This window comes from Rhinoraja longicauda, chromosome 23 (assembly GCF_053455715.1).
Source record: "Rhinoraja longicauda isolate Sanriku21f chromosome 23, sRhiLon1.1, whole genome shotgun sequence".
NCBI lineage: Eukaryota > Metazoa > Chordata > Chondrichthyes > Rajiformes > Arhynchobatidae > Rhinoraja > Rhinoraja longicauda.
In genome coordinates, this window is record NC_135975.1 from 14,920,783 (window position 1) to 15,497,498 (window position 576,716).

General features: G+C 41.0%; 2 protein-coding genes across 15 annotated transcripts; one reads left to right on the top strand and one right to left on the bottom strand.

The window, feature by feature from the left end:
* Positions 1–8,639: 8,639 nt before the first annotated feature.
* On the bottom strand, positions 8,640–364,650 carry magi2a (membrane associated guanylate kinase, WW and PDZ domain containing 2a). 14 transcript variants are annotated; one of them, XM_078419742.1, is made up of 26 exons: positions 363,633–364,650; positions 301,202–301,318; positions 174,962–175,081; positions 127,904–128,125; positions 112,928–113,138; positions 112,625–112,704; positions 112,301–112,339; positions 93,093–93,150; positions 92,510–92,631; positions 92,040–92,165; positions 91,448–91,630; positions 88,301–88,933; positions 72,786–72,817; positions 65,751–65,940; positions 65,116–65,157; positions 62,960–63,051; positions 59,894–60,086; positions 57,776–58,021; positions 42,740–42,928; positions 42,465–42,612; positions 37,971–38,169; positions 31,758–31,901; positions 25,437–25,575; positions 24,612–24,700; positions 11,136–11,186; positions 10,469–10,662 (listed from the first exon to the last, which is right to left on the bottom strand). In XM_078419742.1, the coding sequence occupies exons 1-26, from the start codon at positions 363,928–363,930 to the stop codon at positions 10,606–10,608; spliced, it is 4,020 nt and encodes a 1,339-aa protein (XP_078275868.1). In that variant the 5' UTR covers positions 363,931–364,650; the 3' UTR covers positions 10,469–10,605. The 14 variants fall into 14 exon arrangements, 13 of the variants coding, with proteins under 13 accessions (XP_078275862.1, XP_078275861.1, XP_078275865.1 ...); XM_078419741.1 differs by having other exon boundaries at positions 10,469–10,665; XR_013548786.1 differs by having other exon boundaries at positions 10,583–10,665; positions 24,612–24,722.
* Positions 364,651–523,259: 158,609 nt separating this feature from the next.
* On the top strand, positions 523,260–556,983 carry gnai1 (guanine nucleotide binding protein (G protein), alpha inhibiting activity polypeptide 1). The gene is made up of 9 exons (XM_078419749.1): positions 523,260–523,667; positions 545,535–545,577; positions 545,708–545,849; positions 546,521–546,678; positions 547,196–547,324; positions 548,434–548,563; positions 549,284–549,437; positions 552,126–552,333; positions 554,957–556,983. Exons 1-8 carry the CDS (start codon positions 523,550–523,552, stop codon positions 552,314–552,316), a joined length of 1,065 nt encoding a protein of 354 aa, XP_078275875.1. The 5' UTR covers positions 523,260–523,549; the 3' UTR covers positions 552,317–552,333; positions 554,957–556,983.
* Positions 556,984–576,716: the final 19,733 nt, after the last annotated feature.

The window sequence follows — 576,716 nt, forward strand, 5'->3', positions numbered from 1 at the left end:
GTCACGGGGAGAACGTACAAACTGCTTACAGTGCAGCACCCGTAGTCAGGATCGAACCTGAGTCTCCGGCGCTGCATTCGCTGTAAAGCAGCAACTCTACCGCTGCGCTACCGTGCCGCCAGTCGTTATATAAATTTTAATAATAATCTGCAAAAGCTTCCGCTATCTGATGGCTTTACCATAATTTGTTTGGAAGTAGGGTGTCTTATTTTTGAAATTATCCTATTTCTTTGGGCCTTTCGAAGTTGGAATACTAATAAACGACTTGCTTTATTACCCATCTCATAATATCTTTGGCTTGTAAAACATAGAGCTCCTTCTGCTTTATATGTTAGAAGTTCTTCTAATCTTTGCCTAATTTTTTTCAGTTCAAGGAGTATGGAGTTGTCTGATGTTCTCTTATGTTCTAACTCCAATTTTCTAATTTTACTCTCTAGCCCTCTCTGCTGTTCTAGACAAGCTTTTCTCAACCTAGAAGTTATTTCTATTATTTTCCCTCTTATGACTGCTTCTCCCCCTCCCCATAAAATCGATGGTGACATCTCGCCATTGTCATTTATTTGAATGTATTCCCTTAAATTTTGTTTTAGTTCCTTTACTACCCTCTCGTCTGATAGGATTGATACATTAAGTCTCCAATATTTGAAAAGAAATTCTTTGTCCAAATCCACAGTTAGTGTAATAGGGGCGTGGTCGCTTACAGTTATGGACTCTATGCCACATTTCGAAACTTTGTGTATATGTTGTTGTGAAACACAAAAAAAATCAATCCTTGAATAACTACCCTGTGGATTAGAATAAAAAGTAAAATCCTTCCCTCGAGGATTATTGTTTCTCCATGGATCAATGACCTAACTCTTTAATAACATTATTTAATACTCCAGATTTTTTTGTGATTGGCCCCTGTTCTGGTGGTAACTTGTCTAATTTGGCTACTTTAACTGAGCAACGGTTTTGCTCAATATAACCGACATTTCTATTAGTTTGCATAGGTAGTATATTCTGTACTGTATTAAAATCCCCACCCATTAATATCATCCCTTTTCCATTATTGGTAATTACGTTAGCTATGTTTTTAAAGAATGTCTCTTTCTCCTCATTAGGGGCATAGATATTTAGTATAGAGATAATCATGTCTCCTATGGAGCCAATTACCATAACATATCTTCCCATATTATCTTTTATCACTTTCTCTGCAGAGAATGGCAGCGATTTATCAATTAATATGGCAACTCCCCTTCTCTTGCCATATGAAGCATGAAATACTTGGTTTACCCATTCCCTTTTCATTTTTTTTATATTCCCCCTCAACCAAATGTGTTCAAAGCAATTGAACATTGTAGTTTCTTCAGTTGGCTCAGTATCTTCTTCCTCTTGATGGGATGATTTAAACCATGGACATTATAAGATACAAAATTTAACCTATTCATATTAGTTTACGTTGAAATTCCTCTGCACCTCTTATAGACCAACACAAAAAACACACAAAATAACTGCGCAAAACATCACACAGTAAAAAAGGCAAACAGTAAACATCTCCTTCAGAACTAATATACAATAAGAAAAGAACATGACTCCCAAAAGTCCTATGACCAGAGAGGTGTGGCGAATTCTCTCTGGGGAAATAGCACTATGTGCACCTGCAACTTACCCGCTGTTATGTAAAGTTGCTACTTTAACTGAGCAACGGTTTTGCTCAATATAACCGACATTTCTATTAGTTTGCATAGGTAGTATATTACCTTTAACAAGCTCTGCTTATAATTCATATGTTTTATATTAGGCAGATATTCTAATTGTCTAAGTATGTTTCAGGACCTCCACTTATTTATGCATTTATTTATTCAAGTACCTTCTCTGGTCCTACCATAATGATCAAGTTCGTGAGTTCACTCATTGAAGGCCTGTAAGTCTGCCGCTGTGATGTGTGGCTGCCTCCTCTTCTCCTTCCGTCTTGTCACCATAGTTCAGCTGCCTTGCACCGTCACCCTCTATAGTCTCTCTATCTCATCCTCCTCGACGTGAATCCCCATGTCCTTCAGGGTAGACGCAGCTTCCGTTAGTGTAGTGAACGTCTTAGTCCCCGAGTCCAGAAACATTTTCAGCCGTGCAGGATATGGGGATTGTGCCTTCACGTTCTTCTTTAGTTTTTTTATTACGTCCCTTACCTTCTTCCTCTTTTTTTGTATCTCAGTCGTGTAGTCTTGATTGAAGTAAATGGTCCGTCCCTCAAATGTAGTCTTTTGTTTCCATGCTTGCTGTATTATATGCTCTTTCACTCGGTAGTCTAGGAAGTGGACATTGATCGCTCTCGGGAGGGCAGTCATCTCTTTCGGTTTGGCAACCAGCGAGCGGTGTGCTCTTTCAATGCGTATGTCCATGTCGTTTGGAATTTGCAGTAATGAACGAATAAAATCCGTCACAAATCCTATTGTGTCATTTTTCTCAGAGCCCTCCGGGATGCCACGTATCCGTATATTATTACGTCTCGACCGTGATTCCAAATCGTCACACTTTGCAGATAACTTTGCCTCTTGGTGAAGTAGGAAGGCAACCGGTCTTTCCAGCCGCGATGTCTTGTCTTCTGTGCCTCCCAGACTTTTTTCCATATTTACTGTTTGTTGCTCCAAAGAGGCTGTTCTTTCCACAAGTTCCTTCATGTTAATCTCTAGTCTTGTCAAAGCATTTTTGTTGTCATTAACCGCTTCTGTGTGCTCTTGCCTTAGCCTGTGTATCTCCGCCAATATTACCGAGTCCTGTTCGCCTCCGACCTGCACGGTCTCCAGTTTCGTTCCCTTCGTCGCGTCGGCACCTCCATCATTTACATTCTCCCTCTTTCCAGGCCTGCCTTTTTTCTCCATCTCCTTTTATTAATTGTCTTCATCACGTTCCATTAGTTTGACTCACTTTCTGCTGCACATGTTGTTTTTAAAGAGCTTGTTTTAGTCGGTTTTTGGAAGAGCTAATTTTCAACCCGTGTCCTACAACATGTCGCCACCGGAAGTCCCGATTAGCCCATGGAGTTTAAACCCAAATATATATTTTTTACTTGATCCAAGAACCTGCACTGATGTATGTTTTGTATGAGCTGGTTGCAATGCATCTTATGAAGGATTCTGCTCTTAAACACCTGGCAGATATGCCAGATTTCTTTCCAATCCCATTCTGCTTTAATGCTGCAGCAGTCAAAGCTGTATAATATCTCTACTTGTGGGATCTTGCACATCCTTATTTTTAATTGTTTCATCATTAGCAGCTCTGCTTTTAACTTCTTACTCACTACATGGAACTGCTGAATTAGGATGCTTTTTAAAACCTATCTCTTTGATTAAACTATTGCCTATAGCTTGTTAGTTGACTTGTTAGTTGTTAGTTGACTTTTCATTTTGTTTAATAACATTTCTGTTACGTATCATAGTACATTTAACCATATTAAAGACAATGTATAAATGTAAGATATTACAAAAAGCAAGGATAGCTGCAAGCCCAAGGAAACCTGGATTAAACAGGGCCAATAAAAACTTGAGGAGCCTCATTAATGAATTTCATGAGCAGCATGAAGCCATCTGTATCTCGTCAAACAAGCAATGAGTGCAGTCAGATGGTGAATTCGCCTCTCCAAATATGGTAGCTTTGTAAAATGCCCTGACTGAAGATCTCTAGGCATTGAAGCCCAAAAGAAGCTTAGAAAAGCTTGTCCCAGCAGAAGAGAGAATCTGGATATTGGCTGAAGGACGGCAATAGGTAAGGAGCGATGGCATTAAAAGTTCCGTTTCAAATTCTTTGTATTATCTGTCATTGATTAGCCACAACACATCTTCAAGTGATGTAGCTCTATATCTATATATTGGTGTCCAATCTCTATACTGCCGTACATGTGAATCACTGTGGATAACCAATACAAGACTATGGCAGTGTCTCATCTGAAGTCTGCTGCATGCTGTTATTTTTGGCTTGTGAAAAGATATGGTAAAATATTTATTTTAATTCATGCATCAGGCAGCACATGGAGTATGGTGTTCAGTTTTGGTCACTCAGCTGTAGAAATATGCCATTAAACTGGAAGGAGTGTAGAGATTTATGAGGAGGTTGCCAGTTCTCGAGAGAGGTTGGGCAGGGAACTTGGAACACAGGAGGCTGAGAGATGATCTTATCAAGGTGTATAAAATCATGAGAGAAATAGATGGGGTGACTTAGTCTTGTCGCTCGGATAGGGGAATCAAGAATTAGAGGGCATAGGTTTAAGGTGAGAGGGGAAATGGGGTGGTATGGAATAACCTCCCAGAGGAAGTAATTAAGGCAGCTACAATGACAAAATTTAAAAGACAGTTGGACATGTAGGTGGATAACAAAGGTTTAGTGGGATATGGGGCAGGCAAGGGCAAATGGGAGTAGTTAGAATAGGGCATCTTGGCGGGCACAGACAGGTTGTGTCAAAGGATATCTCTCTGTGCAGTTTGACCCTATGTACAGGATGTGGCGAGTGCAGCTAATGCCAGCATTATGTCCTTGATTGCCCAGAAATTGACGTGAGCTATTGTCTACAAACTGCAGTCGTAGTGAAATGAAGTCGTATAAGGCAGTATTTAGAGTTTGGGCAATGAGGCAGGAATGATAAAAATCAGTGTGCTGTATGACCTGGACCAACAAGCGCTGTTCATGCTTGTCAAGTTTCTTCAGTAGCTTGTACTTGCTGTAGCTGAGGAGCTTGTAGAAAGAAAATGTTTTGAGGAGGTTCTTGATCATCTGAGAAAGCGGGCTGAGGACTGCCTAATAGAATTTAATGCAGATAAGTATGAGGTGTTGCATTTTGGGAGCAGGACCGGTGAATGGTCCTGAGCATTCATAGTGAATGGTAGGGCCCTGGGGAGTGTTGTAGAGTAAATGGATCTTGGAGTAGAGGTATGTAGATCCCTGAAAGTGGTGTCACAGATAAATTGGATGGTCTAGAAGGGTTTTGGTACATTGGCTTTCATCAGTCTGGGTATCAAGTGGAGTAGTTACGTTGCATTGTAAAGATGTTGGTGAGGTCACACTTGGCTGAACTCTGTTCAGTTTTGGTCACCCTGCTATAGGACAGATGTCATAAAGCTGTAAAGAGTACAGAGAAAATTTAGAGTTTTTGAGGGGCTGAGCTACTGGGAGAGGTTTGGCAGGCTTGGACTATATTCCTTGGAACGCGGGAGGCTGAGGGGTAATGTTATAGAGGTGTATAAAATCATGAGGAGAATAAATCGGGAGATACAGAGTCTTTTACTCAGAGTTGGGAAATCAAAAACAAGAGGAATGTAGGAAAATAACTGCAGATGCTGGTACAAATCGAAGGTATCACAAAATGCTGGAGTAACTCAGTGGGTCAGGCAGCATCTCAGGAGAGAAGGAATGGTTGACGTTTTGGGTCGTGAAACGTCACCCATTCCTTCTCTCCTGAGATGCTGCCTGACCCGCTGAGGTACTCCAGCATTTTGTGATGAAAACAAGAGGACATATGTTTAAGATGAGAACAAGATTTAATATGAACCTGAGGGGCAATCTTTTCACTCATAGGGTGGTGAGTGTGTGGAACGAGCTGCCAGAGGAGGTCGGTGAGGCAAATACATTAACAGGATTTAAGATACTTGGACAGGTAACCGGATAGGGATGGGTTAGAGGGATATGGGCCAAACACAGACAACTGGGACTAATTAGATGGGGCATCTTGGTTGGCATGGACGAGTCGGGCCAAGGAGCCTGTTTCCGCGCTGTATGACTACAACTACATAATGTATGGCCTGAATGCCTGTCAATAGGCAGCTTGCTCCGAGATAATGTTGATGTTGAGTACATTGGATTTCAGGTGGTTGGTGCAGGAGAGTGATTGGTGCAGCTGAATTTGTGGTGAAAGCTCTTTTTCATGTGACCAATAAGTTGAATCTATATATTACTAAAACTCTCATCTGGTATGTTCCCGAAATACAGTAAAAACGGTACATGATAGTGCAACAATTTTAGGCCCTTCTTACTCGCCATTCGCCTGTGGTGTGCAGTATCAAGTTTTGTTATATTTTAAAAGTTATTCACTTTATAAACTTTGATAAACTTGAATGGGATGTCATTTTGATCTAACACTTCCGTGTTTGGTGTCTCAATGGGAGCTAACGGGTCATATATGAGATCGTCATTTTGATCTAATACGGCGTCACAACGGGGAGGGTTGCCTTGCCTAGTGGCAGAGCGCCTGCGCAACAGCGCCGTGAGGACCAGCGCCCGTCCCAGCATGCCCCCCATCTGACCTTCCTCCTGTGATGCAGTGCGGCGGAAGAGATAAGGTGAAAGAAGATGGCTGCCGGCAGGCCGAACATAGCGCAGCGCCTTGCGACTGCTCTCCTGCTGCTGGCTGCCCGGGTCTGGGGTGAGTGGCTCCCTCTCCCCTTTCCTCTCCCCCCTCGCCCTCCCCCATCCCTGGGGGAGTTTCAACAGCCCGGCAGCCGCGCCCATGCAGTGCGCTTCCACTTGCCGGGCCAGGCAGCTGTGCCAGCGCAGTTGGGGGAGGGTTGCTGGGTCCGGTGGCGGCGCGCCCAGAGAGCCTTTAGTAACTACGGGTCCACGGGTCGTCTAGTGTATAATAAAAATGAGTCGGCACCCATCAAGGCCTCAAACATGCATTCTACCAATCAAACTATCAATATGGTAACCATTTTCATGTAATTAAATTGTTTTAATATGTATTGGAGAAATGGAGAGGGACTGGTGTTTACAATTCAAAAAAATCTGGGATCCATAATAAAGACACTTGAAGAAATGGTATGGACATTGATATTCCTACAAGCGATGTAGGCAAGGGCAACAGCTAGGTCTGTGGTAATGTGACTGGCTCTGAGGCTTAGAAGGGAAGGATAGATTTAGACAGAGTGAAAGTGGCAGGAGACTCGATAGTTTGAGGAGAAGACATCCTGTGGCTGCCTCCTGAAACATTTGGGTAAAGGATGTCTGAGCAGTTACAGCTAGAGGATGTGGTGCACATTGGTACCAAGACATAGATAGAAGAAGATCCTGCAGAGTGAATGTAGGAAGTTAACATTAAAAATCAAGTCCTCAAGGGTAATGATCTTGGATTAACTCCTGTGTCATGTGTTAGTGAGGGCAGATGTAAAAGGATACACCAGATCCTCATGAGGAATGGTGCAGGGAACACGAACAGTTCTTGGGAGAGTTGTTAAGATCTAAACATTTGAAGGTGGAATAATATCTTTCTTCCTGTGTCTCCCCCTACCTCAATATACCAGGACCTTGCATGCTGTGTTGATCCCTATTATGCTGGTTGATTTCTCTTTTCAGTAATGTGTTGAAGGTAAGCCAATACAGGTAGTTCTGCTATAATGCAATAGCTGCATTCCTGAGGAATGTTATTGAAAATTACATTATAAAAACAATTATGTTAATGGATAAAGGACTCACAATAACAATACTTAACCTCCACAGGATTTTCATGGCATTTTTTAAAATAACTATACGTTTACTAAAGACCACGTGTTGCAAGATTTTAGAGAGTAATATTTCCTTTGTCTATCTCTATACTGAACTGCCAATCCTGCTCTTCTCTCAACTATGTTTCTGTTATGCTACAATTTCCCAAACCCCAAGCCAATCCATGTCCCAGGTTCATTTGCTCTACCTGTTCAGCCTCCTGAATTGAAATAAACGTAGTTTTAAACAACTGGTCTATCTTCTCTCTACATCCAATTTCCTAGCTGTCCTTTCTACCAAACTTGCTCTTTTTGACAACAGCATGTTCCCCCAAATTTTCATCTGCCTCATTTCTGCTCTGGAGAAGGGTCTCGACCCAAAACGTCACCCATTCCTTCTCTCCCGAGATGCTATCTTGCAATAAAATTATTTTGTAACCACATAACCTATTCCCAAAAGCAACTTTGCATTCTCCAACATAAGTGCGAAATGATTTATACACGAGATGATATTGATTCCCAACGTACTCATCTAATTTTGAAATATTCTGATGAAGATACTTTTTGGATATCTTAACACCCTACCTTTATTGTATTTAATAGGTAATTTGCTCCTTTGAATTCTGTACATTTTGGAGCCAAATGTTGGTGAAATTGCTGATAGTAATTGTGCTTTATCTATTTTTGATATTCTCCTCACTATTCCAATAACACTGACAGAAAAATATAAATCAAGGACAGAGACTAATTTCTTGGCTTGTGTGATACTCAACAATGATTATTCGTGATACTATCCTGCCTCACCAGAATGTATTTAATGGGAAAAGAAGCAAGCACTGCAGCATGCGTATTATAAACTGACTATCAAAATGTCTCCTTTAACGTAAAGTTTCAGTAAATTTTTCAAAAAACTTTTGGCTACATTTGCTCTGATTCTGTCTTCATAAAACCTTTGAAGCTACAAAAGCAGTTGAGCCATTTTTCTGATGGTTTTATAAATCTAACAAATCTGAGACACCAACAGCAGAATCTTGAACAAAAGGGGCTGGTAGAATACAAGATGATGAGAATATTGAAAACTAAAGATAGCTTAAATAACATGGGTAAAAACATGCTTAATATTATGAACATGATATTTTCAGAGCTGGTAGGAGTTGTAGTCCCCAAGAAATCACTCATTTTAGAGTATGCATTTTATTTAACAGTGTTTCAGATAGAATATCATAAACAAGATTTCTGTAAAAGTTAATTTATCCATTGTGGTGCATTTCATAAAAATAGTTGCTCACTTACAGTCTTTGTGACTAATAATACATGGAATCATATTTATAGATACTGTACAAGGTAAATTCACAGCTAACACTACACAGCAATATTGATTCAAAGGATAAGTGATGTGCCATGTTCACAGATCATTTTGATTACAGAGAGCATACAGCAATTACTGCACAAGTAACAGCTGTGAGTTGTGCAAAATAAAGTTTGCTTATGCAGTCGTAATCCCAGTTTTTCATGTATCTAAAATCAGAGTAATACAGGTACGTGCATTACAATACTGAAGCATTGTCCAAAACCTGATAATACTGTACCTTTTATGGCAGAAATCATATTGTGGCTGGACCAGAGGATAAAGGAGCAGAACCTTGCGCAAGCTCGCCTTGGATGAAAAACAATTCCATAATTGTTTTTCTGTTATACTATTTTTGTGCTTGGTTCACTGATATGAATGCAAGGGTAGACTGCTTTGAGCTATGATGCAATTTAAATTAAATATGTTAGCTTGTGTTACTCTTAGTGATAAGGCCCTGGCAATATTTAGAACAACTTTAACCTCTGGGCTAGGCAATTGTTTTGAAAATTGAATATTTACAAAAATTCAGCTTCATACATGACTTCCATTTTTCTTCAGTGTCTCTTTCCTCAGTGCAGTTTTACTTAAGGCCAGACTCTTATGTCCCCTGATGTCCCCACTATACAAAGATTATTGATACCACACATGTGACTACAGCACACAGATGAAGCAAATCCATCATACATTACTTTTTTTAAACTAAAGCACCAATATTGTTCTTGCTCTCTGAGGTTAAGTACCAGCATAATCACACTGCACTGATCCACAGAGTTCACACATTTACCAGTGGTTCTATTGCCAATGGTCCTAATAGCAAGTTGGCAGCATGAAAACTTCTGTTTATTGAAGCCTCACAATACTGCTGGTTGCTTTTATTTAAAAAAATCTCATGCCCATACACTTCATTGCCCCACTGAACATTATTCCTATTGTTAATGCAAATGCTTCCAGTTTATAAGGCTGGGTTACAGTTCAAATTAAGTTTAAAAATACAAGATAAATAATCTGATTAGAGGAAGTGGTGAGATAACATCTTGTATCTATTCTACAGTAGGGAGAATAACGTCATAACAGTTTATCTGCCTGTGGTGGCAGCACCAGACTTTAGCGTACTAGGATATCCATTGGAACCAGGGATTTTCCATGGCCCAGGTGAGACAGTTGATTTCCGAGATACAGTGTTATTACCTTGAATAGTAAGATTTGAACGTGGATGTTCCTCACTGGAGATCTTTTGAGGTTCTCCGTCAAGGTCCTTGTTGACCTCTTCTAAGGCATTTTCGTGGAAATTAACAACTTCTCCAGTGTTAGTCTGTAAGCCAAAATCTGCTTCTTTCATCTTGTTTTTATGTGTTACCAGCAATCTTTTCTCAGTGGTGTTGGCAACTTTTTGATCCTCTTTGAAGCCAAGAGACCTTTCCCTCCTGGAAGCTGGTGACATGGATCTACCATGTTTATATGTCTCATTGCTTTTCTTGTCCTCCCCCAGTTTTGTCTCTGTAAAACATTTTGTTTCAGTAGCCTTGTTCTCAGAGGTGGTCCTGCCACCATCTTTCTTTTTAATGTTTTCCTTTGGGAACCTTGTAAGGCTCTTTTTAGAAGTTCGTTGCTGCTTCAACTCATCTACTTTTTGAGGGCTCTCTGATCTATTTCTTCGCTCATTGTGATCTGCAAAGTGCTTCCTTCTCACAATGCCACATTCGTTCTTGGTGTCCCACAATATCTCTGGGGGCAGCTGGTGAATGGAATCACAGGTTGGAGCAGAATGCAATGATGATGATGGTGCTATCAGATCATCGGGGATCATGTTTATTTCCGACAGACCAGGGGAGCCTGCAGTGGAGGCATTCCAGGAGCTGTAGTTGTCTGCTGAAATGATAATTTTAAAAGGATCAATCTGGGCTTGTATTCAAAAAGTAATCCAGCTATGGAGAAGAATTTGTCAAATGTCAAATATCACTAATTAAGTTCTAATTTTCCTGCAATATGCAATGAATTTATAATCCCTCATTTGTAATACTCAATTTTAAATTGTCTTAATTTACACTAAAGATTCCATAATTCAAGATAAGTACTGTATATACAAACAAGACAATCAAATAAAAGTTAAAGCAATCATATTATGGACTATTAACAACTAATTCTTTTGACATTAAGTGCAGATTAGTCTTGAGTTCTGAGATGATTCTTCTAATGATATTAAGAAGTGATATTGAAACATATTTAAGGACAAGAACTACCTTTTTTAGTTAATGCAAACAAAATAGGAATTTTATATATAAATGTGACAGGGTACAGTATTCCAAACATGACTTGCTTTAATAAAATATTTTCCTCACCATCTTTTTATTTTCTTGGCTCCCACTATCCATTTTGGAGGTGGGAGGAACCTGTAAAAAGTAGATTTCATTGGTTCTAGTTTCTTGCCAACAATAAATCAAGAAGAAAAAAAAATGGGCCTGCATGCATCATCAGCTTGGGAAGGTCAACCAAGATGTCTAAATAATGGTTAAACAAAACCCCCAATAAAATAAGGACACATTGCTGGAGTAACGTGGCTGTCAGGCGCAGCATCTCTGAAGAACATAAATAGGTGACGTTTCGAGAGTTACTCCAGTACTTTGACTTTTTTTTTAAAACCAGCAGCTCCTTGTGTCTCCAATAAAATGAAGATATTCATCTATGTTCACCAGAAGGAAGCATATCTGGATGCATGAAAAATAAAGGGCTATTTAGTTCAAAATCGCATTACAAAAGTTGGGAATTTCTTCACAGCTGCTTCCACTGACATCATGCCATCTTTTGCAATATTATACTTGCATGCTAATCAAAGGCGAGTGCAATTTTGACAACATTACAGTGACAGAGAGAGGATATTCCTGGCAGGTATTTGCTGTGGAAACCTAAAACTGTTCTTGTTCTTTCAATTTAATGGGTACACAGCTGACTTTTCATTAGGTGTGTAATGTGAAGAGAATTTCGAGATCAGATTACACTTGAGCATTTAAAAGGAAGTTAGGTGCAGATCCTGTGAACTATACTGTACATTACGGGTTAACATTTGAATCTTCTACTGGTGGGGAGCTTTGCCAGATGGTATCACAAATTAGATTAGTGCTGTGCATTATTTTTTTGAAGCCGATGTTTTATGGTTTCTGTGCTGGTAGCACAAGTTCAGTTAATTAACTTAAAGTATCATTAACAGATATATGTCAAAGAATATAGAAAACAATAAAGAAATCTGCAATAGCCAATCTACAATTAACCCAACAATATTTACATAATATTTGGACACAAGGCAAAAGTTCAAATTCAAATGCACTTGATCATCGTTTTTTAGTTCCTTTAGTTTAATTTTGGCTTTGTTGTTGCACATCATCTTTTTCCAATTGGTCAAATAACACCCTTAATATCATAACATGAATGCAAAATAATGGAGTTACTGGGAAACAGGGGCAGCAAGTGTCTCGAGGGCCACAATCAGAGTGAATAAGCAGAGGATAGGCCTGTTCCACTCAACAGAATTAAAAATGAGCAACAAAGAACCATTGTGAATTAAACATGGTTGTTAACCTTTTTCAGAACAGCAATCTATTCTTAAGTAGACTTATAATTTGTTTTTCAAGCACACTTTTAATTGCATTTCTTAAGTAACAGCAATGGCATCAATATTTGCAGTCATACATCAAAAGGATTTGATGGGATTTTTACAGTTGCTGTTGCATCAATTTGGTAATATATTAAGGAAGGAACTATTTAAAAACGAAATAATTCCATCTACTTTTTAATTGTTTGCCATCAGTATGTTTCTTCCAAGTGCACTAAAAATGCTGGTATATTATGGATAAATCCAGATTGTAACAGCACCTGAAATTATTTCCCCTCCTGTGTCCATAGGACAGAGTATAATCTGTGACTGCTTGCATACTGCTGACTAATATAAAATTCTGTTTTATAAATGTCATTCAAATTTTCACATTTTCTCAGGCAGAAGTTGTGGTATGACCAGAATTTTGTGCCTTTCCTCCTTCCCCCCGCACCACCCCACGTCACTCTCACAGATCAATTTCCTTTTTAGTGACCTTGTGTGGGGCATGAAGCTTTTCTGAACTCAGACAGAATCATTGGGAGCTACAATGGGCAACTTGAGAACCTGAATTCTCTGGGCCCATTACTGTTTGTCATCTACATTAATGATTTGATGAGAACATACATGGCAAGAAAAGCAAGTTTAGCAAGTTTGCTGATGATACAAAAGTGTGTGAAAAATTGCAGCAGGATCTTAATCGATTGGTGGGCTGAGGAATGTATAAGAAAATAATTGCAGATGCTGGTACAAATCGAAGGTATTTAGTCCCAAAATGCTGGAGTAGCTCAGCAGGTCAGGCAGCATCTCTGGAGAGAAGGAATGGGTGACGTTTCGGGTCGAGACCCTTCTTCAGACTGATGGGCTGAGGAATGGTTGATGGAATTTAATACAGAGAAATGTGAGGTGTTGCAAATTGGGAAGTCTAACATGGGCACCTACACAGTGAATGGTAGGGCTTCGGGGAGTGCTGTAGAGCAGAGGGGTCTAGTAGTGCAGGTGCATGGTTCCTTGAAGGTTGAGTCACAGGTAGATAAGATGATCAAAGTAGTTTTTGGTACATTGGCCTTCATCAGAATATTGAATATAGAAGTTGGGAGTTCATGTTGCAGTTGTATAAGATGTTGCTGAGACCGCATTTAGAGTATTGTGTTCAATTCTGGGCACTATGTTATAGAAAAAATGTTGTCAAGCTGAAAAGGGTACAGAGAAGATTTACAAGGATGTTGCCAAGACTAGAGGGTCTGAGCTGCAGGGCAAGGTTGAGTAGGCTGGGACACTATTCCCTGGAGCACAGGAGGATGAGAGGTGATCTTATAGATATGTATAAAATCATGAGAGGTATAGATCGAGTAGATGCACAAAGTCTTTTGGCTAAAGTAGGTGAATCAATGACAAAAGGGTTTAAGGTGAAGGGGAAAAAGATTAACAGGAATCTGAGGGGTAGCTTTTTCACACAAAGGGTGGTAGGTGGTTGGAACAAGCTGCCAGAGGAGGTAGTTGAGGCTGGGACTATCCCAACATTTAAGAAAGTTAGACAGGTACAATGGATAGGACAGGTTTGGAGGGATATGAACTAAACGCAGGCAGGTGAGACTAGTGTAGCTGGGACATGTTGGCCGGTGTGGGCAAGTTGGGCCGAAGGGCCTGTTTCCACACTGTATCACTCTATTGTGGCGCGTCGAAAAAGCTCGAAATAAAGGCGAGGAGCCGGGTATTTTGGGAGCGATGTGTTTAATGGGTTCTCTAGACCAGTCGAGTCTGCCAGAGAGCGATCGCGCCTAAAACCCTGTCCTTTATACCCGTAGCTAAGGGCCGTCCCCCTGGACCGGTCCATTCCCATGCTGAGGGGTCGGTAGTGGTATGGCCCGACCCATGGGAGCCGCCACACTATGACTCTTCTATATGTATCTCTAAGAGGTTGTATAGTTCCAAAAACATAAGCTATGAAAGGCTGTAGAGATACAGGATACCAGTAGAAAGCAAAATTCCTGTTTTGGGAGACTTCAAGTACACAAAATGAATCTGGCAACTTTGTCCTTATCATAACTATTTTAAAACCTATGGATAGGAAGGAATTTCAGATGCTAGTTTATACCATAGATAGACACAAAATGCTGGAGTAACTCTGGGTCAGACTGGGTTCAGTATGGAGACGGGGTCTGACCCAAAACGTCACCTATTCCTTTTCTCCAGAGATGCTGCCTGACCTGTTGAGTTACTCTAGCATTGTGTGTCTGTGGTCAAAACCTATGTAGTTAAGTTCACTGTTACCCAAATGCTCTTCCTCTGAAATTCACCTGGGCAGGTGAGTACAAGATTCTGTACAGTACAAGAGTACAAGTACAAGATTCTGTATGGTCCATCCTTGAATTCAACTATTCACATACTGTTTCAGGAAACCCCCTTGGATACTTCTAACAAATTCTGGCCATCCGAAGCCTTTAGCACTTTAAGTCCTAGTCAACATTGGGAAAGTTAAGTTTGCCCACTATCACAACCTTGTTGCTTTTGCAATTTTCTGTAATATGTCTATATTTTTTTCTCTATCACCCGCTGGCATATCTTGTCCAAACCATTGATATAGATTATGAACAACTGAAGCCCAGCACCAATCCATGTGGGGTCCCGCTAAATCTCCTAAAATTAAAACAACCCATTATTCTATTCTCTGATTTTTGCCTATTCATTAATCATCAATCTACACCAGTATATTATCTCCTTTAATATACATTCTAAAGTTATGCTCTTGTGGGCAGCTCTCACGGAAGTTCAAATGTACCACATCAACTGGGTTTTCCTTTCTGCTGGTTAAGAACTCAAAAAATCAAGGTCTGTATAGAAGTTGTTTCCTTTTTATAAATCTATGCTGATTCTTCCAATACGATCATTATTTTCCAAATACTCCATTGCCACTTCCTTAATACCGAACTCCAGGATTTTCCTGACTGCTGATGACAATCTATTGTTCCTCCTTTTCTCTCCTTCCTTTCTAAAATTCTGGGGTTACATGTCAATTAATAGAGTGGTGGCTCAATTACTCCACTATTTCAAAAGTTTGGACTATTATTCAGAAGACATTTCAATAACTACCATTAAACAAATCTGGATTTTTAATGAAAAGAACATTGTAATAATGGATCCATTCGGTTCTCTGTTGTCCTTCAAGAAATCTGTCAGCCTTACTTAGGGTCTTAACAAGCCACTCAGTTCTACAGCAATCGGGATTAACAACAAATGCAGTGTAGCCCTGATGCCCACATCTCTATGATTCAGCTGTTAGGTTGCTATGTGAGTATCTCTAAGTAACTCATTAAAATGCCAATAGGTGAATGATTTCAATTGGGACATAAGCATGGATTTAAATTTGACTTTTGGTCAGCCCTATAAAAATTACAGGAGAAATATTTTGTGAGGCATAGTTATAATGATGGATGCCAAACAATATTTCATGACCAACTTGATACTGTAACATAAATAACAAGACACAGAAGAAAAAGCAACTAGAGATGTGGAAATAAATAACGTAAGCTGATAACATGGTCTCGTATTTAACTGCTGTCTAAATGTGCTGCTAAATTATTTATTTACTCTACCTTTGGCAAGTATTCAGAAGCAAATTGAAATCTGATAATGACATTTTCACAATGTTTTAAAATATTTTACCGAAGCTAGTTTGACTATAAACGCAAAATGCTATTTAAAATATCAAAGGAGTGATATTAAAGTCTGCATAGGAGGAATAGGGTGGTGGTGTTTCCAAAAGAGCAAGAATCATATTTGATCGTTTCCATCACTGTCACTTTCCTCAGAGCTGTCTAATGGTTGTATCAGGTTCCTGACTGTGATTTGCAGATCGTTGTTTTGTGACGTGCAATTTTGAGGTAAGAGTGGGTGTGGGAGCAACAGTGCTGCAGAGGAATGTGCCCATGCTCTGCCTACTGGTTCCTAATGTCCCGCACTCGTACCTGGTCTGGAACTGAACCGTAATGTATTATCCCTGACACAAAGCATGACATTAGGGTTAGGGGTTCTGCGTCATTCCCTCCTATTTTTTGCCAGTTCCTATTGAAAGGATAGGTTTGCCTTCAGGAAAGCAAGGTTCCAGAGCTACCTTTGGCACAGCAATATCTTTGATTTGATGCTTCCCTTTGTCTCCCACTTAACTTTTAAGGCTGCAATTTCTGCTTTGCCTCTTGTTTTGCCATTTGCCAAAATTGTGTTTTCATCCCCACTCACACTTACCTAGATCAGCAAGTGTTTTGAGCACTAGAACAATGAGTAGGGACATCTATGCCACATAGGCCGTTGGAATACCTTGACACACTATTATCAAACGCAAGGGCTTGACAACAGAAACATGAGTTATCCTGACATTGCCTAGAAGCAGATAATGGTGACCAAGGAAACCACTGATTAATTTTGATATTTTCTGGAGGAGACCAGCAGTCTATGTGCAGCATAAGCACAGAGCTGCCAAAGTAACAACTACATTCTAATGTTTTATAACAAGGCCTTTTCAGGTCACAGAAGAATGCCTTCTAAATCTGCCTGTTGAGGCAATGGTTTTGAAGGGTTGGGTTGTGCTCTGCCTGAACCTGCCTCCCCTACACGTTTCCTGGGGGGGCTTTGTGATACCACCCAAGCTCAATGCCTAGTGCTGCTGGTTTCCGTTAACGTGGAGCAGATCACAAGTACCAACTGGTTCTGATGTTGGATCCAACGATCTGTGCCCTGGATTACTCTGATGGCCTTTTGACATGTTGGGTGTCAACAGAGATATTTAAAACAGTTCAAATAGTTTAAAGTAAGTAACATTACCTTAAATTACTAGAAATTAATTAAAAACAAAGTTGAAAAATCAACAAACCAGTCGCCAACACTTTTCCTGATAATTAGGAAGAGTTGAGCCATTTATAACAGCCTTGGCAAGACTATGTCTCACACATCTCCATCCATGACATAAATGGCATCATGTGAAGGGTTTGGAACAAGCCCTAGGCATAGCTGCCAAAGCCAACAATCATTAACATTCAAACATCATTCAAGTTATTAAAAATTCAAATGCCCCTTTGCAACCACTCACTTCCAGGGAATCAATGGAGGAGTCTGTGCTGGAACAATGTGGCACAAATTATTCAAGTGAATTCATTACCACATATATTTCTTTTATTGGTTCCAATACCATCAGCTTCAGAAACTACAATGGAGCCGTTTCCTTTGTATAGCAGAGATCTTAGCTCAGATGATGAGATTTGGTTGGAAACAATGACAGTTAGGACTCACTTACCAGCGAGTTGCCAGCAACAGTCTCAGAAAACGATTCACTTATTTCAGTGGACCATACGGTAGAGCAGGAATGTTGGGAACCAGCTCAGTGAGACCTGATCCTTGGGCCAAAGTGTATGAATTGTATCAATTGAAGACTGCCAGCAATGTCTTCCTCATCGTCAACTCATCTCCAACTTCCATACCTGCACACTTAAGTGCACAGGCCTCTGGGCAAGGGAAGGCCCAACTTTCTTTGGATGTTAGCGGAAAGCACAGGTGGTTTGCTGCTAAATACAAGTTAGTCCCATTGATTTATTGCCATCCAATTTAACTCTTGTTGGAAATTAGTTCTATTAATGTTTTAATTTCAGTCATGAATAATTCTATTTAGTTTCATTCCTTCATTCATAATTATGTTATTCAAACAATTAAAAATTATGTTTGGAGCTTGGTGATGCAAAGATATATCCAATACCATTTGCAAATGATGAACACATCATGTGAATGATGTCACGTGACTGTATGTCATCTGTCTGAAAGTGATCAGATGTGACAATCACATTTTCAGGAATCTGTCAAGCCAGGCTGGCATCCATATTACAGTATATTCTGGAAATAAACATAGCACAAAAAGTAAGGACATTTGTGTTTGGTAGATTATTTCTTTGTTGTAACAATGCTTCTTGGCAATAAATCTTAAACCGTTGGAAAGCCTGTTTATTTCCCTTTTAAATGGTGTCTCATTTGTAAGGAACATGCATTTGTAGGATGAGCAGCAGAGCTGAGTATATGGGTTGCGCCCATGAAAAATTTGCCAAATCTTCTCTGCCAATGCCAAACAACTTATTCTGCTGTTGCTATTGACTCTTGTTTTGAGCTTCTGGTACCCTCAGGTGCTGACACAGGTGCCAGATTGGCACCTGATTGGCAGCATCTGTGAGCATGGGCCCTGCTACAGTGGTCAGTAGGTGTCTGCTCCAAGAATCGGCATGCCACGTTTGACCGATCTGGATAGGGCCCGTGCGATAGGGCAACTTCAAGCTGGTGTTCCGCAAAACCAAGTTGTGGCATTATTTGGAGTGAGCCCTAGTACCATCTCCAAAGTGAAGGCCAAGTTCCATATAACGGGGGATGTCAGAGACAGGCCGCGAAGTGGGCGTCCCAAGAAGACGACACCCGAAGAAGACCGTTTCCTCACCCTGTCAGCACTTAGGAACCGTAGGCTGTCTTCTACAGATTTGCAGTCAAGGTTTGCAGGACGATATGGCCGACGGCTCTATCATCATATCATATATATACAGCCGGAAACAGGCCTTTTCGGCCCACCAAGTCCGTGCCGCCCAGCGATCCCCGTACATTAACACTATCCTACACCCACTAGGGACAATTTTTACATTTACCCAGCCAATTAACCTACATACCTGTACGTCTTTGGAGTGTGGGAGGAAACCGAAGATCTCGGAGAAAACCCACGCAGGTCACGGGGAGAACGTACAAACTCCTTACAGTGCAGCACCCGTAGTCAGGATCGAACCTGAGTCTCCGGCGCTGCATTCGCTGTAAAGCAGCAACTCTACCGCTGCGCTACCGTGCCGCCCAGACAATTCGGAACAGACTGCACGCAGCCGATCTCCGGTCTCATAGGGCTGCCAGGAGGCCTGCCATGACTGCCCTTCACCGTCAGGCCCATTTGCGCTGGTGTCGGCAACACGTGCACTGGAACCTGAACATGTGGAGGAACGTTATGTTCAGCGATGAGTCCAGATTCTGCCTACAGCAGTTGGATCATAGGGTCAAAGTGTGGAGAAGACGCGGAGAACGCTATGCTGATTGCTGCACCGATAGAGTAACATCTTTTGGTGGAGGCAGTGTGATGGTGTGGGGCGGCATCTCCCTCACTGGAAAAACGAGGCTTGTCATCATTGGAGGCAATCTCAATGCAGAGAGATATCGAGATGAGATTCTGCAACCAGTGGCAATCCCATATCTTCACAGTCTGGGACCGAACTCTATCCTCCAAGATGACAATGCTCGCCCCCACAGAGCAGGGTTTCTCAGAGACTACCTCCAGAATTTGGGAGTGGAGAGGATGGAATGGCCTGCCAGCAGTCCTGACCTCAACCCCATTGAACACTTGTGGGATCAGCTTGGGCGTGCTGTTCGTGCCAGAGTGACCAACACAACCACGTTGGCTGACTTGCGACAAATGCTTGTTGAAGAATGGGATGCCATCCCACAACAGTGTGTGACCAGGCTGGTGACCAGCATGAGGAGGAGGTGCCAGGCTGTTGTGGCTGTGTATGGTTCTTCCACACGCTACTGAGGCTCCTGTTTATTAAATGAATAAATTGTTAAATTGCCAATATGTCTTGTTTCTTCAGACTTCAATCATCCAATCCACCAAACAACACCGAACAAGAGTCAATGGCAGAATAAGCTGTTTGGCATTGGCAGAGATTTGGCAGATTTTTCATGGGCGCAACCCATATACTCAGCTCTGCTGCTCATCCCACAAATGCATGTTCCTTACAAATGTGGCACCATTTAAAAGGGAAATAAACAGGCTTTCCAACGGTATAAGATTTATTGCCAAGAAGCATTGTTACAACAAAGAAATAATCTACCAAACACAAATTTCCTTACTTTTTGTGCTATGTTTATATTTGGCAGGAGAATAACATTGAACTGGTAGCATTGGACATAGAAAGTTGCATCAGTGTGCCAGTGGTTAAAAAAACGTAATCAACCTTTGCAGGAGTAGGAAAGGATAAGGCAGGAATAGGATTGGCTGCATTTTGATATTGATACAGTCACATATATCTAACCAGCTATGTTGTGGAGGTTGGGGATATTATAGGGCAGTGATTTCCTGATGATTCCTCCTCTCTCCATCCCCCAGATTAATCATGAGTTCATGCTATGACTATTCTATTATTGGTTACCTAAAAAATATAAAGTGTCTTTTTAAAAAAAATCATCGTTGGAGAATCGTGTGTTGCTGTTTTGATGTGCTGTTATTTTAGTGATGTGCTGATGGACTGTGATACTTTAACTTCTGTATCCCTACATCTATGTTCAAGGAGCAGAAAGTTGGTGATTTTCAGAGTAGGCTGCTGAGGATCTGCTTCTGAAGGAGCTGCTTGAGTGCAAGAAATGGACGACCTAGTTAAAGAAGCCAAGTAACAAAGAAACTTGCAAAATGTTGCATTTACAGCACAATGTGATGGAGATTCAACAGGAAAGTGAATGACTGATGAAACATTCATCATTTAACACATGATTATGTTAGAGTTGGAACATGACATGAACATGCAGAACATTGGGTTCAAATGACAATGCTAAATTAGTACAATATTACAAAGTTTCAGGAAAATAATAGAATACCACACAGGATTTCTGAAAATACTGAATTAGTAACACAGTATGTCACAAGACTTCACAAAATGGCATTGTGATAGTCAAGCGAAATGCCATCGCTATCAAGTTGCAGATGGGAGTCGAGGTTCATTCTAAAAAAACTTTAAAAATACAGTATAATTAATGTCGGACCAAACCAGAGTAATCACTTCTTGATTAATACGGGTGTCAGAGGTTATGGGGAGAAGGCAGGAGAATGGAGTTAGGAGGGAGAAGTCGATCAGCCATGATAGAATGGCGGAATAGACGATGGACCGAATGGCCTAATTCTACTCCGATTCCTTATGACAAAACAAAACCTGATCGATGTCTGATTCTCTAAGGACCCATTGAGAAATGTGACCCTTATTTTTCCTTTAGCAATTGACATGAAAAATATTATGATGCCTAAATTTTCACCAATACACAATTATCTGAAAAATGAAGTGTTTTTTTCACTCCTGAACAACCAGCTTTTACTGATCCTATTTCCCCTGAAAAATGCTACTTAAGGGGCTGACAATTAACAGGCTCCCCAGCATCCTGAAGAGTCGCTGTTTACTTCAATCACCACTCAGGCTTAACAATGAACCTTCATCTTCAATGACTTGTCTGCTCTCACAACTGGCTTCCAGTAGGTGTTTGTCTCCAACTAATATTTCTCCTCTTGGGTGGCCTGGAGATGCATCATCGGCAACAGGCAGTCATGGGATATTTGTTTGTAGAGGCTGAGAAGGTTTATCACCCAGGATTTTTATTTGGGGAGACACATGCTCCTGGTTAAAATTCTCAGAGGAGCAACATTTACACGATCTATATTTCAGCAAGACAGTCCCTCACTCTGTGACCTAAAAGACAGGGTCACACATATACATGGATTGCTCTCATAGTCAATGATCATTCCAAGCTATTGCAGCTAGTTTATGACACCTTTAAGTTTGCTACTCACTGCTGCATTAAGGATGGCAACCTGGCTTCATATTTGTCTACTTTTCCTTCAGTCAACAGAAACAGGCATTGGATTTTGCTAACATTGCAACATTACTCCTTGCAGAGACCTCTAGCAGACTCCTGTTGGGTACAGTGTCTTTTGACAGACCAGGGGTGTCAAACTGCTGGCCCGCGGGGCCGTATCTGGCCTGCGAAGAGGTCCAATCTGGCCCGCGGGATGATTTGTGGGGGAAAAAAAGTATATCTGCGACTATTTATTATGTATCTGTACGGCAGCCGCTCTCTCTCTCTCTCTCTCGCCGCTCTCTCGCTGCTCTCTCTCTCTCTCTCTCTCTCGCCGCTCTCTCTCTCTCTCTCTCTCTCTCTCTCTCTCTCTCTCTCTCTCTCTCTCTCTCGCCGCTCTCTCTCCCGGGACGGGCCATGCGGTGACGCAGGCGGGAAGGGGCCGGCGCTGGGGAAGGTGGGGAATCTCAGTGTTGTTGTGGACACTGGGAAGTGTCTGGGCTGCCGCCACAGAGACCGCCATGTACCTGAGACCCAGGTGAGTGCGTGGATAGAGGCTGGTGGGAAGTCGCCGCACTGTGAATGGGGCTGCAGCCAGCGATCCAAAATCTGAGCTGCTCTCCAGGGTGGGGCTCTGGGTTTGGGTTAAGGTTAGGTGGGATGTGAAGACGTGCTGGTAGTTATGGGGGAATAGGGAAGAGAGGGGGGAAGGTGGTGGTAAAGGAAGGGGAGGAGGAGCAGGTGAGGGAAGGGATGGTTTCTAGGGATGAGGAAGGAAAGAGAGGGTTTTGAGGGAGGGGAGTGGGGGAATAGGTGGCAAAGAAAGGAGGGAGGGAGGGGGTGAGGAAGCGCAGATGAGAGAAGGAATGTTTAGGGATGAGGGAAGGGAGGGGATTTAGGGACGAGGTAAGGAAAGAGAGAGGATGAAATAAGGGAGGGGAGTGGGTGAGTAGTTGGAAGGAAGTGGGGATGAGTGAAGGGATAGGTTGAGGATAGGGAGAGGGCAGGTGAGGGTAGAGAAGGACATGAGAGGTGAAGGGAGAGGATGTGAGGGGAAAGAAGAAAGACATGATAAGGATGGGGAGCAGGGCCTTCAGGTGAGATGATGGACAGACCATCTTTCACCATGCCAGGTAGCTGCTGTTTGGCTGTTCACCACCCAGCCAGCCCGCCCATTGTGGGCAAAACATAAACATTGTAGGAAGACTATAAGACAGGGGAACAGAATTTAGCCATTTAGCCCATCAAGTCTACTTTGCCATTCAACCATGGCTGATCTACTTTCTCTCTCAACCACATTCTATTGTCTTCTTTCTCCCTGTAAGCTAATCAAGACCTATCAATCTCTGCCTCAAAAATACCCAATGTCTTGGCCTTCACCGCATGAATTCCACAGATTCACCACCCATTCCTCCTCGTCTCCATTTTGAATGTATGACCTTTTATTCTGATGCTGTGACCTCTGGTCCGAGATTCTCCTATTACTGGAAACATTATTTCCACATCCACTCTATCTAAGGCCCAGATACCAATCTTAAAAGTAATGCTTGCTAGGCAATCTTCTTCATAAGAAACAAAATTGGTAAAGTGAAACACTTTGTAGTTATAGCAGAGACTGAGACACATGAGAGCATGTTGAAAAAACAAAGGCAACGAAAGCTGTGGGAGCACTCGCGTGCACAACTGATTTTGCCCATTCCGGCCCGTGACCTAAAATGAGTTTGACACCCCTGACTTAGACGGTCTTCAAGGACCAGAGAAAATATTTATTGCAGATAATGCTCTCCACCTGCCTGCCTAGCTCCCTCAATGCAACTCTGGAAATATTTTCTCTCCTCTTTTCCATTAATGTAGTGGGCAGCACACTCGAGCAGGAAGAATGTTGCTTGTTTTATCTATGTGTCCTTTTAAGGTAAGTGCTGGCAGCTGCATGACCTTGAATGTCTCTGGTGTAGGAGAAGAATTTCCCTCTAATCTCTCCAAGCCCTGGTATGCTTCTAAGAGCAGATTCTCAAAATTGCTGACAATATTCCAACTGAGACATAACCAGTGATTTATAAAGGTTGTATAACCTTGTTTTTAATACTCTCCACTTACAAAGCCAGGAAGCTTGTGGACTTTTGCAACCTGCCCAACCACCTTCCAGGATGTGTGTAAATACACACCGAGGGTTTTCTGCTTTTCCCTCCCCTTTAAAATTATTCAATTTTTGTTATACTATCTATCATTGTTCTACCCAAATGAATCAGTCCACATTTCTATGCCATCCATCTATCCACTTCACCTTTGCATTGATATTCACATTGATTATTCCACTCAGAGACTCTGGCTAGGACCAATCATTGGTCCTAGGCTGATTATTCCACTTAGGTACAGTGAATAATTTTTAAAAAACTAAGATGTTAAATATATACATTATTGTAAATTAACAAACGATCTAATTTTTGTTATGAGTTTTGAATAAATTCAGCTATTATATTGAGGTTGATTATTTGTTTTAGTAAATTGTTTCACAGAATAAAACATAATTAGCTCAGCCATAAAACACGTTAAATGCAATCAGTGTAAGGTTTTAAGAATGATATAATACACATGCAGATTTACAAACCGTGTCTTTAGGGTGGCCCAATAGGAAGAAATATGGGGACCCATGCTTGTCACTTTTCATGCACATGGAGAGACTGGAAGGAGCCGTTCCTAAAGGAAGGGGAGGAACAGCCTAGGACCAATCATTAGAGTTGACAGTAGCAGTGACAGAGATATTACTACTGTTAGCATAAAGATATAGATAAGGTTGTCCAGTATAGAAAATTTAAAAATGGACAGATTTAAGTTAAAATGAGCTCCAAGATAAAAGGCATGCAGAAAGCTAAAACAGTGAGAAACTGAAATGTATATTGCTTAAATATAATAACTATATGTATTTTTGGCGTACAATTGTAATTTCTTGTGCTCTTAATTGAACACAATTGACAACAAGCTATCAACTACCTTTAAAATGTTATTGATCTTTTTCATATTTATTTTCTTACAGTAGCAAAACCTCTCAGTATTTCAATAGCTGTAAAATGCATTGGGATGTCGTGAAGTCATTTAGGACCATATAATTACAAGTCTGTCCTTTTAATTTTATTGTGAGAGTGTTTTGGAACATGGGGATCTATGCTAGTGGAAAAGTAAAGCCAGTTTATCAGCAGAATCTAATTTGATTGACACAGAAAGCGCATTATCAATTGTGCTATCTCAGCACAAATTAATAATGCTGCTGTTTTATGCCAAAATGCAATCAGCTACATAGCATGTGTTCTGCATGACTCCACAGTTGATGGATAGTTAGTTGCCAATCCAGCATACAATACTAGTGCTTAAAGTAACGTTAAGCTACTGTTTTTCCTTAATCAGTGATAATGATGCTCTATAATATGAAACCCACCATATTCTGGAACTTGACCAGTTCCTCGTTTCAGCAGAAGCCGCACTCTCCTCCCTCCAGACTTGATCAGCTCTATTGCTCTAGCATGGGTCATTTCTCTTGTGTTTTCTCCGTTGATTTCGATGATTTGATCCCCAACCTATTGAAAAAAAAAAAAGAGCAACAATTCATAGCTATCAGTAAACTGGTGACAACATTTTTGTTTCCAAAGTTGTTTACAAAAATCTTTATTCTGTGATATTTAGTTTGGTTGCATTTGTAGGAAAAGCAGCATCAAGAACGTATAAAGAGCAAGGTGATAATAATCAGATACATTGATTTAATGAGGTTGACAGAGATAAATATTGTCCACAATGCCAAGAATGCAAAGGTGATCGATTAGGGTAAGGCGGTGGATGTTCTCTACATGGATTTTAGTAAGGCATTTGATAATGTACCCTGATCCAGGAGATTGAGATGCACGGGATTAACAGTGAATTTTAATTACTCCTTATAATAGACTAGTCCACTAAAAATCAATATGATTGAATATCAGGGACTTTATGCAATCTGCACAGGTTGTGACTTTGGTCAGATGCAGTGGATTCCTGACATCTGCACTGACAGCCAACTCCCCTAACGTTCAGATACATAGGGTTCAAATTGCGAATCTGTGTTCACAGTGAGTGGGACACAAGCATGTGGTACATGTGGGTGCAGCTCCACTTTCCCATTATATGGCTGAGGGAACCTTTCTGTTATTTAAGACTGACTGCCTTGCAGAAGGTATGAAGAAGTTACTGACATCAAAGAGTTGTTTGTGCCTTGACTGTCATCAGCTTGCAAATCCTTTCAACATTTCAAACTGTCATTATTTGTCCATTGTTACTACCTTTGGTTTACATTCTTCTTCCCATTAATATTACTAATGAGGAATATTATAATAACCACATACTGAGGAACCAGGAATAATTTTCTTTTCACCTCACCAAAAATTCTAACCTCCAAATGGAAGTACGAACATCTCCATTAAACGTTCCCCCTCTCACTTTATTGCTATGTCCTCTAGAGTTGGACGTTTCCACCCAGGGAAAACAATTCTGACTGTCTGCCCTTTCTATGCCTCTCATAATTTTGTATACTTCTATTGAGTCTCCCCTCAATGTTCGATTTTGCAGAGTACAAATTTATGTTTGCGAGGAACCAAATAACAAATTAGTAGTTTTCATCTCAAGCATTGTGCAAGAGAAGCCAATTATTGCACATTCAGAAACTGAATGTATTGCACTTTTCACTGGATTCTATACATTCCATCTGTCACCTGGTTCATCAGTATTTGGTTATTATAATACATGTTGGCTGTATTTTCAATTTTTGACATTATTAAATCAAGTCCAATTCAGACTTCGTACCACCTTTACAGGACCATTCCAAAGATAGTTTTTGGGCTTTCATCAGACAAGACATTTTTGGGTGATTTTGCCCTTCCAATTGTCAGCAGTGAACTGTAATCTCTTTAAGATAAGATAGTTCAACATAAACTTCTGATTCAAAATTGAGTGTCTTTGCTTTACCTAGCTATTTGATAATGGATCATTAAGGAAGCCGTGGAGGCAGAGTCTGACTATCTACCCAATATATATGCTTCTCGTAATTATGTAAAATTCCATCAGGTGAACCCTCAGCCTCCAAGGCTTCAAAAAAAAATCAAAGTTTGTCCAATGTCTCTTTATTGTTACTGTAATTCAGGCTACATCCTGGTGATTCTCTCCTCCACCCTCTTCAAAGCCTCCAGCCATCCTGGACTGGGTATTGTGTAATGAGGAAGGATTAGATAGCAATCTTGTTGTGCAAAGCCCCTTGGGCAACAGACCTTAATATGGTGGAATTCTGCATTAGGATGGAGAGTGACATGGTTAATTCAGAGACTAGGGTCCTGAACTTAAAGAAAGGAGACTTTGAAGGTATGAGACGGGAATTGGCTAGGATAGACTGGCAAATTATACTTAAAGGGTTGACGGTGGAGATACAATGGCAAAGATTTAAACGCTGCGTGGATGAACTCCAAAAATTATTCATCCCTGTCTGGCGAAAAAATAAAACGAGGAAGGCGGCTCAACCGTGGCTAACAAGGGAAATCAAGGATAGTGTTAAATCCAAGGAAGAGGCATATAAATTGGTCAGAGGATGCAGCAAACCAGAGGACTGGGAGAAATTTAGAACTCAACAGAGGAGGACAGAGGGGTTAGTTAAGAGGGAGAAAAAAGAGGAGTTGGCTGCGCCTAACGGCTGCGGCTCTCTGGCAGTCTGTTGTCTTTTTTTCTTTTTTTTTTGTTTGTGTCGGTGTTGGGATGGTTTTTGTTTCTGTTTTTGGCTGTGTATGTGTGGTGGTGGGGTGGGGGCGGGGGCGGGGGGGAAACCTTTCTTTTATTGGGTCTCTTCCCCGGAGCGCGGCTCGGCTGCGGGCCTTAACATCGCCCGGCGCGGCTCGACTGTGGGCCTTAACATCGCAGGCGCGGCTCGGCTGCGGGACGTTTCAGTGCACGGTGCGGCTCGGCCGCTGGACTTAACATCCCCCGGTGCGGCCGCGGGACGTTTCAGTGCCCGGTGCGGCTCGGCCGCTGGACTTAACATCCCCCGGTGCGGCCGCGGGACGTTTCAGTGCCCGGTGCGGCTCGGCCGCTGGACTTAACATCGCCCGGTGCGGCCGCGGGACGTTTCAGTGCCCGGTGCGGCTCGGCTGCGGGACGTTTCAGTGCCCGGTGCGGCTCGGCTGCGGGACGTTCAGTGCCCGGTGCGGCTCGGCCGCGGGACGTTTCAGTGCCCGGTGCGGCTTGGCCGCTGGACTTAACATCGCCCGGTGTGGCCGCGGGACGTTTCAGTGCCCGGTGCGGCTCGGCCGCGGGACGTTTCAGTGCCCGGTGCGGCTCGGCCGCTGGACTTAACATCGCCCGGTGTGGCTGCGGGACGTTTCGGTGCCCGGGGCGGCTCGGCCGCTGGACTTAACATCGCCCGGTGCGGCTGCGGGACGTTTCGGTGCCCGGTGCGGCTCGGCCGGGGGGCCTTCCATCCCCTTGCGGGGGCTGTGCGTGTCGTTTGCCTCGGTAGGGGTCGAGCTGCCTGTCCGTGGGTGCGGGGGGAGGAGAGGGGAAGGAGAGGGGAAGTTTTGTTGCCTCCATCACAGTGAGGGGGTGTTTGGAGTCACTGTGATGGATGTTTGTGTTGGGGTCGGGTGTCCTGTGTTCTTTTCTTTTTTGCTGTGTTTTGTGTGACTGCTGAAATTTCGCTCGGTGTTGTGCCGAGTGACAATAAAGTGTTGTTATGTTATGTTGTGGGGAATATAGAAAATGATTGTAAAAGCTTTTTTAGATATGTAAAAAGGAAAAGATTAGTGAAGACAAATTTATAATGGGGAAACAAAGAAATGGCAGAACAGTTAAACAAGTACTTTTTTTGTCTCTTCCTTAGTGAAGACAGAACCAATCTCCCAGAAGTACTAGGGGACCGAGGATTTAGTGGGAGGGTGGAACTGAAGGGAATCTACATTAGTCAGGAAAAGGTGTTAAGTAAACTGTTGGGACTGAAGGCAGATAAATCCCCAAGGCCTGATGGTCTACATCCCAGAGTACTCGAGGTGGCCCTAGAAATCGTGGATGCATTTTTCAATGTTCTCTCGACTCTGGATCAGTTCCTGTGGACTGGAGGGTAGCCAATGTAACTCCACTTTTTAAGAAAGGAGGGAGAGAGAAAACGGGGAATTATAGACCAGTTAGCCTTACATTGGTAGTGGGGAAGATGCTTGAGTCGATTATTAAAGATGTTATAGCAGCACATTTGGAAAGCAGTTACAGGATCAGTCAAAGTCAGTCAAAATGGATTTATGAAGGGGAAATCATGCTTGACTAATCTTCTGGAATTTTTTGAGGATGTAACAAGTAGAATGGATAAGGGAGAGCCAGTGGATGTGGTGTATCTGGACTTTCAAAAAGCCTTTGACAATGTCCCACACAAGAGATTAGTGTGCAAAATTAGAGCACATGGTATTGGGGGTAGGGTATTGACATGGATAGAGGACTGGTTGGCAGACAGGAAGCAAAGAGTAGGAATTAACGGGTCCTTTTCAGAATGGCAGGCAGTGACTATTGGGGTTCCGCAAAGCTCGGTGCTGGGACCCCAGGTATTTACAATATATATGAACAATTTAGACGAGGGAATTAAATGTGACATTTCCAAGTTTGCGGATGACACAAAGCTGGGTGGCAGTGTGAGCTGCGAGGAGGATGCTATGAGGCTGCAGGGTGACTTGGATAGGTTGGGTGAGTGGGCAGATGCATGGCAGATGCAGTATAATGTGGACAAATGTGAGATTATCCACTTTGGTGGCAAAAACAGGAAGGCAGATTATTATCTGAATTATTAGAAAAAGGGGAGGTGCAACGAGACCTGGGTGTCCTTGTACATCAGTCATTGAAAGTAAGCATGCAGGTACAGCAGGCAGTGAAGAAAGCCAATGGTATGTTGGCCTTCATTGCGAGAGGATTTGAGTTGAGGAGTAAGGAGGTCCTACTGCAGTAGTACAGGGCCCTGATGAGACCGCACCTGGTGTATTGTGTGCAATTTTGGTCTCCTAATTTGAGGAAGAACATTATTGCTATTTAGGGAGTGCAGCGTAGGTTCACCAGGTTAAGTCCCGGGATGGCAGGACTGGCATATGATGAAAGAATGGGTCGACTGTGCTTGTATTCACTGGAATTTAGAAGGATGGGAGGAGCTCTCATAGAAACATAAGATTCTTAAAGGTTTGGACAGTCGAGATGCAGGAAAAATGTTCCCGATGTTGGGGTTCAGAACCAGGGGTCACAGTTTAAGAATAAGGGGTAGGCCATTTAGGACTGAGACAAGGAAAAACCCTTTTGACCTAGAGAGTTATGAATCTGTGGAATTCTCTGCCACAGAAGGCAGTGCAGGCCAATTCACTGGATGTTTTCAAGAGAGAGTTAGATTGAGGTCGTAAGGCGAAAGAAATCGAGGGAAATGGGGAAAAAGCAGGAACTGGATACTGATTTTACATGATCAGCCATGATCATATTGAATGGCTCGAAGGGCTCCTGCACCTATTTTTCTATGTTCTATGTTTTCATATCCTTCCTATAATGTTGTCACCAAAACTGCACACAATACTCTAAATGTGGCCTAATGAACTTTTTATACAGCTTTTACATGACCTCTCATTTTTTTTTATAATCAGTGCTCCGATTGATGATGGCAAGCATGCCATACCCAACTTTTAGATCATCATGTCAAGTTTATTATCATTTCATGTATTGATAATATATCAATATATATTACAATGAAAGTCTTGCTTGCAACAGCATCACAGGCACAGAGACTCAGGCCACAAAAAAAAACTATACATGCATACCACAAATGAAAAGGAAAAGATTGTGCAAAATTATGTGTGAAGCACAGTTAGAAAACACACCCATGGTAGTGCAAGTGGTGGTGAACAAATTTCTATTGCTGAGGTAGGATTCGTGTTGTGCAGTTTGGTTCAAGAACTTGTGGGAAAGTAGCTGTTCCTGAACCTAGTGGTGTAAGACGTCAGGCTTCCTTTAAAGCCGATGGTAGCAGTGAGAGGAGGGAATGGCCAGATGGTGGTTGTAAAATCATTGCAATCATTTACCTCCCAGGATGGATCCAGGATCTTAAATTTAGCAACAGAAATGGTCTTAATATTTCCCTCAGCATTCACAAGGAAGTGAAGCTATGGAATGTGAGAATCTATCATGCTTGACAGCACCATTGGTAGTGATTTCAAACTAAAAGCTCTAGCATTGTAAAATGGGAAATTGTATGCCTTTTATTTGCATAACAGTCCTGTTACTGGATGTGACAACCAAACATGTCACCCTGCAATGGTAGCATCTTGGTTGCTTTTCTATTTTCTGAAAGCTTCTTGCATAGTATTTGGTAAAGCCTAGAATATAGTCACAGATCAAAGAATCATGTCATTTGGCCACAATGTTAACAACGACCGTGACATTTCCATCTTTACTAATCCCATTTACTAGCTCTAGGTCCATGGCCTTCTCTGCATTGGTGATTCAAATGCTTGTATAGACTCTTCTTAAGTGTCTGCCTGCACCAGCCTTTCAGGCAGCACATTGCATATTCCCTCTGGGTGACAAGGTTCTTCTTCAGATCCCTTCTAAATCTCTTATTGCTTACAGTAAACCAAAGTCCACTTGTTTCAGATACTAATTTCAGTCACTCAAATGTTTTGATTGCTATTGCAGTTACTGATTGTGGTGCATTTAATTCAAAAGTAAATTTTTGGCTTACCCTCAATCTCCCATTTTTGATGGCTGGTCCATCCTCTGCCAACCGCAACACATATAGATCCATTTTATACTCCCGTCCTCCACGGATACTAAAGCCAAATCCTTTGGCACCTTTCTCCAGATCAACCGTAAAGTAATCAAAATCCTATATGTAAATGTAAAGAAGGACAAAATACACACATATTAAGTCCAGTGCGTGTGGAGATCAACCTTAGGGCAATTCAATATTAGTGGCAGAATTCAAATGAACTATCGCCCTAAAGCAACTTTTACTTCAAATTTACATGGTTCGTATCTTGCCATCCCAATCCATGGACATGGACAAAGGTGCGAGGAACAAAAATGACATCTCCTTTCCTCATACTGCCAGAGGAAAGGTTAGCTGAGAGAACAATTAAGTGAATGCAGGTGTTCCAATGATGTATTGTACACTGCACACCGATGATTCATGAAGTAAATTTATGGCAAATTTAATTTTTGAAGCCCTTTACAAATCATAAATACAATTTAAAATATTCCAGCACAAATTTTCTCCTTGACTCATTGAAATGTAGGCGTTGAACAGCTCTTGATATTTAACATCTTATGCTGATTATTCAAGCAAGTAATATAGCCTAATGACCATCATAGGGAGACACGAGCTCATATTAAATGTCATAAATAAATGATTAATTAAAGAGTAAAATCCATGGAGGGTAGAGTAGAGCAGTAATATTTCAAAGAATGTTACCGCCTGCCATCCGCTTTAAAAAAAAAAGTTTATTAAAATTGTGATTAGTGCTAATGGGCAACGTGCTCAAGGTTCAGCTTGGTCCCTGGTGCCACAGCTTCGGCTGGTCTATGGTGTCCAAGGCTGGTCCCTAGAACATACGTCCAACAGCAGGTAGGACCCAGTCTAGGCATTGGATAGGCTCCATAACTGCATAATCAGAATTTGTAGCCACAACCTCAACAGCGTTTCTCTATTTCATCAAGATAAACTGAACAATGGCACTAACAATGCCCTTTAAAGGAGTTGTGGACATCTTGGGAATTCCTGGCATTATTTTGGCTGCTTCTATGGGCTTTTGGGGAAAATGAACATCCTATATCAGATACGACAGACTTATTTTCATTCAGATACTGGAAATCCAGTTCCATGTGGACTGTTTGCAATCATAAAACATAGAACAAACAGTACAGCACAAGAATGACCCCTTCATCCTGCAATGTTTGTGCCCAACCTTAATGTCTAGCTGAACCGATATTATCTGTCTGCACATGATCAGTATCCCTCAATTCCTTGCACCTCCATGTGCTTATCTGAAACACTTCTAAGACAGCACTATTGTATCTGTCTAGCATTGGGCATTTCCACCCTGGGAAACAGGCTCTGATAATCTACCCTATCTATGCCTCTCATAATTTTATATACTTGTATCGTCTCCCCGTAACCTCCGATGTTCTTGAGAAAACAATCCAAGTCTATCCAACCTCTCCCTGTAGCTGAAACCCTCTATTCTAGGCAGCATTCTGCTAACCTCCTCTGCATCCTATCAAAAGCCCCTACAACCTTTCTGTAATGGGATGACCAGAACTACTGCAATACTCCACGTAAATCAAGTCAAATAATGGAAACCCGAAAGAAAGAAAAATGTTCCTTTTCTTGGTTTTCATTGTATCGCACACTTTCACTTTTAATCTCTCTTTCCCCATCTCTTCAATGATACTTGCTGCATTTCTAACTTTCCACAGTTCTAAATGATTGGGGTAGCACAGTGGCGCAGTGGTAGGTTAATTGGCTTCTGTAAATTGCCCCTAGTATGTAGGATGTGAAACTGGGATAACATACAACTGGTGTACAGGTGATCGTTGGTCAGTGAAGATTCGATGGGCTGAAGGGCCTTATTTCACACTGTATCTCTAAACTAAATTGAATGTTCATCAACCTGAAATGCTCACTCCGTTTCTTTCTTCATAGATGCTGCCTGCCCTACAAAGTATTTCCAGATTACTGTTTTTATATCAAATATTTCTTTCCAACACATGAATGGATGACTATACACGGATTATGTTTCCATTATTTTGCAATTTACATTTCTATACAATGTTCTGAAGGAAGCAGCAAACATGACTCCAGGACAGTGTGTTGCCTCCCTGGTGCCAGGGTACAGGAGTATGCACGACATACTGAAGGGAGAGGGTGTGAAGCCAGAAGTTGTTGTGCATGTTGACAAAAATGACATGGGTAGGAAAGGGATGAGGTCCCACTCTTCACTGACATTTTTAGCAGCTAGTTCTGTGATGTTTTGATTTAATAATAACAATATTGATATTGATACTTCTAGTATATTGAAGAGCATTTGATTATGGTTTGTGGTAGTGATATTATCACTGATTTTATAAATCCTACTAATAATTCTCTGTTTTTATTGCAATCTTTTATTTGTTTTCTATCCTGTGCGCGTTCTTTTATTTGGCCTCATTTCAACAATATTCTGGCAGATCTAGGCAAGACCTCTGGCAAAACTGACATGATTCAAGACATGCTACAGCTCATCTTCATTGTGCCTGAACTATTGGTACACAGACGTGTGTCCACAATTTCTCTCCATTTCACTAATTACTGGTTTAATGTAAGTAGCTCTTATGATTCAGAATTATGCAGAAGAGGTCATTTTTTAGTGAAACAACTTCTGGTCTCACTTTATAGGTTAAACACAATATTAAATAGTCAACGGGAACCGATTTTGTGGTCAGTGGTTAGTAATTATTTATTTAAACATCTATTTTTTAAAAAGTCTTTACTTTTAATAATCCTCTGAGGGAGAACTTGAAGAGGCATTCTCCACAGGGTTCTTCAGAGCAATGCTATCACAAAGTGCACCTTGTGAAGCAGTGCACAAAATGATGAATTATTTAATGATCATCTTGGTCACATTGCCAACTTGGTCAGAATATGAAATGCATTTTATCTTTTAAATCAGACCATTTTTGAATATTTCAGAAACATGCTTAAAAGTTTAAAGAACTCTCAAAATGTTAAAATGTTAAAAAAAATCTAAAATGTTTTAAAAGGCTGTAAGCCACTTGCAAGCACTTTCAAAGACTTTTAAAGATGGTAAAGAAACAAATTAATAGGCTATTAAAAATCTCAAAAAATTCTTGTAAAGATTAACATAGTATCATAAAATTAATCATCTAGCTAAAGCTGTATTAAATTCTTTACAAAATGTTCTTGTAATCACTCTCATTGGTGAATTTGTAACTGATGTGAGGGACAATTAGCCCAATTTTCATCCCTTTGTCAAACTCCACAAGGTGTAGAATGCAGCCTGCTGCCTTGTTGAATTACCAAGGCCATTTTTCCAATTTCCACATTTATAAAAGCACAGGTCGATATCCCAAAGTCCTGAGATTTTATGGAGCAACTAGACCAAGTGGACTTGTTGGGCCCAAACCTCTCCTGCATTGGTGCAGCACCCTCCTCCCCCTTTCCCTCCCACCTCCCCTCCCCCTCCCTCCTCTCCGCTCTCTTCCCCATCCCCCCTCCCCCCACTCCATCCCCCACAACCCCCCTTATATCCTCCCTCCCTCCCCCCTCCTTCCTTAGGAGATAGATTTAAACTTAAAAATGTGAATAACTTAAAAAATATAACACCGATTTCAATTAAACTTCTTCCATTAGCACCAAAGGGATGACAGTGAGTAAGGTGGGCCTAAAATTGTTGCGCTATTGTGTACTGTTTTGGCTGCAGTTCAAGAACAAATAAACAAGAGTTTTTGTATATAAATAGTGCAGCGTGAACCCATTGGGTCCAAACCTCTCCGGCAACCCTCCCCCAACTGACGGCCCTTGGACCCATTGCGGTCAGGGAGTCTCCCCCGGGGCTGCAGGCGGGTGAGGGGGGAGAGAAAAGGGGAGAGGGAGCCACTCACCCTGGCCCCGGGCGGCCATAGCGAGCCATGGACCCATTGGGTGCAAACCTCTTCTGCAGTGGCAGCTCGACAGCGACAGCCATCTTCTTTGACCCTCTGCCGCCGTGCTGCACCACGGGAGGGTCAGGCACGGGGCACGCGGGATGGGCGCTGGTCCTCCCGGGGGGTGGCGGGGGGGGGGGGGGGGGCGAAGCACATTTATTAAAGTTTATGAAGTTAATTCCTTTTAAAATGTAAGAAAACGTGATCCATCGAGAATGGTGAGTAGGGTGATATGGTAATAGCAAAAGCAGATGATTACAATATCATCACTTCACAAAATTCAAATCATTGTGTTTGATCTTTGGTTTGGGTCATCTTAGTTTTCAAAACTGCTACCCTCTCTGTTAAAGACTTGCCACTTGAAGGGAAAGAATAGATCCAATTCCCTGATCTATTCCCGCATGATCAATTTACCAATGTGATTCCAGTAGCTCAGGAAATTATTAATTTAAAGACAATTATAAGTTTATAAGTGGACCACGTTTTTTTTAATATGAATCAAGATAATATTTTGTACAATCCCCTAAATCCATCAGTTCATTTTACATCTCTAGGATTGTTTGCTGACATTAGGGGATTGTTGAGTGCAAGGATCAAATAAATGTGTGAAATGTAGAAAAATTACAAATCTGCAAATGTGAAATGAAAATAGGAATTCTTGCAAAAAGGGAATGTCAGCATCTGAAATGAGTTAATATGGGATAATGTACTGACTAGATTTGCCTCATAACTTTAAAACGAGATGGGCAAAAGCTAAGTTAATCCATATTTTTATTTCTACAATTGATACACCTGCTGCATTTTAGGTTTACATTTCACAAACCTATTTTTCTTCAGTCTTCAAGCAAATACAGGAGAAATGATTTTAACTTTAAACAGTTGTGCAAAATGAAAGCTTTGCAGTAGTTGTTTATTAAAACCTTAATTAATTTACTCATTGAAGTCAGTTGCAAAAAAAGTGCTCAATTTCATTTCAATGACTTTATGCTGCTACCAGAACTTGAGACACAACCCCAGCCTTCTTAGTATTTGACCTACTGAGCATGAATTTCTGGATGATTGTATTGAACACAGAGAATTTTACACAATAGTCACTGTAATTTATAGTTATTAATTTATAAATGGTCAGTGTTTTTATGACATTTTTTATCAAATTCTCAATTGCAAAGCTAAGGATTCCATGTAATTTTAAAATACATTTATTAATTTGTTCTGCAGATATAATTTTGCTGATGTGTATGAGAATACACTCACATTTCGGAGGATCTCAATTGGTCCACTAACACCGCTGCACTGGTCAAGAAGGAGCAGCAACGACTGTTCTACCTGAGAACACTGAAAAAGTCTGGTCTGCACCAACAGCTGCTGACGACCTTCTACCGCTGCACCATAGAGAGCATCCTAACGCACACCCTGTGTGGTATCTCAGCTGCACGGAGGCAGAGAGGAGAGCTCTTCAGCGGGTAGTCATTAGAGCTCAGAAGACTATTGGAACACAGCTACCAGCCTTGGAGGGCATCTACAACACATGACGCCTCAGAAAAGCCACCAGCATTCACAAAGATTCCTCACACCCCTGCAATAGTCTGTTCGAAATTCTACCATCGGGCAGACGCTACAAGGCCTACTACGCCCGCACCTCCAGACTCAGGAACAGCTTCATCCCCAGGGCCATAGCTGCTGTGAACCGGTCCTGTTGAGCCGGATGGTCACATCGCACAGCCAACTGGCACAGACCTACTTGAACTTTATTCTGTTTTAAAACTGTTTCTAATTTTGTTTCACTGGGTTGTCTAAATTTATACTGATTAGCTAATTAATTTATTGCATCATATGGAAGGCGCATTCCCAATCTCGTTGTACCCCTGTACAATGACAATAAAGATATATTGTATTGTATAATTTTCTGAAATGAGTTATTTAACCAATGTTGCAACACAAAGGTTATTTTCAGAAAATGACTGCATTTGGTTGGTGCTCTCCTGATTTCATCTTCTGTTGTATGCCATGATTCTATACATTTTGAATTATACTTCAGCCCATGTGATCAAAATACATAATCGACAACAGCATTATATTAATTTCTTACAACAATTGAGAGATTCTGCATGGAAACAGGTCCTTCTCGCCATTTATCAATCATCCATTGTGCTGTACTATGGTGTCCACATATACCAAAGGTGTTCATGAACATCATTAAGATAATAACATGGAAAATTATGGTCACCAGATTGGGATATTTGAAATCTCATACCTGTGGTTGTCTGTATTCAGACACTGCAAACTGTCTATTGTCAGGAGGCTGCTGCCTGTAGTCTAATAATGGTGGCTGTCTGTAATCCAGAGATGGTGGCTGTCGATAATCCGATGTTGGAGGTTGTCTATAGTCTGAAAATGGTGGTTGTCTAATATCTGGTTTGACATCCTGTCTTGCTTTCACTTCTGACCTGTAACTAGATTACAAATACTCTTCATATCAGAATTTCAAGAGACTCTTAATAGAAAATGAAATTCAAATAGTTACATTAATATTTTTAAGTCGGGAAATAAAACATAATTAAAAAGCATAATGAATTACAGCGTGATTAACACAGGTCTATAGGCATGACATGCATTTGGAATTACAAGGCAATTTAATAGGTGCTACAGTACATTGTTAGGTGCCATTTCTTCCAAAAATATATTATGTACACGTAAAATTGTAAGTTTAGATATGGATTTTTTTCTTTTGAAATTCTTTTATATATTACTAAAGGTTAGATAAATGTTTAACTTTACAGTTAATAACTTCTTATAATTCTGTTCGTGAGACTTGGATATCATACATACAATTTCCACCAGATGGCAGTATGGTAGCAGTCCTGATTAAACACTTTTCCAGTCAAAATGAAGGTCATTCAGTAGAAACAAAGAACTGCAGATGTTGGTTAATACACAAAAGGACACAAAGTGCTGGAGTAACTCAGCAGGTCACGCAGCATCACTGCAGAACATGCAAAGGTGATATTTTGGGTCGAGACCACTTCTTCTGACTGATTGTATGGGGGAGAAGAAAGTTGGAAAAGGGGAGAGGCAGGACAAAGCGTGGCAGGTAATGGGTGAACAGGCGAAGAGGGTTTTAGAGTATTCATGAGGGACTTTTTCATAGAGTAATGGGGGACTTTAATCTGCAAATAGACCAGACAAATCATATTAGCAGCAGGAAGGTAGAGGACAAATTCATGGAATGCATACAGTATAGTTAGTGACATCACGTGGCGGCGCCTAACGGCAGCGGCTGACTAGCAGTCTGTCCGTCTTTTTTTTCCCTTTTTTTGTTGTGTGTCGGTGTTGGGATGGTTTTTATATATATTTTTTGGTTGTGTATGTGTGGGAGGGGGTGGTGGTGTGGGTGGGGTGGTGGTGTGGGTGGGTGGGGGGAACTTTTCTCTTCCTCACGGCGCGGGGTGCGGCTCGGCTGCGGGGCCTAACATCGCCCGCTGCGGCTCGGCCGCTGGACTTTACATCACCCGGTGCGGCTTGGCCGCTGGACTTTACATCCCGGTGCGGCTTGGCCGCTGGACTTTACATCCCGGTGCGGCTTGGCCGCTGGACTTAACAGTGCCCGGTGCAGCTCGGCTGCGGGGCTTAACATCGCCCGGTGCAGCTCGGCTGCGGGGCTTAACATCGCCCGGTGCAGCTCGGCTGCGGGGCTTAACACCGCCCGGTGCAACTCGGCTGCGGACTTGACATCGCCCGGTGCGGCTCGGCTGCGGGGCTTTTCATCGCTGGTGCGGCTCGGCTGCGGACTTGACATCGCCCGGTGCGGCTCGACCACGGGACTTAGCTGCGCAAGGCTTGGTCGCGGGCCTTTCATCGCCCGGTTCGGCCGCGGGACGTTTCAGCGCCCGGTGCGGGGACTGTGCGGGTCGGTCGGGGACGAGCTGTCTGTCCGTGGGCGTGGGGAAGAGAGTGGAAGTTTTGTTGCCTCCATCACAGTGAGGGGGTGTTTGGAGTCACTGTGATGGACGTTTGTGTTGGGGTTATGTGTCTTGTGTTCTTTTTTTTTTCTATGACTGCTATGTAGTTTCGTTCGGTACTTCGGTACCGAACGACAAATAAAGCTCTGTTATACCTGTTATATACCTGTTATATAGTGAGGAACCAAAAAAATAGGCTATTTTGGATAATGGAATCTTTAGAGAAGATTGATCATTAATGATAGTAGGATTTTACACTGAGCTTTAAAAATGTCTTAAGCCCATCAAAATACTAGATTATTAAATCTGAAAGAAGCACCAAGTGTGAGAGACAAATTAGCTATGGTTGATTGGGAGATATTGGAACATTTTGAAAATATGACAATATTCAGATAATGGGTATCTTCTAAAAAATATAACATTTTAAAAAAACTTGAAGGCACCTAAACCTATAAGAAAAGTGGTTCATCTGTGCCTGACAGGATAAATTAAGATAGTATTAAATCAAAGAGGCTTAAAAGGTTGCCAGAAATAGCAGAGAGTGTGAAGATTTCAGAACTCAACAAGAGGAGGACCATGAAATCGATGAAGAGCTGGAAATTGAGAGTAACAGGTGAGAAACATGACAGTGGACTGCAAAAGTTTCTGTGGGTATGTAAAATTAAAAAGAGTAATGAGGGCACATCTGGGTCCCATGCAGAGACTGGAAAATTTAGAATGGGAAATTAAGGAAATGTTAGAAAACATTAACAAAAGCTTCATGTGTTTGTCTTCATGGAACAGACACAACAACCCTGCAAAAATATTTGGTCATCACTCGGGTGAGAGTTTGGGAAGAAATTAATGTGAAAATGCACTGCTAGAGAAGTTGGTGAAGCTAAAAGTTGCTATAAAGTCATGAGGAGAACAGATAACGTAAATGCAGTCTTTTACCCAGAATAGGGGAATCAAGAACCAGAGGACCCAGGTTTAAGATGAGAGGGGAAAGATTTAATAGGAACCTGAGGCTGGTGGGTGTATGCAACAAGCTGCCAGAGGAGGTAGTTGAGGCAGAGACTATAACAACATTTAAAAGACATTTGGACAGGTCCATGAATAGGAAAGGTTCAGAGGGATATGGGCCCAACATGGGCAGGTGGGATTAATGTAAATGATGGCATATTTGTCAGCATGAGAAAGTTGGGCTGAAGAGCTTGTTTCTGTGCTATATGACTATGGCTAGATGATATACATCCCAGAATTTTAATACAGTATCCCTCTTGCTATGGTTAACCAAATTCTGTAGATTTTGGCATGGTCCCTACAGATTTTGAGGTTTGAAAATGTGACAACCCTATTCATGAAAGGAGGAAATGACTTACGTGTTACCCCTGATATCCAGAGCAGGAAAATTACTGGATTCTATAATTAGGGGGAAATATTTTCTCCAATTTTTCAGAAGGCTTTCCATAAAGTTCCACACAGTTGATTGGTCAAAATGTTTGAAGCACATGAAATGGCAGTAACATCAGGGCACGGATTGAGAACTGGGTAACAGACAGATAGTAAAGAGTGGGAATAAACAGATCAACTACATTCTATCTCTGTACACCCACTCCCCTGACATCAGTCTGAAGAAGGGTCTCGACCCGAAACGTCACCCATTCCTTCTCTTCAGAGATGCTGCTTGTCCCGCTGAGTTCCTGCAGCATTTTGTGTCTACTTTCCTCACAGTGGCAGGCCCTGAGTAGCGTGGTACTCAGTGTTTGCACCCCATCAACTCATAGTCTACCATTAACCTTTTGGCTGAAAGAATCAATATTTCCAACTTTACTGATGGCATAAGATCAGATGGGATAGTACATGGGGTGGATACAGGATATAAAGAAGCTTCAGGGGGATTGAAGGCATGCTGTATAAGTACATGGCAGATAGAATGAGGTTATCCACTTTTGTAGACTGCGACCTAAAGCTAACATGCATTTTCACCAAGCAGGTAGGAAGGCAAATTGTATGTTAGCATTCATCATAAAAGGATTTGAGCACAGGATCAAGATGTATTAATTAAATTATATAGGTCTTGGTGAAATGTCACAAAGTATTGTGTACAGTTTTGGTCTCCTTTTCTAACAATGGACACTGCAATTGTGGTGAAAAAGCACCAGCCTGATTCCTGGAATGGTCGCTTTGCCGCATGGGAAGTGATTGACTAGACCTGGCTTGCATGCTGCAGAATGCAGAAGAATGAGAAGACAGATCAGCTGTAATCCTGTTGAATGACAAAGTAGGCTTCAAAGACCAGATGGCCTAGTCTTGTTCTTAATCCTTAATTTCCAATAACAGAGATGTTCATTAACTAAATATAAGACCAAGTTTGTTAATTATAATCCCCTTTTTATTGCTGAGACAGTCTCCCAGTGGAAGAGAGAAAACTTGCAAGCATATTTATCCCTTTACTTTTTAAACCTTAGCCTTTTTGTAAACTCATAACACCTTTGAAAATTTGATCTCTAATGCCTTAGCAAAGGTCATCTGTAAGCCAAGGCATTAATATTAAGAAAATGAAAGTTCATTCTGTATTTAAAGGGTTAAATACGTGAGGAAACTGGAAGATTCGTAAGCCTTGTAAGTCTGCTAAATTTTACTGTGGAGGTTAAAATTTTTTATCTACTTTATTACAAAGCACCCTCTTGTTGCTGTTCATGTTTCAGGTTGACAACACGCTGTTCTTAGCTGTCACTAGGAGAATGAAAAAAAAGTATCTCTGACAGATAATCACTCATTAAATTAAAAGGGACAGTTCTCCATACCTGCCATTATGTCCTTGTGATTGAAGAGGAGGTGGTTGTGCTAACGGGCTTTGCTGTGCTGTTGGGCTCTGTTGTGCCATTGGACTGTGTTGCTGTGCCATTGGACTTTGTTTTTCCGAGCCCTGTGCAGAAGCAGGACTGCTCATGTCTGTGACAGTTACAAACAATCAAAGAAGGTTTCAGATGGTTGCACAAGACAAATATATCAGGGTTTTTTGCTCATTTTGCTTCCCAAAATGTACATTGTAAAGTTCCTTGTCATGACATTGACATACCTTCGTGAGGAACAATGTGTAGCGTGACACTCAGACCTGCATCTTTGATCAGCTTCACTATTTCTGCATGAGGCATGTTAATGATGGATTGTCCATTCACTGCCAGGATGCGGTCGCCCACCTTCAGCTTTGCACAGCGATCCGCGGGGCTACCCTCAATGATACGTCCAATTTTGTGGGGCACTGCCACTATTTGGAGTTTTTATTTAGCAGCAGAAAGGTGCAAGGGAAATGCAAAAGAAAATAATGGACAAATATTAGTGAAATATAAAAACGATGCTTCAGTTACAAAATATGCAAAAATGGTGAGCAAGAGTACTGAATCTATGGTCAAGGAATACTGCGTGTGCCTTTCATATAAGCAATCACCCTCTAGGATAGTGCACCAATAACAACTTTTTAATATCTTTAATCTGCACCAATGTCATAAGTAACTCCACTGGGGGCATTATGAGATGAAATGTTATACTGAGCAACATTAGGATCAAAATGTTATGTTTTCAGAAGCGCCCCAAAGATGGAAAGAGAAGTAGAGACAGAGAGATTATGGGAGAGAGTTACCAAGCTTAAGCTCTTGGCGGCTGAAGGCAGAGTCATCAATAGAGTCAAAGTAGTTTGATCCATTTGGTATGGGTAAGCTTGTTTTTGTCAAAATCCTTTACACTTCAAACGATTGAAGATGAACCTTGCTATGTCTATAGTGTATAGAGAGCCCAGTTTTCATGGGCCAACATCTCAAGTCTTCCAAAACACAGGTACATAATTCAAAGGCTGAAAGCTACAGGCCAACTAGCTGCGCTTGACTATGGGTGTCTGGGGTTGGTGTTGGATCTGCTTTCTTCAGGGCACTTTGATGGTTTCTGGGGTTTCAATACAGATTACAGATTCATAATAGCTAGTTCTGGGGTATACAGTTTGTATTGGGCTTAATAGACTAACAAATGGGGCAAATCTGCTGCAGAAATGCTGGTCATCTGAAGTCTTTACCATACCATTCCTCCAGCATGGTGTTAGTCTTGGTCTTCTGTTAGTAGGTAGATACAAAATGCTGGAGTAGCTCAGCGGGTCAGGCAGCATCTCAGGAGAGAAGGAATGGGTGACGTTTCGGGTCGAGACCCTTCTTCAGACTGAGGTCTTCTGTTAGTAGGTTGGCTCCCAATTCACCAGCTTGGCCTAAGGCAATGCAGGTCTCCCCCACACCTGCATAACCCAGGACAATGTAAAGGAATGCAGGACCTCTCCCACTACACCCAAGTTGGGCCTAAAGGCCTTGTCCCAGTTAGGCGTTTTTTAAGGCGACTGTCATAGTCATAGCAGGTCGCCGAAAAACCGACGACTGGACCCCCCCTACGACAATGTCTACGACAAGCTACAACAACCTACCACCTAGTCAACGTCAAGCTACTGACAACCGGCCCAATCGTCACAAGCAGAGAGTCCACCTACGACCGCACCTATGACAACCTACGACGACACCTACGACAAGCTATCACCACAGAGGCGTCAACCCATGACAACCGAAGTCAACCTACGTCCACCTGCGAAAGCTACGACAAGCTACGACCCTGAAGACTGAAGACAACTGAAGACAATTTACGTTTCACCCACTTTCCCTATAAAAGGGGGTATACGGTAGGGTTTCAAATCATTTTACATTATGACTATTTAAAGTGATGCCATGAGAAACTACTCTGAAATACAATAACTTCATACATCAATTTTCCGTCAAAATGTCAAGAATTTCCTTTATTGATATTCAAACAAAATTTTTTTAAAGGTTGATAAGAACATACAACAGTGCATACAAAAATATTGTAATAAACTTCAATAAATCTCAAACTTCAAACTTTAAAATTCAAAATTTAAACAGAATACAAGTACAAAAACGTACAAAACCTAATATCATTTATGGACACATTACACTGATGGATGATCAGATCAAGTCCACACTTGGAATTCGCTGAAGTCAGAACCTGTGACAACCTACGTTACCTGGCGACAACCTACGTCACCTGGTGACAACCTACGACAGCGCCTACGTCAGGAGACGTCAAGCTACGCTCATTGGCGTCAAAATAACAGTTGCCGAAAATTTTTCAACATTTTCAAAATCCAGCGGCGACCAGTAAAACGCTACGACTCTTTGGAGTCTACTCACGACTGTGTGGCGACAGCCTAGTCGCCTAATAAATCGCCGAAGTGGAACAGAGGCTTAAGGCAGTGCAGTGCATCACACGGTCTCCCAATATATGCCTGTATGGCCCAGGGATGTACAGTACAGGGCTTCTCCAAGCACAAGTAGCCCAATGCACTGACAGAACAACTGTGACTGCTGGCGAATTCCAGGCCCCTGGTCAGCTTTCAATATGCATCGCTGAGTCAGAAGAGCGCGTTCAAACGTGTAGATTTCTCACTGGACTGAAATGAGGCCTGGGGGCAGGACCTCACCAGCTGTCAAAGCTGTCACTGTTACTGAATATTTATGGAAGCCTTTGACATTTGTATATGACCAAGATCATCCAGGACTTGATAAAAATAAAATAATGTCCATTAAATTTCTTTTTAATAAAAAAATTGGGGTCGGCACAGGGTAGAGTTGCTGTCTTACAGCACCAGCTACTGGGTTTGATCCTGGCTACGGGAGCTTGCTGTACGGAGTTTGTACGTTCTCCCTATGACCTGCGTGGGTTTTCTCCAAGAGCTTCGGTTTCCTCCTACGCTCCAAAGACGTACAGTTTTTTCTAGGTTAGTAAATGTAAAAATTGGTGTAAATGTTAAAATTGTCCCAGCGTAAGATAGCGTTAACATGCAGGGATCACTGGTCGGTGTGACTCGATGAGCCGACAGGCCTGTTTGCTCGCTGTATCTATAAATTAAACTCTAAAAAGACAAAAAAGGACTGAAAGACATCTGCGCACACACACCCACAGAAATACATTTTGTCCAACTCAATGACATCACGTAAAACTCCATTTTGCACCCTTCAGTTATTCCAAACAGCAAAGGATCAAGAATCAGGATCTTTCCGCATACCATCAGGCATGCAAACAAGCAAATATGTTAACAACTTTAGAAATATTAACACAGCTGCAAAAAGCTGACATACAAAGGCACATGGGCTTTGCAGATCGAACAACAAATAACCAAGAAATCCTTTACTAACTAAAAAGCAAAAGAAATAAAATGCATGGATGTTTGAAGAAGAAATCGAATGAAGCCAGCAAATCTATTGTGCAATGCAACTGTGAGATTCTATAATTAAAAGGCATCTCTTACACAACATATTAAAATGTTGCATCTAATATAATGCATTCTGGTTAACATCTTGCATTATTTAGTTACATAAAAAGACAATTCATCTTAGTAAAAGGAAAAAATTAAATCACAATGTGATTTCCATCTGGTCAACCAGTTCAATCGTTATCTAACAGCTAATTCAGCAGTCATTCACCACACAATTGGCTTTCATTCTGTTGCTTACGATCAGTTGAATGAGATTACATTCATTCCCCAAGCCAAGGCATTTCTCCCTTTGAAATCTAATTTATCTAGTATTTTTTTCACTCCCTAGTTCACGATAGTACTTTTTCCATTTCTTTGAATTGATGCAGACACATTTCTTCAAGCCCACGTCTGACCCAGTTACATCTCAATCCCTCTCAGTTACTCACGCTCAGTTACTCACCTCACGCTTTGCTTCCCAACATTTGTCCATTCATTCTAACATCCATCTTCCCTGTTTGCCATCCATTCCTCTTCTTTATTACTGCCTCCTTCCCCCTTTTGCTAATTGCCAAATGTATTCTTCCATTCTCTACATTCCTTAAAACCGATTTATTCATAAACACCTTCATTTCTATTTTGCCCTTTCATTAATATAAGTTCTTCTGACATCTATTCAAACTCACCGCTGAGCCCATGTGGCTCATATATTGGATTAAATCCTGCCATATTGCCATCATTTGTTCTTATGACAAACACTGTGGCCTCTGTTTATGTTCTGCAGACCACAAGGCTCCACAAATTCGCTTCAGCTATCAAAAACATCCTGGCCATGCATCTCAACATCTTCCTGCAAAATCTCTCTGAGTCTTGTATCCAGTAGGTTCTAAAGATCTACCACAAGAATATTTAAATATTCTTCTCACCCCAAAAGAGGAACATATGGAGTGGGCTTTGCCATCAAACATGAGCTCCCCTTGCATCCCAGTGACAGAACTTGTGGGATAAATGATTGCCTTATAATCCTCCAGCTCACTCTAACAAGGAACCAACAAGCTATAGCACATAGGATGCATCCCCAGAAGCTATACAAGAGGCCAAAGAGAATTTCTATTTCAATCTTGAAAACTGCTGGTCCATATCCTAGAGAGAGACAAATTGATCCTCCTGGAACACTGCAATACCAGATGGAAAAATAATTACAACTTCAACAACTTGCTTACATCCGTAGCAGTCTGGATTTTCAAAGCTATAAAGACCATCTACAACCCTAAAGTCCAAGACCCCACTTCACTGATAGTCAAGACTGGAAGTGAACTAATCAAGGACAGAGAATTGCCAGCATTCCAGCTGTAAAAGCACACGAAAGAAGTATGAAAAGGAAGGAAGATGAAAAGAACACATCCCAGGCATGCCTAAGGAGCGGATGATATCCATGCTGAGGTTATAGATCTTGGCAGATTGCATCAATGTCTGAGTGAGTGACTGCATGACTGGTACCGATGACTACTGCACTAATCGTCACAGTCAAAACGACACTAATTGGGATGGGGAGGATATGCCAAGGAACCTTAGAGATACTACAATCATAACCATGTTCAAGAATGGATAAGAATCTGAGTGATAACTACAGAAGGGTCTCGTGCTGGCTGCCACAGGGAAAGTCATCACCAAGATCTTCCTCAACTGCCACCTAAAGTCCTGCTCTCTAAATCAGCGTGCCTTTGTTCATCTGGAGGCAAACCAAAAGGACATGGTTTTCAGTGCACAATTCTACAATGAAATAAAGGGAGAAGCATAGCCTTTTTTTACTTTACTAAAGTCCTTAACGCCAAGGCTGCAGTGTTTTCAATCTTTGTCGCTGATTTACAACAACTCACCATCAATACACTTCCCAGTGGATTGGAGTTAATTTACAGGACTAATGGAAACTGTTCAACTCACAACTCACTATTCACGTATAAAGCCCTAAATGGACACTCCCCCCCTACATCAAAAATCTTCTAACCCCCCTCTCTAATTCCAGGTCCCTCAGGTCGGCCGACTTGGGGCTACTCACTATCCCGCGGTCTAGGCTTAAGCTCAGGGGTGACCGCGCTTTTGCGGTTGCAGCTCCTAGACTGTGGAACAGCATCCCTCTCCCCATCAGAACTGCCCCCTCCATCGACTCCTTTAAGTCCAGGCTCAAAACCTATTTCTACTCCCTAGCGTTTGAGGCTCATTGAGGAGGCGCTGTGAACTGTTTGCGTGCTACTGTATGTTTCTTTTTTTTCCCATTGGAACCTAATCAGATGTACAGCACTTTGGTCAACGTGGGTTGTTTTTAAATGTGCTATACAAATAAAATTGACTTGACTTGACATTACCTTCACCTCAGAACCAAGGTCATCGCAACCTCAGTAGTCAAGTTGCATTTTGCAGACAATACTTACACGTGTGTGTGTGTTTACTGAGGCCAAGATTCAGGTTATCGTTTCTTTGTCCATTAGAGCATATGAGAGAATGGGCTTTAACATGTGCAAAACAAAGATCCTCTACTAAACTGACTTTCATGTACAACATCAACTCAAAATAATAAAAATCCACATTGTGATCTTTCCCATATCTCCTCCCACATCTCTCAGAGAAAGCACATGCTAATGTTAGGATTCACCATTTTCTTCATTGGGTCAGTGCAGTTTTGGGCCATCTGAGGAAAAGGGATTTTGAAGATCAAGACCTCAAAGCCAGCAAAGCACGCGTGGTCCAAGAGCAGTCATGGCTATTGCCTTGTAAATATTTGTGAAAATTCAGAAACATACAGCTGGCACTTCAAGGTAGTGGAAAGATAGCCAATGGATCCTCAGCAAGGATTTCTACATCACCTTCATAAGTAAACCAATTTCAGTGTCGTCACACAAACCAAATTTTGCCATCAATGAGGCCATAATTACTCTCTGGTGGCTCTGCTGGACAGGGCAAATCATTTGCAAGTCTGACATGAGCCCCTCTAAATATTCTATTTCGAGTTCTGTTCTGCGAGGAATTATCAGGCAATTAGAGGAAAAGATTCAAGGATGTCCTCAAAACTTCCTGGAAATTATGTAACATCCCAACTCCTGAGAATCCTAGGCCAATGGCTACTCAAAGTAGACAAGGAACATTTAGGATGACTCTGATAACTTTGAGTTCATGCGCTCGGAATCACACAAAAGCTCAGTATAAACTATGGAAGTGCACATCTCACAAGTTACTCAGCTGACTTCCTGCATTGCAACGCCTGCCCATTGTGGGTTCTACATTAACTTCACCAGCTACCTCAGAAACCTGGGAATTGGGGTGGAAGCATTTCATTCTTGATGAAGACACATGAACACATGTCATTCTTGATGCTTTGGTACTGCCATAGACACTCTGAGTGAAGATTTATTTTCCTCTTCTCAGTCCTAAATGGTTGACTCCTATCATGAGAGTATGGTCCTTCATTCTAGACTATGTACTCAGGAGAACAGCTGGTAAGGTTATTACTCCAATGACTAATCTTTCACTGAGATAATTCGTCAGCTAAAAGCAGATTCCGTAAACCCTTGTGCCTCAGAGCTGTCAACAGCAGTTGATTTTTGTGCTGGAGGAACATGAAGCTACACATCAAAATCAATAAATCAGGGACTGAAAATGACTTGTTAGATTCTTGTGGGCAGATTAAAATCTATTCATTATTTTTGCACAGGAGCAGCCAACAAAAATAACATCTTAAAGACTATGCATAATGAGAAACTCTTAATAGATTCAATGGAGTCTCAATTAGAATTTAATAGTAATGTAATTCTATCTAGAAATTTTGTCCGTTATGAGCTGAAACTATTCCCAAATATCATCCTCTTCACTTTGCCTAAAAATCACACTTCATCAAACAAGTGGAGATTTAATAACCATCCAGATCCATGTGCAATCTAGGGATTGCAGACATTTTTTGAAACATTCAATTATTGGGTTAGTAGATGTAGGAGAAAAAAAATCAGGAATATAACAATTTCTCACACTGAACATCAATTATTGTGATATTAAAAGTACAATAAAAAAAAAACTAATATAGTTTTTAAACAATAGAATATTTAATGTGTTTTTAAGTTGGCCATCTTCTGTTATGTATCTGATTTAGTCTCAGGCTTAATATTAATTGATAACAAAATATTTGTGGATTTTATCCAGTTCTGCCTTTTAGCTTTTCAGTTACTTTTAGTTTAGTTTGGTACAATTTACTTGTACAATTTGTGTATGAAAGAAGTAGTAAACTGAGATTTCAATCTCCACTTTCTCTCACACATCATGGACAATTTGGAGCAGCATTACAATAACTGTTTAATGTAGAAAAATGTTCAGAAACAGATCTGATTTTTACTTAAAAGATACAAGGTACCAATGGGTCAGCAGATTTCACAGAGGTCATGTATAATTTGAACATGTCAACAAGATAGTGATACTCTATGGTATGCATTCAGGCATGGCAGTTGTACCAAAATAGATGTTTTCCTTTAGGTTAGCTACTTGTGAGGTAAGATAATATCAGCAACTCACTCAAATATGAGAATAGGTTTCATGAAACATCAGGCATGTCAATTTGGGATCATGCTGAAATTTGCTCACTTATCACACAGATCCATCCTATGTAGTGACACATCAGAGTCCAAATCTAGAGCTAAGGACAAACATATCTCTATTGTATATAATTTTAAGATGTCAACCTGTTGTTAAACACAATGATTTAGCGGTGAGAAGGACTCCACCCAATCTGCATAGGTACTGCCAAATTTGGGGTGGGTTTTATGGTCCTGTGCACATTAAATAAATTCAGAACCAATTGCTTGACATAAAAATATTCTGTAATGAGTGTGTCAAACTTCAGCTCCATGTTGTGAACTTCACAGGTTCATAAACCAAACAAATAAATAACATAGTCATGGACTAATTGCAGTGTGAGTTTCTTTCAACTCTCAAATAATTTACAATAAGTTCTTTGCTGAAGATCCATGATTAATGATGTTTATCGATGAGCTACTTGATGATCTCCATATCTAAAAAGTCAAAGGGATTTGAAAATAAAAATGATCCGACCTGATGCTAAATCTTAACTTTGATCATAAGTTATAGGAGCAGAATTAGGCCATTCAGCCCATCGTCTACTCCACCGTTCAATCATGGCTGATCTATCTTTCCCTCTCAACCCCATTCTCCTGCCTTCACCCCATAACCCCTAACATCCTTACTCATCAATTTGAGGAGTAAAGCAAGTTAATATAGATTTAGGAATGTAAGCCTCATTTGTTAACGACAAATACTACAATATGGTCTCCAGTGGAATCAGACTGGGAAATTCACAGGAATTATTGAAATATCCCTGGATCTGCTAAATGTATACTTTGATGCTTAGGATTATCAGGTTTAGGTAAAAGGTAGAGTACCCACAGAAAGACAAAAAGATAAACCTACTCCATACTGATAAAAATATTGTAAATTGGTTTGTTTAAAGCTAGATAAATTCTGACTTAACTAATTACTAATGAATAACAACGGATATGTTCCAGAAATATTGCAAATTTGAAGAGAGAAATAAGTAGTAGTAAATTTTGAAAATAGACACAAAGAACAGTGATTGATGATGGCCTGTAAAATTTTATCTTATGAAGATAACAAGCAGAAATCTTTGCAATTGAAGGTCTGTAAATGGTGAAGGTAAGAGCTTCCATTTAGCAAGTCAACGTTTATGCATTTAATGGCACTGTTGAATTGCTTTTATTCTGCTATTGCTTTCTTTTAAGTTCCATACCTCTTACTATCTATGCACAATTATTAACCCATCAGGGGCAAGAACCTACCCCATTACCATCCCTTTCACTTTCAAGCAAAATCAAGCTCTTTTTGAAAGTTATATTATGCATTCTGTAGCAGCTACAATACTTCGAAAGACTCTGGCTGTTTAATATTGCAGGGGTACATCATTAACATTTCATGAAGTCTAAAGTCTACTTGAATGCTTCCAGAAGTCCCACAGGCCCCATTATAATTTTTGCTCGTTTCTCTAGAGACCTCACAGAACTTAAGCTGTGACCGAAAGTTTGATTACCATTCAACCTTGTCAATTCAAGGCAGGGTAGTATCACTGATTGTCACATGCTATAAGTACCTCAAAATGAAACCATCAGCAAACAAAACAGCATCCTCTTTGTTGTCCCTGTCTGAGGGACACCGCAAGACCATTTTTTCACCAAATAATGGCTATTTTCAATGTGTCAGTGTGAGGCACAAAGTTAGAGGAATTGAGCAGGACTGTTGACCATTCCCATTGGTATACATTAAGATGCATGAATTCTAGGCTAATATTAGTTGAGAAAGATGCTTTTTTTCAGAGGATAAACTGCATCATATGTTTTGCTGAACATTTCTGCGCTAATTCACAATTTTAATTACCCACCAATTTCCCTGAATATAGGTAAGGATCTAAAGGAAAATTCTTTACGTTCATGCTGACAATTCAACCTGACACTAGTCCCCCTCTGTCGGTGTAGAAGTGCTATCTCCCTTCTTCAATGTAAACAAATCTTTTCACACCTCCAATTTCCCATCTTACCTGACTTCAGGCTGTCATCTTTTCTTCAATATAAACCAATCTTGTTTTACCCCCTCCAATATCCCATCTTCTTTTATCTCAGTTTATCCTTAATTCCTATCATCTCCAATTAATATTTTGACTCTGCCCCCATTACTTACTTGATGCTGTTGTTCTCTTCCCTTTTCTTCTGCTAGCATTGATCGTACACTCTGAATTCCACTTCCAAATCCCTTGTGTTCTCTCGGCCCCAAGGCCTTGTTCCTGCCTTTTTGTTTTCACAGTATTTGGTTTACATGGTCTAGAAATGGTCTGCTTTAAAAGACCCTGCGGTGGCCAATTAATGCTGTGCTTGTGGGAGCAGCTGCTCACGTCTCAAGAAAGATTTTCTTTGTGTGCCATGGAGAGATGAAGCAAATTATGACACCCAGGAAAAGGGCTAGGATGATCTTTGGTGAAAGACAACTGATGGTCATAGATCCAATTGGGTCCCTGGAAGGAGGGGATAGGGATAGGTTGCTGTACTGTGGTGGCCGGCAGGAGATTGATGCTTGGGTGTCAGGAGTAGGGTGGGTGGGTGGGTGAGGGGTCTGAGGGTGTGATTATGTAGATTTGTAACCTTCATTGCGAATTTGAGACAACTGGGAATTTCAATATCAAGGAGTCAGGATGATCAGGGATTGGTGGGGAGGTATCAGGACGTGGGCAAATGAGGCGATGAGATTGGAGGGTGAAGGCAGGTCGGTACTGTGGAGGGTTATAGCTGACGGAAATAAGGCAAGTGATGGGACTTCAGTGGAAAACAACTTAGGTTTAGCAATTCAGATGCATAACACTTTCTTTTCCCAGTGTGTGTCTGAAAGTGTCTAAAAAATAACTTTTTTTCTCCCAGAGTAGAAAATTATTGCAATAATTTCTGAATCAAATTGAACCTCTCTGAAAATGTAATCAGGCACTTATGGTCACAAATCATTCTTTTGGCTATAAATTACATCTTTCAATAGCGCTGGGTATATTGTGAATTTTGTTCCAAGTAGTTCCCATTAATGTGCTTTCTCAGAACAACCTGGTTTAAAAAATGCTATTCTGGGAGGCTTGACTGATTTCTTCTTCCCCAAAAAGTATTAAGAGCTCAGAGAAAGACTTGGAGGAGCCTGGTTTATGATCTTTTTAATATATTTGAATAGTGTGGGTAATATCCTCAATTAGTGGCTACAAATACAGATAGCTGACACACAGATTGCATCGGAGGCCTACATCTGTAGGTTTACGTTCAAAACATTTAAAACCTAAATTGACCTATCACTGATTTGCAATAATTAAATGCTGTCTGAAGAAGGGTCTCGACCCGAAACGTCACCCATTCCTTCTCTCCCGAGATGCTGCCTGACCTGCTGAGTTACTCCAGCATTTTGTGAATAATTAAATGCTGTTCCTTGGCAGACAGCTGTGTGGTCTGACTCAATTATTTTAAATCACTGTAAGTGGCAACACAGATAGATTTGTTGAGAAAGATGTATGGAATGCTCATCTTCAGCAACCAAGGCATAGGATTTGTGGCATCACATTACAGTTGTACAAATTGTTGGTTGGGCCGCATTTGGAGTATTGTGTGCAGTTCTGGTCGCCATCATAGGACGGATGTGATTATGTTAGAGAGGGGGCAGAACGGATTCACAGGAATGGTGCCTGACCGTAGGGCATGAGATAGGCCAGGATTGTTTATCCTGGAGTAAGGGGAACCAAGGGATGATCTCAGAGATGTATAGAAAATTATGTGGAACACTGACAGGGTAGATGGTCAGTCTTTTGCCCTGGGTAGGGGAGCGAGAGGACAGAAGTTTACTTAAGAGGATAAGAAAAGTTCAGAGAGAAATGATCCAAATGCAGGCAAATGGGATGGATTGACATTTAAAGGTTGGGCCAAATGGTCTGTTTCTGAGCTGTAGAATTCAATTAATCTATAAAGTGCATTCCATGCAATTGATTCTGCAATACATACTAGTTAGACAATAAAAAAAAGGGAAATAAAATTAAGCAGACAACATGATGGCAAACCATGTCTTCTCTGAGATGCAAGCTCCACATAGTTTGGATCATTGTGCAAAAGGGCAATGTCTCATGAATGAGAATTTTTGATACCTTGAAGCAGAGACACTGATAATGACTGTGGGGTCATTGAATGTGCATCTTCCACTGACTAATACTGCCTGTAATGTATCACAAGGACAGGGGCCACATTCTCCTGTCCAACAGAAGCAATGTGCAGGCCAGAGATTAGAGAAAAATGAAACAGGAAAAGAATAAATCAAAAAAAAAAATCCAAAGCTGAATACACAAACATTTACTGAATGAAACTGGACTAGCTCAAATATATTCAGTCATGACGGGTGAAATATGAGTAGGTCTCCAGAGGCCCAGTAAGCTTAAGGCTGCTATATGTCAATACATTATTCATTAAACAAATCTACATTAAGCATTCTTATCGCAGAAAGATAGCCAAAAGTGTTTCAGTGTCACCAGGGTAGATCCCTTGATTTATAGTTTCTGGTCCATCAACGAGTTCAAAGGGCTAGGATGGTTGCATTTTCCATCTTATGGGATGGTTGCTCAGCCTCCAACCTAAATGAGTATGCCACTGTCACCATTGACTTCATCAATGTGTGTCGAGGAATGCATGCCAAAGAAGACAAGATGAGTGTTCTTCAATTGGAAACAATGGTTGAACCATTAGGTCCATTCCAAAGTGAAGTCCAAGATTGCCCCGTTCAAGTCAAATGATCCCGGGTGGTACAAGAAAACAGTTTCTGACCTTCGCAAAGCCATTAAGGATGCCAAGGGGGAATTAAAGACCAAGCTAGATTCCCGTGATAACCAAAAGGGCACAAGCCGACTGTGGGAAAGCTTGCCTGTTACAACGGGCTATAAAGTCATATCATATCCCTCCCTAAAGGGCTTAATATATTCTACGCTTTCAACTGAAGGACTTTGGAATGACGTAATCTGCCCAGACAGCCTTGGGTTCCCCTCTACCCACGGTTACTGTTGCAGGTGTCAAATTGGCCTTCCTGAGAGTGAATCCGCGCAAAGCAACTGGCCTGGATGGAGCTTCCAGTCACATCCTCAGGACATGCATGGACCAGCTGGCAGGACATCTTTAAACTCTCCTTACTTTATTCTGAGATTCCCACCTGCTTTAAAAGACCACTTGCATCCCGCTGCCAAGGAAAAGCAAAGCTGGGTCCCTTAATGACTACCATCCAGCGGCTCACACATCCACCCTCATGAAGTCGTTCAATATGCTGGTCATGGAACACATTAACTCCAACCTCCTAGACAACCTTGATCTACTGCAGTTTACCTACATGACAGTGCCATCTCCCTAGCCCTACACTCATCCCTGGAATATTTGGATAAAAATGGACACCTACTCCTATTTATTCACTATAGCTCCACGTTCAACACCATAATCCCTACCAAACTGCTCTCCAAATTCTTGTTCCAAGGAGTCAGCACCCACCTCTGCAGCTGGATCTTTAACCACCAGACCCATCAACTACAATGAGTAGAGGCAACAAAACCATAGCTCTCAACATCAGTGCCTTGCAAGGATGTCTCCATTCAACATCTCCATTAAACTTTCCACCCTGGGAAAAGCGTTCTGACTGTCTACTCTATCTATGCCTCTCATAATTTTTATATACTTCTATCAAGTCTCCCCTCGTCCTCTGACATTCCAGAGAAAACAATCCAAGTCTATCCAACCTCTCCCTGTAGCTAAAACCCTCTAACCCCGGCAACATTCTGGTAAACCTCCTCTGCACCTTCTCCAAAGCTTCCACCTCTTTCCTATAATGGGCCGACCGGAATTGCATGCAATAGTCCAAATGTGGCCTAACCAAAGTCCTCTCGAGCTGCATCTTGACTTTCTGACTCTTATAAACAATACCCCTAGTAATGAACCCAAGCATACCATATGCCTTCTTTACCACCCTATCTACTTGTGCTGCCACCGTTAGTGAGCTGCTGGACCAAGTGGACCCATTGGGCCCAAACCTCTCCTGCATTGGTGCAGCACCCTCTCCTCCCCCTCCCTCCCCTCCACCCCCTCCCCCCTCTCCCATTCCCCTTCTCCCCCCCCCACTCCATCCCCCTCAACCCCTCTTATCCTCCCTCCCTAGGAGATAGATTTAAACTTTAAAATGTGAATAACTTTAAAAATATAACACCGATTTCAATGAAACTTCTCCCATTAGCACATGGTTAGTAAGGTGGGCCTAAAATTGTTGCGCTATCGTGTACTGTTTTGGCTGTAGTTCAGGAACAAACAAATAACCAAACAAGAGTTTTAATATATAGATAAATTTGGACTCCAAGATCCCTCTGCACATCAATGCTGTTATTTTGCAATTAAATATATACTCTCTCCTTACATTCAACCTCCCAAACTGCAATATCTCGCACTTGCTCGGATTAAACTCCATCTCCCATTTCTCCATCCATTTCTGCAGCTGATCTATATCCCGCTGTATCTTATGACAACCTTCCTCACTGTCTGAAACTCCTCCAAATTTTGTGTAGTCTGCAAACCTACTCACCAACCCATCTACATTTATGTCTAGGTCATTTATATATATCACAAACTGCAGAGGTCCCAGCACAGATCCCTGCAGAACTACACTGTTCACAGACTTTCATCCAGAATATCTACCTTCCACCAAAACCCTCTGTCTTCTGCTGAATCCATATGACCAAGTCATCGTGAATCCCATAAATCTTAACCTTCTGGATCAGCCTACTGGTATGACAAGTAAACACTCCTGAAACTTCTGCTCGAGTGTCTTTTAAGGAAGGACATCCATTATCTTTACCTGCCTTAGCTTGATTGTGACTCCAGATGGAATCTGGTTGGTTCTTAGCTGCCCTTTGAAATGGTTGCCTCAGCTACTCAGTAGCCTGAAAGCTCATGTTTCAACAAAAAGAAAAGTGTATTCAATAAAACTAATTTTGTTAAGTGTAAGTAATTATTTTTACAGTTATCATTATAAATTTATGTTGTTTGCCTTAATTTTTAATCCAAACTTAAATTTAGACTAGATGACTAAATTTGCTGATTAAATTGCATTGCTATACTTCTTGGTGGAGATCTTGATTATATGGAAAAAAAAGAAATGTCAATGAAGAAATGAGGAAAACATCACCTAAGATTTTTCCTTTAAAGTGCTTACCCATTGTTGCGCCTGTTTCCGGCCTATTTAATGAACTGATGATCACAAAGCCAAAGCCTTCACTTTCTTTCCGATGTATAATGACATCACTTGCTTGAACAGCATGACTGACCACACTCTCTGCTGGTGAGGAACCAGAGGGAGGGGCTTGTGTGCTGTTTGGGTGACCAGCAAAATCACTTCTAGGAGAACTATGATGCGTGGATACTGATCCTGGACTTCGCCCATTCTCTGAACATGGCCCACCTGAAAAACAAAATACATATATTGTACATTCAAACCTTCAGTTAATAACAAGGAAAGGCAAATTAAAAAAATGCAAACTTAGTAATGTTCAGGCACAAGAATTAACTTCACAATGATCACCTAGAAGATAGTCCCCTCTCCTGTAGTTCTTTTAGAAACAGTATCTATAACACTAAGCCAAATATTGTTGTACCTTCATTCAGGGCCAGAAATTGAGATGATTTCAATCAATATTAGAAATATCTGGTGATTCAAATTGACAATGGGGTTCTTGATTAAGAAAAACATATAATGAGGGATAACATCCTTAAAAATGCCTTACCTTCACATAAGCTGACTGGTTCTGCCCAATTATTTACTGAAGCATTGATAGCAAAGTACAGACACAAGTTGGTCATATGCCACATCACTTAAAGGTGTACACAACAAATATTGCACCAACCCTTTATTTTATGACTTGCATAACACTGCTGCAAGTGATAGAAACTGCCTTAATGCCTGGACGATATGCATGACAATTCTTCACACATACAATAATTTGCTGGGAAATCACAAACCTTGCTGCAATTTCAGTCACACTTAAAGTTTTGTTTGTTTGAAATCATGGAGACATTTTTTAATCAATTCCACAAATAAATTTTTGTTTCATCTGTTTGCGATAGTTAATTTGCTGATGGCATATTGGCAGATATAATGCTGTCACAGCAATCAATGTTGTAATATAGGCGTCAAGAAAAGGAGGGTCATTTCCTGTAGCAACTGTTTTTTTGACTTTATGTCCCCATGCTTGCTGGCAGCAATGAGTTGCAATGCTCAAACTGACACCAGCCACAGATATCTATTTCAAATCCATTAATGCTGATCTGCTGTTAGGTGCCATCTCAATCAAAACATGGCCTGAAAGATAGAACGCAGCATGAGGTAATGACATCATCTAAATGAGCCAGAAGTAACTCAACTAACATAGCTGCTGAAAGAAATTTTTAAAGCCAGCAAAGTTACTTTCTGAGGCTTTACTGGCTAAACAAAGGGTTTGAAGAATTTTGAATACTTCTAAATTTCCCTTACATCCAGAATCTTTAAAAGAGTAATGATAATCAAGTAAACAATTGCAAATATAAAAGTAATGAATAATTTAAAAAATGCAAACAAGTAAGATTTTAAATCAAACTCATTTAATGCAAAGCATGGAAATTATCTTACACCTTCACAGCAATTCCTCTCCATTGAAATTATTACAATAGATGTTTTGTGCCAAGTATATCCTTGTGCACATACAGCTGGCAGATTCCTCAGATTAAAGGCTGGAGAACTCCGGAGCAGGATCATGCTCTGATACTTAATCCTGGAACACAATCACGAACCTGATTAGAACTTGGCCAACAAGATCTGGTCTCTCACTTTCACATGGGATTCCTGAATGTCCTGACCCTTATTATACAGGGAGGAATGGTGAGTAAATGTCGATAGTTTGAAGTGGAACTAGTGGTATTTCCCAGCAAGTTTCCGCCATTCATGATAGAGACAAAGAAAATCAATTTTGTGTCTTTGCATGGATGAAATCTTTTATTTTTTTTAACTTTGTTCTGTGAAACAATGGATTCATAAGACCAATACTGAGGATTTTCTGATCAAAAGTAAACTATGTGAAATTAATTAAAAATCATTTCAATTGACTTTTTGAATCAACAGGCAGCCTCTGTTCAGAGCATTAGTAATTTACATGTTTTGATACCTATGGGAAATCCCACACAGCTTACGCGGACTAAGCATATGCCTATGATGGTGACTAAATTTTAAGGTTATTGGAAACCGGAATACTTTGAGAAAGCATGTGAACCTTTCCCAGCAGCATGTTTATCTAGTACATACCTATACACAGAACCTTCCTTCGTACAGTCAGACTGACGTGGCCATTTCGGGCTGCATTATGCATCAGATCTATTACATAACGGTGAGACTTCCCAGTAACTAAGATTCCATCCACGTAAACTAACTCATCTCCTGGCCGAAGACGACCATCTCTGTCAGCAGCACCCATTGTGATTATTGCACCGATAAGAATCTTCAGTGAAGAAAAAATACAGAGAAGCAGTTAGTTTTTAAGAAAGTGTATTTTGCTACATGGTATCATAAGCTAGGTGCTAACGATCATTCATGGAAGTGACTGAAGATAAGCAACTGTTACAACTTCTCATTTTTGCCAATGCTGCTCAGATACAACTGATGGTAATCACATATTTTATAACAAAGATTTTACCAAACCATTTTATATTCAAACACACCAAACCCTGCGATTTTTGAGATCTGTTAGATCTGCAACTGATGTGTTCAATTCATAAAAAATCTGCATACCTTTTATATTCAGGAGACATAATTTGGTAAGAATAAAAAATCTAAATGAGTGACACCATGGAGAAGTTTTGATACAGCAAGGTTTCAACTTTCCATTTTTTCTGACAGTTGTTCCTTCAGAACCCCTTTGGAACAAATTATTATAAAAATTGTGAAGGAGGGCTTCAATTGCATCTTAATGTATTACAACTAAGCCTCACAGCTTCTCTACCATTGGCAAATCACAGACTGAAGACAGCTTTGTCTCTTGTGGATTGGACGTTGATGAGTTCATGAATATATTAGTTATCTCTGAACTCAGTTTGTCTCTGAAGCTGTTGCTTGGCAATGAAAAAAAAATGAATGCTCTTTTCTCTGTGAAGATTTTTAAATTTATTTTTGCATGACAAGAATTGAAAATAGCATTGCAAACGGAGATTGTTGAAGTGGCATTCTTCCTTGAGGCAGTTGAATAATGTGAAAATGTCAAGTTGAACACTTTCACATTATGAGTGATTTTGTGTCTGCAATTCTGCTAATGAAACTCGTCTAATCCAAACCACAGCAGGATCCAAATGGCACTGCCAGAAATCAGCAAGCATGTCAGCTGCCTAGAGTTCCATCTGCAAACAACTTGTTGCACCCAAAAGAGGAACTGTTACTTGCACTCTAATTAATCAAGACCTAGCTTTCCATATAGTTAACTTTTATAACTCATTTTGTTGAGAAAAGCATGTGAACCAAAACTTTCAATCATCCACTTTTGGTGGAATTCTGCTGCAGGTTAATATGCGCCGTATTATAATTTCAACCCTAATATTGAGAATGGCAGCAACAAATGAGGAGAATAATAAATGGAAGATCACACATAATCTTTTAAGTTTTGAATCATGACATAAGCCCAGAATTTGCAGATATCAGCAATGGTATACAGTGGTAACCTTGAGGACATTGTCACTTGAATGAGATCCCTACTGTCCAGCAATTATATCAGCCTGCTGGTTGAACGCCCATTCATGATAACCTCAGAAACGTTTAGCACGGAAACAGGGTGTTTTGATCTTCCTTGTCTATGTCGACTGTGATGCCTATCTATGCTAATCCCATTTTCCCCTATATTCTTCCTCTCCTTTCCGCTGCATCTGTCCAAATGCCTTGCAAGCATTGTGATTGTCATAGAGTTGTACAGCATGGAAACAGGTCCTGCAGCCCGATTTATCCATGCTGATCAAGATGTCATTCTATGCTGATCCCATTTTCCTGCAGTGCCCATACCTCTCCATTCCTTTCCTACCCATGTACCTCTCCAGATGCTTTTTAAATGCTACTAGTCCAAGTGGACCCGTTGGGCCCAAACCACTCCTGCATTGGTGCAGCACCCTGTCCTCCCTCACTCCCCCCTCACTACCCCCCTCTCCCTCCCCCCATTCCCCTCCCATCCCTCCCTCTCTCCCCCCGTCCCCCCTAGGGCTGCCTCTCCTGCATTGGTGCAGCATCCTCTCCCCCTCCCTTCTCCCCTTCTCCCTCCACCCCCCTCCCTCCCTCCCGGGAGCAACCCGTGGCAACCCCACTCCCGGCGGCCGCCTTTTGTGGAGCGGGGGTGGGGGGGATTGTCCTGTCCTGTCCTGGTGCTGGGATGTTCAGTGGTAGATGGTGGCGGCTCTCCCACTGTTGCTGAGCCGTTGGACGGCGTGGGGAAGGCGCTGAGCCGGCCGGGGGGAGGAGGGGGGATGGGGTAGCCGAGGGCAAGCCCAGCGCCAGGCCTCGGCCTCCACCTCCACCAACGCCCGGCCTCACCGCCACTGCTGCAGCTTCTGCCGCCTTTCCCCTTGGTCCACCTCAGGCTCGCAGTTACCCGGTCACGTCCAAGCCAGGCCCAGGCTCCGGCTGCTTCCCCCGGCACGAGGCCTGGCTCTCCCACCCCCAAGAGACAGCGGCCGAGCCCTGCTCAATGGGCCCCAACTGCGCAGGCAGGGACGCGTTTGTTCTGCTTACGTGCGGATGCAGCGGCCATCTTACGTACGTAACAGATCAACGGAGCCCCAACTGCACATGCGTTTTTTTAAACTTTAAAATGTGAATAACTTTATAAATATAACACCAATTTCAATGAAACTTCTTTCATAGGACCACGGGACGACGGCGATTAAGGTGGGCCTAAAATTGTCGCTCTATCGAATACTGTTTTGGCTGTAGTTCAGGAACAAGTGAACAAACGAGAGTTTTGTCTATAGGTGATGATGATTGCAACTGCCTCTACCAGCTCACCTGGCAGCTTGTCCCATAGTCCCAGAACCCTCTGTGAAAAACTTTCCCCCTCATATTCTTTCTAAATTTGTTTAAGAACAGGGTATTAGGAAGTAAAATGGGGCAATAAAAGTAACTACACATTGAAATATTTATGCAGATTGTAATATAAAGATTATAATACATATTCAGAAATTTGAAATTGAACTAGAAATGCACAGTGATCAGTCAACATCTGAAAAACTGCTGAGTGAGCTGCTACGTATTTTAAGGATTTTTATTAATATTGTAAAAATAAAGGTTTTTTCTTTAGCTTTTATTTTGGAAACTTTTAATGAGATATTGTAATTTACTCACTGGTTGACCAGGTTCATCTCCACCCAGGATTCTGAAACCAAATCCAGATTCTTGTCTGCGTAAATAGACATCTAACTCACGGTAATCTGGACCTAATTCAAACGGGAACAAGGTCAAGTACAATCAAGATAGGGAAAATACATGGTAAAAATAATCTACTTATGAGTTCTCTGAGAGTGATTTCAAAGTAATAGAAGTAGATGCGCTTTTCATTAGCTTCCACTACACTGAGTACATAGATACATCAAAAAAGATTTATACAGGTGAAACAAGTGTAAGTTCCGATGAAAAGTTACCAGAAAATCTGAAAGAGCCAAATTAGGATCCTGCTCGCTGTCGTCTATTGCATTTACTTATGCAAGATTTCTGAATTATTAAACAGTAATAGAACTTCTTGATTCAGACCTGTGATCCAGAACTATCAGCAACTGGCAACAAACAGAAGCTCAATATCCAAAATTAAGCAGTAATATGTTGTGCCTCCGACTATACCATCAGCTCCTCTAAATTTAGAAATGGTTAGCAATTTCTCCCGATGGAAAGAAGGTTTTGATTTCAATTGGTTCGAAGGCAGCTTACAATTTTCAGCACATCAGAGCTAGCATTTTAACAATGCAGATTGTTTATGATCTGAACAGCTTACAGATAACATCTGCCCATGTTTCTCCTAGAAAATTCTAAGTAATACCAATGTCTGATCTTTATAAGTTCTGATGCACAGCAATTTTATTATAAAAGTTATTTAGCAGGCTAAAAATTGTCAGTTTCAGAATCCCTGTTTGTTGGGAAAGAGTTCAGTGAGAAGAATACCATTTGGGAAATAGATGATTTGTAACTGAGGTAGATGACGTGTGATTGACCAATCAGCTTATACACATTTGGCCGCTGCTCAACAGAGCCTTTTCCAATCACGTTTGCTGATGTTCATTGAAAACGTTTTGCCTGGTCCCTAATTATGTGAATGTACTAGTGGGTACAGGTATTAAAAATGGCACTTGTTTTCAAATGGTGTGCAAAGGGAGAAAACTCAAATAGTTCACCGACACAAGGATTGGCTGTGCAAACATGTTAAATTTGACTTGGGGATGACATAATAAATCAGAAAGTGCTCATTCTCTGTAGATTATGCACGTGAACCCATGGCACTATTATGATGGATGCATTTACACTACACTGCCTCACATACACACTGGCTATTTGAGACAAACCAAAATTAAAAGTGCTATAATTTCTTCTAAAAATTGACTGCCACTGTAGTTTGGAGGCCCAAATGTATAACATGTGATGCTGCTTACAAAATCGACGTGCAGTATGTGACGTCTGATTTGAGTCTAGTAGTTGTAAGAAGTAAACTGGCTCATAAAATGGGGGGAATAAATTTAAATATAGGCAAGTTTTATTGATGTCAGATTCTTACAACACTTGGAATACTTGGTTCTGGAAGATTTCACTGAGCTGTTAAATCTGGGCCTGTTCCAAGTAAAGCAATCTAGTGGGACCTGAAACTTGTGGATGTGTAAATTTTCATTATGGATGTTGTGCTCCATTCAGCATTACATAAAGATTGCAGCCAATCTTCTAAATTCCAGGATCATGGATTTTGGCATCTTCATTTACCTCAAACAAAACTGCACTTGTGATAATCTGCTAAATATAGATATCACAAGAAATGCTGTGTGTTATACAGTGTTCCCAACAGTGAAACCTTGTCTGCTGTGGCAGATCTCAGCCTAGGGGAAAGCTTTTGGCTGTCCCACTATATAACAATTGTGAACTGGCAAAATTCCCACACATTTCATTACTGTTTGAAGGTGGTGTCTGCCAGACATTGGATTTGTGATTCTAGTGTATTGTGTGCATAGGCAGCAATTTTATACCGCCTCATTAAGTCATTGTGGAAAACTCAAGCTTTTCATCAAATAGGAATGAAATCTGAGCCAGTAAACCAAAGGATTAGTTAAGGCCTCTCTGTTTCTAGCTGCTGTTATTTACAATGCTTCAGACCTGTCATTGTTAGAATAAAGGACAACAGGAGAAAGTAAATGATCGCGCAGAAAGAGTTGGCTGCAACCGGATGACTGATTAGACAAACACAATATCTAAATGAATGGGGAACTAGATATAAGCCATAGAATGTTGAATGCTAAAGTACTTGCCAGAAGAATCAGCCCGATGTGCAGTCCTTGGTGGCATTTGCTCTGTACAGGAAAATGTGGAATTCAATAAAACTATGTATTCATTTAGACATTTCATGTTGCCAATAGTTAATCAAGATTCCTCTTTAACCAAAAGCCCATTTAGGAATTGTTCAATAAAAGTACTAAATTTATCAAGTTTGAGGTTGAATTAAAAATATTCCACACTCCGCCTAAACAGTGATTATGAAATTGATTCAATATATCTACATGTGGGCCTGATAAAATGATTCTGAATTTACTGATATTTTTAACAAAGGCAACATAATATATTTAAAGCAAATGCCAAACTTTTACCCTCTGTGTTCGAAGGCCAAAGTGTATTCATTAGGAATTGTACAAATGTTGCAAATTCTGCACATTTATATAAACTGAGATATTTTAAAATTAATCTTATAAATAAATAAAAGGAATCATGCATCTGATGTATACATATGTGTTGAATGTCAATCTGAAAAGCAAGTGAACTCAAAGGGTGTTGTATATCTATTTCATTTATAAAAGATGTGGCAACAGTAAATGTTATCAACTGCTGGTGGGCAGTCATTAACCTGTTCATTTTCTTCACAGAAAACAAAGACAGAGACTTTACTTACGCCTGCTCTCATATATAGCTCTCGATTTCTCATATACTTCATATGGGTCAGGTTTTCTTTGATCAAATCCATCAGTAGAATCAGGGAAAGAAGCCCTGTGGATATTTTGTTGATAGGGGAGAGTCTGTGGAAGGGGTTGTGTTGGGAAGTTTGCCCGAGGACTGCCCTGATTTTCCCATCTGTCTAACGTCTGAAATAAACAACCAAGAAAAGTGTTAAAAAATAGTAACTTATGTTTTCAATACACTCTGTCTATTTTCACATAGACTGGATATGAATTCTTGCTGACACATGGTTTGATGGTGTCAACAATCCAATCAAGTCTCATTTAGGTGCTGTATTTTACATTAACATACACAGAATTTTACAATATTGAACATGCTATTAAGACCAACAAGCCTTTGCACTCCATTCAAGAATTACTTCATCTCATCTTGTCAACGTATTTTCCTACATGCATGTATACACAAATACGCATGTATTTTCCTACATCCATTTCAGAGGGGAGGAGAATAGGAAATAAGAACAGTAAAGAGAGAGAATTAAAAAAATATTCTATAGGCATGTGAACAGGAAATAGTCTGTTAAAGGAGAGATTAGGACAGGTCAGAGCCCAAAAAGGACATTTTAGTCATAGAGGCAAAAGATATGGCTGAGGTATCAAATAATATCTTGCATCACCTGCACCAAGGAAGGTATTGCTACTGGAGCCAAGGAAAATGGAATTGAGAATTTGGATGTGCTAAAAATTGATCAAAGTAGGAAATTAGTGCTGAATATAATCATCCAAATATAAACTAATTCAAGGATGATACCTAAGGTCTGGAAAATTACATATATAACACACTTTTTTTCAAATAAGGGTGCATAGTTAAACCTAACAACTACAATCAGTTTAACTTTGGCGGTGTGGAAAGACCTAGAAGTAATAATCGGAACAGAATGACCTAAGAGAAAGTTTAATTAGATTTGTTAAAACAAACTATGCATAACTAACTGGCAAGAAATTTTACTGAATGGATTTATCAGTGAGTATCTGGTGTTTATGGTACTTAGTTTTAGACATGCCAAACATATGGAAACCACAACTGCCAGCTTTTCAGACTTCTTTAAAGTTGTTAAAGACTGCAGAGAGCAATGTGAAAAGCAGAAAATAAGTTTTACTTCAAGATTTTGCAGTAATCAGCAAGGTGGCACTGTCTGATTTCCTTCTCTTCTCATTTCCTGTGGGAATGAGCATGACCTTTGAAGGGTGTCGCCATGTGTTGCACAATGCATAAATGATCAAAACATTTAATCTAACTATTTGCTGGTGCAATGCTTTGAAGCCTGTAATTGAATCAATCAGCATTGTGCCTTTGAGCAATCTGAACAATTTAAAACTTCCTGTTTTTTTAATATAAACATGAAATTTTATTCTGTTTGGTCCAGGTCCACCTGACTGACACTTAATTGAGCTTCAAAAATTGTAGATAGTCCTGGACCTCGATGTGTATGTCTGCATTCCATTATACTATTTGCAATTAGAAGGAAATAAACATATCCAATCTAAAGAAGTAACAACTCTGAACAAATTTTCAAATTTATATATCAAATTATAAAAAAACATGATATAAATTTAAATTATATCTGGTGGCACAAAAAATTACTTTTTAAGTATATGTCATAGAGTAGAAAACATATAACTATATACAAACCATTCATACGGTGAATAATCAAGAGAAAATGTATTTGATCATCCGCTGTCCACGCACTTTAATAGGATACAGTTGTACAATACGACTTCCATATTTTAAAAATTCACAGGAAATGGAATTCCAGAAATTACACTCAGTTATAATTCATATGTAATAACAGGATATATGTGCACTGACTGATAAAAGCTGTTTTTATGTAGTAGTAAGATTACGATTTTGCATCTATATGCACCATATTAGTCAGCAATGACGTTTAAATTCTTGGATCATGCAGGTTCAAGTCACTGTAACAGTGAAGCTGTTTAGGAGGGGTCAGCGGCAGGGAAGGGGAAAGCGGAGGGGTCTGGAAATGAAAGTGTGTGCCAGTTCAAGTGACTACAGATTCTTCACCAGCTTACAAATGCCCGCCTGATGTACAGCCCATGCATATGGATGAGCTTTTGAGAGACCAGAGGATGGATTTTCTGGCTGCTGCAGGGCTACAAGCATTAAACAATTCTTAGGACTGGGACCCAGCCATAACCTGGGAGGGCCTGTATTCTCTATTTTTCTTTCTTCTTAAAAGTATGAAGTGATTTGTTAACCAGTTTTTGGTGCAGTATTTTCTTAATACACAGCTAAAAGAAATATAAATGGTCACTCACTGCTAATAATTAAGCTACTTTCAAAATGTTAAATAATATGCATCTGGATTAAATTTCTTGATTTTTTTTCAATGCTATTACTGGAATTCAAATATCCATCAGTTCTTGGATGTTTCCAGCTCTTCAAGTTTTTTGGTAAACCATTTCAATTCCAAAGAGTAGGGTTGCCTCTGCGCCATTATTACTAAATAAATCAGAAAGGTAAAGGCAATGTACATTGAAGTAAAGTCAGGAGGTTGCAGCACTTTGGAGATGGAGGGAAGATTTATACTGAAAATTAACACATTTGCAGAAAGACACAAATAGGTGACAAATGTTCATAGATATGAACTGAAACTTTCTGTTTTTCTGTTTTGCAAAAACATAGCAGAACTGTAGAGAGTATTTTTTAAAGACAATGGGAATGTGATCTTCTTATGAATGCAGACAGTATGTCTGAAGGGACTAAGTTACAGCTTTACACCAATCTTTATTACTGTGGAGGATGCTAGAAGAGAAGCCTGTGGCAATATTGGATGGGATAAAAGGAGATTCTCAAAAAGGCTAGGTAGTCCTCAAAGAAGAAAAATTACCTGGTCCAGTTGAGACGCATTCCTGGTTACTGAGGAAAGTAAGGGTGGAAAGTGAAGTCAATGGCACTGAATTTCAGAAGTGAACTACAATGCTGTTATATATGTGTGGTCAGTGCCTAAAACTGAAATATTATCCCTTGCAGTCAATGTCCAGGACAAATTTAGCTAGCATTTTGAAAAATACGGGCCAATAAATGAATGTCAGCACAGATTTGTTAACGGCTATTGCATTTGATTATCTTGGTCGAATTCTTTGATGAATTCACATCAAGGGCTGATTAAGGTTGATGTGTACATGCATTTATATTCGGCATTTAACAATGTACCACGTAATAAATTAGCAAAAAATTTGAAATGTAATTTTTCTAAATTAACTGCATTTGAATTTAATGCTTAATGAGTTTATTTGAACTTAACAAAACTTATGTGTAGGAAGGAACTGCAGATGCTGGTTTACAACAAAGAGACACATAAAATATTGGACTAGCTCAGCGGATCAGGTAGCATCTCTGGAGAAAAGGAATAGACGTTTTGGGTCAAGACCCTTTTTCAGCCTTTTTCAGGTGTAAGTAATTAGTAAAAGCAAAAATATGTGTTTTTTCTGTACGGTGAATCAGCGGACAGATAAAATGGGTTCTACGTTTTTAAGATTTCATATTCACTGTGGATAAAGGGGTACAAGAGGATGTACTAAGATTTCCATGAGGCAAATGACCAAGTTCTGGGGTTTGGTGCTGGATCCTCAACTTTTCCACAATTAATATAAATGACTTGGATGAAGGTAAAGTTGTGAAGATATAATATAGCTTCAAAAGGATATTAATTGATTAAGTGAGTGGGCAAAGAACTGGCAAATGAAATACAAGTTGGAAAGTTGAAAAAAGGAGCACATTATCTGAATGACGATAGACCATAGAGCTGGTAGATGAAGTGGATTCTGGCTGTTTTAGTGCATGATTTGCTAAAAGATGCAGGTAAATCAAGTAATCAGCAGAGCTGAGCAGCTTGTGATTATTGCTGCGATATTTTGGTATACACAGCCCAGACCGTCATACAAACCAACTTCCCTCCCATTGACTCCATTTTATCTCATGCTGCCTTGGCCAGCAGCATAATCAAGGACAAATTGCACCTGGCTACTCTCTCTTCTCCCATCTCCCATCGGGTAAAAGGTATAGAAGTGTGAAAGCGCAGACCTCCAGATTCTGGGGCAGTTTCTCCCCAGCTGTTATCAGACAACTGAACCATCCTACCACAACTAGATCCACCTCATTGGGAGACCCTCAGACTATCTTTGATCAGACTTTATCTTGCACTAAACTATATTCCCTTTATCATGTATTTGTACACTGTGAATGGCTCGATTGTAACCATGTATTGTCTTCCCACTGACTGGTTAGCACGTAACAAAAGCTTTTCACTGTATCTCAGTGCACGTGTCAATAAGCAAAACTAAAATAAACTAGTGGAGAAGGTTCAGGGGTTTTGGAGAAGTGATTTTGCAGGCTTTTTTAAAATCAGAATCATCACTTTATCCCACTTATATCCCATGCAAATTAAGCCTATCCCTCTGCACAGTTGGCAGTTAAGGCTTTGGATGCTGAAATGGATTATTCCCTGTTAGTTTTCTTCCTCCTGCTGCTGAGTCGTCTCTGCCTCATACTCCTTGGGGTTTCAGGTCTGCTTGCTGCACTCCCTCTGACATTAATTGCCCTCTGACTGGCTGGATTGTACAGCACACAATATTACAGTGACTGGGACTGATGCAGGCAACAGAATGTCAACTTTAGAAGACCATAGGCATTTTGAGCAACATGCTTGGCTCTCTTTGTGTTCAGCTATTGGGCTAAGAGTGCACATTGGTGTGAAGGGCTGGAGAGTAGAAGGTAATTCAAATATAAATATCCATGGAATCCGAAAAAGCTTTGTATCAGTAATGAAAAACAAGAAATTATTAATTGTAATGAAAATCAACTTGGTTCACTAACAACCTGGGTTCAGGGTGGTGAATCTGAGAAATTATTTGCCACAGAAGGCTGTGGAGGCCAAGTCTATGGATATTTTTAAGGCAGAGATAGATTTTTGATTAGTACGGGTGTCAGGGGTTATGAGGAGAAGGCAGGAGAATGGGGTTAGGAGGGAGAGATAGATAGATCAGCCATGATTGAATGGCGGAGTAGACTTGATGGGTTGAATGGCGGAGTAGACTTGATGGGCTGAACGGTCTAATTCTGCTCCTATCACTTATGACCTTATGATCGTTAACAAAATAACATCTGCCATTCTTACTTAGTCTAAGAACAGGCCTCTTGGCGCATCATGTCTGCGCCAATCACGATGCCAATCTAACCAATCCCAAGGTCTTGTCAGTGACACCTAAAACCTGAGAATAAATTAATCGCAGAAGCATACAGTACAGTAACAGATTGTACTGAAGCATACAGTACAGTAACAGACTGTACGGAAGCAGACAGTACAGTAACAGACTGTACTGAAGCATACTGTACAGACCCTTTGGGATACCTTGTCCAGGCCCAGTGTAATGCCTATTCATGCTAATCCCACATCTGCCCACATCAGGCACATATCCCTATATGCATTTTCTAGCCAAGTATCTATCCAAATATCTTTTAAAACACATTAGTTATATCTAACTCCACCTTCTCCTCTGGTAGCTCATTTCACATATCATTCCAGATGTGTGAAAAATCTACCCCTCAGACCTCCTTAAAATTTCTCCCCAACATTAAATCTGTGCTCTCCAGATTATTTATACTATCTATGCTCAACTTAATTTTATAATTCTCTATAAGGTCACCTCTCAGCCTCTTGTTCAATGAGAATAAGCCCCGCCTTTCCAATGTTTCTCTGTACCTACAGCCTTCCGTGCCAGGTCCACCTGGTGAATTGCTTCTGCGCTCTCTGTTGTAACTACGTCCTATCTGCAGTGCGGAGACCAGAACAGCATACAATACACTTAGGTGCAGTCTAAATAATGTGTTGTATCACTGCAACATAATATCCCAACTCTGATACTCAATGCCTTGGCTTATGAAGGCAAGCGTACCAAACATTTATTTTAATATTCTCTGTGCATGTATGCTGCACAAGCTTGCAATCTCAAAACATCATCTTCCAGTGATGGAAGAAGAGCAACATGTAGACCTGGAGCTGGATAGATATGGTGAGCAGGCTGAAGAACCTGGAAAAAGTCTTTGCAGAACACCGCCAGCCTTATCTTCGAGCGGAGCTGAGCAGAAAGGCTTTGAATGCATGAATAATTGATGACTCCCAGATAAAGAGATTATTTTCTCAAGGTGCCTTATAAATCATTGTCCCCAGTCAAGCAAAGTGACCCTTTCCTCATTCAAATTCTTAACATCAATATAATACACCGAAAATCAACCAACCCAGATGACAAAATAATCCCTCACATCCTCCTTTGCAGCGCTGCCCACTTTGACTATTGCACATCGACAAATAAACCCCCGATTAATTTACTGAAATGACTCCTCACAGCTATTTTCTGCAGTATGCAGTTCATTCTGACATGACTTGTGGTCCCAAGTAAATTTTCATTGTTTGACCAAGAGAGGGTTTTCATACCTAGGGATTAGAGCTGTAACAACTTCCTACCAGGATCTTCAAATGATGCCCCATACAGATCTCCTGGCCTTCCAGACATCCCAAACATCTGCCTTGGCATTTATCGCACTGATAAGAATACTCTTTTATTAGAGCTGGGGGCTCTCTCTTTTTCTGCAACTCTCCTCTTCCAAGGCAGAAACATGCTTTTTTGCTGGTGTCTGTCATGCTTTTCTGTCTGATCTGTGGCAAACTGTTAGAAGCTGCATTAAATTGAGCTTGATTCCTCCGGAATTGCATAGGTCTCACTTTAGCGTATGATTCTGGTTGCTAACCGCAATGGCACTGTTTCTAATGTTTTTGGTGTGCTTAATTTTGTTTTGCAGGGGATCTATCTGGGATAATAGTGCTTAATGCAGCAATGAAAAAGGATGACATCCAACTTCCAAGTAATCAATACTTATCGTCAACCAGCTTCAGTTGACAATGAGAAATTGAAGCATCAGTAAGTAAACCGGAACCAAAGGTCACACTTACCTGTTTTGAACTCTTCCAGGGTGAAAAAAAGCCTGCAGTAGAACAAAAAAAAGAAATAATAATAAGGTTGAAAGGATTTCTGCAATGAAGGTACCACAGGTCAGACATTAACATTAAATCCCGATAACAGTTCTCATAGCTGCATGATTGATACAAATAACTGTAGTAATCCAATATGTGGATAAGAAGGTACATGATCATCCGGCATTCCCACGAGTTTGTACTTTTGGTATGGTCTATCAGTAGCATTGTGCCCCACTTGTATTGTCGAAGTCCTGGGAAATTATTGCACAAGTAAGTTATTTTAAATTGTGTTAGAACTTCCTAAAATTTCAGTGCGGCTTCAATTGTGACACAGAAACTCTTTCAATAACTGAAAAGAACTGCTCCCAAACATCTTAAGTCTTTTCTTGAAAAACAGACAAATTTGTATATTGGCTGTTTTTCAGAGAAGTTTGAAACCTTAAAACATATTTAGTTAAAAATGCCACAATATATTTTGTGTTTCACAGGTAACAGAAAATATTGAATTTGAAGATAGACACAAAAAGCTGGAGTAAACTCAGCGGGTCAGACAGCATCTCTGAAGAAAAGGGATAGATGATGTTTCGGGTCGAGACACTTCTTCAGACTGAGAGTCAGGGGGAAGGGAAACGAGAGATATAAGAAAATAACTGCAGATGCTGGTACAAATCGAAGGTATTTATTCACAAAATGCTGGAGTAACTCAGCAGGTCAGGCAGCATCTCGGGAGAGAAGGAATGGGTGACGTTTCGGGTTGAGACCCTTCTTCAGAGATATAGACGGTGATGTAGAGAGATCTAGAACAAATGAATAAAAGATATGCAAAAAAGTAACAATGATAAAGGAAACAGGCCATTGTTAGCTGTGTGCAAGCGAAAATTAGTAGACAATGAGACTCAACCAGATGACTTTGAAGTTGGTACGATTTGGGTGGGGGAGGGATAGAGAGCAGGGGTTACTTGAAGTTAGAGAAATCAATATTCATACCACTGGGTTGTAAGTTGCCCAAGTAAAATATGAGATGCTGTTCCTACAATTTGCGTTTGGCCTCACTGACAATGACAGAAAGGTCAGTGTGGGAAAGGGAGAGGAATTAAAGTGTTTGGCAACCGGGAGATCAGGTAGGTCCAGGCGGACTGAGCTTTGTCACCTTCACCGCCTTACAACCATGTAAATGAATATTGATTTCTCTAACTTCAAATAACCCCTGCATCCCCTCTTTCTCCATCCCTCCCCACCCAAGTCGTACCAGCTTCAAAGTCATCTGGTTGAGTCCATTGGCTGTACTCGTTTTCACCTAGCACACAGCTAACAATGGCCTGTTTCCTTTATCATCATTACTTTTTTGCAGATCTTTCATTCAGATGCTGTCTGACCCGCTGAGTTACTCCAGCTTTTTGTGACTATCTTCAGTTTAAACCAGCAACTACAGTTCCTTCCTACACATATTGAATTTGAAATGGATTACTGCAGGAATATGATATTCTCATAATAACAGTGTAGCTGTGTGATGGAACTGACTTGCAAATAACTAACATAATCTATTATCAGATTTAGAAGTAGATGACCAATACAGAATTTTAGTATGTCCCATGATAACAGGATAACGTATTTATGCAACCATTTGAAGGAGTTTTATAATACATAACAGACCATTCACAATGTACAAGATGATCAATCTCGATTACCTCTTGAGATTCCTAACATCTGAGAAAAGTTTTTTTAACCAGTTTAATATCTCAGCTCTAATACTGAAGATTGACTTCAGAATAGGTTCTAGCCACACATTTTAACACACATACAATACTGATATCTACCTGACAATGTGCAAACTGTCCAGAAATATTCTGTTCACAAGAAACAGGGCAAATTCAATCTTGTTAATTAGTCTATTTCCAATCTTTACCAATGTGATGGCTGGTGTCATGTTCCAAACATTGACCAAAGGGCAGCATTTGATTGAGCGTGGTAACAAGAAGGTATCACAAAGTAGCAAGAAGTACTGGTAAAACTGAAGCCAATGAGTATTATAAGGAAAACACTCTATTGGTCCAAGTTATATCTCTCCCAGGACATAACTGCAGCAGTTTTCAGGGTGGGCTCCAGGTCCCTACCATCTTCAGCTACATCATTAACAACTTTCCTTCCATCATAAGATCAGAAATTTGGATTGCAGATAACTTTGCAATGCTTTATTCCATTTACAATTCTTCAGCAAATGTCTGTACGCAGCAAGACCAAGGAAATATCCAGGCATTGGGCAGATGGTAGCAGGTAGCTTGTGCCAGGCAAGGACCTTCTCCATGAGGAGAGTCTTAGCACTTACCCGACATTTAATCGCATTACCATCTCCATATCCCCTACGTTCAACCGAACCTGCCACATTAATACCTTGAGTAAAAAAGCCGATTAGAGGCTGTGTAGTCTGCTGTAAGTGACCTGACACTCCACAGCCTTTCTATCATCTAAAAGGCATAACTTAGTGGTGCGATGGAATACTCTCCACTTGTCGAAATGAGTGTAGCAAAAGTCAATCTGCTTGACCGGCACTCCAGCAATCATTCTAAACATGTTCCCCCCCACCACAGGTGTACAGTAGCAACAGTACAAAATGCTTTGCAGTTACTTGCCAAAGTTTACTTGGAGAGCATCTCCCAAACCAACAATCTTTAACATGAGGAAGGACTAGGGCAACAGGTGCATGGGAACAACACAATGTTCAAGGTTCCCCTCCTGCTCATATATTGACCTGGCAACATTATTGTTGAGTCTAAATACTGGAATTTTATTCTTAATAGCATTGCGGGAGTGCTTTCACCGGGAGAACTACACTGGGCTCTAAAGGTCAATTAGGGTTGGGCAATGAATGCGTCCAGTCAGAGATGTCCTCCAAGTAAAAAACATATAAATAACAACAAAGGCTGTATAAATTAATTGCACTCCTGCTGATATTGGGTGTGTGCTGTAGGGTGAAACCTTCTGTTGGACAGAAACAAAGTAGCTCACGAAAGCAATCATTTTTAACTTCTTGCCCAACTGATTTCTAAAGGAGTTAAAAATTATGCCTCCACTGTGTTGCTTTTGTTCCTTATGGTATGTTGTTTCACAATGCTCCTAAATGATCTAATTCTCACCCAGTAAAAGAAAATTACAATCATTTAATATCAATGCCTGATTGATAGGGAAAGACTAGTTGCTTGCCTATTAGCCATCTGCTGATGCCATTAACTTTACAAAGAAATTAGATTCAGAATGCACTGAATAGTAATCAAGTAAAAACAAAGCTGTTACCTTTTCCTTCACCAAGCATGTCTTGGGAACAAATAATTAAAAAATAAATATATTTACTTTTTTTCCCAATTTTGTCATGTTATTTTATCCCATTTACTTCTGCACTCAAGGATCTGCCAGTCTAGACCTCTGCCAATTACTTAATATTTCAGTAACTAGTGAGTACAAATGTGTAGCATCGTTTGATAATGCACCAGTTCTTTCTTTTGTCTCTGCATGAATCATCAAGATGTTTTGCAAGACAGCCTGATGAGATCACAAATGTGGTTTTACAAGCAAAAAGAGGCTGCAGGCAGCAAGCACAATGCCTGGTGTGTTAAAAATAATCTCAAAATAATCAAAATAATGAATAGAAACGGAATGGTGTTTTCCTGTCAAAGCAACAAATCTACAAAAATAGCAGTTTAAAGGAGATAGCAGGCCTATTAGCAGGTGCCCAGAAAAAAAGACATGTTAGGAATAGTTCCTTCATTGGATCGCTTCTGTTATTTTGTAGCGACCATAAAGAGTGGTCCCGGTCGTCGAACCCTCAGATTGGCCGGAAAGGTCACGTGTAGGCGCGACCGTGGGGATTGGTCCAGAGAGCGACATCGCTGATTGGACAGCGATGTCATGTGCGCTTTTGGCGCCCAAAAAGAGTAGTTCAGAGAAGTCTTCGAAGAAGACAGTGAGTTTTTGATGGTTGTCCTTTACCTTGTTGTTTAACCTTTGTATTCGAATATTGCTGTCGCAATAAACTTCTTCTACAACCAACAAGTTTCCGGACTCGCCATATTGCTGACCCCGACGTGATCTGGACGATCACCGACTATGCAGGAACACGACGCCCCGTTGTTGGATGCTGCGCCTGGCACACCGGAGTTAAGCGCAGTAAGCGTTCACCTTCCGTCGTTTTGGACACATCAACCGCAATCTTGGTTTGTCCACACCGAAGCCCAATTTCATTTAAGGAACATATCGGCCGACGCGACGAAGTATTACTATCTCGTCAGCGCTCTATCACCGGAGACGACCACACGCATGATGCGGTTCATCGTTAATCCGCCTGCGGAAAGCAAGTACGAGGCAATGAAGACATTGTTACTGCGAACCTTCGGGTTTCATAGGCACGATCGCGCTAAAAAACTTCTGCACCTACCGGACCTCGGAGATCGACTGCCGTCCGTTCTCATGGCCGAGATGATGATGCTAGCCGGTGAGCATACGGATTGCCTCATGTTCGAACAGGCATTCCGAGAGAAGCTTCCCGAAGATGTCAGACTTCTGCTCACGGATTGTTCTTTTAAGGACCCCGAAGCATATGCAGAGAAAGTGGACGCGCTCATAGCGGCTAAATCAAAGGCAAGCGGTTCGATCAACAAGGTCTCGACATCAGTGACCACGACACAGCGACATCAAGATGGCGCCGCGTCTCCCGCTAGTTCTCCAAAAGCCCGCCAAAAAGATCCGCACAAGCGCGGCTAGTGCTATTATCACCTACGATGGGGTAGAGAATCCCGCAACTGCCGCTCACCTTGTACTTTCGCGGGAATGCCTCGGCCGATCGTACATAGGGGCAGTTGCGATTGGCCAGAACCGACGCCTCTACGTCCGAGATCGATTCACGGACACAGAATTTTTGGTGGACACGGGAGCCATCGTCAGTATAGTGCCGCCGACCGACCTCGAGACCAGATCGGGTAAGACAGGTCCCACCCTCATCGCGGTTAATGGCAGCCCCATATGCACTTTCGGTACACGGAAGATGTCCCTTGTGTTAGGCCTCCGCACGTACGAATGGCCATTCATCGTAGCAGACGTCAGACAAGCGATCCTAGGCGCAGATTTTCTCTGGGCCTTTTCACTGGTCCCTGATGTCCGCGGTAACGGCCTCCGACCCTCCGCCAGCGAGGAGCCCGTCGCTCCGACAATCGCCTCCCCGCTCAGCCCTACTGTCCAGGCCGTTGTCGCGGCCCCTGACTCGTATGCTGAGGTCCTGGCGGAGTTTCCAGAGCTGCTCATCCAGCGTTTTGACGCTCTTTCGGCCAAGCATGGCGTGGTACACCACATTCGCACCGAGGGGCCTCCCGTTTTCGCTCGGGCCAGGAGACTACCGCCGGACAAACTGGTGGTGGCGCGGGCGGAATTCAGGAAAATGGAAGAAATGGGCATTGTCCGTCAGTCCGACAGCCCGTGGGCCTCGCCTTTGCATATGGTCTCCAAAGCATCTGGGGGGTGGAGACCATGTGGCGATTATCGGCGTCTCAATGCTGTCACCACGGCTGATCGCTACCCCATACCGCACCTGCAGGACTTTTCGTCTGGGCTGGAAGGGGCGGTGGTTTTCTCCAAGATCGATTTGGTGCGAGGATACCACCAAATTCCTGTGCGGCCGGAGGACATACAAAAACTGCCACGATCACTCGTTCGGGTTGTTCGAATGGTTGCGCATGCCTTTCGGTTTAAAGAACGCGGCACAGGCTTTCCAGCGACTGATGGACCGTGTGGGTCGGGGTTTACCCTTTGTGTTTATTTATTTGGACGACATCCTGGTCGCCAGCCCCTCAGTGCAGGAACACCAGGTCCACTTGCGGACTGTGTTCCAGAGGCTCCAAGACCACGGGCTCATTATCCAACCCTCCAAGTGTCAATTCGGCCTCCCTTCTCTTGATTTTCTAGGGCACAGAATCACCCCTGCCGGCGCCACCCCTTTGCCCGAGAAGGTGGAGGCTATCCGGGCATTTCCCAGGCCCACCACAGTAAAAGGGCTGCAGGAGTTCGTAGGTATGGTTAACTTCAACGTAGGTTCGTTCCGGCAGCTGCGCGGGTTATACGCCCGCTCTTCCAGTGCCTTGCGGGAAAACCGGTAGAGTTGATATGGTCCCCGGCCGCAGAGTCGGCTTTTACAGCAGCTAAGGCAGCCTTGGCAGACGCCACCATGTTGGTCCACCCGAGCCCCTCCGCCCCCACGGCCCTGACGGTTGACGCCTCTGACGTGGCGGTGGGTGGGGTCTTGGAGCAGCAGGTCGGTGGCCGTTGGCAGCCCTTGGCGTTTTTCAGCCGGCAACTAAATTCGGCTGAGCTGAAGTATAGCGCATTTGACCGAGAGCTTCTGGCCCTCTATTTAGCTGTTCGTCATTTCAGGTATTTCCTTGAGGGCCGCCCATTTGTGGCCTTTACGGACCATAAACCATTAACATTTGCATTTTTCAAATTGTCTGACCCATGGTCGGCCCGTCAGCAGCGGCACCTGACTGCCATCTCCGAATTTACCACCGATGTCCGTCATGTCGCGGGTAAGCTTAATGCCGTTGCTGACGCCCTGTCTAGACCTGCGGACTCGCCATAATTTGATCTTTTCCTAACGGATGCACACGGACACATTGCAGATTTCTAATATTTTTGTTATGTTTTATTAGATTTTAGTTTAATTTTTGGCATAATTTCACATTAAAAAACTGGTCTGCAAATTTGGAAGTCAAGGAAGTAAGGAAGAAAAACCTTCAGAAGGGATTGAAAAACTATCTGGATCATACAATGCAAGTTATAGAAAAACAACAATAAAACTGCAGATTATGCAAATTTGAAACAAAAAACAGAAAAATCAACAGGTCACTGAGATCTGATGAAGGATACCTGGATTTATCATATCATATCATATATATACAGCCGGAAACAGGCCTTTTCGGCCCTCCAAGTCCGTGCCGCCCAGTGATCCCCGTACATTAACACTATCCTACACCCACTAGGGACAATTTTTTACATTTACCCAGCCAATTAACCTACATACCTGTACGTATTTGGAATGGTAATTGTTTCTTTTTCCATAGATATTGCCTGATCTGCTAATTGATTCCAGCAATTACTGCTTTTATTAAAGCAAAGTTAGTTGTACCTGCAACTGAATTAATTTGAAAGCAGACAAATAGTGGGGACTATTAAGGGACTCAAGGTTCTGGTAATACCACATTGGCTATGTAATTGCAAATACACTGAAGAGGTTGGACAGATAAATAACAGGTATGATTTAAGGCACATAATTGAAAATTGATGAAGTTAAGAAGAGGACCATAAATTGAACTTTGAAGAACTCTCATTACAAAATAGTTTGAATTTGAAAAAGTTAAAAATATTCAGTGCACTACATACATCAAACCTAAGAATATGGCAATTTAGTTAAAATTAGTTTAGGAATTTTTTGAGGATGTAACTAGGAAAATTGACAGGGGAGAGCTGGTGGATGTGGTGTACCTCGACTTTCAGAAATCCTTCGACAAGGTCCCACATAGGAGATTGGTGGGCAAAATTAGAGCGCATGGTATTGGAGGTAGGGTATTGACATGGATAGAAAATTGGTTGACTGGCAGAAAGCAAAGAGTGGAGATAAATGGGTCCCTTTCAGAATGGCAGGCAGTGACTAGTGGGGTACCGCAAGGCTCGGTGCTGGGACCGCAGCTATTTACAATGTACATCAATGACTTGGATGAAGGGATTAAAAGTACCATTAGCAAATTTGCAGATGATACAAAGCTGGGTGGCAGTGTGAACTGTGAGGAAGATGCTATGAAGTTGCAGGGTGACTTGGACAGGTTGTGTGAGTGGGCGGATGCATGACAGATGCAGTTTAATGTGGATAAGTGTGAGGTTATCCACTTTGGTGGTAAGAATAGGAAGGCAGATTATTATCTGAATGGTGTCAAGTTAGGAAAAGGGGACGTACAACGAGATCTGGGTGTCCGAGTGCATTAGTCACTGAAAGTAAGCCTGCAGGTACAGCAAGCAGTGAAGAAAGCCAATGGAATGTTGGCCTTCATAACAAGAGGAGTTGAGTATAGGAGCAAAGATGTCCTTCTGCAGTTGTACAGGGCCCTAGTGAGACCGCACCTGGAGTACTATGTGCAGTTTTGGTCTCCAAGTTTGAGGATGTATATTCTTGCTATTGAGGGCGTGCAGCGTAGGTTTACTAGGTTAATTCCCGGAATGGCGGGATTGTCATATTTTGAAAGACTGGAGCGACTAGCCTTGTATACACTGGAATTTAGAAGGATGAGAAGGGATCTTATCGAAACGTATATGATTATTAAGGGGTTGGACACGTTAGAGGCAGGAAACATGTTCCCAATGTTGGGGGAGTCCAGAACCAGGGACCACAGTTTAAGAATAAGGGGTAAGCCATTTAGAACGGAGATGAGGAAAAGCTTTTTCAGTCAGAGAGTTGTGAATGTGTGGAATTCTCTGCCTCAGAAGGCAGTGGAGGCCAATTCTCTGAATGCATTCAAGAGAGAGCTAGATAGAGCTCTTAAGGATAGCAGAGTCAGTGGGTATGGGGAGAAGGCAGGAACGGGGTACTGATTGAGAATGATCAGTTGTGATCACATTGAATGGCGGTGCTGGCTCGAAGGGCCGAATGGCCTACTCCTGCACCTATTGTCTATTGTCTATAAAACACTAACAGCTGCACAGTGTGAATATTTTAATGCTGCTGCAACAGATTGACTTTGGAAACATAGAAAATATGTGCAAGAGTAGGTCATATGGCCCTTCGAGCCAGCACCGCCATTCAATATGATCATGGCTGATCATCCAAAATCTGTACCCCGTTCTGGCTTTCCCCCCATATCCCTTGATTCCCTTAGCCCTAAGAGGTAAATCTAACTCTCTCTTGAACATATCCAGTGAATTGGCCTGCACTGCCTTCTATGGCAGAGAATTCCACAGATTCACAACTCTCTGGGTGAAAGTTTTTCCTCATCTCAGTCCTAAATGGCTTACCCCTTATTCTTAAACTGTGACCCCTGGTTCTTGATTCCCCTAACATCGGGAACATTTTTCCTGCATCTACCCTGTCCAATCCTCTAAGATTTTTTTTGTTTCTATTAGATCCCCTCTCATCCTTCTAATTTCCAGCAAATACAAGCCCTGGTGACCCATCCTTTCATCATGCATCAGTCCCGCCATCCCGGGAATTAACCTGGTGAACCTATGTTGCACTCCCTCAATAGCAATAATGTCCTTTCTCAAATGAGGCAACCAAAATTGCACACAATACTCCATGTGCGGTCTCACCAGAGCCCTGTACAACTGCAATAGGACCTCCTTGCTCATCAACTCAAATCCTCTCGCAATGAAGGCCAACATGACAATTGGCTTTCTTCACTGCCTGCTGTACCTGCATGCTTACTTTCAGTGACTGATGTACAAGCACACCCAGGTCTCGTTGCACCTCCCCTTCTCCTAATCTGACACCATTCAGATAATAAACTGCCTTCCTATTCTTGCCACCAAAGTGGATAACCTCGTATTGATCCACGTTACACTGCATCTGCCATGCTTCTGCCCACTCGCCCAACCTATCCAAATCACCCTGCAGCCTCATAACATCCTGCTCACAGCTCACACTGCCACCCAGCTTTGTGTCATCCACAAACTTAGAGAAGCCAATTCAACATTAAAATGAATAGTAAAAAATATATTCTGGTGAACTGATGAAGTGACTCAATTATAGAGGAATGAAGTGCAATTATCCCATAAAGGCTAAAAGGTTGTCAAATCGTATTAGAATTCTTAACAGCTATATAATTGAAAGCATTTTGAAATTTCATGGAGGACAATTTATTTAAAATTCTATGTAAAAACATATGTAGATATGTATTTAGAAGAAGTTGATTATTTTGGGGCAATAACTATGATTATTGTGGAATTCTTTCGCATTAGGTACTCAAGAAAAACAATAAACTGCTTGCATCAAACTTTGAATATGCCTGCTGACATCCATGAGAAATGATTGACAACAATATGATGGAATATGCCTAAATAATGAAATGCTGCCCACATGGGGCTAAAGCAATGGACTGCACCAGGCTATCTGGCGCCATTGATTGCTCTGTTCCTTCACTAGATTCCACTTGTAGTCCACCAGCAGAAGCTAGATGCACTGGTATTCCCCAGCAATATCATCCTATGGCAGCCAGACCCAGCAATGGATCAGATTTCCCATTCATTTAAATGGAAATTACCAACCAAAAATTAGGTGGAAGAGAATAACAGAGATACCAAAAAATGATTAAAGATCTTGTTTGGATGGGAAAGGTCTACATTCATCTTTGTCTCCTGCCAAATGCTGCCAGTGCATTGCAAGGCTGAGCCCAAGAACAATGCCGATTGAGGTCTAGTCAATTTTGAGGCCTTAGTAAGCCTCACCAGGAGTGGATACACAGCATCAAGATTCGCAATACCATCATGAATGCACTTTCTAAATGATTATGGGCACTGATCTCCAGAAATTGGTGCGAATGCTTAATTTCTTCAAGGACGCTTTGGGAACATCCTTGAAATTCTGTCCACCTGAATCATTTCGTCTCAAAATGGAAGTTCAGGAAAGAGTATCCGCTTTGGGAATCTTTTTTTTCTCTTGTGAATGACAGCTTTAATTAGGACCTCACTTTAAGGGAAGATAGTTGTTGGTTTGCTTATTCTTCCAACAAATTTGGAAGATTTTGCAGAGACAGTGTCGCTTTTTATGAGTATTGTGTTGTGCTTTATGTCTTGATCTCTAAATATCCTTTCTGTCTTCAGACCAAAGGCTGTGCTGACACAATGAAAAAGTGGTCAAATTCATCATCAATGTTTGCCTTCAACTAGAGGGAGCGCTGAGTTTTCAAGGGTCTGGTCTTGGATCTTTATTGTCAAAGGCAGTGTGGTGCAACAGGGTCTTAGCATTGGGTTTCATCTGCTTTAATGGTTCAATGAAAGCGTCAGCAATGGATTACTTTGGCTCCTGGTTCGCTGAAGCGCTGATTTAAAACATTTTTGGCTTCAGGTTCAAATTTCTCCAACAAATCTTTTTGAACTCTGATTCCTCCACTGTGCATCTTCCAAGTTCTTCACCATTATTGATTATAAGATAAAAACGGAAAGCAGGAAAGGCAACATCCAAGGGAAGAAAGACACAGCCAATGTTTGAAGGCAAGGACTTTTCAACAGAATAAGTCGCTGGATGAAGGATCTTTGATCTGAAACTTTGACTATTTTTCTCTCCAGAGATTTAGCTTGACATGTTTTCAAACATCTACCACCTTTTGATTCAACTGGCTCTAAGATTTTACCTAAAGCTTATTCCTGGAGACACAGATGATGGAACAGGCTGTCAGAAGAAGTAGTTGAGACAGGACAAATAACAACATTTAAAAGACATTTTGACAGGTACATCGACAGAAACGGTTTAGAAGAATATGGGTCAAACGCAAGCAAATGGGCCTGGCTTAGATAGGTATCTTGGTGGGCTGAAAGGCCTGTTTCTGTGCTGTATGACTCTATAACTATATAGAACTATAAAAAATGGCATTTACACCCAACGCAGCAAACATCAGGACTCATGTGGGAATGTGAAATCCTTATTCTTGCTAGCTGGGCTCAACAGGCAAAATTTCAGCTCTGCTCCAGTGCTGAACTCTGCATGGATTGTAGTGGCAGAACACAAACTTGTTGCAGTTCATCAGATCAACCATATTTATCTCTGTCTATATAACCTTCACCACATATCCTATGCATGGTACACATTCCACTTTGTAATCCAGTCCAGGATTTAGGTACGACTGGAGTCACTGATATAGTTAGTTTGTTGCTTGTTTGGTTAGTTGTTAGTCTGTTAGCTGAAGCGAGGAACGCACAGGTGTGCTGCTCACTCGGCACAGGTGTGGTGCTCACTCGGCATGGGTTTAATAAATGTTTTATGGTTCACCGAATACTTCGTAATGGATTGACTACAAAACATGGTGTCAGAAGTGGGATTCAAACCTACGCCCCCAAGTTCCTCAGCTCTTCCTCTGAGAAATCTGCTTGCTGAATTTGCGCCAGGTTACACTTGGCACAGGATCGGCGTTCCTGTTCATTTGATTGGACAGGCAAGATTGCAAAGAGAAAAGAATATGCAAAAGGTAATACACATTTTAAAAAAATATTTGAATTGGGTTTTATGTTTTAAACTAATTTTTAAATATTTATAAATAATTAAAATTTATTAACTTTTTAACATTTATTAGATAATTCTTAAAATAATTTAAATTGGTTCTTTGCTTTAAATTTGTTTTTTAAACATTTCTGTCAAGGCCGTTGAAAGCATTCAAACCCTTAATATCTTTAAAGGTGGTCTAAACCTGGGGCCTGGTTTTAAAGCGGGTCAGAGGTTCTTCACTTATTTTGTGGGCAGGGCTTGCTTCAGCCATTTCATGTGGCAGCCTTCCACCGAACGGAGCCCTGCTGCTGCAGAAGACCTCACCATCTGGATGATGTGTGCACATGATGATATTTTCCAAAGTTACATTAACAACTGGCACATATATTACCAGGGCGGCACAGTGGCGTAGTTTGACAAGAGCTACTGTCTTACAGCACCAGAGACCCGAATTTGATCCTAACTACAGGTGCTTGTCTGTACGGAGTTTCTACGTTCTCCCCGTGACCTGTGTGGGTTTTCTCCAATATCTTCGGTTTCCTCCCACACTCCAAAGACATAGGTTAATTGGTGGTATAAATGTATAAATCTAAAATCGTCACTAGTGTGTGTAGGGTAGTGTTAATGTGCGGGGATCGCTGGTCGTTGCGGATTCAGTGGTCCTAAATGCCTGTTCCGTGCTGTATCTCTAAACTAAACTACACTACTGTGGAATAAGTTGCAACCAGCAAGTTCATGTTCATATTTTATTCTTGGAGAACATAAGCTGCATAAGACAAGGTGTTACATATTTGTGGTAAAATATATAATTTAGAGTTTAAATGTTAGTTTAAGTGGGGTGAACTAAAATGATAAAAGGGTTTGATAGAATCAATATCAGCAATTTATTTCAAGCAAAACACAAAGTACTGGAGGAACTCAGCGGGTCAGGCAACGACTGTGGAGGGAATGGATAGATTATGTTTTGGGTCCAGACCCTTTTTTCAGATTGGAGGAGAACTTCTTCAAAGTAGTCCTATTTTGAGGAGATTTTGCAACAGAGCAGTGAAATGAGGCACAACATTCTGGATTATTGAGTAAAACACAAAGTGCTGGAGGAACTCAGTGGGATAGGCAGCATCTGTGGTAAGAATGGACAGATGACATTTTGGGTCTGGGCCCTACTTTAGACTTCTTTTGCTCAAGGTATGAGCTAATTCATCAGGTGGCTAATAATTGCAGATTTAAGAGGAAAATACATGACTAATAAGAAAAAATAAGAGTAATATTCATAGCTAATCTGAACCAACTCTATCTAAACCATAATTCTTTTGAGTCTGATTTAATTCCTGAAAATTTGTGATTTCATCCCCAGCAATTGGATAATTCCAAAGCTAGGAAATTAATCTGACCTCTGAAAACGTTTTGTAACTTTACAGAAACTCAGCAAGGTCTTGAAAGCTCACTTGAGTCTGATAATGCTGCAACAGCAGTCTCAGTAGTGTATTTTCTCCAATTTCTTCACAAACAAGCATCACTATGTATGCCCGGCAACATTTATGTGGATTTATGCCATGCTTGGAGGACACAGAGTAAAGTATTCTAAAAGTATAACAGGTGCACTGAATATTTGACCTTAATTTAATATTTGCTTGTTCAGTTGCATAATGCACAAGCATAATACAATGTATTATACAATAGATTTTCTAATGCATAGCTGGTGCTTTGTAAGTAGCATACCCATTTTAGACAGTGCATTAAAAGCAAGAAACAGTATACTGAAAGACACAAACTGCATTTGCAAATGATATCACATTTCAAATGAAATGCTATTATATTTATATGTGGCAGTCAAGAATGGATATTGTTTTGAAACTACAGTCTAACTAATTATTTATTCTGTAGGGTTCAATGTATGGTATTTCTACAATCCCCATGCGACTTCTATTTCGTATCCCAACAACTTTAATGGAGGTCTGGATGGCCTTGAGTACACAAAACTATAATTGCTAAAATATGACATAATAATGTTCCATAATTATTTATAAAGTGGCACAGCCACAAACATTTTACCTTGTCAAGCTTGATATAATTATGATGACCACTATGCACTGAACCATTAATCAGTAGGTTGTCCGAAACATATATTGTGACTAATTTAAGTAGTTATGTAATTTAAGGCTGGATTTGTGGCTGATGGTGAAAGCGTGGTGCTTGCTGTTCACTTCTTGGAGAGGTGCAGCATTACTATGGGTTTTGAGCAGAGGCTTGCTGCTGGGTGTCTGATCCAAGACGCTGCCCCTCATAGGGGATTAGCAGTGTAATAGCAGAAAAACCAAACTGAAGAATCGTCATTGTGCCAAGTATAAACAAAGAAGTGCTCAGAGGAATTATAAATACAGAATGGGGTGAAGATCTCAAATTTGTTGAATAAAGTAGTAGACGGGAACAGTAAAATTATATTTTACTATTCTAGAAATGTATTCATGATTATCCAAAATAAATTCTCAGAGCAATGGCGATTGTTTAGCAAACGTTAGAATTGATCTAATCACTACAAATTCAACTCTATCCAAGTGCATCAACTTTTTCAGACACGATCAGAGATTAACTAGTGGTGCAGTACCACAACTTTAAAGTGTTAGTTTGATTTCAATGCTGAGTCTGCTGGGTGTGGTATTGCCAAACTGTTATATGACTTTCAGACTTCGATATTTAAATGTATATGTTCTTAATTCAGATGGTGCTGTGCAATTTACTCAACCATAATGATGGGTGTTGTGAGCGTATCCATTGCTCTTTATACAAAGTCCAAGCCAATAGATATATTCAGAATGACAATGTTATGCAGCTCAAATATTTTAATTTACTTAAATCATCATCAGAAATGGGCCAGATTAAAACCAATTCAGCATGATACATAAAATAGCTAAAATTGGAAATACTTAGTAGGTAAGGTATCATCTGTGGTAAAGGAACAGAATTAACATTGTAGGTCATTAAGCTTGGAAATCTGATAAAAAGCCATTGACCTGAAGCAATTAATAATTTCCCCTTTCCAAAGGTATTTCAAAACTACTTAGTATCTCTAATATTTTCTATTTTTATTTCATATTTCCAGCAAATTATGGTATTTTACTCAGAATTATGAATTTCATCATTCAAGGTATAGCATTTAATTAAGTATATAACCAATGAAAGCTATTAAATAAAGAACTTTAAAAAGAAGTTTTCTGGAGTCTGTTGACACAGTTTTTTTGCTGCTTTAAATTTGAAAATTTGGACTTACCACTTCTCTGGATGACCAATGTGGTTTCCACTCCAACTGGACACTCCTTTAGAATCTCCACAACTTGAACATGTCCAAAACTCTGTACATTCTGCTGATTAATCTCCACAATTAGATCACCTTCACTAAGGCCACCACATCCTTGAACATCTAAGATTTGTTTTACTCGCTGTCCTATAGAACTGTCTGCAATGGTGAAGCCAAAGCCTTGTGCTCCTTTCACGATAGCAATTGTCATGAATTCAGACTGCGTGACACCTGATGAGGCCATTGAAATACTATCCTCTTGAACTGCCGGCAAGGTTACATCCATCTGGCCTTCGGTGGATAATGGATTAAAAGAATGTAAATGTCGGTCAGAAATGTCTGGTGCTGATCGAGAAGTCCGGGAACCAAACTCCACGTATGTGTCAGAATTATTGCGCCCATTAATTTGGACTGGTTGTCGATCCACTATTGTTATAGGCGGCACCATACTGTTCCTTGGATCATCCGGGTCAAAGGGTAAAAGATAGCCACGACACAGTACAAGATTGACACATTGACCAATCGGGACAGATTGGAAAATTTTGACTACTTCAGCATGAGTATGTCCAAGGACACAAATGTCATTGATGTAGACAATCACATCACCTGGGAGGAGAAAGAAACAAGGAAAATAAAACAAACGTGTAATACAACACATTAGGTGAAAGAAGTGTTTTCATTTCTTCATTGTCCCACTTGGTGTGAAGTAAATCAATCTGTCTTATTAATGCCTTAATAGACGCTACAGACAAACTGTACATTTCAGAACCATTTCTGAGCAGATGAACTAAATGAGGCTGCATAGCCTTAATTCACAATTTTCCAGTGATTTGTAAAGAGTCCAGGTGCAATGGACTCCAAGTGCACCAATCAAATACGGTAGGAGATAGCAGGAGATATTATTATGCGCTGCATAATATTGTCAAGACTTGAAAAGTTGAATATTGTCATTCACTTGCATCTCCGCCAACCTCATCTACTGTATCCGCTGTTCCACGTGTCAACTTCTGTACATTGGCGAGACCAAGCACAGGCTCGGCGATTGTTTCGCTGAACACCTCCGCTCAGTCCGCTTTAACCTACCTGATCTCCCTGTTGCTCAGCACTTTAACTCTCCCTCCCATTCCCAATCTGACCTTTCAGTCCTGGGCCTCCTGCATTGTCAGAGTGAGGCCCAGCACAAATTAGAGGAACAGCACCTCATATTTCGATTAATGAAATCTCCATGTTATTTTAATTAACATAGCTTGAGGAATATAATTGATAAGAGATGTTTACATATTTAACTTCATACACAACTATTTTCATTATATATTACTTTCATGATATCAGTATTATTCAATAAACTCTTCAACGATTTCCAAAATGAGGAGATACAACAGACTGCTAATGCTGGAATTGAGAGCAAAATCAAACCACTGATCTCAGTGGGTCAAGCAGCATCTGTGGAGGCAAAGGTATGTTTTCAGGTCAAGATTGTGCATCAGGCATGAGAATGTAGAGGGAAGATAGCCAGTATGAAGAAGAGAGAGGGAGGGTAAGAGACAGGAGCTGGCAGGTGATAGGCGAAAGCAGATGTGGAGAGGGATGATGGGCAGATGGAGCCAGATATGGGGAGAGACTTGTGCGTGAGGGTGATAAATCTAGCTACTGAGGTGGGGCCGTGGAAAAGGTGAACAAAGGTAGAGAGCATCTAGGTGGACTGGTTGGATTGGGAAAGCAACACCGGGGGTGTGAAAATTGGCAGAAATTGTAATTTTTCTAAGTGACATTTCCTGAATTTTCTTCTCTTGCTAGGAGGCTTTTTGTGGACTACCTTAAGATCTCTGTAATCATTCTGTGCTCGTATGTGTGACGGTCATGCTGACAGTGGTGGCTGTCCACCCTCCAACAACTTCCTAAACCTCAGTCTGAAGAAGGGCCTCGACCCGAAATGTCACCCATTCCTTCTCTCCTGAGATGCTGCCTGACCTGCTGAGTTACTCCAGCATTTTGTGAAATAAAACTTCCTAAACAACGTATCTGTAGATGCCAAAACTGGTTTATCCAGTTCTAGGGTCCTGAGACCAACTGTAACATTCCAATTGATTGCCTCAGTGCAATGAGCTAACAATAGCAATGTGCAAGCATAAAGTGTGGGACATTTTGGCATGTATAACCTTTCGAAATCGAAAATGTAACTGATTTGCTTATATGACTTGGACGGCTGGTTACTAAACTCAATAACTAGATGGGCGTCAAATGTTTACCTTTGCAATGACATTCACATGCCATGGGACAATGAAAAATCTACCCATCCTCGAAAGGCACATTACAGTCAATGAAGCACTTAAGTTTGATCAATGTAGTGAAAACTAGAGGAACAAAGTATATTTAAAGGTGAATGAAATCTGATTTCAGGATATTGAATCACAGAATGTTACTGTATTTCTACTTTCTGAGGGACCACATGGGTAAAGAATCCCATTGGATGCTAGCTAACCTGTTGCAGCAGTTTAATTCTGCTTTCCGGCTTGTTTCCCGCCTTTAAGTTTCCTTTTGTCTAAGATTTCATCTAAAATCATTTCATCTAAGAGGGAATAAAGCTAGAGAGCAAGTCCAAAATGACGCAGAGAGTTACCAGCGATGGGAAAGGTCATTTAACTTTATGTATAAAAATTAAAAGTACAGATACAGAGATTAACTTTACTCCACAGGATGGAAGGAGCTCCTTGCTGTTCATGCAGCTATGGGTTAAGTTACAAAAATAATCTCTTTTACTTTATTTTAGAGGTATATCGCGGAAACTGGTCCTTTAGCCCACCGAGTCTATGCTGACCAGCGATCCCCGCACATTAGCACTATCCTACACACACTAGGAACAATTTACATTTATACCAAGCCAATTAACCTACAAACCTGCATGTCTTTGGAGTGTGGGAGGAAACCAAAGATCTCGGAGAAAACCCATACAGGTCATGGAGAGAAAGTACAAACTCCATACAGACAAGCACCCGTAGTCAGGATCGAACCCGGATCTCTGGTGCTGTAAGGCAGCACCTCTACCGCTGCACCTCCGCGCCAACTGTCTAATCTCTGTAACCAAAGTTGATAACATCTGTACATTTGTGACTCACTCACCCATTTCCATTTTGCTATCCACTGCAGCCGGCCCTTCTGGTATCACACTTTTCACTTGCAGAAACTCATCAGGCTCATCACCACCAATGATGGTGAATCCAAATCCCATGCTGCTCTTTTTTAGTGAAGTTGTAAGAAATGTTCCCTTCAGTTGTGAAACATCTCGAGTGAATAGTGGCTTCTCTATGTTCATAATGCAAACAAAAACAATCACATTATAAAAAAAACCTTACAAGTCTTGTGCCATCACAGTGCTAAAGGCTCTGAGAGTGTATGGTTTTTGTTTTTAACCCTTTTAAAAACCAAAATCTGTAAAATTAAAATGGGGTTATTAATTTTATAATAATTGATACAAAAGGATGCCTGATTAAATTTCTCTTCATCTTTGATTAGAAAATCTGCTCTTAAAATAATATGAAAAGGAAAGAGTTAAAAACAAATACTGTAAGCATACTGTAAGCAGGCTACAGAAAACCACATTTCACTTCCAGTTCCTTTGACAACAAATAATGAGCTGTGATGTAGAATTCCCCACTACAAATGTCTGCTTTACAACAGTGCAGCTTGACTGTGAAGTTGCACTTTGACATACCATACAGCCTGTACATTCCAGCACGGTCACTCCGATACTGAGACAGGTCATTCGTACTGCGCGACCGCTGAGGCAGAGAGCCTGGGCAGGTATGTTTGGGTCTAGGTAATGTTGATGATGAGCCTTCTACAGTTATAAAGGAGAAAAACCCTCATTCTTAGGCCTTGATCTTATGAATAATGATTATACTCTATAGAATATTGATAGTTCCATGCTACTTAATTCAAAAGAACATTAATTTTCAGCAATTCCAATGTCCCAGTTTGTAGCTACAGCTTCAATTCTGCTATCATTGTTGCTTTAATAATATTATATTTGCTTTATGCATTAGTCCCAAAATATTGAAACACCTTTAAATATTTTTAAAGGTACAATAACAATAATATACTTTAACATGTAAGAAATGCCACACATAGAATAACAAAGATTATAACATTCTATATTTTATTGCATTTACATAACAATATTACCTCGAAAACCTGGAGCTGGCATAAGGTAGGGCATTAGATCCTGATGCATTGGATGTTGCTGCTGCAACCTCTTCTTTGCCTCGAGCACAGGATTTTCAAACTGGGTTTTTCGATTTATGTGACTAAAGCGTCATATGGAAAAAAGAAAATAGCAAGAGCAGAAGAATGGCGCAAAAAAAAGCATTGAAATAAGAGTAATCAAAAATAGAAAGTATGCAAGAAGAAAAAAATCCAAGGGACAGTGAGAGGTGACAAAAAACAAAGGCATTCTTATTATATTGTCTTCACGTCATAAAAGGTGCCAATAAGTATGTATGTCATATAGTCTTAGCTCAAAAAGAGAACACATTATTTATTCCGCAAAGCTCATCATTTCATAATAACTATTTACAATTACAAAAGTCTCAAAATGAAACAATTCACATGACAATTCACTTCATTGAAAAAAAAACAAAAGCAAAATGAGAAGCTGAACATTGAATGAGTAATCATTGACACGTACATGCAGTCACTTTGGGAGCAATATGAAAAGTTCTTACAGAGATTTATCAATTAAAAAAAACTATTAATTCAGCAAACTTACTCAACATAATAGGTGCCATATATTGGATCATCTATTTTCTCCCAACCATATGGTAATTCTGAAATAGGAAAATAATTACTTATCAAAACATGCATTGACAAGAAACACTGATTTACGTGTAGATTATTATCTGTCATCTTTCATTGAAACCAAGTTATCTGATTTAATATATAAATTTTAGAATTTTTAGATGCAGTGTCAAGGTTCCTAATAGAGGATCTAATCAAGGTTGGGAATAGATTACTCAGGAAAAGCAAGAAGCAATTCTGAGGGATACAAACTTGTAGATTGTCCAAACTTTTAAGAACTTGTAGATTGTCAATGGAAGGAAAGACTGAAAGGAATTCAGGCATTCTGCTGTTTTAAGATCTTGAGGAAGAACTTGAGCAGGTACTCGGTTTAGAGGGATATGGACCAAAAGCAGGCAGGTGGGACTAGTGTAGTTGGAACATGTTGGTCGGTGTGGACAAATTGGGCCAAAGGGCCTGTCTTCATGCTTCATCAGTATAGAATATTGTGTGGAAGAAGGAACTGCAGAAGCTGGTTTAAACTGAAGATAGACACAAAAAGCTGGAGTAACTCAGCGGGAGAGGCAGCATCTCTGGAGAGAAGGAGTGGGTGACGTTTTGGGTCGAGACCCTTCTTTATACTCAGAATATTGTGTGTTGAATCTGGATTTCACAATTGGGAGGCTATATAGTCAAGAATGAGCATGTGGAATAGTTTATTTGGGATTTAATGATTATAAAGAAGGTACAGAGGAAAACTGATGTTAAGGTGATAGAATAAAAAGAACCATTTCATAATGATTTATTAAAGATTGGATGCTGGAAATGTTCAGGAATCCGCTATCAAATTACTTCTTGTATATTGTCCTGGATTATGAGAAAAATGCAAGATGAGGAAACACATCTAAGTATTTGTGTTTTTGATGATCTGTGACTTCTTAAAGAATCAGTAAGAACCTCAGCTGGGTGGGTTCACAGGTGGGTTGGGTGTTCAAGGCAGAGCAATCTTGCTTCCCAAATTTACATGATTTTGCAAATACATCATCTTATTTAGGTGATAAGCTTTGTGAAACATTGTTTACATGTAAAATCACTAACATTTTAAAATATCCGTAGTTTCTCAATAGTGCAAAATAATTGCCTTTTAATGCACGGTCCAGGAGACTTAAGATGACAGCAATCAGTTTGATATGAAATCTGTTAACTACAAAATTTAATTTTACTTTCTTTCATATTGCGGGGATTTCTAAATCCTTGTGTAAATGAAATGTATTAAATGAAGTGCATATCAGAATAAATATCTGCCCAACTTTAAACACAGTAGAGTCAGTGCGGAAACAGGTCTTTGGCCCAACTTGCCAACATGTCCCAGCTCCACGAGTCCCACTAGCCTGCGCTTGGTCCATATCCTTCCAAACCTGTCCTATTCATGTACCTGTCTGTTTCTTAAATGATAGGATAGTCCCAGCCTCAACTACCTCCTCTGACAACTCATTCCATACACCCACCACCCTTTGTGTGAAAAAGTTACCCCTCGGATTCCTATTAAATCGTTTCCCCTTCGCCTTGAACCTATGTCCTCTGGTCCTCGATTCCGCTACTCTGGGCAAGAGACTCTGTGCATCTTCCCGATCTATTCCTCTCATGATTTTGTACACCTCTATAAGATCACCCCTCATCCACCGGGCTCCAAGGAATAGAGACCCAGCCTACTCAACCCCTCCCTATAGCTCACACACACTAGTCCTGGCAACATCCTTGTAAATCTTTTCTGAACCCTTTCAAGCTTGACAATATCTTTCCTATAACATAGTGCCCAGAACTGAACACAATAGCTTAAATGCGGTCTCAGTTGTCTTATACAACTGCACCATGACCTCCCACCTTCTATACTCAATTCTCTGACTGATGAAGGCATATTTGTATAGTATGCATAGAATGTATTTTTCAGTGGTATGTAACTGGAAAGAGAAAACTATGCCCCTCAATACATTCATTTTGACAATGTCTCTCTACAGTAAATTTCCTGCCAATCTCAAATGCTTCAGGTGAATATATTGTGTAAATAAGATGACAGCAATAGAAATTACTGGTAACTGAGAGAAATGTCAGATTCGCCCATACATTCTTTCCTTACTATTAAAGCCGAAGTATCAAGTTTTAAATGTTTAATGTAACAGTTCTCTGTGTGGGTAAATTAAATATTTAAATATCACATCAATTGGGACAGAGCGACAAAGCAGCAAGGTACATTAGTGCAAAGGGATGAATAGACTCGTATGAAAACAACTAGCTACGTCATACTTTTGCCAAGTTAATTCTACCTTTTATTCTTGATGTTTCCTTTACAAATGTAAATATCTCAAGGACCACAGAGAAAATTCTACCTTGTTACTTAATTTTTAATTTTAATACATTGCTTGAATTCTTAAATATAATTTCATATTTCTCATGACTTAAGCCCATTGAATTAATGTCACTTCTCAGAGTAACCATTCAATTCAATTTCCCTAATTATTTCATGCTTATCTGTTCTCTCCCATATAATCTTCATGTCTATTACAACTTCTGACATTCACTTCATTTAAACAATATTATTGCAGTTCATTATTCATCACTTAGAACAATTCAATAATATAAGTGTCCCAAAGAAATAAAATAATACAAGTTATTATAATCTTGGAAAGTTCCATTGCGACATCAGTGTGCTGGTCTAATTGCAAACTTGCCTGTTTTTGTTTCACTTATTATATTTCAAATCTTACATTACCTCCATTATCCTTTGCAGCACGAAACAGACCTATTCCATTCTATTCCAAATTCTCTACTTTTACAAAATTTAATAATTTAAATTTATTTAAATGATCATTCAGATGTCATTCAACAGAATACCCCTCACAAAGTGTATCATGTTAGGAGCAAATTCACTTTATGAAGATAGGTGCACTTTTAAACAGTTTTTAATTAATATGCTGATACCATCTACAGTCATTTGGCGTGTACCTTTCACAGTTAGTGAAAACTGAGAAGTTCAATTCCAGATCCAGAAATTTTAGATCTGTATTCTATGACAAACTTTGTATTAAATTTTAATTTAGACATCTTAGAGCTGCAGCAATATTCTAATTTTACATTATTTCAGCACCAATTAGGGTTCAGTCATACACATTTTAAATAGTCATTGAATGATGTTTCTTGTACTTATTGACCAGAATGAAATTCTATCGTTAACACTCATTTTTTGTAGAGATGCTGAAACAAAAGAAAGTGGTTCAACAAAATATTTCAACCCATTGAAGAAGGGTCTCGACCCGAAATGTCACCCATTCCTTCTCTCCTGAGATGCTGCCTGACCCGCTGAGTTACTCCAGCATTTTGTGTCTACCTTCAACCCATTACAATATCAGTTCTAAAATACTTCTTTTAGACAGTCAGTCCATTGAATTAAAACATCAACATGCCTTAAATTATAAACTTTGATTTTGGTACTCATTTTTTTTCTCCAGGATCTGAACATCAGTGGCATATCAGCATTTATTGACCATCCCTAACTATTCTTGAACTGGTCGTCTTATAGACCATTTGAGATGGCATGCAAGAGTCAACCACATTCATGGGTCTGAAATCACCTGCAAACCAGGGAAGCAAGGGGCATTAGTGAATCAATTGGCGTTGATAGTTTCATTACTATTGATTCTTAAACAAAAATACACATCATTATCTGCAATGGTGAGGATCGATGTAAGGCCCCCAGATTGTGCAAGATAGAAGCTACCAGAACACCATGGCATACAGGTAGTCGCCACTGAGCCGGTATCCCGCGGCCGAATGCAAAGCCCGGTGGATGCGGCCTGCAGGGAGTAGCCACCGAGCCGACCCCTGCTTGTAGGATCCAGCGGATCGCAGCCTGGAAGGGGAAGCCCATCGAGTCAGCCCCTGCTCGTAGAACACAGTAACCACGGGCTGCGTAGGAAGCTGCCAAGCCGGTCCCTGCTCATCCCCCGAAGACCAGAGACGGGAAAGATGGAGCGGCAACGATGACGGATGCGACCGGCGAGAACCAAGGCTGGTTGGAAAAGAGGAGGAGCCAGTGTCTGTCCACTACGTCTTCAAAGTCGGTTGCGGGAGGCGACCCTAGGGAACAAGGGTCGTTCACTGATCAATCCACACATCGAAGGGATGGCTGCCTGCAACAGCCTGGGGATTGGAATGGGCACCGCTCATAATACTTAGTGCGTGGACTGGACATTAAAAATGGTGTCGAAACATGGCACCTCTTGCATGAGGAATCAGTATTTCTGTCCAATTTATTAATCAGGAAGGTAGACACAAAATGCTGGAGTAACTCAGTGGGACAGGCAGCATCTCTGGAGAGAAGGAATTGGTGACGTTTTGGGTCGAGACCGTTCTTCAGACTCTTGTTAATCAGGAATGTGCTTAGGTATGGCAATACTCTACTGGACTGTTTGTAAAAGAATTTCACCGCACGTTTGCACTTTGCACATGTTTTAAAGCACCACTGAACCATTGTTAGCCCAGGACTCTGAATTACTAGTCCAGTAATTGAGCTGTGGCACCATTACCATGCCCTGTGTGTCAGTGAGGGGGCAGAAGTCTTACGTTCCTTTGGTATTTATATTTTAGAACACCACTTGGCATAAAATAACTTTAAATTTTCGAGTGCAACCATGAGTACAAAGTGACTCAAAGGAGGTAAGCAGATGGATTACATTTTCAACAATTCATAAATAAATTTCACTATTAATTGCAGAGAATTAGATTATTTTGTAAACATTTACTTTTGGTACATGTTCTGTAAACTTATTAACAAATATAGATTTTCCTCTCTCTTAACTCGAATTGTGAATTTGATAACAGAAAAATATATTTCATTATTTTGATTAAACCCATACACATTGAAAGAAATCATTACCCTGGGATCAATATTTGTATGTCTAGAAAATATATATTATTTTTTCTCACCAAAGGCTCGCTAAACATAGCCACAATATATTTCATGGCAATCTGGAAGCACTACTTGACATTGCCAGGAGTAGGTAAGCATTTGCTAAGAGAATTGTGTGTTGAGCAATTTCATAAATGCTGGGCAGGTGTTGATAAACAATGCTCAGCAGCCAAATCTCCAAATATTTTAAATTACTTTTCAAATCATAACTTGCAATAATTGCACGAACATTCTTCACATTAAAATTTCCAGTAAAATATTATTTAAAATAGCTTGGAAATGAATGATAGACCTTGGATAATGATGTCATGAAGATATGAATATAACAAACACAAGATCAGAAATATTCAAAATTTATATTGGAAGTCTATACTAATCCCAGTGAACCCTGAACTGTCAATGAAAATACAACGTATATTTTGTCATTAATTCTGCATTTAATATTTATCAATCTAAATGCATATATCTTATCCCTCAGAATCCTCTCCAATAACTTGCCTATCACAGATTGGTCTATAGTTCACAGGCTTTTCCTTGTTGTGCTTTTCAAATAGAGGCACAACATTAGCCATCCTCCATCTTCCAGCACCTCACCCTTGTCTAATGATGATTCATATATTTCAGCCAGGGCTCCTACAATTTCTTCTCTGGAGTCCTTCAGTGTCCACAAATATATCTGATCAGGCCTAGGAAATTTATCTACCATCTTACTCTTTCGGATGTCCAGCACCTCCTTGACCATAGTACGGACTGTTCTCAAGAAACCTCCATTAACTGTCCCAAGTTCCCCAGTCTTCATGTCTTTCTCCACAGTAAAAATAAAGCAGAAATACTCATTGAGGACCTTGCCCATCTTCTGTAACTCCACAGAGATGACCATTTTGGTTTCTGAGGAGCACTATTCTCTCTTTAGTTATCATCTGTCCGTTAATGTACTTAATGTATCTTTGGATTTTCCTTAATATTATCTGCCAGAGCTATTTCCTGTCCCTTTTATGGCCCTCCCTATTTTGTTAATTGAACCAGTAATATAAATACCAGGGCTACACATGCAGGGCAAAGGATAGGTATTCTATGGCATCTTAATTTCTGACTTCCTAATGTCTTTCCACCGTCTATAAGTTACATGTCAGGAGTGCAGTGGGGCAATCTCTACCTGGTTGGATAAGAGGAACTGCAACAGCACTCAAGAATCTCATCACCGTCTCGATCAAAGCAGCCCTAATCACCACCCTAAAGGTACACACTCTCTATTACAGGTGCCCACTGTCTCTAGATAACTCATCGGTTTACTCCAGCACTTTGTGTCTTTTTTTGTAAACCAGCATCTGCAGCTCCTTGTGTCTATGTTTCATCATGACTTGAAAAGATAACACTTCTTTCATCATCGCTGGGTCAATGTTGTGAAATGTGCTGCTTAAAACCAAAAAATGCTGCTCTGTTCAACAAAGCTGTTTGAAGTCTTCTTGTCAAGTGGAATTAAGGATGGGAATTAATGCTTGCCTCGCCAGTGATATCCACATTCTATCATCATGCTATTTGAAATAGTTGGTAATTTCTCAGAGTTGGACCATGCATGATCAAGTTGTTAATAGATTACTACTTGAACATTGTACTAAACCATAGTTCCAATGTGTAGGTCTCAGTCACTAGAACAAAATTATTTATCTGGGCAAATCCAATCCTTGAATTAAAGTTTGATGGCAAGAACATAAAATAAAGAGAAAATTAATTAGAAAATAGCAATGCTATCCAATGAAATAAGACATTTAATACACTACACTTTTTTCTGTCCTGAAATTCGTTTGACAATATACAAATGTATTGTTTGTTATCTACAAAACATTTCTAACCGGTTCTGTTCTTTTTGTATGTTACCCTCTTGAAAAATGATGTAGGCAACAGAGATACATACAACTACTTAGACATAGAAAGACAGCATACTGAATACACAAAGAAAAGCTACCAGAGCAGAATAGTTGGAGAATTATTCCCACATAATAAAAAGATTTAAAATTTTATAGGAATCTGCCCTTCATGTGTGGTGCCACTTACAATCCAATATATGTAATTTTGTTCATTTAAGAATTTTCTTTTCAGTTACAGGACTTTAAGGATTTGATTTGTAAAAGCTTTTGCAACTGTCAAATTAAACAAAAATTATTAACAGGGGACACTTATTTGCTGATTTAATCCTTTTAAAATAAAATGCACATGGATATTTCTGCTTCAATTGTTATCTTCATTTGCATATTTAGAAGTAAAAGTGCTAACTAGTTATCAATAAACATAAACAAAATGGATAAAGAGAAACACAGTGAATCAAACTTAGAGCTATAATAGAAGGGTTTGTTCAGATTGAAACAGAGGCACACAAATATGTGCTGTGAGCAAGAATTCAAAATTAATCTACTTTCCATTTTCTCTCCATAATCCTATACTTCCAACTGCTTAAACTTTCCTCAATGCCTGCACAGGCTCTGTTCTATGTTGGAAGATCAGAGCTCCGAAATCCTGATAAATAACACAGAATGTTATCCAAAGTAATATTTTAGTGAGGCAATGCTATGTTGAATTTGCAAATATATCTATATTATGTTTCAGGTGGATACAAAAGATAACACTGCAACTATTATAATTCACATAGAACACATTGATAACATTTACCTATAAACCAATTATATAAAGGTCGCGAGTATGGTAATTATTTTCATGGGCCTGTGATTTTCCCTATCAGAATAGAGGAAAGGTAGCTGTCTTCCTGCATACGTTTAGATGTAGAGCCTCCTATGATTAATGTCATGCTCGTGGCAAATACCTCCAGGAAATAAATAACTAGTAGGTTAGTTACTTTTCAGCTCTTTCTCGGTTTCAAGCTGTTGTCAGGAAGAAGAGCGTGGGACATTATTACTTCCAGCAGGTCAGCTAGCTAGTTACTAAAACAAGGTTAAAATGTGATTTGTTTGGAGACCACATGGCAAGCCCAAAAACCTAAAAGTGCCGAAACTGACCCAAACTTCAACATCAATTTATTCTTCTTCAAGACTGGACTAGAGGGGATACAACTATTGTGACCAACTCCACCTTTCTCTCCCTATCGGATTCATCTGCCTATCAAATCTTTCCTACCTGGATCCATCTATCATTTGCCAACTCTTTCCCCATCCCTTCCCCTTGACTCTTTCTACGAGTTATTTGCCGTCTCCTTCAGCCTTGAAGAAGGGTGCTGACCGGAAAAACCATCTGTTCATTTTTCTCCACAGATGGAGTTCCTCCATAATCAGTTTTTTGCTCAAGATTCCAACATATGCAGTCTCTTGTGAATTCAATTTATCCAGTTTTCATTTAAATGCTCTTGCAATAATTACTACTTTCAATGCTTCCAAATCCTGGAAAAAAGACTGACCATCTCTGTGTCCCTCTTAATTTTATAAACCTCTGTAAGATCACCTCAGTTTCCTTCCCTCCAGGGAATACAGCCTCTCTTTGTAACTCCAGACCGGGAACATACTTGTGAATCTTTTCTGTACCCTCTCTAACTAAATCACATCCTTCCTACGGTATCACATCCTTCCTACGGTATCACATCCTTCCTATAGTAAAAGAAAATGAAGGAAAATAATTTGGCAAGGTCAAAGGCATATATTTTAGATGCTGCTGCTCCTTGAATTTTTCTTGGCATGTGATCATGCCCACCATTCCTCTAGATGTGAATCTGGGAGCAGCTCTTTGACCACTGAGAGAAGCTGGTTCAGAAAGACCCAGGCAGTAACATTCTCTGTGCCAACCAGCAGGGAGACTTGTTGTCAGTGGCCTCAATTGGACTTGACTCCTGTCTTGATGGTATAATAACAACTACAAGATCTCTGAGGTCCCCGATGGGAAACGATAGTGCAGATTTTGTCTGAAGCTCATCACCGCAAAGCTTTGAAAATTTCAATGGAAATACCGTCTACCCCCCCCCCCCGAGGCCTTGTTTATTTTGGTTGGGATATGGTGTTTTGAACTTGTCAGTCAGTATGGTGCCAAGGCTAGCTCAAATAGGTTTCTGAGATATGGAATCAAGAGCATTCATGTCAAGAACAGTCACAGTTGAGATCTTTGATGCTGACTGTCTGTCTCTACTTCTCTGATGAATTAAACCCCTCTTTCTTGACTGTAATGGAGTGGGGTCTTGAATGCAGGCTGCAAATGGCTGAAGCACTGAAGAAGCCATGCATATCCTGGATGTCAGCAAGTCACTGATCCTCCTGTGCTTTCTGTGTCCACAGTCAATTCTTTAGGTCTGGGTTCTCTGCTGGACATCGGCCTTCAGGTGGCATATGAAATAACCGTTGTCAGAAATAACTCTTTGAGCAGGACACCACAAGAATATAGCAATCATATTCAATTGTTGAGACCAAAGTGAGACATGATCCTTCTATTACTGAGAATTCATCACCTTTTCTCAGTGTGTATCTGCCTGGTTAAATTAGTTCAATAGCTTTAAAGTGGAATTCTATGAGGGTTTTTTCACCTCTTTCTGTAAGAGCTTCATATCTTGAATGATAGCTCTTCAATGTATCTTTCTGTTCACCACATGCCAATCTGATCAATATATCTTAAGTGCCTAACAATTGAATCGGTTACATCAATATTCTTCAGCTGGTCAAAGCACAAAGTCTTCCCGGTGAGCAGCAAACTATCAAATGTTGCAGAGATCAGTGGCTTTGATGTTGCAAGTCTGACTTTCACAGAGGATTTCATAATAATACAGCACAAGAGCACGGCTGAATGTCATCTCATGAAATGCTAGAAACTGCCTTTGAAGCCCTGAGCCTTGTTGGCAATGCCCATCAGAGATCCAGGTACAATCTGTGCATCTTCATTGATGGACATTTGGCTCACATCCTTATTGAGTTATCTGCAACACCTATTCTGAAAGCCACAGTACTGATGTATTGGCACTTCCTGAATTAGTAGCTTAGCAGCTAAATGCTGTCAAATTAATTCACTTGTAGTTTAAGTGTATTCTATGGACTTTGATAGCAGTTTGTAATCAAATCTGGATATGTCCTGATATCAACAGAATGTAAATTATAAGTAAACAAAGAAAATACCTCGCTAATTCCTCTACATGTGTTCCATAATGGTGGTTGTGTCAGAACAGGCTTGAATGTGCATAAAAGATCATATCAAACACTAGGAAAATGCACTAGCACATGAGACTGGATTGCAATCAGAAGTGCCCAGTCTAATTTTATAACTGATGCAATTTCAACCAGAATTGATTGTTAATGCAATTTACTCATGGAAAAAAAGGGGACTGGAGAGTAAGGCTTTTTACAGTGAAGAAATCCAATTCCAAGGTGATTGTACTTAGAGCCATTTGATCAATGCAGAATCCCAGTTGTAAACCAATTGAAAAGATATAGTATTGCTTTAAAAATAACAAAATAAACATTGTGTTTACAGTCAAAATTATGTTTGTCTTAAGGAATTTATCAAATATTGGTTCTAATGAATAAAAACTGCTAAAATAAAGATAGCATTTGCCTGGCACATGAGGATCTTTTTACATATGAGCCTGCAGCTTCTACCTCTCTTTCATCACTAAATTTCTCAAGCCATGAGAATACTAAATCACAGCTGTTAAAATTAAATCAGGTTCCTAATTGGATTCAAGCAGCTAGATTTAAGCATGTGAATGAAGCAGGCCTTGGGGGTTGGGGATGTGTTTTCTCCATTAAATATGTATTGACCCCATTCCCTGATCCCTTCTCACATGGCATGGGGGTGGGGGGAAGGTGAGGGATGTGGATAATTGGTTTACACCTTTTATCATGACTGCAGCCCCTATCACAGGGGATGAGAAGGTGATCATTAATATGTGCATTATATATTAGTGCAGTTTTGTTACATCTGTTTAATATTATTACAGAGGTAATGGATTTGATATATGGAATACGTTAATGTAATAATAATCAAATTTCTACTGTCACACTTTACAAGCCAAGTATAGAATTGTTTTGTGTAAGAAGGAACTGCAGATGCTGGTTTAAGCCGAAGATAGACACAAAAAGCTGGAGTAACTCAGCGGGACAGGCAGCATCTCTGGACAGAAGGAATGGGTGACGTTTCGGGTCGAGACCCTTCTTCAGACTGGTTAGGGATAAGGGAAACAAGAAGTATAGAAGGTGATGTAGAGATAAAGAACAATGAATGAAAGATATGCAAAAAAAGTAACGATGATAAAGGAAAAAGGCCATTGTAAGCTGTTTGTAGGGTGAAAATGAGAAGCTAGTGCGACTTGGGTGGGGGAGGGATAGAGAGAGAGGGAATGCCGGGGCTACCTGAAGTGAGAGAAATCAATATTCATACCACTGGGCTGTAAGCTGCCCAAGCGAAATATGAGATGCTGTTCCTCCAATTTGCATTTATCCTCACTCTGACAATGGAGGAGACCGAAGACAGAAAGGTCTGTGTAGGAATGGGAAGGAGAATTAAAGTGTCCAGAAACCGGGAGATCAGGTTGGTTCATGCGGGTTGAGCAAAGGTGTTCCACAAAACGATTGCCCAGTCTGCGTTTGGTCTCGCTGATGTATTAGAGTCCACATCTTGAACAACGGATACAGTAGATGAGGTTGGAGGTGGCGCAAGTGAACCTCTGCCTAACCTGAAAGGATTGTCGCGGTCCTTGGACAGAGTCGAGGGAGGAGGTATAGCGACAGGTGTTGCATCTTCTGCAGTTGCAGGGGAAGGTACCTGGGGAGGGGGTGATTTGGGTGGGATGAGTGAACCAGGGAGTTGCGGAGGGAACGGTCTCTGCGGAAGGTGGAAAGGGTGGAGATGGGAAAATGTGGCTAGTGGTGGGATCCCGTTGGAGGTGGCGGAAATTTCGGAGGATTATGTGTTATTATTTTGTTATATGTATTATATGTTGTATTGAATTGATTTAATTGATTGATGCCTACATTTTATAATTGAATCAACTGTGATTTTGCAGTACAGGAACCATCTATTATATATCATTATCTCTTGAAAACTCTTAAGTTCAAGTTTGAACAAGCTTTGGAGAGAACACTTGAAAACAGTCCACTATCTCCAGCTCTGTGCTAACCAAAGCCACATTCCATATTACCAACAAGATGTTTATATTACTTCAGTAGAAAGAGAGCAGCAAATGCATGGAAAGATTTCACCTTTCAAATTCTATTCCAAATCACACAACATTCTGATTTGGATGTCTATTTTCTTTCTTTCATCAACACAAATCCAAAATCTTGTCCCCCCCATATCTATCAGTATTGCAAAAATAGACAAAGCATAGATTGTTTATTTCATTTGATTCTCTCTCTCTTCTTACGCCTTCATAATGTCCTCTCAATTTTCACTCCCCATTGCAAAATGTAGAAACAACGAACTGCAGATACTGGTTTATATCAAAAATAGACACAAAGCATTGGCATAAAGTGCTCTTCCTACTGCCCCACCCCTACTTTGTCTGAAGAAGGGTCTCAACCCAAAATATCACCTACCCTTTTTCTGCAGAGATGCTGCCTGATCCACTGTTAATCCAGCACTTTATGTTTATCCCCATTGGAAAACGCATGGCTCGACTCATTGCAAAAAATAGATTTTAATATCTGTCTATTTTGTTTCTTTTGTGGAGTCATTGTTTAATGCTCCAAAGCATTAATCAGGTAAATCTGCATGGATGCATGTTATTTTTACACAGAACACATAGTTTTGCCATGCTAGATATATTCAGTTACTCTTTGAAGAGACTATGCTGGTCACAAGCTGGTATACCTATTGAGAAATGTAATAGCCAGCAACCCATAGTCAACTTTATCATGACTTCTGTCCTTGAACAATTCAACATGAAAGTGAGGAATGAACTGGAGATCTGATGCCAGCTGAAATATTAAAAATATTTATTAGAGATTGTGTTCTGAATTGCTGTGATGTAACTGGCTGCTCGAGGGCTTATTAACACGACTCAATATCAGAGAATCACTTAGCAACAAATGTCTTTGGGAAAGGGGAATCCATGTCAGTAGGATTGTTATTTTAGGGCTGTTTTCTTTACTATTGACTGCAAAATTTAAGCCATTATGTTGGCAAAACTACTTCTGTGATATTTTATAAATTCAAAATGATTCAACGATAATTTAGTGTCACATGTACCTTGGTACAGTGAAATTCTTTGTTTTTGCATACAATCTGATAAAATCATGCACAGACCTCACCTAGGCACAACACAAAGATCCATCACGTTTCTGGCTACAAAATACAAAAGTTCAAGCAGAATTAGGCCGTTCGGTCTATTGAGTCTGCTCCATCATTCTATCTATATTTCCCTCAACATTCTTCTGCCTTCTTCGCCTAACCTTTGATGCCCTTACTAATCACGACCCTATCAATCTCTGATTGATAGAATTCCACAGATTCACTATACTCTGGCTGAAGAACTTCCTCCTCCATTCTAAAGGTACGTCCTTTTATTCCAACGCTGTGCCCTCTGGTTCTAGACTCTCCCACAACTGAAAACATTTGCCACTAATAAATCACATGCAACTCGCACAACAAACAGGACAATTTTCAGTGAATTTTCTGTCAGGCTTAACATTGGAAATGTTCATAATGGCATCAATTTTATTTGATTATAGTGGAGAAAATAGTGCAGCTTTTGTTGGAGGATGAATCCTGACACAAACTGCAGGACTTCCACATCAAAAGTTGTGCACCTGTTTTGTGTGACCCATTCATACCCGACATACTGCTTGGCCTACATGCTCTCTCCCTCAATCATAATTTTATTTATACTACTAGTTTCTGAAGAAACTATTTAAGGAATGGTCTGATCATATTTGCAACTTATTGTACAAATAAATCCAGATTTAAAAAAACGAATTTGTTTTTCCAGTACTACACATGTCAAGTAACTTTAATAGTTAGAAGTCAATCTGCCTATAAAGGTACCCAGAAAGTATAAAATGAGCAAGGTGCCATTTTCACTGAACAAATATTGCTAATAGAAGGATAAAGAAATATTTTCCTGGAGATTAGTTCAATGGAGCTGAACTAAAAAAAACATTTTCTACAATAATGAAACTTTTGACACAATGTACTCTGCAGCTTCACATGAGGCATTAGTATGAAAAAGGTTATGCATGTCTAATGCCAATGTTTTATTTTATTGATGCTATTCCACTGAACTGTATAATTTTGAATTCAAAGAGCACCTCTAAATAGTCTGGAAAATAATAATTACATCCAAAAACAGGTTTCAAAAATAGCAAGCACTTTAGCTTCAAGGAAGCTAGACCTTTTGTAGTTGTAGATGTAATATAAATAATCAAGGAAATCCTACATGCATTCAGAATATTGCAACAATGGCGCATGCCATTCAGATTAACAGATCTATGTCAATATGCATATTGCACATTCACGTCTTCCTACATTACCTAAACTTATGTTGTCAACATTCTCTGATATATCTGAACGAGTTCCTATAACCTTCCCCTTACATTCGGCATCCCAGAATGCAACACCTTACACTTACTTGGATTAAACTCCATCGGCCATTGCTCTGCCATAGCTGTAACGAATCTATATCCCGTTGATTCCATTGACAGCCTTTCTCACTGTCCGCACCCTACCACTTTTGGTGTCATCTGCAAACTTACTCACAACCCAATCCATCTACATTTACATCCAAGTCCTTTATATTTATCACAAACAACAGAGGTCCCAGCAAAGTCCCTGCAGAACACCACAGGTCACAAACCTACAGATAGAAAAACACCCTTCCCCCACGCTGTCTTCCATGTGAAAGCCAGTTTTGAATCCAAACTAAATGAATAAAAACATTAAATGAATAAAAGGAAGCTGCAACCTTTATTAACCCTGGCAAAGAACACCTGTCAATGCTCTCATTTGACACACTTCATAATATAAACAGTCCACTTGCCAAATAAGATGCAGGGTCCACATTTGATGGTGCAGTGACTGTCAAGCAGAGGTTCTTTTGAAGGAGTGTTACCATGGACCAAACTTGGAGAACAGCCACAGTAATCTCTTAGCATGCTGAACTTGAGCTTCTGTAGCTTCTCAGGGGAACTTAAATAAATGTTTTTGTCATACCTTTCTCACGTAAGTACTAACCATATTACTACATATTTGGTGTAATATATCACAGCAATCTGGAAGTAGCTTCTGCCAAGTGAGTAAATGTTCATTAAGCACAGCTTGAGCAAAATAAATCTTCCAATTATGTACACTGTCCTATAATTGTTTTCAAGGTTTTTTTAAACACACAAATTTAACTTTCTTTTGAAGCAAAGCTTTCTCTAGTAAAAAAGATACTCCTTAATCATTAATTGAAAGCAATAATGTGCTTTAGTATCAGATTGAACAAACATAATCTGTGCACCCATGAGGCCGACACCAGGAATGATCGCAGCACTCTCCTATACTGCTATACTTCCAAGATACCAGCCTGTAGCACTTGGGTCACAGATTATTTGTGATAATGTAGATTAGTACAACAAGTGGGCAATCTGAATGTTAATTATCAAATGACAAGGATTCATGATTTTTAAAACCATAGGACATTGGAGTGGAATTAAGACAGGAAGCTCATCGATTCTGCTCCACCATTCGATTGTGGCTGATCTATTTTTCCCTCGCAATCACATTCTCCTGCCTTCTCCGCATAAACCTTGACGTTCTTACTAATCAAGAACTTGCAATCTCCACCTTAAAAATGCACAATGACGGCCCTAACAACTACCTGTGGCAATAAATTCCATAGATTCATCATGCTCTGGCCAAAGAAATTCCTCCTTATCTCCATTCTATAGGTATGTCCTTTTATTCTGGGGCTGTAACCTCTTGTCCTGGAACTCTCCAACTAGTGGAAACATTCTCTCCACTTTTACTCTATCTAGGCCTTTTATTATTCAGATATGGGTCCCAAATGTATTCCAAACAGAGTTCCAAATGTGGCCTGACCAGCACCTTATAAAGCCTCAGCATTATATCCTTCCTTTTATATTCTAGTCCTCTCAAAATGAGCGATAACATTGCATTTGCCTTCTTTGCTACTACCTGCAAATTAATCTTTTGGGAATCCTGCACCAGCATTCCCAAGTCCTTTTGCACCTCTGATTACTGAATTCTCTCCCCATTTGGAAAATGGTCTATGTCTTTATTCCTTACACCAAAGTGCATAACCGTACACTTTGTTACACTATATTCCATTTACCACTTCTTTGACCACTCTCCCAACCTGTCCAAGTCAACACTACTTACAGACCCAAGATCAACCCTCACTGGGAACATCACTGGTCACTGGCAGCCAACCCAAAAATGCACCCTTTATTTCAAATCTTTGCCTTCAGCCAGTCATCCAGTCTTCTGTGCATGCTAGTACCTCGCCTCTAATACCATTGGTTTCTCTCTTGTTTAGCAGTCTCACATGTGGCACCTTAATGCAAGCCTTCAGAAAATCCAAGTAAACAACATTCACTGACTCTCCTTTGTTTCTCCTGCTTGTTACTTCATCAAATAACTCCAACAGAATTGTCAGGCAATAACTCCCCTGAACAAAACCATGCTGACTTCATTGAGAACTAAGAATCGGCAAATTCAAAATCAAATTCTTCTGAGTTAGATTTAAGTTTATTCAAAGAACATGACAATGAAACTAGATGTAGTAATGTTGTTGTGAGGGAATGTTCCATGGCTTCATACATTCAATGATGAATAATAGGTGGCACTCTGTCACTCTGTTTTTCGCCATGAAGAATCGCATATTATTGCCACTGGATAATCTGTTAATATTACAATTAAAGTATTATGATCTGAAGCTGATTTAACTGAACAAAGGAAACAATATGCATTCAAATCAAGGAAGATTCCAACTGCAGTTTTACAATTATGTTTGCACAAAATCTCACGACTACGAAAGGAAGTGCCTCCTGTCAAATTCAAACTTTGGATAAATTAAAGATGAAACCCCCATCCAATTTCTAAAATATATCTATCGGCACTACTGATCTTTAAGTATGCATAATAAAGCTTGCAAAGGCAAATATTAATTCACCTTTTTTCTGCCAAGAAAAAAAGGTAGGCTCAAAAAGTTAGATAATGGATAATCAATCCAAATTATTACCTCCCAGATAAATACTGGCAGCTATGTCAATCTGCCAATTCTGTTGTGTATGTTATTTAGACACTTATTCATACATAACAGTCAAAAAAGCAATTTGAAGTACTGTAGATTAGGGTCTGCCTGCAATGAAAGTTCAGTCACATGTACAGCCTATGCTCATAATATATGAAATTAAGTCCCACAATTCATTGCTGGAATGCAAACCTGTCAAGTGCTATTTCGGGTCTCGACCCGAAATGTCACCCATTCCTTGTCTCCAGGGATGCTGCCTGTCCCGCTGAGTCACTCCAGCTATTTAATTCCTTTCCTGATGTAAATAATCCTCAAAGATTATGAAATATATCACAATACTTTACAGATATTTAAAGACTTCCCATTGAGATCTATGTATTTTTATGTAAATTCAAAAAAACAAAAATGAATCCTTTTCTGCAGTGTCCGTAATCAGAAGTCCGTAATCTTCACAGTTTGAATGATGCAGAAGTATAAATTGATGTTTGTTTAACATTGAAGTAATCTCAATGTCAGGTATCTATATATTTATTTAGTAGCTGAGATAGGGGATTTTTATTGTTCATCGTATTTGGCATAAACTTTGTTTTCTGTGCACTAACGGCTCCTGTTATGTGAGAGATTAACTCCACTTAGGAACACCACGTATGAATGGGTCTTTTTTCAGTAACTAAAAATGCTAAATTTTATCGTTGGCAAAAGATACACATCAGGGACTCTTTAGGATCAAGAGACAAACAGGCAGCAGGTCAATCAAATATAAAGCACTGCAAATGCTGGAAACCTGAAATAGAAAAACATGCTGGAGATACTCAGCGGGCCAGGTAGCATCGTTGCAGATAGAAACAGAATTGTCCCGTCCAGTTGAAGGTCCTTCATCTGAATTGATGAAAGATTTAAATATTAACTCTATTTCTCTCTCCACAGAGGCTTCGCCTATATGCAAAACATGCTTTTTCCCTGTGCATAGGGTACAAACTAAAAAGAATGATATATGGTAATGGTTTAGAACAAATCATAATAATAAAGATAAAACTAGATGGTCAGAAAATAGCTTTAAGCGACGAGACATCTTAATAAAGCCATAACAACAAATTACCATTTCTGCCGTTGGATGTAGCTGTAGAAACCATTTTAATTGATAACTTTGTGTCTCCTGCTCATTGTGGCAGTGCTGTTGCTAAGGCAACGTTTGTTTCAGTGCAGCGGGCAGATGAAGAGGATAAGATGCTGGATTTCAAACAGTTGCTGTGTTCTGTTACACACATATTGAAACTGCAACATTTTGAAAAAAATGCTTTCAATTCCATAAAGATTTGGAAATATAACTTCTAAAATAAATCTGTGAGACGGCAGAGAGTTATTACAAAAGCCCTTTCTTTAAAATTGGTTAAAATAGGATAAAATAAGATTTTTCGACAGTGGAATAGCAAAAGTAAATTAACAGTCTCCGTTAGCACTGTGCATGGCAATTTAATTACACAATATTGAGAACCCATCTTAGATTTACCGGTTAATAAACAATATACCTTTTTTATACATGTTGAATTATATTGTAACGATTTCTAATTTCCAGCAAAAGTGCTTGAATTTTGAAAATGAAAAGCAATCTGTTTAAGGTTTTTTTAAAATTTAAATCTGCATTATGCCTTTAATTACTGCTCTCATATCCATGATAAAATAAAAAAAACCTTTTACTAGAATTATTAGATTTTCTGTAAAGATTATTGAAACTCAGATTTTTTTTGACATTGCACCTAGAAGTCTATCAGTTGCCTCAGAGGTTGCTTGTTGCATATTTGTGTAACAATTATGTAAATATATTTTAGATTAAATAAGGCAAAAAAAGGTTGCAAATGTTATAGAGTATAATGCAACATTGAAATTCTTTTCCTCATAGTAATCCAAAATAGCTTTGCGAATGTTTTCATGAAATAAAAACAAATTGTGCCAGTGGAAATGCAGATGGTATAAAACTCTCAATGAAGTGAAACAAAATGGCTATATCAAAAGAGCTATATCTTGAAAATAAAATTAAAAAAAATACTTAAAGTTACAGTACCTAGCTTCAGTCCAATGTTTCCAGATTGCAGCTTGTCTCCTTCAATTTTAAATCAGAAATATAAAATTAACATAGAAACATTCTCCAAGGCACAGAAAAAGATAGCCTCAGTTTCTACACTGCTGCAGCTGATATCATTGGGTTGGAGAAGAACAAACAATATGCAGCGAGCAGTGAAGGTCACCTGTGTCCCAGTGTTAGCTGCTCTCATTAACTATTATTCAGCAGCAAGATGCACTCTCCAGTTAACAAATCTAAACAAAAACAATTGAATTAAAAAAGGTTATATACACATGCAGAGCAAAGGAATGTGGAATTACTTACCGTTATCTTTACATTCTTCTGCAGGCTTTGTCTTTTTTGCTAACCGAGGATCAAGCCAGGATGTTGTTTTGGTGTTATGGCTAACAAAGAAATAAAACAGTTTTAGGCATATTCTTAAAAATTGCTTGTTCAAGTCAAATTAAAATCAAGGCATCCAATTTGCTAGCACAATCTAATTAGCTGCAGAACAATCTAATGCACATTTATTTGGCTATATTCAAGTTAACCTATGTTTAAAATCATTTAACTGGTCAACTAAAAATGTTTATCTTGAAATCACAGATATTTGAATAAATGCCTTACTCAATAAAGTAGACTTCTCCTTTTTCAGTATATGCCATTTCCCAGTTCTCAGGCAGTGGACCCAAATTGTCTCCATCCTCTGGTTTGGTTTGCTTCTCTGAAACTGAATCTTCTTTTGTTCCCTTTGTAAGGCCATAGACTGGTGCAGCACAAGGATGTGAAAAAAATTCACCTGAGGCATCAGTGCTTTTGTCTTCATGTTCACTAGATTCTGTTGGACGACACAGATAATCACCCTCAGCAAAATACAACTAATGCACAAACAAAATAATCATTTTGTTCTGGTGACAGATATAATTGGACAGAATCACAATTTTGGTATATACAAGCTTATTAACTGATCTCAATTTAAAATAAAACAAAACAAAACAATTTATGTTTCAATGGACCAAGATCCTAAAACACTAGTTATATCCAGAATCCACTAAACAAAATGCTTGTAATGATGAACAACACATTTTAAAAACTAAATGAATTCAATTGAAAAAACCCCATAGAAATATAAATAAAACCACAGTGTATTTTTAGGGCCAAATGTAGCTGGAAAAATATCCAGCAGATCTCATACTGGGCAACAAAGCGCAAACATACTTCGAAATAAACCAAATTAAAGAACCTAAAAATAAAAATCATCGTAGTAAACCAAAACTTACGTAGGTTTAGCCAAAAGTTCACTGCCAACAATAGAGTCTCTGACAAGGAATTCAGAAATGAAACTGAGCAGGACATAGATTAACATAATATAACCATGGTCGCATTGAATGGCGGTGCTGGCTCGAAGGGCTGAATGGCCTACTCCTGCACCTATTGTCTATTGTCTATTGTCTATTAACCCACAGGTAAGTTCAATAACTAATAAGTTTAAACATAGGTGGAAATGTTAGAATGTGGAAATGTAACTAACGGCAGGCAGGAGCTGATGATTTGAGGTTTTTTTACTCTGTGATGATATGAAAATGCCATTCACCATACACTGAAAATATACATCTTAGAAAATGTTGTGAAAATCTGATGTATTATCAAATTCTATCTAAAGTTACAATATTTTTTTCTTGAGGGGCGACACACATTAATCCAGAGAATAAATATAAAATTGTTCTGATTTTAACGTATTATTGAATATCGATTCTGTCACAGAGTAGCTAATGGCTAGATACGTCATTTATGTTTGTACATTGAAACTATTGATATCTTCATCATTTCCAATGTAGAATTTATGTTATATGCAAAGGACAGATCTGAGTTTCTAATCCATTTGTCTTTTTCCAGAAACCTGTAATGATCAGCCTGAGGCATTTGGCTATCTTCATTCTGAGCATTGAAAATATTTCAAATAAACATGTTTAATTTTATTTATCTTCAGGCAGATTAAGAATGAGCCAATAATAAACTCAATAAAAGTATCAGACTACACCCCACTTCCATTTTGGCTCAATGGCCAAGGGGATCAAGGCCCACTCTGTAGATTAAAGCACACAACGTAGGCTAATTCTTCACAACAGTTCTGGGGGAGTGCTGTACAGTCAAAAGTTCCTTAAATAGACAAGATTATATGGGAAGCATGCTGGCCTTATTAGACCAAAAAAGGATATGAGAATTAGAAGCAAGGAGTAAGGCATTTAATCCCTGACATCTCCTTTGTCATAGAATAAAATAACCCTTTACTGTTCCCTTGGGTTGAGAATTCCAAATATTCACTGCCCTTTAAGTGCAAAAATCTCTTCCCACCTTTTGATGGGAATAAGGACAGGCATTATTTAATCGAAACAAAACAATAAACAAGTGCCAGCCGCCATAAAGGGAATCTAACGGTTAATGCAAAGAATCACTTTACACAAATGAAGCTTTATTGCATATTATTTCTTCAGAGACAGGTATATTTTGGCCTATATATTTCCATTGAAGATCTTATTCAAAAGAGCCAGATCCACTATAATCCCACTGAGGGAGAAAGACCGAGTTATTTTCCAATATTGATTGAATCTGAATATTGGAAAGAAAATAAGTTAAGATTGCAGCGACCAAAAAAGAAAAGCACACTAACTTCAGAATTTCATTGCTTTAATCTACTGTAACCACTTTAATCGAGGTATATATTTTTCTCTAAATTAAATGAAATGAATATGCTTTAGATAAATTAAGTCAAAATTATTTCAATCATAATTTTAGGAACTGCAATGCACATGCCACCTAATCAGTATAGTGCAAGCCATACGTTAACTATATTTGAAAATACTATATGACAAACCAATATTTTATATTTTGTTCTATATTTCCCATACAAATCATTAAAACAATAAGATGCTTTTATGCAATGATAATACTGGCACTAAACAAGACAATAAACTCATTTTATGCCATTTGAGAATTAGACAGCATCTGCCAAAACATCTTTTATTTCATCATTTACCACTGTCAGTGAAAGGAAGCTTTACATCCTGTAAATGAAGTAGACATGAAGACTGGTCTCTGGGGTGGTGTACAAGAAAAATGTTAACACATATTCCAAGCAAACAAGTCATTTCAATATGGATTATTTCATGTAGAACTGAAGCAGATGGAAATTTTCATCACATTTATTCAATGTATGTTTTCCCACTATAAATAGAGGCTGTGCCTTCAGCAAAGAGTTCATTAACCTGTTAATCTGCAAACCAATCTAATTTGCATACATCATTTTTATCTATACATTAGGTTATATAAATATGTCAAGACAGCATTGGGGCCTAATCCACATATTGAATTATCTTTTCATTGATTCAGACCTAGAAATATGAAATATGAATATTCCGTGGATAAATAATCCAATTTCACATAGGGGAATTCCTTCTGTATTCTATCCATGCATATATAAAGGGGGAATGCTAATACTGATGTCAGAACCAATAAAAAACAGCAATTATAAAGAACATAAAGCAACACAATCAAATACTTGTCCCAACTTGCAAGTGCACACCACAGGCCTCAGGAATATCTTCTTCCCTTCTATTATCAGGTTTCTGAATGGTCCTTCCATAAGTCTAACCCATTGCGGATATTGGACTTTGTCTCTGGAACTGATACGCTACAATGCGCTACAATATTGCTGCAAACAATATTCCGCACTGCGTATCTTCCCCATTACTCTATCTATTGTATTTGAGTTTGACCTGGTTGTATTTATGTATACTATTATCTTATCTGTTTTGGATAGCATTCAAAAGCTTTTCATTGTACCTTAGTACACATGGCAATAACAAACCTGAACCTGGAATAAACTTGAGCATGTATTTTGTTCATTTATGAAAATATTTCTGATAATATCAATTATGGCTTATATTCTTCAATGAATTAAGAGAAAAAGAAAGTAACCACGTTAAATAAAAAGTGTTTTTTTTCTAAAATGTTAGAAACCACGTTATTAAAAAAAAGGTATTGACTGAGAAACGTCACATAATTATCATCAGCAAAGATACAATTCTGGAGAAATCAAAGGGATTAAATCCTGATAAATCTCGGACCTGATACCCTGCATCTGAGACTTTAAAAAGTTTTGGTTACAATCTGATGACAGGGTTCATATACTTGGAACAGCAAACAATTCAAGGACTTTCAAGGTCCAAAAATCCCATTTTCAAGGACCAAAATCCAGCAAACATTGATGGTTTTTTCCAGTTTTTCTCCGTATAGGTAAGTCAAGTCAAGTCAAGTCAATTTTATTTGTATAGCACATTTAAAAACAACCCACGTTGACCAAAGTGCTGTACATCTGTTTAGGTGCTAAGGAAAAACAAATACTGTTTTATAGGTAAATAGGTAAGAAAATACTGTTGTCAAAACTGTTAATTTGATGTATACATGGTTAATTAGTAAAAACTATGATGGTTTTGGAGGTTTTTTTGTTTTATGCAGCGAGTTCCCATCAACTCTCCCCGACTCTAACTTGTCCCGAAGCCGTGGAACCGCGGCTGCGGCGGCGGGGACTGGAGGCAGAAGCTACCGGCAAAGGTTCACCGGAGAGCGGATCGCCACCGACCCAGAGCCGGGACAAGGAGAGAGATTGCAGCGCACCCTTGCAAAAACAAACCCAGGGAAACCTCCCTCCGCGCCGCCACCACTGTCGCTCACCCCGGGGATGTGGGGCTTCTGAACAACAACTACAACACTTGGGTTTATTCTTATTTCGCTGCGCTAGAGGGAGTCGGGGCCAGGGAAGATAGTGGAGAAGCGGCGGAGATCTCGCTGGCATGGGAGAGAGAGAGAGAGGAGTGAGAGGGGAGACAGAGAGGGGAGAGAGGGAGGGGAGGGAGAGAGGGGAGGGAGAGAGGGGAGGGAGAGAGGGGAGGGAGAGAGGGGAGGGAGAGAGGGAAGAGAGAGAGAGTGGAGAGAGAGGGGGGAGAGAGAGAGGGGGGGAGAGTGTTGGATGTTAAACCAAAACTATTTAACTGTGCTCTTATACTGACGTCACTACCGGTGTACCAGATATAAAATGCATATGAAAACAAAATAAAAGTCTTCTCTTCCAGTTAAAGCAACACCGACGTATGAGAGCATGTGTGTTTATTCCTCCGAAGAATAAAAGCATAATACTGACTATCCTGCCCTTGAGATGCAAACGCCAACAGGTTATGGGCCCAGGAGGGATGGTGGAAGCCGATGGAACAGATTATGCTTCGACGGAGATGAAAAGAATTACGAATTATGGGAAACAAAGTTTTTAGGCCACCTGCGGCTACAAGGCTTAAAGTCAACAATTCTGAACGAGCCGGCTACCGACGAAGAAGACGACGGGGAAGCCGAGAAAAACGAAAAAGCCTACGCCGAGCTGATACAAGTGCTAGACGACAAAAGTTTGTTGCTCATTATGAGAGAAGCGGCGGACGACGGGAGAAAAGCGTTGCAGCTACTGAGGAGCCATTACGCGGACACAGGAAAGCCGCGAGTGATCGGCCTCTACACCGAGCTGACGTCGCTGAAAAAGGCCATAAACAAAAGTGTAACAGAATACATTATTCGTGCAGAAACGGCGATTACAGCACTAAGAAAAGCAGGAGAGACTCTTAGTGACAGGCTGCTGATTGCCATGATTCTGAAAGGCTTGCCAGAGACATTTAAGCCATTTGCCATCCACATAACACAGGGTGATGAGAAGACAACTTTTGGTGAGTTTAAGACCAAGTTGAGAAGCTACGAGAGCACTGAAAGATTTAGCGGCCATATGAGTGACGACAACGTAATGAAAGCAAGAGGCTGGGTGAAAGAAAGGACTAAAGGCTCAGAGAAGACATTCACCTGCTACAACTGCGGTCAGACGGGACACAAAGCGTGGGAATGCAGCAGAGAGCGCAGCGGTAAAGAACAGAGACAGTGGTGCAGTTTTTGCAAGAGCCCCACTCATAAGGAGGCAAACTGCAGAAAGAAAAAGTGAGACAACGTGAAACAAGCATCCGACTCCAACGACCACACATTTGCATTCAAAATAAATGACTGCCAGGCAAGTGAAGAGACTCGTAAAGGGCTTATGGTCGACACGGGCGCAACGTCACACATAATCACAGACATTGAAAAGTTTAAGAACTTTGATGAGATTTTCCAGCCCGCCAAACACTTCATCGAGTTGGCTGACGGGACAAGGACGAGCGGTGTCGCACAGAGGAAAGGCGAAGCAGAGGTGTACCTGAGAGACAGCGAGGGCCGTCGTGTGAGGACAACGCTGAGAAAGGCGTTGTACATCCCATCATTCCCACAGGACATCTTCTCTGTCAAGGCAGCAACGACCACCGGAGCTTCAGTGATCTTTGGCCAAGGCAGCAACGAGCTCATCCACAAGAACGGTACCAAGTTCGACATTAAGGAGTACGACAGACTATACTATCTAAACACTGTAAGTCATAAAACTAATGACGGATGTTACGGGTGTTATGATATTCAAACATGGCACGAGATACTTGGTCACTGTAACTATGATGATGTATCACACAGTTAGAGAGGGTAACAGAGGGCATGAAAATCAAAGGTAAAGTTGATAAGTCCAAACTCAACTGTGAGGTCTGTATAAAAGGCAAATTTGCACAGAGCAGGAACAGAGAGCCAGATGTAAGGGCTAAAGAAGCACTTGAGTTAGTGCATACTGATTTGGCTGGCCCTCTAGAGCCAGAAGCAAAAGATGGATACAAATACATACAAACTTTCACAGATGACTACTCAGGAGAAGTGTTTGTTTACTTCTTGAAAACAAAACGTGACACTATAAAAGCTACAGAAAAGTTCATAGCGGACGCGGAAAATTAAGTGCATAAGATCTGATAATGGCACAGAGTTCACAGCAGCAGATTTCCAATCATTGCTCAGTAGAAATGCCATAAGGCATGAAACCTCCGCACCTTACTCCCCCCATCAAAATGGGACAGCTGAGAGAAACTGGAGAACGCTATTTGAAATGGCAAGGTGCATGCTACTCGAGAGTAACCTACCGAAAGAATTGTGGACATATGCTGTAATGACTGCTGCAGTAATCCGCAACAGATGCTACAACAAACGTGTTGGTCAGACTCCACACTACATGGTGACAGGCAGAAAGCCTAATCTCTCAAAAATGAAGAAGTTTGGATCAGTCTGTTTCTCATACAAACAAGTCAAAAAGAAGTTAGACTCAAGATGTGAAAAAGGGATTTTTGTAGGTTATGACAAAAACAGCCCTGCATACTTAGTCTACTACCCAGAGACAGGGCGAGTTCTCAAAAACAGACTAGTGAAGTTCATAACAAAAAGTGTAACTGAATGCCAAACTCAGACAGATATGGAGATGAGTGATGATGACCATCCTGGGAAGAGATTAACATCCCCCAGACTGAACGCAGAGGTGACTGATCAGAGTCCAGAAGTGACACTGAAGTCACACACGGATACTACTGAGAGTGATAGCAACACTCAAACTGGACAGGGTGAAAATAGTCAGAGCACACGCTATCCTAAGAGAGAAAGGAAAAGCCCACAGTACTTACGAGACTATGAGTGTAAAGTAGAAGAGGATGACCAGATAAATATAAATGTAGACTACTGCTACAGAGTGATATATAATGTTCCACAAACCTTCAAAGAAGCTATGAGCTCATCAAAATCTGACATTTGGGCTAAAGCTATGAAGGAGGAAATCAAATCTCCCAAAGAAAATGACACATACACTCTAACCACAATACCACAGGGCAAAAATGCAGTGGGGGGGAAGTGGGTGTTTGCAGTAAAAGAATCTTCAGATAAGACTGAGACATACAAAGCCAGGTATGTTGCAAAGGGGTATAGTCAAGTAGTAGGAATAGATTACAAGGAGACGTTTTCCCCAACAGCTAACATGACATCAGTGCGCAGTCTGATGCAGCTAGCAGCTCAGTACGATTTGGAATTACACCAGATGGATGTGAAAACAGCTTATCTACATGCTCCAATTGATTGTGAGCTGTATATTGAACAACCTGAAGGATTTGAAGTGAAAACAGACACAGGTAAAAAGCTGGTCTGCAAACTTAACAAATCACTGTATGGACTGAAACAGTCAGGACGGAACTGGAACAAGATGCTGCATGATCATCTCAGTAAAAATGGTTTTGCACAAAATCCAGCAGATCACTGCGTGTACAGTAAAGAGACTGAAAATGAGAGAATAATTCTGATCATGTAGGTTGACGACCTAATTATTGCTGCCAGTGATAAAGAATCTCTCAATGGTGTGAAAGAAATGCTAAGTGCAAAGTTTAAGATGAAAGATCTTGGGAAACTTAGACATTTTCTACGCATTGATTTTTCACAGACAGAGGGAGAAATAAAAATGAACCAAAAGAGGTACATAGCAAAAATACTGGAGAAGTTTGGAATGTCTGACTGTAAAACAAGGTCAACTCCATGTGAACAGAAACAAAACTTTTATGATGATGATGAGCCTGTTAATCCAACACAATACAGGGAAGTGGTAGGCAGCTTGATATATGTGATGACATGTACAAGGCCTGATTTAAGCTGGATTGTCAGTAAACTGTCACAATATCTAGCAGAGCCTAAAGAACAACATAGGATAACTACCAAACATGTGTTGAGGTACTTAAAGGGTACTATAAACCAGGAGCTGTGTTACAAGAAAAGAGAGGAAAAACTCAAACTTGTTGCATACAGTGGCAACTGTGTACAGTGGCATACTGGGCGGCAGATCAAAATGACAGGCGAAGCACAACAGGATATTGTTTTAGTTTGTCTGAAAATGGGCCTGTTATTTCATGGAAATCCAAGAAACAGCAGACAGTAGCCTTATCCACATGTGAAGCCGAATATATGGCAATGGCGGCTACTACACAAGAGAGCTTGTATCTTGTGCAGCTATTGAAAGGAATGGACAAAGATTGCCAGTACGAGCCAGTGAAAATCTTTGAGGACAATCAAGGTGCGATTGCATTATCAAAGAACCCAGTGAACCGACAAAGATGCAAACATATCGACATTAGGTATCATTTCATTCGGTCTGCACTCAGTGATAAGAAAGTAATCATTGAGTATTGTCCAACAGCAGACATGGTTGCAGATATCTTAACTAAGCCTGCAACAAAGTTTAAAACTGGGAAATTCAGGGATTATATGTTTGGAGTGTAAAATCATAACAACAAAATTTTTTTTTGAAAGGTTGAACACTGTAAATGTGTAAAATGTGGTGATACAGAGAATGTAATCAGATTAAGTTATGTTGTATATGTTGTTAAATGTAATGCACAGCATAAGAGCAAGTGGGGGTGTTGGATGTTAAACCGAAACTGTTTAACTGTGCTCTTATACTGACGTCACTACCGGTGTACCAGATATAAAATGCATATGAAAACAAAATAAAAGTCTTCTCTTCCGGTTAAAGCAACACCGACGTATGAGAGCATGTGTGTTTATTCCTCCGAAGAATAAAAGCATAATACCGACTATCCTGCCCTTGAGATGCAAACGCCAACAGAGAGAGAGGGGGGTGTCTCCCTCTAGCGCAGCGAAATAAGAACAAACACAAGTGTTGTAGTTGTTGTTCAGAAGCCAACGGGTGAGCAGCGGCGGCGAGGAGGGAAAAATAGGCGACAAAGACAAACATGTCTAACAATGTTTCCTGACTTTGAATGAAAATACGCTTTATAAATGATGAAAAAACGCCACATTACTGCATGAATTAATACTTTTATCATAAAAAAGTGAATTTTCAAGGACTTTCAAGAAAAATGATAAATCCAAGGACTTTCAAGGCCTTGAAAAACAGAGTTTCAAATTCCAAGACAAGGACTCAATTGATTGTGAGCCCTGGATGATCTTCTAACATTCCTTAGATTCTGGAACAGCCACAGTAGATTGGAAAATGGCAAACATATCAATACTGAGACAAAACAAGGAAAATGCCTAACATTAGTTGTCAGTAACATGATTCAGCACAGCATTAAGGGTGCAGTAATCAGGCACTGAAAAAATTATATGATTTGAAATGGTAGGCATAGTTTTATGAACGGATGAACACTTGGTGGATTTACTTTTTTTAAGACGCAAGGGGCATTTAGTATCTCTGAAGGACTTTTTAGAAAGGTTGTTGCGTACAATGTTCACAGAGTCAAGGGCATCACATTAGCCCAGATGTTGCATTGGATAAAAAACATACAATGGATAATAGGAATAAGATGATGTTTTTTTCAGGTTGGCAGGCTGTCACATGAGTTACCATTGGAATCTATTTTGGGGCTTCTCTTGTTTATCAATATAGTTATGATGTGAGAATAATGGTAAAATAAATTTGAGAAGAACACGGTCTACAAAAAGATTGGGACACATGAAATGAGTGGGCAAACGGGTGGAAGGTGAAATATAAGATGGAAAAATATCAGGCTGTGAAAAGAAAAATCAAAATATGTTTTTACATGGTGAGAATTTGTTTCTGTTACGAAAAGTTACAGGGGGTAGCACGGTGGTAGAGTTGCTGCCTCACAACGCAAGAGACCCGGTTTCGATCCTGACTACGGGTGCTGTCTGTTTGGAGATTGTATGTTTTCCTTGTGGGTGGGTTTTCTCCAGGTGCTCCAGTTTCCTCCCACTCCAAAGATGTACAGGTATGTAGGTTAAAATTGTAAATTGTCCCTAGTGTATAGGAGAGTGCTAGTGTACAGAGTGATCTCTGATCGTTGTGGTCTCGGTGGGCCTAAGGGTTTGTTTCTGCACTGAATCTCCAAAGAAACCGGTAAACATTTCTATCGAGGGATCTGGATGTATTGGTTCAGGACATGCAAAAAGTGACCCTGTAAATACACCAAAGAGTTTAGAAGCTAAGTGGTGAGTTGGTCATTATCACTTGGAGTTCAAAGACACCGAGCTTTTAAGCTCCTGTGTTTTCTCCCAAAAGATAGAACAGAAAAAAAGGTAATGGCCAGGATAGCAGGCATCTATGACAGGACTTCCAGCTTTCCTGATACAAGTCATTGTGAAGAAGGACGACGGAAGGCAGTGATGGATTGGAACGTCTTCACCACTCCCTGCGGATTCAGGCTGTCATGAGTGGAGCAATTATGCTAGTGTTTTAGGGAGTGAACTCCAAAACTTTGGACATGGCCATCAATAGTGCACCAATGAATAAATTAGGATTGTGCAAAAGACAGAATTGTAGCAATGAAAGCTTTTAGGATTAAAAAATATTGCAGGAAAGGAGGGGACTGTTGGCTGGTAGTGGGTGGGAGGGCAGAGTTGGGGTGAATGCAATGAAGCACTTGAAATCCTGAATTAAGATTTTAAAAGGGGGCCATGGTCAGAGTAGCAGTGAAAATTAGTTAGTTAATTATAGCAGTTTAAGTATGTGCAAGAACATTTTGAGTGAGTACAAGGTTAGCTATGATATAAAAAAACAGGAGGTTCACTAGGAAATCGTTGAAACTGTGAAATCTACAAGTAACAAAGATAGGGACCAGAGCTGTATCATGTTATAAAAGTGGAAATAGACAGTTTGTCTTTGAGTATCCCTATTTGTTCCCCTCTTAACTTTATCTGATCTCAGATGAACAAGGTTTGCAAACTAAACTTATTCTACCTATTAGCACCCGCACACTGCTTAAAATCCAATTTACCAATGTATTTAAGTGAAAAAATACATCAATTTAAACTGTGACACGTGGTCAGATGAACTTTATATTCAAGTTGATCACCTTATAGGATAATGATGCTCGTTGTTACCATTGTTGCGTTCTGGAACCTGGCATTTCAAGTAGCAAACTGTCATGCAGTTAATGTCTTTCTAGCACATCAATTCTAAATGAACTAAAATATTTCAAGTGACAATCAAATTCTGCTCTTTGCACAAGGTAACTAACGTCTCTCTGAAGCAGCAAGTAACAAGGGAAGCAGTAAATAACAAGGACTTTGTCAGATAAAAATAAAATCCTGAAAATAAGATATTTGTTCACAAACTATAGCTCGTGGACTCAGAATGCCCATAAACACTCTGCAAAACATGAGGCCAACACCATTTATTGTATTTACAATTTCTCATCCTTTCTGCATATCCACTGTATTTCAGAATTACATTGTAAAATCTGTTAAGGGGTATGTAAATGCTTCTTAAGAAGAGCCAAACTACCAGCCCTCTTTCCATTAATTCAAGAAATTTGTTTTGCATGATATCTACTTAAACCATACTTCATTCGGCTTTTCTATTAATGAAATGTTGCATACCATAAACGAAAGGAAAAAACCCATGGATTTAAACCGAAACATCCTGCAGGAGGCAAACATTACCGCAGACTGGCTTGGTGCCAACTAAAATCACGCCTTGTCTTTGCACAGATGCCAAAATATGGATCAGCTGTTCCTGAGCCAATCAACTCACAATGAGCAATATGATTTCCCTATAGTTATGATGTAACTAAGTTATTGTGAGAAGCAGATTTGATCATTATTTAATATTAGTCTAAATAAAATGGCTTTTTATAGACCATTGCAAAATAAAACTGAAACCTTTCTGAAACCAATTGGAGAAAAAATAGCATGCTATCTTTGCAGCTGCACCGTTTCTGAACCACTAGCCTGGGGGTATTTGGGAGAACTGTCAGTTTGTTTATTCTTCTGCTTCTTTTCATCTTCTCCCATACTTGCTTTTTTTCTCTGGTCAGTACAGTTGGGAGAGCTCAATACCATTGAAATTTGGGGCATGACCATGCACCAAAATGTAGCTTACCAATGTATGCACTGAGTCATAGAGTTATAGTAATAGACCCTTTGGGCCACCATGTCAATGTCGATTCGTTCATCTACACTAATTCCATTTGCCTACATTAGATTTGTATCTTTCTATGCCTTGCCTATTCAAGCACCTGCCTAAATGCCTCTTAAATAAAGTGATTGTATCTGCCTTCGCCACTGCCTCCGGCAACGTTTCAGATGTCAACCACTCTCTATATGAAAAACTCTTCCCACAGATCTCCTTTAAATCTCTTCCCCCTCATGTTAAACCTATGCCTTCTTGTTTATAATATCCTGCCGTGAGAAAAACTTTAATCTACCTACTCTTTCCGTGTCTCTCTTAAAATCATATACCACTGTCATGTTACCCTCAGTTTCCAGAGAAAACAACCGAGCTTAATCAACCTTTCCTTATGACTAAAGTCATCTCATCCAACCAATGTCTTGATGAATATCCTCTTCACCATGTCCAGTGCAATCATATCCTTTTTGTAGTGTGGCGGCTAGAACTGCACAAGCTACTCCAAATGTGGTTTAACCAATGTTTTGTTAGTTGCAACATAATTTCATAACTTTTATATTCTATGAAGGCCAGTATACTATATACCTTTTTCACCATCTCTACATGCGTCGCCACTTACAAGGAATGATGGACTCTTACCCCAAGGTCTTTCTGTTTATTGATATTCCTCAGGGCTCTATCAAATAATGTAAATGTCCTACAACTTAAAACTTACAAAATGCATCACCTCACACTTCATGTCATTTATAAACCTACTAATCATACATACTGCATTTACATCCAACTCAATAATATATCACAAACAGATCCCTGCAACACACCACTGATCATGGGCACCCAATCGGAAAGGCAACCATTCTCCACTACTGTTTGCCTCCTATCACCAGGCCGACTTGGATCCAATGCTGGTTTGCCTCATTTCAATTTTTTTCATGATGATTGCTACGTTTCTCAAAAGAAAACAAGCAATCCTTCACTTGATAATAATTCAGTTCAGATAATGCAGCACATGAACAGATACTTTCCTACAATTATCATTTCAATTACACCGTTGAGAAAGCAGATTCTCACCGTAGATTGCATAGCTGGAACATTAATTCTTGTTGACAAGGACAGATAGGCAAAGCAGAAAAATTGGACCAGGATATATTAATGAAAGTGTGCGTGGTTCTATGCTAAATATACATTCAGTATATTTTATTGAAGTTTGTTCAATCCATCTTCACTATGTCTATGCAAGTAAAATGTCACACAGTATGTAATTCACGATTTGAGGTAGAATATGTTATGTGCAACACTTGGCTGGAAACACTGCTGCACTCATTGTTCAAACAAAATACCCCACTTAGGAACAATTTTATTGGTAAACATATAACATAAATGTCAGCAAGTAAACAGAAGAAGAAAACGTTAGCATGTGATTGTAAGGTGAATTTCTTTTCACACAACTGATGATGGACTGAAGATTTGACGAACAGTTGTCTAATACGTGCTAAATCTAACATTAGTTTTGCATTCTTTTATAGATCCAGAAAGAAATACTTTTAAAAAATGTTGTAATACTTCTTTAAATACTATTTGATTTTAGGAAAACCTTTATAATCCATCTCGATAAATATCAAATTCACTAGAGGGATATCATTGCCAATATATAAATGATTATTTAAAGAAAACCTAACCACAAAAGCCAATAAATGTTCCACAAGAAATCCATGTGTCTGCTTCAGCCCTGATCACTGATGATATTCAGACATCAACTTGACCAAAGCTAATAAAAATCCTTGAAATTTCTGCAAACTTTTGGAAGAATATTTACGTTATTAAAGAAATTATTGTTAATTGCTGAAAAAGTGGCACAGAGAACATTCACTGTTTAATTGTGAAATTACCTTGTATAAAACAATATACTTGGCAAAAAATCAATCAAATTGTTTCTAACTCATAGAATTATTTAAATATGAGGCTGGATTTCATTGCAAAAATAAATGTGAAGCTATCAGTGCTACTCATTTTTATGCAGAAATCATTCAGCAACTTTTAGTGATGACACGTGCATAATTTAAAGCAAAAATCTAGGAGTTGCTCCTTTGTAAGACTGAGGAAAGAGTATTTCACCATATGATACTCTGTTCAAATTTATGGAGTAGTATTACAGTAATGGTACTAGATACAAAGCTAACAATGCAAAAAGTTGAATTAATTAATCTACCCATGTATACATAACATCTTGATAAATTTTCATTGCCAATCAACTGAATGGGCATTGAAAATTAACATCACAAATGTGGACTCTTAGACCTTCAAATTCTATTCACCATTAATGATTTATGAAAAAAGCTTTTAAGTCTTATTTTTCTTTCTGTTCTTTCATCTCTATTCTAGATATCCTCCTTGCTCTATCTTTGTTACTCTCCTCTACCTGCCTTACCGATGAATACACTATTTCAGTTTACTCATTATTATTTAGTCTTTACACTGCTCATGAACTTGATTGATGAAGGAGATTCATAATGCCTTTCCCAGTTCACATAGTCTAAGGACTCTACATTTCACTTTGTATGCCACATTGACAACAGCATTCCTGGTTATACTTATTGGAATGTATATGAACAAATGTAAGGAGAATAATCAACGCTCACTGCAAATTCATTCCCAATATTTCAAAAATACATGCCACTACAAAAGTTTGACAGAAATGTTAACATCCACTCCAGTCCTATTCTATGCTCCCACTGCACTGAAGTACTGACCTGGTGTTATTGTGTCTCCATTTCCATTGACAACAGGCGTTTCTTCTTCTTCTTCCTCTGCCTCAGGAGGGGCAATTTCAGCTTTTTCCATGTTACTTACTGACTTGTTTCTTTTCCTTTTGCCCTCTGAACTCGGTCTGGCACCTGGCAGAATCTGATCCGTTACATTTAACAACAGTGGAATTGGCTCTGCTGGGGGTTTTGGCGTGCCATAGTAATTGTCTGCAATAAAAGAACGGAAAATTCTTGTCAAGTTCCAAGCATCACATTTCAAAGATGCACGATAAAAGTCAAACATAAAGCACTCTAAGCAATTAAGTGTTTTCCTAGTTACTGTTGTAATGTAGAAGACACGGCAGCTGATTTCTGCATCGTAAGCTTCTATTTTCAACAATGTAATGTAATGACCACAAGAGATGGTAGATGCTGGATCCATATGCAAAAGACAAGCTTCTGGAGGAACTCAGTAGGCCAGGCAGCATCAGTGGAGTGAAATGGACAGACAATGTTTTTGTGTCGGGATCCTTCTTCAGACAAGAAAGGTCCCAAATTGAAATGTCATCTACCATTTCTGTACAGTTTTGTACCACAATGACAGAAGGCAGTTAACAGAATCTCCTCAGGGAGGTAAAGGCTTCTGAGGCAGGGAATGCAAATGATACCAGTGAAGTACATTGCCATGGGGTGATTGGAAGAGAATGAGCAACCTTTGTGAATGCCTCCAAATTTTTGAAACTTTGAACTGAAATCAAGTGCCCCTTCTAGGAATAAAGGCAAAGGAGAAATTTATTGAATGGTCTCCTTTTATGATGGTGGACATTTTTTAAAATTTCTTCCATTTAACAGAAAGCTGCAATGTCCTATTACATAATAAGTCTCTCAGCAAAGGTAGCCTGGAAAGGTTACATTTCTGAGGGCAATGGTAAGTGCAGGTGCTTATTTTGTTTGCTTGAGGGTTTTCTAGCAAAGAAATAAAACGTAGAACTTACAAAATTAGTTTTTATAGAGGGTACGATGTTCTTACAGACAGGTACCCTTGGCATATTTCTTCCATGAACAATAAATCTGTGAATGTTAGAAATCTGAAATCATAACAGAAAATGCTGGAAACACTCAGCAGATGGGACAACATCTGTGTAAAAAGAAAGAGTTTTGGGTCGAAGATATGTTGTTAGAATGAGTCTTTGACCTGAAAAGTTTAAGTGATGCTGCTTCTGTGCAAAACTCTATTGTCTGATGTATTTCTGACAGATGTCTAATGTATTCCCTATTTCTGATCTGCTGAACCATTTTCTTCTTTAAGAAATTTATTCAGAAGGTTCTGACTACTTAATTTTGAGAAGATCCTGTAATAATTCCCTGGAGGCGTGGGTTACCCATTTCCAGTCTGGGTCAGTCCACTTGAGGTTTGTTTGTCAGAGATTATGAGTGTAGGGGAGCTGTGTCCATCTTTTACTGAACATTTTGCTTTAGCCTTAATATTATTAAAAGTTGGCTCCTCTATAAGTAAACAGAACTACTTGTGATTCAGGCCATAGCAATAGAAAACATTCCCAGAAGCTAATTTTAGATATTACACTACTCTTAGTAAACTGAAAAACAGTACAATGGTGCACAAAATTCTCACATCAAAACAACAGTTGGTTATTCACATTGAACATGTACAGAATTGGTTAATGCGCTTTTTAACTCTACAAAGCCTTTGTCATGGCACAAGACAAGTGAACTGTTCAGCCAGCAACTTGATTTCATCAAGCTCGATTGGAGTGTCAGTTTGGATTTTTGCTGTCAGGTTTCTAGAAAGGAATTCAAAGCTGGAACCTTCCGCCTCAGAATGTTTCACTGCAGAAGTAAAGCTATCTTACTGTAATTAGAGAGAATCTTGATGAGAACATACTTTGAAAATTAAGTTGGTCTCCTAACCTTTAAAACAGGATTTACTTGCTGTAGAGAGAGTGCACCAATTTGTTTCTGGAATAACAGCTCTGACATATGAGAGATGTAGGCTAGCCTCTATTCTCTGCTAGTGAAAACAATGAGAGGTGACCTCTATATAAAAAAAAAGAAAGATAACCTTTCAGGAACATACAATAGGATAGGTACTGGAAGACGTTTATCCTAGCTGATGAGTCTAGAACTTGGAATCATAGTCTCTAAATGTCCGCCATTCCGTTTATCACTAAAATAAATAGCCATTTGTTTGCTCAGAGTAGTAAATCTTTTGAAATTTCTACACTGGATGGCATTGAATGCCTAATCGTTGATTGTGTTTGAAGGAAAGATTGACAGATTTCAAGAAAATTGTGTTCGAACAGAGCAGACTTGATTTGCTCAACCGTGGAGCAGACTTGAAGAGGCAATGGCTGACTGCTCCCATTTCTTATCTTCTTTTTCTAATTGACATTTCTACCCTTTGAGCTACAGCCCATATTTAAGCTTAGACACATATTCAAGGAGGAAATAATGCAGTTTGCTTTATTGCTCTATTTATGATTTCTGAGGTTTTAGCCATGAGACACCAAAATGCTAAACAAATGAAACAAGGAACAAACAAAAACAAAGGATATCTTGTACTCAATTTCTACCTTAAACCCTTCATGGCTCATCGATCATTAAAAGCTTCTGTGGTTTACACCAAACTCACAGCAGGGTTTCTCTCTTTGTTAGCAATGGTGTATGAAAACACAGAATGGCCCAAATTGTTAAACTTGCATCATGGCATATGATGATTGTTAAAAAACCAAGTCAGCATGATATAAATATTTAGTGTAAATAAAGACAATCTGGCAAGATCTATCGAATAATGTTTGTGTTTGCAGTTTTAATGCAATTTGCCAAGGACAAAGTAATCCTGAAGCAAAATGGTGCACATGTTGGAATTCAAAATGTTAAAAAAGAGGTTGGAAATACTCAGGTGACATGTATAGAGAGAAAAACAGGGTTAATGTTTCATATCAATTATCTTTAAGCAATCTGTTAACACCAAATTTAAAACCCACTTTAAAGTATGATGCCAGTTTATTGGAGAGTTAAATTCACAGTAATGGCCATCTCCAGCTGGCGTTGACTACTTTCAACTCCCAAAACACACACTTTATTCTAAGCTCTGTCGTAGGTGTAGATTACCACATGCACAGAGAAAATTATTTAAGGATATGCTCAAAGCTTTCTTGTACTATATACCCAAGTCCTGAAAATCTCTGGCCTATAATCAAGATAGAGAAAGTGTTTGGGTTAGCATTGAGAACCCTGTGACCATTCATCGGGAGTGCACAGAATTCCTGTGTAAGCAATGGAAGGAGTGCCCCACCTCACAAACTACCCACTCATCCTCACAGCCACCAACTGCCCTATGAACAAGTCTGCCTTCCCAGATTGGCCTCATTCGCCATCTCAGAACTGAAAAAAACTTGAACAGAAGTGAATCATTCCTGATCCTGAGAGAGTGCCAAAGAAGAGATGAAGTTATCTTTATCAATCTCGTATGTCTCCCAGTTTATGCTATTTAAGGCTAGATCATGATGGATACACCCTACTTCCCAAAAGTGCAGACCCCGGATGTCCGCATGTACCTGGCTCAAATGTGGGTTTGCACATTCAAATTGTCAAAGTTGGAATGACACCAGCCCTCAGGTGCTTCAGCAGTGACCCCGGAACAGCCCATACAAGATTCGACAGATGCCAAAGTTGGGGACAGAGTTTTGTCTTCTTCAAAAGCTGCCATTATATTTTAAAGTTTTTAAAGGTCTCTGACATTCAAAGCATATGAAAATTATTAAATAATGTTAAACAAAATTGTTTGACATTATTTTATATAAAAAATAAGGTTAAACACATACAGCACAAACATAATTAAAGCTTGAACTGACCAGCACAACCGTAATCTGACCTCAGCAAGGGAACACCTCAGACAACCTCCTCCGCTACCCTGACCTCAGCAAGGGACGACTTCAGACAACCTCCTCCACTACCCAAATCTCAGCAAGGGACGACTTTAGACAACGTCCTACGCTACCCAGATCTCAGCAAGGGATGACTTCAGACAACCTCCTACGCTACCCAGATCTCAGGAAAGGAACACTTCAGACAACCTCCTCCGCTACCCTGGAATTGTTTTCTAATTCTGCTTTTCACTATTGTTTTGTATAGTTGTTTTGCTTTCGCTGTCATGTAGAATTTGTGTAAATTCTGCATAATTTAGGTATAATTTATGATTTTGTGTGTAGTCTGACCGCGTGCGATGCTGCAGGCAAGATTTTTATTGTATCTCTACCTGATCGTACTTGTGCATATGATAGTAAACTAGATTTGACAAAATAATTAACATGCCTTGCCCACTGCTTCCTGACCAACTGATCTGAATCCCCCTCCTTTTTGAAATTAATGGGATCTAATTCTTCTGACTGGCGAAGGATTTAAAAAACGTTTCTTCAGGGGAATGCTTGGAAGTCCCAGTGAGACCAGGCCCTGGTGTTGGATGCCACATGGTGTGCAGTGATGGAGCATAGTGTCAGATTCTGTCTCTTGAATCTCTCAGTAAGTCCTGGACTCATAGCACATATGTAGAGGTTCATACGCTTGCTACCAATTCTGAACTTGTATCAAGTTGGATAGCTAAATGTTGGCATGATTCAACCCACTATTTTGAACTATATTACTTAAATAATGCTGTAGTACTATATTCTGCACTGATATTTTTCTCTTTGTACTACCTGTTGTACTTGTGTTTGGCTTGATTGTACTCCTATGTAATATGATTGCATGCAAACAAAGCTTGGCACTGTATTTAGGTACATGTGACAATAATAAACCAAGGTCAACTCATTCCAAATTTGTAAAACACCAGAAAAGCATAAAAATAATAAAGTGATTGATATCACCATAGCTTAATCGATAGTTCTTCAGTTAACAAAGTGATGGTTGTAAGATCCATCATTTTCCTTTAACAGCAGGATGGATGCCATAAGTCTTTTATTCATTCATGGAATGAAGGCATCTGGAAAAAACAGCATTTATTTCACACCCCAATCACGTATGAACTCTTCTGTAACCACTGTGGTTCATATATTGGAACAGTCAGAACTATATAACCTGGAGATAAACTTAAAGGTGGTGTTGTTTCCCTGTGTCTGTTCCTTGTCCTGCTAGCTGGTGCAGGGTTAGAAGATGCTGTCAATGAAGTCCTGATAAATTGTCACAAGACATCATCAGTGAAGCAATGTTTTAAGCTCGTGGATAGGGTGCTACTCAAGAAGCCCCTTGACCCTGGATGACTCTCTTAGAAATAAGCTCTTTGAGATGTAAAAGAGCTTGAACATTTCTAAAGGTGACATTTGCATAATTGGTGACTGTTGTGATACTAAGTAAACCATATATGGTGGTAAAAATAGGAAGGCAGAGTATTATCTGAATGGTGTCAAGTTAGGCAAAGGGGACATACAATGAGATCTGGGTGTCCTAGTGCATCAGTCACTGAAAGGAAGCATGCAGGTACAGCAGGCAGTGAAGAAAGCCAATGGAATGTTGGCCTTCATAACAAGGGGAGTTGAGTATAGGAGCAAAGAGGTCCTTCTGCAGTTGTACAGGGCCCTAGTGAGACCGCACCTGGAGTACTGTGTGCAGTTTTGGTCTCCAAATTTGAGGAAGGATATTCTTGCTATTGAGGGCATGCAGCGTAGGTTTACTAGGTTAATTCCCGGAATGGCGGGACTGTCATATGTTGAAAGACTGGAGCGACTAGGCTTGTATACACTGGAATTTAGAAGGATGAGAGGAGATCTTATCGAAACGTATAAGACTATTAAGGGGTTGGACACGTTAGAGGCAGGAAACATGTTCCCAATGTTGGGGGAGTCCAGAACAAGGGGCCACAGTTTCAGAATAAGGGGTAGGCCATTTAGAACTGAGATGAGGAAAAACTTTTTCAGTCAGAGAGTTGTGAATCTGTGGAATTCTCTGCCTCAGAAGGCAGTGGAGGCCAATTCTCTGAATGCATTCAAGAGAGAGCTAGATAGAACTCTTAAGGATAGCGGAGTCAGGGGGTATGGGGAGAAGGCAAGAACGGGGTACTGATTGAGAATGATCAGCCATGATCACATTGAATGACGGTGCTGGCTCGAAGGGCCGAATGGCCTCCTCCTGCACCTATTGTCTATTGTCTTATGTCTATATATGTTCTTAAAAAGTGTATGTAATTCCACAAATAAGCCTAATATAATCACCTATAAGGAATTCCTAGGTGATTAGATTAAGTTTATTTGTGGAATTACATACATTTTTTAAGAACTGGGCAGCTGTTACAAATATCAAACTGTGAGTACCAATGTCTTATAAAATCAAGGGTGCGGGCATAAGCAGGAGCTACAGTTATTTGGGCCTATTGCCATCCAATTGAGCCTTATTTGACCAGGGATGTTTGATGTTCAGGACTGTATCACATGACTAAAAGATCGGAAACTGAAAGCACTGTTTGGGGATTGCATGTATATCTTGGTGTTTTCTATGAGATTGATATGTGCCAGAGGATTACATACATCTGTTCTTGGTTTTGGCCCATTGGTTACTTGCCCATTCTACATTCCCTAATGTTAATTCAATGCCAGATGTTCCATACCGATGCAGGTTCTTGATCCAAAACGCCAACAATTCCTTCCTCTCCACAAATGCTGGCAGAACCGTTAAGTTCCTCAAGTAGTTTGTTTTTTGGTCCAGGTTACAGAGATCTTTCAATCTCTTCTCTCTACTGTGTGAATATGTTTAAATCCTATCAAGGATTTCAGAGTCATCCTCATTTACAAGATACATGAATATAATTTCCAATTAACTCCATTAAATAATTGAATGAGCTTATTGTACGGGTGCAAAGTGGTGCCAGCTCATGGAAAAGTCAACAAGCATTAAAATCAAATTTGCCGGTCTCTTGGTAGTCACTTTGGCACCCCGGGAAGAAGGAAATCACTTGTAACGCATGCTGACAGTCCGATTGTGCTGATGCTATACAGTGACACAATTAAGAATCACTGAATTAAATTATTTTAATTCATCTTCAAAGCAAGTGCAATAATGGGCTGTAATAGAAAATCCAAAATTGTGTGAACACTGGATGCTTTCCAAATTTTATTACATATGATTTTAAGAAGATATAGATTAAATATAATTTGAAACATTTTATCAAGTTGTTTCTCTGGTTCCTTGTTTTGTGGCAGTGAACAAACTACAATAAACAGATGAGACCGAATGAGCAAAATTCATTTTGTGTATCTGTCAGGGATTAGGTCAGAAAGTGGTGGTTGGAACAATTTAAATGGAGTGTTAATGGAATTGACAAGAGTGACAGACTGCTGGAGTTGAGCCATGTTTCCTGGATTTGAACCATTAGCAAAATCTATTGAAAGCGTGAAATTCCATCCACAGCAAATGTAATTTAGACATAGCAACGTTAATCCCTCTTCTAAAAGGCAGAGAACTGTCAATCTTCCAGTCTTTGATGTTCTGGAAATAACTGATGTTTGTGATTCTGTAGGTTAACTTTTTGAGGAAATCATCTGCGGAAATGAAAAACTAGAACTTCACTCCATCCCATATTTATGTTGAAAATACTAATAATTTCTGTTGCTCCAATTTAGGCTAAAAATGCATTAAATCTTTGAATCTATATTGTAACTGACACCATTTTTTTTCTTTGATCTGGCAGTTATTATCAAAATTAGATACACAAAATGATGATCTGATGATTGAAGTTTTCCTTCAAAATGGAACAATTGATTTTTGATGAGCAGAAGTCAATAATTAGCACTTTAACCACACTGTGGTTCTTTCAGATAAGGATAATCTCAATGCTGATTTAATACTAGGATTGTTTGTGCAGGAAGGAACTGCAGATGCTGGTTTAAACCGTAAGTAGACACAAAATGCTGGAGTAAGGACAGGCAGCATCTCTGGAGCGAAGGACCGGGTGACGTTTCGGGTTGAGACCCTTCTTCAGACTGACAGTCAGGGGTGGGGAGATACAGAGATAAGGAAGTGAAAGGTGTGAGAACATCAAAGGGGATGGAGATCAAGGAAAATGTAGAATAGATCATTGTTAGTTAGGAGAAGGTAACAACAATGCAAACAGAGATAAAATGTAACCAGGGACAGTCAGCCAGGTCGGAGAACTTGGAAGGGGAGAGATGGAGAAAGCAAGGGTTACTTGAAGTTAGAAAAATCAATATTCATACCGCTGGGGTGTAAGCTGCCCAAGCGAAATATGACATGCTGTTCCTCCAATTGCGTCGGGCCTCACTCTGGCAATGGAGGAGGCTCAGGACAGAAAGGTCAGTGTGGGAATGGGCGGGGGAGTTAAATTGTCCAGAAACCGGAAGATCACGTAGGTTTAGGCAGACTGAGCAGAGGTGTTCAGCGAAATGATCGCCGAGCCTTGGCCTCACTGATATATAGGAGTCCACACCTGGAACAGTGGATACAATAGATGAGGTTGGAGAAGGTGCAAGTGAAAAGACTGACTGCCTCATCTGAAAAGACTGTCAGGGTCCTTGGATGGAGTCGAGGGAGATGATATAGGGACAGGTGTTGCATCTTCTGTGGTTGTAGGGGAGTACCTGGGGAGGGGGTGGTTTAGGTGGGAAGGTTGAGTTAACCAGGGAGTTGCAGAGAGAACGGTTTCTGCAGAAAGCAGAGGAAATGGGAAGATGTGGCTAGTGTTGGGATCCCGTTGGAGGTGACAAAAATGTCAGAGGATTATGTGCTGTATGCAACGGCTGATGGGGTGAAAGGTGATGACTAGGGTGACTGTCCCTGTTGCGACTGGGGAGAGGGAGAGTGGAGTTGCGGGATATTGAGGAGACCCTAGTGAGGGCCTCATCTATGATGGAAGAAGTGAACTCACATTCCCAAAAGAATGAGGACATATTAGAGGGCCTGGTATGGAACACCTCATCTTGGGCGCAGATGCGGCGTAGAAGGAGGAATTGGGATTAGGGGATAGAGTCTTTGCAGGAGGCAGGGTGGGAAGAAGTGTAGTCTAGATAGCTGTGGGAGTCAGTAGATTTCTAATAAATGTCAGTCAATAGTCTTGTGTCGATCTAGAATTGTTTGTGGTTATTTATCTCTGCTATTTCTAAATGGTAATTTCTATTTCATATTTTTGATTTCCTGGACACCTATGAAATGTTTACATCTGGGATTCTGTCAGCCTAAGTCAAATGTTTAGCCCTAGTAAATAGAAGCAGAGGAAAATGTTGCAATTATGGACTTCGTAATGGCACCTTATGATGAAGCAGTGGTTGAGCAGCGGGGTGTTTGGCAGCATGATTGGAGATTGTTTGGTAGATTGGATGATGCAACTATTGATCACGTTATTTAATAAAATTGCATTTGTTCATGAGGCACTGTTTGTGTGATTCATAAGCACCATATTTATTTATGTGGTCTTTGCTCATATTGCAAATGTTACCACGTGTAGAGTCATAGAGCCATACAACACGGGAACAGACCCTTCGGTCCAACTTACCCATGCTGAACAAGATGTCCCATCCATGCTCGTCTCACCTGCCTGTGTTTACCCCATATCCCTCTAAACCTTTCCTATCCATATTGCCTTCCAAATATCTTTTAGATGTTGTTATAGTACCTTAGTACTTCCATTGATATTTTACCATCAAACTTTGAATAGGTACGTTTATAAATGAAGGAATAAACAACATAGAATTAAAAGATTTAAGATTAAAATAGGAACTACATCTGTGATGTTTCTACAGTAATGTAATATTTCTACAGTATCAGGTGCAAAGGGAAACAATGAGAAATAGAACAATTCAAATGAAGCATTACCTATGTATGCTAACTAAAGCTTTCATGAAAGCTAATTACTTTAACATTAAAAACATAAAAAAAATAATAAAACAAAAACAAAAACCTTTCCCCTCACTATCCCTGAAGGGAGATGCGATACCGTCCTTATGAAGAAGCACAAAAATTACATGACCCACTTGCTCTGCTTGGAACTGCTGACACTTGTGAGATCAGTCTTTGGACTCGGTGAGGGAAGTGTGGAACATTGATGGCACATACAGGCTCAGTCAGGAATATCTGGCCCATTGTACAATGATGCCTGGCACAAGCTAACGTGACTCAGTATTTTTCGTTTTATGTAGTAAATATTTACTATAACGGACTATGGGGGGGGATGGTGATATTGTCGATTGTCCATTATAACTGAGATTACCAAGTAATAGAGTATCATTGCACAAGTAGCAGAAACAAAGAACTGCAGATGCTGGTTAATACATAAAAGGACACAAAGTGCTGGAGTAACTCAGCAGGTCAGCTGGATGGGTTACATTTCAGACTGTCGGTCTGGAACTGGGCTTTTTTCCACACCAATATTTGAGAAACATGCTTAAATCTTTGATCTTATTAACTCGAAGCTAGTATGCATGGTGGCAATCCAGACACCATTGTCTTTGTGCTACAGTTTTCTAATTTAGTTTCAAGATGCTCAAATCACCCTCCTTCCTAATCCTGCCTATGTTGGTAAGGCCTGCACAGATGACCACAAATAGATCACCCCCTCTCACTCCAAGTACCTTTCAGGTCTCAAGGAGATATTCTTAACTTGATCTGAGTAGTCAGCGCAGCCTTTGAGGCTCACGTTTGTGCCTGCTGAGCATCTCTCCTATAAATATCCTGTCCCCTTTTATTTCTTTTTATTTCCCAACTGTTATTAATATTTCCACTAATTTACCATAGTTCATAGTTAGAGACACACAGAAGCAATTAGTATGTGAAGTACATCAAACCTAGAAGTGGCAAAGATATTTATATACTAAGACTCTCGTTTGTTCGTTTGTTCCTGAACTACAGGCACAACGGTACACGATAGTGTGACAATTTTAGGCCCACATTACTCACTGTCATCCTGTGGTCCCATGGCAGAAGTTTCATTGAAATCGGTAATATATTTTTAAAGTTATTCACATTTTAAAGTTTTTAAAAACGCGCATGCGCAGTTGGGGCTCCGTTAATCTGGTACTTACACAAGATGGCCGCCGCATTCGCACGTGCACAGAACAAATGTGTCCACGCCTGCGCAGTTGGGGTCCGTTGATCTCGGGTCAGAGCAGGCCTCGGCCGCCTGTCTCTTGGGGGCGGGTTTGCTGGCTCTGAAGTGGTTGGAGGGCCAGGCCTGGTGCTGGGGGAAGCAGCCGGAGCCTGGAGGTGACTGGGTAACCACGAGCCAGAGTCCAGTGGGAGGCAAGGGGGGGGAAAGAGTCCAGCGGCATCGACCCGAGGGCCGTCAGTGGGAGAGGCGGAAGGGAGAGGGAGAAGGGAGGGGGGGAGTGGGAGAGGTGAGGTGGAGGGGGAGTGGGAGAGAGAGAGGGGATGGGGGGCAGGAGAGGTTTGGGCCCAACGCGTCCACTTGGTCTGGTTGCGTTTTACATTTCCATGCCAGCTCGATAATTAAAGCTGTGTAATTTTGAATAAGCTAATATAATAATATGAATACAATTGAAAACTGTACTTACCAAAAACGTGAGGTGGCTATTTATTATTAATTCTTACATCAAAATTAAGTTCTTTGATTAAAACTGATCTTTGTGTACATTTATCTTATATAATTAAAAATACACTTACTGATTTATTGAGTAATCGAGATTTATCAAGAATCAGTGAGACCGTTTGGTTTTGTGACTAAAAATGGCGAGCTCGTTATTTATAATACTCTCCTTGATACTGACATTCCGTCATCAGAATCTTATAGACGAGCATGGGAGGACGAATTGAATCAACTTATAATGCAAGATATATGGGATGAAAGTTTACAACATATACATCAATGTTCATTGAATACTAGACATTCCTTAATACAATTTAAAATAATACATAGATTACATTATTCGAAGACGAAATTAAATAGGATTTTTCCTAGCATCTCTCCTATTTGTGATAAATGTCAATTTCAAGAAGCTAATTTAACTCATATTTTCGTAACTTGTATAAAAATGCAAAACTTCTGGTTGGAGATTTTTTAAATAGTTTCTAAAGTTATTAATAAAAAATTAGATATGGATCCAAAATTAATTATATTAGGATTATCAGAACATACTACAAATTTTACAGCAAGTCAGGTACATTTTCTTGATTACAGTCTAATAACTGCGAAAAAATTAATACTTAAATTTTGGAAAAAACCAATAACCCCCACAATTAAAATGTGGACCACGGAAATGACAGAGACCCTGCATTTGGAAAAAATAAGATTTGCCTTAATCGACAAACCTGAGTTATTTTTAAAAATATGGTCTCCATTTATTGAATTTTTAGAAAAGTAAATGGGTTTGGCACAGGACTAAAATTAAAAATTTAAATTAAAAGTTGAAACTTGAGTTAGGGGTTGGATGTACAACTGTGGTTATTGTCTCCCGGATCTACTCCCTTTATTTTTTATTGTTAGATCCTTTTTTTAACCCTCTTATTCTCTCTCCCCAAGTTTATAGGTTTTTTTTAATTTTTACTCTCTCTCTTGAAAAATTTAAAAATTGAAGCTATGTAAGAACTTTGTAACAAATGTGTTTTTTTTATTTCTATTTGTACATATGCTTTTCAAAAATAAAAAATATAAAAATGGCGAGCTCGTGTGGTGTCATGTAGTACTTGACATATTCCTGTGTCTGAGGTCCAGTGTAAACATTTGCTTTCATAATCCTTGGGTAAGCCTATTATTTATTGAGATGTGCCACAAATTATTGGGAGAGTAATGATCAGTTTATTAAATCAAGTGTTAAGACATTGATTTGGATATATTTATCAAAAGAAAAGTTTAAAAACATATCACACATTTATCTCAACATGGTCTACATTTTGAAATCAGCCTCAGCATCAAAGTTCCAGTGCTTGCTGATGACCTTGAACAAAAATGTCCACAACAACCTTGTGATCATTATGGTGTTTACTCTCCCGGTGTTGATGTCAGTTCGGTGGTAGCAACAAAGGAAGAGTAAACACCACAGATATCGCACAATCATTATGGGGAGCTTTCTTCAAGGTCAGCAGCAAGCACTGGCAACAATAATATTGTCAAGCGACCAATATTGCTAAATAATTCTCAAAGGAAGAAAATAAGGAATAAATGTCTTTAAAAAATTTTAGAAGTCAAAATAAAGATTGGAATAATATGACTGTGATGGAAACAGCAAAGTCTTCAATAAACCTTATTAAAAGCTCTATTATAATTATGGGCATCGCAATTTACCATTTATATGCATAAAATGTGACTTTTTCAAGGCAGAAAGGTTTGTGAAATCTACATAGAGAAGAAGAACTTATAAAAGTTGCAAAGTATGCCATTAAAAAGTTACAGCTCATGCAACTAATATATTTAGATTATTTGTACAAGATTATTTTATTAATATCTTAAATTCACACTGATTGGAGAAGGATAGAAAACAGGCCAGCCTGCAGAGCACTGCTGAATTACTGACAGCAGCTTCTACATTCCTGTGTTAAACCACAAATGTTCAGAAAACATGTTGATTTAACTGTGCAATGGCACTAAATTCCAATAGTTTGGGTGCCATTTCAAATATAAAATCTATTGCATGATTACAGGGAGGAAAAGGGAACTAATAAAACACTACAAATGGTAAGTTTTTAAGATTAAAGGGTAGATCATAAAATATTCATCAAGTACAACACTGATAAAATGTGAAGCAAACTTTGCAACATTTTCCGATTCCAAAATGTAAAACAGGTCAAACAAGAATTAAGCTTTTAAGGTTAAAAAAATCACCATGATGTTAGCAAGTCAATAACTATTATGTATGGTATTGCAGTCAAACATCTTTCTTTGACTTAACTTTATACTGCCTACTTACGGTCTATTTAGAAATTTATGCCTTTATAAAATAATGAACATGGTACATGGCTTTTATTCATTTTTTGATCTATTTAATTATTCATCAAATTAGAAAAATTCTCCCAATTTTTACATTATCTTAAAATACATTGCCTTAAAGTACATAAAATCAAATTACCTAGTTGCTGTTATTCCCATTGCATCCTCCTGATGAAGCAATTAAGCTTTTCTGAATCAATCACATCTAATAGTGGCACATCTAAACTGAGCTTAACTACTTTTTTTATGAGATTGTCAAGAGATGCAATATGTTCAAATTTAGCATTCAAGTTTCCATTTGTGTTTTGTACCTCCACCAGAAATGTCTGTTAGCTTAAATCCTCCCCCCACCCCCCCCCCCCCCCATAGGTACAATGATTTTATGCAGTACAACATTTGGTCTCCACTTCCCTTCTACTTGTGCTAAATGCATTTCATAATGGCAATCCCATTCCTTATAATTTTTGAAAGAGGACAATATGTGCGATTAAAAAATCATTGCTGGTAATCTGTGCTCAACTGCCAGGAGTCTCCTGCAGTCCACATTCACAAGAACTGAAAATGCCTGGCGACGAGCTTTATGTGAAACTAACTATAGGACTCCCAAGTCAGCAAATGTAGAGTAGCAATCTGTTGTAAGAATGCAGTTAATCTGCATCATAGGAAAGACACAATCACAAGAAAAAAACTGTTAACATTACACTCATGTCCTCATTCAAGCCATCTCTAGAAATGCTACAATTCTGTGGTGGGAAAAATATCTTGGAGTGGCATTGGGATGCAGCTTCTGTCCCATAAATTCTGTGTGCCTCCACTTTTCCAGCTATCAGTGTTGATACACAGACGTACTAGTTGCTCCACAACGGCAGCGGCTGACTAGCAGTCTGTCCGTCTTTTTTTGTTGAGTGTCGGTGTTGGGATGATTTTTATATATATTTTTTTGGTTGTGTATGTGTGGGAGGGGGTGGTGGTGTGTGGGGGGTGGGTGTGGGGAACTTTTCTCTTCCTCACGGCGCGAGGTGCGGCTCGGCTGCGGGGCCTAACATCCCCCGGTGCGGCTCGGCCGCTGGACTTTACATCCCGGTGCGGCTTGGCCGCTGGACTTTACATCCCGGTGCGGCTTGGCTGCTGGACTTACATCGCCCGGTGCAGCTCGGCTGCGGGGCTTAACACCGCCCGGTGCAACTCGGCTGCGGGACTTTACATCGCCCGGTGCAGCTCGGCTGCGGGGCTTAACACCGCCCGATGCAGCTCGGCTGCGGGGCTTAACACCGCCCGGTGCAACTCGGCTGCGGGACTTAACACCGCCCGGTGCGGCTCGGCTGCGGGACTTTTCACCGCTGGTGCGGCTCGGCTGCGGGACTTAGCTGCGCAAGGCTTGGTCGCGGGCCTTTCATCGCCCGGTTCGGCCGCGAGACGTTTCAGCGCCCGGTGCGGGGACTGTGCGGGTCGGTCGGGGACGAGCTGTCTGTCCGTGGGCGTGGGGAAGAGAGGGGAAGTTTTGTTGCCTCCATCACAGTGAGGGGGTGTTTGGAGTCACTGTGATGGACGTTTGTGTTGGGGTTATGTGTCTTGTGTTCTTTTTTTTTTTTCTATGACTGCTATGTAGTTTCGTTCGGTACTTCGGTACCGAACGACAAATAAAGCTCTGTTATACCTGTTATACCTGTTATTTTGGAATGTAAACAGGGCCATCCGAGAGCTCTTTACGAAGGATGCGGATGTTGTCAGTATATACCCAAGAGGTCATAGAGTAATACTGTGTGGAAGCAGGTCCTTCGGCCCAACTTGCCCACACCGGCCGACAACATAGTCCGACTTGCCTGTGTTTGGTCCATATCCCTCCAAACCAGTCCTATCCGTACCTGTCTAACTGTTTCTTAAATGTTGGGATAAACCCTGCCTCAACTACCTTCTCTGGCAGCTCATTCCATACACCCACCACCCTTTGTGTGCAAAAGTTACCCCTCAGATTCCTATTAAACCTTTTCCCCTTCATCTTAAACCTATGTCCTACAAGAGGTGCAAAGATTGCAGCCAGGTCTTACAATGCAAGCAATATTCCTCTCGTTACAGGGAAATGCTGCATTTGAATGACTGGATAATTCAGGGAAACCTGCAATGCCACAGGTTTGCTGTACCTGCTTTAATTGGACTAATGAGTGAAGGAAAAGTAGATGAAGACTTCTCTGATTATGGAATTTAGGTGACTTCAATAATGTAGCATTTAACAGCAGATAGTGAGAAATGCCAAATGCAAAAGCATTGGAATTGGAGCATTGTTGTAATAGCAACAGCAACTTGGAATGACCTTGAATCTAGGATGCTCAGACTGATCATCATCCTGATCTCCAACAAAAGCCATCAACCTCATGCACGAGGTTGTGTTTGAGTACCCAGATGATCAATGAACTCAGAAAGGACAAGGAACGCAATTTGAATGCTGGGGCTTTAAATGGCATGAGTTTAGGATAAAATGAATTAGTAAAGCCTTTGTTCTGTGCAGAAATAAGATTGAATTTTTCAGACCAGTGAAGTTAAAGATTTCATTATAGTCAAATTTTGTGGGTTGTATCACTGCTTATATCAGGGTATATGCTGAAACAAGGTATGGGGTAAATGAAAATCCTGCCAAAATATGAGGAGGCAAATTTCCTGATGTACACCCACATACCCAGAAATGTGCGCAAAGTCCCACAATCGTGATTTTCATCTGGTTATTGTGCTTTTTTTCCCTGAAGTAACATGAATTAATTTCTAGTTTGCAGTGTTAAACGGGAAAGAGTTGCATTTATATGGGTGTCTCTCAACCAGCAGGAACTCCAAAGCAGTTATCAGCTAATGAAGGACATAAAGTGTAAGAAAATAACTGCAGATGCTGGTACAAATCGAAGGTATTTATTCACAATATACTGGAGTAACTCAGCAGGTCAGGCAGCATCTCAGGAGAGAAGGAATGGGTGACGTCTTCTTGTCTGAAGAAGGGTCTCAACCCGAAACGTCACCCATTCCTTCTCTCCTGAGATGCTGCCTGACCTGCTGAGTTACTCCATCATTTTGTGACTTATAAAGTGTAGTACTTTAAATAGGAGAAACCAAACATGGACTGATTAATTGATTGCTTTTCTAATGCCTCCTTGCCAAAGCCTCACAAGCCAAAGCCTCTAATGCAGGAACACGGCAGCCGATTTACACTTAGTAATGACGCACAAACAGTAATGTGATCATAGATATTCTAGTTTCTGTACCATTTCAGCTACAATCTCATCCCCTACATTTATTGCTCTAAACACTGAGTTAGCCAGTTTTGTTACTCAAAATACCTTACATTGGCTGAATAATATTAGAAACATTAATAACCTTTGATAACACATTTAATATTTTTAACCTCATTATTACATGTATAAAGGATATTTATAGCCACCTAGTGGTCATTTCTCTTCATCTCTCATCCTTCTAAATTCCAGTGAATACAAGCCCAGTTGACACATTCTTTCATCATATGTCAGTCCGCCATCCTGGGAATTAACCTGGTGAACCTACGCTGCACTCCCTCAATAGCAATAATGTCCTTCCTCAAATTAGGAGACCAAAATTGTACACAATACTCCAGGTGCGGTCTCACCAGGGCCCTGTACAGCTGCAGTAGCGACCTCTAACGGAACCCTAGTATTCATTATAAGTCTATACATCGTGGGGGGTTTTTCGATCCGATTTCTCCGTTTATTTGGCAAAGTGAAAAACACGGAAATCATGCAAAAAGCGCGGAAATTGACGCAGAAATTGGCGGAAACTGAAAATTCACTGCCTGAGCCATGGAATGTAGGGCTGGTGAGGTGGAAATTGAGGACTAGATAACATGATCTTTGCTCTGGCCAGGAAAAAAGGGAAAGAGAGAATAAGTGCAGGAAAGTTGGGATGTGGATCAAGGGTTCTGTCAACTATATTGGAGTGGAAACCACAGTTTAGGAACATTAGTAACAAGGAGTATTGGACTCCATTCTGGGCAAAGACTGGATACACAATGTTGTTATTATTTGTTGGATATGCCATTCTGAGATGGAATCTGTAAGGGGTTTCTGCGCCAAGCTTTCGCCCGACCTAAGGTCCCTATGCCTTGCTCTGGTCCCTCGACCAGGCCGCGCACACTGGTTCCCCGTGAGTGGTTCGACCCACTCACCCCCTACGGTTCTAGACACTGGACTTAGATGCAGGAGCGTTGATAGTGCAGAAAAATTCCACCAGACCAGATTTGAAGACCAGGGTTTAAACGGAAAAAGGCTTTTATTGAGCGCTTGGGACTATGGTACATGAATGCTTTGACACAGTTCTATAAGACATATGCATAACTACACGAATACTTTGACACAGTTCTATTACACAGTTCTATTAGACATATGCATAACTACACGAATACTTTGTCTCTGAATCTTAAACGCAATGTTCTATAAGACATATACTTGACTGTAAGATGGGGAACGTACGACACATCGTAAAATTGGCCAACACATATACACTTACACCCACGTTAATTAAAACCACCCTCCCCTCTACACTAAACTATGTCCAGGATGTGCAGGATTGGGGTACATGCTCACCATGGGGCTATTACTGGGGTTACTGGCTGTTCGTGCTGCTTCCTCTGATGTTTTCCGTTTCTTGCGGGCCCGTGCTTGTCCCGTGAGTTTCCTGCCGTTCGTTGCGTCCTCTGACTTCTGCCGTGAGACTTCTTCTTCTTCCTTCTGACTGCCGTCCCCTTCTTGCGTTCCGTTTTCCGTTTTTTAAAACCCAAAAATCGTGGCCAGTTATACTAATCCTGACCCGTCCTATCTCCCGCCAGATCTCGGGATCTCTTTGTTTCAAAGATAGGTTTCGAGTTTTCTCTTTGTTCTGCGTTATGTCCGGGGGTACCGGTGATGGCTAGACGGTCTGTTAATTTGTTTCTCGTTGAGAGGTGATGGGTTTAACTGGTTTCCCATCACCTGCCAGGTAGGTTTCTATGGGCTATTGTGCCCCCTTAACGGGATTAACTGTGTAGGTCGGCTTGGAGCATTGTGAAGCATGCTGATGTCAGCGCCCCAGTGTCTGGACTTCGACCTGGTTTCGCGGGTTTCTGCACGGCCAATATCCATCCATTGTTCTGGCCGTGGCTTTGCAGAAACCAAGAGACTGGGCTGTGGGGTTTTTGCTTTTGTGGCTGGTCACGAGGTCCCGCGGCCATCTTGGGACCCACGGATTGTGACATCCCTAAAAAAACTGACCGCAGCCTTTCTCCGCTTTCAGCCCCAGTCCCGTATAAAATGTCCAAACTGCAGCTCTTTGGTTTTGTTGTTTGCAGAATGAGGGAAAACTTCTCAAATCTTACAAATCTCACTGAAGTGCAGCCTCAAGAAGGGTCCTGACCCGAATCATCGCATGTCCATGTTCTTCAGAGATGCTGCCCGACTTATTGAGTTATTCCAGCAATTTGAGTCTTTTGTTAATGAACCACCGTATGTAGTTCCTCGTGTCTCCTGAACATGATTGCGTTTCCTGATCAGGGCACATTTCCCTCAATCCTCCTCTAACTCCCACCACCCCCTCTTCTGCATACCCACTCATTTCCCCAAAATACTGAACTCCTAACAGGATACTTAGCAAAGTGTGCAAGTTTGAGAGAACTAGCTTCTGTTGAAGCAGGATGCTGGACCCTCAAATCTCGCAGACTTCCTGCAGACTGCAAAATCTGCCATGAGATCTAACAAAAATGTCTTAATTGTATCTCATTCTAACCAATGATTGACAGATCAATCACAGCAAATCAATGCAGTAATCAATTATCCTTGTTAATTGTGCAGGCGATGCACTACTAAGTGCTTGACAACATCATACAGCCTGGAAACAGACCCTTCAGCCCAACTCGTCCATTCTGACCATGATGCTCCATTTAGGATGAGGAAAAACTTTTTCAGTCAGAGAGTTGTGAATCTGTGGAATTCTCTGCCTCAGAGGGCAGTGGAGGCCAATTCTCTGAATACATTCAAGAGAGAGCTAGATAGAGCTCTTAAGGATAGCGGAGTCAGTGGGTATGGGGAAAAAGCAGGAACGGGGTACTGATTGAGAATGATCAGCCATGATCACATTGAATGGCGGTGCTGGCTCGAAGGGCCGAATGGCCTACTCCTACACCTATTGCCTATTGTCTATTTAAACTGGTCCATTTGCCTGCATTTGGTCCATATCCCTTTAATAATTTCCTATCCATGTACCTGTTTGAGTGTCTTTTAAATGTTGCTATTGTACTTGCCTCAACTACCTCCTCTGGCTACTCATCACATATACCCTCCATCCCGAGAGAAATACTTGATCTCACAGTCTCCATCATAAGAAATAAACTATTGACTGATGTCTATTACAAACCCACTCACTCCCACAACTATCTCGACTACACTTCTTCCCACCCTACTTCCTGCAAAGACTCTATCCCCATCTCTCAATTCCTCCGTCTGCGCCGCATCTGCGCCCAAGATGAGGTGTTCCATACTAGAACATCCTAGATGCCCTCATTCTTTAGGGAATGGGGGTTTCCCTCTCCCATCATAGATGAGGCCATCATTCGTGTCTCCTCGGTACTCCGCAGCTTCGCCCTTGCTCCCCCTCCCCCTAGTTGCAACAGAGACAGAGTCCCCCTAGTCCTTACCTTCCACCCCATCAGCCATCGCATACAACACATAATCCTCCGAAATTTCCGCCACCTCCAATGGGATCCCACCACTACCCACATTTTCCCATCTCCACCCCTTTCCGCCTTCCGCAGAGATCGTTCCCTCTGCAACTCCCTGCTAATTCATCCCTTCCCACCCAAACCACCCTCTCCCCAGATACCTTCCCCTGCAATCACAGAAGATGCAACACCTGACGCTATACCTCCTCCCTTGACTCTGTCCAGGGACCCCGACAGTCCTTTCAGGTTAGGCCAAGGTTCACTTGCACTTCCTCCAACCTCATCTACTGTATCCATTGTTCAAGATGTGGACTCTAATACATCGGCGACACCACAAGCAGACTCGGCGATCGTTTCGCGGAGCATCTTCGTTCGACCCGCCTGAACCAACTTGATCTCCCAGTTGCTGGACACTTTAATTCTCCTTCCAATTCCTACATAGACCTGTCCTCGGTCTCCTCTATTGTCAGAGTGAGGCTAAACGTAATTTGGGGGAACAGCATCTCATATTTCGCTTGGGCAGCTTGCAGCTCAGGGGTATGAATATAGATTTCACTCACTTCAGGTAGCCCCAGCATTCCCTCTCTCTATCCCTCCCCCACCCAAGTCGGACTAGCTTTTCATTTTCATCCTACAGTTTACAATGGCCTGTTTCCTTTATCATCGTTACTTTTTTGCATTTCTTTCATTCATTGTTCTTTATCTCTCCACATCACCGTCTCAATCTCTCGTTTCCCTTATCCCTAACCTGTCTGAAGAAGGGTCTCGACCCAAAGCGTAGCGGAGAGCGGAGTCAGGGGGTATGGGGAGAAGGCAGGAACGGGATACTGATTGAGAATGATCAGCCATGATCACATTGAATGGCAGTGCTGACTCGAAGGGCTGAATGGCCTCCTCCTGCACCTATTGTCTATTGTCAATAAAACGTCATCCCTAACCAGTCTGAAGAAGGGTGTCGACCCAAAACGTCATCCTGTTCTCTCCAGAGATGCTGCCTGTCCCGCTGAGTTACTCCAGCTTTTTGTATCAATCAGCAAAGTAGTTTTCCCTCAGGTTTCTTTAAAATCTTTCCCCTCTCATCTTAAACCTATGTCTTCTGGTTCTTGATTCCCCTACTCTGGGTAACAGACTCGGTACATTTAACCTATCTATTCCCCTCATGATTTTATCCACCACTATAAGATCATCCCTCAGCCACTTATGCTCCAAGGAATAAATGCCAAGCCTGCCCAATCTATCCCTGTAGCTCAGGCCCTCGTCCAGGCAACATTCTCGTCAAATTTCTCTGCACTCTTTCCAGTTTAATGATACTCCTATTGCAGTTTAAATAGGCATTATCTGTATCACTATGGTACAATTTAGCAGCACTGAGATCAAATTGTCATTGTGCAATAATTGGCATCATATTCTTCCTACGCTACACATTTCCAGCATGTATCGCAAGCATAGCACTTACTTCAATATAGATACTGGTTATATCATGCCAGCGCAAACATGCAATACTCAGTAGAATTAATACATCCACATAATTGTGGGACTATAGTTTTTAACACTTTTCTTCATAGTAGACTAATTATGAGGATTTGATGTCATAATATATTCAGACAGTTGAGTTTTTTTCTTATCAAACAAAGTGATTTGCAAGAAACATTCCCTAAAAATGATTTGCCTCAGCAAAAAAATTGAAATATTAAAAAATTGTTTAAGTTTTTATGCATTTATAGAGCAGAGGCAAACTCAGGAGCAACATTGGAAACTGGACTCATTGTTGATGAAATAAGCCAAAAAAGAGAAGCGCCTTCTAAAGTGCTGCAGGTTTTCAGCATTATCCAAATAATCTAACAAGTGTTTCAGTCATGATATTGAAATTACTTAATTACATGGTGTAATTATATCAACTCATGCACAGAACTTCTGGATTTTATCAGGAATCCGCTGAGAATTATTCATCACATATATTTGCAATGATCAATATTTACTTTAAAACAAATTGCTGGAGGAACTCAGTGGGTGGGGCAGCATCTGCGGAAGGAAATGGATCGGTTTCGGGCGGAACCCTTCTTCAACGTCTGGAAAAGGGTTCCGACCCAAAACGTCTGTCCATTTCCTTAAAGGTAATGCTGCCTGACCTGCTAAGTTCCTCAAGCAGTTTACTTTTTCTTCAAACTTCCAGCATCTGCAGTCTTTTGTGAATCCAAGATATTGTGTTACTTGTGAGTAACTGCCCATTTAGTAACAATTTTGTACAAAACATATTTGTTTTACGTTTAAATTTGCTTTCCTTGCTTCTTTTAATATTAATGCATCTGTTGATAATCATGTACACAAACAAAGTCTTACCCGAGGCAGCTTTGCAGGTACTAAACAGTGACTGCAGAGAAATGAATCAGAGTAAAAATAAACAATTTGCATCGAAAGTAAAAACATATATTTGGGAGCAAAGTCATGCTTCAGAGTAACAGCTTTTGAAATACTTATGAAAGAATATTTGTCACGTGTCATGCATGTCATTTCAGCTGCTTATACAAATTCCAAATAATTTTAAGTTCCAGTCCTACTGAAACTACATTCCATCTATTTCCTACACACCTACTCTCATCCCTTCACCTCTGAACAAAGCAATAACAGAGCTCTCTGGTTCTCACCTCCATTTCCAGCAGCTATTCAACAGATCTTTGCAATTTCTGCTAGCTCCACCACATCTTCCTCTCTTTTCCCCTTTTAGCATTTTGAAAAGGCAATGACCTTTGTGATTTCTTGATTTGCTCTTCCTTCCCCTCCAACTGTAGCCCGTCCCATGGCACTTTCCCTTGCAGGAGATGTGAACACTTGTTCTTTCATCTCTCCCTTTCCCTTAATTCAGGCACCCTAACAATCATCCCATGTAAGGCAATGATTCATTTGCAAGTCTTTCAGACTATTGTACTGCATTCAATGTTCATAATGTGGCCTTCTCTACACTGAAGACAGATAGTGGAGGACCTGGGTTCAGTGTGCAGGAATAACCTCGAGCTACCGGTTGCTTGTCGCTTCTACTCTCGGTGCCAAGCCCACTCTGACACCTGTCTGTGGCCTTCTCCATTGTTAAAATGAGGCCCAGTACAAGCTTCAACACAGCAATTCATATTCTGTTTGGGCATATTGCAGCTTTCTGGACTAGATAACAAATTCTCTAACTTCAGATAACACACATAGTGTTTTTAATGTCAGAACTGCCTATTTTTGCTGTAAGTTACCTGCCTGCAACATTAGCTCCAGTATTTTTCCCTCTACATTATCACCCAGACTTGCTGTTTGCAATGCATCACACTTCTTTGTGCCTTTAACTGCCTCATCAATAACCCATCCTCACAACAACTTATCACAGATAACTCCTTTGTCTTATCTGTACCTGTTCATTCTACCTGTACGTGTATATAACAATAAACTTGACATGCCTCACTGAAGTCTTTGACCTAACTCTGTTAACTCTGTTTCTCTTTCCAATGATGCTGCCTGACTGCTGAGTGTATCCAGTATTTTTTCAGTTTTTATTACTGATTTTCATGGACCTGTGTTCGAAAGACATTCTCAAAGAGTTGTTCCCTATCTTTTACTGCAGCAAAGAAAACCTCTGCTAGAGGGCAATTTACATTGAATAGAGCCCTTTGATGTAGTGAAGATTTGTTAAGTAAATGTTTGCTAATGGGAAGGGGGGGAAGAGATGACAGATTTCTCCTATTAAAGCTTCTTCTTAGGCAGTCCTTTGATGTAATGCATGTGCTGCAGCTCACTAAGAAAAATATCAGAGGCAATGAAACAAACATCCCTTGAAGAAGGCAGTAAACTCCCAACTAACAGAACTGGTTGTATCACAATGCTTTGAAGGTTACACCATGTGGTACACACAAAGCTTAAAGATGCACTTGGATTCCAGAATGAATTACCTCGATAATAGTTTTGTTGGTTTTGATATGCTTAAGCAATTCTCTGTAAACTTGTGATTCTACCCCAGCACCGGTTGAATATGTTGCTGGGTTGTTTATAAGCACTTTAACAACCTGTCACCACAAGTTTAAAAAGGTGATTCAAGGTATGGCAAAGTAATTTATTTCTCTACTGGCAGACCTGCCCTCAAGGTCAAGATTCAGCATATAAAATGCAGATATGCACTACAGGGAATGGCCATTATGAGCAGGGCTATTTTTGAGGTCAAAGTGCTGTGCTTGAAATCTAAATGCAGAGGCTTTGACAAGTAAGGCTTCGGTGAGGAGGCTAAGCAGTGACAAGGTGAGTAAAGGTAAGGTCTTTCTTTTTCCTTTTTTTAGTTTTAAGCCACTTGTAACTTGATCTGGAGAGGCTGTTTGCACATAAAGGGCACTTAGCAAGGGGGAGGCTTTCAAAAGTAAGACAGTAGGAGTTCATGGCTAGCATGTTCCTGTTAAGAATGAAGCACAAAGCCAACAAGATTAGGGAACCTTAGTTAATGAGGGATATTAGGGGCTGAGTCTGGAAAAATGAGCCATATGTCAGGTATGAGCAGTTGGGGTCAAACAAGTCCCTTGAGGATTATAAGAGATGTAGGAATACATTAAATAAATTAGTTTGGCAAATAAATGTGGTGAGATATCCCTGGTAGACAAGATTAAGGAAAATCTGGAAAGATTCAATAAATATATTAAGAGCTAAGAAGAGCTTAAGGATCAGTGTGGTGATGTTTGTGTGGAAGTACAAGAAATGGGCGGTCCCAAATAAATACTTATCTGTATTACCATGGACAAGGATGTGGAAGCTATTGAGTTCAGGGAAAGGATCAGCGATGCCATGGAGCGTATCAAAGGAGGAGGTATCGAAATGCTTGCACATTCTTCAGCCCCCTACTACCAAACCAATTTTATATCCAGTTTGCTAACTCATCATGGAGCCCATGTTATGGGAAGCAAGGGGGGAGATTCTATACATAATTGTAGCCGTTACAGAAATGGTTGAGAAGTTTGACAACAGTTCTGCACAAAAGTATAAGACATTGCAGGGAGTTGTGCGTGTAGCCCAGTACATAACCAGCCTCTCTCCATACCCTCTGCCAGAGAACTTGGGCAAGTATTCCGCATCAATATTCACCTAGGAAAAGGATATGGATGATGGCGAGATCAAGGAGGGGCATTGTTGATCTTTTTAGGCTTGTTGATATTAAGAAGGAGGAGGTGTTAGGTGTCTGGAAAAACATTAAAGTGGATAAATAACAAGGGCCTGAGGGGATCTATTAATGATACTAAGGGAAGCAAAAGTGGAGATTACTGGCGCTTGACAGAAATCTTTCTGTCCTCTTTCACCACAAACAAGGTGCTAGAGACTGGAGAATATTGTGTACAGTTTTGGTCTCCTAATTTGAGGAAGGACATCCTTGTAATTGAGGCAGTGCAGCGTAGGTTCACGAGATTGATCCCTGGGGGACTTTCATATGAGAAAAGATTGACAAGACCAGGCTTGTATTCACTGGAGTTTAGAAGGATGAGAGGGGATATTATAGAAACATATAAAATTATAAAAGGACTGGACAAGCTAGATGCAGGAAAAATGTTCCCAATGTTGGGCGAGTCCAGAACCAGGGGCCACAGTCTAAGAATAAAGGGGAGGCCATTTAAAACTGAGGTGAGAAAAAACTTTTTCACCCAGAGTTGTGAATTTGTGGAATTCTCTGCCACAGAGAGCAGTGGAAGCCAAATCACTGGATGGATTTAAGAGAGCGTTAGATAGAGCTCTAGGAGCTAGTGGAATCAAGGGATATGGGGAGAAGGCAGGCACGGGTTATTGATTGGGGACGATCAGCCATGATCACAATGAATGGCGGTGCTGGCTCGAAGGGCCGAATGGCCTCCTCCTACACCTATTTTCTATGTTTCTAATAGCCAATGTTGTTCCTTCATTTAAAGGCAATTACAGGTTAACATCAGTGATGTAGAACTTATGGGAGAAGCTTCTTTGGCACAAGATTTACTCACATTTGGAAAAGCATTGACTTATTGGGGATAAGCAGCATCGCTTTGTACGGTGAAGGTCCTGTCTCACAAATTTGACTGAGTTCTTGTGGAAGTGGCAAAGATGATTGATGAAGGTAGAGCAATAGCCATTGTCAATATGGATTTTTGCCAAGGTCCCTCATGGTTAAAAGATTAAAGTCACATTGTGAGTCAGTAAATTGGAACAAAATTGGCTTAGACATAGAATTCAATGAGTAATAGTAGGGAAGTGCTTTTCCTGTGGTGTTCTGCAAGGATTAGTAGTGAGACCTCTGTTGTTTGTAATATACATTAATGATATAGATGAAAATGTAAGTGATCTGATAGTAAGTTTTCAGATGACACAAAAATTGGAGTTGTGGATGGCAAGGAAGTTTGTCAAAGGTTTCACAAGGATAAACACAAAAAGCTGGCGTAACTCCGGGAGCAGAGCAAGGACGCCCGTTGGCTGAGCAGTAAAGTAAGTGCTAATCACAGTTGAACAGGCAGTTTAAGTGAGAAGTCAGGTAAATTGGACAATCAGGCAATTTAAATTGGTGATATAAGCAAGGCTTACAAAAGGGTGCAGCCCTGTTCAGGTGCAGCCCAGTGAGAAAAGTGCGAGTCTTTGGCTGCGAGTCTTCGGCGAGGAGGCTGAGGTGAGGAGGATACGATTGTTTTAAGCCAGAGCTGGTTATAGGCACAAGGTGATGGCGGAAAAGTTGGTGCGGTGTGTTTCCTGCAGGATGTGGGAAGACGGGGACGTCGCTGGAGCTTCTGGGAGCTACACCTGCAAGAACTGTGTCCAGGTGCAGCTCCTGAAGGGACGTGTGGTGGAGTTGGAGAGGCAGTTGGATGACCTCAGGGCCATCCGGGAATGCGAGAGTTTCCTGGACAGGACCTATTGTGAGGCTGTCACGCCAAGGGTCCAGGTCGAGCGAAGGTGGGAGACTGTTTCAGGGGGGAGTGGACGTGGACGTGGACTACAGGAGACCCCAGTGGCTGTGCCTATTGCAAATAGGTATACCCTCTTGGGAACTGTCGGGGCAGAAGACGTTTCCAGTCCGAGTGGCGGAAGTCCGAGTGGCGGACCTGTTGGCAAGGATACTCGACAGGGGAGACCGAAGTCTGGAAGAGCCGTAGTGGTCGGTGACTCCATAGTCCGAGGGACGGACAGAAGATTCTGTGGCAGCAGGAGGGACTTGAGGATGGTCTGTTGCCTCCCTGGTGCCAGGGTTCAACACATCACAGACCGGCTTCAGAAAATCCTAGCGAGGGAAGGCGATCAACCTGAAGTCGTTGTGCACGTGGGCACGAATGACGTCGGGCGGAAGAGGAAGGAGGTGCTACAGCGGGAGTTTAGAGAGTTGGGAAAAACGCTGAGAAGTAGGACGTCGAAGGTAGTTATCTCTGGACTGCTACCGGTACCTCGTGCTGGTGAGGCCAGGAACAGAGAGATAGAGTGTATGAATTTATGGCTGAGGGACTGGTGCAGAGAGCAGGGATTTAGATTTCTGGACCACTGGGATCTCTTCTGGGCTAGGGGTGACTTGTACAAAAGGGACGGGTTGCATCTTAACAGCAGGGGGACAAACATTCTGGCAGGCAGGTTTGCTAGTGTGACACCTGTGGCTTTAAACTAAGTAGTGGGGGGGAGGGGTTAACAAATTGTGAATATGAAGATGAGGTAAAAGGGAATACAGGAGATATTGCAAAAGACTCTCGGAAGAATGGGAACAGAAGTTCTAGAGCGGAAAAGAAATTAAGGGCAGGGCCAATTGTGAACGATGTGAGAGGGGAGGTAAATACAGAAGTTAAAGTGTTGTACTTAAATGCGCGTAGTATAAAAAATAAAGTGGATGAGCTTGAGGCTCAGTTAGTCATGGGCAAGTATGATGTTGTAGGGATCACTGAGACATGGCTACAAGAGGACCAGGGCTGGGAACTGAATATTCAGGGGTACACAACGTATAGAAAAGACAGACAGGTGGGCAGAGGGGGTGGGGTTGCTCTGATGGTAAGGAATGATATTCATTCCCTTGCAAGGGGTGACATAGAATCAGGAGATGTTGAATCAGTATGGATAGAAATGAGAAATTGTAAGGGTAAAAAGACCCTAATGGGAGTTATCTATAGGCCCCCAAACAGTAGCCTCGACTTAGGGTGCAAGTTAAATCAGGAGATAAAATTGGCGTGTCAAAAATGTAATGCTACGGTGGTTATGGGAGATTTCAACATGCAGGTAGACTGGGAAAATCAGGTTGGAAATGGACCCCAGGAAAGAGAGTTTGTAGAGTGCCTTCGAGATGGATTCTTAGAACAGCTTGTACTGGAGCCTACCAGGGAGAAGGCAATTCTGGATTTAGTGTTGTGTAATGATCCTGATCTGATAAGGGGACTAGAGGTAAAAGAGCCATTAGGAGGCAGTGATCACAACATGATAAGTTTTACTCTGCAAATGGAAAGGCAGAAGGGAAAATCGGAAGTGTCGGTATTACAGTATAGCAAAGGGGATTACAGAGGCATGAGGTGGGAGCTGGCCAAAATTGATTGGAAGGAGGCCCTAGCAGGGAAGACGGTAGAACAGCAATGGCAGGTATTCCTGGGAATAATGCAGAGGTTGCAGGATCAATTTATTCCAAAGAGGTGGAAAGACTCTAAGGGGAGTAAGAGACACCTGTGGCTGACAAGGGAAGTCAGGGACAGCATAAAAATTAAGGAGAGGAAGTATAACATAGCAAAGAAGAGTGGGAAGACAGAGGATTGGGACTCTTTTAAAGAGCAACAAAAGTTAACTAAAAAGGCAATACGAGGAGAAAAGATGAGGTACGAGGGTAAACTAGCCAATAATATAAAGGAGGATAGCAAAAGTTTTTTTAGGTACGTGAAGAGGAAAAAAATAGTCAAGGCAAATGTGGGTCCCTTGAAGACAGAAGCAGGGGAATTTATTATGGGGAACAAAGAAATGGCAGACGAGTTAAACCGTTACTTTGGATCTGTCTTCACTGAGGAAGATACACACAATCTCCCAAATGTTCTAGGGGCTGGAGAACCTAGGGTGATGGAGGAACTGAAGGAAATCCACGTTAGGCAGGAAATGGTTTTGGGTAGACTGATGGGACTGAAGGCTGATAAATCCCCAGGGCCTGATGGTCTGCATCCCAGAGTACTTAAGGAGGTGGCTCTAGAAATAGTGGAAGCATTGGAGATCATTTTTCAATGTTCTATAGATTCAGGATCAGTTCCTGTGGATTGGAGAATAGCAAATGTTATCCCACTTTTTAAGAAAGGAGGGAGAGAGAAAACGGGTAATTATAGACCAGTTAGTCTGACATCAGTGGTGGGGAAAATGCTGGAGTCAATTATAAAAGACGAAATTGCTGAGCATTTGGATAGCAGTAACGGGATCGTTCCGAGTCAGCATGGATTTACGAAGGGGAAATCATGCTTGACAAATCTACTGGAATTTTTTGAGGATGTAACTAGGAAAATTGACAAGGGAGAGTCAGTGGATGTGGTGTACCTCGACTTTCAGAAAGCCTTCGACAAGGTCCCACATAGGAGATTAGTGGGCAAAATTAGGGCACATGGTATTGGGGGTAGGGTACTGACATGGATAGAAAATTGGTTAACAGACAGAAAGCAAAGAGTGGGGATAAATGGGTCCCTTTCGGAATGGCAGGCAGTGACCAGTGGGGTACCGCAAGGTTCGGTGCTGGGACCCCAGCTATTTACGATATACATTAATGACTTAGACGAAGGGATTAAAAGTGCCATTAGCAAATTTGCAGATGATACTAAGTTGGGGGGTAGTGTGAATTGTGAGGAAGATGCAATAAGGCTGCAGGGTGACCTGGACAGGTTGTGTGAGTGGGCGGATACATGGCAGATGCAGTTTAATGTAGATAAGTGTGAGGTTATTCACTTTGGAAGTAAGAATAGAAAGGCAGATTATTATCTGAATGGTGTCAAGTTAGGAGGAGGGGGAGTTCAACGAGATCTGGGTGTCCTAGTGCATCAGTCAATGAAAGGAAGCATGCAGGTTCAGCAGGCAGTGAAGAAAGCCAATGGAATGTTGGCCTTCGTAACAAGAGGAGTTGAGTATAGGAGCAAAGAGGTCCTTCTACAGTTGTACCGGGCCCTGGTGAGACCGCACCTGGAGTACTGTGTGCAGTTTTGGTCTCCAAATTTGAGGAAGGATATTCTTGCTATGGAGGGCGTGCAGCGTAGGTTCACTAGATTAATTCCCGGAATGGCGGGACTGTCGTATGTTGAAAGGCTGGAGCGATTGGGCTTGTATACACTGGAATTTAGAAGGATGAGGGGGGATCTTATTGAAACATATAAGATAATTAGGGGATTGGACACATTAGAGGCAGATAACATGTTCCCAATGTTGGGGGAGTCCAGAACAAGGGGCCACAGTTTGAGAATAAGGGGTAGGCCATTTAGAACGGAGATGAGGAAGAACTTTTTCAGTCAGAGGGTGGTGAAGGTGTGGAATTCTCTGCCTCAGAAGGCAGTGGAGGCCAGTTCGTTGGATGCTTTCAAGAGAGAGCTGGATAGAGTTCTTAAGGATAGCGGAGTGAGGGGGTATGGGGAGAAGGCAGGAACGGGGTACTGATTGATAGTGATCAGCCATGATCGCATTGAATGGCGGTGCTGGCTCGAAGGGCTGAATGGCCTACTCCTGCACCTATTGTCTATTGTCTATTGAGACAGGCAGCTTCTCTGGCGAGAAGGAATGGGTGACGTTTCAGGTCGAGACCCTTCTTCAGACGAGTCTCAACCCGAAACATCACCCATTCCTTCTCTCCAGAGATGCTGCCTATCCCGCTGAGTTACTCCAGCTTTATGTGACTATCTTCAGTATAAACCAGCATCTAGTTCCTTCTTTCACAAGGATAAACATCTGTTGGAAATTTGGGTGAAGAAATGTTACACGGAGTTTAATCCCGACAAGTGTTAAGTGTTGCATTTTAGAAGATACAGTAAATGGCAGGACCCTTAGAAACACTGATCTATAGAGGAATATTTGGGTGGAGGTCCTAAGTTCCCTGAAAGCAGCCACATACACTGGCTAAGGTGGTAAAGATGGTGTACAGCACACTTGACTTCATCAGTCCAGGCATTGAGTATAATTGTTGGAAAGTTATGATGCAGCTTTACAAAACTTTAGTTAAGGCATTTTTGGAGTACTGTGGGCAGTTCCAGTTGCCACACTAAGGAAAGATGTAGAGTCTTTGGAGAGAGTGCAAAAACGCCCCTCTAACACCATTCTCTGAACTACGCAATGTTACATAGAAAATGTCTGTGCTTCTGAAGTTGTCTGTTTATAATAATACTACTTTGCTCAAAGTCATAGTGCATAGATTTGTTTCGTGCTTTTGAATATAAACACTCAATCTGCATATTCAAGAAGACTGCCGAATAAACACATTTAAAAATAGTTCACATAATCAGCCAACCGGTAAAAATTGCACAAGGTGAATAATAACATAGCTTTACAAATGTAATATTTAAATGTATTTAAATATTGAAAAAAATTATCATCTACAACTGAATTGGGTACTTAAACTAAGCTAAAATATGCAAAAGTACCTTTGTTCTAAAATTCAATTTTGACCATTTTTCACACACTCAGCAGGATTTTAAAAAACCAATTGTTAATAAAAATAAACTGGGCACTAAAATTCAGGCTTAAAAATTGCTAAGGGTGAGGTAGCACACATTAGACAGATAACAATTTCCACTCGGGGATCTGAGGGGCATCTTTGGGAATGTTAAGATCAAATTATCAGGAACAGTAAAGATGAATGCCATTTGGGGAAGGCGAGCGAGTCGCATTTTTTGTTGGAATCAAACGTTGAACACACATTAAGATTAAAACAAATTAGTAATCTCATGATATAATTGTACACTAAAGAAATAAATAAACATTGCCAAGGAGCAAGAGATATAATAATTGGCGACCCTATATATTCTGGAACTGAGGGGATATTTGCAAGGCACAGAAGGAGACCCACATGGAGGTCATATCACCTGGTTATTCTGATGGCAACAGATAGTATGGGGCACAATATCACAAAAAAAAGTGTGGAACAGCCTTTATGGGCAGTAACATTGTGTACAAAATTTTGGGACTGTTCATATGCAAGGGAAATGGTTTTATTGTGAGGCTGAGACAAAACATGTTGGGCAAGCAGAATGTTGTTTGGATTAGATCAGCTAGTTAGTTTGCAGCAATGTCTGAATGTAACATAAGCATGGGTACAGGTTTCAGCAACAGATGGCTGCAATAGTGACCTTAGATGGACAACATTAAGGAAATAGAACTAGGTGGTCTTGGTGATAGAAAGGATATCTGAGGGAATAAAATGTGCAATGTTGTTAACAGTCTGGTTCAGCTTAAGACAGCTGTGTTGCAGCTTCGGGCTGCTATCCTGCATTCCAAGAATAGCAATCAGAAAGCTTTTTGTCTTTACTGTGCTTCAAAAGAAAGTTGTCAACCATTAAGGCCTTCTCTATTTCTCCTCCTGCAGATATCTAAAGTTCTGTTTGAATCTGAATGCTGGTGCATATAATACTGGGCTGCAATAATATTATTTCTATGTTTCACTCTTGGATCAGAAAAAATTCTGAAGCATATACATATTTTGTACGTCAACACGTGAATATTTTATATTTGGGATTCAGCAATAAGAGTCAATGTTAACAATAAAGAATTATGTAAAGAAGAAAATATATCAAATCACTAGTGGTTTATAAATCAAAATCCTTTCTAGCAAACTCTGTAAGCATTTAAATAAAGTAGTCCACAAAAATTACCATGTCTAAAAATATCCAGGTGCAGGTGCAAAATACCCTAATGAAATATTGTTCATTCCTTTTGCGTCAATGTTTTCCTGTGAAGTTTGCATATTATGAGCTTTCATTATTCTGCAGTATGCCCACTAAGTAAACAAGGCAGTAGTAATTAGCTTTTTGAGCATTTGTTGGGTTACTGACTCCACTTTAAGAATAGTGTAAGAAAATAATTGCAGATGCTGGTACAAATCGAAGGTATTTATTCACAAAATGCTGGAGTAACTCAGCAGGTCAGGCAGCATCTCAGGAGAGAAGGAATGGGCGACGTTTAGGCTCGAGACCCTTCTTCAGACTTATGTCAGGGGGGCGGGACAAAGGAAGGATATAGGTGGAGATAGGAAGACAGTGGGAGATCTGGGAAGGGGAGGGGAAGAGAGGGACAGAGGAACTATCCAAAGTTGGAGAAGTCAATGTTCATACCACTGGGCTGCAAGCTGCCCCGGCGAAATATGAGGTGCTGTTCCTCCAATTTCCGGTGGGACTCACTGTGGCACTGGAGGAGGCCCATGACAGAAAGGTCAGACTGGGAATGGGAGGGGGAGTTGAAGTGCTCAGCCACCGGGATTTGCATCTGTGATTGACTCTTAAATGCCCCTCCCCCCTTCCCTCAATATTGGGGTAGTAAGCCATTGGGTTCAAGAACAATCAGGCATGGGCAATAAATGCTGGCCTTGATTTTAAAATGAATTTTAAAAATCTCGTCATCGTGCTTTGTCATTTTAGTCTAATCTGTTATCTTTTACTGCAAATCTTTTTGTTTATTGCCAACAGTATCTTGGGAATCATTTAATGAACGTGTGTAATTTTCTCAATTTGGTTCTTTTTGTTGATTCATGTTCTCACATCTTTCAGACACAAATGTGGGAAAATCATTGTGAAATACTTTGGACGTTCATTATACTGAGGCCATTATATAAATGCAAATTGTTTTTTTCTACAGCTCGATATGTTAGATATTGTACTAGTCCTATAAATGTGCTAGTCCACAAACGTATTGAGCCAGGTACTCCTATCTGTTTCATCTAGGCCACGGTGGTGTGATTTATAAATACCAATAACACACAAGGCATTGCATATACACTGTACAAGCAGCACAATTCCAGGATCACTTGGAATCCAGTTATAAATCCATAATTGTGGAATGCTTGTGTGAATTGCAAAGGTACCTACATAATGTACCATTATGGTGAGAGCCCTTTACACAGTGGTTTTCAATGGAAACCGGTAACTGTAAACTATGAGATGGATTCAGCTGACAGATGTGAGAAAGACAGATGTGAGAAAGATCGGAACAGTCAAATCCCTTTCTCCAAAGAAAAATTGTAGAAAGCTCCTGTTGCAAAATACTAAGTGATCTACTGTTTTGGCACATCAATGTTGAATCCACTGTTGTTTTCCACAGTCGACATCTCTCGACAAGTCTTAAGGACGTTTAAATGAGCCTAATTCCTTCTAACAGTTTGGATTTTGCATTCATTACTGAACAAATGGCACATGCTATTCATTAGGCTTACATATGCCCATCTTTTCATGCCCACTAAGTAAACAAGGCAGTAGTAATTAGCTTTTTGAGCATTTGTTGGGTTACTGACTCCACTTTAAGAATAGTGTAAGAAAATAACTGCAGATGCTGGTACAAATCAAAGGTATTTATTCACAAAATGCTGGAGTAACTCAGCAGGACAGGCAGCATCTCAGGAGAGAAGGAATGGGCGACGTTTAGGCTCGAGACCCTTCTTCAGACTTATGTCAGGGGGGCGGGACAAAGGAAGGATATAGGTGGAGACAGGAAGACAGTGGGAGATCTGGGAAGGGGAGGGGAAGAGAGGGACAGAGGAACTATCTAAAGTTGGAGAAGTCAATGTTCATACCACTGGGCTGCAAGCTGCTCCGGCGAAATATGAGGTGCTGTTCCTCCAATTTCCGGTGGGACTCACTGTGGCACTGGAGGAGGCCCATGACAGAAAGGTCAGACTGGGAATGGGAGGGGGAGTTGAAGTGCTCAGCCACCGGGATTTGCATCTGTGATTGACTCTTAAATGCCCCTCCTCCCTTCCCTCAATATTGGGGTAGTAAGCCATTGGGCAGTCATTGAGAGCTGATATAGCATGATACATATGGATTATTTGAGGTGTCAACAGAGAAAGCAACATTAAGAAATAAAACCAGAAATTGCTCAAGATTTTTAGATTTTTTTTAGAGATACAGCGTGGAAACAGGCCCTTCGGCCCACCGAGTCCGCACCGCCCAGCAATCCCTGCACATTAACACTATCCTACACACTCTAGGGACAATTTTTACATTTACCCAGTCAATTAACCTACATACCTGCACGTCTTTGGAGTGTGGGAGGAAACCGAAGATCTCGGAGAAAACCCACGCAGGTCACGGGGAGAACGTACAAACTCCGTACAGACGGCGCTGGTAGTCAGGATTGAACCTGAGTCTCCGGTGCTGCATTCGCTGTAAGGCAGCAACTCTACCGCTGCGCCACCGTGCCGCCCAGGCTTCAGCAGGCATTTGTCACATATCCTACTGAATACGTCCAATATTTTCTATTGGTATTTCATATGTCAAGCATCAGCAATATTTTTGCTTTTCATCCATGGAGGAAATATTTGTCACTGATTGCTAGTGCCAAAATTATGCACAAGTACCAGCCGCTAGTTTCACCCACTAGTTTCACCCACTTTGGCACATTTGATTTCATTGAAATCAATGTAACTATATGTATTGGAGATGAATGCAACTAGGTAGCTAATACTTCTGTATTTATTTAGCATGAGACCAAAGATGAATTTAGTCATTACTTAAACTGATTAGGTGAAAGACTTATTGTTGAAGCAAGCAGAATCTAAACCAGTAGGTGCAAGTTAGAATATTTCATTCTGTTTAACAAAAGGAAGCAAAATAAAGAGAGGGCATGGAGCAAATAGATGGAATTAAGATAATAGAAAAAATATTTGAAAAAAATGGTGTAAAACCTCCAAAAGTAACTTAAAACTGAAAGAATGAGATTCCACATTTTTCAAGGGCACAGAGAATGCCTGTCATTAAAACTTATCGCGTTGTTAAAAAATTCATTTACACGTGAATGGACGTACACTAACTTACTCTGTTGTGCATGGTGGGGTAGAAGGGAGCGAGTATTCAAACTTCACTTTGAATGCTAAATCTCCTGGTGATGGACTAGTGAGGCAAGCTTTTAGAGGAAAGGAATTAATTGGATAGCAACCTCTTGATTCCCACATTTAATTATGCAGATGTGGTCTAATTTGCTCGATATTAAATGTGAAAGCTAAAAGCCTTCACGATATCTTTACTGCAAAATCCAGAAGTAAGACAACAATCTACACAGGATAGACCCTTAATGTTATTTTTGCAGTCACACCAGTGAAGATATATAATGCGTATCTTTTGAAGAAATATGGCAAAAATATTTATTCCAGTGCTCTTACACAAATCTCTTGCAGTCCAACATTGCTAGAATCATTTTCAATTCCGTCAAATCAGCATTGTGCTTCTTTCAGGGCTATACTGAGTTGTGCATTTTAGTGCAAATGCATTCTGTTAGCAGGGCAAGGAAAGGTGGGAACATGGCTGTAAAGACCTAACTCACCAGTGCTTGTGTTTATCTTGTTACTAGTATACACTTTCTTGAGAGATTGTATATTTGTATTCTGCTGCACATACACATGTGACCTATTCATCATGTCTAAATAATGTTTCTTTGCACTGTTGAAAGTAGAAACTGCTATATTGGAGCAAACATGAGAATAGAAAATGTAATGCATATTAACTAGTAGAAAAAGTGCTTGCTAATTTGTTGACTTATACAAATTTTTTACACAAATGTCATTATATTTTAACTGAGCTGTGGATAACAATTAGGTGATGAGATCACTTTACTTACTGAATGGTTAAATCTCCATGACTACCAAAGGTTGCTGTCAGTGTGGCTCCATGTTCAACCAACAGGAAGCGAACTCTGACAGCTAGGAATGGGGTCATCACTATTTCATTCTCAGGAGACAATGCATTCTGTTATTCAAAGTGATTAATCCAATGATCCAAAGATTTACAGAGCACATACTGTGAATGAGGAATCTGCATTCACAAATCCTTGTTGTCAATGATTTTGACTTTAAAACTCTGGCATGGCATGTACTTTGTGTCTCTCCTGAATTTGACACTGTTGTCTTGACTATTAGTGTACTTCTTGGGATAAATGAAGTTCTATCGTATCGTAATTAATCTTGCTCCTCCTTATAAATCCAGTTAGTTGGATAAGAAATTTATTGCAACTTCTGGTAAAATGCATTAGCAGTAGTTTCCATCAGTCATTTTACTCAGCAATACAATAAATAATTCAATTTGTGGGTTTTTGACTGCATTTTAATAACCCTGACGTAAAAGATAAACGTACACAGATCAGAGATGTCATTTACCTATAAAAAAACTAAGAATTGAGTGCGACAAAAAATCTCGAACTTTAAGAACTTGAGAGCCGAAGTAGCAAATAAACATACTCCTTAAAACTGTTGAATGATGCTATAGAAAAGACCATATTCGGCCCCCCCTATGTATGAAATAATATATCCCATGATATTACTTGGTTCCCTGCATTAACTCTGTTATTCATCTGTTACTCTTTGAATTTGTTACAATTTGTCTCTACTAGTCACCCATTTACTTTCCTCTATGTAAAGATGTAGAATTAACATTATTTTATTAACATTACTTCACTTTTCTATCTTTTAAGATAAATTTGTTGTAGTACTTTATTTAGTCTCATCTATGCCTTTAAAACATGTGAATCTTTCAGTAGAATCATCCTTGAACATTCCTTTCTCCAATGTAGATATCTCTCGATTGTCCATTCTATTCTCAGAACTATCATAATCGCTGTTTTCGATGCACCTTTTGAAAGACCTGGTTATTATTGTCATAACCCAGTGGCCAGAATTGTATGTAGACCTTGACTGGTGTCAGACCAGCACCGTTTAAAACTTAGAATGATTCAGCTAATTGCCCCATTTCTGTGGTTTTTAAAATCCTACTTGTTTTTTTTTCTCACTGCCACACCTTTTGATGATGATTCTACAATGCTCAATAATACATTAATATTGCTGCACTGTATCACATATGCTATTGCTAATTCTTAGATTTTTTTTCAGGTGATTGATATCCCATTTACCACCCACATATTTGGTCCCCACAGCATTGAGACATGGTAGCTGCACTGCATACCAATTATAAGAGGCATTATAGTTACGTACCATGACTACATTAACAGCACCTCTCAAATTTGCAACCTCTATCTCTGGAAAGGACAAGGACAACAGGGACTTGGGAACTACTACCCACCAAAGATTGTGGGAGTACATTTACTAAATGGTTGAAGATAGGTTACTACCATCTTCAGGAGGACAGCTGAGCAATAAATGTTGGCTTCCAAGCAACATTCACATTGCCGATATGAATAAAAACAAATCAAGATTGTCTTTTTCACATTGAAATATATATATTACTAGTCAGCACAATCTCAACCGATCAAATTCATGAAATATCTGATCAGCTTCTTCATTCTCCTTGCCAGGTCGCTTACATTTGGAACTTAGAAGATCTTTGTTCATGTCTTACCCTTAATTATATTTGTGTAGAACTGATTACAATGATATCTCACACATCTTAAATATATTTCACACCCTAGACAATAACCCAATGCAGCAGTAGAGTTCAATGTTTCCTAACATTGGAACTGATAAATAACATCTTCACCCTTTCCTTAGCTGAGATCAAGTGAGTTTTATAAATTATGCAACTCAATATCTCGCAATTATAAAACTAATTTGCTGCAGTGTTTAACTATAGCGCATACAGCCAATTATTCAGAACTCAGAGTTAATTAAGTTAATTAATTTGTCATTAAAAACATTTATACACTGGTTTTGTAAAATAGCCAAAACAAGACCATATAATTATTTTACATCTTCAAAATCTGAATGAAGTAAACTACAATAAATATCTAAATTTTCATCTTTTTTTTTGTCCAGACTCTCTCCATTTAAAAATATTAAAACAGAAGTATTTTTGCCATCGAAGGTAGACACAAAATACTGGAGCAACTAAGCGGGACAGGCAGCATCTCTGGAGAGAAGGAATGGGTGACATTTCGGGTAGAAACCCTTTTTCAGACTGATGGCAGGGGAGTGGGCGGGACAAAGATAGAATTTGTCGGAGTAGGTAAGATTAGTGGGAGAACTGGGAAGGGGAGGGGATAGAGAGGGAAAGCAAGGGCTATTTGAAGTTAGATATTTTTAAAGAGTGTCAGTGGAGGGACTGGTCTAATTTTTAAAGAGTGTCAGTGGAGGGACCGGTCTAGTTTTTTTGCCATGGGTGGAACAAAGCAATATAATGCTCAACAGAAATATTTTACAGTGATAAGATTTTGTATCTTGACACCAATAGGAAAACAAGGTTCAACAGGCATCTCACTTCCAAAAAGAGACATCTCTTTAAATCTTATAATGCTTGGACATCAGTCGTCAGTAATACAGATGTGCAATAGCATCACCGGGTGGCGCCAGCAATGGCTGCCTCGCCAACAGACTGTCTGTCCCTTCCTTCTTTGTTGTTTATATGTGTTAAATGTATGTTTTTAGTGTTCTTTAGCTTGTTTTATGTGGTGGGGGGGGGATTTGGGGGAAACTTTTTCTAATCTCTTACTTCGACGGAGATGCGATTTTTTTCCATGTTGTTTCTCCGTCCGCACTGCGGCCCAACATTGAGGAGATGGCGGCCTTTTACTGGAGACCAACTTTGAGAGCTGCGGGGCCTGCAGACTTAAGATCACGAAGCTCATGATCCCTTTGCCAGGGATCCACCTCTGAGCTTCAACCGCGGGTGCCTGCGTACTTTAACATCGTGGAGCTCGTGGTTGAGTGAGGGATGTAGTCTCCTCCAACTAAATATAAATCCTGCAACAAAATCCCAAAACGAGGCTGAAAAAAAGCAGTGGCTAATATAACTAAGTCTGCTGATATTGAACAGTTATAAATAGATTAACATACCATAGACTAGTGAACCAGAATTAATATCTGCACAGCATGCCTGCAATTTTACAGGCTCTTAGGACGTAATCTGACAGCCATATTCCAGAATCCTACTATTAAATGTGATGGAAATTAGGTCTAATAATTTCATCAATGAGTATCATTAACATGCTAAAATGCAAAGTATTCATGTTGTGTTGAAATTGTAGTTTTCTAATTCATATCTGGATTTTTTGTTTTAATTTATTGCTGGATTTTGAAAATACATGACCATCTTTCAGTGCAACTTTCAGTAAATTTTCCAATCAAATTTTGAACTTGGGTATATTATTTATTTCTACACTGTTGTTTACAACTCAAGAGATCACAGGTAAAAATATATTTTCTTCAATCAAATGTAGCGTCTTGGTTGTAAAAATTCAGTTCTGAAGATATCGACTGATAAAATGTCAGTCAGAGAAGAATGATCATGGATCTGCATTGTCGTACCTTCAGGCTACCAATACAAGAAACTGCTAATAACTTCCCAAGTATCATCAAACTGGCAAATTGTTATTGAATGAATATATTTGTCATGACATTAGATTACTTTCACTTGCTAATAAAGACCGTGAAAGAATATGTTTACAATAAGATAGTTTTTATATGAATACAAAAAACATGTAAATTTGAAAGGAGGATCACAAATGTCTTCATGTAACTAAGGCCACAGATGTCCTTTGTGGCTTTACTGATAAAAGCAATTGATAAAAGAAAATTCAAAATGTAAATTTCTTAAATATTCTGTCCACGATGGAATAAATGCAGCAGCTGAAATGTCACCGAGTGACATGCAAATTAAAATGATTTATTTCTACAAAAATAGCTTCTTCTAAACCACAAAATGGTTCTGTGCCTGCATTTCTGGCACCAAGTGTTTTTATGGTCTATTGTCTGTTAAATAAAGACTCCTTGGGCTTTTTCTACATCTCTCAATTCTACATCTATGATACAGAAAATAAAATTGACCCATTGCATTATTGATAGCTCCAATTAAATTCATCAGGCTGATTGGTGTGATGACATCAAAACATGTTTATGACTACCCAGATATTTCAAGTGTCATAGTGTCAGCTGTTCCAACGTTATGAATTCTATGATCATACTTAAATATAGCAAGTTATTTGTCCCTACAGACAGCATAATTATGTGGATTTTGACCTGCATGGAGAAAGGCTATACCATAGCAGAATGAGTTTTGACACACATAAGTGGCTCTCCTGAGACATGGATATATTCTCTTTGTACAGACAATACTTATTGATGTTGAGAGTGATTTTTTTTAATTTGCTCTAATGCATTAGTTAATTATGCCAAAATTGCTCTAGATTCTTCTGTATACTGAATATATATCACATTGTGTGCGTGAACAATTATATTTCATTGTCCATTATATTTCAACAATGAAAATAATCTCTGGTATCCTAATACTGATGTACACACAACTTGATATAGATATATGCCATTGATATCTTCTCCAGACATACCTTTTGCATCCCCACTTACCCATCTTCAGTCACCTTATCTTGTAACATTTTGATTTTACAGAAACTGACTGAACTAATGCTGTATTCTTCAATAGTGTGCAATTTAAACTTGACCTAACCCAAAGTAAATCATATTTGTCATAATTTCTGCACAAATCAAGCAAGTTATGAAATTCAAACATGCAACTGCAGTCAAGGGTCACTCCAGAGCATCACAACATTTTCTCATGCATCTAATTGTTATAAAATACTGCCTTCCCACATTCCAAAATAAACTGGAGCTTCCAGATTCACAAAATAATTGTAATCTGACAATAATGGAAAAGCAGTTCAGCAATCTGCCTTGTTCTCCATTCGTCATTTAAAGGTCTGATCAATTAACAACGGGAGACCTCTGAAAGCCTCACTGATGATCGTTCCTGTACTTTCCACAGTGCTCTGGCTTTGTTCAATCTAATATCTGGAGCTCTTCTACAAAATAAATTCCCAATTAATAAACTGAAAGTCTTTTGAATGAGTGCTTCAGACTAGATGTTCCAGTAAGAGTATCCATTGCAAAGTCACAACCAGGTACAACCTCCACTGTGTAGTGTGGTGCTAGACAGAAATGACAAAAAAGTCTTCACAAGACTTCTTCGGTCTTCTTCTGTGTGATAACTGTCAGCTCAATATGTGCAATACTATGCCATGATGGAGAAGTTTTGAAGCTAGGAGGCATCTCCTAGCTTCTGGAAAAGATGGTGATAAGTGCAATATTTCTGTTTCTATTTGGCAGATATCAGCCATCTCTATGCACCCAGAGAATAGAGGACATAGATTGCATTTTTTATGTTCTTATGTTCATGGGCAGCATATTTCTCTCCACAGTAAGCTCAAGAATGGAATCTGCTCGTAGTACGGTTCTATTCAGTGATGCAGCTGATGCAGCAGGGGCCAGAGACCTATGTGGATCTGCTTGACATTTCTTTGCAGCAATAAGTGGAGTATCTTCTGCTTATGCCTCCATCTGGCAGCAACTGCGTGAGGAGAATGTTATCCTTTGCAAAGAAGTGCATTATCACTTCCAATTCGGAGGTGACTTCTGGTTCTGTGAGAGGCAAGAGATGGTCTCTTCTGCTTCCTTGGTTTCTTCAATTTTTGATCAGATAAGTACGCAATGCAGAAACCTCTTTTGTCTGCACTTACAGCAGTCTTCCTATGAATATTATCTGATCTAGTGGTTTAGAACAAAATGGTTGTGTGAATTCTACCCTGCTTCTAGTGAACCTCTCTCCTGCACACAACTTCCAATCATCCTGCCTGACCACAGCTCAATAGTGCCAAGTGTCTTTCACCATTTCATAAGAACTTCTAACCTATCTTAGTCATCCTTTGCAGTGTCAGTATCTGAGGTGGTGCTGAGTAATCTCAGGTGCAATGATGCACTGATATTTCTGAAAACATCATCATCCCTCTATACCTTTCTGCTCCTTCACTCACTCCAGCTTAATTTCTGGTGGAGGTGGAGGTGGATGCGACATTGGGGATGGAAGGAGGGAGGAAATTGGACCTTTCCTCATACTCGACAAAGACAAAACACAAGAAAGCTCACTGAATCTACAACCGAGCTACGTTTAAGGGAATAAAGCAGAACATGCTGATAAAGATGTGTGCATTTGAGCAATAAAGCGGGTATCAATTCATGATGCAGCTATATGCCGAATATGCATACCAGGCAGATTTCTTGTAGCCCTCACACTTGGCCTTGCCTGGGTCTCATCAGCCCATTTACCATAAAGGGTAGAATACTCTCCTCCTGTCTGTTGGGGCACTGAGCCCACGTGGATCCACTCCACTCTTTGTTGCCCCCTCAAGTTACTAATGCTCTGCCTTAGTTATAATATGTTAGATTTAAAAGTGTAAATCAATGCGTGCATGTCCATGTATGTACATGCACAGTCATGACCACAGGATTAGGGATATGTGTGTTTGGGATGGGTTTTTTAGTGGAGGAGAGTGATTCGAAGGTTGACAGTGGGCAGAGAATGAACTGGGGGTGAGGGGACAGGTGTGTCGAGACATGGTGTGGGTGCATCTCAGTTATTGGAATAAAACAGGGGAGGTCAGAATATTTCCTTCTAGATTGTTTCATTGTCCTTGGAGTACCACTCCCAGAAAAAAAGATGTCTGCAATTTCCTGTCCTGCTCTTCTTACAGTCACACTGGAGGCATCCTGATCTCCTTGTGGAGAGGATATCCCTCGGCATTTATTTCTTCCACCTTCCTCTCTCAGAAATCCTCTGTACTGCCTCCCTTTCCCCTGTATCCTCTCCTTGCTTAATAGCACTCATCAACTGTGTTGCTGATAGCTAGCCGCCATGGGAAGGCTTCTGAAAGCTCAGGCTCTGCCCTGTTTGCTGCAAAGTAAACTGCTGGCAACTGAATCAGATTCAGTGACAAGGAAAAGTTAAAAACAAATATGTGATATAGCTATTGCAAATTTAACAAAAATGCTAATGGGGAATGATGGGCATGTGTGAGGAATAGGTTCAGGATTAGGGAGGGGTTGGGAGTAAAGGGGACTGATGTGGTTCCTATGCTGGGATTAGACATGGACCCAATAGGCTGAATAGTCTCCTTGTAGGAAGGTACAATGGCACAGCTGGTAGAGTTGCAACCTCACAGTTCCAGCAACCTGCATTCAATCTTGACTTCTGGTGCTGTTTTGGTAGGGGGGATTATTAACGTAGAGAATAAAGTAAGAAGAGTGCAAATGGGTGCTTGATAGTTAGCAATGACTCAGTGGGCTGAAGGGCTTGTTTCTCAGCTGTAAAATTCCACATTTCATAGGTCCCCAATTTAGTTAAGATGCAACATGCAATACGTTAGTGTTCCAGAAACAGAGTTAAACAACCTTGTTAGTAATCACTTTCAACTTTCACACCAACAATCACAGTATTATTATTTCCCACCCTTTCTTGGAAACCTGTCAGATTTCCAGATTGGAACATTAACATTTTCTCATCTTTGATGCCAGTGGTCTGCTGAATATTTCCGGTTTTCTCTCTTCTTATTACAAATTTTGGTGGAATCTCTGCTGATTTTGTTAATGTAAAACTCTGCTGTGAGATGCAGAGCAGATAATTGAATAGGCATAGGAATATTCTTGAATAGGAATATTTGGATTTTAGGATAGTAATAATTTTCCTATTACAATCAATTTATGAAATTAAAATTTTCTCAATTATTACTCTGGAACATTGGTGTGGTGCACTTCGAGCTTTATGGGCACTTCCCAGATCTCTAGCTCAAAATGACTTGGTCATTTATTGTAAGTGCAAGCCTATAGTAGCTCAGTGAGGATATCTAGGACATTAGTAAATGAGGGAAGCAATAAATTATCTCCTTAAATAATGAGATTAAAGAAGTAGGCATGGAACTGAGGAATGACTGAAAAGGAGGGTGAATTAGAGTGAGTGAATTGGTGTTAAATCATTTACCAAAGGAGAAATAAAGATGGAAAGAAATACTGAATTAAGGGGGGGTGGGGGGAGAATGCCTGTACAAAGAAAAAAATATTGTCAGTTGAGTTTTAGAGGTTTTGAAAAACAATTTATCAACTTTGAGAATGAGCCGCCACAGCTTAAATTACTAAAATTATTTTTCTGTGATGAATTTAATAGGCAATCAATCTGAAAATATAGCAAGTTCTTCAAAATAATAGTTAACCATCTGTTATATGTTGCTTCTCGAGGGCATGGATAGAGTTATAAGCAATGACGAACATTCTTAAGATTTACAGTTCGTTGTGTAATTCTTAATCCCCTCCAAATGTGCAGCTTGACTTGCATATAAATCATGGCAAGCATTACAAATATGCCTACTTGTTCAGCAAAATCCAAACTATTGTGATGTCATTGTTTTCCCTACTTTCAAAACTTGGCTTTGAGTATTTAGTTCTGGAAATATAGTCCATAATACACCAAAGAATAATTTTAGCATTAGTGCTAATGCTGGAATTACAAATATTGAGCAGGGCTAATTCCTGCTGCTCTTATAAGCGGCACAAATGCATTAAAATCAAAGCTGTTAGTGTTCCATTCATTTGAATATCCAATGTATTTGATTATTCTGTATTCCTCTAATTTTGATTGGCTCCCTCTCCCCTTCCCAGTCCCCCCTCTACGAGGAATGGGCCCAGCGGATGCACGGTCTAGTATATATATTACTAAAACACTCATCTTGTTTGTTTGTTTGTCACTTTGTTAGTTTGATTGTATGTAGCCGAAATACAACCAAAACAGTACACGATAGTGCAACAATTTTAGGCCCATCTTATTCACCATTGGCCTGCAGTTCAAATGGTTGTTATATTTTTAAAGTTATTCACTTTTTAAACTTTAATAAATCCCTTTTCCACTTGCCCTGTCAACCGCACCTGCGCAGTAATACCTCCGTGTTCAACGTCACAATGTGAACCCAACGGGGGTGCGCCTGCGCAATTGGGACCCGTTGATCTAATACTTACGTAAGATGGCCGCTCAAAGCAATGGCTGTTGCTGTCCAGCTGCCGCTGCAGGAGAGGTTTGCACCCAACGGGTCCACGGGTCGCTCTGGATGCCGCCCCGAGGCCGGGGTGAGTGGCTCCCTCTCTCCTTTCCTCTTTCCCCTTGCCAGCCCCCGGTCCCAGGGGAGTTTTAAGGGGGATGGAGTGGGTGAGTGTCGTCAGTTGGGGGATAGTTGCCGGGCCCACAGGAGAGGTTTGGACGGAAGGTTGCCGGGCCCACAGGAGAGGTTTGGACCCAAAAGGTTCATTAATAAAATTAGTGGAACGCTATCCAAAAATATTTGATATCAATACAAAGTATGCAATAAACTGTCACTGAGAATATAATCAGAATCACAAACCTGACTGCAAGGTTGAAATACTGAATCCTTGGTGTTACAATCTGACATTTATAGGAGAAATGATGAGTGGAATATATAGCTTCTATCTGTGAATCCAGCATTGCAAAGGCGTATATCTGTCAGGAGTATCTAGGACAATTTTAATTACCTTCATATGTTCCACTTTCTAATAGTGTACCACTTTTCTCAAGTTCCGTAAATTCTTCCACAGTCACAAAATTGTAGTCAACACCAGGGACCTCTCCCTCTTTAGGTGGCCTTGTTGTGCCTAAGAGTAAAAACAAGGCAAATGTTTATTACAGGTACAGTCAGAGGCACAATGTTTCAGTTTTCAAAATAAATGAGCAAGAGTTGTGATTATAAAAACTAGAAAACAAATAATTTAACAGTAAATCTAACATAACATTGTAGTAATTCGTTGTTTAACAAAATAGCTTAAAAATAATGAGAAAAATTGTTCTTGTTACATATATCCTCTCGGATATACATTCTTGGTGCAGGTTTTTTATGCATGTGGTCAAATCTATGATTATATTTCCAATTATTCTAAATATCACTTTCAATAATGATTTTTTTAACTGTTTTCAAAGATTCATGCTGTACAAAGATCAGAGTGTTTCATAACAATGATAATTAAACATCAATGCTCTGGATATTAATGCATGAGTCATTAATACGACTCAACCATTGTAATGCCGTTATTATATTTTTCTGAGCAAGTTCATCTACGCAGCTTGAAGGTAATGATTTTGTGGGTCCAGCGAGAAGTTTTCCTGGAGAGACGCGCGCAGCGAGGTCTCCCAGCGAGCCGTGGCCACATCCCAACAGCAGGCGTGGTTCACCCGCCGCGGAACCGGGAACCCGCTCAGAGAGGGAAGCCGCAGAACCTAGCCCCTGCTTGCCCCTGGTGACCAGGAACTGGAGAGTAAATGGAGGGAGAAGGTGGCGGACGCTGTACAAAAGGTCTGGTAAGGAGAACCAGGGAGTCTCACGTTTTGCATCCTCAAGGTCGGCTGGAGGAGCCAGCCCCCCCCCCCCCCCCCCCCGGAGAACAAGTGCTGAAGAGGGCCGTGCAAGGAAAGGGACGGTGGGTTGCGGGACGATCAGCATGGAGGAAATGGATGCAATAGGCCTTTGTGGCCCGCTGCAGCTGGGACTGTAAAATGATGCTAATATGGCAACTCTTGCATATAAACTCAGTGGGCTGTTTTAGACTTTAGAGATACAATGCTGAAACAGGCCTTTCGGCACATCAAGTCTGCGCCGATCAGTGATCACTTAGTACACTAACACTATCCCACACACTAGGGACAATTTATAATTTTATCAAAGCCAATTAACCTACAAACCTGTACGTCTTTGAAGTGTGGGAGGAAACCGGGGCACCCGGAGAAAACAATGCAGTTACAGGGAGAATGTACAAACTCCATACAGACAGCACCCATGGTCAGGACCAAACCCTGGTCTCTGGTGCCGCAAGGCAGCAACTCTACAATTGTGCCACTGTGCCGCCCCATTCTATACTAACTAGGGGATTGTGCTTATGTGTGGTGATAGTCTTGCTGATCTGTTTGCAAAAAAAGTATTTCACTGTACACGTGATAAAAAAGAAACCATTGAAAGCAAACGCTATAATCCCGACATTACTGAAAAAATTCTGAAAGTTCTAAATTAGAACCACATATATCAGAACTGACTATGTGTCATTAAGAAACTCTCATATTAATAAGTGAAATGTAACTAAACTTTCTTGATGAACACTGCTTTAATATTTAGAAGTATAGGTTATTAAAAAATAAATAAAATAATTATTACATATATATACATACTACACACACAAAAAGAACAGCTTTGAGATAACAACTGGACCACCAGGTAGCGCCAGCAATGGCTCCCTCGCCAATAGTACATCTGTCCTTTCCTTCTTTGTGTTTAAATAGTATGTTAAATGTATGTTTTTAGTGTTCTTTAGCTTGTTTTAAGTGGGGGGGATTGGGGGAAACTTTTTCTAATCTCGACGGAGATGTGATTTTTTTCCGTATCGTATCTCCATCCACACTGCACCGTAACATCGTGGAGTTAGCGGCCTTTGCTGGAGACCGACTTTTGAGAGCTCCACCGCGGGTGCCTACGGGATATTTAACATCGCAGAGTTCGCAATCCCTTTGCCATGGATCAACCTCGGAGCTTCAACCGTGGGTGCTTGCGGACTTACATCACGGAGCCAGCGGTCTCTGGTCAGAGACCGACATCTTGAACTCCAAGCCGCGGGAGTTTCATCCGCTCCGCGCGGGAGTTTCGATCGCCCCGACGCGGGAGCTTCGACCGCCGGCTGCGGGAGCTTTGATTGCCCCGACCGCGGGAGAAATAACGAGGAAGAAGCTTGGACTTTTTTGCCTTCCATCACAGTGAGGAATGTGGGGAATCTGCTGTGGTGGATGTTTATGTTAACTTGTATCTATTTGGGTGTCTTGTTGGGGCTTTTTCGTATGGCTGTATGGTAATTTGCATATCACTGTACCTTAATTGGTACATGTGACAATAAAAGACCTTTGAAACCCCTTTGAAAATAAATCACATTTTGAACAGAAACTTCTGTGATTTGAAATAAACCAGAGTTCACCAAGTCTAGGGCGGCACGGTGGCGCTGCAGTAGAGTTGCTGCCTACAATCAGCGTCCGATCCCGACTACGGGTGAGGTCTGTACAGAGTTTGTGCGTTCTCCCTGTGACCTTCCACACTCCAAAGACATACAGGTTTGTAGGTTTATTGGCTTCTGTAAATTGTAAATTATCCCTAACGTGTAGGATAGTGCTAGTGTACGGGGTGATCGCTGGTTGGCGCAGACTCAGTGGGACGTGCCTATAAAGTCTAAAGGTCAATTGACAAAGATATATAAATATATATTTAAAAGTAAAAATGCTATTTTTGCAAGGTATTTCACTTAATCCTATATAATTTGAGAAAATTTACTGGTCAATACTAATGGTAAATCAAAGGTTTATTTATTCTATCAAAAAGCATCCAAGAGAAATTGTAAAAAAATCTGTTAATAATGATTTGGAATTCAGAAATGAACCAAGTGTGCAGGAAATATGTCATAGTACAGTAATCAGGTCTAATGTGATCTGCATCGTGCTAAAAAAATCATGCTATAAAACCGTAAATGCTTATAAATTTAAAAGATATAAATTCAATGAGATTAGAAAAGAGTTAAACATTCAAAGTGGATTACTGATAATATTAAATAAAATACGTAAAATAACTGGGCAATATGAAAATAAATACAAATTACAGGTGAAATTGAAAGGCATCTTTCGATCCTACAGGATGAAATATGGAGATCACCATAAGATTATTACTATATGAACTCACGGAGTTCACTGTAAGATTCATGAAAAATAAGTTGGAAATCTGTCTGAAATATCAAAAAATACCCTTACAAGTCACTGTGAACACCATTAATACTATGTAGATTTTTTCAATACAAAAGCTGTAAGAGACAAGGTGTGAACATTAAAGAGGTGTGAACAAGGTGATAAATGTTCTGAATTATTTTCCTTTTAAGTAATAATGAAAATTGCTTCAATTATGTCGTAGCTTTCACAGTAGTATGGCAATGTTGTTTTGCAATGAAATATTTTTCCACTGCAATACTGTGGAAAATATGGCAACAAATTGTGTGCACTTTCCAACAAACACCAATGTATAACTGAAAAGATAATCTGATTTTAGGACATTTCTATCTTACAATTATTGCCAGAGTTCTTTTAAATAAATCCCAACCTAAACATCATCACTCCTTCAACCAAATCCTCCTTCCTTGCATGTGGCTTGGGGAAGTTTTGGGCAACTTTAAGACTGATAGCAGAATACGTCTTCATATGGCGTTAATATATAAAACTGGAATTGAATTCTGGGCAGAATGACAGAACTGGAATTAACTAAGAAACAACAAAATAAAGCAAAGGGTTGTTTTGCATGAATTAATTAAGACAGATCAAATGACCTTCCTCATTTGTATGCATTCTGTGTGCAAGATCTAATAAGACCACAAAACCTCAAAAAGAATATTGGTGTATTAGGAAGTCAGATAACAGTCACTGGGTTTTTTTTAGGTCTTAAGGGACAAAGCTATGAAGAAAGCTCAACCAATAATTTATTTCACACATGGAAATATGACAAAGATGTAACATAATGTAGTACTCTAAAATAAAAAATATACATAAGATTAAAATACACGTGTTATTTATTTAGGAAAATAAGAACAGTAATCAAATGCACAATTTACAGCTTTGGACCCCCATTTCCATTCAACGGTGTCCTGGTTCCTGCACACCCTTTTCCACTCCAGTGATTTCTAATTTCTGCCCACCCTTCCCACTCAACAGGGCCCTGGTTCCCACTTTCCTTTCCCACTGATTGGGATCCTTGTTCCTTAAGCTCCCCATCCATTCCCCAGGGCCCAGATTCTCATGCTCCATTTCCACTCATCAGGGCTCCAGTTCTTACACTCTATCTCCATTCACATGGGCCCTGGTTCCTGAGATTCCTTCCCACTCCAATGTTCCTTTAACCCTCCACTTCCCCTGATACTTTTACCAGGGCTCTTGGTCCTCAAATTCCTTCTGATTCCATTTTGCATTAGTTGTTGTATTTATTGTTGTGTTTGTCATTACTGCGTGTATACTATTACGCTGTGAGCTGCATGTCAAGATTGCACCCTGGTGAAAATGACAACAAACTAATCTGAATCTGACTCACTGATGCCCAGTTTCTGAAATTCATTCCGATCCTGAACTCTATGATAAGAAAATATTATCAGGGGAAAACAAGATTCAAGGATGTAATTTAACTTCCTTGAAGAATGCTTCATCCAGTCTGCCCTAAGGAATCAGTGACTGCTCAATGTGGAGATGAAGCATTTAGGGTGGCACCAAGAACCTGGAATGCACTGAGTGCAAACGGAAGGCCAGTGTACATGGTGGAAAGAGCATGTGGCCTTACAAGCTGCACGCCCACCTTCCCATGTGCAAAAGAATTTGCAGCTCCTAAATTGATCTTACCTGCCATTCAGAGGTCACTGAACTCTATGGAAGTTAGTCATCCTGGATTCAGAGGTACAGCCTGAGAAAATAAGTTATTTTGGGGGTCCTTCAGAGTTACAATAAATTATTTTCTTGCAGTTTTTGTTGTCGCTGATGTTTTGGAGCTAAGATCCAATGGTGATTGGTCCAACAGTCTGCAGTAACTGTAGACCATGCAAAGATTCTTGCGCTTTCTTCCTTGGACATTTCGTGTTGGTTTATTATTGTCACGTGAATCGAGACACAGTGAAAAATGACAAACTAACAGATGCCCATGCTGCCATAAGGTTTTGTGCTTGTGTCTCTGGGGAATTGAATGTTGGTTATGATGAAATTGTGCCTGAGTATTTTATCACAAGGAGGAGGCCCTATTGTAGTTGGCTTTACTTTATCCCACGTTGCTAATTACACCTTTGATTGCAGCTCCTTCCAACCTTAAGTTGACTTCCTCTGGGGTATGGCACTGGGATTTTTCTAGATCCGAGCACAAGTACTCCTTGGTCTCTTCTATATCTTCCAGAGTTGGGTTTTATGTGTTGAGGATCTTAGTATGCTGGTTTCCTGGGAGAGTATGCGAGAAATTCAGGAAGTATTATTCCATGATGGAGTCACTGAGATCTTTCTTGGTTTCTTATCTGGTTTGCTCTTCCAGAAGGTGTACCACTACCTTGTTCGATGAGCCGGCCACCTGCTGCCTATGTGAATCACTAAGTGCAATGTCAAAATGTTTCAGTTCTTGAGCTATGGCAACTTGCTATTGACATGAAGGTCCTTATATTCCTCCAGTGTTCGCACTATTACTGCAACCTGCTTCAAATATATCAGCCAGGATTCATCTTCTGATAATCAAAATCAGATTTACAACTGTGCACTTCCTTGTGGCTTGTTCACCATTCATGCCAAGCTTCTGCATCTTAAAATTACGTTCTTAACAGTTGTGTCCACAACTTTGAGGAGCGCCTTAAAATCTAGCTCTTGAAGCCAATTACTTTTAGGAGTTTCCCTGATCCTCTATCTACTTTGATTTTTTTAATTGTTTAATAAACATTTTGGAAAATGTAGTTATAAGAAATCTGCTTTTAAACCGTGTCAGTGAATTTTACAGAAATGGTAAAAATTACTTAACAAAACTAAATACTGTATCAATTAAAGATTGATTAGTTGACTTGCATTTGAATTGTTAGGGGTTTGTTTCAGGAACGGCCTGGTTTGATAAGTGCATGTCATCACTATTGAGAGGCTTGCTGGGTTACAATTTGATTACATACTTTACCCCACAAAGCCAAGTGCTTCCCAGAACCTGGTCATAACCACACAGTACATCTCTTTCATTCTTTTGAAGATCATGAGTGTACTGGTGTTCTATTTTTAAACAGGCAGCACTCTTACTGTTTTGAAATACGGGCACCAGGGCAATGGTTAGAACTGGATGAACGGAGTTATTGATCCTGTTACTCAGTCCAGAATTTTAATAAGCATAAGACATCAAATGGAAAAAAACATTAAATACCACTTGTTAAACAAAATTTTCCAGCAGCAGACATTATTTAGGATTATGACACAATACTTGTTTACAAACACAAAAAATGGAATTCTGATTCTGAACTTAACACAACTTTGAAGATTACACTAATTTGAATCCTGAGATGAGCCGTTTTATTGAGCCAAGAAAGGCTCTAAAGCTCTAATTAGTATACAAAATGTGATGTAGAGAATGAACTAAGCCACTGTTCTGGAACACCCTGCATCCTGCCACTATTGTTTTATGAATTAGTTACGACGAGTTCCTGCCTGAAAATAACAGTGGATACTATAGAACTGAGTTTTTTCTCCTTTCTGGTTGAAGGAAAAATATAATATTTCAGAAAAAAACACTGGTAAATGAATAAACGTTCTCTATTAATGTAAATATTCATGAGGCATATTTTGAAACCGGTAGATCTATTGCAAAAAAAAATCCAAATTAAAATCTTCAAGATTTATTATGTAAGATAATTGATGTTCCATCAAGGTATTGAACATCAATTGAGTTGCAAGGCACATAAATATAAAAATATTATTTTCGTGTGTTTGCTGTTGTCAGTTTGATTTTCCCTTCATTGCATACAACACTGTCCTTAAAACTGTCACTGGAGAGTTATGAGAAAAATGACAGTCAGATGACAACAAATAATTCAAGAAAATTGACTAAATCTCTAAAAGTAATGCTTTTTAGTGCTCAGATTACAAACACATTGGCATTGTAAACATCACAAAAGAAACAGAACGAAAATGCATGCTCAAAAAGCCTAAAAATATGTGGCTAGCAGATGTCTTCATTTTTAGACAGGCTCAATCTCTTCAACAGTCTGCTCTGAAAATCTTGCAGGGATGTCATGTTCCCTGCTAATTCTGAAGAGGCACCAATGTTTGCAGTTTGGAAACATGGGTCTGATTAAATGTGCGATGTTACAAAGGTACTGTGAATCACAGCAGCAACTTGTGGTTCAATGGACTGATGGAGCGTAAATTCAACCTTCCTCTTTTGAAGGTTTTAATGAGATGTTTCTCTTTCTTGTTGCCTGACATGCTGAGTTTTTTCAATATTTCCTATTTTTATTTCAGATTTCCAGTGTCTGCAGTTTAAAAAAAAAATCTTCTTCTAAAATTGTTCCTCCGCTGCACTTAGCACATTGGTAATACCCCACATTTGAACCAATTTTCTGGACCATCTACATCCGCTGAAATTTGCATTCAGGATACATAGGACTACAGAGACAGGACTCTCTCTTGCACATTCAGCCCTGGATCACCATGACAATAAGAATACCTTGGTCACACTGCTATTCATTGACTACAGCTGAGATTTTAACACCATAATATTGAATACGCTTGCCCTTAAACTTCTGGACCTTGGTCTAGAGACCTCCATTTGCAACAGGCTTCTGGATTTCTTAATTGGCAGATCTCAGTCACCTAACATTTCCTCCACCTTGAATCTCAGCAGTAATGCCCTTTAGTGTTTTATGCTCCAATCTCTGTACACCCATGACTGTGTGGCAAAGTACAATGCCAACTTGATTTTTAAGATCACCAATGGTACCACTGTTGTCAGCCGGATCTACATCAATAATGAGATGGACTACAGGAAAGAGATCGAAAACCTCATGTCATGGCATCTGAACAACAACCTTGGTTTTAATGTCAGCAAGACAAAGGTGTTTGTTGTTGACTCCAAGGAAGCAAGGGATGAACATAACCCGATCCTCATCAATGGAGCTGCTGTAGAGATGGTTGACAGTTAAGTTCCTCGGTATCCATATCAGCAGCAATCTAACCTGGTCCCTTCACACTAAAATGGTGATCAAGAAAGCTCATCAGCATATTTATTTTTCTTAAATGACTGAGAAGATTTGGCAAGCCCACGACGTTTCTCTCAAATCTCTACAGATATGCTACAGAAAGGATTATGACAGGATGCAACTCGGCCTGTTGAAGGCCACTGCTCTGCTCTTGAATGCCTGAGCTGGCAGAGAATGGTGAACACAACCCTCTCCATCACAGGCTTGTCACTTCATTCCATCTTTATGGTGTTTTGCATCAGGAAGGCTGGAAGTATCGTTAAGGATGCCTGTCACCTTGGCCATTCCCTTGCCTCTCTACCATCTTCTGGGAGAGGTATATAGGAGCTTGAAAGCTGGAACATCCAGACACAAGAACTGCTTTACCAGTGCTATCTGATTCCTGATCCAATCACCTCTTTCACACCGCAGTCTCAGTCTACCTCATTCAGTTTTCTATTATGTCTTAACTCTACCTCATTCAGTTTTCCATTATGTCTTAACTCTACCTCATTCAGTTTTCCATTATGATACTTAAACATTTTTTTCTACAACGTGGATTTTGGTGTTTTACACTCATCGTTTTTATTGTTGTATTTATCATTACTGTTAACTCTATGAGCTTCATGTGAATAAGGAATTTCATTGTACCTTGATTTATATGACAATAAAGTAATCTAAGCTAACATCATGTGCTGAGGACAAGCGCACCACAGACTTGGAGGGAAAAGTGAAACCAAAGTTGTCACTGGGTAATTTTTCTATTAGATCCATCCATCTGTCCTTCCATCTAGGGACCCCAGCAGTCTTTCCAGGTGAGACAGAGGTTCACATGCAAGACCCCTAACCTCATCTAGCACATTTGGTGCTCCCGATGTGACCTCCTTAACATCTGCGAGACCAAGTGCAGACTCGGCGACTGTTTCGCTGAATACTTATACTTGGTCCGCCAAGCCAAGGCCTACCCGATTTCCTCGCTAACCATTTTAAATCCCTTCCCATCTCCATACTGATCTTTCTGTCCTGGGCTTCCTCCATTGCCAGAGACTACATGCAAACCGTAGGAACAGCACTTAATATTCCACTTGGGAAGCTTACAACCTAATGGTATGAACACTGAATTATCCAATTTTAGATAATTAACGTACAAACTCAACCCCCTATTTATATATTTTCGTTTCCCCTCTCTTCACCTAGATTTGCAACCATTTCTCCTCTTACCTGTGACCATTTCCATCTAGATTCCTTCCTCTGACTACAATTCACACCTCTTCTATTCTTATCTCACAATTTTTGTCTTTTCATTTCTGGCCTTTGTCCACTATCTGCCTGTCAAAAACCTCCCTCACCTGTATCCAACTACCACTCGCCAGGCTTTCTCCTTCCCCCACCTCTCTTTCAGCTTTCTTCCACTTACCCAACCACGATCAGGCTGAAGAAGGTTCTCAACCTGAAACGTCACTTCTCCACCGATGCTGCCTGACCCGCCGAGTTACTCCAGTATATTGTGCCTTTTTCCCCTTGCAAACTAACACCTGCAGTTCCTTATATCAAATGATGTTTAATCAACCAGAAAGACCAGAAAGAAGAAAAATAGAATGAACAAACCAGAAAGTGAACAGTTGAGAGTTTATTTTGAATGTCGGATTAGTGATAAAACAAGTCGATAGAGGCCCGAAATAAAGGCAAGGAGCCAGGTATTTCGGGGACGTTATATTTTATTATACCTCGGTTATCAGACGGGTCGAGTCTGCCGGAATGGCTTCGCGCCAAAACCTTGTCCTTATATACATGGTACCGGACCGCCTCCCTGGACTGGTCCATTCCCGTGCCGAGGGGTCGGTAGTAGTATGGCCCGACCCTTGGGAGCCGCCACAGGACCCCCCCCCCCCAGAACCGGAGGCACGAAACGCACTGGTGGTCGCACAACCCGACCGGACCGCGTACGGTAATCGGTCGACAGAGGGGCCGGCGGAGGCACAGTTGGAGGGACAGGTGGTGGGTTCCGGAAGGGTGGGCGACCTCGTGGCCGGTCGATGTCTAAGTGGGCCGGCTTCAGGCGGTCAATTGACACGGCCTCCGGCCGGCCCCCCATGTCCAAGACAAAGGTTGTCTGTCCGTGCTCCAGCCCCGGTACGGGCCCTCATACGGCCTCTGGAGTGGCATCCGGTGGGCGTCACGGCGCAGGAACACAAAGGCGCAGTCCCGGAGGGCCGATGGCACGTAAGGGCGGAATGTCCCATGGCGGGACGTCGGCACGGGTGCGAGCTTGCCAACTCGCTCTCGGATGCGCTGTAGGGTGGATGAGGGCGGTTCCTCTCGCCCCAGCAACGAGGGCACGAACTCCCCGGGCACCGTGAGCGAGGACCCGTAGACGAGCTCCGCTGAGGATGAAGCCAGGTCTTCCTTGGGCGCAGTCCGGATGCCCAGCAAGACCCATGGTAGCTCGTCCATCCAGTCGGGGCCGGAGAGTCACGCCTTCAGCGCTGTCTTCAGCTGCCGGTGGAACCTCTCCACCAGGCCGTTTGCCTGCGGGTGATAGGCCGTGGTGTGGTGCAGCCGCACGCCCAACAGGTGGGCCATGGCCGACCACAGCTCGGAGGTGAACTGTGGCCCCCGGTCCGATGAGATGACCACCGGCACCCCAAAGCGAGCAATCCAGTGCACGGCCAACGCACGAGCGCATGTGGCTGTAGATGTATCGGCCAGTGGTATGGCCTCCGGCCACCGCGTGAAGCGATCCACCACCGTGAGGAGGTGGGTGATGCCCTGGGACGGCGGGAGCGGGCCCACAATGTCCACATGCAGGTGGTCGAAACGGCGGCAGGGTAGACCGATCCCTTGGAGTGGCGCCCGGACGTGGCGTTGCATTTTTGCCGTCTGGCACGGAATGCAGGTGCGGGCGCAGTGGCCAACCTGCTTGCGCAGACCATGCCACATGAACCGCGCAGCTACCAATGCGATCATCGCCTGGATGGATGGGTGAGCCAGCCCGTGGACCACGTCGAACACCTCCTGCGCCACGCGGCCGGGACGATGGGGCGCGGCTGACCTGCCGACACATCGCATAGTATCGTCGCTGCTCCGGGGCCGAGGGGAACATCCTCGAGGCGGAGGCCAGAGATGGCAGTCCGGTAGGCGGGCATCTCCCCGTCCGTTAGTTGGGCCTCCGCCAGGGCAGAATAATCAATGCCGGGTGCCACTTCTAAAACGGCATTGATGGCGGGGCGAGACAACGCGTCGGCCACTCGGTTTTCCTTCCCCTCGATGAAGCGGATGGAGGTGGTGAATTCCGAGATGTAGGCTAACTGGCGCTGCTGTCGGGCGGACCATGGGTCGGAGACCTTTGCCAGGGCGAACGTGAGCGGCTTGTGGTCCGTGTAAGCGGTGAACGGGCGGCCCTCCAGAAAATAGCGGAAGTGACGAACGGCCAGGTACAGGGCGAGGAGCTCGCGGTCGTAGGCGCTGTACTTCCTCTGGGCGTTGTTGAGGTGCCGGCTGAAGAAGGCCAGGGGGCGCCAACCCCCGTCCGTGAGTTGCTCCAGTACGGCACCAACCGCCAACTCTGAGGCGTCCACCGTAAGGGCTGTCGGGGCATCCTCCCGTGGGTGAACCAGCAGCACAGCCCGAGCCAGGGCCTCCTTCGCGCCGTCAAAGGCTGTTACCGCCTCGTCGGTCCACATGACGTTCTTACGCTTGCCCGCCAGCAGCTCGTATAGCAGCCGCATGATGTGGGCCGTGGATGGCAGGAACCGGTGATAAAAGGCCACCATGCCGACGAACTCCTGCAGGCCACGCACCGAGGACGGACGGGGAAACCGGCGGGTGGCGTCTACTTTGTCCGGCAGCCGCTCCTTGCGAGGACACACGGTGGCCGAGAAAGTCGATTGTGGCCACTCCAAAGCGGCACTTGGCGAGGTTTATAGCCAACCTGTGCTCGCTGAGCCGCTGGAAATGCTGCCGGAGGTGGGCACAGTGCTCCTGCCGCGAGCGACTGGCTACCAACATGTTGTCAAGGTAGACAAATAGGAAATCCAGCCCGCGACACACGCCGTTCATTAACCGCTGAAATGACTGCGCGCCGTTCTTGAGGCCGAACGGCATCCGTACGAACTCGTAGAGTCCGAACGGCGTGATGATTGCCGTCTTGGGCACATCCTCCGGGTGGACCGGGATCTGGTTGTAACCTCGCACCAGATCCACCTTCGAAAATATCGTGGCCCCAGCCAAATGGGCGTTGAAGTCCTGGATGTGGGGCACGGGGTATCGGTCCTCGGCGGTAGCGACGTTCAGCCGCCGATAATCCCCGCAATGTCTCCAGCCCCCGTTTGCCTTGGGGACCATGTGGAGTGGGGATGCCCATGGGCTGTTGGAAGGGCAGACGATCCCCAAGGACTCCATCGCGCGGAACTCCTGTCGTGCCAGGCGTAGCTTCTCAGGCGGCAGTCGGCGTGCTCGTGCGTGGAGGGGTGGGCCGGTAGTCGTTATATAATGGAACACCCCATGCGACCGGAATTGCGTGGCCATAATATCGGGAAACTCCACCAGAACCCGAGAGAAATGGGAGTCCACGGACGACAGCGGGCGTATAATGGGCTCATTCAGCCGCAGCGCAATGGGCTCCATCTTGGCGGAGTGGACCAAGCGCTGCTGCCTGACGTCCACGAGGAGAGAATGAGCCCGCAGAAAGTCAGCCCCGAGCAACGGCTGGGAGACGTCGGCGATCGTGAACTGCCACGTGAAATGACTGGCGCCAAAAACGATGTGGACCGTGCGGACGCCATAAGTCTGAATGTGGCTCCCGTTTGCCGCGGTGAGGATTGGCCCCCGCTTCCCAGAACGAATGTCCAGCGGCGAAGGGGGCAGGACGCTCAGCTCCGCCCCGGTATCCACGAGGAAGCGGCCCACGGAGCGCCGATCCCAGGCGAAGAGGCGGTGAATCTGGCCAGCCGCCTGCGGGGACTATTGGCAACCGGCCCCGGCGTTTCCCGGAAACGTGCACGGCTGGCGGCATTGTCGGGCTGCCGCACCCCAGCGCTGGTGGTAATAACACCAGTACCTCCTGCTGGTGCTGGCTGGAGCCTGCTGGTGTGGGACTGCAGGTGCATGTGCGGGTGCAGGACCCGCAATTGCCACAGGGGGCGATCTCGCAGGCCTCCGGGGCATAGCTGTCACTCCTTCCACAGCTCCCCCGCCCGACCGGAGAAAATCGGGCGCTTCTCGAGTGACGTTTAGCACGCTGATGTCATCACGGCGCGCCGCCCACAGCGCGTCCGCGCGCCAGCCGAGGGCCCGGGTGTCTGCAAAGGAGGCGTCGGTGAGCTGCAGGCGAATGTCGGCAGGCAGCAGGTGCAGGTAAGTGTATTCAAACATTAGGCACAGTCTGTGTCCGTCGAGCAGCGCGACCATCTCCTTCAGGAGGCTAGATGGGCGCTGGTCACCGAGGCCTGGCATGTGGAGGAGCCTTTCGGCCCGCTCCATTCGGGTTAGCCCGTAGGTTTGGAGCAGCAGCTCCTTAAGGGCTTCATATTTATCGTGGGCCGGGGGGTCCTGGAGGAACTCCGTTACCTCTTCGGCCGTGTCCTGGTCAAGGGCTCCCACCAGGTGGAAGAAACGGGTGTTATCAGATGTGATGCCCTGCAGCTGGAACTGGGCCTCCGCTTGGTAAAACCAAACGCGAGCCCGGGTGGTCCAGAAGGTCGGGAGCTTGATGGCTACCGCGTCGACAGCTGGGGCCTGGTCGGCCTGCGAGCCGGACGGGCGGTTGGCTTTTGATCTTGTGCCCATCATAATATGAATGGACCGTCGAGGTCACCAATGTGGCGCGTCGATAGAGGCCCGAAATAAAGGCAAGGAGCCAGGTATTTCGGGGACGTTATATTTTATTATACCTCGGTTATCAGACGGGTCGAGTCTGCCGGAATGGCTTCGCGCCCAAAACCTTGTCCTTATATACATGGTACCGGACCGCCTCCCTGGACTGGTCCATTCCCGTGCCGAGGGGTCGGTAGTAGTATGGCCCGACCCTTGGGAGCCGCCACAATGGTATATCACCGTTGTATGGAACTCAGCTTAAATGCTTGGTTATATGTCCTTCAGGTATTTCAGCAAAGCACGGTACTCCATTAAATATTTAGTTAGATCCCACATGACAATTAGTCAACTGTTCAACCTTGGCTGCCTATCGTCTATAAATACTGACTATTAAATCACAGCAAAATGCTGTTGCTTCAGCGCCAGCAATCACAGTTGAAAAGATGTAATTTGAATGATTTTCTCCATCATGTGGATTAATCCCTAGTTTGTAATTGATTTTCGAGTACTCGTAGTTGTTCCTCTTCTCAGATTAATGGGTGAAACCTTAATATTAACTTTACTTACAAAAATATTTGCTTTAGGACACTGACTTCAATAGAAGGTAAAAATGGGCATCATGTAAAACATGAAGCCCATTAATCTTACAGTTTCATGCTAGGTTGGATTAAAAATATACCCAAGATGTTGCTAAAGTAATGTCCCATTCAAAATGGCCGATTGTAAAGCTAAAATTAAAATAGAAATTGCCATTTAATCCTGCCTCTATTTTAAATAAATAACGAGGGCTGTATGCTAAATATAGAATTGTGCAATTGAAACTGCATGTTTACAGTACAGCCCACATCTGAGAAAGGTATTTTCTAGATGTTTCCTGAAATGTATTTCAATTTCAATTCTAACTTATTACCAATGAGTTATTACCAATATAAAATAGCATACAATCCCAATGAAATAGCAGAGAAAAGGTCAAGAATTAGTAAACATCCACATCTCCTGCTTTCTTACACTGTTATGACAGCCATGCTGATAAGAGAAACCAAGATTCTTCCCCCAACCCATCACTTGCTGGCCCCTGGGTCAATGACCAATTTCCACCACTGTTCTGATGGTTATTGAGGAGGACATGTTGCTGCCAATTCGTACAGATTGTGGTCTGTTGATGAGGAAGTCAATGATCCAGTTGCAGAGATGCCCGTCTTAAACTAGCAAGAGAAAGAAAATATACAGGAATGATGAAGTACCCAAACAGCGATATAATTGAGCCAATATAGTTCACCTTTACTTGTGGGGTCTAGTCTGAAATTCAGACCAGATTATTTGCTTAAAATTTCTTCATGTTACTGACTAAAAAATCAATGTGATGAGTTTAGGCAATCTCAATCCAATTCAATTTTTGAAAGATTATTAAGAATTATCCATCTATCTGATGCTACGAACATATGTATCCCTGTGCCAATTTCAGATGGTATACCACATAATTTGTAACTGGAGATGATTCACCACCTTAATTGGTACATGTGACAATAAAAGACCTTTGGACATTTTGACCACAGGCTTGTTTGTATGTGCAGCACAAAAATAATGATTATTAAGCTCTTATTAAGCTTTGAAGGATGACAATGCATACAAATGCATCAAATATATTTAGTTAAAGAAGATTCTCCATCGTAAATGAAGGGGTTCTTTGAGTTTGGATATAAGGCTTATGAAAAAAGGACAAAGAAAAGCAAAACAAAGATATTATTATTTTTATATTATAAAGGAAGAACTGCAGTATTTAGTCCAGAAAATGAACCGTATGATTGATTAAAAGTGCAGCACAATGGTAACATCCTTCACTTTGCAAATTAGTTGATCATACCTATCGTCATTGATTAAACTGAAAAATCATGCAAAATCACTGTAATGAGTTATATTAAATAGCTGCTGACAATAGAGCAATTTCACAGAAAGTGATTCCCTGTGCTACTCACCATCTTAATATCGCAATTTATATGAAAACCTCATCAGAAAAAAAACACAACTGTGTATATTTAATTTGGAATAACAATATTATTGGTAATATAACCCACAACGGTATACATATTTTAATATATAATAACTAGGCAACCCGTGGACCCGTTGGGTTCCCGATGTGACGCAAAATAGTTCAAATTCCGTCTCTTCATTGTTTCTGGGCGCGCCGCCGCCGGGCCCGGCAACCCACCCCCAACTGCGCATGCGCGGATACAGGGCCTGGCAACCCTCCCCCAACTGCACAGGCGCGGCTGACGGGCCTGGCAAGTGGGAGCGCACTGCACAGGCGCGGCTGCCGGGCCGTTGAAACTTGTCCCCTTCACGGTATAACGTTTATTAAAGTTTACAAAGTGAATTACTTTAAAAATATAACAAAACTTGCTACTGCACACAGCAGGCGAATGGCGAGTAAGGTGCCCCTAAAATTGTTGCGCTATTGTGTACCGTTTTACCTGTTTTTGGGAACATAGATACAAGATGAGAGTTTTAGTAATACATACTAGACCGAGTGGACCTGTTGTGCCCAAACCTCTCCTGCATTGGTCCAGCACCCTCTCCTCCCTCACTCCCCCCTCCACCTCCACTCTCCCTCCCCCCCGCTCACCCACTCCATCCCCCTGAACCCCCCTCCTCCCTTCCCCCCACTCAACCCCTCCCCCCACTCACCCACTCACCCACTCCATCGCCCCTTATCCCCCCTACTCCCCCCTCCGCCACTCCATCCCTCCTCAACCCCTCAAACCTCTCCTGCATTGGTCTTGCACCCTCCCCTCCCCCACTCCCCCTTCCCACTCACCCACTCCATCCCCCCTCAACCCCCCTTATCTCCCCCTCCTCCCTCCCACTCACCCACTCCACCCCCTCCTCTCTTCCCCCCTCACCCACTCAATCCCCCTCCCCTCACCCCCCCTCCCTCACCCACTCAACCCCCCAAACCTCTCCTGCATTGGTCTAGCACCCTCCCCTCCCCCATTCCCCCCCTCCCCCTCCACTCACCCACTCCATCCCCCCTCAACTCCCCTTATCCCCCCTACGCTCCCCCCACTCACCCACTCCATCCCCCTGAACCCCCCTCCTCCCTTCCCCCCACTCAACCCCTCCCCCCACTCACCCACTCCATCCCCCCTTATCCCTCCTACTCCCCTCTCCCCCACTCAATCCCCCTCAACCACTTTCCTCCCCTCCCCGCGAGCCCCCCACCTCCCCTCCCCCCCCCCACACCCACCCACTCCATCCCCCCTCAACCCCACTCCTCCCCTCCCTCACCCACTCCGTCCCCTCTCCTCCCCCCACACACCCATTACATTGGGGTTCATCTGTAATAATAATATTCATTTACTGTCGTTGCAACAAGTGCAACGAAATTAAAAAATAGCAATCCTGACGGTGCGTAAAAAACATATATGCAATAAATGCAAAACAAATAAATACCAATATATTAAATTTGCGTGATTAAAATTGACTAACAGACATAACACACATAACACACATAAAGAGCACCGAAAGGGAGAGCTGTGAGCCGCTGCGTCTGTGCGCGCCGCCATTTTCGACTGGCCCCAACTGCGCACGAGCCGACTGACGTCAAAAACGCAGCTCGTCCTCCCGGCTGGGAGGAGGGGTGAGTGGATGAGGGGCGGACGTCACAGCTTGGTTTAAGACCGCAAGAAATTGCAGCACATTGTGGACGCAGCCCAGACCATCAAACAAACCAACCTCTCTTCCATTGACTCAATTTATACCTCACACGGACTCTGCAAGCTAGCAGCATAATCCAGGGCAAGTCACACCCTGGCCACTCCCTCTTTGCCCCTTTCCCATCGGGGAAAAGTTATAGGAGCGTGAAAACGCACACCTCCAGATTCAGGACCAGTTTCTTCCCAGCTGCTATCAGGCAACTGAACCATCCTACCGCAACCAGAGAGCAGTCCTGAGCCACTATCTATCTCATCAGGGACCTCAGGCTATCTTTGATTGCAGTTTACTGGCTTTACCTTGCACTAAATGTTATTCCCTTATCATGTATCTACACTGTGAATGGCTCGATTGCAATCATGTATTGTCTTTCCGCTGGCGAGTTAGCACACAACTAAAGCTTTTCACTGAACCTGACAATAAACTAAAGTGAACTGAACCAAGAAAATACCTGGAAATTAAAGGCTTTGAATTCTAAGTCAGAGCAAGTTCACTCAGGCCACTGTTCTGAGACTATTACCAAATGGCAAATAATTTAAATTAAATGTAACGTGCATTTGCAGTTCTCACATTTTAAGAGAAAATATTGGAGTTCAAATCCCAAAGCATCAGAATGTTTTTCGGAAACACATTAAATGATTTTGTTTTTCCTAATTAAATCATTCCAAATCAATGAAACAGGTTTTAACCCACATGGTATTTATTTCATACAACAGTTTATCCTGTGACTCACAGCAAGCAACAACACGGAAATTTGTCAGTAATAAAACTAAATAAAAGCGCAAATAAACAAAAATAGGGGGAAAAATAAAATTAATGTTGTTTAAAGTAATATTACAAATAGAAAACTAGGTATAACACTGGGGTGGCTACTTGAAATGTTATTTGTTCCATTTCAGAATCAGATTAGATATATTTGGACATCAAATATGTCACTTTCTAAGTGTGGGAAGTTCTTCCCACTAAAATCATAGAATCATGGATAAACCCCACATTTTTCAAGAAGGCCAACATAATCATCTGATTCATTGTTTACAGAAATACTGCTGGTTAAGCAGGCATCATGGAAGCAGTGACAGCTATTGAGACCCAGCAAAAAAAAGGGACATTATTACAAGGCTAATGAAGCCTAGTAAGTTTATTTGCTGTAGTCAAATAATAATAGGAATTTATGACAATACTATAAAACTTCCTAAAGCATAGGCAAAATTATCAATATATTTTTCTTTTCCACCAAATGGAAGCATATAAATGGTCATGGCAAAAGCATCAGATATATTATGCCATATTATTTTATGAAAAAACGGTCACAATTTTTACCTGATAGTATTTTGTTGAATTCTCAGACTCACATTTAGTTAGGAAAAGTAGATTTTATTTGCCCAATGCTACATGAAATTCTGATGCCTGCATATGATCTTGTATTTAGAAAGAGTGAAAAAGAGATGCACCGGGATATTACCTGGGCTTGTTGACTTGAGGTAGGGAGGTTGGGATTTTTCACTTTGAAGTACTGAGGGGTGACTTCACTGAATGTACAAGATCATGAGAGCATGATAGAGTGAGCATTCACTGTCTATTTCCCAGGGTAAAGGACTAGAAGCCAGAGGCTCAAGTGAGAGGGGAGAGATTTAAGAGGGACCTTAGGGGCAACATTTTCACTCGGAAGGTAGTCCGTATATGGAATGAGCAGACACAGGAAGCTATTGAAGCGGATACAATACAACTTTTAAAAGACATTTGTACAGACAGATGAATTGGAAGTGTTTATAGGGCTATGGGCCAAATGGGAATTGCCCAGTATGCCATCTTGGTTGGCATGGACAATGTGGGCTGAAGATCCGTGCTACTACTCTCTATGAATGAATTAAAGCTAATGTCATGATTCATCTGAGATTAGCAATGAAACTCATTGATGCAAAGAATAAAGCATAGAATCTATGTATCTAAAAATAGATTCACACGTGTTCTGGTCCCATGCCTGTCACAACTGCAAAGGGAAATGCAAGCCCAGCTCAAGGCAAATCATTCTCCTCCACTTTGTACACTGTGCATCTCCAAATGCATGAACATGATTTTCGTCTTATTAATTCACATATCTAACACCCAGAAAGTGCGCAGTATTTTGCCTGAGTGCCTTAAACTGAAATTTATGTTCACCAATTATTACCCTTTCAATCTGATTGCTGCGTTGCTCCTCAAATGTTTCTTCATGTACTATTTGGCCAATATCTAAATGAACCTAACATACACTGTCACAATCTGATAGCAGTGGCACCCGGCAAAAGATTTAAAAATAACAAAGGAAAATTACCTCTTTTGCTATTGGGGCATTCTGACACTTGGAAACATAAATCGCCAAGACGGAGACTCACACAACTGCAGATGCTATAAACTGGAGCCAAATACCAAACATAAAAAATAGGTGCAGGAGGAGGCCATTTGGCCCTTCGAGCCAGCACCGCCATTGATTGTGATGATGGCTGATCATTCACCTGTGCCTGCCTTCTCCCCATATCCCTTGATTCCGCTAGCCCCTGGAGCTCTATCTAACTTTCTTTTAAATTAATCCAATGAATTGGCCTCCACTGCCTTCTGTGGCAGACAATTCCACAAATTCACAACTCTCTGGGTGAAAAGGTTTCTTCTCACCTCAGTTTTAAATGGCCTCCCCTTTATTCTTAGACTGTGGGCCCTGGTTCTGGACTCCCCCAACATTGGGAACATTTTTCCTGCATCTCACTTGTCCAGTCCTTTTATAATTTTATACGTTTCTATAAGTTCCCCGCTCATCCTTCTAGATTCCAGTGAATACAAGCCCAATCTTTCCTCCTATGACAGTCCCGCCATCCCGGGGATTAACCTCGTGAACCTACGCTGCACTGCCTCAATAGCAAGGATGTCCTTCCTCAAATTAGGAGACCAAAACTGCATACAATACTCCAGATGTGGTCTCACCAGGGCCCTATACAACTGCAGAATGATCTCTTTACTCCTATACTCAAATCCTCTCGTTACGAAGGCCAAACATGCTTTCAGCTTTCAAACTGCTGGAGATACTCAGTCGGTAAGCCAGCATCTGTGGGGACAGATGGATAGTCGACGATTCACAATGAGTCCTGATTCAGGATCTCAACCCAAAACATTTACCATCTCTCTGCCTCCACAGATGTTGCCTGACCCACTGTGTTCCTCCAGCACCCACAAGACTTGAACTGAACCGAATCATCTAAATTTTCAATTTCAAATCAAATCTTCTATTGACTATACTCCACTTTATATTATTTTGTCCAGTATTATAATCAGAAGGCTAATTCAGATACCAGTAATGTAAAGCTTTAATATTAGTTCCATACATAGTTCTTTCTTGTTGGTTTAAATCTCAGGTCAATTATCAATTCAGACAGAAAATTAATCTTAATAATACCTGTTGAGAAGGGTTTTTTTTCTTTCCGTTCACGGAAAATATTGTATTATTATTTTCCATTTTTAAAATTAGAAATATCAGCCTCTGTGGGCAACAGATAAAACAGACAGGGATTTTTAATTATTTACATTTATTTTTGTGATCCCTAACACTGGCTTAAGATTCAATTTGCCTATAGCAACAATGTGACATGCTATCATTTGTGCTGGTTAAGGCTGGCACTTTAAACTGGTTTCAATTTCTTAAATGCACGAACATAATTTGTCATGGCTCAAAGCCTTTTGTATACTAAACTTTTGAATTTCCTGATAATTTACCTCTTTGCAGTTTAACTACTAAGAACTACTAGAAATATCAGTTATGATAAATTAGCATCAATGAATCAAACGTTTGGGCGTAGTTACCAGTTACAGACATCATAAAATCAATAAAACAATGATTAATCAATAGCAACAATGCGTGTTTACTCACTTAAACGTTCAGGTGCTTCTTTTCCTTTGTACTCTATAAGGAACATTGATTGCACTCAATACTGTTCTAGCACGAGTGCAAAGCAGTAACAACTTGATTGAAATGGAGTGGCAACTAATCAAAAAGGTATTGTTGATCACGTTGTTAGTAGAAGCTGCCATCATCTTCCTTTGCTTTGGTGAAATCAAAACCTTGATGAGCCTGACAGTGTAGTAAACAGACCATTTATTGCACAGATGTGCATCACCATCCAAAACAGCTGAACCCACCAACTGTGATCGAGTCTAGTAAAGAGAGGTGTTGTGGATCTAACTCAGACTCCATAATAAACAGCTTAATGCTCATCCTGTTATCATTCTCCTCAAATTAGAAGAATATATTCACAGACAACAATGTGATTTTCACATAATAATGGAAATTTAATTAACAATTAATCAACCAAAAGTAATTTTAAAATAATAATTTTCTGATAAAGTTCTCACAAGTGCTATTTTATCCAGTCTCACTCACTCTTGCCATCTGGAACGTGAAACTGAGTTAACACTTCAAGCCCAAGAGACTTTGTCAGAAGTGGAGAAGAGAGATAACTTTATGTTGCAAAGAATGTGGCAAATATTAGGGAGGGGAGCTCATACTGATCCTTAACATAAGATAGAAAGTCAGTTGAAGGGAAAGGTAGTGTCTAGGTGTTAATGAGAATGTTTGAAATTTTGGTAATTTAGTAGGATGCAAATGCAAAAATGTGCTGGATAACCACGTTTTAACATCAAGTGATAATAGGAATTTCTGCTATTTTACTCAGGCTTTCTGGTTGTTTGTTAGTTAGAAATAGGTAGCAGAGGAACAAACCCCCGAAGAGAATTAATTTAGATCGGTTTGAGGTATTGCAATAAATACCTGTGCAATGGTGATATTTTTCTTTAATCTGTGGTGGCTCATCCAGAAAACATTCATTCCTGGTGCTCTCCCCTTGTCAGAACAGGCCACATACAAATGGCATCCATTTCTATACTATTATTCAACTATATTACTTTGGGGATGTTAGGCTGCTTATCAAATATCCAGCCTTCAATGAACCCTTATTTCCTTCAGCAACATGCTGGGAAAATAAAAAAGCATTTTATTTGGAATCCATCAAAAATGCTATACCTTTACCACTGGCTGAACCAAACTATTCACAATATCCGCATCCTGTATGATGCACACTGAATTTTCAATCCAGATTCTCTCTATCGCAAAGATGTAAATTTTAATAGTATCTGTGGTCTCAGTTCCAACGCAGCCCATGAACTGCAATCCTTATCTGTGCCTTTGTAATTTCTGTCTCAAATATTTCAGACCTGGCCAAGATGTTCATCCTTCCTTTCCACAATCTTAACCATCCAAAACTATGCTGCCTCTTTTCTTTACCTCATCGCCATCATCCCTATTCTTATTGACATACATTGTTCCTGGGTTTCAATCTCTTGAAACTAATAAATTCTTATCCTATATTTAAATCATTCCATGGATGCTTTCTTCCCCAATGAATATGTCAGATGGATACGTGGCAGAGGAGCTGGTGAGGGGTTCCAGTTTTTGGATCATTGGGATCTCTTCTGAGGCAGAAATGACCTGTATAAGAGGGAGACCAATCTTCTGGGAGGGAAAATTGCTAGTGCTATTTGGGAGGATTTAAATAGATTGACAGGATAGAGGGTCCCAGAACAGAAAAGAGGCAGATGAGAGGTTGGGGGCAAATACTCTAGTCAAAGAGAGCGAGATTAGCAGACAGGGCAGGCAGCTGCATGGTAAAGAGAGAGGAAAGACTGGTGGTTTAAACTGTATTTATTTAAATGCCAGGGGCCTATCAGTTAAGGTGGACCAACTGAAGATGTGGATTGGCTCAGGGGATTGGGATATTTTAGGCAGAACTGAAACATGGTTGAGAAGGGTAGGAGTGGCAACTCAATGTTCCAGAGTATTAATGCTACAGACTTTTTGATCTGGGAGGACATACATACAGTGCTTCGAGACAGCATTCTTGGGGATCATCCAGTGGGGCTATATGAGGAGAACTTAGAAATAGAAAGGGAATTATTACATTAATAGGACTGTATTACATACCTCCCAATAATCAGCAGGAATTAATAGATCAGATCTGTAGGGAGATTGCAAATAACTGAAATTGCATTTTGTGTCTACCTTAGTGGTAAATTACAACTTCCTTTATACTGACTGAATCACTCATGGTGTAAAGGGCTGGGATGGGTTGTTAAAATGTGTCCCAAGAAATTTTCCTTACTCAATAATAAAGAACCTACGAGACAGGGCTCAACACTATATCTCTTTTTGGGAACGCGGAAAGGCGAGTGACTGAATTATCGGTGGGGGAGAAATTTGGGACTGGTGAGCAGATAGACTAGACTGAATATAGGAACATGAATAACTATCATCTAAATGTTCCCATTTGGGCAAAATATGTTTTGAAAAATGAACCGTAAATGACAATCACATTATATCTGAATCCTTCAATTTATTGATCTTATGGTGCATAAGTGCCAAACAGGTTAAATGAAAATGTAATGTGCTTTTCTTCAAGATGTGTCATTGAGCAAATTTTTAGATGCATTCTGATAAAACATTCAGCAACCTAGTTTTGAATTCTAAAAGATCAATCTAGGCTGGCCTGGAGTTAAAAAAAAAGGAAATTGCAGTGCCTCATCTGTCATTCCCCTCAATGAACCGTTTTGATATACTCTTTCTTAAATTAACAAATGCTATTTTGCTTCAATGTCTCTCCCTGGGCAGTTTGACCTATACATTCAATGTTTTTTTTGTGGGAAGTGATTAAATCCTAAGTGTCTACTTGCCTTTTCTGTTCTGAGTGTCACTCAGTGTCCCAGCTTTTGTCCACAGAATTTGGCACTCTGTTAAATAATTTATTGGACAATGAATTCAATCAAGAAAAAAAAGTTTGCCACTTTCGCATTGTTAATTTAGACTGTATGTAAATAGACTTGATGATTTACCTTTCCTATACATGAACCTGTCCAGTGTCTTTTGATTATTGTTATTGCACCTGCTTCGACCATTTCCTGTGGCAGCCAATTCCATATACGTGCCACCCTTTGTGTGAAAGTTAGATGCTAAAAATCTTAAAGCAGTAGATGCTCAAAGAGACTTGAGGCTCCAGTGTATGGATCATTAAAAAGTAAAATACAGAAAATAATCATAGAGCCTTGTGGAATGCTGCATTTATGTGGAATAGAAATTTTGTTCCAGCTAAACAAACCCTAGATATATCATCTCAGAAGTAATACGAGTAGTGCTGAGCACAAGGATACACATTTTTAGAGGGGCAGCAGGTTGAAATCATGAGGAGAAATGTAACAAACCATGTTTGAATTCCTTTAAAGTTAATGTTTATAGGAGATTTGTTCAAGATTTCCAAGATACTAAAGACGACTGATCGGGTAGGTAGAGAGAAACCACTCCTGTTGCTACGGGACATAATCTAAAGAATAGATATTTAAGGATTGAAGTAAGGAAACTGTTTAAATGTATAGAAAGTAGAGGTCACAACCCTCTTCCACAAATGACAATTCATGCTCGGTCAAAGATTAATTTTAAAGCTAAGTTTAATGCATTTTTGTTAACTAAAAGTATATAAAGGAATTTTGATCTAAGGCAGAAATCTGGAGAAAACTTTAAAATCCTTTAATGAACAATCACAATCTCATTGCATGAAAGAACAATGTCAAGGTGCCATATAGTTTAACCTTGTTCTTACATTCTTAATAAAGAGACACGTGATCTTGATTTATTTGTTTTCAAATTTACCAGCTAAACTGAAATCAAGGAAAAAAACCTTTAAAGGTTCTCACACACATTATTTGTGAAGCTACTCTGAAATTATATATAATCACTCAATAAATTATTTAAAAACATTATCCAATTGTCCATTCTTTTTCATCTCCATTTCATTATATCAAGGCAGATATAAATAGTCACATATATGTACTGTTAAAAATTAAGAACAAATCCACTGTAATTTCCTATTCTGCCAGTGATATTAATTCAAAAGTAATTAATGGAATAGGAAATCATCTTCAATTATCTACTCTCGGCATACCTATTTGATAGTTCAGTTAATGCGCATTACGTTAGAATCATCCATTTTATTATAATTACCACCAAAGCAAAAAAACCTTTGTCAGAACATATAATACACATGCAAATGTAAACAATAGGAAAAAGATCCGCAGACTGCTCAAGCCTGTCTCTTCACCATAACACTCAACTTCTTTATAATGTAGAAATCTGTCAATCTCAACCTGGAATATATATGCCTGTTTCCTCAGCTTCAGAAAATTGAAAATCCCAAATTTATGACATCCCCTGAATCCTGCTGATCTCCAACCCCTTATTATGAAAAAAACGCTGCCTATTTTTTGGTTTTCCCACTAGGGAAAACATTCTATCAGCATTTAAAAACATTTAAAATGCAAGACCATTCACATTTGAGGTCTAAGACCTACCACAATCTGTTAAGCACACATTTCCCATGGAAATTTCCAAGTTAAGATTTTGTACATACTTGCAACATTTAGATTGTACGTGCCTTTGTAGTGGCAAAAAAATGACTTCCAAAATTACTCATAACCTATCTGTTATGGCTACCTGTAACATCATGGGTTATTAAAATTCATACACTGCCCTTTCGCCAGCTATGCAACTGAAAATACTGTCTGAAACTGAATCAGAACCCTTTTGTCACATCTGACCCCCAGTTGAGATTTGGCCATCAATTTCCTTGTCAGTATTAAGGTTGACTCACTCCATCTCTGCAACATTATCTAACTCCACCTCCAATGGCTCAGCTCATCTGCGGTGAAACCCTCATCCATAATTGTGTTAGTTATAGATTGGATTATTACATCCCATTTTCACCTAGTCTGCTTTTAATACTAGCCACTTGGTCTTAAAAACAACTATAATAAAAGACACTGACTTCTGCAGCTGAGTCAGAGCAGGTCACAATTCTACTGTGCTTCAGTTTATATTAAAGAATGAGCACAGTGTGAAATGCTTAGATAAATTGATCCAAATCCATAGTAAATGTACAGACATGCATTCTATAACTATTCTACACTGACCAATTTTATACAAACAATTCCACCCTTCAGTTGTTATTCCTAAGTCTATACTCAGTTTAAATATGTCAGGTTTTCTATCACGAGTTAAGAGTGTTTATTTGTCAGATCCATTGGATATGAACTGCAACAATGACATTCTTATGTGCTGCAGCTTTACAGGCATTAGACACAACAACAATAATATACAATAAATCATCAGTTATTCCATGTAGATTAGACCATAACCTTGCAAAAGACAAAGTATGTAGAGCGATCAAAGTAGTGCAAAGTTTGTAGAGGTTCATTGGTGAGATAGGGATGTGGTAGCTTTATGCAGATTGGTTCAAGAAAATTACGGTTATTGCGAAGAAGCTGTTTTTGGTGGTAACGCTTGTCAGGCTCTTGTACCTTCATAAGTTCTAGGAGCAGAATAAGGTCATTCGGCCCATCAAGTCTACCCCGCCATTCAATCATGGCTGATCTATCTTTCTTTCTCAATCCCATTCTCCTGCCTTCGCCCCATAACCCTTGACAGCCGCACTAATCGAAAATGTGTCAATGTCTGCCTTAACAATATCCATTGACTTGGGCTCCACAGCCGTCTGTGGCAATGAATTTCACAGATTCACCACCACCTTCTTCCCAAGGGTAGCACTAAGAAGAGAGTTTAGCCAGGGTGGCGAGCTCTTTGATGATATCACTTGCCTTCTTGAGGCAGTGCTTCCTGTAGATTCCTTCCATGGTGAAGTCAGTATCCTTGATGCACTATTTTTGTCAAATTTCTTAATGCCGTTTATTCCCTGATTATAATAACATTTATCTTCCTAGTTTACATGGACTTCAGCAAAGCATAAGCCCCACATGGTGGTCTGGTTTCGAAGGTTAGATCACATGGGACTCAGGGTGAGATAGCCAATTGGATAAAAAATTAGCTTGGTGTAAGGAATCAGAGGGTTGTGGTGGAGGCTTGTTTTTCAGATTAGAGGCCTGTGACAGGTGGTATGTTACAGGGATCGGTGCTGTTTCTCATATATATAATTGTTCTGGATGAAAATATAGTTGGTGTGATTGATAAGTTTTGAGAATGACATCAAAATTGGGTGGTGCGGTGGACAGTGAGAACTGTTATCTAAGGCTACAACAGGATCTAGAACAACTGGGAAAGTAAGCTAAAGAATGACAGATGGAATTTAAATACATGCGAAGTGATGTATTTGGGAAGTTAACTCAGGACATGATGTACATAGTGAATAACATGGGATGTGTTGTAGTAGAGGGACCTAGGGATACAAGTATATAATTCCCCGAAAGTGGTGGCATGGGTCAACCTGATGGTGAAGACAGATGGCACACTTCTCTTTATTGAATAAGAAATTAAGTAAAAGCTTGGGCATGTTGTGTTACAGCTCTACAAGATGTTAGTAAGACTGCACCTGGAATATTGTATGGTCGTCATTCTCTGTGATTAACCTAGAGAAGGTGAGATAAAGATACCCAAGGTTGTGGTGAGGACTGGAGGGCTTGAGTTATGAGGAGAGGATGGATAAGTTGGGATTGTTTTTCCTGAAGTGAAGAAGGCCAATGGGTGTCATTATAGTGATTTATAATACCATGTATGGCACAGATGGGATGGATTGTCACAGTTGTTTTTGAAGGGAGGCATATCAAAAAATAGAGGGCATAGGTTTAAGATGAGAAGGGAAGGATTTACAGGCTGAGGGGCAATTTTTCCCACACAGAGGGTGTGCAAACATGGAATAAGCTGCCAGAGGAGGTGGTTACGACAGATACTATTATAACATTTAACTGGCATTTAGTAGATGGATTGGAGAAGGTTGGAGGGATATGGACCAAATACAGACCAATGGGCCCAAGAAAGGCACCTATGTCGGCATGGCTGAGTTGGGACTAAGAGTCTGCTGCTATGTTGTATGACTAATTGTTAGTTCATTCCAATTGCTAAATCTTCCATGTGCCACTGAAGAAAGTTATGAACAGTTAAGTAGTTACAATTTGGAAGGCAAGTATCTTTACCGAATAAAGCAAATGCGAAAAACAATTTGGATTCTACTAAGTTATAATTAATACATTTTGTTTATTTATATAGAATGAAATGCTACTTAAGTCCATTAGTTGCTCGTGATATGAAAGTTAGTCTTCAGCCTCAAGATTCCTCTAAATATTCATGATAAAACTAAGAACACACTTCACTGAGAATCTGTGTCATTTTGATGAATTTCTATAAAACTAATTACCACTGATATTAACTTTCTCTAATGGATAATGTGATGCCTTTAAATAAGTGAACATGGTAAATAGAGAAATAGTCATAGAGTTGTACAGCACAGAATTGGGCCCTTCAGCCCAACTCATCAATGCCAATCAATATAAATCCTATTTGCTTGCATTCTTCTAAACCTTTGCTATCCAAATTTATTTTTTGTTATATTAATGTTTAATTTGCTTAAATACTAACCATGAATATTTAAGCACTACAACTATCTTGTAATTTTAATTTAATTATAGTCTGTGTAGAAGTGATTAATGAAGATGACAAACTGTTAATTATAACATTAAAATGAAGTAGGTCAAGAAATTATTTCTATATATGTCTCTCTGTGGGAAATGTGAGAAATTCATAGCATAAAAAGATTATTGCTGGATCAATCCAATGTTAAACCCATTCTTCTTTAGCTCCAATGTTTGGTTAATTTTTGGTTAAAATATTAAATAAACTATACCTTAAAAATCCCTGATGCAAAATGTTTCAATGTCTAACAATTGTTTGAAAATAAAACTTCTTCCTGGCCATTCTTCTCCCTCTCCGTGACTATTTCCTATTCAATGTCTCTTGGTCATCTGCTCCTTCCCAATTCATCATGTAAATGGCTTTTAAGATCTCTTCTCTTGTTACCTTTCTCTATGCTAGTTAGAAGATTCATAGATAATCTTCATAACAATTTGGGGTCAATTCATGCAACATGCTGGGCTGGAACCCTACCACCTCCTCCCCCAATATTTAACTCTTAGGGCTAAAGGAATTAAGGGATATGGAGAAAAAGAAGGAAAGAGGTACTGATTTTAGATGATCAGCCATGATCATATTGAATGGCCTACTCCTGCACCTATTTTTCTATGTTTCTACTTTGAGTTTGCGTAGTGCCCCAGGTGCATTTTACTTTTCCCATTGTACGGTATTGAATGTCCACATGGCGCGGCTGCCGCAACGACCTCGCAATGTGGGGCAGCCCAAGAGTGGCAACTAAACTGAAGTTTTGCCTCCAATGCGTTGCTCTAGGGCCAATTGTTATCCATGAATTCAGCCCGAATCCTGCATTCAGGATATCCTGCATAAATTTACCATTGATCCTGAAATTAAAAAATATGCCTCTGAAAGACACTGTTGATGAAGCTACAGGATCTTAAGGATCTGGATCCAGTATTATCTTACAGATGTCAAATGAAGCAGAATTTGCATGCTGTAGTTACAGAAGGGATAAAAGTCATCATTACTAGTTTTTATTACCATCCATTATCTACTACTGTCATTGGGAGTTTTGGCAGAGGCCCATATACATTTATGAGATGTACCCCAACAGAGCATCCACATTTATTGGAAACATGACAGGATGAGAGAAAATTAACAAATAAAAGAGTAAATTCAATCAGTTATTTTTATGTTTCATAGCATTCTTCATTCTGTATGTACACTATTCCCTCTAAAGTGAGACAGTCTAGAGATTCTCCAGAACTATCATCAATTGGATGTAGATCAAATGAGAGCAAGTCAGATTAATTGACTCACGTCTTCCCATCTGCAAAGAATAGCGTTCCCACAATCCATCGTACCCCTACTGTCTTTTTTGTGCGGTAGAACTCTCTGACTATGACACGTTCCCTGCAATGTTCAACAATGGTCATTCTCTGGACAAACTGAACTAATTTCCCCCTGCAAAGGTCCACAGGAAGTGTTGCCTGTGTCTGACACAGATATCAAGTCAGCTTTGAAGGGTGAATTATGACTGGAATTTTCAGCATGGCATGATTTGACCCAAAAATAGAATTGGTTCATAGATAATGGAAACCATTGATGATGGTTCAATGAATCTACACCAACCATCAAGCACCCAAAATACACTCGCCCACTTTGTTCTTTGCCTACTCTCACTCTCCCCAGATTTTTCTACTCAAGAAAAGGGCCATTCAACCTAACAGACTGTACATCTTTAGGATTCATTAAAAGCTGGAGTAACTCAGCGGGTCAGGCAGCATCTCAGGAGAGAAGGAATGGGTGACGTTTCGGGTCGAGACCCTTCTCAGCATCTGCAGTTATTTTCCTGTACATCTTTAGGATGTGTGAAGAAGTCAGAGCACAGGAAGGAAACCCACACAGTCATAGGGAGTGCGCACAAACACCACGCAGGCAATACCAAAAGTTATTATTGAACCCAGGCCACTGCAGCTGTTAGGCAGCAGCCCTACTAGCTGGTGCCATTGTGCAGCCCCTTATGGCTACAATGGTTCTACTCCAGAAGTATGTGATTTTGCACACTATTATATTTTGATGGAAGGATTCTTTTCTCTAGGGCTAGAATGATATTTAGTACACCCAGTTTATGAGATTGATGCATATAATATCATCTCAAACTCCAGCCTAATTAATAGATAATTTAATTAAACCCAATTTTTTTTTGTTTTACCTCAATAAATGTACTAGCCACAGCTATTATTGCTGTTGATATCAGTGTCCCGTATCTGACCATGCAACGTTGTCTCACATAACAATGTCAGTAGAAGCAGATAATTACATTTGTAAAACTGTCTGCGTTGTGATTCTATCAATTTGTTTTAAGGTGTTCTATTTTTCTCCGGACAGGTGTGAGCTATTATACTCTGGGAGATCAAATACAAGGGGAAAGCAAAAAGTTAATGGCAGGACCCTAAACAACATTGATGCACAGATAGATATTGGGGTTCAAGTCCATAGCTCGTTGAAAATATCAGCACAAATAGATAGAGAGCTTGCCATCATTGGTTGGGGCATTTAGTATAAGGAACTCGTGTGGCAGCTTTATAAAACAAGTTAGGCTGCATTTGAAGTATTGCGTACAATTCTGGTTGCCCCATTGCAGAAAGGATGTGGAAGCCTTGGAAAGGTGCAGAAAAGGGTTACCAGGATGCTGCCTGGGTTAGTGGGTACTAGTCTTAAGGAGAGTTTGGACAAACTCAGATTGTTTTGCCTAGAGCATCGAAGACTGAGGTGAGATCTGATAGAGGTTTATAGAATTTTGAGTTAGAATCTTCTTCCAAGGGTGAAAATGTAACAAATAAGAGGACATAGCTTTAAGCTGAGAGGGGGTAAGTTTAAAGGTGCTGTGCAAGGCAAGTGTTTTTTTTTACACAATAAGGGGTAGGTCCTGGAATACACTGTCAAAATTGGTGGTGGAAGCAAATGCAATAGTGGTGTTAAAGAGGTTTTTAGAGGGGCATATGCTAATGCAAAGAAGGAGGGATATAGATCTTGTGCAGGCACAAGGAATTAATTTAATTGAGTAACATGTTTGACAGACATTGTGGGCTAAAGGGCCTGTTCCTCTGCTGTAATATTTTATCATCTGTATTTTCCTGTAAACGATTTTGCAATGCTCATCCTCTCTCCTCACTTAATATTTGTCAGGAAATTATATGGTGTTTCAATTGTATTTGAGTAGCTGCTTCATTTTATCTGTCTTTTCCGTCCAAATATTGATCAAATATCTAGGTAATGACAGCTAAACTGGCTGGAGAAGTAGTCTTTTTTAGGTGCTGACAGATTTGCTGTGCAACTGCAGCATTTTCTGCTTCATTTCTAAGGTATTTCTTTCATGCAAATTAACCTCTACTTCTGTCTAAGGATACCAACTCAACAAAAATACCACTCAAACCATAGATGAATACAACAGTAAACGTTTTCTGAGTTTATATTTTCTAAGAATATCTTTTATGGTATATTTTCATGTTCAGTTAGATATCTGATTTGAGCAAACAGGGAAGGAATACAAGTAACCACCACTAACAAACATGATTTTAAGAAAAAGTATCTTACCATAGGACAATTGAGAAAGATGCTGGCGGACAAGAAAAAAAACTGGTGGTCTAATAGATAAAAGAACAGCCTAGAACAATCAATGACAAAATTGTTAGACTAAACGCAATGACACACAAGTACTGTGTAATGTGCTTTGCATAATCCCTGCAGTGTTACTGAATACTTGGACAAGAAACAAGTTGTTTCCAGAATTGTTGGTTGTTGAACCACTAGTATACTGCTTTTTGTAAGATTTGTTTTTATTAAGGAAGTGATCACAGAACACTTAATAAAGCATAACAATTTACCTACTAGGGTTGATAAAGTGCAACTTTATATTTCCAAACGTTGTTTAAAAAGGTGCCACATAAAAGGTTACTGCACAAAGTAATGATTTAATATGGTTACGTGGAGAGAATAGTTAAATGATATAAAAAGAATAGTCGGAGTAAACAAGTCGCTTTCAAGTTAGTAAGCTATAACTCCTGGCTGGATAATTCATGAGTTTGGAAGTGCAGTGACCATCTTCTTCCAGAATGAGATAGTTTTCTTCAACGTGGAATTTTAAGGGTTCTGCCATTACTTGCAGCTGAAGCAAAGCGAGAGGTCCTAAAGATATCTTGGTGAACTCTATGTCAAGACTAAATAGGATGTCTGTTTATTATGGTCCACAAACATGCTTCTTCCTATGACTTTGCTGCTCTGAAATAATCGAGGGCCCTGCAATCAGGACCTTAGATTAGGCATAAGGTCTTACAGTCAGAGCTGTACAGCATAGAAACATGTCCTTCGGCCCACCCACCACTATTTTGCTCATCTCGCACTAATTTGTCCATATTAGATTTGTATCATCCAGTATCCAAAGTGGCAGCCCAGCATTTAAGGGAGATTATAATTACCGTCTCCACAGTATGGTAGTCACCGCTGTAGGTGCATCGTTGTCATGTATTGCTAAATGTAAATCAGTTATATATTCGAAAGAATACAACAACAAAAAACTTGGATATATTATTTAAATCATTCACGATTTTTCTAAAAATGCCACAAAAATGCCACTTCAATAAAATAAGACAAAAAACACATTCTTCTTTTAAACAATATTTGCATTATTGCAGCCGTACCTGGAATTTTGTTTCTACAATGCATTTTTGTTAAACATACTTGATAACACCAAGCTGAACACCTGAAAATTAGGAGAGCAAGGACTAGTTCACAGCTTTGGCAGCATGCGACAGTTCGTAACACATTTTGTACTGACACATTACTCACACTGCAAGTAGCTCAGCTTGTATTTATCATTGTGCAGGGTTTAGTTCTAATTTTTATTTATTGCCCACTGCATAATTTTTCTCATTATTTTTGAAGCAGAGAACAGTACAGCACAAGAACACGTCCATCGCCCACAATGTCTGTGCCGAACATGATGTCAAGACCAACACTTATCTGCCTGGTTATAATTCATGTTTCTCCATTCTTTGCAAATCCATTTGCCTATCGAAAAGTCACTTCAATACAACTATCGTTTCTGCCTCAGCCACCATCCCTCCTGCAGTGTGTTTCAGGCTCTCACCACCCTAGGTGTAAAAAACTTGCCATACACATCTTCTTTAAACTTTGTCCCTTTCACTTTAAATCTATGCCCTCTAGTATTCGATATTTCCATCCTGCGAGAAAAAAGTTCTGTCTACCCTGTCTATGCCTCTCATAATTTTATATACTTCTATCAGGGCTCTCCACAATGTCAAGCGTTCCAGATAAAACAATCTTTGGCTGTCCAACTTCTCCCCAAAGCTAATACCCCCAAATCCAGGCATCATGCTGGTAAACCTCCTCTGCACCCTTTCCAAAGCCTCCATATCCTTCCTCAAATGGGGTGACGAGTACTGCACATAATACTCCAAATGAGGTATTCAGGGAAACTGTCATGATGGCAATCAGAGAGAACATACTGGAGGGTTTGTCCGCTGAGGCAATTATAGGTTGAGTAGGAACATACTGGACCTTGTATTGGGAATGAGCCTGGCCAGGTGACTGGTGTTACAGAGGAGGAGCATTTTGGGGATCGTGACAACAACTCCATATGTATTAAGTTTGTTTTGATAGGGAGAAGGCTAGACCATGTGGGAAAGTACTAAATCAGAACAAGGCAAACAACAACCTTATTACTCAGGAGCCCGGGAGGCACATTGGTTGCAGTTGTTATTGAGCAAGTCCACATCTGACCTGTGGAAGTTGTTAAAAGGCCCATTGATCGAAGTTCAGAACTGCCATGTTCTAGAAAGACAGATAAGGAAGGGAACCTTGGAACCAAACAGATTACAAATTTGGTGAAAAAGAAAAAGGTTTAAGAGGATGGAATCAGCCAGAGTCTTTGAAGAATATAAAGAAAGGAGCAAGGAACTCAAAGCGGGCAATTACAAGGGCCAAAAGGAGCCAGGAAGTGGCTTTGGTGAGTCAGATTAAAGAAAATTCCAAAGCTTTTTATACCTACATTAAAAAAGAGGGTAAAAATGAGAAGGTAGGACTGCTCAAAGATAAAGATGGGAATTTGTGCTTGAAGTCTGGGGATATAGGTGAAGTGCTAAACAAGTACATTGCATCTGTTTTCAAGAAGGACATGGAAGATAGTGGGATCAGTATGGAGAATACTAATATGCAAGGGCAGTTTGAGATTAAGGAGGAGGTGATGTTAGGGCTCTTGATGACCATTAAGGTGGATGAATCCTCCGGATCTATCCCAGGTTATTGAGAGAGGCAAGAGACGAGATTACAGGAGGCTTGACGAAGATCTTTGTGTGTTCTCTAGCCACAGGCAAGGTCCTGGAGGACTAGAATAGCTAATGGTGTACCTTTATTTAAGAAGGGAAGTGGAGGGAATCCAGGAAAAATAGGCCAGTGAGCTAGGTAGGGAGTCAGTGGTAGGGAAGCTACTGGAGAGGATTCTTTGGGGTATGATTTACTGCCATTAGGAAGAGTATGGGTTAATTAGGGACAGTCAGCATGGCTTGGTATATGGCAGGTCGTGTTTTACTAACTTGATCGAGTTTTTTGAAAGGTGAGAAGTGGTAAACAGCCTCTTGAGCCAAAGCCTCAGTAATGCACTCACCCTCAAACTGTACTTCACTTCATCATTGCCTCTATCCCAACATGGCCACTGCCAATAGCTGCATTTTTCTTCAGTTTCTTACTTGCTATTTTCTTCTGTTTCCACTGTTTGGGCTACCCTCATTCTTCAATTTTCTCCCCACCCTTTCCTAACCCTTTCATACTCCAACTCCATATGCTCACCATGAGTCATTGTTTACCAATTTTATTTACTGCCTATTTTTTTTAATGAATTTATCCAAAGATGTGTCAAATTCTGAATGACTGTGTATGCTTGCGAGAACAAGGATGTTGAAAGTTGAGAAATCAGGAAAACCAATCAAGGATCATATCTAAAATATTAAACATCCCTTTTAACTGCTGGTTAATGTTATCTGTTTGCCAGCTTTTGCTGTTTTTTCATGTTATCAGGACTTTTCTGTTTATTTTATTTGTTCGGGTTGTAATGTGGTTGTTATAAATAAACAACCTCTTAATTTTCTGGAACTGAGTCTACATTTCAAATGGCATCTGGTGTTTTCACCTTATGAATGCATTTTAGTTTTTGAACATCAATGATAAGGCACTATAAATCACAAAATAAATCACTCTTTAAAGTCTAATGTTTACTTTCAACATTTTGTAAACTGACTTTATCAAAAACAAAATTTATGTCACTTCATTATTAAAACTCATGTATTTTCATAATGTTTCCATATTCTGAGAATATGTGAACATAGTCCCACCATAAAAACATACTCTCCACAAATACTTGCATTGTTTAATGGGTTGTTTGATATACAGCAGACAAAAAAAAAATAAAAAATACAGGCCTTTTAAAGAGCTTTAATTTTTTTAAATCTTCGGTTGATTTACTTCCTGTAACAATTTGCCTTACAAAGCCACTATTATCCACTGTGGAAATGATCATGATGCAGTAACTCATTTGCTTCGTTCTTAGTCCTTTCCTCAGGAACAATTCATAGAATTAATTTAACAGGACTAATGCATCAAAGCTCCTGCAAATGTATAGTTTATCATCTCATTGATGAGCTAATCGCACACAATGCAATCAAATATTTTTTGAGATGAGAATATAAAATACGGAAACCTCCAGCAGATAACCTACAGAGTTAGTATTTTTAAAGTAGTTTAAAACTGTACTCGAATGATTTTATAAATATAGTTAGAACACATCCTGGCACCCAAGGCTATCAGAATGAGACAATTCAATAAATTGGCTTTACATTCTGTGATATTATGGAATAAATATTTCACACCATTTGAGTTGAAGCTAAGACATATGAGGAATTGAACTAGGAGGCTATTACTATTAACACACTATGTTGAACAGCGATAATGATATTCCAAGAAGTCATGTTGTACGTAGTCTCATGCTGAACAGTATTTGTATGGAGCCACTCAACATTTGTTTTTAGTTAAAAATTTAGCAGGTTTTTGACAGCACACCGGCATAAAACAAGACCTCATTTAGGCATTCTTGAGTTAAATATTATTGTTACAATTAAAATCACATTTTACAGTCATGTATATTTTCTGGTAAAAAATTGTAATCTTCAATTCGGAAAAGAGGTTTTCCTACCGGAATGAGATGTTCAGCTTGTCAGCCTTTCATTAGATGTAGACCACCTGCAATGCTAAAATCCAGTTTGGGCGAATAAAAAGATGATTGTGACAGCATTTGCCTCAGCTGTGCCGAGTATATGGAGCACACGCAACCTGAAATTTCTACTCAAACCAGACCCAACGTGGAAAAACTGCAGCTGAGCTTTTTGTTCCCCCCTCCCCCTTGTCAAGTGATGAAACAAGCTATTTCCAGTCAGTCACTATTTAATCAGGGTCATTTACATCTGCCAACATGATAACCCCTGAGTCCAACCATATCTATTACATCAGGATTTTCTTATAAAAGGCCAAAATTACTAGATGAGTTATGTGACTTTGCATATATACCACATACATACATACTAGGAAAGACACCTAAGGGTTTCATGGCAGAGTGACTGGATTCAAAATACTCTGCAAAAGAATTACTTGCATCACAAAGATAGTATTCTGTGAATAACAAAACTCTAATTGATCTTCAAATATGTTTAGACTTTAATGTTTAGGTTAGAATTTGAAAAGTGACAAATACACATCTAGCTAGCCAAAGAAGAACGATGACATGAAAAATATAGTCATATAATTCAGCCAACCTGTTAACAAAATAAACAGGCAGAACCCATCCTAGCCAGATCACAAAAGAGATGTTCATTAAACTGAATGGAGACTGATACACAGAATATTTGCATTTGCTTGCATTGTCTATCCTATTAAGCTTTACTAGCAAGGTAAATGTTACTTTATAATCTATCTATATTACTAAAACTCTCATTTTGTTTGTTCCCCACTTCCTGTATGTTTGTTCTCCTGTTTGTTTGTTTGTCCCGTGTTTCTTTGTGCGGTTTTCATCCGGAAAAATACGGTACACGATAGCGCAGCAATTTTAGGCCCACACTACTCACCATTCCCCCAGCTCCGAATAAATCAACTTTTAGTACTTTAAAAAAACAATTTACCTAATAAATTTTAATAAATGCGCTCTCCCACCCCCCCCCCCTTCCCTCCCAGGAGGACCAGCAGGAAGACCGGCGCCCGTCCTGGCGTGCCCCGCGCCTGACCTTCCTCCCGTGGTCATCATGATGGCCATCACCGCCGTTCACTGCAGGAGACGTTTCGGGTGCACGGCTCGCTCTGCTCGATGCGATGGACGCCTGGGGCCGTCGTGAGTGGCTCCCTCTACCCTTCCCTGTCCCCTCTTGCCCGCCCACGGCCCCGGGGGACGCTTCCCGCCCGCCAACGGGTCCACGGATCGGTAGAGTTGCTGGGCCCGGCACGGACCCGGGGGACACTCCCCGCCCGCCACCGGGTCCTGCCCACGGCCCCGCGGGACGCTCCCCGCCCGCCAACGGGTCCACGGATCGGTAGAGTCGCTGGGCCCGGCACCGAGTCCCACCCACGGCCCTGGGGGACACTCCCCGCCCGCCAACGGGTCCATGGATCGGTAGGGTTGCTGGGCCCGCAGTTCAGGTTTGCACCCAACGGGGGTTGCCGCACCCACAGGACACTGCAGGAGATGTTTCAGGTCCACGGCTCGCTCTGTCCGCAGCACTGGCCGATGGCGGTCCCCGCCGAGCTGCAGGAGACATATCGGCTCCACGGTTCGATCTGCCCACAGCACTGGGCACATGGGGCAGAGGTGAGTGGCTCCCTCTCCCCTTCCCTGTCCCCCCTCGCCAGCCCACGGTAACTAGACCAAGTGGACTCGTTGGGCCCAAACCTCTCCTACATTGCTCCAGCACGCTCTCCTCCCCCCCCCAACACCCCCCTCCTCCCCCCCCCAACACCCCCCTCCTCCCCCACTCTATCCCCCATGAAACCCCTTATCCCCCCTCCTCCCCACTCGATCCCACCTGAACCCCCCCCCCACTCACCCACTCCATCCCTCCTCAACCCCTCTTATCCCTTCCTCCCCTCACCCCCCTCCCTCAGCCGTGCCCGCAGGACCAACTGCAGCAGAGATTTGCACCCAACGGGTGCTCACCCGTCTAGTGACCTTCTAAAACTGAGAGAGCTATGGTCTGTTAAGGTAATACATGAAATTCTGTATTTCGAAAATACAGATAAGTGAAGTAGTCTCTATTTGAGGGTTTACTATGCAAAACAAATCCAAGTTGGTCTCACCATTAAAGTATCTATCAATATGTGGTGAATATAGTTGTGAGACTGTGATTCTCTGTGCAAGGATTGAACTCGCCTTTTCCCAATTTGTAAATGCTGCATATGAACTAGTAGACCTCTTGTCAAAATCTCAGTAAAACATATGGCTACTGTTTACCACACCAAATGTTTTTCCCTTTGGGACTGGTAAAACTAAGGTGAAGCATACTTAAAGAAAATGCTTAAGCATCTGGGAATTGAAACAGTCTTCCTTTCTCTCACTCCAACACTGCAATCCTCACACTTTAATTTGAATATTTTCTGAGTCGATTCTCGAACAAGGAATTCAGGCAATGGCTCTATCTTGTTTCCATCACCATGGCAGTGGTCTCCAAAAGGAATTCCTCTTAAGGCTGAATGTGGAAATGTCACGACAGCATTAATGGTCAGTGAACCTCTCAGCTTGCTGCACTTTACGGCACCAGGGGATACAAGAAGTCTCTGGAAAGTATTAAACTAATGGTCCATAATTTGTTGTCATTCGTAAACAAATGTCCCGTGCCATTCATTTTGCTGATAGGGGAACAGAGTTTTGTTCAGGCATCTAAGTTTTATAACCCCCGATCCCTTTTTTTTGTGGCACAGCTGTGGATTTGTGGCATCTTGGAGTTGGCCAAAAAAGCATTAAGACACTTTAACCAATCAGACTTAAAAACTTTTAGAAAGATGCACTGTCAAAATCAAGACGACAAAAAACAGGAATATAAATTAGAATTAAATCTGTATATAAAATATAGATATGAAAGGTATAAAGATCAACAGAAAATAGGTTAAAAAATAGCCTTAATCTTTCAACTGTGATGGTGCCAAAACATCTACATTTACTAATATCACAGCATGAAATAGACAATAGCCACCAGAAAAAGTTTTTGCTTGGTTATGCAAGGACATCCAGAAGGTGCTGTATCCCTTGACTGAAAATGAGAAATCTAAGTCCACCTCATAATACAAATGGTTTGTTATTAACACCATGCCCTCTGCGAATGAGATAGGGCTAGAGAAGGGGCTGCATTTGACTCACATAGTAAACAAAGACAATTTGTGCAGATAACAGGAAATTTAAACAGCAAAGGACACAGAACCTATAATAACTCTTCCTGAAAATAGCAGGATAATTTCTCAATAAAAATGCAGTGACGGAAATGCAAACATAAATCATGTGTGTAAAATGAATCTCAGCCATTTACTGCAATATGGTCACCCATCTTGGTTTACAGGTGGTTATCTATTCATATCCAGTCTGTCTGATTAAAGTCTTGACACTCCATGCATGCTACTCATAATTGGTGCATCATGAGCTGTGAAGTTTAAAACAGGGCCCCACATTGCAGTGTGTTGGAAATCTGGGAAACAAAATGAAATTGCAAGTTTTTTTTGCCTTTTTGCTGAATATATAAAAGCACAAAACTGATTTGAATAATCTGCTTGTTACATACCAAATTAAATCTCCTAGTGCCCTTTGAGAAATAAAACACAATAGTTACCTGCTAAGGATAAATCAAAATAACTGGATGTAAATAGTTTATGCACTGAGTTACATTTTTATTCAACGATGGAGCAGTTTCATTTTCAGGCATTGAAAGTGTTCAATGTGGATTTTGCTGCATTTACTAAGCTAATTGTTTCACAATGTAAATGGAAGAACTTTATAAAGGTATTAGATTAAATATCTACAACACATCTGGGGATCACTTTAAAATCCATTCAATTCTAGTTGTTGAATTTATTGTCATATGCACGGTATGGTGAGATTCAGGTACAATGAAAAATCTTGCTTGGCGCTGCATCACAAGCACGTAGATTCAGACACACATAAACCAAATTTTACATAAATTACATACAATATTCTAAAGGACTGTTCAAAAGAACATTAGTGCAAAAAAAAGAGAAATAAAAGTCCATGGTAATGAGGTGGACTGTAGTGTTCCCTTGTTTATGTATGATTAGGCTTTCCCAGGTTTGTTAAAGAACCTGATAGTTGTAGGAATGAAGCTGTTCCTGAACCTGGTAGTGTGAGATTTCAGGGGTTTGTACTCTTGTCCAATGGTAGCAGGAGAAGCGGATATGGCCTGGATGATAGGGATCCTTGGTGATAGATGCTACTTTCCTGAGAAGCCTCATGTGGATGCTTTCAATGGAGGGATGGGTTATGGTCTTGATGGATTCCACCACTCTCTGAAGCCTTCTGCTTTCCTGTGCTTTGGAATTGCCATACCAGGTTATGTTGCAATCAGTTAGGATGCATGCCATAGTACACTAAAGGCTTGTGAGAGTATTCAGAGACTTACAGAATCTCTATACTTTGAAGAAAGTAGAGAAACTGGTGTACCTTCTCTGTGAGTACATTCAAATGCTAGGCCTTGGGCAGATCATCTGAGATGTTAATGCCCAAGAATTTGAAGCTGCTTTCTCTTTCCACCACCAACGAAAATGGACAGGTGGTTTCCCAACCTCCCCTTTCTGAAGTCAACACTCAGTCCTTAGAGATGTAGACACCGAACAAGAGACACTGTACTACACAAGCACCTGAACTTTATCTGTCCCTATGCTGTCGGGCAATTACAATGGTGTCATTAGTGAATTTAGAGATGACATTGGAGCTGCGCTTAGACGTAGTCATGAAGAAAGCAGAGCAAAGATCTAAGCGTACAGCCTTGAGGTGCACCTGTGTTGATGGTCAATAAGGAGGAGATGTTGTTATTGATGGCCACTGATTGAGGTCTGCCAATGAGTAAGTTAAGGATTCAGTTGCAAAGGGAGGTACAGAGGCCCAGGTCTTGACTATGTCCCTGTTTGAGCTTATCTCTTGCTGATATTCTCATCTTTGCCTTTGTTACCTCTTTCTTTGGTTGCTCCAATACTGTTCCAGTCCCCTCCCTAATTCTGGAACCCATAAATCTGAGATCATCAAAAATACCGCTGCCTGTGTTCTAACAACATTGATTCTTCCATTTCCCATGTGCCTGGGTATATCCTAGATTGGCTAATGGTCAAACAACTAATTCTGGTCTCTTGATTCTTGCTGGATTTAAATGCTCTACCGTCACAACCATCTACTCAATTATCAATTCTATAATCTTTCAAACCCCTTCCTAAACATCTTAGTCTCTAATTCCTTCTTTTATGATATTCTATTTCTTTGACCCAATTTTGGCCATTTCCTCAGTACCTGTATCAAATATTGTTTGGTAACATATCTTTGAATGCCTTGTGACATTTTGCTTCATTATAGGCATGATACACAGACTTATTGCTGCGGAGTATCAGATTATGTAAAAGCATAAAAAGTTATAAAAGTATTAATTTCAGATAATTAATAGTATATAAATTTGATTAAATTCTTCAATTCATCTTTACTTTTTTATAGTATTATTTGTATTATCAAAACACCTCGCAGGGTAAATCCTGGTCAACCAATCACTTCCCTCACCTATAACGAGCTATCACTTGCAAGGCTTCGTCCTGCCTCCACCTCTCATTTCCAACTTTCTCCCTCCTACGCCAACCCATCTGAAGAAGGTTCCCATCCCGAAACATCACCTATGCATTCCCTCCACAGATGCTGCCTGATCTACTGAGTTCCTCCAGCACTCATGCAGTTCCTCGTGCCTCCTGGAATGATTTAGTCTACTTTATCAGTTAAAAATACACTTACACAATAAAAATATGTAATGCTAAATCATAATTCTAGTTCCTAAAAGATTCAAACAATTCAAACTTCATTCTATCGCCCAGTATCTATTTATTTTTATCTATTCCTTACACTTCTATATTTCTCAATTCTAAAGAATTCCCACAACCATATATTTGTTTTTTTATTTTTTATTATTGAATAACAAATTTTCTTTTGTGGATGGGAATGGAACAATTTGCTTTTCATCAAGAAAATTGTAATTGATTTTGTGCCTTATAAGGATTCCAAAGATTGGTGAATTAATACTATCAATAAATTCAGCTAACATTTGACAGCCTAATGTCTCTATTCAACCACTGCCAAAACTTATGTTCATCAGCTGTCCCACAATTTGCGAGTAACTGGCTTGTACCACTTGTACATTGTCCTCCTGAGACTCGAATTAAAGCTCTTAGGCACTGTCAAATTCATATTCTCTATGGTTAATTAAACAAATTAATAAAGACTAATTATACATCAATAAAAGTGGAACATATCGGTTTGGAGGAGATACAGCTAAAGCAAATCTCTCCCCATATTCTATTGAACTAATGGGCCAGATTATGCTGACTCAGCCCACTGCCTGGGAATACCATCTGCGGTGGCCACTCGTCTTCGCTTACCCTTCTAGTATCCCTCTCTGCTGAGAGCCTTCCCATGAGCTGAAGTGGGCTTTACAAGGTGAGTGGACATCTCTCTGAGAGATCACCCTGATGGACTATGGCAGTTGCCAGTATTAAACCTTTTGAACCAAATACCTCTCTCTGATGGTCAAAGGGATTTAAAAACTTCAAACAAATTGAAATAAATGTAAATAATACAAATAAAACTATTTCAAAAATTATATTTTTTATTGCTTAAACTTCAATTTAATCATCAACAATTTAAACACATATCTGTTCTTATTTTGCTCAGATGGTCATTCACCCGTTTCCAATGAATGAGTTTGTCTTTGGATCTCAGCCAGCCGTTGTGCCAAGCTGTACACATAGTACATCTCATCCCAGTATCGAACTCATCAGTGCTCCATTGCTGAACTCACCATTGTGACCAGTGACAAAGCAGGCGGTCAGACAAGTGTCACATTTGGAGAAGCATGCAAGCGAAGTCCGAAACAAGCTTTACCACATAAGGCTGAGAGCCCGTGGTATGGAACCGCCAGCTGTTAGTCGGTTTAATTCAGCCCATCACTTCTCACAGTAAACCCAGAATAATTAAGATTCAAACCATGTTTTATTATGAGAGAGCACAATACAATAACTCTTTAGTCTCATTCCAGCCTAGTATTAAGTTTTGGGCTTTTTGGTTATTTTAAAACTCAGTATTATTACTCCAATGATGTTTCTAATAAATAAACATTAAAAATTAATCAGCAAATATAATTAAGATGTTATTCACAATAATTATTGTTTTTAGAAAATCGAGCCACAGAATCTTTCATGGCTGAGTTCAAGTCAACCACAAATATTTTGCTAGCTGTGGTGGGGAGGTTTAAGGATTGAAAGCTACATGGAGGGTGCATGTGGGTTGCACAGCTGAGACTGACAAACCAGAGGAGGAATATACAGATGAGAACTTGAATTAAATTCAGGGCAATGGAGTAGTGATCAGTGCGTAGCAATAAGGATAAGAGAGATGACCACGTGGGACATAAAGCAACTCCACATAAAGGTATTTGAATTCTAAAGTGAGATAATGAATTGAGATTGGGAGCCCATCAAACAAAACATTAAGCAGTTGGCCTAGATGCTTATGGGGCCATTCTTAGTCACGCGTGTGACCAAAAATTGAAAAATTGTGAAATACATCTCTTCTAATTCTGAAAGCATTACAGGTATATTATTTTGTATTGTATATATGACTTATATATGTCGAAGCTTATCAAGTGAAATTTTTAAATGTTATGCTGACAATGTTCGTTTAGGGTAAGAGGGCAAATATAATTGGTCACGTGTGTGACCATGTGATATTTCAGAGCAATTTCGTTCATTGAATGGGCACAAAATTATAACGAAAGGTATATAAAGCCAATCAATGAAATAGAACAAAAATATCCTCAATGCACAGCTACTGAAAGTCCTGCAGAGATACATTGATGTACCTTTCTTGGTATCATATGAAACCCAGTCTGAATGTATGAGCAACTAAAAATCTGAAGTGAAAATGCATGATATTTATCTACTTTGAGTTATGCAGTGCAAATAAAAAAGACAAGGAGTCTGAAAATTTAAAGATGGTGTTGGGAGACGTGAAGTTGAAGCAAGGCTGGGTGCCATTAGGGCATTGCTGTGTTTTCAGATGCTGCTGGGGATTAGCATGTGAATGAGCATTACTAAGGATCTAAATATAATTTCTTGGGGGTCAATCAGTGACAAATGGGAAATCCTTTGTAGTCAGTGACAGTCTAAGATCTGGAATGCATTTGCAATGGTGGAGATGGAGTCAATCGAGGCTTTCCACATGGATATGGATAAGCATTTGAAAGGAAATAATCTGCGAGGCTTCTGGGAGAGAGGAAAAGGGAACTAGCTGGATAAGCTAGAGCAGGCATGGATGATGGACTAATTGGCCTCCTTCCTTGTAGTGGATCATTGATCCAGCAAGTTATAAATTCTGATTAATAACATGATCTTGTGACGAATAATTAAATTTAATTATTCTGATTCAAAGAAATGTATAATGTAAATACGAAGATAGACACAAAATGCTGGAGTAACTCAGTGGGACAGGCAGTATCTCTGGAGAGAAGGAGGGGTGATATTTCGGGTCTCGACCCTTCACCAGTCTGAAGAAGGGTCTCGACCCTTCACCAGTCTGAAGAAGGGTCTCGACCCGAAATATCACCTCTCCTTCTCTCCAGAGATGCTGCCTGGCCCTCTGAGTTACTCGAGCATTTTATGTCTATCTTCGGTTTAAACCAGCATCTGCAGTTCCTTCGTACATATAAAGTATACTATGATGTTGCAAACTGACCCTGCAGGACCTCATAGGTTCTGTTCTACTTTGAAACACTTTGCCCTTCTTAAATTTTAATACTACTTTTAAAACATGCAGGTGTTCAAATTGAAAACTTATTCACAAATCGAAATGATATTCTATTAAATATAATGAACATGGAAAGAAGAGTTTAATAAAGAGTCCAACAAGGGAAGGAGAGTTTAGCTATTTGCGACAAAAGATAGATGGGACTAGAAAGAAAATGGGTAAATACAAGACGGCAAAAATACAGTAAAGGCAGCATTGGAAATGATAAATAAAAGGAAATTAGGACAGTTGCATAACTACGAGCTGGCCCAATAATGGCAATTACATGCCCTGCATAAAGTGCTGTCCAGTATCTCTATTTCGTTCAATTCTGCAATTTAATGGCCCAGTAACTTTCCTTTTTCCTCTTCTTTTTCCATTGTGAAACCATTTTTACCACATCGCCCTGCCTTTTTTATTATCTTTCTAATGTCCATCAAAAATAATCTGTAGTTATTAAACACTATTTTTCATTTTGTCCATTTCTTTAAAAATACTTAAAGTTATTAATCCTAACAAACGACCCTTTATGAAGTCGCTTTTCCTTCCCTCATTATTTTGTTTTAAGATACATGCCCATTTCCATGATCAAATCTGTAAGATAATCTGCACTCAAAATTTTAACCCTTCCTTTGAAAAAATGTTATGCAACTCCTGCATTTTCCATTATCTTCTGTTTCTATTTCATATTTCCAGTGTTTTATTAACAGCATTAAAACCCAACATAAAATGTTAACAACAAATAACAAAATGAATTATTTGTTGTTGAAACATATATATAAATGAAACATTAAGAAATTCACTTCATATTTACTGAAAGCAGAATGGCGTCCAATATCCCTCATTTTAAGGTAAATATATTACACTAAACAGAAACATGAAAAAGTGGTCATTAAAAGGTGATGATAGATTGCAGAGCATGGGCCAAAAATAATATTTGAAGATTCTTAGTAAAGATAAATCAATAAATGGTGCTCTTCCAAAGCAATACCTGGTAGAACTTAGACATATAACCTGATGACAATTGAGCAATTTGCTATTAATAGTATTGAACAAGACTTTTATTTTCAAACCATTTTGCTTCCTACTGTTGGAACGGTGGCATAAATTCATAATAATTTATAATGGACTTTACTACTATGGAGACTTCCTCCCATTGTCATTTTATGAAAACAAGCCTTCAATAAAGAAAGCACATGATTAGAATTATTTAAAAAAAGCCAAATGCTGTCATTTGCAAATGTAGGAACATTTTAACAAAAACACTTTGTTGAAAACAGTCAGCGGGTCAGGCATCATTTGTTGAAGAGAAACAGTTAGTTAGCCTGATTAAAGACTATGAAATACCTCTGATAGAATCAGCTTAGGGCCACATGTGGATGAACTGTTTATGAAGTACAGGCGCTCCCCAACTTACATAACAGGTGACATAAGCACGTTCTTACTTAAGCAATTCTTTAAGTCTACTACTTTATTTCCGAGTTACGTAGTCTCCGCGTCGGAGCTCCCCAAGTAGTTTCTGTGCCGGAGCTCCCCACGTGGTTCCCGCCCCACATAAAACCAGCTGAAGAACATTAAAACATACATTTAACACATCCTATAAAACAACAGAGAAGGGACAGACAGACTGTTGGTGAGGTAGCCATTGCTGGCGCCACCTGGCACAGTAGGTTTAACAGACTGTATGGCCCATTGCTGCTGGTACCAAAGGACCCCTCTGTTCTATCCCTTGATTACGCCAACACAAGCAATGATTTTAGACAGTACAAGCAGTAAAATGTATTGAACCCAAGAGAATATCGAAGGCAAAATCTGAAATATGTATTAGGCATAACAGAACCTAGATTTTTAAAGTTTGCAATATTTTAACTGAGCAGTGCTTTATTTATTAAAAGAAATGTAAATAGGAATATCGAGGCTAAGTTCACAACCCTTTAATTTTTAAATGAATTAACGTAATTGAAATAAAATCATTGTACTCATCTCAGCTACTCCCAAAGTTGCTAAAGGCTGCCAAGCTGTAGTTGAGCACAAATCAGATCCATGAGATATAAACCTAAGAAAAAATATTTGTGAAATTCCAGCGACCACGTATTCCATGTCTACACTTGAATTTCACAAAAATACTTTTTATGCATACAAGTTTCTCTTATAAAGTTGGTTACGTTTGTTAACCCACTTCATATCAGGCACAGCCCTCCCCTCCATCAAAAGCATCTTTACGAGGCACTGGTTCAAGAAGGCAGCATCGCTCATCAAAGATCCCCACCAACTAGGTCATGCTCTCTTCTCACTGTGACCTTTGGGCAGGAGGTATAAAAGTCCCACCACACTAGACTTAGCTACTTTCTTCCAACTACCATGTCCTTGAACCAACACCAATCCCATCTCAACAATGAACACCTCTTACACTACCATGGACTTTACATGAGAGAACTAAAGCTGTAAAAGATGTAGCACTCCAAAACAGCTACATCGTCATACATATCAGCTGAGTACGGTCTGCTTTGTCACGTGTATATAATACATCTTAATAACAGGGATATTTTCTCCAGTCTTCCTGCCAATATATTTCCCTCAATTGAAATGACCCAAACAGACGATATGGTCATAATCACATTCCTGTCTGAAGAAGGGTCTCGACCCGAAATGTCACCCATTCCTTCTCTCCAGAGATGCTGCCTGTCCCGCTGAGTTACTCCAGCATTTTGTGTCTTACTCCAACACTTTGTGTCTATTTCGGTTTATGCAAACTTCCTGCTTGCAAATTGGCTGCCACATTTTCTATGTTACAGTAAAAAATTTAAAGCATTTGCAAGAATTATGAATTTGAAATTTATCTGCGCGAGTGTTTTATACATGTTTTTGAAGGGAAGCCCAAGTATCTGTTACCTTCTCTTTTTGGAACTATTTAAAAATGTTCCAGCAATTTGGAACAAATTCTAAAACACTTTTAACCATTCAAATAATTTGGAACACAATACATCTTATTAATTGACTCAACTGCTCAACAGATTAAGAAATAAAACAAACAGATTTGGGAATAAGTACATTTACTGTAAATGTAGGGCCATAAATATTGTTAAATCTTCCATCATTCTTCCCAGCAAGTAGAACTGAAATTTAAAATGAATTTTTCTCAAGGTATTTGCAATATGTTTTCCAATATTATTTCATCAATCAAATAGCAATTATAAAATTGTATATGCATTGATATGCATTAAAATTGTATATGCAAGAAATAATATTGGAAAACATATTGCAAATACCTTGAGAAAAAATCAATTTAAATTTCAGTTCTACTTGCTGGGAAGAATGATGGAAGATTTAACAATATTTATGGCCCTTCATTTACAGTAAATGTACTTATTTACTGAAAGACTAGAGATTCTGAATGACAGTTTTTATTTCAATTGTATCTTCATTACCGACATTCTGGAACTGCCATTCACACACTGGCCACCAGGCTTTGGCAAATTACATTTTTAATGGAGAGAAAATTTGGTAGTGTATGATAAAAAGCACTTTAAAGAAATGGAATTACTTCAACCATTGCATGTACTGTATCTTATCTTCTCATAATGGAACTGTTTCAACCTTCCATCCAATTGGCAGTACTTTAAGGATATTTTAGATACAGGCATTAATTTCTGAGTTATGGAAAGCTAATTCTTCTATGAATTCTTTATCATAAATTCTGAATTACCATGCTTCCTAAACAGTTAGCCGAGGAAAAAAATAAGATTACAGTTGTAATGGTTCATTTAAACCAATAGGAAAAGATTTATCTCGGAAACTGAATGCACAGGGCTTCCCTGAGCTACGGAAGGCCTGACATAATTCAAATTCTCCTATGAATTGGTGGGTCATGCTGTATGACAATGATTTTATGACAGTTGTATTTAAATCTGTACATTAGAAAATATGCAACGGTCCTAATGAGGTACAAAAACAATTAATTAGAATGGTACCAGAGAAGAGAGGTGGCAGCTATAGGAATAGACTAGAGAAACTGGGCCTGTTCTTTTTGGAGCAAAGATGACAGAAGATCAGATAACAAATGATTCAAGGATCATTCGATATAATTTTCAAATTTAGGGCAAAAGATATGGAGTGAGAAAAGTTTTTAAAAAAAAGTAATTATGATCTGTAATTCATTGCTTATAGGGAGGTAGAAACAGAATCAATCATTTTTTTCAAAAGGCAACTGAATAGGCACTTTGAGAGAAGGCTGTGAGAATAACATGCATGTGTTTGAGGCAATAAAAGCATAAAACAGGTTGAGATATAAATTCATTCTGGCATGTATGCTCTAAACTCACAATCTACTTGTGTCCTCATGTTATACTCTGCTCCCACAGTACGTTTCAATGACAGAAATGATGCAACTACCCCTGTGCCCTACCAGTTAACACCAGATACCATGGAATTACGTGGCACTGCAAAGGAAAGGGAAAGTTTTTTAGTGAGTATCACGCATGTATGGGTGATGTGCCGATCACAGTTTAACAGGTGTGTAACCAATGAGACAGAAGTGCGAGATTTGCAGCAAATTATATATGTGAAGGTTATGAAGCATGTGCTGTTCCTGATCCCCCTTTGTCTCTTTCCCTCTCTTTCTGATCTACTCTGGTACTCTCACAAACACCCTTCTTTTCAACCCATGCCAGCTCCTTATCACGCATTTTTCATCTCCCCACCTACTCCATCTGTCCATCGCCTACACATTTGTCCCTCACTTCACCATTCCCATCTGCCCACCCTACTTCCCTTGTTTAGTTCCGTGCTTTATTTAACTTTCCAATCACATTATATCATCTAACCCATTGCTGCCTCCACTTTTCACCTCCTAACCTGTCACTTTTTCCACCCTTTCCTCACCCCACCTGACTGCAGGTTCCTTCTCATGTGGATCCACCTGTCGCTTTCCAGCTGTTTTCCCTCTCCTCCTCTTGCATCTCTTTAAACTCGCCATCACCTCTCTACTCATTCAGTATAGATGAAGGATCCTGACCCAAAACATCTACTTCATTTCCCTCCACAGATACTACTTGATCCACTAAGTTCTTCCAGTAGATTGTTGGTGCATTTGAACTGTACAAATGTATTGATACGAATTGTTGCTTGATAAGAAATGAGGTGTGTTGCACAGAATTGTATTGAAGACAAATGGCATGGCTGGGAGATGTAGCATTTGAGAATATATTCACTTACCCTAACCACTAGTGTGAAGTAACTGAACCTCTTGCAGCACTGCACGAGTCCATTTTCAGAGCCCTTATAATTAAGCTGTCTGTGTTTGGATGACGTGGCAGGTAGCCTTTTAAATCGCATTCACAAGAAAGTAACTGTCTATCTCAAATGATGGGCAAGTATAGTTCTCCATCTCATGTAGAACATCGATTATTTACAAATAACACGAGATAACAGGAGATACTTAATATAGAAAGGACAATTCTGCAGTCCATTGCTCCCTGTGCATCTGCACTTGCCATGGGCATGTCCCTGATTGCTTTCCAAAGTCATAAATAATTAGGCACATAAAGCAGATCTAATTAAAAAGCCTCCTTTTCTATTGGTACAGATTCACATTTTTTAAGTAATCAAATTAACATATTTCAAATTCACTGCATGCTCAAGTTGCAGTATATAAAATTATTCCCAATAGACATTCCCAGAACAGATTCCCCAGTTTCATGAGTTTGGTAGCTAAATGGGAGCTGGATCTTTTAGCTACATGGTGGCTAAAAGAGGTTCAATAAAGAGGCAGCTGTCTGCATCAAAATCTGAAGAATGTTGTTTCAAGCCCATTCTGACAATCAGGTACACAATCAGGTTCAATTCTAGCTGACAACAATATTGTTGGAGTTATTGTCCTACAGCTGAGAAAAACATTGCAGCTCTGCTTACCCATTACAGTAGTAGAGTTGTCTAATATTCTTTAACCAATAGCATAAAAAATCTATATATTAAACAGTTTTTTTTTCATGTGGTGGCATCTTACTATACTCAAAATGGTTATCCTTTTGTTAATGTTGGCCTTGTGGTGCTTTATAGCAAGTTCCCCCTTGTGAGGAATGAACTGAATTCAATATAACTATTCCTTCATAACATTTATTCACAAAATGCTGGAGTAACTCAGCAGGTCAGGCAGCATCTCGGGAGAGAAGGAATGGGTGACGTTTCGGGTCGAGACCCTTCCCGAAACGTCACCCATTCCTTCTATCCCGAGATGCTGCCTGACCTGCTGAGTTACTCCAGCATTTTGTGAATAAATACCTTCGATTTGTACCAGCATCTGCACTTATTTTCTTATCCTTTATAACATTTAACAGTTTCCTCAGAAAAATCAGCCAAGAGGTAAAAACAAATCCTAATGTGAAGCAAATAACGTGTTCTCATTAAATTAATACTAATTTTGATTAGATATTTGGATCTAAAGAGGCACCTGGCACACTCAAGTGCATTCAATAATGAGCTGTTTTAAAACCACCATTGGGAACAATCCGATTTATGTTAATTTTATCTGTAAAAATTACCATCTCCATCTCATGTAGAACATCGATTATTTACAAATAACACGAGATAACAGGAGATACTTAACAATATAGAAATGACAATCCTGTAGTCCATTGCTCCCTGTGCATCTGCACTTGCCATGGGCATACCTCATTAATCACTGACTTGCCCGAGATACGCATCTAACGAGGTTAACTTGATAAAGTGTATAAACAATTTCCCCAAGAAAAACACTCACAGGAGGTATAGTCACTGGGTCCCAATAAAATATTGAACAGTAAGTAAACAACAAAAATCTGTTCAGGAAGTATGAAATACAAACTACTGCATTCAAGGTTCTAGCTACACGAGTTAACAAATACAATAGGCCACAAAATAGTTTGCCAAACGAATATAATTATGTTTGGGGAAGGCAGAGAAGAGAACAAAACCATTTAATCTGGAATCTATTAAATACATTATACATGCAGTTTAATAATATCTTAAAGTATAGATCATTTAAGCAATGATACATCATAAAAAATTCAAGTATATAAATAAATTAAATTCAAGTATAAAAATAATAAAATGTTATGTCTGTGATGAAAAATGTCAGACATAAAAACTGGACAATTATCTCATCAACTGCTGGAAAATAGAACAATACAGCAAACGAACAGGTCCTTCAGCCCATAATATCCTTGCTGAACATGATGCCAATCTAATCTAATCTATTCTGCCTGCACATGATCTATACCCCTCCATTCCCTGCACATCCTGTGCCAATATAAAAGCCTCTTAAACACCATTATCGTGTCTGCATCACCACACCCAGCAGTGGCTCCAGGCACCCACTACCCTGTGTGTAAAAAAATCTTCTTTAAACTTTGCCTCTCACTTTAAAGTTATGCCCTTTAGTCTTTGACTTTTGATGGGGAAATGGTTCTGACCATCTATCCTATGACTCATAATTTTATATACCTAAGGTAGACACAAAATGCTGGAGCAACTCAGCGGGACAGGCAGCATCGCTGGAGAGAAGGAATGGGTGACTTTTCGGGTCGAGACCCTTCTTTTTATATACCTATCAGGTTTCCCCTCAGCCTTTGAAGCTCCGGAAAAAACAATCCCAGTTTGTCAAACCTCTCCATATAGCAAATATCCTCTAACCAAGGCAGCATTCTGGCACCTCTTCTGCAGAAGAAGTTTACTGATGATTGGGAACATATTTTTGAAAAAGCAGACAGCCTTATTATTATTGCAGAGCAGAATTCTGAGATTGCAATGGCCTGAACGTTATAAATGAGCTTATGCATCTTCACAATTCTGAATATTTTTATGATTTTTCTTGATCGGATGATGTCGTTTATTGGAATTAGCTGTGCAATTCTGACAGTTATGATCTGTCTGCAACCTGCTACAATCCAGGACGTTTTGGACTTCAGGACGAGTAAATTTGCTGACCTGACTGCACCAGCGATTTCCCAGATTTATTCTTACAATGACATATTTCAGTTTTAATTATCCCATTCATTTGAATGGAGGAGAATGAATGCAAAGGTGCAGTGTAATAAGGAAATTATCTATTTTTGAAAATGTGAACTTGAAAATTATTTGAATATATTTAAAACAAATTCATTTTATGACATCTTAAAATTTTTGAATTATTGATTGTTAATAATCTTTGTTTTTTTTCCAAAATGTGAGAGAGAACTTAGCTTTCAAAGTCCTGCATGGTTTCAGAAGCCAGCAGAAGATTGGTAGTATTTTTTGTTGGCAGCCAAATACAGGCAGTTCTACAATAATGCTTTGGTTACATCCCTAAAAACCCTTGGATAGAAAATTGTGGTATAAAACAATTTTGTCAATGGGGAAAAGGGGGGTGTGCAAATTTTGATACATAACATTTACTCATACTCTTACAAGTTTTGAATAGTAAATTTTGAAAATGTTTATATAATATGCAAGTGAAGTCAACAAAGACTTGTTTCAGCAATGATTAATACAAAGCCATTATTTTAAAATTAATGATTAATTTAAATGTATTTAAAACAATCCAAAAATATCAAATCAAACACATTTTTAAAGAAAACAAATATTTCTTTATCAAAATAGATCCATGTACTGTCGGCAATGATGATTCAATAACACATTAGTTATGAAAAATCATCTGGAGAAAACTATAAGGAAATAAATCTGATTCCATTTGAGCTCATAGGGATACCTATGGCATTGATTCGAGAGATACAAGAGACACCAGATGCTGAAATCTTGAGCAAGGATCTGAACACCCTTCGAGTAATGCCGAGGCTACACGTGACCTACAGCCTTTTTACTGTGGTCCCCTTACTTCCTCCATATTTATCTTCAAATAATCATTAAAGGCTGATTCTATGGCACTCAAGCCTTTGGGCTGAGAGCACTATAGAATTTAGCAGTTGCAAGGCCTTCAAAAAAACATATACTGCATTGTCTAGCCAAGTAGTATAATTTTAATTAAAAACCACAAAACTGCAGATGTTGGAAGTCTACAATATAAAGAGAAAATGCTGGAAATGCTCAGCAGATCAGGCAGCATCTGTAGAGAGACAAATTGAGTGAATGGTTCAATTAATGATTGCTTTCCAACATATCCTTCATTTGATGAAAGGTAATTAACGTGAAATTTTAACTCAGTGCTTACTCTCTCAGCAGGTTCAGCCTGACCTGTTGAGTATCTCAAGCATTTACACTTTTTATTTTACATACTTTGAATGTGTGCTTCGACAATATAAAATATTTGTAGGTCAATGGATTTTTAAATGAAAAAAATAAAATGCTTTATTTCCATTATTTGAACTTTTACTTTAATCATATTTTAATCTTTACTTTGCCCTCTGGAGAAGTTGCCCCAGTTCACCAAGGCCTGAATTATGCATACCCCGTTCCTACAAACGAGTGTTTGGCAGACAGGCGGGATGGATTTGCCAGCTGCTGCAGGGCTTCAGGTGACTGTTCTTGACACTAACTGGAATTTTGCCACATCAAATCCAGGAAGAATACATGCTAGTTAATACAATGATGTCCATTTCGAGAATCCTGTCGGGAGACTCACCGTTCAGGCCAACAGAAGTGTCTTTTTTTAAACTGCCAACAGCATTTAAACTTTTGTCTACAGTAAAATCTTTTTAAATGATTTCATTAATAGGCTGATAAAAAGGTTTGGGTTGAATTTGTTAATATCAGCTTTATTGTTAAAAATGGCAAAACCAAAATTAAAATGCTTCTCTGGACTATCTATTCTAATGAGACTACCGATCTCTGCAGAAATCATCTGCTTTGCAGGAACTCATTTTGTGGCTGCATTTCTGACTTGCGAACTGTTTGGATTACAAACAGTTCCCAGGAACGGAACCCTGCCATAACCAGGGATGAACCTGTAAAATATTAAATAATCAGCTAAAGTATCATTCTCCTCCATGGGTTTTCTATGTAGACTTTAGAGATACAGTGTAGAAACAGGTCCTTCGGCCCACCAAGTATGCACTGACCACCGATCACCTCGTACACTTGCGCTATCCTACACACTAGGGATAATTTACAATTTACCGAAGCCAATTAATCTACTAACCTGTTGTCTTTGGAGTGCAAGAGGAAACTGGAGCACCCGGATAAAACCCACGTCGTCACAAGGAAAGCGTACACACTCCATACACACACCACCCATTGTCAGAAGGGTCTCGACCCGAAACGTCACCTATTCCTTCTCTCCAGAGATGTTGCCTGTTCCACTGAGTTACTCCAGCATTTTGTGTCTACCTTCCATTTAAACCAGCATCTGCAGTTCTTTCCTACCCATTGTCAGGATCGAACCCGGGTCTCTGGCAATGTAAGGCAGCAACTCTACTGTTGCGCCATTGTGCTGCCCTTTCTAAGATTTCTCTGTTATGATTTACAGCACAGCTAGTTTGGTGATTTATGTTTGCTGGACAATTGAGCTCCCTTTGAAATGATGCGTCTTGGCAACCATCAGGGATGGCAAATGCAAATCTGAGGAACTTCTAGATTTTGTATGTAAGTTTCTTCAAAGCTATTGGTGAGTGCTATTACTTCACCAGTGACTGCAAAAATCCAAAGTAAATTGATATACTAATGGAAAAGAAATCAGTAGAAGTGAATGATGTAACTCCACAGAAATAACTGAATAAAGCATGAACGTTTAAAATGCAGAAGATACAGTTCCGGTTGAGTTGTATGTGGTATGGTGGAGCCTGGGTGATCAAGACAGTGAATGTTGGTGAAACGAAGACAAAAGGAACAATGGGGATTTCAGGGGCAATGGAAATTACAGTAAAATTAGGACTCTGAAATTGCATTGGTGGAAGTGAGTGGTGGTAGTGATGGACTGAAGGTTATACAGGATGAACACCGATTTTCCGACACCCTTGTTTCCAGAACCTTTCTGGATTACCCGTTTTTGGACCAACAGAGGTCGCGTAATAATGAAATGACAATATACTCCTGGCCCGCTAATGACACCCCTCCCAAGTGTCAGAGACTTAAATAAAACAAGTAAAATGTAAATTGAATGTGAATGGATGACCTGGCAACCCATCCCTTGCTCCCACCGTCTCCCCGGTCATTTAGAGCCCCGGCTTCCGACCCCACTCACAACTCGCAAGGTAAGCCAGTGACCCCTTCTTCACCCACCATGTCCGGTGACATGGCTGTTGTTGTGGCTCATGTTGTAGCCCCTGAGGACAATGCTTTCTTCGGGTCGCCGGCTCCCTGTCCCACCGTCCCCTCCCTCCCATCAGCAGTCCCACCGTCCCCTCCTTCCCACCCCCTCAGTAAATCCTGACCAACCTGTTTTCAGGTTCCTGAATTTACTGTTTCTGAGTCTAACCTTTATTAGCTTACATGAGTGAAATTAATTGAAGTTTAACCTCTGGTAAAGGACATACCACAATTACAGTTATACATGTTGCATACCACTATTACAATTATGATTATAGCAAAACAATCACTCTCATTACATTATTAAATGGTTCGAAACTATGACATTTGTACATGCGTAAATAAATGTGGAAATCTTAAAGTGGTCACCATTACTCTTCTCTTCCGCAATGTGCACTGCCTTAATCTGAGCCCCTGCTTCTAATACTCCAAAGACGTACAGGTATGTAGGTTAATTGGCTGGGTAAATGTAAAAATTGTCCCTAGTGGGTGTAGGATAGTGTTAATGTACGGGGATCACTGGGCGGCACGGACATGGAGGGCCGAAAAGGCCTGTTTCCGGCTGTAAATATATGATGATATGATGATATGATAATACATTATTCATGTTATAAACACCAATGAACATGTTAACCATTCTTGAATGATATATTGTAGCAAACTAATTTATGCTTGTGACAGAACAACCCTTCTGGTGCAAAAAACATGAGGAATCTCATTCCCCAAAATATATTTTAAAATTCTATGACCGTTTAATATTAGTTCTTTTATTTTCTTCATATTTATGATATTTCAATTTTCACTTTAATCTCCCTTGAATGTTTTATACCCCTTGCTTTAAACTGTGAGACAATTTCTCTAGTCACTCAAGGTACGGAATAGAGGAGGTTCACCATCTGACTAGATCTTAAATCTTAGTGGCTGGATTTCTATGACGCCAGCAGTGACAAACATTCTTTCCCTGCAGATGTCAAAAAACAGGCTAACAACAATTAAGTGTTTGCTCAAAAGAGGAATCAGAATCATAGAATCATAAAATAATTGTAATAATGAAGAATGCTATTTGGCCTCCTTATCTGCGTTTTTGGAAAAGTTAACCAGCTTTATGCCTGCGCAGTGTGGGAGCGCTCAGCTCATGCAAAGAAGATTGATCCTCTGCTAAACACAAGCTGTCGCTGCATCAGTGGATGCATGAAACCTACCAAGACTGACAACATCTATCTACTCTCTGGCATTGCACCTCCTGGAATCAGAAGAGCTGTAGCCAGTCAAAAAGAACGCGTCAGACAATCAGAGGATGAAAGACAACCCCTACATGACCACCCTTTGCTACCTCAGCGTTTGAAATCATGCGGAAGTTTCTTCTCTTCTGTCCATCCCCTGGACTGCAGTGCATCGTCCAGAAGGCTCAAACTCTGGGAAGAGAGACTGGAGAAATCTCCGGAAGACATTCATATGGCAATCGATCCCTCTGAGAAACTCCCACCAGGTTACGACCATTCTGGAATAATGGATAACCTGGCGCAGTCTCAACAGACTGGCATGGGGAGGAGCAAATCGAACATGCTGAAGTGGGGATATACTGAAGATACGGCAGACTGCGAGTGCGGACAGGACCTCCAGACTATGGAACATCTCCTGAGCTGTGACATGCTGCATGACACATGCACTCTGCAAGGATCTTGCAGAGGCCAATGACGTGGCACTAACATTTGCTCGCTATTAGCAAACAGTTGTGTGATGACACGAATAAATAAATAAAACCAGCTTTAGCCCACCTTGCAGCACTAGGTTCATAAGTTACAACTCTTCAAGTACACACTAATTATGGTCGGGATTTTTGTCTCCATTATCCTTTCAGGCAGTAAGATCTCGACTACCTCCTCGGAGTATACAAATTTCATCATCTCCCATTTAATCCTTCAATTAATTACTTTAAATCTGTGCCTCCTGGTTTTTGACTACTCTAAGTAGAATTGGCCAAGGATACAGGCCAATTCTACTTAGTCTAAACTTCTTGTAACTTTATGTACTTCAATTAGCCCCCTCTGTTCCAAAGAAAACAACCTGAGCTTATCCAAGCTTTCCTCACGGCCGCCCTCCAATCCTCTGGCAACACTCCTAGTCAGGAATGATAGAAAAATGTTGCTCAGGTCTCCATTTTACTTAATGAGTTAACCTAATTTTAAAAAATCAGAACAGCACCTCTTTCCTCCAGTTCACAAAACTTCCTCAATAAGAAAAAAATTCATTGCACACTGTAAAGATGGCAGATAACTAAAGCAGTAACATTAAAAAAACTACCAACTTCAAGTTATATTTCACTTCAACATTTTCTATTTGTTTATTTCTCAAAAGATCTGAATGTTGGATGATGGTCCAATTTCTCTTGTATTGTTTCTTGTGAACTGGCCAGTACAACATTTTTGAAATGGTCATAGTTTTAAAGTGAACTTCCTATTCTCTCTAATCAGAAGGGCATACTGACATGAATCAGCAACCTCAAAGCCTGAAAAGGCACAGTGCAATACGTTTGAAATGGAAAATGTCTGCATGCTCCCAGAAATACGAGTAGTTAAGCCTTACCCCAGGTTTATCTTCTATCAATGTATCTGACATTCAAACAAAACAATGCTATTAAAACTTAAAAATGCTATTAAAATAATCACAATTCTGATGTTTTTAAACAAAATGTTTAAAAGCAACTAGGAAATATAATTTTAATTTAAGGAAATTGGATAATATCCTTTCTGTCATTTTTTTTGTTTTATTATTCAGGGCCCACTGGATTTCTACCCAAGTTACCCTGGCACAGGTTCAACTGGCAAACTTCCCAGGCCGGGTTTCGGCACTGTTTCTGCGTGTTACTTAATGTAAAGGCTCCACACAGAACTGACGAGATACGCAACACAGTCAAGCTCATTGGAGGAGCAGGTAGTTGGGGATTATTAAATCATAATCTTCTTAAATCAGCCAAACAGTAGCTAGAGGAAATTTTTGAGTTGTTCCTTCCTTTTTAAACAGAATTGTTTTTGATGAATGTTTTTCAAGTGGTAAAGATCTTCACATTAAACAAATGTTTGTTTAAGTAATTAAAAATATTGCTTGATAGGATTCCGTGCAACTTGACTTTTTCACTACTAAGACACTGGCAAAATAACGTAGGATCTAGAAAAAATGTTTTTTCCCCTCTAACATGTTGGTCTAAGACCATTATTTACATTAGGTGCTATCTCCAGAGTATTTATGGTGAAGAATTTAAACATTTCAAGACACTGATGAGCTCAGTGCTCCTCCCATCAATAACTTTTCTGTGATAAACACATATTTATTAAGACCAACATTGCAAGAATGCACTGAATGCAAAAGGTATAATCAGAAAGGTAGTCGGGTGGTGGGGGCTTAAGTCAATGAGTTGTTGGAGAAGCAATTCCTTTCCTGTTGTGAAAAAGGGATTTTGGAGTGAACTTGGGGAATTTACAAGGAAACTGAAGACATATTAACCAATATCAATTGATCTCTGGGGGGGAACTGTATTTAGAACCAGATTGATTACTTGGGAGTTGACATTACAGTCAGAAATAAGAGTTAAAACCATGTAAAATCATTAGGGTATAAAGTCGGTATCATTGCACTGAAATTTGGTGGATTATTTTGTCGTTATTCATTCTGTGTAATCTTATATCATATAATAAGTTTCAGTTTCTGGTGATATTTTTAAGTTATATTATTTGCAATCTGATATATTGTACTATAGTTGTAGGAGCCATTTGTGTTTGCCCTGGCTGTTTTAGCATATTATATTATTTTGTCTAGATATCTTGCTGTATTTATTTTGGGCACTTGGGGGCTGTCGTGAGATGATTACATATATGGGCATAATGGAGTGGAAGGAGCCAGAATTAAGGAGTGTATCTGGAGATGCAGAGACGGGAGGGGTCAGACACAGGGAGGGAGAGATACAGTTTAGACCTACGACAAGAGCTGAAGGCTTGGGGAGATACAGACCTGCGACGACGAGAGCTGAAAGCTTGGAGAGTTACAGACCTGTTTGATTTACTACTTCAATAAATGACTAATTAAACTGAAAATGCGTTTGGGAATCTCTTTGTTGGTTTGCATCAAGTTCACTCCCACTCCCTGTGAAGTAATGGCAAGCGGAAAGGACTTTATTGGAAAGGACTGAAGTTGCCATTTCAATAGTTGAAAGAGTTTAATCAGTTTTAATAGATAAACATTTTTTTAAAGTTCTAATTTGTGCTTTTCTGTTAGTCCCGTCTACTTTTCTTTCACCTGGACAGACTTCGGCTGCACACAGATCACAGATTGAAAGGAGGAATATGATTAACACCATCCAAATAACTGAAACAGAATATTGTGATCCAGCTTCTCCTGAATGAGGGCTTATGCTATTTTAAATGCCGTCTGTGCATCTAACATGTGACTTGCATTAGCAACTATTTCAGTCGGAGATGCCCAGTCAAATTTTATATCTACCCAAGAAAAGGATGTTATCGCATTTCATTCCCGAAAAATCTATTATGTGGCATTGAATTTGAAGTTTGATAAATGCAGATGCTGATGGTTAATCAGCAGGGAGCGGTCAGTTGTGCAGGATGAATCAATCAGCAAAATTCAGAGCCTACATGTCTGATGGGATTATAATGTTCGCATGATAGATTATAAATCACACTATATTAAGCTTCAAAATTTTTGGTGTAAACACTGGTCATGGAATTTTCTAATTTTTTAAAGCAATCTTCAAATATGGCTTGCATCATTTCTTGTCATTCGTGGCTTTTTTGTGATGAAATTTAGATCAAGAATTGAACACTAGATAATGTGCACACGATATGCTGGAGTAATTTAATGGGTCAGGCAGCATCCCTGGAAAAATCTGAAGAGGGGTCCCAAACCGAAACCTTACTTATCAATCTTCTCCAGGGGTGCCACCTGATCTGCTGACGTACTCCAGCATTTTGTGTGTCATTCCTTGGTAAACCAGCATCTGCAGTTCCTTGTCTCTACTTGATAATGTTCGATACAATTTAGATTAAGAATAGAACACTAGATAATGGTTCATCAAAAATTTGCAGTGACCATCGCAAAAACTGTATCAGATCAGCCAATGGTTGCAATAGAAATAAATATCAGACTATGGCGAGTCCGGAAACTTGTTCGTTGTAGAAGAAGTTTATTGCGACAGCAATATTCGAATACAAAGGTTAAACAACAAGGTAACGGACAACCATCAAAAACTCACTGTCTTCTTCGAAGACTTCTCTGAACTACTCTTTTCGGGCGCCAAAAGCGCACATGACATCGCTGTCCAATCAGCGATGTCGCTCTCTGGACCAATCCCTACGGTCGCGCCCACACGTGACCTTTCCGGCCAATCTGAGGGTTCGACGACCAGGACCACTCTCTATGGCCGCTACATGACCCCCCCCAGAACCCGAGGTACGGAACCTAGTAGGGAGCCGGATTTCGCGACCAGAACGAGTAAGGAGAGGAGCAGCCTGAACCATAGGAGCCTGGGATTCCGTGCTTGGTGGAACAGCCTGAGCGGGGGGACTGCTGGAGGCCGGCCTCTCCTAGGTGGTTGGCCGACCAGGACTGGTTGGTCCGGATCCAAGTGTGCAGGTTTCAGCCTGGACACCGAGACGAGCTCACTCCTGCCGCCCACGTCTAAGGTGAAGGTAGCCGTCCCCTTACGCAAAACCCGGAACGGCCCTTCGTAGACCTTCTGCAGCGGGGCACGATGGGAATCTTTTCGCAAAAATACAAACTCACAGTCCTTCAAGGAAGGTGGTTCGTGTACCATGGGACACCCATGACGTGAAGTCGGAACTGGGGCCAGGGAACCCACCCGTGCCCGGAGCGAAGCTAAAACTGATGGGACTGGAGGCAGCTGGTCGGGGGGGTCCGGAAGCAAATCCCCGGGTATTCTAAGTGGCGAGCCATATACTAGCTCCGCGGACGAAGTACCGAGATCTTGCTTAGGAGCAGTCCGGATGCCCAGAAGGACCCAGGGGAGTTGGTCCACCCAGTCCGGGCCTTCAAGCCTCGCACTGAGGGACGCTTTAAGTTGACGGTGGAACCTCTCTACAAGTCCATTTGCCTGGGGGTGGTATGCAGTAGTGGGTTGTAACTTGGAACCGTACAGCTCTGCTAGCGCGGCCCAGAGGAACGAAGTGAACTGCGGCCCCCTTGTCAGTGGTAATAACTGCCGGGACCCCGAAACGTGCTACCCAATGGAGGACCAAAGTCCTGGCACAAGAGGCTGCCGAGATATCAGACAATGGGAAAGCCTCTGGCCACCGGGTGAACCGATCCACCACCGTGAGGAGATGGGTGTAGCCCCGGGAGGAAGGTAAGGGCCCGACTTAATCCACGTGAATGTGGAAAAAACGAACCGCTGGGACCTCGAACTCCTGTAAGGGGGGCTGGACATGTCGCTGGACTTTAGCGGTCTGGCAGGGAACACAGGAACGGGCCCAACCAGCTACCTGTTTGCGCAGGCCATGCCAGACAAACCGAGCGGCTACCAACGCAGAGGTGGAGCGTATGGACGGGTGCGCCAGCCCGTGAATAGCATCGAAAACCCGGCGCTGAAGGGAGGGCGGCACTACCGGCCTGGGACGGGGAAGGGAAACGTCACACCAGACTTTTGTGCCTTCCGACCCGCAGGCTACTTGAGCCAACTTCAACCCCGAAGTGGTGGATGGTATGCCGAGGCGGTATCCGCCAGAAGCTGTGCTTCCGCAAGCTCCTGGGGGTCCACCTCGCAGTCCACCGCCGAAATGGGGGAAAAAGCAGGCCTAGACAGGGCGTCAGCAACGTCATTAAGCTTACCCGCGACATGACGGACATCGGTGGTAAATTCGGAGATGGCAGTCAGGTGCCGCTGCTGGCGGGCCGACCATGGGTCAGACAATTTGAAAAATGCAAATGTTAATGGTTTATGGTCCGTAAAGGCCACAAATGGGCGGCCTTCAAGGAAATACCTGAAATGATGAACAGCTAAATAGAGGGCCAGAAGCTCTCGGTCAAATGCGCTATACTTCAGCTCAGCCGAATTCAGTTGCCGGCTGAAAAACGGCAACGGCTGCCAAAGGCCACCGACCTGCTGCTCCAAAACCCCACCCACCGCCACGTCAGACGCATCAACCGTCAGGGCCGTGGGGGCGGAGGGGCTCGGGTGGACCAGCATGGTGGCGTCTGCCAAGGCTGCCTTAGCTGCTGTAAAAGCCGACTCTGCGGCCGGGGACCATATCAACTCTACCGGTTTACCCGCAAGGCACTGGAAGAGCGGGTGCATGACCTGCGCAGCTGCTGGAACGAACCTATGGTAGAAGTTAACCATACCTACGAACTCCTGCAGCCCTTTCACTGTGGTGGGCCTGGGAAATGCCCGGATAGCCTCCACCTTCGCGGGCAAAGGGGTGGCGCCGGCAGGGGTGATTCTGTGCCCTAAAAAATCGAGAGAAGGAAGGCCGAATTGACACTTGGAGGGTTGGATAATGAGCCCGTGGTCTTGGAGCCTCTGGAACACAGTCCGCAAGTGGACCTGGTGTTCCTGCACTGAGAGGCTGGCGACCAGGATGTCGTCTAAATAAATAAACACAAAGGGTAAACCACGACCCACACGGTCCATCAGTCGCTGGAAAGCCTGTGCCGCGTTCTTTAAACCGAAAGGCATGCGCAACCATTCGAACAACCCGAACGGAGTGATCGTGGCAGTTTTTTGTATGTCCTCCGGCCACACAGGAATTTGGTGGTATCCTCGCACCAAATCGATCTTGGAGAAAACCACCGCCCCTTCCAGCCCAGACGAAAAGTCCTGCAGGTGCGGTATGGGGTAGCGGTCAGCCGTGGTGACAGCATTGAGACGCCGATAATCGCCACATGGTCTCCACCCCCCAGATGCTTTGGAGACCATGTGCAACGGCGAGGCCCACGGGCTGTCGGACTGACGGACAATGCCCATTTCCTCCATTTTCCTGAATTCCGCCCACGCCACCACCAGTTTGTCTGGCGGTAGTCTCCTGGCCCGAACGAAAACGGGAGGCCCCTCGGTGCGAATGTGGTGGACCACGCCATGCTTGGCCGAAAGGGCGTCAAAATGCTGGATGAGCAGCTCTGGAAACTCCGCCAGAACCTCAGTATACGAGTCAGGGGCCGCGACAACGGCCTGGACAGTAGGGCTGAGCGGGGAGGCGATTGTCGGAGCGACGGGCTCCTCGCTGGCGGAGGGTCGGAGGCCGTTACCGCGGACATCAGGGACCAGTGAAAAGGCCCAGAGAAAATCTGCGCCTAGGATCGCTTGTCTGACGTCTGCTACGATGAATGGTCATTCGTACGTGCGGAGGCCTAACACAAGGGACATCTTCCGCGTACCGAACGTGCGAATGGGGCTGCCATTAACCGCGATGAGGGTGGGACCTGTCTTACCCGATCTGGTCTCGAGGTCGGTCGGCGGCACTATACTGACAATGGCTCCCGTGTCCACCAAAAATTCTGTGTTCGTGAATCGATCTCGGACGTAGAGGCGTCGGTTCTGGCCAATCGCAACTGCCCCTATGTATGATCGGCCGAGGCATTTCCCGCGAAAGTACAAGGTGAGCGGCAGTTGTGGGATTCTCTACCCCATCGTAGGTGATAATAGCACCAGCCGCGCTTGTGCAGATCTTTTTGGCGGGCTTTTGGAGAACTGGCGGGAGACGCGGCGCCATCTTGATGTCGCTGTGGCGTGGTCACTGATGTCGAGACCTTGTTGATCGAACCGCTCCCCTTCGATTTGGCCGCTATGAGCGCATCCGCTTTTTCTGCATATGCTTCGGGGTCCTTAAAAGAACAATCCGTGAGCAGAAGTCTGACATCTTCGGGAAGCTTCTCTCGGAATGCCTGCTCAAACATGAGGCAATCCGTATGCTCACCGGCTAGCATCATCATCTCGGCCATGAGAACGGACGGCAGTCGATCTCCGAGATCCGGTAGGTGCAGAAGTTTTTTAGCGCGATCGTGCCTATGGAACCCGAAGGTTCGTAGTAACAATGTCTTCATTGCCTCGTACTTGCTTTCCGCAGGCGGATTAACGATGAACTTCATCACGCGTGTAGTCGTCTCCGGTGATAGAGCGCTGACGAGATAGTAATACTTCGTCGCGTCGGCCGATATGTTTCTTAAATGAAACTGGGCTTCGGTGTGGACAAACCAAGATTGCGGTTGATGTGTCCAAAACGACGGAAGGTGAACGCTTACTGCGCTTAACTCCGGTGTGCCAGGCGCAGCATCCAACAACGGGGCGTCGTGTTCCTGCATGGTCGGTGATCGTCCAGATCACGTCGGGGTCACCAATATGGCGAGTCCGGAAACTTGTTCGTTGTAGAAGAAGTTTATTGCGACAGCAATATTCGAATACAAAGGTTAAACAACAAGGTAACGGACAACCATCAAAAACTCACTGTCTTCTTCGAAGACTTCTCTGAACTACTCTTTTCGGGCGCCAAAAGCGCACATGACATCGCTGTCCAATCAGCGATGTCGCTCTCTGGACCAATCCCTACGGTCGCGCCCACACGTGACCTTTCCGGCCAATCTGAGGGTTCGACGACCAGGACCACTCTCTATGGTCGCTACAAGACGTTGCATTTAATGGCCAGCCATTTTAATATTGACATAGTACTGATTCATGGACAATAATCCTATTTGCGCAAAATTTGATTAGAGAATATTTAAAGCCAATATGTACATGCACTTTTAGCTTTACAATGAGATCACAATGTATTTCCTTGCGGATGTTATCCACAATCATTTAAAATACTCAATTGTTATTAAATAGCATTTTGGGAAGTTGTCTTTTACACCATGTATAAAATCACCTGGTTTAACTGCACTGATGATTTGGGACTGGTTGGATATTGTAGAGACACAACTCAATTAGAAAGTGAAATGAAGTACAGGGTATTGAATACTGCACCTGACAACATTCTCCCACGTAATGTCATAAACGAATGTACAAACTTTCCAATCTATGGCAAAAGAGTATTCCTGACAGTAATGTTTATATGTGATATGTTATATCAAATGGTTGAGCAAGGAATTTTGAATTCAATATTTTGAAAGATTAGACTCCACAAATATAAAATTGATTTATCAGTGCCAGAGCTTGAAAGCACAGAGCACCAGATTCAAGAACACCTATTTCCCCGCTGTTATCAGACTCTTCAACCAACCTCTCTTATGCCAAGAATTAATTCCCGAGCTTCCAATCTTCCTTGTTGCGGCCTTTGCACATTTTCCCTGCACTCTTTCGCTGTTTCACTACACAGTGCCCTCCATAATGCTTGGGACAAAGACCCATCATTTATTTATTTCTGTACTCCAAAATTTGAGATTTGTAATATAAAAAATCACATGTGGTTAAAGTGCACATTGTCAGATTTTAATAAAGGCCATTTTTATACATTTTGGTTTACCATTTAGAAATCACAACAGTGTTTATACATAGTCCCCCCATTTCAGGGCACCATAATGTTTGGGACACAGCAATGTCATGTAAATGAAAGTAATCGTGTTTAGTATTTTGTTGCATATCCTTTACATGCAATGACTGCTTGAATTATGCAATTCATGGACATCACCAGTTGCTGGGTGTGTTCCCTGGTGATGCTCTGCCAGGCCTGTATTACAGCCATCTTTAGCTTATGCTTGTTTTGGGGGCTAGTCCTCTTCAGTTTTCTCTTCAGCATATAAATGGCATGCTCAATTGGGTTCAGATCGGGTGATTGACTTGTAAGAATTGACCATTTTTGAGCTTTGAAAAACTCCTTTGTTGCTTTAGCAGTATGTTTGGGTTCATTGTCCTGCTGTAGAAAGAACTGCCGGCCAATGAGTTTTGAGGCATTTGTTTGAACTTGAGCAGATAGGATGCGTCTATACACTTAAGAATTCATGATGCTACTGCCATAAGCAGTTGCATCATCAATGAAGATAAGTGAGCCAGTACCTTCAGCAGCCATACATGCCCAGGCCATAATATTCCCACCACCATGTTTCACAGATGAGGTCGTATGCTTTGGATCTTAGGCAGTTCCTTCTCTTCTCCATACTTTGCTCTTGCCATCACTCTGATTTAAGTTAATCTTCGTCTCATCTGTCCACAACCTTTTTCCAGAACTGTGGTTGCTCTTTTAAGTACTTCTTGGCAAACTGTAACCTAGCCATCCTATTTTTGCAGCTAACCAGGGGTTTGCATTTTGTAGTATAGCCTCTGTATTTCTGTTCATGAAGTCTTCTGCTGACAGTGGTCATTGACAAATTCACACCTGACTCCTGAAGTGTTTCTGATCTGTCGGACAGGTGTTTGGGGATTTTTCTTTATTATAGAGAGAATTATTCTGTCATCAGCTGTGGAGGTCTTCCTTGGCCTGACAATCCCTTTGCGATTAGTAAGCTCACCAGTGCTCTCTTTCTTCTTAATCATGTTCCAAATAGTTGATTTTGGTAAGCCTAATGTTTGCTGATGTCTCTTACAGTTTTATTCTTGTTTCTCAGTCTCATAATGGCTTCTTTGACTTTCATGGGCACAACTTTGGTCCTCATGTTGATAAACAGCAATAAATGTTTCCAAAGGTGATGGAGAGACTGGAGGAAAGACTTTGCGCTGAGAGCTCTTTTATACCTGCATTAAGGAGGCATTTAAACACATCTAAGTAATTACAAACACCTGTGAAGCCATGTGTCCCAAACATTATAGTGCCCTGAAATGGGGGGGACCATGTATAAACACAGTTGTAATTTCTACATGGTGAAACCAAAATGTATAAAAAATACCCTTTAATAAAATCTGACAATGTGCACTTTAACCACATGTGATTTTTTCTATTACAAATCTCAAATAGTGGAGTACAGAGGCAAATAAATAAATGATGGGCCTTTGTCCCAAACATTATAGAGGGCACTATATTCAGCATACTTTGTTTTCTCTTTTGCACTACCATATGTACGATTTGCCTGGAAAGCACACATAGCAAAGATTTTCACTGTTTCTTGGTACACGTGATAATAATCAGAAACGAAACCAAACCAGAGGGGTTTGTTCAGCAATAACTATAGCTTAGCATACTGTTAATAACGCAGTTACGTGTCTTTAAATAAGGCATAACATTTCCAATTATTTTTTATAGTAGGAGCAGTGTGTAAAAAGCTGGTTTACTTTAAAGTGATTCTACGTTGATTGCTTAAGTGAAGCATACAAAAGCAGCCTGTGCAGTTATGCACTACTTATGCATTTAACCAAAGATAAGATAGAGATGGTGCTGTCAGTTGCACAGTAATTGATGAGAATGTTGACAGTTCCCTGTCACTGTAACAAAAAAATTCAAAGTAAATCCTCCAAATACTAAGTGCTTAGGCTGATACACACTAGGAAATTCAAAAGGAGTTAGGATAAAACTTGTAGGTTTTTACTTGGGAGAACAAATATTGTAACCACCATGTGTCTCAACTCCTGAGGGAAGTTGGAGTCAGAGGGCAGGCCCAAAGGAGGGCAATCAAAGAACTTGCAAATGCCGCCGAACGGAGCAATCACTGGCTGTGGCTGAAAAGAAGAGATACTGTCTGGGCTGCCACGTGACCATCTAGAGGCTAACCATAAGACACACACCCAGGGCTGATCACCCTGTGGTGGGCCTGCCTCGACTGAGGGTGTCTTGTGATAAAAGGCCGAAACACCCAGTGACATTGAGGTACACAACTGAAGATGTGTCTGAATGGTAGCAACATCACCTAGTGGTCACCCCCAAGAACAACACCAGTCAATTGCAGTGCAAACCTTAGGGATTGTAACATCTAGTCCTACTAATCAATCTGAATGTTTCACTAGTGGTTAAGGACCACGATTTTTAAATTTTGGAAAAGCAGCTTACCTTGCCTGAAATCATAGTTTTCTGAAATTATGAAATGTTGCAACAAGCTAAAAAGCACTAAAATACAAGTTTCAAAAGATAACCATTTATATTCTAGAATTACTTTAAGCCATTGCATGTGTATGAAATACTGTGTAAACTCTTGCGTTAGATACCCAGGCACATTTCAAGGGATTGGGAAAAACCCAACAGGGGTATGAATAATTCCATGCAGAGAAGTGTATTAATAGCATCATAGATTTCTGCTGAATACAAGACCTTCCCCATGGAAATTGCAGGTTTACAAATAAACTTAAAACTGTATTGTCAAACTAGATGTCTTAGAAACAATTACAGGTTAATGGTCAACCAAATGTATCCAGATACATTATCAATATTGAATCCTGGGGTGAGGATCTACAGTTACAAAGTCACAAATGGGAATACTCTTCTGAAACAATTTATTCTACAAGTATATATCTTCAAATGGGAATATCCGATGCCATTTGAATGTATATATAAGAATGACATGTCTGCTCGTATCAGAGGAATTGATGAAGCTTAATATTGGTATTGATTTATGATTGTCAAGTGTACCAAGATACAGTGAAAAGCTTTGTTTGTGTGCTATCCAATCAAAACTATACTATACACGAGTACAATCAAGTCATACAAGTACAACAAGTTGTGCAGGGAAAAAAACAGCAGATTGCAGAATGTAGTGTTACAGCTTTATTAGCTCATTTCTCAAATCCCAGAACTTGAGGCATTACTGCCTGCTTTTACTTTGGCTTCAAAAGTGAGAATTTGGTTGACTATTGAGGAGCACAAAGCTTCATAAATTAAAGATGATTTTTTTTTCTGCAGTCAAATATAAAACTGCACCATCTGCCATTTGGAAGATCATTCATTTCAGTTCAGAGCAAACCATGTTTGCTTATCCATACTTGCATTGCTTTAAACACATTGTCATGTACAAGAAAGACCAACACACCATTTATCCTTGGCTTCAGTACATCCCTGTCCACTCAATGCTGCTCTGTTCCAACTGGGCTAAATGATTTCTTTAAATCAATAAAGTTTATTGTCAGCCTGACAGTTAGATCACTATATGAAGGCACAATGCGGGAAACAAAATTACTCACCTTACTTAGAAGCATATTGACAAACCAAAATGTTGTGCATAATTCCTTTCTATTTTGATCTGAAAAAACTGCTGTAATTTTTCTCTCATGCGTCCATCAGATCATGCTGATCTGCCTGCAAAATAACAGCCCACGGTGTTTAAATGTGGGCCACAATTTTTTTTAATTCATGGACAGCTTTACCAACTATAAGACACCAACAAAATTGATGCTGTAAACTCCATGTATTTTGTATGTACTGACAAGTTCAAGAATGCTTACTTCACTTCCATAACTCGCTACACAGCCCTTAAGAATGGAAAAGGGACTAAGACTGATGGGATTGCTCTCCCATGAGTCAGCACAGGCCCAAAGATCAAAATGATCTGCTTCAAAATCAAGCAATTCTCGTTCCTAAAATGCACTTTGTGAGAAGCATAGTAGACATCAACATTATTGGGAAGTTAAGCAAGAATTAGCAGGTGTACTAGCTGGTGCACTGCTATAGTGTTTCTGATAGGATACTTAGGGGGGAGGAAAATTCTGAATTTGTTAGTTGAAATTTTGATGTAACAAATCTATCTTCTATATTATTTGTAATTATTATTGTGCTTTAATCCATTATTTTCCTGATTTATTAAGAATCGTTAGTATTACTCGATTTTCTCAAGTGGCTAATTCTGTTGCACCATTTCTTACAGAGATTTGTCTCAGTGGTTTTGTATCTTTGTCTCAGTGGGATTTGAATAGTGATTTTAATCTTAAAGAAATTTCTCAACTTGTTCAGAAAACACAGCTTCTCATGTGTATTTTACAATTATTTTAATTTCTGGTAACGTGCTTCCAGACTACCCATCACCCCACCCCAAATATTGTTTACCAAATTGCAACTGGAGTTTCTTGCTTTGAGGCACCTTGCGTATTAATAAGTTGCTGCAAGTCCTAAAACTGCCCTCATTTTTTGTAGCGGTTTGGGCACAATCATTTCTCAAGCCAATTTACTCTGACACTGCTGGCTTGCTCGGTTATTTTTATCTTGGCAACATGATACCGTAATTTCTCCCATCAACTCCATTTGACACTCAGCTTAAACATAAAATAGTTTCTCACCAGGTCTCTGCAAACCAATTTCCGATAGGATTCACTGTTATGTTTTAGAGTAATAAGACATGTTGCAGTAATTTTCTAGCGCAACCTGATTTAGAATTTGCTGTGATATGTCCAGTTAAAATTAAACTTAGTTGCAAAATTTAAGGCAAATGATTTTCAGTTTGGGCTTCAGTAATGGTCTTATTTATGGTCTTATTTTGCAGTGAACAGCAACTGCAAGGGCTTTATTTTGTTGTGATAAATTTTCTCAGTAATGTACTGCTTCCTTCAATTTGTCAATTGTACCAATACAGCTTTCTTCAATTTGTGAAAACGTGTCCACAAAAATTGAGACCATTGCAAGTCAATTGCAAGTTTATATGGCTCTTGAGCTGACTGCTCTCTTCCACCACAACAAAACATGGACCAGTTACTGATGTCACATTAAGACCCTCAGGGATTCCACCAACTGTAATTGAACCAAATCCGAGGATTCCAGCATGAGGACCAACATACACTTTCCTCCATGAAGTTGCATGCACCAGAGTCAAAGCTTTGCTCATGAGAAACAAGTTCTGATGAAAAGGCTGCTACATCCCAATGCCCGAGATCCATCTTCCTTGCCAGATTCCCTTCTCCCTGTTTTCTGTTAATGAAGAAACAGTACAAAGGCGCACTAAAGATTGCCCTCATGCACAGAGGCATTAGCAACCATGATTGGGAGGAGTACACTGCAAATGTCCAGTGTGGCATCACCTGGACTATCAAGCACCCACCATTTCAAGATGCCGAAGAGGTGGTGGAGAAAGGATAACTGGCCAACTCAGTGCTGCAAATCTCACTCCCCCAAGCAACAAAATACTCCACACTGCTGAAGGGCATGTGTATCCAGAATTGGGTTCCTCAGTAATCTGAAAACCCATCAAGCCATCATCCTGGTCACGTGATCACTGCTGAGTTCAGTGCATGTCCTCTCCTGGTGTAACAGGCCAGAGGTGATCACGAAAGGTTCCACCACCAGGCTCACAGGCTATCACTTGTATTAATTTTGTTGTGACCTTCATAAACTTTAAAATCATTAAGGCCTTATTTTTATTTATTTAAATGTAAATGTTATTTAAATGTTTATTTTTTGAAGAGGCCCTTTGGTGCTAATGGAAGAAGTTTCAATGAAATCGGTGTAATATTTTTAAAGTTATTCACATTTTAACGTTTAAATCTATCTCCTAGGGAGGGAGGGGGGAGGAAAGGAGGGGGAGGATAAGGGTGGTTGAGGGGGATGCAGTGGGGGGAGGGGGAGGGGGATGGAGTGGGTGGGGGAATGGGGGGAGGAGATGGGGGAGAGTGGGGGGAGGGGAGGGGGGAGGGGAGAGGGAGTGGGAGAGGGTGCTAGACCAATGCAGGAGAGGTTTTGGGGAGTTTCAAGGGGGGTTGGGGGGGATGGAGTGGGTGGGGAGGAGGAGAGGACATTCTGGCTGCAGCACTGGTGGCACGGGGTCAAGGTGAGTGGCACCCTCTACTCTTCCCTGTACCCCCTCGCCCGCCCACGACCCCGGGGGACACACCCCACCTGGCAATGGGCTTTGTCAGTTGGAGAGGGTTGCCGGGCCCACAGGATCATCAGTTGGGGGAGGGTTGCCCTTGTACAGCTTATGTTTTTTTACAATATTTCTAATAGTTGTGTTTCTTTGGCAATTCTTTAGCCTTGTTCCAAAGGCAATTGGATTTGAGTTGCCTTGATTTTATATATTGTACAATCCTGTTTTGTTACCTCACTAATAGCATTTGATTGCACCACTATGCTTTCAGCCAATTGATATATCTCATCCTAAGTATAGGAAAGAACTGCATATGCTGGTTTAAATTGAAGGTAGACTCAAAATGCTGGAGTAACTCAGCGGGACAGGCAGCATCTCTGGAGAGAAGGAATGGGTGACATTTCAGGTCGAGACCCTTCTTCAGACTGTCAGTCTGTTTCGTACTTTGATGCGTTATATGTACCTAAAAAAACAAATCAACCTTCAGAAATTAAGATGGGGAGGGATTTGCTGCTTTAGAATGTTAAACCAGAAGAGAAGAAACATGGATAAAGGTGATCCAATTGCCTAGCTCATCCACTGATCAATGCCTCATTATTGCTCAGTAATGAATGAATGCTGGACATAATTTTAAAAGTCAGACCTGAACTTAGAAAGCTGAACGTATATTCTTTGAAGTACAGTGATCAATGGGCCAGAGATATTCGGAGAACAGGAAACACATTGATGAAAAAAACCTAGTGCAATTCTTATCCTTCAAGGCCAAAATTATGTTTAGTTTCATAAATCTGTCCTGTAGATCATACATTGAGATTGGTGCTCTTTTGTCTGATAGTTTTTGCTTTCATGAGCACTTGACCTGAGAAAGATGGGGCACCAGTACTAGTAAAATCATAAAGGTGTTATTGGAACCAGTTGCGATGAATGCATTAAAAAACAAATCCAGAGTCCTAAAGTGGATTCAGAGAATAGCAACTCTACGGTACTGAATTTTAAATGATTTAAGTTGATACAATACAGACACGAGTAGCTGAGGGAAATTTCAATGGGATTGAAGAACAGGACCAAATTTTCAAAATAATGAAGAAATGTATTCAGATTCAGAGAGGTTATGTAAATATACAGGAAGTGATAAGATCAGAAAACCACAAGATAAAGTTCAAAAAAAGTCTGTGTTTAATTTTGGGCTCTCAACATATTAAAATAAAAATTATATCAATTTATGATTCTAGATGATTAATAATAATGAGGGGAAATGATAAATGTTTCAAAGTAAGCAAGGAGAAATGAAAAATGCCTGTTCCATGCATTATATTTTTATATCTTGTCACAGGGCGGTCACGGTGGCACAGTGGTAGACCTGCTGCCTTACAGCGAATGCAGCGCCGGGGACCCGGGTTCGATCCCGACTACGGGTGCTGTCTGTACGGAGTTTGTACGTTCTCCCCGTGACCTGCATGGGTTTTCTCTGAGATCTTCGGTTTCCTCCCACACTCCAAAGACGTACAGGTATGTAGGTTCATTGGCTTGGTAAATGAAAAAAAATTGTCCCTAGTGGGTGTAGGATAGTGTTAATGTGCGGGGATCGCTGGTCAGCACGGACCCGGTGGGCCGAAGGGCCTGTTTCCACACTGTATCTCTAAACAAAGCATATAAATTGAAACCTTTGGATAACTGGCATAAATATACCAATTTGTGCACAGGAAGTACAATTGCACATTTTTCACTTGACACAGAGCTTGGTATAAATAGCGGGCAATGTAACATGATGTTTTGAAAGACAGTGAGGTAAAATAGGCAGATACGTAATGGATATAATTTTACATCGTTATGTGTGAAGTAACAGCTCGGCAGCAACAGTTTTAAAAAAAGTAAAAACTGAATAACTTTTTGAGCTGTTTCATAGTGTGGAAGAACCCAACATTACATTTTGACAAACCTTTGAAGAAGTCCGAGGATGTAGAAAATGTTTTAAACACATTTGGGATAATAGGAGTTTAAATCCCCCCATATTAACTGGGGTCACCTTCACTGGTAGTGTGCAAAGAAGACTAACCATGATGTTTGCAGGAAGGAACTGCAGATGCTGGTTTAAACCGAAGATAGATACAAAATGCTGGAGTAACTCAGGCAGCATCTCTGTAGAGAAGGTATGGGTGACATTTCAGGTTGAGAAGAAGGGTCTCGACCCGAAATGTCACCCATTCATTCTCTCCAGAGATGCTGCCTGTCCCATTAAGTTACTCCAGCATTTTGTGTCTAACCATGATGTTGCCTGGAATGAAAGGAAGAGAAACTGGATAGGCCTTTGTTTTTCCTTCAGCAGGAGGGTGTTGGGCAGAGGTAGGGGAGGAACAAACCAGGTAAGGTATACCAAATTATGAGTGACACAAATAGGTTAGATGGTACAATTTTTTTTCTGTAACAGAAATGTTCAGTCTAGACAGCAAAGGTTTAAGGTGATGAGTAAGAGGTTTAGAAGGGATCTGCATATTGGCTTGACAATGGGAAACATGGTGAAGGTTGAGAGCAATTTTGTAATTGGACACCTGTGAATTGTGATGGCCTACAGGGATTGAAGTTGGGACCCTTATTGTTTGCAAAATGGGGCATTGAATCCAGAGGTATGGAGATTATACTTTAATTTTATAAAAGCTTGATCATACCTTAGCTGGAGTACTGTGTCCAGTTGTTGTCCCCATGTTGTAAGATGGATGTGATAGTGCTAGAAAGGCGGCAGAGGAGATTCGCCAGGATGTTGCCTGGGATGAAGCAGTTCAGTTATGAGAAGAGACTAGAGAAACTAGGTCTGTATTCCCTGGAGTGGACAGGGTTAAGAGGGGACATTAGTGAGGTAATCATAATTCTTCCTGATGAATAAATGGATGGATTTAATAGCATTAGAACTTACAACGGATGGATCACAGTGACCCTGTTTGAAGATTTAGCTATACACGACAAGTCAAATAATTCTCTGCAATCTAAATAAGCTTTGCCACCAAAATCCTGAACGATCATTACATCCACAGGATGGCTGCAGCAACTCCTCAAGAATCCTTAGACAGCACTTTCCAAACCAACAACCTCTACCACATTGAAGGGCAGCAAAACCATTATAACACCACCACCTGATGTTGACCTCCAAGCCACAGGTTATCCTGACTTGGAAAAATATCGCTGTTCCTTCACCTTCACTGGGTCAAAATCCTGGAACTCCCTCCAAAATAGCATTGTGGTTATAGCTACATGTCAAGGACTGCAGTGGTTCAAGAAGACAACTCACCTTCTAAAGGGCAATTAGGGAATGGGCAATTAAATGCTGCGTCAGGCTGCTAGCCCCGTCCCTTGAATTAATATATATTTTTGAAAACGTAATAGCCAGAAAGGTTGCAAGGGATAGAATTGTTGCAGATTTTTTTTTTGTGTAGTCCCAGCATGTCATGCAATCTGTCTATGGATTTTAATTCACATATAATGACATCTTTAAATCGTTTAAAATTCCTGTTATAGTAATGGTATTAATAATTTGCATGACAGTGCAATGAGGTCTTCGGAGTGTTTCTACATAGAGAGTGGCAACTTGTATCTGTGCCTCATATGCCTACATGAACGATTGTTCTGTCGCTTGTGCCATTTAACTTCATTATCAATGGAGTAAGTCACAATATTTTACATTTATACTCAATTCTTCATGTGTAAAAAGATATTTGAAAGTATTTCTCACTGAGATAAAACAGTGGATACAATAGGGAAACACAAAGTAAAAAGATGGTTCAAAGAGATGTGATGAGAGCATACTCAAGATAGAAAGGGATTTACAAATAGTTAAATTTATTCAAGACATTTAATCAACTAGGGCCAAAATTAAAATAGGGGGGGATGCTTCAGTTATAACAGATCACTCACAAGAACAGTGAAAAGTTTGTGAAGTTTCAAATATATTGTAAATAAATTGAAAACATGTTCAATGTAAAGAAAACTGTCTCAAAAAACATTTTTTTTTTTTTATAGATAACTATTGATAAAGTCATGCATCTTATGTCTAATTCACACACATTTCAAAATGTCAAAAGTATACAAAATATCAATTCAGATATTTTCTGATCTTGAAGCAAAAAAAACAAACTGCAGACATTGGAAATCTAAAATAAAAACAGAAAATCAGAAGTGGAAATACTCAGGTAGCATTGGTGGCATGAGAAACTGTTAATGTTTCGGGTCAAAAGTCTTTCATCAAAACAAGGAAACATTGGAAAGCATGCATGTTTTAAATTGCAGAGCAGAGGGAGGTGTAAGAGGACAAAGGAAATATCTATGATAGAATGGATTCCAAAAGACACTGAATGATGCAAACAATGGTGATATTGAATGAGAGAGGACGAATGCACATTAATTGCAAATGATCAAGAGGAGGTGTAAACGGAAGGAGCTGAGCAAAGTCAGAGAAGAGAGAACAAGGAGATCAATACTGGAACTGTGAGATAAAGAACACTGCCATTATTGGATTTTTTTAAAATAAAAGAGGATGCTGGAAATATCCAATAGGTTAAGCAGCACTTGTGGGAGACAAACTCCATGTTCACATTACACACTTAAGATCTATCATCAGAATTAGCATGCTATGATACTAACAGGAAAGACAATCTATCCAAAATTGCTCACTGAATTCTTAAGACTATCACAGTCTATTCAGATAATTAAATGCTGTTCCTCAACCACATGTTGGATTTTATTGGAACAATGCAGGTGGGCAAAGACGGAAAGGTCAGAGTGTGAATGGAATGGTGAATTAAAGTGACAGATAAATTGAAGCTCCGTGGATTGAATAGGAGTATTTTACAAAGTGGTCACCTAATGTGTATTTGATTTCCCCAACATTTTCAGCAGTGATTTACATACTTATTCTGTATTCATATTTTAAAGACCCAATTACAGATGCAGTCTGCCCAACTTTTTTTATAACTCAGTCTCCAGACCTATCTCTTTATTATTTTTTATGATCTTTTTTTTCTTTCCCCACCTCCATACTCCATTTCTCTGATACATGAAATCTGAAATAACTTAAGAAGAAAGAGAAAAAAAAACACTGAACACTAGGAATGTAAGATAAAAGACGAAAGCTGATTAGCTGAAATTGCTGAATTCAATGGCTAGTCCCGAAGGCTATATTATGCCGTCAGAAAAATTAGCTACTGTTCTTCGAACCTTTATTGACCTCCCTCGGAACAGTGTGGGATGCAAAGATAGATAAATCAGAATGAGAAGCAGATCAAGAATTAAGGAGACAAGCAATTGGATACTCAATGTTACTGTTGATTGAACAGAGGTATTCTGCAAATCAGTTAATCATTCAGTGCTTGGTTTCTCCTATTGCTTTTTGTTGGAAATTAGCACACTTCTAATTTAACATTGTAAATTTAGTGCTCACAATGTGGTCTCCTTTATGCAGATTGGGAGACCACATTGCTCCCATTTCCTACCCTCCAACCAACATCCCCATCACCTGTGTAAGTCAGTCTTCCTTGGTCTCCACCTTATCAAAGACCTTTTCCTTTGTTCTTATAGCCCATTCTCTACGATGTACTTGTTTTATTACAAACTTTCCCCAGTCTGAAAGGCCATCCACATGAAATAGTAACTGTTTGCCTCTTCATTGATGCTGCTTAAAATGATGAGTATTTTCAGCATTTAAAAAAATATTATAACATTTAAACACCATGATCTCAAAATAAAGCAAGATAATGATCTGGTTTACAGAAGTGAAAATTAAAACAAAAAGCTGCAGCTGCTGAAAATCTAAATCAAAATGCTGGAAACAATCACTTTTTTTTTGGTCAAACTTCATCTGTGGGAAGGGAAACAATATTAACGTTTTGGGTGGATAACCCCTCGTCAGAACTGAAGTGGACTCTAAAGAAGTTTGGTGAAGAATGATCAGTGAAGCCCAGATGACAGCATAAAAATTTGATTTGCATAACCCATGACTGAAGGCAGCTTGTTTACAACAACCAGGTCCCAAATGTCATGAGGGATGAAAACAGATAGATGCATTTGCAAGATAATCAGTTTCAGAATGCAAATCCCTTAATTAATGTCCTATTGCTAATCTGAGCACTATTGCTCCTAAAATCACGACTTAATATAGATAAGGAGGAAATACACAACATGTGACTTATTGCTTTAGGTTTTTAAGGCACATCCAGGCAGTGGAGATAGGTTTAACAGGAAATTGTTTGCCATGTTGACATTGTTGACCCAAGAACCATTTCCTTTTTCTGTATTGTTCTATGTTAAATGGAATTAGACCATGCATATATTCATTTCTAGATAAAGTTGTTCTCAGATAGTAGCTCAGGACTGCTCTCCAGTTGTTGGTAGGATGGTTCAGTTGCAGTGAAATAAGACGTTGGCATGGCCGCATTTAGAGTACTGTGTTTAGTTTTGGGCACCATGTTATAGGAAAGATGTTATCAAGTAGGAAAGGGTACAGAGAAGATTTACGAGGATGTTGCCAGGAATCAAGAGCCTGAGCTATAGGGAGAGGTTGAGCAGGCAGGGTCTCTATTTGTTGGAATGCAGGGGATGAGCTGTGATCTTACAGATGTGCATAAAATCATGAAAGGAATAGATTGGGTGGACGCACAGAATCTCTTGCCTAGAGAAGGGAAATTGAGAACCAGAGAACATAGGTTTAAGATGAAGGGGGAACGATTTAATAGGAATCTAAGGGGTAACATTTTTACACAAAGGGTGGTGGGTGCATGGAACAAGCTGCCAGGTGAGGTTGTTGAGGCAGGGACTGTTCGGGTGCAGCCCAGTGAGGGCAGTGCCCAGTGAGAAAAGTGCGAGTCTTTGGCTGCGAGTCTTCGGCGAGGAGGCTGAGGTGAGGAGGTTACAATTGTTTTAAGCCTGAACTGTTTATAGACACAAAGTAATGGCGGAAAAGTTGGTGCAGTGTGTTTCCTGCAGGATGTGGGAAGATAGGGACGTCGCTGGAGCTTCTGGGAGCTACACCTGCAAGAACTGTGTCCAGGTGCAGCTCCTGAATGGACGTGTGGTGGAGTTGGAGAGGCAGTTGGATGACCTCAGGGCCATCCGGGAATGCGAAAGTTTCCTTGACAGGACCTATTGTGAGGCTGTCACGCCAAGGGTCCAGGTCGAGCGAAGGTGGGAGACTGTTTCAGGGGGGAGTGGACGTGGATGTGGACTACAGGAGACCCCAGTGGCTGTGCCTATTGCAAATAGGTATACCCTCTTGGGAACTGTCGGGGCAGAAGACGTTTCCAGTCCGAGTGGCGGACCTGTTGGCAAGGATACTCGACAGGGGAGACCGAAGTCAGGAAGAGCCGTAGTGGTGGGTGACTCCATCGTCCGAGGGACGGACAGAAGATTCTGTGGCAGCAGGAGGGACTTGAGGATGGTCTGTTGCCTCCCTGGTGCCAGGGATCAGCACATCACGGACCGGCTTCAGAAAATCCTAGTGAGGGAAGGCGATCAACCTGAAGTCGTTGTGCACGTGGGCACGAATGACGTCGGGCGGAAGAGGAAGGAGGTGCTACAGCGGGAGTTTAGAGAGTTAGGAAAAAGACTGAGAAGTAGGACGTCGAAGGTGGTTATCTCTGGACTGCTACCGGTACCTCGTGCTGGTGAGGCCAGGAACAGAGAGATAGAGGGTATGAATTTATGGCTGAGGGGCTGGTGCAGAGAGCAGGGATTTAGATATCTGGACCACTGGGATCTCTTCTGGGCTAGGGGTGACTTGTACAAAAGGGACGGGTTACATCTTAACAGCAGGGGGACAAACATTCTGGCAGGCAGGTTTGCTAGTGCGACACCTGTGGCTTTAAACTAAGTAGTGGGGGGGAGGGGTTAACAAATTAGGAATATGAAGATGAGGTTAAAGGGAATACAGGAGATATTGCAGAAGACTCTCGGAAGAATGGGAACAGAAGTTCTAGAGGGGAAAAGAGATTAAGGGCAGGGCCATTTGTGACCGATGTGAGAGGGGAGGTAAATACAGAAGTTAAAGTGTTGTACTTAAATGCGCGTAGTATAAAAAATAAAGTGGATGAGCTTGAGGCTCAGTTAGTCATGGGCAAGTATGATGTTGTAGGGATCACTGAGACATGGCTACAAGAGGACCAGGGCTGGGAACTGAATATTCAGGGGTACACAACGTATAGAAAAGACAGACAGGTGGGCAGAGGGGGTGGGGTTGCTCTGCTGGTAAGGAATGATATTAATTCCCTTGCAAGGGGTGACATAGAATCAGGAGATGTTGAATCAGTATAGATAGAAATGAGAAATTGTACGGGGTAAAAAGACCCTAATGGAAGTTATCTATAGGCCCCCAAACAGTAGCCTCGACATAGGGTGCAAGTTGAATCAGGAGATAAAATTGGCGTGTCACAAATGTAATGCTACGGTGGTTATGGGAGATTTCAACATGCAGGTAGACTGGGAAAATCAGGTTGGAAATGGACCCCAGGAAAGAGTTTGTAGAGTGCCTTTGAGATGGATTCTTAGAACAGCTTGTACTGGAGCCTACCAGGAAGAAGGCAATTCTGGATTTAGTGTTGTGTAATGATCCTGATCTGATAAGGGGACTAGAGGTAAAAGAGCCATTAGGAGGCAGTGATCACAACATGATAAGTTTTACTCTGCAAATGGAAAGGCAGAAGGGAAAATCGGAAGTGTCGGTATTACAGTATAGCAAAGGGGATTACAGAGGCATGAGGCAGGAGCTGGCCAAAATTGACTGGAAGGAGGCCCTAGCAGGGAAGACGGTAGAACAGCAATGGCAGGTATTCCTGGGAATAATGCAGAGGTTGCAGGATCAATTTATCCCAAAGAGGCGGAAAGACTCTAAGGGGAGTAAGAGACACCTGTGGCTGACAAGGGAAGTCAAGGACAGCATAAAAATTAAGGAGAGGAAGTATAACATAGCAAAGAAGAGTGGGAAGACAGAGGATAGGGACTCTTTTAAAGAGCAACAAAAGTTAACTAGAAAGGCAATACGGGGAGAAAAGATGAGGTACGAGGGTAAACTAGCCAATAATATAAAGGAGGATAGCAAAAGTTTTTTTAGGTACGTGAAGAGGAAAAAAATAGTCAAGGCAAATGTGGGTCCCTTGAAGACAGAAGCTGGGGAATTTATTATGGGGAACAAAGAAATGGCAGACGAGTTAAACCGTTACTTTGGATCTGTCTTCACTGAGGAAGATACACACAATCTCCCAAATGTTCTAGGGGCCGGAGAACCTAGGGTGATGGAGAAACTGAAGGAAATCCACATTAGGCAGGAAATGGTTTTGGGTAGACTGATGGGACTGAAGGCTGATGAATCCCCAGGGCCTGATGGTCTGCATCCCAGGGTACTTAAGGAGGTGGCTCTAGAAATAGTGGAAGCATTGGAGATCATTTTTCAATGTTCTATAGATTCAGGATCAGTTCCTGTGGATTGGAGGATAGCAAATGTTATCCCACTTTTTAAGAAAGGAGGGAGAGAGAAAACAGGTAATTATAGACCAGTTAGTCTGACATCAGTGGTGGGGAAGATGCTGGAGTCAATTATAAAAGACGAAATTGCTGAGCATTTGGATAGCAGTAACAGGATCATTCCGAGACAGCATGGATTTACGAAGGGGAAATCATGCTTGACAAATCTACTGCAATTTTTTGAGGATGTAACTAGGAAAATTGACAGGGGAGAGTCGGTGGATGTGGTGTACCTCGACTTTCAGAAAGCCTTCGACAAGGTCCCACATAGATTAGTGGGCAAAATTAGAGCACATGGTATTGGGGGGTAGGGTACTGACATGGATAGAAAATTGGTTGACAGACAGAAAGCAAAGAGTGGGGATAAATGGGTCCCTTTCGGAATGGCAGGCAGTGACCAGTGGGGTACCGCAAGGTTCGGTGCTGGGACCCCAGCTATTTACGATATACATTAATGACTTAGATGAAGGGATTAAAAGTACCATTAGCAAATTTGCAGATGATACTAAGCTGGGGGGTAGTGTGAATTGTGAGGAAGATGCAATAAGGCTGCAGGGTGACTTGGACAGGTTGTGTGAGTGGGCGGATACATGGCAGATGCAGTTTAATGTAGATAAGTGTGAGGTTATTCACTTTGGAAGTAAGAATAGAAAGGCAGATTATTATCTGAATGGTGTCAAGTTAGGAAGAGGGGATGTCAACGAGATCCGGGTGTCCTAGTGCATCAGTCACTGAAAGGAAGCATGCAGGTACAGCAGGCAGTGAAGAAAGCCAATGGAATGTTGGCCTTCATAACAAGAGGAGTTGAGTATAGGAGCAAAGAGGTCCTTCTACAGTTGGTGAGCCCTGGTGAGACCGCACCTGGAGTACTGTGTGCAGTTTTGGTCTCCAAATTTGAGGAAGGATATTCTTGCTATTGAGGTCGTGCAGCGTAGGTTCACTAGGTTAATTCCCGGAATGGCGGGACTGTCGTATGTTGAAAGGCTGGAGCAATTAGGCTTGTATACACTGGAATTTAGAAGGATGAGGGGGGATCTTATTGAAACATATAAGATAATTAGGGGATTGGACACATTAGAGGCAGGAAACATGTTCCCAATGTTGGGGGAGTCCAGAACAAGTAGCCACAGTTTAAGAATAAGGGGTAGGCCATTTAGAACGGAGATGAGGAAGAACTTTTTCAGTCAGAGAGTGGTGAAGGTGTGGAATTCTCTGCCTCAGAAGGCAGTGGAGGCCAGTTCGTTGGATGCTTTCAAGAGAGAGCTGGATAGAGCTCTTAAGGATAGCGGAGTGAGGGGGTATGGGGAGAAGGCAGGAACGGGGTACTGATTGAGAGTGATCAGCCATGATCGCATTGAATGGCGGTGCTGGCTCGAAGGGCTGAATGGCCTACTCCTGCACCTATTGTCTATTGTCTATTGTCTATTGACTACTGCAATTTTAAGAAACAATTAGACAGGTACATGGATAGGACAGGTGTAGAGGGATAAGGGCCAAACGCAGGCAGGTGAGACTAGTGTAGATGATATGACTTGTTGGTCGGTGTGGGCAAGTCGGGCCGAAGCGTGTGTTTCCACGGTGTATGACTATCTACTTGAGTACTTTGTATGTTTCAATAAGATCACTCCTCATTCTTCTAAGCTCCAAGGAATATGATCAAAAATCTTAAAGTCATACAGCAGAGAAACAGGCTCTTCAGGTCAGCCTCTTGTGAAAGCAATCCAAAATAATAATATTGGGACAAAATAAGAAACAGACGTGTAATTGAAATAATAAAAAATGTTAACAAAGAAAACAAAACATGAAAAATGTATTATCTGGGCATTTAGCCCTTCAAGCCTGCTCCCCGATTCATATGAGCATGGTCAATCATCTGTCTTGATACCATATTTCAATTTGCTCTCCATACCCCTCAATGCACTTGCATCTAATAATTGATCTATTTTCTTGTTAAGTACATTCAACATGATGAAAGTAACTTAATGACCTAGATACACAGATTATTAAAGGCAGAAGTGGATACAGAAAATGGCACAAAGCTGCAAAGGATGAATAATCAATAAAAGATCAAGGGGCTGGCTATAAATCTACGATGAGGCACAGGGATAAGGTATCTCAAAATTATTTCTTCTGGCTGATGAATTTGTAATAAATATCCATCTCGGTGGCACTTACAATAAAAGCTTAAAAACAAGAGATTAAGAATCTATCTATACATTACTAACACACATATTGTATATATATATGCATATATATATATATATATATATATATATTGCATTTTATGACGTGACCAAAATACAGCCAAAACGCTATTTTGATTAATAATGTAGACAGTCAGTAAACTGCAATGTACATATTTAGATTTGGGTTTTAGAGATACAGCGTGGAAACAGGTCCTTCGCTCTACTGAGTCCGCACCGACCAGTGAACCCCCGCACATTAACACTAATAATACACACGCTAGGGACAATTTTACATTTTTACCAAGCCAATTAATCTATAAAAACCTGTACGTCTTTGGAGTGTGGGAGGAAACCGAAGATCTCAGAGAAATCCCATGCTGTCACAGGGAGAATGTACAAACTCCGTACAGGCACCACACGTGGGTGGGTCGACGGCAATGTAAGCGCTGTAATGCAACAACTCTACCGTTGCACCAACAAAGAAAATATGTTGGAAACACACAGCAGGTTATGCAGCATTGGCAGAGACAGAGGCACTTAATGTTTCAGGACCCTGCCCTTTGCAATGTGGTGGTGATGCCAGCCATGGAAGGGTAGCAAAAATATGCTGATTGCAGCTGATCTGATTTAAGGATGTGTGAACAGTGGAAGAGGAATGAGAACTGAGGAAAGTGGGGGGGGGGGGGGGGGGGGGGAGAAACGTTGGATCTATGAGTTACAGGACACACTGGTTGTTAGAAATAAGAAATACAGGATGATGTTGGGAATATTTTGCAGGTCAGGCAGCAACTGTATAGAGAGGAAAACTGATTTAGTATTACAGGTGGATGGCATTGCATCAGAACTGCTCAAAATCAGAAAACCTAGTTATCAGAATTTGTTGAAGTTAATGTTGAGTCCTGATGATTGCAACATACCTAAGTGGAAAATAAAGTGTTATAGCTTTATTTTCAGATAAGCATCAGTGGAAGAGTGTAGGATGCCAAAGATGAAGTCTCTGAGTGGGAGTTGGGCAGAGAATTAAAATGACAGGTAACTGGAATGTTTAGGTCACATTTTTGGAGTGAATGGATGTGTTCTGCAAAGTGGGCACTAATCTGCATTTGGTTTCACTGATGTACAGCAGACCATGGCATGAGCTGGATGAAGATGTTGCTTCACCAGGAGGCAGAGTGTGCGTCTCTAGATGGTGGGAAAGAAGTAAGAGGGAAGTTGCTGCTTTTCTTGTGGTTTTACAAGAAGTTTCATAAGAAGGGGAACAGGCTTCGGTGAAGATGTAAGAGTGAACTTGGGAGTTGTGGAGTTAATGTTTCCTTTGGAATTCTGAGTAAGGTAATTAGGTGGTGGCATCTCATTGGAGGTGGCACAAAATCTGGAGGATGATTTTTGAAATCAAAGGCTGGTGTGGGAATGGTGTGGATAAGAAGAATCCTACCTTTGCTTTTGGTGGAAGAAGCGGAGGCGAGTGTAGAAGTGCTCGAAATACAGCAGATATGTTTGTGGGCCTTGTCGCGCATGATGGTGGGGAAGCCAGGTCTAAGTAAAAAGGAAGACATCTCAAAGCCCTTCTCAGGATATTATCATTATCAGAATAGATATAAAACAGCCAGATAATCGGGGGCCTTACAGGAGTTAGGGTGCAATAGAAATGGTTACGGTAATTATGCAAGTCTTTGGGGAATTAATTTATCCTCTGAGATGGACACAGACAAATCAGGAAACAGTAGCGCAAAGTCAGAGACTGACCAAGTGAAAGTGAGAGCAGAGTGGAAATGAAAAAGCAACTACAAGAACCAATACACTCGTAAGTGTACTGGAAACGTGTAGAATAGGGCTGTGAGGTTTTATTGTCCCACAAAGAGGCAGGCATGGGTTGGATCAGTGTAGATTTTCATATCTACACTTTTGATTTGAAGGAAATGAGTGCAGTTAGAGAAATTGTTATTCAAAGTGAGAATTCAGTCAGACCACAGAAGGTAGTGGCAAGAAAGGATTGGAATGCAGCTCTGTTCAAGGTCTCTTGTTCTCATGCATTTTCCTGTTTATGCCGCCTCCACATAGGCCAACTGCAAGTCTTCATCACCCCGTTTCTGCCAGCACCAACACCCTGCATGTAAGTGGTGAAGGCAGAGGGTGGATACGTAAGTGTGGGAATGGGAGGGGGTTAAAATAGCTTGCAACGGGGAGGTCAGGACAGAGCATAAATGCTTGGCAAAGTGGTCACCTAGGCCACATCGAAAACTCCAAATGCAATACACAAAATTGAAGGAGCGTGAATCTCCTTAGACCCTTGTATGGTGGTGTGGGAAGTGGTGTAAGGATAGATGGACCTCCAACAGTTGCAGAAGAAAGTCCCTGGGTATAAAGAGGGATGGACAAACCAGGGAGTCATCGAGAAAATGTCACTGCGAAAAACAGAACAGAATGGGGAGGGGCTAGTGGTGGGATCGTGCTGTAGCTGTTAAAAATGACAAAGAAGAACGTGCTGGATGTGGAGACAGACAGCGTGAAAGGCAAGGAGCACGGTAAATTGACCTTCTGACAGCAGGAAGGCGGCGGTGAGAGCAGAAATGCGGGAAATGGAAGAGCTGTGGGTGACCATAGTAACCACAGGAAAAGGGAAGCCATATCATTGTCTTGGGAAGCAATATGGAGGAGAAAGAGAACTGAGAGAAAAGAGGCGTGTAGTCTAGGTAGTTGTGTGCTTCAGTGGATTTATAGTGTAGAAGCCAGGGCATAGTTTTTCACCTAAGATGAAGATAGAGAGATCCAGATAATGGAAAGAAATGTTGGAAATACTCCAAGTGAATTTGAGGGGTGTGTGGATATTAGTTGCGTAGCTGATAAAAATCAACGTGTTCTGCATGGGGGCAGGGTCAGTACCAACGAAGTCATCGATACAGCAGAGAAAGATTTGGGGAGAAGTGCAAGAATAAGTTTGGGACAAGACTGTTCTGCATAGCCAACAAAAACAAAATGGCATATTTACAACCTATGTGGATTCCCATGGTTACACCGTTGATTTGTATAAAGTGAGAAGACTCATGAGAGAAGTTCATCATGGTAAGATCCAGTTCTGCAAGGTGGAACAGAGTGTTAGTGGAGAGTAGCTGGTTGAATCTATTTTCAAGGATGAAACGGTGGGCCCCAAGGCTTTCCTGATGGGAATTAGGCCTAGGCGTTCATGGTGAAGATGAGACCTTGAGGGGCAGGGAATTGTAAATTGTCAAAAGGTGGAGAGCATGCAAAGTGTCCTAGAAATAGGTTGGAAGGAACTGGACCTGCAGGATAAGAAACTTACAATTTAATTTTACTTTAAGTATGAAACTGCGCAAAACCATGCAATTACAATTATTTTTATTTTCCAACAGTCATCAACCCATGATGTATTCTAGTTTCACAGTACGAGCATGTGCCCGTTGGGTGATTAAACATTAACGGCTGAGAATGTGAAATTATATCTGTGATTAGTTAATAAACATGAAATTCTGAGGCTAATAATAAACATTTAACACATTTGAAAACAGCAACTAAAGGCTTAAAGCATTAAACATAATATTAAATATAGTATTGTCCCTCATGTGGCGGCACCCGGGGGCTAGGCCACTCCCTTGGTCATTCCACTCGGCACTCAGTGGACGGGAGGGATTAGGTCACTTCCTGGGTCAGTCCCCTTGGGTCAGGTGATCTGGGACTATAAAGGGTTTGGGTGTGTCGACTCACGTTCTTCTTGAGTGCGGTGTTTGATACCACAGGTAATAAAGTTATTAATTACTCACCTGGCGTCTGGCCTGATTACCGCGGTGACCGCACCCACTACACTGGTGACCCCGACTTTCCCTCGCAAGTCGCGATGGACCAGAACCTGCTACTACCCGACTCTTCCAGTCAACCACAACCACAACCGCTTTTGGACCTTCCCGCGGACCCTGCCGCCCGCGCCGCTATCCACGCCGTGTCGGTGTGGCTGCCTCCATTGTGGACCGAGGACCCCGACTTCTGGTTTGACCAGGCCGAGGCACAGTTCGCCCTGCGGGGCATAACTGCCGACGCCACTAAATACTTTCACGTGGTCAGCGCCCTCGACCCGGCCACCGCGCGCCTGGTCCGACCCTTCCTCCGCGACCCCCCGGCAACCGATAAATACGTGGCCCTTAAAGCCTTCCTCCGTCAGCAGTTCGGCCTCTGCGAGGCTGAGCGGGCAACCCGGATCCTCCGAATGCCGCCCCTGGGTGACCGCCGCCCGTCGGTACTACTGGCCGACATGCAGGCACTGCTAGGCGACTACGAGCCCGGGTTCCTTTTTAAGCATGTTTACCTGATGCTGCTGCCGTCCGACCTCCGCCAGCAGCTCCTCGACGCCCCGTTCCCCAACATGCAGGCGTTGGGCAGGCGCGCCGATGAGCTCATGATGGCCCGTCACCTGGCCCTCGACGCGTTGGAAGTCCATCCGATGGCCGACGACTACCCGCAGGTAGGAGCCTCGATCGCCCGCATTACTACCGCTCCCCGACAGCCTTCCCGACGGTATCCGGCTTCAGCAGCTCACCCAGCCAGCGGCGCGTCTTTTTCGCACGGCCCGCCTGCAGTTCCCCCACCCGCCACCGGAGGTCGCTGGTGGTCGGACCCAGGGGTCGCGCGCAGCCTGCCGGCAGTTCCTCCATACGCCACCGGAGGTCGCTGGTGGTCAGATCGGCCCGCACAGCCGCCCGTTTTCACGGAACCCAGCAGAGGGGGCTGGTGCTACTTCCATCGGCGGTGGGGCCCTTCGGCCCGTCAATGCCGGCAGCCCTGTTCGTTCCCGGGAAACGCAGAGGCCGGCCGTCACTGATTGCTTCGGCGGCCGGCCAGATTCATCGTGTGTTTGCGTGGGACCGCCGCTCCGGGGCCCGTTTCCTCGTAGACACCGGGGCGGAGGTGAGTGTTGTTCCCCCTTCGCAGGCTGACCTCCGTAGTGGTAACCGCGGTCCCCTCCTCGCCGCAGCCAACGGGACCACAATCCGGTCATATGGTGTGCGCACGATCTCCCTCAACTTCGGGGCGAGCAGCTTCTCGTGGCCATTTGTCATCGCGGATGTGTCCCAGCCACTGTTGGGTGCGGATTTCCTACGGGCACATTCCCTGCTCGTGGACGTTAAGCGGCAGCGTTTAGTGCACTCTGTCACTCTGCAGCCCATTTTCCTCCGCTTGGGCGACCCGGTCGTGCGTCCTGATGGGCCCCTGTCGTCCGTGGACGCTGTGTTCTCACGAATTCTGGCCGAATTCCCCGATATTCTGGGCCCCCAGTTCCACTCCGCTGCCCCGAAGCATGGGGTGGTGCACCATATAACGACTACTGGCCCGCCCTTGTACGCCCGGGCACGGCGTCTTCCACCGGACAAGCTCCGTCTCGCTCGGGAGGAGTTCCGCCTTATGGAGTCACTGGGGATCGTGCGCCGTTCAGACAGCCCGTGGGCGTCCCCGCTACATATGGTCCCCAAGGCAGACGGTGGTTGGCGTCCTTGCGGAGATTACCGCCGGCTTAACGATGCCACAATCGCCGACAGGTATCCGGTCCCTCACATCCAGGATTTTAATGCCCACCTGGCTGGGGCCACGGTATTTTCCAAGGTCGACCTGGTGCGTGGCTATAACCAAATTCCAGTCCACCCCGACGACGTCCCCAAGACGGCAATCGTGACGCCATTTGGCCTATTCGAATTCCTCCGCATGCCGTTCGGACTCAAGCCTTTCAGCGACTTATGGACTGCGTGTGCCGTGGCTTGGAATTCGTATTCGTATACCTGGACGACATATTGGTGGCGAGCCGCTCGAGACAGGAGCATATTGCCCATCTCCGCCAGCTATGCCAACGCCTTAGCGATCATGGGCTGGCCATCAACATCACCAAATGCCGTTTCGGGGTGGCATCCATCGAATTCCTGGGCCACCACGTGACCCCGCACGGTGCGCTGCCGCTCCCCAACAAGGTGGACGCGGTGCGCCAGTTTCCACGCCCGACCACCGTGAAGGGCCTCCAGGAGTTCGTGGGAATGGTGGCCTTTTACCACCGATTTGTGCCATCTGCAGCCCGGATCATGCGTCCGCTTTTCCACCTCATGGCGGGCAAGCGCAGGGAGGTCGAATGGACCGACGATGCGGTGGCGGCGTTCCAACACGCCAAGGAAGCCCTGGCTGCGGCCACGATGCTCGTGCATCCACGGGTTTATGCACCAACCAGCCTGACGGTCGACGCTTCAGAAGTAGCGGTTGGGGCGGTGCTCGAACAGCACACGGATAGGTGTTGGAAGCCTCTTGCCTTCTTCAGTAGGCACCTCAGCGGCGCACAGCGGAACTACAGTGCTTTTGACCGCGAGCTCCTTGCCCTTTACCTTGCGGTCCGCCACTTCCGCTATTTTCTCGAGGGGCGGACTTTCACCGCGTACACGGACCACAAGCCCCTTACTTTCGCTTTCGCCAAGGTGTCCGACCCGTGGTCAGCTCGCCAGCAGCGGCAGCTGGCTTACATCTCGGAATTTACTACCTCCATCCGTTTCATCGGGGGTAAAGACAACCGGGTGGCCGACGCCTCGTCTCGACCCGCGGTCCACGCCGTCCTGCAAGTGGCTGATGGAATCGACTACTCAGCCCTGGCGGCGGCCCAGCTGTCCGATAACGAGATGTCCGCCTACCGTACCGCCGTTTCGGGCCTCAGGTTGGAGGACGTTCCCTGTGGCACTGGGGGCGCGACGCTGCTTTGCGATGTGTCCACCGGGCAGCCACGCCCAATCGTGCCTGTTGCCTGGCGACGCCGGGTGTTCGAGGTGCTCCACGGGCTGTCCCACCCTTCCATTCGGGCGACGACGACCCTCGTGGCTTCCCGTTTCGTTTGGCACGGGTTACGCAAGCAGGTTGGGCATTGGGTGCGCACCTGCATCCCGTGCCAAACCTCAAAGGTACAGCGGCATGTGCGTGCGCCGCTCCAGGAGTTCCCCGTCCCTCGCCACCGTTTTGACCACATCCATGTGGACATCGTGGGGCCGCTGCCGCCTTCTCGGGGTTTCACCTACCTCCTGACAATGGTGGACCGTTTCATGCGGTGGCCGGAGGCAGTTCCACTGCCGGACACGTGTGCCTCTACTTGTGCCCGTGCCTTGGCGGCAAATTGGATTGCCAGATTTGGGGTTCCGCTCCATATTACGTCCGACAGGGGGCCACAATTCACCTCCGAGCTGTGGTCATCCATGGCCCAACTGCTGGGGGTTAACCTGCACCGCACCACAGCGTACCATCCGCAGGCGAACGGCCTGGTGGAGCGTTTCCACCGCCAGCTCAAGGCCGCTCTGAAGGCCCGGCTCGTTGGCCCGGACTGGGTTGACGCGTTGCCGTGGGTTTTACTGGGTGTCCGCACCGCCCCCAAGGAGGACTTGGCCACCTCCTCGGCGGAATTGGTTTACGGGGCTCCGTTGACGGTGCCCGGAGAGTTCGTTCCCTCCGCCCAGGGTCAGGCAGAACAGCCCTCAGCCGCCCTGCAACGCCTTCGGGAGACGGTGGGCTCGCTGGCGCCAGTGCCGACGTCTCGCCACGGTTCGGTGCGGTCACATGTCCCTTCCGCCCTGCAGGACTGTCCTTTTGTGTTCCTGCGTCGGGATGCCCACCGGCCAACCTTTCAGCGGCCTTATGAGGGACCGTTCAAAGTGCTTGAGCGGGGCCCTGCCACCTTCGTGTTGGACATGGGGGGTCGTCCTGAGACGGTCTCTCTTTCACGGCTGAAGCCGCGCATGTGGACATTAGCCAGCCGGTGCTACTGGCGCAGCCTCGCCCTCGGGGTCGTCCCACGTCCCGGCCCTTACCCCCGAAGTTCCCGCGGGTGCCTTCCCCTGGCGGGGTGGTTCTGCTTCCTGCGCCCGCCGTGGCGCGCACACGGGCTGGCCGTTTCGTCCGTCCCCCTGTCCGTTTCGTGCCTTCGGTTCTTGGGGGGGGGGTCCTGTGGCGGCACCCGGGGGCTAGGCCACTCCCTTGGTCATTCCACTCGGCACTCAGTGGACGGGAGGGATTAGGTCACTTCCTGGGTCAGTCCCCTTGGGTCAGGTGGTCTGGGACTATAAAGGGTTTGGGTGTGTCGACTCACGTTCTTCTTGAGTGCGGTGTTTGATACCACAGGTAATAAAGTTATTAATTACTCACCTGGCGTCTGGCCTGATTACCGCGGTGACCGCACCCACTACACTCACAGATTTCTTTGGAGAAAGACAATTTGTTTGAAGAATGGCTTTCACTTTTTCGTTGGATGAGGCATTACTGGCAAAGCCAACATTTAATATCTGTTTATAAATGCCCATGAGAAGTGATGCTAAGCTGCTTGTGACTATGTGATTCTCCAATAAATTGGGAATGATCACAATTTTGATACAGTGGTGAAGAAGGTAATATGTTTCTAAGTGTGCTTGCAACATTATTTGGAAGTGAATTTAGAGATGATGGTATTTCCATCTGCATGCTGCTTTTCTAAACTAAACTTTGTTCTTTTCGGTTGATGAGATTATGTCTTTGGAAGAGGTTATTAGAATAACTTGACACGGTACTCCAGTAAATTTGTAGATGGTAGACCCTGCAGCCTCTGTTGTGTTAGAAGAATAAAAGCTTGAGGTTGTTGGTGAATCACAGTGCTCAATCACAGTGCTGCTTTGGAGGACACTAGGAGATATCAAGCTGCTTGAATGGTTTTGAAGCTGCATGCACTTAGGCAAGCCGAGACTATGCTTTCACAATCCTGCCTAATGCCATATAGAGGGAAAAAAGTCTCTGTGGAGTAAGGAGACAATTCAGAATGCCCAGATACTAAAGTGCTACCGTAGTCAGTGTATATGTGGTCATCCACTTAAATTACACACAAAACAAATGGATAAAGCATTCATTCATTTGGCCCCTCATGCTTATTCTACATTCTAATATGTCACTATTGACCTTATACATCTGCATCATTTTCTTGTGCCAATTAACAACTTATGCTTTATTTATAAATGTGTATAAACATGTGAGAGAAAATGAAAATATTGCCCAAATGATTCAGTCTGAGAGATTTTGGCCCATCTGCTGTGTTACATGGCAGAGATTTAATTAATACTAGACTGAGGTGGACCCATTGGGTCCAAAACTCCCCTGCGGGCCTCTCCTGGGGCAACCCTCCTCCAACTGACCATCCTGCGGGCCTGGCAACCCTCACCAACCGACGAAGCCCGTTGCCGGGTAGGGAGTGTCCCCCGGGGCCGTGGGCGGTTTGGGGGGACAGGGAAGGGGCGAGGGAGCCACTCACCTCGGCCCTGTGCCGACAGCGCTGCAGCCAGGGCAAGCCGTGGACCCAAAGCCTCTCCTGCATTGGCATCGCACCCTTCCCTCCCCCACCACTCACCCATTCCATCCCCCCATCTCCACTCCATCCACCCTCAACCCCCCCACACCCCACCCACTCCATCCCCCCTCAACCCCCCATCACTCCATCCCCCTCAACCCCCCTTAAAACTCCCCCAAACTTCTCCTGCATTGGTCAAGCACCCCTCCCCCACACTCCCCCCACACTCCCCCTCCCCTCCCACCCCCCCGGCTTTTTAAAATTTGTTTAAATCTACTTTTTTTAAATGAAATGTAAATGAAAGTGACCATTTAAACAAAAAATGAAATAAAACTTATCTGTGACGGCTCAGTAGCAGCGGCAGGCTCAGTTTTAAATAAAGGGAAAATCTTTCTGTAAAATAAAGCGTTGCCTGTTTAAACGGCTTTAATATAAAGTGTTTCTTCTTTGAATAGAACTCTTCTTTGAATAGAGCCTGTGGGTTCCCATTGTGACGTCAAACGCGCCCCAGTCTATTTAGCGGCAGCTCTTCGGGTTTTCCCGTCACTCTGGCGGGTTCCGCCCCTGGTGGTCATGGTGCCCCCCCTCCCTCATTGGTCGTCACTCGGGTGGGTCCCATTGTGATATCACATACTAAACATGGCAAGCAATCATTTTTTTAAAAGGTAATTTTAAAACTTTAAAAAACTTTAAAATCTCTCTAACGAAAAATATAAGAGCAATTTGAATGAAACTTGGATGAATGTGTCCCCAGGACAATGATGAGTAAGGTGGGCCTAAAATTGTGCGGGTCGTGTACCTTTTTTTGTAGATAAGAAGGGCATACAGGAACAACGGGACACAGAAATAACAGGAACAAACATACGGAACATATGGAACAAACATACAAGATGAGAGTTTTAATATATAGATTAATTCATATTCTTCCTTATTTAACTATGCAGCTAAAAGTTTAGGTAAAAGAAAATCAACAGACCAATGTACAGTAACTGGCAGGAACATTTAAAATGCTAAATCCATTTTCTGATTAACTTTATAGGCTTGCATCAACTCCCATGCATTTTTGAATGATGCAACAGACTTAACAACAAAATCCACTATCCTTAAACGAAAAAATGTCCAGCCTTTATCAGTGTCAAGAAAAGTAGGGGTTCCACACGTGTTCCTTTAAACTCAGGGTAAGCAGGTTTTCAAATCATGGACGAGCTTCATGAGATAACTTTCAAAATTTGTTTGCTGTCAAGTCATTTTAGTTCTATTTTGATTTAGTTGTGATTATACAGACTACAAGGAACCAAAATAATATTGTTTTGCCAAGCACCAATGAATTTTAAAAAACCGAGAACACCAAACTGAGTTAAAAAAATGACAATTGAGAAAATCCAACCCCATCAATCCATATCCATATTTTTAAGTGGAGGTTCGTAACAACACAAAATGTGAATGAAGGTATGTGTAAGATTCATATTTGTTTCCTGATCATGGGGTTCTAGACCATTGGGGTTGATGAACACACAGTTCACACACAGCACAAACACACAGCTCCATCAATAGCACTCCAACAACCTGCATTAATTTGAAATGTCAAACACCTCAAGATGGTCTCTGGATCAAAGGTGATCTCTAAAACTTTGATGGTGGTGTTTTTTAATGGACCAACAGTTTTGTATGATCCACTGGATGTCAGATTACCTAGCCTTCCTTTAGCATTTTGATTCACCTGGGACAATGCTCTTCCTCACTCTTTGTTTAATTACTATTGGTTTCACAACTTAATGACAGTGGAATGAGGAATATACAAGGTGATGAGCTTGCACGTGTAAATCAAATATAAATCTATTTTTGCTGATGGCCCATAGTATCTCATAACTGTTGGGTTTGAATCAGCTAAATATTGTCTTAATACACCAATAAATTGCACAATTTTATACTACATAATGTAATAGAAAGGGTTTTTGGTGTAAACATAGGACTGTCTAAACTTCTAGTTGTGTAAATGTCTAAATATTGTTACTTCAATCTACCTCAACCAAATCCTCTGGCAGCTCGTTCTATATACAGTAGCTACCATGCTTGGAGTAAAAAAGGTGCCTTCGAGTCCCCACTAAATCTTTGCCCTCTCAATTTAAACATGCCTTCCAATTATTGATTCCTCAACCTTGGTAAAAGGACACCAGATGGACACCCTTCAGACTCCTACTCCCTAAGGAATAAAGCCCCAGCATATTCAATCTCTCCCTTTAACTCAATCCTTCAAGTCTTGGCAATGTCCACAAATATTTTGTCTACACTCTTTCCTAGAGCGGGGTGATCAAAAATGAACACAATACTCTATGTGCAGCCTCATCAGTGTCTTGCAATATACATCCCAACTTCTATACTCAGTGCCTTTACTGATGAAGGCCAGCCTGCCATAAGCCTTCTTCCCCACCCTATCTACCTGCAACACCACTTTCAATGGACTAAGTAATTCCACGTCTCAGTTCCTCTGTTCTATAACATGCTTGTTTTTATGTTCTTCTGATGATACAAAAAACATCCAGAGGTGGTAATGAATCTGTGGCATTGGCCGAAAGGGTTGATTCCCTGAGTACAGAAGTGTTTGTGTCTGGCTTTACTCATCCACAAGTTGTTCATAAGAAAGACTTTACAGGATTCTCCAGCTAGTGTGTGCTGTTATCCTTTAGATTTTTTTTTTGCTGTTTTCTAAACCATTTCAGAGAGAAGGTAAAGGTCAACCACATTGCTCGGGGCTGAGGTCACATAAAGGCTAGACTAAGTAAAGATGGCACGTTTTCTTTCCTACGGGACATCTGGTGGTTTTATGCTCACTATTTCTAATATCAGCTAATGCATTTCGCAACTTATTACAGAAAAAATCATAGAGAACATTTAAAAAATATTATACCCTAAAGAATCAAGTGACCTTCCCCTCACTCTGTTACATAACCTGTCTCATTAGGACACAGATTTCCCTTTTTTTCCCACTGGAGATGGCAGCCGTGAGACTCCAGGTAATAGCATATCTTAATATAATGCAATAAGACATTGTGGTTCCTCCAAGCCATACTAAGTTAGAAAGATAAACTAGACAAGACTGGTTTGGAGATTTGCAATTGGAGGCTTAACTTCATTCAAAAGACTGTATAAAATTCTATAAATGTCAGTAAATCAAAGCTTATGTATTTAGCTTCCATCTTCTTAAACCATGCGGCCTATTATGATTGCATCTCTCTTCTCCCGCACTCATGCTCGGATCAATAATGCTCAGAGTTGCAGCATGATTATTGACTAGTCAGATCATTTCAAGACTGAGGTGAACAACATTTTAGATTTTGTTTCCTTCCTATCGGACTGATATTTTAATCATTCAATATTTTATAACAGGTACATCAGGCTCATTGAATACATCTGTGTTCAACACCATCCCCTCCAAATTTATCATCAAGCTCAGAGAACTTGGTCTCTGCTCATCCCTATATAATTGGATCCCACACTTCTTCATCCCCAGACCACAATCAGTATCGAATGGCAACACTTCATCCTCAATAGCCATCAACATAGGAGCACTTCAATGTATGTGCTCAGTGCCCCGCTCTACTCTTTCTATACCCACGACTAACTAAATATAGCTCCAATGCCATCTCAAAATTTGGCAACATTATCACTGTTGTTGGCCTAATAATGGAAAATTATGAGTCAGAGTCCAGGAGGGAGAGTGAAAATCTGAATGGTGTCAGAACAACAATCTTGCTCCCAACATTAGCATGAAAAAGAGCTGATTTTTGACTTCACAAGGGGAAACCCAGGGATCCTCGAACTTGTCTTCATCAACAGAACGGTGGTGGAATGTGTCAACAAATTCAAGTTCTGGGATGTGCACATCTCTGAAGGTTTGTCCTGGGCCCAGCACATTGATATAATCACAAAGAAACCTCATCAACGTTTCTACTTACTTAGAGATTGGGATGATTTGGTATGTCAATGAATACTATCGAACTTCTATAGATTTATGGTAGAGAACATACTGATTAAATGCAACATGATCTATTTCGGAAACTCAAATGCTGAGGAATGTAGGAGAGTTTAGAGGGTGGAATCATCAAACTTACTGAACCCCTCACCATTGAAAGGATCCATAAGAGGCACTGCCGATAGGCAGCCAATACCTTCAAAGACCCACACCATCCTGGCCATGCTCTCATTTTGTAACTACTATTGGGAAGGTACATGAGCCCGAAAACCTTGACCACCAGGCTCAAGAACAGTTTCTTCCGAGCAACCATCAGGCTCGAACACAACACAACAATAACCTCGGCAACTGTGATCTCCTATGGACTATCTTTGGCTGCACTACAGACCAGTTTTTGGACTATTATGGTTACCTACTATCATGGTTATCTACTATCATGGTTATTAATTCATTGTATTTTCGATTATTATATATTATCTGTATGGCATTGCGTTAACGGGTCAGTTAAACTTCAGCAAGTAAGAATTTTATTGTTCTGTTCTCAGAACGCATGGCAATTAAACATTTAATTTGAGTTGTTTAAGATTGTAAACAAAGCATTGTAGGGACATAGGGATTGGCTGAGAGTTCGAACCCTCGGATTGGCTAACGATGTCACGAGGTGGGCCAGCGCGGGAGAGACAAGTTAGTCTAGTGTTGAACTCCGTCCGGTAAGGACGTATTCGTTGGTTATCTATAGTTGTGAGTATTGCGTTTGTTACGGGTTTTTTGCCCATGCAAATAAACTCCGTTTTGAACACTCACCCGCTTCTGGACTCGCCACATTGGTGACCCCGACGTGATCGACGATCACAAGAAGATGTCTCAAGGGGGAGCGAACAGTGGGCAGCCCAACGCGAGCGGCGTTCACCTGCCCCCGTTCTGGGCCCATCAACCGCACCTGTGGTTCATACAGGTAGAGTCCCAGCTCCACATCAAGAAAGTCGTGGAGGACCAGGAGAAGTTCCACCATCTGGTAAGCTGCCTACAGCCCGAGGTGGCTGCGCGGGTGGGACGGTACCTGACCAACCCCCCCCCCCCCAAACCTAGAAGTACGAGGGGCTGAAGAGGCTCCTCCTGAGGGTTTGTGGCTTTAGCCAGAACCAGCGGGCACTGAAGCTCCTGCATCTACCGGAGCTGGGGGATCGACTACCGTCCGCCCTAATGACGGAGATGCTTACCTTGATCGGCGACCACCAGCCGTGCATCATGTTTGAAGCGGCATTCCGAGAGAAATTGCCCCGGGATGTCAGGTTAGTTTTGGCGGACGTCTCCTTTGAAGACCCGGTGGCGTTCGCGGAGAAGGCGGACGCCCTCGTGACGGAGGACCCGACGGCAGACGAGTCGATCAACCGGGTTTCCAGGCCTAGGAACGACTGGCCGTGCGGCCAAGATGGCGGCACATCAGCCGCCATTTTACAGAAAGCCCGCCAAGACGGAGCTGCGGCGCCCACCATTTCGCAGCGGGCCCACGCAACCGAGCCGCACAGGCGCGGCTGGTATTTCTTCCACCAGCGGTGGGGCGGGGAAGCCCGAAATTGCAGGGCCCCGTGCACCTTTTCGGGAAATGCCTCGGCCGATCGAACATAGAGTCAGTCTCGCTCGGCCGCAATCGCCGCCTCTACATCAAGGATCGAGGTACCGGCACCGTGTTCCTGGTCGATACGGGAGCGGTCGTTAGCATCGTGCCTCCCTACGGCTGCGAAGTTCGAGCAGGTAGGAAGGGCCCGCCCCTCATCACGGTCAACGGCAGTCCTATGCGCACCTACGGCAAGAGGGCCATGTCCCTGTCCTTCGGGCCCGCGACTTACCATTGGGAGTTCATCGTTGCCGACGTGGGCCAGGCCATCCTGGGCACGGATTTCCTCTGGGCTTTTTCGTTGGTCGCAGACGTCCGCAGCAAGGGCCTGCAACCCTCGGCTGACAGCATGGAGCCTGCTACTCCTCCACCTGCCACCCTACCCTGCCCGTCGATCCGGGCCGTCACCGCGGCCCCCGGTCAGTTCGCTGCGGTCGCCGATTTCCCGGACCTCCTCGTACAGCGGTTCGATGCCCCTTCCGCCAAGCACAGTGTCGTCCACTTCATCCCTACCGAGGGGCCGCCTGTATTCGCCCGGGCTTGGCGTCTGCCCCCCGACAAGCTGGCCATGGCTCGGGAGGAGTTCCTGAATTTAGAACGGCTGGGGATTGTTCGGCCTTCAGACAGCCCGTGGGCCTCCCCCTTGCATATGGTCTCCAAAGCATCTGGGGGGTGGAGACCATGTGGGGATTACCGGTGTCTCAACGCTGCCACCCGTCCTGACCGCTATCCGATCCCTCACATACAGGACTTCTCAGCCAGCCTCGAGGGCGCTACGGTGTTTTCGAAGATCGATTTGGTGCAGGGATATCATCAGATCCCTGTCCACCCACCGGACATTCCGAAAACGGCTACGATTACTCCGTTTGGTTTATTTGAGTGGTTGTGCATGCCGTTCGGTCTCAAAAACGCGGATCAGGCATTCCAACGTCTCATGGATCATGTGGGTCGTGGGTTGTCTTTTGTGTTTATTTATCTCGATGACATTCTGGTCGCTAGTCGTTCGGTCCCAGAGCACCTGGTCCATCTTCGCACTGTGTTCCAAAGGCTGCAGGTCCACGGCCTGATCCTCCACCCGTCCAAATGCCAGTGCGGCCTGTCCTCGGTGGATTTCCTGGGTCACCGGGTCACACCGGCCGGTGCCACTCCATTGCCCGCCAAGGTGGACGCCGTCCGCTCTTTTCCCCGCCCTACCACCATCAAGGGCCTGCAGGAATTCGTGGGCATGGTGAATTTTTACCACCGTTTCGTGCCTGCGGCAGCTCGGATCATGCGCCCCCTTTTTCAATGCCTCGCGGGTAATCCCGCTGAGTTGGTCTGGACCACAGCTGCCGAGGCGGCCTTTGATGCGGTCAAGCTGGCCCTCGCCAACGCCACCATGCTCGTGCACCCCTCGGCCCCCACGGTGGATGCCTCAGCCGTGGCGGTGGGTGGGGTCTTAGAGCAGCAGGTCGATGGTCACTGGCAGCCTCTGGCATTCTTCAGCCGGCAGCTTACTCGGTCTGAGCTGAACTACAGTGCTTTCGACAGGGAGCTCCTGGCCCTCTATTTAGGTACCACACAGGTACCACACTTTGGTGTGACGTTTCCCTTCCCCTTCCCCGCCCGGTTGTGCCGACCGCCCTGCGGCGTAAGGTTTTTGAGGCCATTCACGACCTGGCACACCCGTCCATTCGGGCGACCTCGGCTATGGTGGCCGCCCGCTTTGTCTGGCACGGCCTGCGCAAGCAGGTGGCCGCCTGGGCCCGCGCCTGGGTCCCGTGCCAGACCTCCAAGGTCCACCGCCACGTCCAGCCACCGTGCCAGAGTTTCGTGATTCCGCCCGTCCGTTTTTTCCACATTCATGTAGACTTGGTTGGTCCGTTGCCTTCCTCTAGGGGCTACACTCATCTCCTGACCGTAGTAGACCGGTTTACTCGTTGGCCGGAGGCTTTTCTGTTGTCGGACACCTCGGCGGCCTCCTGTGCACGGGCCCTGGCGTTGCATTGGGTTGCCCGTTTCGGCGTCCCGGCCATCATCACTACCGAACGGGGCGCCCAGTTCACCTCGTCCCTGTGGGTCGCGCTTGCGCAGCTGTATGGGTCCCGCTTGCAGCAGACTACCGCCTATCATCCCCAGGCTAATGGGATGGTAGAACGCTTCCACCGACAGCTGAAGGCGTCCCTCTGTGCCCGCCTGACCGGCCCTGACTGGGCTGACCAGCTGCCTTGGGTCCTCCTCGGTATTTGCACGGCCCCCAAGTCCGATCTGGGTACTTCCTCGGCGGAACTCGTCTATGGCTCGCCCCTGCGGGTGCCGGGTGACCTTTTCCTCCATCCTCTGACCTGCCGCCTTCCGTCCCGTCGGTTCTGGCTTCTCTCCGGGCTCGGGTAGGTTCCCTGGCCCTGGTCCCGGCCTCCCGTCACGGGAGTACCGCAGCGCACGTACCGGCGGACTTGCACGACTGCAAGTTCGTTTTCCTCCGGCGGGATTCCCACCGGCCCCCTCTGCAGCCGGTCTACCAAGGCCCGTTCCAGGTGCTCAAAAGAGGAGCGGTCAACTTCACTCTGCAAGTGGGCACCCGACAAGAGCTGGTCTCTGTCTCCCGGCTCAAACCGGCCCACTTAGACCAGGACCGTCCCGTGCTGGTGGGTCAACCTCCTCGCCGGGGCCGCCCTCTGGCCGGCCCACCTGGTTTCCCAGCTGCGTCTTCTCTTCCGCCGCCCGGGCCTCTGCTGCCCCCGGTCGCGTTGCCTCTGCCCCCTCCAGCTACGCCGCCTCCTCCCGCAGGGCCATCCCTGCCTCCCCCTCCAGCGTCGCTCCCATCGCCTCCACCTGCAGGGCACTCCCCGCCTCCCTCGTCGCCGGGGGTGCCGGCCTCCCCTCCCCGTACCCGTTCAGGTCGGGCGGTCCGGCTGCCTGTTAGGTACCGTACCGAGGGTTCTGGGGGGGGTCATGTAGGGACATAGGGATTGGCTGAGAGTTCGAACCCTCGGATTGGCTAACGATGTCACGAGGTGGGCCAGCGCGGGAGAGACAAGTTAGTCTAGTGTTGAACTCCGTCCGGTAAGGACGTATTCGTTGGTTGTCTATAGTTGTGAGTATTGCGTTTGTTACGGGTTTTTTGCCCATGCAAATAAACTCTGTTTTGAACACTCACCCGCTTCTGGACTCGCCACAGCATATTAAAAAGTCCAGCTATGATTTCTATTTAAGATTGAAACTAACGTTTTTGTACTGTTATTTAATTTGCCATGCCAGATTCACAGGGGCAATTAACATAAAGTCAGCAAAATAATTGATAACACATCAACAATAATATGATTTTCATAAATTCAACTAAAGCTTTACTGCATAATACATAGCACTTCCAATATCTTGATTTCACAGAGTGTAGGCGGCACTTAATTTACACATCCAGATACATATATCAAGCAATGTTGCAAGTAAAATATTTATCCAGGTACTTGTAGGTCAGCATCTCTGCTTGTCAAATTACTTATTAGAGCACAAGCACAAAACTCTGATTAGATTTTTTGAAATTACTTGTTTACATCAATCTTCTGGATTATTAAATAATTTATCTCTACAGAATGGAGTTACGCTTGAACCATTCCATTAACCTTTCATACAAGCCACACTGAGCTTCAGGATAAAATGGATTCTGGCAGTGCAAGCAGATGAATTTTATGAAACACACTGTTTATCATTTTATGAAGCTCATTCCAGTCATGCAACACAAAAGATAGGGAAGATATATATAAAATACTGGAGTAACTCAGCGGGACAGGCAGCATCTCTGGATTTCTCTCTCACACACAGACACATACATACTGCAGCTAACGGCTACTGAACGTAGACTTCCCTCGTTACTACGGACCTCTTTATAATGGATTTTGGTTATCGCAGACCGAGGCATCAATTTGTGGTGGCGATTGGCAGACATCGCGCAGAGCAGTATTGGGCAGCGGAAAGGTGGCAACAGGGAGAGAGTGAAGAGTAAAACGCACTCAAAGAGCTTTGCATTGGGCACAGGTTTGCAGTGGTTGAAACAAAGAAGGTCCCAGGGTGCTGGATGGAGTTACCTGGTGATGGCATGAGGCTCTCATTGCATCACCCACATGGTGTGCTTCCGGCTGCGGGGTTGGAAAGAGCAAGTAGCATGAAGGCGACGTGAGTACTGGGCCCGTCCCTGGTGCACCACATGTAGGGCTGGGGGCTCTATGGCACCCTGGCCTGTGAATTCCCTCTGGTTTAACCCCACTGGCACTGTGCTTTTTCTCACCTGGTCTTGGGTTAGTTAATATTTACCCCCCCTTACAATCACCAATAAAAAGGACTATGTCCGTCTCCCCCATGGTCCGTGAGAACTAGGGTTTACTGTGTGATCAGATCAGTAAACAAGCCATACAGCACAAGTTGGTTCTGCAATCAAGTTCTGCTTTGAGTTGTTAGCAGTAGCTGGGGCACTTACATGAATACTACAAATGGCCTGGGAATTAAACATCTTTCCAGCATTGAATAGCAATGTATAACGTGGTTGGCCAATGTACCAAAAGCTGATCACCAGCTGATTTATATTTGTCCAATGTGTTAACATATTTTGGAAGAGAAGAGGAAGGGATAGAATTAGTAGAGATAAAGACAATGACGATTATTTTAATTAAAGAGGGCCATCCTCATTAGATTCTATGAGCAAATGACTAACATCCTATATAGATATTCCTCACAGAAATAAAATTACATTTTATTCACATGTACCCATGGTGCATTATCAATGACACATTCCTAACAAAGTCTAACAGAGTACGAGATTTGCTTAAACTAGACAATTCTGAAATTTTCAATTGGAATTTAATGTTTAGGGCAACAAAAAATTATGTATAGAACACAAATATGATCAAGTGGACATTGCATTCTTATATTTTTTTGCTAATAGATTATTGTTATATAATTGATTTGGAAACAAATTATTCATGATGCTTGGGAAGATAAGTACAATTAGGAGTTGAATTTATTTTCTAATTTGCCTTTATCATGAAAATTTACTTGTGACATTTTCTGCTTGCTGACAAATGATGAATTGAGTATCTGTACTTTACCTGAAGGGAATGTCGTGCAAATATAATTGAAAGCTCTAAAAAGAATTCCTAAAATATACACCTCTCCCTATACTGTGCAGAAACTGAGGTGAAGTCTTTCCTCAGAAAGCTTTTGGTGAAATTTGGGTGCAGCAGAAGACTGAAGTAAGGAAATACAAGCCCAATCATATAAATAAGAATTATCTGATTGTCTGCCTGGAAAGAGTTAAATTACAAACCTTACAGTGCCCTCCATAATGTTTGGGACAAAGACCCATCATTTATTTATTTGCCTCTGTACTCCACAATTTGAGATTTGTAGTAGAGAAAACAAAATCACATGTGGTAAAAGTACACATTGTCAGATTTTAATAAAAGCCATTTTTATACATTTTGATTTCACCATGTAGAAATTACAGCAGTGTTTGTGTACAGAGGCAAATAAATAAATGATGGGTCTTTGTCCCAAATATTATGGAGGGCACTGTATGTGCTGTTCTGCCATGCATGTATTCAAGGGGTATAAAGTAGCCTGGGGGACTTTCTGCAGTTGGCACTTCACCCCCGGACCAGGTTGCAACTGATGCCAGGGAAAACTGCAAGCCAAACCGTGGAGGAAGCTGCCTGCTCATGAAGGCATTGTTAAGTATAAATGTTTCAACTGTAATTAAGCTTGCATTGATTGTATAATCTCTCTGCTTTAGAAACCAAATAGTTGTGGTCAAAAGATGCTCAGTATTTTTCACCCCACATCAACCATTCGTGTATCTTCCAATCTTTATTCTTCCATATTGTCATCCAGACAGCCATATCATTTTGGAACTTACCTACATTAAAGGGTACTTTACAGTTAATTTCCACCTGTATTGCCGAATTGTAAATGATACTCTATTGGCATCACAGCTTGGTATGGCAATTGCTCTGCACAAGACTGCAAGAAATTGCAATGAATAGTGAACACAACCAAGTCAATCATGAAAGTAGACTCCCTCCTCCCCCTCCCCCCCCCCCCCTCCACCCCATCGTGCCCATCTACACCGCCTCAGGAAAGCAGCCAACATAATCAAGGACCGCTTACATGCTGGTGATTCTTTCTTCTCCTCTCTCTTGTCAGTCAGAAGAAATAAAACCTTGAAAGCATTTACCACCAGATTTAATAACAGCTTCCTCCCTGCTGTTATGAGATCATTAAATGGACCTCTCATATGCTAAGGATGTATTTCCGATCTTCCAAACTTCCTTGTTGCGACCATTACACATTTTTATCTGCACTTTCTCTGTAGCTATTACACTATAATTTGCAGTTTCTATTCTCATTTTGCAGTACATGTTGTACTCATGTATAGTATGACTATCCATAGATGATCTTGGTTTGATTGGAGAACATGCAAAACATTTTTTTACACTGGATCTCTTAACAATAATAAACCAATACCAAAAGGAATCATCTAATAATTGTGGATAAGATGCTGATTGTTTTTTTTGCTGTTTGGTACTTCTAGGCTTTTGAACTGGTTAAGGCTACAGAGAATGGTATTTGAAAAATTGATAGGACTTTGTTTTGCACTCAAAGATTCTGCATAACCAGTTATCGGTGCTTGGTTGCCATTCCTCAGGTATGCAGCATAAGAAGAAGAATAGTATAAGCAGAATTGAACAACTTACAAGTAGAAAGATCAACAGCAGCCCACATCCAAATACTTCAAATATTGCACGACAGCATTGACCTCGGCAAGAAATATTCCAAGATGTATCAAAGATCCATCAAGTATGTTTCACTACATTATGATGGTTGGTGCAGCAGTCTCACTCACTGCAATCCAGTAAGTTCCCATCTCTGAGGTCTATAGTGCACAGTAACTGAGTACTATAACGCAGTTACAGTAACTGAGCTGACTGTGTCAAATGTCGAGAAATCATCTTTATCTTTAGTTCCTTACGTCGGTGTTTGGCCAAGTGTAGGATTGTGGCGAGGAAAGAATTGTGGAGTGATGGATGCAAGGGATATGCCTCCAGCTTGTACCATACAAGTGTGTGAGCAAAGGGGAAAAGTAATTTGAGAAGGAGAAAACTGATGACACAATCCTCCTTCATGGTGTCAGCCCCACCATATCATTTTTCCAACATGTTCAATTTTTGCTTCAATGATGGCAAGGTGCATGGGTAACACTTGGGCAAGTGGGTATTTGAGAACAAGACAACTGATGGCACAGTCATCTTTTACGGTGTCAACATAGCACTTACCACATTTCTATCATGTTCATTCTTGGCTCCAATGATGGTAGGAGATGTATATCATACAGGGTTGGGAGGTGATGCAGTGCACCTGTCCCTTGCCAGTTTGTTGCTGCTTGCGCTGGCAAAATGGCATCTTGTTATCCGAGATAAGTAAATGTGCACTTCCTGAATGTTATGCACTTAAGTGTTGTTCCTAGCCTGATGAATTGCTGATGATGTAAGCTGTGAGAAGGTAAAGTGCGATTTGGTGCATTGGTAACTACATAAGAATGTGGTAGAACAAATGAATGTGAGGCCTGTCTTCCAATTAGTTGGAGACTATTAGAAGATGAATAATGAGAATGTGGTGCATCATGCAGCATTTGAGGTCACTGGTGCAGTTGATGGGATACAGCATTTTAAAATGCATTTATTGATTTTATCTGCATCATGCTTCTGCATTTATACTTGGGGATAATCATAGTGTTGTGTAAGCTTTTATGAATACATTGTGGAGAGTTTCTTTCTTAATTATTACAACACAGAAGGAGGTCATTCAGTCTACTGGATCTACGCCAGTTCACAGTAGAGGAATCCCTTCCCCCTTCTCCTCATTCACTGTAACCCTGCAACTGATTTTCTTTCATGTCTGTAAACTAATCTTTCTTTCTGCTAGCCGACACCGAGGGATAATTTGCAGTAGCTAATTAATCTACCAGCATGTCTTTGAGATGCGGGAGGCAACCCACCCAGTAACAGTGAGAACAACCTCACCTCACACGTCAGGACCCAAGGTCGGAGTCAAACCCTTAATCCCTGAAGCTGCGAGGCCATCCTCTGGCTGTGACATAGCCTGCAAATTATTATTTTAAATTCTTTTTCATCAATTTTCCATTAGGCTGAATCTACCCTTATCCTACCACAGTGGCTTGATCATATCTTGTTTTCCAAAGTTCAGCGTTTTCCAAACTTTCATCGTGGCCTTGCAGGATTTCTGGAAAATGTATTTTTTTGTCCTCCATCAAGCATCGATTTACACTCATCCCCATTTTATTTCTCCACCCATTCCCATTAACTAGTGAGTTTTAATGATTACCGTCCAGTGCCTCTGACATCCATGATCACAGGTGATGGTGCACATTAACTCAAGCCTCCCAGTCAGCCATGATCCACTGCAGTTTCCCTACCGAAGCAACAACTTCACAGCAGACACCATTTCCCTGGACCTAAACTCATTTCTGGAACATGGAGACAAGGACACCTTCGTTACATTCCTATTTAGCAATTATTTCTCTACTTTCAACGCAATAATCCCATCTAAACCTATTTCCAAATTCCTAGACCTCAGAATCAGTACTCCCCCAAACCCTCCCCTCCCCGCCATTGATCCTCAACTTTTTGACTCACAGACCCCATTCAGTGAGAATAGGTGACAACATGTCCTCCGCATTTTCAATATATTTGAGTACAGGAGTAAGGACCTCATATTACAGCTGTACAAGACCTGAGTAAGGCCACATTTGGAGCACTGTGCAAAATCCATTTGCCCTGCTACAACAAGGATGTCATTAAATTTGATAGGGTGCAAAAAAGATCTGCATGGATGTTACCGGGACTGAAAGCCTAGAAGGAGAGGCTGAATAGACACGCATCTTTTTACCTGGAGCACGAGAGACAGATGGGCCACTTTAGAGATTTATATAAGGAGGGACATAGATGGGGCTAATAGATGACTGATTAGACTCACAGTCTTTTTCCCACGGGAGGGGAATAAAACTAGAGGACATAGTTTAAGATGCAGAGAAAGGTTTCAAAGAGGTGCAACGTATATATAATGAGCAGCCATAGGAAATGGTAGAGACGGGTGAACTATGAATAAAAAAAAATATCTGGTCAGCTACATTAATTTCTTTCCTTCAAATGTTTGTACACAGATCAATAGATTTTTGGGTCTTGACAGAATCAAAGATTATAGAGATTGTGCTAGAAAGTTCTGCTAAAAAGATCAGCTAATATCTTCCTCAACGGTGGACCTAGCACAAGGGCATGAATGGCCTACTCGTGTTTCTATTTCTTCCAATCTTACTTTTGTATGAATAAAGCCAAGAATTTAATTTGCAGTTTAACAGGTTTATCAACTTGTAAGGCCTCCTTCAAAGACGTGGTTGGACAATGGCTCCCTATACTTACAATCTTTTTGATACAGTGCGTACATTCCTTTGCCCCCCCCCCCCCCTCCCCCCCCCCCCTTCTACTAAATTTAATGTCACTTTTATGCTAGATAATTTTCATGGGTTCAATAGTTTCTGACCATTTCTGCTGCTATGTCCATATTTCTTGAGGTTTATACTCAGATTAGTTTTTTATCATACATACCAGGATGCAATTTTTAAAAAAATTCACATGAAGCTCACTAAGTAAACAGTATACATAGAGTAAGGATAAATACAATAAATATAATGATGAATAAAAAATAAATACAAATAAATTCAGTCTGTGCCTTTACTTATTCAGCATCTAGATTAATTTGTACCCACAAAGAGTTGAATGCATACCGGGTCCGAATCTCCTGGTTTTGTTTCCTACCCTTAATTAATCTCATCTCGTTTCAGAAAATCAATGAAATAATTCACTAGACAGGGACTTATACTGCCAAACAGATTTACCAAATAATAAATAGGAATCTTAACAGGAGCTGTGACCAAATATAAATTTAATGTGACTACCTGGTTAACTATTTATCCTCCAAAGATTAAAAATCACAGGTGTTTGTAACTGGCTGTCCATATAATCTCAACATTATTTCACTCAGAGAAGATGATTAAGTCATGGAATTCTTGCAGAAATGTATGTACTTTCTTTCCTTTGAATTTGTTTGATTGGTAACACTACATCGGAGAGATGACTCAACTAAACAAATGACCCAGAGTGAGCAATACATTTCAAAATGTAATAGTGGCAACAAAAGGAAATGTAAATAAGTGTCTCAAATTTAAATAGAACTGCCAATCAAAGATACAGTCAATCAAATCATAATAAGTATTTGTTCTTAAATTCAACGATTTGGTCTCTTCCTCAAGACAGTTAACAAAGGCATATTTCTGCACCATCGTGCCTTCTAACAAGCAACATTATATTTTGTGTGCAACCTTTAATATAAAACACTTTATTTAAATATTCTCAGAATGCAATAGCAATAACACATTTATTGCCCATATCACATTGCCCTGGTATGAGAGATTGAGGTGCATCACATGCATGCTGGATTTCCATCCGTGAAGGAAATTAGTAAACTTGTTGATTACTATTATGAAGGGGTTATCCGATGGGGATAGAGTAAGTAGAGTGCGTCTATGCTCTGGAGCTTAGAAGAATGATAGATGATCCTTCCGAAACAAACATTTAAGATCCCGAAAATCATAAATGCTGAGAGGATGTTTCCTCTAGATTTATGGATCACTCTAGATTTATGGATCACCTTCTCAGGCCTGTCATTGGAGACCAAAATGGAGAGAATCTTCTTGTCTCAAGGGACTAACACTATGAGATTTTTGACATGACGTACAGGTATGTAGGTTAATTGGCTGGGTAAATGTAAATGTAAAAATTGTCCCTAGTGGGTGTAGGATAGTGTTAATGTACGGGGATCACTGGGCGGCACGGACTTGGAGGGCCGAAAAGGCCTGTTTCCGGCTGTATATATATGATATGATATGAGAAAGGTTGAAAAGCTAATCAATAAGCATATTCCTCCTTGCATCTCTGTCAGCCTGTACGACCTGCCATATATTGAAGGTTGTGAGCTTCTGGCTATTGACTATAGGAACAAGCATGATTGGTAATATATTGCCAAGCTAGCATCGTGAATAATTGGAAGAAAAGTTGCAGGTGATAATGTTCACGTGACTTCAGACTTTATTCTTCCAAGTATAATCAGCAAACTTAGAAATTGTACACTGCAGAGACAATTTACCAGTAGTATAGGGGTTGAGTGTTTAAGATAGAATACCTGGCATCTTTGTTTTAGTTTGCTTCAAACTTATTAATTGCCTAATATTGACTGAGTCTCTCCTTTGGTCCAAGGGCTTGGACAGGATGGAATTTGTTAAATGTAACAAATAGCTTCCTTAATCAATATATAGAGGGCCCTACCAGAGAATGCAATCTGGACCTCCTCTCAGGAAACGACGTAGGGCAAGTGACTGACATGCCATATTGGGAGCATTTGGGACCAGTGTCCATAATTCCATTAATTTTAAAGTAGTTGTCGAGAAAGATAGGATTGGCCCTCAGGTTAAGGTCCGAAACTGAGGCAAGGCCAATTTTGAAAGCATTAGGTGGGAACATGCAGAGGGAGAGTTTGTTTGCAACAAGGCAAAGGCTGTCAAGCGAGAGGATTCCAGAAGTGAGATAGCAAGAGTACAGGGGCAGCATGTTCGGGAGAAGTATTTAAGGACCACTGGTTATCAAGAGATGTTGAAGCTCTGGTCATGAAAAAGGACACATGTGTCAGATTTAGGCAATTGGGATCAAGCAATACCTCCGCGAGTACAGGAAAGTGCAGCGTACACGAGGCAACCAGGAGCGCAACAAGAGGACAAAAAATTGATCTGGGAGGCAAGATAAATGAAAATCCTCAGTAATTCTACAGGTATTAGGGAAAATTAGAGTAAACAGGTGATTAGGGAAATAATAGGTTTCCCTACAGATCAGCACGAGGTGTTATCATGAAATGCATTCATAAAGTGAATGTTTTCTTCTCAGGGTAGAGGATTCTAAAACTAGAGGGCATGGACTTAAGGGAGAGATTTAAGAGGTTCATCAGGGCATTTTTTTCACTCAGAATGTAGTCTGGAATGAACTGCCAGAGGAAGCTATAAAAGCAGGTACAATCATGACGCAGCAGACATTTGGACAGAGAAATGGATAGGAAATGTTTACAGGGATATTGTGCAAATGCAGGCAAATGGGACTAGCTCAGAATGCCAACTTGATCAGCATAGACAAGATGGCCCAAAGGGCCTGTTTCCGTGCTATATAGCTGTATGATTATATGAGAGTTGGTGGACCTGCATTAATCCAATCAAGTGTAGACAATTGCATCACACTTTCATTTTGTGCTCTGGAGATCATCAAACTGTTCTGAGAATTTTGGAAGAGAATCAATGCAAAGTACCGAACCTCTGACCTACACTTGCATTCATTGTATGTATGTGAAGTTAACTTTGCTGAAGTTAAGTTTTTAGTCTTTAAATTTCATTTTCCACCTTATTAACAAAGAAATGAGAAATTAGTGTACACTAAATCAAATGGGCTGTTATTGAAAAGCAAAAATAAACAAAATCAAATTAAATGAACAAAAATGTAAAAAAAAGATTTTTTATATTAGTGAACTATGATTCAATGAGAATAGATGAAAAATTAAGGCACTTAAAGAACAAAGCATGGTTTTAAATGTTCTAAATTAATTGTTAAAACAATATATCTTGGTAGGAGAATATTCTCAGTAGTAAACTTACAATATTTTATCAGTATCACAATGAACTGGAATAATTAAAAACTGATCAGTCAAGAACCTACAATTTCTGTATTAGCTGACAGCATTTGAGTTAATAAATATTTTTTCAAGTTTACTTTCTGGAATTTTTTGAGGATGTAACAAGTAAATATGTAATAAGGGAGAGCCAGTGGATGTAGTGTATCTGGACTCAGAAATCCTTTGATAAGGTCCCACACAGAATATTAGTGGGCAAAATTAGAGCACATGGTATTGGGGGTAGGGTACTGACATGGATAGAAAATTGGTTGGTAGACAGGAAACAAAGAGTAGGAATTAAGGGGTCCCTTTCAGAATGGCAGGCAGTGACTAGTGGGGTGCCGCAAGGCTCGGTGCTGGGACCGCAGCTATTTACAATATATATTAATGAAAGTAACATTAGCAAATTTGTAGATGACACAAAGCTGGGTGTCAGTGTGAACTGTGAAGAGGATGCTATGAGGATGCAGGATGACTTGGATAGGTTGGGTGAGTGGGCAGATGCAAGGCATATGCAGTATAATGTGGATAAATGTGAGGTTATCGACTTTGGTGGCAAGAACAAGAAGGCACATTATTATCTCAATGGTGTCAGGTTAGGAAAAGGGGAAGTGCAATGAGACCCGAGTGTCCTTGCACATCAGTTACTGAAAGTAAGCATGCAGGTACGGCTGGAAGCGAAGAAAGCTAATGGCATGTTGGCCGCCATAACGAGAGGATTTGAGTATAGGAGCAAAGAGGTCCTACTGCAGTTGTACAGGGCCCTGGTGAGACCACACCTGGAGTATCGTGTGCAATTTTGGTCTCCTAATTTGAGGAAAGACATTCTTGCTATTGAGGGAGTGCAGCGTAGGTTCACAAGGTTAATTCCCGGGATGGGGGACTGTCATATGATGAAAGAATGGAACAACTGGGTTTGTCTTCCCTGGAATTTAGACGGATGAGAGGGGATTTTATAGAAACATATAAAATTATTAAGGGATTGGAAAGCTAGATGCAGGAAACATGTTCCCGATGTTGGGGGAGTCCAGAACCAGGGGCCACAGTTTAAGAATAAGGGGTAGGCCATTTAGAACTGAGATGAGGAAAAACTTTTTCACCCAGAGAGTTGTGAATTCTCTGCCCCACAAGGCAGTGGAGGCCGATGCATTCAGGGGAATTCTCTGCCCCAGAAGGCAGTGGAGGCCGATGCATTCAAAAGAGAGTTAGATAGAGCTCTTAGGTCTAGTGGAATTAAAGGATATGGGGAGAAGGCAGGAACGGGTACTGATTGTGGATGATCAGCCATGATCACATTGAATGGCGGTGTTGGCTCGAAGGGCTGAATGGCCTACTCCTGCACCTATTTTCTATATTACATTTACAAGTAGATGACTCGTTGTCACGTTTGCAGTTGTTCTGTTTCTACAGTGTGATCCTTCACTGAGAATTGCAAAATGGTTCAACTACCTTTTAATGGTCATATTCTTAATGGTCACCCAGAATACTAGATAACAATGAACTTTTTTTCAGATTAATCACCTAAATTGTCAAAATAAAGTGCTTGTCCATACTGATGACAAGTACACATCTTCAGTAGTATGAGAAATACACTTTTTAGTAACCACAGAACATTAACTGAACTTTAACTGCTCAGCAGAGACAATTTAACTCAGCAGAGAGGAGAATATAGCTATTTATGCAAGCGAATTACAAGGGATGGGTACTGAGAATATGGTGCTAACACTGCAAGGAGTTTGGCCTACATGTAGTTACTAAACAGCATTACTGAGAGATATTTGAGAAGGGCAGGTAAGCACCAGATAGAAGGTGATGAAATTGCTTCCAAATAGCAAACAATGTTGAAGGTAATTTTAACCTAATCTGCCATGCAGAAAGTTGACAGAATTAAATTGGTCACTTGTTTTACACCTGTCTGATTTATTTTCCATGGAAGTGATGGGAAATAAAAATTGGTTGAGATGAAAATACGCCGCCTGAATGTGTTGAATGCGTCAGTTTTCATACTGAGCAGGTTAGATTAAATTAACCCTTGACATGTTACACATGAGATGTGAGACTGCAAATGGAAAAATCTGACGAGGAAATTATCAGACAATTAACTACATTTTACAGATATCTAGAAGTATTAAAACAAATACGGTGTACTATAAATTTACAAAAATCTAACTTGCTCTGTTCTTACTCGAAATTCTACATGCTCCTTTCAAATAAACTGTCAGACCTTCAGCACACACGTTACCGCAACACAACCTCTCTTCCAACAGGGTAGTTCCCAATGGGCCGCTCCTCTACAGCTTGCCTTCTTTTTATTAGCTGCTCAATTAGTCAATCTAGATGGTCCACTGGTTAACTTTAAACCACTGGTTAACTTTAAATTGACACACCTCTTGGGTTATCTGGCTTTAGCTGGCTCCAGTGATCCTCCGCTGACCTTTTTAAATTCTCCCACACTTTTCCGAGACTCATATGGAGCATATGTAAGGGCTCAAATTCAGCGTAGCCATGTGGGGTTTATTGCAGGGGTGTAAAAAAGGTGTAAAAGCTCCAGCTCGATTATGTTGCCAGGACATCCTGTTGTCAGCATGGAAGCGCGGTTTATGGCTAAGGGTATCCTTTGATATGGGCAACTGGCTTTAAGGCTTTGATGGTTAGCCATCCTTTGAAGTGTTAAGAAGAACTTGCCATATGGACTGCCCTTTGTTCCCAAGAAAGAAGAGGTCACGATGGACACAACGGACACGGAGGTCCCGAAAGACACATAAAGATTTATAGGACATTGTAAAACTTGCCATATAAGGTAGCAACAGGAAATGTACTGGCACATGTATTTCGGGTATAAATATGTGTAATTGTTAGCATTCGGTGAGAGAGACTACACTAGCTTCCTAAGCGTTTCTAAACGCTTCGGTTTCTAGACTCTCTCCCACCTGGGTGAGTAGAATAAAGAGGTTAAACGAATTCGGTTGTCTGCCTGTTTTTTCTAATAGGCCACAGACTACAACACATATCAACTCCTAACTTAGCAAGAAGCTGGATCCACTGCAATTTGCCTACCACCACAACAGATCAAAGAGGGATGTGATCTCTCTGGTTCTCCACAGGACCACTTGGATAATAACAACATGTACATCAGTCTGTTGTTCATCAACTAGTGTTGGTGTTTAACACATCATCCCCTCTAAATTTGCTATCAAGCTCTGGAATCTGGATCCTCAACTTCCTCATCAAAGATCATAATCAGTACAAACTGACAACAGCAATTCCTCCTTAACAACCATCAGCACAGGAGCACCTCAGGGCTGTGTGCTCAATTCCTGCTCTACTCGGTCTATACCCATGACTGTGTAGCCAGACAGTTCAAACACCATCTTTAAATTTGCCAATGACGCCACCTCTGTGGATGAATTATGGGTAATGATGAGTCAGAATATAGGAGGGAGATTGATTGTCTGATTGTTATTCTGGCACCATTTAATCTTGCTCTCATTGAAAGCAAGACCAAGGAGCTGATTGTTGACTTTAGAAGGAGGCCGAGGTTTCAAAAACCTGTTTTCATCGATGGGACCGCGGTGAAATTCTTGTCCATGCATACCTCTGAAGATCTGTCCTGCATCCAGCATAATAATGCATTCATAAAGAAATTCCATCAACACCTCTACCTCCTTTGAAGATTGAGGAGACTCAGTATGTCTAGGAATTCTCTCTTGACCTTCTGCAGGTGTATGGTAGAGATCATATTGGTTAGTTGCATTGTGGCCTGCTTTGGCACAGTGAACATCCAGGAATGAAGATTACAAAAAGAGGTGGAATGTGCCTGGTCCATCATGGGTAATGACCTCCCAACCATCAAAGGGATCTACAGGAGCCAGGATCATCAAGGACCCACGTCTACCTGGCCAAACTCTCATTTCACTCCTAACATTTGGAAGTTGGCATAGAAATCAGAAGACCATGAACTCCAGGTTGAAGAACAGCTTCTTCCCAACAACCATTAGACTCTTGAACACCACAAACACTAACTAAACTATGATCTATCTTGGTTGCGCTAAGGACTTTGGGCTTTTTGCACTAAAACTGTGGGCTTTTTTTTTGTTTATTAAGTTATCTATGTTATGTGTACTTTGTTTATAGGCCTGCTAGGCTGTTGCAAGTAGGAATTTAATTGTTCTATTTTTGGTACATAAGACAACTAAACACTCTTGACTTCAATGACCTATTCTTTATTCTCATACTGTGTTCCCTGGTCCTAGATGCAATCAGGGAAACCTCTTTCCTGCATCTGGAATTATGTAAGCTCTAAAGAATACAGCCTCCACTCATTCTCTATGCATACAGCAAACATATCTTTCCTGAAATCAATCTAGTGAATCTTTGCCTCATTTTTTCCATAGCAACCACATCCTAATTTTAAAAAATGTACACACCAATTCTCACCAAGGCAATAGACAATAGACAATAGGTGCAGGAGTAGGCCATTCAGCCCTTCGAGCCAGCACCGCCATTCAATGCGATCATGGCTGATCACTATCAATCAGTACCCCGTTCCTGCCTTCTCCCCATACCCCCTCACTCCGCTATCCTTAAGAGCTCTATCCAGCTCTCTCTTGAAAGCATCCAACGAACTGGCCTCCACTGCCTTCTGAGGCAGAGAATTCCACACCTTCACCACCCTCTGACTGAAAAAGTTCTTCCTCATCTCCGTTCTAAATGGCCTACCCCTTATTCTCAAACTGTGGCCCCTTGTTCTGGACTCCCCCAACATTGGGAACATGTTATCTGCCTCTAATGTGTCCAATCCCCTAATTATCTTATATGTTTCAATAAGATCCCCCCTCATCCTTCTAAATTCCAGTGTATACAAGCCCAATCGCTCCGGCCTTATACAATTAGCCCAAAACTCTGTTGTGCCTAAATTAAATACTCGTATAATAAAAGCCAACATACCATTTTCATACTGCATCTAAACCTTGGACTACAGGCATACCTGGGACCCTTTAAAATTCAATAACACCCAACCTCTCATCACAACCGCTTAACAATTACTCTGTTTTGTATGCCAAAGTGGCTCACCTAATATTTTTCCTCAATATATTCCAACTACTGTGTTGTCATCCACTTACTGAGCCTGTTTATATCTGCTGGTGCCTCTTCATATCCTCCTCTGTGCTCACAATCCCACAGTTTAATATATACAGCAATCTAGGAAATATGCTTTTTGTCCCTTCAATCAAGTTTGATCTGGATTATCAATAGCTAATAATACTACCTAATAATAATAAGGTATTATTATTATTAAACTGTCAGTTTGGATTATCAAATTGTGTGGGAGTCACAAACTACTGATCACTGTGTTTTAAAAACAATCAACTGTAATTTAACAAGTGACTTGCCCCGTGCACTATAGCAGTCCTTACAAAATACCAGAAAGCAATTCTACACTGATTGTGATGCATCACCGAGTACAATGCTTCAGGTCACTATCAATTCTATACATCTACATTAATTGTGCTGGTGCATATAAAGTAACCTACGGACAACGTGGCCCTAACAGGTTCAATGTTCTATGCAAAGCTCATAATCGCCGAACCTCGGAGCGATATAGGGGTGACGTGACATTCTAAGTGCAAGTCTGTTGTCAGTGAGAACCAGATGCAACAACTGAGCCATTTCATGCACACATGCTAGTGAAATTTGTCTCTGAATATTTGCTTGCCTCTTCCATATTTTGGAGGTTTCATGTACTGAAGATTGATTTTTACTTTTCAACAATGCTGCCTGCCATTTACATGTTGCTAATGTCTTGGAGCTGCTCCTCAGCTGTTTACATTTTGCTTGTCACTAAGCTAATTTTTTGACAATATGGAAGTGTTTCACTTTGCGTAATCTTCAATGCAAGGAGTAGCGCCTCAAGTATCTCAATGAGAGTAACTGCGTCTACATAGTCCAAGTGTATCGGCATCTCACTGCCTGGGATTCCTTAGCAAATAGATGCAAGGGACAAGTTCAGAGAAATGGTGCCATCTTGTCACTCTTAGTCATGAATCACAGACATGCACATGACACAGTTGAATGTAACCACTTCAACATTCTTTATGAGATTCACAAAATTTTTGTGGTAGTCCAATGCTTGAAGAGGAACCAAGGAGCTTTGCAGTCAACAGACTCGGAAAATAGCCTTGAGGTCTTCATATGCTCCTTTGTACAATTTGCTGAAGGCCAACATGCCAGATGCAGGAAGCAATTAAGGGCAAATGAGATGTTAGTCTTTAAAAGATTTTAATACAGTACAGTTTTGGCTCCCCGCACCCTCCAAGAAATAATGTATTTGTTGTGGACGGAGTGCAGTTTGGAGGAATGTAGTTCCAGGTGAGTTTGCCACATGAGGAGAGATAGAGAAAACAGAATAAATCCTCTAAAGTTAAGAAGAATCAGAGGACATCTCATTAAGCAAAAAATCCTCAAACAAAATCTCGAGTGTGGCACAGTGGCAGAGTTACTGCCTTACAGCGCCAGAGACCAGGGTTCGACCCTGACTATTGGCGTTGTCCTTACAGAGTTTGTATGTTCTCACTGTGACTGCATGGGTTTTCTCTAAGTGTTCCGGTTTCCTTCCACACTCCAAGGACGTACACGTTTGTAGACTAATTGGCTTTGGTAATTTAAAAATAGTCCTAGGGTGTAGTATTGCAGTAGTGTATGGGATGATCACTGGTCGGCAGTCTGAAGAACGGTCTCGACCCAAAACGTCACCCATTCCTTCTCTCCAGAGATGCTGCCTGTCCCGCTGAGTTACTCCAGCATTTTGTGTCTACCTTTGATTTAAACCAGCATCTGCAGTTCTTTCCTACAAGGGCCTGTTTCCGTGCTGTATATCCAAAATCCAAATGTCTGAAGTCTAAAGAAAATCAAAAGAAATTGCTAATGTTGCAAATCTAAAATAAAAACAAAAATTATCAGGCAGTTTCTGGGCGAAAAAAGATGCGGCCTAGGATCTTTTAGGCCAAAGTTCCTTTATCCTAGTTCCTTTATCAGAACTGGAAAAAGGAGAAAATAAGAATTTAAATTTAAGAATCCCCAAATTATGAAAGTGTTTATCAGGCCAGATGCAGGGAGTTTGAACATCTCACTGCCTCAGATTCCTTAGTGAACAGATGCAAAAGACAAGTTCAAAGCAAGGTGCCCCCTTGCCACTCTAATCATGAAATCAGAGAATTCTCTATCCAAATGGACATGGTTAAATACATCCACTTAAAACTTTCTTTGTTGGATTCACAAACCTTTTGTTGTAGTCCAATGCTTGACGAGTCTAGGACCAACGAATACAATTTCACAAAGAGATAGGCCAGTTAGGACCAGGATGTGGACAAATATCTTCATAGAGAATTTAAAAAGTTTGCCATTCTAATCTATAGGGCTGCAGAGGATCAGCTTGTTAAGCTTGTTTAAAAAGTGCTGGAAAACTGCTTTTGACATAAAAGATCAGCCATAATGAATGATAGAGCAGGCTCAAAGGGTTATTTCCCTATCATTCAATTATCGCCATGATGGAAAGATTCAAACAAGTTGGACAAATTATTTTTCCTACCACCACACAAGAATATAAAATAGATTATTTCTGCTGAGCACACCACTTCTAAAAATTCACACAGCTGAGAAAGATAATCAATGGATGGTAATGAATTTCAAATTTGTAACCTGCTGGTGCTCAATACTTGCTGTTCAAACGACAACTACTTAATACTGTTCAAACCACAAACATTATTTGATGTTCTTCTTTATTATCCCTTCAAGGAATATGATAGAATATTTCACTTTCGAAAAATTCATGGCCTAGAATTTGTAAATGTAATAATAGTGTCAGCATTTGCCTTCTAGCCTTTGTGAAACTGGCAGCGACTTCAGGAACATGTGAAGATGCACGTGTGAAATCTAGAAGCCATCAATTATTCTTTGCTCCTCTATAACGTCCGCGGTATTGCACCTATGTTATGGTAATCTGTAAATCTGGAAAAAAGCATGAGGTGAAAATGAGATTTTGAATGGCATAACTTGTACCTGAAAGCCTCATTTATTTTCCTCAATGTAAATGATTGTATAGCCTGCTGATGTTATCATTGCTATTTGGCACCGAAGATCCCCAAGAAACTGAAGTTCAAGAGAAAACCAAGTCAGTAAATTACACAGAAAAAATAAACTTTCCTTTCTTCCAACTGGTTGTATTTTAAGCCCTGTCCACAAGATGAAAAGCTATAATGCATCCATCCTATTTGCTGATTACTTCTTCTTTCCATTTTAAGAACTATCTAAATACTCACAAACAAATGAGGCCATTAGTAAGCCCTCCAATCCCAGACCTGCTTCATCGTTTAATAAGATGATGAATGATCTGACTAAATTCAACACATTTCAGTTCACTTCCAGTAACCTTCCATGCTCTTGTTTATCAAGTATCAGTTTACTTCTGCTTTAAGACATTCTAACATTCTACTTCCATCATTTTTGAGGTGAGTTCCAAAGTCCTATTGCCCTCTGATAGAAACGGGTCACACATCATCTGTCTGAAATGGACAATCCCTTATTTTCATCAGTAACCCCAGGTTTAAGATTCTCCCAGATATGGAAATATCCTCTCACACCCATTCTGTCAATACTGCTAAGGATATTATTTGTTTCCGTCAAACCCCCCCCCCCTCACATTCTTCTAAACTAAAGCAGATACAAGCCGATTTTTTCCAACTGTTACATGTAAGATGACTCTCCCATCCATATTAAAAAGACATTTGGACAAGTACATGGATAGGGAAGGGTTGGAGGGATATGGGCCAAACGTAACCACGTGGAACTAGCGTAGATGGGGCATTTTGGTCAGCAAAAAAGTTGGGCTAAAAGGCATGTTTCCCTGCTGTCTGACTCTATGACTCTATATCATTTGTATATTTCTTACATCCTCTTCACAACATACTTGTATACCTATCTGTGTGTCATCAGCAATTTTTTGCAATCATTCCTTCCATTCTTATCCAAGTAATTTACATACACTGTAAAAAACAACTAGCATCAGTCCCTACGGCACACCAAATGTTATATTTTATCAATCACAAAAATCCCATTCACCTAATCTCTATTCTCTGCTAGCCAACCAATCCTCTGTCCAGTGCCAATATGTTACCTCCTACACCATGAGCTTTTGTTTGAGGGATGTGGACTTTGCGGGTTGAGCCATCTTTTAATTACCCTTTCTGTAATTGCATTTGAAAAGGTGCAGGTGCACTGCCATCCTGAATTGGTGCTGTTGATGAGGTGTAGATATATCTACGACACTGTTAGGGAGGGTTTCATGATTTTGACCCAGTAAAGGTGAAGGGACTGCAGTATATTTCCAAAACAGGATGGCGTGCAGCTTGGGCAGCAACTTCCAAGTGATAGCTTGATGCCTTTGTACTTTTAACTGGTAGAGGTTGTGGGTTTGAAAGGTACTGTCTAAAGAGCATTGGTGAGTTGCTGCAGTGTATCCTGTAGATGATACAAACTGTTGCACTGTGGGTCAGCAGTGGAGTAACTGAACGGTTGTAGAACGGATGCCAATCAAGTGGGCTGCCATGTTCCATTGCAGTTGAAGCTGTATCGGTACAAAATGACAATTAAACACTCTTGAATCTCATGACTCTTGTGGACGGGCTTTGGGGAATTAAGGGATGAGTTACTCATCAAATGATACCAAGCCTCTGACCTGCTTTTGTAACCACATTGTGTGCATATATTCTCCAGTTCTGCTTCTGGTAATTAAATGCGAGTGATTTAGTTTTGGAAATGCCAATCCATATCAGTAGGTTAAAACTGAAGTTTTTCTTTGATGTCGCATCCTATAGAATGGCTTCTCAAAATCTAGCAATTGTACAGTTACTGATTTCTCTTTGTGCATACCATGTTACTTCTTCAGAAAAGTCTTACAAATTGGTCAAACACTACCCTTTCACAAAACCATATCGACTTTTTCTCATTTGCTTGAATATTAATAAGTGCCTTACATTATGTCTTGAAGAACAGCTATTTTTTTCCTATAACAAAAGTTTAGCTAACCAGAAGTACACCTAACTTAATTGTAATGTGCTGTTTAGTGTCATTAATTATATCTGCATCGAAATCTAAAACAAAATTCTTCAGAGAAGGAAATCTGCCAGCGTTACCTGATCTGGTTTATATGAGAGTCCAGACTTACCAATGTGGTTGACTCTTAACTGCCTCTTCAGTTCAGAGGCAATTAGTAGGGGACTAAAAATACCAGCCCTGCCTGTGACATCTGCACACCATGAACAAGCAAATTACATGGAGGAATAAATAGCAGACACCATCGATCACCAAGTGCAACAGTGAATCAACTCGCAAGGAAAATAAAATGCAAATTAAAAATTTGATAAAACTCCCATAGCAGAAAATGTTTATGGTTTAAATATTAATCATTACTTATTTTGTTATTACTACAAAATGAAGTATTCATGTGTTTAAAAGATATTGCTACATTATTTTTTGATTATAAAAATCACAGATCATGTATAGAAAATCATGTATAGAAATTGAGGCTATACAATGTTTTAATGTTTTATTTTTAATTGTCTACTGTACATCGTGTTGTTACTTGCGAGCAAAGCACCAAGGCAAATTTCTTGTATGTATACATACTTGCCTAATAACATTTATTCAATTCAATTAAATTATTCAAAATCGGACATTTTTCGCTGCGTTTCTGACTGAAAAAAAATCACATTCCACTTTTCCATATCAGCCCAACCAACAAAAGTTTTTTGTTGCAGGAACAGATCTACATGTTGTAATAGTGCTGTTAAGTAGCTACTGGGAGTTGTATGAAAGTAGCAATTGCAGAGGACCTTGGTGAGACTGCACCTGGACTATTGTGTGCAGTTTCAGTCCCTTTACCTAAAAAACAATGTAATTCCCACAGCGAGGGTGCAGCAAAAAATCCACTAGACTAGCTCCAGGAATAACAGGTTTGCTGTAGGAGGAAAGGTTGATTAGAGTTACATTGTATTTTCTACAGCTTAGACAAATGAGTGGAGGTCTCATTGATGTGCAAAATTGTTAAAGGGCTTTGACAGGCTCGATGCAGGGAGGATATATCCCCTGGACCAGGAGGACATTTTGAGAATAAGGGGTAGGTTCTTCAAGAGTGAAATGTGGAGAAATTAGGACTGAATGGAGGGTGGTGAACATCTAGAATTTTCTGCCTCGGGAGGAAATGACAGCTCAGTCATTGTGTTCATTCAAAACCAGATAATTGATTCTGGACAGCAAGAGAATCAAGAAACATGGGAACCGTGCAGGAAAATGGCATTGAAAGAGAAGATCAGTTGTGATCTTAAGGAGAAGTAAAGAAGGCTCAAAGAGCTGAATGACTTACTCTTTTTATTTATTTTCTTGCATGTGTTGATTCACTCTATTTGCCTTCCTTGCCTTATTTAAGGGTATACCTTCCAGCCAGTTTGCACTTCCAAGTGCTCCCAAAAACCATGCAAGCATTCACACTTTAGTGAAATTAAACATGACAAAAATATTTTTAACCTCCCGCAAATACTTTTTTGTAAATCATTTCCAAATATCATTAGCCTACCCAATATTTACACAAATGCTCAAAATTTAATTAAAGTAATTTCTTAAGAAATATACACAATTAATTTCAACAAGAATTACAAACATTGAATATTACTGAGATGTATCGCTTTGTTATTTTTCCTTCATGATATGTGAATCTATACATCTCTATTATTTTGCGTAACACGAAAACCGACATCAGGCTATCTTCTTAACATTGGTGTTAGCATCACAACAATATTTGCATGTAATCTCCTAAAACATCCCCACATTCCATGATATTTACGTTTTTGGTATCTCACGGATGTTTATTTGGAATTTGTGGTTTCTTATTCCATTTTGAATTAAGTTCAAACTCATTACAGCGACTGAGGCGTTGTTAATTTGAGTAAATGTATATTTTAATTTGACATCAAGAAGTTTTCACTTGATAACTTACTCACTCGATTCTTAATTATTATTTTTTTTAATTTAAAGTCTAAAAGAGATTTTATAAAAACTTAACATATTCGCAGTTGACTATCTAAGAAAAACGGAGCCGAGAGATAACAGCTGCGTTTGTTTGAAAATAAACGATTCCTAGAAAATGGAAGATGATGGTCTGTTTTTTTCAAATAATGCTTTCCCTCCAACCATTTTCCCCCGATATTTCAAAACAAAGAATTTAGCAAGAATAAGATACCGAAAATCGAAAACGTCGAACATAATGAAACATTGGAACCTGGCGCGCATAGATCACTGCTCTTTCCAGGGGTTCAAACCAACGTCATTTATTTTACTTTTTTTAAACCTAATATTTAAAATGTCAAAGTATTTTTTATTGACAACAAGGGAACTACTGTAGCTCTTTAGCCATTTCAACTCATCATTTCTTGCCTGAACCACAGCAAACGCTCAGTACTTACATGGCACGGTCCGCAAGTACAGGTTATCGCGGATAATCTGCTGAAGCTCGTGGTCAACCGAACCCTTTTGGAACCGTAAATTGAGATAGTGTCGAAGGTCCTTGTCAACAGTGCCTCCTGCAAAACGGAACACAAGCCACATTTAGTACCACTGGAAAGACAGCATAGCTCAGAGTGAGACGAGGAGCGACAGAGATCCCTCCGCTGTTCCGACTCCGGCGTTTGATCAGCCGCTCATCAAATCCCACCCCCGATATCCCTTTCGCACGGAATCTCAGCTGCAAATTGCCCATTCAAAGTTCAACAGTTAAAGCCACACTGATGTGTCTACTGGACGAGCCTGAGCCCAGCAGAGGCAGCAGTCGGCGATACTTTACCTCACTTGAGTCCTGCTTCTCGAGAATCACATCTGCATGGTTAGAAATGAAATTCCATTTGATTCTTTGTTATATCTAACACACTCAGTGCCTCTGTCCTTTAAGGTACATCAGCATCGCCTTTCCTTATAAATTACCGTATTTATGCTAAGTGGATTAGGCAGCTCCAGCGGGCCTTTTGCCACCAGTTTGTTAGTTCCACACCCAGAGAGCACACTACAGCCATCGATCAGGAGCTCCCGTGCTGCACACTGGCGGGAAAGCCGGGCAGAACCTCTTCTTGTCTCCGAGCCTCAGCACGGCGCTGCCACGCCTCTCACCCGTGCTGCATCGGCTGCTGTTCGCTGCCCCCGGTGCCCTGTCCGCGGCGGTGGCCACTGGAGACACACAGCGGCGGCTCCCGTGGGAGCAGCTCACAGCCACACGCCCGCTCCTATTGGATGCGGTGACGATAGGTCCTGCAGCTACCTCCGGGATGTGAAACCCGCCGATTGATGCAGATGCTCTCTGGCAGCCTGTGAAAATGCCGGGCAGACAATAACAGATGTACTCTGACTCCTGACAGAAGCTCGAATCACTCGCATTATGGAGAATGCTGTGACGTGAGGACACGGGGTAACCTATAATATAGTTGTGCGAGACATGGCATCAAAATGTACAGCAATTATATAGATATATCCGGATTTTGAACTAACCTGCCCAGCAGAAATGGGCGGATTCGGGCTGCCGGCTCTTTTCACTCTCCAGTGTTTTACTTTAAGTAAATATCCGAGTTTAAATTATTCACTTTTGCTTGCCCATTAAAAAAAACTACAATGGAGATCAAATCGTTCTTTCCCTGACTGTCACAAATATTGTGCTTTTGGGCCACGAAATTGAAATAAACAGCAGTTCATTAATGGATCCACACACAACTCTCTACATTACCGTTACTCTTGCGAGTATGTCACCACGACATCTTTGTACCCGAACACGATTAAAAAAAATAAAAATGTCTATTCAAGATGATTTGTACATAAAAGTAACGCTATTTTACCGCAGTTATACGAGACCACGCCTGGATTACTATTTGCAAGTTCGGCCTCTTTCCCGGAAAAAAAGGCATACTTGCTGTAGAGGGATGCAGAGAAGATTCACACGACTTATTCCTGGGTTGGCAGACCCACCATAAGAAGAAAGATTGAATGAAAAATGCTCTTACCAAAATGTACAATATCGCCTGTCAAAGGACAGACTTAGGGAGGTGTTTTTCCTGGCAATGCAGTTAAGAACCAAGAATCATAGTATTGAGATAAGGCGCTGATCATTTTGAACTAAATCAAAGGCAAATTTATTTTACTACCATGTATCCTTTTACTGCCAAAGTGCATAATGACTTCTGGCTGCACCTCTTCCTCCAGCAAAATGCCCCGCAGCCGATTGAAGGCGTTCACGACCCTGGTATCAGGGAGGAAACACTTTATCCTGGAGTCTCACTTGCGGTCACTGAATCCCCTGTCTGTCCGCCGACGTAATGAGTCTCTTATCACTTTCGCTCAGTCTGCCTTCACCCTTCCCCACTGTGCCTCAGAACCAGGCTTGGTACCACACACCTTACTAATGCTATTGCTCTCCCCTGACTGGTCGTTCCCCCAAACGTATTCAAAAGGGTCTACTGTACTTGTTTTGGAGGGGAATGGCCACAGGTGATTGCTGCGCTCCCTGCCGACTCCCTTTCCTGGTGGTCACCCATCTACTTTCTGCCTGAACCTTTGGTGTGAATACCTCATAATAACTCTTTTCTGTGATGCTCTGATACTCCTGGATGATCTTGAGGCTATTCAGTCTCAGCTACAGTTCCTTCAGTCGTTCAGTATGGGTTGCAGCTGGACACTCTTCCCATACTGGAAGTTTCTCTGACTTCCCACATCCTGAGAGCAGCATATCAATGCCCTAACTGCTATTTTCATACTACCACTAGAGGAACTTGTGGAAACTCCAACACTCAAGAAGCCTAACATCATCCAGAAAACAAAACATTCGGTTTAATTTTCAACTCATCAGCCACTTTCAGCATTTCTTTCCTTCATCATTAGTAATTGTGAAACATCATAATAGCTTGCCAAGTCTTCTACAAAAGCACATCAAGGACTACAAAAAGAACACCACCTCCTTCAAGTTCTTCTTCAAAGCATACATTATCATGACTTGGAAATAAACAACCATTGCCTCATCATTACTGGGTCAAAATCTAATTTGACAGTGTAACCTCTGATTACCAATGTCCACCTGCTTTAAAAAGACATCAATAATATCGGTGCCTAATAAGAGTAAGCTGACATGCCTCTATGTCAACTGACTGGTGGCACAGGGTAACGAAGAGACAGATTGCAGACTGAAAATCTGCATCTTAATATTTGGTAATGCATTGTCCAATACAAGCATCGAGCAAGAAAAATCAGTTAAGTATAATGATGATGGATCCAACATGTTAAATGCTTTCTGAGATTTTACTTTATTACACAAATGTCTGCATTAATTTCCTGATAAACATGACATACGGCAAGTAGACCTGATGTGCGGTATCATGCTAGAAACTTAGGTTAAACCAAAATACATCAGTAATCATCCTACGAAATTGCCAATACCAACTCACTTCACATAACTGTAGATGTCAAATCTTTGAAAGCAAGATTATCTGCATCATAGATATTGACTTCATGCGCTTAAAATATATTTTAAAGGTACTTGAGATGTCAGTGTATTCTCAACATACTAAATAAAATATCATGTTGCCCCAGGATGCAAGCAAACACAAATCACATTCCTATGATAAAAAAAGGTAAAAATTGGGTAAATACATGGACCTATTTTATTGATTTTAAGATATCTTCTATTTTTACTGTTTGCTAAACAAGTCTGAAATTCCAAAATAGACAAGTTCCTGTCCTGTCACCCTCACTTTAGGAAACTTTGCCTAGGGTTTATTAGGCTCTCTCTGCTGATCATGCCACATGATATCTTTCTGGCCTTAGATTGCAAAATCACCCCGGTGTAGGATTGGTGCCATTAAGATGGCAAAAGGTGCAGAGAAGATTTACAATAATGTTGCAAGGACTCAAGGCCTGTGGATTTATAGGAAGAGGTTGGGCAGACGACAACTTTATTTCTTGGAACACAGGAGATTGAAGAAGGGCCTTGACCTGAAACATCAACTATTCCTTTTCTCCAGTGATGCTGCCTGACCTGCTGAGTTACTCCACAATTTGGGTCTATCCCATGTTTGGAACAAAAATCGCTTTAATTAGCAATCATTATATTGTAAGCAACAACTGCTGTGACATTTAACTTTCAGAAAAAAGATTTTTGGAAAAAAATAACTTAAAAATCCTTTGAACACCTAAAAATAGTAGGAAAGGAAGTTTTAAAGTAAAGCTCCTCATATCATTTACTTTTTGGAAAACAGCAAGAGAATTGTGTTACAATCATATATTTTGGATCGCCAGTTAATTATATCAATAAAGTATTTTAGTTCTAACCTGCAGTGGGTATTTGCCTAAAAGTAACATTAAACCTTTCTGGATTCAGAAGACCTGGGTTAATATATATATATATATATATATCAGGTTTAATCCACAGCTAATTTAATACCAAACTTACCTATCTCAGAAAGTAGAATTAGTTGAACAAATGTTCAAAAACAGTCAAATTATTCAGTTCATATCATAACTTGATATATGCATATACCAAAGATTTGTTTATTTTAAGCTAAGACCAGGGTAAGGGGATATAAGGTTTGTTTTGGGAAGGATGAGACATTGCTCCGAGCTCCATTAATCAAGAAAAATTATTTATTTAGATAATTGATTGCTATTTGTGATGTATTTGGAGCCATACTCGTCTATGTATGATTTTTTTTTAAAATCCAGGATTACACTATCAAGTATACACTGTCAAATAGATATTACCAACCATTAAATTGTTTGATTAAAGCAAAGGTAAGATCCAAGAGCTATATTCTGGCCATGTTGACAAAAACATATAATGTTTTTTAATCATCACTTTTGGGTTAGATTGGTTAATATCTATTTCATCGTGCCTGTTTCATCATAGTCAATGCTGGGTCAGTGTTATCAGGACTTTTTCTCCATGTGAATTACTCAGGTATTCATCATGGGGCCCAATAAACGTAATGTAAAAATATGCTATTCCCATCATTGCCTCTTGTTCTCAGCCAGTCCCTTGCGATCGAAAATGATTTACTTCCACTCTGACTTTGTGGTTTCTGAGGGCTAAAAAGGCCAATGTGCAAATCATAGACTCCCTCACAGATTGGCAAGGGGGTGCTTAATGAGGCAGGCAGGTGGGCAGTTTGAGATGTAGTGCGTTCCATCCCTTGCTTACATGGGACCTCTATGTGTTCCTAAGGCAGAGCCTAAAATTTCTCAATAGAATTCCAATTGTTTTTTTTCCACTTTGAGTGGTCATGGGTGAGAAGTTGCCAGCAGAGTCTGGAAGAGTAGAATTCCACTTCAAGATTTGTTTTATCTTTTCACCTGGTTATCTCCTCGTATGACAGCGCTTGGTGTTCAGTGTGTGAATGATGTGGCCAGCCTAATGCAGCTGACTGAGAGTATGCAAGACCTTAATGCTGGGTATATTGTCCTGGGAGAGATGCTGATATTGGTTCTATTATTCCTGCATTGAATTAGGACAACTTTGTAGAGGCAGCATTTCTGGTATTTTTTCAATACCTTAAAATTCCTTTTGTAGATAGTCCAGGTCTCAGAATCATACAGGAGAGCAAGGATCCCTGCGGTTCGGTAGTCCATAAACTTTGAGTCATTTGAAATGCTGATCGTTAAATACTTATTTCCTCAACAGACCAATGGCTATACTGATGAATGAAGAAACACAAAATGCTGGAGTAACTCAGCAGGTCAGGCAGCATCTCGGGAGAGAAGGAATGGGTGATGTTTCGGGTCAAGACCCTTCTTCAGACTGATGTCAGGGGAGGGGGCGGGACAAAGATAGGATGTAGTCGGAGACAGGAAGAATGGTGGGAGAACTGGGAAGGGGGAGGGGATAGAGAGGGGAAGCAGGGACTGCCTGAAGTGGGAGAAGTCAACGTTCATACTGCTGGGGTGTAAACTGCCCAAGCGAAATATGAGGTGCTGTTCCTCCAATTTGCACTGTGCCTCTGACAATGGAGGAGGCCCAGGAGAGAAAGGTCAGATTGTGAATGGGAGGGGGAGTTGAAGTGCTGAGCCACCGGGAGATAAGGTTGATTAAGTCAGACTGACGGAGGTGTTCAGCGAAACGATCGCCGAGCCTGCGCTTGGTCTCGTCGATGCAGAGAAGTTGACATCTGGAACAGCAGATGCAATAGATGAGGTTGGAGGAGGTCAGTCTGCTCAGTCCGACTCAACCGACCTGATCTCCTGGTGGCTCAGCACTTCAATTCCCCCTCCCGTTCCCAATCTGACCTTTCTGTCCTGGGCCTCCTCCATTGTCAGAGTGAGGCCCAGCGCAAATTGGAGGAACAGCACCTCATATTTCGCCTGGGCAGTTTACACCCCAACGGTATGAACGTTGACTTCTCCCACTTCAGGTAGTTCCTGCTTCCCCTCTCTATCCCCTCCCCTTCCCAGTTCTCCCACCATTCTTCCTGTCTCCGACTACATCCTATCTTTGTCCCGCCCTCTCTCCGACATCAATCTGAAGAAAGGTCTCGCCCCAAAACGTCACCCATTCCTTCTCTCCCGAGATGCTGCCTGACCCACTGAGTTATTCCAGCATTTTGTGTCTACATTCGATTTAAACCAGCATCTGCAGTTTTTTTGCTGTACTGATGAAGGTGAATTTCAGCATGGATGTCTGCCTTTCCCGAAAGGTGCCCAATAAGATATGGGGAGTGTTTCACATTTTCCAGAATCTCACTGTGAACCTTTATTGCCAGAGAGCAGTGTGGTGGATCAGGGACAGGTTGGTAGACTCTGGAGAAGAGGAATAGATGATGTTTAGGATCGGAACCCTTCTTTAGACTGCCTCTTTCTGTGCCTTGCATTCCGAAACGTCACCTATTCCTTTTCTTCAGAGATGCTGCCTGGCCCACTGAGTTACTCCATTTTGTGTCTCTCTTCAGATTAAACCAGCATCTGCAGTTCCTTCCTACGCAGGTTGGTAGATGATAATTGTTTTTCAGCCATTGATTGTGTGGTTCAATGAAGCAGTTGACAATGACTTGCACCTCGACTTTCAAATATTCACCAAATACAAATTTCATCCACAACTGGAACTTGACCACTATGGTTTGGGCGACCTTCATTGTGTAGAGTGTAGTCAAAATAGTTTGCACAATGTCCTATTAATTCGTAAGATTACATTCCTGATATGGGAAGTTGTTGGAGTTAGAGTGTGATATTGTGGCCAAAAAGATGAATAAACATGCTGCCACCATGTAGTGGCCGGATTCATTGTCTAATCCAAGGGTTTAATTCTTTTACATGATTTTAATAATCAAATTAGTTGCTTGTTTCTTACATAGTAATTTATTCCTTTGTTGGTATTCCAATATTTGGCCCAAACTGAACATTAGGTGGAACTACAAAAACGAATAAAGCAATCTTATAATCAATGTATGTAAACTACCAATTTATCAGTACGATATGCATTGGTACTAAGATGTTGCATTTGGACTGGAGACTGGAAGCAGTGTGGGAATCTCGCCCTGGTAATTGAAAGGAAGCACAGAAGCCTGGTTCCTGACAAGTGGATTGGCACATGGGAACCTGGACCCCAGTGAATGAAAGGAGCATGGAAAGCAAGGCCTCCGAGTGGTATAGAGCACAAGAAGTGGAACAACGTGAGAGGAATGGAGTGTGGGTATTGAAACACTGAAAGTGAAAGTGAATCAGCATCTAGTGAGCCAAATGCAGAATCATCATGATTTCTGAATGGTTGGGTAGTGAATTATCAGAGTTTAACTGTAAAAAACAAAAATCCACTTCACAAAGAGACCATTACTGTTTTTTTCATGATCTTGATTCAGTTGTTATTCAAATTACTTTCACAGCCTGCAAGCTGAAAGTATTGTGGTTGAGGTTAAATGAAGAAGTGAAAGCAATATTTTTTTTGTTGAGAGCTTAATTCCTTGATGTAGATGGCAAATAAGGGTTGTTATGCACACCACTCTACCCCAACCTTGATATTGATTGACCTGGTTTGGCAAAGATTCTCTCTCTTTAAACTGGGCTTCAGAGGGCCATCAGTAGAGAGTTCATTCTATCAGTACAAATGAAGTCACAGAAGTGAAATCAAAAATCCTAATGTTATTTTCTGATAAACCTACATATGTAACTGGCATCCCACTATGTACACCCCATGTTATAATGTCTATAAAACATACTTGTTAAATGTATATGTTTACTTAATTCAAATGAGGAATCTCTCCAGAACATTATATTGTTAAACTTTGCAAACATCAGCAACGTAAACTACTTGGCTGAGATAATGATATAACTTCTAAAACTTTGAACTAAAATGTGTGTTCACAGGCCAAACCTTGAAGTCACCTTGTGTTCACAGGCCAAACCTTGAAATATATATAATGAAGCTGGCATGGTTATTTACATTTGTAATTTACGATGACACAGAAGCGTCTATTTGGCCTATTATATTATGCAGCTCTCAGAGATGTACTCCCATTCTCCCTCTTATTTTCCTCCAGGCCTGCAACCTACTCTCTCACAGGCCCATGAACTCCCTTTTGATTCTCGAGCTACTTATGCACAGTAAGAAAAAAGCACCAGTACATAGAAACCATCAAACCCACTAGCACATAGGATGTGGACAGAAACTGGAGTATCTGGCAGAAACCCATATGGGTAAAGAGAGAATATGAAAACGTCATGCAGATAGCACCTGAGGTTAGAATTAATCTCGAGGTCTCTAGAGTTCTAAGGCAGCCTTGTTAACTACAGCACCATTATGCTGCCTGACATAGAAAATAAAACTGACAATGAAAGGTTTGTCTGACTGTCAGCAACTTGCTTGATGAGAAAAAAAACAAGGACTAAAATACAGTCCTTACAAGTACCCATCTTCTTTAGTGTAAATTTGTGAATTGTAAAGGGTAAGGGGAATGCCACTCAGTGTAAATTAATGTAATTACATTAATTTATTCCCCTCGATCACAATCTAACTTGTAAAACCTTCAGGATTATGTTGGTTCATAATCTTATGTAATGAACAACAATCACATCCAGTAGGTCAAGCAGAGGAAAGGACCTCTGAAATTATAGAATAGATATTATTAAACATACTATTAGATGAGGCCCTCACTCGTGTCTCCTCGGTACCCCACAGTTCTGCCCTTGCTCCCCCTCCCCCAAGTCGCAAGAGACAGTCCCCCTAGTCCTTACCTTCCATCACATCAGCTGTCACATACAACACATAATCCTCAAATTTCTACCACCTCCAACAGCATCCCACCACTAGCCACATTTTCCCATCTCCACCCCATTCCACCTTCCACAGAGGCCGTTCCCTCCACAACTCCCTGGTTAATTCATCCCTTCCCACCCAAACCACCCCCTCCCCAGGTACCTTCCCCTGCAACAGCGGAAGATGCAACACTTGTCCCTATACCTCCTCCCTCGACTGTCCAAGGACCTCGACAGTCCTTTCAAGTTAGGCAGAGGTTCACTTGTACCTCCTCCAACCTCATCTACTGTATCTGTTGTTCAAGATGTGGACACTTTCGACATCGGCGAGACCAAACATAGACTGGGTGATTTTTCGCTGAACACCTTCGCTTAGCCCGCCTGAACCTACCTGATCTCCCGGTTGCCGGACACTTTAATTCTCCTTCCCATTCCTACGCAGACCTTTCTGTCTTAGATCTCCTCCATTGTCAGAGTGAGGCTAAATGCAAATTGGGGGAACAGCATTTCATATTTCGCTTGGGCACTTTACAGCCCCGTGGTATGAATATTGATTTCTCTCACTTCAGCTAGCCCCGGCATTCCCTCTCTCTCTATCCCTCCCCCACCCAAGTCACACTAGCTTCTCGTTTTCACCCTACAAACAGCTAACAATGGCCTGTTTCCTTTATCATCGTTACTTTTTTTCCATATCTTTCATTCATTGTTCATTATCTCTCCATATCATCGTCCATATCTCTTGTTTCCCTTATCCCTAACAAGCCTGAAGAATTAAACATCATCTTTATTATCAAAGTTCAGTGAGTGGATATTCATCCAAAAAAATTTTTTGACAATGTCAGCTTCATTTGCTAAGAACTTGAAAAGAGTATTTCACAAAAGTGAATTTTCAATGAGTTATAGCATTCCGTAGCAGTTTGAATTTACTTTCCATAAAACAGTGTTCTTCATGAATCAAAACTTAAGTTTTTGAACAAGAGTTCGAAAGGCACACATGGTGGAGTTTTCATTAAAATGCTCAAACTGAAGTCACTGATGCATAGCAAATTCAAAATTCTATTCGACTGATTGTAATAATCAGAAGTACTAATGATGTTTTCAGTGACTGCCAATATATTCTCACAATATGCAATATCATGCCATACTTTGTGTGAAATTGCATTCCAATATTGGCATATAGTAAAGTGACATTAAAACCACTGTATAAACTGGCAATATAGTCAGAAAATGCTGGTACCACTCATTTGTCAGACAGCAATTGTAGAAAAAGAAGCAGGCTTCACATTTCAGGTCGTTTTGTCATATCTCAGATTTCAATCTTAACTCTCTCTTTCTGCAGAAGCTGCCTGACTGTGTTTAAGGTATTTTCTATTTTTATTTCAGATTTCCAGTTTCTGTAGTTCTTTTGATTTTCATTTACTGACAATACAGATTTGAGAGCAGATTGTACTAACATAGATGAAATAAAACATCCAAAGGCATGTGGTATTACAACCAAATGAGATCCCACACTGTAACTTAAAAATTGTTTTCTATAGTTTTGTTCCCAGATTTTACAGTTGAGAACAAAAAGTGCTCAAAAGAGAAAACAGGAAATTATAGACCAATTAGTCTGACATCAGTGGTGGGGAAGATGCTGGAGTCAATTATAAAAGAAGAAATTGCGGAGCATTCGGATAGCAGTAACAGGATCGTTCCGAGTCAGCATGGATTTACGAAGGGGAAATCATGCTTGACTAATCTTCTGAAATTTTTTCGAGGATGTAACTAGGAAAATTGACAGGGGAGAGCCGGTGGATGTGGTGTACCTCGACTTTCAGAAAGCCTTCGACAAGGTCCCACATAGGAGATTAGTGGGCAAAATTAGAGCACATGGTATTGGGGGTAGGGTACTGACACGGATAGAAAATTGGTTGACAGACAGAAAGCAAAGAGTGGGGATAAATGGGTCTCAGAATGGCAGGCAGTGATGAGTGGGGTACCGCAAGGCTCGGTGCTGGGACCGCAGCTATTTACAATATACATTAATGACTTGGGTGAAGGGATTAAAAATACCATTAGCAAATTTGCAGATGATACAAAGCTGGGTGGTAGTGTGAGCTGTGAGGAAGATGCTATGAGGTTACAGGGTGACTTGGACAGGTTGTGTGAGTGGGCGGATGCATGGCAGATGCAGTTTAATGTGGATAAGTGTGAGGTTATCCACTTTGGTGGTAAGACTAAGAAGGCAGATTATTATCTGAATGGTGTCAAGTTAGGAAAAGGGGACGTACAATGAGATCTGGGTGTCCTAGTGCATCAGTCACTGAAAGAAAGCATGCAGGTACAGCAGGCAGTGAAGAAAGCCAATGGAATGTTGGCCTTCATAACAAGAGGAGTTGAGTATAGGAGCAAAGAGGTCCTTCTGCAGTTGTATAGAGCCCTAGTGAGACCGCACCTGGAGTACTGTGTGCAGTTTTGGTCTCCAAATTTGAGGAAGGATATTCTTGCTATTAAGGGCGGGCAGCGTAGGTTTACTAGGTTAATTCCCGGAATGGCGGGACTGTCATATGTTGAAAGACTGGAGCGGCTAGGCTTGTATACACTGGAATTTAGAAGGATGAGAGGGGATCTTATCGAAACATGTAAGATTATTAAGGGGTTGGACACGTTAGAGGCAGGAAACATGTTCCCAATGTTGGGGGGGTCCAGAACCAGGGGCCACAGTTTAAGAATAGGGGTAGGCCATTTAGAACAGAGATGAGGAAGAGCTTTTTCAGTCAGAGAGTTGTGGATCTGTGGAATTCACTGCCTCAGAAGGCAGTGGAGGCCAATTCTCTGAATGCATTCAAGAGAGAGCTAGATAGAGCTCTTAAGGATAGCGGAGTCAGGGGGTATGGGGAGAAGGCAGGAACGGGGTACTGATTGAGAATGATCAGCCATGATCACATTGAATGGTGGTGCTGGCTCGAAGGGCCGAATGGCCTACTCCTGCACCTATTGTCTATTGTCTATTTGATTACAGGAATAAAAATCTTTCAAAAACATGAGACCTTGCTGAGACCGTACCTTGAGTATTGTGCACAGTATTAGGAGTGAAGGGAAATTTCACTAGATAGTGCATTTGCCCAATGAGAAGAGATTAAATGCAATAAGTCTGTATTTTCTAGTTTAGAAGAAGGTGAGATCTCACTGAAACTTTAAAAAAATTACAGGGCATGATAGAATGGATGTAGGCAGGATGTTTACCTGAGCTGTGGAATTCAAAACCAGCATAAGCCATTTAGGAACTAGATGAGAAAAAAATTCTTCATGCAGAACATGAGGAACCTTTGAATTCTCTGCCCCGAGAGGGCTCAAAGTGGTAATTGCCTACTCCTGCTTCTATTTCCTATATTCTTATATTCTCTAAATACATAATGCCATATATGCAATTACATAGCACTCTTTCCTGAAATAAGCACAGCTTTCATAAAGTATAGATTGCATGCAAAACATTGGTTAATTATACTCATCAGGAATACAAGCCTATCCAATATCTAGATTACTCGGACCAAGCAAACCAACCTTTAGCGTTCAGTATAAACGCTGGCAGGGCACACAGAGGAGGTAGGTGCAAGCTCCACTGAGTGTGCTTAATTTATGTTAGTTTAAGTTTGCTCTACTTAACCAAAGATAATTGCAATCAAGATTAAGAAGTGAATTACCATTGTTTCTGCCAATTTGTTTTACAAATGTGCCTATTTAATGTATTTCCTAAATCCTCATTGCACTGCTGTTTTACCACTGTAGGAGCCATTTATGCTTAATTCAGTTATTGTCATTGTGTTATGGCTATGTTTTAATATTTCTAGTTTATGTCTTTTTTGCCTGCTTGTGGGTGTGACTTAAGACGACGGAAGAAGAAGCGATTCAAATGGTCAAACATTTGACTTCCCTTTGCAATAAGGGAGGGTTCAGGCTAACGAAATGGATCAGCAACAGCCGTGCTGTACTGGAAACTATTCAACCGGAGGACAGAGCTAAGGAGACTCGGGAGTTGGACTTGGATCAGGACGATCTGCCCATGGAAAGAGCACTGGGATTGCACTGGTGTGTCAAAAGAGACGTGTTCAAATTCAGAATTTTGATTCAGGAGAGACCATGTACAAGACGGGGCATTCTGTCCGCGATTGGTTCTGTTTACGACCCTTTGGGATTTCTTGCACCATTTACACTATCAGCCAAGTTAATTTTGCAGGATCTCTGTAAGAAGAAACTTGGATGGGATGAGAGTATAACGCAAATCGTCTCTCAGCGATGGGCAGAGTGGTTAGAAGATCTCAACAAGATCTCGGAGTTCAGAGTGGACCGGTGTACGAAGCCTACAAACTTTGGTCGAATCAAATTTGCACAGCTGCATCACTTTTCTGACGCAAGTGAAAGTGGTTATGGTACTGTTTCGTATTTGAAATTGGAAAATGATGACAGTGAAGTACATACTGCGTTCTTAATGGGAAAGGCCAGAGTGGCACCATTGAAGCAAATGACGATTCCCAGGATGGAGCTTGCAGCCGCAGTCTTAGCCGTTAGAATTGACATATTGCTGCATAAGGAGCTGCAGCTTGAGCTGGTGGAGTCTACTTTTTGGACTGATAGCATGACAGTGCTTAAGTACATTAATAATGAAAACAAACGTTTCCAAACCTTCGTAGCAAACAGGGTCTCTTTAATAAGGGATGCCACTAAGGTATCACAGTGGAAGTATATTAATACCAAGGAGAATCCTGCGGATGAGGCGTCTAGAGGATTAACAGCGGACCGCTTCTTAAGTAATAAGAGATGGATCAGCGGGCCAGAGTTTCTCTGTAGACCGGACAGAGAATGGCCAAAGTTTAAGCTGGAAACTGAAATCCTTACCAATGATCCGGAGGTCAAACAAGACATTGTAGTGAATGTCATTAGTAAGGATCCGCTAGATTCCACAAACTATCTAATTACTTACTTTTCATCATGGAATAGATTGAAGACTGTGGTGGCTTGGTTTCTTAAATTAAGAACAATGCTTTTGCAGTGGTCTCGTAAGAGAAAGAAAATTCGGACTGCTATGAGTAGCTTGGAAACGGATCCTGACAAGTTGAAAGTCAAGGTGGACAACTGATGAATATTTACCTTTAATTCAGGAACGTCAACAATGGTTGAGAGTGAGAAGAAATTTTATTCCAGGTGATATCGTTTTGGTGGTTGATTCTACTGCACCACGAGGTTCTTGATTGATGGGCAGGATACTGGAGATTATGCCGGACGTTAAGGGTTTTGTGCGTACGGTACGACTTCAAACTAAGGACAATATTTTGGTAAGACCAATAACCAAGATATGCCTGCTTCTGGAAGGTGAAGGAGAAGATTGAAGAATTGTGAAAGAAATTTGTACGCTGATGTATATGTAATGCGTATTGTTTTGTTATTGGATGAATATTAAGCTTTTATAGCTCCGTTGATATCTATTAGTAATTGCTTCGTTATATACGCAGAAGAATTAGGGGCCGGTATGTAGGAGCCATTTATGCTTAATTCAGTTATTGTCATTGTGTTATGGCTATGTTTTAATATTTCTAGTTTATGTCTTTTTTGCCTGCTTGTGGGTGTGACTTAATGCGTAATTGGGAGTGTCTAGATGGGAGGAGGCTAGTGTGTTGACAGAGGTTGTGGGTCAGTTTAGACTCGGAGGATGGTGAGCATACAGTTCTTTACCATGCGCTCGCACCAGCTATATTTGTAAGAACCATACGGTAATAACTGCAAGAATTTCTAGATATTGTTTGAAGAAGAAACAGTTGATAAAGTACGGAAACTGATTAATTACTCTACGATTTGTGCTACTTTAATAAAACCAATTAATAAAGAAAAGAAGTTTGGAAGTTTCGTTTTGTCATATCTGGGTGCGACGTGTGCGTACGCTATAACTACATTTCATCCCCGAGAAGTAATGGCTATCGAAGTGGGATTTCGAGATGGTATAGAAACTGCCATTACAACCACATCACAAATAAAGATTTGATAATTCATTGAAAGGCGATCTTAACTATTCCTGTTCAATGCTATACCAATTCCAAAAACAAGATAACACTATCCAATTGCATCTACTTGGATAGTGTAGTAAAAACTGATACTACAGAATAACTATACACTATACAACATTATTTTCTTCATTTTAAAGTTACAATGGATCTACTGTGCAAAAGATTTAGTTCTTATTTCACAATGCAGATAAAAATAATGTTTTGAGTACATATAGATTTGTTAAACATGTTTCCATTATCAATAGTTGCATAACCTGATGAGTAAATAATATAGTCACACATTTCTGAAAGGAAATAAATGAAGGGGACAAGAGGAAATCACAGTATTAATGCAACATTTACTAGCATATACCAAATAGCAAACTTTAAAGCTCCTAAGAAAATAATAGTTATAAAATTGCATTCCAATTTGTTTGTTCTTTTGACCATTACAGGATTATGCATTTTTTTAAACTTGCAATGCACAGCATTCACATACTTTATATGTTCTATCTCACTTGATATCAACATCAACCTTTTAACAAGTGTTTCAAGAACTGTTAATTCCTGAAGGTGGGAAGGAATGAGGTAAAAGAGAAGGTGTGGTTGCATAGTATGCAGTTGCATAGGAAAGTCCAATGAGAAGGGGAGTGATGAGTTGAGATTAAAGAGTAAATGCTTCATCCTGGCTCTGGTTAGGATGAAAGGGAAAAGGGTGGAGATTCAAAAAATAAAAAGAGGAAACAAGTCAAAAGTGCTTTATTGTCATACTAGACCGTGGACCCGTTGGGCCCAAACCTCTCCTGCATTTGTGGAGCTCCCCCCCTCTCCCCCCTCAGTCTCCCCCCTCAGCCTCCCCTCCTCCTCCTCCCCCTCCCCCCCTACCCCTCCCTCCACCACCCTTCCCGTCCCCTCCCTTCCCCTTCCCCTTCCCCTTCCCCTCCACCCCTTCCCCTCCCCCCCACTCCATCCCCCTCAACCCCCCCTTATCTCTCTCCTTCCCCTCACTCCCCCCTCCCTCCCTAAGAGATAGATTTAAACTTTAAAATGTGAATAACTTTAAATATATAACACCGATTTCAATGAAACTTCTTCCATTAGCACCAAAGGGACTACAGTGAGTAAGATGGGCCAAAATTGTCGTGCTATCGTGTACCGTTTTGGCTGTAGTTCAGGAACAAACAAACAAGAGTTTTAGTATATAAATGTCCTAGATAGAACAATGAAATTCTTAATGCAGCAACACAACAGAATATGTAAACATGGTACTCAGGTTTGTAGGTTAATTGGCTTTGGTAAGAATTGTAAATTGTCCCGTGTGTAAGATAGTGCTTTGGTGATAGGATAGTGTGTAGGATAGTGCTTGGGATCGCTGGTCTGCAAGGACTTGGTGGGCCAAAGGGCCTATTTCCATTCTGTAGCTCTAAACCAAACTAAAACCTTGGTCTCTACTCTGTATCTGAAACATACAATTTTTTTTAAAACTTTTCCCGTTCTGATGAAGGATTGTTAACTTAAAACATTAACTCTGTTTCCCTCTCCACAAATACTGTCCAACCTGCTGTGTATACCCAGTATGATCTATTTTTAATATCCCCTTATGCAATCAAGATTGATGGGATAAATGGGATTCAAGATTCATGGGATCTTTTATGTTCACCCGACAGATCAAATGGGATCTGGGTTTAATACCTTTTATTTTAGTATTCTGTCAAGAGATGCAACCTTTACTGACTGAGCCAGCATTTAAGTTCTCATTCTCTAATTGCCATTGAGAATGTGGTGGTGAGCTGCCCTTTACAACTGCTGCAGTCCTTGAGCCAATTTTGAACCAATGATAAAGGACCAGCAAGATATATTTCTAGGCCAGGATAGTGTGTGGCATGGAGTCCAACTTCCAGGTGGTGGCGTTCCCTTGCTTTTACTACTATGATCTTTCTGAATTTTAGGGGTTTTGGTTCGGAAGGTGTTGTCCAAGAAGTCTTGGTGAATTGTAGATGGCTTTTACAATATCTGCAGGCAGTGCATTCCAGTTTCCAAATACATGGCGGATTAAAAATGTTATCCTTATGACTTTTAATTCACTTCCTATTTATTTTATGCCTATAACTTCTAAGCCTTATCCCTCCATCAAAGGGAACAAGCTTCCACTGTCTACTCTTTCCAGACCTCTTATTGTTTTATGTTCTTTTATCAAGACTTACCTCAATCTTCCTTCCTCCAAAGACAGTCCTAGCCTCACAAAGCTATCCTTGTAAAACTGTAGTGTAAGAAAACAACTGCAGATGCTGGTACAAATCGAAGGTATTTGTAAAACTGTAATTCCTTACCCCAGAAGAGGTGACTTCTTCAACAATGCAACACTTTCTCTGAAATTGGAAGTGGCCTTGTATAGAATCCAAGGAAATTACTTCTGAAAGGCTGTTAAGACAACACTACAAATTTCCCCATGACACAAGCCAGTTATCCTGTAAAAGATTATCCAGTTTTTTATCATATTCTTTTTGCATCTCTTATTGCTTCTCTTGTATCCTTTTTTTGCTTTTATAGTTCCTCCATTCCATTAGATTTTGAGTTTCGCTTGCAATTGTGTGCGTCTTTCATTTAGCCTGATTCAGTTTGCTTATTTATGCTTAATTACATGACTAGAACTCTACTTTATTCAGGGATTGTATTAACTTTCTATTATATCATTAAGTACTGTCCACAGATTGTAAGAGTTAAATGTTTAGCCAATTTCAGAGAGCACTACGTTTAATTTTATTTCTCATGAGTGAACTATGCAGCACAAGATCAACCAATGTTTATAGTTGTCAGTTAAATGCTTCTGTCTCTTGTTTTTTCTGGTGTACTACGGTAGTTGATGTCATAAAAATTATAACCAGTTATCATTAAAACCTAGAAAAGTACAGAAGACCAGGCTCTTCACCCCACAATGTCTGTGCCGAACATGATGCCTAGACCAACTTTTATCTGCCTGCCTTATAATCTATATTCTTCCATTCCCTGCCTATTCATATGCCTATCCAAAAGACTCTCTAATGTCACCATCGTATCTGCCTTAACCACCGCCTCTGGCAGCACACTCCAGGCACTCACCACACTTTGTGTAAAAAAAACTGGCCCCTGCACATCACCTTTAAACTTTGCCCCTCTCATCTTAAAGCTGTGCCCAGTAGAATTTGATTTTTCCATCCTGGAAAAAAGGTTCTAACTGTCCATTTTATCTATGTCTTTCATAATTTTATTTACTTCTATCAGACCTCCCTGCAACCTCTGGCATTCTAGAGAAAACAACCAAAGTCTGGCTAACTTCTCCCTGTAGTTAATACCTCCTAATCCAGGCATCATTTTGGTAAACCTCCTTTGCACCCTTTCTAAAGCCTCCACATCCTTCCCGTAATGGGGCAACCAAAATTACATGCAATACTACAAATGCAGCATAACTAAATACCTATAAAACTGCATCATGACTTCCTGACTCTTATACGCAAGCCTCCAGCCTATGGTAACAAGCATACCACATGCCTTCTTTACCACTCCATCTACTTGTGTTGCTATTTCTAAGGAGTTATGAAATTGGACCTCAAGATCCCTCTGTGCGACCATGCTGGTAAGGGTCAAGGAAATTATATATTTTCCCCTTACTTTGACCTGCTGAAGTACAACACCTCACAGTTGCTTGGATCAAACTCCTTCTGCCATTTCCTTGCCCATTTCTATAGTTAATCTACATTCTGCTGTATACTTTGGCAGCCTTCCTCACAGTCGGTCACCCCAGCAATCTTGGTGTCATCTGCAAACTTACTAACCATCCCATCTACGTTTATGTTCAAGTCCTTTGTGTATATCACTCCTGAGGTTAATTCTACATGAACTAACCCTGTCATTTCAGATTCATATTATTGTTGATCCAAAAGTTCAACTAGCTGAAAGCAAAATCAGAGTAAAACAAGGAATGACAGTTATAAATTGTTTTCTTTAGTAAGAAATTATCCATTTAAGATGATAAACATACTTGCCCAATCAAGGGGCTTAACACTAAGCTCAATGTAAATGAATGAAATCAAGTCTGTGAAGCATTAAATATGATACTTCAAGCATATACTTTCCCCTAAAGGTGCAAATATTCTTTATTGGCTGCTTTGATATAACAATTCCTCTCGTCTAACAATAAAAGTCAACACATGTTCTGTCACAATTAGCATTACTTTTTGTGATTTTCCTGATTAATGATAGATGTGATGCATTTGATTTTCCATCGATCTTCAGTAACCCTATTGAATGGCAATATTAACCCAATAAAAGAAAGTTAAAAGGATTTTAATTTTTAAAAGACATGACTATTGAAGCGAGACGTGGAGGACTTTGTAGTTAGCTAAAATTGGAGAAATCAATGTTCATATTATTGGGCATGCTACCGAAATGGATTATGAGATGTTGTTCCTCCAGTTTACGCGTGGACTCACTATGGCAACGGAGGAGGCCCAGGGCAGAAAGGTCAGTACAAGAATGGGAAGGAGTTAAAATGGTTAACAACCGGGAGATCCCATATGCTTTGGCAGACTGAGCGCAAGTATTTGGCAAAATGGTCTACGCTTGGTCTTGCCGATGTACAGGAGGTCACATCGGGAACATTGGATGCAGTAGTTGAGGGTAAATGTGCACATGAACCTCTGTCTCAACTGGAAAGACTGCTAGTGTCCCTGGTTGGAGGTGAGGAAAGTAGTAAAGGGACAAATGTTATATCTCTTGTGGTTGCAAGGGAAAGTATCTGGGGAGGGAGTGGTTTGAGTGGGAAGGAATAAGTGAACCAAAGAGTTGTGGAGGGAGTGGTCTCTACAGAAGGCGGAAAGGGATGGAGATGGGAAGACGTGACTGGCGGCGGGATTACATTTGAGGTAACAGAAATGGTGAAGGATGGTGTGTTGGATGTGACGGCTGATGGGTTAAAAGACGAGATGAGGGGAACTCTGTCTTTGATTTGTCTGGTGGTGAGAGGAGGACGGGGGAGCAAGACGGAACTACGGGTCAAAGAGAAACAGGTGCTGAATCCATCTATGACAGCAGAGAGGAAACCACGTTTACTTAAGTTTTCCTCCACCCCCTCTCCCCTGTAACCCGCCTGGACTCACACCTCTCTTCCAGCTTTCTACCCCCACCCAACAATGTTTGATGAAGGGTCCCAGCTAAAAAATGGCACCTATTCACATTCTCCAGAGATGCTGCCTGACCCGCTGAGTTACTCCAGCACTTTGTGGTTTTGTTGCGTTGTGTTTTTTTTGTAAAGCAGCATCTGCAATTACTTGTACAAATAGTTTTATTTGACATTGTCAATGCTCAGTATCTTGTGCTAATATTTTCCTTTTTATCTACACCAGTCTCAACCTCGGGCTAAAGAGCACCAATTCGTTATTGCTTTTGATCCTTCAGTCTACACATTCACAGGGATATATGCAATCTGTACTTGAAAAGGTCAAGATTTTCAGATGCTTTTAAAAACCCCCAATCTTGATCACCATATTAAATGAATAATTGCTAGTACAATAACTTCAGTTACACTACTGTGCAACTGTGAAGTTACTGTACTTCACAGTAATGATCCAGAGATAAGAGTTTGAATGGCAATATGACAGCTGGGGAAAATTAATTCTCACATTTGGATCTGGAAATCTGGAATTTATAAGAATTATTATTACAGCAGTGGTATTACGAAATCACTGTCTGGCTGCAGAAACTGAGAGAAACGTGAGCAGGATAAGTTACAGGAAAAAATAGTGGGGTAAGTGGAATTACTCTGAACCGGCATAGAGTTGATGGACCAAATAGCAAGGAAGAAAATGTCCTAATATAGAAAACCCATCTGGTTCACTAATATCTTTTGGGCAAGAAATCAGCTGTCCTTACCTAGCCCAATCTACCCAGGCCCACCGATGAGGCCGATTGTTGTGCCACCTCAGTTCAGGGGTGATAAGGGACCTTGCCAGAGGTATGACACTCACAAGGAATTCAAGCAACATACAACATTTTTAACATGATGGACTGGCAGACAGAATAAAGTGGTATCCACATCGTTGATTTTGTTGATTTAAACACCTTAGCTTTATATTGGTTGGATTAAAGATTAATTTTGCATTCACAATTTCATTTAATATATGTCCCTTAAACATCATTAGTACAAGGATAAAAGCCCAAAGCAAAGGAATGTTACAACTCATTGTTTTTAAATGGAAAGCTTTTCAGTTTGTTTTAGCTTATCAGGGCACTGACCAGAATGCTAATTGACAATTGTATAAATTTGTATTTTATATCGTTATAAACAATAACGATCAAGAGTAGATCAGATGTTTAGTCACCCATTCGTGTAGCTGAAGATGCATCAGCCAGGATACCAACAGACAGCCACGATAATGCAATTTTAATGCAATGTTCATATTTTTTCTTCTAGTAGAAAAGGAAGCTTGCATCTGCAAATTTAAACACAATTCTAGCTACTCAGTCAGTTGTACATCAAGGTAATTACTCTTTGCCTACCTTATGAAACATCAAATCCCCATTTACACGAATCCAATTTTATTATCTCCACATCAACTATCCGTATATCCCTCCAGTCACCTGCTCAGTAGAGACAACTATAGTGGCCAAATAATCCATTAATCCATATATTTGGTTTGTGAGTGGAAATCAGAGCATTCAAAAGAAACCCAATCTATCACAGGGAGAATGTGTAAACTTCAAGCAGCCAACATGGGGGGGGGGTCCATATTAAACCTGGGTCATTGGAGATGTGAGGCAGCATCTCTGCTCGTTGTCACACTGCACCACGATACTATAAATGGGTTTTCAAGCAAGGTCTATTTCAGTTGTCCAAAAAGCCAGCAAGGTTTCCAACAAAAGAAAAGGTGCTGCCAGAAGTGGACACAGAAAAGAGAGGTGGGAGAAGTAAGGGGATTATGGTCGAGATGTTAAGAAGTCTGGGAAAGGGGAGCTAACATTCAAGAATTATCAGAGCCATATGATAAAGAGGGGAGGGGGGGGGATTTATTGGGGTTGGAAGGGAAATAATTACAGAATAACAGAACTAAGTGTCAGGGACAGGAGATCTTCCACAAGATTTGGGGCATTGGGGTTGCGTTTGGCAACCCTATACACATCTGGAAAGGATTTAACAGATGAGGGGCTTCATTAGGGACCTCGGAGGATGGCTAGGTCAGGGTGTAGCAATAGTTTGTGGGAATCAAATGTGGTACTACATGGGGACACTTCAGAAAGTCATACAATTTGAAAGGCCTTCAGAGCTACAGAGTTCTCAATGTGTTAGTTCATTAGGAGATTAGCGTGTCACAGAATTGCAGCCTGGGACCAGCGTGGTTGAGATCAAGTTTTAGCATAGTGGAGTTGCTGAGGCAAGAGAGATGAAGAATTTATACCACAAACATTGTAATCCTAGGCAATGATGTTTTTACTGGGAATGTCTAATGATGGGTTTTCTTAGGACGACTTAATCTAATTTTCCCCAGGATAAAATCTTCCAATATGTGACCAAGGCATAAATTGCAACAGGCACACAAGGGGCTTTGGTGGGAAGTGCCTAGTTGTATCTCGGAGGAAAGAGAATTGGCTGAGAAATAGTTACCGTAGTTTTTCACACTAAGAAAAAATATTTTTCCATTATGTAATTCTGAAAAAGAAATTCTAGATAATAGACAATAGACAATAGACAATAGGTGCAGGAGTAGGCCATTCAGCCCTTCGAGCCAGCACCGCCATTCAATGCGATCATGGCTGATCACTCTCAATCAGTACCCTGTTCCTGCCTTCTCCCCATACCCCCTCACTCCGCTATCCTTAAGAGCTCTATCCAGCTCTCTCTTGAAAGCATCCAACGAACTGGCCTCCACTGCCTTCTGAGGCAGAGAATTCCACACCTTCACCACTCTCTGACTGAAAAAGTTCTTCCTCATCTCCGTTCTAAATGGCCTACCCCTTATTCTTAAACTGTGGCCCCTTGTTCTGGACTCCCCCAACATTGGGAACATGTTTCCTGCCTCTAATGTGTCCAATCCCCTAAAGATCATGGAGGTTTAGGTTTATTACTGCTATGTGTACCAAGATATAGTGAAACGCTTTTGTTTGGGTGCTATCCATTCAATCAGATAATATTATACATGAATACAATCAGGTGAAGAGAAAAACTTGAATGCAGAATAGTTTCTCAGCATTGTCGTGTAACAGTTCCACAGAAAAAGTCCAATGCCTGCAATGAGGTAGGTTGGAAAATCAGGTTTGTCACCTAGCTTAAGGGAAGGACCATTCAGAAGCCTGATGACAGAGGGAAAGCAGCTGTTCCTGAGTCTGGTTGTACACAAATTCAAGCTTTTGTACTTATTTGCCTGATGGGAGCGAGGAGGAATGACTGGGCTGGGAAAGTCCTTGATTTGTTGGCTGCTCTCCCTAGGCAGCTTGAAATATAGATGGTGTCAATGGTGGGGTATTTGGTTCTAACTCCATGATTTGTTTAAAAAAAGAAGTCAAAAATGGTAAAAGGCATCGCTGACTTGACATATAAAATGCTGCTGATGTTATTTGTTGATACAGATATTTTTAACATAATTAAGGCAAAAAATATTATCAATGAATTACAGATACATTAGAATAAATAAATAATTCCAAAACAATTAATTTTCTAATTGGAATCAAAATCTGCTGATACTAGAATCCAAAATCAAACAGAATGCTGGAACCATTCAACAGTTAAAACAGTATTAGTAGGGAGAGAAAGAGTTGACATTTTGGCTTGAGAACTCAAGATAAGCTTTTTTTTAAAGTTGCAAAAAAGGGATAGTCTGAAGAAGGGTCCTGGTCTAAAACACCGTCTGTCCATTCCCTCCACAGATGCTCCCCGGCATAGAATTCCTCCAGTACTTTGTTTTTTGTGGACTCAGTGTTTTCTGTCCATTAGTTAATCCACAATCCACATTAGTATATTACCCAAATCCCACATGCTCCAACTTTGCTTAATAACTTCAAGTGTGATCCTCAATCAAAGCTCTTCTTAAAGTTCCAGTAAATATCAACTAGTTGTCCCTTATCTAGTTAAAGATTGAACAATATGATTTGTCGAATCACATTGACTCAGGCCTGTTCTATTATTTTCAAGATGTCCTATTACCATTGCCTTAACAATAATTAAAGTATTTTTCAAACAACAGGTTAACTGACCTGAACCTCCTCCCTTCCTCTTGCCATTATTTCTTAAAGAGCATGGATACATTTACTCCTTCCAATTTTAAAAATCAATTGAACAACCAGTGTTTCTACTATACTACATTTCTTTCACAACCTCAAAGTCATCAGAGCCTGGAGACTGATCTATTCTTTATCCTTCCAGTATATTAATTAAAATGCAATAATATTAATATACATATTAATTCCTCCAGTATTAATTTCCCAACAATACTAATTTATTTCAGTTCCTCATTTCCAGGAATTTTTGGTGCTTTCCCCCAGGAAGATGATCATAAAATACTCGTTCAGTGTCTTTGCCATTGCTTTGTCACAGTGACTCCTCCAGTAACGAAGTGTTGCCTGCAGTCACCTTACAGAAGCATCAATTGCACAAGTATCTTGGCAACTAATACTTGAAAAACACTTCTCTGGCTGTTTTAGCACAATCTTCTGCAAGTTATACAACTGCTTAGTGTTTCCTGATGTCAGTAGATCACCCCTTTAGGTAGTTACGCATTGGATTATCATGAGACTATTCCACAATGGCTTTGAAATGCACCTTTGAGATCCAGCTTATGTAGGAAAGATAAAATTGATCTTTAAGTAATCAGTATTTTAAAAAACTGCCAGTAAATTACCTCTTTTTAAGGCCAAGATCTAAAGTATTATCAAAAATGTTTTAGTATCACTATTGATATACATTTAAATGAAAGAGGGAGAATACAAATTTAAAGTTATGATTCTAGATGTGGATATTCGTATTCAGAATTGTAACCACAGCATCCAAGGTTTCTTACCTATTAACATTTGGGGAGAAATACTTTTAAGTCTTTTGAAATGAAATCTAATTGGTCATGACAAAATTTAATTACACTAGAAACTGACGAAATAGAGATTCAGTAGCAGGAATTCTGATATTTTCAAACGGTTACAGCGAGACAGTCGCTCAACTTCATCATGAGATTTGAATGTAATATGTACTATTCTACATTTAGAAACGGAAGAGAAGGGGTCACTGCTGCTGGGTACACAAGTAGCTTTGTGCCAGGTTTGAGATCTTGAACTACAAAACAACCTTTATCCCAAAGGGCTAACGGCTGTGCTGGTGAACTGAAGATTACGGTGAATTTCATCAGAGAGAGGTGGTTCTTCATAAATAGGAAATAGTCATGTTTTCCAGGATTGTTGAAGACATTTATTGTTCAAATATGGTGTTGTACAGTGTAGACAAGATAGTAGAGGACTTGTTTTTGGATATTGTGTGCAAGGCTCATTTTCTGGTATGGCTCAGTGACTTGAAGCATGGCCTCCATGCATCAACTCAACACTGCAGCTTGACGATTGAGGTTTGGAGCAGATTGGAGGCAACGTAGAGTGAACAATTTCCCATTAGTCCTCAATGTTAGTTGCACTCTAGTGGCTAGCTTGTTGGAGATGATGATTACAGCAAAAGAGATTCAGAAGTAATATTGGACAATGACAAGGCCTGGCTTGACATCAACTTGCACCAAGATTGGATCTTTTGTGGGCTCATGGTTCGGAAATACTACCTGCATGCTCTCATGAAGCAAATGCAAAATGGAGAAGAATTTCTGCCAATTATTAAATATGAGGAGAATGATCCAGAATCCTTACTGATTGATAGAATCAAAGGCTTTGGTAAAATTGAAAAGGGCCATATCGAGTGATTGCTGGTACCCCTTGCATTTCTCTTGGAGTGGTCAGGTGGTGAAGACTATGTTCACTGTGCCTCAAGATGGTTAGAATCCATGCTGTGTCTTTCATGGAGAAAATAGGCCACTGAGATGAAGTTGTTGAGGAAAACCCTGATGATGGTATTTCTTTTAGTAGACCCCTTTGGAGTTATTGTATTTGAACTTGAAGATAGTCACAATTACAGTGAAGGGAACAATTAAATGAGTGTTTGCATGGCATTTCTAAGGTCAACGCAAAAGAAATTTAAACAGATTGGTGTATCATATCATCATATCATATATATACAGCCGGAAACAGGCCTTTTCGGCCCTCCAAGTCCGTGCCGCCCAGCGATCCCCGTACATTAACACTATCCTACACCCACTAGGGACAATTTTTACATTTACCCAGCCAATTAACCTACATACCTGTACGTCTTTGGAGTGTGGGAGGAAACCGAAGATCTCGGAGAAAACCCACGCAGGTCACGGGGAGAACGTACAAACTCCTTACAGTGCAGCACCCGTAGTCAGGATCGAACCTGAGTCTCCGGCGCTGCATTCGCTGTAAAGCAGCAACTCTACCGCTGCGCCACCGTGCCACCATGTAGTGAACACAATCTATAATAGGCACCTAAATAACGTTATAAAGTGAATTGTGAAACACATTCACAGACACATTTATCAAACTCCACACTGTGAATTAAATTGACTTTAATAATGTTGCTTTAATGGGCTCATGGCTGCCTATGATACCAATGCTCAACCAGACTGTAAATTCTAAAAGTTGCTAGGCAACTGTCGCTTTCCATTTTACATGCAAGGATTCTTTTGGAGGAAAGATTGGCTTTTCATTGTTTCTCCAGCTGTGAAAAGTAACAACACTAATATTGTTATTTTTTTATACTTTCTATGCTTAATAAATTTAATTCCAGCTACCCTTACAGCTTCATCCAGATTGTGCCATCAATACCTACAATTTTACACAAATGTTCTTGCAACAGGCACCCAAGATCAGCTTTAAACATAAGAGCAATTACTTGCAACTTTGTTTACAAAGTGACAAAAATAAATCAATATTCTAGTATTTCTTGGCTGAATTCGGCTATCAGTCCAGAATCTAACATTTTTTTGGTCTATATTTGGAATAGACCTTAGAGACATTAAGTAGACTAGAGTAACTCAGCATGTCAGGCAGCATCTCTGGAGAGAAAGAATGGGTGAGGTTTCTGATCAAGACCCTTCTTCAAACTGATGTCAGGGGAGTGGGCGGGACAGAGATAGAATGTAGTCGGAGATAGTAACACTGGTGGGAGATCTGGGAAGGGAGAGGGGATGGAGATATATAAACAGTAGATGAGGCTGGAGGAAGTGCAAGTGAACCTCAGCCTCACCGGAAAAGACTGTTGGGGTCCTTGGATGAAGTCGAGGGGGGAGGTAAAGGGACAGGTGTTGCCTGGGAAAGTACCTGTGGAGGGGGTAGTTTCAGTGGGAAGGGGCGAGTTGACCAGGGAGTTGCGGAGAGAATGGTCTCTGCGGAAAGCAGAAAGGGGTGAAGATAGGATGATGTGGCCAGTAGTAGGATCCCATTGGATCTTTAATGGGGGGGGGGGGGCAGTTAAATCTGACCTTTCTGTCCTGGGCAGCCTCCATTGTCAGAGTGAGGCCCAGAGCAAATTGGAGGAACAGCACCTCATACTTTGCTTGGGTGGCTTACACCCCAGCGGTATGAACATTGACCTCTAACTTCAAATAGCCCTTGCTTACCCTCTCTCTCCATCCTCTCCCCCTTTCCAGTTCTCCCACCAGTCTTACTGTCTCCAACTACATTCTATCTCTGTCCCACCCACTCCCCTGTAGAAGGATCTCGACCCGAAACATAACCCATTTCTTCTCTCCAGACCCGCTGAGTTACTCCAAAATTTTGCAACTACCTTCGAATTAAACTAGCATCTGCAGTTCTTTCCTACACATTAGAGACATTAGGATTTGATCTAGGTGTGCTCAAAACAAATTCTGGTACATTTTGGGCAGATTAAATTGTTATTTAGTTTTGGTGAGGTCATTCCTTTAAATGTACTGCACAATTTTAAGATTCATACATTAAACTAACTATATTTTATAACATTATGGTGGAGTGATAAGGACAACTTGAAATTCTCTTAGCGGCAAGTAACATTTCAATGCCTTGGTAGTCATTTGTAAAATACCGTAAATTTTCCAGTTCTCTAGCTCATTAATCTTTTCGGTATTAAATGTTATTTTAATTTTTAACATTATTTTTTTCCACTGTTGGACAAGGTTTTCTTTTTGTGTGCGTCATGTATTAATTCTTTATCTGTCATTGCTTGTCTTTTTTAATATCTTTTAATGGTAGTTCCCCAATGCATCACATTCAACTCAAGTTCTATATCTCTGTGAAGGAAGGAACTGCAGATGGTGTAGATGAAGATTGACACAAAATTGAAGATAGACACAAAATGCTGGAGTAACTCAGCGGGACAGGCAGCATCTCTGGATGGAAGGAATGGGTGATGTTTCAGGTCAAGACCCTTCTTCAGTCTGAGCTTTGCAGTCCATTTTCTGTTGAAGATTCAAATTCCTGGCTTCAATTTGAATTAAATTATTTCAATAGTAAAATAAAATTATTTCATACTGTGATCACTCTTCCCTAAAGATTTCTTAACTATAGAATTATTAACTAATTCCTTCCCATTGCACAACATCACATATAAAGCACCCTGTCTCTTAGTTGTTTTCACAATGTAATTTCCGGAAAAACATTTCATACTGTTCAAACATATGTGCGGCACGATATTGCCAATTTGGTTGCCCAACCTTCAGGTAGAGCTCCCACAATTATTGTACAGAATATATTACATGCACATCAAATTTCTTGAATTATACTGGCCCAATGTTACTTTTATTGAGTAACCTATTTACAATTTACACAAATGTTTTCTTAACCATGTCTAACTGATTGTATTACTTTATTTTCCAAGCTAAGATCATTTCTCTCCATTTCCTTCAGCCCATCCATAATTATCAAGCCGTCCCCCCCTCCTTCACACTCCTTGTTAATTTTGTCTATCTCTTCTAAAAAATATCCTGGAGTAGTGCATTCCTTGGTTGCTTTGGAATGTCATCATGGCTACTACATCATACCCATTGATTTCCATTCTGTCATTAATTTGTCCTTATTCAGATGTATGGATGCATTCTGAAGGTATCACAAAATGCTGGAGTAACTCAGCGGGTCAGGCAGCATCTCAAGAGAGAAGGGATGGGTGACGTTTCGGGTCGAGACCCTTCTTCAGACTGATGTCAGGGGAGGGGGCGGGACAAAGATAGGATAGTTCATCTGTTCCTCTTTTTCCCCTCCCCCTTCCCAGTTCTCCCTGTCTCCTACTACATCCTATCTTTGTCCCGCCCCACAGTATTTTGTGATACCTTCGATTTGTACCAGCATCTGCAATTATTTTCCTGTGGATGCATTCTGATAAAGATCTTCCAATTCTCACTTTTTACCATTTTTAATGGAGGAACTCTTATGTTTATATGTTATGTGTGTCATATTCCCATTATAATTACCCTCTTAGCTACCACATATTTGCCTTTTATTTCTCTAACGTTTGAATCTCCCTTTACCCAAATTTCAGTCCATGAACAGGAGAACTCCGAGGCAAGTGCAATTCCCAAGGTTATAAGAGCAGTGTATCATGCCAACGCAAAGTGATATCTCAGACTTTGTGTCAGACAGTTTAAAGCACAAGGTAGACACAAAATGCTGGAGTAACTCAGCGGGTCAGGCAGCATCTCAGGAGAGAAGGAATGTGTAACGTTTCGGGTCGAGACCCTTCTTCAGACTGATGTCAGGGGAGGGAGCAGGACAAAGATAGGATGAAGTCAGAGACAGTATGACGAATAGGAGAACTGGGAAGGGGGAGGAGATAGAGAGGGGAAGCAGGGACTGCCTGAAGTAGGAGAAGTCAATGTTCAAACCGCTGGGGTGTAAACTGCCCAAGCGAAATATGAGGTGCTGTTCCTCCAGTTTGCGCCTGGGCCTCACTCTGACAATGGAGGAGGCTCAGGACAGAAAGGTCAGATTGGGAATGGGAGCGGGAGTTGAAGTGCTGAGACACCGGGAGATCAGATTGGTTGAGACGGACTGAGCGGAGGTGTTCAGCGAAACGATCGCCGAGCCTGCGCTTGGTCTCGCCGATGTAGAGAAGTTGGTTGAGACTTTACCTTCGATTTGAACCAGCATCTGCAGTTTTTTTCCCTACACAGTTTAAAGCATAAAATGGCTTGATAACTTACTTACATGATTATAAAACTAAACTGACCAATGATATTGCGGTCATTTTTCAAACTTAAAAGTAAAGCAAATGATTTGAAAACTATTTCAAATCAGTAACGCAATGAAATGGGCTGAACAGCAAGGAATAGAATATTGGTATTAGTTTATTATTGTCACATCCACCGAGATACAGTGATAAGCTTTTGTTGCATACTATCCAGTCAAATCAAATCATATTACTAATGAGTACAATCAAGCCATACACAGGTAGTAGTTGATAAGAGTCATTGGAGATATGCTGAACTTCCTTAGTTTCCTGAGGAATCAGAGGTGCAGGAGCCATTTATGTTTAGACGAACTGCTGTTGGTATATTATATTATTTTGTCTAGATATATCTTGCCATATTATTTTGGACGCTTGGGGGCCGTCGTTAGACGTACAGGGTGATATATATATGGACACAGGGACTGGGAGTGGTCAAATGCAAGGAGGGAGAGTATACAAAAGATTGAAACGCATACCACTAAATTTCCTCCCCACTGTTATCATACTACTGAATGGTCCTCCTGTGGTCCTGATATTCTAACTCATTGCTGACCTTGGACCTTTTCTCTGTAACCGTATGGTGTGAGATGTAACCAAGACGGCTTGGAATTTGAAGGCAAAATCTGAGAGAAAAAAAATGCTCAACGTTACCATCTAGTGACTGTAACCCAAAACTTCATGTAGACTCAAATAACCTATTGAGATTTGGCCAGAGGAGCATCAGTTGGTGATTAGAATGTCTACACTCTGTTATTTCAGAGCTGAGCATGCTTTCCCTGTGTGAAAATCTTGTGTTCATGCCAATTTTCACTTATCAGTTTTTCAGATTCAGACATTGTTGGGGATGCTCACATTTAGTAGTATCTCTGATTATGCTTTAAAAGGTGGTGGTGAGGTGCCTTTCATGTGAAGATACTCCTCACAATGCTGCAGGTAAATAGTTCCAGGATGGAAGACGGTCCATATATTTCCAAATGTGAGACTTGGAAGGAAATTTGCAGGTAGTGGTGTTACTAAGCGCATATTGCCCTTGTCCTCCTTAGTGGTAGAGGTCACTGGTTTGGAGCTGTCATAATATCCTGGGTGAGTAACTGCAGTGCATTTTGTAATATGCACACACTCCATCCATTGTGTACTGATGCAGGAAGGAATGAATGTTGAGGTTGATTGTTGGGTGCAAATTAAGTGGAGTATTTTGCCCTGGATTGTGTCAAATGTCTTGAGAATTATACCAATGTTTTTGTTCAAGGAATTAGGAAATAACTCATTAAAAGTCAACATTAAAAGCCTGATTTGTGGCTTGTGGAAAGGCTATGGGATATCAAAGGTGAGTCATTTGTCATGGGATACCAAATCTCGGAGTAGCTCTTGTAGCTATGTAGGTCAAATTGAATTTCTGATTAGTATTGTTTCCAAGTATGTTAATGATGGGCAAATTATCAATTACAATGTCAAGGATAGGTGGTTAGATTTTCTCATGTTGGAGATGCTCATTCCAAGGATAAATGTTACTTGCCACTTATCAGTCCACGCCCGAATGTTATCCGAGTCTTCTGCAAGCAGACATGGACCGCATCACTTATTGTGGAGTTGTGAATGGAATTAAACTTTTTAACAATTCTACTTCTGACTTTATGATGGATGGAGGATGTCACTGATGAAACCACTGAAGATGATTGGGTCTAGGGCATTTCATTGAAGAAATCCTGTGGTGATGTTCTGGGGTTGGAATGGTAGATGTGCAAGGTATTGAAATATTCCCCTTCATACCTATTGACTTCAATTTTAGCAGGATTCCTTGATCCTATATTTTGCTAAATGCTGTCTTGATGTCAAGGTCATTAACATTCATCTCCTTACTGAAATTCAGGTCCATTTTGGACCAATACTGGCATGATACACTAGTAGGTAACACACTTTAAAGGTAGTACATCTGTTTCATGCGAGAATGGAATGGTCATAACAAACCCAACTGGATACGGGTGGGCAGATGTGCTACTTCGACAAAAACTTCCATCACTTTGCACTGGCCAGCCAAGGGGAAAGGAAATAGCAAACAGACTATGATAGACTCTACATAGCCTGAATTAATTTATATGAATTGAAGGATGAGCATAATCAATGAGGTGTTGGAACAGCTTTCTGCAGGAAGAGAGGAGAAATCAACTATCTGAATGATCCCAAATCATGACCATATTCAATTTACCTGTCAAAAGCCAATATGATGAAATGGCTATATTGCAATACCCGAGGCCTCTAAGGGGAGGGGGGAGGAGAAGTGGGGAGGTGGGAGGTGGGAGGTGGGAGGTGGGAGGTGGGAGGTGGGAGGGGGAGGGGGAGAGGGAGAGGGAGAGGGAGAGGGAGAGGGAGAGGGAGAGGGAGAGGGAGAGGGAGAGGGAGAGGGAGAGGGAGAGGGGTTCTTGATGTTCTTGATGGAAATTAGATGAAGCAGAATATTATTAGGTCTTGTGGTGCAAAGGAAGACTTGCAATTAAACAGCAGGTTCATTCTTCGAAAAGATATCAAAAGCAAAGCTGCAATTTTTAATCTGTATTTGCTGTTCTAATATAGGAAATACATCACTGAATTTGTGCACAGCATGTTTCCATGATAACAACCCTGATCTTGTTTAAATAGTAATTTGGAATATTTTCTCTTCATCTGAAAGAGCACATGAGGTTTAGTTCAAGAATTCTGATTTTTTTTTAGAAAACCAGACGGTTCTTCGTCTAGCTCACCTGCTTCTGCTTCCTAGCCCTTTTACACTCTTTTTTAAAATGAGTGGTGCCCAATTTCCACATTCCCTTTAAAGTCACTTGAGCCCTATTTTCCGTGCTTCCTTTAAACTCATCCGAGCACTACTCGTAGATTCCTTCAAAACCCACCAGAACCAATGACACCACCAAAGTGGGCCGGATGTCAAGATGGACGAGATGGGATACAGGAAAGAGATTGAAAACCTCATAACCCGGTGCCGAGACAACATACCCCAGTTTACATAGATGGCACTGTAGCAGAGATGGTTGAAAGCTTCAAGTTCCTAGGAGTAAATATCATCAGCAACTTGTCCTGGACCAGTCATACCAAAGCAATGGCCAAGAAAGCACACCAATGCTTCTTCCTTAGAAGACCTTGGATGTTCAGCATGTCCCCAATAACTCCCACCAGCTTCTACAGATGTGCCGACGATAGCATTTTATCGGGATGCATCACAGCATGGTTTGGGAACAGCTCTATTCAAGACCACAAAATTGCAGAGAATTGTAGAGGCAGCCCAGATCATCACACAAACCTCCCTTCCACTGACTTCATCTAGACTTCACACTGGCTCGGCATGGCCATCAACATAATCAAGCATGAGTCTCACCTCTCTTCTCCCCTCTCCTAACTGGCAAAGGGTATAGAAGTGTACCTTCGGATTCAGAGACAGTTTCTTCCCTGCTGTTATCAGGCAACTGATCTATCCTATCACCAACTAGAGAGTGGTCCTGACCTACCATCTACCTCATTGGAGACCCTTGGACTATCTTTAATTGGGCTTTACCTTGCACTAAACTTTATTCCCTTTATCCTGTATCTGTACACTATCGACGGCCTGATTATTATCATATATAGCCTTTCTGCTGACTGAATTGCTCACAACCAAAAAGCTTTTCACTGTACCTCAGTACAAGTGACAATAAACTAAACTAAGTGAACATGGTTTCCCCTGCGTCATAGATTGGTCCCTCACCCATGTCTCAAAGAGTGAGAGCAGAGTGGATTCATAGGTCTTCTGTTTGGCCCCAAAAATAAATAGGAGTATGAACAGAAGCAATGCAAACTGCTGGATGAGGAAGTTTCATATAAGGATATCTAAAAAGTAGCAGTAGAGTGTCTTTGTCATCTCCTTCAGAATCTAAAAAGGTACGTTTTCCTTTACCCAATTTTTACACAAATTATCAAAACTAGCAACCAAATGTTCACCATGCCAAATATCATAAACCACAGAGTGAGAGTTTTCCCACTGAAAATATGGGTATTTGTTCTGTTATGTGTCACCTTTCATTTCATTTTATCTCCTCCTTCCCTGTAAGGTGTTACTACCTTGCATGTTTCTTTCTTGCTTAAATGAGCATTATTCATGTGCAAGCCTAAATAATGCTTAATCAAATTATTCAACTATGGGAAACAGAGCTTAAGTTTCACTATATAACAAGCGGCTGGAAGGAATCCTTGCTAATTCTGATTTCATTAATTTAAAGAAGCAGGGGTACAATTATAGTATTACTGCTATTATTTAACTTAAGCAAATTAAGAATCAAAACTGGGAATCTCGTCCCTGTGGATCATAATTTTACCAGTTGAATTCCCTTAAGGATAAAATCCTGAACTATTTTAAAACTGTCAAGGACAATGAAACACAATTTCAGCTATGCAAAATACTCGTTAATGTGTATTAAATTAGTTAAATGGCATTAATCATTTCCTGAAGTTAGAACAGTTAACAATGCAAAAATGAAATAGCAGTGATTAAATCTTAATGGTGCCTGAAATGCATATCCTATTAATTAAATTATGAAACTAACATTAAATGATCATTCTATAAAATTAATCATTTTTTTAATAAAGGGCATCATAGTCAAGGAGGAGTTTATATTTTTTTACTGTTTTAATGGGATAGTAATTTTTGCAATTCAGTAATACTTTTGGTGTGCAGTACCATGTGAAAGATAGCGGGCAGCAACAACATGACAAGGGCCAGATAATCTTTAATTTAATATTGCTAAATAAGGAATAATAACTGGCCAAGATAAAGGAGATAAGTTTCAATTTAAATAATATCAAACTATTTGAAAGGACAGAAAACTTAATCTCCCTTCCCTCATGCTGAATGTTTCAATTATTTTTCTTTAGGTGCTCACATAATCATTTTTTTGCATGCATAGTGAAGCTTGGTTGGTAGAATCTTGGAATGTGAGTCCAAATGCTGTGCATTCATGTGATTTGAGCATAAAAATCTCGACTGAACTTCCTTTGCAGTATTACATTGTTGGAGGTTCCGAATTTTGATGTAATGTTAAAGCAATGCTTGCCTATTTTTTTCAGATGGACATAAAAAAATCTATCATTATAAAGAACAGAACATCAGAACAGTTATTTCAAACTGGAGAAACAAAGAACTGCAAATTCTGATTGATAAAAAAGGGCACAAAGTGCTGGAGTAACTCAGCATCCTTGAAGAACATGGATAGGTGACGTTTCGGGTCAGGACCCTTCTTCAGACTAATTGTTTGTTAGACTGAGAGTTGTTTAACTGCCCTTAAACATTGCCTAAAAACACTACCTGGTCATTATCATCTTTCTGTTTATGGAACAGAAGTTTGATAATAACCAAAAGTTGCCCACTGCATTTCCTGCATCAATAACTAGAATCGAGACTACAGAAAAAAATCTAAATACAACTTTTCTTTAAAATTAACATGGATTCACAGGCAGTTTTCTCACAATACCCTGCAAAACTTAAATTTTCATATTTCTCCATTCATTCATTTTTGATCTTAAATTAATTCTTTATTAGCTATTTGTCAATTGAAATTTGTTTCGTTTATTTGCCGTTTTCTTCTAATAAATGCATGCATCTGATGAGATCTTTCCAAACTTACAAACTGGTAAGTCAGTTAAGAAATTAGTTCATTCTATTTTCCTCAATAATAGGAGTAGATTTTCAAAAATAACTGGCATCATTAATGTATCAATAGTGTTATCGAGCTTTTCAAAGGCACAATAAAAAGCATGGTTTTAAAAAGCAGAAAGGGGTGGGGAGGGCAAAAGTTGGGAGCATGCTGTAGCTAACATAAATGTCAAAGAATGAGACACTGGACGCAAACGCTATTGGGGGAAAGGAGAAGTCCAGGGGACCATCCTTATTCGGGGGTGGATGGGGGGGGGAGGGGAGGAGGGGGAGTGGAAGGTGATGCAAAAGCAGATGTCAGGGAAATGGAGATGTGGGTGAGGGCACCTTTAACAACTGCAGGAGGCAGCCTGCGTCCTGTGGATGGTCTCATCTCAAAAACAGATGCAGCGGAGGTGAAGAAACAGAGAAAGTGATGAAGTCCTTACGAGACAGGATGGAGGGAGGTGTGGGATTCAGTGGGGTTTTGTAAATGTCAAAGGATAGTTTGTCTCCGAGGTGGAGACAGAAAGATCCAGAAAGGGGAGAGAAGTGCCATAAATGGTCCAAGTGAATTTTAGGGTAGAGTGGGTTATTGGCAAAGTTAATGAAATCAATTTGTTATGTACAGGTCCATAAGGCAGCACCAGTGCAGTCAATTATGTTGCAGGAATGTTGGAGACAGAAATGTTGGAAACAGCTGTCAGTATGGTAGCCGACAACGACACCCTGCCAAAGAAAGAGTTATGGAGGCAGAGATGATGGACAAAAAAATTCAACATTATGGTGGGTTTGAAATTCATTGAGGCATGGTGCAGTGGTATGAAGTCGAGACCTCTGCTGAGCCAAAGCCAGGCACAGGATTTGAAGAGGGCAATGGTCCAGAGAGAGTGGGGTAGAACTCAGGGGGATATGTGCTAGATGGAAGGGTGCTCAGAGGAGAGGGGAGTTTGGGGTGATGCTGGAGTTGGGAGATGAGATAAGGGTTGGGTAGGTGTTGTGGTGCGGTCAGTGATGTGGAAGAGCAGGGGGACAAGATGGTGACAGCGTCAGGGATCGCAGTCTGGAGACAGCTAGTGGGAACCCCACTCAATGATTCGTCTTATTGTGTGTCAGTTCTTGCCCCACCCTCAGTTCTTTATATGGGATCGCTCCCCTCCACCCTTAGTTGAGCGCAAGAGTCTCGACTCAATACATCAACTGTCTATTTCACTAATCAAATGCTGCTTGGCTCACTGAGTTGCTCAAGAAATTTGTCCCTCATCTCTAATGGTAAATCTGTTGTACTGTAACAGCTACAAAGTCTACTTCATACTCCAATTCAGTTATAATAATCTTTATGGAACTGAACTTTGTAAGTGGAATAAAATACGCAGCTGGTATTGTACCATGTTTAGTGCTACTGATCAAAGCCAATTTTATACACAGTACTACGACCTTGGAAAGTCAAGTTATATAATCTCGTTAAGAAAATAAATGAAAATCCTTTAAAAGAGGCCCCAAGAACTTGATGATCACATTCCATATACTAACATTTTTACAACAGCATCTATGAAAACATTTTGGTACAGAACATAGTATCCCTTAATGGAAGATAGTTAACCACCAATTGTATTAACAACATAAGATACATTGAAATTTGAATATGCTATGCTACTTTACTATCATGTGAGAAGCACAATATTTAAATCATGTAACTACATAATGCATTTAAAAAATCAAAACATTGCCTTACATACAGTGCTGTTTGTTGTTTATAACAATGATTTAAATAGGAATGTGTAAGGCATGATTGATTAGTAAGTTTGCAGATGACAGACACAGCAGATGGTATTGTAGACAGTAATGCAGGTTATCAAAAATTACAGCAGGATCCTGATCAGCTGGGCATGTGGGCTGAAGAATGGCTAATGGAATTTAATGCAGATATGTATGAGGTATTACATTTTGGAAAGCCAAACCATGGCAGGACCTTCACAATGAATGTTGTAGAGCAGAGGGATCTAGGAGTCGAGGAGGTAGTCCAGGCAGTTACAAAAACAACATTTCAAAGACACTCGGACAAGTACATGGATACGATAGGTTTAGAGGGATATGGACCAAAAGCAAGCTTAGATGGGGCATCTTAGTTGACAAGGATAAGTTGGGCCGAAGGGCCTGTTTCCATGCTTTATGACTCAAGTTAAACCACCACCACCACTTCATAGCAGATGCTCTAATTTGTACCAATGTGCCATGGGTAAGGAATCAAATATTCCAGTTTCTCCAGGTCATTAAAACCTCGTGAATCATTTCAGTCAGTCTCTACTGCACCTTTGGTGTTCACTAAAGTGTAGCAATCAGAACTGGAAGTGATCAGGCGAACCATATTCTAGTTGACCAAACTAGTATTTTATAAACATCCATCATGACTACTTTGCTCTTATACGCTGTGTCTCCATTTATAAATTTCAGGATTCCATTGAGGAGGTTGCGATGTCTGTTCCCAGCTGGTTCTCAATGCTCCTAGTATGTTGAAACCAGAGCCACAGAGGGTCGCTGCATGACGGGAGACAAGGTGATAAGATGATAGGCGCTGAGGTCCCAGTTGCTATGAATCCTGGGCGAGGTGGTGCAAAGGATGTTTGGCGTCCGATGGGGCACACCAGCCTATGAGTGAAGAACTCTCTGCGAAGCTTGGCGGGTGCAATACCTGCGAGCACTGGCAGGAGATCCGTCGGAGTAGGGCGTAGGCAGCCAGTGATGATCTGCATGGTGTAGTTTCACTGTCGCACCGAACACCACAGCCCCACCCGGCTCGGAAATGCCCCGCAAAGCGTGGGTCGCCCTGAATCGGCTCCGCACAGAGGTTTGGGCCCAATGGGTCCACTTGGTCTAGTTTTCCTTTAAAAAGTCAAGTAAACTTTGAGCGAGCTGTTCAGCACTATGACCTTCCATATCCAAAAACTTCACAAATCTTTCAACTGGTCCAGACAGCAAAACATAGCACACAGTCAAAGTCAGCTGGTCCACATTAGATATATCTGGAGTAGAATCCAATGAAACAGAATAATACTTGTATCTCTTCACCACCGATAATGTGATCCAGTATGCTGGATCCAATCAGATTGATGAATTCCTCACATGTTGTTTTAGATAGGTATGATTTATGTCCCTTTCCTTTGTTTGCATGAGTATTTATATGCTCTGCCAGAAAATGGTCAAACTTGGCCAGTAATTTGAACAACCCCAAGTAATTTCCATTATGAGGTGAGCCAACAGTTTAATCATTACCACAAAATGAAAGGCCTCGTTCTGCTAAAGGGCCGAATGGCCTACTCCTCCACCTCTTTTCTATGTTTCTAAGTTCAGACCTGTAGCGTCACTTATCCTTTTTCTCCAGAGATGCTGCCCGACCCGCTGAGTTACTCCAGCACTTGCCGTCTATATTTGGTTTTAATCAACATCTGCCGTTCTTTTCCTCTACAAGATCCCTTTGTATCTCAGATCATTTGGATATTATGCTTCAAGTAAAATGTGTCTGTCTAAATTGACAAAGGGCCCATGAGTTAGTGGGCAGTGCATCAAGGGCCCTTAGGTTGGGGGGAGGGGCAGCAGATACAGAGGGCTTAGGTACAGTGTGGGAGTACCAAGGATTTAAGGGCAGGGGATAGATAGAGTTTAGGAGTGCGGGAGATATGGAGGATTGAGGGGCAATGTGCGAACTAGAGGTTCCAAGAGATTAAGAATGAGATAACAGAGTTCATGAGGTTTGGGTCTATAAGAGGGAGACAAGAAGGATATAAGAGGGAGATGCCAAAGGTTAGGGGAGGGGGAGAGGATGCAGAGGCTCCAAGGATATAAGGGTTGGGGAGAAAGAGGACCTGACAAGAAACGGTATGGGGACATAGGTCCTAATAATTTAGCCATTGAGTGGAAGAGAGATTCAGAGGATTCAGGATTAAAGAAGACAATGGTCCCAAGGATTTAGGGTAAGGGAAGACAAACAGTTGGGGGAGTTGGATTCAGAGTTGGGGGAGACAGAAGTCCTGTGGGTTGAGGGGATGAAACTAAAGGACACATGGTTTTATGAAAAGCAATAGGCAGAGTGGTGCAGCTGGTCGGGCTGCTGCCTCACAGCTCCAGCAATCCTGACTTCAGGTGCTGTCTATGTGGAGTTTGCACGTTCTCCATGTGAAAGAGTGGGTTTCCTCCAGGTGCTCCAGTTACCACCAACATCCCAAAAACTAGAGGGTTTGTACATTAATTGGCCTCTGTAAATTGCCACTGGTGTGTGGGGAGTGGATGCAACAAAGGGATAACATACAACTAGTGCGAGTGGGTGATTGATAGGCACCATGGACTAGGTGGGCAGAGAGCCTGTTTCCATGCTGTATCTCTAAAACAATGTCACCCAAAGTCCTATAGCTTTGGGACATTGACCACCCTGCATCTTTGGACATGCTGATCCTCCAATGACTCATCACTGCCACCTAGTGGGTGGCACTGGAGTTTAGCTAGAGACATCGAATTACAGCACAGAAACAGGGCCCTCGGCCCACTGAGCCCATAAAGGACAGCATAAGGCAGAGGTCCTATGCGTTTCTGGTGAAGACGAGTGACTGAGATCCCATGAGTTGAGGGAGCCAGAGGTCATTGTACCTGCTGAGTAACGATGATGGCCGAGTTAGATGTTTCACTCCCATGGCTTGAATCAGTCTCAATCAGCTGGGGAGTCGTGCACTAGGACCCAGCCAGCTTCATCAGAGCACTGGGAGTCTGCAATCACACATCAGGCAACAGGCCCTTGAGCCCACCTTGAGCCCATCAATTTTTCAGCAACTAATGGTCCGGCACCTCCTTTAATCTGGACAAAATTACGAGCCCGCACTTGAAATCCCCCCCCCCCCCGGAAGTCCCTTCGAAAATGAGGCATCAAGACTAGGTGAGGTGGCTGATTTCTACCTCATCGGGACTTCCACGGCTGATCGGCGGGTCAAATTTGGTCCCTGCGGCTGGGGGTCTGGAACTCTTGCCCGGCCACGGCCGACAGATCAGCGGGCTGGTATTTTGGAGGCCTGGGAGGACTGTTCTGGTACCGTTTGACTCCCCTCAAAGGCCGTGACCTCTGTTGGTCCGGCAAAGGAGATAATCCAGAAAGGCTCTGGAACCAAGGGTGCGGGGAAATCGGTGGTGGACTGTACGTCCATGCTAACCATTTTGCCCAACTACAATAATCTTATTTTTAGTGCATTTTTATCATATCATAATCTGCCTTGTCAATTTATTTATCTATCTAAATGCCTCTTAAATGTTGTGACTCGATCTAATTCCACCACCTGCTCTGGCAGTGTGTTCAGATATCGCCCACTCTCTGCAACAAAGAAAATTATTACTTGGATTGACTTTTAAAGTCCTCTCACCTGAACCATATGCTTTCTTCTAGCATTTATCGCGGGGCCCACGAATGTGCAGGGCCCATAGCAAATGCTACGTTTGCTACTATGTTAATCTGGCACTGGTTAAGTCCCTTCATCAGCCACTTTTGACCTGAAACTTCAATCTTTGCTCTTCACAAAATTGCTGCTTGACCTGTTCAGTTTTTCCACATCAAAGTGCTCAAGATAGAAAAGGGAAGTGACATATTTAACCATGAGAAGTTTAGATTCCAATTTACCTGGGCCAGATCTGCTCTCATCTTTTTCAAACAACCATTCTTCAAATGATTCATTTTATATTGGCATAGTCGGTGTAATTTTCTATGGCTATTCTAAATCTTATATATTACAATCATCACTTTCTAGAAAGTAGAAAGTAGACACAAAATGGTGGAGTAACTCAGTGCGTCAGGCAGCATCTCAGGAAAGAAGGAATGGGTGACGTTTCGGGTCGAGACCCTTCTTCAGACATCAGTCTGAAGAAGGGTCTCGACCCGAAACGTCACCAATTCCTTCTCTCCTGAGATGCTACCTGACCCGCTAAGTTACTGCACCGTTTTGTGTCTACCTTCAATTTGAACCAGCATCTGCAGTTATTTTCCTCCTTCACTTTCTAGATGTTCTTCACATGACATTTGTTCTGCTTGGCCCAGCAATGCTGCATTGATCCTTATGGCAGAAACATAGCAATCAAGAAAGTTATCCGCAGCACACTTGAAATTCTTCCCCTCTTTGTACCTCACACTACTGCTACTTACATCTACATTGATAGTTGAAGTCTGCCTTAATCACTATCCGAAGGCTTATGCACATCACTGTAAATTCCCTGCAAATTAGTTTTAACACTAATTATTGGCCATTAGAATAGTCTGTGCCATCACATTTCCATTATCTCTTAAAAGCAGACTCTTCAATTTTTTTTTTTGAAGATCCTCTCCACTCCCCCAATACTGCAACATTCTTCTTAAATAAAGCCACTTGCCCTCCCTTCTCCCCATTCCCATCTTTCCTGAACACTTTATATGCAGGAATATTTATAACCTATCCCTGCCCTTTTTATAATTAGTCATAAGATCATCATTCCACATAGTTAACTGAGCCTGCAACTCAACAACTTTGTTCAATATGCTTTGTACATTCATTGTGAACCCATCTTCTTAAACTCTCTCTAGATCGGGTACAGTCTAAAACGATATTATTTCTTGTTCTAGTGCTATTTAACTCTCGCAATTCTTTAAACATTTTCTCCCTCCTTGTGCATCCTGTCGGATTGATTTCAACCTCCCTTCTCAGAAACAGTGAGCCTCCTTGCAAGGTCCCAACTAAAGAGGCACAACTCAGTCCAGCTGGTTCATTCTCTGAGATGAAGGAATATATAATATTCAGTAGCTGAGAGTTTGCTTATACTGAAAAGCAACAGCTAAATTAAGGACATACGTTAGAGCCTGGATTTAATAAAATATTTTCTGATGCACAATCTAAAGAGCATTCTGTCAGTGGCCTTAAGCTGCAACAGGAGGGCTGGGTGAGTGACAACCATTAATTACCTACCTTGGAGAGTCTTCTTTATTCTTCCAATGAAATGCATCTTCCATATACCTGAGGAAAATAACCTAGGTTGATGATTTAATGTTGAGCATGTGTTAGTGCTATATGAATCTTGCTATTAGATGGTGCATCAGCAAATGATCTACTCAGGAAACCCCAAATAAGCATGCCGATTTATTCTGACATAGAGCTAAAAGCAAGCTGAACTACGTATCATTAAGCATCACTACCAAAACAAGATCTTTGCCAAGTCTGTTTTGAATGGATGGGTTAGAATCACATCATTGCGAAAATAAAGATTAGCGCAAACTGATTAACTAGTTTCTTCATTCCATATCCTCTGCACTACTCTTAAAAGAGTTGGAACATCAACTGTCAGAATTAAATGGTGAAAAATAAACCTAGCTTTTAATACTTACTAAATGCTCAGAAATGTGTGGGACTTGCTTTCTGTTGTAGCTGGATTTATGATATCATTTGGAACTTAATTGAAAGATATTTATTGATGAAAAATTAAATCTTGCAGCAATTGAAAATTAAAGCTTTCAGCCCATTTAGGAAGTTTCCAAGAATTAACTAAATTATCTGGAACAATGAGAAATCTGCTCCAAACGCTCTCCTCAAATTTCACTGCCTTGGTTTACCCACCATATTTCTCTTGAAGGGCCAAAATGATTTGTAACGTAATTTAGTCTAGAGCATCAATCATCTCAATGTACACACTTCTAAGAAACAAAGTTGTCCATCTAAATGTCAATATCAAAACTTTAGGCATTTCAGGCAACAGCTAAAATGTATTTATTTTGAAATGGGGGAAAACATTTGGAATTTGTATAATAAAGTTACACAGTAGTTGCTCAGGCAATTTTACTGAATAAATATTCAAACACAGAGTACAATATATTGTGTTCTTAACAGCTTACATCTCAATGAAATAAATAAGATACTAAATTACACACAGAGAGGTCTAGTATTTTACAGACTATAGCACAAGGATAGACATAAAGGGGTTAATTGAAACTGAAAAAAAATCTCAGACCAAGAAACTACTGCATTTTCTGTACATATGATAGGTATTTTAGCTTTCTTTTATGCATTTTCTATATGAAATAATTGTACCAAGCAAACTGCAACTCCTAATTTTGAGAAAAACCTATTTGGATAGATTTTTTCTCAACTGCTTATCAAAATGGGTGGAAGGGCTTCAGAGATAGTGAATGCATTGATTATTATATCTACTAAAATTCCTTAGATTCTGGAGAGGTCCCAGAGGATTGGAAAACAACAAATATAATCTTGCCATTCAAAAGAGGGCAGAAACAGAAGTGGCAGTCTGGTTGACATAACATATTTCATTTGGAAAATGCTTGAATGAATTATTAAGGTTATAACAGGATATTTAGAAAATCCTCCAACAATTAAGCATATTTTATTGAAAGAAATCATGTTCCACAGGTTTGCTAGCATTCTTTAAGGATGCAACAAGCAGAAATAAAGGGGTATAGCAGATGCAGAAGGCATTTGATATGGTGAGTATGGGGTTGGGAGAAATATATGTTGGTACTGATAAGAAATTAGGGTCAAGATAAAGAGATTTTCCGATTTACTATAGTCTATGTATACAATTTTCACTGTCATACCCTCAACAATCATCTTTCTCATCTTATCTCCTCAAAAAACGTAATGCATGTCCTCCCCTGCATAAAGCCAAGCTGACTATCCCAAAAGGTCTATGCTTTTTCAGCTGCAGCTAGATCCTATTCTTAAGAATCTTCACCAATAATTTCCATATTACTATTATTAAGTCTCATGGGCCTATACTTTCCTGGTTCATCTCTACTGCCTTTCTTAAACAGAAAAACAACATTAACTATTCTCCGATCCTTCTGGACCTTACCCGTGGCTGAGGATACAAAGATGCTGCCCGACCCGCTGAGCCAGCATCTGCAGTTCTTTCCTACAAATACAAAGATCTTTGCCCCAGAAATGCCCTCTCTTGCCTCTTTCTATAACCTTGGATAGATTTCACCAGAGCCTGGGGACATGCACCTTACCATTCTTCAAGAGATCCAACACATCTTCGTTTTTGATATCAACATGCCGTAGAATATCACCATACTCTTTATCGCCATATTTAAGGACGATGTGGTTAGAGTGGGAGAATGGCAACTAGGTAGGCTCCTGGGATGAAGGAGTTAATGTATGAAGAGAGGTTGAGCAGGTTCGATACCCATTGAAGTTTAGAATGAGAACAGATGTTCTTTGCCATACAGTCTATTTAAAATGTGGAAGGAAACTGGAGCACCTGGAGGAAGCCCTTACAGTCACAGGGATAATGTGTAACCACTGTGCAGAAAGGTTAGGAATGAACCAAGTTCCCTGTCAATTTGAGATAGCAGCTCTATTCGCTGTACTGCCATGCCACTCTTAAAACTGACCCCTACTAAAACAAAATTGGAAAAGGGATTGAAAGGTTGAATGCCGAGAGGATATTTCCTTTGGTAGGGTAACTAGAACCAGGCGACACTGTTTCAAAGTAACAGTCTCCCATTTAAGTGGAAGATGGGGAGGAATTTCATTCTTAGGGGAAAAATGTTTAGAATTCTCTACTGCAGAGATGGCTCTTCGAATATATTCAAGAGTGAGTTTGACAGATATTTGAATGACATGGGAATCAAGGGATGGAGAAAGGGGCTGGACAATTGACATTGGAGTCAAGACTGGGATAATCATGATCTTACAAATCCTACTTGGCTCACTGGGCCAATGAGTTGACCTTTACTACTATCACTGTCACTGTATTACTATTCTAGATAGAGGCATTTTTAAATTTGAGGATTGAATATGCTATTGTAAATCTTTCCTAAGGAAGAGAAAGAGTTTCCCATACTATGGCTATAGACTAAGTTCTGGACAATTGATAAAACACTAAATGTACAAAGTACTAATGTTTGATTTGTTTTTGATTGTAGGAACGTTTGACGGACTGAATAATTTTTTAAGAAAACAGTGTGTATTCCCTACATTTTTATTTTCTACATTTTTAGTATTAGTATGGATAGGCATTTCACTGTAGACCTATTCCTTACTTATTCACTTTGGATTGATTTTTGTTTATGTGATTCTGTAACAACACTTCTAAATCCAAAATTTGATTTTATCACACAAAATAAGCCTGTTCATGTTGGTATTAAATGTCTTAGAAAAAGCTTTATTGGTTGAGGTATTGTGCATCTCTATAAATACTGTATACATCCTCAACTTATGTTAAATTAACAAAGCCAAGAAATGGATGCTGAAAGCATTGGCTTTGTACAAGCTCTCTTTTCTTCCAGTGAGTTACTTTTTGAATTAAAGTTATAATTGGACTATACAAATATCTATTTTGTTTTATGCTCAAAACTCTAATAATGATTGAATTAATAAAAATGAAACTGAAGTTAATTTCTCCTTGAGTTCTGCATATCTGCTGCACTGCCATCTACTTGACAGTTTTGTAATTTTTAACTATTGCTGAAATTAACAATGAACAAAAAGACCTTACATTTCAGACAAGAAGATTGCATCTAGAAGCTTGATGTTCTTTAAGAATGCGGTGCTCAAGAGAAAATGCAGCACATATGTCATAGTCTTGAAGAATAAAGAATTAGAGGTAAAGTTGATTTGCAAGGTCAGAGGACAGAGGTGGATATGAATTGTGCTAACCTTTCGAGCTCTGCACTCCATCTATTACTTTTCACCAAGTTGAATTTTTATATGGATTTAGGGAAAGAGGGACTGTACTACCTGTTATCTGTCTGACTCAAATAGGAAAAGTTTAGACGATCTACAAATCCATACAAGCATACATTTTAAGTGTAATAATATTTATTACCAAAGTCTTTCTTGAGTTATCTAAATTATGATAACATGGAAGCAGTGCAACTGATCCACAGCTGTAATTATCTGTCCTATAATGCTAAGCACCAATATCAAAGCATAGAAAAATACAGCACAGGAACAAGCCCCTCAGCCCACCATGTCTGCACCAGCAATGATGCCAAATTAAGCTAATTTCATCTGCCTGCACATGGTCTGCATCTCTCTATTCATGCTTCTGCCTAAACACCTCTGAAACATTGTATCATTCCTTTTTCTACCTCCGTAGCAAGGTATTCCAGGCACCCAAAACACTTTAAAAAGAGCCTCAAATCTCTTTAAACCTCCCTCTCGCCTTAAAGCCATGTCCTCTCGGGTTGCACGATTCCACCCTGGGAAAAAGACCAAATGTCTACCCTTTTTATGCCTTACAAAATGTTATATACTTCTAACAGACAGGATAAAAATGAATAGCAAGCTACCACCTTAATGGAGGCAAAGACTAGTTCAAGGGTTTAGTTGATACATTGAAAATAAGATATCTAGTCTCATACATTGGCCTTGTGAGTTCTTATTGTGCCAATCATTCAACCTTTTGGGATCTTGTGAGTATGTCGAGCAATTGGCATGGAAGGATGGCAGGTGCAATCCTAATGCCTCCTGTTGATTTCTACACATGTGGTAATGACAGCTGGTTTTTAGCCTTCCATAGGAGATAGGCCCTGGCAATATTCCATTTACAGTGAAGATTTGCACTTAAACCTTCCTAAGTCACTTGTCGAACTGTATTTTTACAATTACTCCAATGACATCAATCTGAGAATGTAGACAATTACTTGGTTTGTACAGCACCCCAAAAATTGCAGGACTAATCTAACAAGATCCCACCAACAGTCACATCTTCCCTTCCCTACCTTCTGTTTTCCGCAAGGACCACTCTCTCTGTGACTTCCTGGTTCACCCGTCCCTCCATCCACCCTCCCACCCCCCCTCATATTGAATATTGCTGATAGTTCCAATTTCTGCAAATGTCCAGGACCTTTTGACTTAGTATAAAAGTTGCAGAATAATTAGTTAATAAGCTTTTCTGAATGGATAACGCAGAGATTTTTCATGGATTATTAACCATTTTTCATGGATTGTTGTCCAAGAACAGATCATGGTCTGGATTACTTCGGGAAAATGTTAATTCTTTAGAAAATACCTATTACGATTTTTCATTTTTGTACATTGGTTCAGGAACGATATTGTTCGACCAGTTGTTCCCTCAGGTAGCATATGTCCAATTACCAGATTTCCATTAATTAGTTCACAATTATTATTTTCAGCTGTAGGGTTTGCCATGGAGTCTAATTAAAGGAGTATTCCCTATGCCAAGTAAAATGAGCCAATATCTTGCAAGTGTTCTGATTTTCTAATTTTTCTCTCCTGACTGGCAAACAGCAATTCTTCAATGAATTCTTTTCAGAAAATGCAAACAGCGAAGATTAACAATTTATATCCTCGAGGACTTGCTAACAAAGTTGAGGGTAATAGTGTAGGAAGGAACTGCAGATGCTGGTTTAAACTGAAGATAGACATAATGCTGCAGTAACTCAGCGGAACAGGCAGAATCTCTTGAAAGAAGGAATAGGTGACGTTTTGGGTTGAGACCCTTCAGACTCTTATGATGTCACGTCGACATTTAGAAATGAAGAGGTCTAAAGAGGGTAGAAGGCCATCCGGGGGTGTCCAAGAGGAGGGGGACTGGTGCAAAGAGGGGTCTCAAAAAAGAGATGCTGCCTGTCCTGCTGAGTTACTTCAGCATTTTGTGTCTTTCTATGGAGGGTAATAGTACCAACTATTACAACTATAGAGGGACAACAGTTCACTGGTCGATGTGAAGATCCAAACCAGGGCAATGGCTGAAGCCCATGCAGCAGCCTGGGGCTTGACTGGATTGGCCGCTGCTCCGAGACGGAGTATGCCGATAAAACAGGGCCTGCACTGGCACCGAGCAGTGGTTGAGGATGCCTGCAACATACTTTGGCCAGGCTGACCTTGCCACGCTACCAGGACAATGTGCCTTTATGACCAGCTGCAATTAAAACTTGGACTTTAAAATGGCACCAAAACCTGGCAACACTGGTTTATTGCATCAGAGGACTATTTCTATACACTCTGTACTTAATCTAGGTTTGTGCTTATCTATAGCAATAGTTGACTGAATTGCACGTAAAAACAAATTTCACTGTACATGTGACAATAACAAACCAATGAACTTTCATTTCTGTGCAAAAGGAGCTACAGATGTATATTGCAAAGCACACCAGACAAAACATAAAAGGGAAGACCTCACCAGTGTTTCCTCCTACCTGATCTATAATTTAAACTAACATCAAATGGCTTTTCATAGAAGAAAAATAACAGGACAATGAGAAAAGGAGTAATTAGGGGGACTGAATATAAATCATCTTGCAAAGCAGAAAGAATGGGGAAGGTTTAGAGCAACTCTTTAGAGGTATCTAGGCAGATAAGAGATTAAAGATTTGGGTTTGATTATTGTCAATCACAAGAGAATTTGAAAAATAGGATGAGAATCAAAATTTAAGATGTTCAGGAACTGGAAGCCAAATCATCCTTGATGAGGGGATGGTTATAATAAATGAACCAGGATAAAGCAAGATAACAATTCCCATAAAAAGCACTTAAGTAATAATTCTGTCTTGTGGTTACATGGGAATGTGTACTAGTTTCTGCAGTAGATACATTAATGTAAGACAGATACTACAAAGGTTGAAGTAGGTCAGGCATGAATTTATTCTTACAGATGTTTTGCTGGAGAATGTTAAGACTTTTAAAATGTTATTGTTAAATAAGCAATTTGGCCACTAAGCAGTAAATTATAGTTAAGTACACTGTCATACATAGAGTTGATGTGCTGAAGATGCAGCATGCAAGTGAGAAATTGGAGGATTCTTGAATTGATCATTACAAAACCGAAATGACTATTGCAGAGAGAGAAGCTACTGATAAAGATTCTGTGTTATCATCAATGTACCATTTTCTAATTGTCCCAATTTGAATTGAGGACCATGATTAACAACCTCGGGTGTTTTGCCCTCAAAATGCATCCAAATTCTACATATTGTGATCACTCCTCCAGAGGGGATCCTTAACACAGCACCTTTTATTAATCCAATCCCATTACACATGACCAAATTCAAAATAGCCCATCCATAGTGCTATTTTGGGAATGGCAGAAAACACAACAATTATCTTAGGAACCTCTGCAAAACAATCACATGTCCTAAGAATGTACTGACTTAAAGATGGCATTCCATGTACACTAGGGTCCAGTGAGGAAAAGAATGTATTAGTCAATTGGCATGTAGAGGCAGAAAAAAACTTATGCAACGTAAAGTCAGTAGTAGGCAAAGATTGACGAGGCCAATTTGACTCAGAAAATTACAACAGTAGCTGGGGAAGCCTCCTACTGATGTTCAATTAGGAAGAAACATATGGTCGCTCACAATTAAGCAAAGCATCAAAAGATTTAACAACTCTAAGGGAGGAAATATAAAAGGTTATTTTCTGCACAAAGAAATTGTGGCTATTTTGCAGGGTATTGGCAGATCCAAAGAGGGAGTATCTGCTTTACAGTCTGTATGAGGTGATTCTGATTAGACTATATCGGGGCACCAAGTTTTCTCAAACCCCAATAACTTGGGATGGCACTAAGCAATACAATAGAAAGTCTTGTACGTATAGGCTCAGAACATAAATTCTAAGAATTAGGAAAAAGACTCAAAAGTTTTGCTAGTTGATTGCAATCTGTTTATCCTGATCCACACGGAACAGGGTTGAATTAGATTACTTAGCAGGTGACAATCTCTGTAATGATTAGGAATTCTTACAGCTTACATGGGAACAACCTTTCAAGCAGACATGTTGAAATTTAATTTAAGAGATCAGATATGACAGGAGCTCGAGTGTTGAGGATGTTGATTTTTCTTTGGGAGTTTAGATAGGGTAAGCTCCCTTTGACGTCATCCATAGACATCACAAATGTGAGCCTGTGTTTGATGGAGCACAACCCCATTTGAATGATTGGTACTTTATAAACGAGATCAAGCTCATATCTTATACATAAGTGGAAACACGAATAAGAAACAATCAGTTCCACTGGAAGAGAATATTTTAATTGTGGCAAGACCAGAATATTGACAGAATATATCTGAATTCCATTTCCGAACAAAGACAAGAGGGAGAAAGCATGGTCAATGTGGAGTTATTTGATTGTATGCGTTTGCATGTTTAGCATCTTACATAATTGCTTCACTTTAAAGTTGTACAAAGGTGAAGGGTTGGGGAGAAAAATGCTGGTGAAGAGTAAAACTTGTTAGGTAAGTGTTAATTTAATGCTGGATGAATCCAATGTACTCTCTGAACAGATTATGTACCAGGAAATAAGATGCAACTGAAAGAAAAATGTTATTTAATGTTAAATGAAGCTGATCTCTTGTGCTTAAATAATCAGTATTTTTGCAAATAAGGGTACTATGCAAGGCTGTATCAATTTTTATCCCTTTTGTTCTACCTTGGTATGTGTATTAAAATTGGTTTTACTGTGTAATATTAATTCTGAGATATAGTTTCTTGCAATGTATTTTAAAGAAAATATAAGCCTGTGTTTTTGTTCCAGTTATAAGCACAGTTTTTTGTAACTTTTCTGCTCTCGTTCCTTTTGTTTGTAACCATTGTATTTTCACAAATACATTTTTATCAGAAATAATATTGGAAAGGAAAAACTGAATTTCTATGCCAATCAGGCTAATTTTGTGAATTAAGCGGAGTCTGTAATTCCTGACAAATACTTTACTATTCTGTTGTTTTGTAATGGTTTCTCTTTATCACATTATTCTTCTCTCACTATTCAACCTCTCTCCGATCTTTTCTTATAGGATCATGGTATCATGAAAATATAGATTTTTTAAAGTATTGCATTTTGATTAAAGCTTTACTTCAATTTAGGTACATAGTTACTGTAGAAACAAATGGCCTTGAAAACTCAGGGAATTTGAAAAAATTGAGGGAAGCCTATAGAAAACTCCACATTATAGATTTGGGCAAGAAATCTTAATAGTACAAATTATATAACTGGACAAGTAGTTTAGTTTAGAGATACAGCATGGAAACAGGCCCTTCGGCCCACCAGGTCCGCGCTGATCAGTGATCCCCGCACATTAACACTATCCTACTTTGGACAATTTTTACATTTACCAAGCCAATTAACCTACAAACCTGTACATCTTTGGAGTGTGGGAGGAACCCGAAGATCTCGGAGAAAATCCACGCAGATCACGGGGAGAACATACAAACTCCGTACAGACAGCACCTGTAGTCAGGATCGAACCCGGGTCTCCGGTGCTGCATTCGCTGTAAGGCAGCAACTCTCGTGCAGTGAGTGAAGGGCTTGCTGGTGCATCTTGCGAATCGGGTGGGTGTCCTTGGAAGCCTGCTCTCTAAGCGGCCGGGCAGGCGGTGTAAGTCAGGGGTTCATCCACTATAACCAAAATCCGTTATAAAGGCTTCCGTTAAAATAGTTTACTGTATTTTAACTTTGCATTTGGCAGCACAAATCTGAAAATTTGTTTGCCAGGCTTGCCTTAATATGTAAATGGAAGAAGTCATCCGAAGAAGGGTCTCGATCCGATGTTATACATGTTCTCCAAAGATGTTGCCTGGCCCGCTGAGTTACTCCAGCACTTTATGTCCTCTTGTGTTAACCAGCATCTGCAGTTCCTAGTTTCCCCATTTCTCCATATAAAATGCTTATCTCTTCAACTCACATTTTGTTAAATAATTTCTTTTCTGATTAGCTCCTTAAAATTTCCTTTGCATCAATGCATAAACATAAAATTTGCATCCTAAAGAAGAACTTCCCTTACCAGACACTCGCTAAGAAACATGATGACAGATTTATTAACACTTTAGGTTAATGGATTAAGTGAGTGCCCGGCAATCACATTGAACTAAATGTTGTGTCTGAGTCTGTGATTTGGTTTTATAAATGATCAATTTAAGTGGTAGAAGCAATGAATAAAATGTTCATTGTATTCTGATTTTATAAAAAAGCTAACTGCGTTCACTTCCGAGACCAAATGACTCATTACTTGATTTCTGAAATGCGGAAACAGTTTTATGCACTTTTTTTGTTACAAGCATTGTTTTGCACTGCCACATCTAGATACAACAAGCATCTGCATCGAAGTAGCACATTTTTAATGGAGGAAAACATTCCAAATATTTCAAGAAGCTATTTACTCAGCTGGATTAATTTACTATAAGCATTCGATACAAATACAGCATATTAAGGACAGTAAAGAACGATGAAGCAACTTGGCTGACACAAGAGACTACAGATGCTGGAGGCCAGGGCAACAAGCAATATGCTTGAGAAAGCCAACTGGTCAAGTGGTATCTATATGCCTCGTTTTTTGGTAATACTATTGTAATTACCCTTCCCCAGATTTTACATTAACCCAAGGACCAGTTTCATCCATAAATATCTGAAAAACCTCAAGCATTATGACATTTTTTCTAGTTTGTCCTCTTCTCTGGTAGAACCATCTCATATTGTTTCAAGTAACTCATCTGGATGCACCTCACAAATTTTCCTCCATCTAAGCGCTGGCACTAAACAAGCTGAACTTGTGGCTATTAGGAAGCCTCTCGTATAATCCCATCACAGTGAATGCACCTTTCCTATTCCTGAATTCTACCCACTCGGTCTCCTTCGATGAGGTCTCCAAGATATCCTGTCTAAGCAGTCGTGACATTCTCCATATTAATTCAGCTTCCCCACGTCTTTTATATCCCTCTTCATCATATCTGAAACATGTAAACCCTGGAAGGTTGAGCATGGATTAGTACAGCTCCAACCACAAGCAAGAAGCTCGACATCATCCAGGCTAAAGTACCTCACTTAATTGGTATACCATCTACCATCATATACCATTCTGTGGCATTTATAATTTACAAATGGCACTGCAGTCACTATCCTGGCACCTCCCAAGCCCACAAATGCGAACACTAAAAAAAAGGGAACGTCACATGGGAACATCAGAACTTGCATCTATATACTAAAATTCTCGTTTGTTTGTTTGTCCCTGAACTACAGCCAAAACAGTACATGATAGCGCGACAATTTTAGGCCCACCTTACTCACTGTCATCCCTTTGGTGCTAATGGAAGGAGTTTCATTGAAATCAGTGTTATATTTTTAGTTATTCACATTTTAAAGTTTAAATCTATCTCCTAGGGAGGGAGGGGGAGAGAGGGAGGGAGGGGGTGAAGGATAAGGGGGGGTTGAGGGGGATGGAGTGGAAAGGGAGGGGAGTGGGAGGGGAGGGGGTGGAGGGAGGGAGGGGGAGGGGGGGAAGGGAGGCGGAAGGGAGGGGGAGGGGGAGAGGGGGAGTGGAGGGGGGGGGGGGGTGCTGCACCAATGCAGGAAAGGTTTGGGCCCAACGGGTCCACTTGGTCTAGTATTCTCCTAAAAGTTGCACGTCATTTTTACTTAGAAATGCATCGCTACTACGTCACCATTAGTCTAAATTTAGGTATTCCCAACCCAAATGCACTGTGGGTATACCTTTACGAAATAAAAACTAACAGTTCAAGATGGTGGTAATTCAGGATAGCAATAAAAGTTGGCTTTGCTAACAATACCCTTATCTCAAAAATTGAATAAAATACAAACAATGACGTCCTGGGAAGGCAAAGAAATTCCGTACTCTGTTTATAAATAGATTACAAAATTTGCGTAGTACACCTTGTATGAACATGATCATAACATACGAGATCCAAAAGTGTGTACAGATAATAATGTAACATCAACTGGTTAACCCAATGAACATAAAATGAAAAATATAAAGAAAAAGGTAAACATTAAAGGTGGTGATTGAGGCAAAGGATTTCACTTTTGGTCAATGTTATAGCATACCTCTGGAAATAATCAACAAACATATGAAAAAAAAATCAAAAAATATCACGGGGCTGCATAGCCTATCCAAATCAAACAAAGCATGACCCATATGTGCCATAAACCAGCCAGCTACACAATCACACCAAATAGGAGAAAGAGATTTAAAAATGTCAAGCTAGTTTGCAATAAATTATCTTGGAATTAACATCGCCAACTCTCAAAGGCAATCAAGGAATCCCCAGGAGATTGTAGCAACCAGTTTCAGCAAGTACAGCCCCTTTTACAATCTACTGTTTGATAGACGCTCAACTGCTTTTAAAAATTATTGATTCTGTATATTCCTTCATATTAAAATAAATTCTGGGGGTAATTCATAAATTTCCACAGAAGAAATGATGTGGTACATTTGACAATTCTTCAGCCACAATCATGAATTCATGAACAAAACACTTAGCATTCCATGCACCCTTAACGTCCCACTATCAGCATGGTTTAACATTAAGAGCGTGAAGCTTAACATATAAAGTTCAAGATGGTATTTCCCATAGTTACTGCAATCATGCCTCTCACCAGTTAATAAATTAAAACTCTATACTTTTTACTTTTACAGTTTAATTTACTTCTGTTCTTTTTTAAACAGGATTTTGTTCATCTTTTTGATCAATTTTCATAACTTCAGTGTTACAAGTGAAATTGGCAGAAAATATATTAGGACAACCCTGACAATAGGTTTATATTGTCGTTCAATGTCACTAGTTGCACCACTTCCACTTTGTTGTAATGTTCACAGCAATATACCGCATAGTGAAGTATATGATCACTAGTGTTGCACAAGACAGCAGGATTTCTGGTATGTATCGTGGATTTCATCACTGCAGAAAAATCTGGGTCATCTATATCTTGTGAATTAAATGCATAAAGCATAAATAGGTTACACTATGCACAAAGATTGGAATTAACTACCAGATGAGGTTCATGAAGATTCTGAGTAAGATGGGAAGCAGCAGTACACTCCTCCTGATACTTAAAGACTGAAATTCATCCAAGTATGACAATATTAAAATTTTAGCAAACGTTATTTGTTTCTTTGAATTGAGAAGCACCTGGTACCAAGAGGCATAGGCATGTACAAACCTAATCCAATGGCTTTCAGAAAACAACAATAGCCTGGAACAACTCTTTTCTGGATCTAAAGATCTAACTGATCCTAAGTGACTTCCCTAGCTGAATTACAAAACTACTGCAGTATCCCAGGTATCCCATAAACTTGAGTTGAGAATTAAAATCATTGTATCTTACAGCACAAAAGAGACTTCTGTACCTGCGCTGGCTTCTTGAAAGCTGTTCGGTTCAGATTGATATTCAGAGCTTTCACTGACAACCCAGCAAATAATTCCTTATCAAATACATCCTTCTCTTTCAGGTGCAATTCCAGGTTTCACAACAAATAATTTATATGATTCACAATTTTCTTGCCTCAACATTGTTTTGCCTGGTCTCCAGCTTAAAACTGAGCTTTATAATAAATAACTTCACATTCCTAAATGCATTAAATATTCATAACATCTGTGCAAGGTGCACTTATGTATCAGCGGTAAATATATAGGCATAGGAAGATATGGAACTCGTACTCTTTCAATAGACCAATTATGAACTGTGCATAATACACAAATCAATTTTCAATGTGATTGGCCAAACACTATAGTATCAGAACTAGTGATGCAATTCAACTGGAATTTCAAGCCAGAATTAATGTTCGTAAAGGTATATAGGATGAATTTCTTCTCCATAAACAGAGTTTGTTATCAGAATCATTAATTTCTCATGATTAACAAGGCATTAACTTATGATACCATTTTTTATTGCAAGAATTTCACAGTCCAATGTTCTGAAGTGACATTAATCCTAATGAAAATAAAATAACTGGCCACGGAAAAATACCTCAAACAATAAGTGTAACAGGATAAAGGAAATCCCTCAATATGAACAGCATGGAATTGAAAATTATAGTATAGTTACATATGATATATCTACAAAGAAAATAGGAGATAAAAATTTGCAAACTTCTAGATGTGGCATGCTGAAAAATCATCAGACCGATATTTATCCTGGACCAACCACATTGAAGTTATAGCCACAAAAGTACAACTGCTCCACAGCCTCACAAGACCAAGAAAGTTCAGCATGATTCCAAGAACGCTTACTAACTTCTACAGATGCATTGTCAAAAGCATCCTATCAGGGTGCATCACAGCTTGGTTTGGCAACAACTCTGCACAACAGCAAAGGAAATTGCAGAGTGTTGTGGATGTAGCCCTGTGCATCATACAGATCCATCATCAACTCTATCTGCACTTCACGCTACCTTGGGAAAGCAGCCTAAATAGTCAAAGATCTTTTTCACCCGTCATCTTTTTCACCCGAAAGCTTAAAAGCATGTACCGCAAGATTCAGGAACAACTTATTCCCTACTGTTATCGGACTACTGAATGGTTCTCCCTTCAGATAACGTGTAGTTCCGATCTACCAACCTCCCTCATTTGATCTTTGAAATTTTTCTCTGTAACTGTAATGCTGTGTTGCCTTAGCACTATATTCTGCACTCTGGTATTTTTCTCTTTGCAAATGTGTAGTATGATTTGACACACAAAGCTTTTAAATGTATCTTGGTACATATCACAATAAACCAATACACTGCAAAGGTGTGTAAAGCAATAATTATTTACAAACCAAGTGAATGATGTTTACTCTGGCAAATGAAAGACAAACTTTGTTAGATAATCTAAAGTTAACTGCTATAAGAATTATAGGACCAAAGGTAAAGATGAATATTGTGAAAAATATAAATGACAGATAACAGTTGTGTGTGAATGTTAATGCCACCTTGTAAAGACCCTTCTAAGAGGGCAAAATCCCTTAAGAATGATAACAATTTAAAATTGTAGTCACTTACTTTTGAAGCACAAAAGTAAATCGTTGAGCATGACAAGACAAAAGAAGTCATTTAACACAAGTATATTTTGTACCCAAGCTATTTCTTCTACTCCCACTCCTTTGCTGTCCATATAAGTTTACAAGATTTAAAGGTTCAATTGGTTTTGTTATCTCCTTCCCCATTTCAACTGCCATCCTAAATGATCAGTGATCCTTCGTTCAAAACCCCAAATTTTGAGATCTATCCAATTTTCGTCCCGTTAACAAAACACATAATTTTGTATTTTCAACTTTAATTTGCCTGATGTGCTAGCTTGTTTCCTTTGCAGTCTTTAAGGGTAAAAGCTTATTTTGTCTTGTCCTCATCAATTTTCTCACAACAGCTTAATCAGGGCATTAAAATATAAAGGGACAACACAGCTCTTCGGGTTCAAGACTCATGCTTGCTCTGAGGGCACCTCAATCATGCTGTGATGTAGTGAAAATGTTAAATAGATTCAAAATAAATTTACAGCTAAAAAGCAAGCAGCTGTGGGCAATAAAAAATGTAATAAATATTATTTAATAAAAATCTGTAACCTCATGGCCTAGCATATCCCATTCTCTTTTAGTCAATCAGTGAACTAATTGGCTCAATTAGTATTTTAGAAGATCATGCCAGGACCAATACCAGCAGTATTTTAAAATAAGTTGCAAACCTGATGAAATTATAGACCCCACATACAGACTAAACAGCAGAAGCAAAATTCTGGAAAATTAATTAAGTAATAAACAAATCAAATCAAAGTCCTACACTACTGCTAAATGTAGCTATGAATGGTGAAAAACAATTATATAACCAAATGGCAGAGGAAGATCAGTGCTCACACCATTTTAAATTATGATAGACCAGAAAGACAAAAGGCAAGCCAGAAGCACCTGTAACCGGCTTCACCAACAGGCGCTCAATGAATAATCCATCTCAACATTCTTGAATTTCCCCACCATCACAAAAGGTGACCTTCAGCCAATTCAATTCACTATATTAGTTATCTAGCAATTGTTTGATGTGTAAGGTACAGCAAAAGCAAATGGCTCCAATAATACATTGAATACAATGCTGAGGAACTATGCTCTGCAATTAACAGCAATGTTGGCCAAATTCCAATTCCGCTATAACACTGGCATCTACTTGGCAAAGTGGAAAGTTTTCCAGGTTTGTGTATTCCACAAAAAAGCAGAGCAAAGTCCAACCTCATCAATTACATCTAGTGTTCCCGATGTGGTTTCTTGTACATCGGCGAGACCAAGCATAGACTCGCTGATCATTCCGCTGAACACGTCCTCTGTCTGCCAAGGCCTAGTGAATCTCCCAGTTGCTATCCAATTGAATTGAATACCTTATTGTCACATGTGACAAGTCACAGTGAAGTTCTTTGCTTGCATACCCAAGGGTGCACATTAAAAGCGCCCTTTATGGGTGACAGTTACAAAGTACCCCCTTGCCAAGTCCCCCTTTGTTTTTTTCCCCCTCACCCATCCCACAGTGGTCCCCCCACACTTTCCTTCCCCCGGCAGTGGCATCCTCACTTCTACATGTCCGTCCTCGTCTGTTAGTTGGTGCCATCATCGACCGCCACACTGACTTCTCCCCTATCTCCGCCAAGTCCTCTCCAATTTAACTCTTCCAATACTGACCTTTCTGCCATCCTCCATTGCCAGAGTGAGGCCTCATGCAGATTGGTGGAACAGCACCTCATATTTCACTAGGGTGGCTTATAGCCCAATGGTATGAATGTTGAATTCTCCAATTTTAGGTAATTTCTACAAACTGCTCCCCCCCTTCTCTCTCCCCCCCCCCTTCTCTCTCCTCCTCTCCCCCCCTTCTCCCCCCCCCTTCTCTTCCCCCCCTTCCCCCCCCCTCCTTTCCCCCCCTTTCCCCCCCCTCCCCCCCCTTTCCCCCCCCCTTCTCCCCCCCCTCCACATCCATCCCCTCCACTCCCTCTCCCCCCCTCCATTAAAAGCTGGTTAACTAGTTTCACAGTTCGCAACTATACATCTCCCTTGCATTCACATCTGTCAGTCAATAGTCAGCATATCAGGGGACCTCCTTGCCAGTGATCATCTGTTGCTGGTCCAGACTTATCCTGGTTTTTTTCTCTTTGCTTCCAGTATTTCCCCCACTCTCCCTACTACAATCAGTCTGAAGAAGGGTCCCATCCCAAAATGTCACCTATTCATTTTCTCTAGAGATGCTGCCTGGCCCTCTGAATTACTCCAGCATTTTGTGTCTAGCTTAGAGACAAGTCATGGCCAGACCCACCAGCTGTCCCAGACTGCTGCCACAGACCGAAGACCAAGGACCCGCCTGGAAGGTCCAGCTTGCCCACTGAGGACCGAGGAAGGAGGACCCGCCCGGAAAGTCCGATGCAGACAGCTCTTCCACTTGACCCATTATATGGCTTTAGATAGACACAAAAAGCTGGAGTAACTCAGTGGGACAGTCAGCATCTCTGGAGAGAAGGAATGGGTGTTATTTATATCCCCCAAGTTTCTGGCAAAGATCTCTTTCAAGGTTAAGCCAAACGATTTCCTTTTGATATTCTATTGCACAATCATCAGCAAAGAACACCATCCTCAGTATTACCAATGACCAGAAAATTAACAAGACTAACTACATAAATAACGTATCTACAACGCTATAACCTATCTACTACTACATAAATAACATATCTACAACGTATCTAGCAAAGCCTTTGAATAATCTATAAAGTACATCAATAGTAAGGAATATTTTTCACTGAAATGAATGTATTGCTGCTCCAATTGTACTCATGGCCCTCAACACCATCCAGTCTTTCTTCCAGCCTCAACATTAATTCCCTATGCAATTAGCAAAAGCTTGCTGTCTTCTTCAGCAACATCTCCCAAACTCACAGTAAACAAATGGTAATAGAGAAAATTATCATCTTCAACTTTACTCCAAGTTACACATCATATTTCAGAAATATTGCTGTACCTCCATCGTAGCCACATATCTTAAATCTTTGGAGGGTTAAATTTATCCAATATTTCACTTTTGGGCTCTGTAAACATATTATTAGTTTTATATATTTGTGTTCATTAAGAGACACTTTCAATTACTTCAAAAACATAAGGGATGCATCAACATTCAGTGTAACTAAATCAAAATTGATGATAATGAAAATCATATTACTTTGGGGTTTCCATTAATTATCCCAATAATAAAATCTCTTTTCTTTTCTTAAATCACAGCGCCTTTAATTTTTTGCCCAATTTCTGCCCACACATTCACTTTTCTAACTATTTTCACCACCCTCACACCACTGAATGGTGTATGCTACAACTGGGATTGATTGGTAGTCTTTATGGGAATTTTGAAAGTCACATTTGACATTCTCACAATAGAAATGAATGAAAATGTAAATTCAGCATGGTTGACATTTATTGCACCAAGATTTATTAGTGAGTAAAAATGGATTTTTTTCAGGTTGGCCTTCAGGGTTGCTTTTTCATTTTGGATTGATTAAAAAAAAAGTCAAGTCCTACATGCATGAAATGTAATTCAAGCCACAACTACAAGTCCCAACATAGATTTACACAAAACATTATTCATCCAGATAAGTTTTGAGAAACTTGCCTTTACCCATAACTTTTTTTGTCTCCTATTTCTCAGCCACAAGGACAAATCAGTTATAAATTCTTATATTACTGTCTTATGTAATAGTTTATTAAATATATTTTAAATTGCAAGTAAATGATATCCACTTACTTCAATCTATGTTCTGTTTATTCTTTATATTTCCCTGACATTGATCAAAAGTGACCTGGTATACAGAAATTTGTTGTTTTCTTCTGTTTAACTTGTTTTTCAATAACTTGAACACTAGTTTTGTAGATAAATATACACATACAGGATACAATACTGAAAAACAATTAGGGGTACCAATGTTTACAAGTTCCTTTGACTTGCAAGTCAACATTACTTTTAACGATATTGTCCACATTTCTTTGTGACTATTAATGTAATTAAATGGAATCATAGAGTTATACATCACAGAAACTGGCCATTTAACCCAACTCAGCAGTGTTGACCAAGGTGTCCCATCTAACCTTGTCCATTTACCCAAGTTTGGCCCATATCTCTCTCAGGTTTTCCTATCCATGTACCTACCCAAATGTATTTTAAATTTTATTATTGTACCTGCCTCAACTGCTTCCTCTGGCAACTCATTCCATACACCCACCAACTTGTGTGAAAAAGTTGCTTCTCAAGATCCTATGAAATATTTCCTCTTTTGTTAAACCTATGGTTTCTAGTTCTTGATTTCCCCACACTGAGAAAATACTGACTATTCCCTGTATACATGATTATTGGTTATTTCAATCTGCAATATAACTAATGGCAATTCATTCATGTCTGTGATTTTTGAAGCAAATAGTATTTTGTATAACCAGAATCCCTGAATAAGTAATTAATGAAAATATAGGTACTAAACTATTACTTAACAGAAGCTAATATATATTCAGTTTAAAATTACAAATAATCCAAAAACCGTACCATTGCACCTACATAACATTACCACACACACTGGGCACTCGGCATGTACACAACGATACCGCACTGTCGAGTTATCAACCAATTTAACCAATGAATTAAAATGGGGAAAAAAACAGTTGGCAAAAAAACTGTGCCCTCTAACTTCCAGTATTTTAACTGTACAGCATTTTGCAATAAATCATGTCAAAACATACTTTCAAAGCAAGACATTTAACAATCACAAAAATTAAAATTCACTTTTGACTATTGCGAGTATTGCTGCTATGGTTTAGCATCAGAGAAAAACAATTTAAATAACGTCATGTTATTTACGAAAAACTTATATTATTTACATATTATAGCACTGGAAAACATATATTGGCTCCTAATGAGAAATTGGCAGTTATTTACTCGAAGATAAGCATACCTTGTTTCACACACTTCAAACGAATTGGGTCCTTACAATGCTTGATCACAGCCAATACATCTCTGATAGTGAGTCCAGATACTGCTTTGTCATTGACTTCTAACAACAAATCATCAGAATGCAGTTTTCCGACCTGGTAGATTATTTTGTTTTGTTTCATTTCTCCCAGATAGGAGAACAGACCATTCTCAGCGCCACCTTTGATTTCCAAATTAAGTTCCCCATCCTTATCTCTACATATCAGAGTTTCGTGGACTTTATTAGTCCAGTGACTTTTCTTTTTTAATACCTTGGACATCGTTGCTGCAGCAACCTGCAGTCTTGGGTTTGAAGAAGAGGGCGTGAGACAACACTGGGGGGTTAACAGCTACACCAGATGCCCGACAGAGTTGTCAGAATAGCCCGGAACCTTGGAGGTGACAGCGGAAAATGCAACTTTCCTTGACATATCCATGGAACCCGTTTTAATGATGGTAATAATGGAAGAATCGAAGAGTGAATGGTGAGGGAGACTGAGGCCTGTGGCAGATTTCCAGGTTTAAAATGCATACTCCTCACACATACTCATAACGGCAATTTCTCTCCCAGCGCCGCTGCCCTCGAGAACACGCATTTATGTCCCTTCACGGAGTAAACAGCTGACACCGAGCGGTAATGACGGTGGAGTTCCTCCTCCATCGCGAAAAAAAACCCCACACAAGATTCAAAGAAGATGCGTGGGCTTTAAAGAAACAAGCAGATTTGGGGAGACGGCCGGCGGTGGGGGAGTGCGGATGCGGGGTGGGGTGCGTTGCGCGGATATCCCCGGGGAGGGGGTCGCTCCCGCTGCCGGTCCCTGTCCCGGTCCCATCCACACAGGACACACTGAATCCGCTTCCAAGTTGCTCGAACTTCATTCGCGCTCGCGCTGCAGCCCCGGTCCAATCGTCGACAACGAGCCCCAGGGCCACGCGCACGGCGGTCGGGGAGCTGGTGGGCGAGAGACGGGCGGACACGCGCAGGGCGGTTGAGGAGGGGGCGGGTGGGCACGCGCAGAGCGGTTGTGGAGCTGGTGGGAGGAAGGGCACGAGCCGGCCGCGTCACCGCGCCATTCCACCGCCCGCTACTCGCAGCGAGTAAGTGCAATCTCAGCGACGGGCTGTTGTTGCTGTTCTCCTCACGTCTGTCTTTCTTCATACATAAATGAAGAGGCCTCTTTTTTAATAAATAATGCGTCAATGGCGGCTCTTCAATTATTTAAATCGTCACCAACTATCTTATCCTTCACGAAGCTGTCAGTGACGCAGCAGAAGCGATTTGAGTGTTTCTGATATGATGAAGGTGCATCTCTATTGGATGTCTTCTGTGATGGCTCAAAGGGGGAAGTTACTGTGTGCAACTTAATGTCTGCACACTGCAGTGACCAGCAGGAATGGCTTGAGTGTACCTGATATGAAGGTGCATCTATCTCTGTTAGAGGTCTTCTGTGATGGTTCAAAAGGGGAAATCACTGCAACTTATGCCTGCGCACTGCAGTCACCTTCGATGAAAGTGGTCTCAGTACCAGGGATAAGTGGTGGAAGTGGAAGAATTGGGATTGTTCACCTTAGCTCAGAAGGTGAATGATTAAGACTTGAGAAATGAACATCAAAATATTGTGGCTGAGTTGTGGATTCAAAATTGTGGAAAAAGAACTATACTTTTATTTCGGTGATATATAACAATCAGCAGATGTTTAGATATCAATAGTACATTTTTGTGAAATATTAAAGACACACTATGGGGTGCTTGTCTTGTGTTTTACCTAAGTAAATTTAATTGCAGTTTTTATTCAATTGACATATTCATTGTTTCAATCCCTATAACTGATCAATTTGATCCGTGGTGTAAGAAAATAACTGCAAATGCTGGTACAAATCGAAGGTATTTATTTCACAAAATGCTGGAGTAACTCAGCAGGTCAGGCAGCATCTCAGGAGAGAAGGAATGGGTGACGTTTCGGGTGGAGATCCTTCTTCAGACTGATGTCAGGTGATCCGTGGGATCTACACCAGAAATAGTTGATTTTAAAGTTTGGCATTGAGCAATAAGACATTGAGTATGGTCTGCCCAAAACGTATCGGTCTTCTAGTGTAAGGTGATGTTTGTAAACGAATACTACCAACTGGCACATTCCAAGGTACAAGAGTACATGCTGAGGAATGCACTAAAGTTTAATGCAACTACTGCAACAGCTTTGTGGGGAAGAACTAATTGTCTAGGGTCCTGCTAGGGTCCTGTGCCACTGTATGCTGAGGATTTGGATCCTGTGGAACAGCCTGTCAACCACTTCATGGGTATATTGTTTAAGGAGGCAAAATGAGTTACACTGGCATATTAGTTTATTATTGTCATGTGTGAAGGAGATAAAGTGATAAACTTTGATTTCAAAGGTTCAAAGGTCAGTTTATTGTCACCTTTACCAATTAAGGTACAGTGAAACTCAAATGCTATCCAGGTAAATTATGCGATTCATAAGTACATCTGGTAGTGCAAAAGAGAAAATGAATACTGTGCAGAAAATTAAACGAAGTGCAGCTGCAGAGAAAGTGCAGATTAAAAAAGTGCAAGGGCCACAACAAGGTAGGAAGATCGAGAGTTCATCCTTAGCATGTGAGAGGTCCATTCAACAATCTGATAACGGTGGTGAAGAAACTTCCTAAATCCTGTGGTCCCTGAATGTATTGAATTATTGGTATAATGAATGAAGGAGGAGACATTTACTAGTCGTATGTCCTGCCCATTATGAGTAAACTATATATCTGAAATAAAATAAAATCCTGGTAGTGGCTGGGACAGAGATCAAAGACCACAGGGACAGACAAGGGACACTAGAAACGTTCCCAGAGTAGCAGTTGATGGAATATGTGTGGTGCTTAAAGCTCCCAATTTATGAATTAATTCTATTAATTTTCAGCTATTGCCTAATGCCACCCATCTGCCATGATGTGTACTGCCACTACTGTATTATACTGTCATTACTGTATATATAATTTCCTCTCTGAGCTTCATATGAAGTAGGAATCTCATCACAGCGTGGTGTATATAACAATAAACCAATCTGATCTGATCAGACTACAATTGTTTGAAACCCAAGAATCTATCTTGCTACTTTCATCATACAACAATCTAGTAAATTCTCACAATTCAGAAAGATAAATTATGAAGATTATTTAATGATCCAGGCTCTCTGCAATCACAGCTAATGACATCAAGGAGATACCATAAACAGAGGAGTTACCAGGTACAATAAGTCCCCGTGATCTGCGTGGGTTTTCTCCGAGATCTTCGGTTTCCTCCCACACTCCAAAGACATACAGGTATGTAGGTTAATTGGCTGGGTAAATGTAAAAATTGTCCCTAGTGGGTGTAGGATAGTGTTAATGTACGGGGATCGTTGGGCGGCCGGACTTGGTGTTTCCGGCTGTATATATATGATATGATATGATGATATGATAAAAACAACTACAAGTAGTTCTGCAATATAGTTCACCAAAGTGTGGACTAAAGACAAAATTCTATTGGAATTAGCTAGCAGCCTTTCTCCAACAGTGACCCAGTTTATCCCTGGATGTGGTGGTACATGCTGCAGCACAATTTTAAATTACCTTTACGAATAGGTGCTGTGGTTAAGGTGGTTTGCTCAGTGCAACTATTTGGGGAATCTACATCTAGTCTTTGCAATTTAAGAAATGCAATCAACTCGGGTTATTGTATATCCAATAGTCCAAATCTTAATAGTAATATTGCTGTGTAGAAAGAAACTGCAAATGCTGGTATATAACGAAGATAGACACAAAGTGCTGGAATAACTCAGCGGGTCAGGCAGCATCTCTGGAGAATAAGGATGGGTTGAAACCTTCAGATTGTGATATTCCAATGCAGAGTAAATAATATTGTTGCTCATTTACTACTTGGGTTATTTTTGTGGACCTCTTCCTTTGTTTCTTCCCCACTTTGAATGTTTTCCACTAGTGCTATTTTTCAAGTTATTTTGAAAAAAATCATTTGAGATATTAGAAAATAGAGTAAAACATTTCACCTTTTAACCTGACAAAATCATGCCAAAGTATGTTTGGAAATCGGAATCAATATAGTCAGGAGTTACAGAAAACATATTGTCTGAATTCAATGTTTTTGAGAATGGTTGGTCTTTGCATAAAAACACTAATTGCAGTATATCAATTAATGGTTTTGCTTGATCATATTACAGTATTATGAAGTTTAATATCAGTGTTACTTATGTCATGAAATTAATGTCAATCAATATTACAATCAGTTCTCTGCTAAAATAAGAATAATATTCACATCCAGGTATAGAATTGGCCATGACCTGAAACACGTTTTTTTCCTCAAAATATGCTTCACAACATGTAAATAGTTCAGGCATCCAGAAACAGGCCTCTTTTAAGATGGTAGCTATAAGGTAATTTGTACTATAATATAATTTCAAATATAATTGCCTATTTGCACAAATTGAAGTTAAAGTTGTCCCTATAGCTTAATGCACATTTTGAAATGTATATGAAATAATTCAAAATATTGAACCTGCTCCCCCTCCCCCTCCCCCTCCCCCTCCCCCTCCCTCTCCCCCTCTCTCTCTCTTTTTTTCCTCATAAAGGAGTTAATGATTAGTGCAGCAGGTACACATGCTCAGGCAGGTGGTCATCCAATATTTAAGATTGTTCCTTGTCTCATTATAACCAACATTTCTCCAAGTATCTAAATGTTGAACCTTAATTGTCTCTTGTGTTGACAGAAAATGTGAAAAATATGTATTACTTAGAACTGTGAAAAAGCAATGTTCGAAAACTCTGCACAGTTCTGTGTCGCTGATGGGAATCCCAGGAAAAACAATATCAGCTGTTAAGTGTACCACTGAATTTTCACCAAAACTGGTGCATAGCTGGTAAAACCCCACAAAATGAAGGATTTTGTTCATCTCTTTTTTGATTAGTAAAATCAAACTTAATTTATTTAGAAATTCAAATTTCACCTGTATTACTTTTATATTTTATACTTTGATCCTATCCTATGATTATACTGTAATCCTTACATTTGAAATGCACTGAACTCCATTAATTGCATGGGAATTGTTTTCGAAAGTGAAAACTAAATATAATTATTAAATACTGTTACTTACCCTTATTCGATATTTGGCATCTGATCAATCCAAGAATTCTCATTGAAATTAGCATGAAATGTTGTCTGAAACCAATATCAGAAATGTTTTTTACTTTCAATAGACAATAGACAATAGACAATAGGCCATTCAGCCCTTCGAGCCAGCACCGCCATTCAATGCGATCATGGCTGATCACTCTCAATCAGTACCCCGTTCCTGCCTTCTCCCCATACCCCCTCACTCCACTATCCTTAAGAGCTCTATCCAGCTCTCTCTTGAAAGCATCCAACGAACTGGCCTCCACTGCCTTCTGAGGCAGAGAATTCCACACCTTCACCACTCTCTGACTGAAAAAGTTCTTCCTCATCTCCGTTCTAAATGGCCTACCCCTTATTCTTAAACTGTGGCCCCTTGTTCTGGACTCCCCCAACATTGGGAACATGTTTCCTGCCTCTAATGTGTCCAATCCCCTAATTATCTTATATGTTTCAATAAGATCCCCCCTCATCCTTCTAAATTCCAGTGTATACAAGCCTAATTGCTCCAGCCTTTCAACATACGACAGTCCCGCCATTCCGGGAATCAACCTAGTGAACCTACGCTGCACGCCGTCAATAGCAAGAATATCCTTCCTCAAATTTGGAGACCAAAACTGCACACAGTACTCCAGGTGCGGTCTCACCAGGGCCCGGTACAACTGTAGAAGGACCTCTTTGCTCCTATACTCAACTCCTCTTGTTACGAAGGCCAACATTCCATTGGCTTTCTTCACTGCCTGCTGTACCTGCATGCTTCCTTTCAGTGACTGATGCACTAGGACACCCAGATCTCGTTGAACATCCCCTCTTCCTAACTTGACACCATTCAGATAATAATCTGCCTTTCTATTCTTACTTCCAAAGTGAATAACCTCACACTTATCTACATTAAACTGCATCTGCCATGTATCCGCCCACTCACACAACCTGTCCAAGTCACCCTGCAGCCTTATTGCATCTTCCTCACAATTCACACTACCCCCCAGCTTACTATCATCTGCAAATTTGCTAATGGTACTTTTAATCCCTTCATCTAAGTCATTAATGTATATCGTAAATAGCTGGGGTCCCAGCACCGAACCTTGCGGTACCCCACTGGTCACTGCCTGCCATTCCGAAAGGGACCCATTTATCCCCACTCTTTGCTTTCTGTCTGTCAACCAATTTTCTATCCATGTCAGTACCTTACCCCCAATACCATGTGCTCTAATTTTGCCCACTAATCTCCTATGTGGGACCTTGTCAAAGGCTTTCTGAAAGTCGAGGTACACCACATCCACTGACTCTCCCCTGTCAATTTTCCTAGTTACATCCTCAAAAAATTCCAGTAGATTTGTCAAGCATGATTTCCCCTTCGTAAATCCATGCTGACTCGGAATGATCCTGTTACTGCTATCCAAATGCTCAGCAATTTCGTCTTTTATAATTGACTCCAGCAACTTCCCCACCACTGATGTCAGACTAACTGGTCTATAATTACCCGTTTTCTCTCTCCCTCCTTTCTTAAAAAGTGGGATAACATTTGCTATCCTCCAATCCACAGGAACTGATCCTGAATCTATAGAACATTGAAAAATGATCTCCAATGCTTTCACTATTTCTAGAGCCACCTCCTTAAGTACCCTGGGATGCAGACCATCAGGCCCTGGGGATTTATCAGCCTTCAGTCCCATCAGTCTACCCAAAACCATTTCCTGCCTAATGTGGATTTCCTTCAGTTCCTCCATCACCCTAGGTTCTCCGGCCCCAAGAACATTTGGGAGATTGTGTGTATCCTCCTCAGTAAACACAGATCCAAAATAACGGTTTAACTCGTCTGCCATTTCTTTGTTCCCCATAATAAATTCCCCTGCTTCTGTCTTCAAGGGACCCACATTTGCCTTGACTATTTTTTTCCTCTTCACGTACCTAAAAAAACTTTTGCTATCCTCCTTTATATTATTGGCTAGTTTACCCTCGTACCTCATCTTTTCTCCCCGTATTGCCTTTTTAGTTAACTTTTGTTGCTCTTTAAAAGAGTCCCAATCCTCTGTCTTCCCACTCTTCTTTGCTATGTTATACTTCCTCTCCTTAAATTTTATGCTGTCCTTGACTTCCATCGTCAGCCACAAGTGTCTCTTACTCCCCTTAGAGTCTTTCCGCCTCTTTGGGATAAATTGATCCTGCAACCTCTGCATTATTCCCAGGAATACCTGCCATTGCTGTTCTACCGTCTTCCCTGCTAGGGCCTCCTTCCAGTCAATTTTGGCCAGATCCTGCCTCATGCCTCTGTAATCCCCTTTGCTATACTGTAATACAGACACTTCCGATTTTCCCTTCTGCCTTTCCATTTGCAGAGTAAAACTTATCATGTTGTGATCACTGCCTCCTAATGGCTCTTTTACCTCTAGTCCCCTTATCAGATCAGGATCATTACACAACACTAAATCCAGAATTGCCTTCTCCCTGGTAGGCTCCAGTACAAGCTGTTCTAAGAATCCATCTCGAAGGCACTCTACAAACTCTCTTTCCTGGGGTCCATTTCCAACCTGATTTTCCCAGTCTACCTGCATGTTGAAATCTCCCATAACCACCGTAGCATTACATTTGTGACACGCCAATTTTATCTCCTGAAGTGTGGTTTCTCTGCATTGAAATTTCCTAAGCCATCAATTCAACAACAGAATGTGTAAAGGTATTACAAAGCTGAAGTAGGTAACATAAAGCCTAAATTGTTGCCTTTCCTAGAAGAATTCTAGATGTATTTCCTTGCATGTTTTCAATTTGGAACAATTTATGTTAGGACAGAACAGTGGTGTGTGTACTGCAGGTCGCATGACTCCAGCAACCTAAGTTCGCTTCTGACCTCTGGTGCTTTCTGCAGAGAATTTGTATGTTCTTCATATGTCTCCACACTTGGAGTACTATGTACTGTTCTGGTCACCCACATATAGGAAGGAGTCATTAAGTTAGAAAGGGTGCAGAAGAGATTCACCAGGATGTTAACTTCAGCTATAGTGAGATGTTGGATAGTCACACTGCATGGAAACAGGCCCTTCATTTGCCACTTCTCCCTTGCTCACACCGACCAACATGCCCCATCTACACTAGTCCCACGCATGCCCCATCTACACTAGTCCCACCAGCCCGCACTTGACTCGTAACCCTCAAAACCTATCCATATACCTGTCCAATTGTCTCTTAAAGGTTATGATAGTACCTGCCTCAACTACCTCCTCTGGTAGCTCATTCCATATGCCCGCCACCCTTTTTGTAAAAAAAGTTACCTCTCAGGTTCCTATTAAATCTTTCCCTCTGGTTCTCGATACCGCTACTCTGTGCATTTACTCGATCTATTCCACCCTTTCCAACTTGACAACATCTTTCCTATAACATGGTGACCAAAACTGAATAAAATACTCTAAATGTGGCCTCACCAATGTCTTATACAACTGTAACATGACCTATTCTATATTGAGTACTCTGACTGATGAAGGAAAATGTGCCAAAAGCCTTTTTGACCACCCTATCTACCTGTGATGCCACTTTCAAGGAACTATTTACCTGCACTTCTAGATCCCTTTGCTCTACAACACTCCCTAAAGCCCTACAACACTTCCTAAAGCCCTCTCACTGTGTAGGTTCTGCCCTAGTTAGACTTCCCAAAATGCAACACTTCGCATTTCTCTGTATTAAATTCCATCAGCTGGGATATTTTTCTTTGGAATGTAGGTAGTTTAGGAGGCTCGTTGAGCTGTGCAAAATCACGGGGGGCATAGATAAAATGAATACTCACATTCTTTTTCCCAGAATAGAGGATTGTAAAACTAAAGGGCATAGGTTTAAGATAAGAGGGGGGAGATTTAAGAGGGATCCCATGGGCAACATTTTCAGAGTTGTCTGTATGTTGAATTAGCTGCCAGAGGAAGCTAGGAAGTGGAAACAACGGCTATGAGCCAAATGCAGGCAAATGGAACTGGGTCATTATGCCAATTTGCTAGTTGTTAGGTTAATCGGCTACTGTAAATTACTTCCAGAGTAGCTGGGTAGCAGAAATGGGAGGAGGGGAGAGAGTTGATGAGCATGTGAGACAAATAGTTAACAAAGAAAGTAAATGAAGGTATGAAATTGATGGGATATTTCTGAGAGTAGGCATTGACTCAATGGGTTGACTGGCCTCCTTCTCATGTCACAAAGAATTCTGAAATATGAAATATGTTGCGTGAAGCCTGACAGCATTTGAATGAGTATTGAAACATGCAGGAGCAGTATGTTGAGGGTGGTGCCCTACGAAATGATTTTAAATTGAACATTTTTCTATTTAAATTGCAATCATTATCAATACCCTGCATTTTATTAAAAAAATACTCTACCATTTTCAATTATTTGCACTTCTGTCTGTTGCATATTATTTAAGGTTTTCATAAGATTTCAATATTTGGTCAGAAAATAATAACATTACTGGAGGAGGTGTTTTTCATCCCTGCAAAAGTGCTTTTCCTATTATGCTGTTATTAATATGTGGGAAATAATAATTAATTGGATTTGTGCTTTTTTTGCAAAACACCTTTAGCAATATGATTATGTAAAAAGTTTGATTATTAACTTCATTTTTTTATATATATTTGAGAATACAGTTCTTCTGACCTGATGCCAAGTTATCTTAATGATAGTCAATGAAAAAAAACCTGCAGGGGCTGGAAATCTGAAATAAAAAGAAAAAGTACTGGAACAATAGATTAGGCAGGTTAATATTTCAAGTTAAAGTACATCAACCAGTGCTAAATGGTACAAGATCTCCTCATTGACGATCAACACATGTGCACGTGAAGACTGTGTGCTTAGTGTAGCACTTATAGATGGCACGGCTCCAGTGCCATCTATAAATCCACCAACATGCCACCAACGATGCCAAGTGGATGATCCATCTTGATTCTAGCTGAGATCTGCTCCATTACAGAAGCCACAATGAAACCTATGGTATTCGCTCCCTGTGAGACCAAGAAATGTCTGAGAGCACTGGATACACCATAGGTAAAGAAACCAGCTAATATCCCATTTGAACTACTGAAAAGTTGTGCTCCCTAAGTATTCACTGCTCATTTACCAGATGTTCCAATACAGTTAAAATGCTGACATCTAACCAGAAAAACTATTGGTGTGTCCTTTTCATTTAAACAAAAAAAGGACAAATGTTATCTGGCTAATTATTACCCAATCAGTTTACTCTCAATTGTCAATATACTGCCTATATATCTAGGTTGGCTGAATTCTAGAGGTGAATTAAAAGAGACTGTTCTTGACATTAGCATAAGATTTGACTGAATATGGTAAAACTGAATTCAACGTGCTTCAGGGAAATGTTCCAATGGTTAGAGTTTTATGGATATGGTTGTTGGAAGTTTATCATCCCAGCCTTAAAACATCATAGCAGGATTTCTCAATAGTTTCCGAAAACCAACCATATTTTGCTGTTTCATTAATGACCGTCCTTCCATCACAAGTCATCAGAATGTTTGCTTAAGTTTGCACAGTGATTAATTCCTTTCTTGACACATCAGCAAATAAAGCAGTCCTTGCCTGTGTGCAGCGAGATCTAAACAGTGTTCAGGCAATTAATATTTGCTCACAAAATTGACAGGCAATGCTTGTCTTAAATAAATAAGAGCTGAACCCACTTACTATTGACATTCAACACCATCCTACAAAGCAGCCCACTTGATTGGTGCTCCCTCCACCACCTGTAGTGTCAATTCCTTACACCATTAATGAGCAACTGCTGCAGTGTGTATCGTCTAGAAAATGAAAGCAATTGTTTCATGAGGCTACTCTGGTAACACTTTCCAAACCTGTGATTTTTTTTCCCACATTACCCACAGATTTCCAAATCTGTGGGAAATGTACTGCCTGCATGCTCCTGCATGCTCCTGTTCAAGTCACACACAATCCTGAATTGGAAATATATCGCTGTATCACCATTCCATCATTATTATGTGGAACAGGATTGAATGGCCCACTCCTGTTCTTATGAGATTTAGACAAATGATTCATAAAACCAAGTTCAAATCCCACCACAACAGTTTATAAAAAGTAGAAGAAGTAAGAATAGGCCAATCAGCTCCTCGAACCTGCTCTGCCATTCATGGCTCATTCAGTCTTGGCCCCATTACCACTCTTGAGCCCTCCCAAACCCCTTGGATCTCTTTTAGTTTGGATCTGTCAATCGCTCCTTCCAATGTATTCAATGACTAACTTCAAAGCGCCAACATCAGTGGGAGTGGAATTAATGAAAGAAATTCTGTGCCAGGTACTCCCATAATATTTAAATATTTAGATGATCACTTGAAACATGACAGGCTAAGTGCTGAGAAATGGGATTGGTATAGGTACATAAGGGCTGTTTCCATGCTACATGACACCTTTGAATGTTCCTGGAGCAGCAAATTCTGAAGATTCATAACCCTTTAAAAGACATTTCTTCAGATTGTTATTCTGAAACTATGCCCCCCTCCTGTTCCTCCAATTTCTAGATACTAGCACCAAGGATACCATCCTCTCAGCACCAACTCTGCCCAAACATTTCAAAATCTTACACGCTTCAATCAGACTACTTTGTAGTATGGGCCTATCTGTTCAACCTTTTATTCTAGGTGGCATGGCTAATGCCTCGAATTCCAGGGACGCTGGATTGATCCTGACCTTTGGTGCCATTTGTGTGGACTTTGTACATTTTCTTAGTGACCATGTGGGTTTCCTCTGGCTGTTCCATTTTTTTCCCACATCTCAAAGATGTGTTGGTAGATCAATTAGCCACTATAAATAATGTAGGTTAAAGGCAAAAGGAATCAAAGGGGAGTTGACAGGCTAATATGAGAGAGGATGAGTTGCAGTGTTACAATGAAATATGAAGAGGGGAATTGGATTAATGGATTGCTACCGTGAAACCTGGCATGGTTCCAGTGGGCTGTATGACCTACTGTATCAAAATAAGGATTAAGTGAGTCAACTGCATCATTCTAAGAATCAACCTAGTGAACCATCTCTACCTGTCTACGATGCAATTATATTATGCTTTAAATATAGTATGTAGTAATCCAATTACTGACTCACCAGCACCCTATAAATTTGCATCAAAACTTTCCTGTTCTTATACTTCATACCCCTTACAATAAAGGCCAACATTCCCTTGGCCTTGACAGCTGCTTGCTGTACCTACATGGTATTCCTTTTCATTTATGTACATAGACTCCCGGATCCTGTAGCACAACATTTTGTAGTTTTCATTTAAATACTAATTCACTTTTTCATGTGTCTTTTCAAAGTCAATAACTTTGTAGGTTCTCAATGTCCTCATAATGTTTTAATCCACCTATCTGGATACAGTACATTCAGTTCCTACAACCAGGTCATTAACATTGATTATAAATTATTGAGATATTGGCACTGATCTTTGTGGCATTCCACCAGTTACAGATCACCGAATCTGAAAATCCACACTATTCTCTTACCTCCAAGTTTCTGCTCACTTGTATTGGTCAGTGCCATTTTATGTGGTATTTTATCAAATCCACCCTATGTTGAATCCTCAAAGTACTCCAACAAATTATCAAATATGGTTTTCTTTTCATAAACCAGTTTATAAATATGAATGAACTCAATAGAGCTGGAATCGAAACATTAGCTATTGTGACTAAATCATCAGAAAAAAGACCCAACTAGTTTATATTTGTTGTTTAGGAAAGGAAATTTGTTGTAATTACCAGGTATACCCTTTCAGTGACCCATAACAGTGTTGGTAAATGTTAATTACTAATTGAATTAGCTGAGATTGCTACTCAGCTGCATCAAACTGCAACAAAAAAATGTTTAAGAATAGAACTAGATCAACCACCAGATATCGTCCAATGCATCAGATTCATTACCAATCCAGTTGATCCTCCAAGGAGAAGGCCATTTAGGCCCACACATGTTGTTTACTAATATCTGTGGATGTGCCACCCTGGACACTGGTCAAACAATGGTTGAACATGATCAACCGATAGAGACTACAGTTCGGAGCCAAAGTCAACCAAACAGCATACAGAATTATATCTATCACTAAAGCAATTTCCTGTTCGTAGATGCCAATTTAATTGTAGAAGCTTGGCTACAGGCAAAAGCTATCACTCTCAGTAAAGTCCTAACCTGTAACAATTAAAGAAGCAAAAGTGCAAATATATTCTCCAAGGAATATATTCCCCATTCCATCATCCAATGTGGCTCAGTTATATACTGATGCATTCCCGAAGGACAGAGCAGTCAGACATAGACAAATCCTCATGTTTAACCTCTCAATCGTGGGCGGCCACGGTGGCGCAGCAGTAGAGTTGCAGCCTCACTGCGCTTGCAACGCCAGAGACTACTGGTGCTGTCTGTACAGAGTTTGTACGTTCTCCCCATGACCGCGTGGGTCTCCTCAAGATCGGTTTCCTTCCACACTCCAAAGACGTACAGGTACGTAGGTTAATTGGCTTGGTGTATGTGTAAATTGTCCATAGTGTGTGTAGGATAATGTTAATGTGGGGGGGATCGCTGGTCGGTGTGGACTCGGTGGGCCAAAGGGCCTGTTTCCGCATTGTATCTCTAAACTAAACTAAACCTTACAGGACCCACAAAGTGTCCACAGTTTATGGGATGCTTTGAAATCTGCTAGAATTGGCACATGAAGGGTTATGAAAAACCAGGACCAGTTTGATTAGAATGTCCAGGATATCAAGCAGCTAATTAACTGTAAACATTCCTCAATGAAGGGATGAAGAGAATGCAAGAGGCTCTGCAACTCACTATTTATTCTATACATTTTTAACTGGAAGTTTCCAATAATTTATGAATTCAGATCTGTGTTACGTGTACCTGGATTTTAGGCTGCAGGCTCCATTAAGCATTTATACACCTGACCTGAGATAGAGGGACTGCCCACGCACACCTGATGTTGTTGAAGAGGTGTGGGTGGGGATTCAGGGGCTTCCATTGAGGACGATGTAGGAGGCATTGCAGGTGGGTGCTACAGGTGCTGCAAATGGAACCCGAGGCTCGATAGATCTCTTGGAAATGTTGCCATGGAATGATTTGGAAACAAGCTGATATTGACAGTAATGCATAATTCATCTAAGTGTGGTACCACAGAAGATTTAGTTTTAGAGATACAGTACGGAAACAGGCCCTTCAGCCCACCGGATCCGCGCCAACCAGTGTTCCCTGCACATTAACACTATCCTTCACCCACTAGGGACAATTTTTACATTTATCAAGCCAATTAACTTACAAACCTGTACATCTTTGGAGTGTGGGAGGAAACCGAAAATCTCGGAGAAAACCCATGCAGATCACAGGGAGAATGTACAAACTCCGTACAGACAGCACCCGTAGTCAGGATCAAACCCGAGTGTACAGCACTGCATTTGCTATAAGGCAGCTACTCTACTGCTGCGCCACCGTGAAAGTGAAACCATTTGAGATTAGGGGAAAACTTTTCAGTAGCTAGAGTCTACCAGTGACAAAGAACATTTTTAATAGTTTTTTAACTCCAATCAAAACTGTTCCAGGATATTTTATAAGTTCCTCACGGCTAGGAATTTAGGTCAACATGTATTCAATTGCTTTATCCCACCCTCCATCAAAAGGATAGATCTGAAGGTTTTTGCTGATGCTGCACAATGTTAATTTCTTGTTGCAATTCTTTAAATAATAAAAGTCTAATTTAAATGTAGCAAGACCTGCATAATGTTCATGCATATGTTGATTGGTGGCAGACTTCAGCAAGAGAAACACTGCTTATTGACCTTCAATGGGAGTATTATTCCTCACTGCTGGAGCAGGTCAGAGACTGAGAACATTTTGTATGCTCACCTTGGCACTCAAGTCTTTCCAGCCTTAAAAGCCCCAATGCCATTCAGAACATTGCAGTCCATAGGTTTGGCAGCCCTTATGCCATCTTAATCCTTTTCCATTTAGCTACAGTGTGTACTATGTACAGGATCCACTGCAGCAGCTGCAGATGATACTAAGCTGGGGGGTAGTGTGAATTGTGAGGAAGATGCAATAAGGCTGCAGGGTGACTTGGACAGGTTGTGTGAGTGGGCGGATACATGGCAGATGCAGTTTAATGTAGATAAGTGTGAGGTTATTCACTTTGGAAGTAAGAATAGAAAGGCAGATTATTATCTGAATGGTGTCAAGTTAGGAGGAGGGGGAGTTCAACGAGATCTGGGTGTCCTAGTGCATCAGTCAATGAAAGGAAGCATGCAGGTGCAGCAGGCAGTGAAGAAAGCCAATGGAATGTTGGCCTTCGTAACAAGAGGAGTTGAGTATAGGAGCAAAGAGGTCCTTCTACAGTTGTACCGGGCCCTGGTGAGACCGCACCTGGAGTACTGTGTGCAGTTTTGGTCTCCAAATTTGAGGAAGGATATTCTTGCTATGGAGGGCGTGCAGCGTAGGTTCACTAGGTTAATTCCCGGAACGGCGGGACTGTCGTATGTTGAAAGGCTGGAGCGATTGGGCTTGTATACACTGGAATTTAGAAGGATGAGGGGGGATCTTATTGAAACATATAAGATAATTAGGGGATTGGACACATTAGAGGCAGGAAACATGTTCCCAATGTTGGGGGAGTCCAGAACAAGGGGCCACAGTTTAAGAATAAGGGGTAGGCCATTTAGAATGGAGATGAGGAAGAACTTTTTCAGTCAGAGAGTGGTGAAGGTGTGGAATTCTCTGCCTCAGAAGGCAGTGGAGGCCAGTTCGTTGGATGCTTTCAAGAGAGAGCTGGATAGAGCTCTTAAGGATAGCGGAGTGAGGGGGTATGGGGAGAAGGCAGGAACGGGGTACTGATTGAGAGTGATCAGCCATGATCGCATTGAATGGCGGTGCTGGCTCGAAGGGCTGAATGGCCTACTCCTGCACCTATTGTCTATTGTCTATTGCCATGGGTTTTATTATTCTTTGAAACTAAAGCCCCTGTCCCACTTAGGCAATTTTTTAGGTGACTACAGGCGACTAGGCTGTCGCCACATGGTCGCCTGGGTGTCGCCTGTATGGTCGTGAGTAGTCTCCAAAGAGTTGTAGCGTTTTTCTGGTCGCTGCTGGATTTTGAAATATTTTTTTAAAATTGGTGACTGTTGGTTTGGCGCCAATGATCGTAGCTTGACGTCTCCTGACATAGGTGCTGTCGTAGGTTGTCGCCAGGTGACGTAGGTTGTTGCCGGTGCTGACATTGGTGAATTCCATTGGTAATTACTTAGTCAACCAACGTCAACCAGTGACAGGTACCAGCATCAAAACCGGAGGCCAAAATGACGTGAATTGTCTTCAGTTGTCGCCGACAGGGTAGTAGCTTGTCGTAGCTTGTCGCTGGTAGACGTAGGTTGACTTCAGTTGTCGTAGGTGGTCGCCTGCATGGTCGTAGGTTGTCGTGGGCCTGGTCGTAGGTGGCTTGCCATAGCTTGACGTCGATTAGGTGGTAGGTTGTTGTAGCTTGTTGTAGCCATTGTCGTAGGGGGGGTCCAGTCTCTGTTTTTTCGGCGACCTGCTATGACTATGACAGTCACCGGCAGTCGCCTAAAAAATTGCCTAAGTGGGACAGGCCCTTTATGGAACTGAATTTAATAAATCTGATCATTCTGGCCTCGTGACAGAAAGGTTGACCATAAAAACTGGATTATTTACTTGCAGGAGCAGAAAATTATTATAATTCCTACTGGTGAAGCATCAAGCCTCGCATGTTTTTTTTAATGCTTAATATTTTCTGATGAAGCGCTATCTCCTCCGATAAAGACCTTTCACCATCTTCTCAAAATAACTACAGATGGAGTAATAAGATCTGCCCTGTGTTTTTTTGCCACAAGAAAATGCTAAAAAGTAACTATCTCTCCCACCCTGAGCAATACAGTACTATTACTTTCAAAACAATGTAATAATTTGCTGACTTCTGCCTGAGCCAAACCTTTTAGCCTTTTGAATCTCTTTTGGATGCATCTCTACCCTCTGCATCATGCTTATCTGCATGAATATGAAAAGAGTAGAATACTTCAAAGTATCCTCAAAGCAAAATCTAAATTTCCCCCAAAGGGAGGCATGCTAAGTAGAATGAAAGTAGACATTGACTAATATCATCTGCAACAAAACTGCGCAACAGTTAAACTATAACCTTATACCATACTCCACAGCCATCTCTAAGCTTAATTCCACCCTGAAAAAGTGACTGCAAGTATCAAGGGTGGGTTAGGCCATTGGTGTTGCAGCGAAAAGAGCAGCGTCAAACATATGGGTCAGGCAAAGCCGATTATTATGCAGTATTTTATTATCATTATAACATTTAGGTTGTATGTAGCATTATCATCGAGCAGTTAAATAACTCAATTGGCGTTGATATGTTAACTTGTTTAAAACAGATTATTTTGAGGCCTAAATGTTAATTCATTTCTTGGTGAAGAAGGGGAGATAGTGATAAAGAAATGTACATTTTCCAGTGTTCAATTTTATTTCCATGAGATCCATTTTCTGCAGCCGGTTATCTTTACAGAACATTTCCTATTTAAAAGAACAAGTCTAGATTTTGAAGCTATCAATATCTTTAAATTAGTTGATATCCTGAGGTTGTAAAATCCTTGGCATTTCAGATTATTATGTCTGTTTGATGGATGAGGCTGAAGTCACACATCAAATCATGAAGCAAAGGCATACTTAAAATTTGATTTGAACATCTACCTACAGGGTTAGCAGCTTCCCACTCCAATAAAGCACTACTATTATATCTTTATTGATCATTAATACAGTAGTGTAGGTGGTTAAACCACTATTCCATTGACATTTACTTGATATCACAAAATGTTTGTATCTTTATAAAAACATGAATCATTGTATATCACCATGATTCTGTTTGTGAAGAGAATGTGTTTAGTGAAACAGATAAGAAGGGTGAGGCAAATGTAGAAATTAAAGAGAACACGTTTCTGTGGACCGGACAAGGAGGAGCATGGCAGGGAACAAGGGAAGCCTGAGGATTCAAATTGCATTTGTTGAAATGCATGGGTCCTGGCAGGTAAGGCAGATGAATAGCTCATGGATAGGAATACGGGCTGGATATTTTAGCTATTACGGGCTGAGGGAGGGACAGAATTGATAACTCAATGTTCCAGGCTACAAATGCTCCAGAAGGGAAAGAGATAGAGGTAAGAGAGGAGGGGGAGTTGTGCATTTAATTAGTGAGAACATCACAGCGATACTAAGAGGGGATATTCCATAAGACATAGGAACAGAATTAGACCATTTGGCCCATCAAGTCTGCTCCACCATTCGATCAAGGCAGATCTATTTTTCCCTCTCAACCCTATTCTCCTGCCATCTCCCCAAAACTGTTGGTGCCCTTACTAATCAAGAACCTATCAACCTCTGCTTCAAAAATACCCAGTGACTTGGTCTCCACTGCCGTCTGTGGCAATAAATTCCACAGATTCACCACCATCTGGCTAAAGAAATTGCTCATGTCCATTCTAAAGGTACCTATTTTTATTCTGACCTGTGCCCTCTGGTCCTAGATTCTCCCATTACTGGAAACATCCACTCCACATGCAGTCTATCCAATGGGAATTTTCCAATGACTATATGGGTGGAACTGAGAAGTAAAAAGGGGGTGAAATTTTATCCCATCAAGTGCATGGTGATGTCATTTGAGAATAGGATTAGGACAAATATAGTAAATGGTAGGAAAATAAGGAATGTTGATGATTAGAGAGATTTGGGGATCCAAGCCTATTTGTTTCCTGAAAAGGTAGTGAAGAAGGGAAATAGTACAGACCATAGAATATAAAAATTGGGACATTAGGTTGCAACTTTACAAAGCTCCGTTGAGGTTGCATTTGTAGTATTGTGTGAAGTTCAGGTTGCCATACTATACCAAGGATGTGAAGACTTTGAAGTGGGTGCAGAAGTTTACCAGAATGCTGCCTGGAAAAGTTAATATTAACTATAAGGAGAGGTTGAACAGGCACGGATTGTTTTCTCGGGAACGCCAGATGTTGGGTGGAGACCTGACAGCAGTACATAAAATTATGAGAGGAATAGATAGGGTAGACAGTCAGAACCTTTTTCCAAGGGTGGAAAGATGAGAGGGCATGGCATTAAGGTTAAAGTGGCAAAGTTTAGGGACGTGCGGAGCAAGTATTTTACACAGAGATGGTGGAGGCAGATACAATATAGGTATTCAAGAAACTTTTGGATAGGTACATGGATATGTAGGGAATGGAGAGATACGGATAATGTGCAGGCAGATGAGATTAGTTTGTTTTACGTTTGCTGCTTGTGAGCCATAGGGTCTGTTCCAGTGCTGTACTTGTTCTGTTCTCTGCCAGAGAGAGTGCAGAGGAGATTTACTGGGACGTTGTCTGGATTGGAGGACATTAGTTATGGGGAGAGATTAGATGGGCTGGGAATGTTTTATCTTGAGGTGAAGAAGGCTGATGGGCATTTGGCATAGATGGAGTAAATGGTCAAAATCTTTTTTCCATGGTAGAGATATCAAATATACAAGGGCATAGTTTTAAGGTGAAGAGTTTTACAGGAGATCTAGGGTTAAGATTTTTAAACAGAGAGTGAATCTGAATCTGGAATATGTTGCAAGAGGAGGTGGTGGAATCAGATATAATTAAAATTTTAAGAGGCATTTGGATAAACAGTTAAATAGGCAAGGCATAGATGGATACGTTCTGAATGGGATTAGTTTAGATTATGAACGTAGTGGATTGCAGTGCCTGTTTCTGTGCTGTACCAATCTATGTCTGTGACTTTATTTATTAAGAAATGCCAAGAGGTGTTTGCATCAATTAAGTCCTTTTGAAAAGTCAGCTATCATTGATCAACTGTCTCTCTCTGCCATCAATTTTGTCCTTGAAAAGAGCTTCCTAATTCAGAGATTGAAAAGGTCAGCAGGATGCTTTGAAATGAAAAGCACCTTGTTCTGATGCTAACCCAGCTAAAATATATGATACTGGTATTATCTACTATCAAAATCATGAATGAATTGTTTCATTCTATGTTTCTCTAGATTAGCTTCAATTCGCCTCATACAAAATATATTGTCAAGGCACCAGTGTAGTGAAAACGGGTTCAATTTGAGGAGTATAAACAGGAGTAGACCACATGGTCCATGAATTTACATCACTATTCAGTAAGATTTAATGGATGTTAATTTATAATTTTTACTTTGGTTTGATTTAGAGATTTTTTTGTAGTGAATGAAGCCAAATTCACTGACAGATGGTCAGCAGTTACAAAGAGAACAGCTTGCTGTCATCATTTTTGGCCTCAGCATGTGTGGACTTCTGTCTAAACCTTCAAACATGGAATCCAAGATAAGCTGGAAGTTGGATGCTGACATTTAGCATATCAATGTTCCCAGATTCATTTATATGCTAACATTATCTAATATTATTGGTGGGCGTGGACATATTGAGTTGAAGAGCCTGTTTCTGTGCTGTATGCCTCTGACTTTATTTAAACAATTTTGTTTGTCATATTTTTCTCAGCAATAATAAATACCATCACATTTTTCCATTTTACACACCACTCTGCCCCTTCATGCCCACTCCTTAAACATGTCTGCATTCCAGTCATAGAATCCTTACATACTTACACCATGGGTAAAAATTATTTGGCCTGAAGAGATCATATTGGCTCTCTATAAAACCAAATCAGCTATGGAATACAGTAATGTAATCTTCACTGAATGAGCTGTCAAAACTCAGGGCCATCAATCCACAAACATGAATTGAACTCCCATAATAGCAATTGAGAATTTTCAATTGAATATAGAATTGAAATAAAAACCTATTCTCAGTATAGGCCTGAGTTACACGGAGAGATTTGGCAAGCTGGGACTTTATTCATTTGAGAGCAGGAGGCCAAAGGGTGATCTTATAGAAGTGTAAAAATTGACATTATAGCGGGGGCCACCAGAACTGTGCACAGTATTCAAAAGTGGCCTTACCAAGGTATTGTACAGCTGTGGTGAAGGTGTACACCACTCCTGTTCCAACTCCTGTACTCAATACCCTGACCAATGAAGCCAAATGTGCCCAACTCCTTCTTCACCACAGTTTGCCTGTGTCACTACCTTTGTGGACCTATGTACATGCACCCCTCAGTCTCTGTTCTACAACACTCCCAAATGCCTATTGTTTATTGTGCAAGTTCTGCCATGTTTTGTTCTACCAAAATGCAGCACCTCACATGTGTTTGAATTAAACTTCATTTGCCAGGTTAATCAAGAATTCATTATAATCATAGATAACTACTTTCGCTGTCCACTATACAACAGGGCTTTCTCCATCGCTGCTCCCACCCTATGGAACTCACTACCCCAAACCGTCAGAGACTCCTCCTCACTCACCACATTCAAAACATCACTGAAGTCTCACCTCTTCAGCACTGCCTTCAACCACTGAAGGTCACCTCACCTTCTGTCTCCTTTCTCTGTTCGTTTACTTATTTATCTATTTATTCACTTCTCTATGTTCTAGAAATCCCTGTAAAGCGTCTTTGAGTGTTTGAAAAGCGCTATATAAATGTAATGCATTATTATTTTTTATTTTTTTTGTGTCATCTACAAATATACTAACCGTACCACTTCCATTCACATCCATGTTGTTTATATAATTAGTGAACAACAGTGGACCCAGCACTAAACCCTGTAGTACATGATTGTTACAGGCCTCCAGTCTGAGAAACAATCCTCTACCATGATCCTATATTTCCCACCTTCAAGCCAATTTTCATAAGATCATAAGACGTAGTAGCAGAATTATGTCATTCAGCCCATCGTGCCTGCACCACCATTCAATCATGAATGACCTATTTTCTCTCCTGCACCCCATTCTCCTGCACCCATTCCCCATAACATTTAATGACCCATGCTTATCAAGCATCTATCAATTTCTGCTTTACAAATACCAAATGACTTTGCCTTCACAGCTGACTGTGGCAATGTATTTCACAGATTCTCCACCCTCTGGCTGAAGAAATTCTATCTCATCTCCATTCTAAAGGTACATCCTTTTGCATCCAATTGACTAGCTCACTCTTGATCCCATGTGATCTGACCCATCCAGACCAACCTACCATACAATATCTTGACAAAGGCCTTGCTAAAGTCCATTCATGCAATATCTACTGCATTGCCCTCAGAAATCTTCTTGGTCGCTTCTTAAAAAAACCTCAGTCAGTAACGAAAAGAACCAAGCTACCCAACATAGTATTTCAGCTAAACTGGGAGCAGCTGTTAATAAGTAACTGGAGTCTGTTATTGTTAGACGCCATATCTGATATGTGGAATTGTTTAAAGACCAGCTGATCAGAGTTCAGGACCTGGCATGTTCCAGTAAGAAGGCTGGGGAAAGGGTGGTAAGTTAGGGGAACCTTAGATGATGAGAGAAGTTGTAAATTTAGGCAAGAAGGAAAAGATTTAGGCAGATGGAATCAGACAGTCGCCTTGAGGAAGAAAAAGAAAAGAGGAACAAACCCAAGCAGGGAATTGGGAGAGCAAAACGGACCATGGCACGTCTTAACAAAAATATAACAATGATAGAATCATACATTGCATTTAGTAATTGAATGGTAAAATTCAATTTATTTGCTGTCCATGTAAAAAATTTACAAGTGTAGCTTTCTATAGCAGCTGAAAGAATCAATAGATCATGGTTATGAATAAATCATAACTCTCCTTTAACCCATTATAATATCTTGTGATAGGATTGAGCGAAGAATTAAATACACTCTGACTGGTTGAATAGAAATATGGGAATATATAGAAAATGAGATCTATAATAGGTCTTGAATCTAGGGACCACATATCAATCAATAATGTGTTTCTTCTGCCAGATATATGTCGGACTAGTGGACAGCTCTAAATCAATGAAAGGAATAAGCTCAAAGAAGAAATCAGAGAAAAAAACATAAAAACAAATAGATCAAGGAAGGTTATCCGATGGATTATAAATGTTGAGGAAAATGTTACTTGCAATAGGCGTACAAACAAAGTAATGGTAAGATCATAAAGGATGTAAGTAGGCTTAAAATTGAGGATAAATGTGAAGTAATAATAATCTGCATAATTAGTTACTGATATTACTGAACAACGCGTGAAAACAGAATTTAATTTTTTTAAAGGTGAAAGTCCCAAGTAAAAAACAAAAAAATAAAATAAAATCATCCCTAGAAATTGTATTTATCTCAAAAAACAGAATTGTAATGTACTGAAAATCTCTATGGACAAGTCAGACATACCAGTTAACAGGAAACAAGCTACTGAAAATGGTCAGAAAACAAAGACAAGTTTTTGTTTCCATCAATTGATTATCAGAACTCTTCAGCTTGCCACTAGTTTAACATCAAATTAAGACCATGTATTCTCCCAGTCCAGAAGTAGGGTCTCATCACAGAGTTCTGTCTGAAAAAATATTAATTGCACAAGGATAAATCCTTATTCTTTCTGTAAAGAGAAAGCTTTTGTGATTTTTTTCATGTTGCTGTAACTTGTTGTGCAATGGAATTAAAATTCCCAGTCAATTTACTTCTTGAAGTGCCTCCAATGCTTAATCTGAAGAAGTTTATCTATACCATCCTGCCTCAGAAAACAGCCATCATGATCAAGGATCAATCACACCCCAGTCATTCTTTCTTCTCCCCTCTTCCATTAGGCAGAGGATAAAAAGCTGGAATATATCTATCACCAAAATGAGGAACAGCTCCTTCCCTGCTGATATCTAACTCTTGCATAGACCTCCCATAAGCTAAGGATGTATTCCAATCTATCCCATTGCAGCCTTTATTTTTTTTCATCTGCCCTTTCTCTGTAGCAGAAACACTATATAATATACTCTGTTTCCTTTCTCTTTTTGCACTGTGTGTAGTACTTGTGTATGGGTTTGATTGTATTTACACATAGGTACAATTTAACTAAATAGCACACAAAACAAGGATTTTCATTTTATCTTAGTACACGTGACAATAGTAAACCTATAATAATGCTCTTATTATGCATGCTTCTACTTTGTGGCTGACTTCGACAATATTTGGACAATTTGTCAGGTTTTTGCAGGGACCCCTATTGGGCTATTGCATGAAACACAATGACTGATCAGTACATGAAAAACAACAAAATCTAATTTATATGTAACTATGTTCAATTTCAACATCAAAACAAATATGTAGTGTATGAGTGAAATATCTGACTGATGGCCACAAATGTCAGATGGCGCCATCTTTGACAGATCCAAGTACAGTGGAGATTGTTGGCTCTAAGTGATTGGAATAAGGTGCATTGGAGCAGTGAGTAAGGTTAATGGTGCAATTTTGAGATGGTACACATCTTGATCTTTAATTAGTCGTAAAACCACGCCCTTAAGCATTGATTATTGCATAGTTCTCAATGGTCGCATCCTCCCTTGTCATTTATGTGGGTATGTGAGACATTACTTGTGGGCATAAATCCTTGCTCTTCCTCTCCATCTTTTATGCCAAAGCCTCAGTCTCAGTGCCATGTTTATCATTGTTTCTCAGCAAGATGCTGATATCAATGGAATAATGGAGTAATATGGAATCAATGGAATATACATTGAATCCATATTGCCTCACCATGCAGATGGTGACTATCAGCCCAAAAAGTCTACGCAGACTCATGTTGCAATCATATTCCCTGAGGCCCTACCATCCATTTTCCGCATATTCCCATCAATTCTACCAACCATGTTAGGGGTCAATTAACTTACCAATTCACACAGTTTTGGACGTGAGGAAATAATCTGCACTATCAAGTAAATGTAAACTCAACATAGATGGCATCAGAGGTCAGGATTGAGCCTGGGTTGCTGCAGCTGAAAGGCAGCATCAGTTGAACATAGAACATAGTAAAGTACAGCACAGGAAAAGGCCTACAATGTCTGTGCCGAACATGTTCCAAGGTAAAATGATCTCATCTGCCTGCACATGATCCATGCCCCTCCATCCCCTGCATATCTAAAAGCCTCTTCAACACCACTATCATATCTGCTTCTATCACCACTCCTGGCAGTGCATTCCAGGCACCCGCAAAACTCTATGCAAAAAAACGTGCACTGCAGCTCTCCTTTAGACCTTGTTGCTTTTCACCTTAAAGCTATGCCCTCCAGTCTTTGAAATTTCCACCCTGTGAAACAGATTGTGACTCAATATGCTATGTATGCAGCCCGTAAATGCCTCTCTTAGGTTTCCTCCTCAATCTCTGGCATTCCAGAGAAAGCAATTGAAGTTTGTCCAACCTCTCCTTATAGATGATACCTTCTAATCCAGGCAGCATTCTGGTAAATATCTTCTGCACCCTCTCCAAAGCCGTCACATCCTTCCTTTAATTGAGCAACCAGAGCTGTACACACCACTTCAAATGCAGCCTAACCAAAGTCCTACAAAGCTGCAACATGATTTTATGACTCTTGATACACAATGTCTGACCAATGTAGGCAAGCTTATCAAATTTACCACTATCTGCTTCTATTATCACTTTCCAGGACCTGTACTATGCTCCACTTTCAGAACTAAAGGTCTGCTTTAAACAGTGTTAGGAAGTGTGAGCATTTGCTAACCACTACTGAAATTGAGTCCCACGATGATAATATCATTAATAATGCAGTCAATGCATAATGAATGCTGAAGCCATTACAGATGAGCAATTAGTATGAATTTTGTACACGTTCTATGTGCGGTCGAAAAGGTGTGGATTAGTTGTGCACTGTGACCCAATTAACTTATTTCCCGCATCACCTACTTTAGCCCTCTCTCTGTCCTTTGACGGAAAATAACTACCAGTTCACCTCTGGTCTCTTATTCAAGGTAACTTATTTCTGTATGTTTGGCAATGATTAAAGTAGTGTTCTAATGTTCTTTTCTTTCACTTTGTCAATTGATTGATGTGGTTCATTCCTCCAATGCTTGGTCTCATCCCAGAGTGGTAGAATAATATTTCTGATGATGATAAGATCATAAAACATAGGAGCATAATTTGGCCATTTGCCCATCACGTTTGCTCAACCATTCGATCATGGCTGATCTATATTTCCCTCTCAACCTATTCTCCTGCCTTCCTCTGCAACCTTTGACACCCTTATTAATCAAGAACCTGTCAATCTCCACTTTAAAAATACCCATTGACTTGGTTTCCCCCTCCGTCTGTGGCAATGCATTCCACAGATTCACCACCCTCTCGCTAAAGAGATTCTTCCTGATTTCCATTCCGAGCGTTCAACCTTTTATTTTGAGGCTCTGACCTCTGATCCGAGACTCTCCCACTAAATTCCCGCTAAATCAAGATTATAAATGCGTTTACAAAGTATAGCCACTCAATTGCTGCATAACAACATTCATAAATACTTGCTGTCTTCAACTTCAAGGGAAGTAATTAAGATTTCAAAATAAATTATGTTATCATCTGTTTTCCATACCATTATCAATGATAAAGAACTGACTAATTGGCCACAATTATTCACCATACACACATGCAGAAACTTGTCCCTCTATTGTATATGTATTGCTTAGCTTTCTATAGACTGGGTGTTCAACCCTCTTCTGTTATTAATTTAATATGTGCCTGCAGTAATCTGCATCTTTTTAATCAACTTTCCGTGAAACGACAGAAGCAACACCTGCCATTTTACCTTCTTCCTTCTCACTGACCAAGACTCCAGATGCTTTCTCCTTGTAGTGTAAAGATTTACTTATTTTAATTTAGTTCTCTGCAGTTGCTGGTCACACAATTTCCATGGTCTGTATTGGGGAGATTGGACCACCACTTTGTATAACGTGTATGTAGTGCATGCATGACCTTGATCGTCCAATAAACCTCACACTTTAATTCTCTTTCTCAGCTCAGTGCTGACATCTCTGTCAATAAACTTCCTACATTGATTTAATGAAATTCATTGCCAGTTCATTTTCTGACTCATCACAACATAATTTTTCAGAGTCAGCACGTCCAAACAGTGGACTTCTCCAGCATTTCTATCCCAAATCCTGAATTCTTTTCAAATAAGAGACACAGCAGGGAAACAGGCCCTTTAGTTCAATTAGCCCATGCCGACCAGGTTACTTAGCTGAACTTGTCCCATTGACCTTCATTTGGCCTATATCCCTCTAAACTTAACCATCTATTTACCTATCCAGATATCTTTTAACCATTGTAATTGTACCCACCTTTGCCACTTCCTCTGGCAACTCCACATACCCACTATCCTCTAGTGTGAAAGAGGTGTCCCTTGGGTTCCCTTCAGAATTCTCCACTTAAATCCATATCCTCCAGTTCTAGACTTACCTACTCTGAGAAATAGACTATGACCATTCTCCTTATCTAAGGATAAGGAGGATCCATATGATTTTATATACCCTATAAAGTCACTCCTCAGCCTTCTATGCTCAAGGGAAAATAGCCCCAGCCGATCCAGTCTCTCCTTATAACTCAAACCTTCCAGTCCCGGTAACATCTTTGTGAATCTTTTCTACTCCCTTTCCCGCTTAATGACATCCTTCTTACAGCTTGGCAACCAGACCTGAGCACAATGTCCCGTGTAGTCTCACCAACATATTGTATGGTTGTAACATGAAGGCCCCACTCATGTACTGAATGCCCTATCCAATGAAGGCAAATGTGCCAAATGCCTTCTTCAGGCTGACTATCTGTCGTCACTTATGGAGAACTTCATTCTTATTCCCCTAGGTCTTTCTGTTCTATAACACTTTCCAGGGTCCTATCATTTATTGCTTAAATCCTGCTCTAGTTTAACTAACCAAAATCCAGCATTGTGCATTTGTCTGAATTGAGTTCCATCTGCCATTCCTTAGATCACTTTCCCAGTCGATCTAGATCCTGATGTAATCTAAGATAACCTGCACTGCCCACTGCACCACCATATCTGCAAAATTGCTAACCATGCCATCTACATTCTCATCCGAATCATGAACATAGATAATGAACAATAGTGGACATAGCACCAATCCCTGTGGCGCGTTGCTGGTCACAGGCCTCAATCTATAAACCAACACTTCATGGCCACCATTTGACTCCTTGCACCGTCAATTTTGTAGAAACAAGGAACTGCAGGTGCTGGTTTACCAAGGAAAGACACAAAATGTTGGATTAACTCAGTGGGTCAGGCAGCATCCCTGGAGAACATGGATAGGTAGTTTCAGGTCGGGTCCCTTCTGGGGTGAGACGAAAGAAAGCTAGACAAGTCAATTTTAGCTAACTCGCTCTGGATCCCATGGGATCTAACCTACCTGACCAGCCTACCATGCAGGATTTTGACAAAGGACTTGCTAAAGTCCCTTCAGACAATGTCTACCGGCCTGCCCTCATCAGCCCACTTGGTCACCTCTTCAAAATCAAATTTTTGAGGCACCATTTCTGACACACAAAGACTGCTGTCTATCCCTAAACAGTCTTTGCCGTTACAAATGCATTTAGATCCTGCTTTTTAGAATCCCTTCCAATTACTTTCTCACCATGATGTTAGGCTCACCAGCCTTTAGTTGCCTGACGTATCATTGGAGCCTTTCTTAAACGTTAGCCAACTTCAAGTCTCCTGGTACCTCACCCATTTCTAATGATGACACAAATATCTTTGCCCAGGCTCCAGCAATTTTATCCCGAGCTTCCCACAATGTCCCAGGGCACACTTGGTCAGCATCTAGGATTAATCCAGCTTTATGCACTTTAAGAGCATCAGTGTCAACTCTTTTGTCATGTGGAAATGTTTCAAGACATCACTGTTCTCTTCCTTGAATCTGTTCCTTGAATTTCAGCACTTCATTACAATCCTGGGTGTTTCACTATCGGAGATTACATCCTTCAGATATTCTGTTAAACTGTCTGCCAGATTCTGGTAGAAGCATAAGATCATGTGGCAGCAGAATAATAAAGAGTTCCACTATATGCTGTCTGACAGTTATTCCTAAAATAGCAGCTCCAAAAGCTCTAGTAACCAAGGTTTATAAATCCTTAACATAAGGGCTAAGGACTTTGGAATAACCTATGAATGTGAAAGAATCATGTTTTTTTTCTTTGCTAGGTAGTATTCAAGGAAACAAAATAGAGGCTTAAATGAAAGGAATGATGTAGGTATCATGATAAAAAATAAGTGTTTGTCGACAGACAAGGCATAACAAATAGAAAGGTATTAATGCCACTTTCGGTAATGAATCAAGTGGTGCAGTTTTCATTTCAGGGATGTGGGGAGCTAACCTTATTTGTCACTGCCTTTTGTTTTTGCAGCTACTAAGCTGTCAATAGCAAAGAGGTCTGCATTTATGCACATTAATCGTGGCACAGACAACAGCTCTCTCACCTCTAACTGAACACAAGATTTTAATGGTAGAAGGTGAAGCATCTAATATATTTTAAATGATTAAACTAAGTATGCTCAAATAATTATCTATATTCTTTAGTTTTTATATTATTAGTTTTTATAGTGTGCATGTTGCTACTATTGTGAGTCCAGATCTTTTAGATAGTCTGTCTAAGTGACACATAGGGCAAACAAAATTGCAAAACTCCAGTGTAAACCAAAACATTTAAGATGAAGTGGTAAATTTCCAAAAATACTATTGCTTTAGTTTTGTTGGCAGCATTGCAAGTTAATCCACAATGTCACAAGCTGAATTTGTCTGCAACAATGCTGTGCTGGTTAAACAGGAGGTTTAATTTGCCCCATCTGTTACAAAATCAGCAACCTGAGTCTCAGAAATAAATTTACGTTACACACATTGTACAAAAGGAAATGCAAACTTGTCTTTGGTAGCTGGGAGTGCATTTCAGAGAGTTGCATGCTATCTATTTTGTAAATAGTAAGATAACACCTACCAATGAAACAAAAAGAAGTATCCAGAACCTTATTCAAACAAAAGATTAAAAAAAGATGAATTGAAAATTGGTTTATTGCCAAAAATCTGAAAAAAAAGAATAAATCATAGAAACATAGAAAGATAGGTGCAGGAGTAGGCCATTCGGCCCTTTGAGCCAGCACCGCCACTCAATATGATCATGCCTGATCATCTAAAATCAGTACCCCATTCCTGCTTTTTCACCATATCCCTTGATTCCTTTAGCCCTAAGAGCTAAATCTATCTCTCTCTTGAAAACATCCAGTGAATTGGCCTCCACTGCCTTCTGTGGAGAAAATTCCCCAGATTCACAACTCTCTGGGTGAAAAAGTTTTTCCTCATCCCAATCCCCTTATTCTTAAACTGTGACCCCTGGTTCTGGACCCACCCAACATTGGGAACATTTTTCCTGTCCAATCCTTTAAGAATTTTATATTTTTCTATAAGATCCCCTCTCATCTAAATTCCAGTGAATACATTTATTCACAAAATAAATGAATACATGTCACAAGCTGAATTTGTCTGCAACAATGCTGTGCTGGTTAAACAGGAGGTTTAATTTGCCCCATCTGTTACAAAATCAGCAACCTGAGTCTCAGAAATAAATTTACGTTACACATGCTCAGTCGACCCATTCTTTCATCATATGTCAGTCCCGCCATCCCGGCAATTAACCTGGTGAACCTACGCTGCACTCCCTCAATAGCAATAATTTCCTTTCTCAAATCAGGAGACCAAAAATGCACACAATACTCCAGGTGCGGACTCACCAGGGCCCTGTACATTGCAGTAAGACCTCCTTGCTCTTAAACTCAAATCCTCTCACAATGAAGGCCAACATGCCATTAGCTATCTTCACTGCCTGCTGTACCTGCATGCTTACTTTCAGTGACTGATGTACAAGCACACACAGGTCTCGTTGCACCTCCACTTTTCCTAATCGGACACCATTCAGATAATAATCTGCCATCCTGTTCTTGCCACCAAAGTGGATAACCTCACATTTATCCACATTATACTGCATCTGCCATGCATCTGCCCACTCACCCAACCTATCCAAGTCACCCTGCAGCCTCATAGTATCCTCCTCGCAGCTCACACTGCCACTCAGCTTTGTGCCATCCGCAAACTTGGAGATGTTACATTTAATTCCCTCGTCTAAATTGTTAATATATATTGTAAATAACTGGGGTCCCAGCTCCGAGCCTTGCGGCACCCCACTATTCACTGGCTGCCATTCTGAAAATGACCTGTTAATTCCTACTCTTTGCTTCCTGTCTGCCAACCAGTTCTCTATCCATGTCAATGCCCTATCCCCAATACCATGAGCTCTAATTTTGCACACTAATCTCTTGTGTGGGACCTTGTCAAAGGCTTTTTGAAAGTCCAGATACACCACATCTCCCTTATCCATTCTACTTGTTACAACCTCAAAAAATTCCAGAAGATTAGTCAAGCATAATTTGCCCTTCATAAATGCATGCTGACTTTGACCGATCCTGTCACTGCTTTCCAAATTTGCTGCTATAATCAACTCAAGCATCTTCCCCAATACCGATGTAAGGCTAACTGGTCTACCATTCCCTGTTTTCTCTCTCCCTCCAAAAGTGGTGTTGCATTAGCTACCCTCCAGTCCATAGGAACTGATCCAGATTCTATAGAACATTGGAAAATGATCACCAATGCATCCACAATTTCTAGGGCCACCCCCTTGAGTACTGTGGGATGCAGAGCATCAGGCCCTGGGAATTTATCTGCCTTCAGTCCCAACAGTTTACCTAATACCATTTCCTGACTAATATGTATTCCCTTCAGTTCCTCCCTCCCACCAGATCCTCAGTCCCCTAGTATCATTAATTTCTCCAGCATTACTTTTTTTAACGATTACCAATTTCCTTTCATTCCTCCTTTTCATTAGTTAGTCCGCTAGCATTGTGGAGAAATTACTTTTGTCCTCTTACATGAATTCTTATTCAAAGTATTTGTTTAATTGTTCTGCCACTTCCTTGTTCCCAATATAAATGTTCACTGATATTTTCTTTTTCCATACTTGTAGAGATTTTAATGCCCACTGTTATATTCTTTGTAATTTAACTGTAATACTCTTTTTTTTCCTCTTCTAATCAATTTCTTCATCCTTTTATACTAAACTCTAATTTGCACCTCATCTTCAAGCCTGCTATTTTTGCCTTTGGTTCGGTCACATTTATTCTTGACCACTCGTATCAAAACATTACATTTTTAATGGCAGTGAGCAATGTCGTGATGTCAGTGCTGCACTTTATGACTTCTTTGACGATATCCCCCCAACAAATGTCCCATTAGTTCTCACTGTGGTCTCTTTCCTTCCTGTGATTTCAAGACATTACCTCCTTCATATCCATTAGCATTTCCAGCACCATTTCCAAAAAACCCAGAAAATACTGGAAATACTGGAAATGCTCAGCAGGTCAGGCAGCATCCGTGGATAGTGAAACAGAGCCAGTTTCAGGTGAAAGACCCTTTGTTAGAAGACCTGAAATATTAATTCTGCTTCTCTGTTCACAGATACTGCCTGACAAGCCGAGTGTTTATAACATTTAATGTTTTGGATAGAGTCATCGAGTCATACAGCACGGAAACAGGCCCTTTGGCCCAACATGCCGACCAAAATGCCCCAAAATGGGATAAAATCTCCAGCAAAGGTAGTTGTTTTGATGTTTTATTTTGTTATTGTTTATATGAAATGAAACACACGAGTATCAGGAATCACTTGACTTTAACAATTTTGCCCTTTTTCTGCAGAGTGCAGAAGCCTAAATGCAGATCATTTCATGAATTAATATATCTGATGAATTATAAGGAGAAATTTACATTGAAGAACAACGAAAATGTAATCATTCATGCTATCATAGAATTGATGAATATTTCATAAATGAACAGGCCAGGCTTGATGAATCCAAGGAAGGTTATTCTCGTCATGAATCCAGATTTCTGTGGAAAACCTAAGTCTTACTGCAAGACTTTAATTAAAGTTAATTTTTAAATTTAATTAAAGAAGGTCTTCCTGCATTTCTTATATGTTGATAATGCTGACTGTTAAATATAACTAACTTTATGCACTGGAACCTTTAACAGTTTCTATATTCCTTTCTGGTTAAATCCTTGTTTGGTTCTTCAGAGATGTTTTTTTTACATTGTCAGTAAAAGTAGCAGCATTAACTTCATGACAAAATCACAAAGAATAATCTTATTTGTAACATGAATATTTGATAGTAGTGGAAATTTGAATTGAGTAGTTATCCATTAGTAGTTCGAATGATAATCTATTTGTGTTACCATCAAAAAATCTAATTTCACTCCCAAGTAATTGAAAACACAACTTTGGACGATTCTCTTACCCTATTGTTTTGTACTTTGTTGCACTGCTGAAGTTAACCCAGTTATTACTTTACAGGATAATCAATTAGAACTGAAATGTTGCAAAATATATCTCACTGTTATATTAATAATAGAGAATAACTTCACCAAAGATGCTAACAGTCAAGAAAGGTATTGATCGTTTTGTATTAATACCAGCTCTTCAATATTCCTATCAAAACTTTGTTCTCTTCTCATGAAAAATTGTGAGAACCTAAAGTGGAACAATCGACCCTGTTGGTGTCTGTTATAGCCCTGATTTCTTCTGCAGTAAAAGGACAATTCTTCACACATTTCCAGCAGGTCTTGCAAATTTGCAAGAGCACATCATTTTGCCCATTGTACTTCAAATATTATTTGTGCTAATTTTTGTGGTGCCAAGGGTACTACAGAAATATTTAAATAATGTTGTTTGAATGAAGTTAACTCAGTCAAGGACACGCCAGTGCACCATTCGTTAGATCTTACTGGATAATCAGTGGCTCATAAAGTATTTGGAGGATATTGTAGGTCTTTTGTAATTGAATACAGTCTTAGACTAGCTAAGCTAAATAATGGAGTATGCTTTTCTGGCATAGGTTACACTGCATCATCAATAGAAAGGTTCAATTATCATATAAAAAATGCAACAGATTCCACAAAATGGTTGATCATCTTAATGTTGCACTTAGTTAATGATCATGCATCACTCCTTGAGAACAGCAGAATAAAGTTGGATCCTGAACTTGGTAAGAAAGCTCCTTATGTGGTCTCATGGTGAGGATAGATGCAAAAGGTCATGTTCTGTGCTTGATCATTGGAAATCAATACCAACAATAATTAACCTACTTTGCTGATCTTATAAGATTTAAACAGGAAAATAATAGAAGGTTGATTTATTTATGCATGATATGAATAGCAACCAATGATTTTGTCAATATTCAATCATTTAACATCAAAGGTTTACAGAACTTCAGGTATCAAACAATGTTGCACTGGAACATTCAAATTTGGAGGAAACAAAGATAAAAATGAGAATTTCAGCAAATGAGCTGAATTAAGGCCAAAATCTGGTGATGTTATGCAGGTAGAAATGGGGTGTAAGGCCATGTAGAGCAAAATTTCACTTAGTGTCACAAATGATGTTAAATTGTCTATTTAAGCCCAAACCAATTACACTGCAAGGCTAATAGTCAATAGTTACAGAAATGAATTTGTTGTAGGCTCTGAAGATAATGACTTTAGTCATCTTAAAATTTAGCTGAAATTAGATTTTCTACCTATCCAGTATTTTCATTTCAGATAAACTTTATTAAAAATGCGAAAAAATATCAGAAAATGGTGGTGTGTGCTGTCAGAATACATGGGACTGCATAGAGACAATACAGTGGAGAGACTATCTATTTGGCCAGCCACACTGAGGCTGACCACTGGGTACCAATTAATGCCAATCCCATCTTAAAGCACTTGGTCTACAATCTTCTATGCCTAGGTGACTCAAGTGCTTGTTTAGTCATTTCTTAAATGCTGTCAGCAATTCTGTTTCACCATTCTCTCAAGTGATGTATTCCAGGTACTCATTGCTCTCTGAGTGAAAAAGCTCCTCTTCAGACCCATTCTAAATCTCTTCCCCTTCCCCTAAATCTATGTCCCCTTGTTTTATTTACCTCTGATATGTGGAGAAGCTACCTGTAGGCTGCCCTGCTATATACACCTCTCATAATTTTATATATCTCAATCATGTCCCCTGTTAACCTCCTCTGCTCCAAGGAAAAATAACATTTGCTCTCAAGGCACACCTCACAATTGAAATGCTCCATCCATGGCAATCAGCTTTACACCCTCTCTAACTCTATCACATCTGTAAGTGTGAGTAAGGCATACAACCACTGAAGCCTATACATGAGTACATTAGACCCTCTTCTTGAACAGCATGTAAAGAATCACCATGCTCCAGCGCCATCTTCCAATTTTCAATTCTGTTAAAATTCCAATCTTGGCCTAAGCAGGTATGTAATTTCTTAGATTCTCACTTTAAGGCCCAGTTTGCTGTTGACATTGAATTGATGAAATGAAGGATGGGTCTGGCTCAGTACTATGCCGTAGGGTCCTTCCACTGCTACTCCAGCCATCCATTCTCAGTATCTTGCAATGATGGAGAGCTGGAAGTTGTTTTTTTAAACAAAAATTAGATGGTGTATTTGAAGGAGGAGAGGAGAGTAGCTGAGTATTGAAAACCATTAACAATTGTAATTATCTGGAAGCAGAGGATGGTAAAAGAAGAGGATGATGTTAAACTCCTTGGTACAGATACAATTTACATTCACAGGCCTGTGGGCCTGTGCTTCACTTCGTTTAACTGATTTGCATCTCACCATGTAGATTGCCGATATGTGGAGAATTTGAAGATAAATTTGCCCTTAGTGTAAATTTATGCACACCCATCATTCCATTAGAGTTTCTGTTTCTGCTATTGAACTGGATTTGCCTGACTGGAGTCACCATTTCTAATGGAAACACTGAATTTCAGCTGTTTCCATTGGGTCATAGAAAGGTTCTTAGGTGGTTGCCATCTTTAGTGAGAATAATGTGAACGGAGCAAGAGGCACTACTTGTGGGCAAGGTGAGCTTGGAGATAAGAAAGAAACTAGAAAAAGTTACTTCCAAGGCTAGGGCATGTGTAATAATGTCATCGTCAAAAGTTAGTAAATGATAATTTATAAATTAATTGGAAGATTTTTTCTCCAGGGCAGGTGAAAGGCTGGAGAGCAGGTGGGGAGTTAAACATTTTGGAGACTCTGTACAATGAAGTGCTGGAAATCACTTGGTATTAGTTTCTTCTTTGATTTCCACCCTCTAGATGGATGCAGTTTTTTTTTAAACCACAGTAGCATTAGTACAGCTTGCTGTATGAGAATACCTGTGAATGATTTTTCATAAAATTATTGTTACACAATCGTCTATGACTTCTTGAAGTTGAATGAGAAAATCCCCTTTTGCATATCACAGAATTACATGTGCTGTACCATTTATGTACTCAGATGAAAAGATATTTTGCTGGAACAAATCATGCTATCTAAAATGCTGATAGATACTCACTGTTGACTCATGACACGGGTCAATTTGAATCCCAACACACATTACTACATTTCATTTTTAACGTGTGCTTCCAGATGTGAAAGAAGCACTGCAGATTGTAAAGCACTGAAGGTGACATGATAGTCATCTGAATTCCTCTCATTCATTTGTATTCAAAACTGAAACAGAAAAATCACTGCATTTGTATGAAAACAAACATCAAATGGTAGCCAGGTGCCATTTTAATGTTTATTACCATGCAGATTCCAAACAATAGCACAGTGTTTACAGACACAAAAAGCTGGAGTAACTCAGCGGGTCAGACAGCATCTCTGGAAAAAAGGCACAGGTGACGTTTCGGGTCAAGACCCTTCTTCTGAAGAAGGGCCTCAACCTGAAACGTCACCTGTTCCTTTTCTCCAGAGATGCTATCTGACCTGCTGAGTTATTCCAGTTTTTTTGTGTCTATCTTTGGTTTAAACCAGTTTCTGCAGTTCCTTCCTACACAGCACAGTGTTTATACTTGTTTCTATCATTATCTTGATTTTGTTTCTTACACAGCTAGAACCTTACCGTGGTTTGATACGGGGTTTTTTCAGTTTTTAATTTTGTAGCAGTGAAGTGAATATTTGCTTTCCAAAGTCTTATTTTTTTCCCTTTGATACTTTAAAATGATTCCTGTATAGTATTCTGAAATATAATGCTCATTTTACTTTGCTGTCCTTGAATACAAGATATTGAATGTGAAAATCTTTTGAGAACAGCTTATCTTGTTTTTACAATATTGAGGGGCAAGGCCATGTTTGACAAGACAAATTTTATTTTAAACTTTCAAGGGTGTAATGTGCATGTAACATATGTGAATAATTGAACACAAGGAAACCATAAAACGTGGTATGGAAAAGCATTCTTCTAATTCACTTCTTTCACATTCTTTATTTATAGTCTTGCCAAAATTAGACTGGTGGAAACATACAAGTGACTGTCGCTGCTAACATTGTTTGTGCTAAATTAGCTAGCAATTCAATGACATCTGTCTTGAGCATTGGCTGTATACTCTCCAGTTTTTAATTAGCTGCAAATCTGATATAAGCTGTACTTTGCATTTCCAATACCAAAAGAGAGTGGTTAGGTGATGTTTTGGGTCATTGGACCCTAAACATTACCCATCAATTCCCTCTGCAGTTGCTGCCTGACCCGCTGAGTTATTCCAGTCTTCTTTTGTCCAAGATTCCAGCATCTGAAGTTCCTTCTAACAGCAAAGGAAAACATCAAGAAGGTAATTCTACATGCATTACTCTAGGGCCCCTTGATGGCCAATCAATTAAATATTGCATTAATATCAAAGGTATTTACTTCCACCTCACCTCTTGAAATTGTATATTTTAGAATCAAAACTGAATGCTCTCTGGAGCTGAGTGGTTTTGAGGAACTGAGCACCAGCAAAAAGAATATTGGTAAGTAAGTTGCATTGTCAATTACCTAAGCTATCACTTTTCTTCCATCACTTGAATGAAGAGTGGTCAATGTGGCAAAGTCTGTAGACTGTTATTGAACTGAAGACAGAAAATAATTACTGAAGATGTCACAGCAAGTACTGTATTCAGTCAACTCAACTTTCTTTGGTTTTGAAGAGATGAGAGCCTTAGAGAAAGTGATGTGGCAAAGGCGGTTGGTCCCTTTCTGATTACTCCAGGGTACAGGTGCAATCTATATTTGCAGGCCTGTGCTTCACTCACTTGCATCTCACCATGAATGAGATAGATTGCTTTTGTCAGGAGAATCTGATGATAAATTTCCCCTGTGTATAATCTTCTAAATATTGACTACACATCCATCTTTCCATTAAAGTTCCTGTTTCTACTATTTAACTGGACTTCCTGACTGCAGTCAACAGTTCTAATGGGAGGGCTGCAGTTCAGCTGTTTCCACTGACATGGGTCATGGACTTGCACTGTTAACCCGGCCCTCATTAAGTGACAGTTACTGCTGGATCGCTGAGATAAAATTGGAGACCTCATTCAGTTATGGAGGATTCTTAATGCGTTGAAAAGGGGATGAATTGTTAAGTGTTTTAATTTGTTTTTAATCAGTCTTGTTTATTTGATTATGTTGAAACATCTTAAGAGTTTTTAAAATATCTCTGAGCAATTAATTTACCTCTTTGCACAAGGCAAAGCTCCGTTCCCACCCTTGTTATGCACAGGCAAGATGGCTCTTTCCCAAAAGTTATAATTTTTTATCCTTGACCTCAATGCTGAAATTTTGTTTGTTTGTCCTTGTTTACAGATTTATGACCTTCCTTCGATTTCCCATATTTCATTGCATCATATTTTGCATTGGTCTTGTTAAGGAAGACATTCCATTTGGCTTGTCCTTGTTCACAAGCATACACAATGTTGTGTTTGGCTGATTATCAATGATCAAGATTCATCACATTGAAGAACTAGATGCAATCTGTGCTTGTGATTTGCTGTGCCACAGCATAGCTGTGTTTTGTGTTCCAATATAACACTCCTACATTACCCAGCTGCATTTTGCTTTTTATCCAAGTGAGGAGGTTATCAGATTAGATACTGAAGGGTCCTGCGTTTTCTGATTGTTTTGTTAATCATGAGAGTGTAAATGTGCCAGAAAAATGTGAAATTAGTGGAGAATAAAAAAGAGAATGAATGAAATGAAAGCCTTGCATTTTCCAGTCCCCTTGCAGTCTGCCAAAGCATTTCAGAGTCAATTAATTATTTCTGAATTGAATTGAAACACAACAATCTGATGAAAGGCCTTTGACCTGAAATATTAACTTTGTTTGTCTCTCCCGGATGTTTGCCTGACCTGTTGAGTATTTCCGGAATTTTCTACTTTTATTTCCAACATTCCAATCAATCTGCATATGGCAAGTTTCTCAAATAATGTGATGTGAATAATGTATGTAAACCAGGAGATTATTTTACATCTAACCGGCATGAAAATGATTTAACAATTCAAATGAAAAATGTTCACATCATTTTAAGCATCATTTTAGACTATATGGTCAATAAGTTGAAATTGTAATGTAGTTGAAATTGAAATGGAAGTAGATGGAGCAAAGCAGAGAGGGTGAAAGACGGGAAAGTTGAGTTAAATGTGAAATGGTAGTACATCGTATTGAATGTTTGTACTTGTTTAAATCGAGTTATATGAAAACAAAAGGTTAGACTTTTTTGTTAGTTTGAAAGTAGAAACTACTTTGGAGGAAAAAAGTACAAAGTGCTGGAGTAATGTAGCAGGTCAGGTAGCATCTCTGGAGAACATGGATCGCCGACTTTTCGGATCAGGAGCCTTTTCTGGATTGATTGTAGTAGTGGGAAGAAAGCTGGAAAAATGATGGGATGGGACATCTGTAGTTCCTTGTGTCTTTTCTGGAGATCTTGGCTCATCTAGGTTATCAGGTAGCAACTGAAATGTTCACCCCCAGAGGTGAGGACTGCACAGAGCTGGTCTGGGGAGGCAGAGGAACGACTACGGGCCTACTTGGAGTCAGTAGATTGGGCAATATTCAAGGACTCGGCAACGGATCTGAATGCATATGCCACAGTCGTTACAGACTTCATAAGGAAATGTGTGGACTGTGTTCCTACAAAAACCATCCGAGTGTTTCCTAACCAGAAGCTTTGGATGAACCAGGAGATCGCATTCTTCTGAGGACCACATGCAGAGGTCTATAAGAAGTCCAGATACGACCTTGACAATGCCATCAAAAAGGCCAAAAGGGTCTTCCGCTCAAAGCTGGAGGATGTGGTGGATGTTTGGCAACTGTGGCAGGGCTTGAATGCCATCACCTCCTACAAGGCGAAATCAGGAGGCAACTCAAGCGACAGCGAAGCATCACTCCCTGACGAGCTCAATGTGTTCTACGCACACTTTGATAGGGAGAACACTGATGTGCCTTCCCGAGCCCCCATGCATGGCATTGCAGTCACAGTCACAGAGGCTGACGTCAGAAGATCCTTCAGGGGGGTGAACCCTCAGAAAGCACCTGGACCTGATGGTATACCTGGTCGAGTTCTCTAAACCCGTGCAGACCAACTGGCTGGAGTTTTTGTGGACATTTTTAACCTCTCATTACTGAGGTCTGAGGTTCCCACCTGCTTTAAGAGGGTAGCAATAATACCGGTGCCAAGAAGAGTAAGGTGACGTGCCTCAATGACTGTCGATCAGTGGCACTAACGACCAGTCAATATGCTCTCTACTGTACACCTGTAGAAGTTCAAGAGAATCTTCTCTGGCATACCAAATCTCCGTAATCTTTTTAGGAAGTAGAGGCATTGATGTGCTTTATTTATAATTGACTCTCTGTTGTAATGCTTTGAGAAGTTGGTTATGGTGCATATCAATTCCTACCTCAACAAGAACCTCGACCCATTACAGTTCGCCTACCATCACAACAGGTCAACGGAGGATGCGATCTCACTGGCTTTCCACTCCGCACTGGACCACTTGGACAATAAAAACACTTACGTCAGGCTGTTGTTTATAGACCAGCTCAGCATTCAATATCATCATCCCCTCCAAGCTGGTTACCAAGCTCACGGAACTGGTTCTCTGCGCATCCCTCTGCAATTGGATCCTTGACTTCCTCATCCGCAGACCACAGTCTGTTCAAATTGGCAGAAATACTTCTTCCTCATTAACAATCAGCACGGGAGCACCTCAAGGCTATGTGCTCAGCCCCCTGCTCTACTCACTCTATACTGACACAGTGCGAACTCCATCTTCAAGTTCGCCGACGACACCACCGTTGTTGAACGAATTACAGATGGTGATGAGTCAGAGTATAGAAGTGAGATCAATCGATTGACCAAATGGTGCCAGTATAACAACCTGGCTCTCAATATCAGTAAAACCAATGAACTGATTGTGGACTTTGGAAAAGGAAGGATGAGGGCCCACAATTCTGTTTATATCAACAGAGAGAGTCAAAAACTTCAAACTCTTATATTTCCGAAGATCTTTCCTGGACCCAGCACACCGATGCAATTATAAATAAAGCACATCAATGCCTCTACTTCCTAAAAAGATTACGGAGATTTGGTATGCCAGAGAAGATTCTCTTGAACTTCTACAGGTGTACAGTAGAGAGCATATTGACTGGTTGCATCACGGCCTGGTTCAGCAACTTGAACGCCCAGGAGCGAAAAAGACTGCAAAAAGTTGTGAACACTGACCAGTCCATCACCGGCTCTGATCTCCCCCTCATCCAAGGGATTTATCGGAGTCGCTGCCACAAAAAGGTAGCCAGCATCATCAAAGACCCACACCATCCTGGCCACACACTCATTTCACCCCTGCCATCGGGAAGAAGGTACGGGAGCCTGAAAACTGTAATGTCCAGGTTCAGGAACAGCTTCTTCCCTACAGCCATCAGGCTATTAAACACTACAACCTCAAATAAGCTCTGAACTACAATACAATACAATACAATACAATACAATATATCTTTATTGTCATTGTACCCAGGGGTACAACGAGATTGGGAATGCGCCTCCCATACGATGCAATAATTTAGGTAATTTAGACAGCAGCAACCCAACGAAACGAAACAGTTGTAACAGTTTTGGACAGGGTAAAGTGCAAGTTGATCTATGCGTTGTGGCCATCCGGCTCAGCAGGACCGGTTCATAGCAGCTATGGCCCTGGGGATGAAGCTGTTCCTGAGTCTGGAGGTGCGGGCATAGAAGGCCTTGTATCGTCTGCCCGATGGAAGGAGTTCGAACAGACTGTTGCAGGGGTGTGAAGAGTCTTTGTGGATGCTGGTGGCTTTTCTGAGGCATCGTGTGTTGTAGATGCCCTCCAAGTCTGGTAGCTGTGTTCCGATGGCCCTCTGAGCTCTATGGACTACCCGCTGTAGAGCTTTCCTTTCTGCCTCCGTGCAGCTGAGGTACCACACAGGGATGCCTTGCGTTAGGATGCTCTCTATGGTGCAGCGGTAGAAGGTCGTCAGCAGCTGTTGGGGTAGACCAGACTTTTTCAGTGTTCTTAAGTAGAACAGTCTTTGTTGTGCCTTCTTGACCAGCGCAGCAGTGTTATTGGACCATGTTAGGTCCTCCGAAATGTGAGTGCCCAGAAACTTGAAGCTGGACACTCTCTCCATACTGTCCCCGTTGATAGAGATCGGGGCATATTCCCCGTTATGTGACCTACGGAAGTTGATGATCAGCTTGATGATCAGCTCCTTGGTCTTGGTGGTATTTAGGGACAGGCTATTATTATTATTATTATCATTATTATTATTTTTGCGCTACTATTGTTTGTTTTTTGTGTGTATATTTGTGTGCATGTATGTGTATATGTATATATGTGTATATATATATATATGTGTGTGTATATATATATATATATATATATATATATATATGTGTGTGTGTGTGTGTATATTTCTGTGTGTATATATATATATATATATTTGTACTTGTGAGTATGTGTATATATACACACAGTGAACTTGTTTTGCTCCCTCATTTATTATATTGTTTACAGTGTACTATGTTTACATATTCTGTGCTGCAGCAAGTAAGAATTGAATTGTTCTATCTGGGACGTATGACAATAAAACACTCTTGTCTCTTGATAAAAATTGGGAAGAAAGAATGATAATATTTGTTCGTCTGACGGCAAAGGAATGGAGCTCAGTGTTGTCCTTATCACACTTGTACTTGCCAACAAAATGAATTTCTTGTTTATATAAAAACACAGAAGTAGAAAAGCTAAGAGAATGCTACATTTTTCTTTTTGATTGTCTGGAAACACTTTAGTCTTTTCAGACTCAGTTGTGTCCTTGGTTTGCCCTGATTTTTCTGAAATGAAATGGATTCAATCATGCTTTGTGTGGTTTCCAGCAGAGCTGGTGCTCGGCAATTTAACAACTAATACCAGTTAAATGGCCTCCTTCAGAGGGAGAGGGAGACATGAAACATTGAAACTCTGTGTGAGGAAAATTTTAAACTGCAAGTATTTTTTTAATATGATAGACCTGGGAAAAGTGATATTTAATGAAAGAATTATCTCATTGTTTTTATTGATTTGGTGATAACTATTAATCTCAGTCATTGCCGATGTGCAAGATACAAAGGTGATACTTCTGAGCTATTTTCCTAGTACACAAAAGACAGTAAAATTGCTTCCATTATTCAGTAGGGTCAAATTCAGGCCATTTCAAGATTTTAGAAATACCTCAATGTTTCATAGGCATTGGCTTTATGTGAAAAATGTGACAAAATATTTATGCAACACAATCCCAATTAATTACCAGGGGATCCCACTTGCTGAACAAAAAATGTTGGCCAGAACATGAGAGATTTGACATCCTAGTGAAGAGGCAGATGGTGCATAAATTGAACTTCTCACAATTTTGGTATCTCTAAAAATATAATGATCATTCAGAACTGACTTGAACTGTCACCCCAATTATGTGCTGGCTGCTGATAATGAGGAATTAATGTATTTCTGAACTATAGAACTATAATATGGTCATTATCACATTCAGGACTTTGAAGTACGATAATTGGGGTGCAAAATAATTCCTTTGCTAAAGTAAATTTAGCCATTTTAATTACCATTGCTATATTTTTAGTATTTGATATACATTATTGGATTTTAAAAGACAAAACAAATTTCATTTATTAGAAGTGTGAGTGGCGGAATATGGACTGAAGAAGTTCGGGAACATGATTTCATTTAGCAACTTTAGTTAATTTCATCTTGCAAAACATTCTTTAAAAAAATGGAAAAAAACTGTTTGTTGCATGAAATCAAATTTCAACACCCCTGCCAATGCAGCTGCTTCCACATTGGCATTTAAGTAATCCACTAAACATATTCTCCAGCACAAAGTAGACAAGTTGTGACCGCAAAAGAAAAAGTAAAAAAGAGGTTAGGAATGATTTTAACAAATTTGGTGAAAAGTTGAAGAATTAAGGCTGATAGTCAGCAAAAAGAAACAGTCTTAGTCATAAATGAGAATGAAATGGTGTTAAGAGAGGAAGAGATGATTAAGGGAAATCAGTTGGCTGGCTTCAACAGATCACTCACAGAAACAAAAGAAAATTTAGATGGAACTGATGCAAGCCATTACTCAAGGAGGAATGACACAAGTTAGTCAGACTCATGCAATCTGATTGTGTGGAACAGTTGCCCAATTTAATATGCGTGAACAAAACAAAACACACATACTGAAATTCCTTTCTCTTGCTTCAAATGCCAAATAACATCCAATGAGAAAGTGAGCCTTGTGTGAATGTGGTGATGGATCTCATCTCACATAGAACAATGATAGGAGTGTTATGACGGGGTCTGGAGCACAACACTGACCAGGGTTCACACTTGTGTTGGAATTGCATAGGTATGCACAGAATCTGATCTGGTATTGGGATGAGTTATTACCTAACAGCAACAAATCAAATCCTGTCAATGTTAACACCTTTCTTAACATGAGAATCACAAAGCAACATTGGCATAATGTAAAATCTAATTATTATCCATATATTCACTTCCGGATAGAAGGGTCAAATGTATTAATTTTACAGCTACTGAACCATTAAAATGTTTTCTCATTGACTGTGACACATTTGCACTAGGTTTCAATTAATGTTGATGATGCATAGCTAAAAGGCTGAAAGTAGTTTGCAGCTTAATGCAATAATTGTTCGTGGAGTAATGGAATCCATTATACTATTGCATTTTCTTAAAACTATCTGATTCATTAAATACAAAAGCTGCATCACATCTTGATCTAGTCTTTGTTATCCAGACTCACAGTTGATGCCCTTTGAAATGACCTAGCACAATAGTAATGCCAAATACCCATCATACCACGTGGACTACAGTGATGCAAAGAAATGTCTCAGCAGCCCCTTCTCAAGGTAACTGGATAAAAAAAATCTTTGCAAATCCGATGCATGTATAAAGCCATTTACTCAACACATCTTGAAAATGCATTTTTTGTATGACTTCTTTGTACATCATAAGAGTGCACAATTCCTGTTTTCAAATTAATACACATGCAGGAATTTAATATTATTAGCACTCGCATTAAAATTACCATTAGCACTGCACCTTTCATATATATTGTTCTCACTAATCCTGGAGAAGGACCACCATAATTTCTAATACATTCCACAAATAAATGCTATTTAATCTTGGAATGTGAAGAACCATTTATGTTTATTTTTATGTGTAATTTGGAATTCTAAGAGCAAAAAAAATATTGAAGATGATAATGGAAGAAACAATATTAACTAATAAACTTGAAAATGTTACTGTCAATAAGACATTAAATGCCTACAACAGCGTGAACAGTGATTATTTGAGGAAGGGTCTCGACCCGAAATGTCACCCATTCCTTCTCTCCAGAGATGCTGCCTGACCCGTTGAGTTACTCCAGCATTTTGTGTCTACCAATGATTATTACTATCTGATAAAATTTTCTAGTTTAAATATAAATCAATCAATCAAGTAATTCTTGCTGCATTGTACTTAAGCAGTGTATGGTAATCATCATCTTATTTCATGGTGAATGAAAATGCTATTAAATGGTGTATTGCTATTTCTCATATTTACTATTGCTCTGCACTTAGTAATGTATCAGATTACTTTATTGATATGAGTAACTTACTATATGAGGAAAGCTTGAATATAAATGACAAGCAAGGCATAAAATTAAACCCAGCTCTCCTCACATATAACAAAGCATACCGCCTCCTGATTATTTAATCTTCTTCTTACTTCTTACCGGAAGTAGCAGCTGCAGCTCACCTGCAGTCTGTTTGTCTTTTGTGTTTTTTGTTTTAATTGTAGTGTTTAGATGTGATGTAGTGTTTTTTTGTGGTTGTGTACTATGTGTGGGGGGACACTGTAAAATTGTCTCTTCCGAACGGAGACCCGACCTTTTTTCTGGGTCGTGTCTCCGTTCCCGCTACGGCCTACAATCTGCCAAACACCTGGAGTTGGTCTGTGAATGTGTGTGTTATTGCTTATTTTTATTGCTCTTATTGTTGGACTGTGGGTAATGGAATTTCGTCCAAAAGACTTGTTTTTTTGGATCACAATAAAGGCTAGTCTGATTCTTCTGATTCTTCTTATGCCCTTTGCTCCTCTAGGGAGCATAGGCCATTGACAAATGTCCTCCACCTCACTCGATTGTTGGCGGTTCTTTCGAGATCTCCCCAGTTGAGCCCACTCCCAGACATTTCTGCCTGGACACCTCTTCTCCAGCTGTTCCTGGGGCGACCTCTTTTCATTTTTCCCTTGGGGGTTCCATTTCAGGGCTTGCCAGGTGATGTTTGTGGCAGGTTTTCTGAGGGTGTGTCCAATCCAACTCAATTTTCTCCTTCGAATTTGTAAGTCAATGGGATCCTGGCTTGTTCTTTTCCACAGGTCCACATTGCTTACTTTGTCTCTCCATCAGATATTTAGTATTCTCCTGAGGCAGGTGTTAATGAATGTCTGCAGCCTGTTTGTTGTGTGTTTTGTTGTTTTCCATGTCTCTGCTCCATACAGCATTACCTGCTTCACATTTGAGTTAAAGATGCGTAATTCGGTGTTGATTGAGATGTATTTTGAGCTCCAGATCTTCCTGAGCATGTTAAACACCACCCTAACCGTATTGATTCGGCTTTTTATGTCTGCATCTGCCCCTCCAGTGGTGTCCACAACACTGCCTAGGTATGTAAATGTTTCTACCTCCTCCAGGGCAGTGCTGTGCATGAGGACAGGGTTGCTGGTTTTGGAGTGGATCTTCACCTGTGTCTTTGCTGTATTGGGTGTAAGACCAAGTTTTGTTGCAGCTTGTAAGAGTCTGTCCGTCTTCTCCTGCATTTGTATCTGTGTGTGTGAAAGGAGAGCTATGTCGTCTGCAAAGTCAAGGTTATCATTAATTATTTAATGATAAAATCAACATATTCTGGTACCAGTTAACCCATCATCTATATGAAATGTTGTGCTAGTTAAATTTTCAAATGGGGTTTACTCTTATAGTATGAACATTTTTTTTTTGATGTACTGATGTTAATATCATATATGAAACATTAGATCAGTGTAGTGAATGACTTTATACTGTATAATCAAATGTCTGAGAGTTCAAAAGTTATCAGCCTGAATGTTCAGAATCAAAATATTAATAGATAAATGTTATAATTTCATACTATATTAAATCTGATTATTCTTATAAAGTGTTTGCATTTAATAACTTTGCTGCTATTTATACTAATTATTTTCATTTGGAAAATAACACACTACCCAAGTTACCTCTGTCTCTTTCAGTCCAACCTTCATTTAATAATGAAATGGAAAGGAATAAAGTCTGGAAATTTAATTAGAATTCCAGCAAAGAAACCATGCAATGTTGCCCTGAAATTCAATATAATTTTTCTGTAGGTAAGCACCCATTATTTTTTCCCACCTTTCTGTCCTTGTCTCCTTGAGAAACTTGTAATAAGTTGAATAGAACTGGGGAATAAAGGTGCTGTCCCGTGTGTAGAAAATAGAACAAGGAAAAATTATGACAATGCTGTCACGGTGCATGAGATTTGCCACTTCGGAAATGTAATACTGCTGTGTCGAGGAAAAACAGGAGGTCACAATTACTCCACGAGCCCATACAATGTTTAAGTACAGCTTCATTAGCAGATCATTAAAGCTGCTGAGGTGTCATCCCAAAAGAGTGGCAGTGCCTCATGGGATATAAGCAAATTCTTTTGTTCCTTTTTTGACTCATACCCATCACTCTGTCAATATCTTTGCAATTTCTGTCTGTCACCCAGCCCACACTTGGAGTAAGCAGTATGAATCCCGACCCTTTACAATTAGAGATGCTCAAGATCATCCTCTAAGGGCAACTACAGTTTAGTGCATGGGGGGACATTAGCCTTCCACTTCCTAGTCTGCAATGACTGGAGGAGCATCAGGGCAAATTATTAATTTGGAAGAATCATTAAGGGAGGACAAAGTGTAGGAGCCATTTGTGTTTGTTAGCTGTCTTAGCATATTATATTATTTTGTATCTTGCTGTATTATCTTTGGTCACTTGGGGGTCGTCGTGAGATGAATACATATATGGGCATATATGGACTGGGAAGAGCTAGAATTATGAGTACACCAGGGTATGCAGAGACATGATGCGTCAGACACGAAGGAGCCATGCCTAGATACAGTTCTTACCAAATTTATGACGGGAGAAATACTAATCTGTTTGTATCACTACTTCAATAAACGACCAATTAAACTGAAATGTCGTGAAGATCTCTCTGTTGTTTGCGTCAAAAATGTTCACTCCACTCCTCCGTAAGTGGTGACTAGCGGAGATGACTCGATGGGAACGATCGAAGTTGCCACTACAGAATGAATATTTTCACATGCAGCATGGAAAAATTTAATTAATAAATTTAGATTTGAATGCTAGGTGACTAACATTTTAGTTTTGTATTTTGGGAAAGAACGTAATTGGTCAAAGACAGAAGAAAGATGAAGATATGGATTGACTGAAAATGTTGAATTAGGGCTGTGGCTACTGGTGACAGAGAAATTATTTGTTCTCATAGGTGTTTAGGAATGAAAAGACTATCTGGTTTGCAGTCTCCCTCCCCCTTCAGCCCTGTCATTGTCATCTCCTCCTCATTTAGTGCCTGCTCTCTTAAGGGACTGCTCCCTTAAATGACAAGGTTCTGAACATGCGGCAGACCATATTAAATATGAACACACACTCAATAAAGTATGACTAGCATCTTTCAAGAAATTAATGCAGCTGATTCAGGAAGACATTGGCATGCCTCATTAGGTTTATTGTGGAATTAGGGCTCACTATATTTGGACTTTAGAGATACATGTCAGATACAGGCTCTTCAGCCCACCGAGTCCATGCCGACCAGTAATCATCCAGTGTACTAGCGCTATCCTACACATTAAGGACAATTTACAATTGTTACCGACGCCAATTAACCTACAACCTGTACATTTTTGGAAACTGGAGCACCCGGAGAAAACCCAGGCAGTCACAGGAAGAAGGTACAAACTCCGTCTAGCAGCAACTCTACCACTGCACCATCATGCCGCCCTTGGTCGTTTCAATGCATATTCAAGCTATATCATGTCATCAATAATTGTTTCCTGGTGGTTGCCTTTTGATTTGCCTTGGCAGGACTGGTATTGACCAGCATGAAATGCAGTCAGCAGCACCTGCATTGTGAGGATGTCTGCAATCCAAGTAGTACAGCGCATGCTGTTCTGTATGTTTCCTGTTCTGTTGCTGTCTGTCTGGCAAACCTGAAGGTGATGTAGCATATTTTATTGCATGGATCACATGTGACGTCCTTAATGGGTGAAATTAAGCAGATAAATGCTCAGAGCCAAAGTTACTCTGATGCCACAAACAGCATTGTCCTTTTCCTGTTGTGAAACTCAATTGTAGCCAAACCGTGTTCAGTGATAAGCGCATTAGCAAAATGTAGACAATTTAAAGATTTGTTGCTGAAATCCAGGTACAATATTTTAGCCCTTATATGTTCAACTAACGTTCTACAATCTAATATTTATTGCCGGCATTAATCCCTTAGTTGATGCTTTATTTTAAATAGCATTAATATATAACAATTTCTTGACCCATTAACCAGAACTCACGTTTGTTGAAATCGCTGCTAAGTGGAGAGTTGGAAGAATGCCAACAGAATTCATTTTTTATTCTTAGAAAATTCCATAAGGAAGCAGTCTACTCTGGCTTAGTCAGTCGGTGAATAAATTGTTTTAACCTCAATTAGTACAGGAAATGTATTAATTTCAGATGAAGTGGTACTGCCAAATAGAATGTTTGATTGCTGCCTAATTTGTTTTGTTACAATAATACATCAGAAAGTCAGAAATTATATATTAAACATTTATTGGGGCCGGTCAGTCAAGTTAACTTATCCTGTAAATTCCAAGAGAAAATGTGCTGAATATAAGCAAGAAGAAATATCAGTTATCTCAAGACTCCATTCTAAATTTCATACACTAACAAATCTTTCATTTGCACAAATCCTGTTGGAGTCTTGCTTTAAAAGTGAAAAGAAACCATAAGTTGTTTCTACCCATAAGATGAACATTTAGCCATTGACCTTTCATTGATAATAATAAACCTTAATATTGGTCCTGTCCCTTAATCTGTTCTGATTATGATTTGATACCACATTATTCAATTGGAAACATAATAAACAAACAAAAAAATATTCAATAAATAAATAAATCCCAACATTAGTGCAAAACAAAGTAAAAGGCAAAGTCCCTAGTGCAACCAAGACAGTTCATAGTTCAGACTTTAATTGATGTTTGTAGCGTTCAATAGCTGGATGATTGATGGGAACAAACTGATCCTGAACCTGGAGATCATGGTTTTCAGACACCTATTCCTTTTTCCTGATGTCAGAAGTGAAATGAGAGTGTGGTCAGGGTGGTGTGGGTCTTTGATGATGCTGGCTGCCTTTTTGAGGCAGTGCCTCCAAGAGATTACATCAATGGTGGGATGATCAGTACCTGTGATGGGGCGGCCAGTGTCCACCACATTTTGGATTTCCTTTGTTCCTGGGCATTCGAGTTTCCCAACCAGGCCCTGATGCAGACAGTCAATATGCTCTCTGCCGTACACATGTAGAAATTCAAGAGAGTATTCATTGACAAACCAAATCTCCTCAATCTTCTAAGAAGGTAGAAGCTTTAATGGGATTTCATTATGATTGCATCAGTGTGCTGGGTCAAGGAGAATTCTTCAGTGAAATGCACACCCAGGAACTTGAAGTTGTTGACTCTCTTCAACACCGACCCATTAATGAAGACAGATTTGTGGATCCTCGGCCTTCCTCTTCTAAAGTGAACAATTAGTTCCTTGGTCTTACTGATATTGAGAGTAAGGTTGCTGTTTGCTGTTGGGGCGCCATTTAATCAGACATTCGATCTCCTTCCTATACTCTGACTCATCATTATCCGTAATTAGTCCATCAATGGTGGTGTTGTTGGTGAGTTTAAAGATGGAGTTGGAACAGTGTCCAGTTACGCAGTCATGGGTATAGAGTGAGTAGAGCAGGGGACTGAGCACACGGCCTTGAGGTACTCCCATGCTGATGGTTATCGAGTGTTGTTGCCAATTGGCACTGATTGTGTTCTGTTTATGAGGAAATCAAGGATCCAGTTATAAAGGGATGTGCCAAGACCTAGTTCCCTAAGCTTGGTAACAAGTTTGGAGAGGATGATGATGTTGAAGGCCAGGCTATATTTGATGAACAACAACCTGACATATGTGTTCAGTTTCATAGAACAAGTCAAATGTCCTCAATGGAGTAGAGGTGAATCGAACGTTATCTTAGCATGCGAATGGACCGTTCAGAGGCCCAATAACAGAGGTGAAGAAGACGTTCCTGGCTCACCCTTTCAACCTTCAGTACCTTCAACCGGACACGAGCAGGGAGATGAAAAAGTGACTGGGGTCGGACAAGTCTTTGATTATGTTGGCTTCTTTTCCGAGGCAGCGTGAAGTGTAGATTGAGTCAATGGTGGGAAGTCTGTTCTGTGTGTGGTGGACTGAGCTACGTCTACAACTCTCTGCAATTTGGACAGAGCAGTTCCCACATCAAGCTGTGATGCAACCCAACAGTATGCTTTCTATGGTAAGTCTGTGTAGGTTTGTAAGAAAATTACTGGAGATAGACTCCTCAGGAAGTAGAGGTATTGGTGCACCTTCTTGTCTGTCAAATCAATGTGGTTGGTCCATGGTAGATCCTTGGTAATATTGATGCAAAGCAACTTGAAGCTCTCAATCATTTCCACTTCCGCACGATTGACGCCTATTGGGGTGTGTAGTCCATCATGCTACCTGAAGTCAAAACAGCTTCTTACTGACATTGAGGGAGAGATTATTATCCTGACACCATGTCACTGTTCTCTATCTCTTTCCTATACTCCGTCACGTCATTGTTCGTGATTCGGTTTACTGCAGTGGTATGGTGAGAAAGCTTATACATGGAATTAGAGCCAAATCTGGCCATACAATCGTGTGTGTGCAGGGATTATAGTAGGGGGCAGAGAATGCATTCCACCACTGACCTTCTGTTCAAAGTGGCCATAGAATGTACTGAGTTCATTGGGGAGGGACCCATTGTTGCTAGTGATGCTGCCCACCTTCACTTTGGAGCCTGTTAGTGCTTGCATGCCTTGCTACAATCTACGGTATCCATGACATTACCTCGAGACTACAGCCTGGTCCGGAATTCCCTCTTGGCATTCTTGATGGCTCTGCAAAGGTTGTAGATAACTTTCTTGTAGGAATGGGGAACTCAGCTGTAGCATATGAGAAGTGCTTTCAAGAGTCTGATAACAGGGACGAATAAGCAGTTTTTGAATTTGGTGATATGTGTTTTCAAGCTTTTCTATCATCTGCCTGATAGTAGAGGGGAAACAAGAGAATGCCCAGAATGTGATTGGCTCTAGATCATGTTGGCTGCTTTCCCAAGGCAGCGTGAAGTATAAATAGAGTTGATGGTGGGATGTAGGCTGGTTTGTGAGATGGGCAGAGCTGTGTTCTCTGCATTTCTTGCAGTCTTGGGTAGAGCAGTTGCCATATCAAACTGTGATGCATCTAGATAGGATGTTTTTTATGGTGCATCTGTAGAAATTGGTAAGAGTCATATGAGACATAACAAATTTCCTCAACCTTCTGAGGAAGTAGAGATGTTGGTGTGATTTCTTGGCTATGGCATCTGCATGGGTGGACCAGAATAAATTGTTGGTGATATTTACACCCAGCAACTTGATGTCTACCAGGCCGCAGTGGACTATCTACTGGGGTCACGTGTGGCTGCGCCTAACGGCTGCGGCTCTCTGGCAGTCTGTTTGTCTTTTTTTCTTTTTTTTGTTTGTGTCGGTGTTGGGATGGTTTTTGTTTCTGTTTTTGGCTGTGTATGTGTGGGGGTGGGGGTGGGGGTGAAACCTTTCTTTTATTAGGTCTCTTCCCCGGGGCGCAGCTCGGCCGCGGGACCTTCCATCGGCCGCGGGGCCTTACATCGCCCGGCGCGGCTCGGCCCGGCCGCTGGACTTAACATCGCCGGCGCGGCTCGGCCGCGGGACCTAACAGTGCCCGGCGCGGCTCGGCCGTGGGGCCTTCCATCGCTCGGTATGGCCGCGGGACGGTTCAGCGCTCGGTGCGGCTCGGCCGCGGGGCCTTCCATCGCCCGGTGCGGCTCGGCCGCGGAACAGTTTAACGCCCGGTGCGGCTCAGCCGCGGGGCCTTCCATCGCCCGGTGCGGCTCGGCCGCGGAACGGTTCAGCGCCCGGCGCGGCCGCGGGGCCTTCCATCGCCCGGCGCGGCTCGGCTGCGGGACTTAACATCGCCGCGCGCGGCTCGGCCGCGGGACGTTTCAGTGCCCGGTGCGGTTCGGCTGCGGGACGTTTCAGTGCCCGGTGCGGCTCGACTTAGCAGCGGCCGCGGGGCCTTCCATCGCCTGGCGCGGCTCGGCCGCTGGACTTAACATCGCCCGGTGCGGCCGCGGGACATTTCGGTGCCCGGGGCGGCTCGGCCGCGGGGCCTTCCATCCCCTTGCGGGGGCTGTGCGTGTCGTTTGCCTCGGTAGGGGTCGAGCTGCCTGTCCGTGGGTGCGGGGGGAAGAGAGTGGAAGTTTTGTTGCCTTCCATCACAGTGAGGGGGTGTTTGGAGTCACTGTGATGGATGTTTGTGTTGGGGTCGTGTGTCCTGTGTTCTTTTCTTTTTTGCTGTGTCTTGTGACTGCTGAAATTTCGTTCGGTATTTATACCGAATGACAATAAAGTTCTGTTATGCTGTTATGTTATACTGCAGACCCCACAAATACCTCCGATGCAGTGGTAGGATAAATAAATCAATGTACACAATCTCTTCCAAGCCAAAATTCCCTGCTTTGGAATTTTAATTTGACTCGGTCTGTTTTGATGGTAGGGCATAACACTGACATGTCAGACATCAGAATTGCAAAACACGTGTTATTCTGAACTCCACCGCAGAAAGAGATTACAAGGTACTTACAGGGAATGATTCATGGAATTTCTTAAAGCCTTGTTGAAAAAGTGTAATATGTGCACTGACATTAGTTTAGAGATACAGCCTGGAAACAGGCCCTTCGGCTCATTGAGCCTATGCTGACCATCCATCACCCATACACACTCTGTACTAGTTGTATGTTATCCCACTTTCTCATCCACTACAATAGGGGAAACTTACAGTGGCCCATTTGCCTACAAACCCGTATGTCTTTAGGATGTGGGAGGAAACAGGAGCACCCAGAGGAAATAGACAGTCACAGGGAGAAAGAGCAAACTCTACACAGGCAGCACCCAAGTCAGGATCAAACCTGCGTCTCTGGCGCTGTGAGGCAGCAGCTCTACCAGCTGCACCACTCTGCCATCCTTTTTTGGATTCCATGGTTCATGCCTGCACAGAGTGGAGGAGCTAATGGGATAGTGTTAAAAACAGTCTTCATGAAGTGCAGACAGAGGAAAGAGTGTGCCATCTCCCAACCTGTCCAACAGCTCATAGAAACATAGAAACATAGAAAATAGGTGCAGGAGTAGGCCATTCGGCCCTTTGAGCCTGCACCGCCATTCAATATGATCATGGCTGATCATCCAACTCAGTATCCCGTACCTGCCTTCTCTCCATACCCCCTGATCCCTTTAGCCACAAGGGCCACATCTAACTCCCTCTTAAATATAGCCAATGAACTGGCCTCAACTACCTTCTGTGGCAGAGAATTCCACAGATTCACCACACTCTGTGTGAAAAAAAACTTTCTCATCTCGGTCCTAAAAGACTTCCCCCTTATCTTAAACTGTGACCCATTGTTCTGGACTTCCCCAACATCGGGAACAATCTTCCTGCATCTAGCCAGTCCAACCCCTTAAGAATTTTGTAAGTTTCTATAAGATCCCCCCTCAATCTTCTAAATTCCAGCGAGTACAAGCCGAGTCTATCCAGTCTTTCTTCATATGAAAGTCCTGCCATCCCAGGAATCAATCTGGTGAACCTTCTCTGTACTCCCTCTATGGCAAGAATGTCTTTCCTCAGATTAGGAGACCAAAACTGTACGCAATACTCCAGGTGTGGTCTCACCAATGCCCTGTACAACTGCAGCAGAACCTCCCTGCTCCTATACTCAAATCCCCTCGCTATGAATGCCAACATACCATTCGCTTTCTTCACTGCCTGCTGCACCTGCATGCCTACTTTCAATGACTGGTGTACCACGACACCCAGGTCTCGTTGCATCTCCCTGCAATGCTGCTTGGACCTTCTGCTCCACCCATTGCAGAACCTGCTGCTTCCATGTTGACCATCTCAATCTTTTCTGACCTCATGGAGGTGAAATGGAAACATGTTGTCCTTGATCGTAAGGGCACCTGAGGAACAAGAAGAAAAGAAGGGGTCAATTTGAATTCAGCTTCAGGAATATCACCAGTCCAGGCAGACAAGATTTGTTGGTCCTGAAATTGCTGTTCAGAGTAGAAGGAAGGAGTTACATCCAAAAAAATACAGAATTGTAGTGAATTCTTCTTTTTCCATTGTACAGAAATGCACCATCCTGTGTGTTAAGCCCTTTTCTAGGAGGTTAAGAATTACTTTGATCTTGAACTTTAAAATGAAGGTATACACACCTTGAAGCTGTGATTCCCTTTTATGAAGGATCGGAATCATTCAGCATTTCTGAAATTGTTTGGACATTTGTTAGTAGCTGTTAAAGATTTTATTTCTCTTTGTGCTTCCATTGGAATGCACATTTCATACCATGGTTGAAAATAAGACATAATGGTAGTCCCCAGCCTCTGCCTGTACTTTTCTGCACAGATCATTGGTTGTGGCATAATAATTGTGCAACATAATAGTCTAATACAAATCATGCATGTTCCCTTGTGAGAATGACATTGTGCTGCTCATAGGCTTTTGTTCAAATATACAGTATTACACTACTGGATTGCTCTGTGGTGGTCTTTTGTGTTTGTTCTTTATTTTGATTCTCGTATTGTTGTTTTTTAATATTAAGGTCAAATAATAATTGTAGGCTTTACTAAAGCTAAAATAATTATTTTTGGTTGCTTATTTTGTTCTCTAGACAGATCAGGCTGATGTTATGGTTAAATTATCATACTGTAAAAAAACATAAAAGTTATTGATATATAATTCTTGGAATTTATCGGCTACATTTCAAAACCAAATGAACATTTATATTAAATTAAGTAGGTTTGGTAAAGTACTTTAACAAGCTCAGTTATCTTCCAAATGAATTGAATTGAAATCTGATCATAAAAATGAGATGTGACATTGTTCCCATACTTTGACATATTTGATATTATGTTAAAAATATTTAAAATTTCATATTTTTATTCTGTGATTTAATAGTCACACTTTGAATTTTTTTTTAAAAACTTGACCTCAACAGGATATCAAATTATCAGCAAGTGTGATTTTAAATAGCGATAAAAATTTCTGATCAATTTGTTCTGCAAAAATAAATTTGTATAAGATATAGTTTTAAATTTCTTTCAAAGGTTCAAAGGTCTTTTATTGTCACGTGTACCAATTAAGGTACAGTGATATTCGATTTACCATACAGCCATACTAAAAAAAGAAACAAGACACACAACCACATAAAAGTTAATATAAACATCCACCACAGTGGATTCCTCAGTGTTGGAAGGCAATAAAGTCTAATCTTCTTCCCTCTTTATTCTCCCGCGGTCTGCGCAGTCGAACCATCTGCAGCCGTGATGATCGAAGCTCCCTCAGCCGGTGATCGAAGCTCCCGCGTTAGGCGATCGAATCTCCCGCGTCGGGGCGATCGAATCTCCCGCGTCAGGGCGATCGAATCTCCCGCGTCGGGGCGATCGAAGCTCCCGCGTCGGGGCGATCGAAGCACCGGCGTCGGGGCGATCGAAGCTCCCGCGTCGGGGCGATCGAAGCTCTCGCGTCGGGCGATCGAATTTCCCGTGTCAGGGCGATCGAAGCTCCCGCGTCGGGGCGATCGAAGCTCTCGTTTTAGGGCGGTCAAAGCTCCTGCGGCTTGGAGCTCCCGAAGTTGGTCTCTAACCAGGGTCCGCGAGTCCAACGGTGTTAAAGTCCGCAGGGTCCTGTGGTTGGAGCTTCAAGGTCGATCCCTGGCAAAGGGATCGCCAGCTCCGCGATGTTAAGTCCCGCATGCTCCCGCAGTTGTAGCTCCCGAAGTCGGTCTCCAGCAAAGGCCACCAACTCCACGATGTTAGGCCACAGTGCGGACGGAAATACGATAAGGCAAAATAATCGCATCTCCGTCAAGGTAAGAGATTTGAAAAATTTCCCCCAACCCCCCAGCCCCCACCTAAAACAAGCTAAAGAACACAAAAGCATACATTTAACACATACTATAAACAACAAAGAAGGAATGGACGAGACAGACTGCTGACAGTATGATGTCATATTTAAATTGTTGAATTGATGAAAAAATTTCAAACCTTGTATAGAATTTTATCAAATTAATTCGGAATTTGAATGATACTTTCTGCAAAGCAATAATAATCACACTTACAGTGCAATCATAGCAAGAAGTTATTATGGATGCACGCAAATAAGAAGCTATCCATTTACTGAATAGAGCTATTTTCCTAATTTGCCTCAGGCAATTAGGTTTATTACAGTGTTGCCATTTGGAAAACCTTGCCCATCAGATTAGATGAGTAATGTGATCATTCCCATTACTCTCGTCAATAAAGATTTATTTATCTAGGTCATATGAATAAAGAAAACTGTGCCCTAGAATTTAGAGAATTAAAACAGTCTGGCTGCAACACACTTGTGACATTACTATTTTAATTATACTCCCTTCTTCCCCTCCCCCCTGTCCATTACCTTTGCTAAATTGGATTTGACTGTGTCTGTATAGCTGGAGATAAAACATTCCAGCAGGAATGTAGCAGAGCGGTGCTCAATTAATTACTCCAGATCAATAAGAGCAAGATGTTGGATTAACATATCATTTGCATTCCCTTGTTAGCCTTCATCCCTTTCTTGTAATGAAGATTTGATATTTTAATTTAAAATAAACCATTAGCCACCATTTCAATAGCATATAGCTATGTTAAACCATGTTAGATTTTTCAGACATTATTACCAGAATACTCGACTATGATTTTATGTTTACTGAAATAGTTTAATAATAGCTCGCAGTACAGGATTATTTTGTTCATGAATTGTTTTTTATTGCTTTCTTATTAATATACATTTAGAAATACAGAGCTACCTATTTATTTCAGTTCCATCAGTTGGAGATAAGTATGATTCCAATAAATGTCTGCAGCAGAAGTACCAAGCCATTGTCTTGTCCAGTAATACAGAAATGGGATTCCTTTAATTGTAGTGGATACACTCATGCTCTTTAACAATCTGCCTGCTTCATGATGTTGTGAGGAACTGTGTCAGGGCAGTTCTGAATATATGGATTCTCAATCTCAAATTGATTGCAATTAATTTATTTACAAAATGCTGGAGTAACTCAGCAGGTCAGGCAGCATCTCGGAAGAGAAGGAATGGGTGACGTTTCGGGTCGAGACCCTTCTTCAGACTGATGTCAGGGGGGCGGGACAAAGGAAGGATATAGGTGGAGACAGGAAGATAGAGGGAGATCTGGGAAGGAGGAGGGGAAGGGAGGGACAGAGGAGCTATCTAAAGTTGGAGAAGTCGACGTTCATACCACCGGGCTGCAAACTGCCCAGGCGAAATATGAGGTGCTGTTCCTCCAATTTCCGGTGGGCCTCACTATGGCACTGGAGGAGGCCCATGACAGAAAGGTCAGACTGGGAATGGGAGGGGGAGTTAAAGTGCTCGGCCACCGGGAGATCAGTTTTGTTAATGCGGACCGAGCGCAGGTGTTCAGCGAAGCGTTCGGCGAGCCTGCGCTTGGTTTCGCCGATGTAAATAAGTTGGCATCTAGAGCAGCGGATGCAATAGATGAGGTTGGAGGAGGTGCAGGTGAACCTTTGTCTCACCTGGAATGACTGTTTGGGTCCTTGGATGGAGTTGAGGGGGGAGGTAAAGGGACAGGTGTTCCATCTCGTGTGGTTGCAGGGGAAAGTGCCCGGGGTTGGGGTGGTTTGGGTAGGAAGTGACGAGTGGACCAGGGAGTTACGGAGGGAACGGTCTCTGTGGAACGCGGAGAGGGGAGGGGATGGGAAGATATGGCCAGTGGTGGGGTCCCGTTGTAGGTGACGGAAATGTTGGTGGATGATATGTTGGATCCGCTGGCTGGTGGGGTGGAAGGTGAGAACGAGGGGGATTCTGTCCTTGTTGCGAGTGGGGGGAGGGGGAGCAAGAGCGGAGCTGCGGGATGTAGAAGAGACCCTAGTGAGAGCCTCATCTATAATGGAGGAGGGGAAGCCCCGTTTTCTGAAGAACGAGGACATCTCAGAAGCCCTAGTGTGAAACACCTCATTCCGGGCGCAGATGCGGCGTAGACAGAGGAATTGGGAGTAGGGGATAGACTTTTTGCAATTGACCGGGTGGGAAGAAGTGTAGTCCAGATAGCTGTGCGAGTCAGTGGGTTTATAGTAAATGTCCGTCACTAGTCTGTCTCCTGTGATGGAGATGGTGAGGTCCAGAAACGGTAGGGAGATGCACTACATTAATTTAATGTAGTGGAAGTCAAGCCAAGTCTGCATGCATGAAAATGATCATGATCTTTACACAGAGATAATTTCTAATCACAGTTTAATATTGCTACGCAGAAATTAATGGATAATTATTTTGTTGCTATTAATATTGGAATAGAGAACCATACAGCACAAGAACAGGCTCTTTGGCCCGCAATGTCAATGCCAAACATAATGCTACTTATCTACCTGCACATTATGCATATTCCTCCATTCCCTTCATATCCCTATGCCTATCCAAAAGTCTTTTAACTGCCACTAACATATCTACAACCACCACCCCCAGCAGCGCATTCCAGGCACTCACCTCCATCTGTGTAAAAATCTTGCCCCACACATCTCCTTTAAATTTTGCCCCTCTCACTTATGCCCTCTAGTATTTTATTTTTTTCATTGAGAAAAATATTCTGACTGTCTATCCTAACTATGCCTCTTATCATCTATATACTAAAACTCTCGTTTGTTTGTTTATTTGTGATCGAACTACAGCCAAAATGGTACACGATAACTTGACAACTTTAGGCCCACCTTACTCACCGTCATCACTTTAATGGTAAAGCAAGTAGTTTTATTGAAATTGGTGTTATATTTCTAAAGTTATTCACATTTTAAAGTTTAAATCTATCTCCTAGGGAGGGGGGGGGGAGGGAGGTGCGAGGGAGGGGGGAGGAGGGTGGATGAGGGGTTGACGGGGATGGAGAGGGGGAAGTGGGGAGGGGGAGGGGGGAGGGGGAGGGGGAGGGGAAGGAGGAGGGGAAGGAGAAGGAGAGGGGAGGGGGGTAGGAGAGGGTGTTGCACCAATGCAGGAGAGGTTTGGGCCCAACGGGTCCACTTGGTCTAGTTTTATATACTTCTCTCAGGTCTCCCTGCAACTTCTGGCATTCCAGAGAAAACAATCCAAGTCTGTCCAACCTCTCCCTGTAGGTAATTACCCCCTAATCCAGGCATCTTTATGGTAAACCTGCTCTGCACCCTTTCCAAAGCCTCCACATCCTTCCTGTAATGGGGCAATCAGAACTGCACACAATACTCTAAATCTGGCCTAACTAATGTCCTGCATCATGACTTCCTGACTCTTATACTCAAAACCCTGACCTATGAAAACAGAAATATCCTATGCCTCTTTATCACTCTATCTACTTGTGTTTTGGACTTGGACCCCGAGATCCCTCTGTACATTAATGCTGTTAAGGATCATGCCATTAATTGTATACTTATATTTGACCTCCCAAAGTGCAACACCTCACACTTGCTCAGATTAAACTTGTGTTGGTTGACTGAGATGAATGCTCTTTGCAACTTATACTGTGATTTGCCCCATAGTCTTGTTTCAAATTGCCATATAGTGTGGTAGCATTCTCAAAGTTGGGGTTACAGTAGAAGATATTATCCTTCTGCTCTTCTCTCTTTACCCACAACTGCAGGTCTAAGCCATTTGTAAATATACCGTCAACACCCACTATTAGTGGAAGAGGGCCTGACCCGGATGGTGGGATCCTTGATGATAGATGATGCCCTCTTGAGGCAGCGCCTGGTGTAGATGCACCTGATGGTGGGAGGGCTGAGCCCGTGTTGGAGTGGGCTAAGTTCACCACCCTTTACAACATCCTGTGTGTTGGAACTACTGTACCAGACCATTGCGCAACCAGTCAGGATACTTTCCACAGTACGTATGTAGAAGTTTGTTAAAATATTTAGTGACATGCCAAATCTCTTCGAATCTCTAAGAAAGTAGAGGCACTGACACAACTACTTCATGTAGCCCAGGACAGGTTATCCAGGGTTGTTATGCTCACAAATTTAAAGTTGCGAACTCTCTACACCACTGACCCATCGCTGAAAGCTGATGCATGGTCTCCCGACTTACCCTTCCTGAAATCAATAATCAATCCTTGCACTTGTTGCTGTTAAGTGAGAGGTTGTTGTTCTAGCACCATTCAGCCATGTGAACCACCTCTCTCCTGTACACTGACCAGTGATTCGGTCAACTATAGTGGGGTTGTCAGCGTATTTATAAATGGCATTGGAACTATGCTTAGACTGCAGTGGTGGGTGTAAAGAGAGAAGAGCAGGGGGATAAGCATACAGTATTAACTATGCTGTGTTGATGGTTAGAGAGGGGATGGTGTTACCAAACCACAATGATTGAGGACTGCTGATGAGAAAGTCAAGTATCCAGTTGCAAAGTGATGTTTTGGAGTTATGTGGTGCATTTGGAGGGGATGATAGCCAAACTGTAGTTGGTGAAAAGCAGCCTAACACCTGTGTTCCTGTTATCCAGATGGCCCTGAGCTGGGTGGAGAGCCAGTGAGATAGCATCTGCTGTTATTCTGTTGAAACAGATCCAGGTCATAAAACAAGAATTGATGGTTATGACTCGCTCCATAATCAATCTCTTGAAGCACTTCATTATGGTGGATGTACTTTAAGTGCCACCAGATGGTCATTGTTGAGTCAGTTCACTATGCTCTTCTTGGGCACAAGTATGCGAGATGACCTTTTGAAGTAGGTGGGAGCCTCAGACTGCAGAAGAGAGAAGTTCAAGATGTCCTTGAAAACTCCACCTAGTTGGTCTGTGTAGTTCTTTAGCACATGGACAAGTACACCATCTAGGGCCAGATGCTGCTCATGAATTCACCCTCTTGAAGGATGTGCTTACTTTAGACTCAGAGATTGAGATCACAGGGCGATCGGGGGCTGTGGGGGTTTGTCATTGTAAGCGTGTCATTGTAAGCGTGTCATTGTAAGCGTGTCATTGTAAGCGTGTCATTGTAAGTGTGTCATTGCTCGCCCGTTCAAAGCATGCATAAAAAGTTTAGAGCTTACCTGGAAATGATCCATCATTGCCGCTTATGTGAAATAAACGAAATCAGGGAATTTGAAAACTAACTATTTACCTGCACTACATTTTTCATTCCAGAATAATGACTACTTTCAAATTAATGAATGGTACATGCACAAACCTTGGCTATCATAAAAGTGAAGCACTGAGTACAAAGCATATATCTCCCATCTGTTCCTCATGACTGATATCCATCTTTGCAGATCTGCTCAATGCTGCAGGTAGGTGGTTCAATATGGACTTGCTGATCCAGGCCAAGATTTGATATCGGATTGTTTAGGAAAGAACTGCAGATGCTGGTTTAAATCGAAGGTAGACACAAAATGCTGGAGTAACTCAGTGGGACAGGCAGCATCTCTGGGGAGAAGGAATGGGTGAGACACTTCTTCAGACTGTTGTCAGGGGAGTGGGCGGGACAGAGATAGAATGTGGTCAGAGACAGTGAGACTGCTGGGAGAACTGAGAAGGGGGAGAGGATGGAGAAAGAGGGAAAGCAAGGGCTATTTGAATTTAGAGAAGTCAATGTTCATACCGCTGTTCATACCGTGTAAGCTACCCAAGCAAAATATGAGCTGCTGTTCCTCCAATTTGCACTGGGCCTCGCTCTGACAATGGAGGAGGCCCAGGTCAGATTGGGAATGGGAGGGGGAGTTAAAGTGCTGAGGAACCGGGAGATCAGGTAGGTTACGGAGGACTGAGCGGAGGTGTTCAGTGAAACGATCGCCGAGCCTGCGCTTTGTCTTGCTGATGTACAGGAGTTGACACCTGGAACAGCGGATACAGTAGATGAGGTTGGAGGAGATACAAATGAACCTCTGCCTCACCTAAAAAGACTGTTGGGGTCCTTGGACGGAGTCAAGGGGGGAGGTAAAGGGACAGGTGTTGCATCTCCTGCGGTTTCAGGGGAAAGTACCTGGGGAGGGGGTGGTTTCGGTGGGAAGGGATGAGTTGTCCAGGGAGTTGCGGAGGGAACGGTCTCTGCGGAAAGCAGAAAGGGGTGGAGATGGGAAGATGTGGCCAATAGTGGGATCCCGTTGGAGGTGACGAAAATGTTGGAGGATTATATGCTGTATGTGACGGCAGATGGGGTGGAAGGTGAGGACAAGGGGAATTGGATATGACAGATTTCAAGTTGGATTGGCCTATCCCTAACCCTTGTTCTAATTTTGTCTTCCTCTGATATCACAAAAGCACAAAAGACGGCTTAAGCTGCATGCTATTGAATAAATATAACCTGGTTGTCAGAACTTAATTGTGCCAACATTTTGAGAACCAGGTTCTATTTTGTTCAGCTTTTGATTTCGGAATATGATCTTTTGAGCCAAATAATTACAGAGAGTGAAAACATTGCTCTTTTTTAATTTGTTTTTTTAGAATGCACTTTCACACAAATGTCAAAAATCATAGTGATTTTAGTGATAATTATTTGGTATCTCTTTGTCGAGAATGATGGTTCTTCCTCATATTTTGTGGATGCATTGCACTAAAGTTGTAATTTACTGACTGCTCATCTCTCAGAAAAGGACAATATATGCCTTCAAATATTGTGTAAATGTTAAAATTATGTCAGGCACAGTTTCCTCAGCAACTAATTCCTTTTTCTAGTGATCCACGAGGGGGTTGGTGGAGGATTTAGTAATGAATGTGCTGACTGTGGATTTTGTCATTTTGTATAGTTTACTTTTCTTCTGCCTACATGTTGATTTTGATTCTGCATATATATTAAAGTTGTTTTAGTGAAAAGTGTGGCAATGCCTTCTCTCTCTGGAATTAATGATCTCTGATATGAGACATCATATAATTGTTACATAAAGATTAATAGCCACATTATCTTGAAATAATTATGTCTATTGGATTACTCTAATAATCCACATCATAAAAGATTCAATATTCAAGATTCAATTTAATTGTCACATGTACCAATTAAGGTACAGTGAAATTTGAGTTACCAAAATTTAAGCGATTGACTTTCATACTGCAGTACCCAATTTTAGGGAGGGAATTCTTTGTTTAATTTGAACTCAACTTTGAACTGAAATTGTGTTCTAACAAAATGTAATATAATAAAATATTCCACCATTCTTTATGAAAGACCAGATGGATATTTTCACTTTGGGATTATTACAGCTTCTGAAAATGTTACATCACCACGTAAGTATACGTCTATACTAGAAGCAAGTCTTTTGCTACAAGGATGGCATGTCTGCACAGCTGGTGGAACTGCTGTCTCACAGCACCAGAGACTCAGGTTCGATCCTTGGGTTCTCGGGTGACCTCGGCAGCTGTCTGTGTGGAGTTTGTACATTCTCTCCTCTTAGTGCTCCGGTTTCATCCCACATCCCAAAGACATGCGGTTTTGTAGGTTAATTGCCCCTCGTGTGTAGGGAGTGGATGTGAAAGTGGATTGACATAGACATAGTGAGAACATGTGATCGATGGTCAGCGTGGGCATGGTGAGCCAAAAGGCCTGTTTCCATACTGTATTTCTGAAACTAAAAAGAAGAATGTTGAGAATTTCACTCCACTGAGAGTTAGGTTGCAGGTATTAAGTTGCTCCTTTGTCTGGGATTTAGCAGAGGCAGTAATGGTGTCAGCTGTCCTGTGCATTGTGGTGCTTTCTGAAGACAGCACATGTCTCAGAAGCATTCAGGAGGACAGGGATCACTGTGGCCCAGCAGACTATGAGGTGGCAGATTGAAAGTGATGGTAAATTTTGGCACTAAGATGGACCTGAGATATAAAGAGTGGGCCATCTTTTCTAAGACTTTTCATGGACTTTTATTGTCAGAACTAAGTGTTCACCAGTGGGAGGGGGTTTGTTGTTTTTGGATGATTAGTGTAGTTCCCACCTTTAAATCTCTCAGCCTTTACACTAAATTTATGTCCTCTAGTTTCCGGTCCACCCTCTCTATACCCCTCAATTTTATATATTTCAATCACGTCCCCTCTTAACCTCCTCTGTTCCAGGCAAAACAACCTCTCCAGTCTCTTGTCATAACTGAAACGCCATATACAAGGTAACATATTGGTGAATCTCCTCTGGCCTCTATCCGGCATTATCAGACTTTCCTACAATGTTGTGACCAGAACTGCACACAGAACTCCAGCCAAGGTCCGACTGTGCTCTTGTATTCACTGCCCTGTCTAATGAAGGGCAGCACCCCATATGTCTTTGTAATAACCTTCTCTACCTATAGCATCACTTTCACAGATCTTTGGACTTGTACACCAGGGTCTCTCTGTTTCTCAATACTTCCTAGGACCTTACTATACCATCCTTACCCAACTCACTGAGAGTATCATTTACCATGGTGTTAGCTAGAATTTTATTAGAATCATATCTCTGTGATTTGTACCAAGCTATTGAGGGTGGCTTAGTTTTCTAAAAAGCAACTGAAATCTTTCATTTATTCACCTTCTTGTTACGGTTGAATAATGTTTCTATTTTATTGAATACTCTCAAATTGCTAAACAAATCCTGAACTGTATTGTTTCATTTAGATTGGAGTTCAAGATATAATTAAATTAGTTATGAATAGACTGGGATAAAGGGATTATCGAAACAACATGATTCTGTCATATTAAGAATGCAAATATACTTATTAACAATGACTTAATTAAGTTATTTGATCATTATTACAAAGAATAAGTCTTTGAGTTCACCAAACATTTAAACTGAATTATTTTGGTAAGAGGTGAAATTTAATTAAAAAAATAAATTGAACATATGCCTTTAGTAGAGAGCAAATGTTAATTATACATGTTATAATTAATAGATACATTTCCCACTCTACTCTGGTGTGTGCTGTTTCTGATGCCCCATCTTCAATGTTGCACCAAAAAATTATTATTTTATATATCTTAGAACATAGAGCCTAGAACAATACAGCAGAGGAATGAGTCATTTGGCCCCAAATATCTGTACTGAACATGACGCCACGAAAAACTAACATCATTTGCTTGCACATGATCTATGTCCCTCCATTCCCTGCATATCCATGTGCCTAATTAAAAGCCTTTTAAACGCCACTATCATATCTGCCTCCACCACATGCCTGGCAGTGCATTCCAGGCACCGACCACTCTACAAATAATTTGCCCCGCACATCACCTTTAAACTTTGCAGCTCTCACCTGTAAGCTGTGCCCTCTAGACTTTGACATTTCCACCCCGGGGAAAAACACTATCTATGCCTCCCATCATTTTATATGCTTCTATTAAATCTTGCCTCAATCGAGAGTTCCAGAGAAAACAATCCAAGTTCATATCATATCATATCATATATATACAGCTGGAAACAGGCCTTTTCGGCCCTCCAAGTCCGCGCCGCCCAGTGATCCCCGTACATTAACACTGTCCTACACCCACTAGGGACAATTTTTTACATTTACCCAGCCAATTAACCTACATACCTGTACGTCTTTGGAGTGTGGGAGGAAACCGAAGATCTCGGTGAAAACCCACGCAGGTCACGGGGAGAACGTACAAACTCCTTACAGTGCAGTACCCGTAGTCAGGATCGAACCTGAGTCTCCGGCGCTGCATTCGCTGTAAAGCGAACAACCTCTCTTTGTCGCTGCCACCACCTAATCCAGGCAGCATTGTGATAAACCTTTACTGCATCCTTTGCAAAGCTAGCACATCCTTTCTGTAATAGGGTGACTAGAATTGCATGCAATTCTCCAAATACAGCCTAGAAAAAGAGAACTGCATCATGACCTCTTAACTCTTATACTCAATGACCAACCAATAATGGCAAGCATACCATATGCCTTCTTTACCACTCTATCCATTTGTGTTGCCACTATCAGGGAGCTACGGAGCTAGACTTCATGATTTCTCTGCACATCACTGCTGTTAAGGATCTTGCCATCAATCATATAGCAACCCCATGTCACAGTAAACAGAGAATGACTTTTGATAGTGACTAATGAAAATGATTTTACATAGTTATTAAAGGTAAATTCTCTTCCAAGTGTGTTTTCAAACTCAATAGGGTTTTTATTCGTATAGGAAGGAACTGCAGATGTTGGTTTACACTGATGATAGACACAAAATGCTGGAGTAACTCAGCGAAGAAGGGTCTCGACCCAAAACGTCACCCATTCCTTCTATTCAGAAATGCTGACGGTTCTGATGAGTTACTCCAGGGTTTTCATTCAAATGCCTTAAAAAAACTGGGAGGTCAATAAGCGTGATGGACCGGGCAATGTCCACCACTTTCTGTAGCCTTCTTCATTCTTGGGAATTCAAGATACCAAACCAGGCCATGATGCAACCAGTCAGTATGCTCTTCACTGTAAACCTGTAGCGTTCAAGGGAGTATCTGTGGTGACATAGAGACCAATCTATTGAGGGTTATTAAATGGAACTAATTTGGAGAACCCTTTTTCCATTTTTGACATGCTGCTATTAAAATTCTGGCCAATTATAACTCCATCAGAATGCGTTCAATCATCCTCAAAGTAATGGAAGAGGCTGAAGATGGTTATTTAGTGGCATGCACCAATGCTCAAGTGGAGTTTTGCTTTCAGCTTGACTTCATATTCTCCACTTGCTTGGATGGTGTGAAAGAAATTCAATATCTTCCAGGACAAAGGATGCCACTTGGCATCCTCTCATATACAAGCATTCCCTTCACCACTGGTAAACTGTGGCTGCAGAATGTAAGGCTTCCAAAATGCACTCTTTTCTGAAATTACTTCCTGAAGATATGACCTCTGTCATCATGTTCTGATTCGATCATGTGAGCGGATATTGGAAAGCAAATGGATGTGGGAGCACTTACTGGAGCTTTTTCTGCTCGCGTTGGACAATTGCTGTGCCTTTTTGCACAGCAAGTCTTGTATTGCTCTGGAGCTTATATCCATTTGCGTAAACTGGATATTGCTGCATTGAAATAAATAATTTAAAGATAATTATAGTTTACAACTATCATACTCCTCGTATGAACAGAAATTGAAAGCAGTCTGAACATTTCAGTGTTTAGAAAAAAATGAAGGGTTTTGTAACCCACATTTCACACCTACAATTGAATCCACTTCTGAATCATCATCTTTTTGATACCTAAAAGCAGTGTTTATTTACAGATAAAAGGGTGCCAGCTAGATAGTCATGGCCAAGAAGGTAAGGCAAAGAGCAAGAAATCTATTGGGGGTTTCCTGCATAGGTCGAATCCTGCTGACTGCGGGAATAATAGGTCTTTGGTGGGAAGGAATGGGTGCGTCACCCATTCCTTCTCTCCAGAGATGCTGCCTGCCCTGCTGAGTTACTCCAGCATTTTGTGTCTACCTTCGATTTAAACCAGCATCTGCAGTTCTTTCCTACGGAATAATAGGTCTTCCCGGAGTAATCTGTATATGTTTAATTTAGGGTGGCACAGTATTGCAGCTGATAATGCCACTGCCTCACAACACCAAAGACTGGGGTTCAATCCAGACCTCCAGTGCTGTCTGTGTGGAATTTGCACATTCTCCCCCTGGTGGCATGTGTTTCCTCTGGGTACTCCAGTTTCCTCCCATATCCCAAAGATGTGCGGGTTTGTAGGTTAATTGGCCTCTGTAAAATTGTCTCTAGTTTGTAGGGATTGGATGAGAAAGTGGAATAACATAAAACTAGTGTGAACGGGTGTTGGATGTTCGAGGTGCTCGGTGGGCTGAAGGGCTTGTTTCCATGCTGTATATCTAAACTAAACTACATATCGTTCCGTGCGTCCATGGCTGGTCATCTTCCTGAAAGCTGCTTAAGCTGTTTAAGGGCTTGATTGTCTAATTTAATTAATACATTAATACATTAACTTTATTAATATTATTGTAGTATGAAAAATCCCCCAAAATTGTAAATCTGTTTTTTAACTCTTTAGAGGTGTCAGTAAGCCATACAGGCGTGTACCGTCACAAACAAAACACTGCCAAAAATCAACCTGATTTTCTTCCAACCATGTCTATCAACATGTATGACTAATGGTTTATAGTTCTTGCCTATAAAAAGAACTATTTGTTCTTTATGTTTGAAAAATCAAATTGATGACAATGTAGCAAATGTTGGCATAGAGAGGGAAGACAATCTAGAAGCTTTTTTCCAGCATGGGAATGTCAAAGACTAGAGAGCTTTAAAGTGGCAGGGGGAAAATGGAAAGGGGATGTGCAAAGCAAGGTTTTTTTTAACACAGAATATTTTATTTCATATTTTCATATTTCAGATATGTGTTGGGTGCCTGGAACATGCTGCCAGTGTTGGTGGTTTTGCATTGTTTGACGTTCTATAACTCATTTTTCATTACACATTGCAACAAAAGTAACAGTTTAATCAAAAACTTCATTGCCATGACTCATGGTGCGGTGAGTGACATAGTGAAGGCTCCTTCCATAGGAAAGGTAATATAAATACATTGATAGCTGACAAAGCTATGCCCATGATACAGCTGCAGCACTCAAGGCTGTCAAAAATGTGTTTATTTCTGTCAAAAATGTGATTATTTCTGAGTGTTACAATAATTCAGATGCAATGACCAATTATATCAAAACATATATTACTGGGCAACTCATGGCAACACAAGGTCCTCCAGCATCACATAGCAGACTCATTGAGAACCCCGGATGATAATCATGATTAATGCTACAAATTATTAATTAATTGCTTGCCAAATTAAATATGTTCTCAAGGAGTAAGGTAAAACAGAATTTAGAATTTTAGGTTTAAATTTAGTTTTATTATTGTCACGTGTACTGAGGTACAGTGAAAAGCTCTGTTTGCATGCTATCCCATCAGGTCAGATAATACATCAGAACCATCAAGTCTAACTCAAGTACAATGGGTAGAGCATAGAAATAGCGGAAGCGGAAGACACAGAGAGCAGACTATAGTTCCCAGCATTGTAGCTTAACAGTTCCATTGACTGTCCATTGTCCATAATGCGTTGGAGATTAGTAGTCTAACTAACGGAAGGACCATTCAGAAGCCCGATAACAGAGGGGAAGAAGCTGTTCTTGTGTCTGGTGGTGTGCTCTTTCAAGCTTCTATATCTTCTGCTCAACCAGAGTGGGGAGAAAGATTGACTGGGATGAAATGAGTTTTTGATTCACCATTTGAACTAGAACATGATGGATGAATGAAGGAAATATTCTAATTGTACACCTTACAACATAAATTGCTTTCTAAACAGCTGAGTTTACCCCTAGAAGGTCAACAGTTTAGGAAAAACCATTAAAAGGAACAAGTGAGATCTGCTTCAATATCTGGAAACAACTATGCAAAATGCCCAAAAATGAAATCTAGAAATACAAAGTTAACACAAGAAGACGCAATTAATTTAGTTTGATATAGTCCGAGGAGAAAACATTGGTCTCTGCTCCTACAGTTGTGTGTCCTGAAAACGGTGTAGTCTGCTGAGTGCCAGGATTAAGGGCTGATTTTAGTTTAGTTTAGTTTAGAGATACAGCATAGAAACAGACCCTTCGGCCCACTGAGTCTGCACCGACCACGATCCCAGCACGCTAACACCATCCTACATACACTTGGGACAATTTACAATTATACCTAGCCAATTAACCTACAAACCTATACGTCGTGGGAGTCTGGGAGGAAACCGGGGAAATCCCAGAGAAAATCTATGCAGGTCACGTACAAACTCCATACAGACAAGCATCCTTAGTCAGGATCAAACCCGGGTCTCCGACGATGTAAGGCAGCAACTCTACTGCTGTGCCTTTGATGAAGAACAAACTAGGAAGGTAACAACAATTTGTTCTGATCCATGTGTGAATCACTAATGTAGAAAGGACAAAGTAGGAATTTGGTGTAGGAGGGGAAAGATCCAGTCGTCGTGGTCCAATGACGTGGGTAGAACAAGAAAAGAGGTTCTGCTCAGGGAATTTGAGCAGCTGGAGGCTACATTGAAAAGCCACCAAACAACATAGCACAAAAAGTAAGGAAATTTGTGTTTGGTAGATTATTTCTTTGTTGTAACAATGCTTCTTGGCAATAAATCTTATACCGTTGGAAAGCCTGTTTATTTCCCTTTTAAATGGTGCCACATTTGTAAGGAACATGCATTTGTGGGATGAGCAGCAGAGCTGAGTATGTGGGTTGCGCCCATGAAAAATCTGCCAAATCTTCTCTGCCAATGCCAAACAGCTTATTCTGCCATTGACTCTTGTTCGGTGTTGTTTGGTGGATTGGATGATTGAAGTCTGAAGAAACAAGACATATTGGCAATTTAACAATTTATTCATTTAATAAACAGGAGCCTCAGTAGCGTGTGGAAGAACCATACACAGCCACAACAGCCTGGCACCTCCTCCTCATGCTGGTCACCAGCCTGGTCACACACTGTTGTGGGATGGCATCCCATTCTTCAACCAGCATTTGTCGCAAGTCAGCCAACGTGGTTGTGTTGGTCACTCTGGCACGAACAGCACGCCCAAGCTGATCCCACAAGTGTTCAATGGGGTTGAGGTCAGGACTGCTGGCAGGCCATTCCATCCTCTCCACTCCCAAATTCTGGAGGTAGTCTCTGAGAAACCCTGCTCTGTGGGGGCGAGCATTGTCATCTTGGAGGATAGAGTTCGGTCCCAGACTGTGGAGATATGGGATTGCCACTGGTTGCAGAATTTCATCTCGATATCTCTCTGCATTGAGATTGCCTCCAATGATGACAAGCCTCGTTTTTCAAATGAGGGAGATCCAGAGGGATCAGGCACCTGATTGTCAGCACCTGGGGGTACCAGAAGCTCAAAACAAGAGTCAATAGCAACAGCAGAATAAGCTGTTTGGCATTGGCAGAGAAGATTTGGCAAATTATTCATGGGCGCAACCCATATACTCAGCTCTGCTGCTCATCCCACAAATGCATGTTCCTTACAAATGTGGCACCAATTAAAAGGGAAATAAACAGGCTTTCCAACGGTATAAGATTTATTGCCAAGAAGCATTGTTACAACAAAGAAATAATCTACCAAACACAAATTTCCTTACTTTTTGTGCTATGTTTATAAGCTTTAGATTGCTGCCTGAGCCATGAGCAAATTGTAATGGAGTCGAGAAGATCAGAGAGGAACATGTAGCTCAGATTAGTGTGGGAAAATTGATTTTGAATGTGTGGGGCATTGGCACCTGTATTGAGGAAGGAGGGTGCTGTTCCGATGGGACGGACCCCACTTGAACCCGGCTGGGACCAGCATCCTTGCAGATTGCATAACCAGGGCTATAGATAGGGCTTTAAACTAAATAGTGGGGGGGGGGGGGGGGGAACAAATTGAAATGTATGGATGGAATTAAAGGGAAGGAGAGTGCAGGAGAAGTTATTGAAGTCTCCAGATGTTTTAGGACAGAAAGTTTAAGAAGGGTTAAGAAAGAGGTTAAGGTCAGGCAAAATTGGGAACAATGTGAGAAGAGGAGTGGTGAATCGCGAACTAAAGGTGTTATATTTGCGTGCACGCCGCATATGGAACAAAGTGGATCAGCTTATAGCGCAGTTAGAAATTTTTAGGTACGATGTTGCGGGCATCACAGAGATGTGGCTAAAAGAGGATCAGAGTTGGGAGCTGAATATCCAAGATTACATGTCCTACATCGAAAAGACAAGCAGCTGGGCGGGGTTGCTCTGCAAAAGATGACATAGGATCGGAAGATGCAGAATCCTTGTGGGTAGAGCGAAGAAAGTGCAAGGGTAAAAAGACCATGATGGGAGTTATATATAGCCTCTGAACAGTAGCCAGGTTGTCGGGAACAAATTACATCAGGAGATACAATCGGCGTGTAAGAAAGGCAATGGTACAGTGATCATGGGGAATTACAATATGCAGGTAGACAGAGAAAATTACGTTTCTACTGGATTTTAAGAGAAGGAATTTGTAAAGTGTCTGCGCCCTCCTTCCTCGCAACATGGACCCACTACAGTTCGCATACCGTCCGAACAGGTCCACGGATGATGCGGTCTCCCAGGTTCTACACACCGCTCTCTCTCATCTGGACAGCCAGGGGGGCTATGTGAGGATGCTGTTCATTGACTTTAGTTCAGCATTCAACACAATAGTCCCCAGCAGACTGGTTGAGAAGCTGCTGGAACTGGGGCTTAGCACCCCTCTGTGTGCCTGGGTCCTGGACTTTCTCACTGCCAGGCCCCAAGTGGTCAGGATGGGGGAACACACATCTAGCTCCCTCACCCTGAACATAGGATCCCCCCAGGGCTGCGTCCTTAGCCCCCTACTGTACTCCCTGTACACACATGACTGTGGGGCCAGGTTCAGCTCAAACTCCATCATCAAGTTTGCTGATGACACTGTGGTGGTGGGCCGGATCTCCAACAACGATGAGAAGGCCTACCGGGAGGACGTGGCTGATCTGGCTCTCTGGTGTCAGGACAATAGCCTCCTCTTGAATGTCACTAAAACAAAGGAGCTGATTGTGGACTTCAGAAGGGCTAAACATCCAAGGACGTACACGCCACTGGAGATAAATGGGTCTATTGTGGATAGGGTGAGCAGTTTCAAATACTTGGGAGTCCGCATCGCAGAGGATTTGACGTGGGCAATGCACATTGCCGCACTGGTGGGTAAGGCTAAGCAGCGCCTTTACCACCTTAGACAACTGAGGAAATTCAGAGTGTCGCTGAGGATCCTTCATTGCTTCTACTCTGGGGCTGTAGAGAGCATCCTGTCCGGCAACATTACAGTCTGGTTTGGGAACAGCTCTGCCCAGGACAGGATGGCCCTGCAGAGAGTAGTGCGTTCGGCAGAACGCACCATGGGAACTACACTCGTCCCCCTGCAGGACCTATACATCAGGAGGTGCAGATCCAGAGCAAGCAAGATCATGAGGGACCCCTGCCACCCCAGTAACGGACTGTTCCAGATGCTACGATCAGGCAAACGCCTCCGCTGTCACGCTGTGAAAACGGAGAGGATGATCTTCTTCCCACAGGCCATCAGGACTGTCAACTTTTATAACCCAAGAGACTAAATTTTTGTCGACACTTTTTGTGCTATGTTTAGTAACTTATTAACTTTATTTATATGCTGTAACTGTAATTATTTTTGTGCACAACCCGCAGGCATTGCCACTTTCATTTCACTGCACATCGAGTATGTGTATGTGACAAATAAATTTGACTTGACTTGACTTGACTTGACTTGATAAGTGATAATGGGGAATAAAGAAATCATAGAGGAATTGAGTAAGTTTTTTTGCATCAGTCTTCAATGTGGAAGACACCAGCAATATGCTAGAAATTCAAGAGAGTCAGGGGGCTGGTTAGTTATTGGGATCATTTAAGAATTTAGCCAGGGAGACTAATAAATCATTAAGGAAAGGAAAAGTAAAACACAAGAATAATCTGACAAGAAATATGAAAAACAATCATGTTTTCTATAGATATAAAATTAAGAAAAGTCCTTTCCAGAGATAACAGAAGTTATATTGGGGAAGCCGGAAATGGCAGAGAAATTAAATACAAGAACGAGAAAATAGGGGTGGATAACCAGCAGGTCTCTGAGCCGAACCCACCATTCAATTTGATCATGAGTGATCTAAACTGACCTCAGCTTCTCTTCTGTGCTAGGACCCCATACCCACTGTTCCCCAATCTATCACATATATATCTGCAATTTAAAGCAGTGGTTATGTGGCACTTAGAAAATAATAACAGGATAGATCAGAGATAGAGCTAGCACAATCTTTGAATGGAATGTCATGTTCGACAGACCCTTCAGGAAAGTGAACAAATCTATTTGCATGTCCAACAGAAACAATGAGCAATGAAAAGTAGACTACTGAAACATTACTGATTAATTATGGTAAATACGAACACAAGAGTCAACCTGTGGGTTAAGTCTTGGAAGGGATAGAAATAAAAGGAGTGAAAGGAGTGAAAACATGTTTAATGTTGTACAAAGATCAACTCAGTCAGACTATAAAAACTGGTTAATAATTGAAAAGATAAGGAAAACAGTCCGTAATGGAAGAAATCAAATGTGTAAATAGCAAGTGGAAAGAGACCACTCGAATCTGATGTTAGCACGTTTACAGCTCACAGCTGAGGATTGCCAACTCGGAGATTTAAAATTTGCTCAGAGATTAGTTGAAAAAATAGCAAAGGTCAACTGTTGAAAAAATGCAGTTGGAATGGCAGGGGATTGCTAAACCACTGAGAAAGCAGTACATTCTGCTTTGTGAGGCAATTTATAGAAATATACTGGACCTCTATTTTACTGTTAGTACTTAAAATGCTATAAATACTTGCTCACTACTGTTTTAGGTTAAATTGATATTCCACAAATGAAAAAAAACTGACATAAATAAATAAACATTGCATTTTTTTGCTCACATTGCACAACAAAACTGCTGCTTGTACATCAGATCATCTGGTAATTGCCCATACACCTCCACACAATTTAACCAATCCCATCACCAGTTTTGTGCAGCTGATGTCATGGTTGGTCACAGAGCACGTACAAAAGTGCCTTAATCTCCAGTTACAAACACTCTCCAAAGTCGGTAGAATTGCAATTTAATGCAATACCCTGTCATTTCCTTACTTCGTCCCTATCATTAAACAAAAATTGGGCTGCGCAAAGGAAAACTGGAAGTGAAACAGAATGAAAAAAACACTACAGCCTGGGAGGAATAAGCTCAACGTCTACTGATGCTGCACAATATTTTCCTGCAGCACGTGGATGATTTTTAATGATTTTTGTATGTTAAAATACTGCAAACAAGGATATACAATGTTTTGCAGTATTCAATATTGTAACCAACATTGAGTGCATCCATCACAGTAGCACAGGATACTTGGTGAATTGAGTGCTGATAGGTGTCAGGAATTCTGCTCATTTTCACTTTTCACGGCAGCCGTGCTGTGTGAAGGCTAATCAGCCACATTCTACGGCCCAAAGGTTTGGAGGTTGCCAGAGGCCATAAGAGGTATTAAGACATTAAGGGAAGTTTGTCAAGCTACACAGTTATTTCTCACTGTTATGGGTGTTTGAATGAATGCCTAAGATAAGGAGCACGGTGACGTAGCAGTGTATTTGCTGCCTTACAGTGCTTACAGCGCTGGAGACCCGGGTTCGATCCTGACTATGGGCGCTGTCTGTATCGAGTTTGTACGTTCTCCCAATGACCTCGTGGGTTTCTCCGAGATCTTTGGTTACCTCCCACACTCAAAAGATGTACAAGTTTGTAGGTTAATTGACTTGGTATAAATGTAGATTGTCCCTAGTGTGTAGGGTAGTGTTAATGTGTGGGGATTGCTGGTCAGTGCAGATTCGGTGGGCCAAAGGGCCTGTTTCCATGCTGTATCTCTAAACTAAAAAAAGGTTTGGTCAAAATATCATAAAAGAAAAGTAATTAATTTATATTTGTGTGAAAGAATGAAATGGAAGTGTATCTGATCACATGATTTGATATTTCTGTATTCTGTAAATCAAACAGTGACAATTTCAAATGTTTTTCACTGTACCTCGGTGACAATAATCTAAACTAAATTACTCAAATAGAGACAATAATCTAAACTAAATTAAGCTAAACTAAATTTAGATTTGGTTTAAAAAGAAAGCTATAGCCAGATTATCCTCTGACATTGGTAGTTTTGGGATCATGATGGGCATTTAAAAATACTACTTCACAATGTTCCCGGGAAGGATCACTCTAATGTCACATGAAAATAGGTACAGACACAAAACGTAGAGCAGTTGAATGTATGGTTGGAAGGATGGTCCGGGTGAGATGGTTTTAGATTTCTTTGGAAATGGAATAGTTCAAATTATACAGGTTGTAACTCAGCTAAACCAGGACCATTATCCTTGCGGAAGGATTTGCTTGTACTATTGGGGATTATTTAAACGTTTGGCATGGAGATGTAACCATTAAAGGCCATTCCAGAAGGAGAGGAACAAGGGGGAAGAGGAAGTTAAAAACATAGTACTCAAAATAAATAGTTCAGGAAAATGGTACATAAAAGTGAGAAAAAAGCACAAGATTGCAACAAGATGCAAGAATTAGTGGCATAAGTAGAGTTAAACGAGCTTAATGTTTTGTTTAGTTCAGTTCATTATTGTCACGTGTACCAAGGTACAGTGAAATGTTTTTGTTGTGTACCGTCCAGTCAAAGAAAAGACTTAATATGTTTATAATTAAGCCATCCCCAGTGTACAGATAAAGGATAAAAGGTGTAACATTTAGTGCAATACAAAGTCCAATAAAGTCCAATTAAAGATAGTTCAAAGATCTCCAATGTGGTAGATGGGAGGTCATGACTGCAATCTAGCTGGTGAGAGGATGGGTCAGTTGCCTGATAACAGCTAGGAAGAAACTGTCCCAGAATCTGGAGGTATACGATTTCAAACTTCTGTACGTCTTGCCCGACGGGAGAGGGGAGAAGAAAGGAGTGTTGAGGTGAGAATGGTCGTTGATAATAAAGATGGCCTAGTTGAGGTAGCATGAAGTGTGGATGGAATCAATGGAAAGGAGGTTGGTCTGCGTGATGATCTGGATTACGTCTATAACTCTCTGCAATTTCTTGCGGTCTTGGATGGAGCTGTTCCCAAACCATGCTGTGATGTATCCTGATAAAATGCTTTTTTACACTGTATGTGTAGAGGTTGGTGAGAGTTGTTGGGGACATGCCAAACTTCCTAAGCCTTCTAACGATGTAAAGGCATTGGTGTGCTTTCTTGACCACAGCTTCGATGTGGCTGGCCCAGGACAAATTGCTGGTAATATTTATTCCTAAGAATCTAAATGTGCTCACAGAAATATGATTGCAGGGTGACCAGCAGTGGGAACCAAATATTCCAGGGTATAGAGATGAGAAATTATCTGGATTGCCAATCACAACATAGAACTAGAGTCAATGTGGGTCAAAATAGGAAGTAGCAAGGAACAAAAAACTTTGGTCACAGTTATTTACAAATCAGCAAATAGTATTTGGATGTGGCATAAATCATGAATTATAAGTGCATGTGACAGCAGTAATACTGTAATCATGGACAACTTTAATTTACATATTGGCTGGGCAAAACTAATTTTGTTGTCATCGGATGAAAAGGCTGTTCCATGATTTTGTTGTCAAGGGGTCCTTTGGGGAAGAGTGACCATAATATGATCTATGGTTTTAAATCTAAAGAAAGCAAGCTATGGAGAGATGAGCGGAGAGCTGGCTAAAGGTGATTGGAACAATACATTGAAAGATATGGTGAACAAACAATGGTTTGCATTCTTTTAAAACATGCATAATTTGTAAAAAGAATTAATCTTGCATTAACGTACAAAAACCTAACAGGGAATGGGAGCTACCAAACTGTCAGCAGCAGGAGAAATGCTGAACTGTATAATGATGTAATTGAATACAGCTTGAAAAGGGTAAAAGGAGTGAGCAGAGCCAGTACTTGTGGAAGGAAAATCATGTTTGATTATTCAACTGGAGTTCTTTGAGGATGTGACCAACAGAGTAAATGAGAGGAATCGAGTGGATGTTGTGTATTTGGATTTTCGAAAGGTCTTATTGAAGATCCTGTACAGGAAGTTGATCAACAAAAGTAGAGTATGAATCGCTGATGAAACATAACAAATCTTTACAGATTATATATATTTCTATTATTTCCTCTGTGTTTATAATGATCTTCTGTTGCACAGCTTATCTTGAAAGAGCAAGACTAGTTGATTTTAGGAACTCCTTTATAAGAGGACCCACATTTCATAGAGCTTGTAGGAAGTTCGGCTGGGTATCCTGAACAGTGCTTTGGAACTGCTTCGAGCTATGTTTTGTTGATCCATGGAGACTTCCAGTACAGAAGCAGACTCTTTGGCCCACCCAGTCTGCACCAACCATCAAGTAGCCATTTACACTAATCCTACATCGTTTTGTCCTGCCGACAGTCCGATCAACTTGTGCTTGATTTCACAACATGCAGTGGCCAATGAACCTACCAACTCACGTGTCTTTGGGATAAGGGAGGAAATCAGAGTGTCCCAGGGAAACCCACAAAGTCACAGGGAAAACGTGCAGACTCCACACAGACAACACCTGGGGTCAGGATATTGAGATGGTCTCAGTTTCTGCCTGTCAACTGAACAACGGGATAGCTTCCTGGTCAGTGAACTGAAATAAAGACAGGTTGCATAATACTATTCAAACAAATTAACTTTATTACTGAAATGTTGCTCCAGTGTATCAGCAGCAAATGCTATTAATATTTCCCTTCAGAACTCAAATATATCCCTTGAGTATGTAAGCCTTAATTTAATCAGCCTGCATCAGGCTTTCAGTTGCCGAAGTAGTTATGGGATTTAATGGCGAAACCAACCAGGCAGTTTGTCTGGAATTCTGTAATTATCTGCATCTATAAGGAAATTGCTTGATACTACAGTTACAGATGCATCATAATAATAGTGCCTGGGGCAGTTCTTACACTTCTCAATGCTTGTAAACCTGTTTGAATTTCTCCCAATGGTTATATTAAGACTTTATTTGTTTCTTTCTTTTGTGACTGGCTATGAAGTCTAGGTATTGCTGATTCATTAACAACTGTAGATATACAAAATTAATATTTTAAAAAGGACAGCACTGAGTTGTTTAGGCCAAGTTCTTCCAGAGGTACACTCAATGTGAGTGATACTTGATCAAAACAGGCATCAAACAGATTAGGAAGAAAATGTAAGTCCAGTTAGATTGGCAATTGGTGATTTCCCAAAATGATACAATTCCAACCTGTGGACCGGATACTTGCTCAAGGTGAAGCATGAATTTCAAACTAATTACTTTCATGTTTACTTCATTTGCATGCATGAGGCTTCTCGTGCATCATGCTATTTTTTAACGGGTTTCTGGAGGAACAAGGGAGAAGCGCTTAGCCATTAACCATTCTTTGAAGTGCACATAATACCCGAACCAGTTATATTACAAGTGTAGGAAGGAACTGCAGATGCTGGTTTAAACCGAAGATAGACTCAAAAAGCTGGAAGAGATGCTGCCTGTCCCACTGAGCTACCCCAGCTTTTTGTGTCTATCTTCAGTTATATTTCAAGTTCTTTGAAGCAATTGCTCTGGATACCATCCTTCCGTAAGTGGAATGTAATTGGGTTATCTTGTGTGCTTCATAGGGAGCTCCAGTAACATTCTTCCATCTGCAAGGTATCGGCTGTGGCAGTGGGAGTGCCACTATGGTAAGTCAGGAAGGAATCCACCATCCATGTATTCAGATCTTTAGAATCTAGGAGGGTATGCAGTCTACAAATGTGTTTTCTTCAGGAACGTGGCCAGAGCAATCTTCACTTTCAAATTAACACAGATTTGGCATTTTTTACATTTTTATTCAGATCAGGGAAAAACCTTCCTTAAAATAGCAGAATATGCCATCTTTCTTTACCTACTCTGAAATGACAAATATAATTAGTCATTGCAATCTGTTTTGTGAGCTCAAACTAATTTTAAAAAACGTCTTGGCATCCTAGCAATGCGAACCTTTATCTAAATATGTAATAGTCTCATGAGAAACATCCAGCTGAGTTAAAGTTTAGCATGGTTGCCAGAACAACGGTTAAAACAGTTGTGTCATGTTGTCAGTATGCCACTGATCAGTTCAACTAAGCGCTTTGTGTTGAAGCTAGTTACAGTACTGGGGAAAGTTCTATTCTGAAGCAGTATAGAGCTTTGCACTAATGAACGTCCTACGGAACTATTAAAGAAGAAACCCTGCTGAGATATCCTCAGACATGCAAAGTGTTCTCTTAAGAAAGACGTTTTAATGTTTTTCATCCACTTATAAATCCATTTTGAAACTGTCCTGTGGCCCAGTGCAATAGAATTGATATTTAAAATAATAATGATGATTGAAAAAGTGCTCCTTAATTTAATTATCTAGATAATTGATGACAATTGAATGCAAATACTGGCCTCGTGCTGCAGGAATAATGTTTAAAAATATGTAAGTATTCGTTTAATTTGTTAATCTATAGAATAATGGGCATTACTGGCAAGCGTTTGCACTTCATCCCTAATTGCCTTTCAGAATATCTCCTTCAACCACCGTAGTTCTCCTAGTGAAAGTACTTCCAAATTGGACGGTTGAATGTTTCTGAATTTGGATCTAGTGATGATGAAGAAAAAATTATATCCACTATAATAGAGGAGACCTTGCAGGTATGGTATTCCCATATATCAGTTGTCTTGTACTTCTTGGAGGCAGAGGTCTTGAGTGCAGGAGGTACCAAGGATGTGCTGTTTCGGAATGGCCCAGCCCAGGTATGTAACTGTGGTACATTTAGTAGTTAGTGTACATTGCAGCTGAAAGATCTAGTGGACTATTAAACTCTATCTTACTGGAGGCAGTCACTGTCCCACACGTGTGCTGTTGCCCAGCGCAATAAAACTTATTGAAAATAAAAATGATGATTGAAAAAGTGCTCTTTAATTTAATTATTTAGATGATTGCTTTATGATGAATGCAGCAGTAAATGTTGTAGCAAATGAAACTTGCCATGTATTGGCTCACCATGTATTGAATTTATCAAGGTCTTGCTACATGTAGGCAGGACTGTTTCTTTTCCTGGGAAGTTACATATGGAATTTAATATATTGTATTACTATTAGTGAAGATCTTCATTTTGAATTTTAAGGTAATAAAAGTAGAAATTACCAGAGACTTACAGCAGGTCAAGTAGTACCTGTGGGAAGATGGAAAGAGAAGCAGAATTCATGTTTTGTGCATTTTTTTGTTTTTATTTCAGACTTCCAGCAGCCACAAAGTTTTGATTTTCATTTGACCTTAAGGTCATTACCACTATAGCTGAAGATGGATGGGCTTAATAAAATAGTCTGTAGCAATATCCTGGGAATGGTCTGATCGACTTCAACAAACACAAACATTTTTCTTTACAGACCATATGACCACAACCATTAGAGTAGTTTCTGGCCAAACTCTGCTCCGATGTCATGGGCAGTCACTCTCATCCTGTTCCTGAAATTCAGCTCTTTGATTCATGATTGGTGACATATGGAGCCAAGTGATCCTGGTAAATCCTAAACTGAACATCACTGAATAGATCATTGGTAAGTGCTGCTTAATAGGATTTCCCATCATATTTCTGGTGTTTGAGAGAAAACTGATTGGTGGAAATTATTTGATTTCTTCAGTTTTTTTGTGGCTCAGATGTACCTGGGCAATTTACAACATTGTTGGAAAGGTGCCATCATGCAACTCGTTTGGCTAGAAGTGTGATGAGAGGTTTGGCTTGAGTGCAAGACTTCATGGGCTATACCTGGGGTGGTGCCTGTTCATAGTGCTCTCAACCTTTTTTATATCAGATATAGTGAATTAAATTGACTGCAGCCTGATTTCTATGATGATGGCATTTCAGAAGAGGGCATTGTCTACTTGGCATTTTTGACTGCTGTTGGTTGCAAGTACCTCTGCCCTGCATCTAAGACACATGCTGGACCCATACCTCTGCCCTGTATCTGAGACGCATGCTGGACCCGTACCTCTGCCCAGTATCTGAGACACATGCTGGACCCTACAGCAGTATGTTTTATTGTCGACCATCTTTTGCAACTGAATTTGGCAGTACTCCAGGGCTTTGATCTGATTCATTGGATCTGACATTACTTAGGTTAAATAGTGTTTAGTACGTATGTTATCTTGTATCGCAGTTTTCCCAGATTGGCACTTTATTTTCAGGTACGTCTAGTGCTGCTTCTATAGTCCTCATTAAACCACCATTAGTCTCCTGGCTTGAATTTATTGGTCGATTAAGTGATATATCAGTCATGTTGTTTTAGACTGAAGTGGAATATAATTCTGTTGTCACTTAATGTCTCATTTTAAGCTGCTGATTTAGTTTTAAACATAACTGATTTAAAACAATGACAGTGCCACGCAATATAATGGAAGCCATTTTCTGTTGAGAGAATTCGACTGTATCTCAACGTCTATATGGTTTTACAAATATGTCATAAACAGGTGCACCTGTATAGATATTTTGGACAAAACTATCTGGCTTTACCACCTGGATTGGTTCTCTCAGCAACTCCAGTAAAGCTTCATGACTCAGTGAATGGTAGCACTACAGAGCTGGTCTTTGAGATGGGCATCAAATTTCCCAGCCAAACAAATGTTGTGCCGTTGACACTTCAGGGTTTCTTCCAAGTGCTGTCCAACATGGAAGAGTTCTAGTTCATCAGCTGAGGAAGGCCTTAGATGATAATCACCCCATCAATTATCTTTGGAGGTGAGGTTCAATGTGGTTCTTCAGGACTTTCAATGCCACTCCTTTCAACCTAAGGCTCTGCCTGTCTGTATAACAGTATAACACTGATTACTGGCTTTGATGTATCTGTGCTTTGATGCAATAGGACATATTTGGGGATTATGATGGAGGAATCTGGACCATTGGATTTTATGGAAGAGAATGGCTTTTAACTGTGATTCTGTAAGTATGACTATGTCTGTCTTTTGTTTGACAAGTCTGTGAAACAGCTTTTCCAATTTAGATACGTGTTCCCAGATGTTCGCAAGGAATTTGAAAGATTGAGTGGGCTGTGAGTCATTCTGAACTGTTGATTGATGCATTTAAAAATCACCAAAATTGCTTTGGGTCTGGAGACACGTATAAGCCAGACCACGCAAGACAGGTTCCCAACATGAAAGACAGAGATTATTTCATTAACTGAATTCAAATTCTCTAGATTTGAAATTGCCCTTCTGGATTGTTAGTCCAGGCCTCTGGAACATTGTCTGGTAATTTAAACATTACGTCACTGAAATGACTGTAAGAGCTAGAAGTACAGTAAAAATATGAGCAACATCTGGTCTGGCAAATCTAATTATGTTGTTTCATTTTTGTGTGTGTATTTGTGGGAAATAATACAAGGGGACTATAGAAATTCTTAAATTGAAATATTTGTATACAATGCTAAAACATTTGCGAATTAATTACGTACTCAATGGTATTTAAGTAACTTTTCACATAACGCTCAGAGAGTTAGTCATACAGAACCGGAACAGGCTCTTTGGCTCAACATGCCAACCAAGATGTTCCATTTAAGCTAGTCCAATTTACCTATGTTTGGCCATATCCCTCTAAACCTTTCATACCCATGTACTTGCTTAAATGTCTTTCAAATGTTTTTATTGTACCTGCCTCAAATACGCAAGTTAATCTCATGAGATGGATACACTTCTTGCCAAGTTTGATTGCTATGCATCTACCCTAATGTTCACTTTCTTTCAATAACAAAGGAATAACAATATAAAAGTGATGTGCAATTCTCAGTCATATCTGATGTTTATTTCAAGAAATTATTCTCATCTAAAGATTGTATCTATTAATGACTGGAAGTGCAAGTACAGCTGGTTACAGAAGAGATTTAAAAAAATTACATTTGAAGACGAATACACAATTGAAGGAGCAGAGAGCATTCAAATGAGGACCCTGAGCGCATGAGCTATTAAACAAGATAAATACTATTGTAAGTGTGGGCTTTGTGAGTATTGAAGTATACAATTGGTGAGGTTGATATCATCTTCTCGCCTACTTCCTGAACTACTGAAGGATGTTCAATTGAGCCATTATCTGTAATCTGTAGCTGTGGAACAAACCGAGTTATTAGCAAGCTGAAATGAAGACATTATATATGTATCTAAATGCTAGTTATATCTATATACTAAAACTCACGATTGTTATCTTGTTTGTGACTGAACTTCAGCCAAAACGGTACACGATAGCGTGACAATTTTAGGCCCACCTTACTCACCATTGTCACTTTAGTGATAATGCAAGTAGTTTTATTGAAATCAGTGTTATATTTTTAAAGTTATTCACATTTTAAAGTTTAAAAGGAGGGGGCAGAGAGAGGGGAGGAGGGAGGGGGGGAAGGGGGGAGTGGGGGAGAAGGGAGAGGGGAGGGGGGTTGAGGAGAGAGGGGAGGGGGGGAGGACAGGGTTCTGCACCAATGCAGGAGAGGTTTGGGCCCAACGGGTCCACTTTGTCTAGTATGTATCTAAATGGGGAGAAGGTAGGAACGGGGTACTGATTGAGAATGATCAGCCATGATCACATTGAATGGTGGTGCTGGCTCGAAAGGCCGAATGGCCTACTCCTGCACCTATTGTCTATTGTCTAGTGATATTGCAAGTGTTTTTTTGTGTGGATATATCAGCTTTAAGCACATTTAAGTTTTATCCTTCAGGAAGTGTAAAACATTTCCCACTGTAGGATTTGGATTCTGCTCTGAAGTCAGTGACACGAATCACTAATAAACTTGCAAAGTTGTGATTATGAACAATGAATGATGAACAAAGGTGTTTTAAATTGATGGTTTCAATTTCAAATGGAATATATTCATCATCTGTCCATTTAAAGGTTAAAGGTGGCATCAAAAAGGAACATCTATAATTGTGGAAACATGCAATTTTTTTTTAATGGGCTTGTCAGGTCAGGCCAAGTTTATTGTCATATGCACCAGTCTGGTCCTATGTACCAGTATGGTCCGGTGCAGGTGCAATGAAGATCTTGCTTGCAGCATCACCACAGGTACATGGACTCAAATAAACCCCCAAGAACAAATTATACATAAATTACATATAAATTCATCAAGCCAATGAAAAGAAAAAACCCTGCAAAAAAGAAGACATTAATGCAAAACACAATTAGAAAGCAAGTCCATGGTCGTAGAAGAGGTGGTAATTAAGGCTTAGGGGCTGGGCTAGGACTAGGATTGTGCGGGTTGGTTCAAGAACCTGATGCTGTAGGAAAGTACCTATTCCTGACCCTGGTGCTGTAGGACTTAAGGCTTCTGTACCTCCTGCCATCAGTAAAGCACAAAGAGTCCATGGCCCGGATGGTGAGGATCCTTGATGTTGGATGCCATTTTCTTGAGGTAGTGCCCCAGGTAGACGATTTTGGTGTTGGGGAGTGAGGTGTCCATGATGGACTGGGCTCAGTCACTGCACACTGCAACCTCTTGAGTTCCTGTTTGTTATGATTGTCTACCAGGCCATGATGCAGCCAGCCAGGTTACGTCCTGCAGTGCTTTTGTTGAAGTTGGTTAGAGTATTTGGTGACATGCAAATCTCTTTAAACTTCTAAGGAGGTAGAGGTGCAGCTGCACTTTCTTCAAGATCACATGTATGTGCTGTAAATGGCCAGGAATTTGAAGCTGCTAACTCCAGTGAAAACTGGCACGTGGTCGGTCACTCAACTTCTGCTTTTTTAAGGCAATAATTAGTTCTTTGTTTTGTTGATGTTGTGCAGGGGTCTAAGCAAACGCCCTAGATGAATGAAATAATTATATTTACCTGTTCAAGTTGTGCTTTTCACAAAATGCTAAGTGTTACTGCAAGTGACAAGTACAAGCTGAAGATGTTACTCTATGTAATTGTAAAGCATTGCCAATGTTTGAAGGGGAATAGAAGTGGCCAGTGTTTGCAGTTTACTCTGCTTGGGTGGGCACATTTATATAATGTGCCAAAATACACTCTGACAATATTATGTTACACTGTAGGCTTGATTAGCAGCTTAAGGAAAACATGCTGCCAGTGGAAAATTATACTTACTGGTATGTTTTAATATTTATGCCTGGCGACTTTGCTATGTCAACTGTAAAATAGGTAAATTTTGCCACAATTTCATTTGTGGAATCTGCCTCAGAATGATGTACAATGTTTGTCAAGCTAGTTATAAAACAGAAAACATAGGTGAGGTTAGGAATGACTTCACATTGGAGATGAATTTGGGCATTTAGCCTCTTAAGCCTATTCCTCCCTTCAAAGAGACTGACATCAATAAACATTTTTTCCCCGCAAATCTGTCAGTGCATTAGTTTAGCAAGGGTCCATGCAATGTATGTCGGTGAGATGTATACTGAAAAGGAACTGGCTGGACCTACTGATAATCCTACAGTTACAGGGCAATGGAGTTGGACAAACCAGATGCTGGAAAGATATTTGTGCTGGTGGGCAAGTCTAGAACCAGCCTTGAGATAAAAGGTAGGCCATTTCAGATTCAGATGAAGAAAATGTCAACAAGCAGCAAACTTGTGAAATTCTCCACCAGAGAAGACAATTAATTCACATTTTTTTCACAGAGGAATTCAAAATAGTATTAATGGTTAAAGAAATGAAGAAATATGAGGAGAAAGTAACAACAGGGTAATGAATTTGGATGATTGCCCACAATCATATTGAATGGTGGAACAAATTCAAAGGGCTGAATGGCCCTTTCATAGAACAGTACAACACAAGAACAGGGCCTTTGGCCCACAATGTCTGTGCCAAACATGATGACAAGGCCAACCCTTATCTGCCTTCACATACTCCATATCCCTCCATTCCCTGCTAATCCATGGCTATCCAAACATCTCTTAAATACAACTATTGTATCTGCCTCAACCACCTCCCCCGGCAGCGTGTTCCAGGAACTCACCACCCACTGTGTAAAAAATACGTGCACCGCACATCTCGTTAAAACTTTGCCCCTCTCACCTTAAATCTCTACCCTCTGGTATTTCTTGTTTCCACCCTATGAGAAAGGTTCTGACTGTCTATCCTACCTATGCCTCTCAAAATTTAATAAACTTCTAACAGGTCCCCCAGCATTTCAGAGAAAACAATCCAAGTCTGTCCAATCTCTCCCTGTATCTAATACTCCCAAATCCAGGCATTATAGAACATAGAACAGTACAACAGTACAACACAGGAATGTGTTGGCCCATTATGTTTGTGCTGAACATGATGCCAAGTTATTCTGGTAAACCTCCTCTGCACCCTTACAAAAGCTTCCACATCCTTCCTGTAATGGGGGTGACCAATACTGCAGGCAATACTCCAAATGCAGCCTAACCACGTCCTATAAATTTGCATAATAGCTTATTGACTCTTCTACTCAATGCCCCAATCAATGAAAGCAAGCATACCATATGCCTTCTTTACCACCCTATTTACTTGTGTTGCCACTTTCAGGGAGTTATTGACTTGGACCCCAAAATCCCTTTGTAAATCCATGTTGTTAAGGGTCATGCCATTAATTGTATATTTTCCCATTACATTTGATCTCCCATAGTGCAAATCTCATACTTGCTCGGATTAAAGTCCATCTGCAATTTTTCCGCCCCTTTCTGTAGCTGGTCTATATCCCGCTGATTACTTTGTCAGCCTTTCTCACAGTCCACATCCCAACAATCTTGGTCTCATCTGCAAACTCACTAACCAAACCATCTACATTTACGTCCAACTCATTTATATATATCACAAACAGCAGAGGTTTTAGTACAGGTCCCTGCAGAACTCCACTGACCATAGAATATCTAGCCCTGAATATTGTCCTTCCACTACAGCCCTCTGTTTTCTAGCAGCAAGCTAATTCTGAATACGTACAACCATGCTCATGTGCCGAATGTCCATGTTTCTATGTTAGCAGTATTGCCATCAGCTCCTATACAAGAATCTGGAGATTAAAATTCACCTGCATCGTACCCCTCCCATTTTCTTTGACATGTTTCTCACAATCCATTTCTTTATGTGTCTCGTGAGTAGTAAGTATGAGGCATGAGAAACCAGAATTTTAAAAGTCTCAAGTTAAATATTTCTTGTGATTATTGACATTTATAATAATATTCAGTACGAAAACTGCTGAAAAAAGTTTAAAGTAATCTCAAAGTGAGCTTTTGGTCACTCCTAATTTATCTGATTGACTTACCTTTTTGGCGCATCGAGAGTCGTTTTTTTGCACTTAACGTTGAGCCGAGGGGAATTGTTGTTTAAGTAACGTTTCAAACAAAAAGCCCAAAAGGTGTTTCCTTTGCTTTCCGAGCGGTTTCCAAATGGTGCCAATGAAAACACCGAGAATTTTTTTCAGTTTTATTATCAATCATTTTCAAGAGCCTGTCATCAGATGGCAAGGATTTATTAGATCTCTATCTACAAAATATGGGTGTTTCTGAATCAATTAATAAAGTGACAGAGAAAGGTGCATGACCCAAATGACAAGTGGATTTATCTTGACATTAATCTTTCCTACATAAAATTTGAGATAACCTGACAATATTAGTTGTAAGATGCATTGCATAAATCATGCCTGAATTTAGTTTCTTTCTTAATGAAACATCTACCCCATTTATTCATAAAGGCATGGGAAGCTGTGAAGCTCTGCAGCCAATCCGTGTGGATATATATATTGCCTATTATTTTACTATTATTTAGTTTAATTATTAATTATTTTATTATGTGTCACATTTTATAGGAGTCTCATCTATATTAGGCTAATTAGGAAATAACTGAAATAATGTTGATTTAAAATTTGAACTGATTTTTTTTTTACTAACTCTTTATATCCAAGCTTTTTTCATTATTTGGTCTGAATGTGAGTTTAGTTTAGTTCAAAGATACAGCGCAGGAACAGGCCCTTCGGCCCACCGAGTCTGTGCCGACCAGCGACCCCCACTCATTTACACTACCCGACACACACTCAGGACAATTTATACCAAGCCAATTAACCTACAAACCTGTACGTCTGTGGAGTGTGAGAGGAAACTGAAGATCTCAGAGAACAACCCACATGGTCACGGGGAGAACATACAAACTCCGTACAGACAGCATCCGTAGTCAGGATCGAACCCCTGTCTCTGGCGCTGTAAGGCAGTAGCTCTACCGCTACACCACCGTGCCACCTGTAAGTCACCCGTTATTGGTTTACAATTGTTTAACCCTCTCCAGCTGGAATTATACAAAATAGAAATGGTTCCTATCCAGTTCCCATTGTTAGTTGGCCCTCCTTTAGTAAAGTGGTTATCATGGAGAAGATTAATGACCTGTTTTAGCACCCTATTAATTTAAGAGATCACTTTAATTTTTTTAGCGTTTTTGCTTAGTTTTCATACTGAATATTAATATAAATGTCAGTAGTCACAAGAAATATTTAACTTAGGACTTTTAAAATTCTGGTTTCTCATGTCTCATACTTATTATTCATTAGACATTTAAAAAAAAGCACTGATATCGTTGTTAATATCCTGATTTACTGCTTTGAGAAATTACTTTGTGAAATATTTTAGATATAGTCATGCTTCTGCTAAAATAGAGATGAAAATATTTTTTTCTGAATCAGTCTGGTCTGGCTGGCAGTTCCAAAGGGAACTGTTGCTATTTAGCCATGTCAAATAAATATGACTGGATTTAGGCAGACATCTGGAATGGGCAGTGTGATGGACTTTATGATAGAGTGGTGCGGCACTGAAAGAGACCCTTCAGATCACTATATCCATGGGGCCTGTTGTAACTATCTACATTAATTCCACTTAACCTTGCATTTGGTCCATACCCTTCTTTGCCTTGGTTATTCATACGTCTCCATGCTTCTTAAATGACCTGCGAATATCTGCCTCCACCACCATTTCAGGCAGCGCATTCTAGACTTCAACCACTCTGTGTGAAAAAAATCCTCCATAGATCCCCGCCGCACCTCCTACCTATGCCCACCTGTGTTAGCAAACCTCAGCATGAGACAAAAAGATATTTTATTATATAGCCTTGTGATTTTATAAATTTCCAGCAGGTCACATAAGCTTCCTCTGCTCCAGGGGAACCAAATCCAGCCGTATAACTGGAATGGTCCTATCCTGGCAACATCCTGGTGAATCTCTACTGCACTCTTTCCAGTGAATCACATCCTTCCTCTCGTGTGCTGACCAGAGCTGTATACGATACTCCAGGTGTGTTGACCAGAGCTGTATACAATTCTCCAGGTGTGTTGACCAGAGCTGTATAACAATACTCCAGGTGTGGCCTAACCAATATTTTATTAAGCTATTCCGGCTCTTATAATCTACCTGCAGCCAATGAAGGCAGTCATCCCAAATTTCTTCCACTATTGATCTGTGTTGCAACTTTCAGGGATGTGTGGACTTGTATCCCTAGGTCCCTTTATTCACCCACACTGTCTGACCCTACAATTTACTGTGAATGTTCCACCCTTATTTGCCTTCCCAAAATACATCACCTCACATTTGTCAGGATTAAATTCAAATGATCATTGCTCGGTCCAAGCTTCCGGATGATCTATATCTTGCCATAGCCTTAAACAACCTTCTGGTGCACCAGGATTCTGGTGCATCTAATATTCTGCTCCATTGCTGATGTCCATGCGGAGACTCTCAGTAGAATATGAGCATGCTGGGATTCCAGCAGACTCTTCTCCTAGCCTTGCCCCAAGTCAATGCGGTCTTGGTATTCCAGGGCGGGGGCTGAGGCCTACCAACTGCTGAGGCATCACTGTGCTTCATTACTTAGAGAGGAGAGTTAGGCTGGATCTGAAGCAGTCGTGAGAGTTCAGCCCTTAGCCTCTGGTCCACGTGAGAGGTGCTGGACAGCAGGGTTAGCAATTTTGGATAGACACCAAATCCAGCTTAATTGGCCCATTAATTGCGTCACGCTGATACTCCATACGTATTGTGAGATATTGGAATATTTCTGCAAGTCTTATGGTGTGTTTGACAGCACCAGCAACAACACCTCCTACAATTCTTATTCACACTTAGCACTCATTACCACAGTTTTCAGAAGCAGTAGCAACTTCTCACATCTTTATTCTATTTGTCACTGTGTATGTTCAGTGACTAGCTTTCAGGGATTCCTACTTAAGGGTGCGTTTACTATCTCTGGAAAATGGTCCCGATTTTATGGATTAGGAGCAGCCACCCACCAGTGCCACTCGATTTCTATGGTGTACATTGTCTCTCATGGAAATCTTGCTGCGCGTGAACCAAGCGGTGAGACTCTTAGCTGATCATGGCTTTGTGTGAGAGAACTGGAAAGTGTTCATTTCTGACAAGTCACACCTACAAAAACCTGCTGAAACACTTTGTCAGCAAATCCACACTACCAGTTGTCAAGATCATTCAAAACATTCAAACATGTTTAAACATGAAATAAACCACAGAAATATAATGTGTAGGAGAGAACTGCAGATGCTGGTTCAAATCGAAGGTAGACACAAAATGATGGAGTAACTCATCGTGACAGGCAACATCTCTGAATAGAAGGAATGGGTGACGTTTCGGGTCGAGACCGTGTCTGAAGAAGGGTTTCGACCCAAAACATCACCCATTTCTTCTCTCCAGAGATGCTGTCTGTCCCACTGAGTTACTCCAGCATTTTGTGTCTACCACAGAAATATAATGGTTATTTATCATTTTTAAACAAAAACATCAGCTGAAAAGATTAAAACAGTTAACTCGTTGAAGTATTTTAACAAAATACAATACAGCCTATTTTTTTCTTCAGCAAAATCTCCATTGAAATGAGTGGGTTTTCTACATGAGAACAGAGCCCTGACATAAACGTTGGGCAACTTCAGTAAAACCTCTATGCAATTGAACTTTATCAGAATTCACTGACAAAGCACAAGAAGGGAATAACAGGCAGAGCTCAGCTCGTAGGTTTGGGATTACATATTTGGATTTGAGGCTCAAATTTGCCCACACTTCTGCTGATAAATGCATGGAACTGTCATACAGTCTCAAGGTCACAAGTGATAGGAGTAGAATTAGGCCATTCGGCCCATCTAGTCTACTCCACCATTCAACCATGGCTGATCTATCTCTCCTTCCTAACCCAATTCTCCTGCCTTCTCCCCAAAACCCTTGACACCCATACTAATGAAAAATCTATCTATCTCTGCCTTAAAAATATCAATTGACTTGGCCTCCATAGCCTTCTGTCTGTAAAGATCCGTCGTGGGTGAGGCAGTTTGGGCATGCGTGTGGACTGTGAGTTTCAGAGAGTAAAAGAAGGCGTTTACCTACAACATGTAGTTTCCTCCGCTTTGAAATGATTTTCTGTTGCATCATCTTGAGGTGTCCAGGAACAGTTAAATTGTCAAGTAGGTTGGGAAACCAATAAAATTAGAGTATTTTCATAGAATAAAATCCAAGCATGAAGTAGGCACTGATTAATTTAATATAAAAAAAACTGACGATGTTAGAAATCTGAAATAAAAACAGAAAGTTCTGGAAACACTCATCCAGTCAGTAGCATCTGTGGAAAGATGAACAAAGGTAAGATTTCAGACTGATCCCGCAACAGAAGTAGAAAAGAGGGAATACAAAGAGTGATGAGGTAGGAATAAACCCCTTATCACCCGAGTAATCCTGGTCCTACCTGATCACGGACCATCTTTTTCCTGTCAATTCCTAACTAACTTGTTTTCTCTTCCCATTTCTTACTTTTCAATAATTTTATAAAAGGCAAAAATAAAAGTTGAGACATGCACATGGGATTTAAGTAAATGATAACATGTCATAAACGTGTCAAATCTGTCCCTCTCCCCATTGGCTGCAATGCCTGGCTTTTATAAGGAGTAGGCCGACGTGGTTCGTGGTCCGATCCAATATCAGCTACTTGGACCCAACTGGGAATTGGCCCAAATTATGCTGGGGATTGGCCTCCGCTGGCCTGTCCACCAGTGACAGTTATTGCAATATAGTTACGCCACACCAATCTTCAGTCCCAATGGATCACAATTCAGGCACAAAATACCACACAATAAGTCAACTTTCTGGATTAAAAATTCTTCAGCAGTATGGCTGAGTACCCTGTTTAAAAACTCAACTTGCACCTCTTTGAACATTTCTGATCATGTTTACGGTGTGAAAATAATGTGAGGTCGAAGTTCTTGTCAAATCATTGATTTCTTGTGGACCATACCTTCAGGTGCAGTGTCTCGCAGACAGCATGCGTTCGTGATTAACCATGCCTGGACAGATGCTTAGAGCTGCTATTGATTTTATGCAGTGACAGCTACCTCGGATAAGTTGCCCATCTTTAAAACTACAAATTCCAAAGCTGTTCTTTTCAACGAGTTTGGATATTGGCCAAACTTTAGAACAGCATGTCTCAGTAATATTACACTAAGGGCCATAGACCAGGTAAATTGGTCTGTTAGCATGCAACAAAAGCTTTTCACTGTACCTTGGTGCACGTGACAATAAACGAAACTAAACTAAACATGACCAAAAGTATGCGAATCAATGGATTTTCACAATGGTTCAATCATATCTCTATTCACACTTGCATGCACAATTAAAATGGGACAAATATGCCCTCAGAGGAGAAACAGATTCCTGACTCTGAGTAAGAGCAGAAACAGCAAATTACTGCTTCTAACAGTGACATGGAATGATTACTTTTGACATTTCTTAAGTCAAATGTAAGTTGAGGAACAAAATTACAAAAATCATCCAGTCCTTACACAAGCTGGCTGGCTACCTCCTCCCTGAAGAACACCTGAACACTTTAATAACAAAGTAACTGTCACCCAATCAGAAAAATATATTGAATGCCTTTTGCTTCCTCTCATCTATTGCAATATTTATGTACCCCTTTGTTGATGAATGATTCAAACCTAATTCTTCTTAAATAGGGACACAGGTACATTGCTCACCACTCAGGATGCATTCCCAGGAACAAGAACTCTAATGGAATCAATGTTAAAATAGGTTAACAGGGAAATATGAATGAAATATGAATAAATATTTCCCAGAAAGAATAATTCCAGGAATGAGTGGGTTATCTTATGATGTGCATTTGACAGGACTGGCCCTCTATTCGCTGAAGTTTAGAAGGTTGAGGGGGGGACCTCATTAAAACGGACAAAATAATGAAAGGCATAGATAGAGTGGATGCGGAAAGGATGTTTCCACTGGTGGGAGAGTCTAGGACCAGAGGACCTAACCTCAGAATCAAAGGGTGCTCTTTTAGAAAGGAGGTGAGGAGGAACTTCTTTAGTCAGAGGGTAGTTAATCTGTGGAACTTATTGCCACAGAGGGCTGTGCAGGCCAAGACAGTGGATGTTTTAAGGCAGAGAGAGAGAAATTTTTGATTAGAATGGGTGTCAAGGGTTATGGGGAGAAGGCAGGAAAATGGGATTTGGTGGCTGAGATCAGTCATGATTGAATGGCAGAGTAGACTCGGTGGGCCGAATGGCCTAATTCTACCCCTATAACGTGAATGTGAAATATGTATGCAGTAGACACAAGAGATTGCAGATACTGGAATCTTGAGCAAAACAAAGTACTGGAAGAACTCAGTAGGTCAGGCAGCATCTGGGGAGGGAATGGACAGGCGATGTTTTAGGTTGGGACCCATGCAAGGATGTGTTACTGACAGCACTGCTGAGCTGCCCGCCCCACTGCTGCTCAATGTTGTGCTGGGAACTCACACTCCCCACTGCTGCTCTCTGCTCTGCTATGTTGGGCTCCGGGCAGGAATCCCTCCCTTCCGCTGGCACTGCTCCCAATGATTGTGGTCCATTGCTGGGGACTGCTAGGACCTGACCCATGATCACTGAGAGAGACCATAGGATCCACACAGTCTGAAGAGGTGCTGCCGGTCCCCAGCTGTGTATCCCAGCTCTCAGTGCCAAGCAACCACATTGCTTGCCACAGCCTGCCCAACACTAGGCCTATCAGGCAGCCATTCCACATCAATCTGTAGCATTGCTTTTCTGCATGGGGTTATGTGCCAGTGAGTGTTCAGTGTGTAGATCAAGAATACTGTATTGAAATCGTGCTCTGTGGGTGTCGGTGTCATTCTCAATGTAATTTTTTGTTTAATTTTTAGATCTGCAGTATTAAATGTCGATGATAATTTGTCCTTGGAACCTAATATTCCCACAAAATTAACGGGCATCATGACAAAATACCAAAGCCTGGAAATAGAAGGTTTAAGACCAATTTTCAAAGATAAGGCAAAGTTACAGAAAAAGAAAAAGTATTGAGGAACTGCTGTAGATGGAATGTATTATTTACTGACACTCAGATCTATCATCAGCCCTGCTACCAATAATATAATATTTGACAGCAGTAAATATAAATAGAGTATCGCATCATCAATCTATTTCTCTGATGGGTGAGTTGTTGTCAGCTGGTGGCTTAGAACTCCTAAACTACCAAAGGATCTTTCACATCCACCAGAAATGGTAGTTGAAGCTTGGCGTGTTCTGCTGCAGTATATGATGGTGATCAGTAGTTTGTGTTGGTGATATAGAGAAGTGTCAGCCTGGATATTCCTGAGGTGGGAGTCAGATGTCTGCTGAATCATACTTTCCCTTTGTTCTATGCACACCCACCGTTCTGTATAACTTATAACACACTTTAAAAAAATTATCCCAATTCTGATTAAAATTCATCCACCTAAATTGTTATTAGCCTATCCATCATTCTGGTTTATAGTGAAATCAATAAACTGTGCCAGCGCAGCACTCTAGACCAGAGAATAAAGATTAAATGTGAAGAAATTTCTCCTCATTTCAGTCCAAAATAACCTAATACTTTTTCTTTGAGTCTGTGATTCTCAGTTCTATCTCATCCTTCCTGCATCTAGTCTGTAAACCCACCAAACAATTGTCCACATTTCAATGAGGTCAGATCTCATTCTTCCAAACAGAGGTCTAACCTACTCAGCCTCTCCTCATATGACAGATCGAGCAGCGGCAGGACCATTCTGGTGAATCTTCATTATATTTCTCTGGAGCAAGTGAATCTGCTTTAGGTAAGGAGACCAGAATTGTCCAGAGGTCCACGTGTGGTCTTGGCAAAGCCTGATATAATTGCAATAAGACATCTTTACTCTTGTACTCAAATCTTTCAGCAACAAAAACCAACCAATTTCCAGCATTCCATTTTTTTTATAGTTAAAAAAAAAATCTTAGTTATTATGCTTTTAACTAATGAGTTCACAGTAAGTGAGCCAGTAGATTCAATGATGAATTAGAACACTGAGCTAATTGGAACGCAAGTTCAGAAAAGAATAGGCTAATTTATATTGAAGATCCCTCTTTTAGCATGACCATGCTGATTTATTTAACATTTTAATTACTAGTTGACTTCAAGACCGATAACTTTTTAAACATATTTATTTTCATGTTTTTTTTAACCTTTATGAATTTAAAATTTACAATATTACTTTATAGCTTTGTTTTATTGGTAGCTCAGCAATTATCGACTACTGGGAATAATATATTTTATTCAAATAAATATTAAGTGTTATCAAGAAAATCCTTATGTGACCTGTTCCCCAGAAAGATGTTTTGAATTTCAGGAGATGCTGACAATTTTATTTCTGCATTGTATGTTTTCATTTAATTTAGAAAGAGTAATGCTACTTTAATGAAGCGAATACGTCCAAAGATGCATCCAGGGCAATAAACCTCCTCCAGGATTGTGGGTCTAAGATTAAAGATAAACAAAAGAGGGATTTGAACTCAGCAAATTTATTAAATTCATTGCCAGCTTCATAACATTCCTCACTTATGAAAACTACATGACGCAAAACCATGGAGTAGGTGACAAATGCAACTATTCCTTTTCTAAAGTTGAAAGCCTGTATAACAGGGAGTATCTCACAGATGTGACGGACTATGTAAACGTTGTGTAAAAGGCACTGGATTCATAGAACACATCACTCTGAATGAAACTAATTCTTCCAATTCAACCAAACACAATTTATGTCATATATATATATATATATATATATATATATATATATATATATATACGCCGATCAGCTAAAACAATATGACCACCTGCCTGATATGCTGTTGGTCCTCCGTGTGCAGCTCCATATGCAGCAGGGTGCGATGCACTGTGTATTGTGACACATTCCTCCCGTGACCACCATTAAAATTTTCAGTGACTTGTGCCACAGTAGACCTTCTGTCGCTTTAGACCAGACGGGATAGCCTTTGTTGCCCTTGCACACCGATGAGCCTTGGGCGCCAACACCCTGTCGCCAGTTTGTGGTTTGTCCCTCCTCGGACCACTGTCGGTAGGTACTCACCACTGCTGACCGGGAGCTCCCCACAAGCCTTGCTGTTTCAGAGATACTCTGACCCAGTCGTCTGGCCATAACAATTTGACCCTTGTCAAAGTCGCTCAGGTCTTTACTCCTGCCCATTTCTCCTGCATCCAACACATCAACTTCAAGAACTGACTGTTCACTTGCCGCCTAATATATCCCACCCGTTGACAGGTGCCATTGTAACAAGATAATCAATGTTATTCACTTCACCTGTCAGTGGTCATAATGTTTTGACTGATCGATTTGTATATATATGCAAAATATCAGGACAATATTATCATCTTGTTTGATTTTCAAATGCCTTTAAGTCAGCAGCACATCTTCGAACTGTAATTGTTTTAATTTATGACATATTTCATTTTGCTTTATAATAACAATTTGACCACTTCTGACACAAAGCTGTTACATTTTTTCAGGTGGCTCATAGATTGCGCACACTTATATGGAAATTGTTTCCTTCTTATGGTGTTATTCCTTCTGCTGTAACTCAGTAACATTAATGGAAATTTGTCAGGAAATTGAATTGAGATGGAAAATATTAGAATCACATAGCAGGTGAAGCAACATCCATGGCGAAAGAAACAGTTGATGTTTCAGCTCAAGATCTTACATCAGAATTGGAAAAGTGAGGAGTGTATTTTAAATGACACAGAAGGGAAGAGGTGGAGGGAACAGAGGGAATGTCTCTGATGGGATGAGTTGTTTAATAAGGGCAACACAGTGGCACAGCGGTAGAGTTGTTGCCTTACAGTGCTTTCAGCGCCAGAGATCCAGGTTCGATCCTGACTACGGATGCTGTCTGTATGGAGTTTGTACGTTTTCCCTGTGACCTGCGTGGGTTTTCTTCGAGATCTTCGGTTTCTTTCCACACTCCAAAGACGTAGTTTGTAGGTTAATTGACTTGGTATAATTACAAATTGTCCCTAGTGTGTGTAGAATAGCGTTCATGCGCTGATCGGCATGGACTCGGTGGGCCGTAGGGCCTGTTTCTGCGCTGTATCTCTAAAACTAAAACTAAAAATTAGAATCCTGTAAAACATCTGTACAATGTTCACAAAAACAGGAAATGTTAAAAGAACTCCACCAGTCAAGCAGGATCCATGGCGAGCTAGCATTTTCTGCTTTTGATTCCAGCATCTGCAGTTTTATTTGTTTACATTTATAATGCTTACATCTAGAAAATATTCTCAGAATGTTGCATGGTAATAGAAAGAAAATGTTTCTCAAGCTACTCTGTATTAAGGGAATTAACAATAGTGAAAATTCCTGTCTTTTTTTTTTACATAGAACTAATGTGATTGTGTTCGGATTGCATTTCTCATACGTGTATAAATGAACAAGTTTTTTGTCTGCTGTATTCCACCGCCAATGATTGAAGTGGGATGCGGCAGATCAGTGGCACAGAAAAGAAAGGCAAAATGATTCATTTTAGCCTCAAAATAACTATTGCTGATATCAGAGTAGAAACATTTATGTACTCTTAAGATGTTGCTCTCGCTATTATTTTATCGGCGATGGCAATTCATTTACAAAGGTAGAATAATGAATGAGTTAAAATAGTGATTTAAAAATTGACATTGGAAATTGTTATATGGTCATTGCTGCTATCATCAATGTTAATATCAGGCAAGATGGTCGATAATGCTAAAGGCCCAGCAAAATGAAAAACGATTTGGATTCCAGATTTAAATTCTCAGGTTGTATATTATCTAAATTTTCTGAGGAAAAGGAGATATCAAAATGAATAGAACATTGTCACAACAGGCATAACAGGCATTCATAATAACATAATATAACAAGTGTTCAGCGAAATGGTCACTGAGTCCATGCTTTGTCTGAGTTACTCCACCATTTTGTGCCTATTCACAAGTAATTATATCACTGGCCCTGTTCCAAAGAATATAACTATTGCAGAATTATATCACTGGCCCTGTTTCTACAAAAAGCATATTCCAAATATTTTTGTTGCTGTTTTAACATTCCTCAATCTAAAATCCTTTGAAAACATTATGAGGATTAAGCTCAGAAACTTGAGTATTGCACCTTAGACTTCCGCCTGAGGGTATGCTGAGATCCATGATTGATTTTATGTTTTAAGTTGGGAAACTTGCCAGTTGTTCTAGAAGTAGGGGAACCGAGGAACAGAGGACATAGGTTCAAAGTGAACCGGAAAAGATTTAATAGAAATTCGAGGGGTAACTTTTTCACACAAAGGGTGGTAGGTATATGGAACAAGCTGCCAGATAAGGTAGTTGAGCCTGGGACATTCCCATCATTTAAGAAACAGTTGGACAGGTATATGGATAGGACAGGGTTGGAGGGATATGGACCAAGGGCAAGTGGGACTAGTATAGCTGGATCATTGTTGGCCAGTTGGGCCGAAGGGCCTGTTTCCTCACTGTATGACTCTATGACGCTAAGTGTGAAAATAAGCATAATTGTAAACCTGTTGGGATTTATTGGTTTACTGCAGAAAGAATATCATATCATATACATACAGCCGGAAACAGGCCTTTTCGGCCCTCCAAGTCCGTGCCGCCCAGTGATCCCCGTACATTAACACTATCCTACACCCACTAGGGACAATTTTTACATTTACCCAGCCAATTAACCTACATACCTGTACGTCTTTGGAGTGTGGGAGGAAACCGAAGATCTCGGAGTAAACCCACGCAGGTCACGGGGAGAACGTACAAACTCCTTACAGTGCAGCACCCGTAGTCAGGATCGAACCTGAGTCTCCGGCGCTGCATTCGCTGTAAAGCAGCAACTCTACCGCTGCGCTACCGTGCCGCCCTGTATGTATCCACCATGTACATTCTTCACTCGATATCTATATATTGCTAAAACTCTCATCTTGTTTGTTCCGTATGTTTGTGCCTTTGTTTCTTTGTGCAATTGGTTGTTTCTTTGTGCGGTTTTCATCCACAAAGAAACGGTACACGATAGCGCGGCAATTTTAGCACCACCTTACTCACCTTTGTCCTGGGGGCACATTCATCTAAGTTTCATTCAACTTGCTCTTAAATTTGTAAAGTTAGAGCGATTTTAAGTTTAAAAATTACCTTATTAAACCGATTGCTTGCCATGTTCAGTGTATGACGTCACAATGGGACCCACCCGAGCGACGGCCAATAAGGGAGGGGGCCACGATGACCGTCGGGGGTGGGACCCGCCAGTGATGGGAGTGGCGGCTAATGAGGGGGGGGGTGTGGGCCGACAAGCTGCCGCTAACTCACCCACTCTATTCCCCCTGAACTCCCCTCCTCCCCTCCTCCCCCACTCACCCACTCCATCCCCCCTCAACACCCCCCTTTATTCCTCACCCCCATTTCCTCACCCGCTCCCCGCCCCTGCCGGGAGGACGAGCAGTGTTTTCAACGTCAGTCCACGCGTGCGATGGTGCAAACGGCAGCGACCCGCAGCTCGCTTATGGCCACGTGAGGGGGGGGATGGAGTGGTGAGAAACACAATCAAAATGAACTAAATTAGTAAAGACTCCTAAAAGTTAAAATACTCATTTAATTTAAATATTAAAAAGGTGGAAATAAATCCTAGTTTATTCATACATAATCTTTTATTTTATTTTAATTTTGTTGAAGAATCTGGATTAAATTTAGGTTTTCAAGGAAAACCAGCCAGTCTTTTCTTTATCTAAGAACTTTGCTCTAGTGGCTGCCATCTACCTAAGTCAAAAGCACAAGGGAGAATGTGTTTCAATAAGCATCACATTTGTTTTTGGAATTATAAATTACCTTATCTACCAACTTATTTTAAAACTACAATGCAAATTTTATACAACTAAATTGTTGACATTATTAAAGTACATTTGCTTTAAGTGAAATGCATTCATAGTTAAGATGTTGTAACTCACAAAATAATGCTTTTAATTATTGTCGTACACAAATAGCTATCTTCCACCAACTATGAATCAAGCTTGGTGATTTAACTGATCCAACTGCTATGTATGAAAAAGATCTCGTTTCATTCTACAGTGGTAGAGAAAGCAATGAATAAAATGAGTAGCTTCTAAAGTTTTTCTGCAATGATTTCTAATATGTCTTCCTAACAAATAACGTGTGATATTGGAGGATGAACACTACATGTGAGCATCACATTACTTTGGCTGAGACATTCCTTGGAAATGCTCTCCTTCCGTTGCCAGAATTTCATCAGAATTGCAGTGGAAACCGTATCCACGTGCACAGATTAGTTTGCTGTCAAATTACACTTTTGGCTTTCCTTCGTTCAATGGAAGCATTAACTCAATTATTTTAAGTTGATCAACAGCTGGATAAAATGATGGACAAAGCCACTTTAAAAGATGTGTCAAACATTTGCGTACATTAGTTGGATGATATAAGTAATTAAAAAGTAAATTCTAAGACTGGATGCACCAGTGCTGTCAGCCAAATGGCTTCCTCAGCAATTCCATGCCACTTAGCAGTTAACCAAAATAGTAGAAAACGTATAAGTGTGTGCATTCAAAAGAGGCATGACATAAATTCTGGGATAAGCTGAAAATATTGAGCGACCATAAAAAACAATGGCAGATGAAATGCAGGCAGTGGAAATTACACCAAGCAGGTTCTATGAGAATGCGGATTCTTACCAGACTCAATGCAAAACATGGCAATGCAGAGCAGCACTCAAATTAAACCAGGATAACTCAGAAGACATTGATCTGACAATGCCTTCATTACTACATCCATTCTATTCACTGAGGCATTAGGTAACAAAGTAGAGCCAGAATGCTGAATCCCTATTTTCTGCCTTGTGAGCCATGAGCGCACATTAAGATACGTGTTTTCAGCTTGCAAAGAAGGCACCTGAGAATTTTCTCAATAAAACATAAAAGACAGTGCAGAGAATCGAAACGGTGAAGGTGGAATATTACAGTAACTTACAATGGGGAATAATAAAACAACGGATGCAGGTGTCTTTGAAAAATGTGATATTGGAAATACACACTAAAGTGATAATTTAATTTGTTTGAAAATTTTAATTGCTTCTGGCATGAACAAAATGAGCTGTAACAAATAAGCGTCCGTTAACTGCACTTACAATTTACTAACATTTCCTTTCAGAACAAAGACACGACAACACAATAAGGAAAATCTATAAATAAACCATATCACTGCTTTGTCCCAGTTTTGCTTGTGATGCCAAGTATGTAAGCTCTTATTATTTCCAGAAATTCTCCACTACCTGTCCAACAATATCCAGGCCTGGGCTGAAAGGTGGCAAGTAACATTTGCATTTCTGGGGTGAAAGGCAATAATGATATCCAACAAGAGAAAAGCCAGCTATCATCCCTGTTGTTATGGGAATAGCGCACTCAGTGGTGCAGTACTGAGGATATAATACCCATGAGGCAGTAGCCACGGGGATCCTGAATTAAAATGGCTGAAACCAAGGCTCGAGTGTAAAGCATCTGTTAATTAGTTGTGTAGCTGTAACGGAGCAGTTTACAGAAAGGAAACACAATAACAAAACACCTGTGGGCATTACTGTTATTGAATCCCCCATTATCAATAACCTGGGGATACCACTGACCAGACACTGCAGCATGTGGATACAAGAACAGGTCAGAAGCTAGGAATCTGGGGAGAACTGTTGTTAGCTCCCCAAAGGCTGTCCTCCTTCTGCACAGGCTCAAGTGAGGATCGTGATTAAATACTCTCTGTTATGGGAATAGCGCACCCGGTGGTGCAGTACCGGGGATATATTACCCATGAGGCTGTAGCCAGAGTGATCCTGAATTAAAATGGCTGAACCCAAGACTCGAGTGTAAAGCCTCTGTTAATTAGTTGTGTAGCTGTACTGTAGCAGGTTACAGAAAGGAAACACACTAACAAAACATGGTGTCAGAAGTGGGCACAGGGTTGAGGAGACTCAATTCCCAAAGAAAATCTTTGCGACCATGATGCTGAAAGGGAAGGAAGTAAAATTCCAGGTGGACAGTGGAGCCACATGTAACATAATTCCCAAGATGTATGTAAAGGATGTGGATGAAACCAAGCAAGTATTGTCCATGTACAACAATACGACAGTGGTGCCTCTTGGAAAAAGCAAGATGAGTCTGGTAAACCCAAAGAATGGAAAAAAATACAAAGTAGAGTTTGTAGTCCTGGAGGAAGACTGCATTCCAATCCTGGGAAGCAGGGCAGCCCAGCAGATGGGGCTCATCTCAGTGTGTACAGAGAACATAATGACACTGAATGGCAGTGAAATCCCTCTGACCAAGGAAAGATTGATAGCGGAGTATGCTGATGTGTTTGAAGGGACAGGTAAATTTGAGGGCAAGTACCATCTGCTGGTAGCTGACAGCATAACGCCGGTGATCCACCCACCACGAAGAATCCCTGTAGCCTCACGGAGTAAGCTGAAAGAGGAGTTAGGCAGACTGACAGAAGCGGAAATAATTGCCCCAGTAGAGACCACACACCATGGGTATCCAGCCTTGTGTGTGTAGAAAAGCCCAATGGGAAGTTGAGAGTGTGTTTAGACCCGAGGGATCTGAACAAGGGGCTTAAAAGAAGTCATTACCCAATGACGACGATCGAAGATGTCCTCACCGACTTGAATGATGCCAAGGTCTTTAGCACGTTTGATGCCAAGAATGGGTTTTGGCATGTGGAACTGGATGATGAGAGTTCTCAGCTTACGACATTTAACACACCATATGGTAGATATAGGTGGAGACGCATGCCGTTTGGTCTGTCCACGGCCTCTGAGGGGTTCCAGCGACGACAGAACCAAGTGCTGGAGGGCCTGGAAGGAGTGAGGTCTGTTGCTGACGACATCCTAGTGTTTGGGAAAGGAAAAACGGCAGAGGAAGCAGAAAGAGACCATGACAGGAAGGTTAAAGCTCTGATGGAGAGATGTCGTGACCGTCACCTGAAGCTGAACATAGAGAAGGCAAAGCTGAAGGTGAAGGAAGTCACTTTCATAGGACATAGAGTCTCTGCTGCAGGACTGAAACCAGATCCAGGGAAGGTAGAAGCAGTGCTACAGATGCCTAACCCAAAGGATGTCCAAGGAGTTCAGAGATTTATTGGCTTTGTTAACTACTTGAGCAAATTCCTTCCTGGATTAAGCGGTCTATGTGAACCGCTACGCAAGCTGACGCAGAAGGATGTAGTTTGGTGGTGGGCACAGGTGCATGACAGGGCGGTGATGGACATAAAGAAGCTAGTAACTGCCGAGCCAGTACTCAGATACTATGATCCATCCAAGGAGCTGACAGTACAGGCCGACGCGTCAGAAACTGGACTTGGTGCGGCGCTGATGCAGGAGGGCCATCCAGTTGCCTATGCCAACAGGGCCCTGACGGATGCAGAGACCAGATATGCACAAATAGAAAAAGAATTGCTGGCAGTGATGTTTGGTCTAGAGAGGTTCCATGTGTACACATATGGAATGCCAGTGAATGTGCAGTCAGACCATAAGCCACTGGAGATAATCGCCACAAAACCACTTCATCGGGCACCAAAGAGATTGCAGAGGATGCTGGTGAGGATGCAGACCTATGATGTGACAATAAGATACAGACCAGGGAAGGAGATGCAGCTTGCAGATACGCTGAGCAGAGCATATATTCAGACTGGCAAGACTGACAAGACCATGAGAGAACTGGAGACTGTAAACCTGGCAAGGCACATCCCAATTGCACAGCCTCTGCTAAATGGCATAAGGGATGCAACAGAAGATGAGACTATGCAGAAACTGCAAGAGGTGATCAAACGAGGCTGGCCAGAGAACAAGAAGGATGTTGACCCAGAGCTCATCTCCTATTTCCATATGAGGGACGAGCTGAGTGTTGGAGATGGTCTCATATTTAGGGGAGAGAGAGTAATTATCCCTAAAGCCAGGAGACGTGACATGCTCACAAGAGTACATGATTCCCACATTGGTGTGAATGGCTGTCTAAGAAGGGCAAGAGAATGTCTGCACTGGCCCGGAATGAGTGCAGAAATCAAGGACTTCATACAAAAATGTGAGACATGTCAAGCTCAAGGGAAAGAGCAACCAAAAGAAACGCTGCATTCCCATAAAATTCCAGAGAGACCATGGGCGAAGGTGGGTGCAGATTTGTTCCACTTGGATGGAAGGAACTATTTGATCACTGTGGACTATTTCTCAGGATATTGGGAAATAGACTATCTAGAGAAAACACTGGCAGTGAATGTCATCCATAAAATGAAAGGCCAGTTCGCAAGATATGGAATACCAGATCAGCTCATCACAGATAATGGGCCACAGTTCACAGCTGAGGAGTTCAAGAGTTTTACCAAGAAGTGGCAGTTTGAACATACGAGCAGATCACCCTATTATCCACAGAGTAATGGAAAGGCGGAGAGCAGTGTGAAAGTTACGAAGTCATTGCTGAGGAAGGCTAAGGCTGCCGGAGCTGACCCTTACCTGAGCCTACTAGCTTTTCGCAACACACCAACACCTGGCATGAGTAGCAGTCCAGTTCAAAGATTGATGAACAGACGTACCAGGACCATTCTACCGTCTACTCAGAGGCTGCTCAAACCTGAAATTCTGAAAAAGGTAAGAGATGAGTTGAGAGCAGCTAGAGACAGACAAGCAGACTACTACAACAGAGGATCTCAAGATCTGATTCCCTGAAAGCTGGCGATCCAGTTCGAGTGAAGCCGACCGATAATCATATATATACAGCCGGAAACAGGCCTTTTCGGCCCTCCAAGTCCGTGCCGCCCAGTGATCCCCGCACATTAACACTATCCTACACCCACTAGGGACAATTTTCACATTTACCCAGCCAATTAACCTACATATACCTGTACGTCTTTGGAGTGTGGGAGGAAACCGAAGATCTCGGAGAAAACCCACGCAGGTCACGGGGAGAACGTACAAACTCCTTACAGTGCAGCACCCGTAGTCAGGATCGAACCTGAGTCTCCGGCGCTGCATTCGCTGTAAAGCAGCAACTCTACCGCTGTGCTACCGTGCCGCCCATCGACATCAGTCCTGGAGGAAGGCTGTGGTTGTAGGCCGTGTTGCGCAACCCAGATCTTATGAAGTCAGAACCGAGGACGGCGTCATCTATCGTCGGAATCGGCGCCATCTGAGGAAGACCAACGAGCCATTTCATCGCGTTGATGTTGACCTAGATGACCTGGTGACGTTGCCTGAACCGGAGCGAGAAAATCGACCTATGAGCCGACCACCGGTCCCCAGGGAGCATCAAACCCTGACAACAAGATCTGGTAGATGCGTTAGAAAACCACGCTATCTGCAGGATTATGTGCCCACATAAGGATAGGGCCGGTACATGTAGTTGAATATAGATGTAAAGGATATTAGGTTATGTTTAAAAAGTTAATGTTATATTTTTGGTTATAGTTTGATATGCATTGTTTTATGTAGAAGTAGTGGTAATGGCTAGTAAAACTGAATAAATAAAAAGGAAAGGGAATGAGGAACCAGACATGTGTTGGTCTGAGTTTAGATAATTCCGAGCACTGAACTAAGATGCCATGGAAGAATTTAATTTATGGCTAAACATGTAAAGTTCCTGTACATATCTGTTTTGTAAATAAAGGGGGATGTTATGGGAATAGCGCACCCGGTGGTGCAGTACCGGGGATATATTACCCATGAGGCTGTAGCCAGAGTGATCCTGAATTAAAATGGCTGAACCCAAGACTCGAGTGTAAAGCCTCTGTTAATTAGTTGTGTAGCTGTACTGTAGCAGGTTACAGGAAGGAAACACACTAACAAAACACTCTCCACTCATCTGGGGGAGCGCAGTTTCAAAAACATCTAAGGCGCTCAATCCACCATGTGCCCAGCACACATGCATAACAACACACTTGACAGGCACTCTATCCACAACCATTCACTTACTCCACCGCCAATGCACAGTAGCAACAATTTGTACCATGTACAGGATGCACTGCAGCAACTCACCAAGACTCTTTAGACAGAAACTTCCAAGCCCCACTCACAAGAAGGACAAGGGTGTAGCGACCATAGAGAATGGTCCAGGTCGTCGAACCCTCGGATTGGCCAGCGAGGTCACGTGGGAACGCGACCATGAGGATTGGTCCAGCAAACGACATCGCTGATTGGCCAGCGATGTCAGGTGCGCGTTTGGCGCCCGTTTTAGCCAGTTCGGCGAAGTCTTCAAGGAAGACAGTAAGTTTATATTGGTTGTCCTGTAACTTGTTGTTTTGATTCTGTATTCGTGTATTGCGGCTGCAATAAACTTCGTCTACAACTAGCAAGTTTCGGACTCGCCATATTGGTGACCCCGAACGTGATCTGGACGATCACCAACTGAGCAGGAACCCGACGCCTCGTTGACGATGACCGAGCAGGGCACACCGGAGTCAGGCGCGGCAGGCGTTCATCTTCCGTTATTTTGGACGTACGCACCGCAAGCTTGGTTTATCCACGCCGAGGCTGAATTCCACATAAAGAAGGTGTCGGACGATTCCACGAAGTACTTCTACCTCGTCAGCGCCCTATCGCCGGACACAACCAAGCGCATGATGCGGTTTATCATAACTTCACCTGCGGAAGACAAATACGAAACCATGAAGAAGGCATTACTGCGAACCTTCGGGTTAAATAAGCATGGTGGTGCGGCAAAACTTCTGCACCTACCGGAGCTTGGAGACCAACTGCCTTCCGTCCGCATGGCTGAAATGATGGTGCTAGCCGGTGAGCATACGGATTGCCCGATGTTTGAACAGGCATTCCGCGAGAAACTTCCCGAGGATGTCCGACTGCTGCTTACGGATTGTTCTTTTAAGGACCCCGAAGCATATGCAGCGAAAGCGGACGCGCTCATAGCGGGAAAAAACAAGGCCAGTGATTCCATCAACAAAGTCTCGACATCGGTGACCACGCCACAGCGACGGAAAGATGGCGCCACGTCTCCTGCCAATTCCCCGAAAGCCCGCCAAAAAGATCCGCACAAGCGCGGCTGGTGCTATTATCACCTACGATGGGGTAACAAATCCCGCAACTGTCGTTTGCCTTGTACCTTCGCGGGAAATGCCTCGGCCGATCGTACATAGGGGCAGTTACGATTGGCCAGAACCGGCGCCTCTATGTCCATGATCGATTCACGGACACAGAATTTTTGGTAGACACCGGAGCCATCGTCAGCATAGTGCCGCCGACCGACCTCGAAACCAGATCGGGTAAGACAGGTCCCACCCTCATCGCGGTTAACGGCAGCCCAATTCGCACTTTCGGCACACGGAAGATGTCCCTTGCTTTAGGCCTCCGCACGTACGAATGGCCATTCATCATAGCCGACGTCAAACAAGCGATCCTGGGCGCAGATTTTCTCTGGGCTTTTTCACTGGTTCCTGATGTCCGCGGTAACGACCTCCGACCCGCTGCTGAAGACGAGCACGTCGCTCCGGCAATCGCCTCCTCGCCCAGCCCTACTGTCCAGGCCGTCGTCGCGGCCCCCGACTCGTATGCTGCGATTCTGGCAGAGTTCCCAGAGCTGCTCGTCCAACGTTTTGACGCACCTTCAGCTAAGCACGGTGTAGTCCATCACATCCGCACTGAAGGCCCTCACGTTTTCGCTCGGGCCAGGAGACTACCGCCAGACAAACTGGTGGTGGCACGGGCGGAGTTCAGGAAGATGGAGGAAATGGGAATTGTTCGTCAGTCTGACAGCCCGTGGGCCTCGCCGTTACACATGGTCTCCAAGGCATCTGGGGGGTGGAGGCCATGTGGCGATTATCGGCGTCTCAATACTGTCACCACGGCTGATCGCTACCCCATACCGCACCTACAGGACTTTTCATCTGGACTGGAAGGAGCGGTGGTGTTTTCCAAAATCGATTTGGTGCGAGGATACCATCAGATTCCGGTGCGACCGGAGGACATACAAAAAACTGCAACTATTACTCCGTTCGGGTTGTTTGAATGGTTGCGTATGCCTTTCGGTTTAAAGAACGCGGCACAGGCTTTCCAGCGACTGATGGACCGCGTGGGCAGGGGTTTACCCTTTGTGTTTATTTATTTAGACGACATCCTGGTAGCCAGCCCCTCAGTGCAAGAACACCAGGCCCATTTGCGGACCGTGTTCCAGCGGCTCCAAGACCACGGGCTCATTATTCAACCCTCCAAATGTCAATTCGGCCTGCCTGCTCTCGATTTTCTAGGTCACAGAATTACCTCTGCCGGCGCTGTCCCTTTGCCAGAGAAGGTGGAGGCTATCCGGGCTTTCCCCAGGCCTACCACAGTAAAAGGGCTGCAGGAGTTCGTAGGCATGGTTAATTTCTACCATAGATTCGTTCCGGCAGCGGCGCGAGTCCTGCGCCCACTTTTCCAATGCCTTGCAGGTAATCCGGTAGAGTTGTTGTGGTCCCCGGCCGCAGAGTCGGCTTTTACGGACGCTAAGGCAGCCTTGGCAGACGCCACCATGCTGGTCCATCCGAGCCCCTCCGCCCCCACGGCCCTGACGGTTGACGCCTCTGACGTGGCGGTGGGCGGGGTTCTGGAGCAGCAGGTTGGTGGCCGTTGGCAGCCTTTAGCGTTTTTCAGCCGGCAACTAAATTCGGCCGAGCTGAAATATAGCGCATTTGACCGAGAGCTTCTAGCTCTCCATTTAGCTGTCCGTCATTTCAGGTATTTCCTCGAGGGCCGCCCATTTGTGGCATTTACGGACCACAAGCCATTAACATTTGCTTTTTTGAAATTGTCTGACCCATGGTCGGCCCGCCAGCAGCGGCACCTGACTGCTATCTCAGAATTTACCACAGATGTCCGTCATATCGCGGGTAAGCTGAATGCCGTTGCTGACGCCCTGTCTAGACCTGCTTTTCCCCCTATTTCGGCGGTGGACTGCGAAGTGGATCCCCAGGAGCTCGCGGAGGCACAGCTCCTGGCGGATACCGTTTCGACGTACCAGTCCACCACTTCGGGATTGAAGTTGGCCCAGGTAGCTTGTGGGTCGGAGGGCACGAAAGTCTGGTGCGATGTTTCTCTTCCTCGCCCCAGGCCGGTAGTACCGCCCTCCCTTCAGCGCCGGGTTTTCGATGCCATTCATGGGCTGGCACACCCGTCCATCCGCTCCACCTCTGCCTTGGTGGCAGCGAGGTTTGTCTGGCATGGCCTGCGGAAACAGGTAGCGGGATGGGCACGTTCCTGCGTGCCCTGTCAGACCGCTAAGGTCCAGCGCCACGTCCAGCCCCCCGTACAGGATTTCGAAGTCCCGGCTTTTCGTTTTTTCCACATCCACGTGGATTTGGTCGGGCCTTTGCCTTCCTCCCGGGGCTACACCCACCTCCTCACGGTGGTGGATCGGTTCACCCGGTGGCCAGAGGCTTTCCCATTGTGTGATATCTCGTCAGCGTCTTGTGCTAGGACTTTGGCCCTTCACTGGGTAGCTCGTTTCGGGGTCCCGGCAGTTATTACAACTGACAGAGGACCACAGTTCACTTCGTCCCTCTGGGCCGCGCTGGCGGAACTGTACGGGTCCAAATTGCAACCCACAACTGCATATCACCCCCAGGCAAATGGACTCGTAGAAAGGTTCCACCGCCAACTTAAGGCGTCCCTCTGTGCAAGGCTTGAAGGCCCAGACTGGGTAGACCAACTCCCTTGGGTTCTGTTGGGCATCCGGACGGCTCCTAAGCCAGATCTCGGTGCGTCGTCCGCAGAGCTGGTATATGGCTCGACCCTTCGAGTACCTGGAGATCTGTTTCCGGACACTTCAGCCCTGCTCCCTACAGTCCCATCAGCGTTAGCAGCTCTCCGGGAACGGGTGGGCTCCCTGGCTCCAGTGCCGACTTCACGTCATGGGTGTCCCATGGTACATGAACCGTCTTCCCTGAAGGACTGTGAGTTTGTTTTTTTGCGTAAAGATGCCCATCGCGCCCCGTTGCAGAGGGTCTATCAAGGGCCGTTTCGGGTTTTACGTAAGGGAACGGCTACTTTCACCTTAGACATGGGCGGCAAGAGTGAACTCGTCTCGGTGTCCCGGCTCAAACCTGCCCATTTGGACCCAGCTCAACCAGTCCTGGTCGGTCAAACCCCTAGAAGAGGCCGACCTCCGTTAGTTCCGCCCAGTCCACAAACCCCCATTCCGACAGTTCCTCCGGGACCTCCAGTTTCGACAGTTCCCCTAGGACCCCCCGTTTCGGCAGTTCCTCCAGGACCCCCCGTTCCGGTAGTTCCTCCAGAACCTCCCGTTCCGGCTGTTCCACCAAGTCCGGAACCTCCGGCTCCTGTGGTTCAGGCTGTCCCTCTCCGTACTCGTTATGGTCGCGAAATCCGGCTCCCTGCTAGGTTCCGCACCTCGGGTTCTGGGGGGGGTCATGTAGCGACCATAGAGAATGGTCCAGGTCGTCGAACCCTCGGATTGGCCAGCGAGGTCACGTGGGAACGCGACCATGAGGATTGGTCCAGCAAACGACATCGCTGATTGGCCAGCGATGTCAGGTGCGCGTTTGGCGCCCGTTTTAGCCAGTTCGGCAAAGTCTTCAAGGAAGACAGTAAGTTTATATTGGTTGTCCTGTAACTTGTTGTTTTGATTCTGTATTCGTGTATTGCGGCTGCAATAAACTTCGTCTACAACTAGCAAGTTTCGGACTCGCCATAAGGGCAAAAATAAGATGGGAACACTGTCACCTTGAAGTTTCCCTCCAAGCCACATGCCGCCCAAACTTGGAGATAAATCTTGGAACTCCCTCGTCGGACTTCAGCAGTTCAGGAAGTCAGCTCACCACCACCTTCTCAAAGGGAATGAAGGATCAGAGTGAGCTAGCTCACTCTATGAAGCCCACATCCTTTGAATGAATTTAAAAAACCTTTGCTATTTCGACAGCATTCATTGTGTATCATTTATGAGCTCCCCTTGTTCTCTCCTTTAACCAAGCAGGATAGTTTTGCATTGCCACTGGATCATACCAATTACTTTTACCTACAATTTAAATAGTTGGAAGTTCATATTAATCACGTTGTTGCCCTTTGGATAGAAAGTGTGCACAGTATTTATCACAGCTGCGTGATATAGTTCCTGTGACCATATATCTCCATTTTCTACATGGTCTCATTACCAGAGGCCCGGGGAAAATACTGTACCTTATAATCACTTGTCTTATTTGACCACGTTGTACTTATTATCTGACAAGTTAATATGACATCTGCAACTAATGAGGCACGTGGACTTCTCAAACTTTAAAGCCAGCAAGCTATTTCTGAGTTGGCAAAAAAAATCCAGCATAACAAATATATATTCTCTACCTTAAACAATGCAGAAAGGGAACATAAGATAAAAATACAACCACCTGCATATCTTTCAGATTGGAATGCTGCCAAAAACTGATCAGAAATCAGATTCATTTCCTGAAGGGATTCAGAAGACATTCATGTCAAGAAAATTGATTTTTGTTACCATTTTTAGACCATCTTTAAAACCTTGGAGAATGTTTTGACATTATCTTCGAAAACTGATTATAGATATTTAAAATATGATAAACAATTTAGAGACCTCAGTGGAAAAGCTGAGTGGCAGTGCATTGTCAATGTCATCCTGTGCGTATTGAATTCACTGCCAGTCATTTGTTCTATTGAAGTCTCTAAATTGTTTCACAATGTCCTTTGTCTTGAACCTTTCAACTGTTCGCAGGTCAGATGAAGAGAAGCTCTGCTTTCATTCCTGTAACACCATTCAAAATGGACTGTCTAGGCAGTGAAACCTGTCTGGAGTGGCGAGGAGCTCAAATCTATCAAGTGGGTGTGAGGAGACGTAAGGTACGGATCCCCAGGATTACAAACACACAACTTATGGTCATCTCATAGAACTGATTGACCTTTAGGAGACCAGTCGGATGATTGGGGATGGATTTGCCACCTGCTGCAGGGCTGAAGGCATCTTCTGCCAGGTGGGATCAGGATTTTTTGAGTGCCTTCTCTCCTCACCCCCCGAATTACCCCCCCAGCCCCAGCTGCAGCAGTATGGGGTGGAGCTGAGCAGAGCTGGGAGCACTGAGCACTCACTCGTTCACTCACTGAGTCAGAAGTCAGCTGGCTGTCCTCTTCCCATGCCTCCTCGCTCTTCCATCAAACTGTTTTTGTTAATTTCCGAATTATGAACAGTTCTCAGGAACAGACCGTGTTGTAACCTATGGACTTCCTTTGGCTGAAGTTAAAGAAGGGTGGAGTGTAACAACAAGCAGTCACAGTCACAGTCTGGTGCAGATTGTTGCCTTCATGGCATCCTTCAATTTTTGTGCACTGGGGCAATTTTGGCCAGGGATAGGATGAATCTGCAACAGTCCCTGGAAATGGGAAGTATGAAGTCACTAAGGTAAGACGTTCTCGACCCGAAATGTCACCCATTCCTTCTCTCCAGAGATGTTGCCTGTCCCGCTGAGTTACACCAGCATTTTGTGTCAACCTTCACTAAGGTAATAGCTGTGAAGAGGCGTGGATTGCAGATGTGACAAAGTAACAATCTCAAACAAAGAGACATCTTAACACACAAAATGCTGGAGTAATTCAGCGGGTCAGGCAGCATCACTGCAGAAGAGTGATAGATATTTCAGTTGGGGACCATTATTCAGACTGTGTGGATGGGGGGGGGGGGAGGGGGATAGAAAGCTGGAAGAGAGTTTCCTATGATGGATATCGAAAAAGGGGAGAGATGTCAGAGATAGTCCAAGTGGATTCGAGGCCAAGGTGGAAGTTAGTGGTAAAGTTAATGAAATAAACGAGTAATGCACAGGTGCAGGGGGCAGCCCCAATGCAGTCGTTGATGTAGTGGAGAAAGAGTTGGGGAATGGTGCCTGTGTACGTTTGGCACAAGGACTGTTGAACGTAACTGGCAAAAAGACAGATATAGCTGGGGCCCATGCAAAAGCCCATGGCTACACCTTTAACTTGATAAAAGGATTGTTTGATATAACCAACAAAAAGGCAGACACAGACGGGGCTCATGTGAGAGCCCATCTAATTTGAGACATGTATGATCTTATAGCTCCTCCAGACATCTTATATAAGGTGGAGTATCAGATTTAGATCAGATTAGTGTATTGTCTTATTCCACAGGGTACAATGCAATTCCTTGTTTGCTTGAAGCAGTATTGTTGAAACAAAATCTAAAACTCAGGATCTCTACAAAATATTAACGTCATTTCTCTTTCACATAATTTTCAATCTGCTGTGCATTTCAACTGTCAAAGTATCAACATGGTTAGAGACATGCTGTTATTTATGTGCAATAACTTCGAATAATTGATACTTTCATAGCAAACCTCAAAACTCCAAAAGATGTTATATTGCTTTCGCTTCATGGGGTAGTTCTTCACTGCATACCTCACAGTGCATTTTTCTGGTACACAAGAGCTAAAATCACTGCAGAGATTAAGTACACTGGGCTTTCTTCCTCTGCTTTAGCAGTTCACCTTTTTGACAATCAATGCAAAAAAAAGTAAAAACCCTCAGCATCCAAGGACAAATCTGGCAATAGCAGGTACTGCGCAATGCTTTCGTTTTATAAATGGTGCCACTAAATATCCATAAAAACCTTAAAGTACACCAGACTATGACTTTTGCGATAACAAGTGTTGGTGTTGGTGTGGCTCTCCTCCATGTGCTTTTTCAATGAAACCATCATCTCATTTCAATGAACCAGGCCCAAGTAAGTCCAATCAGTTGACTGATTGATAACTTCCGATTTCTATGAAATTATCAGTTGTTATTTATAAACCCTGACAAGATAGCAAGAAATTGACAACTTAACTTTCTCTGCTGTTTCGCTGCGAGGTTGGTTAAAGGGCAATTGTACAGACTTTCACTTTGGAGTGGAAACAATTGAAGCTGCATTGTCCAATTTATGTTGACACAAAATGTGTGTATGTGTGAAAGAAATCATCACAAGAAAGCTTGAAGGCTCTGAACAAAAGTTTGACAGACAATGTACAATACCTATTAATACACCAAATAGTATCTCGGGGCATATTGGAGTCGAATGAAAACCGTGTCAATCCTGTAGTGGTCAGGAAATAAATCAACTTGAAGCACTGACATCTAGTGGAGTAAAAGAACATTAAATAACATGGATTTCAAATTTATGAAATTTTGTGAGGAGTGCTAAGCTTAGCACTGATGTTTTCATAAATTACAAGCGAGAGATGGTATAAATTAATCGGACTGCACAGTGGTGCAGTGGTAGAGTTGCTGCCTTTCAGCGGCACAGACCCGGTTTCGATCCAGACTACGGGTTGCTGTCAGTAAGGAGCTTGCACATTCTCCCTACGAATGTGTGAGTTTTATCCGGGTGTTCCGGATTCCTCCTACATTGCGAAGGCATGCAGGTTTGTAGGTTAATTGGCTTCCGTTAATTGTCCCTAGTAGGTAAAATAGAATTAGTGTGTGGGTGATCATGGTCAGCGTCGACTCAGTGAGCCGAGGGTGTGCTTTCTGTATCGACTTCCAGTCTCCCACCTCCCCACCTTGCTTTGGATCCCTTATGCCGTAAGCAAATATGAATGTCAAATTTAAGGGCTGTATTGCCCCTTTGCAGTAAGTGCGAGTTGGCATCCTGTGTGTTTTTCCATGCTTGTACTGCACACATTAGCACTTTCCATTTAGCTGTGGCAAATGCTGTTGATGAATTGAAATGGATTTTCACTTTGATCATTTAGCAATCTCAGTTCTTAATCTGGCAATTTCCTTTAATTGCCTTGCAAACCCTTTAAATTTGACCTGCAGCACAGTGGTCTGCTTCCCCTAGTCTGCGTCCTGCATGGGTTGCAACTGGCATCTGAAACAACCTGCCTGTGGTTATATGGTAACCAGGGAATTGCGAACTGCGTTTTTTCTTCCAGATAAAAATTATTGCCTGTTTCAACAATATGGGAGTAGGCCTCACCCCGTGTAGAAAATATGTCGTCTTGAATGCAAAAGACATTAGTTGCCATGGCTCAATAGTAAACATGCAGCTTCTGTCTAGCGTTGGGACCACAGGCTTCCCTGTACAATCTTGCTGATTCTTCCCCAATGGGAAGCTGAATATGTTCTTCTGAACAGCAGCTGATGATAGTCATGGAAACTCAATTGTATGTGGACGCATATACAGTTTGACACAATGGATTTTCTGTCAAAACTTTTGACAAGATCCAGGGCCTTTATGTGAATGGAAAAAAACAACCCATCAGTAATTTTACAGCCAGAGTTAAAGTTAAACAAGATAAAATGCACTCATTTACAGATTTGCAAAAAATAACACAGAAGGCCATGTCAATATTAACAGCTTATTTCCAGGGAAATATTGTGGGTAGATAAACAACGTTCATTTCTCATCCAGAATTTACGAACCACACAGAAAATTGCAATGTTTCTGGAGTGTTTTGAGGTAACCTTATTCTTGGCTCACATGGATCCTCATTAAATAGAATCCCACGACATGCCTTAAAAAAAGTCTTGCATTCCTAGTCTTATTGATCCATTGCTATTTGTGTGGCTGAATCACCAGGGCAAATATAATAACAAGGAAACCATAAAATGATCTCTTCATTCAAATTGCTTTTTAAATTGTTTTCTAAATATATATTGCCTTTTTTAAGAGGACATTTGTCAAAATATTTTTATCTTTGCATTAAGGAGAATAGGATAAGTTAACAATCTTTAACCAGACTTCCTTAAATGTAGAAATGTATTTTTAGTAGGACGCAGGCCGTTGTGGAGGGGGGGGGGGGTAAGAATCGTTGTAGACATACCTAATTTCTTTAGTCTTCTGAAGCAGAGGTGTTGGTGTGCTTTCTAGGCCACGTGTTTAGACCATGTCAAAATTGTTGATGATATTTACACCCAGGAACTTGAAGCTCTCAATCATTTCCACTTAGACATCATTGATGCAGACTGGTGTGTGTATTCCATCCGGCTTCCTAAGTCCATGACTAACTCCTTCATGTAGCTGGCATTAAAGGAAATAATGTTTTGATACTATGTTACTAAGGTCTCCATCTCCTACCTGATTTAGGGGGCGTGGCTGCGCCTTGCGGCTGCGGCTCACCGGCAGTCTGTCTGTCTTTTTTCTGTCTTTGTCTATTGTTACCGTTTAAATGTATGTATTGACCTATTAGCTATGTATATGTGGGGGGTGGTGGGGGGAACCTTTTTTCTAAATCTCCTCCTCAACGGAGATGCAACCTTTTTGCATGTCGCATCTCTGTTCGCGCTACGGCCTAACACCGTGGAGTTGGCGGCCTCTAGCTGGGAGCGACCTTGAAGGCTCCAGTCGCAGGGCCTGGACTCACCATCTTACCTGGACTTACCTGGACTTACCGCAGGCTCTGTGGACCGCAACTTCGGGAGCTCGCAGGTCCCTGGCTGGCGACCGGCTTTCGGGAGCTCCAGCCGTAGCAGCTTCGACCGCTCCGAATCGCGAGGCTCGATCGAACCGTTCGCAGGACATTCATCGTCCTGCGTGGCTCGGCCGCGGCACTTTCCATCGCCCGGTGGGGGCTTAGGATCTTCATCGGCCTGCTCGGCTCGGCCCTGGGACCTTCCATTGCCCGGCGGGGGTTTCAAAAGTCGGGAGCCTCGATCGCCTCGAGGCAGCAGTTTGACTGCCTGACCGCGGGAGAAGAATGAGGAGGAGATAAGACTTTTCTTTGCCTTCCATCAACAGTGAGGGTGTGCCTGGAGGAATCACTGTGATGGTTGTCTGTGTTAAACTGTAATTGTGTGTCTTGTGTTCTTTATTGTTTACTGTCAACCATTTACTGTTTATTGTTCATTGTCAACCATTTACGCCGGACCCTGACGTGAGAGGACGCTGGCGCTGTTTGTTCGCCGCTTCTCCGTCTGGATAAATCTTTTGTTTATTTATTTATTTTAATGTTTTATTTACTCTTTAAAGCGTCTTTGAGTTTCCAGAAAAGCACTACATAAATTAAATGTATTATTATTATTACCCTGTCTTGTCAATGTAAATGGAAATTGTGGAAAGGTGATAGAGGCTAGGAGGCAATAATAGAAATTAGATCGGCCCTCCGGAGGGTCAACCCACAAAAGCAACTGGCCCAGACAGAGTTCCTGGCCGTGTCCTTAGTAGCTGCGCGGACCAGCTAGCGGGAATATTCGCGGTCATCTTTAATCTCGTCCTACTCCTGTCTGAGGTACCCACCTGCTTCGAGAAGACCACCATCATCCCGGTGCCAAAGAAAAGCAAGATCTCATGCCTAAATGACTACCATCCAGTGGCCTTGACATCCACCATCATGAAATGGTTTGAAAGGCTCATTATGGAACGCATTAAATCCAGTCTACCCAGTGGCTTTAAACCACTGCAGTTCGCCTACTGCCACAATAGGTCCATGCTCTAGACCTACACTCATCCCTAGAATACCTGGATAAGAGAGACATCTACGTCAGACTCCTATTCATAGACTACAGCTCTGCCTTTAATACCATTATACCATCCAAGCTCATCACCAAAACTCGCGGGACTTGGTGTCAGCACTCATCTCTGCAACTGGATCCTTGACTTCCTGACCAACAGACCCCAATCAGTGAGGATAGGGGACAAATCATCCTCCATGTCAATCCTCAACACGGGGGCTCCATAAGGATGCGTTCTCAGCCCCTTTCTTTGTACCTTCTTTCTCCCTCTCCTTGTACACCCACGACTGTGCAGCCAAATACAAATCTAATGCAATTTTCAAATTCGCAGATGACACCACCATTGTGGGCCAGATATCAAATAATGATGAGACGTTGTATAGGAGGGTGATTGAGAGCCTCATGTCCTGGTGTCGAGAAAACAGCCTTTCTCTCAATGTCAGCAAGACAAAGCAGGTAGTGATCGACTTCAGGAAGCAAAGCGGCACACATACCCCTGTTTGCAATGATGGCGCCAAAGTAGAGATGGTTGAAAACTTCCAATTCCCAGGAGTCAATATCATCAATGACTTCCCCTGGACCACCCATATTGAAGCGATGACCAAGAAAGCACACCAATGCCTCTACCTCCTTAGAAGACTTAGGAAGTTCGACAAGTCCACTGCAACTCTCACCAACTTCTACAGATGCACCATCAAAAGCATTTTATCAGGATGCATCACAGCTTGGTTTGGGAACAGCTCCATCCAAGACCACACGAAGTTGCAGCGGATTGTGGATGCAGCCCAGACCATCAATCAAACCAATCTCCCTTCCATTGACTTCATTTATACCTCACGCTGCCTCGTCAAGGCCAGCAGCATAATCAAGGATGAGTCGCACCCCGGCCACTCCCTCATCTCCCCTCTCCCATCAGGCCCAGATGGCTCGATTGTAATCATGTATTGTCTTTCTGCCGACTGGATAGCATGCAACAAAAGCTTTTCACTGTTCCTCGATACACATGATAATAAACTAAATTGTAATGGTGAAGAGAAGGCTGCATATTCTGGAACTTGATAGGAAAAGAAGATTAAGAACGTAACTACATAAGAAGGGATGGTGGCAGGTGGGAATCAGCAGAGTCAGGCAGGGATGAATGGTATGAAGGGAGGAGGAAGGGATCCAGTGGGAGGAGTATGTGCTGTTGGGCAGGTGAAGAGGTATGGAGAGGAGAAAAATAAACAGGGGGCTAGGGAGGCATTGTAGGAAATAGAGCATGTGTGAGGGGACCAGATTTTTACTCCAGGTTTCAGCAAATCTTATGAGTATATTCTATACGAGGTCTATTTTTCATAATTTTATATAAATCTGAAAATATGGAAATACTTTGCTAAAAAAGTAGCTATGGTCATGAAGAGTGAAGTTGGCACTCTTAACAGAAAGAGAGTGAAGAGGGAGAGAGTGAGGGGGGGGGAGTGAATGGGAGTGAAGTGGGCTGGGGGAGGGGGTAAAGGGAGAGAGACAAATAGAGTGAGAGAGTGAAAGGGATAGAGAGAGAGATATTATTAGGTGATGGGCTGAAGACATGGGTGCCTACAACTGGGAAAGGTGACCTGCCAATAAGTGACTGAGTACTAAACTAAAGCTGAGCCCTTGAACAACAAATTGATGGAATGCCAATCGCAATGAGATGGCTTTTGGTGGTGTGATTAGTTAATCTGAGGATTTTGCAGTTGAGGTTAATTATTTCATTTTATTAATCTGAAGAGAAAAATATATTATTCAGTGAATGTATAAAGCATTCGAGGAATATATTTTGTATTTACTCCAGCCAATGATTTTTTTTAGTTTTAGTTAACTGATTATTTATTTATTCTTACTGGATAAATAATTAAATAGTAATTATTTAAATTGATTATTTAGTTCTTATTACATTCAATAAATTAAATTGTGCTAAGATGATTATTTCTTGCTGACATTTAATTTATGATATAATTGTGAGAAATTGTTATTTATTTATAGATTCAATGTATACAGGGACCAAATTATTTACTTATTCATTTAAAATCTGGCAGCTAATAAATTGCACTTACTTGAAATTTGGTGATGAATTTAGCTATTTATATTGTATTCGATCAATAACTGACTATGCATTCAGTCCGTGTAGAAAGCTTAAAAGCTTAAAGGGGGTTCCCGGTGAGAAATAATAGACCAATCTTGCTGGAAATAGAATGTCTTGTAAAGGTTTTTATGCATTATTGTGCAAATTGGCCAGTGATGCAGGGGTCTAAAGCAGATATTGTGCAATCAAAATCTCCAGATCTTGTTAATCAAATTACATTATCCCACTGTCAATTTCACACAGCAAGCATCCTGGTCTTTGCCTTTACATTACCTTTTAAGAACACTGCTGTTCATGCCAAGATAATATATCTCTCAGGTATCAAAAAACAACAATTTTAGAAATACACTTTTAATTTTCTAGTTCTTTCTTACTTTTCATTCCCATCACATTTATTCTTTCCCTTATCCCCACCTTATTCTAGGCCCCACCATTCTCTGTGTAAAAAACTCGCCTCGCACATCTCCATTAAACTTCCCCTTCCCCCCTTGTAGTTACACATGTGTTCGACAATTCCATCCTGTGAAGAAGGTTCTGTCTGTTTAACCTATCTATACCTCTCATAATTTTAAATACATTCTATCAAGATTCCCCTCACCCTCCAACGTTCCAGAGAAAACAATCCGAGTCTCTCCAACCTCTCCGTGCAGCTGAAATCCTCTAATCCAGGCAGCATTTGGATAAACCTTCTCTGCACCCTCTCTGAAGCCTCCATATCTTTCCTGTAATGAGGCAAACAGGACTGCACGCAGTTTAAGGAGTTGTCTATACATGACCAATGCCTCACTTTTTGTGACCATGGCTTCAATTTTTCTCATCATCCAGAGTTACTTATTCCTACCTGCCCTGCTCTTCACTCTAACAGGAATATGCATACCTCGAACTCTCACCATCACACATAAAAACATCCAACTTTCCAGGCACCCTTTTATCTGAAATAAACAAACCATTTGCAAGTTCCTGATGATACAATCCAAGTTGGCCTTGCCCCATTTTATAACTTTAACTTGTGGACCAGTCTTGTCCTTATCTATAACTATTTTAAAGTTAAAAGAACTGTGGTGCTGGTTCCAAAAGGCTTGCCCGCTGATATTTCAGTCCTTTGCCCAGCACAATTCCGGAAAAAGTAAGTCAAAATGTGCCCCCTCCCATGCAGGGCCTGTTATATATTACCTGAGGAAACTTCCCTGATCACATTTGACAAATTCAACCTGATCTAAGTCCTTAGCACTAAGGCAGTCCCAGTCTACATTGGGAAAGTTAAAATTCCCTACTATGACAACCCTGTTAGTCTTGCAGCTGTCTACAATCTCCTGGAATATATGTTCTCCAAATTCCAGTTGGCTAGTTGGGGTCCTATAACACAATCTCAAAAAGGTGATCAACCCCTTTTGATTTCTCAGTCTCGCCCATCCTCCCTTCAGCAATATCAACTCAGACAATGCCATCATGTTCTCCTTATTCAAAAACACAATTCCCTCTCCTCCTTTACCCCCACTTTGCCTGTAGCACCCATACCCTGAAAGGTTAAGCTGCCATTCCTGTCCCTCCCTTAGCCAGGATTCTGTATAACGTCCCAGTCGCACGTACCTATCCATGCCCTGAATTCATCCACTTTCCTGTCAGGACTTTAGCATCGAAATAATGCATTTCAATCCAACTATCTGTACTCACTCCTTGCCATGCTCCTACCTACCCAGCCTGCTTAACCCCATTAAATTGTGTTTGTCATCTGTCATCCATTTTCTCCCAAAGTCAACTGATATTTTTGATCATTTCGGACAAGCTAAAGATTTATACCATTCATAAAATATAAAATTATTCACTGGGTCCTGTTGACTTGTATTTAACAACACAAACAATGGTCCTAATGCTGATTCTCATGCATATTTGTCTTCAATCAGAAAGATACCTAGTAACATCCAGCTATATATTTAATTCAGAGTGTACAATGCCAATTGGAATGTTTTGGTAAAGAATGTAACAGTTGGTAAACTAAAGTGGCTGGCAATTTTTCATTTCTACATTGAGTTTGATTTGTCATGTAGCATGGGAATACAGAACAGTTAAGGCACTGTGATTCTTGTGCTTCAAACTAGATCTAGGTGGAGTAATACAATTACCCAAAGATTATCTTCCTGTTTTCATCAATGTTCAAGGATTCTGATTGACCTTACTGACTAAATGAATGGCCTCCTCTTGGCAATTACTTCCAGGTTCAACTCTTGTGACAGAATCTTCAATGATTCTTGAATCATCAACAGCAGCAATTTTCTTTTTTTTGTTATTGTTTCATTGTTAAATCACAGCTTTACTATTTATGGTGAGCGTCTTTTTGCAGTTACTACTGCTTCTCTGCTGATTGTATACTCAAAATAAAGTTGAACTGACCTCAAAATAGCTCAGAGGCATTCCTCGCACAATAGCCATTACTTTGTAGTAGAATAGGCCATTTTCCTGGATAGCCAAAGCAGACCATAAGTCTATTCCCATCAATGCAACCCCTGGTATACATAGGTGGCAACAGGTATAAACCTTGTGGTCTCTTGCTCTTCATTACACCGCCCCAAGCAATTCATTTGCTTCTATAGTTGTGCATTTCCTTTCCTATGGAATCCTGCAGCTAATTCCTTAGTTCTGTTTCGGGGTTATTCAGATGGGAAGACGACATTCTACCACCCATTCCTGTATCAGATATCCCAGCATAACAGTTCAGAAATTCAACAGATCTTAAATTACGGTGCATGAATGTTGATGTAGGAATTATTATTCTGTTTAATGGAAATTCTTTTGTCCTCTGGTGAAAAAAGGCCATAAGACCACTTGTTCACAGTAAATAAAATCCAGTATTTATCAATGCAAACTGGAATGTTTCCCAAATGGTTCATTAATAGTTTTTTTTAAATACCTGAGGCACATTTCTTTCCTTCATAGAAACATCTCCTTCCTCCAGGCAGACGTGGTTTCCAGGGCAACACAAGCAAAGTGTTTGTTACACACCTTGCTTTAACATTTCATTTTATTTCACCTCAACCAAAATTGCTCAATTTTCAGGATAATTTTGTTAAAATTCAAGCTATTTACATAGGCCTTTTACGTGCCTTCAGTCCAAGTGCAATTTATGATTGATACAATTGAGGAGAAAAAAATATTGAGCAGAGGCACGGATGTAAATTCTGCTTGAGCTGATGCTGCTTTTCTTAAATGCCATGAGGGTTCCAATTCTTGCCCAAACTTATTTGCAAAATCAGAAATGTGAAACTTGCTATAATTAACTTGCTTGAAATCACACAGAGTTTAATGGAATCTATTATTCTTTTTCATTGCATTAAAAATATTCATTAATGTTCAAAAGAGTGGAAATCTGGTGCTGTTTCATTGTACAAATGAACAAAATTCAGTGCTGGAGGAATTCAGCGACATGATATTCTGGGTCGGGACTCTTCCTCGGACTGAATATGCAATATACAACTTAACATGGATTTATCATACAATATAAACATTTTACAGGAGAAAAAGAAACTGAAAGACTTGCATTTACATGGTGACTTTCATGAGTAAAAGCTTATGCCAGGAAATTTATTTGCATAGTGCTGTCCTTTTCAACACAACACATACAAAAATCACAACACATATAAAAAAGGCAGAGGTTCACCTGCACCTCCTCCAACCTCATCTATTGTATCCGCTGTTCCAGATGTCAACTTTTCTACATCGGCGACACCAAACGCAGGCTCGTTTCGCTCAACACCTTCGCTCAGTCTGCCTTAACCAACCTGATCTCCCGGTGGCTGAGCACTTCAACTCCCCCTCCCGCTCCCAGTCTGACCTTTCTGTCATGGGCCTCCTCCATTGTCATAGTGAGGCCCACCGCAAATTAGAGGAACAGCATCTCATATTTCGCTTGGGCAGCTTACACCCCAGCGGTATGAACATTGATTTCTCTAACTTCAGATGGTTCCTCTGTCCCTCTCTTTCACCTCCCCCTTCCCAGTTCTCCCACTGTCTTCCTGTCTCCAACTACATCCTATCTTTGTCCCCCCCCCCCCTGACATCAGTCTGAAGAAGGGTCTCGACCCAAAACATCACCCATTCTTTCTCTCCTGAGATGCTGCCTGACCCGCTGAGTTACTCCAGCGTTGTGATACAAATAAAAATTGTGCTTCCTGAATGGAACATAATTAAGCTGGTTTCCACATCAATTCTTCCCATTTCATAATTTCAATAAAGGACTTCCTGTGACAAATTGTGCTTCTGCATATCAGTCGTGTTCCAGATCACGCATGCTCATGCTGACTTAAGACCAAAAGACCATCAAATTTAAGGACTCACTAATCACCAGCATCTGAGCCTTGCGCCGACCTCTCTTCTCAGTAAACATAGGACCCAGATCCAGACCCAGCTGCCTATTTATCAGGAGACACAAGGAGCAGCAGATGCTGGAGTCTTGAGTAAAACATAAAATGCTGGAGAAATTCAATGGGTCAGGCAGCATCTGTAAAAGGAATGGATAGGTAACTTTTAAGTCATTTTGCTGACTGATTGTAGTTGGGATAAGAAAGCTGAAAGAGGTAGGGGCAGGAAGATGGATAAAGAGTTGAGGACGGCCTTCTCTTTTCCCCGCCTGTACCCATCCACCTATATCCCTCCCTCTGGCTTTACATTTCATTCTCCAACTCACTTTATCTGATACCCTTTATTTGTCTTTTCATCTCTATCCTTTGTCCAACCATCTACCAATCAAACTCTCCTCATCTGTATCCACCCATCAACTGCCTGGTTTTGTCCTGCCCCTACCTCTTCCACCTTTCTACCCCTTACCACAATCAGTCTGAAGAAGGGTACCAATCCTAAACATCGCCTATCCATTCCTTCCACAGAGGTTGCCTGACCCGCTGTGTTACTCGAGCGCTTTATGTTCTCAATATAAGTGCACCTTGCAGCATCCAACCAATTGCTCGAGGCACTGTTACATTTCTAAGCATTCATTTTTCTTTGAAAACATTTGCCAATTGTGACAGAACACTTTTGAACATCGTATCAGAAATTCAATGGACGTGATCTGATTGCGATAGTGGAAGGGAGATGGAGAATTAGAGAGCTGAACTTCACATTAATAGGTCAGCTTCTGTTTCTGCAATTCATCTCTTAATTGAATTGTCAATATAATTGAGCTTGAGAGGTTTTTGTCAGTGTGGCAGTCTGTAAGAGGAGTAGCTATAACAATACAAACTGTCATGAATGACTTTTCAAAGTGTCACAAATTATGTCCCACTACTGTGAGTAAAGTGTGGTGTCTCGTCATATCTTTTTCTATCTATAGATGATGTGCTTTGTGGTCTCCAGTATTTCACTCAGCAGACTTCCATTTTAACCTAGATTCATAGTTATGTGTTTCTGAGTTGTAATTCGATGTAAACGTTAAAGGCCTTACTTATTTAATTCACGCAACTCTTCGTTTAACTTCTAAAAGTATTTGCTGCAGAGACTGTATAATTAAGCAAGTTGCAATCAAAGATTTAAACCAAGCCTTTTTATGTTTTCACAATGTGACCACCAGTTTAAGCTTCTCGAATGTTAGGCGACACCTACATATATACTGTGCCATTATTTTAGATATTCCATGGATGTAGATTTTCACTTTGTCTTTTTCATTTATTGTTGTTAATGTTAAAAGTGAGTCGACACCTATACATTGCAGTCTGCCATGAACCTAAATGTTTAAAATGTTATGGTTTGTGCTTATTTAAAGAATGCTTTTAATGGGTGGATCTGTTTCCTATTGATATTAATATTTTGTTGCTGCATATTTTATGAAAGGGATAGGAGAAAAGTTCTGAAGGAGAACAGGTAAGTAGATAATGTAGAATTTAACATTGATGCTAGTTTGAGCCAGGATCTTCTTGCAATCCTGCTTTCTTTTTGACAATTAGAGGAGGAGATCTAATTTCTAATCAAATAATAATATCCATACTCTCCATATATACTGCCAGAGTTAATTACCAAGCCTTTACCAGTTATGTGTCATCAGGAACATTGCCTGAAAAGTTCATGCTAATGCTCTGTATAAACCCCTGTTCAGATATCCGTGTACAAATACTCGATCTGCGTCATTGCAGCTTAATGGACTGCAGTGGTGGCATCTTCAGGCACAATTACCAGGTTCAACGATCACAGTGAAAACAAATATATCTTTCGTGGGACATGGCATGATATAATTATTGTGATGTCAACTAAATTTCCAGATTGGCTGACTGTGAAAATTAAGGAAAATAGCGAAAACAAGCTTGGACATTTCAACATGGCCTTGTTTAGTTAGCTTTACTAATTCTGAACCATGATTTGTTGGGTCAATTCACTGAGCATGCATGCACCTTGACATATATCCTCAATGTGCTGAAAGCTCTTGTCCATTACGGTGAATTGCTCTACAGAAGTATATTCCCTGGTCTGTCACCAGATATCACATCAGAAAATTTCTTGTTAAAGAGTCCAGTACTTTTTCCTGATTAAGTGCTTGCTCAGCCTACCACTGTATTTCAGTTATGACTCAGCTGATAGTAATGAATTAAAAGTTATGGGTTCACATTCAACCAGGGTTGACAAATTTGGTGAGGTATTCAACTGAGATCCTTCCTTCTTCCTTAGATGGACATAAAAGGTCCCATGGCAGTATTTTGAAGAGCTGGAACTCTTTAATATCCCCAATGTCCTAGACAAAATTTATTCTTCAACTAACAGCTATAAAATAGATTGTTTCTTCGTAATCATATTGTTTTTTTTGTGAGAGCTTGCTGAGCAAAAATTGGGTACTGCATTTGCTCCAACAGTAGATAAACTTCAAAAATACCAAATTGATTGCAATTTGATTTGAGATATCCTGAAATTATTAGAAACACAGTACATTAGAGCAAAAATCAAACTGCTGGAGGTAGCTAGCAGATCATCTATGGAGGAAAATGAACAGACGGCATTTGGGGTTGGGACTTTATAATGCAAGTTTTTTGTATTACAGTGAATATTTTTTGTAGATTTCAAATCATAAAAATTGTTTCTTGAATCTTTAAAATACAAGTTTCCAAGTGTGCTGTAAATTTGGATACTCTCCTTTGTTGGCCCACCAATTGAATAATTATTTAAGCCAACGGACTTCACAAAATTTCATGAGGTCTGACACTTGCAATTTATTGAAAATTGGAAAAGTGCACTTTTTCGAACACTGACTATGCACTCCCTAAAATTAACTCATAAATATCAATGTGAAAAATTGCTTTGCATTTACTCTTCGTAAGTTGATCCAAGCAAGAGGTCACAATCTATAACAGGGATTAATTTTGTATTTCCTCAATGATACTGTTCCAAGTACAACAGCATGATGGGATGTTTTTCTCCAATATTAAGAGTACATAATTCAAATTTGTATTTATTTATTCATAATTTATCCAATTATGGTGGTGTATCGACATTTATATCAATGCTCTAAGCAAATTTTTACTCAATAACTGCAGTCAAAAATCTTCTAGTTGTGCCAAGGATTAAGGGATACTAGATGACCCGTGGACCTGTTGGGTCCAAACCTCTCCTGCGGGTCCGGCAACCCTCCCCCAACTGATGACCTGTGGAGCCGTTGCCGGCCGGGCAGTCTCCCCCAGGGCCGGGGGCAGGTGAGGGGGGAGAGGAAAGGGGAGAGGGAGTCACTCAGCCCAGCCCCGAGCGGCCAGCAGCAGGAGAGCGGCTGCAAGGCGCTGCCGCATGTTCGTCCTGCGGCAGCCATCTTCTTTCACCTTCTCTCTGACCGCCGCGGCTGCCGGGCCCATTCACAGTATAAAGTTTATAAAGTTGGAGATAAACCACAGAAATTGCTAGCACGTCAACTCCGTAAATTAGAAGATGATTCTCCAATTCATAAAATTAGATCAGAAAACGGAGATTTGCTTAAACTACCCAAGGATATTAATCAGAGATTTTTGCAATTTTATCAGTCATCATATTCATCAAAAATAACAGATAGCTCTGCGCAGATGCAAAACTTTTTGCAGGAATGTAACCTTCCTGGTTTGAATGTGAGTGACAGAAATTCACTGGGCGCAAAAATAACTATGAAAGACGTTGAGGAGACCATTAAATCCATGAAAAATGGGAAGACTCCTGGCCCTGACGGCTTAAATAATGAATTTTATAAAAAATTTAGTGATTTGATCTCTCCACGTTTGCAAACTGTATATAGTCACGCCTTTAAACAGAGATTACCACAAACTCTGACTGAATCAACAATAATACTTATTCCTAAAAAAGATAAGGATTCTGAAGACCCTGGTTCGTATAGAGCGATAGCTCTTTTAAATACTGATCAGAAGATATTAGCGAAAATCTTAGCTCATAGATTAAGTCTAGTTATAGATAAATTGATACACCCCGATCAATCAGGCTTTATAGCTAAACGATATTCATTTTTCAATTTGAGACGCTTGTTCAATATAATATATTCAAATAGACTATTAAACGAAGATTTAGCAATCATCTCGCTAGATGCTGAAAAAGCATTTGATCAAGTAGAATGGCCCTATCTTTTCTCAGTGATGGAAAAATTTCAATTAGGTGAATTTTTTTTTCATGGGTGAAACTTTTATATACATCCCCAACAGCTAGAATATTAACAAATCAAATGCTGTCATCCAAATTTCATTTATTTAGGGGTTGTAGACAAGGATGCCCACTATCCCCGCTTCTATTTGCCCTTATTATAGAACCACTTGCTGAGAGTATTAGATCAAATTCAGATATTCATGGTTATAACACTAAACATACAACCAATAAAATTTCTTTATATGCCAATGATGTATTAATATACATTACAAAGCCAGAAATTAGCATTCCGAATTTATTAAATCTCATAACTCAATTTGGTTCATTTTCAGGTTATAGAATTAACTGGTACAAAAGTGAAATTATGCCAATAATGGAGCACAATCCGGCCATACTTCAACAATTTCCTTTTAAAATTGCCTTTGAAAAGTTTAAATATCTTGGAATTTACGTGACTAGGAAATATACTTCTTTATTCAAATTAAATTTTCCTCCTCTACTCACTAAATTACACAGAAATATCCAATTTTGGAAAACACTTCCTATATCATTAGTTGGTCGTAGTAATGCTATAAAGATGATCTTTCTTCCACAGCTACTATACTTATTTCAAGCAATTCCGATCTATCTTCCAAAAAAGTTTTTTTTTTAAATTGATTCAATTATTACTAATTTTATTTGGGACTACAAGACTCATAGAATAAATAAAAGACATCTATGTAAGTCTAAAACTAATGGAGGAATTGCCTTACCTAACTTCTTATTTTATTATTGGGCGGTTAATATTAAAAATATAACCTGCTGGTTGGATGACACTGACCAACAACCGGATTGGTTAAAGATGGAGAAAGAGGATTGTTTACCATTTGATATTGGTGCGATCCTCTTAGCTCCAATAAATTTAAATAAAAAAACATATGGAGGTAATCCCATTATACACAGTGTTATCCGTACCTGGAAACAATTAGATTTTACTTTAAAACTGAGTAAATTATCTGCTTTCCTCCCTATTGCGAATAACCCTTCTTTTAAACCGTCTGTCTTAGATAGAGGATTTGCTCAATGGAAAAGTTATGGAATTAAAAGGGTGGGAGATCTTTATCATAAGGGAACTTTTCTTTCTTTTCAGGATTTACAGAAGTACGGATTACATGTTAATAATTATTTTAGATATTTACAACTTAGAGATTATGTAAAATTACACATGCAAGAATATAAGTTTAGAGGTCCAGAAACTCTTGATGTATGCCTGAATCGACATTATAATTCAAATAAATTAATATCCTTTATTTATAATATTTTCCTAGATACTGACATTCCGTCATCAGAATCATATAGACGAGCATGGGAGGACGAATTGAATCAACTCATAATGCAAGATATATGGGATGAAAGTTTACAACATATACACCAATGTTCATTAAATACTAGACATTCCTTAATACAATTTAAAATAATACATAGATTACATTATTCGAAGACGAAATTAAATAGGATTTTTCCTAGTATCTCTCCTATTTGTGATAAATGTCAATTTCAAGAAGCTAATTTAACTCATATTTTCGTAACTTGCATAAAAATGCAAAATTTCTGGTTGGAGATTTTTAAAATAGTTTCTAAAGTTATCAACAAGCAATTGGATATGGATCCAAAATTAATTATATTAGGATTATCAGAACATACTACAAACTTTACAACAAGTCAGGTACATTTTCTTGATTACAGTTTAATAACTGCAAAAAAATTAATACTTAAATTTTGGAAAAAACCAATAACCCCCACAATTAAAATGTGGACTACGGAAATGACAGAGACCCTGCATTTGGAAAAAATAAGATTTGCCTTAATTGACAAACCTGAATTATTTTTAAAAATATGGTCTCCATTTATTGAATTTTTAGAAAAGTAAATGGGTTTGGCACAGGACTAAAATAATTTTTTTTAATTAAAAGTTGAAACTTGAGTTTAGGGTTGGATGTACAACTGTGGTTATTGTCTCCCGGATCTACCCCCTTTAATTTTTATAGTTATACCTTTTTTTAAATTTTCTTATTCTCTCTTTCCAATAGTTTATAGTTTTTTTTTCTTTCTTCTTTATTTTTTATTTTCTCTCTTTAAAAATTTAAAAATTGAAGCTATGTAAGAACTTTGTAACAAATTTGTCTTTTATTTCTATTTGTACATATGCTTTTCAAAAATAAAAAAAATAAAGTTTATAAAGTGAATAACTTTTAAAATATAACAACAATTTGAACGAAACTTTCTACTGCACACCGCAGGCCAATGGTGAGTAAGGTGCCCCTAAAATTGTTGTGCTATCATGTACCATTTTGGCTGTATTTCTGGAACTCACATACAAGATGAGAGTTTTAGTAATTTATAGACAAATCTTATCAAAATTCACAGAGCCCTCTGAGTATTTCCATGTGAAAGACCAGATAAGGCAGATTAGGAAAAAAGCAGGAAAAGTTGATTATAACATGTTCAAATGAGTAGAGACTATTCAAAATATATGGATTAGTGCTTTAGCTACAGTGTCAGAAAAGATGGCATGCTGAAAAATTATTTGAAATAAATATCAATACCTGGTTTATGGTAGGTGTGGATTGGATGGTTGTTGGAATCCGCATGTGCGCTTGTTTTTTTCAGCGGAAATACTTGAGTTAAGTGTTGCCGAAGAGCTTTGACTACTGGCAATTGTTGGCACATTCTTCTTTCCCATCAGTGCCCTATCCTTCCTCTAGCTGAAGACTGCCATCCACTGGTGGCTCCAACTGTTGGCCTTGCTGCAGAGCAAAGCTCATCAGGAAACAGAAAGAAACACTCAATGCTTACCAGGACTAGATTATGGAAGTTTTTGGATTTAGTAGCGTTGTTGGTTGAGAATTCTAAGCATCTGCTTGTTGAGAACCCTAATTAAAATCATGGAGATGGTTGAGGTGCAGTTCAGCTGTTGAGCAAGATTTCTGGAGTATTCAGCAAAGTTTCCTGAGTAGAGTCATGAAACAAATGTGTGGGAAAGAAATTTTAGCCAGACCATTCCAGGGCAAAGAATTGGGGGCTGGAGCATTAGTGCAATTGTAAGTGGTAGCTTATACAAATAGTGACATGTTTTAAATGTGTGAGGTTATATTAAAGTGCTCATAATGTTTCATTGTTATTTATTCAATCTAACAGTCTTTTAAAGATTGTTAAAGTAAATGTATTATGTAAGATGATGAAGCAAAACAAAGGCAAAACAGCACCAATTGAGCTTATAGGACTGGAGTTGTGTTGGAAGTAGACTGCTAGACTTGGACAGAACAACAATATTAAATTTGTAGGAAGGAACTGCAGATGCTGGTTTAAACCCTAGACACAAAAAGCTGGAGTAACTCAGCGGGCCAGGCAGCATCTCTGGAGAAACGGAATGGGTGACGTTTCGGGTCAAGACCCTTCTTCAATATTAAATCTATTAGGAACATGCTGATGAAGTGTGGTACCTGAAGCAAGTGGGATCTGATGGAGAAAATAAAAACAGATTGAAACATTCAGATGACCATGTTGATGAAACAAGTGACATTTGTCACAAAATTCTAGACATTTAGCAGAAGGGTACCATTCAAGATGTAATTTGTCCTCCAGGAAAGTAAGCAAGATGATAAAGAATGGTCCAATGAGCAGAAGAGGGTTCAAGGCAAGTAATACATGAAACATAAAATGCATTTTTGAAAGAATACAGCAAGATGACAAATGAAAATCAAAACCAAAACAGGAGTTGGAAATCTGAAATAAAAATAGAAAATGCTGGAAAGACTTAGCACATCAGACAGCAGATAGCAAATAAAGCCCTGGAAATATATAGTTAACAGATAAAATCATACAGAAAAAAGGGCATAAAGTATGGGGATGGAATCAGAGAGGGAGAAAACATAAATAAATTTGGAGTCAAAGGGATCTGGTGGAGAGAAAGAGAGCAGTGCTGTAGACACTTGAGGAGCAAGGTTTTGAGAAGCAATTTTTTAAGTATTGCTTTTTTGTACTGGAAACAGCTCAATAAGTTTGTTCTACTTGTAACTAACACAGCTGTACCCACAGTAGTTTGTTGCAGTTAGAAAGAAATCTCGAGTTAAGTTAAATACAAATTGTTAAATATTACACAATATAGAAAAAAGACATAGTCACAGAGTCATAAAGCGTGGAAACAGGCCTTTCGGCCCAACATGCCTCACCTTCCTGTGTTTGCCTTCGTCCTAAATCCATCCTATCCATGTACCTGTCCAAATGCCTTTTAAACATTGTGATTGTACTTGCCTCAACCACCTCCTCATGCAGCTCATTCCATATTCCCACCACCCTTTGTGTAAAAAAAGTTGCTCTTCAGATTCCTATTAAATCTTTCCCCCCTCACCTTAAACCTATGTCCTCTGGTTCTTGATTCCCCTGCTTTGGGGAAAAAAGAACTGCGCATTTACCCTATCTATTCCTCTCATGATCTTATACACTTCTATACGATCACCCCGCAACCATGTGCTCCAAGGAATAAAATCATAGCCTCTCTGTGGCTCAGGCCCTCGAGTCCTGGTAACGTTTTTGTAGACATTTTCACTATAATTTATGCAAGCCCTAAATGCCAATCATACTGTGTCAGGGTGTCCACATTTAAAAAAACGATGGGAGTATTTGGTTTTGCAAAGATGGAATTAGTCTCTAGATAATGTAATAATTAAATACATGCAGATGTTACCCATAACTTGCATAGAGGCTTAAAGGAACTTATGGCAATGACGTCCAGAACTCCATATCCGCGTAAAACAGAGTTGTTTCAGCTGTGGCAGTTTGTTGCAGGCAATGACACAATTGCCATGCACTTCCTGTGATGTCCATGATCTTTATTTATTGCTCTTTAGAGCTGCAGGTATATTACCCTGGGTCGAATAACATAATTGGCAGGGTAAACATTCTCAAAAGCCTGCCTTCTTGTAGTTGCTGCCCATGGGCTTGCAGCTTCATCATTCTCAGGTCTTTCTTCTTCCTCTGGAATGGAATTGCCTGAAAGACCTCATCAAGAAAGCCATTTATTGTTGGAAGCCTCTTAGCAGTTCACATCATCTGCATTCACCACAAAATGATCAAAATGTATGCTGAAACCTCTAGCACCAAGCATAATGCTGAGAGTAATAATTCACTGAATTGTATGGCTTTGGATTTACAAATGAGGTTATGACTAGTGGAAGCAAAATTGATAAATGCATTGTGATCCTATTTGATCCAATCTTTCATATATTTATAGGATTGCCACTTGTTTGAGCAGGAACCCCAGTAACCTACATTGATATCTGCCCAAAGGAACTGGTAAAAATCCAGCAGGAAATCCATGTTTTCTCATGATATTAATTTCAAATTCATTCAGAGTGTAAGTGTGATTAAAAGATTTAAAGTTATCCCCCTGTTATTGAGGGAAAGTCAAGTTCAGCACAACTCTATTACAACAGATGGCCACCACAGTGATGTTACAGTCAAAGTTTCAGGACAAATTTTGTGAGTTGAGCACAGTTATTGGTTTTTGAATAATTAACCAGACTAAAGGAAATTATATGGTTTCAGACAGAAGAATAAATTAAATTCTTGATTTTATTACAGTTACACAAGTGCAGTCCATCCAATAATGCACAAGTGCAGACCAGCCACAGTTTAAGAATAAGAGGTAGGCCATTTAGAACGGAGACGAGGAAAAACTTTTTCAGTCAGAGAGTTGTAAATCTGTGGAATTCACTGCCTCAGAAGGCAGTGGAGGCCAAGTCTCTGAATGCATTCAAGAGAGAATTAGATAGAGCTCTTAAGGATAGCGGAGTCAGGGGGTATGGGGAGAAGGCAGGAACCGGGTACTGATTAAGAATGATCAGCCATGATCACATCGAATGGCGGTGCTGGCTCGAAGGGCCAAATGACCTACTCCTGCACCTATTGTCTATTGTCTAATTATGCAAATACAGTTTGGCAGCTAAATGCAAATACGGGGAAATCAATCAAAGTCTGTAATAATCATATCATTTAAGGTCATACAATTTAGCTGAACATTTGTTCGTCCTAACTTTTCTGTAAAAATATTTAATCCAGCAATGATGATGAGTCTTAAGTCGAACATTCAGTTCTTGCTTGACATTAGTGCCGTAAAAATGTTTATGAGGCTGTTGGCCTGTGATAGAAGTGCACGGAAGGTAACCTGAAACAATCCAGAAAGTGAATTGTTATATTGATGTCAAATAAATAATAAAATCGTCCTTTTTATACTTTTATTTGAACAACCTCAGATAACGTACTCTGAACCAATCTATTTAGAGTTTGTCATATTCTCGTTACATGTACAGAAAAGAGATTGCAGGTAGTGGAGTCTGCAATAAAAACAGAATGTTGAAAGAACTCATCAGGTTACGTGGCATTTGTGGAGGCAAAAGGTGTAAGTTGACGTTCCAGATTAAGACCTTGCATTGGACTGAGAGGGAACAGGAAAGATAGCCAATATGTAGCAGTATACCAGGGAGTGGAATAGAGTCTGGTGGGCCCTAGGTGGAACCAGGTGAGGAAAAGGTGATGGATCATGGAACCAGCTGAGGGAGGGGTGTGGGCCAGAGCCTTGATCCCCTCCTCCACCTTGTTACATCTACTCATTGTCACCTCTCCATCTGGCTCCAGCTAGTACCTACCACGCTCCAGCCCACCCCATGCATAATGCCAATAACAGTTCAGTTCAGTTTATTGTCACGTGTATCGAGGTACAGTGAAAAGCTTTTTTGTTGCGTGCTAAACAGTCAGCGGAAAGACAATACATTATTACAATCAATCCATTTACAGTGTACAGATAGATGATTAGGGAATAACATTTAGTGCACTGGCTGATTAAAATTCAATGGCTATAAACTGGATACCTTTGCCGTTCCCTTTCAGTCAGGGTCTTAACCTGAAGTGTTGACTTATACCTTTTATTGCTTGACCCACCAAATTCTTCCAGCATTCCGTTTTTAATTATTATGTGTGCTGTATTGCTATTCCTGTAGATGGCAATGTTGCAGCATATAAACTTACTCCTTACCAGAACATGGAAGACAATATGCCATTGAATTTTAATGAGCCTCTTCGTGACAGAGAGTCATAGATCTATATAGCACTAGATTAGGGTGGACCCATTGGGTGCAAACCTCTCTTGAGGGAGCACTCACCCCGGCCCCGGGCAGCCATCGTGGTGGGTCCGGCCTCTTCCGGTCTCCTTCCCCCCCCTCCTCATTGAACGCCACTCCCATCAAGCGGGCGGGTCCTGCCCCCGGCGACCAACTTGGGCACCCCCCCCCCCTCATTGGCCGCCACTCCTGTCACTCGGGCGGGTCCCGCGCACGGCGGCCATATTGGGCACCCCCCGTCATTGGCCGCCACTCCCGTCACTCAGACGGGTCCCGCTCCCAGCGGCCATCTTTGGCATGGCAAGTGGAAAAGGGATTTAAGGGATTTATTAAAGTTAAAAATGTCATGAACGCTTAAAATATAACACCAATTTGAACGAAACTTGCTACCGCACACCCCAGGATCTCTCCTGCGGGCCCAGCAACCCTCCCCCAACTGACGACACTCACCCACTTCATCCCCCCTCAACCCCCTTATCCCCCTCCTCCCCTCACCATCCCTCCTCCTCTCGCCCCATCACTCTTAGGGGCTCTCCGGCACTGCCCCCCTCATCCCCTCCCCCCCCTCCCTCCCCCCTCCACCCCCTCCCTCCCCCCCTCCTCCCCCCAACCCCCTCCCTCCCCTCCTTCCTCTCCCTCCCCCCTTTCCCTCCCTCTCCCTCCATTCCCCCCATACTCACCCACTCAATCCCCCCTCAACATCAATTGCGCAGGCGCGGACCCATTGGGTTCTGCGTACGCGCAGATCCGGCGGCCATCTTACATCATTCTCATAATCAACGGGCTCCAACAGTGCAGGCGCGGAACCATTTGTTCTGCGTATGCGCGGATCTGGCGGCCATCTTACGTAAGTATCCGATCAACGGGCCCCGACTGCGCAGGCGCGGACCAGTTTGTTCTGTGCACGCGAGGATTTGGCGGCTATCTTACGTAAGTATCAGATCAACAGCCCCCACCTGCGCATGCGCGGACCCGTTGGGTTCCCATTGTGACGTCAAACACGTCTGACAGCCAGGGGAGATGGAAACGTGGTTTTTTAAACTTTAAAATGAGAATAACTTAAAAAATATAACATCAATTTGAATGAAACTTCCTCCAGCCCACCCCAAGACAATAGTGAGTAAGGTGAGCCTAAAACAGCCGTGCTATCCTGTACCGTTTTGGCTGTATTTCAGAATCAAGCAAACTGACAAACCAACAAGATGAGAGTTTTAGTAATATACTAGACCAAGTGGACCCGTTGGGCCCAAAACTCTCCTGCATTGGTGCAGCACCCTCTCCTCCCCCCCTACCCCTCCGCTCTCCCCCTTCCCTTTCATCCCCTCCCCTCCCCCCCCTCCCCTCCCCAGCTTTCTAACCCCCAACCACAATTAATCTGAAGAAGGGTCCTGACTGAAACGTCACCTATCCATGTCTTTGAGCGATGCTGCCTGACCCGCTGAGTTACTCCATCACCTGGTGTTTTTTTTAACATTTAGGGGCAAATCCCAACTATTGTAACTTTTCCGTGCTAATGAAGTGAGGTGTCAGCTTTGGTTGTTTTAACATCTATTTTTCCCAATTTGTACTACAAAATATATTTTAAAATAACAGGAAAGAAAAAGAGTGGAAGCTTGGATTTTGTTTAGCTATCCCTATAGCTTAGTTATTTTCTGCTGCATTTCTGTTACGCCCAGCAAGTGCTTTCTGCTTTCAAGCATGTCCTTGTATGCAAGCAAGTTCGATATAAATAAAATAATGAGGTAGTACATTCCATTTCAGCTTCACTTGTCCAGAACTTATGATCTAGAGTTATGAGCTCAAATCCCACCATAACAACAGGACAATTTCAAGGTACTTATTAAATAAATTGTTGAATACAAACTATCATGAAGAATGGTGGTCATAAAACCATTGGATTGTTTTAAAATCCCAGCTAGTTCAGTAATGTCTTTTGTGAAAAGAAATCTGCTAGAAATAAAAATAGACCGGTCAAACTAAATTAGCTGTAATAGTTTGAAAGATCAGTTCATGAAGTTTATAAATTGGATTTTTAGATCAATAAACAAAAGAACCACCTGAGGAACTGGCTATTGTGGATATGGTGTTGTGCAAAGAGAAGGATTAATAACTTTCCTGTTAAGGGCCCAGGAGGGAAGGTAAAAGAATATTGTACAAAGATCAAAAGTGACCTAATTCTATCTAAAACCAGGATTTCTAACCTGAAGGAAGTGGCCTAAACAAGTGCAGGTATAAGTAGGTCAGGGTAGATTGAGAAACTATATCAAAACGTAGACAGTAAACAACCAATGGATTACAATGAAAGATTATACAGTTTACAACAGGGAAATATTCTTTTACGGCACATAAACTGTAGAGGGAATAGTCCAACTATATGGAGGAGATATTAAAGATAGCATTAGATCAAAGGAAAATGTCCCTAAAGTTGCAAAAAGGAGCAGTAAACCTAAGGCTTGGGAACCTTTTCAAAATTAAGGACAAATTCATCAATAAGAACAATGAAATGAGAATAGAAAATTAATCAAGGGAGAAGTTCTATTGATGTCTAAAAAGGAAAAGATTTGCAAAGATTAATGTGGATCCCTTATAGACTGAGACAGAAGAAGTTATATTGAGGAAGAAATTACTGGAAATATCAGGTTTAAAGTAAGTGAAGAGCGGAAAGAATTAACACTAGTAAAAAGAGGAATTCATGAGGCTTCTGAAAGGACATGATATCCCAAGAATTTGAAAGAGGTGAACTATGGAAATATGGAGTTAATTTGTCACATTTGAAGATTTCTAGAATGGTTCCTACAGATATGAAGATCGTGAATCAAATCTCACTACTTAAGAAAAGAGGAAGACATGAAACTATAGACCAATTCGTTTGGAATCAGTAATGGGGAAAATACTACAAGAGTAGTAGCGGGGAAAGTACTATAATAGTATTAGTGGGGAAAGTACTACAATAGTAGTAGTGGGGAAAGTACTATAATACAGAATACAGAATAGCTTTATTTGTGTGGCGGCGCCTAACGGCTGCGGCTCGCTGGCAGTCTGTTTGTCCTTTGTCCTTTTTTTTGTTTGTTTGTGTGTTGGTGTTGGGGTGTTTTGTTTTTGGTTGTGTATGTGTGGGGGGGGGGGGGGGTGTGGGAGGGGGGGGAGTGGGTGAAATCTTTCTTTTTTTAGGTCTCTTCCTCGGGGCGAGGCTCGGCCGCGGGGCCTTCCATCGCCCGGTGCGGCTCGGCCGCGGGACTGAACAGCGACCAGTGAGGCTCGACCGTGGGGCTTTCCATCGCCCGGTGCGGCTCAGCCGCGGGGCCTTCCATCGCCTGGTGCGGCTCGGCCGCGGGGCCTTCCATCGCCCGGTGCGGCTCGGCCGCGGGACTTAACACGCCGGTGGGGCTCGGCCGCGGGACTTAACAGCGCCCGGTGAGGCTCGGTCGCGGGGCCTTCCATCGCCCGGTGCGGCTTGGCCGCGGGACTGAACAGCGCCCGGTGAGGCTCGGCCGCGGGGCCTTCCTTCGTCCGGTGTGGCTCGGCCGCGGGGCCTTCCATCGCCCCAATGCAGGAGAGTTTTGGGCCCAACGGGTCCACTTGGTCTAGTATATTACTAGAACTCTCATCTTGTTGGTTTGTCAGTTTGCTTGATCCTGAAATGCAGCCAAAACGGTAGCAGTCGTAATAGTAGTAGCGGGGAAAGTACTACAAGAGTAGTAGTGGGGAAAGTACTATAATAGTAGTAGTGGGAAAAGTACTATAATTTATCGTCAAGCAAGTAGTAACAAAGTACTTAATAATGATAAGATTTGGTATAATTAACAAGGAATTATAAAAAATAAATCAAATTTGACAAATCTGTTGGAGACTTTTCAGGTTATAACTAGCAGGATACAGGGGAAGCATTCGATGTAATGTTTATGGACTATCAGAAGACCTTTAATGTATTTCTAAACAAAATGAGAGTAGATGATATTGGGAATAATATGCTGGCATGGTTTAAGCATGGGTTCGTGTCAGGGTGCTTTGTAACTGGATCCTTGACTTCCACATCCATACGAATTGGCAACAGCACTTCCTCCTTGATAACCATCAACACAGAAGCACCTCAGGGCTGTGTGCTCAGTCCCCTGCTCTACTTTCCCTACCACCAGGACTGCGTAGCCAGACACAGCCATCTTTAAATATGTCAATAATATCATCGTTGTGAGACAAATAACAGGTATCGACAATTCAGAGGACAGAAGGGAAATGGAGGATCTGGTGGAGTGGTGGGCACAACAATCTAGCTTTTCACACGAGCAGGACCAAGAAGCTGATTGTTGATTATAGGAGGGGAAAGACAACGATCCACAAACCTGTTCAACGTCTGAATGGCGGTAGAGAAAGTCAACAGCTTCATTCCTGGGTGTGCATATCTCTGATATCCTGGCTCCATGATGCAATCATAAAAAAGCTTATCAATGCCTCTACCTGCTGAGGAGATTCACACTACACAACACCAGCCTCAGCAACTATGGACTTCTATGAACTTTCTTTGGTTGCACTAAGGACTTTGGTTTTGCACTAGAATTACAGCTATTGGTTTATTGAATTTCTAAAAATGATTAACTGTGTGTATTGCAATAACAGGCCTGTTAAGCTGCGGCAAGTAAGAATTTAATTGTTTTGTTGTTGGTACTTATGATAGCTAAACACTCATGAGAATTGCTAATTGTTTTTTGTACAAGTTGCGGTAAATAAGTTAGCTGGGGAGAGAAGGGTGAAGATAGTTACCAAGGCTGGAGGTGAAAAGTGTGATGTACAATCTCCATCCTTCTCTTCTCCACCTCACTCATCTACCAATCAACCCCTCCTTACCTGGATCCATCTATCAACTCAACCCATCCCTTGCATCCACCTCGTGCTACCAGCTATGTCTCCTGTATTCCATCAGTCTGAATGTGTCTGACGTGAAACGTCATCTGTCTATTTCACTTCACAGATGCTGCCTAACCAGCTGAGTTCCACCAGATGTTTATGTTTTTTCTCAAGTCTGCAGCTGATAGAGCTTTGTTCCCAAGGGGGGGGGGGGGGGGGAGGAGAAGGGGGCTGGCTCAGATGCAGTCCTCTGCCCTTGGTTATAGTTTCAATTTTTGGCCAGGATTTACCGGCGGTTATTTCAACAGATGATTTTTTTTACCTGTATAAAGGCCGGCCAGAAGTTAGTTCATGTACCAGAGGGGTTCACCGACGGGCTGAGTTGCGATCAGCGCCGCGGATGGAGGCTGAGAGAGAGAGAGAGAGAGAGAGAGAGAGAGAGAGAGAGAGAGAGAGAGAGAGAGAGAGAGAGAGAGAGAGAGAGTGTGCTGCTGTAAAACGACTGCGCATATCAAGACAAATATTCTTTTTGTTCTCTCTCTTGCCAATAAATCTAATGTGTTCATGTATGAGAGGGGGTCACCGACGGACTGAGTCATGATCAGCGCTGTGGACGGAGGCAGAGAGAGAGAGAGAGGTGTGCTGCTGTAAAACAAACTCTGCTAATACCAAGATAAGTATTGTTTTTGTTCTCTCTTGCCAATAAAACTGATTTGTAACTAAACAGACGAGTGAGCCTTTTTCTGTTCTACTAGTCAGATCTTGAACCTGTTCCCTTGTAACAGATACCCATGGGAATAAACAGTGACAGTGGAACTCCAGTAAATTAATTCATAGCCTGACTAAGGCTCTTGGGTTCCGGTGGAAATTACACATACCATATCAACCGCAGTCCTCGGGGATGGTGAAGAGAGTAAATGGGGAAATAAAAGCTACTTTGGCTAAAGTATGCCAGCAAAATAGGTTGTTGTGGCCAGATGCCATGCCCATTGTAATGTTTGCCCTTAAAAATCTGAAAAATAGAAACACGGGCCTAACATCCCACGAGATATTGATGGGGCGACCCATGACAACAGGAATCCAGCCCCAGATGACTCCTGAAAAAGTTGCCCTGATCTGGAATGATGAAAAATCCTTAAGATATGCTCAAACCATGTGTGAAACAGCTAGCAAAATCTATGAGAAAGTAAAGCAAGCACAGGTCCCTCCAACAAAAGGAAATATGCTTCCATTTAAACCAGGAGATCAGGTTTATGTGCAAGCAATGAACAAAGATTCTTTCTCCCCTAGGTGGAAAGGACCATATTTGGTGCTGCTAACAACACGAACAGCAGTAAAAGTAAAAGAGAAACCCGATTGGATACACGCCACCAGATGTAAACTGCATCACTCAGATGGATCCCTCGAGGAGAAGGAAACACAAGCCGTAAAATTTTGTAAAAGATAACAAGATAGATAAAAAGTCAAAATGAAGACATATTCCTTATGAACTATGTTTGTAGTATTAAATACTTATGGATATACTAGCATTGTATAGCATTGCATCATAGAGGACATGAGGGTGAAGTGAGGCATCTAGATAGTTACGAGAAACAGGATGAAGGTAGAAGTTGGAGTATGAAACTGATGCATAGGCATAAAGCGGCCGTTTATAAGGAAACAAAACAAAAACTATGGAATTCAACTAACAACTTTCACACAGAACACAGTGAACACACTGCTGAGAAAACAGGCTTCCTTATCTGAGTGGAATGATTCGGATTTGGGTTCGTGCTCATGTCCCTACCCATGCTGCAGGAGGTATCCCTTTGCGAGCTGTTCCATTTACTGTGTACGAGGTTGCTGAATGGCTCATTAGATGGAACCATTCAGGAGGTACATGTGCCATGATAGGAACTGAATGTTGTACTTATAAAACAGATAATTCAGAAAATATTATAAATCTAGTGAACCATATAAGAACGGAAGTAGCAAAACTAAATAAGCCTCTTGGGTTAAATTTTGGCATAGGTAAATGGTTTGGCGAATTGGGAGCAAAGTTAATATTTGCAGTGGTAGTGTTTTTAGTTATGTTGTACTGCTGTATATTACTTTAAGATTAATGAAATGTTGTTGTAATGAACTAATGAAGAAGGATCTGCTAAGAAACAAGTTGCATTATGGACAAAGAGAGGATGATGGTTATAATGAAGAATGCCTAAGTATGCGCCCTTAGCCCTAAGGGTATAACTGCCCTTTGCGAAAGCCAATAAAACTATAGTATAAGGGAAATGTAGAAGAAAAATTAAAATCTCCAGATACTTAATTATGTTTGGAATTAAATAAGGTAACAAAAGGGTGTGTGGATGTGGCAATTGGCATCTCTTATTGACCAGCTGCAGAGAAGATCATGAGAATGGTGCAAAACAAGTTTCAGACACATTATCTCCTCGAATGTGTATATTGTCTGGGAATGCATAGCGTTGGTGAACAAAACACAACAGCAACAGTTGGGTAGACCACCCGTGCCCCCTGCCGCTAGTAGCGTAGAAACGTTGCAGACAATGGGGGCTTATGATTGGCTCGGGGAGGGGGCAGTCGCACAGCCTGCTTGAAAGATGAGATAGAATAATGTCAAGGTGCCCTTGTATTATGTTTGACTTGTAATAACCATCCGTTGTTGAATAAGATTAACATAAACAAAAAGTATATTATGACTAATGAAATTATTAATACCCATGTAATAGATAGTAATGGCAGGAAAACATATAGCCAAGGACGGTATATTTTTGTATAATTGCATCCAAACAAAGTTGTTTACCGCACTGTATATGTATAACTGTCGGCTAATTCTGCTGCAAAGACAGAGAACTGGTGAGCAGTTAACTGCTGCCATCTCTCCATGATATGCAATAAAGCCTCTTGAAGCAAAATTCAAATTCTCCATTTTTTCTTTAATTTTCCTCTGTCAATTTCCTCGACATAGATAAATGAGGTGGGTATTATGCGGTGTTTGAGGTTAGTAGTGTAGATAATATGTAAAGGCATTTGAAAATGTATTCACTTATTTTGATCGTAATGTAACGCCACTGCATGCAAGTTCTTGGACTTGTGGCAGTGGCAGTGACACTCACAGCTACTTGTTTATTATTGCCTACTCTTGGATACATGGCAGCTCACTTAACTTTTCCATCGAAGTCATCAGTGCAAAACTCAAAAACATGGTCACCTACTCCTTTCTGAGCAATTTTTTTTAATGGCAGTACTAGGTAGAATCACTCTGCATCTCCCTTTTAAGTAGTGCAGGCAATCTTTATGCTGGAACCATTGCAGTGAACAGTCAGCATAAACTAGACAATGGGCAGCACGGTGGCGCAGCGGTAAAGTTGCTGCCTTACAGCGAATGCAGCGCCGGACACTCAGGTTCGATCCTGACTACGGGCGCCGTCTGTACGGAGTTTGTACGTTCTCCCCGTGACCTGCGTGGGTTTTCTCCGAGATCTTCGGTTTCCTCCCACACTCCAAAGACGTACAGGTATGTAGGTTAATTGGCTGGGTAAATGTAAAAATTGTCCCTAGTGTGTGTAGGGCAGTGTTAATGTGTGGGGATCGCTGGGCGGCGCAGACTCGGTGGGCCGAAGGGCCTGTTTCCGCGCAGTATCTCTAAATCTAAATCTAAAAATCTAAAAAAAAAATCTAAATCTAAATGTGCCTGCATTGAAGTCGCAGCACGCAGTTTACTCTAGTATTGTAACCTCTGCACGTCTTTTGGGGGCATTCACCCTGACTCACACCCATAGCCATATACATGTTCCTTCTTTAAACATTTACACATTATCACAATGATTGGACATCAAAAACTCCTCATTGATTGTCAATTACATCAGGCATCTATGACTTGGGAAACATAATTTTTTTCTTCTTATTCATCCAAAGCTCCTTTGAATGGTTTACTGAATCTAGTTCCACTAACATTTCAAATGTTAACAATTTATAATGTAAAAAATCACTCTTGGCATAATTGTTGTCTCTTTGCAATTACCTTAGATCTGTGTCTTCTATTCACTGAAAAAAGACTGCAGTTTTTTTGTGCTGGAGTGATTCCTTGCTGCTGGAAATAACATCAATAACCTCATCAAAACTCTTCTTAATCTCATTTGGGACGTTTATCTACTGAAAGATATACAGTTCAGTTAATTCGAATATCACTGCACCTTAATTGGTACCTTTGAAACCTTTGAAATACTTTCACATCTTTTATTCGTCTAGTACCTTATTCGTCTGCATTAACATAACTGAAGAATGGTCTCGAAGGGTCTCGACCTGAAACGTCACCCATTGCTTCTCTCCAGAGATGCTGCCTGTCCCACTGAGTCACTCCAGCATTTTGTGTCTTCCTTAACATAACTATAGTTTGTTATGTAAATTCATTGAGATTAATGAATTTTGTAAGGATGCACCAATATCCACAATCATAAATAAAATAACTTAATTGAGAATACTCAAGTGTGTAGTAACAACCATTTTTCTTCTTCTGCATTCATTTTCTGAAATTGTTCATTTATTTCTGTGATAAATTATAGAAATATTCATTGTCCATGAATGATTCTGAAGAACACTGTGGATTTATATTAATTTGCTATTATTACCTCTTAGTGCTTTAAATGCATCTGTATCCAGTAACTTTAGCTTAGAAATTGAAGACAGCTGTACCTGTATTAAATGGGTGCCCAAGCCTTCAGTGTGGCAAACAGGAAGCCCATGACAAAATGGAAGTCCATCACCAATCAATTTTGTGTCGTCAAAAAATTACATCCTGAGAAGAATGTTAGTGATTAAAATACATCCACTTGAAAATGGAACTTGGGGACATTTGATCATGCCATTGATGACTCTTCCTCCATCATTCTTCTTGTTGTAAGCTGCTCTCTTGTCTGGGAAAGCTCTAATGTGATTGCAACTTGCTGGTTCTAGGATAATGAGGCCTGATGCCCATGTGGTTTGCCCTCATGCGTATCTATGAAGCACACAAATCATTTCACGTGTCCCATGCTAATTTTTGGGCAGTTTTGAAATTCTGTCCTCACAGGCCTTCATCATAGATGTGCTTTCTTCCAAATCAATGGTTCGTTGACACTACCACTGACGAGAGACACTTTACTTCTTAGTCCAAGGGATGATAAGGATCTCATTTGAAACCTGCCTATGTCTTACATAATATTGTTCGTTTACTTCTCTGACACAAATTGTTCCTTTGGCAATGCACTCATGCTTTCAACTTTATTTAATCTCATACTTTATGATCTTAATATTCAGGAAACAACCAGTTTATGATATCTCAATTTTACTTCAAGAGTACTTTAAAACAGTGGACAATTAAGTTTTGTATGAACACAAAATTATTAATGCTTCATTACTAAACACACATAATGTGATTTCACCCCAAAATAATTTCTCATGACAATGTTAGAATAGGATATTATCTTTGAACTCACTAAAGTTATTAATTGTTTAAGAATTTCAGACTAAAAATTCTGCAGATCTTCCAAATATCTTATGAGCTCTGGTTGCATTCCAATGTTTCTTGTTTAGAAAATAATCCATCCATTCTAAGTTAACTCCTCCTCCCCACCCAATAATTTTCAGATTCTCTGTCCTTGACATGATGTTTGCTGTTTATTTTCTTAGTTGGATGAGAAAAGGAAAATTCTAGGGGCTCTATTTTTCCTTGGAGTGGCACTCCATAACCCAAGTATCTCAAGGTTTGTTTTAATTTAGATTTAAGAAAAGTCAGTCACAAATTCATTTTCATTCCAAAGCAAAGTGATAACAGTCTTGTTGTTCTTTGCTTTGTAAATTTAATGTTACATGCAGCCGAATTATCTTTCCTTTTGCGCATTCCTATCTCGTTGCCAACCATGATAAATGCAAGAATCTTGTTTGTTATGATGCAGCCGTGGTACAGCTAGAGTTTGTTGATTCATCCACTGCAACTGAAAAATTAATTCCTATTACGTAGGACCATTTAGTAACCACTTAAATTCAAAGCTCAAATCAACAGCCTTTCTCAGCTTGTATTTGTGCAAATTGATAAATTTATGCAGAAGGTTATGGAATCTTATTTTTGATAAACTATAGATATTAAACCAGTTGTATTAATGCTCTAAAATGGAACCAGTACCTGCATTTGAACTGGCACATATTTAAGCTTAGAAGGGTCTTGACCCGAAACGTCACCCATTCCTTCTCCCCAATGGTGCTGCCCGTCCTGCTGTTACTCTGGCTTTTTGTGTCTATCTTATATATTTCAACGTCATTTTTGACCCAATATTGATTGGAAACATAATTGAATAGTGTTTACAGTAAAGAGATACATTTATAAGTATGTTTTGAGTAATTTGAAATGTAACTTATAAAAGCAAATTTTACACTGTGCTTTTCAATACCTTTTTAATTACCAATTTTCTTTTAGGAGATTAAATAATGGGAAAATAAATAATAACTGACTTAAAAAGAGATTTGAAACAATCATCTTTCATTGATTTATAATTGGTGTAATTCATGTGAGTCTGGGTCTGAGAGGCCAGAGTTTTCCCAGATTTCCAACTTTTTAGCCTCCACCATGCACCCTGCAGTCACTATGGGACAGTGAATTGGAGCAAAAGTGCAGTGAAGGCAATACACAAGAGAGATTAATAAGCAATAAGTAAGGTTTGTTGTACAACATTAGTTTAGAAAGTTTATTTTGCGTTTGGGTTTTTATTTTTGCATTATCCCCAGGCAGACTCTGGAAAAACTGAGGATGTTAAGAATAGGAAGATTAATGATTGAGAAATTCACATGCTGAATAGTGGTTCAGTCGAATTAGTTGATCAGGAGAAGTCAAGAAAGTTCAATTGTCAAATGAACTGGGATAGGAACAATGAAGTTGTTAATGTTGCAGCGTTACAGGCACATTAATGCAACAAATAAAGAGAAATACACAATAATACGATAAATAACCAGTTATCACTAGGTAACCAGACTGTAATAGCGCCAGCTGTAATGTGGAGTGCACCCAGCAAAAGTCTAGAGTACTCCATTGCTGAAATAGGGATGTGGTATGGGTTGTGCAGAGTGGTTTAAAAACCTGATAGCTGATGGGATAGCTGATGTTCTTGAACATGGAGGTCACAGTTCTCAGGTACCTTGCTGAACCACCTTATTGGATTTTGAGACTGCAGGATGCTGCAAATTGGAATCAGAAACCAAAGATCAGATGAGATTATTTGTGATAGAAACGTATGTTGAAGAATCTGCTTGGCACCTTCCTGAATACAGCATGCAGTTTAATATACGAGTAAATACAATCTAAATTATAAAACACATCAGTTATAACATTTGTGTGAGCATGTAAAATTGCCACTTTAGTGGAGGTGGCTTTCAACAATGCTTAGAACTTTGGTTGTTATAAGATGCTGCTTATAGGTAAGTACTAGCAGCAAAGCAAGGAGCTTCAGTATTAAGCATATGGCATGTGAGCGAGTTTGGCAGGAAAGGTAAGAATGGAGAAAAAACCCTGAAATGTATCGAGCATATTTGCCATAAATAGCAGTCATTTAAAAATGAAAGTAAATGTTAATGAATCAATATCAACATTGTTCAGCTGCTGATTGCTCGATTATAGTAAAGACCCGTACATCAAGGTGTTTAGCAAAGTGCCATAATCAAAACCCATGCCAAAGCACAGCATTGATGGACAGAGGGATCTTGGGGACCAAGCCCATAACTCCCTGAAAGTGGCAACACAAGTAAATAGAGTGGTAAATAAGGCATATGGTATGTTTGCTTTCATTGGACTGGGTATTGAGTATCAGAGTTAGGAAGTCAAGATTTCTGCTGGTACTTGCAATAGTACTAACTCCACTGTGTTAATTGTTGAGATAGGATGGACCATTAAGGTATGGAAGGAATGAGTAAGAGGCATATGACTCCTAATGCACAGTTCACATGCACACTTTTGATGACTCCATTTGTGGAGCAGGAGGGTTATGGGCCATGTTACCTGGCCTGGAAAAGCCCATTGCCTCTGTATTGTGTACATTAAAAAGGAGTGAGAGTGTTACAATCAGATACAAATACAGTTGGGATCAAAAGATTTTACTTATTCTTGTTAGGAAGACCATTTACTGACCACGATGTTGGATGGGCATTTTGGACTCAAGTTCACAGTTCCCACAATGGCAGCCTCAAGGAAGCAACAAAGGCCATCTTCCCAAAGCAGGAGAATTATGAAACTGGATACTGAGAATCTGAACAGAATGCCAATGTATTCATTATACATTTTACTTCATAGAAATGCTGATATAGACATGGTAAATGGAATATTCACCCCTGAGTAGTAAAGGATTACTGACTTGTGATTATAGTGGAGATAACAAAATTTACGTAAAGGGATTAAATATAAAAGCTAGTATCTGAGTGCATACTTCGAGTGGTCGACTGATTCACACACAACTGAACGAGATATAAAACCGTTGAATTTTTCATTGCAGATAATATGAGATGTTGACAAAGCAGGGCTGCATCAAATGAGACTACAGAGGAATTCTAAAATGCATTATGAGGTAGAATAAACAAAAAACTTTCCTTACAGCATTTGACATTATTAAAATGAAAGCAATAACTCATAACTTAGTCTATTGGCCCAGCATAGCCAAGGACCCTGAAAAGCTATCCAGCAAGTGCACAATCTGCAAAGACTGCAGATCACAGTCACCAAGAATTCCACTCCGAGTGTGAAAGTTGTCCATGAGACCTTTTTAAAGTGGATTGTGCTAAATTATGCAAGGAATGCTGGCACAAGCTGTGCATCTTTGAATGCAATATAGAAAGATTCAGATCCAGTTTTATTGCACGTGCTTTTTCCAAGAAAATAAAAGTCTGCAATTTTGGTCATTTCGGTTTGAACAGTTTATGAAACGCAATGGTAACAAACAGTGCTTCACAGTATTCAATTTAAAATGGATTTAGAAATCAGTAATTCCACTGAAAAAGGAAAAGGCAAATCGTCTTTCTGTGAAGCATCAACTTGTAGATTTTTTTAAAGCTACAAATAAAAGGCAACTTTGTACTCCTGCAGATAACAACAGAGATGCTGAAAAAAAGACTAACAAGTCAATGACCTTTCATCGGAAACTCTTCACCGTCCTCATATTTCTAGAAAAATAGGTAGAAAGGCATTTTATGATGAGGACGTTGTGATTCTGCAACAGGATTCCACTGGGTGGCGCCACTAGCACTGGCTGCCTCGCCAACAGTCTGTCTGTCCTTTCTACCGTTTTTGTTATTTTTGAACTAATTATGTTATTATTCACATACAAAGCCCTAAACGTGCTTGCCCCCCCCCCCATATCAAAAATCTAACACACCACTCTATCCCCAGGTCCCTCAGGTCGGCCGATTTGGGGCTACTCACTATCCCGCGGTCTAGGCTTAAGCTCAGGGGTGACCGCGCTTTTGCGGTTGCAGCTCCTAGATTGTGGAACAGCATCCCTCTCCCCATCAGAACTGCCCCCTCCATCGACTCCTTTAAGTCCAGGCTCAAAACCTATTTCTACTCCCAAGCGTTTGAGGCCCTCTGAGGGGGCGCTGTGAACTGTTTATGTATGTGCTGTTATGTTTGTGTGCCATTGTATGTTCATTTCTTAGTACCTGAACTGATGTACAGCACTTTGGTCAACGTGGGTTGTTTTTAAATGTGCTATATAAATAAAATTTACTTGACTTGATTTGACTTGAAGTATGTGTTAAAAATATGTTTTAGTGTTTCTTGGTTTGTTTTATGTGGGGTGTATTGGGGGAAACTTTTTTCAATCTCTTACCTCAACGGAGATGCAATTTTGCTCCGTATCGTATCACCGTCCCCACAGCGGCCTAACATCGAGTTGGCGGCCTTTCCTGGAGACCGGCCCGGCTCTTCATGTCGCAGGTGGACTTTAACATCGTGGAGCTTGCGATGCTTTGCCGAGGATCGACTGTGGAGAGCTCCAAGCGCGGGGCCTGTGGACTTTAACATCATGAAGCCCGCAGAGAAGAGGCCGACTCGGAAGCTCCATACTGCGGAGAGTGTTTCAATCGTCCCGATGCGGGAAGTTTCGATCATCCCAATGCGAGGGCTAGACATTTGGCAGCGGCGATTGTGGATGGTTCAACAGCCCCGACCGCGGGTGAACAAAGAGGAAGATGATTGAACTTTATATCCTTCCATCACAGTGAGGAATGTGGAATCCGCTGGAGTGTGAGATCATGGGGGATAAAAGGGGGATTATTATCTAAATGGAGAGCCTGCAAATGAGTAAAATTGAGATGGATCTAAATGTTCCAGTATATTTTGAAAGGAGATTCACCAGGTTAATGAGGCTTGTCCGATCAAGAAAGGCTAGAGAGTTTGGCTCTGTATTCTTGTAAGTTTAGAACAATGAGGGGTGAAATAATTTAGACATGTAAGCTCCTAAGAGTGCTTCCATCAGTGGGTGGTGAATTTTTACAATTGTCTGCCCCTGAGGGTGGTGGAGGATAGATCTTTAAATACACTTAAAATGGAGAAAGATAGATATTTGAAAGATCAATGAATTGGGGGTTATGAAGAACTGTCTCACAAGAGGAATTGAGGCCAGCAGAGATCAGGCATGGTCATACTGAATGGCAGGGCAGAATTGAGCAACCTAGTGGCCTATTCCTGTTCCCATTTTCTTGTGTTCTTGCAGAAATCCAGTTACAAAGATGATTTTGGATTCCGGGTTGAACAAAATCAAGATGGGAAGGAGGAAGAAACTCAATTGAAACAAAGTAGTCTTCATTATCAACTGGAGGTTTGTGTTACGAGGTTCCAATGGAGGTACAACATGGGCATCTTCTTGACCATGTGAACAATTGCCTGGGAGTGTCTATACACAAAAAGCAATAACCTACCCTTTGATATTCATTGCATTTGCTGAGACAACCACCATTAACATCTACTGGCAGGAACTCAATTAAACCAGCCACGTAGAGTGGCTAAAACTGTGGGTCAGATGTTATGTAATGGTACAATGAATGACTAACCTCCTGATGCTCCATTGCCCTTTCACTATCTACAAGGCATTAGTCAGGAGCTTGGTGAAATACACCCCATCTGCCCAAATGAGTGGACTTCCATCAACTCACAAGGGGCTTGACACCATATAAGACAAAGCACCCCAATTGGCAACCCTTCCACCATCTTAAACATTAATTCCCTCCACCACCCGTGACCATGGGTGTGGGTGTGTATAGACTGCAAAATACACTGCAGTTACAGAATAGGGGCAGCATCTCTTAAAGCAGCAAAGTGTACTAATGAAAAGGATAAGCTAGCAGGCATCAAAACCTGAAGGTTACCATCCTAGTCACACATTGACCTGCCATGGAAATATATTGCTATTCCTTCAACGTTATTGGGTCTAAATTCCAGAGTATCCTGCCCGACAACATTGTGGGAGTAGATTTATTATAAGGCCTGCAGCAGTGCAAGAGGTAGTTGTTCATCATCTTCTCAAGTGTAATTAGTTTGGCATTGGCAAAATATGCAGGTCTTGCCAGCAACATTCACAGTCCAGACAATGAATACAAGGAAAGATAAAGTTATAGTGCTGACAGCTCCAGGCAGATCAGAGAAGAGGAAATGAGACAGTGGAAACATTGCAGAAATACAATTATTATCTTGTGTAAGAATTTGTAAAAACATACAACACGGAAACATGGACCAAGTCCATGCCAACCACAACCACCCGGCAACACTAAAGTCCATGTTTTTAAATGATTCCAGCATCAGAAGGTCCTTCTGGAGGGTGAGCCCTTGGAAGGTATCCAGCCTGACAGTGTGCCTGTCAGTGTACTCAACCCTGTGCCGATCAACTGTCTGGAGTTTTCATGGACATTTTCTGACAACTGTGGTCCGAATTTTCCATCAGCTTTAAAAGGACATCTACAATAAGAGCAGTTGACATGCCTCAATGACTCCCGACCTGTGGCACTGTCGTCCATTGCGATGAAGTACTTTGACAGGCTGGTTATGACGCAAATGACAGCAGATGCAATCTCACCTAGTTTCCACTTTGTGCCGGTTCATTTGGACAACAGAAATACATACATCAGGCTGTTATTCATCGACCACAACTCAGCGTTCAACATATCATCCATTCTAAATTCAGCAAACTTGTTTTTTGTTCATCACTATGCAAGTGGATCTTCGACTTCCTCATTGGCAGACCACAATCAGTACGAAATGGCAACAACACTTCCTCCTTGCTGAACATCAGCAGATAGGCACCTCAAGGCTGCGTGCTTAGTCCCTGTTCTACTCTCTATTACTCAGGACTGTAACCAGACATGTTGCAATGCCAGTACAGAATAGTGGCATAGCTTTAGAGTTGCTGCCTAACAGTGCCATTTATTTATTTGCCTCTGTACTCCACAATTTGAGATTTGTAATAGAAAAAATCACATTTGGTTAAAGTGCAACTAAATTTAAGGTAGCTCTTCTTCTCCAAGGAGCCCCTCTTGCTTAAGTCCATACTCTGCCAACTCCAGTTTAAATTCCATTTGGAATATTTTGGAGGACCAAGAACCAAGACGCACATTGTCAGATTTTAATAAAAGTATTTTTATACATTTTGGTTTCACCATGTAGAAATTACAGCAGTGTTTATATATAGTCCCCCTATTTCAGGGCACAATAATGTTTGGGACACAGCAATGTCATGTAAATGAAAGTAGTTATGTTTAGTATTTAATTGCATATCCTTTGCATGCAATGACTGCTTGAAGTCTGCGATTCATGGACATCACCAGTTGCTGGGTGTCTTATTTGGTGATGCTCTGCCAGGCCTGTTTTGCAGCCATCTTTAGCTTATGCTTGTTTTGGGGGCTAATCCCCTTCAGTTTTCTCTTCAGCGTATAAAAAACACGCCCAATTGGGTTCAGATTGGGCGATTGACTTGGCCACTCAAGAACTGACCATATTTTGGCTTTGAAAAACTCAGGCCAGAACACCACCACCACCATGTTTCACAGATGATGTGTTATGCTTTGGATCTTGGGCAGTTCCTTCTCTCCTTCATTCTTTGCTCTTGCCATCACTCTGATATAAATTAATCTTTGTCTCATCTGTCCACAAGACCTTTTTCCAGAACTGTGGTTGCTCTTTTAAGTACTTCTTGGCAAACTGTAACCTGGCCATCCTATTTTAGCAGTTAACCAGTGGTTTGCTTCTTGCAGTGTAACCTCTGTATTTCTGCTCATGACGTTTTCTGCGGACAGCGGTCATTGACAAATCCACACCTGACTCCTGACAAGTGTTTCTGATCTGTTGGACAGGTGTTTGGGGATTTTTCTTTATTATAGAGTGAATTCTTATGTCATCTGCTGTGTAGGTGTTCCTTGGGCTGCCGGTCCCTTTGCGATTAGTGAGCTCACCAGTGCTCTCTTTCTTCTTAATGATGTTCCAAACAGTTGATTTTGGTAAGCCTAAGGTTTGGCTGATGTCTCTAACAGTTTTATTCTTGTTTTTAAGTCTCATAATGGCTTCTTTGACTTTCATTGGCACAACTTTGTCTTCATGTTGATAAACAACTATAAAAGTTTCCAAAGGTGATGGAAAGACTGGAGCACTAGGTGCTGAGAGATCCCTGCATTAAGGAGGCAATTAAACACACCTGAGCAATTACAAACGCCTGTGAAACCATGTGTTCCAAACATTAAGTTGCCCTGAAATGGGGAGGACCATGTATAAACACAGCTGTAACTTCTACATGGTGAAACCAAAATGTATAAAAATACCCTTTAATAAAATTTGATAATGTGCACTTTAACCACATGTGATTTTTTTTCTATTACAAATCTCAAATTGTGGAGGACAGAGGCAAATAAATAAATGCTGGGTCTTTATCCCAAACATTATGGAGGACACTGTACCTCCAGGTTCAAAAAAACGTCTTCCCATCTACCATCAGGTTCTTGAACCACAAGCCTAACCATAACCCCAATTCGGCACCGAGCCATTATGGACCAGCACTACTGTAGCCTCTCTACATACTTTGGTTTTTACATTTTCATGGTGCAGTTTACTTTGAATAACAGATAGGTTACTGTATATTTATTGTTGTTGCATCTAATGTGCTTGTAAAGCTGCAGCAAGTAAGGTTCTGGTTCTTATCTGGAACGTATGATAAATATCTTCCTTTACTTTAAACCAATTAACTTCCACAGTTATCTGAACTACAGAGCCTCCCACCCTGCCTTTTGCAAAGGTGACATCCCGTACTCTCAATTTCATGAAAATTGGTGGAACAGCATCTCATATTCCACTTGGGTAGCTTACACCCCAATGGTCTGAACATTTAATTCTCCAATTTTATGTAACAACCACCGCCTCCCCTTATTTTTTCATCTCCTTCCTGTGCCCCACGCTAGTGTGTATCTATTTCTCCCACCACCCTTTTTCCTTCCTTCATTACTTTACACATATAATTTTGACATCGCCCATGTATAGGGTTGCTTTGATCCGAGTGCCCCCAGTGCCTGGCAACGTCACCCCTCCTATGCTCTCGTCCCTCCTGATGGATTCAGCAAAGGGTTCGATACAGCACACAAGGAGGAATTTCTTTAGAGGATGGTGAATCTGTGAAATTCATTGCCATGGATAGCTATGGATATTTTTAAGTTGAAGATTGAGATTCTGGATTAATAACGGTGTCAGAGGTTATGGGGAGAAGGCAGGAGAATGGGGTTGAGAGGGAAAGATTCATCAGCCATGATTGAATGGTGGAGTAGACTTGATGGGCCAAATGGTCTAATTCTGCTCCCAGAACTTATGAATCAAGACAGGGAAGATTGGGCAGCCCTGCCTGACTCCAGGCTCGATGGGCAAGCTATCCATTTCCCAACCATTCAGACTGCACTAGATATCTGCCTGGTGTAATTTGATCCATTTCACAATTCCCTCCCCAAAGCCTATTTTGGAGAGCACGTCATTAATGTGTCCAGTATCCTGTTGAAGTCCTTCTCCTGATCCAAGCTGACTAGGCAGGTGTCCACCCCTTTGTCCTGCATGTAGGCGATGGTATTCCTGAGCAGGGCTGTCTAAAGCTTTTGCGCCAGATACAGCACAGGTTTGGTCAAGTGGATCACCTGTCTAAGAGCAGAGATGATTCGGTTGGCGATGGCCTTGGACAGGACGCTGTGGTCCATATTTAGCAGTGGGATGGGTCTCCAATTCCTGACTTCATCCTTCTCTCAGTAGATGAGGGTGATGATACCCCCCTCATGGAGTGTGACATGCTGCCAGCTGGAAGTATAGCATTGTACACTTGCAGCTGGTGTGGACCCACCCATTCCCACAGAGCCGTGTATAACTCAGTTGCTAAGCTATCGTTTTTGTGATTTTTATTTGAGTTAAAGGAACAGATGTAACAAGTCAGCTCCTCCAGGATCAGTGGTTGGTCCAGATTCTCCTGCTTGCTGTCCTCCAAGACCTCTGTGATAGACGACTAGAAGTTCTGGGAGGCGGTGTTGACTGTGGTTTTTCAGCCTTGCAAACTAACATAAAACATTGTGCTATATATCTGTCTGCAACGATGTTACAGAACTGTTCTTCCATTTACAGTATATCCCTTCCTCTAGCCTCACATTTCATTCACCTTCACTCCTTGTCTGACACTCTATAGTCTTCTTTTTATCTCTAGCCTTTGTCCACCCATTTGCCAATCAAAGCCCCTCTCATCTGTATCCTCCTGTCACTTACCAGGCTTTGTCCCATCCGCACCTCTTTTCCAGTTTTCTCCCCACTATTACATTCAGTCTGAAGGGTTCTGATCTTCAACAATTGTATTTAACCTCTGGTGATGCAAATACTTATGCTCAAACAGGGTATGACGAGGGGTGAATACATCTTTTGGGTCTTGAAAATATAAATAAATCTGTAAATGTCCATAAGTTCATAAGTGATATGAACAAAATTAGGCCATCAAGTCTACTCCGCCATTCAATCATGGCTGATCTATCTTTCCCTCTCAACCCCATTCTCCTGCCTTCTCCCCATAACCGGACACCCGCACTACCCCTGCCTTAAAAATATCATTGTGGGGTTAGGAGCTGCAGATGCTAGTTTAAACCGAAGTCGAAGACACAAGAAGCTGGAGTAACACAGCAGGACAGGCAGCATCTCTTGAACACGGAATGGGTGACGGTTCGAGTCGAGATCCTTCTTCAGAATGATAAAATATCCTTAATGTTATTAAACTAGTGTTACTCTTTTGAACGGAAATCTTACGCATCTATAAATGTGTGACATCGGTGCTTTGATTATCTTGCGGAGTTTGAGAAGAATTTCAGTTAAACCACACCAACTTTTCGGCGCTCTCGGCGCCTTACTTTACCGTGGAGAAAGCGCGCAGAGGCCTCCCGGGTACTCTGGCTGGGGTGGGGTGACATGTCGGCGACTGGTCGGTCTGCGGGCGGGGAGGAGGGCGGTGAAGGAGGGGGGAGGGGTAGGGGGTGAGGAAAGTGGGGGGAGGGGTGTTGCCACAGGTTACTGCCCGCTCCCATCCCATTGACGCAGGCGCAGAGAGCGGGAGCCCGGCATCCGGGTCTCGGCATCGGCATCGAGGCGGCTCCCGCGGCGGGCAGTGCGCATGCGCCGGGAGCGGCCGACGACGGTGGAGGTGTGAATGGGCTCGCGGCGGTGAAGAGAAAATAAATCAACCGGCGAGAGTCGGCGTCGTCCACCTTTTCAAACTACGGCCGGCAGCCGGCGGGCTCAGCACTTCTCTGCGGTGAAGTTGTACTTGGATTTGGAAAGTGGTTGTTAGTGGGGGAACGGAAGCGTTGTCTGACTCGGTGGCAGGGCGGTGTGACGAAGCTGCGGCGGCTCCGAGGGAGAGAGGGGGGCGAGTGAAGCCGGCGGAATGGGGTGTACGCTCAGCACCGAGGACAAAGATGCGGTGGAGAGGTCCAAGATGATCGACCGAAACCTGAGGGAGGACGGAGAGAAAGCGGCGAGGGAAGTCAAGCTGTTGCTCTTGGGTGAGTGAGTGTGGGACTCGGGCTGGATCTCACCGCCGAGGGGCAAGATGGCTCTCTGACCATCGATCCCTGCCTGGGCCTGGCTGTGCTCTCTGTCCTTCCACCCAGGGTCCTGGGGTAGTAACCTTTCGGTTTTTACTTGTTTGGAAGTTGGATTTTAAAATACTCCATGCAAACTGATCGCATTTTATTTTGAGCATTTTAAAGCTTCACATTTTTCTCCTCCCTCCCTTCCCCCATTAATACCGAGACAGACTGAAAAAAATCTCTTTGGTGTGAATTCCAGATGAACCTGCATCTTTCCTACCTATTATTATTTTTGACATTCCGGTTTTAGTAAGGCGGAGGAAAGTGACCTGGAGGTAACTATTAGTTGATCCTATTTTGGATGGTTACTATTAGGCACCTTTATTTACCGCTAACTCACTGGCTTGCAGCCACAGGTATTGACAACCTGCAACAAAAATGTGTAAACAATTAACTCTACGATTGGTTCACTCGTTCAACATTTTATGTTCTCGGGTGCGTTACGTTAACGCAATATTATGGTTTGGATTGGATCTTTTTGTTGAAAAGTACAGTGAGGTTTTAAATAGATCAGGATTCTTTTCTGTTTTTTGTGAAACTTGTTTGGAAAAACCTATTTTTGCAAGTAGCTCTCGCGTGGAGTATCTCACTTGAGCCTGAATATACAACTACTAAATTAACTACTAAACATCACTTAATTGCGTGAAGACGTCACTGTCTGTCTCAGTTGTGTTGGGACATGCACATCACAATGGAGAAATAATACTCAGTTTTTGAAAATACAACAATGTACAATCATTTAAAGTATATTAATCCTGCAAAAAAAGTGTAAATCGATGGAATTTTCTAGTGTTTTTGGCCATTAACACAATAATGCCCTTTTTATGATTGATTCCTTTCAACCGTGTAAATACTTTTTAGATAGTGGTAAAATTGATCATAAACGATCTAGGTGAAGTGCCCAACATATTTGTGATTAAAAACACCTTTGGGATATTTTCTGTTGGGATTCTAAAACAATTTATATAATCTGATGCTGAAAATATAACTTTGTAAATTATCACTTGAAATAAAAGTTATCTGTGTGCTTACTCTCAGTTAAGCAATATCCTTACTTTCAAATCACTGGTTTCCTTACAATGACTTCTAAAATTGCATTTTCTAATGTCTATATTGTGCTAATTCTGGACATTTAACCTCCTCTGCTGCTTTATAACGTTTCCTTTCCTATTTTTATGGTCCTCAGAATTTACCTTGACCATTCTTTAATCTGACATATCCTGGATGGCTGTTTCTATTTTTTTGTTCTGAAATACTTTGGAGCATTTTTGCAATTTTAAAGGCTATTTAAATGGAAGTGGATGCTGTTAAATTGGCCACGAGGTAATGTTGTCGTTAGCTCCCTGTCCTAGGGTCTGCAGAAAAATATTGATCTATGTATACTTCCCAGTTTATATTTGGTGGTTATAAATTATACTCCAAGTGTGATAAACCTGCTTATTCCTTGTAAGTCCAGTAAACAATGGTGGCAGCAGCTAACTGGATTAAGTATAGTCTAATAAGATTAGACAGCATTCTCTATGTCAAATGTCTAAATCCAATTAGATTCCTTAGTATTTATTCCTCAGTATTTTATTCACTATCATGTGACAGGAGATGTGTGTAGGAATGAACTGCAGATGCTGGTTTAAACCGAAGATAGACACAAAACGCTTGAGTAACTTAGTTACCTATGTCACCTATTGCTTTTCTCCAGAGATGCTGTCTGACCCGCTGAGTTACTCCAGCTTTTTGTGTCCACTATGTGGCAGGTGATCTCTGCTCTTGGCCGCAACGTTTTGTGGCTTTGATGGAAACTGTAAAAGCAAAAGAAATGTTTGAATGGTATTTGAGCACTTGGCTATCAAATGGCGGCAACTATTAAGCAAATGGCATTTTTGAAAACTACATGCTTATATTTGGTTTGAGGGGCACTAAATGTATGAATCTGATACCACCACAGCTAGTAGCTAGACATTTTGAGAATGCTGAAGTCTATAAACTTGTTGTCTGGTATTCATTTCTTTAACTGGAAATGGGTATGGTGTTTTGCAGTTCATTCCATATAAGTGGAAATGAAGAGGTCAACTTATTGAGCGTGCTCATAGCATCACACAATGACGTATCGGATGTAAGCTAACGGTTTTACACTTTTTTTTTGTTGTGGTCGGTCAAAAAATGATTAATTCTTCATTGCTTACATATAATTTTGATTGAAGCAATTCAATATAGAGTTTATTTTTTAAGAATAGTTTTTTTTTTAATAAGTGCAATATTTTAAAGACTGGTATCTTAATTCATCTCAATTTCCGACTAACATTTCATTGCTTTTAGATTATTCTCGTGAACCAATTTAAATTTAAAACCATCACATCTGTAACTGGATGCTGTTTTGCAGAAAGTAGTGTATGTTAGTCTAAAAGCACGAAAACAGGCCCTGTGGTCCAACTCATCCATGCCAACCAAGTGCTTGACCTTCCTCGTCCCATTTCATACCCCTCTTAAATCTTTCCCACCATCATATCTGTCAAACGTATTGAATGTTCATAGTCTCAGCCTTAACCACTTTGTCTGGAAGCTCGTTCCATATATGTTTCACCCTCTGTGAAAATGCTGCCCCTCTGATTCCGATTAAACCTTTCTCCTCTCATCTTAACCCTATGTCCTGTAGTTGTTGATTTTGTCAACCCTGAGAAAAAGTTTGGTCTTACAATCTAATTCTGCATTTAAATATTCTGAGATGTCTGGGAGATGAGTTTGTTTGACTCTTCAGTCAATCCAACACAAACCTCATTGCCCATGTTAAAGTGGTGATTCTTAAAATATTACACAAGGATTTAAAAATGGAGATAATGGGAATTGCAGATGTAAACTAAAATTTCATTTTAGTATGTTCATATTAATCGATTTTCAATACCAATGCACCATTAATGGACATTTAAAACATTAGCTATATTGTGTACCATATTTGGGTTAGAGTTATTTCAGCAAACCAGGAATGCAACTAATTATGGAACAATCAAACACATCTTTGTTCATTAGAGTTTTGAACTAAACCAAATTTGTATAGAAACACTAATTCTGTTTAACGTTTTAACTTTGCAGATTAACGGGAATGTTAATTGTGTGGGGGGAAAAATGCCCAAGTAAGATAATTTGTTATCTTTGGCCAATATTTGTCGTCAAAAGTAAATTGTGGGTTCATTTAATTGTAATTATTTAATTAATCGTTTAATTAGAATGTTTTTGAACAGAACCAAGCTACTTGACAGTGCCGAAAATTGATAAAGATACATAAATTGTTTCATTCTGTTTGCTATTTGGTGGCACAGTGGCATAGTGATAGAGCTACTACCTTGCAGCACCAGAGTTTGGGTGTTTGTACGTTCTCCGCAAGACCTGCGTGAATTTTCTCCAAGATCTTTGGTTTCCTCCCACACGTCAAAGACATGCAGGATTTTAGGTTAATTGGCTATGTATATATAAAAAAAGTGAAATTGTCCCTAGTGTGTAGGGTAGTGTTAATACGCACGATCGTTGGTTGGTGCGGACTCGGTGGGCCGAAGGGCCTGTTTCCACCCTGTATCTCTAAACTAAACTTTAAGGATAACTAACTAATAGCAATATCTGCACCATGTGAATAAATATTTTAAAACCAAAAAAAATCTTGTGCTCTTTAATCACTAACTATTGCAGTTTGGAAAGTCACTTGGGAATCACGAAGTTTACATCATCACTTACATGATTTTCTAGCTGGGAATAAACAGAACATTTTTATACTTTTATTGATCCGTGAATCTGTTCAAAAAAACATGGCACATCTGAAACATCTGTAAGTTATGATGCTAATGTTGGCCAAGAAATGTAGATATTTATTGAAAGAACAGCTATCAATATACCTCCAGACACTTTTTTAAACAAGGAAAATAGAGGGCTGCAATAATTCATTTTAAAATATTGATTAGAAATGTTGATTATTTACTCCTTGGGTATTTGAAGTGGTGCATCTTTTGCATTGCTGTAAATGTTGCCAAGTTTACAAGCTATCTGCCAGTTGGCACAGTGCCTGGAGAATTTCAATTCAAGTATTGTTTTGATGCTTGACGGCATCCGATGCTTGAAGGCCAGTGCTGAGCTTGGCACTTTGTAGCTCAAGTCCTGTGTTAAATGTAAAATGTTTGCAAGTGTGGACAATCTTTAATGAAAGCATTCATAATTCTAGCTATGGTCTGGTCATTCTTGAATGGTATGACTTGTTGATTCTTTATAAACAGTATTGCTTTTAGTTTGTGTTAGAAGGGTGTGTAATTATATCATTGTATTTTTGCTTAAGTAGTGGACTGGAAGGTTTTGGTGGCAGCAGCATGCTGCGGAAGTTGTATCTTGTGGCCCACTTCCTGCCCTCTTCAACGCATCTTACTGCCAACCTACTTGTAAATAAGGGCAGGATACAAAATGGTGAGCTGTGTGTGATAGAATGCTCCTGTTTGTTGGCTCACTGAAAGCTGAAAAGACCTAGCAGCCAGCAAACTCTGCCAAGGATGATGAATGGGAATCAATTAAAAATCTGTTAATGAAATACTTAATTTTTAGAATGAATTACTTTGTAACGATTAAGAACATTAAACCCAGCAACGATTGAATAAAATAAAAATCGCTTTATGTTTGCCCTTCTTTCTCATAACTTCCTCTGTTCATATAGTTTAAGTGAACACCACTTCACTGAGCAAGTTCCTTGGTGTAAGTGCTGAAAGATTTAGCAAATTTGTGCTCTGCTAGAGCGCAGATGGTAACTTCAGGAATTCATGACTGCACACTAGTTCTAAACATGATATTTTGTGAAGTTAAATGCCAACAGTTCACTGTGGAACATCACCTGGCATGTGGCAGCCCATAATTTGCAGTAAAGTAGAAAATATGTAACATTTTTTTAGTTGTTAATATAAAGAAAGCAGTGAGCACATGATGCCTCTACATCTCATATATACCAGGTAATTTGTTAACTCTGATATGGTCTAATCCAGAAAACTAACTCAAAAAACAAAATATGAATCTAGTGACATTTATTTTCAAATAGTTATTTTGGATTTCCATCCTCGTACAGTTCATTGGTATTTACCCAAATATAAAATTGCTGACCAAAGGTAACACTTGCCCGGCGTGACGATTTCCCTTAGAAATTACGATAATTGTGGATTCAAATTCTACTCGGAGACTTGAGTAACACACTACAAACTAGCAGTATTGAATGTGTATAAGAAAACAACTGCAGATGCTGATACAAATTGATTTATTCACAAAATGCTGGAGTAACTCAGTAGGTCAGGCAGCATCTCAGGAGAGAAGGAATGGGTGACGTTTCGGGTCGAGACCCTTCTTCAGACTGATGTCAGGGGGGGCGGGACAAAGGAAGGATATAGGTGGAGACAGGAAGATAGAGGGAGATCTGGGAAGGAGGAGGGGAAGGGAAGGACAGAGGAACTATCTAAAGTTGGAGAAGTCGATGTTCATACCACTGGGCTGCAAACTACCCAGGCGAAATATGAGGTGCTGTTCCTCCAATTTCCGATGGGCCTCACTATGGCACTGGAGGAGGCCCATGACAGAACGGTCAGACTGGGAATGGGAGGGGGAGTTGAAGTGCTCGGCCACCGGGAGATCAGTTTGGTTAATGCGGACCGAGCACAGGTGTTCAGCGAAGCGATCGCCGAGCCTGCGCTTGGTTTCGCCGATGTAAATAAGTTGACATCTAGAGCAGCGGATGCAATAGATGAGGTTGGAATGCTTGTTGTGCTGCCAAGCACCTTTCACACCAAGGTTTCTTGATATTCGCCTATCTTCCCTTCATTCTCTGTCCTTTCTCTGCAAAGCGAAATGCATGATTTGTGACTTTTCCTAATCTTATTGAAAGACTGTAACCTGAGATGCTAGTTTTTTCTTTGTTACTGCTGTGTTAATTCCACCATACTGGTTTTCTATTTATGTTAAACTGGGGGCTTGTCTCCCCTCAATCTGTACAATTTACTGTGATAGGCTGCTCTGACACCACCTCCCGAAACCCTCAACCCTCGACCTTTGTTAGAAGATCAATGGAAGCAGGCGCATTCCAGGAACATCACACAGCTAATGCCCCTCCAACTTGTATGCCTCTCTGACTTGAAGGTATATTACAATTCATTTGATACTGGGTCTAAATCCTGGGAGTTCTCCCCAGGACCATAAAATTATCCATATTATTAACATATGGATAAGAGATGATTTTATGTTAAGCATGATTTTTAGTTTGTGGGTTTCCTTCTGAGCCGCTATATATTGCTTTGTACTTAGAAATAAAAATAAACTTGAACCTGTGATTTATTTGTTGTATGAGCAGGAAGATCTGGATAGAGTTTTGAGCTGCACAGATAAAATGCTTTTATATAAACAATGGCGTATTCTTTCATAGGCATAAATATTTCCTTGTATCCAAAAATGTTACATGTACAGAATGTGCATTTGCTTTATTTCATTACTAAAGTAGTTTTCATTTCGAGGGATTATTTTATTAAAGGGTGTTGTACTATACATAGGCAAATGTGGTTAATGAGTTCTGCAAACAAAATGTAGTGGTTGAGTAGAAGCATTGAATAGGCACATGACAAAATCCCTAATTGAGCAATAAGTATATTAGCTTTTTAATCCAAAGGTTTATACTGAGGTATACCACTATACACATGTTTTTCTTACTTTTATAAGCCTGCAATTTAGTTCTTCGATTGATATTAATGTCATGGTGATACAAAATTTGATTGTAAAATATGATGCCCCTGTCACAAGGCTCTGCTGATTGATTTATCTCCATTTTGCACCAAATCCAGCAGTAGTCTTTTAGGCAGACAATGGCACTGTGGACAGTGCCGTTTTAAATTCTTAAGACGTTCTTACTGCATATTCTAAATATTATGGTTTGGATTGGATCTTTTTGTTGAAAAGTACACTGAAGTTCTTTCCTAACTGTTATAACTGGTTAATAGGTATCTACCTATAGTCCTAGATCCAGATAGTGAAATAACTTGTGAACGCTTCACCAACTTCTCTTAATATCTTTAACTTTGATCAAATCGTTCCTTATCCTTTGAAGGTAGTTAAGTGTTAAATAGTGTTTAATTAATGATAGTATTCTGAGACAGCACAAGCTCAACAAAGGAAATTTGGTGGAAGAGTATTTGGACTACAAAAAGATTTAATAAACATGTTGCCATCAAGATTAAACGTTGCTCTTGTTTCCAGTTACTTGGGCAGCGAATTGGTGTTTATGGGCCAGAAATGTTTAGGGGGGGTTTACCAGGTTTTATAGCACCTAGTTTTCTTAAAATATATTATTGATTAGTTTAAAGAAAACAAAAGGCTGGACAAACTCAATGGGTGAGGCAGCATCTGTGGAGGAAATGGACAGGTGACATTTCGGGTCTTCAGACTGATGGAATAGTGGGAAGAAAGCTGGAAAAGAGGAGTGAAGGTGGGCAAAGTGATGGATGGATACAGGCGAGGAGGAGCGGTGATTGGCAGAAGGGTGGTGTAACTAATCAGGTCTTGCAGTAAAAAGGAGACAAAAGGGTATCAGATAAGAAATATGAGGAGGAGTGAAATGTAAAACCAGAGGGAGGTATATGGGCAGAAAAGGATGGGTAAGGAGAAGGGGGGGGGGGGGGGGGAGGAATAAAGAGGAGAAATGATACAATGATAAATTGTCAATTTGGCCACGACTGAATTTTTCTAATTTAGGAAAAATGAAAAGACAATGAAGAGGGTGCATATGGATTGGAATAATTGCAGGAATGAAGGGCTTGAGGGTGGCACAAGGTTGCAGCTAATTAAAATGCGGCCTTTCATCTCCAGTAACTCGGGTTCAATCCTGACCTGCTGTCCGTGTGTTTGCACCTTCTCCCAGGAATGCATTGGTTTGCTCTGGGTCCTCTGGTTCCCTCCCACGCCACAAAAAGATGCAGGTTGGTAGGTTAATTGGCCACAGTTATTTGCCCCGAGAGTGTAGATAAGCTATTACAATATTAAGGTGGGTGGGTGAGGGGAGAGTCAGTTGATAGGATGTGAGGAGAATAAAATGGCTCAGCATAGAATTAGCCTTCTGGTCTGCACAGACTCAGTTTGTGTGCAGCATTAAATACAAGGATAGAATGAAGAACCTGGATAGATTATAGAACAGGTTGAGAGGAGATGTTTAAAATCATGGAGGATCAAGAAAAGCTGTTTCTATTGGCAGAATGGTTAAATATAAAGAATGGTGATAATGCAAGGGACAGCAATCTTTTAGGCAGTGAATTGTTAGGGCCAAGAATGCATTTCCAGGGGCAGTGGTGATACTAGTAAGTCACATTGAGGATCAGCGAAAGGTGCATATTAGTAGGAAAGTGTCAACAGAAAGTTGGTAATTTGCTTTTTCTGGAACTTCGCATTGAATCTGGCACCTGACCAAAGTGAATATTTTCTTTGAAGAAGAGTCTCGACCCGAAACGACACCTATCTATGTTCTTCAGGGATGCTGTCTGACCTGCTGAGTTACTCCAGCACTTTGTGTCCATTTGTGTATTAGCCAGCATCTGCAGTTCTTTGTTTCTACATTTTGTTTCTGACGTTCACTTGGTCAGTGCAGAATAGAAATTCTAGCCTGATTAATGTGTTATATTAGCTTAATCATTAAATCAAGTATATTAGTTTAGACCAGATGTTAATGAAGGCAATTGTGGGGCTGTGACCATTAGCCTCTATGTGGTTAGCTTAAGGAAAAAAGTGCTAGCTAAGGTCTTTTGGCATGTTGCTGGTGACCCCTGTGGTAAATTTATTGAGGAAGGTATTTTGCCTGAGCAAATGAATGCCACGGGTCACTTGGCTGAAGTACTAATTAGTTCTCAGCAGAAGCAGAATGTAACCTATTGATGAGTGCTTTGACAAACACTTTTTGTCCCAAAAATGATCTAGTAATATATGTCAACGTTAATTTCAAAACAATGAAATCTGAACTGAAATTTGATAATATTATTGAATATCTGGCATCTGACTTTAGTCAAAGGCTTAATATTTCTGTCTTCCCTGGTGTTCTGTTACAGAATTATGGCACAAAGTACAATTATTACTAGGTTTAATTCTTACCATTTAGGGGAAAAAATCTTAATTGGGTTGTGGTAACTGAATTCATTTTTTTGTTTTTCTAGTTATGATGACTAGTTATTTTATCGCAAGTTAGTGTTAAAAATGTTTATCTTTTCAGACAAATGGTAGTAATAAATTGTTGCTGTAGCTTTGTAATGTAGTTATTCCACTGATGGATTGAAGCCACAGCTTTTGATTGTTAAGTGTATTTGAGCTTGGCGGAGGAAATAGTGTCCAGTTTAATTGTGCACATAAACATGCTATAAATTAGGTTGTAGACAGTTCCCACAAGCATAATTTGGGTTTTTCAGATTTTATGTTAATTTGATCTCTGTTAATTGCTTTATTGGTGTTATCACTGTAATGCATGTCAGTGAACGAATTAAGGTTTGTGAATGTTTATACAACTGATTGTTGGGAACCTAAATTTGATCAGTAGAAAAAATGTGGAAATCAAGAACAGCAGGAGTAAATCACTGGGTCGGGCAGCATCTCTGGAGAACATGGATAGGTGATGTTTTGGGTTGGGATCCTTCTGTCTGATTGTGGGGGAAAGGAAAGCAGGGAGAGAGGAGAGGCAAAAAGTGTGGCAGGTAAATGGTGGATATGGGCAGTCTGTCTCACACCTTTGTTTAAATCTCTGGTATTTGTCCCAACCCTCTGGCTATCAGTCCCTCCCCCTCGCCTGTGTCCACCCATTTACCTGCCACGCTTTGCCCTGCTTCTCCTCTCTCGCAGGTTTTTCCCCCATCTCCCACCAAAATCAGTTTGAAGAAGGGTCCTGACCCAAAATGACACAATGTCACTTATCCCTGTTCTTGAGGCATCCTGCCTGACCCACTGAGTTACTCAAGCACTTTGTGACCTTTTCTGATTAGCAGATGGTTGAGTGTAAAATAACTGATTGCTCTTGCATCAATGTCAAATGCCATATGTGTATTCCAACTTTTGTGATTTACTGTCACTGTACTGCAGGTTAATGTAGCTGATAAAATATGGTCCTTGAATGCTTTAGTCTTGAATCTTAAAGTTGAACGAAGTTAAAAGGTGAGAAAAGCACTCAGAATTTCATTAGCAAGTATAGAACAGCTTTTAATCCCTTCATCCAAGTCATTAATGTATATTGTAAATAGCTGCGGTCCCAGCACCGAGCCTTGCGGTACCCCACTAGTCACTGCCTGCCATTCTGAAAGGGACCCATTTATCCCCACTCTTTGCTTTCTGTCTGTCAACCAATTTTCTATCCATGTCAGTACCCTACCTCCAATACCATGTGCTCTAATTTTGCCCACTAATCTCCTATGTGGAACCTTGTCGAAGGCTTTCTGAAAGTCGAGGTACACCACATCCACTGGCTCTCCCCTGTCAATTTTCCTAGTTATATCCTCAAAGAATTCCAGAAGATTAGTTGAGCATGATTTCAATCGTAAATCCATGCGGACTCGGAACGATCCTGTTACTACTATCCAAATGCTCTGCAATTTCGTCTTTTATAATTGACTCCAGCATCTTCACCAATTATTAAAGACGAAATTGCGGAGCATTTGGATAGTAGTAACAGGATCGTTCCAAGTCTTGCGAGTCAAATTTGCACTTCATGTATGAGATTGGACATCCCTGAGCACAAGATGACCCTTCAATTGCTTGCAGTCATCGTTTTAATAGAATACTAGACCAAGTGGACCCATTGGGCTCAAACCTCTCCTGCATTGCTGCAGCACCCTCTCCTCCCCCACTGCCCTCCCTCCCCCTCCCCCCAACTCCTCCCTCACTCCCTTGGAGATAGATTTAAACTTTAAAGTGGGAATAACTTAAAAAATATAACACCGATTTCAATGAAACGTCTTCCATTAGCACCAAAGGGACGACGGTGAGTAAGGTGGGCCTAAAATTGTCATGCTATCGGGTATCGTTTTGGCTCCAGTTCAGGAACAAACAAACGAGAGTTTTAGTATATTGATATAATAAGTGCAGCAGGCTGTTTGAGCTGAGTTGAACTAATATCTAAGATCTGTCTGCACTGGAGTGGTCAAGACAATTTGGGACTTGAATGGTAAATACCTTACATAACGATTCAATACATAGAAGGATTATTGCTGGAAGTTGGTGATTGCGAAGTGGGTTGTAATGGTTGATGGGGATAAGAGAAAGATGTAAGAATTTAAGTTCTTTACTGTCAAATGCAAAATAATAAAATTTAAAGGAATTGCACAAGTTCAAATAAAAACATTGGGTTCAGGCAGCATTTGTGGAAGAGAAACAAATTAATGTTCCAAGTTCATGACTTAATGAAAGAACATTAACATTGAACCTGCGCATGCCTGATTGATTGCTTATTATTTACAGTATTTTGCTTGTTCATATAGCAACTGCTGAATTTTTTGATTACACTGTGGATTAATGTTGCATTAAGGTCCAAAATTGTTTTTTTTTAAATATCCTTCAAATTTGACATGACTAGGTTTGACATCATTTATCTATTTATAATTAATCTTCCTACAAAGAATTTTACCCTTCCCACTTTTTAATAATGGTAAGATTTTAAATTTTGTGGAAAGTAATATTTAGGACCTGACAAGAAATAATTTATCTTTAATTTCTAAATGGAATGGATACAGGGCTGGATTTCTGAGCACCAGTCAATGTATCATGGCTATGATGCAATGAGCATCAATAATTGTATTTGTGTTGTTATATGATCTTCAAGAAATGATAATGGGTTATAATTAAAGCCCACTGCAGCCAAGAAACTGAACACCATACTTTTGTGAAATAATCCTTTTTACCCTTTAAGTTTTAGTTTGTGGCAGAAAATGTATATTTTAAATGGGAGGTTTCCCCATAAATGTCTATATTCACTCATTGGACAGCTGATGGAGCTGCTGCCTCTCAGCGCCAGAGACCCGGGTGTTATCCTGACCTGTCTGTGGGGAGTTTGCACTTGTGATCACATGGGTTTCCTCCAGGTGCTCTGGTTTCCTCTCACATCTCAAAAACATGCAGGTTTGTAGATTAATTTTCCTTTGTAAATTGACCCTAGTGTGTAGGAGGGGCTGGATGAGAAAGTGGATAGCATAGAACTAGTGCGAGTGGGTGATTGATGGTCGGTGCGGACTTAGGTGGGTCGAAGGGTCTGTTTTCATGTGATGGCTCAAAACTAAACTAAACACTTGATCACGGCAGGAAAATGCTCAATGATATTTCATTTTAATTGAGTTTGCAAGATTAAATTCTACAATAAATTTATGGGAATTAATTGAGTGTACTTATAATCTGTCATGCCTATCTAGAATACGTTGCAGAAAATTAATTATTTTGGATTGTAGATTGCTGCAGATCAATTGCTTGCTTCAACTTGTGCTGTACATCCAGAATACAGCCAAGATGTCGCATTCGTGCCATCAATTAAGTAGGTCCCCATAGAACAGTCCCCAACTCCATCCATACTTGTTTTTTAATGCAGTAAGTTTTATAAACTCTCTCGGGAACAATAATCTAAAGTGAATAACTAATTTTGATGTTTAAAAAGTAATGACGATTATGGGATTAAGTGACAGGCTTGGAAGCTAAGGTTTGAAATGGTATGAATACAATTCAATTTTGACATAATCCCAGATGTAGTAGTACCAGATACATCCCGCTAGTACTAGTATATCCCAGATGTACTAGTGGCCAGAGGACCTAGGAACGGACTGAAGGAAATTCACATTAGGTCGGAAATGGGGTTGGGTAGACTGAAGGCTGATAAATCCCCAGGGCCTTGTGGTCTGCATCCCAGGGTACGTACTTAAGGAAGGGGCTCTAGAAACCGTGGATGCATTGGTGATCATTTTCCAATGTTCTATAGATGCAGGATAAGTTACTGTGGATTGGAGAGTAGCTAATGTTATCCCACTTTTTAAGAAAGGAGGGAGAGGGAAAACATGGAATTATAGACCAGTTAGCCTGACATCGATGGCTGGGAAGATGCTGGAGTCAATTATAAAAGATGAAATAGTGGCACATTTGGATAGCAGTAACCGGATCGGTCCAAGTCAGCATGGATTTACAAAGGGGAAATCATGCTTGACTAATCTTCTGGAAATTTTTGAGGATGTAACTAGGAAAATGGACAAGGGAGAGCCAGTGAATGTAGTGTACCTGGACTTTCAGAAAGCCTTGATAAGGTCCTACATAGGAGATTAGTGGACAAAATTAGAGCACATGGTATTGGGGGTAGGGTAGTGACATGGATCCAAAATTGGTTGGCCTGCAGGAAACAAAGAGTAGGGATTAATTAACAGGTCCCTTTCAGAATGGCAGGCATTGATTACCGCAAGGCTTGTTGCTGGGACCGCACCTATTTACAATATACACTAATGACTTAGATGAAGGGATTAAAAGTAACATTAGCAAATTTGCAGATGACACAAAACAAGGTGGCAGTGTGAACTGTGAGGAGGATGCTATGAGGATGCAGGGTGACTTGGGTAGGTTGGGTGAGTGGGCAGATGCCCTGGCAGATGCAGTTTAATGTGAATAAATGTGAGGTTATCCACTTTGGTGGCAAGAACAGGAAGGCAGATTATTATCTGCATGGTGTCAAGTTAGGAAAAGGGGAAGTACAACAAGATATGGGAGTCACTGAAAGTAAACATGCAGGTACAGCAGGCAGTGAAGAAAGCTAATGGCATGTTGGCCTTCATAACAAGAGCCGTTGAGTATAGGAGCAAAGAGGTCTTTCTGCAGTTGTACAGGGCCCTAGTGAGACCACACCTGGAGTATTGTGTGCAGTTTTTGGTCTCCAAATGTGAGGAAGGACATTCTTGCAATTGAGGGAGTGCAGCGTAGGTTCACGAGGTTATTTATGGCAGGACTGTCATATGTTGAAAGAATGGAGCGACTGGGCTTGTATATACTGGAATTTAGAAGGATGAGAGGGGATCTTATTGAAACATCTAAGATTATTAAGGGATTGGACACGCTGGAGGCAGGAAACATGTTCCTGATGTTCCAGAACCAGGGGTCACGGTTTAAGAATAAGGGGTAGGCCATTTAGAACGGAGATGAGGAAGAACTTTTTCACCCAGAGTTGTGAATCTGTGGCATTCTCTGCCTCGGAAGGCAGTGGAGGCCAATTGTCTGGATGCTTTCAAGGGAGAGTTAGATAGAGCTCCTGAAGATAGTGGAGTCAAGGGATATGGGGAGAAGGCAGGAAAGGGGTACTAATTGTGGATGATCAGCCATGATCACAGTGTTGGCGCGAAGGGCCGAATGGCCTACTCCTGCACCTATTGTCTATAGTTTATAATGTGGTTGTCCTATCAGCAAAATAATCTTGTAAGAAATCCAGTGATAATAATAATAATAATAATAAAAGTAAATGTTTGTTGTATTCTCCATTGTTTCTAGCTAGGTCTTTTATTATACTGTTTTGGTCAAATGATTGCTGAATTATACCCGGGCAGTAATCTACAATAAATTGGAATAGTCTGTTACCAACAGAAAATATACTTTTCAAAACATTGTAAACTGAGCTAGAGCTACTCTAAAGGCCTTTAAGTAATATCTTATTTTGAAATGGTAAACAGTTTGAATGAGCTTCCTGATTTGACCTTATTTTTGTGAATATTTAATGCTGAAGACACCTTTCCATTCCAATCCATCCTTGCATGATGTGCATGTAGATTTCAGTAAAGAAAACTGCAAAAGCAAATGGTATGTCAAATGGCATAGTTATCGGCTGAAAGGATTCGGAGAATTAGTCTGCCACTTTGGCTTGGGTTAACTGCAAAGCAGCTCTACCTTTCTCATGTTTATTTAATTTTGAGGATATTTTGTGTTTACAATTATTCCCACGTGTAATTTGAAACATGGAAATATTGCACAACTGAGCGTAGTTATCACTTGCTTTTCTTTGCTCTTGAAAACTGAATACGACCGGCCTTTGGGAGAGCCTAAACAGTGTTTAACTAATGTGATTAAAACTTATGTCCTAATACCTGATTATATTAAGTACATAACTAAGATTAGGTGTAATACTTTTGGATCATTGTTTAGCTTCCCTTAAAGGGGGTGCATTGTTTAGTGAAGCTGTTTGAAATGATTTAGTTGTGCTATATTTAGGACCTGCATTTTTCATGTTTAATTGTTCAGAATCTTGAATCCTTTTTGAAATACTGTTGTAATTGTCAAGGACCCAAAGCCATCTTTAAAAGAAACTAGCGAAGAGGGCCCGTTGGGCCCATTCCCACACCCCCCATTCTCTCCTCCCCCAACCCCAATCTTACTCTCCCCACACCCCCCCTTTCCCCACGACCTCTCCTTTTCCCAGCACCCCTATTTCCCCCACCACCAAGCCCCCTCCGGACGACCCCTGTTGTCCCCATTCTCAGACCCCGCCACCATTCTCTCTCCCCCAGACACACTCTTACTCTCCCCCACCCCCGCTTTCCCCAGCAAACCCCTTTCCCCTACTCTCTCTTGCCCCCAGCACCAACAGGTCCCGGGGGGGGGCGGGGAGCGCATCAGTGAAAGGTCCGGGGGGGGGGGGGGGGGGGGAGCGGGGAGCGCATCAGTGAAAGGTCCGGGGGGGTGGGCGGGGAGAGCATCAGTGAAAGGTCCGGGGGGGTGGGCGGGGGAGCGCATCATTGAAAGGTCCGGTTGGGGGGGGGGGGAGCGCATCAGTGAAAGGTCCTGGGGGGGGGGGAGCACATCAGTGAAAGGTCCGGGGGGGGGAGGGGGAGCGCATCAGTGAAAGGTCCGGGGGGGGGGGGGGGGGGATAGCGGGGAGAGGGTCTCCCGGGTGTGGGAGAGGAGAGGGGAGCCCAGACGCGCCACGCTGAAAGCCTTCAATAAATCAGTAGGAGGGGGGTTGCGCGAGCTCTTGTCACATGGGCATTTTGACGTCACACGCTGAAGGCCATCGAAAAAACGGCTGGATTTTTTTTTTTTACTAAAACCTCTATAACTTAAAAAATACACGACCGAATCAAATAAAAAATATCATTTTCCAGCAGCGTTCAGTGTGGTGATTAATGCGGTTCAAAAATCGTGGCGCTACGGTTCACCTTTTTTTTTAACCGAAATCGGCCGAAATAACTGAGAAAAAAAGTTTTGACTTTTAAACCTCTGTAACTTAAAAAATATACGACCGAATTAAATACAAACATCATTTTCGGCAAGCGTCCAGCGGTGTGATTAAGGCGGTGCAAAAATTGTGGCGCTACGGTTTACTGTTTTGCCGAAATCAGTGAAATATATATACAAACATATATATTCACAAGATCTGACTTTTAATAAGATAGATGTACTGTTAGACAAGGCTGAGAAATGTTTGTGAAATTGCATGAAAAATACTAAGTTAAGGCAAGGTGGTTTCCATTTAGACAGTGTTTTAGCAAATGGTTTTCAAGACCATTCATATCAGTGAAATAATCAACAACTGATGCTGATTGTGCTCCAAAAAGTTGAATAATTTAGCAAGTATCAAATTGAAAAATCAGATACTTGCAAAAGTGAAAACTATTCCATGTGCTAGTTTCATTTCATGATTTTGCTTTGCATTAATGCTAGCTTATTTTGCTGATTACCAGAATCTAATTTGTTCCTCTTTTTAAAGACAAAAACATTCATTCACTTTGCCCAACCTGCAAACACCAATTTTCATTATTGGCAGGAAGGCCAAACTACAATTGTTAGGCAAAGTCCGTGGTCCCTGCGTGCTTCAAAAGATCCATCATTGTACCGGTGCCAAAGAATGCTTCTCCAGCGTGTTTAAATGACTACCGACCGGTGGCCCTCACCTCGGTTGTCATGAAATGCTTTGAGAGGCTAGTCAAGAAGCACATCTGCGCCCTCCTTCCTCGCAACATGGACCCACTACAGTTCGCATACCGTCCGAACAGGTCCACGGATGATGCGGTCTCCCAGGTTCTACACACCGCTCTCTCTCATCTGGACAGCCAGAGGGGCTATGTGAGGATGCTGTTCATTGACTTTAGTTCAGCATTCAACACAATAGTCCCCAGCAGACTGGTTGAGAAGCTGCTGGAACTGAGGCTTAGCACCCCTCTGTGTGCCTGGGTCCTGGACTTTCTCACTGCCAGGCCCCAAGTGGTCAGGATGGGGGAACACACATCTAGCTCCCGCACCCTGAACATAGGATCCCCCCAGGGTTGCGTCCTTAGCCCCCTACTGTACTCCCTGTACACACATGACTGTGTGGCCAGGTTCAGCTCAAACTCCATCATCAAGTTTGCTGATGACACTGGTGGTGGGCCGGATCTCCAACAACGATGAGAAGGCCTACCGGGAGGAGGTGGCTGATCTGGCACTCTGGTGTCAGGACAATAGCCTCCTCTTGAATGTCACTAAAACAAAGGAGCTGATTGTGGACTTCAGAAGGGCTAAACATCCAAGGATGTACACGCCACTCGAGATAAATGGGTCTATTGTGGATAGGGTGAGCAGTTTCAAATACTTGGGAGTCCGCATCGCAGAGGATCTGACGTGGGCAACGCACATTGCCGCACTGGTGGGTAAGGCTAAGCAGCGCCTTTACCACCTTAGACAACTGAGGAAATTCAGAGTGTCGCTGAGGATGCTTCATTGCTTCTACTCTGGGGCTGTAGAGAGCATCCTGTCCGGCAACATTACAGTCTGGTTTGGGAACAGCTCTGCCCAGGACAGGATGGCCCTGCAGAGAGTAGTGCGTTCGGCCGAATGCACCATGGGAACTACACTCGTCCCCCTGCAGGACCTATACATCAGGAGGTGCAGATCCAGAGCAAGCAAGATCATGAGGGACCCCTACCACCCCAGTAACGGACTGTTCCAGATGCTACGATCAGGCAAACGCCTCCGCTGTCACGCTGTGAAAACGGAGAGGATGAGACGGAGCTTCTTCCCACAGGCCATCAGGACTGTCAACTTTTATAACCCCAGAGACTAAATTTTTGTCGACACTTTTTGTGCTATGTTTAGTAACTTATTAACTTTATTTATATGCTGTAACTGTAATTCGTTTTGTGCACAACCCGCAGGCATTGCCACTTTCATTTCACTGCACATCGAGTATGTGTATGTGACAAATAAATTTGACTTGACTTGACTCTATTTTTATTTGATACATAGAAACCACTTGCCGAAAAACAAATTGCTGAAGCAGATTAGTGAAAATTCTGGATTGTTCCATTGTTCCCCCACTGACGTGGGACTAATTATTTCCAGTGTTGTCTATTTTGTGAATGTTTTGCACAAAAATAGAGAGCTTGAATCTTGTTTGGGAGGAGTGAGGGCAGGAGAAAGGCCCTCTATTGGCTAGGAAATAGTCACAATATTTTGTTGATGCTATATTTAATGCTGTGATTAGAAAATATCAGCCCTACTCACTGTAGAAAATATTGTTTTGGGTTTGATGCTGGAAACCTACTGAATGCTTGGCTCGGTGGATGGCAATTTGGGTTTGCAAAATACTTCAGATTCCATTCTTGTGCATATGTTGTACTGAATTAAAAATGTGTGCAGGTTTCTGGTTGGGCATAAATCTTAGAAATTCATCTTTGAATTCATTTACAGTTAGAAATCCTATGGGATATTTACCCAATCAAGTTTGTTTTCTTGAGTGATTAAAAAGAATTGGATATTCATAGTTTTTTTCTTATTGCTATTGGCTGGACACAAAGCACTGATGCATTTCATAGTTAGCCCACTAACAGGCAATCGGTGCAGTGCACAAAGGACATGTGTCATCGCTACATGCAACATCAAATAATTAAAATTTAAGTTTTCAGTTATTAAACTATCAGGTGTCAGGAATGACTTAAATGTTTTCTTAATTTAGTGCTAAAAGTTCGCTCTGGTCTAAATCTACCAGATGTGAGAATATTAAGAGAACTTTAAGTGGAGGAAATATTATTTTGTGTTGCAACAAGCCTCTATACTTGAGAGATGTTCATGCAGAGACCCCATCTTGTGTGAAGAATTTTACAGCGGGCTCAGTTAAGTTTGCTATCGTGTATTGATGTAAGACCCTATCTCTCGAAGTATCTTGCACACAGGTTTGTTTGTTAGTTCATATGCCAATTGGGGTTTGGCAGTAGAATAGTAATGATGGAAAATCTAAGGTCACTTAAGAAATCCCAGTTTTGTTGATTTATTTTTGTTTAATCTTTTGCAACCAACTTTAATCTTGATAACTTTCTTTTGATTTCCCATCTCCTCCCTTTCTTCCATAATCTCCCAAAGCTTGGTGGCCATTTAAAAAAAAAATGATGGAACAGTTTTATTACAACACCATTAGTTTAAACTATGTTTGATTCATTTGAGTTTTTTGCTGTGCTGATAATAATGTGAATTTTTTAATAACACGTTTTGGTGTGCATCGGGTTAAAAGGTGTAATTCTGAATGCATATTTACTATATACTTTTAGTCATTTATGGAATATTCCCTCTGCATATTCTGCAAAAGTGCATCTTGTTTTCTGTACTAAATCTTGTGCTCGTATTTAGTCAGTTTTGTTATGTGCACTTGGGATAATTTAATATATGTAAATGTACATTAAGGTAGTCTATGTATTGAGGGGAAAAAGCTGCAGACAATGGAAATCAAAAAGGAAAAAATATATAAACCACAAATTTTCTGCTTTTGGTCAAATTTCCCTCTGTATTTTCACATTCCCTTTATCCCATGTCTTTATTTTATTGAAAAATCTATGCACTACTATGTAAGGCTCTTTTGCAAATGTTTAAAAATAACAACCAAGCATTTTCATTTTGATGTGTTAAAAACCAGGAATATTAGATTGTTCAGGATAAAGCAATTTGAAGTTGATTTCTCTGGAGAATATATAATTTGCACCCTGGTGAAGGTGCTGGGAAATGGCCAGAGCTCGGGACCTCTGAAGGTCTCAAACAGATGTTCCTAAAACAAGAGGAGGAGGATGGTGATATATGGCAATAATTAAAGGAACAATTAGCTTAATATATTTGAACAAAGACGCAGTTTGACATACTAGTTTTTGTCACTGGTTAGGTGGCTAGTAGAATTTTCTTTTGCCATGTTTCTAAAAATGGGAAAATGGAAATAATTTTTTTCAATATGTGAAACCATTACACTATTTAGGCTATTAGTATAATGAGCGATCAAGCATAATGCTTCCCGGATAAGCCTGGGCATGTGTGAAATATACGTGTTTATCTTTCTTAATATCTGAATTGGGAATAATGCAGTAAAAAGTTCATTTTTCATAATCCCCACACACTCTATTCTAGCCTTTTATGAAATTTGCAGAAAGGAACAAAGGGCACAATAATCTGGTATTGATACTTCCTTGGTCATCCTTGTATCATTCCGAATCCGAGTTTTTTTTAATTTGCCTATCACAAGCTGGGGAATATCTCAATGCACTTTAGTGCCATTTAAATACATTGGGGTACAGAAACTATATCATAGGAAGTATTATAGTAAATTTATGAATTCAGAACTGTGAAGTAGAAATTAGATTATTACTAAACGTGCAACTGTTAGTTTAGAGATCCAGCATTGAAAAAGGCCCTTCGGCCCACTGAGTCCGTGCCAAACAGCGATCTCCACACAGTAACACTATCCTGCACACACTAGGGACAATTTACAATTTTTACCAAGCCAATTAACCTACAAACCTGAATGTCTTTAGAGAGTGGGAGGAAACTCAAGTTCCCTGAGAAATGCCATGCAGATAATGGGGAGAGTGTGCAAACTCCGTACAGACCACTCATAGTCAGGGTTGAACACGGGTCTCTAGCGCTGTAAGGAAGCAACTCTACCGCTGCGCCATTGTGCTACCCAATTGTTGCTATTTCTGGAATAAAAAAATTAGCATCAGGATTACCTTGCACATAAAGTACAGCTGTGGGAATGTTTCATTGTCCTTAATCGAGCTGAAGTGAAAATTCATGCAGTATCCATTGAAAATTGGAGTGCTGCCTCAAAAGTTTTGTGCGTAATACATGGACCTCTTCTTCCAACCCCTCTCCCTCCACGGTACAACAGTATGGGTGATGGAAATTCACCCTATGGAATTAATAAACTCATAAAATCTAGGACATAAAAGAATTTGCTGTTTTGGAATTTACATCTGGGAGCGGGAAATAAGTATAATTTTTCTCTTTGCAATTCTCGATGCATGTCCAGATGATGCAACTTCACATTACAGAAAATTAATACTGACTCTTCCAGGAGCATAATGCCCCCTCTCACCCACCCACTCCCCTGCCCCTGCCTAATCAAACCTGGGTGTCACCTGTACTATTAATTAAGACATGATCCCACAACTTTGACATTGGAAATAATGTTCCATCTGCTGCTTCTAATCTGCCCAACATCACCAAGCTATATTAAAAATAAAATTTGCTATAGTCCTATCAGTCCCTGGATTTTTTTAAAAGTTTATTGGTATGCATTAATTGTTGATTTAACTTCATGAATGTGGGCAGGGCTTCTAAATATCTTTGTATACTTGAGGTTTTTTTTCCTGGGGAAATGCAAATGAAAGCTTTAACATCGCTTTTAACTTTAATTAGACCTCGTCCACTCTTGTGCTGTTCCAAAATTAGTTCCAATGTTTGTGGGGAGTGAGCAGAAATGTTGTGTTTTGCATAAACTTTATGTGAATATTTTCTATTTCTTCGCAGGTGCTGGTGAATCTGGCAAAAGCACCATTGTTAAACAAATGAAGTAAGTATATAGTACTATTGTTTTTGCTGGGCACGGGGTGTTTGTGAGGAGGGGGTGGGAAGGTGTTGACTTTTCCTTTTGGTTTCAAAGGCTATTTTATAAATTCATGGTGGATTTTTTTTGCTTGTAGGATTATACATGAAGCTGGTTATTCGGAAGAAGAATGCAAACAATATAAAGCTGTTGTCTACAGCAACACAATTCAGTCCATTATTGCTATTATTCGAGCAATGGGAAGGCTGAAGATAGACTTTGGTGATTCTGCAAGAGCTGTAAGTAATGTGGAGACATTTTACCATTCTTTAGTTTCATGTTGGACCCAAGACTGATCTTGTAAAAATGTTGTACTCTGAATAGTAGATTAAAAACGTAGATAAAACCATGGGCCAAACTCGAGTAATTTTTTAATTTGATTGTTCATTGACTTCTTCATGGTGGTAGGAAGAATAAATAAGATTCGTTATTTCAGTCTACATAAGTGTTCTCTGTTTGTTAGTCTGTTGAGTACCAATTTGTGTAACAATCAAGATTTCCTAATTACATTCTTTGGAAAGAGTCTCCATAGTTTGGATATGTATTGACGTGTTCCTGTGTGTAATGACCGGTGATTATTCTTCGTAAAACCATTGTTTTGCTTCTATGAAAGTTGTAAGATTTATCTTTTTCAATACTAAGCCATTCAGTGAGACCATGGCTCAAGACCTGACATCTTAAGGTGACAAACCTTTTGACCAGTTTAGTTGTCACTTTAAAGAATTCTGTTAATCTCCTGGATGGATTTATTATGCAAGGTGTGGAGACATTCTTTTTAAGACATTCTCCTCACTGATAAGCAGCTAATCTTGATGTTAAAAAAAATCTATTTAAAAGTAATGAAGCTAGTAAATTCATTAAGGAACATGTTTCAAATCCTATTTATCACAAACATCAACATTTTCCTTAGGATGATGCTCGCCAGTTGTTCGTTTTGGCTGGCGCTGCTGAAGAAGGTTTTATGACAGTGGAGCTTGCTGGAGTAATCAAAAGACTCTGGAAGGATAGTGGTGTTCAGGCCTGCTTTAGTAGGTCTAGAGAATATCAACTCAATGATTCTGCTGCATAGTAAGTATTGTATTCTATGAAAATCACAGTTTAAAAGTGTTGAAGCAGGATTTTTTCCCCATATTTCCTAAGATGTATGAGAGCCTATGACTTAAAAATAAACGTTTCAGATCCTCTATTAAAAGTGAATATTTTGAAGGCAGTGTTGTGCTCCAAACACATAGCAAGTTTATGTTGTTTACAGCAGATTGCTTGCAGTGTTTGATTTGGGAAATGTTATTTGGACTGTTCAGAGCCAATCTACAAAAAAATGATTTTGGTGAAAGTATTAAATAAATCTAAGCACAATTGCCAATATGTTTTATTTCTGAATGACATTTGGCAGCTGCAATGAAAGACTTCCTAGATAGCAACTGGATGATGATAAGGTTTGATTGTGAGGCCAACTGTTTAATGGTTTGCCAGTGTTCATTGGTAAGATGAGCATTTAAATAATGGCATAGTACTTTGAGTAACATAGACTTGAATGTGATAAGAAAGATTTGAGAATCACTTTAGTGTTTTTTGTTGCTATCAGTTATCTGAATGATTTGGACAGGGTGGCACAAGCAAGTTACATTCCAACTCAGCAAGATGTACTGAGGACCAGAGTTAAAACAACAGGCATTGTAGAAACCCATTTCACATTTAAGGACCTGCACTTTAAGTAAGTATTGTAATTCCTTCAATGATTTCACATAATTTAACCATTTCACTAACTATGAGTTATTCTGATTTGATAAGTAGTTTGGAAAGCAATTTGAATAATGTGGTGCATGTTAGGATCATAAGGTCTCGGTGGAACGATTAAGTGAGATTGAAACCTTGTATTCGATTCTTCAACCATTGTTTAGCACCTACCAGATAGGGGCAGAAGTAATTATTGGAAACCCAATGCTTTCTGTGATGTTTTAATTCTGACATACTGATTTCAAATGTCAGAATTTGAATACACAACCTACCTGGTAGTATTCGTTAAAGTGCTGCAAATATTAAACGCATTCTAAAAGTTAGGGTCAAACAAATAACACTTTCTCATTCATTCACAAAATGTGATCATTGCTGGGAACGCTAATGTTTGTTGCCCATCTCTAACTCTTAAACTCGGGAGGCAGAAATAGCTGACTGCATTTGTGAGTATGGTATTACACTTAAGGCAGGAAAGCATATTTCCTTCCTCAAAGGATGTCAGTGGATTAAACAGCTTTTATACCAGTCTGGTAGTTACACAGTTCTAATACAAAGGTTATTTTTCTTGTTGCTTCATATTTCCATATGTTTTGTGATGAATTGAAATTCCACAGTAATGGGTTTAGAGCTTGTCTCTCTGGATCAGTAGTTCAGATTTCTGGCTACTAGTCCTTTATGCTGCACTGTACTGCCACAGTGATTAAACAATACTACAGTTGTGGCTTTAGACTGCTGATCATCTACGTTTGGGTTGAATCCTTGAGTATTTGATGGCTGGATTTGGAAGTGCTGCGGACTGTGAATATACGTTTTCAGAATTCTGTAGATCATCTAATCCAAATCCTTTGAATTGTTCTTAATGGGTGTTGATGTGAGGACTTTGCATTATTTTTAAGCATGTGATACTACTTTGTGCGACTATCATTTAGCCAGCCACCAAGTGTAATGCAAATGTCTGTTATATATTGGTCAAATATTCTTTTGAAATTACACGTACTTTAGTGGTTTATGTTGATGGGTTTCTATGCCATCTGAGAGTTAATTTACTTCTGATGTTTATCATGACAAAATATTTGTATTTCTTAGAATGTTTGATGTGGGAGGTCAGAGGTCTGAGCGCAAGAAGTGGATCCATTGTTTCGAAGGAGTAACTGCCATCATATTTTGTGTGGCACTCAGTGATTATGATCTTGTTCTTGCAGAAGATGAGGAGATGGTAAGTAAATGAATCGTATTCTCACATTAAATATTCTAAAGGAATCCTTAAATGGGATAATCTGGCCATATTTACCCATTGAGCTAATTAATTAGCTACCCAGTGCTTAATTAATCGCTAAAAACAGCTAATCTACTCCTGATGTTGAAGCGTGCTGAGTAAAATGTGCATGAAGTATTGTTAACAACAAAGATCAGATACTGTTTACAACAGTGACTGTTGTTATCCTTCCTATTTGGGGTGAAACATGGGCATAGTTTGGTGTTTTCAATTTTGTTCCTGTTATTTCCTTCCATTTTTTTGTTTGAGACTTTTTTCTTCATGTCAGTTGTTACTTGACATTATTTGGCTTGAAGACAAAAGATCACGTGACCAATTTCCAGTAGAAATTTGGTGTTAAAAATCCACACTGAAACTAAATGTCCTTGGAGAATGGTAGATTGATCAAGTATTCAGAGTTAACATCTCCAAATCAAACCAAGGATTTATGAGGGAGTAATATTGGTTTTAACACATGAAAAACAGTGTTCCTAGTGCTATGGAAATTTGTATGCCCCTGTCTCATATAGACAAAAGGTTTTAAATAACTCGTCTAAGAGACAGCATTTTTGAAAGTTCAGCTGTTATCCACGATGCATTGAATTGAGCTCACATTATTTGCACAGACTGAGTCAAATAATCATAAGTATTATGCTAATTTTAATCATTGTAATTCTACAGAACCGAATGCATGAGAGCATGAAGCTATTTGATAGTATCTGTAACAACAAATGGTTCACAGACACGTCTATCATACTCTTCTTGAATAAGAAAGATCTCTTTGAAGAGAAAATTAAGAGAAGCCCCCTTACAATTTGCTTTCCTGAATATGCAGGTAATAGTAGTGCTTTTGTATGGCATGGAAAACAGATTTAAAATATATTTGATGTGTCTCGATTTAATCCTTTAACTGTAAAGAATGCTTACATTTAATCTTGCCAAGATTTTCACCAGCTCTTGTTAATTTGATGAATAACCATTGATTAATTGGATAATTTAAGTGACCAGTCCATTATCAGCGACTACAAGAAAATAGTGGCAAGAGTAGGCCAATCAACTACCTTGAGCCTGCTCTGCCATTCAGTATGGTATGGCTGTTCTTTCCCAGGCCATTATTCCTTTGTGCCATATCCCAATGCCTTTCAAGGCCCTGATCTTTCCAAAGATTAATTTGTCGCCACTTTAAATACTTCTATTGAGCTAGCTTCCACAACTTTCTGGGGCAGAGATTTACCAACCCCTGCAAAATGAGTTTTTAGTAACTCAGGATTTAAATAATATGCCTCTTATCTTGAATTTGATAATCTCTTACCAGTGAAGATATATCAACATATATCCTGTCATGTTCTACTGAGATCTTAATATGTTTCAATAAGATCACTACTCCGTCTTGCAAAGTCCAAAGTATACAGATTTAACTGGTTTAGCCGTGCTTGATAGGACAGCCCCCCCCCATCCACGAAATGGCCTCGGAGGCCTCCGATTCATAAGATCTAGTGGGTAAAGATCCTCTTGGATGTAATGAGCATAATATGATAGAATTCCAGCTCCAGTTTGAGGGTGAACACAGGATCAAATCATTCTCCTCAACTTTATTTCACGGGGAATTAAGAGAAATTGTCTCGGGTACACTGCAAAAATTAGTTGGGACAGATCAGAAGATTAACAATGACAGATGGTCAAACAGTTGGTATATAAAACTTAGTGGGAATCTTCCCCAATTAGAAACAGGGATTCCACAGGAAAGGGGCAAAATCTTTGGTAAACAGGGCAAGGATAATGTTAAATTGAAAATTAGGGCCTGGAAGTGACAAAGGCAAAAAAAGGTAGGGCACAAAACAGCAATATGTTTAGGATTCTGAGGCAAAAGGCTAAAAAAACGCAGTGAGAAACTTATTTTTTGTGAGAGATTGCTAAAACAGCAAGAGTTATTTGGAAAGCTTGAATAGGAAGAAGGTAACTAAGGTAGGTGCCTGAAACGATGTGACTTCATTGTTGTTAAAGGAAGAAAGACACCAGGTAGAAAATTACAGACTAGTTGATTTAGCATCCATCAATGGAAAAATCAGGAATTGGATAAAATAATTAATCATTTGGGAAAGCTGAATACAATCAAATCCAGTCAATGTGATTTGATGGAAGTAAATCACGTTGGACAAATTGGTTAAAATTCTTTGGGGTATGACTTGGAGCGTTGGTGATGGGGAAACCTGTAGATATAATGTATTTAAATCTCTAAAGCGCACTTGATGAGAAGCCACTAGAGACTGATGCATAAATTAAGCACCCACGGTATGGGAGAAAATGTGCTGAAATCTGTCACACAGAAAACAAAAAGTTGGGTAATTTTCATCCTTGAGGGACTTAATTGGTGAGGTACTCTAATGATTAGTTCTTGGCCCTTAGTTGTTTACTATTCACATTAACGGCATGTAGAGAGGAGAAAAAAGAGGATGCATAAATAGGGCATGTGATATTGTGATACTGAAGTGGAATATAGAGTGAATGGATGTCAAAAACTAAATGGGGATAGGTGAGGCTGTGGACTTCAGTAAGACTCAAAAGGCAGATTATGATCTTTCTGGAGAGAGTGCAAATGAGTGAGGTTCAGAAGGGTTTGCAGGTTGTAGTGCATGAAACACAAAAAAAACAGAAAGGTCTAACAAGATAAGTCAAACATTTCGACCTTTATTGTGAGGGAGTATTGAGATTTTGTTACAGTTGTTCAGACAGTTGGTAAGACCAGGCTTGGTATACTGTGCACGGTTTTGGCCCCCTTAACTGACAGTACAGTATACACTATAAAAGGATACAGTAGGAATAGAAACAGCCCAAAAGAGGTTAATTCCTGGAATAGTGGGGTTGTCCTGTCAAGAGAAGTTGAACGGTTTAGGTCTATATTTCTGGGAGTTGAGAAGAATGAATGGTGTCCTCAAACAAAATCCTAAGGGGGGTTGCTGGATAGATGTTGAGATTTTTTTTAAAAACTGCTGGAGGAACTCAGCAGGCCAGATAGCATCGGTGGAAGGAAACTGACAGATAATTTTTCAAATGGGACCCTTCGGACTGAACTGTTGTACGGTGTTCAGACCTTGGCAAATAAACATCGAACACTTCTGTTATCTCAAGTATTTTTAGTGAACGTTGGGCACAAGGCACAGGTTTATCAGAATGTTGATCCTCTTAAAAAAAGGTCACACTTCAATGTGATCTTTGAAACAAATGTGGGAGATTGTAACCTTTCTCCTGTAATTCGCTTGGAGAATGAGTACTATCTCAAAGGCTTGACATGTACTTGTCCTGGTTGGTTGTTAAATACTACTCTTGCACCCATCCATTTGCATTTATAGGTACTATGACATGGATGTTTTAACAATGAAGTCTGCTTATCTGGCTGGTTAGATGAGGTGTGGGCCTCGAATCGATAGAAAGAGAATCCATTCAGCGCAGTTGAGGTCTTTTTGTCAGGCAATGAATATTTTACAATAATATATTTTAAGCGTCTGTTTACCCTTTCATTTAGGATCAAATACCTATGAAGAGGCTGCAGCTTATATACAATGTCAATTTGAAGATTTGAACAAACGAAAGGACACTAAGGAAATCTACACCCACTTCACATGTGCCACAGACACCAAAAATGTGCAATTTGTGTTTGATGCAGTCACTGATGTCATTATAAAGAATAACTTAAAGGACTGTGGCCTGTTTTAAAGCTGTTGAAGGGATTGGTAAGTTGTCTTTGTTTTTCCTTCAAGTTTCAGGGTAGAATTTTCAATGGTTTTCTTGTGATATTTGTGAAACGATACAGTTAGAGGAAAACCGTTTAAGAGAATGTTAGTTTAGAGATACAGGGCCTTCAGCCCACCAAGTCTGCGCCGACCAGCGATCCCTGCACATTAACATTAACCTACACACACTAGGGACAATTTTACATTTATACCAAGCCAATTAACCTACAAACCTGTACTCCTTTGGAGAGTGGGAGGAAACCAAAGATCTCGGAGAAAACACACGCAGTTCATGGGGAGAAAGTAGAAACTCCGTACAGACCAGCACCCGTAGTCGGGATCGAACCCAGGTCTCTGGCGTAAGGCAGTAGCTCTACCGCTTCGCCACCGAGCAGCAGGACACCAGACGCCTTTGGCAGGGGCTACGGACTATAACTAACTACCGGTGCAGCCCCCCCTCAACCGGATTGCTGGCGCCTGCCTCCCTCGCTGATGAATTGAACTCCTACGAACGATTTGAGACGGGCAACATTACCCCTAGCTCGCCGTCTAAAAACAACACCGTCAACGTGCTGGCTAGCGAGGCTGGAGTGGGATCCACCGCTGGAGATGTGCACACATTCTCGGTGTCCGAGCACGACGTGAGTAGGGCTCTGACGCGTGTGAACACGAGGAAAGCTGTAGGCCCAGATGGTATATCTGGGCGAGTACTAAAGTCTTGTGCTACTCAGCTTGCTCCAGTGCTCACCACAATATTCAACCTCTCCTTGGCCAAGTCCGTGGTCCCTGCATGCTTCAGAAGGTCCATCATCGTACCAGTGCCAAAGAATGCCTCTCCAGCTTGTTTGAATGACTGGTGGCCCTCGCCTCGGTGGCATGAAATATTTCGAGAGGCTCATCAAGAACCACATCTGTGCTTTCCTCCCTCGCAATATGGACCCGCTGCAGTTCACATACCGTCTGAACAGATCCACGGATGATGCGGTCTCTCAGGTTCTGCACACTGCTCTCTCATCTTGACAGTCAGAAGGGGGGGGGGGCTATGTGAGGATGCTGTTTTTTGATTTTAGTTCAGCTTTCAATACAATAGTCCCCACCTGACTTGCTGAGAAGCTGCTGAAACTGGGGCTTAACACTCGCCTGGGTCCTGGACTTTCTTACCGCCAGGCCCCAAGTGGTCAAGTTGGGGAGACACATCTAACCCCCTCATCCTGAACACAGGATCCCCCCAGGGTTGCGTCCTTAGTCCCCTACTGTTCCCTATACACACATGACTGGCCAGGTTCAGCTCCAACTCCATCAAGTTTGCTGATGACACTGTGGTAGTGACGGAGTTTCTTCCCACAGGCCATCAGGACTGTTAACTCTTATATCACCAGGGACTGTATTAATTTATTTTTTGTGTTGTGTCTTTTTTTTATATTTTAAATTTCTGTTCCGTTTGTAGTTTTAGCACAATCCGCAGGCATTGCCACTTTCATTTCACTGCACATCTTGTATGTGTATGTGACAAATAAAGTAGACTTGACTTGACCATGCCGCCCAAAAGTAATTGTCTAGTTTCAATTGAAAGCCACCATTCTTGCTCGAGAATTTTACTCTTTTCCTTGCAAGCCCCCAAATTATATCCACTTTCTTAAACAAACTAATTCCAGCAGCTTAATCATACTTATTATTGGGTACAACAATAAAAGTTGTATTTCCAGTTCTTAAAAAATATAACTTACTAGTCTCAATTTTAACAAGTACCTCTAGCCTATTTAGTTCTATTTTGTGTTAAGTTGCATAATTTTCTTCTTATTTTATACTTAACCTCACATTGAACCCATTGCTAAAGCCTTTTATGAGTAGTTTGTTTTCTGCTCATTGGCAACAGATTTTCTCATAATAACTCTGTATTAAACTTAATCAAGATTTCAGTATTATTTCATAGTCTTGAGTGGCAGTTCCAACAGCTTTGTCAAAACCAGGGGCAAAGTGGTCAACATGAAGTACATTACTCTTCATGTGCAATAGTAATTTGGCTGGTGGGATGATTTCAGTTTTTGCATAGTGCAAAAATTGGAAGGGTGGTAATGACATGAAATTTCAGGAGGTGGTGCACAGAAAATGAACAATTTTCAGCTGCATAAAAGTGAAGCGGTATTTTGGTAAGAATAAACAGCAGCAAATATAAACTTAATGATGCTGATTTTAAAAGGCAGCAGAAACAATTGGGGTTGTATGTATGCAAAATCCTTTAATATGGAAGAACAAGCAAAAACCTTTTGCAAATAGTATGAAAGTTTATTTGTGTAAACTAAATCAATTTGGTAACAAGCCAACTTTCATAATTTTACATTAAATATGGTAATTGTTTTGAGTGGGTTATCTTCCATAATCCACCCTACTTATTTCATTAATAGATAAATTGCAACAGTAACTAAATTTTCAAAGCGAGTCACAAACCATGGAATGTGTTAGGCTATCCTTTTATGTAATGTGCTATCCAAATGCAATTCTTTACTGAGTTGGAAATGTAAACATTAAAATTATTTCAATATAATCCTATAACACAAATATTACAAAAAACTGTAGAGAATTTTCTATTTTAAATGGAGGATTTTATTTTATTTTGCTGCAGATTGAAAATAACTATTCAGTCGAACCTGTCTGCTTCTGGATTAAAGGAAGGGAAGATGTACCCTTTGGAGGACCAGTAGTGTACAATTTGCCAGTTGTAACAGCTTTATTTATGTTTGTCTTGTATATTTTCTAAGTAATTAGAATAGTGTACTTTGAGCATTTTGTGTCCAATTTGTTTGTATGCCTGTAACTGTAGCATTGTTTATTGTAAGACATTTTACAGATTTTTTCCCCCCTAAAATCCTCTATTTTAGAATTGCGCCTCTAAAGGAGGAAAATTTGTACTCTTAGTTTACTTAAGAAGATAAGCAACACATTTCCATTTCTAGCTTTTGTTAATTCTGCATGCCTTGTTAATTGTGCAAGGTATTATGCTTGGCAGAATGTAGCATGAGTGCGTTAAAAGCTAACAGGTTTTTTGGGATCACCTTATTTGCATTCACTCATTGATTGAGAGTACATTGCTATGTATGCTCCATTTCAGAAAAGTTTTTAATCAGTTCACTGCTGCTTGCAGCAGAGTATTAACTGTCATTATTCTACATTGCCTTAAAGGTAATGGCAAAATTTTATACACTTTTAACTGAAACAAAATAAGTGTTTTTGTATGTAAGACATTTGTATCTGTATTTCTTGGAAAGCATCATTCGGCATATGGGAGAGTTAAAAGATCAAACGCATCAGTTATTAAAATTTCAATGACTAGGTGAGTGTCAATAAAATATAAGAATATATGCTCCACCAAAAACATCGACTCTGCGTTTCAGAATGGGTGACCTTTTACAACGAAACAAAATAAATTGGAGAATTCTGGTGAATAGTACCAGAAATAAAGGTACTTTTGAGTTTGACCTTACAGAAGTACATTTTGTCTTTTTTTTTTAAACGGTTTCTCTGAGCATACACTTTAGGTCGTTTGAAGTCTGTTTCAGATGCTTCCTACTGTACAGGATACCAACTTCCCCACTATTTCTGTCCACTGCATTACAATTTTTTGATCAATGTAATTTTTTACTTCAGTTTCTTGCAGGTGATGAATTTTATGTTAATTAGATGCTAAAGATTTACAACTCGTATCTTTTACTACCGCAAGATGGGACTATGTAAAGTGTATTCATGAAGTCTTGGTAAAAGTTGTCACTTACTGAATTTTGTGGATTTTCTTTTTTTTTGCTGGTTTTTAGATGTTTTTGTTTAAATTAGTATCACCTGTGCATATGTTTGACCAATTTTAGCATTTATTTCTAACGTGTCAGATACAGTTATGTAAAGCAAAGTATAAAGTGCATGCATTTTTTGACTGCGATGCAGGACCGTAATCATTATCAATATGATTTTATACTGTTAAAGCTGTTGCATAGGTCCTAAAGAATATGCAGATTAAAAGCAGGTACCTAAAATAAATAATAATTGTCAATTCTTAGAGCTATTTTGTGCATTTTGGTGGCATAGGCCAAGATTGTTGTTAAATGTACTGTCTGTACAGATGAATTTATGAAACATTTATTTTTAGTTTGTTGACCTACAGATAAGCATTAAATGGTTTGCAAACTTCATTGATTTTTAAATGTAACGAAAAGGCATTTATAAAATAACTAAAACTTTAATTCTTGTATGTTGGGTCAACAGACATGCTACATTATCCTTGATTTTCTTTAAAATATACCCTCTTCATCTGTAAGAGGCAATTGGGACTTGGATACCTAACAGTCAGTAAAGGATTATTTACAATTAGTCCAAATACTTTGTGCCTTGCTGATCAACTTTTTTGTCAACCAGATCTTACTTCATGAAACATTTTCTGATAAATGCAGCTAAATCCACAGTGTATTAATCACACCCAATGCAGAAATAAGTGGAATTTGGTTGTGGAATCATCATGTGTTGTTTCTGAAAGATGTAAGATTTGGCAAGACAAAAAAACTACTGACTCATATCAGTGATCATTACTACTGCTTTTTTGAACATGGTCTGTACCATCATGAATGTCAGTAAGTGAGCTTAAATAAAATTTGAATTCTGAAATTTTAATGTCTAAACTGTTTTGTGAAACTTTCGCTTCACCTATTTTGAGTTTCCAGGTGTGCGTCAGATTAAATTTAGCTGGCATTTAATCACAGATGGTTGCCTTAAACTTAATTTTGTATCCTATGGGGAGATGAATATGCCTTAACTTTTCCTGATCACATACATTTCATATAGAGGTGGAAGGGTTGTGGTGAGAAATGGGGAAGAGAATCAGTCTAAAGCAAGGATGATAAGTGTGAGGAGTGCATGGGCTATTTTATCACAGCGATCAAGTGTCTATGTGATGGGCAAGATGATGTAAATTTCAAGTGCTGTGCTAATTTACTCATCTTTACTTAATCTGGGCCCTTGCCTGGAAACTGGCCATATGGCTCAGGTTGATGTCTCCTTTTACTAGTTAGAGTGCCGGGTTGATCAGCTCGTTAGTTTTCCTTAGTCATAATTTCTTTGGAGTAGAAATAATAAAGCAACCAACCCATAGCACACTCTTAACAACATTGAGAGTTGGTAAAATTGATAGGGAAATGACATGCCCTGGCAAATGGCCTGAACCAAGTTTAAAGTTTGTGCCTTGTAAACCATTTAGAAGACATAAAATTGTAGCATTCAGGATTTTTTGATTGGTTCAGGCTCAAGGTAAGGGTCACTGAGGCTGTAGTAAATGGGATTTCTCTGACATGTTTTTCAGTATAATTAAGCAAATGAATCTCGTGTAACAAACATACAGGTTGGTCAAACAGGAAGCTTCAGCCAGAACAGAAATGGCATGAAGTCTGCAAAAGCCATTATGGAAGCATTTTGCTATGTGTGCATAATAAACAAATATTGCATTGATTGCACAGATCCTTTTGTTGACCAGGCTTGGTTACTGCATCTGCGATGACTCCCTTTTATAATCTAAAACTCAGGCTCTGTTTATTTAGACAGTGCCTTTCTTCAACTCAAATGAGGCAATGAATCTTTGTCCATTTGAGTATGATGCACCATATAACAACTACAGCATGGAAACAGGCCTGTCCGGCCCTACCAGTCCACGCCGACCATTCTCCCTGACCTAGTCTCATCTACCTGCACTCAGACCATAACCCTCTAATCCCCTCCTATCCATATACCTATCCAATTTACTCTTAAATAATAAAATCGAGCCAGCCTCCACCTCTTCCACCAGAAGCCCATTCCATACAGCCACCACCCTCTGAGTAAAGAAGTTACCCCTCATGTTACCCCTAAACTTTTGTCCCTCAATTCTGAAGCTATGTCCCCTTGTTGGAATCTTCCCCACTCTCAAAGGGAAAAGCCTACCCACGTCAACTCTGTCCGTCCCTCTCAAAATTTTAAAAACCTCTATCAAGTCCCCCCTCAACCTTCTACGCTCCAAAGAATAAAGACCCTACCTGTTCAACCTCTCTCTCTGTAGCCTAAGTGCTGAAACCCAGGCAACATTCTAGTAAATCTCCTCTGTACCCTCTCCATTTTGTCGACATCCTATAATTTGGCGACCAGAACTGCACACCATACTCCAGATTCGGCCTCACCAATGCCCTGTACAATTTTAACATTACATCCCAACTTCTGTACTCGATGCTCTGATTTATAAAGGCAAGCATACCAAACGCCTTCACCACCCTATCCACATGAGATTCCACCTTCAGGGAACAATGCACAGTTATTCCCAGATCCCACTGTTCCACTGCATTCCTCAATTCCCTACCATTTACCCTGTACGTCCTATTTTGATTTGTCCTACCAAAATGCAGCACCTCACACTTATCAGCATTAAACTCCATCTGCCATCTTTCAGCCCACCCTTCCAAAAGGCCCAAGTCTCTCTGTAGACTTTGAAACTCTACTTCATTATTAACTACTTATGCTTTGTAGCCTTTGTCCTTGAGGGATGTGAGGTATATTAAAAAAATATCCACACTTGCATTTGCTGCATGCTGTCACTGCCTCTGGGATGTTCTTTGATGTGTTTTGTCTTAGACACTCCCTTTGAGCTAATAATGACTTTCTTACACTTGTGTGTAATTTGTGTGCTTTGAGTTGGCTGAAGAGACCTTTATGGGATCTTCAGATTCTAATATATTGGTGAAGCCACATTTAAAATATTGTATTCATTTTTGGTCACCAAGTTCTAGGAAAGATACTGTTAAGCTGGAAAGGGTGCAGAGAAGATTTACGAGGATGTTGGCAGGACTCGAGGCCTGAGCTACAGGGAGAGGTTGAGCAGGCTTGGAGTTTATTTCTTGGAGCGCAGGAGGATGAGCGGTGACCTTATAGAAGTGTATAAGATTGAGAGGAATAGATGGGTAAATGTAGTGTCTTTTAGCCACTGTACATTTACTTTAGAGTAAGGAATCAAGAAGCATAGGTTTAGGGTGAGGAGAGAAAGATTAAATAAGAATCTGATGGGTAAAGGAGGCAGGTATATAGAGGCAGCTGAGCTGCTGGAGGAGGAAGTTGAGGCAAATGCTATCATAGCATTTCAAAAGCATTTAGACAGGTACATTTTTTTTCAATCTCTTACCTTTCCAGTGATGCGTGGTTTGTCTTTTCTCCCCCCCCCCCCCGATCATATCTCCGGTCGCTCTGCGGCCTGACATGATGGAGCTGGAGGCCTTGCTCGAGACTGACTTTGAGCCCCACCGCGGGGCCATAGATTTACCATCGGAGCCTGCGATCCCTTGCCTGGGATCGACGCTCCAACGCCTGCGGATTTCAACATCGAGAAGCTCGCAGTCTCGGGTAGAGACTGATGTCGGGAAGCTCCAAGCCGCAGGAGGTTCGACCAGCCCCGACTTGGGGGTCCGATCGCCTGACACATGGAGCTGAGATTCCCCGATGCGGAGGGCTCCACTGCCGGTTGCGGGAGCCAAGATCGCCCCGACAACAGAAGGTTCAAGTGCCCCGACCACGGGAGAGCAAAAAAGGGAAGAAAATTTGACTTTTTTTTGCCTTCCATCACAGAGGAATGTGGGGGAGTCGCTGTGGTGGATGTTCATGTTAATTTATTTGGGTGTCTTGTTGCTCTTTATTGGTATGACTATGGCAATCTGAATTTTACTGTACCTTAATTGGTGCATGTGACAATAAACTGACCTTGAAACCTATAGAGGGGCATGAGCTGAATGCAGGCAGTTGTGACTAGTGTAGATGGGGCATATTGGTCAGCATGTGCAAGTTGGGCCCAGGCCCTGTTTCCACTCTATGACTCAAGCAGGAGGTCGATTAGGTCATTGTGCTCTCTTTCCATTGTTTGAAATTGTGTCTTCCTGCTCGCTTCTCCATTTTGAGTGATTCTAATGTAGGAATCCCATGAGTTGGTGGGAATATTATATTTATGCAAGCAGGCTTTGAGGATATCCTGAAGTTTGTTCTCTAGCTGCCTGGAAGTCTCCTGCAGTTGCAGTGGTTGGAGTATTAGTGCTTGTTTTGACTGTTCTAGTGACAGGTATGTGAATGATGTGAATGACCCGCCTAATGTTGACCAGGGAGAGGACTCAAGTTCCTGTACCACCTTCCTGATGGTGGGAGTGAGTTGATAGCATGGTCAGGGTGATGTGGCTCTTTGATATTACCTGCCTTCTTGAGGCAATGCTTTTTGTAGATTTCAATGGTGGGGAGATCAATACACATGATGGTCTGAGCAATGCCTACCACTTATCACAACTGTCTCCATTGTTGGGTATTTGCATTTTGCATTACTGAACAGGGCCGTGATGTGATAAGTCAGTATCCTCTCTGCTGTAACTTCTGCAAGTTCGATCGAGTATTTGGCAACATGCCAATTCTCTCAACTTCTGAGGAAGTAGATGCATTGCTGAGCTTTCTTTATGAGTGCATCAATGTGCTGGTCGTAGCACAGATCATCTGAGGCGTACAAGCTCAGGCACAAGTTGTTGACTCTCTCCGCTGCTGTCCTGCCAATGAAGTCTGGTTCATGGACCTTTGACCTTCCCTTCCTGAAGTCAACAATCAGCTCCTTGGTCTTGCTAATGTTGAGAGTAAGATTGTTCTGGCATTGTTTGACAGGGCTATCAATCGCCCTTCTTCACTCTGATTCAATGTTATCTGGATCATGATAGTTAGGGATAACATTTTGTGGCAGGGCAAGTTAGTGGTGCACTTTAATTTCTTGATGCCTTGTACAAGGCTGATTATACATCAGTGAAGGAATAACGGAGCTCAGCCTCTGAGTATGCATTTAGTTCATCATTGTCTCCTAACTATAGAGTGATGACTAGTTGGAGCGTTCTTGGTTTTGCACTAATAGCAATGAAGATTAACCAGTTTCGCATGAATCCAGTGAGCTTGTTGAGGTGCAATATTACAGCGAGGAAGACTGAGAAGGCTGGATGCAGGCTTGATTAACCCTAATTTGCACTGGTTTCGTGCCTGTAGATCCAACAATTCTTAGGATTCCAGCTTGCATGTCATCATGTAAAGTTAATAATATGAATGGTTAAACCAGTGGTTAACATTTCCTGGATTGCTTTATGCTGTTAATAAATTATGAGATCACTGGAGAAAAATTGGGTAAAGAACCAGGTCATGACTTAAATCAGTAATTTCCACAACTCTCCCTTGCTACCAAAAGATGGAATTCTAATCTTTGATTGCGTAATGCAATGTAGCATTGAAAGGGAAATTGCAAACCATCTTAAGAACTTAACCTTAAGAATGGCTGATGAATTAGGCAGGTTGGAAGAGATTTAAAAGTCAAACCATGTCTCTTCCAATAATCCATGTGTATCTGGGGTAGGTTTCAGATATGTATACATTAATGTGAGATGTTGAATCTCCCTTTATCATTAAGCTAACACCAACAGTGAAAAAATATTTAATATCTTTGTTAATAGCTTATACACAGTTTGCAATGTTAAAGTTACTCCATTCCAGCCGCTCTATTCTTTAAGGAGATCGATTTTAGTTATGCGCAAATTAGTGAATTTCATTGAATTTTGGAAGAATAATTGTTTTGGAGGAAGATAATACGCTGAGTGCTATGCAGTAGCAACAATTCACTTGTCCTTCCACTCTAGTGTGCCATCTTTGGTGTTCAGAATGTGTCCTCTACATTGGAGAAGCCCAATCCAGATTGGGTGATTATTTTGCAGAACTCCCATATTCAAACCACAGTGGTTGTCTCTGAGCTTCCTGTTTCCTGTCACTTAAATTCACATCCCACTCTCACTCTGACCTCCCTGCAGTTCTTTATCTTTTTGCGATGGAACCATGCAGACCATTCCAAATTGTGCATCACTGTAGGCAATTCATTGCCACTGGTCAAAAACTGCTAGAATATTGAAGCCCTACAATCCCGACTTATGAAGAAAACTCGGCGCATTAACAGTAGGCGCTCATAAAGCAACATTGTTTAATCTGTTTCACCCTGAGACATCTAGGAATATATAGAAACTCTGGGTTTTGTCCAACCATCTGCCTTTCAAAAATAAACCTTGCCTGTCTCCACCTATCATTTGTGTAGGAAGGAACTGCAGATGCTGGTTTAAACCAAAGATAGACAAAAAGCTGGAGCATCTCTAGAGAGAAGGAATAGGTGACATTTTGAGTCGAGGCAGTTGGGTCGGTCTGAAGAAGGGTCTCGGCCCGAAACGTCACCCATCCCTCTCCAGAGATGCTGATTGTCCCACTGAATTACTCCTGCTTTTTGTGTCCACCTATCGTTTGTTTGGGTTTGTCCTGCCCCTCTCTTCCAGCTTTCAACCCCCCTCCTCCCGCCAGCATCGGTCTGAAGAAGGGTCCTCACCCGAAACTTCACCCATCCATATTCTCCAGAGATACTGCCTGACCTGCTGAGGTACTGTGTCCTTTTTAGGAATATGTAGTTGACCACCAAATGTCAATTTCATTTAAAGGTTCTTGGTTATTATTCAACCGTAACTCATTGAAGGCACTGGTGAAATTTAACACTGCCATGAGATTGAATCTGCAGATGATTTCTTTTTACTTCACTATATACTTCTACTATGTCTTTATAATGTTTTTCACTTATTTTCATTTTCTGTCTGAAATGATTATTCAGAACTAACTATCTCCTCTTATTTTTAGATTGTTCTGTGCTTGAGTAGTCTCAAGTAATTCGCTTCCCTTCCCCTTTGACTGATTCAAGTAAAATACATGTTCTTCAGTGCTCCATGAGATCTGGCTAATGATATTTGCCTGGTGTTCCCATGTGTTCTGTGAACCCTGCTGTGTGTATCCAACATATGTGTGTTTTAGTATTCTTTCATTGTATCACTGTCCACAAAATCTTTTAGATTATCAATATATCTCCATCTAGGGGAGCAAGAAACCACACTTTTCCAAGACCCCATTTTGATGGAAGAACAGCTTTGTACTTTGTGTTTTTATAAATATTTTTCTTACAGAAAATCTTTAAACTTCAGGGCCTATAACAATTCAATCACTCAGAAGTGAAGCTGACATTAGGCTGAGACCTGAAGTTGGCTTCACATATTGGAGGTAGGTTGAGCAATGTCTTAGCAAAATCCCTGAAGAGATTTTGCTACATGCGATAATCATTTAGCAGGAACTACATTAAAAGAAAGCTCCTGAGCTGATTTGAAAGAAACCAGTCGCATTAAAATCTGTTGCTCACAGTGAATGTGAGGCTCCTGCTTAATATCACTGAAGCATATTGATTTATTTTAGCTTGAAACAAATATTTCCCTGCTTTCCACAGAGAAACTTGCTCAAGGTGATTTTATGTAAAAACAGATATATGCTTCATGAAATAGTTTCCAAATTTAAAGAAATTCAACCAGCTGCTTATCAAAATGATCACAATTGCTCCCAAATGGTAATATTATGCGTGTTCTTTCCCTCGGCCAGCCCTGACACTAGTGAAACTGCTGTGCCGTGATGTAAACTGGGTTCTTTCGTTGTCTTGACAGCAGGAAATCTTTTCACTCTCTTCGCTGGTGTTCTGTAATCCAATCTGCAATACAACGTGCATAAATATCATGGGACAGGCAGCCTCTGTAATTTTCTGAACCATCTTTAATGGGGATAATTCTGCTGTTTCAATGCAAGAGGGGAATGGTTAATTTATAAACAATTTGGTATTCTTGACATATCTTGCGTTGAGCTAATAGGCAGTTTGCACAAATCACAATTCTTATAATGTAATCAGCTTACATGGAATAGTAGATATTTACACAATTGACAAAGGCCAATTTTTTTCAGTGTCCTTGTGAATATGCTTTATATGATGTTATTTCTCAAACCTTTAAGTGCAATCAGAAATATCAGATTTAAACAGAACTGTTTTCAAGGCTCTCTGGCCTGTAGAAATCATTGAAAGGCATGGCTGGAGTTATTGATCAAGGTCTGATTTTTAACAGGATGTGACAGTGTTGCACAGTTAATGCTACTGCCTCTCAGCTCCAGGTTCAATGCTGATCTCTGGGCTTATCTGTGTGGAGCTTTCATGTTCTCCTTGTAACTGGGTTTCATAATCCCAAAGACAAACTGGTTATTGCGTTAATTGGTTACTACTGTAAACAATCCCTAGTGTAGGTAGGCGGTAGGAGAACTGTGCTAGTTGTTGGGCATAGGTTACAGGAAAATATGTGGGGGGAAAGGGATTAATTGGGTTGCTCTGAGAGGTCAGCATGGACTTGATGGGCTGAATAACCTCCTGTCATGAGGAATGTATGAGAGAAGATGCTACTGCAGAAGCAGAGGTGCCTTGCTCATCTAGTGCATTTGTCATAAAGCATGACTATAATTGAAAAATGTGCAGGAGATCACTTCCAACATCAGCACCGTACTGAGGTAAGTGTTATTGGCATATTTTTTCCCCAAAAATAAACAGTCTATATGTTCAGTGTTATCGCTTCCAAAAGTTGGTCGTTTTCCTACATTTAGACCTAGCACCATTGTCACTCATGGCCTATTGGGATAATATAAACTTCATGTATTTGAGAGATGTCCACTGTATTAGCCCACTCAAAGTCCAGTGGTAGAGGGGCCTTTATCAGAGTTCTTCCCCACAACACCTCAGCATATGCTCCTGCAGCCTGGAATGTTCTAGTCAGCAACATTCCTTATGGACATCTCATTGTACTGAAGGAACAAGCTGTTTTGGGCAGACCAAGGAGTATCGTTCACTGAGTTGCAGATCTTCCAGCCACACTAAATGTCTGCCCCAGTGGGCATTCTTGTGATCAGAGAGTCCTTTGTTACTCAGTAACTTGGGATGAACCACGACAAGACATGTTGTATTCTGCAAAAATTATAAAATACACGAGGGACTAGAAATATTAAACAAAAAAAGAAATTGTTCCATTCAGCAGTTTTGGATAATTCTATGGAGAGAAGGAAAAAATTCAAGGGAAGAGTGTCCTTGAAAGGTGAACTTCTTTCTTCATATCAGCTGCCAGACTTTCTCCAGCACTTTGTGTTTCTGTTTTTACTTTGTTCCTGACCTAGTCAGAGGCAATGATTCACCTTTAAAGCACAACTATATTTTCCCAGCACTATTAATACTGTTGTTTATCTGAAACTGAATGAAAATAGGAATACATTATTGACATTAAATTTGAGTAAGAATGTTACGTGAGATAATTCATCAGACAAAAAAAATCACTGAAATGTATGGGCCAGGAAGTATCATCCCAATGAGAAGAAACTTAAAATATTGCAACATATATGTGGCTTTAATCCAGATGTAAACTTTATATTTTACACCTGTTTACATATTTGACACCTAGTTTCAGTCCTCTACCAACCATGTTCAATGATATCAGGTTCTATTGGTAACGAAAAGGTGAAGGTAGTTGTTATTCTTGTCGGGATACATTCTGCAAAGTGAATGTTACAACTCTCCAGAGGCTTAATAGCCTGCAGACAATGCTATACATGTCTGAAGAAGAGTCAGAAATATCAGCCTGAAATATCATCTGTCCATTCCCTGCACGGATACTGCCTGACCCACTGAGTTCCTGTTCAAGATTCCAGCATCTTCAGTATCGTGTGTCTATATGACCACCTTTTTTAGGGTGCCCAATTCATCTGTTTTTATTTATTGACTTGTTCACTGGCAATGTTTACTTTTGTTCTCCATTCCTATTAGCCCTGGAGTGGAGGAGGCTGTCAAGAGACAATTATAACGGTGGGTCGAAACTCAAATAAACAGTCTGAGTAAAGGTGTCCAATTTCCTTCCCTGCTGGATATTAATGAACTAGATGAGTTGTGAAACAATCCAGTAATCTTATGATTACCATTACTAAGATGTGTGCGTGTTTATTATTTGTGTGTTTTTTTCAGATTATTTGCCTTATTACATGAATTTAATTCCTCTGCCTGCCATGGTGGGATTCAATGTCACGTATTTGATCAATGGGCCAGACTGCTGATTGTTAATCCAATAACTTTACCATCGATTTATCATACCTCAAACCCTGACAAGTTGGGCTTTAAAGGTCTATTGGTCAAAATCTATTTTGGCCTGAATTTTGTGCTGAATTATTAAAAGATGGTTCTTAGCATTAATACATTAGATATTTTGCATAGATATATGCAAAATTAGATTGCCTTGGTGATAGAAACTTGAAATGGATAAAAATTACTGGAGCTTGTATCCTCCCATTAAAGCTCAACAATATGTATTTATGCAGCTACTACGATACAAGCTTGGGAAATCCTGCAACCCATTATTGGGCAACACAACCATTGCTTCAAATTTAACATCTTCATTTGAGTTACTGTTAAAGTTGCATATTATTAAACAAGAGTGGCTGGGTAAATAACTTTGATTTGTTGTAAAGTTAACGAGAGTGGTCGAGTATTTCATGGACAAAATCTAGTTTCCTGTCAAATACCTGGCAACACTTAACAGAACAAAATTAGTGTGGAGAGTCAGTCTGGACTATTCATCATAAGTCTTCATCCAAAATGAGAGGAGGTACATGTTACTCAGGTTTTAGATATTCAGAAGTTTTCATTATTCATGGTGTGTTTTTGGGGAGAAATAAACAGTTGAAATAGCAAATTCTCAGGCACAAAGGCATTTAGTTCGTTTCTGTGTTTATCCTTTGCTTTTTTCTGTTTTTTGTCTGTTCTTCCTGCCACACTCAACACATCTTTTTTCATGCAAATGTTTCTTTTCTGGGTCATGTCTGGGTAGTGTTCCATTGTTTAAATGGTAAAGGAATCAGGAATGTTTTATATTGGATATAATATCATGTTACTGCAAGAATTGCTCCATACCAGTTCGGTTATAAAGTGTTTCTTTAAGGAGACAATTCAAACAAATGCATTTTCTTTCAAAATGAATAGTAGATGAATGTTCTAAAATTTATACGTGACTTGATTTCGTTGGCATCATTTATTAGAATGGATGTTAGGGATTCTATTAAATATTTAGTTAATAGCCTCTGAGGTGTTGAAAGACAAACATGTAAAAATGCCAATTTAGCATGTCTAAACATTGAGCGATATTTTAAATATTATACAATCCTGGGAACAATTTAACACAGCTGAAATTTATCTACAAAGATATGTCTCATACCAAATATCTCCATTCTATTATTGACTTGTATAATAAGTGACACAATAAGGGAGATTTTCCAAGTTATATCCAAGGATATATCAGAAAGCTGTAGGCTACAGGCACAGATTTCTCCTAAAGATGGGTGATGTTCCTTGAAAAACAAAAGTGGTTTTGACTGATGTTATTAAATGTTTTAAGAGGAATGCTTATCAGGGGCTTAAAAGTTATCTGTGTGTGGAACTGGAGAATGATACAGTTTTTAATGAAAACATCCTGACAAAAATACAAGGGCTTATATCGATGCTGTAGTTAAGTAAACAAGTGCGAAATGTTGGATAGAATAAGCAGAGTAAAAAAAAGTAGTGTAGGGCTTAGAAAGTGGATAAATGACCTGGCCCAGATGAAATAAATGCTGGGCTGATAAAACAAGCTAGGGAGAAGGATGCAGGGGCTTTCACTACAACTTTTCAATACACCATGACTACCAGAATTATATCAGATGATTGGACGGTTGTTAATGTGTATTGTTTGAAATGGAAGGAAGGGTTGATTAGAGTCATTGCAATCCAGTTAGTTTAATGAATAGTGGGAAAAGCCAGAGGCAAGAAAAGACCAGGACCATTTAGGGCCGGCCACAAATGACCTTGGGCAGGGCAGTGCCTGATAGGTCCATTGTTGGCTAGGGGAGGTGTGATCTCAGGAGGAAAACTGTGGAGAACTATGGAACTGGTAAAACAACTAGGGTGGAGGAAGGGGCAATGGGAGAGGGGAGGTAGAGTGAGTAGGTTATTTAAAATTAGAGAATTTAATAAGTAACTTCTACTTGCTCTCCTCCCCTTTCCCCCTTGCTCCACCCTAGACATTTTACCAGTCCTTATTCTCCAGAGACGCTGCCTGGCCTGCTGAGTTACTCCAGCACTTTGTTTAAAAGGTACTTGGATTTATACTTGAAGATTAATGGCCTTCAAGCGCTGGCTGTAGACCTGGTGCTGAAGCTAGCATTAGGCTGGATCACCACAGACACTGTGATACAAATGGATTCTCTTTTGGTAAATTTTCTATGATTCTGCAATTGATTCAATGTCTTTTTTCTCTAACCCAGTTTTCAAGTGTAGCATTACCTTGTGAATGGATCTAACTGCTAGACATGTTTCGAGGCAGAACGTGCTGTGCAGCATAAGCAGCACTGGTCTTCTCCTTTATCATGATATTAAGCTTTGTTGCTTTCTATTTTTAACTTATTCTGAACTTTCTCTGGTTCCAAACATTGGAAGCTACAGCTGGTACCATTCAAGAGCAATCTAACTACTGGATTGTTTGAAGCATATTCATTTAGAACATGGAGGCACAAGAGGCTGCAGATGCTGGAATCCTGAGCAAAAATCAAGTAGCTGAAGGAATTCAGTGTGTGAGGCAACATCTGCGGAAGGAAATGGACTAACGACATTTAGGGTGTGGACCCTTCTTCAGACTGATGGTGTCACATGGTGACTCACCTGTCTGAAGAAGAGTCCTGAACCAAAACATTCCATTTCTTTCCACAGCTGCCTGACCCACTTAGTTCCTCCAGTAACTTTTTTTTTCTCATATAGAGCCTCCCAGGACAATCAACCATGGCATGGTGGGGAAGTAAGGTTAGAAAAGGTAGCTCTTTTTTTTTACCAGCATTGGTCATGATGGGCTGAACAATCTTCTTGGTATTATAAATTTAACATGATTGTCAGAAGGTTTGCCAATGCCCATTGCATGTAAATAATATTTATTTGCAGACAATAGTTGAAGAGAACAATGCTGTTTTTTCTGCAGCATATCCATATTTGAAATGGAAGAAAGTAAAGCTGTCATAATTTTTATGGAGATGGATATTAGAGCATTGAAGGGCCAATGTTGCCATATTTGAAATTTAAGTTGATTCTGTTCCCAGAATAGACAGGAATCACTTGCACTCAATTAAGCAAATAAGATTAAGCTGCTACCTTTAAGTGGGTTAGGTCTAAATCTGCTGCCACAGCTATTATATTTTCCTCTAATGTATTCTGAAAACGATAAATTTTAGATCAGACCCTATCAATGTGTGCCTGCCCTCTTTTGTTATTCCTGCAACTCTTCACTTTTTTTTCTGAGCTTAGTGTTGTAACGAATGAATCATGAGGAGTATTCATAAAGGGCAGACGGACAGAGAATTGAAAGATTTCTCTCTGACAGGTTTGATAGGATCATCAGTGTGTGAATGAATGAAACCTTGAGCTTTTCACTACAATCAGCAGACATCTTATTATAGGAGTGCTTTTGCTTTCGTCCAAATGTCTGGTCTATCTAATTGACGTAGCAAGGGGTTACAATTGGGGAAGTTTTGCTTTCTGGCACCATGACCAGAATCCAGGAAAACTGTTCACAGAAGCAGAGCAGATCCTTGGTTCCTCAGCATTTACAGTCATTTACAGGAGCTGGATGCATCCACATATGGTGCTACTCCAACATCCAATGGAAAGGATGTTTAGACCAGACCCTATTTTAGACTCGAAAACCTCTTCACCTGCCATTGTGTCCTTGACATGAGGGCCCTCGATCCATATCACAGCAGCCTACTTGCAGGAGCCTTGCTGCCACTTCTGACCAGCGAGAGGCCAAAAAAGACCATGTGGTAATTCAAGAAGAGCAAGGCCTCAGAATCAACCAACATCCTGCTGAGCTTCCTCACTGTCCATACACGGGAAGAAGAGGGTACCTCATGGGATCTCAGAGGAGACCTAATTGTGATCATCCTCAAGAAAACAGACAAATCTAATCCTTATGTACAGGGCAGTCTCCCTGCTGCTTGCCACGGGGAAAGTGATCACCAAGACCCTCATCTACTTCCCCCTGTAGCTCTCCAATCACAGTGTGGATTCATCCTTCGAACAAAGCAGACTTGAACTTCATCACACCACAGCCCAAAGGAAATGCAGGTACAGCATCAACCAATACATGTAGAAACATAGAAAAATAGCTGCAGCAATAGGCCATTTGGCCCCTCGGGCCAGCACCGCCATTCAATATGATCATGGCTGATCTAAAATCAGTACCCCGTTCCTGCTTTTTCCCTGTATCCCTAGATTCCTTTAACCCGAAGAGCTAAATCTAACTCTCGAAAACATCCAGTGAATTGGCCTCCACTGCATTTTGTGGCAGAGAATTCCACAGATTCACAACTCTGGGTGAAAAAGCTTTTCCTCATCTCAGTCCTAAATGGCCTACCCCTTATTCTTAAACTGACCCCTGGTTCTGGACTCCACCAACATCGGGAACATTTTTCCTGCATCCAGCCTGTCTGATCCTTTAAGAATTATATATATTTTTATAACATCCCCTCTAATCCTAAATGCCAGTGAATATAAACCCAGTCGACCCATTATTTCATCATATGTCAGTCAGCCCAGTCGACACATTCTTTCACCATATGTCAGTGGGCATTTTTGACCTAATTAAAGCTTTTGAGTTCATCAATCTTCAAATTTGACTGCCTGCAGAAATTAGTCTCCTCTTATATTTACTTTGCAATGCTACGTAAGCCTCAATCCTACCCAGAAGGTGCACAACATCTCGGTGATGGCCAGGGTCAAGCAGGATCTCTTTGATATTATTTTCCTTTTTTCTCATGCAATGCTGCACTCGGTTCTGGGGAATTGAATTAATCTGCAGGCCAAATGGGAAACTGTTCACATTGGGTATGCAAGCAAAGAATTTCACTGTGCCTAGTCACATGTGACAATAAAGTATTCCTATTCCTAACTCACATCTCTTCCACTCCAGAACCACGATTACCCCAACTCCAGCAAGTGTACTGCGGTGCACAGCACAGATGCAATAGAACTTTATTTATCCCAGGAGGGAAATTGATCTGCCAACAGTCATAAAACACAAAATACATGAAATTAAAGTGACGAGTGGAAAGGATTGGGGATGTGCAAAGATTGGGGAGTCAGTCCAGTTTACTGCCCAGGTACCTTGGACTCGTACTATCCAAATGACCTTGTACTGATCCAAGTTCAGAGGACAGAATGAAACAACCCATTAAATAATGGAGGACCTCAACGATGAAAGAAAAAAGGAAACCCAGAGAATTATATCTTTCTTTTTTATCACTTGAACAGTTTTAATGTTATAATTCCACCAATAACCTTGAGATAACAATAGAGACACAAATATGCGAACAAAGACAATAATGGATGGAACAATGTGGGGAATGATTTTGCTATCTGGACCAGAAAAATACACTTTCTTTGGTCTTTACCTTTTTAATCAGGAAAATGAAATAATTGTACTCCTGAATGCCAGAGATTCTCGCACAGAAAATTATCGTTTATACTTTCCCCTTTCACTCATTGGTGCATTATATTACATAAGCTATAAAAAGGGAACCCAGGTCAACAGATGTAATCTCACCGGCACTCCACTCTGATCTGGATAATAGCAAAACATACGTTTGGCTGCTGTACATCGACTATGGCTAGGCGTTCAACAATTTCATCCCCTCAAAGTCACAATCAAGTTCCAAGACCTGGGCCTCTGTAGGTCTCTTTGCAACTGGACCGTAATCAGTGTGGGTCAGTAACAACATCTCATTGACCATCAACACAGGTGCTCCTCAAGATTGTGTAAGTAGCCACCTGCTCCACTCTCTTTGCATCCACCACTGTGTGGCTTAGCATTGCGTGGCAAATTTTTGCCAGTGTTATTACATCGGTAATTTATGTATGATTTTGGTACAGTGTGTTTATGTTTGTTTGAATCTATGTGCTGGTGTTGCTGCTGCAAACAAGGCTTTTCATTGTATTTGAAACTCACTGTAATCGTGCACATGGCAATAAACATAAACTTGAACCCACACACATTGCTGAACTCGTTCTAAATCCACCTGATATGATTTGGGTGTAGAAACAAGGAACTGCAGATGCTGGTTTACCAAGGAAAGACACAAAATGCCGGAGTGACTCAGTGGGCCAGGCAGCATCTCTGGATAACAGGTCCTGAAGAAGGGTGCTGATCTGAAACACCACTTATCATGTATGGTGCCTGACCCACTGATTTAATCCAGCATTCTGTATCTTTCCTTGCTGTGATTTGGCTTCTGCCTGCCTTTTGGATTATGATACCGGCAGCAAGTAGAACCCTGGGATGGTAGGACTTTCATATGAAGAAAGACTGGATAGACTAGGCTTATACTCACTGGAATTTAGAAGACTGAGGGGGGATCTTATTGAAACATAAAATTCTTAAGGGGTTGGAGAGGCTAGATGCGGGAAGATTGTTCCCGATGTTGGGGGAGTCCAGAACCAGGGGTCACAGCTTAAGGATAAGGGGGAAGTCTTTTAGGACCGAGATGAGAAAACATTTCTTCACACAGAGAATGGTGAGTCTGTGGAATTCTCTGCCACAGAAGGTAGTTGAGGCCAGTTCATTGGCTATATTTAAGAGGGAGTTAGATGTGGCCCTTGTGGCTAAAGGGATCAGGGGGTATGGAGAGAAGGCAGGTACAGGTTACTGAGCTGGATGATCAGCCATGATCATATTGAATGGCGGTGCAGGCTCGAAGGGCTGAATGGCCTACTCCTGCACCTATTTTTTATGTTTCTATGTAACACCACTGACATTTCTGACAATAATCGCCAGGCTGGTATTGCAAATCTCTGGGAAATTCTTGTTATTAAAGCATTGAGGTCTCGCGTTCAGTGTATTAGTGGCATCCTAGATAATAGCAGCTAACAAGGACATCACAATGGCTCCTTTCTAGGAAGCATATGCTCTGTCTCAGGGAACATCTTCGCAAAAATATTATACCTTAAACAGCTGTCTCACTCTCATGATCCCCTCTCATTTAAAAATCTCATTGTTCTTGTTTATCTGTTTTCAGTTCACCTTGATATGTTCGCTTATCTGCAGCTAAAACGCCCCCTCGATACTTCATTTTGCAACACAGTCTGATTTTTTCCTTCATTTATCTCCCATCCTTCTCCAGACCCACTCGAGCATTTATTCATCCTCAAGATATCAATCAAATGTTGCCTTCCAGCCTGCTCTGCTCAATCACAATGGTCTACAGTATTTCTCCTCATAGCTATTCATTAATTCTGTTGCTATGTTACTGACAAAACCTGTTCTACCCTTTGTATTCTTTTCTGGTCTGTCTTAAGGTACAAATTCCCGTTCCTTCCTTGGTAAACCAGCTCATCCTATTTATTTATTGAAATTAACCCCCAGCATCAGCAGCCACCACCCTTCATTCAAATGTCTATCCACATCTGGTCCAAATCCGAATTCTAGTCTAGGAATTGTTCTACTATTTTTAATGACATTATACAGCATTATGTGTCAGCTTAACACTGTTTTTAAATGTGCCACAAGATCACAGTTTGAAACTGCACAGTTCGGGTGTAGCAGCATTATTGGGTCTCTATGTAATGCTGCATTGTGTCAGATCTAGGATGCATCACTCTTTTGATCTTTGCAAGATCTCTCTGCCATGGGCTCTTAATGCCATAACTCTAAGCTCAGCATAAAGCCCTCAAAGGGACCTCTGCATTACAAACAGTGCTTTTACAACTACAGGATAGTGTTACAAACAACATCGAGGAGGAACTCAATGGATCGAACGGCATCTGTGGACAGAAATGGACGGTTGACGCTTCAAATCGGGGGCCTTCATTTGCACTCTAGCGGATCTGAAATGTTGATTGTCCATTTCCCTCCTATGATTAAGCTCAACATAATAGACCCCCATGGACTAACCAGCACAAGGATACCATTTGATATCACATAGATGTTAGTGAGGATTGTCTTTGTGAAGAATAGATTGCATAGCCTTTGTTCCTCTGTCATGATCATGGGACTGTAATCTCTAGGTAAGTAGTTACGTGGGTGACGAGGCCCCTATATTCCTTCTCACTTCGTTCCCATGGCTGCCTATTGCCAATACTCCACCTCCAAGTCTTCCCGAAAGGGTTGTATAGTTGGAGATATCCATTTAAAGCCAGTTTGGATGCAGTTGAGGACTATCTGTGGGCCTGACTCATAAGTTCTCAGTGAGGACTGCCTTCATGAAGTATAATTTGTGTGAACACTCTTTTCCTTAGAAACACACGGAGAGTAGACGTTCCTCTGAAGTTCTTGGGTGGGAAGCATTATCTGCCTCCTCCAATAAGGTCCCCATGGCTGCCGGTTGCCAGTGCTCTACCTCTGAGCCATCCAATGGGTGAAGTGTCAACTGGACACATACACCAGTTTGGAAAGTCATTGAAGATGCAAGGAAGGTTCTGTGACTGTGAGTGTTGTTCGGAGTAAACAGTAAGGTTGAGGGGTACTGGGGAACAGCCTGACCAAGAATAAAAACCAACAAACTGCAGATGCTCAATTCTGAAATGAAAGCAAAGTTATAGAAGCAGAAGATTCTCTAAACACCAACAGATCATGCAGCACATGTGGAAAGGAAAAACAGAGTTAAAGTGAACTTTTAAGATCATTGATTTCGGCCGGGCAAAGAATGCCTTTTCTTTGAAATTGCATTTTGCAGCTGGTTGTTCTGAGTGTATATAAGAAATATCAGTCCAGTGCAGTTGAAAGGCATGGTGGAGTTGAGGTTTGATTGTTGCACTATTGTTGATATCATTTGGGAGTTTTATGTGGACAAAAATTTATAGTGCAATGAAAATCCTGCTTGATAATCAGAGGAAGAATCTTCCACTCCAGCTGAGAGGGGCATGGGAGATTGCTTCTGCACTTCATCTGCAACGTATTAATTTCAATATGTACATAATGCTTGAATTGATTCAAATTGAACCACTGAAGTTTCTGCTTATTAGAATGGTGCAGGATGTGTTTACACTCCACTTTATAAGTGTAAATAGAAACTCTGGGACAGGATGGAAACACCAAAAGGCTAATACAGTCTACCGTAAAACTCTGGAATTCCAGCACCTATTTGGCATTGGTGGTGTTGGCCCAGCAGATTTGATGGACTACTGGTTATATGTCCTGTTAATGCAACACACTTTTAATTCACATAGTTTAAAATATGCGATAATATAAACTTCGCAGTCAACATATGTTTAAAGAGGGTGTGGCCCTCGTTTAAACACAATGAGCCAGATATCGAGCTGTCAGCATTTCAGAACAATGAAACAGCACATTATTGATGTTTTGTTGTCATTGTTTATTCTTCTGAAGTTGTTTTAATTTAATTATTGGTTAAGTAATGTCAAGTTATCTGTAAGACCAGAGGCATCATTTAAATCACAGGACTCCAGGAGGGCTTTATCTCTAAACCTCACTGATTCTCTCCTTCCACTCAGTTTATGTCACGTTCACATCGTATCCTTGAAACTCACCCGGGGTTTGTATAGGAATCCCATACGCTGCTTTACAAATCACAGCAGGAAATACCACACATGGGAAAGATGATCAGGCAAAATTGGTCCCTGATGGTTAACAGGATGCCTGGAGTCCTAAACAGTTGCAGGGGAGGCAATGAAGACTGTGCATTCCAGTTGGATTAACGGAGGCAGGCAGCAGGCACTGCTGACAGCAAGCTCCGGGTAGAGTTAGCTCCACATGGCAGTGGGCCCAGGATGCTGTGAGGCAGTCAGATAGAGATGCTGACATTGTACCCCGCTGAGTCTGAGCGGAATTTGAGAGGGTGTGCGGTTTCAGTGTGGGAGGGGTTGTGAGAAATCCTCCTGATATCCATTCCAAGTTAATAATGCCTTTTGTATTTGGCTGAGAAGAGAAAATTTAATCCAGCCAAAGAATTCTCAGTAGTATTTCCAAATCTAAATCTTTGGCCCTGCTTGTCAAATTCTATTTGTTGCATAAGTCATGAGTAACAAATCTTTTTATTCACTCACTGTGTAAAATATAGGTCAGCTTCATTTAACAGTTTTACACGAGGGCTCCCCGAAAAACATCAGTGTTCAGCATGCAGTACAAGCTCTTTTTCATTAACTTTCAGCTCAATGCGTGGAATGTATCAAATGATGGATGCCACCAGCAAACGGAAAGTCAATGTTAGATCGTTGCAGAGTGCTGCAGACAGTATGTTTCAGGTTTCTATGGAAGTAACAAACTGATTGCTTCAGTTTTCTTATTGACTCACAGAAAGTCAGTCATGAAAATCATTCCACCTTCTTGATTTATATCAAAATAAGCCCAATATATACACCAGTGAATTAAATGAAT

Coding starts and splice junctions, on each gene's coding strand:
- magi2a (XM_078419735.1), bottom strand. CDS start 363,930: ATGTCCAAGGTATTAAAAAAGAAAAGTCACTGGACTAATAAAGTCCAC. Junction 92,166..92,509: donor GCCAGCTCCAGGTTTTCGAG/GTAATATTGTTA, acceptor TTATAACTGTAG/AAGGCTCATCATCAACATTA. Junction 65,941..72,785: donor CCTGGAAGAGTTCAAAACAG/GTAAGTGTGACC, acceptor TGTTTATTTCAG/ACGTTAGACAGATGGGAAAA.
- gnai1 (XM_078419749.1), top strand. CDS start 523,550: ATGGGGTGTACGCTCAGCACCGAGGACAAAGATGCGGTGGAGAGGTCC. Junction 545,578..545,707: donor ACCATTGTTAAACAAATGAA/GTAAGTATATAG, acceptor TTTTGCTTGTAG/GATTATACATGAAGCTGGTT. Junction 545,850..546,520: donor TTGGTGATTCTGCAAGAGCT/GTAAGTAATGTG, acceptor CATTTTCCTTAG/GATGATGCTCGCCAGTTGTT.